The following is a 574,591-nucleotide window of genomic DNA, read 5'->3' on the forward strand; positions in this document are numbered from 1 at the left end:
CAAGACCTTGAAATAATACTAGAACAAAATGATATTCAACTGACTGAACATGAACTTTTCCTGCAAATTAGAGGCTTGGTTATTTATTTATTTATTTTCTTTCCTCAATGCATTTCACTGGGCATCAATTATACGTGGATTTTGGCTATTCATAAGATGGTGTGGTCCCTATCCGCCGTGAATATGGGGGTCCACTGTAAATGAAAACAAACCTCTTCCACAGCCAATTATTTTAGCGAACAGGAAAAAAAATATTCAACATCTTGCAAGGACGTTCAAAGAAAGTCAACAACACTGAGGTGTCACTCACAGATTGTTTGCACCCAAATGATGTGCTGTGACAGAGATTTGAAAGTGCACTTACCGGCCCAAAAATACAGAAAAACAACTTTTTCATCAGAAGGAAATCAAAAAGAAAGGATCGCAACAAAAATGAAAAAACAGATCACCGTCTACACCAGTGGGGTCAAACATACGGTTTGGTGGTTAAATCCAGCCTGTAGGATGAATTTGAAATTGGAAAAAATACTGGAGTGACTCTGCAGTTATATCTTGTGTTAAGACTTCCATTAATGGTTAGGCTGCGAATGTACATATGCTGAGTCCTGACTTGTGATTGGATGAGAAAGTTCATGGGGCAGGTTATGGCACAATTTGATGTTGATTCAACATTTCCAAACAAAGTATTATTTGGCCATGCTGGAGGTCTTCAATCTTCTCATACTTTCGTAAAATAGAATTATTGTATTCTGGAACACTTGCTAAGAATCAAAACAACAACAAACCCCAAATAGGTCAAATGACTGAAGGTGGTTTTGGTCTCTCAGCGTGAATGTGAGGATGAGGGGAGGGGAGTTGCTGAGTCATGGTATGCAAGCACGCAACATTAGTGGGAAACTTTGAGCCGACTCGGCAGGAATAACAACGTGCCAACAATGATGAGCGGATGTTCCACTTTTAACATCTTCTGGTCTCCTGTCAAACTCTTTTGATCATGGCTTCCCCATTACAAGACACTGATGCTGTTATTGTGTGCTGCGTGTCACTATCAGATTCTGTCAGATTAAACTCAAATCGTATGACAAATTATGGGTCATTCAATTTCAAAGAATCCATGTATAAAATACAGAAACATGCACTTGTTTTGTAAATCATTGTTCTGAGACCAAATGTAATTGTAGGTGTGATAAAAGTGAATTTTAAATATTATTTAAAATATCAAGTAGTTCTCGGGCAGCACGGTGGCTGACTGGTTAGCACGTCCGCCTCCCAGTGCAGAGGACGTGAGATCGAGTCCAGGCTTTGGCCTTCCTGGGTGGAGTTTGCATGTTCTCCCCGTGCTTGCGTGGGTTTTCACCGGGTACTCCGGTTTCCTCCCACATTCCAAAGACATGCATGGCAGGTTAATTGAACACTCCAAATTGTCCATAGGTGTGATTGTGAGTATGGTTGTTTGTCTCTGTGTGCCCTGCGATTGGCTGGCAACCAGTTCAGGGTGTACCCTGCCTACTGCCCGAAGCCAGCTGGGATAGGCTCCAGCACCCCCGCGACCCTTGTGAGGAAAAGCGGTCAAGAAAATGGATGGATGGATGGATGGAAGTAGTTCTCGAGCAACTCCTAAAATAGCTTTCTCTTGATGACCAATTTACATATCCATTATCCATCCATCTCCTACCACTTATCCAAGGTTGGGTCGCGGGGGCAGCTTTAGCGGGGGAAGCCCAGACTTCCCTCTCCCCAGCCACTTCAACCAGCTCCTCCGGCAGGATCCCAAGGCAATCCCAGGCCATCCCAGAGACATAGTCTCTGGAGCGTGTCCTGGGTCGGCTCCGGGGCCTCCTGCCAGGGGGACATGCCCGAAACACCTCTCCAGGGAGGCGTCCAGGAGGCATCCGAACCAGATGCCCGAGCCACCTCAACTGGCTCCATTCAACGTGTAAGAGCACTCTTCACTGAGTCCCTCCCGGATGATCGAGCTTCTCACCCTTTCTCTAAGTGAGAGCCCGGACACCCTACGGAGGAAACACATTTTGGCCGGGATCTTGTTCTATCGGTCACAACCCACAGCTCGTGATCATAGGTGAGGGTAGGAAGAATAGATCGACCGGAAACTCGAGAGCTTCGCCTTTCGACTCGTCTTCACCACAACGGACCGATACAGAGTCCGCATCACTGCTAACGCAGCACCGATCCGCCTGTCGATCTCCCGCTCCAAACTACCCTCACTCGTGAACAAGACCCCAAGATACTTGAACTCCTCCATTTGGGGCAGGATCTCATCCCCGACCCGGAGAGGGCACTCCACCCTTTTTTGACTGAGGACTTTTTTTTCATGATTTTGTTGATATGTCTTAGTTGAAATGATTAAAAAAAATGTTTTATTCACAGAAGTTTTTTTTTAAAGAATAATTATGCTCTAAAGTTTTGTCTTCCAACCAGTTTCTAAAACCTCCAAGTGACTTGCACCCAGTTCAGGGTGTAACTCGCCTCTTGCCGAGAAATTAGAAAATGGATGAATGTAATATAAAATACCGATGGTGTGTATTGGTTCCATGGTCTCCAAGTGCCGACCCACAACAGCCAACTTTACATCATCCGCAAGCAAAGAGTTCCTTGCAGTTCCTTTTACTGTAAATGTACTTGGCCAATCGACAATCTCCTGCATGGACTCCTGTAAGTCCTTCCACCATTAGACCGTGCACGTCTATCTGTACTGAATTTAAATGGATTAATGAGGAGAGCCGCTTTGATTGGCTGGCAGTCGGCTGTGTTCCTTCCCACAATGGTGCAAATGCCCCTTTCTAAGCCGGACAGTGCTATGCACTTGATTTGCAAAAATAGGATCCATTTTGTTCAACATTAGAGGTATTGCAAAGAAAGAAAAACACCACCATCAGTTAGATTTGGCGGGGCACTGTTTAAGCTGCCCTTAATGCAGCATCAGCCCTGCCTCATAGGACACCACCTGCTTTATGCCATTTTAAATATATACTGCATTTGGAATTTAGGTTAAATAGAAGCTAGGTCAATTCCTTGAAGATTAGTCTTCACTCGGTCTGACATTCAAAAGATGTGGAATGATCCATTCTGCTCAAACTGTAACAATAATTATAAACTGTCGTTTCATTATCTCACCAGAGTTTGTGTTAGCATCTTATCCTGCACAGTTGAGGTTCGTAATCTCAGAGGGCTTTGAAGAGAGAACAGTCTGTTTGTTCACCAGCATGTTGGACCATCCCTGGGCCCGTCACTGTCTCCAGTTATTATTAGTTTTGACACACACACACACACACACACACACACAGACAAGAAAAAACTCATTTGGAAATCATAGTTGGATAATTAAAAAGCCAACTCGTTCCATTCCCAAAAGGAAGGAGAGCATGGGATGCTTGCAGTAGCAGCCAACATGCTTGTTCATTCCCAAAAAGTTGATTTTCATCAGCGGTCGTTGGTTGACCCGTGCCCATTTGGTCCCTCTTGTGTCAACGTGTTGAAATATTTGCAAAGCCTTCACAGTTGCAAGTCAAATCATGTGTATAACTTGCAAAAGCAAAGGCATGGACAAAAAAAGTATAAATATTCCGTCGGTAGCACGGCAACAGTATAGCAGGCTACCTGTGTAGTTTTCTAATGAATAAAAGACAACAAAAACCAGAGGTGAGTACAAACAAAAGCAGCTGGGGCTGTAAAAAATCAAAGATGTCCCACTGTGGAGACCCACCAGCAGACATGATGCCTCCAATGCATCACACCGACTCAGTGCATTTGCTCTTTGCTCTATGATATTTCATGTAGAATTACTGGTGGCTGGGCCCAAGACAAGGCATTAGATGGTGCCATATTCAGTGCAAGTGGCAAAATGGCTACCGCCTGAGAAGGATAAAAAAAAAAAAAACGGTGGATTTTGTGGCTTAATTCATATTCCATAAAAGCAATATGAATCAGAATAGTTTTTAGACTAGAAAGGTTCCATAGAATAAAAAAAGAACATTGACTCCCCTTTAACATCATCACCGAATGGGAAGTGACCCTACCCTACCTGCACCAAAGTTCGGCGAGTGAACCACTATTAGTGAACCACTTTCATACAATTTAAACATCATCAACATTTGCCCTTGCAACCCCCCCCCCCACCCCACACATACATCAAATCACATGAATGGAAACTCTCCTCTGTTATTCTTTTGTTTGCCATTAGTTCTAATCTCAGTATTTTCCCCGCATACGCTGACCTGAATGCACGGCGTTATACTCCATTCTTTATCCTCTTTGTATGCTGCACCCTCTCAGCTCCAAAGAATTTTAAACCTCTCAATGCCCTGACACTATTGCATTTTTCATTGGTATTTTAAGCAAAGAGTTGTGAGGTCTTAGAAGACGGCTGGCATTAATTCCTCTGAGGTAGACGGATTCTACTTCTCCCTGGAAAGAGGCTTAACACAAAGTTCTCCCCCACCTCCAAATGACTGAACTTCTCTTTTCTCACATATTTGAGAGGCCCCAAGACAATCGAAAGTCCATTACACTGGGCGCCATTTATTATCTAATAATCAGTGGAGAAGAACATTAGACTTTCTTCCTTGGCGTTGTTGCACATGGAAATTAATAAATTGGGAGTAACTCAGTAATGATTTTACAGTTTTTACTGAAGACTTGTTTAGTTACTCCTCAATTGACCTGAAAGCAGGGCTTTAATCAAGTCCACCTTCATCGAGTCCAAGTCAAGTCTGAGTTGCAATGATCCGAGTCCAAGTTGAGTCTGAGTCCACAAGGTCTGAGTCCCAGTTAAGTCTGCGTCACAATGGTCCGAGTCCAAGTTAAGTCTGAATCCACAAGGTTTAAGTCCAAGTCAAGTCAGAGTCACAATGGTCCGAGTCCAAGTTAAGTCTGAGCCCACAAGGTCCGAGTCCAAATTAAGTTGAGTCCACAAGGTCCGAGTCCCAGTCAAGTCAGAGTCACAATGGTCCGAGTCCAAGTTAAGTCTGAGCCCACAAGGTCCGAGTCCAAATTAAGTTGAGTCCACAAGGTCCGAGTCCCAGTTAAGTTTGTGTCACAATGGTCCGAGTCCAAGTTAAGTCTGAATCCACAAGGTTTAAGTCCAAGTCAAGTCAGAGTCACAATGGTCTGAGTCCAAGTTAAGTTGAGTCCACAAGGTCCGAGTCCCAGTTAAGTCTGCGTCACAATGGTCCGAGTCCAAGTTAAGTCTGAGTTCACAAGGTTTAAGTCCAAGTCAAGTCAGAGTCACAATGGTCCGAGTCCAAGTTAAGTCTGAGCCCACAAGGTCCGAGTCCAAGTTAAGTCTGAGTCCACAAGGTTTAAGTCCAAGTCAAGTCAGAGTCACAATGGTCCGAGTTTAAGTCAGGTAAGAGTCCACAAGGTCAGAGTCTGAGTCCAAGTCCAGATGAGAAAAATACTATATTCACAACCACAAATTTTGAGAAATATCATTATGAAACCGGAAAATTTGTTATTTTCTTTCCCTAATACATATTCAAAAATGTAAAGACATGGAGCTTACCTTTTTTGTTGTGTGTCTGCAAGTAACAAACAAAGTTTCACGTGGTTTCGTATGTGTCTGGAATTGTCTTACAGAATCTTCAGGTTGATTCATGTTAGTTTTTTAAAGACGTTTTGGCTAACACCAGTTCTCGATGGTTGGTAAAACCAAATTTTACAACCCCACTGTTGGCTGACATGACTGAAAGAAAAGGACTGCGTGCTTTGGCACTTGCAGTCTGGTTAACCAATCAGATGTCTTGCTGCCCTGTAGCCATGGTTACCAAGGGGCCAATGTAAATGCCATCTATTTTGATCATTTGAAAAACTTCATTTCAAGTTTGAAGGAGGACGATTTCAGGAATAAAAACATAGTTGGACTCGGACGAGACGATAATAATATTTTGCGAATCCAAAGTCCGAGACAAGTCTGAGTCAACATGTACATGACAAACTGCTTGACAACATCCATTCTGTGTTTTTTCTTCTCCTTCTGTTTTTATTTTTATGTTTATGCGGCTTAAAAAGTCTTAACAGTGGCCCAAGACAAGTACGCAAACTTCTGTAAAAACAGGTTTGAAGACTAACGAACATGCTGACAAATAATATTTGAACGCCCTCATCCGCATCCAGTGCCGCTTTGAAGAGTTTGACGTCTACTGTGGCCCAAGGGGGCGTCACGTCACTAAATGAGATTACAACCGCTAATTTTTTTCTTGACGAAACAAAAGGAGGCGTCTAATTGAGGGCATGTGTTTATTTAGTCAAGTTATTTGGTAATTAAGTTGGCACGGCATCTAATGGAGTGGAGACTACTACTTGAGGAAGTACAAAGTAAAGGTATTTTGCATCATGTAAATGCAATAATGTGCTGCGCAGTCCAGGTGTGAAGAAGTCTTGAAGTCTTTTAGAGGAATTTCTCCATGCGCGTCACACTGACTCTGGCCAGTTTGGAGATCCAGCGATTGGAGTGTGTGTTGTCGTGCGACGATGTCTGAACAAAGCCGCCCTTCCGGAGCAGAGAGATGGCCCCCGTCTGTGGCGAGCTGACATCCATCACCAGGCGAGCCAAGCGCCGCTCTTTGCAGAAGTCCAACGCCCGCTGGGTCAGCTGGGAGCCCAACTGGCGGCGACGCCACGGAAACGCCACAACCAAGTGGGTCATCTCGCTGCTATTGCCGCCCCCGTCGGCCGATGATCCTGTCCCCACGCCGCCGTTCGAGTTGTCACGACGCTCATCTTCCTCTGTTTCCCTTGGCCCGATCACCGCCACCATGCCCACCACCCTGGACAGTTCTCGGTCTCCCGCCTCCGCCACCCAGAAAAAATGATTCTGATTCTCCAGGTAGTTGGCTTGGATGTCAGCCATGTCTGTGCTGAGCCTCCTCAGCATGTAGCCCTGGTAGATCTCGTAGCAGCAGAAGTAGATGAGCCCCGCCCAGGCCGCGCCGAAAAGTAGCGCCTGGAAGTAGGAGCTGCCCCCCAGCACATAGCCAGCCATGGAGATGCTGAGCGCCACACCCACGTGGTCCGGGTGGCTCATGGACTTGAAGAAGGCCGGGTATATGTTCTCGCGGACGCCGTCACAAAACAACTCCATGACCACACGGTGATCGGAGGGGCGGTATTCCCTGATGGTGAGCTGGACTGGAAGGAGGGAAGCAGGGGTAAGAGCTCAGCGAGGATAATCGATGTGCAGCTTGGACAACATTCCTGACGGATTTTCTGATATGTAACCTGAGAACGGCACGCTTGTTCTACTATGAATGGATAGTGCAAATATTTACATTTGAAAACAGCACAACTCAAATCAGGATTGTTTACTATCGGATCTTGTGACGGTGTAACAAGACCAAAAACACTTCACACAATTCCACAATGTCATTCCTGCTCTCATCAACAAATTCAAGAAAACTTACGGTTGTTTTTCTGGGCCATGACGACTCTTTTTTTTGCCTCGTCCTACGTTTTCCGTGCACTATGAACTTCTCAACGCTGTGCTTGCCCCCAAACTTAAGCTACGGCTAATCAGCCAATCACAGAGGGGATGTAAATGACTCCCAACAAATCCCTCTTACACCTCCCTCCAAACACAACCACACATTGAGATCATCAAATGAAACGGCTGCCTGAGTGGACACGCTTCAAATCAAATAAATCACAGTGTTGTTTGGATGATGGGATATCTTTCCAAACTTAATTATCTCAGCTGACGAACTCTGCAGTCAAGGAGGATGAGCGCAAATCCCGATGAAATTAAAGCCTGATGTGAATTCAGTTTGTTCGTGCTTTTTTTTCCCCTCCGAGAATTAATGTTAGGTACAGCCCTTTCCTCCCACACACCAAAGTGAACGCAAACTTGAAATGGTGACACACGCATGGTGACAGGGTTCACGTCTTCTGCAATAGGGCCTCTCTCTCGTGTGATCTAATTTTCTCCTGTGAGAAGAACGGCCTTTAGACGTGCTTAAAGCAGCAGAGTCCTTCATGGATGTGGCAGCGCTGCGAGGGCCAACGTGTCTCGAGCAATCTCATAATGCACAGCATTGTAATATGCACAGCAGGCATTGCCTTGAAAATAAACTATGACAAAAACGAGCTCAGTGGCCTAGTGGTAAAGTGTCACCCCTCAGACTGGGAGGTTGTGAGTTCAATCCCTGGCTGGGTCATGCCAAAAACTATAAAAATGGGACAGATTTTTGCGCCCAGCTCAAGTTTAGTAGTCTAAGGCTACGTTCACACTGCAGGTCTTAATGCTCAATTCCAATTTTTGGGAGTAAGTGTGCACATTACCTGTTGATTGCGACCTCAGTCTGTCTGCTGTGTGGACGTAATGCGTCCCCAAAGTGACCCGCATGCGCAGAAGAAGATACGTCACTCACAACGTTGTGTTTGCGGAAGTAAATACGTACGGTCCAGCGGGTCAGGCCACGGACTTTTATAAATCCGTCGACGGGGTTCATATTTTTACCATCTCATATCTACAGAGGAGATGCAGGAGGAGGTAGAAATAATATTTTGTGAAAATGAGGCAAGCCTGTTCAAGCGTCTCATCTCACGGAGACCTCTCCTTTTTTTTCTCCCTAACGATGACGTCACGTCTCCCGAGCCGTGCGGACCTCGCGGATGCGTCAAGCATAAATCAAGCTTAATGCCCCCGCGGAGCGCATATTGGACTTTTGATGACGTCGAGGTCGGATATTTGCAACCTGGCCGTTCAGACCGCGGTCACATTGCAAAAATTCGGATACGTATCCCATCTAGGACCACATATGAAAGTGACCCAGGTCGGATATGAAAAAGTCTGAATTGAGCCGTTCAGACATCAAATACAGGTCGCATTTAGGCAAAAAAAAATCCGATCTGGGTCGCATTCGCCTGAAGTGTGAACGTAGCGACTAGCTTCCTTGCTTAGACCGACTTTCAGATATTTAAAAGAAAATGCCCTTGGTTAGCTGGAACACCCATGCCAAATGTTCAAACATGCTAAACTTATGTACAGTATATATATATATATAGCCTAAAACGCAGTGGCAATTTTAGGCTCCAAAACGCTATTTTCATTACCATGACTTATTGCACCTATTAATCAATTATCTCATTCACTGCCATTGACGGCTATAGATGTCAAAAATTCATTTCAACCATTTCTATTAGTTTAACATTTTTTCTACTTTTTTTAACAAGAGTATGAAAACCTAGAATTTTTTTTATTGTGCATTTAGAACAGATATACATTTTTTGATTAATTGTGAGTTAACTATTGAAGTCATGCAATTAATTACAATTAAAAAATGTAATCGCCTGATGTGGTTAGAAAAAAAAGAAAAGATTATTAAAAAATTAGGGGCATCAGTCGATTAAAATTTTTAATTGTTATTAATCGCATGACTTCACTAGTTAACTCACGATTAATCACAAATGTCACAAAAAATTCTAGGTTTTCATTCTCTTGTTAACTAAAGTGGGTAAAAAAATTTAACTCATAGAAATAGTTAAAATGATGATGGTCTATAGCCGTCAATGGAAGTGAATGAGTTATTAATTAAAATTAATTAATCTGTCAAATTAATAATTTAGTACAATAAATCAAATCAATCTTTATTTTCCTGCGCCAGAGTAAATACTATACATTTCCTAACAAGAAAACATTGAACTGTTGGACATGGCATTCAAAAGTTTTAAGTCTACAGTAATTAAGCTCACCTGTAAAGTTTCCGACCTCCCACATATCAAAACCATTTGATGGCCAACTTTACTCAAGCATGAAAACGGTTTCAAGATGACAAAACAGAGAACACAAAATATCTAATGAAGTCATAGGTTATTACTAGAAGTGGAAATTGTTATTGATATTTAATACAAGTATTGATTATTTGATGCTGGTCTACAATTACTGTATCAACAGTGACATTGGTAAGACATAATGCTGCATGAAAATCTTGCAGTTATGACTCATTTAAAATTGGATCCATGTTTTAAAGCACTTATCTCCTGTGATGCCAGATAAATTAAACATCATGAGGGTCTTCAAATGTATGTTAATATGTGACATTTTGTCACGATAGCATGTGGCCACCTAGCATCGTGATATTAAGGTCAAGGTGAGACCACGTTATGATGCAAACTGGAAACCTCAAGGAAGCTGGTGCATCCCAAAACGTCGCCTCCATCCAAGGCGAAGGATGGCGCCTCTCGAGGCTGCAATTCAGGGATGTTGGTGCGATGGTTTTCCAGACACTTGAACTACTACTACTTTGTGTGGAGAGGCTGCAGACAACACTGATGCACTGAACTGATACACTGAATTCACACCAGAGCACACTATGAATATAGTGAACCATGGTTGCGCAAGCACCATGATATAGAAGTGTGTTTTTTTTTCAACCCTATGATCTTTGACACATGAGGTTACTGAAAGCTATGAATGCAGAAAATTCCATTTCAAATCGCTACTGCCACAAACAGCACACACCCATCTTCACGTACACAATGCGCACATGATGTCATATCCGTAGACAGAGGGTGGGAAATTGGAACCCGAATCCAGTCTGAAAACTATTGGCCAGAGGCTTTCAGAATAAATTTGATAACTTCATTATTATTCTTGTACAACGAATAACTTTAAAAAACAAACAAACAAAAATCCTAATTTTTCCACTTGCTGTCAACTGAAGATGACATCACCTGTGCTGAGGAAGTAGGTAACGACCAATCATGGCTCACCTGTTTTCTGGGTTTCGGTCAGCAAACTGAGCCATGATTGGTCGTTACCTACTTCCTCAGCACAGGTGATGTCATCCTCAGTCGACAGCAAGTGGAAAAATTAGGATTTTAAAATATTAAATTAGCTATACATGAAAAATAATGACATTCATTCTTGACAAAGTATTAACTTTTTACTGGATCAAACGGCTCAATGAGTCAAGTATCCCTTTAAGAGGTCATGTGACCTTACGCAGAAGGGGAAATCAAATACCCTTGATTCCTTTTAACTCTTAGACTGCCAAAAACGTTAAATAACGTTTAGTAAAATCCAACGTGGACTGCCAAAGACGTTTAAAGACGTTCACTGTTTTTTTTTGTTTTTTTTTTAAACGTGTGGAGGAAAGCCTTGGCCAGCTGTGCTGAAAGTATCAAGCAGATCTAGTTAGTATAATGACTATTTTTGGCCCCTAGATGGCAGCGATGACTCTCTTTGGACAAGATTGGGTAGGCGTCAGTAGAAGACGTGAGGCGGAGCTAGAGTGTTGAGGGGAGAATGGCTGGGGAGGCGAAAATGGCGACCGGTTGCAAGCAGCTCACGCTTGAGCATTTTTTTCAAAGACGAAAAGCATCGACCAATGCTAAAGAGCACATTGATGACGACGATGATGATGATGATGGTGACTCCGAGGGTGACGCCGAAGTTGGAAGCGTTGACGCGACGGCTATGATCACGTCGTAAAGCCTCACCGGCTAGCGATGCTAACGCCGGAAAACGCGGTGCACAACCGAGCACTTCTGCACAGGCGGACGTTCAATCGGACGATGAAGAGTACCCCGAGTCCAATGCATATTCATCGGAGGAGTGGGTAAAGTCTGATCACAGAGAAGACACTGGTTCTGGACTACGATGCCATCATGAATGGAGTGGATAAGATGGATCAGAACATCTCTTACCACCCGGTATAGGAACTGAAGGACATGAGGAAGCCAGACGTAACATCACCGTAACGTCACCGTATCATGATCCTGAGAGTAGACTTGATGGCAACATGGCCAAACACACACTGTAGTATATACTTGCTATTCCCCGGAAAAAAAAGCCAGCAAGAAAGTGTATTGTCTGCACGCTAAGGGGCCATCGCAGTGAAACTAATCTGTTGTGCAAATCCTGCTGCGTCCACTTGCACGCAGGGGAGTGTTACACAAAAAGAAAAACTGTATTTGAAACATCCACACAATTTTAAATAGTACCACGGTTGCACACATTTGTAAATAGTTTGCCAAATTGTTTTGTCAAATTGTTACACTGTTGAATGTAAATAAACGTATTTTGCGATCAAAAAACACTTTTTCATTGTTGGTGGTAGTGTTTTACAGAAGTAAAGCACTGTTTAGGTGTTTGTGGCATCATTCATGGAAAAAAAAAAGGTGTCAAATTCACTAGAGTGCATGAAATAATATCGTTTCACAAAAAGCTTGATTTCTCCGTATTTTGTTTCAAAACAGAGCATTTGGGTGAAACTAACCATTTACTATTGTTGATTACTGAAAAACGGAATAAGGTAGAAACAAACTTTTTTTTCTGATGAAAGATGAGAGTTCAATCTTTCATTTGGTAGTATGTGTGTTTCCATCGTCCAAACACATTTTCTGTGGACCTTGAAAGATCAGTCAAAATGCTTAAATCGGCTGGCACTGGCGACATCCCGTTTCTGAAAACGTCTGGCAGTCAAAGAGTTAATTATTTTTCTTTTTAAATTTCCAATCATTGGATGTTGATACTATCTGTATCGTTGGAAATATATTGTGATAAATAATATATAATACTCTGCGATTCCAACCCGTAAACCCTAATTGGTAATACGAATACATTGTGTAGCTACTGATGCGTCAACAATAAATAAGCAAAATTATACAAGAATGCAAGAGACAGAGCAGCTAGATCAACTGATGAAAATATGGTATTTCAAAACTCCAAATCTAAAAAGTATTGAGTGCTTTGAGCACGGCTACTTGCAGGTAAAGAGAAACATTCCTGCATTGATTACATTGCACGGAAACAAAATCAATCTGTGATTCAATAAAATGAGCGCACTTTTAAATGAGCCACTTGAGGCTTTTTACAGCCATTTTAATTTCCAAAAAGCACTTGAGTCCTGATTTGTCATTGTCACGAAACAAAGTCAGAGTCGGAGTAAGTCGCTTTGGAAACGAGCAAACGTACGCAACTGGTCTGCTTGCTATGCTTGTCACACGGCGGTCGCATTAAGAGTCCAATGCATTAAATTCCTCCTCGTATGCAGGCATTATTTAAACAAACTACTTCAACTCCAGCCCACTCACCCCCAAAAAAACTTTGGAATTGAACCTGACTTGCCTCCAAAGTGCACGTGTCGTGCAAAAACACCGCACAAATATCCATTTAGTCCAATGTCTTCCATAATTTCATGAATTCATTTCGACATGCGCAATGAAATACCGATGGCGTGCTTTTATCTGTGAGTGCTCATCAAACCAGACATTTTTTTTGTGACGTGAAGGACTTACATCTTGTTACTTTCTTTTGATGAATAATTTCCCCTTATCACAATTCTGCATGGGCCTGCTTCTTTGGAGTGTGCTGAGACAAAAGTGATGCATGGGCTCACCTCAAAGCTCAACTAATCCATCATCGCAGAAATAAGAGGATCGCACGCAAACACAAACACACACGCTCAAGAGGCGAGCAAGTGTGTTTTGAATTCTACCAAATGAAATCAGAATTAAGACTAAGGGGAGACTGATAACAGGATAGAGATAGCGTGAAACTTTTAAGGAAATTATGTAAAAATATATATATATGTGTTCAAAATGTAGAAAAAAAAGGCTGCAAGATACATTTTGCCATTTTTGACATATTCATCACAGAAAACCAGCCTTTGAGTGTGCAGTAGGGAAAATTATACAAATCAATTATATATTTGAATACTAATCTAGCTTGGGATTTTATTTCTTCAATTATTTATTTGTAACTCTGGGGTTGCCTGCAGCTAAATGGCCCCTCAGCATTCAGAACCAAAATAGGAACAATTGTTTGTCTTTTCATAAAGATAATTAGTCTTATATTGTTACCTCTTTGGCCGTTGCTGCTTTAGTGGAGTAGAAGAAGAAAATGTAACAGTAGAAGAAGAGTGTCTTTCGAGTGAAGGAAAAACAAGCTCAAGATTCCTGAAATGTAACTTCTAACTTATAATGGTTATAATTAGTCCAAGCTAATTTTCATTTTCAGTCTCTAGGAAAACATAAGCTATCTGCATAACATGTAACAAACTTTGTTTTTAAGGTTATGCAAAGCCTCTTCTGCCTCTTTGTACCAATTGGTCTGTCCACAGAAACACCGAATTTATACAGCAGTCCATTTCTGTGTTGTTAGCTAGAAAACAGTTTCAACAAATGTGGGCGTGTAATTGTGTAGCTCATTTTTGTGACATTATGCAGACTATTAGAATTCTTTTTTTCCTTGTTTGTTCAAGCGGAAAAAAACAAAGTCTGTCATATTTATTATGTGCAAAGTTCACAATGACATTTCAACATTAATGTTAGAGAAGCCTTACATTTAAAAAAGGCATGACTTTTCAAAAGAAGTGACAATAAGGACAATTCCCGGTCAACGCATTTTACCTTTCTGAAAGTGACTGATGTACAAAAGTGTTATTTTATGTGTTGATGCGTGTAGTAATATTTAGACATAAGGTATAAACTACGACAGCGCTTAAACATTACAGGTTGTCAAGGCGCTATCTAAACCCGGAAACCAAGAGAGCGCATTTTGAAGCGTGCCATTGGACAATAACCACAACGAGGTCATGTATGACGGACCCCGAGCATAGCTGCCCGCGCAGTTCGCCGGAGCCGCTAACCCACAAAAAGTTACCGATCAATACAAAATGTGCAAGAGATAAGAGTGCCAACGATTTTTTTTTCATTTGTTGATAAATGAAGCTGATGTTAACATAAAAAAAAAAGAAGTCCTCCCTCGTTAGGGATTGACCCACCGCCTATTAGGGAGCTATCAGGGGCTGAAGCCAAACTCCACTGCCTACTAGGGAGCTAGCTAGCTAGCTAGCATCAGGGGCTAAAGCCAAACTCCACTGCCTACTAGGGAGCTAGCTAGCTAGCTAGCATCAGGGGCTAAAGCCAAACTCCACTGCCTACTAGGGAGCTAGCTAGCTAGCTAGCATCGGGGGCTAAAGCCAAACTCCACTGCCTACTAGGGAGCTAGCTAGCTAGCTAGCATCGGGGGCTAAAGCCAAACTCCACTGCCTACTAGGGAGCTAGCTAGCTAGCTAGCATCAGGGGCTAAAGCCAAACTCCACTGCCTACTAGGGAGCTAGCTAGCTAGCTAGCATCAAGGGCTAAAGCCAAACTCCACTGCCTACTAGGGAGCTAGCTAGCTAGCTAGCATCGGGGGCTAAAGCCAAACTCCACTGCCTACTAGGGAGCTAGCTAGTTAGCTAGCATCAGGGGCTAAAGCCAAACTGTGGCAGGGTTTTTACTTTCTGTACCTGGATTTGCCACCTCTGATGAAGGGACATTGTTGCTTGAAGGAAAGGGTGAACTAAACTCGACATATCACATTGAAGTCAGACTTTAAGGTGGATTATCAGCTATCTGTAGGCCTACTTGTGATTCGTTGGCTTCAGACATTTTACAAGGGGAGGTCGCGGAATGTATAGACAAAGCGGCATACCAGGACAACTACATTTGCTTAAATGCAGCTGAGTGGCAGCAGGCCTGTATGAAAAGTAATATGCTTTTTTTTTTATAAGAACTCCATTCGCTGACGGTTTTCAACATTCATTTAATGCTTGGGCTTTTTTTATTATATATTTTTTTAAGTCATTTGCCCAACTCTGTCCCCAGTTTGATTTAATGTAGACAGGAATCAAGTGCAAAGTGTTTCTGTGCATCAAATCATTATATGTGATGTGACATCCATAATGCACTCTGCATAAAAGCCTGACTCCGGCTTGCCTTGTGACAAGAAGAGAGCAATGTTACAGAATGCAGATTGAGCTCTGCTATTTTCTGTAGCTCTCGTCGGTCAAGGGCGTGCTACACCCACGACTGGACACCGTGCATGAATTTAGAGTTGAAATTCAACAATGTTTATTAAGGCCAGTGTATGGATGTGGACGCCTCAACTTTTTTCTTTTTACCTTTGATTTGTCTCCTTCTTGTCCTTATTAATGAGAAAATCCAGGGTTTTCCATTGAAACAGTGGCAAATTCATAATGGCGAGTTGCGGCCTTCATTGTGTCCAAACCAGCAGGAAAAGGCACCGGGCTGAAAAAACACTTGTTTGGTCGCATAGCAACTGGCGCCAAATACGGCCGCGTGTGAGCGTGGATCGCTTTAATTGAGACGTTGAAATGTTACTTTCACTATATAACCACACCTGTATAGTTGTGTGCTCAACCAAACTACTGCAACATTAGATTTGTGGCAAAATAGTTTTTAAATTATTTTTTATGGCAAAATACTGTCTACAATTATGGAATTATGGGCTATTTGCCACGGAGGAGGCGGGACTTCCGACTTCCTGGTTTTCACACATCAGCTTTGGAAACGATGCTGATGTGTGAAACCCGGAAGTCGGAAGTCCGTGGCATCTACCCCATTGGCTACGATCGCACTAAAGGTCAATTACGATTTTGCTTTTATTTTTTGCCCATGTGTGACATGTCTGATATATTTTCATGTCACTGAGAAAAGTAAAACTCATTTTTCAAAATCGAACCAGGCTGTAACCACACACCTGCTCAACCACAATTGTTGCGTACAGGTTCCACTGCATTCATCCAATTAGAGCTGTCAAAATTAATCGATTATCAAATTAATCAACAAGTATTTTAATAATCAAGTACTAATTTGGAGCCATTTTTTTAAATTCAAAATTGCCTAAATCCTCTGATTTCAGCATATCAACTGGTAACAAAGTACAACATCAATCCCTTTTTTTTTAACTAAACAAATACGAAATAAACACCAATCACTAGTTAATATTCAGTAATCAGGGGGGTAAATGCTTTTGTAAAACACTTAAATGCAAAATTAAAATGAATCTGATTAGTCGATTAATCGATTGAATAATCGATACTCAAAAATATTCGATAGTGATAGCACTACATCCAATCACACTGAACACTACACGAGGAAGATGCACGTAAAAACTTCCTCTAAAGAAACTTTGAACAGAACCCAGACAACTTTCCCTCTCGATCGGTACGACTGGGCTGTAATGTACCACCCGACCACAATTCCATATTATTTGAGTAGTATTTTGTTGTATACACGTGGCTACTTACTGAGCTCCCCCCGCTGTTTTGTTTGCTGTGTTTACACCTGTCCAAATAATTGATTTTATGCACTTCAAATTGTGCACCACACAGTCACCACTTTGCAAATCGCAAACATTTTACAGCCACGGTGAGGATGCTTTTAGAATGGCAACTAGGAAATGTGATTAAAAAACCCAAACAACTCATAATTCGTCCTTGTTATCCCTCTGTTGGAGCATACTATTCGGCTGTAAAAGTGAGTTCTCATGTGAGAATGACGACGGTGCGTGTTGTTGCAACATCAATTGAGGCTAATTGGCTGACAGCACAGCTGAGTCGGCGCGGCGCTAATATGACTGATCTGCTTTTTAAAATCTTTTCTACAACATAATCCAGCTGGGATGAATGTAAAGTATTCATCTTTCTTCGGTAAATGCCATCGGAGGAATATTGTGGGGCAACATGTGGACTTTTCGATTGGCTAGCTGGAGCCACCCAGAGGTCATCAGCTTCGCCGATGCAACCTGACTGAATGTTCCGGCGTCATCACGACATTGTCATTAAGCAAAGTTAGAGTTAACTTCTCCATCAAAACTCAAAAGATTTGTTATTCACCATTTGTCTAGCCTGTAGTCAGATCTGGTTTTCCTATTCCTCATTTCAGGTCTGGCGTTATGAGGATTGACTTCACCTGGCTGTTCATTCACATTTTTTGATTCCCAAACACCGGGATGCGTTTGTGTCAGACGATAGCGAGAGGGCTATGCTAGTGCTAGCATTGGTTGGAATCTTCTTCTCTAACCCGGGGTTGAAGCTTGTGAGATGCATTCGTATGACAGTAGTGGACTTACATTTTGTTTTAGGTGCCTTACATATGAAGTAGGTTTTGTCAATGCCCTTTTCATTTCACCAGAAATGCTTCCAAACACTAGCTTTTAAAGGTATAGAGAGGATTAGCCATAGTGCGCATGCGTAAAAACCCAACCTTCTCCCTGCTTTTTACGCAGTAAAGTTAGCATCAATAAACAAATCGTCAACTTGACATGTTTAACAAGCTTCATAAAGTATCGTTTTTGCTCAAAAAGTCAACTGAGGTTACTTGTCCAGTAGAAACTTAGCAACCAAAGCATCCGATGTTCAGACCTCTCTGCTGCTTTAGCGCACGTCGTCGCTAAAAAGACTCGCCCAAAATGACTTTTGTTTGGCGTCGCTCTTTCAGTCCTTGTCTATGGAGTTCAGCAACCTCAAAAAGGGTCTTTCTTTTGCGGCTCAGTGGTCCTGCATCCTTCTTTGCCATTGTTGGTCAACTATGAACACACACACACACGTGAGGAGCTAGCTACGGTAGCTATGCCACCGCTGCGCTTGTAAACACTGTTACGCTAGAGCTAAGCTACGTATTCGGGGCACATACGCAAGAAGTATGATTGACAAGCTAGAAACAAACAAACAAAACAGGTTTATAAAGCGATTTTTAAGTGAATCCTCTCTAATACTCTCTAAAGTAAATACGCTAATGAATGAATGCTAACAAGCTTAATAAAGCATAGTTTTTACTCAAAAAGTAAACTGAAGTTACTCGTCCAGTAGAAACGCTAAAGGATGAATGTGGTCTGTTCACGATTTTAACATTTGATCGTTGAGTAGAAGTTGTTTTGGCACATTTACTCATTTTTCAACATTTACATTATGAATCATGATCGGATTGTCGCTTTACATTGCAAGGAATCTAGCAATGAATGTATGGGCACAACTTTTTTGTCTCACCAGGTTGTTGTTTTTGTTACAGTCATCAGCAAGTGGCCTGCCAGCTGTGTAGCCCTGTTGGCAACCTCAGCCATGTTTCCGATAAAATTGAAACACAACAGTCTTGAACGTACAGTAGCTACTTTCCTTCTATGAGCGGAGGCATCTTGTCGATTTTGTGGGTTCATGTCTAAGCATTTGTGACTGACATACAAAATTCCGGAGTGGCGGTTTACGTAGATCCTTCCTTGGTCTGGCTTCTTCTTTTAGGTTTTGTGCACTCTGAACTCTCTCCTCAAAGCTTTTATGTTCTATCGAAACGTTTTTTCCTCTTCTTTGTACAAAGAAATGTAGCCACTGGTAATGATATTCATAGAAATATTTGCAACTCTTTCATATATTGACAAGCTTACTCCATTTTTTTTTGTGGCGAAAATGGAAATTCAATGTTATAAAGCTGCACACACGAGGGCTATGAGATTGTAAGCGAGCATCTTTGTAGGAATTAAAAACCGGCTTCCCTTGATTTCCACTGCAAGTCATTTATAAATGAAGATAAACAAACGTTTACCTAATCCGCAGGCTGTTAGCTTCGGGACAGCAATGTGTTCCCCGGACACTCGCCGTTCTTTATTGCAAACACACACAGGATGACTTGTCCTTATTGTTGTGATGCTTAATGCTAGCTACAATATTAGGTTTCTTTGCCGTCTTGGCTGATCAGCGTGATCGACGGTAATGAAATGAGCCGCATCCCAGCAAATCGCAGCGGCTGCCCAAGGAAGCAAAGGGACTGAACTCATGATAGACAAACTAATAAAAGTCTCCAACATAATACCGCCATTACAACTGCGTGTCATTTGTGCTCTTCTCAAACGATTGCAAACATCAGGTTTGTGTCTCACAATCTCAATTCACGATGAAGCCCGTACGTCTTTTCTCTCCTCGTGCGTCATCCTCTTTGTGTTCTATCATTCAAAGTCTATGTGGGTACAGTGCAATAAGGCAGACTCGTACCGAATTTGTGAGAATGTGGCACATCCCCCACTGGCCTGCAATCCCACTTACTTATCCAATTGGCTGTCAGCCCATTTAGGTGAGCCATCACTTCATTACACAATGCTATGTTCTGTTTATTTCTACAGTGGAAGGTAGCTGATATGACTAAAAACTAGAGTGGCACGAACAAGCGCCCTGTGGGTTTCTTTTTCTCTGGATTATTTATGTTTGTCCAGTTTACTTCTATTGTGCTAGACCAGAGGTGGGCATCGAGGGCCGCAGTCCTGCAGGTTTTGCGTGTTGCCCTTCTCCAACACAGCTGATATATGATCAGCTCATCAGCAAGCTCTGCATAAGCCTGATAACGATCCTGTTGATTGGAATCAGCTTGTGTTGGAAGTGAGAAACCTACAAAACCTGCAGGACTCCGGCCCTCGAGGACCGAGATTGCCCACCTCTGTGCTAGACAGTGATTATTATGAATATCTGGAAAGGCAAGCAATAACATTAATTATATGATAGGAGATTTGTGAGTGCGCACATGCGACCGACATGACTAAGCGTGCCGTAGACTTTTTGTTTTTATACTGGACTGCTTGCAATTATGTGACGGCTCGAACCGACGACCCTGAGATTAAGAGTCTAATGCTCTACCGACTGAGCTAACTGGGCTTCTAACTGGTCAGTGCTGTTTTTAAATATGTAGACAAAGCTATGACTAAGACTAGACAAAATATCCCACGAAACAAACTACCGCCCAATGTGGGGCTGGAACCCACGACGCTGAGATTCAGAGTGTAATGCTCTACCGACTGAGCTAACTGGGTTTCTACTTGTTTGGTGCTGTTTTTAAATATGTAGACAAAGCGATGACTAAGACTAGACAACATTTCCCACGAAACAAACTACAGCCCAATGTGGGGCTCGAACCCACGACCCTGAGACAAAGAGTGTAATGTGCTACTGACTAAGCTAACTGGGTTTCTACTGGTTCAGTGCTGTGTTTAAATATGTAGAAAACGCTATGACTAAGACGACAAAATACCCCACGAAACAAACTACCGCTCAATGTGGGGCTCGAACCCAAGACCCTGAGACGAAAAGTGTAACGCTCTACTGACTGAGCTAACTGGGTTTCTACTGGTTCAGTGCTGTCTTTAAATATGTAGACACGCTATGACTAAGACTAGACAAAATATCCCACGAAACAAACTACCGCTCAATGTGGGGCTGGAACCCACGACGCTGAGATTCAGAGTGTAATGCTCTACCGACTGAGCTAACTGGGTTTCTACTTGTTTGGTGCTGTTTTTAAATATGTAGACAAAGCGATGACTAAGACTAGACAACATTTCCCACGAAACAAACTACAGCCCAATGTGGGGCTCGAACCCACGACCCTGAGACAAAGAGTGTAACGCTCTACTGACTGAGCTAAGTGGGCTTCTACCGATTCAGTGCTGTTTTCCAGTATGTAGACAAAGCTATGACTAAGACTAGATAAAACATCCCATGAAACAAACTACCACCCAATGTGGGGTTTGAACCAACAACCCTGAAATTAAGAGTCTAACGCTCTACCCACTGAGCCAACCGGGGTTCTACTGGTTTGGTACTGTTTTTAAATATGTAGACAACGCTCTAGGAAGCAGTAAAATTGAACATTTGACTACCACCATTGACAACATAACGGAATGATTAACCATTGAAGTACGTATTAAAAATGCAAGAAAATATTTTGCACTGTGACGGTTAAGAGATTTCAAAAGGATCTCATGTTTATTCTAATCAACATTTATGTCATGACTAAAGGAAAATTCACAGCCACACCTATTGATAGTCGTCAATAAATCTAAAACGCTGTTTTTTGGAATGTAGAGATGCCTCAATACCTGTCTGGAGTTTACACATGCTCTCAAGGACAGAATATGTATTCAAACGGGTGCCATTTCCACCTTGCAATTTGTAAAATTTTCATGCAGAGCAAACTCACAACATGAAAGACATGTTAATCATCCACAAAAACATATTTTCCCACCTCTGGGGGAAATCATCTGTTTGTGCTGCTACGGTTTAATAAATATTGCACAGTTGAATTTAATAACTGAATAATAAAAAAAAAAAAAAGACTTTTTACGGCATGAATGATGGCGGCGGCTGAATTAGCAGATGCTAAGTTGCTAAAATACATAAATAACACTGATCCATAGCACCTTCTTTTTCGTGATTTTTTATACAGTAATCACACCATTAAAGTTATTTAAAGTTGTGTTGTTGTCACCTCCAGCGACGGACGTCCATCGAGCAGGTCGGCTTGCCATCAGGCGCGTCACATTTCTGTGTTTAAGTTTGAAAATTAGCTCCGCTCTGCCGTCCGTCAGCAATGAATGTCCGTGCCAAAAACACAAAATATTGGTTCTGGATCTTCCGGATCGCGCAAATATGTTTTTTAAAATTACTGTTTTGATGTAAATATAGACTTTAACGGTGAAATCCGACTTAATATGAAATTTGGGTTACATCGCCAGCGTAGGAACGGAACTTGGCCGGAACTTGAGGACGACATTTTAGAGACATTTCTCAAAGTGCAGTGATATGAATTGAATTTATGGTATGAAACCACAAATTCAAAATCAAACATAAAATCACCGCAAATAAGGGAAATGATTGGACAAAACTAATGCTACACTGCATTGAATTGCTTCGAGAAGTGATCCCATGGCTGGTAACGAATAAAAGGTGCAGCACAGAATGGAGAAACAGCAGGTGCCTCCATGGATTTGTTTGACTGTCCTGACATTTGGACGATCGTGCAGAAGCAAAAGGGCAAACACAATTGTTCCTTCACTGTAGCACCACAGATGAGATCCCGTTGATATGCTCACACTGAAGAACAAAGGTAAAAGAAGACCACGCTCACCAAGACTTCCACTTCAGTCTCGTGCTTGTCACGATGCATTTTCTTCACCGTTCATTGATCACGTGTTTTGGTGCCGCGAGCCCGACTGACTTGACTTCTTTCTGGCAATGGTCACTTGTTTGATTTCACTGTTGGAGGCACAGTGACTCCCTGTGGTCAGTTTCTGCAGGTACCATCACTTAAAAAAAAAAGGAATACCTTTGTACATAACAATTCTCAAATACTAAACTGACTGTTGGACTAAACTAAGCACTATTAATCAAACTGAAAGGTGGTGAGAAGTATTTTAAAAGTTGAAGAAGGAAACCTGCCATTTTTTCCACTTTCAAACCTCCTGCAGGCCGGTTGAACCCACCGAACAGGTTTAAGTAATTTGTCATTTTCCTCCTCTGGACACGACAGTCTCGTGTATCTTAAATTTCTGAATAATAAAATAAATACATAACAAAATAATAAAATGAAAACAGTCGTTGTCGGCAGGATTTAAAGCTACGCAGCCGTGGGATCCAACAAAATGAAAAAGTGACGTTGTCGGCAGGATTCGAACCTGCGCGGGGAGACCCCAATGGATTTCTAGTCCATCGCCTTAACCACTCGGCCACGACAACGATGTAAACCCTTACGGATGTAGTGTTGTTTTCTCTAGAAATCATAATGTCAGAGATCAACGGCATAATATAGTTATAGAATAGTGTAAATAGTGTACAATACATGTTTCTTTGTTCTGACATATAAAAATATTTATTTGTGTATACATATTTATATCATTGGCGTTTGTCTCATGAACCGGAAGTTCTTCTTCGTCACCGTTCTTTTTTTTTTTCTTCGTTTCGTGACTTTTAGCTTAGAGTTAACGTTTTGAAGTTGAACTTCATTCATGTGGTAAGTTGTCTGTCGCGGTCGACTGCTTTCTATTTTGTGGAATATTATCTTGATCCACACAAACCAAAATGTGGTTGCTTGGGGAACGAAGGCGAATGTTGAGGAAAAGGCGTATTAAAACGACCTACACAAGAATAAGCGTGCTTACCTAGACGAGCTAATGCTAACGAGCATGTCGAGAAACGTCCGTCTGCGCTTGCTTGGCTGTCAACGACCGAACATGTAACCGCTTGGTGTTTGTGTCGCGATGTGTACTTTAAACGCGCAGTCACTGCCAATACATTTTGTACTGAACAACAGGCGTGTTAAGTTTCATTGTGTATACATATTTTTATCATTGGAGTTTCACACCCGAAGTCGCTAAGTTTGCACTGCAACTCCTCGTCCTTTGTCGACCTGCGTTTTCGAGGGGAAACGTGATTAATATTTTATCAATTAAAACAAAAAGCTGCTACTCGGGATGAAGCTAGACTTTTTTTTACACTTGAAATGGAGCATATTATGAACAATTGACTTTGATATGTTGCATACTAGTTGTATCTGAAGCGTTTGTACAGACGAAGCGACGTTCTTATTCCATAATAACGTTTATGGCGTGACGTTGACTGCTGATTTTATTTTTGAACAGTCTCTTGATGACGATTTGTTTGGGTTTCAGAGCGTCCAGGCAAGTCAGCATAGCGCGCTATGGCCGGCCCAGAGCTCTTGCTGGACTCGAGCATCCGATTGTGGGTGGTGCTGCCCATCGTCTTCATCACCTTCCTGGTGGGCGTCATCCGCCATTACGTCACTCAGCTCCTGCACAGCGACAAGAAGGTGGACCTGGAGCAGCTTTCCGACAGGTTGGATAAGACGCTGATATTTTCTCGCTGCGCTACAAGAGCAACCTTGTCTTGCGAGTTCACTTTGTTCTGTCACCAAGCTCGAAATATAACGTGAGAAAGTATGATTGTGTGTTTGTGTCTCTTCCTTTAGTCAGGTGCTCCTGCGCAGTCGCATCCTAAGAGAGAATGGCAAATATATCCCGAGACAGGTGAACGGCTGCTCATATCACAGCACACTAGTTCTTTCCTTATGCTTTTCCTCCCTGACGTGTATGAAAAACTGTTTGAGCTTAAGGTCCATGTGCTATTAAAACATTTCAGGATCTCAAATAAATGCTCAAGCAGCTTTATGGGAAAGCCATGAATGCAATTTGTGTGTCCATGTGTGTAGTCATTCACAATGAGAAAGCACTACTTCAACAATACAGAAACGGGCTTCTTCAAGAATGTCAAGAGGAAGGTGGTGCCCAAAAACCCAATGACAGGTTTTTCTCCATTTCTCATAGAAAAAGCAAATGACAATGAAATCATTCCAACAAAGTTATTTTTTCCCGACACCCGTGTCATGATACCAACACCGCTCATGCGTGTTTGCAGACACAAGCATGCTGACAGACATGATGAAAGGAAACCTGACCAACGTGCTGCCCATGATCGTGATCGGTGGCTGGATCAACTGGGCCTTCTCTGGATTCGTCATAAGTCAGCTCCACCGCTACATGTGTTTCCTCCATGTCGAACAAACCACCCAAGCCAACCCTTTTCCTCCACCCTAGCCAAGGTTCCATTCCCACTGACGCTGAGGTTCAAGCCCATGTTGCAGCGCGGCATTGACCTGCTCACGCTGGATGCTTCCTGGTTCGTACGGCAATCGCTACAAATACACTGTGAGGCTTGAAATAAGGTTTGCATTGCAAATCTAAATTAAAGCTGAAAGTTAATGAGGTCCATTTTGGGGGGGGAGAAACTGCTCCACAAAGAAGTTATTTCAAGCCTTGCACTAATCAAAATGTCATTTCAATGAAGTATAACCTATCCAGGTGAATTTAATGGGACCTCCTATGAACTCCTGAGTTTGTTATTTCTGTGACATGCAGGGTGAGCTCTGCCTCCTGGTACTTCCTCAACGTGTTTGGCCTGAGGAGCATGTACAGCCTCATCCTGGGACAAGACAACGGTTCGTCTTCGCGCGCGCACCAGTAAAGCGCACCCGGCGTATTTCAACGTTGACTCCCTTCGTTCCTCACAGCTGCCGATCAATCGCGCGTCATGCAAGACCAGATGACGGGCGCCGCCATGGCCATGCCCCCGGACCCCAACAAGGCTTTTAAAGTGATGTGTTGTTTTTATTTGGCGGGGGGGGGGGGGGGGTCTTCTCCTGGCGGTTTTTCCTCATCTGTCGACTGGTTGCTTGCAGAGCGAGTGGGAGGCGCTGGAGATTGTGGAGCACAAGTGGGCGCTGGAAAACGTGGAGGACGAGCTCATGGCCCGAGAGCTCAACTTCGCAGGCGTCTTCAGCCAGGACCTCACGTCCGCTGTGTTTTAGGAGTCTGCGCTAGAACGGCTGGGCAAATTGTCTGCGGGGGGGTTATGTCAAAAAGTCCTTTTGCTGCAAGTGTTCAGCCCTTTTCTTCTAACAAATGATTGTCAAATATCTTAGTGAGGACAAAAAATTCAAACTTACTATTTAATTTATTGTAAATATAAATGAATTTATTCAGTTAAAATTACATTATGAATGAAGTTATTAAATGATCTAGAGTTCATTTTTATCAAGAGCTTTATTAATTAAATCAACATGAGAAAAAATTGGTATAAAAAAAACATCCAAGAATGAGCTAGCCCATCTGTTATGAAATCTAATTTGGTCGAGCCCAAAAGTTTGCCCAGCCACATTCTTGAAGCTTTTTACCACTCAAGATTATCAACGTTTTCTTGTTTTTAAAATCCTTCATTTATAAATAAAGGTTTTCAGTTTTAACACACGACTCTTTGGTCCTTGAAAGTAGACAAGGTGGCGGTGGTGACGTAAGTGTCCTTTTATTTCAAAAGTCTTATAAAATCTTCGCATATTTGACAAACAGGAAGACCAGAGAAAGCCCCACCAGTTTCCATAAAAAGAAGCTCTGTTAGAAAAATACTGTACAGCATCACTTGATGGCTGTCCAAACATTTGGAAGGGGGATAAAGAAGCGTCTCCACGGGCCCACTAGGTCACGTGGCGCCCAATAAATAGCACAAGCAAAATATACACAAAAAAGCCCAAATCAACAAGTAGGAATGCGGCAAAGGAAAATTGAGAGATACAAATCAATCATGATTGACGGCATCGCCCTCGAAGCGAGTCGAGTGTCAAATTTATAAAGACTTTGAAATCAAACAATTCCTTCATCCAGTCAGATTAGTCTCTGAAGTCTTTTTTTCCCCCATCCATCCATCATCTGAAACTCTTACCCTCACGAGGGTCGTGGGCATGCTGGAGCCTATCCCAGCTGTCTTCAAGGAGGCTGGGTACACCCAGCTTGTCCAATCAAATTACAGTCTGGGTGGGAAAAAAAACTCTATAAATTCAGATATTAATCTGATTGGACAAAAAGAAAAAAAAAAGATGAATTCAGAAACGGAATGGCTGAAGAAAATTTACAAATTGAGTAATCAAACTGGATTGTTTGGAAACAAATTTTTATCATCAAATCAGATAACTCGCTGAATTCATAGATTTTTCTTGGTTCTATCAAGTTCTTTTAATTCATTCATTCAATCATTAGTGTCTGTTGATTTCATAGATTTTCTTCATTTATCAAATTAGTGTCTGAATTCATAGATTTACACCATCCAATAAAATTACCCTCTGAACAAATAGATCATGGCCGTTTTTGACCAATAAAGTCCGATCAAATTGTTCAATAACACGTTGCGAGGTGTGCAACTGTCGCTGTAAATTAAAAAAATAATAAAGGAGAATGTACCCACTAAACCCAACTGTGTCGTTCAGTCCGTCTCCATGGTGAGCTCGGCAAAGGAGGAGGCGCACGGCGGCGTGTCCGCTGCGACCTCCGCCTCCGAGGGCTGCGTGCATGAGGCCGACGAGCTTGTGGCGGACGGCGTGCTGGTGGCCGAGCTTGGCGAAGGTGCGGGCACACTCGGTTTCCTCATTTTGTCTTGGCGATGGTAGAAGAGCACGTAGGCGGCATTGGTCTGACACACATCACAAACCATGATTGACAACTACCTTTTTTAAGTTGTGTACAAGCCATAATTTTCAGTATATGCTTTTTCTCAGGGCAGATACCGATTATCGGTAGTCAGGGAGGCAGATAATCGATATTTGAAGTCGATATACATTTGCAATTCTATCCCTAATTTTCAGTGGTTTCTCATATTTTAGTCCTCTAATTTTATGAATTTATTCAACAAAAATTACTGTTCTCGTAATATTACAACTTTTTGACTTGAGTATAGAAAATATATACATGGATAGAATTGTTGGTACTGTTAATAGAAAGAAAAGTAATAAAGAAAATTGAAAATTAAGCAATGCAAATCTAATACTTGCTTCTGGACTAATTAAATTATTTTAAACAATAAACCCATGAAACAGGCCTGGACACAAAGGTGTCCTTCGAAAAGATGGAAAATAATCTGACAGTAGAGACAGGTTCATCAAGGTGTGTCCTCTAATTAGTATCACTGATATCTTCAAACTTGTAAGCAGTTATTCAGCACTAGTGTCAATATGCTGTATGGTGACAAGAGGAAACGACTGTAGGGATTAAAACTTTTAATTTTCCTAATTTGTGTGTGTAATTTTATTATTTTATTCTTAAAAATATTACATTTTTATCTCAAATATAATAAAACTAATTCATATTGCGACTTAAATCTAACATTTTCGCAAAAATGTCACTATTTAAAAAAAATATAACATTTTACCCTTCCTAATACTACGAATTTATTTCAAACCAAGGTCATCATATTCAGGATTGCTTACCATGATCTGCTCCTCTGTGGCGTACGTCACTTTGCTGTCGTCAAAGTAGTACCACTGACCGTTGTCCTTGTTACGTGCATAGCTGGTGTCTGCACACGTACAAATACAAACAAATCGACTGAAACACTTTTAGCTTTAAAAAGAGTTGTAAGTGGCGGGAGAGAAAAAAACAAAAACGTCGTACAGTGTCCGTCTCGGAGTCCTCCGTAGTGGTTGGACACGGCAATGAGGTCATAGCGGCTGGGAGGCTCCCCATTGGACAGCTTCTTCCTCAGGAGACAACCGGAGAAGTCCAGATTCCTGCAACACACAAGTTGTTTACATTCCTAAACTTTTGTTTGGGGAGACATTTTGACTGCATTTGTGTTTGTGTTCTTATCTTTCTGTTTCTTTTGACATTTTACTTGGAATGGACGGATGGCTATAAAAGGCCAGCGTTAGCTCCTGTGATTTGTAGGCTGTGTGTCGTCTGGTATTTTCCACACAAATAGAGCGTTAGCATTAGCTCCTAGCATTGTACCTGAGCGGAAAGTCCACAATGGTGTCCAGTTTCTCCCTGGTGAACTTAGTGTAAGAGAACCTCTTGAGGTGGATGATGAGGACCTCTGGCAGAGACCACAGATCCAGCTTCTTGGTGGCCAGCTGGTGCTTCTTACACACGGGACAGTACCTATGACACACACGTTGGAGTAGGTAGGTAGGTGTGTGTGTGTGTGTTTGTGTGAGTGCGTGTGCCTACCATGGGTTCTCCTCCTCCAGTGTTTCTACAGTGGTGAAGAGCTGGATGCACTCTTGCAGCTGCATGGTGGTCTGCTGCAGAGGAACGTCCATGCTGCTGTGCTTCACGTATTTCTGCAGCACAGACAGAGGAAACGGCAGGCCAGCCAATCAGAAGGGAGAACAGAGAGAGGGGGGCAAGCAGTCGTTTGAGCTTGCACTCAGTGCCTTAAATTGACTATCATATAATAATTGCACTAACTTGGAGACCTGACAAAATGTCTTGGTGAAGGAAAAGTTTTGAGTCTTTACATAAACAAACCATTACAACTTTTAGCACCACCATTTTTTTTCTAAACAAAATTCGAATGCGTTATCACTTCAAGGCTTTTTCTCCCAAAAATATATTAACATTTTTTCCCTTTTGCGATGGCATTTAGGGGTACGCGTGAAGGGCTCCATGGATCAATTCTGAGAACCTCTGCTTCAAATGAAGGATGGGTATTTTTCTTGATCAGTGTCTTTAAAAAAAAAAAAAACTTATATAAAATGATGCATTTTGATGCTAGTGAAGAGTGAATTAACAACCTCTTTTATTATTTACTTATATATCTATGTTTGAAATAAATTTATTTTATGTGGCTGGTCAAAATGACGGACTGCTTTTTTAATACTAAAATATTTGCATGCTACAATATTTGCAACATGCATTTTTATAATCAGACGATTAAACATTTTAATCGTAATTAATCGCATGACTTTAATAGTTACATCACAATTAATCGCAAATTATGTATATCTGTTCTAAATTTACAATAAAATATTTTTCAAAGTTTTCAGACTTTTGTTAACATAAAAGTGGAAAAAATGTTAAACTCATAAAAATACTCTTTTAATCATTGATACAGTAATTTCATAGTTAAAATTAAAAAGATGTACTGTAAGAAATGAGTGTGATATTGATGTGTTGCTCATTGTTCTGCCACTAGATGGCATATTTGCATTTGTAAGACGATGACAGCTCAGTGCATGTTTTTTTTTCATATTAAGAGCTAACTTCTGAACTATAAGGCGCACCTGACTATGAGTCGCACTAGCTAAATTTTGGGAATACTCGGGTTTGTTACACATATAAGCCGCACCCGACTATAAGCCGCAGGTGTTTTAATGTTACCGCACCGGGTTCCCGCTACTTTCTTTTCCATAATGAGGGCGCAATTGTCTCGCTCTCGTTCTCTCTCTCCTACTGTATTTGGGCTCACTTGGTTTGTTTTGCTTTGCCTGACGCTCTTACGCTTCCTTTATAGCGCGCCCCCCATTGTGATCTGATGGATAAGCCGCACCTTTGTATTAGCCGCAGGGAAGTGAAAAAAGTGGCGGCTTGTAGTCCAGAAATTACTGTAAACTTTGACATGATGTAATTTGTATATATAATATATGCATTATTATAAAATGTATTACTGCTAAATCTTGCCGTGGGAGTGTCTGCTGCGCTGCGACTGGAATTCACCTAGTACGGGATTTCCATGTAAGGGGTGCTCATTAATCATGCATTTTAAAAAAATGTGTGCCGTTAAAGGAACACACTTGAATCAAATGATCAGCTCATCAGCAAGCTATACAGATGCCTGATCCCAATCTGATTATTTGATTCAGGTGTGTTAGAGGAGGGAGACATCAAAAACAGGCTGGATATGGGCTCTTGAGGACCGGACATTGGCAACCCTGCTCTAGTTCTGATGTTGACAGTTCAAAAAACATTAATCAGCGGGTCACATTGACAAAGGGCATGGAAATATAGGCCTAAAATTAACTAACCCCCCAAATACTCCAAGTTCCAATGTTTATTAAAAATAAATAAAAAACTTCACTCCGTTAATTCAACGATATAACAGATAATACAATGTGATACTTCCTTTTAGGAATTTTGGTCCAAAAATTGACATTAAACATGAACTTCTGAACAACAGTAATTCAATTATTTCAGATTGTTAATTTTACCCAATAATAACTTCAATGATCACAAACTGACCTCTGCCTCGTTTTCGTTGTAGAAGCTCTTCTTGGTTTTGGCGTCCCAGTCCAGAGCCACGTATGGCTGTGCTGCTTACACAACACATATCACATCAAACATACGTTATTTGCATGACTAAGTGAGTAAGACATTTTGTGTGAGAGAGATCTATTTTGCAAGCATGTGTGAATGTGTGCACTCACAGCTGACGATCATGTCGGGTCCCGTCTCCCGCTCAAGGCCGTTGCAGTTGACCGCCTGGATGTCAAACAGACGTTTCTTCTTCCTGCGACACGACCTCGTCGCTTGTTCATTAGCTGGCGGGCTGGGCGAACACGCCTCCTCCTGCTTACCGTCCTCTTCCACGGCAGCGTCACTTTGCGCCGCCGCCGCCGCCTCCTCCTCTTCTTCCTCTTCCTCCTCCTCCTCATTCTGCGTCTCCTCGTTCTCCTCCTCGTCCACTTCGGCTCGGCTCTCCTCGTCGCGGGCGTGGATGTGTCCGTCGCTCGGGCCGGCGTCGCCGCTGCAGAGGGGCTTGGCGGCACTGCCGCATGCGTTGTGGACGTTGCCCTCCTTCGGAGGGGAAACCCGCACGTGGCCCTCAGCGGGAGCGGCGGGGTCCTGGTGGCGGCCGTTCGACGGCCCGTCGGAGCAACATGCCTCCGACTGAGAGGATCCCACTCGCTCCACGTCATCCTGCTCTTCATCTGAGCGGCCAATTAAGACACAGATAGGAAATTATGTCACAGATAACATACCAGAGGTGCCAAATCCAGGTCTAGAAATTAAAAACCCTGTGACAGTTTGGCTTTAGCCACAGGTGCTAGTTAGCTAGCTCCCTAGCTGGCACCTATGGTGCTCGTTTACCTGCTAGGGAGCTAACTAGCTAGCTAGCTAGCACTAGGGGCTAAAGCCAAACTGTGGCAGGGTTTTTACCTTCTGGACCTGGATTTGCCAGCTCTATAAAGTATTAAAGCAGTTCTGAGGTTAGTTTGTTACCGTCACTGATGCCGTTGGTCTGACTTTTATACAGCTCCTCTTCGTCGTCGTCTTCCTCCAGTTCCTCGGAGGAGTTGGGCACTCGCACGTAGCGTCTGCGTGCAAACAACACAGCAAAAATGACACCCAAGCTGGTCAATGAAGCGGATGTGTCGAGCGCTACTCACGCCAATCTCTGCAGGAAAATCTGGTAGAGCGCCTCCTGGCTGCAGCTGCTGCGCGGCACGCTGAGCAGCAGCGGGTGTCCAAAGAGCGTGGTGCTGACAGAGCCGTAGTCTCTGTAGTGGGAACGCTCCCTCAGGTATAGCGCCAGCAGCACATGCTGCTCGCTTTGTACACTGCACTCGTACCTACGCGCACACAAAAACAATTTGTCTACGAGGGCAGAAAAGGCACACACAGGAAGTGGACAAAGAGGTCTTCGTACACAAAGATGTCATCTCGGTCCAGGATACAGCTCAGAGATTCGTCTGGTGTGTAGATTTTATAAAAGCGATGTTTGAACACGTCAGCAACCACCATCTGAAACACAACACACGCCATAGTTCAGACCTGGCGTCTCGTTTTCAGTGACATACTCAATACAGAATGAATAGGACTTGTCACAAAACAAAATGTCTGCCTTTTCTATTTGGCTTTTTCTCAGGGTGAAGAATATTAATTCAATTGCCAAAAAATGAGTTAAGAAGTCCATAGAGATCCGGACGTCAAGTGACTATTTGTCTGAACACGCCCCCCTCAACGTAGCGGCGCAGCGTTAATGGACTACGATGGCGAGGAGAGCTAATACTAGCGTTTATCCGTCAACTTTACGCCTAAGAGCATTGGCAGTCACTTTGATGAAAAGGACATGATATGCATGCACGATGTGGACATGTTGGATTGGCGATGAAGTGTCAGGAGTGCTTTTGTTCAATTCGGCGACACTGCTTCGTGGCATTAGCTCCTCTCTTGCCGGTGCGTGCTTTCAAATCTGATCATACAAAGCCTTTACAAGTTTGTACAATCCGGATTTATTTCCCCTTTATGTTTTGTCAAAATGCCATCGAAGTTGGCAGTTTCACGCAAGTGTTGTACCTAAGGTACGTTAGCAACTTAGCAGCTGCTTACGGGGCCACGGCCGCCGTCATTTATGCCGTAAAAAGTCTTTATGGTGTTGGTCAGTTATTAAATTCAACTGTGTAATATTTATTAAACCGTAGCAGCACAAATGAACAAAATAGATTATTTTCCCCACATTTTGCGTCACCATGTTCAAAGTACAACATCGGCTACGCATTGGTTCCTCTTTTGGTAGTCTGGAGCATGCTCGATCCTTTTTTTGCCTGTTATGGTTGTGGCATCTTGTCCACAACAGCTGTCAGTGATTGTTAAAGTATGGTGTTTGCAAACACAATCTGCTTCTTCCAATCGGTGGAGGCTGATGTCTGTGGATCTCACTTTGCTTCATCTATGCTTCTTTCCTTTCCTCAGTCTTTCCTTTGGTCTCTTGAGGTCTCCCTAATTTGTTGGAATTAAGATGTTTCTGGAGTTGGTGACAGATTCTAGTTGGTAACCCAGTGGTGATGTCTGGTCGGTGCTAGATTTCACTATCCTTTCTTTTCTTTGATCCTTCCTCGGGTCTCCTGACAACCTCACGACTCTAGCTGGATTCTGAAGTATTCGGTTTAGGTGAACGGTATGGGATTTTTTAATAGGTTTCAGGTGAATTAATGAGTACACACTCACACGCACGCACATACAAAAAAAAGAAAAAGAGAGCAATGATGATGACATGTCGAATCGGTAAGATTACTGAATAAACAATACTGAGTTCTCGTATGGTGTTTGCTATTTACTCAAAGTGGCAGACATGTTTTCTATGCTGCCAATATGGTTGTGCTAACGGCCATTTTGGGACGCGTGACGTCAACGTCCGGACATCTATTAGAATCAGAGCCGAGTTATGCTGTTTTTTCATTGGGATGGGTTGATATGGGTTTTGATGCCCTGGCTCTTTAAATTGCAAGCAGTTTGAGGAGTGGTAATGAGCCGCAGACGGAAGACATTTTAGATTGAAAATACGCCCTGTCAGCCAACTGTTTCAAATGGGGACTATTATAAGTCAACAGGCTTCTTTGGACAATCTGAAGCATACATTGGAACAAGGAAGGTACCATAGGAATGGATTACGATCGCTGAGTGTGTGCCATAAATGCAAAAAAGTACAACAACGATCTGGGAAATGAGTCAAGGATGGCAAGGTCATCACGTGACCAGCCAATAACGGGGGTGACGAGCCATCCTGGTGAGGTGGTGTCACTCCAGTGCTTAATAGAGGGAAACCACTGTTCAGATGTTCAAGATTTCACAAAGAAAAAAAAAATTCTATTATGTTTGTTTACACAAAAACCCATTTTTCTACAGATATGGTAATTCCTTAAAACATACCTAAGTTCTACTACTGGTTACTTGAGAACGGAAAAGGGTAGAATAAAAAAAAAAAGTCTAGTGACAGAAGAGCGTCCATTCTTTCATGTGGTATATTTGTTATAATAAAATAATCATAGAACACATAAAATTGCTGGCACTCGAGGCTTGTGATGAACACAAAATGTGTTCAACCTGTCTTGTTTTATTATAATAGAAAAGATTACTAAAATGCGTTTACACTCACTTGAGTTTCGGGAACGCTGGTCATCTCTGACAGAGCCGAGCAGAGGTCCGCTACTTTTCCCGCCTTGGGAACCACGACTCGATGCTGCGCGCACACACGCACGCACACAGTGGGAAGCATTAACACAATACAGACGTACAACATGAACAACAAGATGACCTTGGCGAATGTCCGCCTGTCATTTGACTAAAACAAAAAAAAAAACAATGTTAACTTTAAAATCCAGTCTTTTAGGTGGCAGCATTATAAAAGTTAGGGCCAACTGCCACCAAGAAGCTTCTTCACTGGTGTATGCCCCAGCCCTAAATTGCGTTTTGTGGACATTGGATGGTTGTGTAGTTTTTATTTAATCTTGAAACTGTCTTCAAATAGTGGCCACAGCTCTGAAAATGTCCATCAGACGTTTCTATGCTCAGCCCCTCCCCACAAACAAAAATAACAATTTAGAGTAATCCGTCTATTAATTGTGCTTCATTTTTGGTATAACTTTTTTGGGGTATTTGAAGGGCACCTGGAAATGGCCAATGGGAAGTTAAACTGACAAATTTTCAAAAAATATTTGGCAAAAACTAACCTGCATGGGTTTGGCGAACGGTTCGAGCGAGATGAAGAAGACCTCCATGACCCGCTCCTTGCTGACAGGAAGTGGAATGCTCAGGTAACAGAACGGGTCGAAAGTGACGGACACCTTGTGGCACTGGGGGCAAATGAGCGTGGACTTGAAGAGGCCGTGGAAGGTGTCGACTATTACGGAGTTGTTGCGCCGTCTGTGGTTCCGCCATGCCTCCTCGGCCACTTCCTGCTTGAGCCAACAGGAGCATACACACACATTAAGATGGATCAAAAATGGACAGTGGAAGCAGCTTAAATCAACTTTAAGAAAAATAATGTTTTTGAATGGGCCAGCCAGAGCCGAGACCTGAATTTAGTTGAAAATGTGTAGAGTGGCCAGAGGGGCTGTGTACATGGTATGGCCTTAATGATCAAACACACAAAGCATTTATGTACAGTAAAGGACTACGTTTGTGTGTCTTTGTCTTTTATTTTGTATCTAATGTATAGAAGTTTAGTCAGCATAGAGAAAGCGTGGTTAGCACGTTCTAGGTTAGATTCTCAACTGCAGTCTTTGTATGTGTTTACATCTTATTCCCATGTTGGTGTGGGTTTTTCCTCTCACATCCAAAAACAATCTGAATTGCCATAAGTGTGAATGTAAATGGACTGCTTTTTATACAGTGCTTTTATCTACACCATATGGTGTCCAAAGCACTTTACAATTCAAGCCTCACATTCACTCACACACGCTCATACTCCAGTGGTCGGCTGATGCCATGGAGGGCGCTGCCAGGTCCACTGGGAGCAAATCGGGGTCGAGTGTCTTGCTCAACGACACTTCAACATGGTCACCAGGGGTGAGGATCAAACCCACAACCTCACAGATGCGAAATGACCACTATCACTACGTGAGTGTGAACGTGAGGCTGGTGACCAGTCCAACGTGTGTTGGCAAGTGTTTTGAGGCTCAATTTTATTTTTACGTGTTTCTTTAAAAATATATATTTTTAACACTTTCAATCTTTTTTTTTTGAACTCATTCACTGCCATTGACGGTTATAGACGTCAAAATTCATTTGAACTATTTTGATTAGCTTAACATTTTTTTTCCACTTTTGTTAACAAAAGTATGAAAGCATGATTTCACTAGTTAACTCACCATTAATCACAAACTTTATATCTGTTCTAAATGTACAATAAAACTTTTTTCTAGGTTTTCATACTCTTGTTAACAAAAGTGGGAAAAAAATGTTAAACTTAAACTTAAAGTGATTTTTTGACATCTATAGCCGTCAATGGCAGTGAATGAGTTGAGAATAAAATATGTAAGCGAGGAACTGCTGAGTAAACATTTTTGACAGGCAAATACTGGTACGTTAAACATATTTGCAAGAACGTTTGAACTTATTTGCAAATACAATCAAACATACTTGTAGGCTAAATGCTAGAAACCACAGGGTATTATTTCAAACAAAGCAAAAAGATGGCAGCGCCCCAGTCAGCTAAATGAGCTGCATGAGCTCAAGTCTACTTGCGTACATAAAAAAAAAAAAAAAACAACTTTTCTTTGGCCTACATTATACTAGCACGTTTGAAAATTAAGTATACATGTCAATACCCTGTGGCATTATGGGAAAATGCTAGATGTTTAGTATTAAACCTACAAGTATGTTCAAACTTTTATAACTTTCAAACGCATTCACCAGCCAAAAATATTTACCGCACATTGACAGTTCCACATTTCTGTAAAAAGGCTTTTTTTTTATTTTTATTTTTTAATCCAAGACTTTTTTTTACTACCTCATGATAACATGACTTTTTCCTAAAAACAAACTTTTTTGCACCTGGAGAAAAAAAAAAGACATTATACAGAATAAGCATGACCTGGTCCGGACGTCCTTCGGCGTCTCGCAGCTCGATATATTCTTTATTTTTGACCCGGTTCAGGTCCTCATGCAACCCGTCCAGCAGGAAGGAGAGCAACTCCTGACTGTCATGCTGCTGGTAGCCCAGGAACTGAGACGCAAAGTGGCCCACCTTCGTCTGCGCGCACACAAAAACGACAGGCGTCAAGCTTCGTGTTGCGCCGGTGCTCGCCACTGATTGGTTGCCCGGCGGCACCTTGAAGACGCGCGGCACCACCGAATAGTGGTGACCCGACCACATCTGCTTGATAACGTCCGCGTACGCCTCGGCGATCTCGCCCTTCATGCCCAGCGGGTTGGAGAAGTTGAGCTCTTCCAGGTAGGTACTTTGCAGGAAGTACTCGGTCAGAGGGGGGGTGTTGCTCAGACACTGCAGGGCGGGCGAAAGCATGTCAGCAACAGTGTGAGTGTGTGGAGGCACGCGTGTGTGTTTGTATGTGTGTAGCGTGCGTGTATGAGACCTGTAAAGCGGAGTTCATGAAGCAGGTGTTGCCGAGGTTTGTGAGACCGCAGACGCCAGGCTGACCGCGATACGTGTCTTGCTCATCCACAGAGTTCCTCCTGGAAAACAATTAGCAGGCTCCATGAAGACGTATAAATTCTTATACTAAAATATGTTTACTTTTTCCCACCATTTAAAACAATTCCTAGGTGTCTTAATAACCAGTCTATGGCATGCTTCAGTCAAAATACCGTACTTCAGACTTTGCGTGACTTTGGGCGAGGCATTAAAAAAAAAACAAGAGAGAGAAAACAAAAGCAAAACAAAGTTGCTTACAGAATTAAAGGTCTTGTGCTTGGCCAAGTACCGTCAGCATTCCTCGTCTCCATGATCACCGTCTGAAACACAAATGCACACAAGAGCACAGTTGAACATAACTGTTGTGATTTACAAGAAAAAAACATCCTATCAAAGGGAAAAAAAACATTTACAAAACAAAGTTGAAATGTCTCAAGAAAAAGTAATTTTACATGAATACATTGAATTTTGGTTCTCAACTATGGACTAGCATGCCAGAGGACATCAGGTCCACAGAGACTGCTAATATTTTTAAGAGGCTCAAGACACACCTTTTTCTTTTGGCTTTTATCTGATCTCTTTTACTCTTAATTTGTTAATCTTACCGTCTTTTCACTTTTTAGCTCCCTTTACCATATCGTCCTTTAGCTTCACTTTTAGCCTTTTATTTTATTGTCTTTTAGTTTTTGGCTGTGTTTATTCTGTTGTCTTTAAGCTTTTTGGTCCAGTGTTTCCTCAAGGGAGGGGGGAATGGCTGGCTTTGTCATGGGGCGGGAGGGTGGTCATCCTGAAGGCTTAGGCCCGGGGGACTGGTTGACTGGGGGGGTGGCTTGGTGGGCTGTCATCCCTTTTAGTGTAGCTGTCGTCTTTTTCAGTGTGGATGAGCTCCCCTTGAGTGCTTTTCCTCACATGGTTATTCTGTGCCCCTCTATGTTTTTTGTTTTGTTTTTTTGTCACATAGTTGTCGGGTTGTGAGTGTGGTCATGGGGAAGTTGGGGAGAAGGTTTTATTTGTTAGTTTTTTTTAAATATTGTACTACGGATGTTTTATTTACACAGCACTTTTGAGTTGCATGGTTATGTATGAAAGATGCTATTTTACTAAATTGTGAAACAGGATTAAGTCGTAGTGGTAATAAATTAATTTCATGATGAGAACAATGTCATAAATTAAGATAAATTCCTTTTATGTGAACAAAGTTATTTATTTAATTAAGTCAGAATAGCCTGGGTAAGCAGAACACAATTAATTAATGATGGAAAGTCATAAGAAATAAAGGATTTTATATGTTATTTTATGACAATCAAATTACATTACAAGTACATTAATAGAATAAGATAAAAATGTACGCGAAAATGTATGAGAATGTCACTTTACATCACTAAAGATTTATGACAAACTTAGTCCAACAATAAATATATTATAAGAAAAAATAATTTTACATTAATTAAATTATTTGACTAGAAAAAGTTGTGATGCCAAAAGAATAAAGTCCATTCATCCATCGAAACACGTTTTTGTAGCTAGCGAGTACAAATTGTAGTATTACGAGAAAAGGACATTTGACATGAAGCCATATTAATGAAAGAGAATGGAACATGAAAGATGCCGTTTCAGGTGTTCTCATTATATTGTAGCACTACTAGTTATTATTAATGCAGTATTAAAAGAATACAAGACAATTGGCTCAGCGTATCAGAGAGTGTCTCCGCGTGCATGTGTGTGTGTGTGCAGGTGTGCGCGTGCGTGTGCGTGCTACTCACCATCCCTGAGCTCAGGCAGACGTCCAGCACGCTCATGTTGACGTTCCGGAGACGCTCACAGTTGCTGTCGGAACTTTTCATCCACAGGCGGCACTCGCACGTCGGCGGTAGCGAGAAGGTCCGACACATGGCCGACTGGATAGAGTCTGCACATGTGAGCGCGCACACACTTTTCAAAGTGGTCCAACATTTACCGCGTGCGACGTCAGGCATTAAATCACATCAGCAAATTAAGCGCGAATGTGCAAAGTTTTGTGCTTAAGTTGTTCATTTTAAATAGGGCAAATGATAATGGTGATGGAAAATCTCTTACTTCATATTTAAAACTTTTGTTTTATTAAAATAATTAGCTAATTAAAATAAAAAATGATTAATTTCTTTGCAAGGTTAGCGATTACATAAACTAACCGTAACTTAATTGTTTTATCTCAATATTACTTTAAACCTCATTAGGAACGGGCTGACCCCATCTGTCAGTTTTAAAAACCAAATGTGGTCCTCCAGCACTGAAGTTCACCCACCCCTGTATTCTACTAGCTCTACTTCCATTATAGTAAGCTGATGTCGCTTCGAACGCAGGAGTGCCCACTTTGACCACAATGCAACTCACATATGCTGTCGGTGCGGCTAAACTGCGCCGTGGTGACGTTCTCCATGTTGCCATGGAGACAGAGGAAGATCTCCACTGGGTAAACTTCCACCTTGAGCGTGCTGGGCAGGTCCACCACCTGAGGCACACACGAGAAAAAAAACGCAATACTTCATGACTAAAATCTGAAAAACACATTTTTGTGACACAACATTTTTTTATGCCCATTCCCACGTTACATTAATAAAAAAATTAAAAATTTAATATGGAAATGAAGAATAGGAGTCACCTTGCGTTCCAGTGGCGGCTGCTGGTCCATGATCCCGTACCAGGACAGAAGCTTGTGCCACACCTCAGCCGGCAACAACACAAAGTCCTCGTTCTCCACCAAACGCTCTTTAAGGTGGTACGAGTCCACATCTGTGGCAAAGAAATCTGGTTAATACACTTGGATGTGATGGAAAGTTAACTAGTTGGCATAATGAGCATAAAGTCATAAATAGTACGTGAACAAATGTGCAATAGTATAACGTTACTATTTTACAAGACTCGTAACATTTGGGGAAAATATTGTTACTTTATGCAAAGTCAGTAAGAGGATGGGGCTACAATATTGGGGGAAAGAAAGTCATACGTTTTTAGTTTATACAAATAAAGTTGTAATAGTATAAGAAAAACTAGAACATTGATAATAGTAGAAAGAAAATATCAAGAAAAAGTATTGTATAATTGTACAACAATAACTAATTGTAAGTGAATAAAGTCAAAATAGTGCAAAAATAATATCCGATGAACCAGGTCATTGGATCTCAAACAAATAAATGTTTTTCCTCTTCTTGTTGCCCGCATTGGATGAAAGACAAGCTGTCGACGAGGTGCGTTCACAACTTCACTGACCCTCAAACAGCTCGATATTGTCGATCTGACCGGGAAACGATGAGTTCTGGTCTCCGCTTTCCACAAACTCCTTCCACTGTTCGTACCAGCGATGCGCCACCATGAACCTGACACACACACAAAGCGAATTAATGTGACATCACTTCACGGCCCGATCGGATAATATTAGCTTTTAAAAATCAGATGTTTTATTTTTGTACACATTAAATAAAACACGTGGATTATGACATTCACCTCCCGCCACCACTCAAAGGAAAAAGGCAGATTTTTCCCTTTTGTAGTAAAAAAAATACTAAATGACAAAGTATTGTATCACTCAAATGTTCAAGCCTGTAATTCATATATATCGTTGTAAGCGTCAAATCTCAAGTCCAACATTTTCCTTACAATAATATGTCCTATGCACCCCCACAAAACTATACACGGTACGGTAAAAACCAGTGAGCCGCATGAGATGGATAAAATCGGCTGGACTTCTCTGCTTATAATAAGCAGAACACCGTTTTCAGACTAGTGGGGGAGCATAGAACATATTGCAAAAAAAATGTTTTGGACGTGACTTCCCCTTTAGGGGATGAAAGAACATGTTATTTTATGTTCTTTAATTAATAACCAGTTATCAGAATTTTACTCAGCCAGATATCGGTTAGGCCCTAGTCATATTCAAATGTATTACATACAATATTTTTTTTTATTAAGTGTACAACAGACACCCACTATATCAGGAAATGGAGCCATTTAAGTCACATATTTATTGATGATTTATGAAGAGAGTGTCTACATGGAATCAAATTATTGCTCTTCGCTTTCATTATTCAGGTTGCCATCTTGCTGTATAATATTTATAGCATAACAGCAGTTGGCATGTTATCAATCCTCAAAAGAAATCATCCTGAATACAGGGCAAAATGTAAAACCATCAGCTGCCAATAACACCTTCTCTGGACCTGACAACAGAGGACATTTTTAAATCATTATCAATCTCCTTCAGCACTTTCTCTACTCAACTTGTCACCTTGTTGTATGTTAGTAAAATGTAAAATTTGTGTCAGTCGTCCAGGCAGCTTCACTAGTGAGGTTGCTATCTGTTAGCATAGCAACTGTTAGCATTTGATCAATTCTCAATAGAAACAGCAACTGAAATAGAGGACAAGATGAGAATTCCAGACAAGATGACAATCTGTCTAAAAACTTTAGCTAGTACTCAAGTATGCTTGCTATAATTAACCATACAATTACTCAGAACTCACCTAGAGTTGTAAAGGGGAGGGGGGGTTTCCATGAGATGCTAAACCTTTGCAAAACCGCACTTTTATTACTTGACAAGTTGACCCCTGTATTTTATTTTGTATGCAGTATCTATGTAAAGTTTATATTATATTCAAAATGGTTAAGATACAGCAGCACACCAATAAATCAAATCTTAATGAATTAAAGATACCTGGAGATCAGCACGATGTATTATAAATTGGCTCGTTCACACCAACAAAACAATTTAGAAACACCCATTAAAGCACACTTCCTGTGACACTTTGTAAATAAATATTTTTTTAAATGTTCACAATACCTTAATCAAAGGTAAGGGGGAAAAGCAGTTTTTATGTTTTTTAAAGGTTGCTACCCTAGGACGTGCATTTCACTATTGTGACTAGGTCACAACCCACTTTTATTTAAGTTTAAGAATAATAAACTGTACAGTCCCTGACAAAAGTCTTGTCGCTTATCCATTTTGTAGAAACACCAGTTTATAACCTGACTTTTAATTAACCCATTGGTTCTGGAAATGGCTCATATAAAAGCTAAAACCCTCCCAAATGATGTTTAATATACAAAAATAAATTTGCTTCACTGAAGAAATTTTGATCATTTAATGAACACAGAAAGGTCAGATTTTGGCAAGACAAAAGTTTTGTCGCCTACAAAAAGTCATGTGAAAAGGGAACAAATAATTGACTTCAAATACAAAAAAAAGTTACATAACATCAGAGAATGAAGTAGTGGTGCTGTGAGATCCATATCTAATATCTTGTATGACTTCCATGAGCTTGAAGGTCTGCATCCATGCGGTTCGGCAATGATTCATACAAGTAATCAGGAATAGCAAAGAAAGCAGTCTTACATGCCTCCCAGAGTTCATCAAGATTCTTTGGTTTGCTCTTCCATTCTACCCCAGACATGCTCAATGATGTTCATGTCTGGCCAGTCTTGGAGCACCTTGATCTTCTTCGCCTTGAGGAACTTTGATGTAGAGATGGAAGTATGCGATGGAGCGCCATTCTGCTGCAAAATCTGACCCCTTTTATGGTTGGGAATGTAAGAGGTAGCCAATACGTCTTGATATTTGAGGCTATTGATATTGCCTTCCACCCTGCAAATCCCTCGCACAACCCCATACTGGATGTAACCCCAGACCATGATTTTTCCGCCACCGAACTTAACTGTTTTCTGGTGTATCTCGGATGCATGCGGGCTCCAGTAGGTCTTCTGCAATATTTGCGGTGGCTGTGATGTAATTCAACCGAAGATTCATCAGAGAAATCCACCTTCTGCCCAGAAAACAGTTAAGTTTGGTGGCGGAAAAGTCATGGTCTGGGGTTACATCCAGTATGGGGCCTTCAAGAGATTTGCAGGGTGGAAGGCAATATCAATAGCCTAAAATATCAAGACGTATTGGCTACCTCTTACATTCCCAACCATAAAAGGGGTCAAATTTTGCAGCAGGATGGCGCTCCATCGCATACTTCCATCTCTCCATCAAAGTTCCTCAAGGCGAAGAAGATCAGGGTGCTCCAAGACTGGCCAGACATGAACATCATTGAGCACGTCTGGGGTAGAATGAAAGAGGAAGCATGGAAGAGCAAACCAAAGAATCTTGATGAACTCTGGGAGACATGTAAGACTGCTTTCTTTGCTATTCCTGATTACTTGTATGAATCATTGCCGAACCGCATGGATGCAGTCCTTCAAGCTCATGGAAGTCATACAAGATATTAGATATGGATCTCACAGCACCACTACTTCATTCTCTGATGTTATGTAACTTTGTTTTGTATTTGAAGTCAATTATTTGTTCCATTTTCACATGACTTTTTGTAGGCGACAAAACTTTTGTCTTGCCAAAATCTGACCTTTCTGTGTTCATTAAATGATCAAAATTTCTTCAGTGAAGCAAATTTATTTTTGTATATTAAACATCATTTGGGAGGGTTTTAGCTTTTATATGAGCCATTTCCAAAACCAATGGGTTAATTAAAAGTCAGGTTATAAGTTGGTGTTTCTACAAAATGGATAAGCGACAAGACTTTTGTCAGGGACTGTATTGTTTAAAACCAGCCTTTGCAAGCATGCTATTATGTCCAGTGTTTACTAAATGTTGACACACCCCTTTTCAAAGGACAGTTTTATTTTGTGTAAAATCCGACCAACTAACTTCAAAATTGTACACAATAAGACCTATAACCAGTATAGCTCAATTCAGAAAAATATAAATATTTTCAAGATATATGTAATTAAAAAAAAAAGATAATGTGGTTGCACATGTTCGCACACCCTGTTTTAAGTCATGTTAGATTGGAGTCAACACACAGCTTCCACCATTTAAAGTGCCACTGATGAATCCCAAATAATGTCTGGCTGTTCTAGTAGCCTTTTCCTGACATTTATTTTTCTTTCAAGGTGAAGCCTGACAGTAGTTGTGTGAACGCTGACTCATATTTGTTCATGATTTCATCTACCATGAGATGTAAATAAAGCGCCAAATGACTAAATCTTGTGTATGCCTTCTTTTGATGCCTTCTAGCTTGCTCTTTCTTTGGCTTTGTCACTTCCATTTCTTGTCTTGTGCAGCGTTTTGCTAGCTCCACCGACTCTCGGCTGAAGTGGGCTTGTTAAGACGTGCAGTTGTATAAGGGAGTTCTACTTTGCAATAACACTGCACTTGATCTTCTCTTTGAGGCTCCAATTCTGAAACTTTGAACATTGTCTCTTTACTACTCACACTTATTGCTATGTTAATCTGCAGTAACAAGTCAATGTGTAAAAATGATAACTGCAAAATATGATACGATCCACAATATAGCGACGAATCTGCAGTATAACATTTTATATGTATGATTTTAATATTTAAATACCCACAGTTAGATGAGACAGCAAAAAGTGAGTCGCGATATGGCGAGGTACGACTGTATGCCGCATCATTGTCATCTTAAGGAATGGCAGAAAATGCACAAATTACATTAATAGCCGCAAATTTGAGTTTTTCGCCGAACAGATGCGGTTACGTTCCACTAAGAAAAAATGCAAATAGGTGATTCCTCTTGTCGGTTCGGGTTCATTGTGTTATATTTGAAAGTTGTCTACAATATTTGGCGCTGACAGCTGCAATTCATCCTAAAACTTTACTAATCTATAATATAAAATGTGATACAAAGACGGTCGAGCAGGACCAAGACATTTATTTTGCAAGTGAACCTGACCAGGAAGGGGTGGGGGCGCTCCACACATGCTAACATTAGCAACCTGCGCTAACGGTCAGTCAGAAGCGAGCCTAACTAAGCCGTAGCTTTCAATGGCCGCCCCCTTAAAAAAACACACACACATATACAAAAAAGGCTCCCACGAGCCCCTTAAAAGCGGCCTCGGTGCCAGTGGCGATAAAAGGCAGCCGTTCTGAGGCGTTCACGGCAACTGGTTAGCCTGCGCGTATGATTCTTACCAACTGTCCCCGGCGCGAAGCTCGCAGTCCCGGAGCAGACACTCGACCTCCTGCCGCTGCGTCTCCAGGCCCGGAGGAGGCTCGGCCGCGGAGCAGCGGCTGTTGGCCGCCATGACAACGGTCAGTGAGACATTAATGACGAGAGATGAAGGCAAAAGTGGACACTTGGAAACGCCGCCTTGCTCAAGCCATCGACTGGGGGGCTGTGCGGACTTGTTTGCGGAAGTAGGAAGTGGCTTCCAGGGGGAGGATGACGACTTCCGGGTTCGCCGCTCCGACCTTTCCAAACACACAAATCACTTGTTTCACTTTTCTAAATAGTCTGGGTGAGCTACACGTTCGCAAGACACAAACGCGAATGTAATGTGTGTATGTCGTGTGATGTGCGAACCTTGATGATCATTCAAGTGTTGAATTATCTTTAGTGGCGGCGTCACGTTTGACACGTTCACGTAAAGTAGTTGACATGTATTAAAGTCTCTTGTTTGGCTGCGTCACATCAACGAGTTCGTTCAGCTTGGTGACGTCTTATGTTTTGATTAATGTATCGCGAGATTAGCGGCAGGACACGTGTACGATGCTTGACTATCGCGAGATTTGCAACGTTTTATCTGGCTTGGAACGACAGATAGATGAAAAATGAAATAGGGTAACAAGGTAGAAAGATAAGCAATTTAACAGCGTCAATACTCTAGAGTCTAGAAGGTGGGGTATTTGAAGAGTTGAAATTTATTGGAGACATGCATTAAGGGGAGTTTACAGGATGTCGTTGGTATCCTGCACTGATGCCACTTTTTCACACCGAGTACAAGTTTATTTGAGTACTAGCCGATAAAGAGTACTGTACTGATGCTTGATTCCATCAAATATAGATATTATTTATTATAACTCAACTATTTTGCTGTGATGTGCAAATAAAATTCGAGAATAAAGCATGTTTTCACAAATAGACAACGGACTAGATAATCCAGACACACAATTTACCCAGGGGGCAAAACCCCTATTTTTTTGAAAACAGCATTTTCAGTACTTTATGGTACATATCTATGCCTAGCATGAATATAGAAAACTTCCCAAATTCATAAGCTTCCATTTCAGTCCAAGATGGCCTTTCTATCTTGAATATTGCACTTGCTGTGGCCAAAAGTCTACTTCTACTGTATGGCCAAAATTGAAAACAAACATGGAATGTTGTAAGAGGTTTTGCACCAGAAATGATATCTAGGACCCTCACCGATTACAACCTGAGTGGAAAATCCAGTCAACTATTTACTGGAAAACTACAGGATGGTTCCAAATAAACCACCTTGCCCTCAAATAAACATACGACTCAGGTGAGTAGGGTAAAAACGACAACCACAACAAAACAACTAATAGATATTGCCATTAAATATGCCCAGTTGGATATCTTAGTTTAAGACTTTTTTTAATTACACGTTTTTGGAAATATAGTGTTTAAATATGCAAATGACTCATAATGTAAACAAATATTGTCACATTTGCACAACTTTTCTGGCTTATCTGTATTGTAATCAAACTAAATTGAGTAAAATTTACCTAGGACTGGCAACTTAATACCATGCTATCATTTTTGCAAATCAGCATTTAAGCGTCTAAGTTGAGTGTTCCTAACGAATTTGTCTAATGCAGTTCATACAATCTACACGAAGAAACTTTGCAGCTTTCCACAATACATAATATTTATCATCCTTCATATGATCTGCTTCTCGTCTAATCAGCTTCTCTAGGGCATTACCAAGGGGTACACCTGATGCACACATGAAACCTGAACCACATGTCTGATTAAATGTGTTTTAATAAAAAGTTAATATTTTGTCCAGAATACATTTGATAACTTAATTATTTTTCATGTACAATTAATACCTTTAAAAAACAATTTCTCCACTTGCTGTCGACTGAAGATGACATCACCTGTGCTGGGGAAATAGGTAACGACCAATCACGGCCCACCTGTATTCTGGGTTTGGTCAGCAAACTGAGCCATGATTGGTTGTCACCTGTTGCCTCAGCACATGTGATGTCATCTTCAGTCGACAACAAGTGAAAAATAATGAAGTTATCACATTAATTATAGACAAAATGTTATCTTTTTACTTTTGAAAATGGCTTGATGAGTCAAGAATTGGTTTGGTATTCCTCCACATTTTTTATACCAAGCTCCCTCAGAATTTCCCTGTACTATTTGTGCACAGATTTCAATAGAAATCCTGATTTATCATTGAAAAGTTCTTCCTTGAGGCGAGTAAATGCAACAGCATGCAGGTTAAGCCTTGGCTTTCCAGAGCCTTGGAAGTTGTTCATGCATGGTTTATGATAGGCTATATCATTGGCAATCATATCATGACTTTGCCCAATCAGTCTCAATAATGTGTCATCTTTACCCAGTTTCTTGGATTTCACCTCAAAAAAAAAATTCCTGACATGAGGAGCTAGATCCTGGATCAGCCAAATCTGATGCTTGTGCACTCACATGAGATGAAAGTCTATTCTCATAATATTGGTAGCTCTTTTCATTTATTTAGCAATTATGACATTTTGGGTGCCACTTTGGTGCATTTCTCTGACATACTGTAGAATCATGGTGCAGACTTTGAAAGACTTCATCTTGACGAGCATTGATGGCTTTTATAAACTGTCATGTGGGTAATAACGTGTAGGTATTTAGCAGACTGTCTTTGACGTATCACTTTGTATTGTTGGTGCTTTGGTCTTCACAACTCTTGCCACCAGGGCATAGGCAAACTAGGCGGTCCCCTAGGGCGCCATCTAGTGGAGGGGGCGCCAAATTGCAGGAAAAAAATTGACCCTGCTATTATTTTAGTTTTTGCATTTTTGTATTGCGTTGTTTTATTGTGCTATTATAATATAGTTGATACTTTTATTTTGAAGGATACAGGAAAAGGTCTCATAAACCGGTAGGAACTGACGTAAGTAACCGACGTAGCGCCGTCTTCCAAGTGCAGGGAAGACGTGTACGGGCCACAGGAAATCAGGCTCATATTTCAGTGGCAAGGCAATATCTCTTAAATGTGTCTTTGTCTAGCATGAACTATTTTAAAAAAAGTCAATCTAAAATAGAATAGTGATCATGACAGTATAATTTACTCTTTTTTTCCCACAATAGGGGTTGCATTGTTGACCCACCCTTTAACTTTCCAGCTGACCATCTTGCACTCAAATAGAAACTTAATTAAGGTGGTATATACAAATTAGGCATAGATATTCATCATCTAAAGTATTGGAAAATAATAATTTTGAAGAGAATATGTTAGGCCAAGATACTTTTTTTGGGGATGTTGAGGGTGATATCTTATAACAGAGTTTCAGCAAGCCCAAGAATCGTTTTTTTCCTGCATGTCTCTATGTGTAAAAACATTATCTGCCAAATGTGAAAGTTGTAGGACAACTTATGCAATTGTAGTATCTAAATATTTGCATTTACATAATTTCGCCAGGAACATATCCCAAAAAGAGTGTTTTTGACTCCTGCAGGTTTCCAGTAGCTAGTTAACCACCTAGGTTATGATCCTTGAAGGTCCTAGACATTTGTGGTGCAAAACCGTTGACAACATTTTGTGTCGTTTTTTTTGTTTTTTTTACTTTGCCCCCTGGGTAACTACTGTATGTTGAATACAAATAAAAATGTCGAAAATACGTCATACTCATTTTTGAGTCCGATCATTTTCATTTAAAAAATGGTTTCCTCGTAAAAATATATTCTCTGCAGTGTTTCTAAAAGAGCATTAATAATTCAGTAAATCAGGGGAATAAAAAAATACGTATCATTTTGTACACTAATACAAATAATTGAAAAGTAATCATCTAAACCTGCCGATTGGTGATACCGACGTCGTGTTTTCATCTAAATATCGCGAGACCGGCAAGCGAAAGTTGTGGCTAGGACCTCAGCCAATGGGAATGGACCTTACTTACTCATTTCCGGAGCGGGAACAAAGTTGTTGTGGAAAGTGGCTATCATGGACGTGGAAATGACGGAGGCGCCGAGCGAAAAGAAGACAGCCGCAGAAGGCACACATAAGCCAGACACGGAGGCCGGGGAGGGGAGCAGCACGAGCTCCGTCTCCTACGAGCTGCCCTGGGTGGAGAAATACAGGCCGGTGAAGCTGAACGAGATCGTGGGCAACGAGGACACAGTGAGCCGCCTGGCGGTGTTCGCCCGTGAGGGAAACGTCCCAAACATCATCATTGCAGGTCAGCATGGAGACACTAAAGCGCAATATACATTAATGATTCGAATGTATGCCGTAATTTGAATGTGTAAAGTGTCAAACGAATTGAGGATGTTACAGGATTCACAGACATGCAATAACGCTTTTAAATTGTGAACAAATTGTTATTTTATGTCAGAGATAGCGGATCACAAATAAATAAAGTTACTGTCAAGGGCTAACCGCTCTGATGTTGATGATTCAGGTCCCCCCGGAACTGGAAAGACAACCAGCATCCTGTGTTTGGCCCGAGCTCTGCTTGGTGCCTCCATGAAGGACGCCGTGCTGGAGCTCAATGCCTCAAATGACAGGTGAGATCACTTTTTTTTCGTTAGTTGCGTTTTGATTTTATGGTTGTGACGCTTTGGTGTGCGCAGGGGCATCGATGTGGTGAGGAACAAGATCAAAATGTTCGCCCAGCAGAAGGTGACGCTACCCAAAGGACGACACAAGATCATCATCCTGGATGAAGCTGACAGGTGAGATAAGGGAATGGAGGATGACGTTGGCTACTTGTATTTTCCTTACACACCTGCAATCACTTTTCGAAGCAGGAATTAAAAATGGCACTTTTCAGTGTTTACACTAGACCAAATGGACCTTCTTGGTAACAAACCAAGGCAGTACAGTTGTTACTTTTTGTCTACTCCCAACTTTGACATCTCCTCCAGTATGACTGACGGAGCTCAGCAGGCATTGAGGAGGATCATGGAGATCTACTCCAAGACGACACGCTTCGCCCTGGCCTGCAACGCCTCCGACAAAATCATCGAACCAATCCAGTCACGCTGCGCCGTTCTACGCTACTCCAAACTGACCGACGGCCAGATCCTGGCGCGGTTGCACCAAGTGGTAGAGAAGGAGCGGCTGTCTGTGTCTGACGATGGCCTGGAGGCGGTCATCTTCACCGCACAGGGAGACATGCGGCAGGTGAGGACTCCTGCACCGACATGTTTCTTCTCATATGTTTTTTTTCTGGCCCACACTTTTTACTTCCTGTTTGCGTGTGGCTAGGCGCTGAACAACCTGCAGTCCACCAACTCGGGCTTCGGCTACATCAACAGCGAGAACGTATTCAAGGTATGCGACGAGCCGCACCCCCTGCTAGTGAAGGGCATGCTGGGACACTGCGTGAATGGAAACATGGACGAGGCGTACAAAGTGGTGGAGCAGCTTTGGTCACTGGGTTACTCACCGGAGGACATCATCGGGAACATCTTCAGAGTGTGTAAGACCTACCAGATGGCAGAGTACCTCAAACTGGAGTTCATTAAGGTGAGATGCAAACCAAAAATTGTGACGCATAAAGACACTAATCTGCAGTCTTTCTCATCTGAAAAGTGACACCCATGGGCGGTGGCGATTTTTTTTCTTTCTTTCAGGAGATTGGGTACACACACATGCGTATCATCGAGGGTGTTAACTCACTTCTGCAAATGGCTGGACTGGTGGCTCGTCTTTGCCGTAAAACGGCGCCCCCTACTGCATGCTAGGGACGCTGAGGAAATTAGCCAGACCACCTGGAATAAATCATTTGACTTTTAACACAATGAATATTGTTTTGTAGCCTTCAAGAAATAAAATTCAACTTCTATACTCGTAATAAAGTGTTTGGTTAATTTAATGTTTCCCTGCTGGATGTTTTGAGACAGAAGCGACACATCACGTCAACTTTTATTATTTAAGTCCCAACATTTTACTCAGTACAAATCTGCAAAGTTGTAACAAAGACAAATTTATACAGCACAACTACTTGGTAAACAAAATCTTTGGGGACTTCCCAATTGGTCCACTAGGGGAAAGTATTGCCCCAAAACATTAAAATAAGTTTGCTGTGGTAAACCAGTGATTCCAATCACATCAGGTATACTTAAGGGCAATTTACTTATATTAGTCATTCTCGTCTATTTGTAACGGCCATGTGTGGTGTCGGGCAGAACAATTAAATGCTTATCCACTAAGACAGCAGACAGTATATAATTCACTCTTATATTTAAGTATTACTTTTTGTGACATTTAGTGTGGTGGTGTGCCATAATATTATTTAAGTAAAATATGTGCTTTGGCTCACTGGAAGTTGGGAAACACTGGTAAACTACAGAAACCAAACCAGCCAACACAATGTGTTCACAGATAATCAATCCGTCATCCATCCCTCACACATTACAAACTTGTGAGCCTCAGATGCCCAAATCCTTTTGATGTCACCGGCTGAACAACTCACGAGACGGCACCCACTGGACTATTTTCATGCCACAAGCAGCATGCCTGGTTGTCTCGCCAAACAAGACAGAAACATTTCAAAAAGAGGGAAAAAAATAAACAACGTGCCTTGTAATGTACACTTTTAGACATGCTAGCATCACCTCACACAACTGAATAGCAAATAAGGTTATTGAAAAAGGTAACTTGTGTAAAAGTTTTGGGCTGATGTTTACATGAACTGGATTGCAACTACAATCCTAGTAATATACTGGCAAATTGTCTTCTCTAAAACAAAATCCTATTAAATTTTGTGTAATGTTCCTTAAGACTTAATTTGCGTGATTTTTCTCCCCCCCCCCCAAAGTATCCCAATGTTTAGGACCACCATAAAAGTGCAATAAGAATGCTCATCAAATTATCAAATGACGGAACATTTTTACTCACAAAATCAGATTTTTGTTCATCTATGTATGCCAGTGATGTATAGTCACAGGCTGAGCTCGTTTTCTTCCACAAGACAGACAGAATTTAATTTCTGCGTAAAGCGAGAAGAGATCTTTTTTTTTCAGTATACATACTTTTTTGTGACATTTTATTTTCTTGGTGTGCAGCGAGTTTTATCTAATGTAAAATATGTGTATCAGCTCAATAAGGTTTGGGAAACACTGCATTCTCATCACAAATCAATTTCATCACTTTTCAGGCAAGACAACTTATTTGTGGCAAGAATAATGACTAAAATCAGCAATTCCACAAAGGCATTCACACGGCTGAAATAAAAAATAACAAATAGATTGGCAAGAAATTGAAGCTATGATAGAACAAGCTGCCATTGAATAAAAAAAACAACACCTCACGTGAACGCCATCTACAGCATCACCACGGCGACCGCAGGGCTGGAGGGAGGGAGCGAGTCGAGGCCGCCCGCCGCCTTTGCCTCCGCCTCATTCGGAGAATTCGCTCGGCTAACGGGAGAGGGACGCAAACGACAACGACGGCTAAACTGTAGGGCTGCTTCCCGGCGGGAGGTAAGAAGTCTGCGTTGGAGGGGGAGAAGAGGGAGGTGATTGGGACCCTTAGGGGTTAGGGGCTGGTGGACGCTCCGCCTTCTGGGAGTGTGTTGGTGGAACTGCGTGTCCGGACGCCGTCGCTGGAGCCCACGCTGGAGGCCGAGTGAGTCCTGGAGCGAACCAAGCGGGTCATGCCGGCTGTGGGCACTGGTGGGGTATAAACAAGTTTAGATCAATACAGAGGTATATTGACTTATGAATTTAATTTCGTTCCAGAGCAAAGGTCACAACTCTATTTATTGTACGTTCAAAAATAAAAAAATAAAAACATTGAGATTAATTAAAATGAGATTAAGGTGCATTAAGCTAAATTCATCAGTTTGTGCTTTTTTGGCACGTTTTTGTATTTGAAAATTCCTCTCTGTTAAACAAAGTTAAACAAAGTCTAAGGTTAAACAAATACTATAGGACCAAGTATTGCAAAACAATCAATTGTCCTGCCTATAATTCACGTCTTTGTTGAAAGCATTAAGGAACCCAAAATAAGTTACTTTATTCATTATATATTTTCCAAAATAATCAGCTGAGTAATCAGCTATCAGAATAAAATCCTGGGACCTGATTGGCTGATTTGTATGATAGCCAAACATACAGATAGAACAAACTAGAACAGGAAGTGATAAATGGGTTTACTCACTGTAGCCCATCCCCTGCACAAAATACTTGAAGGCCTCTGACAGTTTTCCAGGCTGAAGGGGAAAAACAGCAACAATTACTAAATTCACAGAAAAAAAAAACTGACACAAATAGTGGGCTAATAGTCAGAGGATAAAAGGAGAGACTTACCTGCACCACTTGTGGAAGTCCTCCACAGTCTGCCATCTAGAGGAAAGACTGGGAATTACACCACACTACACGAGACATTTCAAGGTTGCCAACAGCACACAATGAACTTCTTTCAAGTGGTCAGGTAAAATTGACTTTATAATCGCTTGTATACAAACAGTTAGGTTCCTCCTATTAAACGCTTACGTCAATCTTTTGATATTTGTCTATCACCTTTTCAATTTCGCCCCACTGTGATGTCAGAACGGGGGCTACTTCATATACAGTAATATTCAACCCCACAGTTTCTGAACCCATGACTTGATGAAGCCCTACACGGAGGACCTATCATGTCAAAGTCAAAAGGTAAGCAGAGCTGCGGTGTGAGCACATATTCGCAACATTATCAGCAATAGCTTCTGATATACGGCGCATGCTCAGCAAAGTTGTCAAAATGGGAGAGGTGGCAATTCGTATAGATGTGTCCGCTGACTACACCATGCACGGATCTACTACAATAATTAATAAGTAGAATTGGGCGTCTTAAGCCTCGTTTCCACCGCTGGTATCTACTCTACTCTGCAAAAGCCCCATCTCCACCAACAAATCTACCCGGCCCTACTCTACTCTACTCGCTTTTTCTGGTACCTGCTCCTTTGCGATTCTAAAAAAAGTAGCCCAGTTCCAAATTGTGACAAAATTATTTTGGAGGCCAATGATTGGTTCAAGACATGTCGTCATCAATGTGCAGCTGCGCAAACCACCACCCCGGGAAAACAGCTGCCATTAACGATGAAGAGAGGACAACAATGGCTTCCAAACGGATTAATGCTTGGACTTTTGAGGAGGTGCAAACCTTTTTAACATTATTGAATGCAGTCTTCTGGTTGCTGCAATATTCATTCGAATATTTTTGATGTAGAGCCAAGTAGAGCAGAGCAGAGTCGAGTAGAGTAGGGTAGATACCGTCGGTGGAAACGAGGGCTTTAGTGATGAAGTGTCGACTCCACAAGGGAAAATACAAATGATGTTTGGACTTTACTAACTCCTTTTGATCTGTTTATCTGTTAGAGAACAAGTCACTTCGAGCCTCGTGAAACACCCTAGCTCCGCCCCCAGATGTTATGGTTACAAAAGCCATACTCAGCGGTGGATCTGGAGTTGTCTCATTTGTTTGAGAAAATTTCAACAAGGCAAATAGAGTGTGTAAATGGTGGTCTACATTTTTTTAAAAATCTTTTGTGTATTTTGGCAAATACATGTCATAGACATGTTATTGGAATTGGTAAAAATGTGATAATATGGGTGAATATAAATAAATCTGCTCAAAGACAAAATGGCTCATAAAATTTTTCTGTTTACATGCAAATGATGGATCTAATGTTTTGGAAAATCTTCAGATTGGCACTAAATTCCGGGCCAAGTTTTGACTGTTTAACTCATTCACTCCCAGCCATTTTCACTGAAGCAACCCCCTTCGCTCCCGGTTGTTTTACTGGATTTTGACTGATTTTTGCAAGGCCCACAGAATATTGTGTTCTATTGCTATAAAAACATGGAACATTCCAAAATAAAGATTAGAATCTCTTCTTTCATCAGAAAAAAAGTATATTTAATTATATCTATTTGCGAATTGCAGAAATTAGCATTAGAATATAAGTTTCATCATTATTTACATTCCTTGTGAAAACACTGGGAAAAAGTGCTTGTTGCAACACGGCCCTGGCTGATCTCTTATATTCTGCTACCACCTGCTGGCCATTTTTTTGTAATAACTACCACTGCTTTAAGCCACCTCTTCATGTCAGAAGCCGCAACAAAGCCTTCTGTATGCTCTTGCACTAAAAAAAATGTTTTGGGATTGATGGTCAAAGCATTAAAAAAACGTATTTACATGTTTTGGGGTTTGAATGAGTTAAGTGAAAACAAAACCCCAATGTGTGTGTGTGCACTGGAGCCAATTTCAATGAAAAACATCTGCCAAATCTAGACTGTCAGGTACCTTGAGCAGGGTAGTCTTGGTTGGATTCAGTCTGGAATTACACTCCACCTGTATGAAGAAAAGTGGATACAGACACACACAATGCACAGGTCACGACATAAAAACACACAGTGATTGGCGATCATGGCAGCAGCTAAGAAACTGACCACAGCATCGACAGCAGGTGAAGTATCTCCAACTACCAGCAGGGCAGGACACCTGACACATACACGCAAACAGACACACGTCAGAAGATAAACAACAACAACAAAAAACACAAACAGTCGCTACCTGAGCGTGTTGACTGTCTCGTCGTTCAAACCGGGCACGGGGCGCTCCATCTGCAACTCTGTCCGGCTACAAACAAACACAGACATGTATTTTGTTTGTTTGTCTTGCTAACCCATAATGTAGTGTAGGAAAAAATGAACACAAACACACACACACAGGACAAATCACCTATCGTAGCTGCAGTAAAACAATGCCAAGTTGTCCAGTGGAATGTCCTGAGAGATGTGTAGCCTGTAAGTCTGGATCAGCTCTTTGTTCTCTGTTAACTCATCCTACACACACACACACACATGCACAAAACATCTTAATGAGGCATGAAAAGCGTCTGCTGAGCTTGTGTGTGTGTGTGTGTGTGTGTGTGTGCTCACAGTGCTGAAATGGTGTGCCATGATGATGTCCACCAGGTTGCTGGTCCATCCGCTCAGCTGTTTAGTGTTTAGTGTAAAAACATGCACATAAAAAAAAAAGTGTACATGTGTGTGTGTGTTTCAGTGTGTCAGACCTTGGATACGGCCCAGTCCATCCAGCCCTTGGCGCAGGGGTCAATATTAATCAGAACTAAGCCCTCCACCAGACTGGGCTCATTCAACTGGAACGACAATCACCACCATCAAACGGGTGTCCCAATACTTTTGTCCACCATGGTTATTAGCCTAGCGATGGAATCACTCACAGCAAGTTTGGTGAGGATGTAGGCTCCGGCGCCGACCCCGATGCCGATCACGCTCTTTATGCTGAGCACACGCGTGCAACATGAATTAAGTAACATCAACAAGAAAAACTCTGACCTGAACAAGCAGATCACAACATTATATTCCATTCTAAAAGGCTTCCGAGGGCTCCCAGTCAGCTGTAGAAGAGGTCATAATTGTACAATTATGCTACGGGTCTAGGTCCCGAATACGTTCAAGAAATGCTAACTGAATATGAACCCAGTAGGGCTCTGAGGACTGCGGGCACGGAACTATTCGTGAAGCAGAGTTTAAAGCAAACATGGTGCATCAGCATTTTGCTGATATGCTGCACACAAATGGAATAAGATGCCAACAGAACTGAAGAAATCCATGTTAAAAGCTATGCCATTTCATCTTTTTAAGTATTTCTATTTTAAAAAAAAATCCCAAACTGTTCTGGCACTGTACGTTCCTTTAGCAATTTTAGTGAGCTACTTTCTATTTCTTTACTTTGCTTTAAAATGTCTTTGTTTTTAAAGCCTTTAAATGTTGTATTTTTAACTTATTTGCTCCCAAAAACATAAATATGTTGTATTTTATATATTATCATGCTCCCAAAGACGTATTTTATGTTTGTTTTTTTATGCGAGAACATAGAGAAGGCTTTGAAGCAGCCTCTGAACTGATGAGCATGGTTGAAGCAATGGTAGTTATTACAAAAACGGCCAGCAGGTGGCAGCAGAGTATAAGAGATCAACCAGAGCCATGTTGCAAAAAGCTAATTTACCCACAGTTCTAAACTGATTTGTGAATAATGATGAAACGTAGCTATATTGTATAGGGATGTAACGATATCCAAACATCACGATACGATATAACGATATGAAGGTCACGATACGATAATGATCACGATATTGCGTGGAGGTTGGCGATACAAAAAAAGCTAAACCTAAAAAAAAGGTCACAATATTGTGCTTTTGTACATAACGGCAATGCATATAAACAACCTACAATCTCTAATAACACTTAATTTTGAGGGACTTACTTGCTAATGCACGCATACATTGAGTTCCTCCACATATTGACTCGATTCACAAGCATATTACGTTCCCCTACATCTGACCATTAGCGTGGATTTCAAACATAGAAGAGCCAAAACATGCCTTATGAACATTAAACTCTAGTAAAAAAAAAAAAAACTAGCCACCAGAGGGTGCTGCTTTTAACATCGTGACATAACTACAACGATATATTGTGGCAGTTTCAATATCGTGATATCACGATATTGCAGTTATCGTTACATCCCTAATATCGTAATGCTAATTGCTGCAAAACTGAAACAGATAGAACAATACATTTTTTTCCTGGTGAAAGAAGAGACTCTAATCTTTCTTCTGATAGATTCCATGTTTTTATAGCAATAGAACACAATATTTTGTGGGCCTTTGCAAAATCAGTCAAAATCCAGTAAAACAGATGGGAGTGAAGGGGGTTGCTTCTGTGAAAATTGCTGGGAGTGAATGAGTTAATTATGAGTTAACTTGTGTATGAAAAGCAATATATAAATAAATCTGCCTTGCCTATAATTACTTTAACGTCTGTAACATAAGTTTAAAAGTAAGTTTCAATGTAAACCTATAACAAGAAACAATTTTTTTTTTTAAATGTATTCTCTCCATATCGCTTTTTTTCTCCTACTGCAGAGGGGTCTGGAACGTGATAAACAGGGAGCACAATGTACATGCGCGTGAAGAGTAGACTGACTTACTGAAGCTGCGTGAGGACTGATGGTAACATGGCAGCCAGCTCATCCATAGATGGATACTGGTAGCTGAATACACAAACCAAAACTAGTTGCATTCATTTAGGAATCCCCCCTAAAATTGGTGTTTTAAAACGTACGGTTGTAGGGATGTTTGTGTTTGTGCATGTGTGTTACCCATTGGGGAACGTGGGCGCATTCTCCTGTTGTCCTGGAGCGTCCACGTGCAAAACGGAGAAGTGCTGAGTCACTTCCTGCATGTCCTCGTAGTTGAACAGGCTGTTAAAGCACGACTTGTCTACAAACACATCAAGTTAGCATTTAGTCATACAATATGCACATACTCTACATGTTTGACTATGTGTGTGCTCACGGTTGAGTCCGAGGTCATGGTAGGTGAGGATGGTGGGTCGGTTGCCCTTGGCGACACCTCTCATGGTCACATGAAGTGCACAGTGAGTCGTCTCCACATCATACTCCTGGGCAACAAAAAAGTGTGCACACATATTGATCAAACAAACATTAAAAGGGGGCATATTTTGGAAAATTTATTATTTTACTGTGTTGTGTACTAGGGACGATAACGGCAAAATCGTGATATCACGATATTAAAACTGCCACACTATATCGCCGTCGTCGTGTCACGATACTAAAAGCAGCACATCTGTTCATAAAGTCAGGTTGATTTCCATTTGTGCAGTTCTAGCACCCTCTGGTGGCTAGTTTTTTAGTGCAGTTTAATTTTCACAAGGCATGTTTTGGCCCTTCTAAAATCCATACTAATTGTAAGATGTAATATGCTTGTGTGTGGAGGAACTCAATGTGTGCGTGCATTAGAAAGTAAGTGCCTCAATATTATGAGTTATTAGAGATTGTAGTTTGTTTATATGCGTTGCTGTTGTGTACAAAAGCACAATATTGTGGCATTTTTTTGATATGAGCTTTTTTTTTGCAATATTTTGACTGTATCGCCAACCTTCCCACAATATCGTGATAATTATCGTATCGTGAGCTTCATATTATGGTAACATCGTATCGTGATGTTTGGATATCGTTACTTCTCTATCAAATACTGTAGTTGTGTCAGGAGTGACCATCCACCTGCCAGTCATGAAAAAAAATAATAATAATATGCCTAAAAAAAAATTGTATTAAAAAATAAATAAAATGTTTTATTTGTTCATGATTTGGAAAAACATTCATTTTCGAATAAAACAAACTTCTAAAAAAATAAATAAAAATTTCTCATATTTAAAAACCAAATGTGTTCATTCACAAAAAATATATATATTGGCCATTTTTTAAACAACAAATAAAAAAACACTTCCTCATATATATATATATATATATATATATATATAATTTATATATATATATATATATATATATATATAGTATACATATGGAGCTTGGGAACGGATTAATTGCATTTACATCATTTCCTATATGAAAAATGTTTCGGAGGTTGAACAATTCGGACTTTGAACACTTGGCGGTTTCTTCTTGGAAAACCATGTCTCCTTTAATAAAGACTCTGCACCACAGCAGAAAGAAGAAGCCAGGCCTCTTGTTGGCGTATTTGGCCGATGTCGAACATCGAGTCCTCTGGAAGCTTTTTTTGGAGGCGACTCCCACACAGCAGAGTCAGCTGCTATTTTCACTCTCAGTCTGCACTAGATAGAGCTGTGTAGTATGGCACGTTCTTATTGTATTAAATAACTGATTTATTAATGCTGGCTAAATTATGAATACAATTAAAATGAGAATATAGATCTTGAAAGACTTGATGTACAATCTCTCTAACTTGATGTACAATCTCTCTAACAATCAGAACAGCTTCTTGCTTAATGTCGTGTGTGGGAGAGGTGTGAAAAAATAATTGGGGTCATCCCGAGTTTTCCGATATTTGGAGCTCAATGGCGACGCCTGACGTCTCAGACGTGCCCCCCTGTGTTTTTCTTCTTCAGCAGTTATCTCACAGCCACGTTGAAGTCTTTCCTCTTGATCCTCATCAAGTTGCCGCTTTGCTATTTGTCGCTAGGCCTGTCCTCTTCAGGAGCCCGGTTGCCCTCTGCAGACATTTTCTTCCTTGAATCCATTTGGAAGGCTCAATGATCACCACCATCGCCGTAGTGAAGACTGGTGACGAGATGGTTACACCCTGCCATTTTGCCCGCTTTTAGTAATTAACAAAATATGCTGGTCATCTTTTGCAGAATTCCACATCTTGGAAGTACGTTCTGATTGGTTAAGTGCCAGATTTCCATTTCCATTCAGTCTCCCCAAATCATTGGGATATTGATGCTCCTTGGACTGTGGGTTGAACGTTCCCACTGAGCTTTATACACTACTTGACCTTTCTCTCAGAAGACAGTGGCCTACACGAGGTTCCGACCTTGTCTCCTTTAAGCAGTTCTGAAATGTATTTTCAGATCTAACTGGGTTGTAACCTTACTCCGTCTGCAGACGCATGTTTGGAGGTCCTGAAAGGCAGCTGACGTAGATGCCATGCTGATGTTCTTCTTCATCATCATTGCCATGCCTGATTCCGTTCCTTTGTTGCCAAGTAATGAGTCCTCTTCAACCTCCGTCCTCGCAGACTCTCGAGTATTTTCCTGGATTTTTCATAGCCATGAGGGGTGACCAATGGAATATTTGTTACATTCATTAAGCTGTTTTTTTTCTTCAAAAATGTGTTACTTAATATATATATTTTTTCTTTTTTTAATTGTAAAATAAACAATCAAATAATATAAGGGGAGGCGACGAGTAGATTTTATACTTAATTCACCATTCCTATTTTTTTTTCTTTAACCCTCTTAGTACTATTATCATAGCAGTCCACCTGTTTTTATTGTTTTTAGGGGGGGTTTCTCTCGACGTAAAGCTCCGTTCCTCCGCTTTCAGATACGTTACGAGCGCAAATGGTTCCGTGGATACGTTAATTTGTATGGCATTCGTCATCTCCTGTCACAGCGCTTCCCCCTCCTCCACACGTGACAATCTGCTAGCTACCGTAATGTATGTGATATCCACGTAAAGCTCTCTGCTTTCAGAAGCCGTTGGAATTACGTTGCTAGCGCTAGCGGTTCAGGAATTACATTGATTTGAAAACAAGTGTGTTGTCCTGTCGCCGCCGATAGTTTCGGATTTGAAGGGTCAACTCATTGACTCCCAGACATTTTCACTTAAGCAACCCCCTTCGCTCCAGGCTGTTTTACTGGATTTTGACTTATTTTGCAAGGCCCACAGAACATTGTGTTTTATTACTATAAAAACATAGAACCTACCAAAATAAAGATTACAGTCTCTTCTCTCATCTCTGTTTATATCTGTTTCTGTTTTGCAGCAATTAGTATTACAAAATAGCTAATATGAACATTATTCACAAATCTGTTTAAAACAGTGGGGGGAAAGCTTTTTGCAACATGGCCCTGGTTGATCTCTTATACTCTGCTGCCATCTGCTTGCCGTTTTTGTAATAACTACCATTGCTTCAAGCATTCTCTTCAGTTCAGAGGCTGCATCAAAGCCTTGTGTATGCTCTAGCACCCCCCCCCCCAAAAAAAAACAACAACATATAACTATGTCTTTAGGAGCATGGTAATATTTAAAATAGAACGTATTTATATGTTTTGGGGAGTTAATGTGAGTTAATAAAAGAAGAAATTCTAGAAAAGTTACTTAAAACTTGATAAAGTTCTACTTACAATTAAATCTCTTGAAATGCCATGCCTTGATCTCTTATACTTTGCTGCCATCTGCTTGCCATTTTTGTAATAACTACCATTGCTTCAAGCATTCTCTTCAGTTCAGAGGCTGCATCAAAGCCTTGTGTATGCTTTAGCACCCCCCCCCAAAAAAAACAACAACATATAAATATGTCTTTAGGAGCATGGTAATATTTGAAATAGAACGTATTTATACGTTTTGGGGAGTTAATGTGAGTTAATAAAAGAAGAAATTCTATAAGTTACTTAAAACTTGATAAAGTTCTACTTACAATTAAATCTCTTGAAATGCCATGCCTTTTAACTGTATTATTATGCATGGATATCTGTTTATGACAAACCAAAATGTACATACTGCATGGAAATTATACCTTATCATTAAATGACCATCAATATTTACAAAAATCCCCCTATGGTAATTTACTGTAAACCATCCGGAAATTTCCCATCACATTGCAACCCTAAAGTTGTAATGAGATTACTGGGACATTTGAGACGACAATTTACCTGACAGTTGAAGTCCTGCAGGTTGCTGCCATTCTGGGAAGAGAGACAAAAATGTGACTCACCAGGAGCAGTGAAAGAGGAAGTCCAACCGGAGCTGCGTGTTCCCTCACCTGTGTCGTCAGCAGGGGTTTGATCTCTGTCAGCTGGACGTCGTGAAGTTCCTCCATCGCGTGACTGCCTTATTGCTCGCCTGAGAACAGTTCATATTTTGCATGTATATTAAATATCTATTGTCACATCATTTTAATGAATAATTTGAGGGGACTTAAAAAACACAAAATCATTGTCATGTATTGTTTTTTATTGATTAAACAAGCAAATCAGATTCCTGTGCAAAAGATTTCAACATTTGATCCGCTCAGCCCTAATTGATTGCAATAATATTGCCAGGACGTTGCAGAGGTTTCCATGGGATGGATAGGATAGGTGACGTCACGTCATCGGTTGATGAACGAATGAATTAACAGCTTTAGAATTCATGTCTGTACATACATTTCCAATTCCTTTCAAGACCTTTAATTTAGTAGTGCGTGCTGTTTCCTAATGGCCTGATTCAACTTATGGCGAAGCATTTAAAATATGATAAACTGTTTTAATAGTTCCTGTTCTGAAGCTTGATGGAATTGAATTAACAGACACAAAATGTAATAATAAACATATACACCAGATTCTACAAAAAGAAAGAACAAAATGGTGCCTAGAGGAAAGTTTTTCTGGGATTCTAAAATTACAGATATAAATTGGAAAAGGGTGTGGCTTTTACCTTATAAATATTGTATTACTAATAAAACCGAAGTAATACAGGGTGTCCATAAAGTGTCTTTACCATTTAAAAAAATTATTAAAAATGCAATTGATTAAATATTTTATTCAGATTTGTTCTATTGTATTCAGTGTTTAAAAAAACACACAGTGTTTATCATTACTGACCTTAAGCAAAGGATTACTGATGCCATTGCCATAATTGATGAGGCTATGCTACAGCGAACATGGCAAGAAATCAAGTACCGTCTTGATGTGCTTTGTGCAACTAATGGTGCCCATGTAGAAGTGTATAAAAAGAGGTAAAATTTTTTTTTTTTTTTAATAAACGCTGAATACAATAGAACAAATCGAAATAAAATATCTAATCAATTGCATTTTTAATACATTTTTGAAATGGTAAAGAGACTTTATGGACACCCTGTACATCTTAATATTCTGTATAATACATAAATTTGTCGATATTAGCAACCTTTGTGCTTTTTGTGAAAACAAAGTTGAAACAGCATCTCATTTATTACTATGTGATCATGAAACAATTTTGGCGTGATTTAGTGTCTTTCTTCTTTAAAACCTCTAAAATCCCTTACGATCTCAATCGAAAAAATGTATTTTGCTACTATAGTAACACAGAAGACAATCATTTTGAATATGTATTTAATTTTGTTATTTAAGTTTTTTATTCACAAACAAAAAATTCCAAGTCTTACGCCAGATTTTTTCCTTCTGGAATTGAAATCCATTTTCAAAGCTATAAAATTAATCAACAATAAGAAAAGCAGTAAATTGTCAAATCTCTTGGATGATTTTCTCCTATGATGCTTCATTTGTGTAATATCCAAAGATTGTTGACCTGTTTTCTTGTGAAATGTCTATTTTATTATTATTATTATTTTCTTGTATTGTACCATCTTTAAAATGAACAAAAAGTTTGTCAGGTATCTTTGCAAGACAAGTTCGTATGTTCGAGAATGTAAAGTTGTGTTGAATTGTATTAATAAAGCTTTTTTTTTTAACTAACAGCTTTAAAAAAAAATAAAAAATAAAAAACTAATCAACAATCAATTTCGGAGTAATATGCGTGTCTGTGCGCGTTTTTCTGAACTAACGTCAGCAGATCTAATGAGCTCGAGTCTGATGAAGTGTGCTCCAGTCAGATTGCTGCTGCACAGCAACCGTTGCCATGGGAACCGTTTCATTTCTCCCTATCACACACAAACGCGCATGCACACGCACACACACGACGAGCACGCACACGCCTCACGCTCACGACTAGTTAGCTTGAAGCTAATTATCTGCGGCAACTCGGTCAAGATGTGAACCTTTCCGTGATTTTAACTCACCGTAAAGCGCGTAGTGGAGTTAAACGAGCGAGAGGAGGGAGGAAGGCCGAACGGGGAAGCGACGAGAGATCCGTTCGGAGCGCAAGTGAGCTTGCTGTGGGTCTCCTCAGCTCCGAAGATGAGCAAAGTGTGCGTGTGCGAGAGATACGCGGGCAGGGGCAGGCTGCCAGGCAGGAAATGGCGAGGGCGGGGGGTGGAGCTTAGCTAACGTAAACAACGGCTCGTTTTTATTTCTCAAAATTATTAAATGATTGAAATAATAATAGTTTTGATGTGTTATAGACTATTTATTTGTTATATATATTCTTAGAATAATTCGTTTGTCTAATTATCGCTCTTAATATTTATTTTACATGTTTAATTTGCATGCTGACCGGTCAAACTGATGACAGGGGAAACTTTCCAGTGGGGTGCAACTGAGGGTCAGGGGGATCTTGTTTGGTACACCTAAATCAATTTTCACCAGGATAAGCGATCTTTAAAAATAAATAAAAAGAAAGCAAATTAAGTTTTTCAGGTATGTTGAGGCCCCTCAAAAGACCATTCATTCATCAGAATGCAAACAAACAGCAACCTGGTGCTAATAATACAAAGCAATAATAAAAATATGACAAGCACAAGTGTTTCCGCAACATTATTTATGAGTTGAACACCATCAAAATAAAACTACAACTTCAAATAGTTGTTTCTTGTAGAAGAATAGAAAACATTTTGCTTGCTTTGTGTGCAGGACGACGCGACCAATCAGTGAGCAAATTCTCCTCCTCCACATGGACATAAGTATTGGGACACTTGCAGGAAGTGAAAGATGAGTTACGTTGTATACAAATATTTGTGTGTCTGGAATCCTTTTGCACTTGAGTCACACTGTGCATTGATTGAATAGTGTGATTTGATGGTTGGTGAAGAAAGGCTGCATAAGCAGTGATAATAAATTGCCAATCTAGGGGTGCTCACAAGAAATATCTTTCATCGTTTTGGTCGCTTGCTTGTTTTTCCCACTCTGGGCCTGGGCTCTGCTTCTGCCAGTAGAAACAAGCAGCTGGCAACGTGAACATTCGCCACCGACTGAGGCGACCAAATATCCAGCCCATTGTTCGTCGCGCAAACGAGATACGGGCTCAACACTGGCCCAGCGGTAGAAAGCAGGCAGCTGGGTGTCCCAATACTTTTGTCCAAGTGGCGTACATGCAAATATGCACACACGCATGAGTCATGTTTATTAGCTTTTGACCAGATCGGTATTGTTTTTTCATCATTTAAACAGCAACATTCCATCTGTTGAGGAACAGATTTCTTGTCGTGATTCTAGCCAAACAAGAACCGCCTTCGTTTCAACAAATTAAATAGAACAAGAATATGCAAAGTCATAACACAACACTAGTAAAACAATCATGCTAAAGTGTGTGCGTTGATGTCGTGTACGCGGTGAAGTGAGTTAGCTGCTGAATGAGGAATACGTCTGTCTCTGCGTAGTGCACTTTTGGGGTGGGGGTAGGGGGGTGGTTGGAGGGGCGCAAACAAGAGCTTGAGTGCGTGACTTGTCCAATGTGCTAGCCGTTAGCTGGAGTGCCAGTGTCGCACAGACAGCCGCCTCACGACGGAAAGGTCATGTAGCAGGCGCCTGATCCGCTGTTTGAGCTGCGGCAGGCGGGACAACGGCTCGGGAGGCTCCAGCTCGCCGGAATGGTCCAACCATGACTCCAAAACTGAGAGAGAAAAGAAAAAGTGCTTTATTTACTTCCTGCTGTTTTTTGTTTTTTTTTAACATATGGGACACATATAGACACTATATATATGTCAAGTGTACCTTGAGATACTGTATGAGTTGAAATTGTTCTGTGACCATGCTCGTAACAAAAACATTTTTTTTTTTTTTAAATCAGCATTTGTATCTCAAGGCGCCACTGTGTACACACACACACACACACACACACACACACACACACACACACACATATAAAAGGAAAAATAAGTGCACATCTCACCGTCCAGGTCCTTCTCGATGACGTCCATCCTGGTGCTGATCTGCTGGTGTAGACGCTCCACGTGCTCCAGCAGGTTCAGCTGGCACTCCGCCGCCGACGTCGGCGAGGAGACCGAGGTCGCCGGGTGAGCACGTGCGTGCCCTTCGTCTCCGTTTGTGCACGTGCGCCTTGAGCTTTTGGCACAGCCTTGCCAATCGTTTTCGTCACATTCCAAGTCTTCCCGCTTTATATCCTGGAAAGACACACGCAGTTAATCGTTTCCCATTTTAATCACTTGCCCTCCACTAGGCTCCTTTTTTTTGTGAAAGTGAAAATGATTTTGTTTGTGATGTCTATTTATTAGAAGGAAGTAAAATCACTTAAAAAAAATGCACTCAAAGGGTCGTAAAAGTGGCTAAACTGTCAATGTTGACAATTTCCCAATTGTGGGACTAAAAACGGTTATAGCTTTGAAATTTGGAGCTGCTAAAATAAATAAATAAATAAAAGTAAATAAATAAAATTGAAAGCAAAATTTTCCTGACGAATAATCTCTAATTATTAAAAGCTCTGTTTCTCGCTGTATCGCACAAGTAAAAATAGGTCATCGCTGGCGTTGTCACGTTGCCGTGGCAACAGCAGCCGGGTGATGAGCGAGGCTTGTGCGTCATACCGCTTTTCCTTCATGTTTTGCTCACCTGTGCTTGACCCGATTCCAGTTCAGACATAACGACGAAAATCCCTCCACAATAACGCAAAAGATTCCTCAGCAGTTATCACAAAGCTTGATTTCAGCTTTTGCAAAATATTGGGTTCAGGAGACAATTTTAAGTTAACAATTGTGTTTTTATCCCTCATTGATGATGCGATCATATTTTAAGATAATAAAATCATCACTTTAAAAAAGGGAAAAAGAGACTTTCGGTTCTGGCTTGTAGGAAAAGAGTCACAGGGAGCTAGTGGTCTGTCTTGCAGTCCTGAGGTTTGGGGATTGAAACTCGGCTCCGGCTTCCCATGTGGAGTTTGCATATTCTCCCTGCACTTGTCTGTGTGTGTTTTGAATTCCCGCCCCCGGCCTGAATTGTCCATAGGTGCGAAAGTGAGTGTGAATGGCTGTTTGTGTATATTGCTGGCATCAGGCCAAAACCTTGCGAACTTAATTGGTTCCGTGACCTCGTTTTTAAGTTGAAACCTAAATTGAAATAAATGAAAATATACTAGGGATGTATGATAATGCTATTTTCAACCGATAAACCAATAATTAGTAAGTGCCGATGTTGATAACCGATAAGTAAGCCCATAATTGTGCGAAATTAACTTGAATACAAATGTACTTTTGAGTATTTGTTTAAGTCTAACATGTACAAATATATTAAAACATTGCGTAAAGCACTATGAAGCTGAATTTTATTGATATCTCTGCTTGAAAGACAACCAGTAACTCATTTGGAGTTTGCCAAAACAAAACAGTCATATTCATTTATGCAACAAAAAACTGCGAGGGTAAGATTTTGGGGAGACACAGTAAAGAAAGCCCACACTGGCGACTGCCATGTCACATGAGTTTGCGCACATTATGATGTCACAAATATGCGACACTAGCAGAGGAGAGGGGAGGGGAGGGGTTGAGGAGTTGGGCACAACTCTAAGTCTATTATTAGCGGCGGATTTTTCCATTATCTGGTTGATCTGTATGACGTCAAATTGGTCGATAATTGCCAATAATTATCTGGCACCGATATTATCGTGAATCCCTAAAATATACTTCATCACCATGAAGAAATCACACACTAAACAAACAAGTGCTTATTGTGCCTGAGGGGAGGACAACAGCTCCTCTAACAGAAAATAATCTCCTTGCAAAATAACATAACAATCGTATTCACATTTTCCTTTTGTCCGTTTACTTTCTTCTTCTTCTTTTTTAACACAAAAAAACGATCACGGGAAATTAGTCTTTTTTTGACACGTTAATGACATTAAAGCAGCCTGTTGTTTTTGGGCATTAACAGTAGGGGTGTGCCAAAAAATCAATTCTCATAAGAATTGTGATTCTCATTCAGTACGATTCAGAATAGATTTTAAATGTCCTAAAATCGATTTTATTTAAATTATTTTATACTGTCTTGCCTTTGTCTGTGTGTGCCTTTATTTGGAGCGCTGTTCATGTTGTACCCGATTTGGCCACTTAGGGGCAGTGTGGTTCCACGAGGTCTGATACACTGTTAAGTTGTACCCACATTGGAGAGTAGAAGGAACAAGTCATGATCAAGTTATTCCAATAAAAGTTTTTTGTAGTGTGAAACCGTTCTTTTGAGTGATAAAAGTACCGCCCTAATTAGCATTAGCGAGTCAGACTGGAGTAGATCATTACAATTCCTTGCACATCTATAGATTGAAGCAAAAATCATTGTCAATCAAATCATTTTGAATCAAAAATCATTCTTAATCGAAAATCGATTCTGAATGGAATCGCAGGCCCAAAAAAATCTGAATCGAATCGAATCGTGAGACATTCAAAGATTCACACCCCTAGTTAACAGCCTTTAAGAGTAAAAAAATGAGTACAACTATGGTAATAAGTTACGCACAGAGCCAATGATGGTTAAATAGCGTATTCCCAACCATGCTGTTCAGATAACGAAACATGTAACTCGAGGCATATTTTCTAACAGAATTTGGTTCATAACTTGAAAAGTTCATAAAAAGGGTCGTTCGTAACTCGAGGTTTCAGTGTACCTACAAAATCATCACTTTTCAGGAGACCCCAAAAATGGCACGTTTGTTGACCCATGTTTTTGTTCGTCAAAGAGAGAACGCTTTAGATTGATCAATTATTTGTAAAAATGACACCCACACGTGTGAGCTGACCAAAAGTATCTTTTATTTTTGAAATGTGTCCTGTGACTGACTGGCGACCACAAACATTTAATTGTGATAAATATGAAGAAGAAGAAAACACCCAGGAAATGGCAAATAATTGTTCACGGCACTGTATGTCTGTTTACGTTTGTGTTTTGCTTTGAAAGCGTTCCATCTTCTTACCTTCTCCACCTCTTCGAGCGCCTCTTGTTTTGCAGCGGCTGTCGGTTTGTCCTTCGACTTTTCCCACAAGGAGCCAGGCTTCTGGTAGCAGTGCTCGCTGCTGACATAACAGACGGGGGGCTCTCCCCTCGGCTTGTGCCCCTCCTCCGGCGTCCACGGCAATCGCCACAGCTGCAAGTCGGGGTGCGACGGCGTGCTGCGTGACCAGACGCCAGATGTGGGAGTTAGCCACATACGTGCAAATCATGAGTAAATCTCACATTTTAAGTTTGTGGCAAAAATCAAGAAAGTCAAGTTGTGTCCCTACTAAAATGTCAAGCAATGTGAGTCAAGTCATGACTTGGGTGAAGCCATGCAATTGAACTCACTCACTAGTCAAGTCATGTGATTTGAGTCCCTCACCTGGCACGAGTGCGGACGCGTACTCACCGCAAGAGGCTGATCTTCAGCTGCAGGCCGCTGAGGACCTGATTGAGGTTGTGCGTGTGCGCCAGGAGGCCGCTGGTTTGCGTGATCTTGGAGGCGTTGCTCTCAGAGTAGTTGTCCCTCACGAAAGACAGGCCGAACATGGGCCCGGACGTTAGCAAGTCGGGCTCGGACAGGTAGCACTGAGCCCGCCTCCAACCTGAGCGGACCGTTTGTTCAATGAGCAAATGTGGGCGACACTGACAGAAGTTAACCTTTTTCTTTCGATGCGAACTATTAACTCGTTCAAACCCAAAAACATATAAATACGTTTTTTAATACTTTGTCCTCCACCCCCAAAAATGTATTTAATGTTTTTTTTATGCTAGAACATACAGAAGGCTTTGATGGAGCTTCTGACCTTAAGAGGGTGCTGAAAGCAGGGGTAGTTATTACAAAAAACGGCCAGCAGCAAGTGGAAAAAGAGCATAAGAGATTAGCAAGAGCCATGTTGCAACAACCGTATTTTCAACAGCTTTGCGAATAATGATGAAACTTTATATTCTAATGCGGTTTGCTGCAAAACGGAAACAGATACAAATATACTTTTTTTCTGATGAAAGAAGAGACTCTAATGTTTGTTTTGGTCGGTTCCATGTTTTTATAGCAATAGAACACAATATTCTTGCAAAATCAGTCAAATTCCAGTAAAATAGCCGGGTGCGAAGGGGGTTGCTTCAATGAGTTAAAAGGTACTCTTGATTAGGGATGCACCGAAATGACATTTTTTGGCCGAAACCGAAAAACCAAAATGAGAAATGCTTGGCCGAAAACCAAAACGCCGGAAAAAAATTATGCCAATTTTTTTATTATCATTGCATTTATTATAATTAATTAAAATTATAATATTATTCTAAAATATTTAGGCCTATTTAGCACTGGCATTTTCACAAAGCACACACCACAGACATGTTGGCGAATGGTACATTATACACCAAACGCGAGGTGAGCAACTGAGCATTTTCTGGCGATGCAGTTGCACTTTATAGTCAATATACAGTACTTTGCACCGGCGGGCACGGATGTGTGTGGCGCGGTACGGAGGACGCATTTGTAGGCTAACGATGCGGCGCACTTAAAATCGGCACATTCACATATTCACCAATGTTGAAAAATAAATACATTTCTGTAAAGTCACACACGGCGTCCCGTACAGATCTGTATTCACCCGGAGATAGTGGGAAGTGTATGTAATAGTGCTAACATTAGCTAAAGTATTAGCATGGATATTAGCACCGGAATGCAAGTGAAAAAGTGACAGCGCTCAAGGGGCCCTCATCAAAGAAAAAAGGGAAGACGCTTTTTCAGTGGCCGAATATTCGGTGCATCACTACTCTTGATAATCTCAGTATTCCAAAATCTGATTGATTGATAGATTCATTCATCGAATGATCAAAAACTGTGTCCCAATATCTTTGTTCATATTTGTCTCCCACCTGTACAGTGTCTGCAGTAGTAGCAGATGTAGTTGCGTGGGACGTTGTCCTCGTACAAGCCCATACAGGTGCCGTGCTGCCAACACAAACACGACTCGCACTGCAGACAACAACGTGAAACGGTGTCACTCGGGCTTGGGTGCCTCAAAACCAACTGTGCGCGCAGCTCACCTGAATCATGAAGTCGTTCTCCTCGTCCACCTCGCACACGCATCTCACCACCTCACAGTCCTCCGTCCCCGCCGCCGGCGACCAGTGGGGCGCGTCCTCGCCGCTTTCGGCCGTCAGCGTCGACCAGTCGCTGCCGTCATCCACTGATAAAAGCACAGGACGAGGGAGACGTGAATTGCCGCCGGGCGGTTCTGATTGTGATGTGCGTTATCATACGTGTGTGTGTGCTGGGGTGCTCTTCGCCGAGTTTGAACGGGATGGGAGACAAGGCCAAGCCGTCGTCGTCGCTGCTGCAAATCTCTTGAGGAGGCAAAAATAATAATAATTATGCAGCATAGTCAACATTCTATTCTTCTTTTCATAAGCTAAAGCAGTCCTTCTTAAATTGTGTGGTGGGTGCAGTTTTTAAAGCAGAGTTTCCATATTGTTAGCCGTGTTAAAGCATTTTGACTGATGTGGTCCTCTTTTCTCACATGTAAGAGTATAGAGTATGGGCTTCTTTTAAATCTCATTTCAAAAATCCATTAAATAAAATCATTATCACAATGAAGCGTGATTTCGTGGGGATATACCGTATACTGTATTTCAGTGAAAACTAACCCACTTGGATTTTTTTGGATCATACTATAACTAAAACTGTTCTGAAAAACGCACCTATCCAATTCTTTTCACATGCTGTTGTGCTCTCTCAGTCATCTCCAAAGAGCGTGTGACTTTCCGGTTAATAAAATAATTTTTGGTCGCTGTTTTTTCCATATCGTGCTCTTGTCCTCGGGCGCTATGTGGCTTTTACCTGATTGACTCATCTTTTTCTTCTTCTTCTTTTTCTTCTTCTTCTTCTTCAGTTTAACCCTCAGAAAGTTTTTCCTCTGTTTCCTGTCGTGATGACTCTTGTCCCTCTTCATCTCTGCTGGCAGACAAACCACAGCAAAAAGGCTGGATTCACACATCGTGCTTTAAAAGTGACACAACTACTTTTTTGTTGTCAAGGGGCATCATTTGGAAATGTGAGTTTTCCTAGCCAAATGCAGATTGAAAAACAGATATGTAAAGATGTCTGCCTTTGGTGGTACAGCATACAGCCTGCCAATCCCATCTTGATGTCATCAAAATGAAGAGATTTGTGATATGCACACCTACAATACATCCAAACTACATTAAAAACGTGGAGCAATGAACATGATGCAAAAATGTCACAATAAGGGAATATTGCGTTTCCACTGTCAAACGTGGCTAAGGGAACCAAAAACTGTACTGTTACTGTACCGTTTTGGGCTACAATTGTATTGGGGTATAGCAAAAAGGGCCCGACCGATATGCTTTTTTTTTTTTTTTTTTTAGGTCGATGCCGATACCAATTTTGGGCAGTAAAAAACAAACCGATTACGGATTAGCCTGCCAATTATTTAAAAAAAAAATTATAGTGCATAAAGTTATTTTCGCCTCATTCCTTTCCAATTGGTGTCACTCAAACTTTTAATATTAAGATTTACTCTGCTTTGAATGACAAGTCCATACTATGACCTTATCAACAGATTTAATTAAGTATACAAGGTTATTATATAAATGTATGTATTTATGTATAGTGGATGTTATTCTTTTTGTTGTGTGTTTAGTTTTGCAGTTAACTATAAGTAAGGTGTCATTAAACAGCTTAAAGGACGCTTAGGGACAACAGAATAATATACGCTACACGCCTGTTGCTAATGCTACGCAAGCAAAATGGTGCATTCATGGCCCTTTCACAGCGTCGGAAACTTCAGTTTTCTTCGATTATTAAACATTTTAAGGGGAAAACAGTCGGTCATTTGGCCCAATTGGCCGATTGTTTTGGCTGATGTTTGAAGGGCAATAACCGGCCAATTAATCGGTCGGGCCCTAGTACCAAAAGGACAGTGACAGACATACTTCAGAAGTCATATAACAGCAGTCAAGTGGCATCAGCTGACCTTTTACCATGGCCCTGTGCTCTCTGCTGTCATGTTGACAGGCGATGCTTGCCGTGTCGTACACAAAGTGGCTGCTCTCAGAAGTCGAGCGCTTCCTCCTACAACAAAGCCCCGTAACATAACGTCAAGTCAGGAAGTGTTCTGCTGGTGACTGTCAGCTGTCAGTGGCTGTGTTCGGAATGACGAACTAGCCACTATAGTGGCCTCTATGGTGAGTTGGCTACAAAAATAAATAAATAAATAAAAAATAAATATATATTTATATTCAATATGCAACACTCATGAAAAATGGCGGGGGGAAATGGGAATTTTTTTTATCAATCAATCAAGTTAACACTGTATAGTAATTAGAGAATAAAGAATAAGTGAATGATTCCAAACACAGCCAGTGTGCTGTGATTGTAATGACAATGACGACTGACTTTGGCATGTCTGCCACCGCTGGACTTCCTTGCTCCTCTGGTGGCTGCTGTTGATGCTGCTCCGCGTGGTAGTACTTGATGTGGTAGTGCAGCAGACTGGCCTTCCGGAAAGACTTGGTGCAGCCCTCCGACGGGCACTTGAAGGGATTGTGGTCCAGCTCGATGGAGAGGATGGGGGGAGGCTGGTTCTTGATCACCCTGTACACTGACGCACAAGCGCTCAGATTAGTCCCTGACGTAAACCATGTTTCAAAACATCAACAGCCAAAAGTGGCCAGCAGTAACAACCTACATTTAACGCAACTTTTTGGATGAATTGTACTTGTCAGAGTAGTTTTAAGGCAACACACTTTTTACTTTAACTTGATTATATTTGTTAATAAGAACTCTAATTTATTCCACTCGCTACTCTTATTTTTCTCAAGCTGTTATTGTTTGCACAATCTATTTGTTTTCAGTTGTTAGAGCGATTTCAGTCACATGACTTTTCCACTATTTCTACGTAACCAATGGCAACTTTTGACTCCAAATCACCAATCAAACGGAGCCAGGCAGTCACATGACCGCAAAGACGACTATTCTTGTGGATGAATTTTCCTTAATGATTGACATTTTATGACACAGATTTAATTTATTAATGTTTTAGTGAAAGTGTTATTCTGCAAATAAAGGGGTAATTTTGATGACCGCTTATAATTTTATTTAAAATGTTTATTTTTCCAATTATAACAATGTACACCTTACGTAGCATGTTATGGAATAAATTTAAACTAACATAATTTAGAACAAAGTTGAGTTTAGCATGTTGGCTTGGCCCCGCTGCCACATACTGGATGTGCAATTACATTTTATTCTCGTACGGCAAAAAAAAAAAGAAAAAATTCCTGAGGTCACACGTGCCCCACCCACTGCATCATACTGCCCCACTATTTGAGAAAGATTGCACTATAGGATAACTAAATAATGTGTGAGTTAGAGCAATCAATTAATTTGTTAACTGTTATTTGATACAAATCTCTTTTTACGTCCTTTGTACAATGAGCAAAATCCATGTTGCTTAGAAGACTTGGGCGTTAGCATAGCTTAACTGGCATAGCTCACTCCATGTTGTCCTCCTTCAGACAGCAAATTAGTTGAGAATCAGAGCCGTATATAGAGAGACTTTGGCCAACTCGGTGTCAGCAGGGTAACAAGATGGCGTCCAAATGTCATGTGTCCAGCAGTTGACCAATCACAGCACTTTGACAGCAGGGTAACAAGATGGTGTCCATATGTCATGTGACCAGCAGTTGACCAATCAAAGTCAACTGTTGGTCACATGACATATGGACGCCATTTTGTTACCCTGCTGACACAGAGTTGGCCAAACTTTCTCTATCTACGGCTCTGTCGAGAATGAAACAACAGCACCTCTGCTGGCCGCAACCAAGCAGTGCACTCCCTTTGGCCTCAATCACTTCAGTACATAATTAACAATCAATTTTATACAATTTGGAAGCAAAATATTTGGTGACTTACGTGGTTCTCTGCTGAATTTGTGAGTGGTGGGCAGGTGGGCCTGGCGCTCCAACAGCACATCTGCTTCAAAGCAACACACACAAATCATGAAAACCGCAGGTGCAGTAAAACCAGTCTTTTCATCAATGGATGTGTGTGTACTGTAGGACTGTGTGTGTAATCATATGTATTCAAAATAATTTTTTTTTAGCTGCTCTTGTTGTTCAAGGTTCATCCCTGCTAATATGCACTGCTTAGAGAGTAACTAGGTTATTGTTTATTACCTTAACACCTTTAACATTTCTTATATTACAGTAGTCTTTATTTTACATGACTTTATTTCACATTTTTCACATAATATTTTCTACATAAATCATCACTCCTTGATTTTTAATTTGTGTTACCAGTTGTAACTTGACTAAGAGTGTTGGTTACGTATGAGTGTTTACCTTTGTTGACGTGGGCGGGATTTGGGAGAGCAGGCTGGCTGACCTCGCTTGTGCCTTGCTGCTCGCGAGTCTCACTGTTTCCATCGAGACTGAGCGGAAGACTGTCGGCTGCCGGTGGAGGCAACGATGATGATGAAGACGACGAAGACGGCTGCGGCCCCTCCTCGCCTTCGGCCTCCTCCTCCTCTTTCTCCTCTTCCTCCTCCTCCTCTTCATCTTCTTTTCCTTCTTCCTCACAATCCTCCTCGCTCTCTCCTTCTTCTAATCCCTCGCTTCCCACGGCTGTCTTCTCACATTTGGACTTCTGCAAACGCATGCGGGTCAAAAGACATTGTGATTGGTTGAATCGGGTCCAGTAAGTTTGTAGTATTCCTTACTTTCTGCAAGGCTTTGACCTTAGGGGGCTTCACGGTCCGAACCACACCATCATAGAAGCGTACTGTGTAGGACTCTAAAACACATTAGCAAATGTTTATTAGATCTGAACACTAGCTTGTTTGAGATGTGTGAATTATTTTTGTTTTTTTAATGCCTATGTAACTAATGTAATATAACAGTCATTCAGGTTAAATATTTGTTTTCACTGTCACTATAAACATCTCATATCTACATCTGTATTCTACACCTGCTTTGATTGACCTTTAAATAAAATTCAGTTCCTTCTATTCTCATAGCAACAGAACCTCCTCAGCGGAGCTAAGTGTGTGAATGCAGGCTCACCGTCGTCGTTGACACGCAGAATTTTGGCCGGGTAGAAACGACAGTCGGTCCAACAGGCCAGAACTTTGGTGCCGGAAACAAATGACTGAGAGAAAGAGAGAGAAAGAAAACATTGATGAAGGTATAAGAATCGCTGACAAGATTGTCAATTTACATGTAAACTGATATATATTTAGGGAACATATGAACTAAAGCACATAAATAACTACACACTCATTATTGGATTATGGCGTGTTTTTCAAGAGATAACTTCTTTTTTTTCAATTTGGAACTTGTTCATCTTTACTATTATGCCTGCATGGTTATGCGCGTCTCACCGTCGACACACTTGTGGGATTGAGGCCCCGCCTTCCCCTCAAAGTGACTCGCTCCAGTGGCCGCAGGTATGGCGAATTCCAGTGGAACCATTCGTCGTGGCGGCGGCTCCACCGACGATAGTGGATGAGAACGCGTTCTTTGTCGTAGTCGACTTTGTCGATGGTGGCTGTGTACCTGACAGCACCCCCCCCAAAAAAAAATAATAATAATAAAGTGTGGTACATGTAAACATGCTGAGTGTTGTTAGTTAGCAAGCTGTGCTGTGAGTAGTGCATACCAGTTCTTGTGGCGGTCTCTTGCCTGCAGTTGAGCGCCCACCTCAAACTTGATGCCCCTTCTGTCTGGAGGAGTCTTCATCTGGACACAACAAGATAAATATTTTAATATTTGTGCTCAATTTAGCCCCGCTTGCTCAGTATCATCTCCTGTCAAATTAAAATGCAATTTAAAGCTTTGTACTTTGTGACTATTAAATCCAGCCACTCATTTTGTATCCTGCTTATTTTGATAAGGGCAGAATGGCAGGGTATACCCTGAATTGGTCGCCAGTCACTGTCAGGGCACACACATCGCCAAATAGTGACTGTGAAGCAGCTCTAACTATAATATAATGTACATAATTATGATAACATTAACGATTAAAAAAGAGGAATATTACAAAGGCAAAGTAGTTTTAATCAAGACTTTTAATATCAGCTTGCAAGATCAGATTACATCACCTTGAAATAGAATACTTTACACATTTGATAACGTTTAAACAACACTCTAAAGGCTGCCCGCCCGATTCACGCGTGTAATTTAACGAATTGTGACATTTCCACCAAATGAACTTTCGGATGTCGTTTGACAACTGGACTACGGTTTTGACTTGTCTGTTTATACGCTTCCTGTGTGAAAGCATCCCATTGGCTAGAAATAGTCAAGGGTCCGCGTTCCTGACTTTTCATTGGTCGTCAGTGTTGTCAGTGAAGCGCAAAGGCCCGCCCTTTGCCTGCCTCTGCCTCCTTACTGCTATGAGGATTATCTCGATTAAGGTCATAAACTCAATTCAAAACTCTCACAAATGACGCAGCGGCCTTCTACACACAAAGGATAGAGCACATAGCCGAGCACTTTGAGTTGTTCATCTAATTTTGGACTGTAAAATCGATGAGTTGGCGTTTTGTGCTGCTGTGCTCGTCCATTGATTATAACTAGACGAGCTAACGGCTAGTCCCACAGACCGAGGAGTACGAGCACAGCGTAAAGTGTCATTTTAATGACAAGTTTCGTGACGAGTGACGCGTTACGCACCTTTAGCAACTACCCGCGCCCCTTAATATGGCTCATCAACACTTGCGGTTCCTTCGAAGTTGAAAGGATGAAGCGAAAAGCTTGTTTACCTCTCGCGTTTTGCAGCGCAGTCAGTGAATGCGCTCATAAGTGACGTCACACCGAGCTGGCACATTGGCGCATGCGCGATCTGGTTCAGCGATGGACTATAACCGCTAGGTGGTGCCATTTATGCTGCATTCCAGGAACGTGGGAAATCGCCTCGCAGGCGAATGTAAACAACAAAGACGGCAAAATGCGATGTTTTATTTTACGATACGATACGATACGATATACTTGTATTTTCCCCGTGGGGAACTTTTTCCTGGACTCCGTCCAGCTGCAGTTTACAGTAAAGAGAAAACAACAGAATAGAAGAGATAAAATTAAAATTAAATAAATAAGAAGTGCAGCAATAAGTAGAAGACTTCCCAGAAGTCTTCACAGAAGTATACATTTGTAGAGAAGTACATTGCACACACCCATATACACACACACACACTCCTATATATATATATATATATAAATATAAATATATATATATATTTTGTTCTTCAAAATACATTTGGACCTCCAGCAAACCTGTCTTCATGATATCCTTATATCTTCACGCAATCAGTACAAATCACATTGCGTTACATCATACATTAAGTCATGTTAAATAACCAAATGAATGTAATAATAAAGCTAGATAAATCTATGGTTACAATCTTGTCTGACGTCAGATGGAAGTATCTCAGCGGTTAGGGTAAATCATTTTTCTTTGACTTCGTGACTTGGGCACCTACCTACTGTGTTATTCTAGAATGTTTTTATTTTGTTTTTAAGGCCAGCTGGTGGCGGGGAAAAATTAAATTTTCAGAATTATTGTATGTTTTTCATTTAAATGCAAAATATGTTTGGTTAACGTTTTGCAAGCAGGAGAAACGGGACCAAGACAAGTTTCTTCTTAGGGAGACAAACTAAGAGAAAAACCTTGAACCTATAGTGGAATCTTGGATGAAATATGACAAAGACACAAGAAGAGCTTCCCAACTTTCTGTTTACTGACATTTTATTGCATCTCGTCATTTCAAATGGCACAACGGTTGACAGCCGTAAGGTGGCAAAAACTCAGGGATTTTTCAAAGTTGGAAACTTTCCAAGGGAATGAATGGGAATAAACAATTTTCTAAATCAAAGGTTACTTAATTGGAATTGAAAGTAAATATGTTATTTTCAGTTTGGAATATTTCCAAAAGTAGGCTATCCATCTTAATTTCCTATGGAAATCTGCTGGGAGCATTCCAGAAATTTAGCACCCTTTGCAAGCCAATACAAATAATTTTTCTGTATTGTAATGTACATCAGTAAAAATGCATATATTTTTCTAAACTAAAGGCATAATCTTACAAGAATAGTTATATTTTTTAGCTTTAAATCTTACTATTCCCAATTGAAACGTGATTTGTTACACTTTGATTTAAATACTGTAAAAATAAATAAATAATAATAAAACAAATACAACTTCATTCTCATTAGATTGTGATCTGTTCTTTTAAAGATTCAGATTTTTTTTCCTTACAAAAAGGCAACTTTTCATTCCTATGACATTTTGGGATACACCTGGTAAATTGTGTTTAATGGATTATGAGGGGGTCGTTTGAAAAAAATGTCTCCTGTCAGGGGTCAGTGGACACAAAAAATTTGAAAACCTCTCCTCTACGGCTTACAATAACAGTACGCTGGACAGAAAACTACTAATTGTGAAGGATAAAATATACTGTACTTTTGGTTGGTTTGAAAATTAAGAATGCAGCAAAGCAAGAGACAAAGGAAGTGTGTGGTGTTTGTAAACAAAAACAAAAAAATCCATCCGAGGATAAGACCTGCAAATCCTTGTGGACAAAATAAAACACAAAGCATAAAGTCAACTTAAAAAAGAATTTGAGAAAAATAACATTGCTGGTTTTATCCAAGTGGAATGGTCATCTCTTGATTTGACTACCTGAAGGAGTGCCTGAAGTGCACACTCCTTCTCTTCAGCTTCTCAGGATTGTGTGACGCCATGTGCGAGAACTCTCGGAAGATGTCCAGGTATGTGGCGTCTCCTGAGGAAGAACCACAGACGAGGATGAGGATGCAAATATTGGACGAGAAAGGGGCAAAGGAAGGATGTTTTGATATGCTAACGAGCAAAGCCTTTTTCGGGCTGAACAGTAGTCACGGTAACGGCTTGGTCCAACCACACTGCATCTTTTGTGTCCCGTCAGTGCTCCCAGGCTCAATTAAAAATAAACAATGAACCTCTCTGACTGAGTGTGTGAGACAGAAGAATTTCCTTTAATTGTATTCCAGTCAGGACAGCCCAGTTTCCTGTAGCCACATTCGAATGAGGACATTAATAAACTTCCCAAACCCAAATAGAAGGGATACATTAGAAAGGAAATATGTTTAAAATTGACTGTTTCAAGGCACCCTCTGACCTCAGTATGACTTCTCTTCCTTATGTTGAGCATGCATGATCATTCTTCTGCCGATTTTTTCTTCCCACTGTTTTGAGATTGCCTCATGATTCTTCAAAGGAGCATCTTTATATTGCACTTTAAGCTATTGTTTTGGAGAACCTGTGCAAATGAGGTGGAAAACACAGACTGTTCTCAGGAGTGTTTCACGACATTTGTAACTCAAAACACTTGTACCTCAAATCATCCTTCACCACTAACACCCCCCCCCCCCCCCCCAAAAAAAAAGCCCAGAACATTTCATGTTTTTAATTTAAAAAAAGAAGAAGAAATAAATCTTTAATATTTTACTTTCTAAAAACATACAGCAATGACATAATTAAAATAAATGTATCGAATGAAACAGTTTTTGCAACATTTTTTGCTTTGGTCCAATGGAATTTGTGCTGCTCCTTCTGGTCTGCCCACCTTGGCCACCTGGGGGCAGTATAGAACAGACATACTGTTCATAGAGACAGTCGCAGCTCTTCAGTAAGCTGCAGTAATATTATTCATTTTTCAGTGACAATAAAGAATATATGCCCATATTATCTTTCTGCTCACACACATTTCCAAAGTCAGGCTAGTAACCCAAAAAGATATATAGTCGTTTCAGTTTACCCTTAACTCATTTACTGCCATTGACGGCTATAGACATCAAAAATTCATTTTAACTATTTCTATTAGTTTAACATTTTTTTCCACTTTTGTTAAAAAGAGTATGAAAACCTAGATTTTTTTAATTGTATATTTAGAACAGATATAACATTTCTTTTTTTTTTTTAATTCATTCACTGCCATTGACAGCTATAGAGGTCAAAAATTCATTTGAACTATTTCTATTAGTTAAACATTTTTTTCCACTTTTGTTAAAAAGGGTATGAAAACCTATGATTTTTTTATTGTACATTTAGAACAGATATAAAATTTGTGATAAATTGTGAGTTAACTAGTCAAGTCATGCAATTAATTATGATTACAAATTTTAATCGCCTGACGCCCCAAATTTTTAATAATGTTTTCTCTCTTTTTTTTTTTTATTCACTGCCAGATTGCTATAAACGTCAAAAATTTATTTCAACTATTTCTATTAGTTAATTTTTTTCCCATTTTTGTTAACAAGAATATGAACACCTAGAATTAATTCGAGTTAACTAGTGAAATCATGCGATTCATTACAATTAAAAATGTTAATTGCCAGTCGCCCCTAATTTTTAATAATCTTTTTTTAAATGAATTTATGGCAGTGAATTAGTTAATGGATGGGCATGCACTACAGAGACACGTTTGAATAAAAAATATTTAAAAGCCAATTTTACGTAAAATGTCCCCTTGAAGACAATTAGGAACTTAAATCGTAATTTTAATGCTAGGCTAAATAAAGCTACATCTGTGGAAAAAGGAGTTCAGATAACTCAAATTTTCCCCAATGATGCTCTCCAAAGCCTGATATCCAAATCCACACGCTCCAGCCGGACATAACCCCCATTACAATGTCAAGTTGTGAATGCATCACTTGTACTGCTGGTCAGTGCCTTGACCTGCTTGGGCGAAGCCTCCTTCTGATGCGCGCATCTCCTCGTTCATCCTGGCCAGACGTAACCTGAGCAGCAACAACACTGATCACTCAAATGCAAAACTTTTGTGCTTGAGGACCACGGTTGATTTTTAAATTGAACGGTTGGCATGAAAAATAGTACATTTTAATACTGCAATTTAAAATGTATTCATTCTAATTACTTACATTCTAATTAATCAACCAAAAATGGACTAAAATAAATAAAAATGTGTTTCAGAGATTGTTGGAGCTTTCAATATTCTTCAATATTATTCTAGTTTATTACATCTCATCCAAATCTTGTAAGAAGCATTGGCTTTAAAACAAAACACTTACAGTGTGACGATGTCAGCGTTGGCTTGCTGCACTGCGATGCTCAATGGGTCATGGCCGTCCTCGTCACCATCGTTCTGAGCAGCGCCTCTTTTAAGGAATAAACACACCTGTCTGAAAGCACACAGGCAAACACAGGTGAATTAACGGCCTTCGGATTTAATGCAGCTTCAGAAAGGAGAGCCCTGCCTGACAATAAAAAACATCATATTTTGGCCTTTTTAAAGGAACAAGCGACGCTAAGTGACGTTAACATTTTTTACTATAATTTTCGGTTTAATCAGGGGTGCGTTCCTTTAAAACACATTGTGCCGCAATTTAATACTTTTTTGGGACGGATGGGTGTTTGAGAAATATGAATGTGTGTTGTCATACTCTGTATACGTTGTATGTGTTTATATTCTATGTTGGATCTCCTTAAAAACAAGATGGCAGCTCATCTTTAGGGGCCACCAATAAATAAAATAGAATAACAAACAAGCATTCCGCCTGGCTAGCATGTTCGCTGTCATTTTGGACTCACCCCGTGTGGCCCAGGTAGGTGGCGTGATGCAGGGGGCCCCGCCCTCTCGCGTCTCTTTGATTGACATCAGCCGCATTTTGAAGCAGGAACTCACAGGCTAGCAAGGAACCCTACAATCAATGCATGACAAACTTTTACAAAGAATTACAGAAACAATACTAAAACACGGCGAACTCACGCCAATTTGCACTTTGCTACTCATGAATTTACTTTTTATTTTGTGGAACCTTTTCTTAGCCATTGCTGGAAAAACGTATCTGTTTGTGTTTTTATCTACCTCCTGTAACAACTAGGACACCAAATGACGCTAAATTCTTGCTAATAGTAATAATTGTTGTCAAAGAAGTGATCCATCTCGACAGACATTAAAATTAGTATGTTGAGTATGTTGCTATATTTAGTATGGGTTGTTAGGTTAAGTTAAGGAGATGTTTTTGAGTGATATGATAAGTTTGAAATGATATTTAAGCATTTTGGGACCATGAGCTATGGCCCTATTCCAGACAATAATAGCTATTTACTAAAACTACACTGAACATTTCCTAGTTATGGAATCAAATTAATTTGAATTTTTTATTTTTAACAATATTTTCCCTTTTTTAATAATTAAAACTCCCATTATTTGAAAAAAATACTTAATTAAAATTATATACAATAACACAGTATATAAATAATTTATCCATGAGTTTAGAAAAACATTTTTGAAAAAAAATCACATAATTTAGAGGAAAAAATAATAATAATAAAATGATTTTAAAAAAATTAAAATGAAAACAAATACAATTATTTTATTATTTCAATGATTTGTATTTTTAAAATTAAAACAAATACAATTATTTTATTATTTCAATGATTTGTATTTTTAAAATTAAAACAAATAAATCAGCATTTCTTTGATTTTTTGGGGGGGAGGGATCAAATAAAAACAAACAAAATTATTTTCCATAATTTAAATTTTAAATTAAAATGTATAACATAACATATTGTTTTCCCATGATTTGGAAAATGTGTTCAATCTTGCAAAAAAACAAAAACAAACTTTTGATTCCAACATACGAAATGACCACATATCTGTTTGATGGAAGTAATAAGTTGCAGTGAGAACGCACCCCAATCACAGCCTGTATGAGGGGCGTCTTCTCTTCGTCATCCTTGTTAACCATGTTGACGTCAGCGCCGTGCGCCAGCGCTTCGGCCATAACGGGTAGGTTGCGAGCTTTGGCTGCTCTGTACAGGAGCGCCCCGGGGTGGAGGTACCTGCTGTTCTCCGGGTCCGACGTGTCGTGCTCAGTCTCGCCGCTCGAGTCTTCGGAAGCCTCGCACTCTGAGGAAAAGTGGCGACAGAGTTAAAGTTTGTTTGATCGTTGGTTGAATGACGTGGACCCCTAAGTCACGTGTGCAAGTCTCTTAACCTTCAAGTGTCAAGCTTTTTAAGTCATTTTGTGACCTCTGTCTCATGTCACTGTATTAATGAAGTCTTACCTGCATTAGTCATTATGCTATAAAGACGGAAGGTCAGTAAGGGCAAATATTACATTTCCCCCACCAAAAATATAAATCTGGGAATTATTGACGCCCTCCCAAAAAGTTTACGATTGCCTCGAGATGCCACAACATGGTGGCAAAGCACAGCACCACTTACTGTGTCTAAATGAAGCTCCTCTACTCACTTCAGGATAGTTTTCTTGGCACCAAAATGCATCTTTATGTGGAGCATTTTTTTCTTTCAGATTGTCAGAGTTCTTAAACGAGGTGCCATATCCAAATCCCAGTGATCAGCATGAGAACATGTGAGCCACAACACCAAATTTAATAAAGGGAAAATGGCCAATCATGCCTAATTTAAATATTTTCACTTAAGGGTGGTTTCACTTTTGTTTTCAGCAGCCTAGACAATGGCTGTGTTATGTTATTTTGAGTGTATACTGTTATACAAGCTGTACATTGACTAGTACACGTTGTAGCAAAGTGTCATTTCTTCAGTGTTGTCCCATAAAAATAGAATAAATATTTACACAAATGTGAGAAGTAAGGAATTCAGTGAGATAACACCTACTGCATTTTGCAAGAGCTAATGGGGATCCAAACAAAACAATAACACCTTTTAAGATAATGCATTCAAATTCAGCATAACTACATCAACGCTATTTCAATACTCATAGTTTAATATTTGAGTGTATATTTGGACCCGCAACCTCAGAGGTTAACCCTTTGTCCACCAACATGATATATTAAGCATTATTAATTTTTAAACCGATCATATACTGTACAGTAAACTGAATAACAATGAAGTCATTATGCCTCCAGTAAAGCCAAGAACCCCTTTTCTTTTACTCCCAAGGTCCAAGCCGAACGAGTCTCATGTCAAGTAGGTCAAGAAGTTCAAGTTGCGCACCTTCCTCCGTCACACTGTCCACCACAGGCCCCACCACCAGAAAGTCGGTGCTTCCGTTGGTGCTGCCCAAACCGCTGTCACTGCTGAGGCCTGGCAGACCAAGAAATGCCACAAACATGGACAAGTTAGGGCACAGTTGACACTTTTCCTCCATTAGTTTGGTGGGTATTTAAAATGATGTAAAATATCTGGTGCATGTCCCACATACGCGGATGTGCACACTAGTTGACAAGTGCAATGCAGCTCTGTGATGAAGTGCTCCGTAAGTGAAAATATGATTAAATCTGTATGAGCGTTTACTTCTAGTTTTTTCAAAAACGTAGAACTTTGAAGGAGCCCTCACTTCATTGCAACGCACGGCCATCAGCCATTGTGGTAAGTTTATGTGACTTACTTCGAGGTCCAGATCCAGTGTGGAAGTAGGAGAAAAGGGAGTCCAGCTCATCAGGACAAAACAAGGACTCTCGTCTAGTCTTGGCAGTAGCTGAAAAGGAGTATAAATGAATAAATAAATAAATAAATAAATTGATGTCAGTGGTCAAACAAGATCAAATTGTAGGTAGGGTGATCTGGTCTTATAAAAAAAAATATCGTTCTTTTTCTTTTCTTTTCAAAAATCCGATTTGTACATCTACCGTAATTAAAATCTATTTTCCCTTTTTTTTCCTATGACATGTTTTCATTAAGTGTTCAATCTTTTGCTCCCCCGGTACACGGCGATCGGTATTACACAATACTGGCAAGTCCCAATTTAGAGTTGAGCGCCTTTAGTGTAGACTAGAGCTACATTGCACCACAAGATGCCAGGCAGCATTGAGGTCTACTGAAAGTGATGGGACATAATTAAGAGATCTGAAGAAGCAGAGTTGGTCCACTACTAAACATAGCCTATAAGTATTGCTTGGTTGGATATGTTGGTGTTTAAATATAAAATGTTCATCTTTTGTTGTAAGTGATGCTACTTAAAATAGCAGTTGTTTGAATGCTTATGATGACTGGAACATCTATGCTAATTTCCGTTAGCCCGTCTATGGCATTTCACATTATATGTTAGCATTAAGATGGTGGTTAATTTGATTTTTGTTTTGTTTGATTTATCCAACATTTTGGTGTCTAAATGTAAAATGAGTCATTCTGTTTGGTTTTAAGTGTCAGTTTTGCAGTTAACTTTACTACTGTATTCATTCTATTGCCAACTAATGAATACTTTAAAAGTGTTTCCTATAATTTGAAATTACAGCATGTGGGATGTGTAAAATTGTTCTGACAAATAAAATTTGAATAAACAATAAAATCACCCAGCCCTACAGGAATGAATTAAATGCGCTAACAAGGCTAATGATGGGCAGGAACCTGAAGAGTAGCTTGTCGGCGAGGCGCTCCGGAGCTCTTGTCTGTACCGCCGCCGTGTCTTTGGTACAGTGGAGGCGCTGTTGTGCCTGCGACACTTCTGGGCGCTCCAGCGATGCGTTGACTTCCTGTCGCCGTTGACGAGACTCGGCATGGCGGTCAGCTTCCTTACAAACTTTTTCTCCACGTACTTGGCCTTAATCCAGGCCTCCTTCTCCTGCCTGGAAGACCATTATGGCTTTGAATTGTTTTTGGAATGATAGATTAAAAAAAATACATTTAGTTTATTTATTTATTCTATCTAAAATTTTATTCAAAAGACCTGTCCATTGAAAAGTCCAACATGTCATATGGACATTGTTCGGGCCTGGATTTAGACGTTCACTCTCCTACCTACAACTGGACGCCATTGCTTTCCTCACACCTTGTCCTTCGTGATACGAGCCCTCATAGATATGCTTGACGACGCCGTTGCCCAACTCGCACATCAGCTGCGAGGCAAAAATAGCAGACATCACCGACCACCGTTTTGCTACTTTTCCATGGCACAGAACAGTATTTTAGTTTGCTCATTTATTTGAACCCTGCAGTAAAGTTAGAGTCCAACTGGCACATTTAATATGTAGTACGTATATAGTATAGTCTATAGTGTATTTTGTGCCTGTAATATAAAAATTGTATATTTTACACTATATATCATACATGTGTGTTGTTTGTTCATATAGCTTTAGCCTGGTTAGCTTATCTTCACAGAGTTGTTGAATATTGGGCTATTCCTTTTCAGTCATGCTAGTTGCTCAGTGTATCACCTTTAATAACTCAGGTTCCCACGAGTCCAGCGTGAGCGATCGCACTTTGGAGCAGTGAACACCGAGACTTCTGAAACCAGACACAATAAATGTGACAATTCAGGGGAACTAGATGGTGGCGGCACCAACAGACATTAGTTAATGACTTGGAAGATAGACACTCGGCAGGATGCTGATGCTAATGTCATGCTAATCCTGTCACGTTCCACTCACGCAGTGGCCGGTAACCCGGCAACGGGTGATGCCACCTTGTCTCCTGTGTGACTCGGAGGACGCTACATGAATATTCAACAGCTGGCCAGCACTTTAAAGGGGACATATTCCTCCGGAGTGCCTGCTCACCCATCAAGTGCGAAATTAAACATCCAAGTCATTCTTTAGTTTCTCTGCCCACGATTTGGCAGCTAACTTCAAGATATGCTTTTCATTTCAAGACAAGCAGAGTTGCAGTGTTGTTAGATGCACCAAAAACTACAAATTATTCAGAATATGTAATAAAAAAAAGACCTGTGGATGCCGGAGCACTCGATGCACAGCAGGATCCCCAAATTGATAGACGCCCAACGAGGATCGGCCTGACCGCAGTCGCAGCACTGCTGGTTGCCAGGCAGGCACAGGATCCTCTGCAGGATGCCCTCGCCACGGGCGCCGTGCTCTCGCGACTCGCTGGCCGAGTCGATGCTGCTGGTGGACGGCGAGGCCGCTCTGTCCAGATGCTATACAACATACAGACATACAGTCAAAAACACACATCCACACGACATCTGTATCTAGATGTGTATCTGATATAGTCTTATGTATATCACTGTGCATGTAAAACATATACAGTGGACCAAACATTGTTCATAATTTTTTTTGTTTTGGATTTTTTGGGGGGAAGGGGGGGGGGGACTTTCCTGTTTTTCATGGAAAACGCATACTGAAGGTTTATCAGTGTTAATAAATAAATAAATTCAATATTTAAAAAAAATTGTATTGTGTATGTTTTGTATTGTGTATAATGTATTTCAATTGACATAAATTATACACTGATTTTCACAGGTTGGCTTGGTTCCTATCCCCCTATTATAACTGGAGGGATGTAAAGTGTGTGACTGGCCTCGCTGTGGAGGCTGTCAGGACTCTCCCTGTAGGCCGAGGCGATGCTGGCTTGGACCGCCTGGATCCATGCTTGTCTCAGCTTCTCCGACTCTGCTTGCAGCATGCAGCTCCTGATGGGGAAAAAGCACCCAAACAAGAGGATCGCTTCTCCTAGTTCTACTCAACACTCATAGCGCACGGAATAAAAAGTCCTACTTGGTCGGGGAGACCACCTCGAAGCAGAACCTCCGCTCGATGTCCTCGCAGGGTTTGACGGAACACAGACGGAGGTCATCCACAACCACCGTCAGAGTGTCCTGCCCATGGACAAAACACCCCGTGAGACACGCCCATGTTTGTCAGGATTTGAACATTCAAAGATATGCTTGCCTTGAGCTTTTTCTGATAAACAAGCTGGCTGCTCTGGATGGAGAACCAGCGTCTGGAAGGCATGAAGAAAACGTTAAGTTAGACCATGTCCAGAGGAGCACTCTGAAGTCTTTTGTCGCACCTGTTCCATGTCTTGAAGGCATTACTGGCTCTCTTGAACAAGTATCCTTCCATCACCACGCCGTTGGGAGAGTCCACGTTGAATTCTGCTTTGGAGTCGTCATAGGCGAAGTCCTGAGAAAACATCTCCATGAAGCACGAGCTGGAACATCTAGGATCTCCATACGTTGTCAAACATTCCCTCCAAGCCAAAGAATTGGAATTCATCCTCCTCATGTGCGGATATTATTTAGAGTTTTAGTGTTCAAAAGAAACATAGAATGAACTCACCTGCATGAGTGTCTGAAAGCAGAAGAAGGGGGGGGGGGACATTAGAGGCACATTGGTAGGAAAATATAACATTCACTTTGGAATTATGCAGTGAGACTAAAGGTGATCTTTTCTAGCTCTAATCAGTACTTGGGCATCAGCATTTTTGGACCACCCAGAATGTGAATCCAGAATTTTACATGCACTGGAGAAATATGATCTCTTCCCATCCTTCTACTTAGTTCCCTGACAGGAACATTTTGGACCATCTGGAGAGTCAATTTTGAATTTGAAAAGGAGCCAGTGTAATGAAGCATGAAATATGAGGTCTTCTTCTAGTTCTACTCAGTACTCAGCAGCATTTTGCACCATCTGAAAAATCTCATCACTATCGCTCTCAACGGCTGGTCGTCGAACCAGCAACCTTCTCAACGAGTTGTTCAATGGCACCCCTAGAGTGGCATCGATTCACGGCCGTGTAAACATATAAAGATGACAGCATGTTGCTTCTGGACATGTCCCAACTCACCCTCTGCTGGATGGTTGCGTGTTTGTGCTCCAGCTCTCGCTTCTTCATGGCCGAGTCGATCACCAGCTGATCCAGCTGAAATAAAGGTAAAGCATGGATTGTGTTTTCACTGGTAGAGACAGTACTTCATCACCAGGCTATTGAATAACATGACAAAATGCCCTAACATCGACAATCAGGATATTTTGCTCACCTCGGCTGCCAGCTTCTTCATGTAGGGGTCAACCTCGTCCAGGCGCTTGCAGCCCTGTTGGAACAACGAGTACTGGGCATGCATGAAGGACAGCATCTGGAAGGGGGAGAGTAGACATACCATATGTATTCATACAATGTAATGTCTGTGTGGAATTTAAACAAAACTTACTGCATCCAGGATCTCAAATTTCTTCTTTGCCTGAAGGACATTGATCTGCAGGGAGCAGACGGACACGGACGTTATCATCATTTTCAGAGACACAGTTGCATTTAAAATAGATGTACAACTCTTTTTGTAACAAGGCTAAACATCTGAGAAAGAGACAGGCACATAAAGACAGTGAACTTCTTTGAAAGAGACACTTTCACATTAGATGCTAAAATCACCACCTGCAGAACGTAGTCCAAGGCCAGGTGACGGAAGCACTTTCGTGCGACGCTCAGCGCGCAGGTGGCTTCCTCCACTTCGTGAGCTTTGTTCCTAGGTGCCTGCGCATTTTTCACCTGTGCGATCTCCATGTCCTCACGCACACGCTCAAAGTGCTTCTTGGTCTCCTTGAACTTGCGCACATCCCTACAGAAATGAGCCACACCTGACTTAAAAGGGACATGGGAAAAAAACTACTTTTAAATGTATTGGATACAAGTTGTGTATCTGGAGTTTCTGTGTTGTCTGACTATCCCCACAAAATACTTTTTTTGCAAGATGTTCTACCTTTTTTTCTGACATAAAAAAAAAACGTAATTAATGTAAATGACTTTTTCACAACTTTTTAGTAGGAAAAATAAGGTTTAAAATGCTGTACTTCCCCTCACATAAAACAACTTTATTTTCCAAATGTTTTGACTTTTGTGAAAGCAAATTATTGTTTTAATTCTAAAGAATGTCTTTATTTCTGAAAAGAAAAAAAAGTGGTCAGGGAGCAAGGTTCTGGTTTGAGGAAATGCTGCCTTCACAGGGGAAAATACAAAGTAAGCTTTTATGTTACCCTCTTCAGATTCTTGACTGCTTGAGAACAAGCTGTTGCTTGCCTCATCACACTATTCATAGGCTAGCCAATTGACCCCATAGCGGAGGGGGCGGGATGAGCGATGGCTAATCTGCATGAGATAGATCCGCTCCCCTTCAAAACGAGTGATTTCAAACAGTGTTCTAAGTGAGGACTTTGACTGAAGAATGCTAGCACAGAAGGAACTTTATTTTTTTAATGTTAAAGGAAGAAGTTCATACGAAGCCACTTAAAAAAAAAACTAACAAAAAAAGACATTTTTGAACATTTGTTGTGTTGACAAACACAATAATTCTGGCTTGTGCATAATGAACTCACTCTTTGACAAAATGCTGCAACTGTTGCTTGACTGAGTGCTGAGCTTGATCGAACAGCATCTGCGACAGAAAAGGCAGAAAACCTGTAAAAGCAATGTTCATTTGGAGCCTATCCCAGCTGGATTTGGGAGAGAGACAGGTTATAGCCTTGACTGGTCGCCACAATGTCAGGGCACATAAAGACAAATAATTGACTGGTCTCCAGTCAATGGCACACATACTGTACATGCATAGATATATCCGCCTGTGCCATTAAATCTGATCCAAATCAAAAACATCTAAACAACACTAAGTGTCCCAATGTAAAAACAGTCCACCAAACTCATAAAGCTAACTCTTTATGGGGACTATTTTTTAAATAACATCCTTGTTGTTTACTTTATCTATTAGTTACTGTTTTGGGGAAAAAAATCTCAGACCATTTATGATTATCATTTCGAATTAAACTGAATGAGCTCGCCTTTTTGTTGAGCCCTGCTTCCAAGATTAATTCAATGCAATGCACTTGTGTACCAAAAGAGAGCAATGGTGTGCACTTTCACATGCAGATGAAAGTCTGTTGGCGAGAATGAATGGAGGAGGAATGTGGCCTTTTTTTGTGTGCACACAATAAGGTCGCCTTTTCTTGGATGCTTTGAATCCAAGAGACTTCCATTTCACACTGGGAGCACATGCTCGGGGATTCCTGCAACATTCCCGCTAAATAGGTCATCCGGGCGGGTAGGGTGGAGGCCATACAGGAAGAGGCCGGACGTTTGGTGAAATGTGAGCCTCCATCCCTTGCCGTGTGAAGATTTAATATTATATTCCAAATAGTGTCTGATCCAACAACCAAGATCACATTTAAAAATAGGTGGAGGTAACTTTAAGTTGACCTGAGCCTGAAAATAATCATTAGTGTACTTTTGTCCCAAAGAAGTCACTACAGCGGGGCAGCGGAAATAAACCTGTGGCTGCGGCGGCGGCCCGACGTGACCACAAGCCGCTGAAAGTCAACCACTAGTGACTCGTCATGTTGGAAAAAAAGAATGGCTTGGTAATATGGCCTTAAAATAATTTGTCCTATTTCTTCCACAAACATTGTATTCCCCATTTTAATCAGAATAAGTTCTGTATTTTCTTTAGTTCTCCTGACACCAAACAAGGTTTGAAACTGTTTTTCCCCCAGCAGTAACTTAAATCAAATTCCACAGAAAGGAACAAGGATGTCACAGCAAAATTTTCTATCTGTTACAACATGTTGTCTGTGGCATTCTAAGTGTAGCGACCACTTCCTGTTTGAAGCCTCACAATGGTGAGATACTATTGATCAAATGTAGTTGTCGTATCTGTCTCATGATGTCAAAATGTGAAGAGCATGATGAAGAGAACTGTTCCAATACCAGTTTTAATTGAACCAGGAAACGGATTGGCCAATTCGTGGCCAAACTATCCAGCCCCACTGATTGTCACTCTAAAGCCTGGTTCGCCATTGGCTAAGTAGTTATGTGGAGGAGGAGGGCTGGCAGAGCCACCTCTGAAACAAACTAATTTTACCATGGCAAAAAATATGCTTTAAAAATATGTTGATAATATCCCACAGACATATGACATTTTAAATTGTGAAGAAAATAAACAATATGCTGCTTTGACAGCTCTTGGTGAGGCTCGCTGCTTCTTTTGGTATAAGTGTCATCAAAAAGTCAAAGTGACTGAGTTAAGTGACTTTTGGTGGCGCTTACGATGTGGTAGTTGATGATTTCCTGAAGACTTTCTCCACACTTTTCCAGGCACTCCTGCCAAGAAGAGAAAGCAAAAAGGAAGGGGTAAAAAAAAATGATTAGAAGATAGAAATCATGCGCTGTTTGTCTGAAAATAAACACTGCTGCTAACGTAATGTGAGAGATCAGCTGGCTGAGGAAGTGTACTAATTTTTCTTTCTCTTGGCGGGGGGCAAGAACAATTGATTATTTCTTATTTTTTTATATTGGGAAACAACTTGAATGAGAAATGCTTCATTGTTCTGCCAAGAGCACTTTGAATACAACAGCTAAAACGAACAATTGAGTACACGCAAACTTTACATTTTTCTTTCGGGATCCCTATATAGTATTGTAATTATTACAACTCTTTTTGCTATTTTTTTCTATGATGACATTCAGTCAAATCACAGACATGTTAAAAAAACACTTTAAAGGAAATTTGTGATGTAAGAATGACTTTTTAATGTTACAAAATGTGTGTATGGAGTTCTTTCCCATCCAAGTGTGAGTTAATATAAGTCTGTATTTTCCAATGTTCGTATTTCTGAAAAAGTGTATGCAAGTGTGGCCTTCTTAATGGCTTAATTTGACATGACAATTTGAGTCATTTACATAATCCTAGTGCCAATAACTTGACTGGGTGGAGAGCCACCATTTTGAAGACCACAAATAAAGTCAAAGTCAAAAGGTAAGCAGAGCTGCAGTGTTTGGACACATAAGTGTTACATAGTGAAGCACGGGTCCACAACACTAAATGACAAGTCTAATTTGGCCGTTTGTTGATGAAGTTATTTTTACGCCAGGGGAAAATGCAAATGATGCTTTTAAAATCTGTATGTGGTCTTTTTTTCTCAGGCTGTCTCCCTAACTACACCCCATTAGTAATACAAAATAAAAATCCATGAGTTTACATATCCCAAGGGTAAACTTTATATTTAACTGTATTTTTTTTTTTATCCTGTGTATTTTTACTTACGTATATTTCGAAATTTTTACTCACCCACTTGGGAACTCTAAATACATTTTGGAGGGGGAAAAAATACACATATGTCCCTGTTGATAGGTGAACATTTCTGGCATTGACAATTTTTTTTGCTACTACGTCATCATATGAGGACAAAAATACACATGTAGAGAGCCGTAAAGCACTGATGGAGGACTTTAACATAAGCCAAAGTGGTTTAACCTGAAGCCGGGTCCTTCATACAACACACAAACAAAACAATGTCAATTCACTTCCACCGAATCTCACCGAAATCATTTCATCCTTCTTGCATTGCTGCGACAGATCCCGGATGCCGTTGATAAAAAGTTTGTTGGCGCTCACGTACACCTTCCCGGCATCTATCATGCCGCCACAGAGCTTCACCAACTGTGTGGACAGAAATATGATGTCAGTAACTTGAGCTCATTTCAAACCACAAGGTTTTAAACTTAGTAGCAATTGATTGGGTAGATCTTCAGAAATTGTTTAAACGACCCTAAAATAGACACACGTTAAAGCAAAACGGGAGAATTCCTGTCTTTTATAGCTTAGCTTATTGAGACTTTTGTGAATCTCCTCATGACAGACAACACAGACATGCCCGCCAAATGTCACGTTGCTAAGTAAAATCTGATTTGAAGGCTGAATTTTTATTTATTTTTTATAGACGTTTGGTTGACCTGAAGGTTGAAGGTTTAATGTGTTAAGGCCAATTATCAAACTTTACTGCCATGCTCTGTCTACAGGCAATGATGAAAACACTTAATTTTTGCAATTTATGGTGACCCATCTGTTAAGTACATTATACGTGTTTCAAATTTGGGAGCAATCGAGACAAAATCTCTCTTAGAGTTTGGAGAATCCTAGGAAATGGTTAAGTAGCTGCTTCAAACCAAAATAGCAGACATCCTGTCTTTTATGGCATAAGACTTTTTGTGGGTCTCCTCATGATGAATATGTCTTCCAGATTTCATGTTGCTAAGTCAAACACGCCTTGGGGTGGAATTTTCATGACATTTAGTTCAGCTGACTTTGTGCAGTTGACTATTTTGAGTTTCTTGTTTTATGCTGAGTCATTAAACTTTGCCACCATACTCCACCCACAGGCAATGAAGAAAACTCCTAATTTAAGGTCACCAATCTGTTGACTTACTGGTTAATATTTGGCAGCAAGTGGATAAAATGTCAAACAATAGATCCATGGAAAAGGACAAAATGACCTCGAAATGGCCACTTTACCAAACTGGCAGACTGCCTGTGTCTAGACAAGCATGGCTTCTTGACACTTTTCCCTATGACATTTCATGTTGAGAAAGAATGCAAAGTTATTTTGGGGATGCTTTTTCCAGATGACAAATATCACTGCCATGCTCTACTCGTGGGGATGGTTCAAACTTTCTAGCAATCGGACTGTTTTGGGATCGAAGTGTGAGAACTTTTGTCGTGCCCTCCAGCGATCTGGAAGGTGTTTTCCACACTCCACAGTTTTAGCATCATGTTGCACAGACGGGGATGACAGTTATGCTCTTACCTTGTCCAGTTTTGCCTCAATTTCCACAACCTCTGTTTCCACTTCCTCGATATTTGCCCTGAAACACAAAAGCAAGACAGGACCTCCATAAATGCCTGCTTGGATTCCTATCACGGGGAGTTAGCTGCTACTAAAACAAAGACTGTGCTGGAGTGAGTGGGATATTGTTAAGCATAAATTATTTTAAACAATTTGATAACAAGTGACGTTGTGCATGTACAGCAGCTACAGCTAGCTAGCTAGCAGCTAACATTAGCCGGTTGGTGGGCATGATGTGCGTAACTATAGTAGGGAGGTGGTCTGATGTCAAAGTTCACTAGTAACAAGGTCAAATATCACATTGCAACACATCGTATCTAGTCATATAGCAAATTAAAGATCGTAAATGAGGGCTTTCCAGAACTATAATTATGTTGTCAATTTGTCCTCATAGGACAGCACGATGGCCGAAAGGCACGCAACACTAGAACAGACTTTTAGTCAATAGTTGTCGTTGTTGATCCAGATATAACACATTGTGGGACAGCTGTTAACAGTATTCACCAACCTCAAGCTATAATCACCCCCCACCCCGCTTCCCCCAATAATGGATGCGCACGGTGCCCCCAGGAACCGTTGTCATGGCAACCGTGGCTATGTGGGCCGCAGAGGTCCATGATGGGCTCGTGAGTTGACCAAGAAGCAAGTCCGAAAGCATTGAATGCGCACACGCCCAGTCAAATTCACACACAAGCACCGTTTGGTGAGTAGGTTAGATAGGTAGATTAGGTAACTAGCTGGGTAGATAAGGTAGAGAAACATTTTGGTCAAATTGCAGCCTTTACAACTAATTATGTCAACATTACTAGCATACGCACATTTTCCTCCCATGACGGGATCAGACGGCTCTTAGTGCTGGCCTGGCACAAAGCATCTAATACGTCTAATACGAGCTGATGATTCCAGTCTTGTAAATAAGAACATTCTTCCATGAGAACAGTCAAATAAAACATAAATTTTTTGCAACGTGGCATTTCTCCCACTGTCACAAATCCAAAGTGTACAGAAAGAGTGGAATCCTGGCTGCCACAGAGGAAAATCAATAAGAGTTTTCTTTATTTTTTTCATGAAACAATGACCCCAGAAAGTTTTTACAGGAGACATATTATGCATTTTCCCCCACAGTTCAAAAGAGCTCCCAGGTGTCTGAATAACATATCTATGGCATGCTTTGGTCAAGAATCAACAATCATAGACAGCATATTTCTTGCTGACAACCAGTGGGCTGGATTTTTGACCATCTCCACATGTTCACAGCAGCCAGCAGCTCGCTTGAACTCGCAGACCAGAGGCCAGAGTGTGCAACAAGCGAGTGCCCAAGAAAATAAAAGCATTTTCTTGGCGCTATTGCTTAACATCTCCCCCAAACAATAATTTGAGACAAGAGAAAAGAATGAAAGAGAGTGAAAAGAAAGAATTGGGAAGAAAAGGAAGAATGAGAGAAAGACAAAGGAGTGGGAGAGAAAAAAAGTGAGAAAATGACAGAAAAGATTAAGAATGAAAGAAAAGAGAAAATAATGAGAGAAAAATTAGGGGAAATTAATGAAAGGAAAATATACAGAAGAATGAGATAGCAAGAAAATGCCGAAGAAAAAAAATAATGAAAGGAATGAGAAAGGAAAGAAAATTCGAAAGAGTAAAACAATGAGAGGACAATCAGAGAATTAGAAAAAAGCTAAAAATGATACAAAGGGAGAAAAGAATGAGTGAAGAGAACAGAAAGAGAAGAAAAATGAGAAAGTAAGCTAGGTAAAGAGTGAGAGAGAAAGGAAAAAGAAAAGAATGTAATGAAGCAAATTATGGTAAGACTGATCGCTAATGCTAATATGTGCTAACGCTGCAATTCTACCTTTGAATTTGATACAATAGTGCTTGAAAGCTGCTCATTCACTAACTTCCACTCATCCATTGGCTGAGAAACTCGGTGTGGGGGTGGTGATTATGTGAATCGGCCCCGCTGTGACATCACAGTGGGGCAGAAGTGTAGAAGAGTTCTCTCAAACTACAGATTGACTTGGTTATTTTATTTCAGTCACTAAAGACACACAAGTATGTGGATACAACACATTAATTAAAATAAGTCAATTTGTTGATGTTTCCATTTAAATAGTTTTAGTAGCTGAGAGCAGGACTGAAACTTCCTGTGCAGAGTGACTCTGTTCTTCTTCAATCCCATAATGTAAACACTGTGTTCCATTGAGGAGACATACAAAAGCCCTCAGACGTGCAGCATCTTTATTTCCTGCGGCCGTCTGACATTTTGGAGAAATAGTTGAATTCCCTCAGTGACCGTCCCGCAAACACTCACAGGGTCCCGGCGAGCCGGGAGTCTTCCCGGCATTTTTGCTGGCTAAGCACGCAGCTTGGCTCGCAGCAGAGCGACATAGCAGACGTGTGAAGCATGCGAGCAGCGCTTTCCTGTCTGCGAGCTGCTGCTGAGGTGGAACGGCTTCGATTACAGCCAAGGAGCATCACACATCAGCATGAGAGCAAACTAGGACTGGGAGCTACGGCCTTCAAATAAAACCTCAGATTTTTTCGCAAAATTCATATTTACGATTTAAACCGTTTCCCCCCTTCGCTTATAGTTCAAGCTAATGATAATGACATTATTTGAAAGGTTTGCTTTTTGCATTGCCAAATCCTAGAGTGTGCAAAAGATGACGTGTGCTCAAAGATGAAAGCTCACTTCCTTCTAATTGTCCTCCAGGTGCTTCCTCTACTTGGTCAGCAGGCCAGTCAACCACTGACGTCACCCTCTTCCACTGCAGCCATGCGTCTAACCATCTATGCATGGTCCTCCGGAATATTGGTGTGAAGACCTCCACAGATCCTGACACTGTCACCAGGAAGCACAACCGGATGGACTCTTGCCTCCACATGACGGTGGTGGCAAGTTCAAGAGGAAATGGAAGCGCAATGACGGATGTGATGAACTACAGATATTTTCAAATTCTATTACAAATCTCTCTCTCATTTAGAAATTGAGGATTGATGCTAATGAATGCTTGAAGGGAAAGTGTACTTTTGCAGGGTCAGATGTCACCCCTGTTCAAGGCACCCTCTGACCTGCGCTGTATGACTTCTGTTCATTCTGTTCATGTTTGATCATTTCCAGAAAATTTTACTCTTTCACTGTTCCACAAATCTGCCAAAGACCTGGAATATGTGTGAACATAGACAGATCTCACCATTTTCCTTGATTTTACACACATTGGGAAATCTAAAATCCATTTTAGTAGACATGAGCAAATTTGACTTGAAACAGCTTAATCTTACACAGACTTTGTAAAATAAATGAATAAATAATGGTATACAACTTAAAAACAATTGCTATCAATTATATACAGATTTTCGCTATTTGTGGACCAGCCCTAAATTACAGAGCTCAACTGTAATCATATTGTTCAAAAAAAATAACACAAATGCAAATGGCACGTGGCAACAATTTGCCTGTAAGAGTTCCGGACATGTTAAGTCTACCTGTTTTGCATATATATTGTTCCCAGAATGCATTGTGTGGCGCAGTTAATGAAGTTATAAGGACGTTAATCTTTGCTAAACATATTTGTGTTACCTGTTATCAAATTTGTGTCGTATTTAACACGTTTATGTCGGTCTATGATTTTTGAAGAACAAAAATTGAAGCAAACTGTAACTTTAAGTTGTGTGTAAAATAATGACAAGTACAAGTACAAGTTGTATTGCTAATTTGAGGACTGCTTGTGAAATTACGAATTTATATATTTTGATTGGCTGATTACTTGGCCCGACATTACAATTATTTTTTTTACTTTACAAAATCGTCTTGCGGGCCAGATTAAACCCAGCCTGATCCGGCCCACGGACCGTATGTTTGACACCCCTGCCCAAAACCATTACTCAGGATGTATTTATTCATTTTTACTTTTGGCTCATTCATTTATCTCATAAAATTATTAACTGAGAGAAATACAATTAAAATATTACTTTAATTTTACCTGTACATTTCATATTCATTTTATTAAATAATATTAATAATAATTATTATTATTATTATTAAATTTATTATAAATAATACAAATAAAGAGTTGAATATGATTACATTTTATTCTATTATTTAAATAAACTAACTAAAAACACATTTTGGCTCCCTCCAACCCCCCCACCAATTTACGAATGACTTAGTCCATTAATTTCATTTTAAAATCCAAATATGTCCCTTGAGCACATGTTTGCCCGACTCTACTTTACAACATCAGGTCCCTCATTTCGGTTCAGAACCTGAAATGTACTGTAAAACGCTGATTGATGTATTGTAAAGCTATATTGGTGCTTTTAGCTTGTGACTCAGGATGAGCTGTTGGAACAAGCGACTCAGCGTCCTTAACGTCCTCCCCTCACAATGACCTTTGCTTTGAAAACTCCAGCACACTGACGCACCCCCGGTCCCGGTTCTGGCAGGGGCTGTGACCGGTGGTCTGCCCTCACACAGGCGAGGATGGACAAGAAGTGGGAGGCAGAGAGAGAGAGAAAGAGAGATAGTGAAGGGGGGTTAGCGGAGCAAATGAAAAGCAGATGCTTGGACACGTTCAATTTGGCCTTCTACAAAAGAGGCTTGGATGAGAGCGACCGCTGAGACCAATCGTTTTCCTGCCTCTGACTTCACACTACAGCTGGGTGATTATTGCCATAAAGGACAACTAAACCCAAGACGTTAAAACTTCTTTATCAGCAGCTGGTTGCTTATAGCTACGAAATATTTTATTTAGACAACATGTTTAAAACTTTGTTTACTTGCTTATGTGGTGCCGCTCTTTTTAGGTCTTTTCACTATCATAATGTGTGAATTCACAAGACTGTGACATGTAGACTGTGACAATTACGTCTTATTATGCAACTTTATTTACTAACAAAACCATACAATTAGTAAATACCCAAACAAGCAACCCACTAACTTTGAATAATAATTTTGTTTAACACTTATTCCACACACGCAATATTATTCAGAGGACCAAGTTTTCACTAGTTCCAATTTTAATCTGGGATTTGGTTTATTCCTCCTTTGTTCATTCCATCAACTGCCACAGATTTAAAATAGCTTTTAGCTAATACTAAAAATTAGCTAATTCAATATAGCTTACTATCGCTAGTTCCAATGTGTTGTCAAATGGACAAGGGTACACTTTCAATTAATTTATTGACAAAAAAAAGAAAATTTATTGTTTTAACTGCCTTTGTTGTAGGACAATTTTTTGCTCCATGTGCAGCACTTTGTATGCAGTGGTGGTTGTTTTAGGCAAACAAATCTCATACACACAGAAGCCTTTCAAGACTTGCGTGTGTCCAAAAGAAGACGCTGAGGAAGTTTAACAGCTGTAATGTACATACCAAGTCTGGAGTGGCGCTGTAGCGCAGCCACAGGAAGTTAACGGAAGGCGTAGAAGAAGAATCAGCGAAGAAGACGAACACTTTTTTTCCCCTAACTTTATTGCAATATACAGAACAAACATGGCTTTGCATGTATCAAAACAACATGAAAAACGAACACAGGAGAAGTGACAATGGCAGGTGATTGAAGTACAACACCGCTTGTTGAACGTGGGAATAAAGAAGCTAAATATTTTGCTGCAAAAGCATAAGCAAGCTAAGAAGGCTACTTTTGTCCATTGAGTGCTCTTCAAAGAGTTGCCATAGAGTGAGTATCAAACTCTGGTGTGAAATTGCTGTTGTTCAAGAGCAAACACAAACACACCAGTTTCCAATCAGCAGTGAAGGTTTCTTTAAACACATGTGGATAGTAGATAGAAGAAGAAAAAGTCAACATTTTACTCCATCTGGAAGTTTGTTTTCTTACTTAATGGAAGGCAACCGAGTAAGCATTTTTTCACAATTCAAAACAGTTCCCAGGTGTCTTATTAAAAGCTCTCGGTCATATTTCAGTCAAAATCCACAAAGGATAAAGAATTAGAGCACACGTGACATCCACTTAACACACTAGTTGAAACCACTCTGTTTAGTCGGGTGGTTCTGTCTTATGCAAATGAGCCACTGTTCACGCCGCACTGGAGAAGACAGTGTAGAGACAAAAACCAAGCAACCCTTGCGAAGATGGATTCAGTTATTTTTGCTGAGCTCCAAAATGACAGCAAAAGCATGCACTTTAATTTTCCTCACACGGGCAGCATTTCATCACCGAGACACCAAGTGATAGTGCAGAACAATACACTCTTACACAATGACCTTCAAATTGTGAGTAAACTGAGAGATTATTATTTCAGTGCAGTTGTCATTCTATAAATTTGGGGGCATTTCTTGCCCCTGTGCCCCCACCCCTCAATACACACCCGCCACTCCATGAAATTTCAAATAATAGATGCACAAAAAACAGGAATACACTTTGTGTAAATTATAGCACTCCTAAGACAAAATGTAACTATAGCAGTCATAAAAGTGATTGCTAATTAGCTTAAGCACCCCCCAAAATATTTATTTTTCTCTTGTCCCTCCCTCTCAATGACCAATTTATTTACATATCAAATAACAGATTAACATAAATCAACTTTTTTTGTATTATATTGTTTATTTCTTCCTTGCAATCATTAAAACATTTTGTTCATCACATACATATTTTACATATGCTCTCAACTTTTTTTTTAACCATCTAGAGGAAGAGAAAAAAGTGAGCAACATGAAACATGAGCAGAAATTACATTACTAAGCTAATTGGTCTGACCATTCTCTATTTTTGCAATGCTTTCACCTATAATGGAGAGTGTCACTCAAACCAAACATGACCAAGACATACAGTATATAATAAAGTTCTAATTTCATATTAAAATTAAATTAGCATGCAAATAACATTTAAGGATCCTTATTGAATTGTAAAGTATTTGTTATTTGTAACAGGTTTGTGCCAATCAGCAGAAAATATGCTTTGACAAATTAAATATCTCATAAAAATTGTTACATTTATGGGTGCTGTAGCTGGACGAATGAAAATAATGATGGCTTAATAGCAGCTGTTGTTTCTCCAAACAACAACAAAATTCAGTTGGTGTCTAAAATTGTCCCGATTCTGGAATGACCACGATATACTGTACTTTTTGTGTCATTTTTGTTTGGTGGAGTTAGGCTATCTTCGAATTTAAATTATGTGGGTTGGGAAAATGAAGTTCGAAGAGCTCTGAAATCCGAACAAGTCCAACAGTTTCCAAGGCGCCCCCATTTTGGTTCCAATCGATCAGTGGGCAAACAATTAAACGCATCACTCACCTGAAACGGGGCGAATCTTTGACGCACTCTTCAAATTCCACCGTCATGTTGGCGTCCCGGTGGGCTGTTATTCGTCCTCACAAGGCACGGGGCATGTCCAGGTGGTCCGTTAGACTCGATTCGGCTCGCTGGCGTCGCTTGGCAGCCTTCCTTCCAAGCCACCTCGCTCCCGCCGACTGAAGCTTGAGGAGCCAAGCCCACACGCCCCAGTACTATGGGCCGTTCAGGATCAGCCAGCCGAGCTCTGACATTCTAGTACTCCGTATCAACTACAGATGCACGCCAAACGACATGATGCCACACAATTAATGATAAATACAGAACTGTATACTGTGTGGACATATGTATAGGGCCACTAACACATTAAACCAACTGGTACTAGTACAATAAATTTGTGTCTATCAAACGTCAACGTTTCTTTCTAGGTAAAGAACTCGAGCTCTTTCGTAGTAGCATTAGAAGCAATAATACCCAGGCCATACGTGAACGCGGCACAGTAATTCCCCGCCCCTCCCTGTGCGAGCGAATGAATGGCGACAACACGCTGAGAGAGCGAGAGAGAGAGAGAGAGAGAGAGAGAGAGAGAGAGAGAGAGAGAGAGAGAGAGAGAGAGAGACATAGATAGATAGATAGATAGATAGATAGATAGATAGATAGATAGATAGATAGATAGATAGATAGATAGATAGATAGATAGATAGATAGATAGATAGATAGATAGATAGATAGATAGATTCACCAGCTCAGTGATCTTGTGGTAGAGTGTCCGTCTTGACCCTGGGAGGTTGTGGCTAACTAATCCCCGGCTGGGTCATACCAAAGACTATAAAAATGGGAACCATTTGCCTCCCTGCTTGACACTCAGCATTAAAGGTTGGAATTTGGGGTTAGATCACCAAATGATTCGCGAGCGCAATCCCTGCTTCTCACCGCTCCCTTAGGGGATGGGTCAAATGCGGAGAACGAATTTCGCCTCACTTAGTTGGGTGTGACAATCAGTAGTCCTTATTATCCTTATTAGATGGACAGACGGACGGACAGACAGACAGAATAGAGCGATTAGGCAAAAAATGTCCAACAGTCACCTTTCACAAGCCTTTGCTGCAACGATGCTGCCACCAGGTGGCCAATACCGTGCATTGACGCTTGTCAGTAAGGCCCCTCATATCCATCCACCTTGCACAATCAAATTAAACCAATAATTGAAGAAGAGAAATAATACTGTCAATAAAATAAAGTTTTGGCTCACACACTAACAAATGCGTACTAACAAATGCGTGTTCTCAATGTATGTGTCATAATATTTCTATTATAATGAGATAGATAGATAGATAGATAGATAGATAGATAGATAGATAGATAGATAGATAGATAGATAGATAGATAGATAGATAGATAGATAGATAGATAGATAGATAGATAGATAGATAGATAGATAGATAGATAGATAGATACATATAAATAAAGAAACAAACAAAGAAACAAAGAAAGAAAGAAAGAAAGAAAGAAAAGTCCACATGTGTAAACCATGGTGCTCCATCCAACAGTCAAACCCTAACGTGACCCTACAGCGCAGACTGCTTCTGATGGAGGCCGACCAGGAAAAAAAGACTCCAGGAATTTTTCCCTCAGTTTTCCTTTGCTTCAAGTTTCAGGAAGTGAGAAAGGAAGGAAAATGAAATCCAGACCACAGAGTATTTGGGAGGCTGTGGGGGGACGGGGCTGGGTCTAGGATCAAATGTCCAGACAGAGGCGGAGCTGCAACGTTCAACATTCCCTTCAGCTCCCATTTTCACACAAAAGTCTAGAACTGGACCAGCCGGGACACCGATGTCCATTAGGACGTGTGTGTGTGCGTGTGTGTATGTGTGTTAACTGTATGCAGAATGAGATAATAAAGCGGGAGCGTCGCTGAGTCGGCAGGAAGCTGCTGAGTCTGCACTTTGGTGGTGGGGCGAGCATGTGGAGGCAGTGGACACCAGGAGAAGATGCGAGCGAGCGGGAGGACGACGAGGGCGGGAGAAGCGGTGGGACGCTCCCGACCCAGCATTGAGCCTTGAACCCATGAACCAAACTCGTAGCGCCCTGCTCGACCTCCCCCCTCCTCCCCCTCCCCCCCCCTCCCCCTCCGCCGCATAATTCGTCTTTCTCCAGTCACTTCAGTACCATGAGGTTTTCCTACCACCTTGACAACAGCGCCGCCAGCAGGACAGGTGAGTAAATACAACAACAGTACAACCATAGGCTGGTCAAACTTTTGAGCTCAAGAGCCACATTTTGTTTTTGAAATGTACAGACGCAGACGTAGACGAGGCAAATAAATGAAGTAGTTGAAATCTGTATGCAACATAGTTTATTTGAATGATAAAATCATAACAGTTCCGTGTGCGCTAATCTCTCCCTGATAGCAGTGACATGTTCTCAGGGTACTGATGTCACAGTAGCGTCATTGTCCACCAACCTCCCCCTCCCAATCCCGCAATTCACTTAGCCCCACTTCCCTTGATTCCCAACATACATCGGCCCACACATGAACACTAAAAATAGATTCAGCTACTGGACACACACACACACACACACACACTCACACACTCCAAAGTGGCAGTGAGTGAGTGACCCAGTGACCTAGAGAGACAAAGGCATACACACGCACACGTACACACACTCATTAGTGTTTGTGAGGTGGGGTGGGGTACAAGGTCAAAGGTCAAGCCAGCAGATGATGATGACAGAGTGTGTTTTTTTCCCCTCAGATGTTGTAGTTGTGTTTGTGTGAGCTTGTTTTTCAGCTCTGGTCATAGGGGGCCAGGGAGGGGTGGTGTTGATTTAATGACTGTCCTCTCTTTATCACTTCCTGTTGCCTGTTTGCTACCGTGTGTGTATATGTGTGTGTGTGTGTGTTAGGTGTTAGGAGTGTTATTGGAGGCTTTGACAGTGAACATCTGGGGTGTGTTTGTTTTGATCACCCAGGCTTCACCGCAGTGATGTTGGTGTACATGCTTGATTATCCAGTCAGTTTTACTCCACATGATGGACAGGCAGCAGATCATCACTATATCATTCTGTAGAACATTCAGACCTGTTGAATCTCCTTAATAGCAAGATTTACCACAGAGACGTTCCCAGGCCAGCCGGGAGACGTACTCACTCCAAAGTATCCTGGGTTTTCTTAATAGCCCCAATTAAAACCCTAAAGTGGACTACCAGAACTTTTATGTGTATGACAACAACCCTCAGACAATATTTTGAACTGGAGAACCAACAGAACATTCCTAATAGCCAGATTCACAACTTGTAGTGGACTATTAGAACTACTTTGTTTACTTTTAGAACATTTAGATCTGTACAACTTCTAGAATCACAAACTTGAAGTGCAACTGCACCTACTTGATGACCATTAAAACCTTTGGTAGCACATAGACTCAACTCCCCTTACAACCTCTGAAATCTTCCATTCATAACCTTTTCATGAATTACCAGGACCTCCTTGATCACCTCTAGAGCCTTCTAGACCTCGAGAACCTTCTCAATCCCCACATTATTATCACGTACATCAAAATATAACGCCCATAAGAGACATAAATGGCATTTATCTCATTTATTTACATTTATTAAATGTAACCACGCACTAAAATCCAAAAACGACATCCATATTTCCCGCAATACCCTCTGCTATTCTCCTTGACAGCACTCCAACGTGTTGTCAAGATTACTGCCGGTCAAATTCGGAAGTTATCGTCGTTTTGGCGCAAATTGCGACAAATGACTCTAAGTCGACAGTAGTTCGCTTCAGCCAGAGGTGTCCCTAATGGTTTGGCTAGGCTGCTCCGGATCATGCAGTCATGTGATGCGACTGTCACGCACGCGTCGAGATGGATTTCATCTCGTTGTCAAGGAGACCAAAAGTGAAGGGAGAAGTGGAGGACAAGACACACCCACCCCCTCCACATTAAGCTTTCTTGCTGCTGCACCGCCCGCCTCCGGTCAATCCGCTTGCTCAAATCAAGCGCCACTAACATAAATCTCTATCCAGATAGCAGCAGTTTGCTGCTGAACTGCTCTCTCTCCTTCTATCTGTCAGACTGACACACTCTCTCGGTCTCTCTGTCTTTCTGTCTTTCTGTCTCTCTGTCTCTCTCTCTCTCTCTCTCTCTCTCTCTCTCTCTCTCTCTCTCTCTCTCTCTCTCTCTCTCTCTCTCTCTCTCTCTCTCTCTCTGCGGCTTGCGCGCGCGCGGACCCGAACGAGGAGCCGGTTTCTCCGTCTTCTCTCTTTCTCCTTGCCTTCTTTTTCCTTTTCCTTTTCCTTCTTCTTCTCCGTGCATGTGGACCGGGTGAGCCGCGGTCTGCCATCGTCAACATCGTCGTTCATGAGCGGCCTGGTGTTGTGTTGTGCGATGTACATGGACAGAAGCAGCCTGAGCAGAGGTGAGCGCGCATGCATGCACGCACACACACATACTGCACTGCATTGGAGCGCGCGTGCATGTCTACTGTCACATTCGCACGGGGGGGTCAATAAAACCCTCCGCACGCGCACGCACTGACCGACATCTCGCCGCAGTGAATCAAATGTAGGCTAGTGTGGCGCGCGTGCACGTCACTGCGTCTGGTGCCAGCAGATGTGCTGCTCGTCGTCGCGTGCACGAGCCTGTTGCGGATCGATTCCGTCGCCATATCGCAGTTGGCATGTCATGAGTGCGTGCATGCGTGTTTTCACTCTTCCTTCGATGTTGATACTGATGGGGAGACTATCATTTTATATGTGCAGACACACCCCCTTCTCGCTCGCACGCACACAAGCGCACGTCCATGTGTGTGCACGTTCGGGCCCATTCAGTCACATCAGAGCAAACAATGACCTCTAGAACCGGCACTACAATGTCACCTAGACCAGAATCTGAACACCCACGATTGGTTCAACATTACCTTGCTCATACCCATAGGACCGTCAGTATAAAAATGCCTTTTTAACACCAGAACCTACTTGATCATGAACCAACCATCTTTACAACCTTCTTAATCTACACCTTCACAGCCTTTTAATGGCCTACCCCAACCTAACCTATTTAACAATCACTAGAATCAACCTATAAAATTTCTTGAACCTTATAGTGGACTACAAGAATAGCCTTGATCACCAACGTGCTCAGACCATTTTGACCTGAAGTTAGCACCTTTTACATTTACAACCATAACATGATCTGCAGTATCTCCTTGAAGATGGTAGACCAGGTCAACCAGGTCAACATTCTTAATGCCCGATTCAGAACCCCTTGTAGTGGTCTACCAGAACCTTGCTGATCGCTACTAGAACCAGCACTAAAACATCTAGGCATAAAGAGCCCTCTGAAACCTTAATTCTCACATTTACAACTTTGCTGTGGACTACCAGAATCTCCTTGATCATCATTAGAACCCACTTTAGAATATCTAGCCCTATAGAACCTTACAACCTTCTGCATTCTAAACCATGCTGTGGCCTACTAGAACATTCTTGATCACCAATTGAACTATATAGCGGAACATTTAGAGCCATAGAATGTTCCTAATGCCCACATTTGTCATGAGTTCTTAGTAGAATATCAGACTTTCTTTGATTATCACTACAACCTAGTAGAACATCTAGATTTAAACTTTGTAGGACCTTCTTAATGCTTACATTCACAACTGTATAATAGACTACTTGAATGTAAATGATCATCACTAGAACATTAATAGTTACTTTTTTTCAACATTTTCTTTTCTGCCCATTTAAAATGTTTTAAATAAAATATATTTCTGACTTTTTTGCAATTCCAAAGACGTTTTGTGGTCATTTTCTTCTTTTCTTCTTTTGTTTTTGGACATTTTGTTTACATTTTGAACATATTCTTGTCTGCCTTTTTAAAAATATTTTTTTCTGACTTCTTGGGCCATTTTGTGTATAGTGTTCCCTTGTTTTCTGCTGGGGTTAAGTTCCAAAAATTAGCCGCAATAAATGAAATCCGCGAAGTAATTAGCTTTATGTTTTACATTTATTATTCATTTTTTAAGGCTCTAAAACCCTTCACCACACATGCAGTTTATACACTTTTCTCATCAAGCAATTTTTATTTCTCACATTTCTCTCTTGTTTAAACATTATCATTGTTCAAACCTTCATAAATTTTAGGTATATTACTGTAAAAAAAAAAAGTATGAAAATTGCACACACAAAAATCTGCAATACAGTGATGCCGCGAAAAGTGAACCGCCTTACAATGAGGGAACAATGTACATTTTATAGTCACTTTTTAGACAAGTTTAGTTTCCATTTCATTTATTTTTTTAAATACTTTTTTTTTCTTCTGACAACTTACACATTTGGACATTTTTAAAATATGTAATTATTAATTTCTTCCACATTTATGATGTCGTAGAGGAAGTCTAAAGCTATTTGATCATATAACCTACTGTGGTACATCTGGACTAGTAGAACCTCTGGAACCTTAATCTGCACAGTCACAACCTTGTAGTGGAAGTGGACTGCTAGAACCTTGCTGATGGGGGGGGGGGGGGGGTACCTCACTGGTAAAGCATCTGCACCATGCATCGAGGCTAGTCCTCAAAGCAGACAACCCTGGTTTGAAACCCATGCCAAACAGCTCTCTCCTGCATGTCTTTCCCTCTCTCTCCCCTCTTGCTGTCCTATCCATTAGCCAAAAAATAATTAATTACAACCTCACTGATCACCACTAGAACCTGCTGTAGAAAATCTTGACCCATAGAAATTCTACAACCTTCTAACATTCACAAACATATCATGTCCAATCAGAACCTCATTATTCATCACTAGAAGCTACTGGACCAGTCTTTCTCAACCCCAGTACTCGGGGGAACACTATCAAGCCTGCTTTCCATGTCTCCCTCTTCCAACACATGGTGATTCCAATGATCAGCTCATCAGCAAGCTCTGGAGAAGCCAGATAACGATCCTCACCTATATTGGTGAAGGGAGATGTAGAAAACAGTCTGGATAGTGTTCCCCGAGGACCAGGGTTGGGAAACACTTTACTCAGATCTCAGGTAACAACCAATCACAGCTCAGCTTCAGAAAACAGATGAGCTGTGATGTCTGAGCCCTGAGCAAGATGCAATCTTCAGACGACTGCAAGTGGCAAAATGGCCGCCCCCTGAGATTGATAAAAACGGCTGGATTTAGCTTCATAACTCATATTCCACAAATGTAATATCAGAATGTCATGTTTAGACTAGTGAGGTCACATATAGCATATTATTGTTAAGAAATGTTTAAGGTTGACTTCCTCTTTAAATAATTTAGAAGAGTGCATGTTATTTTTTACATTTGCATGATGTCAGACTGTTACTGTGATGATAAATATTGGAATGTGCCGAATATGGGCGTAAAAATGTATAATCACCAGATTTAAAAACTATATATCATCACTGCCATGTGAAAAACACATATCCATTTTTGTCTTTTTTTATTTTTATACATTTTTATGTTTTTGGGATGAAACTGAATGCAGACATCCCAAAAACCTAATAATGTAAAATATAAATTAATTAATTAATTTAAAAAATGGATGTAAGTGTTTTTTACATAGCAGCGACGATATGTTGTTTTTGGTGTCAATCTGAATGAGAAGAATTAACTTTGTAGGTTGTCACTTTCTCAAGTTTGTTGCCGTGTATTATTTCACCACATTTTCCACATCAGATATGGCGGACACTCTCACCACCAGAAAAGTACTCAAAGTGGATTTTTTTTTTTTATATGTCTATGCTTAAATAACCATCAGGTTTTTTTTATTGTATGATATCAAGATTGCACTTTCCATGGGGTCTTATCTATTGCTTTATCATGTTCTAAATTCAATGCATAAACAAATTCAAGTTTAGTTTAATATTTGACCAGTTATTGATGTTGTGTCTCTTATGTTTGAGTTTCAAGCCTTGTAAGTTGTCACGGCCTTTTTCTTGGTTTCATCAAAAAGATCAACCTTGAACCCAAATGTATTGATCTTTGGTGATACTTGCTCAACGAGTTAGCCTCAGCCCTTGTCTGTGGTAACACTGGTGGCTGTCATTGCCTGATTGGCACGACACAAATATAATAACTTTTATTGAAAAAATAAAAGGCACATCAAAAACATTGATTTTTAAATGTAAACAGAATGACTTCTCAAGTCAAAATCAAGGCGAGTCTTTCATAATTTTTTTGCAATAAATTATTACTATCAGAAAATGTGCGACTTAAATCTACTTGAATTGAAGTCATGTGACTCGAGTAGGTCCCCCTCCCCGCCAGGTAGCCCCAAAATAGGACCAAACGAGTCTGTTCTAAAAATATCTCACTAGCAGTGGTACAGATTTCCAAAGAATGTTGGAGAAGTGATCATTTGAAAAAGTAAACACTTAGATTTATAGAAATAACATTGATCTGTATCCTACTTTTTTAAATCCTTGTTGATAATTGTGACCCCCCCAAAAATTATATAATCTGATCATTTCCAGACATGAATATCATTAATTATTAAAAATAGTATAAATGTGTATGAAATTGGCAACCTTTCACATTAATCAGTAGGCCTTAGTTGATGACCTCACCTCTACAATCTTTATTGTGCCCAGTGCCCACATTTACACCCTTGCCTACGAGAACCCGATTGCTCACCACTACAACCTGCTGTGGAACATCTAGACACCGCTAACATGTCAACCTTGCTGAAATGCTTTCATGTTTCTGGAGCTAAAAAGCTAATTCACAAGTTAGCATACTAGCTGATGGTAGCTGTGCGCTCTCAATGACAAGCCAAGAACTTCCACACTTATTGCCCTGCCAGGTCCCCCGTCCTCCTTGAGTCCTAGCTTGCTGGCAAAGAGTCTCTCTCTGGAGCCTCCTTGTGGCCCTCAACAGTCCACAGCCTCCTCCTCAAGTCCCGCCGGGCTCCAGGAGGAGGAAGTGAATGACACCGGACCGCCTCAGTTATGTAAAAGCCGGCCTCCTCTGCTCGGCCCGAAGCCTCAAGGTGAGTGCCACCTGCAGTTGACGGCAATAACTAAAACACAAAGGCATGAAATTACTGAATGACCTTGGCTCCCTACTTCCTCAGTCCCCCCCAAGCCGCCCCACCTGCAGCATCAGGTGGCAGCTTTGAGGACCCGACCCCGGGCGCCGGACAAGCCGCTGCCACCTCCTCCGCCCTTCAAGCCCTCCCGTCCCGAGGACCATGCTTCACCCACCTGCGTTCTGTCACTTATCGAGAAGTTTGAGCGGTAAGAGATATTACTTTTATAGCTATATTGTGTTTAGTGATATGGTATTTTTAAAGTTATATTATCATATTGGTGGTACGTTATTGATTGGTTATCATATTAATTGATATGTTACAGTGAGCAGATCATCGTGGTTCCTGACATCACCGGGGGAGCCCTGTGTCCCCGCCTCCTCGACAACCCATTATCTCGACCTTCATCTCCACCATCATCATCGTCAGCTCCCACCGTCCCCGAGGAACAGGAGGGGGGTCTTCCTGAGCTCAAACGTCACGATGATGATGTTCAGGAAATGGAGGGGCTAGAGGCGCCGGCGTCCGTGGAGCTAAGCGAACGTCTGCCGTCCGACCAATCGGGTCTGCCACCCGAGCGTTTGTCCCTCCCCTCCTCCTCGCAGACAGATGGCAAGCTGGCCAATCGCGACAGTGGCATCGACAGTATCAGCTCGCCGTCACACAGCGAGGAGCTCTGCTTTGTGGGTGTGGACGACGGTGGCGGTGGTGGAGTTTTCTCCTGTGGCCTTCCTCGACTCTCCAGCTCGTCCTCGTACGCCGGCGAGGGCGAGGACGGCGAGGCGAGGAGCGCGGCCAGGAGGCGGGACTTCTCGGAGGATGCAGACAGTGACCTAGAGGAAGAGGAGGAGGAGGCCGAGCTTACCTTGGTGCTTTCAGCCCCCAGACAAGACTTGGCTGAGGTAAGGCAGGAAGCTGTCAACCGACTCACAGTGGTAACCATTAATGGATGGAACAAACGAGCTTTCTGCTCGTTGTCTTCACTGTGACACAAAGTGGTCCCAACAGAATCTCCTTGATCATCACTAGCGCCTCTGGACCAAAGAACCTTCAAAACATTCTTAATACCGACATCCACAACATTGTAGCGGACTTCCAGAACCTTTTGGTTACCACTAAAACATGTAGAACATCTATTGTAGAGCCTTCTTAAGATCTTCTTAATGTTCAGTATATTGTAGTGGACTACCAGATCCTCCTTGATCACTACTAGAACTTTTATCCCTCTAGGACAGGGGTGGGCAAACTCGGTCCTCGAGGGGCGGAGTCCTGCAGGTTTTGGATGTTTCCCTTCTCCAACACAGCTGATACAGTATATGATCAGCTCATCAGCAAACTCTGCGTAAGCCTGATAACGATCCTGTTGATTGGAATTAGCTTATGTTGGAAAAGGGAAACCTCCAAAACCTGCAGGACTCCGGCGCTCGAGGACCGAGATTGCCCACCCCTGCTGTAGGACATTCTTAATAACCATTTCACAACCTTGTAGCGTACTTCCAGAATGTATTGATTACCACTAAAACATGCTCTGGAACCTCTAGACTGTAAAACCTCTAGAACGTTCGTTACTGCCCACATTCATGACCATGTAGTGGCATACCAGAACCTCACTGATCACCACCAAAACTTGCAGTAGAGCATCTAAATAAATAGAACCTCGAGAAAAGTTCTTAATACCTATGTTCGCAAGCTTATTGTGGGTTCCCGGAACCCCTTTGCTCACCACTAGAACCTGCATTAGGACATCAACACTTATAGAAGTTCCAGAACCTACTTAATTGTAGGACTGTTTGTAGAGGGTGATCATTCTTGATCATAAACATATTTTGAGCGATGCCTGTCACAGACCTCATCACATGTCTTCCAGCTGTCCGTCCAACAGAGGGTATTTAACATTGCCAACGAGCTCCTTCACACAGAGATCGCCTATGTGTCCAAACTTCACCTACTGGACCAGGTAGGTCTCCATGGCAACACAACCTTCATACACAGTCCGGGCACGACTAGTCAACAGACGCACTTGCTGCTCCTTGCAGGTCTTCTGCGCCCGACTGCTGGAGGAAGCGCGCTCCCGCTCTTCTTTCCCATGTGACGTCATTCACGGAATCTTCTCCAACATCTGCTCCATCTACTGCTTCCACCAGCAGTTCCTTCTGCCAGCCCTGCAGAAACGCATGGAGGAGTGGTGAGTTGGTGTCGAACTGCATGACTTGAAAAAAGTTTTTGTGTAGGATTTGCAAACCATGCAACCCACCAGTGTGCCATGGTATGGTAGAAGGGGCTCTGACTTGGATTCACAGATAATGCTTTTGAAAAAATTCTTAGGGACTCAAACCCACGCATTGGAGACATCCTGCAAAAGCTTGCACCCTTCCTTAAGATGTACGGCGAGTATGTGAAGAACTTCGACCGTGCTATGGAGCTCGTCAACACATGGATGGAGAGGTCGGCTCTGTTCAAGGGCATCATACACGACATCCAGGTGCCTGCCGCCCAATGTCACAATAGATACACAATAGATAGGGTTGTCAAAATTAAAGCGTTAACTTTGGAGATGAATTTAAATTTATTAAAGCGTAAAAAAAAAAAACTCAGTTAACTGCACTAGTGTGCAGCCAAACTTGGCTGAGTCACTGGCGGAAGATGAATAAACATGGATGTTTGTTCGAGAATTCTAAAGCAATTTTCACACTTTGCAGAGCCAAATTTAAATAGCATATTAGTTACATGCCTTTGGCGTATCATTAGAGCAAAATTCCCTGCTCGAGTTACCTCCACAGGGCCTCGCAAAACCAAGTGTGTTGCTCGGGAGCAGAACAAAACCTTTAAGTGAGAAGTTCTGAGAATTTAGTCCATTTTGATCGTTTTGTTTACAGAAGTATTCTATTCAAAGATCAAATAAAGCTATTAGAACAGTCTTTGATGAAAAATTATTTCAATATTTTACTCAAGCAAAAAATATATATTGCTAGCTTTGAAGAAAAAAGTAGAAGCAGAAGTAGAAAAATGTGATTAATCGCGATTAACTACAGAAAATTGTGATTAATTATCCATGCATTTCCTGACCCCGCTTATTTCTCACAAGGGTCGCGGGGGTACACCCTGAACTGGTTGCCAGTTTTAGTTTAAAAAAATTATATCGTTTGACAGCACTAATATATATATACAGTATACAGATGTCTCATTGTCCAGGTTGGCAATACATCAGTGTGTCCGACATTATGTGGAAGATCTGCTTCATAAATGAATGCAAGTAAACTGACTGAACTTCATAAAGCTGCAACCTACTGTACATTGCACATCAAGTTAATGCTCTCATTCATTATCTTAAGTAAATCAATAATATTTGTTACTTTTAATCTGACTATTGTATAGCAAATGTTTACCCCTCATTAGCGCTATATAAAAAAAGATGAGTTGAGTTGAGTTGAGTTGAAAGATATGTTTGTAAGCACCAAGCAAAGCTAATCCTAATTGAAGATTCTAGTCCCAAAAAAGTGTCTAGTACCAAGATAGAGTTGTAGTCCGGAGACTGAGAGTCCTGAGCCGAGGTAAGAGAATTTTCCCGTCTGAAACAAGGTTCTCTTCCGAAGAGGTTTTAGTCAACAATGTGTATGTGTACATGTTGATTGTATGTTGATTGTATGTTTGTGTGGGTGTGTGTGTGTGTCAGAGGGACAAGCGCTGCGCTAACCTGACACTCCAACATCATATGTTGGAGCCAGTCCAAAGGATTCCTCGATATGAACTCCTGCTCAAAGATTATCTACACCGCCTACCAGAGGACGCGCCGGACTACAAAGATGCTCAGAGTACGCACACATCATCATTTGCTGCATTTCATGATTAGAATTGATCAAATGTTGACATGCTAGATTTAGCAAGCTAGCAACCTGAATGCCGACAGCCCCAAGGCACATTGATAAGGATTTGACATTTATATTATTGAGACTATAAATAAACACGTAAGCCGTTGGTATGCTAGTGCTACCATACAGCATGACAGCATATTATCTTAATGTATGACTATCGATCCTGAACATGAAATTGAAAACTGAAGGAAGAACGTGTTAGCTTATTGGTTGATGTCATATGACAAGATCCTCTCTGTTTGCAGAGTCTCTAGAGCTCATCGCTACGGCCGCTGAACATTCCAACGCCGCCATCAAGAAAATGGTGAGATCTTTTAGAACAGCTTCCCAGAACGAATAGCAGCAGAAGTTTCACAACAGTTCGGATTGATGGTTTTGTAACTTTCAGGAGCGAATGCGGAAGCTGCTGAAGGTGTACGAACTCTTGGGCGGCGAAGAGGACATCGTGAATCCGACCAATGAGCTCATCAAGGAGGGGCACATCCTCAAACTTTCCAACAAGAACGGCACTTCGCAGGATCGATACCTCATCCTGGTATGGGCTGCTTCTCTGTTTTTTCCATCTCCATCATAAATGTTGTAGGAAGTCGGAACCAGTGGTTCTCAACTGAGGTCCCCAGACCCTGAAAAATTAGGAATCGGCTGCTTTGGTATCTAATGAAAAATAGTGCATGCCAACATAAGAGGACAAACCTCATTACTTCAGCATTTGGCCAATAGAATTTCTCACCTTATCACAAAGTTTCTAACGTGTCAATAGTTGACTGCTTTTGCAAGCTAAAAATGGAAACAATGTCTTTGGCAAAGTTCAGGGCCATTGACTTTTTCCTTGCCTTCAAGTCAATGTAAACTGATTCAGTGCAAATTGTCTGTTTAACAGGAATGAAAGCAACTATTTTGAAAAAGGGTTTAGATTAAGAGGGGTCCTTGAAGAAATGTCTACCCTAGACCTCGGGATTTTGAGAAACCCTGGTCTAACCATCTCTGTATTCCTCCAGTTCAACGACAGGCTGCTGTACTGCGTTCCCAAGCTGCGTCTGATTGGTCAGAAGTATGGTGTCCGAGCTCGTATCGATGTGGACGGCATGGAAGTGAGTCTTGTCGGGGGCGGCATCACATTAGCATCTTAGAATTTCGGCATATAATCAATTCTCATTCGAAATCTTAACCTTACATCGTGGCATGATATTTTTGTTTTTGTACTTGGATTGCTATCTTGCTAGGTGTCAGCAAACCAACTGTTAGCATGTTAGCATACTAGCAAACCTAGCATTTGTTTTACTGTGCAGCTGAAGGAGATGAGCAGCGCAGCAGTTCCTCGGACTTTCTTGGTGTCAGGCAAGCAGCGTTCACTTGAGCTACAGGCCCGGTAATGCTATTGACCATGACGTACACAACAATACGACCTTTGAGGTTTTCTCCGCTAACCTTCTTTTTTTTTTTAAACTTGCTGTGTCTCTGCAGGACAGAAGATGAGAAGAAAGACTGGATCCAGGTAGAGACAAAACACGGTGACACGCTTGAAGTCAAACAGCATCACTATCAACCAATCAGTGGATATGCATGCGTGCGCGTGTGTCTTGCAGGCCATCCAGGCCACCATCCAGAGACACGAACACACCATGGAGACATTTCGTCACCTGACTTGCTCGTTACGAGACGAGGAGTCCACACCCCCTCATTCCCCGGTAACACACCCTCTTTGCTTATGATAAAAGACAAATGACGACGACATTTTAAAAAGGAGAATTTAATTTCTTTAAATTAAATGACTTTAATGACTAATTTTGCATATGTTCATCAGAGCTGCGCCGAGCTGGGGAAACGTGCGCCGACGCCCATCCGTGAGAAGGAAGTGACGTTGTGCATGAAATGCCAGGAGGCGTTCAACGCCCTGACCAGGCGGCGCCACCACTGCAAGGCCTGCGGTCACGTGAGTCCAATCACAGCTCGCTTGCTTTGTCGCCAAGACGACCACCCCTAACCCTCTAAAGACTCTACTGTCTCACCTCCAGGTGGTTTGTGGGAAATGCTCAGAGTTCCGCGCCCGCCTCTCATACGACAACAACCGCACCAACCGCGTGTGCGTGGACTGCTACGCTATGCTAGTGGGTGTGGTCCCGCCCCCTTCTGTCGTGGCCGGCAGCAGCCAGAGGAGGCGCTCAATACTTGAGGTGAGAAGGATGTCACAGTCGGGGTCACGGTTGCAATCACCCTTTAGCTGGGACTCGACTTGATGGATTGTTTTCATAGTAACTTGGGACTTGCTTGAAGATTGACTTACTTCTGACTAATGTTACATTTGAGGAATGTGGGAGACCAGACTTTTCTGACGCCAAATTCACAGACTGGTTTAAATCTGATAGATAGATAGGTAGAGACAAAGACAGTGAATGGCAAAGCATAATTTACACGATTATAAACATATTTAGCTATTTATTGTAACATTAATTTAGTTGTTGAAAAAAAGTAACTTTACCTAACCCAATGTGATTTTGACTGACTGTTAACCAGAACAACAAACAATTTATCGGAATCAGCCATCTTTGTTGTTTACATTTGCTTCGAACGTTTTGCGGTCATAACTGGGAGATTCCAAATGGGTTTGTCCAACTTTCCTTGAATGCAACAATATTGCTACTTCTGACTTATTGGCTGTCACCATAGAAACAAGCCTCACTGGCGGCCGAGAACAGCGTCATGTGCAGCTTTCTGCATCACATGGAGAAAGGAGGTGGCCGAGGCTGGCAGAAGGCCTGGTTCGTCATCCCCGAAAACGAACCCCTGGTTCTCTACATCTATGGAGCTCCTCAGGTGGGTCCTGAACACAATACGAGGTTGCACTGGAAATTTTTAATCACACTACTACTACTACACATTATCATCCTCTCACTTAATGAAACATGCGATAACTTTATTGAAGACTCAAAAGAGCTATGAGACATGCATGCTAAGTGCTAACTCTTCGTCCACCATATTGCCTCAACCATTGCATATACACCTAATAGTTTGGAACACGTTGTAATTTGTCCTGATTCCATGTGTTTTCAGGATGTGAAGGCACAGCGCAGCGTTCCTCTGATTGGCTTCGACGTTTCCCTCCCAGAATCATGTGACCGCCTGGAGCGTCGGCACACCTTTAAGATTTCTCAGAGTCACCTGACGCTCTATTTCAGCGCGGACGGCGAGGAGCTCCAGCGCCGATGGATGGACGTATTTTCCCGGGCCGGCAAAGGAGAGGAGCCCCAGCCTCACCATCCAATCGTGGAGAGCGTGGAGGAAGAAGGGGAGGAGCCAGAAGGGGCAGAAGGGGACAACACGTGATGTGACTGGACAAGTAGTGAAGCAGGGGGTGGGGCCAACTGTTGGATCTTATTTAATCTGCATGGAGACAAGATATGGGACGTTACCCATTAGCCTCTGCACAGCTGTGATGTCACATGCTGAATGAAAGCACAATCCTCTTCCTCCCGAAGCTGCTTTTTGATGACGTCATCCAATACCCATAATTCTCTGCAAAAGTGATGATGCTGCACCCTAATGGAAGAATCCCAAGTGCAGCATTAGCGTGATAGGAATGTCCTCATGGGACATGCTTGGACACTAATTATGACTTCATAATGGCCAAATTTCATTTTAATGTCAGGTTTTTATCACGTTATTTCATTCCATCGTGTTTCATTGAAGATTTCATGGAAAAAACGAGACTAAACAAATGTGGAGGAGATGCAGATTTGCTAGTCATAATAACTCTCCTTCTTCCTGTCATTCTGATGACTCGCTATTGGATGTTGTGCGTGTGGGTGTATGTTGTTTCCTTGATACCAAACGTTCATTCCTTTGTAAATATAATTTATTTACCTGCAGTCACGTGACTGTCAGCAGGAGGGAAGAAGCCTTTAGCAGCAAGTCTAGCATAGCAACTGATTAGCTTGCTGAGAGGGAGCAGGCTCTTTTTGCTAAACTAGGCCAATGTTATTCTGGAACTTTGATTATGTTTGTTCATTCAGATCACCGTATTTGTGGGAAAGTTTTTTTTGTTTGTTTGTTTTACAACCTGGCTTTCACCATGCATTTTTACCATGTTATTTTTAGGGTTAAGCCTAGCATAGTAATTGACTAGCTCATTTGGGGGGCGGGCATGCTCTTTGAGTTAAACTAGGCTAATCTTATTCTGGAACTTTGACGGTGTTTGTTCATTAAGATCACCATTCATGTGTGAAAATCTTTATGTTGTTGTTGTTGTTGTGTTTCCACCTTGGCATTCAAATCATGTTTTTTGCCCTCAGTTTAGCGTAGCAAATGACTAGCTTCCTGTGAGGAAACCGGCCCTTTGTGCTAAGATAGGCTATTCTTATTTTAGAACTTTGATGGTATTTGTTCATTAAGATAACTGTGTTTGTCTGAAAGTCCTTTTTGGTTGTTGACTTTCTTGGCACATTTTTAGTTCCAAGGCTGGCATAGCAACTAAATTGCTTCCTTTGAGGGTGACCTTGCGCTTTGTGCTGAAGCAGGCTAATCTTATTCTGGAATTTTGATGACACCTGGGAGGAAGAAGACTTTGATAGGCTGATCTGATTCTTCAGCTTTGATTACGTTTGTTCATTGGATCATCATGTTTTTCTTTTTTGGGTTTGTTTCCATCATGGCTTTTACCGCGCATTTTTAGCGTGTTGGTTTTAGCATGTGGTGATCCTCCTCCCTCAGTGATGTTAGAAGGAAATGGCCTTACATTTGACTTCATTTTTTTTATGTACTCTGGAGCTTCTGACTTTGTGTCTTTGTGCTTTAATCGACATGGTGCTGAATGCTAGATGACGTCTAGTGCTGGATGATGACAAATCCTTCCCTTTCGTGAGCTAGCAGACAAGCTGGGCTGGGATCCTTCTAGTCACGTGACTCGTTCCAAGTGACGAGAGACAAGCGGTGCTGATGTTTACACGTGGTCACAAGGTGGCGCTGTGAGTTCTGAGTGAACTTGTGCCAAATGCAGTGTTATATTGTAATAATGTTATTATCGTTGTTGGGCTTTTTGCCTCTGGTGAGTGTGTTTCTATTTTTACAGTTCACACATACATTATCGTGGACTGTAAATGGCTGCTGTTACCATGGAGACAACACATCTTCAAATTAAAGACAGATTAATGGACTTCCTGTTACAGTTTATCCTTAAAAAAATCTCTCGTTGTAGTAACACCTTATCGTAAGCCTCGTGTTGCCAACTGCCAGGCTCCAGGACATGCCCTTCGGTGTCACGTTGGTACCCTAACATCCATGATGTCTTGTTGCTATGCTTGTTGCTATGGTGAGTGCCGAGTTCCAGTGCTGCTTGGTTGCCGTGGCAACAACAACATCAGCAGAAACAGATTATTGATGCTTGATGAGAGATGATTGGTTAGTGGCCGGCCACTGCCTTCCTTAAATCTTTTGTGTCACTTTGCCTTGTGAATGATATCACGTGTTGAAGACATTAAAATAAAGCATTAACAAAGGTTGGACGGCTAATTTCATTTCTGAAGAAATGTGTATTTTATGCAAGCGGCTATTGATTTGTTTTTGTTTTTTTGAATAGTTTAGCTCAAGGCCCACCTTTTTTTATTTAATAGATGGAGGAGCCAGGGCATTCATATATGAGGTTAAACAGATTTAAAAAGTATATTTAAAATAGGCAAATGTTTTTAATTTTTTTAATGATACATTATGTAAGTTTATATTTTTATACATGTATTTTATGTTTATTGTATCTATTAAAACAACATTTTAATGACAAAAAGGTAATGGTTATGTAATTGTTCTATTCATAATTAATTTAATCATAATTAATTAACCAGTGATGTAATATTTTAAATTTACATACACTATATAGACCATTGTTTAGTGTTTTTTGTGTGTGTATGTTTGTTTGTTTGTTGTTGTTATTTACTTTTACATTTCAGGAGAAACACGGCTAAATTACTGCAACAAATATTACAGAACTATAATAAGGCCCACCCTAGTTTCATAACGTTGACAGGGAACCAAATGTGTTCTGTTTCTCAAACGTTTATTTTTTTTCTTCCTTGCTGCACATGATATTATTTTCAGTACAAACTAAACATAAACTCTGGTTGACATCACTCCATGGCGCCACCCCACCTCCTTTTTAAAATTGGGTAATCTCTAAAAGTTATTTAATCCAGTTGAAAGAAAAACAAACACGTGGACTAGACCCGCCTCCTCCCGAGCGCTACCTAGCTTGCTGATTGGTCACTTGAGCTGTCCATATTGGTCAGCCGATTGGGTCGACGTCACCTCGGATTTCCCCCGAAACGCCCACTCTCTAAGAAAGACGAAAACAAACAAGATGGCCGCCAGACAGGAGGATAAGAGCAGGCAGAACGCCACTTGATTGGCTGTTAAATTTTTAAACTGAGGTGCTATTGGTTAGAATGTGATCGACCTTCCCCGTAGTCCAACCCTCTTAAACTAGAACTGGAACAACTAGAAATCAGAGATGAGTGTATCATTTGAATTAAAAAATATTTCACCTGCAAACATGTCGCAGGATTCGTGTTTGTAATTATCATCTTAACCTCTTAATTGTTCTCACGATCGCTGCCACGTCACTGTTTAGTAGAAGCAAGAAGAAAGAGACGGATCTATTTGTTTTATGTCTACGCTTGCAGCTGCATATCTGCGTATGCGTGTATGTGTGGGTGCGGTGGCTGCTGGGAAATCAGGCTAATTTCCTCTGTGTTCATTTCGGTCGGTCTGGACGCTCCGTGTCTTCGGTACAGCTGGAGAAATGTCCTCCATCAGTCCCGATCGAGAATCGGACGGAGTCCAGGGCCGGAGTGCACTCGAGCCGCAGACCGTGTTTGTCATCCTGGACTCGGCGGAAAGTCTCAACGTGCTTCGGTGAGTTACCGTTATTTGTTCCTCAGGCTCTACTTTGTCTTCTATTGGCTGCTGAGGCGCACCCGGAAGTCTTATTGATTGTCAAATGTTATTCAAAATATTTCTTCTTTAACGGGGTGCAAAAAGGTCCCCCAAAATGGTGTATGTCGTCATTTTGGCGCCGAAGTAAAGTCTCAAATGTTAAATATCAGGCGCCTCAAAACTTGCTTTTTTTCGTCTCTCAGAATTGGTTCAAGAGTATGTTAACTTGAAATAGTTTAAAGTGTGGACGGAGTTAAGGTTAGCCTACCCTCCTACACACACACACACACACACACACCAAAAAGGGGTTTCGTAAAATTACAGTATGTGTCGTCTTCACTTTGGCGCCAAAGTTAAGTGTTGAAAGATGACCGACAACTCAAAACTGGTGAAATGTGGCATTCTGTAAACTGTACTCAATTGTATTAATCATTGGTGGAGTTGAGGTTATAAAATGAAACAAAAAAGAAACAGAATTTCAGTGGGTGCTGTACAATATTGTAGTATTAATACCATAATAACGACAGACTTGCAAAAGTACTGTACTCACTTTCTGTACTAAGTACAATTACAGATACTTGTGTTAAAAAAAGACTGGTACAAGTAGAAGCACTGATTCACCCCCGTACTTAATTAAATTAATAAATTTGCCGTTTCATATCACTAATGGGGTAGATACCATGGACTTCGAAGAACTGAAACACCGTACGCACTCCCTATCAATGGGAACGTACAATTGAGGGGCACAAGGGTTGAAAGTGCAAATATTGGGACACGACCTATATGTCCCAACAGTAACCGGAAACAGTGCAGGTGTCTGACTTAAGGAAGTGGGGGGCTTTCCACTTGGAAAGATTCCCAAATTCTCAAACTATCAAGATCTCATATGTGGTTTACCTCTCTCTGTTTACATTTATTGTGTGTGACACATCATCAATCGCTGAGGTTAAAAAAAATAAGCTATTTTGAAAAAGTAAGGAGTGGAAAGTAGATAGTAAAAGTTGTCAGAAAAATAAATACTGATAACTGGAAAACTCGACTGAAATAGAGTAACAAAAAATTTGTACTTCATTACTTCCCACTACTGACTAAAGATGATGATGATGAGGTTAGAGGTTCACTGATCCTCTTCACTCATGACAATAACACACACACACACACACACACACACACACACACACACACATACACACATACACACACACCTTGTTGGCTGTGTGTCTGTTTTTTTCCTTTAGTTTATTGCAGTAATTAGGTAGAATTTATGCTTTGAACCATAGTGTACTGTGAGCTCAATTCCAGCAATCACTCTCATACCAACTGTTTCTCAACCTTTATTCATCCAGGTCACATAATTTACATTAGAAAAACATGTCATGGCAAACCCTAATTTTTTTTTACAAGTTAATTAAATGTACCTTCTGCCATCTAGTAAAAGGAGCATTAAATTGTTCTGCCTGCCACTATACCCCGCTGGCACGGTTAATTGAACAAAGTAGCTTTTTTTTTGTAGCAAATAAATAATTTTTGGAATTGGACCTATTATGTGAAATGAGATCATTTTCTGCAACACAACGAATGATCTCTGACAATACACTAAATGCGCTGCAATACACTGGCTGGGTGGGAATCACTACCATAAAAGACTGGAAAACAGACAATACATTATACAGTGCAGGGAACAATAAAGACATTCATTGTATTTATTGATGTTGTTTCTGTGCAGATTTTTTTTTATGTACACAGGTTTCGAGTCCTGTTTAGAGTTTTTTTCAACTCTGTTATTACTTTGAATGACAAAGCTGATTTTCTTATGCTTGTTTTTCTTATGGGTTGTACTGCACACTTGCTCATTGGATGTTGGCCTACGCACTCTGTGACAAGGGGTCACACAAGGAAAACATTTTTTAGTACAACAAAACTAAGATGACCCTTCATTCAAAAAACTTCACACAACAACCAAAAAAAACTCAACAAGACTCTTCTTAAGACGATGATTTCCTACGTTCTCGACACAACAATGTCAGGAACTTCCATGCATGGAAACTTAGTGGGGGAGGAGTAGGGGGGTCTTTGTGGTGAGATGTGGGATGTGAGTCAGCTGAATTGCACACACATTCTTCAGATTTATATATATATATAGTTTGAGGTTGGAGAAGGACAGGAATGAGGAAGAGGATGAAAAACACACAAGTTGTCATCCTAGACAGCAGACCAAGCATTTACATCAAGAATGGGCGACTTAATGCTCTTAATATATTTCATTTTTGATCATACATTTGTGAATGCATGTATAAAAGATCGACATTTGTAACCCAACAACAAAGGATTTGAAGCAAATAACAAAATAACCACACATGTATTTTATTTCCAGTGCAAAGGACTCTCATGTGTAAAAAAAAATACCATTCAAGGATAGCACAAAACTGCTGAACAAGAAATCAAAATTAAGTGCAAGAACTCGTTCTGAGAGTTTATGTCACAAAAATCTATTTGCTCAGAATTGTTATGTTTTTGAGATACTATGTTTGTTTTGTCCTGCATATCAGTCCCAATTGGCAAAAAAAATATCAGGCCAACTCGCATTGTAGTATAGGGCAGTGTAAGCGCAAGTAAGACGTGTCTGCCATCTAGTGGTAAATGGTGATATTACAACTTGAGATCCCTGCATATTCGAATCTCAGCACCCATAGATTCGCATATTAGCAGATACACCCCCGCACCCTCCTTTTTTTAAATTTTTTTTTTATTTTATTTTATTTTGTATTTTCCCAATTTGTTTTTCTGGATTTTTCCCACATCGAACCTGTTTTTCATTGAAAACATATATTGAATGTTTATCAGCGTTTTTTTGTGATTATAAAACAAACAAACATTTTTGGGGGGCGGGATTAAACAAGGAGCCACTCAAGTGTGATTGCAGGCCACCAGTTGCTCCTCCCAGATTTACATGATCAAGACTCTCTCTCTGTATTATTTGCTGCTTCATTTTTGCTGTTTTCCCCCCTCAAATTGGCCAATGAAAAATATTTTTTAGAATTTTATTAATTACCTAATTTAATGATTTTTTTTTTTGATTGATTTATTATAAGGTGATCTAGTCAATTGTTTTTGAAATGCTTAAATGTACACTAAACAAAACACAACTTAACATTTTTGTTTTTAAACTTTATTACTTCATTGGATAATTAACTATAAATAATTCCATGTTAAAAGTTTTTTTTACGGCGTTAACCGAGAGTCTTCTGATTGGTCGGTTGTGTCTGCGCACTCAGGGTGGAGTCTGGCATCGTCGCCGACATTGAGGTGGACGCCCTGCTGCCATCAGACTGCGACACCTTCTACCAGATCAAGAGTCAGCCCATCCGCAGCAGGTAACGCCACCAACGTGTCACCTGTGTCTAACTTTATAATGAACCGCAATTAAACAATTCCTTAAATAAAAAGAAGACATTTATTTGAGTCTTGCCATGTCTCCTCAGTGCTTCAGCGAGTGCCTCCTCTTCCTCCCCCTTGTCGTCGTCTTCATCTGTGCCAGCAGCCATGTCCTCCAGGTGAACGTCCGTCTTGCCTCGTGGCCCGGTCATGGCCGCTGACATCCGATAGTGACGTCGCTCTGTCCTACAGGGTCCTGATGCGTCAGGATCTGATGCGTCAACAGGCTCTTGAGGAGGAGCACAAGGAGGCGCAGCAGCAGCTCCTGCGGTTGCCCGCCGCCTCCTCGTCTTCCCCCGTCTGCGTCAGCGCGGCCCCCTGTGGACCGCCGGCACAAGTCCCAGTAGAGGTGCTGAAGGTACGAGGCAGAGTTTGGTCAGTTATAGGACTTGGGACTTGCTTGAATGAAACACTTGACTTTGACTTGAACCACATTTGTAGAAAAGTTTAGTTTTTTCGGGTGACGGGTGCGCACACTTTGTTTCTTTTCCATGTAGCTTTGGTCGGTCTTGGAGATTGTTTTGAGATTTTGGACTTATGTTCCCTTGTTTTGTGTCTAGACGTTTTTCAACGGGGGCTTTCCTTAAAGGGTTACTTGACTCATTGAGCTATTTTCAGTAGTGAAAAAGTTAATATTTTGTCTATAATGTGTTAATGTTAATGTGATAACTTCATTATTTTTTATGTACAATTAATACCTTTAAAAACTATTTTTTGTACTTGCTGTCTTGTTCTGAAGATGACATCACCTGTGCTGAGGAAGTAGGTAACAACCAATCATGATTCGGGGCTCCAGGTGGCGACGTGGTACCGTCACTTGCCTACGATGCAGGTTGGCGTCGGTTGTGTGCGTGTTTGTTTGAGTGAGTGGAAAAAAAACAACAAAAAAATAATCATTACTCAGTTTGCTGACCAAACACAGAAAACAGGTGAGCTGTGATTGGTTGTTACCTACTTCCTCAGCACAGGTGCTGTCATCTTCAACAGCAAGTGGAAAAAAATGTGTTATTAATTGTACAAGAAAAATAATGAACTTATCAAATTCATTTCACTGCTGAAAATGGCTCAATGAGTCAAGTATCCCTTTAGAAAGATGAGACACAACTATGACATCCTACCGTGATCCGTCATTGCCGTGCTTATGCATGTGTTCCTACCAAGGTTATTTTAGTTAACGAAATAACTAAAATTAAATAGAAAAAACATTTTCGTTAACGAAATAAAATCTAAATTAAAATGCTTTTTTAAAAAAAAAAAAAAAACTAACCCAAACTACATTTTTATGTTTACAAAACTAACTATAATTATAGTGAAAATGTCCTAAGTTTTAGTATTTGGTAATTAAAGCAATATGTGAGCATTTAATGTGATTTTAAGTATATTTATTTCGATGAACCGGAATAAGGACGTTTGAAAGTGTGTGACTCTAGTCCAGAGGTGGGCATCGAGGGCCGGAGTCATGCAGGTTTTGCATGTTGCCCTTCTTCAACACTGCTGATATATGATCAGCTCATCAGCAAGCTCTGCATAAGCCTGATAACGATCCTGCTGATTGGAATCAGCTTGTGTTGGAAGTGAGAAACCTCTAAAACCTGCAGGACTCCGGCCCTCGAGGACCGAGATTGCCCACCTCTGCTCTAGTCTGAGGTGACGTCATCTAGCATCAGCCAATAGAAAAGCACATTCAGATGATGTCATTCCTAGCTGACAATTTTGCATGCTTGAATTTTGGGTCCAATGGCTCGGCTCGCCTGCTTTGTCATTTAACTCAGCCCAAATGCGACGCTTGGTAATAAATAAAAAAAACATTACTTTTTTCACTTTACCATGATGTTCATTACAATAATTTCTGGACTACAAACCGCTACTTTTTTCACTTGCATTCAACCCTGCGGCTAATACAAAGGTGCGGCTTCTCCATCAGATCACAATGGGGCGCACTATAAAGGAAGCGCAAGAGCGTCAGGTAGAGCAAACCAAACCAAGTGAGCCCAAATACAGCAGGAGAGACAGAATGAGAGCGAGACCATTTGCGCCCTCATTATGGAAAAGAAAGTAGCGGAAACCTGGTACGGTAACATTAAAACCTGCGGCTTATAGTCCAGAAATTACTGTAAATATTGCAGACAAGTGATACACTTTAAAAAACAAACAAAAAACTAATACTAATGCTGAAACTAACTAAAACTAAACCAAAACCAAGCATAAAAAAAACTAACAACTAAAACTAATAAAAACTAATAACAAAAAAAAAAAACTCAAAACGGAACAAAAATTTATAACTCCAAAACTATAATAACCCTGGAACTTCCTACTACTAAGTGTTAGCACTTGGACAGCATGCTGACCTCGTTGCCACCTCTCAGGTGCAGACCCACCTGGAAAACCCAACCCGGTACCACATCCAGCAGGCCCAGAAGCAGCAGGTTCGACAGTACCTGTCCTCCGCCGTCAGACCTGCAAGTTGCAACGCTTCCGGACCGTCATCGGGCTCCTCGCTCGGCAGCCGGCATGCTGTCAACAGTCCCAAAGTGGAGGTAGTATTGAATTCATTTTTGTTTTTTATTTTATATTATTTTCTGCATGTGTCGTGACTGATGTTGGCAAATGGTGTGTCTTTAACTTTATCCGTCTTTTGTCTTAGAACTTCACATCCCACTCTGTAATTCAACATTAGAGGGTTAAAATCCTTTCTGATTGGTTCTTTCAGATGGATGAGACGGTCATTGATGACATCATCAGCCTGGAGTCCAGCCTCAGTGACGACTTCCTGACGCTGCTCGCCACCACGGTAATGCCCACCCCCCTCCTCTCATATGCCCGTGTGTGGGTGTGAGAGTGAGTGTGTTTGACTTTGTGTGTGAGAGAGCAAAATTCTATAAGTGTGTGTGTGTGTGTGTGTGTGTGTGTGTGTGTGTGTGTGTGTGTGTGTGTGTGTGTGTGTGTGTGTGTGTGTGTGTGTGTGTGTGTGTGTGTGTGTGTGTGTGTGTGTGTGTGTGTGTGTGTGTGTGTGTGTGTGTGTGTGTGTGTGTGTGTGGGATTCTGAAGACGAAGCAAAAAAAATTTATTTGATGAGGCGGCGTTTTCTTGCCTCTGCTTCTTTTGTGTTGCTTACACAGATCTCACTCCTTCCTCTTCCTGGCCAGTTGTGTGTTTGTGCGTGTGTGCATGTGCTAAGTAATAAGGTTGCTGAGGGAAGTTTTCATCTTAAGGGACATTTCCTCATTTTTAAACAGTCGCTATAGAGAAACAGAAGCAGATCGACTGATTTGCGTGTGTGCGTGCGTATATGTGCTAGCACAGTGAGTGTGTGTGCATGCATGCGTGTGGTGGTGCTACACAATGAGGATTTTAGTTTTCCTGCAAGAGCATGATAAGAGGAGACTTAAAGCAGAGGTAATGCTTTTGTTTTTAACTTTGCAACAATGAGATAAACACTTTTTATTGTTTTATTTCAATTTATCGATAATTTTTATTTGAAGCTTGACTCACAGAACAAAGAGGCAGAAGTTTATTGAGAAATAAGTGAAATTGACAATTTTTTTCACGTATGCTGTTGGCTGATGATTTTCTGGAGTTAGCATTTAGCATCTACTTATGCAAAGCTTGGCTCCAAGAAAGTCTTGTATAGATAGTGTGTGTATATTAGAGAAAACTGTCTTTAATGCTGGTATGCAAACAGTTGTGGGTCTGGAGTGTCTATTTCTGTAAATGTGCCCGTGAGTGTGCCCTTCCGCAAGCCTGCCACACTGTTACTTAACAGTAAAGCTACTTTGCAATTTACATAATAACCAATTTACGATAATTTACGTAATGACCGCCAGAAAGGCTGTTCAAAGTTCCAGCGCGAAAAAGCCACTTTCAAGCACTATCTTGTCAAAGCCAAAAGCTAAACAAAGCTTCAGTGTTAGCACAAATTAGCATTAGCTATGTATAACGTTCATAGTTTCCTTTTAAAATGTGTCACAAAGTATAGAAAAAGTCTAGAGGGTTGAATGAACGTGTGGTTTGTCTTGTCACTTGTTGCAGCTCACTGGATAGCTTAGCGTGTTAGCATTAGCATGTAAGTAAGGCAGAGTTGATGGAACCAGGGGGCACAAGGCCTCGACTTTCTGACCTGCCTTTGCGCCTTATGCCATGTATGTTTTCACACTCCTCATTTATTGCACTGGCTGGAGCCTATCTGATCATACGTTGCTTATCAGTAGCATAATTACATGTAGCAACCCATTAAAGTGATTTATGGTGGTGTACTTTTTTTTTTTTTTAGTATAGCTGCCCATATTTGTGTCAGTATACACTGGCGGCGGTCACGGTATCCACCTGAGCAATGTCATCTATCAACGTTACTCAACAACTCTATGCTCTGATTGGTCATTCCAGCTGCCGGCGGCGGCGGGAAACATGCCGGACGTCTACGAGGAGAGCGGTGGGAAGGCCACGCCCACTGTCACCGTTAGCAACAGCTGCCCGCCCAACCTGTTGACCATCAAGCGAGAGTTTAACAGTGGGTTGCTGCGCTTTGGTGTTTCCATGGTTACAAGAGAGAAATGTCGTAAAGCGGGTGGTGGGCAAATGCTGTTTAATTTTTAAAACGGACACAGGCCATTCATGGAGATCAGGTACAAAAGGAAAAAAGTTAAATGTCTTAATAAAATGGTTTATTTCACGAATGAAAAAAATAAATAAAAATCATTGTCATTTATATTTTATTTTAATTATTTAACCAATTATTTAAACGCGTTATTTTTTAAATCTATATAATCAATGCTTATTTATATTTAATTTTAATTTATTAACCAATTATTCATTGGATTGATTTTAAAAAAAAAAGTATATATAAAATTATTTTACTGAGTTTGTAGTTACAATAAATCAATTAAAATTATTTCATGAGTTGTGAATGGAAAAATTATTATGAAAAAAAGATAAATAATTGTAACAAAAATATATTCTTTTCATAATAAAACAATAATTCATGCTTTTTTTTTATTTGATTAGATTGTATAATTATGTTATACTTAATCAAAAGATATTTTTTTATTTATTATCTAAAAAATATAATGTGAAATTGTTTATTTGACTGGTTTTGTATATACAATAAATCAATAAATTATTTAATGAGATAAATGAACAAAAAAATTGTATGCATACATTTTGATTAATAATAGATAATATGCAATATTAAATAACAATTGTTCGACTAATGCAAAAAATGCCTTTTTTTCTTTGAACTATCTAAAAATTAATGCTTATGTTTTATTAATGATTAAACTGTATATTATTTATTTCATGTTAACTAACTTAACCTATTATTTGATGAATTACGATGTGAAATGTGTACCGGTATATAATTATTTAAAAGTACAATTATTTACAGACAAGAGAATTGACAAATTCATATGATACATACGTTTTTAACAGCTACTAATTAAAACCAGCTTTAATAATACAAAATATGTTACCTGACTCTTGATATACAGGTAAATCAGAGCGGCCATTGTAGTCAAAAAATGTGCCCACCCCTGATGTGAGTGCATCAAATAGTCTGATGTAACAGCCTGCAGCTGATTGGCTGTTGAGCAAGTTAAGACCCTCCTTATCGCCCAACTGCAACAGAGACTGTGTCTTCACTGTGAAAAGTCAGCAAAACTACATCCTTAATTTGACGTGGTCATCACTTCTTACTTCCTGTTCAGTGAACCCCAAGTTAGCACAATCTCCAAAGTCCAGCAAATCACTTTTTTTGAGGAAATAATGCAAGTAGAAATGTATGTACTGTTTGTAAAAAGATTAACATTATCAGTTTTTTTAAACTTTATTATTATTATTTTTTTACTTATATTTCTGTGGGTATTGACATAAGTTAATGCTGTGAAAAAAATATGTTTGAAGCTCATAAAGCAAATCCCTGCAGGGCAAAAAAAACAAAATACAAAACTTGTTTTGAAAAACGTCACTATCATTTGCTTTTTTCTGTAAGCGTGAAAAATCAAAATCTCAGATTTTATTTTCAGGCCATATCTCCCAAGCCCTAATCTAAAGACCGACGTGTACACAATGATGATGTTGCAGATGTGGAGACAAAAGCGCTGATGAAGGAGCGACAGAAGAAGGACAATCACAACCTGAGTGAGTTATTAACTAACAACCTAACTGACAACCTAAACCGCGCTGTAACCAGATTGTTAAAGAGATTATTTTTGTTTTCCAGTCGAGAGGAGACGACGCTTCAACATCAATGACCGCATCAAAGAACTGGGTGCACTCGTCCCCAAGACGCCCGAACCGTCAGTACTTGCGTCCACCCTCTTGTTGGTCATCGCTCGTTAAGTCGTGTGCGCTAACGAGGCCTTGTGATTGGACAGGGACGCCAGGTGGAACAAAGGAAGCATCCTGAAGGCGTCTGTGGATTACATCCGAAGACTTCAAAAGGAACAACAACGAGCTCGCGACATGGAAGAAAGACATAAGCGACTGGAACACACCAACAGAACCCTGATGCTGCGTATACAGGTCACTGGCACTCACCTGTCAATCACAAACATCTTCCCCCGCCCACCAATCGAAACACCTCGTCATCCCTGCCTACCTTTCACAAGGTTGTAATTCACAGGAGTTGGAGCTTCAGGCAAGCCTCCATGGCGTTCCTTTTTCTTGCGGTGACCCGGCCGACCCGCAAGCTTTCCTATCTCCGCCGACCACGACCGCTCTGATGCCATCGTCGGACACACTGGGCTTGGCGGAGCTGAACGAGTTTCACGGCGGCGGCGACTCCTTCTCCTCAGACCTGATGAACGACACGGGACTGGCGGCACTGGAGGACTTCAGCGACATCCTGATGGAGGACGGCGGGCTGATGTCACCTGCGGGCGGTGCCGACCCCATGTTGTCATGTGGGGCGTCTCGCTGCAGCAGCGCGGGGGGGAGCAGCATGGACGACGACCTCTGATCAACCAATCAACAGTGACCACCACCACCATTTCCTCTGACACTGTGGTAACCATGCCACTACTCTTTTGTCATCACACCTCTGTCACCATGGTAACCATGCCATCCCTATCTGTCACCATAACGAGCCATCACCCATCTGTAACCATGGTGACCACATTGCACAACTCTGTCACCATGGTAACCATGCCATCCTCTTTGTCACCATGGTAACAACGCCATCACCATAATATCTTGCGCTCACCCATCTGTAGCCAACTTACACCCCACCCCACCAATCCTGCTTCCCAACCTTGGTAACCCCCCTCCCCCCACTCCCCATCTTCTCTGTCACCATGGTAACCAGGCTATCCGCTTTGTAACCATGCAATCCCTCTGTCACCATGGTAACCATGTCATCACCACCCTGTAACCATTGTAACCACACCACTACCCTTTTAGCACTATGGTGGCTGTCATTCACCACCCTTACAAAATTCTCCATGGTCTCCATGGTAACCACACCATTCCTCCTCTCTGTCACATTGGTAACCATGTCATCGCCCTCCTTGTCACCATAATAACCATGCCATTCCCCTCTGTCGCCACATTCATCCAGTCAATTCGCTTCATCAACATTATCAGCTGTGTGACAAGCGCAGTTTGATGTCTATTTGGCACAATAGTTGTGATTGTTTTAACACTTAAACTATATGTACTACTATATGTAAATGACAATGTAACTATTCATTTACGTCATGACAGAGCATGTGCAGACCTGGCCTGGCTATTCCCATTGAATTGTTTACATGTAGCTCGTTCAGATTGGCAAAAGGAGTAAACCACTCCTTCCATTCAGATGATATCTTTTTATTCAGATTGAGGTAGAGCATTTTCTGTAGTTTGGCCATTCGTTTTCATTCTAACTGGAATACATGACTCCATGTAAACCCGGCTATTGTCATAGCTACAGCTAGCTACATTACCATGCAGATGCTATCCTGCCACGCTAGCATTGTTGTTTGTGTTTGCTTGGATTTTAGCTGTATACTAATGAGTTATCTGCTAGCACTTTGAGGTCAGTGCCAAAAGAAATTGAAATATGTTTTTATAATATATATATATATATATATATATATAATTTTTTACAACAATTTTCATAGACTTCTTTGGTGTGCTTGTGAATATTGCTGGCGTTGGGTGGAATCCTTATACTTCCAAAATTATCCTTTTTTAAGAGACCCCCAAAACGGCCTGTTTGTTCAACCATTAACATCACATCGTAAGCTTTTTTCAACATTTTAAATTGTTCAAACATTGGTGAGAATAACACCCAAACATGGGGCTTGACCAATAGTATACATTTGTAAACAAATATTCAATTTAACAAATTGTGACATTGGAGGTTTTAGGCCTGGCCACAGTGAAATGTTGTATGTGTATATCAGTTCTCTGATTGGCTACATTCTTGGACTGAGTGTTTGTCAATCGAAGCCATCTGTCACTGCACGCTGCATCCTCGTTAGTCCCGAGAATGCAACTCTACATAGTCATTGTGTAATTCCTGTTGAGTTTGTTTTTCTTTACCATTCTGTTGCTGGTACAAACGTTTTAGGGACCAAATGCCCACATGTATGATGTCACATTTCAGGTGTTTACTCTGCTAGCAAGCACTAGCAGTTAGCTGCCAGACGCAAGTTAGTGTATGCTAATGCTAGTGAGCTGGTGACAAGCAGGTCCGTTAGCATTGTCCCGCTGAGCGGTTAGAATTTTTCATGAATATTATTTGTGTGTGTATGTGTTTTTTTTAAATAATGCAAATTATCTGGTTACTATAGCAGCAGACGCTTTGTTGTCAGGATCCTAAAGGGAGTCTATCTTTATTGTTTACAATCATGTAACATTGTATCATATCTATATATAAAAACTTTATATAGAAATAAAGTGAAAAAACACAAGTCTCTTTTTCTAAAATACTATTTTGTCCTCGGGCCCTTGAAAAGCTCTATATAAAGTATTTTTTATTTATTAAGTTCATAAATAGTCTACTGGGTTTTTGTGCCTAAAATGTGATTCTATGAATTACCAAATGCATTATAAAATAAATAGGTGTACATAAATATTGTATTATTTGCAAAGAAAGAAATTAGACATTCATTCCCCTATTAGTCCCAGGTGTCATTGCCACATGCCTGTAGTGCAAAAAAACAAACATTTTGACCGCAGTGATTACATAATTTAGAAATGTTTTAAAATATATTGTTTTAGATTTTAAAATAACAGGAGTTTAATGTTGTAAGTTTGCCTTGCACCGAGAGGGCAGTAATGAGTCACTTGAGAATTTCAAGTGTATTTGTCAGAGCTTTTAGGTGAATAAATGTGTAGGCTACATGAAAAAATAAATAAATGTGTAGGCTACATGTCTTTGATGTTGGCTGTCCAGCCGCAAAGGTTAGCTGAGCTCCATGGTCAGCTCGCGTTGTCTTTTCAGCTACTTCCTGTTTCCTGTTTGGATGTTCCGTAAATGGACAAGCACATCCACACTTCCTGTTCAGGCTGGCCCGCCCCTCCTGGGATGTCAATCGCAGAGTTTACTAAGTTGTGATTCCACAAAACTTGCACAAAAGGGCACATATAGGCAATTGCTACTTAGAATTGGACTGCAGCCCGTGTAGACATGTCACATGACTCCTAGTAATGTTCCTCATCTCATCCGATGAGAAAAAAAGACTCCATATGAAATTTGGAGTGACGTCGTCTTGTAGTCCTCTGGCCAGTCAAGAGGGGAAACAAATTGCGCAACACTCCAAACAGATCTCCAAACAGTCTGCCGAGCTGCTGCACTCTTCCAGGATCCCACAATCCAATGAGGCCTCACACGCCTCTTCGCAGCAGCAGCAGCAGCAGCAGCAGCAACAGGTGTCCACCAACCAGCAGCAGTTGGACATGCTCCCGCCGCACGTTACGCACCTCTCCGCCGCCCAACACATAGACGGAAGCTCGCAGAACAGACACGCCAGCAGGCAGTGAACGCAACAGTCTGTGGAGGATATGAGACAGTGAACGCCTGGCAATACGCTGAATGTTGTCACTTTGTTAAACATATGGTAACAAAATACAGTAAACAGAAGCACATCGGCTTGAGACTCATTACCTCTAAATAATAAATAATAATAGTCAATGCATCATTTCTTTAATAAGAATGAGGTGAGTGTGAAAACAGTATACCAGTTGATAGGATTATTAAACACAACAGTTAAGCTACTTTAGATATGATGCGTTCACTATCTATTCCAAATGTTGCATTCACGGTGTGTGTTTTTCATGCATGCCCATGCACCACAGAGATAAGGGCCACGTTAAAGGTGTCCTGCTGATAAATGTGATGGGTGTGTTTATCTTCTACTTCCTGTCACAGTTACACTCAACAGAAATGTAGAAAACACAATGTTAACCAAAGGTTAAACTATGATAAGTGTAGTTTCTGCATCATAAAACATGACCTATGACGATTTATCTATTTTCAATAACTTTTGATCCTAATTGCTTGGATGTTCTTTTTTTTGGTAGCATTTCATAGTTCAAAGTGCATCATCCCCGCTGAGTCTGACATGCATGAGGAACATGGCTGGGAACTGAGAAGCTCGTTAAGTTGTATTTTTTATTTTATGTTATTATATTTTGTTTATTTTTTTTTCTTTTAACTAATATCCATTCTTGTCATTAGCATAATTTTTTTAACCTTTTAAATTCCAGCTTGTTAGCACAATACGCAGATTAAAAAACGTCCTAAAATAAATCCAAAATTTTCCTAAGTACCACCCGTTATATTGCTAGTAGTATTTCTAAATTAAATGGAGCTTTCACTTCTTAAAATGTAATTCTTCTTCAACGTTATCACATTGTAGCTCCACTTCCTCAAATCAAAATCGCGTCAATCAATGTGGTAAGGCAGAAAACACCTGTTTTAGAAACTAAGAAATGAAACTGCTCCCTTTTTGATAAATTATGTAATCTGGTAAAATACAAAAATCCCCAAAGTTTCATTATATTTGCATTAAATCTAAAATGTTAAAAAGACAAAGAAAAAAAAAGAATGTGAGATGGCCAGCTAACCGTCTCCCGCCGCTTCTTCAATGAGGGCGGAGTTTGTCTTGCAGGAGGTGTGGCTTTTATTGGAGGAGAGACGTTTCAGATTGGTGGCTGCTGAAGGAGGGGGAGGATCTCGTGATAAAGTGTCTATCCCTGAGGTAACATCGCTGATGGCACTGATGACGTCACAGTTAGGTGTGTTTGTTTGGGCATCCGCTTCCCTATGAGCTTCCGGACAGGCGTGCTGGTCTGCAAGTGAAAGCAGGTGAATTCAGTATGATAAACTAACGTTAGCATATATGAGGACTTTATATGCCTGCGGTGACCTCACCTTCGCTTTGGAGTAGGTTTGGTCTGCGGGTTGCTGGCTGGCTAGAGATGCACTCTGATTGGTCGGAGTTCTCAGTAGCTCCGCCTCCTGGGGCACAGGAGTGTGATGCCACCACATCCATCCTTGCCAATGAGAGACGAATAATGAGGAATGTTTTGTGAGAAATAAACATAAATCTATCATTATTATCTACTTAATTTCAAGTACTTAAACTAAACAAGTCATTGAAAGTCACGAGGAAATGAAATTAAACCTCTTTACCGCCCCATGTTGAACATTGCAGCTCTGTTTACCTTTTGGCTTTGATATGACAGAGCTTTAGTGCATCGTGCATCATAGTGGTTCTTTCGCACCGGAACTTTGTCCTGCCTAGCTGCCAAACAATTAGTTGAGAAATTCGGTGTGGGGGTGTTTATATAAGTAAAGATTGACTTGGTTGTTTAATTTCACGCTTGCAGACACTTCAAAGTGTATTTGTTTACAAACTTTAAAAATTCACTTTTCCATGATATGTTCCTTGTCAATAAGGTTAGCATTTTTAAATGTATTAAGCAATCTATTATATAAATCCACAATAGGCTAATAATAAGAAATGTTAGTAACTTAGCTCATGCTGATGTGAGTATTTGCCTAAAAACTTACCTTCAGCCTCCGCACGCTGCTTTGCCCTCCTTCAAGGCCTGTGCGTTTGTGTCTGTGGCACTGTTTCAAGTTGGATGAGTGGTCGTGTGCGCGTGTGTGCGCGTGTGTGCGCGTGTGTCCGTGTGAACGCCCACCCTACTCTGTTGTGCACACTTCACAACAAGAAATGCGGCTGATGTGTAATCTGGATTATTAAATGCACAATTACCAAAAATCCTAAACAAGTGATCATTAATGTAAGCCTGATGTAAAATACTTTTTTTGTTCCAGGCCAGGTTCGCGTCATGTTTTTTAGAAGGATTAGTATTGCTACCGATACTTGATACTTTACTCTTGAAGTTGCTCAATCTGAATGGATTTTCATGTTTTTTTGTGCCTTTTTTTCATTTGGATAGTTACTAATATGTTATTTACTAATTAATTACAAAAAAATAAATATTAGGAAATAAATATTTTGGCTCGGGAAAAATTAGGTGTTTCAAAACAATAATAAAACGTCTAAAAATAATAAATAAAAGATAAATCGCCTTTTAGTTGTAGTTCTTTCTGTGACCTACGGGTGTCGCTGCCTTTCCGCTAGAGCAACAAAGGAAAAAAAAGAAGAAAAAGGAAAGGCTGAAAAAGATGCTACGGCTGATGCTGCTGTGAGGAAGAGGAGAATGGTGAAGTCGAACAAATAGAAGGCTGTTGATGAATTTGGGGAAATAAAAAGCGTATTTTGGCTTTCAAGCAAGTGATGGTGAGTCACATGACGGTGAAGTAGAAAGAAAAATGACGACGTCTATAATGCAATGGCGGCTGCAATGGTCTTTATTATACGCGCAATTGTTTTATCGTTCGTTCATTCTTAACATATGCCATATTCTCAACGGTAGCAAAAGTCTTAAGTGTGTGTTTTGATGCCAAGCAACAAGTATCATGCATTAGGAAAATCTAAATGTAATAATCCATCCTACAAAACATTAATAACCTACAAACATAAAACATACACGAGTTTACGCACTTTAAAATTAAATGAACCCATGAACATGTCGAAATTAGTTTTATTGTGTTTTTTAAATTACAGTGAATAATATAATTCCACCAAACCAAACAGTTTTGTAGTGAACCTGATGACTAACGTCATTGCACACTTGAGCTTTTTTTTTTTTTTTTTTTTACCAAAGTATGAAATAATTTGCAGAACTATAAGTAAAACTGACACGTGGAAGTTGCGGAATAAACTGAATGCGGTTCAGTTACAGCAGCTGCTAAAAAACAACAACTATAAGGTATTTTAGGTATTGTAGCCATTGAAAGGATGACAAGGAATGGGAGAGGGATAGGAGAATTCTGATACCGTCCTTCACAAGTACCCGATACCAGCCATGATATAAAAAAAAATACTGACACTGATTGACACGAAAGACAAATAAGTAGCAGCAAAAGAAGAATGTCTTCCGTATCAAGGCGAAACAATCTTGAGTGAAACAAAATTGGCAACATTTTTAATTAGCACAGCAGATTATTTTAAAATGGGTGATTGGCCAGAAAATTTTGATTGGTGTATCCCTGGTTTAAATAGGATTTACCTCTAAGAAAAACATTTGAAGCTAAGGAGTTATGTATCTGTTTGTCTTAAAGGCAGAAGAGGTGTCACATCATCATCCTGACGAGGATGAGGAAGGAGGAGGAGATGTTACCATGGAAAGGCCAAAGGGTCCAATCTACTGTGTCTGTAGGAGACCTGACATCAACTGCTTCATGATGTAATCCAATCTATAGCCTTAAAAATGATTCACACCTGTAACACACAATAACACTTGTAGAACACACATGTAACACCTTTAGGTCCCACATTCACACTTGTAGCACTCATGTGATATCTGTAGCATCTGGCGATTTAAGATGACATCACCTGTGCTGAGGAAGTAGCTAATGGCCAATCAGGGTTTTCTGGGTTTGGTCAGCAATTTCACAGCAAGTGGAAAAATATTTTTTAAAGGTATTAATTTTACATGAAAAACAAGGAAGTTATCAAATTGATTCTGGACAAAATATTAACTTTTTACTTTCTGAAAATGGCTCAATGAGTCAAGTATCCCTTTAATGTTCAAAATGCAGAGCTCCCTGAAATGGAAAGAGTCAACATTTAACAACACATGATGATGCCAAGCACTGTGTACAGTATGTCTGCCTATACACTGTGTACATTGTTATCCAATCAGAGGCTGCGATGGCTGCGCCGAGTGGTTCCATGGTAGCTGTGTGGGCGTGTCAGAGAAGGCGGCCAAAGCCATCCGAGTGTGGTTCTGTCCGTCTTGTCGAGGTGACTGGTCAACGTGTAACACCACGCACATCAAATATCGTGGTCAGCGCATATGGCATGTTAACTCTTGTCCATTTCAGAAGGCGACCCGACTCTGGAGATTAAGTATCGCCAGAAGAAGACAAAGGCGGCAGAGCCCGAAGAGGACGGCAGCTCGCCCTTTCAGTCCATGAGTGACAGCAGGCGTAGCTCACAGGTGGCTCGGCAATCAGGATCAAAGCACGTCGCGCTGTTGACCAAAGTTTATTATTGTTATTTCTGTCTCGCCTGTGTCACGTAGCAAATCAAACGGTCTGCACGCATGTGCGGCGAGTGTGAGGCCTGTTTGAGGACTCAAGACTGCGCCACATGTGATTTTTGTAAAGACATGAAGAAGTTTGGAGGCCCCAACAAGATACGGCAGAAGTGTCGACTGAGGCAATGTCAGTTCCGTGCACGGGTGAGTCATCACGACGTTGACCCAATGATTGCATCTATAGCACGCATATAATACCTGTGGAATACAACTTCACACCTGTGGCACACACATAACGTCTTAAGTACACATTTAACACCTGTCTGTGCTGAGTGAAATTAAGTGAGTTTTTTGCATAAGATGTGGCATGTTCCTGGTGTGGAGCAGAAGATGCTTCGCGTCAAAGAAGAGGAGATGAGTCGACGCAGTGCAAGGGGACGACGAGACCACCACAGGAAACACAGCGGACATCTTACAGATGAGGACGAGGATGAAGATGTGTTCAGTGAAAGTGAGCTGGAGCTCTACCAGCAGTACAAAGCTGCTGGATTTAGCGACCTGGTCAGTGGATGCTTCGGGGCCGGTGGGTTTCCATTGGCACTTTTTCCTGTGACGTGTCTTTCTGTTGCAGGTGTGGCACAGTGGAGAGGAGGAGGAAGAGGAGGAGGAGGAGGAGTCGCTGAGAAAGAAGGCAGTGAAGGTGAAACACGTGAAGAGACGAGAGAAGAAGCCAGAGAAGAGGGTGCGTGCCAATATACATAAAACACCTGTGGCACAGATGACACCTGTAGCATACGTGTTTAACACACACCTATTACATGTAACACATATGCAACTTTTGTAACACATGTAGCAAGGACGCTTGTAACACCTGTAGCATTTATGCCTAGCACACACTTAACACACTTGTAGCACACGTGGAACACCTGTAGCACATGCCTGTGTAATAACTGTAGCACACAAATTCATACCGGTACCACACGTAACGATGATGCCTGCGTCCGCAGAAATCACTCTCCACCCCCAAAGAGGAGACGCGGCGTCACAAAGCGAAACAGCGACACAGGGGGCGCGTGCGGCACAGTGAAAGAGGAGGAGGAGGCGGAGGAGAGGCGGATTCTAAGGAGCTTGGCAATACTCTGCGCCAGTGTCTCGGACCAGGCTGTGTTCAAGCAGCCAGGACCACTTCTAAATACTGTTCTGACACCTGTGGCAAGAAACTTGCAGCCAAGTGAGTGTCAGCCAACATGCACCTGTGTATTACACATTTGTTATATAACTTCTTTACTCACTCATTGAAGGGGCGGGAAAAACTTTTTACAAACCTTTTTCACAACTAGGAAACAGCTGTGGTACTCTGATCATATCACACCAGTTTATGCACATGTATATGCTTAGTACTATAGTGCCTTTATCATTCTAACGTAAACAATTTCACACATGCATTCAACCGTATGCACTGACAACATGTATTCATGTATCACCATGATATCACACCAGTGTAGGCATCAGTATGCCCCTATACCAGGGGGCCTGCAACATGCAGAACAAAATAAATAAATACATAAACATGGAATTATTGGTTCCAGCTCTTCCGCGTCGCGCAAATAAAATTATCGTACAATGTATTTTGATGTAAATATCGACTTTAACGGAGAAATCTGACTTAAATCGAAATTTGGGTTACTCCGCCGTAACTTGATGACTCTCTGTATATATTTTACATATTTTGAAGTTTTAGTTCAGATATTCTTTAAATTAACTCTTTCACTGCCATTGACGTTTATAGACGTCAAGTAAAAACCTACGGAGCACTGCCAATGACGTCTAAAGACGTCATCCAATTTTTTTTTTTTTTGAAACGGGTGCGGGCAAGGCTTCCGGAGCTGTGGTGAAAGTTTCCAGCCGGTCTGTTGTGCCTAATGACTATTTTTGGCCCCTAGAGGGCAGCGATGACTCTCTTTTGACAAGATCGGGTGGGCGTCAGTAGAGGCGGAGCTAGAGCATCAAGCAGGAGATGAGAATGGAAGACAAAGGAAAAATGGCGGCCGGTCGCGAGGAGCTCACGCCCGAGCCGTTTTTTTCAAAGACCAAAAGCATCGCTGAAAGAGCACATTGTTGACGACGATGATCATCATCGATGATGAAGATGAGGGTGGTGACTCCGTGGTTGGGAAGCATTGACGCGGCAGTAGAAGACGTTAGATGGAGCTAGATGGAGGAGGGAACGGGCAATGGCGAGCGTTTGCAAGCAGCTCTACACTTACAAGACGAAAGGCATCGACCAACGCTAAAATAGTACATTGATGACGACGATGATCATCATCGATGATGATGAAGGTGAATCCGAGCTTGACGGCGAAATTGGAACCGCTGACGCGGCGGCTATGACGGTGTCGTAACGCGGAGCGCAACCGAGCACACACAGGCGGACGTTCGATCGGACGACGGAGAGTGCCCCGAGTCCAATGCATATTCATCGGAGGAAGTGTGTACAGTCTGCTACTTGCTTTTTATTCCCCGGAAAAAAAGCCCGTCAAGAAAGTGTAACGTTTGCACGCAAAACGGACCAATGCGAAAGTGAAAGTAAACTGTTGTGCGAGTCCTGGCGTCTCCTTGCACGCAGGAGAGCGTTACAAAAGGAACAACTGTATTTGAAACATCCACATAATTGTAAGTAGTACCACAGTTGCACACATTTGTAAATAGTTTGCGAAATTGTTTTGTCAAATTGTTACACTGTTGAATGGAAATAAACGTATTTTGCAATCAAAAAACACTTTTTCATTGTTGGTGAAAGCGTTTTACAGAAGTAAAGCACTATTTAGGTGTTTGTGGCATCATTCATGGACAAAAAGAAGTGTACAATTCACTAGAGTGCATGAAATAACATCGTTTCACAAAAAGTTCTTTTTCTCCGTTTTTTGTTTCAAAACAGAGAATTTCGGTGAAAGTAACCATTTTCTATTGTTGATTACTGAAGAACGGAATAAGGTAGAAACAAACTTTTTTTTTCTGATGAAAAATTCATTTTTCATTTGGTAGTATGTGTGTTTCCATAGTCCAAACACAACATTTTCTGTGGACCTTGAAAGATCACTCAAAATGCTTAAATCGGCTGACAGTGGGGACAACCCGTTTCTGAAAACGTCTGGCAGTGAAAGAGTTAATTAATAATTTAGATAAAAAAACGAGTGATTAAATATTTTTAAAAATGTCACAAATGTGTAAGTTATCAGAAAAAGAGAGACGAAAGTAGATGAAGAAAGTTAGTTTAAACAAGTTTTTTTAAACATACCTAAACATGTCTAAAAGTGACCATAAAATGTCCAAAAAGGAAGAGAAAAAGCAAAAAATACCAAAAAGGATGAGAAAAAGCAAAAAATTACCATATAATGTACACAAAATTGCTTTTAAAAAAAGTCTGAAAATGTATTTTTTTTTAAAGAAGAAAAGTATAAGTTCAAAAAGTAACCATAAAATGTCCAAATACAAAAGAAGATTGGCAGAAAATTACCACTAAATATCTTTAGAATTGCAAATTAAAAAAAAGCTTGAATATTCATTACAAAAATATCAATCAATCAAAAAGTAACTAAAAAAATGTCAAAAATAAAAAGAAGAAATCCCGAAAATTACCATATAATGTACACAAAATTGCCAAAAATGTTAGGTAATTTATTTTTTTTAAAGGCAGAAAAGAAAACTAACTAACTATAAAATGTCCAAAAATCAAAAGACTAAATCCCCCCAAATTACCCCAAAATGTCCACAAAATTGCCAAAAATATCAAAAAATCGAGAGCAAAAATGTAGAAACCATAGCCATAAAATGAATGAAAATAGGCAGAAAATGGCCATAATATCTTCAGAAAATTGAATGCCAAAAATTTGACAAAGTCAGAAAAGTCTAAAGATGTATAAAAAAAAACTAAACCTGTAAAATTGCACTCACAAAAAAAAAAACCGAAAGACAAAGGTAGAAGAAAATGAATCTATTTTTATAGTGCTCTAATTAGCTCTTGGGCCCCCAGTACATTAGACTAACACTAACACACTGTTTCTTTCATCATAACGTTCAAAGGTGTTGCGTCTCCAGACAGATTTTTTTGTCATTTATTTGGCCTAAAATGTCTCTTTTGACAGTAAAGGTTGCCGCCCCCTTGCTCTATACAGCTAGAAGGCACTAACGTCACATTTGGTGTGCGCAGCCGCATCTATGAAATCGTCCCTCAGAGGATCCAGCAGTGGCAGCAGAGCCCCTGTGTGGCCGAGGAGATGGGGCGGAGACAGTTGGAGCGAATCAGGAAGGAGCAGCAGGCCACCAGGCTGCGCCTCACTCTGATGGAAAAGCGCTTCCACGAGCTGGAAGGCATCATCGCCAACTCCAAACTTAACCAAGTGCAACATGACGAGGAGGTACACAAAATGATCATATTGTTATTATATAGTTGCACAAATTGCGTGTGAATGCTGTGGAATTAATTGAGTGGTTGAAATGTGTGTGCACAGGCCAACGAAGGCGACGGCGACGACACAGACCTTCAAATTTTCTGCGTGTCCTGCAGCCATCCGATCAACCCCAAGGTAGCACTGAGGCACATGGAGAGATGTTACGCAAAGGTTGGTATGATGCGCCACCGGTTGCCAACTCCGTCAAAATCACAGTCTCTGACCACGGCTAACATTTGTCCCAACAGTACGAAAGTCAGACTTCCTTTGGATCCATGTACCCCACGAGGATTGAAGGGTGAGCACAACCCGTCTGTCTACGTGTCCACCTGTCTGTCTGGGCCTCAATAGCACACATTTAACATCTCTGGACAGACTTAACACCTTGTAGCACACATGTAGCACTTGTAGCTTACGTTGTACCTAAGGTAAAACTTTTTTTGATAAAACATAAAATAAATAGATAAATAATTAGAGATAGATTATTAGTAGTCAAGGAGGCTGATAACTGACACGGAGCAGATATTCATTTTTTCTATTCTTTGTTGTAATGTCTTCAAGCATGTTTATTGAACAACTTTTCAAAATGTAGAAGTTTTTTTTTAATCTTAGACAATAAAAAATCTAACAAAATGATCAGGGAGCTCCCAAGGTTATCAGTAAGTCTTAGTTAAATGGCAACTTAAAAAAGTAAATACCATAGCTCTCTATAGTTCCATCCATCCATCCATTTTCTTGACCGCTTTTCCTCACTAGGGTCGCGGGGGTCCTGGACCCTATCCCAGCTGGCTTCGGGCAGTAGGCAGGGTACACCCTGAACTGGTTGCCAGCCAATCGCAGGGCACACAGAGACGAACAACCATACTCACAATCACACTTATGGACAATTTGGAGTGTTCAATTAACCTGCCATGCATGTCTTTGGAATGTGGGAGGAAACCGGAGCACCCGGTGAAAACCCACGCAAGCACGGGGAGAACATGCAAACTCCACCCAGGAAGGCCGAAGCCCGGACTCGATCTCACGTCCTCTGCAATGGGAGGCGGACGTGCTAACCAGTCAGCCACCGTGCTGCCCTCTCTATAGTTTTCTACAGTAAATATTTATTTTTCCAATATTTAAAAATACCTGAAATCTTAAACTTTCACATTTCTACGACGGCGTATTAGGGCCACGTATAGTTTTTTTTTTTTTTTTTCAGAGGGCGGGAGCAATATTCCAAGGAAAAAAGTGGCAGATTTGCAAAAAAAATCAAAATCAAAAATCAAAAAAGTAGCGTAGCTATAGTCTAATCATGTGAGGATTCGTTGGTGGTTAATGGGACACTATTTATGAAATGAAAAGGCAGGATGGAGACGGATCCATTCTTAAATTTAAACTTTACTCGTCATTCACCGCAGCTAGAGCGACAGCACTTCTTGATCGCCTATCAGCTGACTAACACTAACCAATCAGGTGCTAGCATACTTTAGGTAAATGCAAGTGAATGACGGAGAGCAGCAGATTCGACACATCAACTTAGATACTTGTACAAAAAAATTAAATACCAAAATGTTTGAACGTGTAAATGATGATTTTGGAAACATAAATGTACAAGTAAATATACATTTTAACAAATTAATTTAAATGCTTAATCGTCCGAGTGTGGACCTTCGCAAAGGGAGGTGTCTTTGTCGCTGGCCAGTGGCCGCCGAAAACAACGCTTCAAAGAGCCAATGCTTAACATCATATGGTTAATCTCTGCTAAAGCAATTACTATCTCCTTATTTGGAAACCCGACCAAAAAGTATTGGCACAAACAGTCGAGTATACGCTACGTGTATTTCTCGTAAGTTTTTTTCTCGAAAATGTGCCACTTTATAAACTTGCAAATTTCCAAGTTTTTCTCTCTCGCAAATTTGCCACTTTATAAAATGGCAAATTTTTTCGCGGAATATTGCCCCCGCCCTCTCCCCCCAAATTTTTTAAAATTTTGTTTTAATGTCAAACAAAAACAAAAGGTTCAGAAGATTTCCAGGGTCAGCAGCATCTCTTATAGTGTTAACTAAAAAATTGTTGCCTGAGATTAAAATGGAATGAAATTTACCTTTTATCGGCCGTCAGATTAAAAAAAAAAGGCCAATACCAATGTTTGTCAAAATGCCCATTATCACTATCCCTAATAATAATAATAATGAAATAAAATAAATACAAAAGTGCTTTTAGAAAAGTGATCACTGAAACTACATTTTACAGTTATAAAACTAATCATAGCAAAAATGTCCTTTGTCAGGTAATATCATCCATGAGATTTGATATTTGATTTTCAACAATCACACACAGATGTGATCTTCTGTGCATTGACAGCTGTGGCATAAATGTAACACCTGTTGTAGCACACCTGTGTTTGCAGAGCATAGCGGATTGAGACGATATTATAAAACATGGCATGTTGCTTGTGTCACACAGAGCGACTCGCCTGTTCTGCGACGTCTACAACCCTCACAGCAAAACCTACTGCAAACGGCTGCAGGTGTTGTGTCCGGAACATTCCCGAGATCCAAAGGTTTGATTCGCTTCTTTCTCAAATTTAATCCATTTTTACCCCATTCGTCTACAGAAAACGAATAGCAATGACAATATTCCCAAATAAGTTGGACTTTTTATTTAATGTTGTTTGCACGTCTCATCCAGGTGGCAGCAGACGAGGTATGCGGCTGCCCTCTGGTCAAAGACGTCTTTGAGCCCACCGGCGAGTTCTGTCGGGTCTCCAAGAGAAAGTGCAACAGACACTACTGCTGGGAGAAGCTCCGGCGCGCCGAGGTGGATCTGGAAAGAGTTCGAGTGGTATGTAAAGCTCCCTGTGAGGGTCCAGCGGGAATATCCTGTCATATAGAAAAAAGAAAAAAAATGACCATGTGTGAGTACTTTGCCTATCTCTGCTTATGCGTGTTTTTCTTGCCAGTGGTACAAACTGGATGAGCTGTTTGAGCAGGAGAGGAACCTGCGGGCGGCCATGACCAACCGGGCGGGTTTGCTGGCTCTCATGTTGCACCAAACCATCCAGCACGACCCGGTAACCACAGACCTGCGCTCTGCCAAAGACCGCTAGACGCGCAGCAGTACACTACAAAGAACTCCTCGGTTCATTGTCAAATGATTCACTACAATTTTCTACACGTTTACATTTTAACAGTGTCATTTGATATCAGTGTGATATCCTATTGCTTTTCTATTTTTGTACTTTGTTTCCTTCTGTGTTTTTGTTCATAAGGTTTGCAAAAGGGGTTGAACATTTCTGGTCAATTTCAATGTGAAGGTAAGCAAGCATACGGTAAAAAAATTTGTCATAAGCAGACATCCATGCGAAATAAGACAATAAAAAAAACAAGACATTTCCAAAGATTTCTCTTTAAGTAGACTCTTATCAAGTTTTAAATGCGTTACTTCTCAATAGTCGACCTTCAGTTAGTAAATTTCTGGTTTATTCCTGTTTATTACCACGAACTGAAAACATTCCAACTTTGAAATTTCCTAGAATTTTGCACACCTAGCTGTAATCAAAGTCTAACATTAAAAGCTGGCAGCGTTTTGGTCACTCTTGCATTCTAAAAACATCACATTCGCTTTTTTGGGTGGAAAGAAAGGAACACTTTTAACACAATTATCTGCAATCTATGACCTACATCATCCATCCATTTTCTTAACCGCTTGTACTCACAAGGGTCGCGGGGGGTGCTGGAGCCTATCGCAGCTGGCTTCAGGCAGTAGGCGGGGTACACCCTAAACTGGTTGCCAGCCAATCTAGGGCACACAGAGACGAACAACCATCCACACTCACAATCATACCTATGTACAATTTGGAGAGAACATTTAAACTCAACCCAGGAAAGCCGAAGTCCGGACTCGATCTCACGTCCTCTGCACTGGGAGGCGGATGTACTAACCAGTCACCCACCGTGCCACCGTGACATAGATCAATAGATCTCTAACTTTACACTCCAAGTACCACTGAAGAATAGCTTATGACAACCCATGACCATCATTAAAATGTATTAGCTTAGCATGAAAGTTATATAAAATTGTACCGTAACCTAAATAAAGCTTAAATTCAAATGTATTGAACTTAAAAGTTAAATGCAATTTAACTGCAATTAGGCAGATTCTTTTGTGTACTGCACTTTGAGAATTATTTATCTAAAACTTAAAACAATGATCATTTAACGAATGTGCCATTTTCCAAAACTCAAATATTATAAATATAAATGATCCATATTAACATTAAAAATGTAAACAACAACGAGCTTTTGTGCTTCATTCGTTTTTAGTGTTTACACATTACAGTAAGGCAAATCTCTAAATTATTTCATGAGATAAAATAATTAAAAATAAATAAATTACATTATTATTAAAATACATTACATTATAATTAACCAATTTTGGGGCAAAAAATTATCTAAATTAATGCAACAAAGAATTTTTGTTTAATAAAACAATTCATGCAAATTTTGAAATTGTGATGTGGTTTATTGATTTTATTTATATAATAAATTAACCAATTGTTAAAGTAAAAAATGGGAATTGTTTATTAATTTTGTATTGTATTATATACAATCAATTAAATAGCAACACAAACGAATAAATACATCATGATCGAACATACAGCTCTGGAAGAAAACGGAGTCCAAAAACTATTAAAAAAAAAAAGTCCCACTGGAACATTTTTTGTTTGTTTTTGTGTGTATGTTTTGCCATTTTTCATTTTCTGCAAGTAATTGAATTGACAGCATTCGTGTTTGTAATTTGGGGCTCATGTTTGTAGAATAAATCAGAAATAAAATATAATTTAATATTCTTCATAATATCAATCGGATTAAAGAATAGGGCGATTATGTATCTTCCTCGCCCATTGTAGCATACTTCCATCCACTAGGTGGCGAAATAACAATAGATTCTCATTACAGCAATGTCCAAAACAACGAAGAAGAACGAGCGTTCTCTTCTTAATCGTCGATAAACAAGTCGGTCCGACATAAATCCATTTATTTGAAGTCATTCCGGCTGGTAAAGACATGTAACCTCGGCTGCTCGGATTTGTATAAAAACAGGATGTGAGTAATTCCTTCAAACCTTGCGTTTGGAGCGACGTGTTTAGCGGAGCTAGTTTAGCGAGCTAGTTACCAAGGCAACGAGAGCCGTCAGGACGCGACGTCTGGACCTCTTCTGTCTTCTAAAGGTATGGCAACAATCCATTAATTTGAAAGCCGAAAAAACACTGTATAGGAGGAATGCATCATGGAATAGATTTGATTTTATAATGAGCATTGTTCATTACCTTATAAATGCATTGTGAGGGACATTAAGGGCACGAATTGTTGATAACGTGCTTACTACAAATCCCAACAGCAATAAAAATGGCAAACTCACGATATAGTGCATCATATAGTACTATAGTGGATAGGGAGTGATTTTTAATACAGTTTTCCTCTTCGTCTGCTTCTTCAGACTCAATTTTATTTGTTCCCTAATGATGCTGCATTGTTAAATTCTATACAATTTAGATTTCTATAGTGACTGAAGAAACTTTCGGAGGAGAAGGTCAAGAAGCTAGACGGTCTTCAACAATGATTTAAGCTCCTTCATGTATTCTCATGAAGTTAGTCCACAAAACGGCAGGCGACGTAATGGAGCAGTACAGCATTCTGGGTCGCATCGGGGAAGGCGCTCACGGCATCGTGTTTAAGGCCAAACACGTGGAGGTGATGTCACCAAAAGACTTGTCACTTCGCACTTGCTGGAATGCTAGTATAACAAAATGATGTCAAGCAGACAGGAGAGACGGTGGCACTGAAGAAGGTGGCGCTCAGGCGTCTGGAGGATGCCATTCCCAACCAGGCCCTGCGGGAGATCAAGGCCCTGCAGGAGATTGAGGACAACCAGCATGTAAGCCCAACTCAAATTGAGGCAAAGGTGTATGGTAGACCAAAAATACAAAACATATAAATAAATAACTAGACTCAAAAATACAAATAAACGTGGAAATAAAATAAAAAAATAAAAAAAACAATCAATAAATAAAAAGGCTCTGCTCTCATATTTACTTATTTCGTGCTACAGACGCTGTCAGCATGAAATCCGCCATTAAATGTTATTCAAATGATAATAATGATAATAAAAATATGAGAGCAGAACGTTTTTATTTATTTATTGACTTTAATAGTATTTATGTATTTATTTCCACATTTATTGTTCTTATATTTATTTTTACTTTTATTTATTTATGTATTTCTTTATGTGTTTGTTTTTTTGTATTTATTTTTTTAATTATATATTTTTTATTTTGGCATTTTTGGTCCTCCATAGGAAATGGGACCACTGGCAAAAAAAAAAAAAAGTATTTCCATGCATTTAACCCACCAAAAAAATACAGGAACTCTTTTTTTATGTTATTTAAATATGTTAAAATTTACTTAATTTTTTATTTAATTTGAGATTATTGTAATTGAATAATTGGGGTAGCAAAATTGTATTTTTGTTATTTCTGGATTGTAATTTTACATAGACACCACAAGATGGCAGCAATGCACTTTAAACAGAAATGATCACAAAGAATCAACACCGTGCATCTAGCATGTGCACAATCATGAAAACCATGTTACATCAGTGACTTTTCAGTAAGCAGACTACCTTCACTTGAGGCTCAACAATAATATAACGGCAAATGCTGTTAAAAGTGACACCCAACTACTGCAACGCTGGTTAGATAATAACAGTTTTCATGACGTCGTAGCTTTCAGAGCGGGAGGCGGCCGCCAAATTTTTTATGCTCACGCTCCCAACTCCTCAGGTGGTGAGGCTGAAGGACGTCTTCCCGCACGGCACCGGTTTTGTCCTGGTCTTTGACTTCATGTTGTCCGACCTCTCGGAGGTCATCCGCAACTCCCAGCGACCTCTGACCCCGGCGCAGGTCAAAGGTTACATGCTGATGCTACTGAAGGGCGTGGCCTTCCTGCATAACAACAACATCATGCACCGGGTGAGCAGGACTGGGTGTTACGGACTTCAAATGAAATTTCAGATTCCGTTCATAAAAAATCTGCTTTTGATAATTTCTCCTTTGCTTAGTGAGTTGTTGGTGTAAGCCGGAAAAATGTTGAATAAAACAATTTTTTAAAAATTGTTAAAATAGATGAATCACCCTCTCTTAAGCGATAGTCTGCTGCTGTGCCCGCCCCCTCCACAATAAAGCATTTCTTGTCTGCCGCCAGGACCTGAAGCCCGCCAACCTCCTCATCAGCTCGTCAGGACACCTGAAAATCGCTGATTTTGGTCTGGCCCGCCTCCTCAGCCAGGAAGAAGACCGACTCTACAGTCACCAGGTGGCCACAAGGTGGCGCACTTTCTAACCCAGCAGCTTCAATCGTCAATCCTTATCGTTTTTTTAAATATTTATTTATACTAAAAGTGTCAGGCGATTACATTTTTTTTATCACATGACTTCAATAGTTAGCTCACAATTAATTGCAAATTTTATATCTGTTCTAAATGTACAATAAAATGTACAATCAATTTCTTAAAACTTTTAAAACTTTTTTAAACTTAATGAGTTTTTATACTGTTACCATATATATTTTTAAACTAATAGAAACATGGCTGCATCTTTTAGTTATTGATACAGTAATTTCATAATTCATAAAATTGAGTTAAAATTAAAAAGATGTACTGTACTGTAAAAAAAAAAATATTGATTTGTGTTGAGGTCATTTCTCTGCCACTAGATGGCATAATTGCATTTGTAAGACATTGGTGACAGCTCAGTGCATTTTTCTTTTCATATAAAGTTAAAGTACTAATAGTGATTGTCACACCCACCTGTGAGGTAGAGTGGGGTGAAATTCTTTCTCCGCATTTGACCCATCACCAGGAGCCGTGCTCGGGAATCATTTGGTATCTAACCACCTCAATTCCAACCCTTAATGCTAATCTTTAACATGAAGTAACTTGTGTAATTCTGCACACTTTTCAAATTGTAAAACACAACTCGACCCAGTCTCCACAAATATATGCATTTATTATAAAGGTTATAACTGATTCTGCTGCGTTGCGACTGGAATTCCCCCAGTACAGGCTTTCCAAGTAAGGGGTCATTAATCACACGTAAAAAAAAAAAAAAAAGTGGTGTTAAAGGAACTTGAAATTAAGTCCAAATTTATTTTGTGTCCAGGTGGTATCGTGCTCCCGAGTTGCTGTACGGAGCCAGAAAGTATGACGAGGGTGTGGACTTGTGGTAAGGGAGCGATTCATGGTTGGATTTACGCTACATGCTTCAACTGGCAACAGTTTGACTAAATTTGCTCTCAAGTGTCACAACTGGCATATGTTGCATACGGCGGGGAAAATTGTGTGAAATCAAATTGATCAAATCAAATGTTGCAGGGCTGTGGGATGTATTTTCGGGGAGCTGCTCAACTCATCTCCTCTGTTTCCTGGCGAGAATGACATCGAGCAGCTGTGTTGTGTCCTCAGGGTACTCGGGACGCCCACTCGTGACACCTGGCCTGTAAGACAAACACACACAAAATACACGTAAGTACACTTGCAAGGTACCAAGCGTGCTCCTTTTGACTCCAGGAGATGGCAGAGTTGCCGGATTACAACAAAATCACCTTCAAGGAGAATCCCGCCATCCCATTGGAGGAGATCGTCCCCGACTCCTCCCCCCACGCCATCAGCCTGCTCTCCAACTTCCTGGTTTACCCATCCAAGGAGCGATGTCCCGCCCAGCAGGTATGAGACGTGCGATTGCGCGTGTGATGAATGAACTCGTGGAGTGACGGCTCGTCCCGCAGGCTCTCCTTCATCCGTACATCTTCTGCTCGCCTCTTCCCGCCCACCACTCGGAGCTGCCCATACCTCAGAGGGGAGGCAGGCAACACCTCCACCCGCGACTGCAAGCGGCGCCCGCCGACTTTTCCGTGGACCTCCCCCTGGAAAACAGCTTGGTGCAGCCCGCGCTCCTGCGGGGACACGCCTCCTGCCTGTGATTGGTCCAAACACATGGTGGGGGTGGGGGTGGGGGGGAGCACAGCAAAGTGCGCATTCACAGTGGATAATTTGGACACTTTTCAGACATGTCAAGGAAGCTAACCTATTTTACACTCAGGCTAACTTCAAAATAAAGTTTGTTTACATTGATGGCTCTGCAAATAGCCTTAGTAGACATTTACTTTGAAAGTAGCCCGCGTAGCGGCATGATGGCTAGCTTGACTTCTCTTTTAGACGTTGGTAGTTTTGATTGACATTAAAGTTGCGACCGCCGACCAACATCAACACAACGCTATCCCAAACTCATATTCAATCGCTAATTTAGGACGCCAAGAAACCGCTAATTAATTACGCCGTCATTGTATGAGACGACGGAAGTCTCCGACGGAAGTTGCTACTGGCTAGCATGCAGAAAGCTTTACCTACGGGTGACTAGTTGGTAACTGTAAATGAGTTTGACAGCTGACTGGCTTACTTGAATTCTTTTTCAATATTCTGGACCAAGGCTACTTTGTAATTCACTTTTTTTTTATGTTTAAAGGAAGGGAATGTGCCTTAAATTACACTTAGAGGTCTTTTCATTATTAAAAAAAAAAAAAATAGAACTTTGTCATCATTTATTTTATAAAAAACGCTTTTGCTCATTAAAAAGGAAAAACATTCAGCTTAAAATGTCAATCATAGCTGTTTAGATTGAATAGAACACAAGTTTGAGCCCTTAGTAGACTACCTTGTTATTTTACATATGTACTATGTATAAAATGAATGTTTCTGCCTTATATTGCACTTAAAGTTGTGTTCCTAAATCCTAAACGGCTATATTAGACATTTTAAATTATTTTTTATTTTATTTAATGGGACACAAAATCCTAAATGACTACATAAGACATTTCGAATATATTTTTTCATTTAATGGGGAAAATAATTTTACTAAATTAATGAAGACAAAGTGCTATTTATCCAAAAAACGATCCGATCCATGCCTCAAATCTGTGATCCGATCCGAGACTTTTATGATCCATTGCACCACTAGGTTCCATGTTTTTATAGCAATAGAACACAATATTCAACAAGCCTTGCAAAATCTGTCCAAAAAATCCAGTAAAACAGCCAGGAGCAAAGGGGGTTACTTCCGTGAAAATGGCTGGGAGTGAATGAGTTAACATGGATATAGCATTAGCCTCTCACTGTAAACTTTACCCATGTGACCAAAAAAAAAAAGGAAGATTAACTCAAACTGTTTATAATAATGATGTTTAATAATTTGTTAAAACAGTCCATAAATCAGGCCATAAACGTGAGTCACGTGAGTCAGACATGAAGTGGACATGATGAACCCCTTGAGGAGGCGGGCGGGTATTTTTTGATAGGAAGTTTGCCTCGCGCCCTCTTGCTGGTTGAAGGCTGAAGTAAACGAGGCACTTTAGATAGCACGCACAGCTGCAGGACATCGGCGCACCCTTGTTACAATAGAACAGTGATTCCCAACCAACGTACAACAAGTGATCAACTTCACTAAATCTGTCTGAAAATGACTTTTCAACTAGAAATAGATCTTTTTCAGCTATCTATGCCAACAATTTATAGTGAAAGGCAGAGCAATTTGATGCTCCACCACTAGATGGCGTAAGGTACAATTAACCTGTGCCTCCCTTTCTTGATATTTAAGTAACAGATTAAGTCAAGGCACCCACACACTGAGTAAATCAATTTGATAATAAATTTTACTTTTGTTTCTTGGCATGCTGAGATTTTTTTCAATGTTTAAAACTTTAATGTTGGAATAAAGTGCCGTAGCTAAATAAAGGTTGGGGAAACACTACTACAGAAACAAACTGCTCATTGGGCGCAGCGTTGCCATAGCGATGATAAGACTTAGAGCCAGCAGAATTTTATGTGTGTGTCTGTGTGCATGTGAGTGCGTGTGTTTCGTCAGAAGCTGTTTTTCATCACAAGCAAGCAATCAGTCTCTATTTCGCTATAATTGTCGTTATAAGAATACTCTAACATCCTCTCATACGCACACAAAAGTCAAGCACGCAATCTCTCACACACACACACACACACACACACACACACACACACACACACACACACACACACACACAAATAAAATCTCAAAAAAATTCATACGATCCATAAACTAGCCGCACACAAATACCCACACAAAATAAAATCACACACATGCACAAAATCCATAGAAAAAACAGCAAAATCCGTACACATGTACAAAAAAACCACAATCCAAACGTGATCCACACACAAACGGCACACACATCCATGATCTATGCATACATACATACACACAAAATCCACACAGACACAATCGCACAATTTAGACTCACAAACAGTACACACACACACACACACACACACACTCATTATACGTGTGTATATGGCTTATTAGAAGTTCTAAAGGTTTTTTCGTTACCAGCAAGCAATCAGTCTATTACTCTATAATCATCATCGTAATTCACTAAGGTCCTTTCAGGTTATAAAAATAAAAATGATTGACATGCTTCAACGTCAGGACGTGTCAGTTTCAAAGTTCTGTTATTTGCATACTTGTTGGTGGGGCCACGCCTCTTTTGCGCCTCACCCTCCAATCAAAAACCGTGTTGTCCGATCACATGCAGGAAAAGGCCGGTCTTAAAAAAAAAGCCCGTAAAAGTCACCCCCAAAAATAAGCGTAACCCGTCAGCCAATGTCCAATCAGAGCGCGAGGCCCCGCCTACTGAGGCGACTGCCCATCAGAACCTGCGTAAGTCTCTGCGGGCTGGGCTCCAGCCAGGGCAAGCCCTGACCCTCCCCCTGCCTCGACCCGGCTCTCGTCCAATCGGAAGACAAACTGGCGCCCGATTGGCTGGCGCCCGACTTGCTGTCATCGGATTGGATGTTGGACGGGCGCTCGTCACGCGGCATCAGGAACGAGAACGCTGCTTGTTGAGGGACTGGCCAGTTCTCCGAATGCTTTGCATCCTCCTCTTCCTCCTTCTGCTCTGTGGTCTCCTTTCTCGTGGTCCTCCCTTGCTCTCTCCTCCTCCTCCTCCTCTCCTCCTCTCGCTCCTTCATTCGCCTCCTCGCCTCCTCCTCCACAAGGTCCAAGTCCAGATCTGGAGGCCCTCCTCCACCTCTACTTCCTCCTCGTCCTCCTAGTCTTGGTCCTGCTTTGGCTCCCCCTGATTGCTTTCTCCTTTGCGGGCTGTGGGAGGTTGTCGTCATGGCAACCGTATTAGCCTCCTGCTCCTCCATGTGTGAGGAGGACGAGGAGGATTCTTCCTCAGGGCCTGAAAAAAGAAGGACAGCATCAGCCGAGTCTACGGGATGTTCTTCACTTGGGCTGGGCCATTCATTCAAGTGTAAAAATAAAAAAAATCTATTTAAATGCAGACTAGCAAACCCTGCAGTTTGACAGCTCATTTTATGAAAACGTTTATTTGTTTAGGATTGTTTTTACGTACATGTTTAAACAAAACTTTTTTTTTCTGTGGAAGTAGATGCAAATTAACACTGGACAGGGTTCCACTATATATTTTTTTAAATTATTAATATATATAACATAAATGGGGGGGTTTTCTGCTTCGGGTCGGCATCCCATAGTATTCGTAAAGGCGGGGCCAGGCCTGTAAGTGACATGGGTGTCAGTGAATGAGTGTAGAGTTGGCTGACTGTAAAGTCTGTATGTTAAGTGACTCAGCGTGAATTGCGGCCATTGAATGTGCAGTTTGTTTTTTGTTCAGTAAAGTAAATCCCAAAGAGAAAAAGAAACAAATCTGATATTTTCATTTGAAAGCCATCTGGCCCAGCCGTATGTCATGAGCGACAAAGATGAAGAATGAGCCAAGTGGAGGATGAAGAGAAGAGAACGCTGAGCGTCACCGACCGCGAGTTTTCCGTGCGTCCGATGACGTAGAAGCAGGGCTCGCCCTGTTTGGAGTTGGTCATGCACAGAGACAGGCTGGACAGCTCCACTGAGGAGGAGGAAGAGGAGGAAGCGGGAAAATAAAAGAGAAAGGAGGGCAAGGAAGAAGGTAGAGAAAGTAGGAAGAAATGGTCAGTGAGCGGAGTGCTCTGATTGGATCAGAGCAGCTACAATGTGAGATTAGTCAGAGGTGGCAAATCCAGGTCTAGAAAGTAGAAACCCTGCCACAGTTTGACTTGCTATCCAGCATCAGGGGCTAAAGCCAAACTGTGGCATTTAGCCCCTGGTGCTAGCTAGCTAGCTCCATTGTCGCTCATTTACCTGCTAGGGAGCTAGCAAGCTAGCTAGCTAGCTTCGGGGAGCTAAAGACAAACTGTGGCATTTAGCCCCGGGTGCTAGCTAGCTAGCTCCATTGTTGCTCATTTACCTGCTAGGGAGCTAGCAAGCTAGCTATCATCATGGGCTAAAGCCAAACTGTGGCAGGGTTTTTACTTTGTGGACCTGCTGGATTTGCCACCTCTGAGATTGGTTAACATCTATATAGTGGGGAATGGAGAATGTGGATTTTTTTATTTATTTTTTTTAAGCGGCTGCCTTGATTGCCCATACTTGTCCATTTTAGCTGCTGAGACTACACACGCCACTATTTCATCCACATAGGTAGGCTTACGTACAGTTATTTTGAATATCATTAAGTATTGTTTTAAAATAGGGCCAGTGCCGGTTCTGGCAGGCACCGTGGCCCCCAAAAAGGTTTAATGTCGGACTTCATCATCATCACCGTAATCGGGGACGTAGCCATTTCCTTTCTTCAGGACCAAATGGATCCGATGGCCTCCTCTCCGGATCTGCTCCACGGCTTGACTGTGCGTCATTCCTGCCGTGCTGTCGCCGTTGATCTCCACCAGCTGGTCGGAAACCTGAGGGCGACCAACAAGAAGCTGCTGTCACCGAAGGTGGCTAGAAAATGTTGGCAAAGGTAGACCACTCTCTTCAGTGTGAAATAGAAGTTGCGCCCATCTGCATTTATCTCCAGTGGGAAGTGTGGACTAGGAGTCATGACACAGACTGCCTCTGTGTCAGCATGTCAAGTCTCTCATGTCTCTTACATTGACCAGACTGTGTAAGCATGCAGCTATGTTGTTGACTCTGCTGAATTGAGACGGACCAGCTGGTTCATTTTCCTGAGCATGACATAAGAGTCCATCGGGAATTTAACCAGCTCTCCTAGAAGCTTGCTAAGGTCAGCAAAGTTTCGACAGCACTCAAAATGAAATACATCCGGATGATTAGCTGTACTTTGAATTGTGTGAACAAGGAAAGGCTAATGGCACCAGTGGTGAAGAATAAGGAAATATGGCGGATGCACCATTGCCGAGGACGCTACTGCACTTCTGTGACGCGCGTGTGTGTGTGTGTACCTGCATCTTGTTGCTGCTCTGGGCTGGCCCTCCATCCATCAGTCCCAGCACATAGAGTCCCATGTTGTACTCGCTGCCCCCCCTCAGAGAGAACCCAAACCCGGTGGGACCTCGTTCCAGATCCACCCTGTAGAACCTAGACTCATTCTGACACGCACACAATGCAACCAATTTTACTCACAGCTGATGCATTTGTAATGAAAAGGTGAGAGTGATATATGTCTTAGTGCAGAGGTGGGCATCGAGGGCCGAAGTCCTGCAGGTTTTGCATGTTGCCCTTCTCCAACACAGCTGATATATGATCAGCTCATCAGCAAGCTCTGCATAAGCCTGATAACGATCCTGTTGATTGGAATCAGCTTGTGTTGGAAGTGAGAAACCTCCAAAACCTGCAGGACTCCGGCCCTCGAGGACCGAGATTGCCCACGTCTGTCTTAGTGGGTATGGAGCATTTTTTTTTTTTTTTAACAAAAGGACATTTTATTTGGATCTTGTGCAACTTTGGTGCATCTGTGTGTTACATTAGCTTCTGAAGCTAGCTGCTGACTGGCTAGTTGGTAAGGAGCAGCTTTTTATGAACAAAATGACCCAACTCATTCACTGCCATTGAGGGCTATAGACGTCAAAAATTCACTTTTTCTACTTTTGTTAATAAGAGTATGAAAACCCCCCCAAAAATGTTTCTATTGTACATTTAGAACAGATATACAATTTGTGATTAATCGTGAGTTAATTATTGAAGTTATGTGATTAATTATTGCCTGAGGGGATTTAAACAAAGAAAAGAAAAGATCATTAAAAATTTGGGTCGTCAGGCAATTAATTTTTTAAAATTGGAATTAATCGCATGACTTCAGTAGTTTAACTCATGATTAATCACAAATTTTATATCTGTTCTAAATGTACAGTAAAAAAATTCTAGGTTTTCAAACTCTTGTTAACAAAAGTGGAAAAAAATGTTAAACTAATGAATTAGTTCAAATGAATTTTTGACGTCTATAGCCGCCAATGGCAGTGAATGAGTTAATTAGACTGCTACGACTATGTTATCTTCTGGAGCTAGCCACTGACTGTCTAGTTGGTATGGAGCAGCATTTTAACAAATGAAAGGACTTTTCATTAGACTGCTAAGTTAGCTTCTGAAGCTAGCTGATGATTGGCTAGTCTGTATGAAACAGCTTTTTATGAACAAAAAGACTTTTAATTAAACTTCCATGTTAGCTTTTAGAGCTAGCACTGACTGTCTAGTTGGTATGGAGCAGCATTTAATAAAATGAAAGGACTTTTCATTAGACTGCTAAGTTAGCTTCTGAAGCTAGCTGATGACTGGCTAGTTGGTATGAAGCAGCTATTTATGAAGCAGCTATTTATGAACAAAATGACTTTTATTTAACATTCTACATTAGGCTTCTGGAGATAACCACTGACTGGTTAGTGACTAGTCGGTATGGAGCAGTTTTTTTTTTTTTTTTTTAAAACAAGGACTTTGAATTTTGATCCTCTGTGACTGGTGTGGTGCATTTAAGTCCGTCAAGTGATGAAGACTGCTACGTTAGCTTCTAAAGTTAGCTACAGACGGCTACTTGCCATTTGTCATCAAAAGTTAGTGTTTTATGTCTCAGCAGGTTTTTGTGAACCAAACACTTTTGAATTAATCTAGCGTGCTACCTTTGTCCTCCCTCTGCATCCCTTGGTGAAGTGCTTGTCGATTTCCACATCGGCTCCTTCTGAGTCTGCGTTGGACAAAATAAAGTTTGGATTCACTTTTTGAGAATTGAGAATTTAGGAGATTGTTGGTGTATGTCTTACGCGCTCGCGGCATCACACTCAGCTTCAGCGTGTTCCCCGCCCTCCTTAGGATCTGGGCCAGGTCTCGGTGGTGCAGGGACGCCACCCCTCGTCCCTCCACGGTCTCCAGCTGGTCTCCGGGCTGGATGAGGCCACTGCGGGCCGCTGGACTGCCACGGCGCACCGTCACAAAGCGATGGGACATCAGGGATGAGGATGGAGCTGGGCATGGCGGGGGGAGTTCAGAGATGTCAATGAGGGGACAGAGAGAATCAAATTTTTCTCTTGTATGTCAGATTGTCTTTGTCTAACTTATTTGGTGTCCAGAAGTTCATACTTGTCTTCACTTTATGTCAAAATGTCCTTATTTTTTTGTAAATGTCCACAGATTTGTATTTAAATTGCTTCAATTTGCATCCAAATGTTTCACTTTCTGTCCTAAAGTCCTCATTTTGACTTAAACTGTCCTCATTTTGGTCTCAATCTCATAGCTTTGTATCTGAAATGTCCTTTTTTTTTGTCTGAATGTGTATACATTTCCTTTTGTCTGTTCTCATATGCATCTATTCTCATTTTGTGTTTAAAAGTCCTCACTTTGATACAAAAGTCACACAAATGTCCTATCTTAATGTCCAACCTCTGTTTCCACTTGTCCTCATTGTGGCTCAATGTCCTCACTGTGTGTCCCAAAGATCTAATGTTATGTTATGTCAACATGTCCCCAGATTGTTTCGAAATGTCCTTATTTTTCATTCACAAGTCCTCAATTTGTGTCTACATTTCTTTTACATTACTTTGTGACAAAATGTCTTCATTTTGTGTCTGAATGTCCTTATTTTTCTCTAGATATCCTCAAATTGTGTCTAAATGTCCTTAGCTTTTAGCAGCTGAATGTATAATTGAAGAAGCACCAATTAGGAGCACTGAATAATTCACACAAGCGTCAAATGTGTCACGAAGGCACGTGAACCATTCAGAACATATTCACATCTTCTAGAACTCTGCTTGTCTTCGTCATCACACCCAACACAACACAAACTAAAGCCAATTGAACTATGAAATGTGTTTGAATTCAACATTCTTTCATTGTTTTCATCTTTCAAAGGATCTTTTAAAGAGTTTGTGAACAAAGAGAGCTGATAAGCAAAGCGTTTGACGTCACAACATTGAGCAAACACGAAAGCTGGCAAGCACCAAAAAAAAAAAAAGTGAGAGGACCTGACGCGATTTGGACTGACAGCAACACGCCACACGGAACAACTCACCAAAGCTAAAAATAGGACCAAAAAACACAACATTCTGCACCAATTGTCCAAGGCCAAGAAAGCAAATGTCGTGCTAAGTTAGGCTAACAGTTTTCTCTTTGTTTCCTGTCTTTGTGATCAGCTAGAGTAATTGATTTCCCTTCTGTGTTATGCTAGGCTATGCTACAAATTTTTATTCGGCTTCCAGTAGTTGTGCTAAGTTAGACTAGCAGTTTCCCCTTTACATTCAGTGGTTGTGCTAAGCTAGCAGTTGTCAGCTCTCTTGGAGATGTTTGGTCCTGATAAAAGATGTAAAAAGTCAATAAATAAAAGATGAACTCTTCCTGAAAGTGTCTTTCTCGTCTTTGTCAGTATTCTGGAATGTTTGAACCTTTTGGCACTTGTGACCCACTTGAATAGTTTGCACGCAAACACGCACACACACACACACACAAACTGACATGGATGTGTGTTGCGCAACTCTAGACTAGACCTGAAACAAAGTAACAAAATGGAGCAAGGTCATTAAAAAGTAAATAATGTGATGGTGATGTCAGGGTTGGACACTTGTACAGTGTTTGTGAGTGTGTTTTCATGTTGATGGTTGACTGACGGTAAAAAGGGGAAGGCAACCCAAAACATTTCTTCACAATAATGTGGTGTGTGTGCCCCCACGAGTCTAAACACGATATTCTGATTAATAACGCGTTTGTGTTAAGCAACAAAATCCATCTGTTTTCGTCCATCTCAGGGGAAGCCATTTTGCCACACACTCATCTTCAGTTGACATCACACTTGCTCAGGGCTCAGGTAACGACCAATCACGGCTCGCCTGTTTTATGAAGCTGAGCCGTGATTGGTTGCTAACTTCGGGCTGAATAGAATATATTATTGTAAAGACATTTTTTTGGGGGGGCCGACTTACACTTTAAAGCAGTGGTGGGCAATCGTTTCACCTCAAGGAACGATTTGATTTTTAAAACACAGATGGGCAAGGTCGTTTGTAAAGAAGCTTAAATATATGAGTAAAATAGCTTATTTTAATAATAATGTAATTATTTGTGCAAATGCTATTATCTGGTTTATAATTATTGTAATTAAACCAATTGTTTGTTAAAAATGTATTACAGTGATTTTCTATTTTGGTATTAACAATAAATTCATTTTTTTAATTAGATAAATTAGTAAAAAAATAACATTGAATAATACATTAACAGATTTTAGAGGAGTAAATGCTAATTGAATGCAACAAATGCAAGACTCTTTGTATCATAAATACAGTGAAGCCAAGTTATCAAATAAATGTTAAAGTCACCCATGAGTTGAAATCAAAGAGTCAGACTCCTGAACACAAAGCCAGGATTTGACTTTTTTTTCTTTCTTTTTTTTAGCGCCACATGTCTTCCTCATCATATCACTCTTCAATGCGCTTCATCACATGATCAGAGGTCCTCATCACGCGGCGATGCACCGCTCAATGAAAGTTTGTTTAGTTTCACCAGAGTGAAATTTGTCATCAGAGGATATCTGTCCCATCTCATCTGCCATCCATACGTTTCCTATACTGCCTATCCTCAATAGTGTTACACATGAATTGGAAGGTATTCTAGCTGACTTTGGGCAAAAGGCACCTTGGACTTCATGCCAATGTCAGGGCACACATATAAACAAACAAAGGACTTAGACAAACAATGGGCTGTTTGTCAATGTTTTTGGAATGTGGGAGGGGAGGGCATGCAAAGTTGCAAACTCCACACAGGAAGCCCAGATTCAAACCCCAAACCTCAGAACTAAAAGGCAGACATACTAACCACTCCTACACCGTTGCTGCAGGTCTCTGATCAATTTCAAATCCCAACCATGTTCGGTTGACCTCATCAGCAGCACGCAGCACACATACACACACACACACACACTTACATTTCGAGTCCTTGACCCTCTTGAGAACGGACTGCAGTCGCTCCAACATGATGAACAAGAACCTTTTTTATGCGTGTGTGTTGAGTCTCAAAAAGCAGGCAAGCGTTTCAGCAGAGGGGAAACAGCTCGCCGAGGGGGCCGAGTCTGCACTGGTGGGAGGCACTGACGCACAGATTGAGTGTGTGAGTGTGCAATAATCTGTGAGGCCACGCCCCCCGAAACTAAGACCAAACTCAGTGCAAAGCACCTGATACACACACACACACACATTCACCCCTTTGGATTCATAAAAACAATTCAGGGAACAAAACGTCATTGTTGTCAATTAAATAGTATAAATAAAGGTTACCACGTAAAAAATGATGACGAAGCAGCAAATGGCAATAAAGAGCATAACAAGTATGATAGCAAGATAACAATTGTCAATAATGACCTAACACATGAGAACGAGGCGACAATAATAATGGGACAAGCGTGTCAACGAAATTACAAATGTGATAACGACATAAGTTTGACCATGAATGATGATAATGGTGTGTGTGTGTGTGACAGTCATGTAGCAAGCGGCGATAATGAGGTAAATAGCGGTCAATATTGGGCTAACTGGCTTGATAACATAACAAATATCGCTAAAATCATGTGATAATTATTTAATCAGTGGTAATAACAAGAAGAAAAATATTTGCAGTGGCGCCCCCTGCAGATGGGAGTCAGAACTGTTAAGATGTTATAATGGTACATTGGCTAGGCTAGTTATTTTTCAAAATTTTCGGCCCCTTCTCAAAAATTTATTCCAACCCATCATGAATCATCAATAGCATACTAGCTAGCACAACATTATGTGACATCACACTCCGTCACATTTTCGCATTTAACTCAAATTTTGGTACCACTGTAGTTCCTTCCACCACTCCAATAAAATGTATTTTTCAAGTGTTTACTAGTTTCAAAATGAGCAAAAAATAAAAACGTAAACAGAGCGACTCACCCCCACGGTTGACTTCTTGGGATGCGATGACGAATCCGAAGCCTTCGCCAGGCCGCCTCATCAGCTCCACCTCCACCTTCTTCCCCTCCCTGGTGTCCTTGGCGACGGCTCCTCTGATTGGCCCTCCCGCGCTCTCCTCCACCCCCTGTAGGTCACGTGGCTCTAATGTCAAAGTCACAGGAACGGAGTCCAGGAAGCTGGTGCTCTGAATGAGGCCTGAGGTGGGGGGCCCGTTGGGCGTTTGGCTTGGCGGGGTCCCTGGAGAACAAATGAACACACTAAGAACAACTGATCAACTCCATCAACGGCCGAGTCCTAACTGGGCTGTTACCTGCTGCCGGGAGGTGCCCCTCCAGGGGGGCCTCCATTGCCAAGCCAGCCTGGCTGAGCGGCGGCACGCCCCCCACCAAGGCACGCGAGGACGGGGAAGGCAAGTCGGTGGAAGTCGAAGGGTGGGACGGGGGGCTTTTGAGACCGTGCGGAGAGGGGAGGGGCTTGTACAAATTAGGTGTGACCACAGGTGTGGAGGCGGGAGCTGAGGGCAGAAAATGAAAAAGTTCAATCACGTGTCAGTCGTAAGTAGTTGTGACGAGCGGGGTACCTCGCCTGTGCACCAGCAGAACCACGTTCCCCTGCTTTGAGTAATCCTGCAGAACCTTCTGGACCTGAGGAATGGAACATATGTGCTGTTACTGAACCTTTCCTCCTTGGACCTCCCTGGGTGGTTATTCCATTTTATCAATGAATTTGAATTGATTTGCAAGAATGTAGTTCAAAGTGTGTTCCTACTGACATGCACTGCTTACACTAAACTAAAGACTTTCATTTTCACTAAGAGACAACATGAATCATTTTCATAGTTTATCTTTTTTTGTGTGGCAAATTTAGTCAAATATTTATTTATTTTTCTGATGCAGGTTAAAGCTAATGATTTATATTTAATATAATATAAAAAGTTGAAAATATTAAGCATTTTGGCTCATTTTGAACAAAAAAAAAATCCAACTTTTGTTGAAATTCTTTCAGTAAGGTCTGATGTTATTTCATTGCTAAACCAGACAACTTCCAAGAAATTATTTTCTTCAAAAGTAGCCACAAGTCATTCATTTTCACATAACTATTAAATTACACTGTTATGAAAATGGATGGATGAAATGGTATGATGTTAAACATGTGAGTCTGAAATTAATTCAAAAATTCGGTATCTCGCCCAGCCCTAAATTGTGAGTGTAAGAGTAGTGTAATCTATTGACCTACAGTAACCCTTAACCTTAACTTGACCCTTAAGTAGGGATGTTTGACACTACTTTTTTTCAGACTGATACCAGTACAAGTACTCAACTCTTGAGTAATCACTGATACCCAAGAACCAATACCACTATTACTTCTGACATACATCATTTTCAAAACAAAACAATGATAGACATAAAAAATAAACAAATAAAAATACATATCTTAACTCATTCACTGCCATTGACGCTATAGAGGTCAAAAATTCATTTGAACTATTTCTATTAGTTAGGTTTTCCCACTTTTGTTAACAAGACTAGGAAAAGCCTAGAAACATTTTTATTAATATACATTTAGAACAGATATAAAATTTGTGATTAATCGTGAGTTAACTAGTGAAGTCATGCTATTAAGTATTAATTTTTAATAATCTTTCAAAATAAAATTATTATTATTTTTTTATTACTTTAAAAAATAAAAATAAAAGAAGAAAAGATTATAAAAAATCAGGAAATTTTCATAATTAATCCCATGACTTCACTAGTTAACTCACGATTTATCACAAATTTGATATCTGTTCTAAATGTACAATAAAAAAAAATTCTAGGTTTTCGTACTCTTGTTGACGTCTATAGCCGTCAATGGCAGTGAATGAGTTAATATAACATTTTTCTTTAAAATTGCAAAAAAATAATTCCAATTTTCTCATTTCTAGTTCCTGATCCTAAAATGTCCAGAAGAGGGTGGCTGACACTGGGATCTGGTATGGACAGTATCACGATCACGAGAACCAATTATAACTTATTTTGGAGTTTTAGTTGTTTTATATGTTGCAAAGGTTGTGATTTAGAGTTGTGCTTATGAGCATGCTGTGAGACAAAAGCTTAGTGCCCATAAAATCAAAAATATCTCGGCAAATGTTTTGAAACTCTCAGAGATTGAAGTTGACCCGAGTAGAGATGTGCGTGTGAATTTTGGTGACGATTCATAGCATTTTTGTGTCAATAAGTGATGTGTAACTTTTGTGAACTTTCAAGCTAGCAACTGTATCTACATGATTGATGGATGGACTTTTTTCTACTGCCATAAAAACTTTTAAACGTTCTGACCTGAGAGAAGTTGAGGTTCTGCACGTCGGCACCGTTGATCTTGACCACAGCGTCCCCCGACTGCAGGGAGGGGCACTGCCTGCGGTCCCAGACCCTCCTCACCACGGCCAGCTGACCGCCTGGCCCTCCCGCCGTTATGCTGAAACCCAGACCGCCGCTCTCGCAGCGTTCCAGGGCCACCGGCACCAGCTCGCCGGCGGGGAAGGACCCTGTACCCAAAGGGAGCACCATGCCCGTGTTTCCGAGGGGGTGCTGAGGGGGCACTTGGTGATTGGCCGGACACCCGTTGAACCCGCAGGGTGGGATCTCCCGGGGAGGCGTGGGGGGGAGGCATGTCTGCGGCATTGGGGAACGCTGCGCAGGGCCGCCGGGGGGCGAAGACTCACGCAGTTTGGACGAGGACATGGCGGGGAAGGTGGATGTGGACAGGTCGCTCTCTGATGACTTGGAGCTCTGATGGTGGAGGAGGGACGAGGAGGAGGAGCGTGTGGGGAGGGTGTTGCTGTTGTAGCCAATCACAGAAGACCTGAGCAAAATGGAGGCGCGGTTTAATAGCCATTTCCAGAGCAGTGATTACCAACCTCCTTTACTTTTACAGGGGAAGTCAACGTTAAACATTTTTTGACAATAATATGTTATATGTGACCTCACTAGTAAACATAACATTCTGATTAATATTACATTTGTGGAATATAAGTTATGCAGCAAAATCTATCTCAGGGGCGGCCATTTTGCCCCATGCTGTCGACTGAAGATGACATCACGGTTACTCGGGCTCAGGCAACAACCAATCACAGCTCACCTGTTTTCTGAAGCTGCACTATGATTGGTTATTACCTGAGCAACTGTGATGTCATTTTCACTTGACAGCAAGTGGCAAAATGGCCGCCTTCTGATATTGATCAAAACTGCTAGATTTTGATGCTTAGCTCATATTCCACTAACGGAATATTAACCAAATTAAACTAGTGGGGCTGTATAGAACCTATTATTGTCCAAAAAATTGGAGGGTTGACTTCCCCTTTAAATCACTACGAACCTGGTTTCATTATTATTGAAACATCCTCAACAGCTAACAATGCTAACACATTAGCTCACCTTTGAGTGCCTCCATCAGAGTCGCTGTGATTGGCTGACATTCTGTCAGAGGTAGGTGGGGGATGAGCCACGGGGGGTTCAGAGGAAGTGGGAGTTGGCGGACCCGTCAGCCCATTGGTCAATGGCTCGACTGAATAGGAGGGCGAGGCTTGGCAAAGTCCTGGAATAACATTGAAGAGGAAAAAAAGAAGACAACCAAACTTAACAAAGAATAGCACTGAACTTCTCCCCCCAAAAAATATTCAAGTTCAAGAAGGTGTGTGGCAGCTCTGCTGACCTGATCCGCCACTGGTGGCATCCTGCACATGGCTGTAGGTGAGCGGTCCGCGCTGGTGGCTTGCTGGGGGAGTCTGCGGCTGGTGTGGGGAGTTCAGTTACACATATTTGTGACGCCATAACAAGGTCATCCAGTAAGTGGTGATTTTGAGGTAACATAACAGGAGGTGACAAAATGTATTAAAGTGTCTTTTTCTATCTGCACTAAAGTAAGTAAAAAAAAAAATCACTCACATAACACATACAAAAATAAAAAAAAATAAAAAGTCTAGACAGGTTACCAGTAAGAACAAGTGACCCTTGCAATTACTCAGACTTCATATGTGACACCATTTAGAAAGTAAGATTGGCTAAATATGGTCAATTCTATGACATGATTAGAGATTAGCCTAACCAGAAATAAGGGTTTGTTTGTTCCAATTTTTTGTCCTGTGTTTTGCTCACTTTTGTTCCGTCTCTCCTAGAAGACGCTCAGGAATTTGTTCTTCTGCCTTAGAGAATAAATTCTCTGTTATTGAATCAGCTTAGACTCCACCCCCATTTTTTTTTTTTTTATTGGACTTTGGTTTCATTTCTGCACTAAAGTAACATCAACATGTGGTAACAAGTGTGCTAACTATGTAACAAATGATGTAAAAGGTAGCAAAAACTTGGGGCGTTGAAAAGCGACCCGTCAGGCTTCCAGGGAGAATTGTCGTTGATCAATAAAGTAATCTGAATCTGAAAAACCAAGTTATATAAATGTTATGTGTATAATAACAAGGTAGCAAGTGTGCTAACTATATAACATAACAACTAATGCTAATGCGTGAATATTGTTGCTGCTATGTGTTTGCATTCAGTTTCTTCCCAAAAACATAAAAATGTAAAAAAATAAATTAAAAAAAGACAAAAATGGACATAAGTGTTTTTCACATAGCAGCGATGATATGTTGTGACAGAGCAAGGTTGCGACTTGACTTGACTTATGACTCGCTTAATTCAAGTAATGACTTGACTTGATTTGCTTGAAATTCAGTTGGGACTAAACTTGCTTGCACGTGAAGTGTTAAGATATGAGATTTATGTCAGACTGTTAACAAGTGTGACAAAAATGGTAAACACTTTTTATATAGCTTTTTAGCCACACCATATGGTGCAAAAAGTGCTTTACAATTAAAGCCTCGCATTCACCCATTCATACTCGCATTCACACACCAGTGGTCGGCTACTGCCATGCAAAGGCGCTGCCAGGCCCACTGGGAGCAAATCGGGGTTCAGTGTCTTGCTCAAGGACACTTTGACATGGTCACCAGGGGTGAGGATCGAACCCACGACCTCACGGATGGGAAAAGACCACTTTAGCCATGCCGCCCGTAAAGATAGAAAATGTGAATGTAATGTGGATAATGGCGAATTTACCGTGTCCAGTGTATGTTTGGGGCAGCCGTCGGGGTTGTAGAGCATCGGGTACCCTCGCCTCAGAACCACGTCCACGCTCTGACCCATGGGAACCGACTTGAGCATCTCCACCACCTCTTTGTGTGAACGGCCTAGCACGCAAGTGCCGTTGATGTACACCAGGATGTCGGCTGTGGAACGCACACATGCATGAAAGAGTTGCGAAAAGGTCAAATTAAATTGACCTGTGAAGTGTATTATATGTTTATCCAGAAATTTCACCCAAATATCCAAAACTTTTCATAGGTATAACTGTGTATTTTATGTGTGTTTGTGTCTGGATTAGCGAGTCATGAGAATTAAACATAATCCTCCCTGTTTAAATCTCTCGCTTCACAACAAGTAAAAGCTCTTAGTCACATGACCATTCAGGATGACTGGCAGCTCCCGTGATGCTTCCCTCATGTAGTGGGTGTGGCCTGAGTGACAGAAGTACCTTGATGGAGGGCGGGCGGGCCTCCAGGCGTGACGCTGTACACCTGCAGGAACTCTCGCGCTCGACTTCCTCCCACGATGTTGAAGCCGAAGCCTCGCGGGCCTTTGGAGAGACGCGTGTGCACCGAAAAACCTTGCAGCTGACTCGGCTGATCCGTGAACTCTGGAACTGAGGGCAAGCGCAACCCGAAAAACATTAACTGATTTTTTTTATCACGGAAGGAATGCCGCAGGCACGGAACGTTCACATGTTGAGAGTAAATGTAAATCCCAGCAGAGACATTTAATCATAGATTAGTTTTATTTAAGGATTATATTTCTAAAATGCCTCAACTTCAAATCAAGCTGTAGCGTTGGCAAGTTGAATTTTTGTTTTTTTTAGCGCAGACTCACGTTCCGCTGAACAGGAAGTGGTGTCTTTGTTTTGAGCGCGAAGATCCTGTCTGGTCTTTGACATGCGACTGACAGACATGGTCATCATTACTACTTTTGTCTTCTCAGCGCATGCTGGGATTGTGATGTCACTCACTCGCCATAGAAGGTATCGCTGCCGTTGCCGAACGTCATCTCCCATGTGTCAGCCACGGCAGCTCTTCCTCTTCCTGCTCCTCTTCTTCCATTCTCCGTTCCCTCGCTGCTCCCTGCCAGAGATTCGCCCCAGGATTGACTGGCAGGCAGCGTGGTGGGCGGGGCTCCGGCGGACCCGCCTGGAAGAGAGACGGTGGAACTCATGTTTCTTAATTGCATCTCTCCTTGTTCCGCGATGCTTCAAGTCAATTGTGGCATTATTAAGACTCACACAAACAAGTAAACAATTGAAATCAAGAAAGTTACCACCACATACACACCTAAAAACTCGCACACGTACCAGACAAGCCGCTGTCCTCCTCGCTGTTATCTTCTTCGACAGTTTTTTCCAGGTTGCTGAGAGATTTGCTCCTTGTTCTGAAGTTTCTTAGCAGGTTTCGATGTTCCTGGTATGTAATAGGCGGACTGTCTGGACTTATATGGACTGGGCGGGGCGTCCCATAATAGTTGCCTGTGAGTGGGCAGCAAAAGAGTCCCATTTGGATCAGAAATGTCAACATCAGGAGAGGTGATAAAAGAAAAGAAAAAAACAACACCATCACATTTTGTGAGTGATTTTAACATTTAAAATAGAACCTTAAATGATGTTTTGAAAATGTGTGGTTATGAAGGGATTTTCTATCAAAATGAAGATGAAGTTCAGTACTATTAGTGGCTGAGTTTGGTTGTCATGGTAATCTTAAGAAATGTGTTTTGTTAATCTGCTTTTGGTAATAATGTTTTTCTAAAAATAAATCAACACTGCCATCGTATCAATACCATTATAATTAGTGTATCATAAATCCACTAGCTTAATGCTAAAATACGATAGTAAAAGCCATACATGGGCTAGAGCAGGGGTGGGCAAACTTTTTGACTTGCGGGCCACAATGGGTTTGAAATTTTGACAGATGGGCCGGACCAGGAGCATTTGGACCTCATAGCACAGTAAAAACACACAGATAAATGTACAACTCAATTTACTTATAGTGTGCACTAAGGACTGCGTTTTTCAAATGTGCAAAATCCACTTATTTAAAACAGCTTTTCCAATAGCTTAATTTTTATTGTTTTAGGTCAACTTTTGCTGTGTTTTTATGCTTTGTAAAGTGACCTTGGGTGTTCTGAAAGGTGCTGTTTTTAAATGAAATGTATTATTATTATTATTATGATTATTATAAAATAGCCCTAATCCAGGTAGTACGTTTGCCTCAATGAATATGCAAGATGCGGCATTTACACACTATTTGGCAAAGTGGGAGGAGAAATGTAAATAGATTATAATAGCACATACACTGTGATCTGTCAAACCTGGTGACTGCATCTATTATTAAGAGATTTCAATTCAAGGCGTAAAGTTAAAGAATTGTTTTCCATTGGCCCACCCATTTTTAACCCGGGCCCACAGTGCGTGTGACACATGCGGCTGCATGATAGCCGCTGCTGCCTGTCACGCGCTGAGGACAAAGCGCGTACATCCAATCCGTCTCTGACCACTTTTCCATCTCCGTGGGAGACGCATAGCACACGGTGTTTGTGCAGCAGCTCAAAAAGAAGCCAAAAGCCAACGAGGAAACGCTCATAGAAGTGCTCGACGCACGCCCCGGGGATGTATTCACCAATATCAACAGTCTCCTGCATGCGCGCTCCTCACCTCACCCATGACAACATGTAGAAAGAGCTGTCAAAAGCTGTTAAAGCTGTCAAAAGGATCAAAACACGCAACAGTGCCACAATGTTGACTGATAGACTGAACTCTTTGTCCCTGCTTTCTTTCAAAAAAGAATTGACCGATTCTCTGGACTATCAGGATATTATTGCTGTGTTCAACACAAAACCCTGCCGTCTCCTGCTGTAAATGTCCAAATCCAGGAAGAATTGTATTTTATGAATCAGTTATCTTGAGTTAAGCTTACTGCCATTCTCCCGTTTATTTTAATAAATTGCAAACGTTGTTATGAATGTGCCCTGCGTATCATTCTGTGCGTAAACGACCCCGACCCAGTATTCATATTTTCCGGGTGTGTAGAAGTTACACAGCAGTGACTCTGGTGTAAAACATAATCTGCACAGGAGTCTGAGGGAAGTGGATCCCAACACCAGTCATCCACTGCTCGTACTGCTGCAGCTGGAGAGCGCGTTCTCCAGCTGCACCCGTCACTCACAGCAGTCCTTCACTTTACGTGAGACCGCGCCAGCGATTTTATTTTCTGCGCCCTCGTAATTAAACAAGCGAAATAACGCCATAAAAAGTGTGTGTTAAGAGCGGCAACTTAATCGCTGTCCTTGGTACCCGCGGTAAAGCACTATTAGGAACGTGAAGGGAATTTTATTTTTTGCATATTTTCTCTGGCCCACCCATTTTTCCTCAGGCCCACCCACAATAAAAATTTTGGCGCCGCGGCTGCCGCCACCTATTGGTGAAACGCGGGCATTGCAGGGACAAAATAAAATTAATAAAATAAGATAAGATCCACTGATTGTCACACCCATCTAAGCGGGGCGAAATTTGTTCGCATTTGACCCATCCCGAGGGAGCGGTGAGCAGCAACATCGCCGCGCTCGGGAATCCTGTGGTGATCTAACCTCCCAATTCCAACCCTTAATGCTGAGTGTCAAGCAGAGTGGCAATCGGTCCCATTTTTATAGTCTTTGGTATGACCCGGCCGGGAATTGAACCCACGACCTCCCAGTCTCAGGGCGGACACTCTAACCACTCGTCCACTGAGCTGAACAAAAAAAAAAAAAAAAAGATTTTTTTTCTAGCCTTATTGGATAAGTTCGGCGGGCCGGATTGAAACGCATAACGGGCCGTATTTGGCCCGCGGGCCGGGGTTTGCCCGTGTCTGGGCTAGGGGAAATTAGCATCACAATTTTGCGATCAATTTATCAAAAAAGCTTTAGCTTACTTTAGCACAAACACATTGTAGTAAAAGCCTGCCCTAAACTGCCTACCGGCGAGCTAGCAACAACACTTTTTAAGAACAACTCGTAACGGTTACTGTCGGCTAACCACACCAAGACAACAACAACACGCTAACTAACTTTTATCAGTGTACAAAACAAGTCTCACGTTGCCTTCACGGCCCCTCCAGACTATCGGAAACCATAGAATCCGTCAACCACATACAAGGGTTGCTACAATGTATAACAGACATACAAGCCGACAGCAAGTTGGCCATGTTACCTTTGAACTTTCCACTTTCTAGCAGCGCTCCCGACTCCTCCAGAGAAAAGAACTCCTCGATGGACACAAAGTTGTAGTCTACGCCGCTGATCTCCCCGTCGCGAGGCTGCCGGGTCGTACCTGCCGAGCATAAAATACGATCTCATCACAGTGCGACGCATCAGGTGATCTGTGTGTGTGTGTGTGTGTGTGTGTGTGTGTGTACGTACAGGGCACAGCACGCAGGTAAAGGTTCTCTCGGATGAGCTGCTGTAGCTGACTGTCCATTGAGGTTGGTGTAAAACATTTACTGAGGTACAGGCGGAGGTCTTTACACAGAGATGCACCTGTGAAACAGAGACGCAAAATACAGTGATGTCATAGTCAAAATCATAGCTTTTTGCCATTCATATCAATTTTTTCCATCTTATACTGTATCCCTAAATCTTTTAAAGTCTATCTATCTAGTCTATCTCTTTAGCTATCTAGCTAGCTTGTTCTTGCCAAAGGGAGGCTTTGCTGCCATCTTGTGGGATCTTGGAGGAGGTCTGTCAGTCCATCCATGGATTTTACTGAGTCAGGTAAGTCTCATATCATCCTGTCTCCAAATAAAAGCAAATGTTCCTGATGTCCTTCAATGTTTGCCACTATGATGGCAAATAGTTGAAACGCAACACAATTAGCATTGGGTCACCTGGTGAGACAGTCTTGATCCTGATGGGGTGAGGACAGGAGTTGAGGACGCCCCGGACGTCGCCCAGCGTCATGCCCAACACAGGCGTGCCGCCAATCTCTAAGATGATGTCGCCCACGGTGGCCCCGCCCCCGGGCGCCACCGTCACAAAAGGAAACTCGCCATAGTCGGCGCCGCCCCCGATGGCCAGCCCCAGCTCGCCGGAGCTTCCGCCCAGCGGCACAAAACCCTCCTGCACCTGCGCAGAGGGGATGGACGGCGGTTCGATGGCAGACGGCAATAATAAAGTCGACTGTTAACGTTAGCACATTAGCATGTTGTGGCGTACCTTGGAGCGCCAGTGCAGCTTCTTCACCGTGTTTTTAGACATGGCGGCCGAGCTGAAAACAGAGTCAGTAAACATCATTTACGTGTTATATACTGTAATTCCATTTAAGTCATTCCTTCTATCTTTATTTTCTTTTGCTTCCAGCTTGTTGTTTTTCTTTCAACAACATCTGCTCTCATTTCTTCCCTCTCTACATCTATTAACCTTCTCTTCGGCCATCCTCTCGCTCACTTGCTCACTTGTCAGCTACATCCTCATCACCTTTCTACCAATATACTCACAATCTCTCTTCTGGATGTGTCCTAAACATCTAAATCTGCTCTCTGACTTTGTCTCCCAAACAGCTGATCTTGGCTGTCCCTCTGATGATCTCATTTCTAATCCTATCCAAACTGGTTATTCCTAAAGGGAACCTGAACATCTTCATTTTCTCAATTTCTTCATTGTTGTCTCTTCATTGTTGTCTCCAAGCCTCCATCAAAGCAGACTCTAATATCTGCCTATCTTTCTAAAGAAGTCAGGTGTCGCCATTGAAACGTCTCCAAAAAGCTTGTAAATGACAACATGATTCTAAACTTTTCTTGAGACTAGAACCTTTTCTTAGGACTAAAACCTTCTCAGAGGACTAATACCCTCCCTTGGGACTAAAATCTCCATGACTAAAACCTCTTGGGAGTAGCGCATTTTCTTGAAATTAGAAGCTCTCCAGGGGACTAAAATCTTTCTTTTCTGAAGATTTTTTCCTGGGACGAAAATATTCTCAGGGGATTGCTGAATTCTCTCAAGACTAGAACCTTCACTTGGGACTAGAATTTTCCCTTGGGACCAAAACATTCTCTGGTGATTAGTATCTTCTTTCTTGACTCAATTTTTTTTTTCTTTCTTTCTTTCTTTTTTTTTTTTGATTCTCTGGGAATTATCGCTATCTCTTGATAGGAGACCCCCCCCCCCCCCCCAAAAAAAAAACAATAACAAAAAACAGAACTTCTTCTGTGGACTAGAACCTTCTCTTATATCTAAAATCTACTCAGGGAACTAGTACCTTCTCTCTAGACTAGAACCGTCTCTTGGGACTACAGCCTTTACTTGGAATTAAAACTTCCTTAAGGGACTAATAGCTGTCTCAGGACTAGAACCTTTACTTGGACCCTTAGCTTAAAATCTTCTCTCAGGATGAAAACCTCTTGGGAGTAGAACCGGCCCTTGAAACACTATCTGGGGACTGGTACCTTTTCTCAAAACTGCTACATTGTCTTTGGACTAAAACAAATCCCTTCATTCGAGACTATTTCTTCTTTTTTTAAATACCTTCTTTGAGTATAAAATTCTCTTGGGAGTAGAGCCTTTTTGAAAACTACAATCTCTTCTGGAGACTGAATCCATCTCTCAAGACTAGGTTTTCAAGAAGGTTTTAACCTTCTCTATGGACCACAATCATATCAGGGGACTGGTACCTTCTACGGGGGCTAGAATCTTTTCTCTGGATTAAAAATTTTCCTCGGGGTGGAATCTTCTTTTAGGATTAAAATCTCTGGGGTGTTTAACCTTCGCTTAAAACTAAAACCTCTTTCTTCTCGGGATCAAAACCTTCACGCAGTCTGAACCTTTCTTAGCGGACTAGTAATTTATTTTGAGACTAAAACCTTAATTTAGGACTAGGACCATCTCATGCGGCAAGAACCTTCTCTCAAGACTTGAACTTTCATTTGGGACAAGAATTTCTGCTTGGACTAGAGCTTTATCTCATGGTTTGGTGTTTACCAAAATCCTAAACAAACAAGGAGTTGCCATTTATAATCATCGGATTAAAAGTGACATGTTTCGGGGTAAAATTTGTTTCCCAACTACCATAATAAACGACATGCATTAACTTTTTGCGCGATGTAGGTTATCACTTAAAGAAGTTCAGTCGTTTGCTTGTATTAGTTTAGATTAGTTTGTCTATGGCGTGGACACTCAATCTCGCCGTTCATGCATTCCAACAGACGCACACGTTCACTACAGTTTTAGTCACACACTTGCTAACCTGCTAACATGCTAAAACTAAGTGTCCATCCACAGACCAAAACACATTTTAGCAGATGAAGTATCGCTTCCCGTGTGTGTTACCTGTACAGCGTTGTGTCGTACTCAGTTTGTGTTGTCATTTTGTGTATCCATCCAATCCATGTGTGTGTAGGCTATGCGTGTGTGTTTCTCTACAAATGTGGTTGTCACTCGCCCCTCCCTCTTTGATAGGGGCGGTCAAAGGTCGCATTTCAGTGTCTAAGGTGTGATGAAAGAAATGTGTGTGTTTATACACTAAACAAACTAAATGTTTTATATGATCTATTCATATATCAGTCTATTTGCTGTTGCCCTCAAGAACAATTAGAAATCACAATGTTGACCCATTCACATCGCTTTGTTATTATAGTGGGCGGTTTGGACCTAACATGTCCGAAAACTGTTGATCATCGTTTTACAAAATATAAGCAGATGTTTGCAAATGGCTTATTTTGATTCAACACAAAGATAATCAGTCTGCTTTTGTGGAGGACTATAGAAAGCAGAGAATATTTACTGCTAGTTTCCAATATTTGGGCAATTTTAAATTAAACAAGCACTCAAAATGATTAACCAATTATCAAAACAATTATTTATTAATTTGATCTATTAGGTGTCGATAAATCGTTGCACATCTATCTATCTATCTATCTATACGGGGGTCGTGCGACAACTGTGACCATTGTTCCAAATGTCCTAATCTTAAGTCAAATGTCTTACTAAAACCACTACAGTAGTGTCTAGTTAGCATGGTTGTTTTCACTGTGAGTAAATGGTTTACTCATTTCTATGATGTAATCCCCCCCCCCCCCCACACACACACACACACAGTGACGTCACCTTAGCACCTGGCTGAACTCCTAATTAGAGGAAGCTGATTGTGTCATTAACTTAACATCAACGCACATCGAATATTCAACAATATCAATATTCAACAATTGAAAAACCGGCACGGTGCGTCACAAGTCATCACACGCTCACAAACGAAGTGTGCACAAAAGAAGTGTGCACATACACTACGAATAGTGGGGGGGGGGGTTGGCTGCCGCGGATAGACGCACGCGCACGCACACAACCTGCAATAGTGAGCCCGCCCCCTTTGCGCGTGCCCGCCAAACAATGTGCTGACAGCATCGTTTTGACCTGCAACTCGCGCTCGCGCTCACGCGCACGACCCCCTACACATAACGGGTCGTTTTTCACGGGTCAAATCGTTCTCATGCGCACGCATACATAGAAAACCGTGTACGTTTACCGTCATGCTCGTCCAGCGTGTTGCCGCGTCGCGGTGTTGGTGCTATCCCGGCTTGGAGCCGCTCGACGCCTCGCTGGCGGCTGCTGCAAGGTGCATACGCGCGTGCGTGCGGTGGGTATTGAGGGGATGTTTGTTGGGAAGGCGCGTGCCCGACGGTCACTGCAGGTGAGGATGCAAAGCAGTGAGACCGTCAAACGCTCGCGTGTGTGCGTGAGTGTTCGCTACACTTTCCTCTCTCTCTCTCTCTCTCTCTGGCGCGTGCGCGAACATAGCAAGCGTACATGCGCGTGGAGGGTTGCGAGGGGGCGTGGCAGTAGGAATCAAAGCCGGAAGTGAAATTAGGAACTCGTACGGATGCGAGTGAAAGGATATCGGGGCAAGAAGTGACAGATAGATTTAGGTTAATCTCACATGAACTACTGAACTGCTGTCATGCACACACACACTGATGAAACACATTTATTACTTTTACTATTATTTTTGTAATTCATTCACACCCACTACTGAAATACTCTCATTCACTACTGACACACCGATACATGCAACTGATATTGCTCTCATCCACGCTAGTGAAGCTCACACACGTCATTTTTGGTTTCACACACACACTACTGCAAAGCACACTAATGAAACACTCTCACATCCACTAATGTAACACTTTCACATACACGACTGAGGTTTTGTTCACACACAGCCTCTTTTTTCGTTCACAAAACACTCTCAACTCCACTGATATTTTTTTCACTCACACAAATTACTGAAACACACATAACTGAAACGGTCTCATACACACTACCAAAATGATTTTGTACACACTAAGACATTCTCATGCATAATATACTACTGTTTTGTTGTTTTAAAAAAAACATACACACATCTGAAATGCTCTCATACACACTACTGAAACACTCGGGTACATAGTTAAAAAAATATTTTTGCTCATACTACTGAAACACTCAAACACAATACTGAAACTCTCACACTGTATACTCTACTGTAGTCTGTAATGCTTTCATACACCCTGCTGATGTTTTTCATTCAGTACTGAAACGCTCTCATGCACGCACACGCCAGTGATATGCCACTATTTGTCTATTTGCTCCCTGATGTTTACTGGCGTGCAGTCCAAATGTTTATTTATATACTGAATGCCCTAATTGACTCGTGACCTAACCATTAAATTTATGGATTATATAAGTAACGTTTCCGTTACAGTGTGCTTACTGTTGAAACGCTGCTAGTTCAGCATCTTTATCTACTCACCATCTGTTCGCCTCACGGGTGCATGCTTACACGCACGCAGTTTGCAGTTGCTCTCCTGTACGCTAGGAGGCAGCAGATGCCTACTGATCGTGCCAAACCAACCCGAGCATCAGGTACTATGAAAATAAAAAGTACAAATGTCTGCAGGTTGTAGTAAATTAATACATTTTATTTGGGAAATTCCTTAAACATAAAAGGGAAAAATGGCTTCTAAAGCAATCTTATTCACACCTGGTTGAATTTATCTTAGACTAAATAGGAGAAACTAAAAAAGAGAATGCTATAAATTGATAAAGGTAAACGCCCTAACATTTTACATTTCTTATTTAACCATTATTTATCCAATTCTTAATTTACTTTATATTCTTCAAATGTATTAAATTGTTATAAATCTATTCAAGATATGTACATATTTTGCATCTTGTTGTTTATCATAATAAGTAAACTGTTTTATTAAAATGAAGTATAAATAACACTGTATGTTGAAACTCAAACACACACAAAAGTGTAAGTCTGCTTTTGTGGTCTAGCGGCATCACCAATGATGAAGACAAGTTGCTTGACAAATAGGAAAAGAGGTAAATCTGGGATTATCTGGTTACACAAAGCAGGCAAACACTACCATACAAATACAGACACACACAAATGGAAATGAATAGGTAGTGAAGGACAAAGGTAATGAGGAGAGGACAGGCGGAGGTGTGAAGGTGAACATTGGTTCATCCTCAATTTCATCTCAAGTGTGTTCAAGTCCCGACAGCCCCACTCTGACGTCAACAGCCTGCATTCAAAATAGCTCACTGCCAGTCACCTTTCACAATAGTTTCACACAATCACACATACCATCATCATATTCATACGCACAATTTTTGTCATCTGTGATTGTGTTCACATGTCAGGTGTGGCTGTGTTCATGTCAGATATGATTGTGTGTACGTTAGGTATGATTGTGGTTATGTGTCAGGTGTGATCATGTTTACAAGACTGGTGTGGTTGTTTTCATGTGGGGTGTGATTGTGTTATTGGTAGGTGTGATTGTTATGACAGATGTGATTGTTATTACATTCCAGGTGCTGTTATGTTAATACCAAGTGTAATTGTGTTTACATGTTAAGTGTGATTGTGTTTAAGTGTCAGGTGTGTTTATGATCACGCCAGGTGTTAATTGCGTTCACGTCAGGGGTGATTGTTTTTACATTCGAGGTGCCATGATGTTACTGCGGATTGTAATTGTCTTTAATCAAGTGTGATTGTCTACATGTCAGGTGTGATTGTGTTTACATGTCAGTTGTTATGATCATGTCAGCTGTGACCGTGTTCACATTTCATGTGTGATTATTTCCATGTTAGGTGTGATTGTGTTTACATGTCAGGTGTCATTCTGTTAATGCTAAGTGTAAGGTGTGTTTAGGTTCACGTGAGGTGATTGTGCTTACATGTCAGGTATAATCTTTTGTCATATTTCTATTTTCTCTGTGCCTTTAATTTATTTGCAGCTGTCCTCCCCTTTAACACACTGAGCCCTTTTCCTATTTAATCCCCAATTGGGGCGGGGGGAGGAGGGCAGAGGAAGAGAGAGAGAGAGACAGAGAGAGAGAGGGACGGAGAGATGAGCAGAGGAGAGGAGGAGGAGGAGAGATGAAGAGATTCAGATTAGTGAAGCCGAGCTGAATTTCTCTCCTCTCAGCCTTTCATTCTCTTGTCACATCACTCGACCTCGTCATAGAAAAGAAAAAAACACATCAAATGAAACTGAGTGACGAGCAGCTGGGGCAACTGGACCAAGTGGACCGGGCCAGTATGCAAAGTTTTGTTTGTTTTGTGAGGAGCCATGACGATGGGACCAGCATGAATGTCTGAAGTGGACCACCGGGAAGACATGCAGCATAACCACAAAAGTGAGTTCCTCCATCTATCTATCTATCTATCTATCTATCTATCTATCTATCTATCTATCTATCTATCTATCTATCTATCTATCTATCTATCTATCTATCTATCTATCTATCTATCTATCTATCTATCTATACTAATGTATCATTGATGTTAACCCTAATAATAGCATTAACACACAGATTAACATGATGACTAATACTTCATTATAAATGCAGCCCTTAAGGGGCACAAGTCAGTGCTAGGACAGTCCCAAGCCCGGATAAATGCAGAGGTTGGAGTCAGGAAGGGCATCCATCTTAAAACTTTGCCAAACAATTATGAGCGGTCATCCTAAGAATTTCATACTGGATCAGTCACAGCCCGGGTTTGCAACGTCTGCCATCTGTGCTGTTAACCTACAAGGTGCCGGTGGAAATTCAGAAACTGAGGGTCGAAGGTCCATCCATCCGTCCATTTTCCAAGAAGAAGATGGGCGAAGGCTGACTGGTTGGCACGTCCGCCTCCCAGTGCAGAGGAGATCGAGTCTGGGCTTCGGCCTTCCTGGGTGGAGTTTCCATGTTCTCCCCGTGCTTTCTTCGGGTTCTCCGGTTTCCTCCCACATTCCAAAGACATGGCGGGTTAATTGAACACTCCAAACTGTCCATAAGTGTGATTGTGGATGGTTGTTCGTCTTTGTGTGCCCTGCGATTGGCTGGCAACCAGTTCAAGGTGTACCCCGCCTACTGCCCGAAGCCAGCTGGGATAGGCTCCAGCGCGCCCCGCGACCCTTGTGAGGACAAGCGGTTAAGAAGATGGATGGATGGAGGGTCGAAGATGATGGAGAAGAGGAAAGCATGTTAATAGGCAGAAAGACAAGTGGAAAGCACAAAGCCTAAAACTGAAAGTAGGGACTTTGAATGCTGGGACTATGACAGGAAAAACTAAGGGGGTTGTTGACATGCTGATTAGGAGAAAGTTTGACATATTGTGTCTCAATGACCACCTGGTTGTGTGTTGGCTTCGAATGGTGGGGGAAGATGCCGGTCTGACTTGGCAGACCCCTACATATTGTGAGGGTCTGCTGGTGAGTCCACTCTCAGGAGCAGAGATGGGAAAACCAGGTCACGAAAGTAAAAACCCTGCCAGAGTTTGTCTTTAGCCACAGGTGCTTCTCGTTATGACCTCATTTACCTGCCGATTGAGTGCAAGCACGTGTAACAAAAGCCAAACTATGGTAGAGTTTTCACTTTCTGGACCTGAAATTCCCATCTCTAGTCAGGAGTTTCAACTCCCACCTCTGGCAGAACTTCAACCACTTGCCTCATGAGGGAAAGTGAGTGGACTATGTTGCCTGCCTCTTTTGTTGAGGTGGTTGACTGGAGCTGTGGCCCTAAGGGGGTCTGTGCCTGTCGTGTTGGAAATCCCCCAAACTATTGGTGGACACTGGCGGTGAAGGATGCTGTCAAGCTGAACAAAGAGTTCTTCTTGGCTTTTTTGGTCTGTGAAACGCACCTTTGATGCAAAAATGTGGCCGTTTCGTGAGGCCATGGAGAATAACTTCTGGACAGCTATGAACTATGCTCCATCATTCGGCATCTCAAGAGCAGGAAGCAGTGCACCGTCAACAATGCGAATAGTGGGAATGCAACCCTGCTGGCATCTTCTCAAACCATACGAGTCCGTGGGGAGGATTTTTTGAGACCTCCTCAATTTGACCGACAGACCAAAACCAGAGTCTTGGTGTTCTGGTGTAGGCTCTCCTATGTCTGTATTTTAGATCACTTACGTGGTGCTCCTTGGTGGTAGTGCCCCAGGTGTGGATGTGATCCACCCGGAGCACCTAAAAACTCTGGATGTTGTGAGGCTCTCCTGGATCAAATGCCTCTGCGGGCGATGCTCCAGGAGTAAGGGGTACCAGACGCCTGATACAGGATATGCGGTCCTTAAACGACAGTTGTCAAGTGAGGGTTTGGACTTGGCCAAGGCTGCCCTTGTTTCCTATTGGGCTAATAATTTTAAGAACAAAATTTCAAGGTGCAAATGAGGTGTTGAGTGAGTCTGGGGCGATGCTCCTGGAGTAAGGGTTACCAGACCCCTGACACAGGCTATTCGGTCCTTGTACGACTCTTGTCAAGTGAGGGTTTGGACTTGGCCAAAGCTGCCCTTGTTTCCTATTGGGCTCATAATTTTAAGAACAGAATTTCAAGGTGCAGCCGAGATGTTGAGTGAGTCTGGTTTGATGGCCTCAGAATTATGTCTAAAATGTTTGCAGATGATGTGGTCCTGTGTGCAGAGGTGGGTAATAACGAGTTACATTTACTCCGTTACAATTACTTGAGTACTTCCAAGAGTAGTTTTACCACACAATGCTTTTTACTTTTACTTGAGAAGATGTGTGAAGAACTTCTCAGACGAAGTAACGCTACTCTTACTCCGCTATATTGGGCTACACTAGAGTCGTTACCGCCGCCCCATTCATACATTAGATTTACTGTATTTTCACGCAAGCGCTCCGCTTGACTGACTGTATGAGAGCATTTCCGCGGACGCTAGTGATGTGACATTCACAAACTGACCGACGATGTGAACCAAGTCTTTATAGAGACCCGTTCAGAAAATAGATGGATAGAAAGATGCTCTTGCTAATTAGCATTAACGTATGCAATAATATCACCACTATTTTTAGCACAACTCTTGAGGTCTCCCTAATTTGTTGGAATTTAGATGTTTCTGGGGTTGGTGAAAGATTCTGGTTGGTAACCCGGTGGGTAGTAGGTGATGTCTGGTCGGTGCTGGATCTTACTCTTCTTTTTTTTCTTTGATCCTTCCTCGGGTCTCCTGAAAACTTCATGACTAGCAGGATTCTGAAGTATTTGGTTTAGGTGAACGGTATGGGATTTTTAATAGGTTTTAGGTGAATTAATGAGCACACACTCACACACAACCACATATGCACACACACACCCGCACATGCACAAATAAAAAAAAACAGAGAGAGCAATGATGATGACATGTCAAATCGGTAAGATTACTGAATGAACAATACTGAGCTCTCTCAAGAGAAAAAAAAGGAACAAAAAAAAAAGCATTGATAGTCGTACTAATGTTAACTACTTCTTATATTAGCATTAATATTAGCACTCATATTAACATTAACATAAGCACTAATATTGGCACTGAAGTTATCACTGGTACACTAATTTTACCATTTTAATAATAGTATTAGCATTAAATTAAGCATTAAAGTATTAAGCATTCATTTATTAATACACATTAATAAATGGTAAATGGACTGCTTTTTATATAGCGCTTTAACTACACCATACAGTGCCCAAAGCGCTTTACAATTGAAGCCTCACATTCACCCATTCACCAGTGGTCGGTTGCTTCTACATGGTCACATGAATCGAACCCACAACCTCACGAATTGGAGACGACCACGCTACCACTGAGCCATCGTCGTTATCACTAGCTTTAGCATTGACCTTAGCACAAACATTAGCGTTAACTGTTATTATCTTAACCCTCCGGTTTAGTTGCGGGTCAAAGTGACCTGTCGAATCGGTAAGATTACCGAATGAACAACACTGAGCACAAAAAAAAGGAATATGACCTAGCTACATCATAATGTCAGCGCTGCTGTCCGCATGTTGCTCATTTGCTCCATGTCTTATTTCTTAGTGTCGGTTATTTTTCATTTATGTCCTTGATCAAGACATCATCACATGAACATTGACCTCCACACACCTCAGCGAGAGTGCCTTAATCCTTCCATCCTGGCGGAGGATCAGACTTCCTGCTCATAGAATTAAGATGGCGTCCGCCAAAGTCCTGATAGCGTTGTCATGGAAATTAGCGCTAAATCGCTGGTTGCCATGGCGGTGGAGCTAATCCCTCCAACCTTTTGTTCCAGTGCCTTGTATTTGACTCAACTAACTCAAACCCTGCGAGAGAACGGGGGGCTATTTGTGTTTGGCCATGTCATGCGTACAAGTATTTCATTGGCTTGGCGATGAAATGCTGCATGCTGAGTGGGTGGGATATGGTTAAATTAGCTAGTAATTTGTGCAAGGTAGGCAGAGCTGCATCGAGTGATGCTGAATGGACAGACTAGCTTTCTCACAGCATTAGCCGCTTCTGTTATTGGCTGATGACCAGTCCAGGGTGTCCCCCACATCTCACTCCAAGTCCGTCTGGATAGGCTCCAGCTCACCCATGACCCAAGTGGGAACAAGCACAATGGATGGAGGAGACACATTATGTCTTTATGAAGAAGAAGAAAAATGCAACGGCGTTGACTAAATAACCTAATGACCTTCCCAGCTGGACCAGCCTGGAGGGCATACATGCACACTCAACACACACGCGCAGAGTAACAGAACAGTGAAAAGCAGGAAGTTAACAAGGCGTATGAGGGTTGTGTGCGAGTGATGCTCAACTACACACACAAACACGCACGCACGCACGCACGCACGCACACACACACACACGCACACACACACACAGTTGGTGTTCCGCAACCCAGTCCCGCTAAAGTGGGCCTCGACTCAGCTGAAGGACTTCCTCCAAAAGTCTTACAGCCATTGAGGTCACGCTAGTCCACACACACATATACACACACATACTCACGCGCACACACTTGTACATGCATGCATGCACGCTCGCTGCTGTCAGGATGATCTCGGTTGTCTCTGGATAATTCGGGCATAATTAGACGGATTCTCATGGGGCAATGCAGGGGCTGTGTTTGTGTGTGTGCGTGTGTGTGTGTGTGCAACTCCACCAGCTACACACACACACACACACATACTCACAACAAAACAACGTGAGCAACAGTCATGTGACCTGCACTGTCCTAACCTCGGCTCCTCAGCAGCCTGAGGACAAAATAATCATGTTAAGTTAGTGCAGCAGAAGCAGCAGCGCCCCCTGCAGGCTCGCTTCACTCTTTACCGGCTCATTTGTTTGCTTCCTTTCCGTGACTGCCGATTATTCACCCATCCCTGCCATGATTATTCATCAATTTAGCAGTGGTGGGCAGGAACAAAATGCAAACACTTCATCAGTGTACTTAACTAGACTTTCCCAATATCTTTATTTGAGTATTCATTTTCGGATGCTTTTTTGTTTTTACTCCTTTTAAAAACACACACACATATTTGTACTTTCCATTGCTTACTTTGTCAAAATAGGTTTGCTATGTTTTTCAAAGTCCACGGATGACAACACGATGTCAAAATGGCCTAGATACAGAGAGCTAACGTCAACTGCGGTTGAGACCTTAACTGATGTGGGAAAAACAGACATGGGGGAATGTGAACCAGGGAGCATTAGCAATGATGCAATAGATTCCGAAAAGCAATATATTTCCCCTATCCATGGCCTTCTTTTTTTTTTTTTTAAAGAGAACTGATTATTGTTGGCGGCATGTCATGTTGACAAGGGAGCATTTTATTTTGATACCATAAATGTTGAGCAACTAGCTAGCTCTTACATGTACATGTATTGTTGTTGTTTTTTTACATTTCTGTCTTCTCAGTATGAGGACTAAGTGGGTGAAGAGGTTTTGGTAAATGATCAAAACAGATATTGTATATATGCAATATCTGTTTTGACCATTTGGCTTTACTCTTATGTAATTCCTTACCTTGCGCTCGCAAGATGTATTCCTGCGGTATTTGTGAATTCACAAACTTCCGAGAATTGAAGGAATATTTGATTACTATATTAAGTGTAGGGCAGCACGGTGGCTGACTGGTTAGCACGTCCACCTCCCAGTGCAGAGGACGTGAGATCGAGTCCGGGCTTCGGCCTTCCTGGGTGGAGTTTGCATGTTCTCCCCGTGCTTGCGTGGGTTTTCACCGGGTACTCCGGTTTCCTCCCACATTCCAAAAACATGCATGGCAGGTTAATTGAACACTCCAAATTGTCCCTAGGTGTGAATGTGAGTGTGGTTGTTCGTCTCTGTGTGCCCTGCGATTGGCTGGCAACCAGTTCAGGGTGTACCCCGCCTACTGCCCGAAGCCAGCTGGGATAGGCTCCAGCACCCCCGCGACCCTAGTGAGGAAAAGTGGCCAAGAAAATGGATGGATGGGATGGATTAAGTGTAATCTTTGCGTGTCCAAAATAATTGTATTCAGGATCTGATGAAGAAGTTTTCTTGCAAGAATTTATTTAGAGGCCTCTAAAGACACAGTCAGGACACCACTTCAGAATGCAACGTGATGACCTCAAGTGTGTGACAATTTACAGAACATCGACTCATTTATACAAAAAAGATAAAAGGTTCCTCCTCCCGGCTCTTGATTGAACAAAGGGCAGACATGTCATCTCCTAGTGAACAAATGTGTAATGTTGTTAGTAAGCAGACGTTTACATACAGACATGTTGATTCCAGGTTGGCCAAAGGTGTAATCTTATTAGTAAACAGACATTTACATACAGTTCCCCTTCTTGACTGGGGGAAAAATGCAATTAGGATCTAACCCCAGACTTTTAGACTCCAATGCCAAAAGGCTCTAAATAACATCATGCACATTCCTATCTTCAATAGCTTTGAGGGTGAGAGGATAAAATAAAGTTCACAAAATCATTACTCCACTGTATTATTTTAAACACTCATGATTATATCACATTGATATGCCTATAAGTAAACTCAAAAACAGTAAAACATCAAATTGAAAATATTAAATGTCTTCAGAATCCATCTTGTACCGCTCCCATTGACTTCCACCGATATGAACCACTGGTGGTTCGGACCAATCACAGAGCAACATTGTATTTGGGGGCGGGATATGCTGCTGTGACAAAAACATTTTTTTTATTTTGTACTTCTACTTTTGCCAAAGTCCTTTCTAACGCAAATATCTGTACTTCTACTTAATTACCGAGTGTGAATTGACAATTCCGAAATTAGGTGATGAGTCAAAATGGTGGTCTTAAATGCTAAATTCGGGTTTGGAGTCGGATTTATCCCACTCAGGGTGTCCTAGTTCCGCCTTCAAAGCGATTGAGGCAAATGTATACTAAGATGGCCAATTCCGATAAATCCTTTGTTGTTCTAGTTAGCGCAGTCATTCCATATCACATTGTGTCATGTGTGAACAATGAACATGCGTCTTGGATTTACATTTGCCTTGAACGCTTTAAGGGTGGAACTGACACAATCCAAGTGAGATAAATTTGATTTCCCACTTTCCTCAAATACAGCATTTATCCTCGATGAAAGAACGTGCTCCGCTTATTGAAAAGCATTGGACTTTGGATCAATGTAATTTGATTTGTGAGGATTATTTTGATAGGAAAATGTGCTAAAATGTTTTTTGACTATTATAATAATATGCCTGTTTGTATGCTAGTCACAGGCATAAGCAATACAATACGCGGTGGAAATGAAGCGTTGCATTGTGGAAATAGCAGAAATGCCCGGATGTTCAGAATTGTCAATACTGAGCTAATGTTTGCTCTGTTAGCTAATGCTGGCTCACACTTGGTTTAAAGTAAACAAAACTCTACATCTATCTTATTTATTTTGGTCTTCTCAGTAGAGTAATATGTGAGTGAAGTGACTTTTGCCAAATTATCAAAACAGATTTGAATTCCTTTTTTCTTTTGTACTTGGCTGCATTTTCTCTTTTACTTCTACTTAAACAAAGCACTGAATCAATATATCTACTTTACCAGAGTCCTTTCTAACACAAGTATCTGTACTTCTACTTAGTTACAGAGTGTGAGTACTGAGCACGTTTGCCACATCTGCGATTCGGTCATGCTAGTGTGTTAGCTAACGCTAGCTAGCTCTAAAGTAAACAAAATTTAACATGTGTTGTGTTTCATTCCTGCCTTCTCAGTATGAGGATTAAGTGCGTGAAGAGGTTTTGCCAAATTATCAAAACAGATATTGTGTAAGACTGACAGTAAAAATTCATTATTGCTTTTGTACATGACTACATTTTCCTTACTTCTCCTCAAACAAAGCACTGAATCAATACCAGAGTCCTTTCTAACACAAGTATCTGTACTTCTTCTGAGTTACAGAGTGTGAATACTGAGCCCTTTTGCCACATCTGCAATTCAGCCATGCTAATATGTTCGTTAGCAGAGTCGCTAGCAGCAATCGGCATTAGCACGCCATTTTGTCTTACAGTGTCGACTGTTGTACGAGTGCAAGCTGGTCGCCATGACGGCAGTGTGTGTGTATTTGTGTGTGAACGACTTATCAGCTTTGTGTCACAGCTGGACACAGCAAGGCATTGTGGGAAACAGGAAATCTAGGAAAATGACAACGCGAAGGTCGAGCGAGGCGGCAATAATCTCACTGAGATGTTCATAGTGTGCGTGTGTGTGCGTATGTGTGTTCATGGTCCTCAGGTAATAACTAACGCACACACGCACGCACACATCACGACCCATATCACACACATACACGCACACACGCGGATCTAGGTCACAGCTGTTCACTACAATGTTAGTGTTTTCACATCACCTTCGTCTTCTCTATCATCATCATCATCATCATCATCATGCTTTTCTGATTTTCTGTACCGCTTATCCTCATTCGGGTCATGGGTGAGCTGGAGCCTATCCCAGCTGACTTAGGGTGAGTGGCGGAGTACACCCTGGTCTGGTCGCCAGTCACGTATAGACAAACAAGCATTCGTTTGTGGAATGTGGTAAGAAAACTGAAAAGGAAGGCCGGAGCCAAAACTTGAGCCCGCAACCTCAGTCTGTGAAGCAGATGTGCTTGCTTATCACCAGGGTCAACAATTCAGAAATGGGAGGTGGGATTGGGGTGAGGGCGGCAAATTGTTCTGGAGCAAGCTAACATTTATGAGCTTATTTAACTGCTCCTCTTCAGAGTGGCCAATGAACTATGATAAAATTTGACCTAATCACTTTTTTTTCTACTTCCTGTTTACGTCCGCCATTCCTGGATGCTCATGTGCGTTGCCAGGCGCGGCACGTAATGGCTACGCCAACGCTGTGGACGGTGAAGATGGTGGCGGCGAGGGGGAAGAGGGGGGTGAGGAGGACGGAGGAGGTGGAGGAGGAGGTGAGGGAGAGGAGAGAGGCGGCGAGGACTGGGACGAGGAGCTGGAAGGCGAGGACCAGGGTGTGCGAATGACCAGGACAGACACCCTCCACTCTACCACCAGTTCCACCGGAACCCAACGTAGGAGAGGAACACACGCTAAAAAACAGGTGAGATAACACTTTAAGAGATGGCAAAAATTATTTGTGAATTTTGCTGTTGGAGAGTTGCCCAAAAACTATTGAAATATTGAACAAATGGGCTTGTACATTCAAAAGTTGACAGAAGTGAAACAACAAGATGCGTCACTGAGAAAACATGCTAAGAGAAATGTTAACGTCGTAAGGTGATGATGTCACTTTCTGTCCAGGTCCAGGGAACCAATCAGGTCCAGCGAGCTCCCCGAGCTCTGTACTGCCTGAAACTGAACAACCCCATCAGACGTGCTGCGCTCTCCATTGTTGAGTGGAAGTATCCTTTTTATGGAATTATAGATTCGCTGATTATTAGCATGGTATGACATCACTTCCTGTTTCTACTAATAGTTTTTTAAATTTATACTAACAGCTTGTTTTTTGAATAAAAGTGTAATTTGTAATCTAGTTGAGGTTCCTTAGTGTCCCTCAGGCCTTTTGACATCTTCATCCTGTTAGCCATCTTTGCTAACTGCGTCGCACTGGGTGTGTCCAAACCATTTCCTGAGGACGACTCCAACTCCACTAACCACGACCTGGTGAGCTGTACTTTCCTCATCCAGGGACTTATATATGAATGGACTGTCAATAGGACCCCTCGCAGCTGAAGCCAGATATGGCAGCCATCTTACGTAGCTACTTTTACTGAGAACTTCTGTTATTTTTTTCCGCTGAAAACACTGTTTTCAGTGCATGTTTGTTAACATAAGATGGCCGCCATTGGCCTCACCTCTCCCAATGGCGAGTAAGCGGCATTGACAGTCCATTCATATGTAAGTCCGTGTCCACACCCCTCACTTGGGGTTACGTACACACACATAGATAACATTTTGTACTAAGCTAGGCTAACCCTGTGCCAAGGCAACTTAAAGCTAAGCTAAACGTCTGCTTATACCTTGATCATGTCGTAGACGTTTCAGTATGATATTCAACGCAAGATTTGGACATTTAGATGCAAAGTGAAGACATTTAGACAAGAAAGAGAGGATTTGTTGGAAAGTGGGGACATTTGAACACAAAATGAGCACACTGAGGACTTAAGATATAATACTGAAGACATTTTGAGACAATTAGGACTTTTAGATTCAAAGACAGGACATTTAGACACAAAGTGAGGACATTTCAAAACTATGAGGACACTTTGTTGTGTTTCCTCTAGGAACAAGTGGAGTATGTCTTCCTCGTCATCTTCACTATCGAAACCTTCCTGAAGATCCTGGCTTACGGTCTGGTCATGCACCCAAGTTCTTACATACGCAATGGCTGGAACCTTCTGGACTTTGTCATTGTCATCGTCGGGTAAGTTAAGCTAACGTTGTTCTGCGTTATTGTTATCATGTTGTTTAATTGTTACTTCTTGTTGTGTTGTTATGAAAGCAGAGAGACAAAATAACATTTTTTTAGTTTTGTTTATTTAACGTACAATGTGCAGTAACATTAAAAGATGACTGCACCAGTAAAGAACTTTGCTAGTTTCCATCTGTTCCCAAAAATAAAATTACAGAGCAAAGTTAAAATTAAATGCAAGCAATATACAAATGCAAAGGACAAAATACATCTTAGCTAGGAAATGAATGGATAGTTGGTGGTTGCACTGCAGCAGTGCGGGTAGCTAAGTGTTAGCTATTGTTGTGTCACTGTTATGATGTTATTGCTGTGATAATGCCTTGCCATATTATTGTTAATGTCGTGTAATATTTTTAAATTATTTTTTATGTTATTGCTGTTAATTGTTATGTTTTTAGGGTAATGCTATGTCATTGTTATTGTTGTATTATTTTCATGTTTTGTTTTGTTAAAAATCAGATTGTTGTGTTATTATCGTGTGATTGTTACATCAGTTGATTTGATCTGCATCAGTTCATATTTGGACATTTCTGCCTTGGCTACCGTGCGAACGGATAGTGTCGTTTCGTTTGTGGTTGCAAAGCAGCGGTGCAGTCTAAAAGTGTGTTATGTTTTTGTTTTGTCGTTATGCTATTGTTAATGTTTTTGTAACGTTATTTTTCTGCTATTGTTTAGTTGGTATTGTTAATCTGCAATTTTTTAGCTCTTTTTTTTATTTATTATTTCGTTGTTAATGTTATTATATTATAATAGTTTTCTTGTTTTATTGTTAATGTTATTGTTATGTTTGTTACATCTTACGTCATTATTTTTAATAGTTTTATTTGGTCATATTTATCTTAGCATGTGAATGAATAGTGTCGTAAGTGGTTACAGTGCAGTGTTGCATCATTGCTATTTTGTAATTGTTGTGTTAACATGTTATGTTATTGTTTTGCTGTTACATTATTTTTCATGAGTAATTTTTGTATTATTGATACAGCATGTTTTTGTTATGCTATTGTGTTGCTCGGATTTTGTTATTGTTCCAATAATGGTATGTTATTGTTTATTGTTACTGTTTTGTTGTTATATTATTGTTACATCAGTTTTATGTTTACCATTATTCATAGTTGTAGTCGGACTTCTCCATCTTCGCTGCCGGGTGAGCGCCTTGAGTGTCAGTGGTTGCGGTGCAGCAGCGCGGCGCTAAAGTGTTTGAGAGTCGAGGCAAACGTGAGCTGACGTCCTCGTTTGTCGGCCGTCCCGAGTGGCCGCCCGCGGCGCTGCCACATTTGGTGTGATTCAGCGCCGTTGTTGCGAGCGTGCGTAACGCTCGGCTCGTCACAGCGAGCCGGCGGAGCCTTTCGCTGGTGCTCGCAACGTTTGGTCACCATTGACCTCGCTGCACGTCCTCGGGGCTCATGATGAAGGCTGTTGTCATGGTGGCCGGAGGACAAATGCCCTCCATCGACTCATTTAGTAAAGTTGCATCGCTTTATGTGGATGAGTCCTCAGCAAATCACTAAGCTCCTCCTCCTTAAAGACCGTAGTTCTGCCTTTGAGTTTTTGGTACCCAAGATTCTTCTTGCTACTGCATGTTTGCCTAGATTCCTAGATGTTAGCATGCCGACTGTTAGCATTTTAACAACAGTCCTTTCAAATTAGGCATTTGCAAGACTTTCTATTTTGTTTAGTTCAACATTTCAAACTACACCCTAAAAAACGGATTGGTCAAATTTACCAAAAGAAAGGTTCAATTTGACCAATGTAGCTTGCAGTTATGTGTCCGACAGATCCTTTGGTTAAAACAACCACTCTAGAATTCAACTAATATATACTGGTGATTGGGCCAATCGATACAAATTGGTCATTCTGACCAAGAGATTGGTTAATCTGTGTTAGAGGCTGATTGTCACACGACTCCCACCTATCTAAGTGGGGTGAGAGTCGTTCTCTACATTTGACCCATCCCCTTGTGGGAGCGGTGAGCAAAAGCCCTGCTTGGGAATCATTTGGTGATCTAACCCCCCAATTCCAACCCATAATACTGAGTGTCGAGCAGGAAAGCAAATAGGTCCCTTTTTTTTTCTTAATCTTTAGCATGACCCAGCTGGGGATTGAACCCACAACCTCCCAGTTTCAGGGGAGATACTCTACCACTAGGCCACTGAGCTGGTCATGCCCAGGGATCTATCTAGAAACACATTTCCATTTTTAAACACTATATTATATAATATATTGTAATCACTTATAATAATTAATAAATACATTTAGAAGACAATAAATTGATACAATAAATATGTTTCCAAGTGATCTATCTAGACTTACTTTCTATTGTAAATTTTACTTACTTTTTTCTTTTTCTTTTTTGGCGCTTCTCGAAAAATGCCCTGTTTTGGAAACGGTGACATGTGAGGGAAAAGCCATCATTTGTAATTACGCACAATAATAAAATGATCATGAATGAATTAGGAGCAGTTTGTAATGTCAAATGTATTTATTGTGAGGTAAACATGAATACTATGTTATCTACTATAAAATTAAACTACATCATATAAGTTAGTTAGGGCTACATTACTTTAAGTTATTGTATAGAGTATACAATAACTTGGTTAACGTTACTTAGAACTAAAAATAAGGTAAGGGGTAATCTTGGCATTTATTCCAGTTTCATTCATCTAACATTGCAGTCTGGCATAACAATCTTTGCAAACTGGGTTAATTAACAAATTACTGAAATAATTACAGGGTTCCCTACATCAGTGGTTCTCAAATCAGGGTACGTGTACCCATGTAGGTATGTGAAAACGCATCAGGGGGCACGTGGGATTTTAAAATATATTTAAAAAGTAGCATACATGCAAGAAGCCATCTTGGTTATTTTTTTTTTCAGTTTCTGCTTTTATTTAAAGTTAACTTAATTATTTGTTTTGAAAACCAACCTGTACCACGATCCCAAAGGAGGACTTGTTATGTTGATAATTATTGCGCAATTATTTATTTACCATTAAGACAATTACTTATTTTCTTTTCTTTTTTTTGACCGATACTTGGTGGGATAGTGGCCAAAGTAAAAACTAGTTCCCAAATTAAAACACAAGATGGCACAGCACAATGAACAAAACAGTTTTGTTTTGTTCATCCAAAATGCTTTGCGCTGGTTAGCTGGAAAAATATTTTGCAGGGTTACATCACTGAAAAAAGGTTAAGAACCACTGCCCTACATGATCCTAATCTAGCTAGTTTAGGGCTAAATTGCTAACTTTAGGGTAGCGTTACATTTCATAACATTAACCTAGTCGAAACGTGCAGTTTAACTACAATGTATTGGTGACAAAATCTGTACAGTGATATTGCCAGTAGTTTAAAAGTTAACAATGTTTTATTTGGAAAACAACTTTAAAACGTACCTGTGAATGATGTTTCCATTGTATGTACTGTATGCCTGCATGCCGTCACTCACTGGAAAGACGTATATTTATTTATATCGATTTGCTGTTGCATTGTTGCGTTAATGTTTTGTTATTGTTGCATCATCATCATCATTTTTGTTACATTGTTGTTGCGGTGTTGTTGCATTATTGGTCTCATTGTATTGTTATGTTAGTGATATGTTATTATTTTGTTATTTGTATGTTAACTGTTGGGTCATTGTTATGCTATTGATACTGTAATTGTTATGACAGTATATAATTGTTACATTTTTGTTATGTTGTTACATTATTGTTGTGTTATTGTTACGCTATTGTCGCCTCATTTTCATCTGATTGTTGTGTCAATGGGTTATTTCTGTTCTCCTTTTGTTACTTTCGTCATTATGTTATTGTTGTTTCGAGTCGTTAATATTTTTTGTTACATTAATGTTGAATTATTGTTATGTTATTGTTACATTACATTACTGTTACATTGTTGTCTCGTTGTTGTGTCATTGTGTTATGGTTGCATTGTTGGCGGTGGTGTTACATTATTGTCATGCTATTGTTACATAGTTGTTATGATAATTATTAAATTACAGTTGTGTTATTGTTTCGTTATTATTAATGTTACAGTTTTGTTACATAGATTCAGTGTTGACTACATTTCACATCATTGTTACCTTAATATTGTGTTATTGCTACATTATTATGCACCATTGTTTTAGTTTTTGGGTCATTTTTGTTATATTGTTGTACTAATGCTATTGAGACTACTTTTGCATTGTTGTTATGCCTTTTGTTACCGTGTTACTGTTGCGTCATTGTGATCGTGTTGATGTTACATGATTGTTATGGTATTGTTACTTTACTTTTGCATTGTGTTTTTGATATTGTTACATTGCTGTCACATTATTGTTGTTTTACCGGTTTATTATCCACCTGACTCTCTATCGTGCTCAAGTGATAAACTGTCACAAGCTTTTAGGATGAGTTGGACTTGTCTTCAGCTTGTTAAATACGAGCCTCAGGGTCCACTTCAGTTCAGGTTGAGTGAATGTGAAGCATCACATCCTGTCCCGCCTGATCTGTCCTAGTCCAAATGTGGCGTGGACCATCCATCACGCCATTGGAGCCTTGTTTTCGCACATTGTTGTCTGATGATGTCACTTCCCTGTCTCCGCAACAGGTTGTTCAGCGTCGTCCTGGAGACCATGACGCACAAGTCGGGCGAACAGGCGAGCACGCACCACGTGCCGGGCAAACCTGGAGGTTTGGACGTCAAAGCTCTTCGCGCCTTCCGGGTCTTGCGGCCCCTCCGGCTGGTTTCCGGAGTTCCAAGTGAGTGTGCGCGGCAGTGGGGCTTGTGGTGGCGATATTGTTTCACGTGCGTGTGCGACAGGTCTGCAGATTGTGCTGAACTCCATCATGAAGGCCATGGTTCCGCTGCTCCACATCGCTCTGCTGGTCCTCTTCGTCATCATCATCTACGCCATCATCGGCTTGGAGCTCTTCATCGGACGCATGCACAGAACATGCTACTACATAGAAAGTGGTAATGACCATTAAACATCACAATGACCTTATGCTTGAAAAAATCCACACACAAAAAAAGAGAATAGGACTGTACTTGGCTAATAATTTTGTTTTAAACCATTTTGTTGTATTAGTATGCCAGTTTCCATGTGTAAGTGTGTATTTAAAAAAAAAAGGTTATTTATTGTAAATTATTTTCAAATTCCTAGCCATGAGAACCACTGCGCTAAATGTCTTTGTGCCCCACAGAAACCTACGTGGAGGACGACCCGGTGCCGTGTGCCTTTGCGGGTCATGGCCGGCAGTGCCCTGTGAACGGCTCCGAGTGTCGCGGGCGTTGGGATGGGCCCAATGGCGGCATCACCAATTTCGACAATTTCTTCTTCGCCATGTTGACTGTTTTTCAGTGCATCACCATGGAGGGCTGGACTGACGTCCTCTACTGGGTGAGAAACTAACAAATGCCTCTACAAGGGGCTGTCAGGGACATCATTCAGGATTACCTCTCTCACACACTACTGAAACAATCTCGCATTCAACTGAAATGCTCTATCACACACTGCAGTATTTGTTTCCACTCACACAAACACACACTGCTGAAACATTCACATCACTACTATTTTTTTGCTAACTCCTGAAACTCCTCTCATACACACTTCTGGAAAACTATACTGAAATGCTCTCACGCACATAACTGTTTTAGATCTGCTCACATGCACAATTGAAACACTCTCTTACACCCTACCGAAACTGAATGCTCTCATGCTCACTACTGAAATGCTTTCACACAGACTACTGTTTTATTCTGCTCACACACATTACTGAAACACTGACATACACTACTGAAATGCTCATAATCATTACAGAAACACGTCCAGTTACTACTACAGTTACTACACACACCACTGAAACATTCTGATACAACTGAATAACTCTCATACTCACTACTGAAACACTCTCATATGCACTACTGAAACACTCATACACACTACAAAAAACTCTCAGGTACTGCGGAAGAGCTCTCACACACAAATTATCTGATACACAACTAAACACTCACACACTACTTTTATATACACACTTTCGAAGTGCTCTGACACACTACTGAAATGCATTCACGCACACTTCTGGTTTTTTTTTCAGCTTAAACACATCAATGAAATTATCTCATACACATTACTGAGTGTTTCACAGGCACTATTGAATCTATTTCCACTCACAACCACACTACTACTTAAAGTCACACACAGTACAGATTTTTTTCTTACGTTAACTACAAAAACACTCTCACACACACTACTGATATGCTCCCATTTATACCACTAAAACACTTTGACACTCACTACTAAAACACTCACACATACTACTGAAACGCTCTCGTTCACATGATTGAAACGCTGTATCACACCCGTCGAATTTTTTTCTGCTGTCACACACACAGAAACACCACTGAAGGACTCACATAAAAAAAATGCTCACATACTACTGAAATGCTCTCAGAATCCTGTCTTGTGAGCTTATTTTATTAAGTGTGAGAGTATTTCATTAATGTAAATGAGATGATCTCAGTTGTGTTTATGAGAGTGCTTCAGTAGTGTGTGAGAAAGGTAATCTTGAATTATATTGCTGATGGCCCCCTGTAGCATTCTGCCTCTTTACATGCCCCAGCCGTCATGGCCGCCCCATAATCCTCTCATGCGCCCAGATGAACGACGCCATCGGCTTTGAGCTGCCGTGGGTCTACTTCGTCAGTCTAGTCATCTTTGGCTCCTTCTTCGTTCTCAACCTGGTTCTTGGTGTCCTCAGCGGGTTAGTAAAATCCTCCTAAGGATTCCTGACTCTCAAATGGCACAGTAACAGCATTGTTGAGTCAGCGTTACTGTTGCATATATTATTACGGTACTGTTGTATTTTGTTGTGTTTTTATTACTTTGTTCTCGTGCGATTGGTGTGTTATCGACGGCTTTATCATGCGGTTATTATGGTCAAGCCTTGAGCGATGTTGTGTTGACGTTGCAGAGAGTTCAGCAAGGAGAGGGAGAAGGCCAAGGCCCGAGGAGATTTCCAGAAGCTCCGAGAGAAGCAGCAGATGGAAGAGGACCTGTGTGGCTACATGGACTGGATCACTCAGGCTGAGGACATGGACGACCTCGACGAGGATGGAAACCCACGTGAGTGTGTGTGTGTGTTTTTACAAGTGTGCGTGGAGATTAATCAGGTGATCGTGTGTGTGTATGTAGGTCCATCTCTAGGTGAACTGTCAGATAAGAAGAGAGGGAAATTTGGATGGTTCAGTCACTCTAATGAAACACACGGTGAGACTCACACACAAACACACGTATTACCTTCTCATCAATCAAACATTCGGATCTGCAAATGTTCTCAACTTCACAACTCATGTCAACGGTCAGATGAGTTTGTCATGTCTCTCACTCAGCAAGTCTCCCCGCCAGCGAAACAGCATCTGAAAACACGGAAAACATTGACGAAGAACACACCAACTGCTGCCAGGCCTGCTGGTAACAAACACACACACAAGGCTCAAGTCAAGCGGTTAGCTTAGCAATTAACATCCCTTTGTTCTCTTTCAGTTCTCAAATGATGAAGATCGGCTGCTGGTGAGTTCAAATCACACGGAATTTAATTGGTGGAGCAGGCAGACTGACAGGAAGTGACCTCACGGTGACGTATTTCCGCCATTGTGGATCCAGTCGGACTCTGCGACGCTGGAACCGAGTGTGTCGCAGGAACTGTCGCACCGCCGTCAAATCGGTGACGTTCTATTGGCTGGTCCTGCTGCTCGTCTTCCTCAACACGTCCCTCAGCGCCTCGGAGCACTACAACCAACCTGATTGGCTGACACAGGTGCAGGGTACGGCCGCCGCCCTCGCTTTATAAATGTTGTGTGTGTCAGTGTATGTGTGTGAGATGTAGTTCATGATGATGAGCGTGCACATAGTGATCATGTGTGTGTTACCAAGTGTGTGTGTGACCATGTTTGTACATTACCGTGTGTGACTATTGAATAGGAATACAATTATTTGTCCTCTTTGCATGTTCCAAAACTTGAAGACAGATTTAATGTAAGAAAAAACACCTTTGCAAAAATGATTTTAATCTAACAGAGATCTCTGGACATCGTGACAGTCTCCAAACATCACATAACAGGTGGAATTTCAGAGTGCCGAATGTGTCTCTTCCGCGTGTAAAATGGCTTCTTATAGTTAAAAGACCTCCTCTCTTTCATTTGTAGACAAAACATACTCTCTGGGTACTTTTCCATGAGCGATGGCGAAAACAGAGTCAGGGGTGCGTGTTTGAAACAGATTCTGTTCTCAAGGACCAAATGTGTTTTCCCACAGAGAAGGAACTTCTAGACCAAATAATATGTCCCATCTTAAGGTCAAATTATACTGAGTTCAACACTACTTGCTTTACACGTCTATAAAACCTTTCAACATGGTTAATATAAAGAATTAAGATGTTAATAATGTATAACAATGGTTAATATATGAAAATAAATAATTCAAATGTTAATAATATCTAACACTATGTGTGTGTTACTGTGTCTGTTAGCAACTGTGTGCGTTACTTCTTGCGTGTGACGATGTGTGTTGCTATGTGTGCTACTATGTCTATTTTACCATGTGTGTTTTACTATTTGCATGTTACGAACTTACGATGTACATGTTGCATGTGTGAGGGAATAGGTTGTTGTTGCCAAGTGTGTGTGACCTTGTGTGTTACCATGCGTTACTATGTGTTACAAGTTTGTGTGACCATGCGCATGTTACCATGTGTGTGTGTGACCAGGTCTGTGTTATAAGAGTGTGTGATCCTGCACGTGTTTGTGTGTGTGTGTGTGTGGTCTTGTTTTTGCAACATAGTGGGGCCAACATTCTGGGATTTCACAGAGTTGTGGGGCCCACTGGTCCATGGGGCCATTTTGCTGGGCCCCACAAGTTTAGACCTCTTTTTGAGGGTCAAGACTTAGCTTTAGGTTTGAATTGGGTTATGGTTGAGGTTAGGGTAAGGAATAAGGGTATGCAATATTTTTTTATGGTTGGAATTAGGGGAAGGGCCTAGGAAATGCATTATGTCAATGAGATGGCCCCACAAAGATAGGAAAACAAACGTGTGTGTGTGTGTGTGTGTGTGTGTGAGAGATCAGTTCTAATACCAAGTGTTTTTCCATTTGTGTATTATTAATGTGTTAACCATTTGCATGTTACTATGTATTTGTTACTGCGCATGTTACCATGTACATGTTACATATACACATGTTTGTCTTTGTTACCACGTGTGCGTGTTGCTAAATGTGTGTTACCATGTGCAGGCCAAAAGTGTGTGTGTTACCATATATGTATGTGCGCGCTACTTAATGTGTATTACCATGTGTATATTATATACATCTGTGCGTTACCACATGTGTCTGACCATTTGTGTGCTGTCTTTTTGTGTGTGTGTGTGTGTGTTACCATGTCTGTTTTACAATCCGAGTGTTACAATGTGTGTGTTACCAGGTCAGTGTTACCAAGTGGGTTACCACCTATGTGTCAGCGTGCATATAATCAAGCATGCGCATGTGACCATGTGTGTGTTACAATGCGATGTGCAGATATCGCCAACAAGGTCCTGCTGTCACTGTTCACGGTGGAGATGCTGCTAAAGATGTACAGCCTGGGCCTGGCGCATTACTTCGTGGCGTTCTTCAACCGCTTCGACTGCTTCGTGGTGTGCGGTGGCATCATGGAGACCATCCTGGTAGAGCTGAACATCATGCCACCGCTGGGAATTTCTGTGCTACGTTGCGTCCGCCTGCTACGTATATTCAAGGTCACGCGGTGAGAAGACGCTGCGCGATGAAACTTCTCTGCCGACAAAATAGTTTCCACTTTGTCGTACTCATTTTTGTACTTTGTTACTTCCCACCACCACTGCTGACCATGATCTCTTCTGTACAGCCATTGGACGGCTCTGTCCAATCTGGTGGCGTCTCTGCTCAACTCCATGAAGTCCATTGCATCACTATTGCTGCTGCTCTTCCTCTTCCTCATCATCTTCGCCCTTCTGGGCATGCAACTCTTTGGCGGCAAGTTCAATTTTGACGAGACGCAGACCAAGCGCAGCACCTTTGACGCTTTCCCACAAGCGCTGCTCACCTGCTTCCAGGTAAGCTCGCTGACTTCAGTGACATATTCTCAATCGCATCGTTTTTACACATCTTTATAGTCTGTTACGTTATTTTACTCTCACTTGAACGCATAACCGATATGAAGCTTAATTCATGTTTGACCAGCTAGCATTTAGTTAAACGGTGAAGTTTATGTAGTGTACCTGTCTTTGTAGTTTTTGTATTGGCATGTGAATATTCAACTTTCACTGGATATTCATTGAATATTCATTCTGAGAGTTTGGCTACTTTGACTCTTGATTGCTGCTAAACAGAAAAAAATCTCTCTGAAACTTGTATATGTTTTAGAAAAAATGTGAGGGATTACAGTTACTGAATACTTTTTGGAGTCACATGATGCAGGAGGTTAAGTTTTAGGTCAAATAATAGGTCAAAAGGTCAAATTACTGAAATATGCACCAATTCTTCTACATGATTGAAAAAAAAATTCCATTTACAACAATACCTATTTGATAAAGACTGACCGAGTAGTTCCTGAGATATTAGGGTTCAAAGAAAGGCAGCCACACCCCTTTTTACTAAAAATGTGCAATTTCAGCAGGCCGTAACGTTTCTAAACCCTTGCTCCAATTGACCTAAAATTTGCGATTTAGTATTATGCCAATACTATCAACAAGTACACCACGTTTTTATTCATATTAAGGGTGTGAATTGCCTAGTACCTGGTGATTTGATCCGTATCACGATTCATGATTCAATACCGATTAATCCCGATACAAATCTATAAATTGATTATTGCGAAAACATTTTTACTCAAATTTAGAAAATAAATATCAGTAAACTTGTACATGTACACTGAGAGATTTGTATGAAAATGTATTTATTTATCTGAAACTTCAACTCACTTTTAACTGTGAGCCACTGTTTTTAACAAACAATCTGTTGCAATCTGTTTTGTTTGAACAGCATTGAGATAAAATATTAAGGCTTGATGTTAATAAAACATTCTTCCATGCTTAACGTGTAAAGCCTAACCCTAAGTAAGACGTTTTGTTGATTTTCCATAAAAATGTCATGTTTAAACATCGATTTGTTTTGTTTTATTCATTTTTTCCTTTCAAACACGTGGCGCGGTTTAATCTTTAACCTGTAACTATCACATCGTTGATACGAAGATTCTGTGAAAATCATCCACTTTTTGTTCCAATGCGTCGATCTTTTTCTTGTGTCTCTTTCTTCAACTGCTGAATTTCCTACAGAAGTGGCTAGATGCTCTTTTCCCTTTCAAGTATTTCGGTGAACATTTCTTTGAGTTTTGCAAGAGAAGATTTTATCTCCTCAGTCTCGTCAGGCATATTGCAACAATGTAGTTAAAATTCCCAATGTCAACTAAATAGTTAGAAATCACGAGCGAGTGCAGGAGCGAGTGCAGGAGCGAGTACAGATGCGTCCCTCCTCGACAGATGCCTCCTTGTCTTCGATTCCGCTATTAATTTAATTGATTCGAGAATTGTGCGTTGTAATATCACAATATATTGCCGAATCGATTTTTTTTTTAACACCCCTAATTAATATTGACATCTACTTGATTAAACACACTGGGGGCTTTCTTTAACCAGGTGGATTCTGCACTCTGCATGGCATAGTGGTAGGTTGCCAAATGCCAGATTTGGTCACACTACACAAAAAGTGAGTTTTCCTTTGAAGAAAAAAAAGGGTCACGAATCACAATCTTTTAAATGCAGATTTTCACATGTAATATTCACAAGACTTTTCAAGCATGCAGTTCAAGTCTAAGTCAAATTGAGTCAAATGAATAAGTCAACTTCATAAGTCTTAAGCAAACAATACCCAGGTCTTAAAATTTTTGACTTAAGCCTGACTCAGGTCAAGTCATGTGACTCGAGTCTCCCACCATGTTGCAGATCCTGACAGGCGAGGACTGGAACGTGGTGATGTACGATGGCATCATGGCCTACGGCGGCCCAGTCTTTCCGGGGATGATCGTCTGTATCTACTTCGTCATCCTCTTCATTTGCGGAAATTGTATCCTTTGTCACATCCTCTTCTTGTCTGTGCGCAATCAAAATGGACCAAGAGGATAACCCTGAGGAACTCCACATTAGCCTTTCAAAAGAAGTTTAATTGTAAATGTTCAAGGTTTTTTCATTTATTTGATGTATTTTTATTTATTTATATCCAGGGTTCCTCTATTTTTATTTAGCATTTGACCTTAATTATATGATTGAAGCAAAAGAAAATGTTAAAGAATAATAAAATGCATGTAAAGTCCTTGAGCCAGTGGGAGGAATGATCAGAACGGTACCGCCTCTGCTTGAATTTGAGCCAGGAAAAGCCCAGTATGTTCTTAACGCGCCTCAGACATCCTCCTCAACGTCTTCTTGGCCATTGCTGTGGACAATTTGGCCGGAGGGGATGGAGACGACAAGGCGAAAGAGTAAGTGGCGGCGGGAACGGGCAGCCGTGATCAGCTGGACGCCAGGTTGACAATCTGCTGCTTGCCTTGTCCTCCATGCAGGAAAAAACCGGAGGGAGTGGAGGAAGAAGAGGTGGAGAAGGAGGAAGTGAAGGTGACGATGAAGGTGGCAACTGCCATTTCACCTGCTTTGATTTTTGTTTGACATTTTGTAACCTTGCGTCCACAGGTGGACATTGACGAGGACACCGAGTACGAGGAAGAGGAGGAGCTTCCGGAAGGCGTAGATGGTGAGATTATGTCATACGATATGATGACATCATCTGGTTCTCATGACATCCTGATGACATCACCTCTGTGGCCGCCTATCAGACGGCGGCGTGCAGCTGAAGATGGCCGACCTGGCGCCACCCAAGGAAAAGGTTCTTCCCATCCCAGAAGGCAGCGCGTTCTTCTGCCTCAGCAAGACCAACCCGTGAGTTCTACTTCCTGCTCGACATACGCCAGCTTTAAAGGTGTCCCGTGACGCGTGCGCGGTTTGTCTGTGTGTGTCTCCAGCATCCGAGTGGCGTGCCACACTCTGATCCACCACCACATCTTCACCAACCTCATCCTGGTCTTCATCATCCTCAGCTCATGCTCATTGGCCGCCGAGGATCCAATCAGAGCGCACTCCTTCCGGAATAACGTGAGTACAGCCCAAACCTGCTCGAACAAGCACAGGTGCATTGTGGGAACCGAAAAAATTAACAGAGATGGCGATCAAAGGCGGTAGTCGTGGAGGTCTCCACGCCAGCGGATTGAGCGGATTATTCCAGAAGTGGGTCAGCGGCTGACAGAAACATCGCCAGTCTAAACGTGCACGCACACGGCGAGCGGCAGCAGCTGTGCTCATGCAACGAGACCGGCAATTGCACAGATGTTCACTTTGGGTCTGTGTGTGTGTGAGGGTGCGAGGGTCTACACTTAAGGCTGGTTTGTGTGCCAACTCGACTTCACAAACTACTTTTCATGCTATTCTAGGGTTGCTCGATTATGAAGAAAATATGAATTACAATTATATTGTTAATAATTGAAATCACGATTAGGATGAAACAAAATTCAATTGGTAATAATTGCAATTGTTATTTAATTTCGATTAATTGCACAGCCCTACGCTATTTTGCCCCATGGATAAATACATAGCTCGGAGTGCTAATGCTACTTGCTACTGGACCACATCTGTGCACTCCAGAATACTTTCTCGATCACCCCCAATTTCCAACAACATACATCGTCACCTAGGGGAAAGTGGTTTTCCGCAGGACCTGTCCCACTTTGCTGATCGCCACCTTGCCCCCTCACAGACCAGGAGGAACCCACGTTTTTTTCACTACCCGACTCAACAACAACAGCAACAAAAATCGGCAGTTCCAAACTGTCACCTACTTTTTTCACAACCCAAGAGCACATATGGATGTTAGGGCTGCCAGTATTGAATCTTTTTTATATCGATTATCCTACCGATATTTTATCGAATAATCACCCACTTTAATTGTTTTTTCTTTGTTAGTCCGCTAAGGTTGAACGGGAGTCGAATCGAGTGGAAACAACTACTCATTATCTTCTGTACATATACATTATTGAACACCAACAAAATTAGCCTATACTAAACAGTTAGCAATTAGCATAGCTAGCGATTACATTCAAATATTCTATATTATGTTTAGAAATGTAATAGATTGCGTTGATTGAACGAAAAATCTCTTTTTATTTACTTAAATATTACAAAAAAGACAAAAATGCAGCATAAAGGGACCCAAATAAAAAATCCGCAATAGCGTGAATCTGAATCAAGTGAACCGCAAAGTAATGAGAGACATCTGTAAACGTTGAATTGAGTGGAAATAACTACTAATTATTATCTTCTGTGCAATTGCTTTATTAAAATTTGATTATGCTTAACGGCAATTAGCAATCACAAATAGCATTAGCGCGCTAGCGATTACCACTTAAGGCAAACAAACACTAACCAATGCTGGGTATATAAACAATATAGCTATTTATGATGTTTTGTTTTGTTTTCCTCATCTATGAATCAGCTGATTCTGATGATGTCATGGCATGTTTTTAGGTCCTAGGTTATGCCGACTACGCCTTCACCTCCATCTTCACCGTGGAAATCCTATTCAAGGTGAAGAGAGAGTGACGACACACGCAGGTTGGTTTGTCCTTTACGCTCACTTCCTGTCTTTGTGCCAGATGGCGGTCCACGGAGCGTTCTTGCACCAGGGCTCCTTCTGCAGGAACTGGTTCAACTTGCTGGATCTCCTCGTCGTCAGCGTGTCACTCGTCTCCTTCTTCCTGCAGTCAGTACTCAGTCTCGTTTGTCGACCAGGTGTATAGTGAATCTGCGGCAATTCGCAAACTCACTAGCGCTTAGTATTTACTGAAAAATATATTGATTGGTGCCTATCTGTGTATTTTTAGGCTCATTCTGTAATGGCCTAAAATGACACCTAATTACCCTGTTGCTTATTAGGCGCCATATTAGTGGGCGGAGAAAGCAGAGTGGTAAACATCTCAAGATGATGCAGAGAAAGGTCCCAATTGCTTTTGACAGCGGTCAAACAACTGATCAACTGCTAACAGCTAGCTGCTTAGCGTAAGGTAGCTAACCCAACTAATAACTAAAGGTAGGGACCTCTAAACAAAGCTCCTCCCTATACTCATACTTCAACTTAGTTCCGTAGCACCAAGATGCTACAAAATGGCACCCAAGCAATACTTTCATATGAGACGGGGCTTTGGTCTGAGCGCAATAACCATGAACAGGGGAGTTTCTTACCAAATAATGTAGGACAGGTTCCATCCAAAAATTAGCAACTAGATGAATGTCAAATATGTGGAAACACTGTTAAAAAACTTAAAGAAATGACTAATCGCTACATAGTCATTGTTAGATACATAGCGTCCAATTATCGAAATCAAGGTGCACAACAAAACTTACGCTAGGCTAACATGTTTGTATGTACAGTTCTAGTGCCATCTCAGTGGTCAAGATCCTGCGGGTCCTCCGTGTGCTCAGACCTCTGAGGGCCATCAACAGAGCCAAAGGGCTCAAGGTAAGCAAACCGGCGCGTGGTTCAAAATGGCTGTCAGGCATCCTACAGATACACTGTGTGAGGTTTGATGATGACACGTTGTGTATATTGTATGCATGTGCGTGTTTGTGTGTGTCTCACAGCACGTGGTCCAGTGTGTGTTTGTGGCCATCCGAACCATTGGAAACATCATGATCGTCACAACGTTGCTCCAGTTTATGTTTGCGTGCATCGGAGTACAACTGTTCAAGGTAAAAGAAATTTGGGCACAAATAACTGTAACCTCTAATCCAACCTAAACCCAAATATGACCCTAACCCTCCATTTTAGCCCTAATCCATAATCATACCCTCACCCTAATCCTAACCCTGTCATAATCTTAATCCAAACTCTAGAGATGAACCCAAGACCCACCAGTAACCATAATCCCCAATAAAAGCCTAACCCCAAACACTTCTGGTAGCATCACTCCGTATCCAACCCTAATCAATACATTGGAACAACTCTAATCCCCAACAGCAAATCTAATCTCAAACAAAACCTAACCTCTAATAACCAATGAAATTAACCTTAAAATCCCCAATCCTAAATACTGCTCCAAACCATAATACAACTACAAATATTCCCCTAACACCGACAGAACTGTACATGAACCCTAATCCACCCACCCTTTAACTCTACTCTGAAATGAAATCCCTAATCCAACCCTACTTTTTACCCAAACCTTAACGCCAAACCAAAAATTAAAATCGATTACCTGTGCCTGCTCCACATTTTTTATTCTGTGTAGCCTCAACCTTTGACCTAACTTTTAATCCATAATCCAAGGCCCCCAACAAAAAGCCTAATCCTCAAATCAAACCCTAACCCCTTAACCCTACTCCTGATCATAACCCCTAATCCAACAGTAATCCTAATCCCCAACCAAATTCCAGACCTGGGGTCCATTTCACAAAGCAGGTTTAGTGATAACCCTGAGTCTCTTAATCCTGAAATGCGTGAAACTCTGTGACTTTCATTTCAGAAAAGGAAGTAAATGAAACCAGAGGAAAAAAAAGGTAACTCTAGCCTGTTTCATAAAAAGAGGTCATTTAAACTCTCGGTCAGTTACCGTAGTATAATCACATTAAGATTTCCAGTTGAGAGGGGTAAAAACCGCGGGTTGCCATGGTTACTCGGCAAATTGGGGCTCCGTTGATGCAGTCTTTTTAGTGTGGTGGTGACTCCAGGTAAAACTACTCCATCATCTGTCCTGAAACCGAAAATGCAGAGTTTCCTATCTCAGGGTAGGTCAACTCGCTGTTCAGGGTTAGTCTCAGTGTTTGTTGAACCTGCTTTGTGAAATGGACCCCCTGAACACATTTCCTAACGGTCCAAAATTGTGTTGTGTCATCAGGGTAAATTCTATCGTTGTACCGATGAGGCCAAACACACTCCCGAACAGTGCAAGTATGTCAAACTTTCACATGTTTTTTTTTTTTTAAACCACCATGACATCATAATTACGTGTGTGTTCGTGTGCACGCAGAGGCACATTTGTGGTGTACAAAGATGGAGACGTGAACCATCCCATGGTGCGAGAGAGAATTTGGCACAACAGTGACTTCAATTTTGACAACGTGCTGATGGGAATGATGGCGCTCTTCACCGTGTCCACGTTTGAGGGCTGGCCCGCGTGAGTTGGCTGTCGTCATGTGTGTGCGTGCGCGCGTGTTTTGATTCGTTCAAACCCTCCGCCCACCCCCCCAGCCTGCTATACAAGGCCATCGACGCCAACGGGGAGAACTCGGGTCCCATCTACAACTACCGTGTGGAAATTTCCATCTTCTTCATCGTCTACATCATCATCATCGCCTTCTTCATGATGAACATCTTCGTGGGTTTCGTCATCATCACGTTCAGGGAGCAGGGCGAGCAGGAGTACAAAAACTGTGAACTGGATAAGAACCAGGTGACCCGAGCCCCACCGACGCCCCCACCCAACCCCAACTAAAATTCGCGTGTCGTCCCACAGCGTCAATGCGTCGAGTACGCTCTGAAAGCTCAGCCCCTGAAGCTTTACATCCCCAAGAACCCGGTCCAGTACAAGTTCTGGTCCATCATCAACTCCACGGCCTTCGAGTACGTCATGTTTGTGCTCATCCTGCTCAACACCGTCACGCTCGCCGTCCAGGTAAACACCTGAGGGTGGAGCGCAGGGTAGGTGGGGTTGAAGTGGGTGTTCCAGGTAAACACTCGGGGTGGAGCTGAAGGCGGGGCAAAAGGGGGGCGGTGCAGGTAAACTGAGGCAAGGTGGAGTCAAAGGAGGTGGTCCAAGTGTATTTTTGTTGTGCGTAGCATTACGAGCAGTCCAAGAACTTCAGCCACATCATGGACATCCTCAATATGGTCTTCACTGGACTCTTCACTGTGGAGATGCTGCTCAAGCTGTTGGCCCTCAGACTCAGGGTGAGATGAGTTTTCCGCAGGAAGTGTTTCCATAGTAACAGCACTCACCTGCGTATGTGTACGTGTGCAGCATTACTTTGTGGATGCGTGGAATTCCTTCGACGCTCTCATCGTGGTTGGCAGCGTGGTGGACATCGTCGTGACGGAGTTTAGCGTACGTAAACAGACAAAAACAAGTACGCGTTTGCAAAGATAGTCGACTGTCACTCACCTGTGTGTGTTTGTGTGTGTGCACATATCAGAGCGGCGAGGATAGCTCTCGAGTGTCCATCACCTTCTTCCGCCTCTTTCGAGTGATGCGATTGGTCAAGCTGCTAAGCAAAGGGGAGGGGATCCGCACCTTGCTGTGGACCTTCATCAAGTCACTGCAGGTCTGATTGTTATTACAGGCATATTACTGTGTCGTTACACTATTGGATATGGTTGTTTACACAACTGACCACCATTTAGTTGAACAGTTTAGTACTATGTTATTACACCAGTAGGCAGGACTTTTTTTTAACCAAACTGACCAATACTCATTTTAACACAATATTACTTGTTATTACACTTGTGGATATGACTATTTACAATTCTCTACCACTTAACATGTTATTACTATGTTATTACAACTGTATGTGCTACTTATTAAACACCAGTCACTGCTAGTTAGTTACATGGCTTATTGTGATGTTATTACACCAATAGATAAAAAAAAAAAGTTTTTTTTAACCCAAATTAACCACTACTTACATCGCTTGGAAATGTATTACTGTTATAATACCAGAACGTAAGTCACCACCACTTTGTTAAATGAGGCTATGAGTTATTACACTAGTAAATAATGCTTTTTTTTTTTTTTTACATAAGTCACTACTACTTTGTCACATGACTTATTGCAGTAATTCACTTGCCATTATAATTGAATTACCAAACACCACTACTTTGCGTAACAGGTTATTATTACTTTATTGCATGAAAGCGCTATTTTCAGTCAATTTACCATTAAATGCTATCTTGTAAACGCAAGTCACCACAAGGTGTTACATGGCTTATTACTATATTATACTATGTTGTACACTAGCACAGACCCATGTCAACACTAGCTAACTAGATAGGCCATTACTATGCTATTATATATACCTTTAGATGCTCCTTTTTTTCAAAAGTCACATCTATCTAGTTAATAAGGTTGTTACTGTGTTATTACACTTTTAGAAACTACAGCACTTTTTAAAACCCAAATCAACCTTCTTAGCTAGGCTCTTACACCGTAGATGTGGTTCAGTAACTGGTATTTGTGTCTTCGCAGGCGCTGCCGTACGTCGCCTTGCTCATTGCCATGATTTTCTTCATCTACGCCGTCATCGGCATGCAGGTGAGATCACTGGCCAATGCGAGCTACTTCTCTGCTAACATGGCGCCTTAGGACAGTACAAGACGAGCACAAATGTATGTGGCTCAGCACGAATAGTTTTTGTTATGCTCTCCAGAAAAATAAATCCCAAATGGCGATTCACAAATGGCCAAGAGTTGACTGTACAACGTAATGGAGGAAATAAAACATGTCTTGTGACATGTACTCCTGTGTCTCCACCAGACATTTGGGAAGATTGCCATGCAGGATTACACACAGATCAACAGGAACAACAACTTCCAGACATTTCCTCAGGCCGTCCTCCTCCTCTTCAGGTTGGGTGTTTATCATCACTTCTTATTCAGCCTCTCGACTGGACATGACTGTGAGTGTGTGTCTGTTGCAGGTGTGCAACAGGCGAGGCATGGCAGGAGATCATGCTGGCCAGTCTTCCCGGGAAACGCTGCGATCCTGAGTCCGACTACGAGCCGGGAGAAGAGTTCAGCTGCGGGAGTAACTTTGCAATTGTTTACTTCATCAGCTTCTTCATGTTGTGCGCCTTCCTGGTGCGTGCACACATTACACACACACACACACACACTGACACACACACACACACACACACACACACACACACACACACACACACACACACCACTACACTCTAAGGCGTCAGTACTTTTTTTTTTACAAAGGTTTTTACTATGTTATTACACATGTAAATATTTTTTTTCACACATCACTGATACTGTAAATAATCACAGTTGTAATAACGATGTTATTACTATGTTATTACACCAGTAGATGCAACTTGATTACATAAGTCACCATTATTTTGTGATGATTATATTATTACATCAGTACATATGGGATAGTTATACGGCACACAAACACACCACTACTCATTAAGGCATCACTACTTAGTTAAGCAAGTTATTACTATGTTATTACACGATCATTGACATCATTTTATCTAAATCACCACTGCTTTGTTTATTTTATTACATTAGTAGATGCTACTTTATTACACAAATGTACGCAGATCATCAACTTGTTTGTGGCTGTCATCATGGACAACTTTGACTACCTAACTCGCGACTGGTCCATCCTGGGTCCGCATCACCTGGATGAGTTCAAGAGGATCTGGTCAGAATACGATCCAGAGGCCAAGTATGACCACTAGGAGGTGTAAACATCTTCATGACAGTATCAAAGCAAAATTGTTGCTTGTCCATTTCTGTGTTGACGTCTTCTAGGGGTCGCATTAAACATTTGGATGTTGTGGCTCTACTTCGGAGGATACAACCACCTCTTGGCTTTGGAAAACTCTGTCCTCACAGAGTCGCCTGTAAGGTAATTAAAGCTGAAATACGTGTAACTTTCATATAATATAAAGTAGAACATCCAAGGCCTTACTTCCTGCTTGTATTAATGAACCTTTCCTGCCTGCGTCGATGTTGCTGTTCGGTAGCGTCTGGTGGCTATGAACATGCCTTTGAACGCAGACGGCATGGTGACCTTCAACGCCACCCTCTTTGCGCTGGTGCGCACGGCACTGAAGATCAAGACCGAAGGTACGACCGCGGGAAGTAGACGTTGCGGTCGACGCGGCCGCCTGTTGATGAGCTCCGTTTGTGCTGTTGCTAGGCAACCCAGATCAGGAAAACGAAGAGCTTAGGGAGATCATTAAGAAGATCTGGAAGAGAATGAAACCAAAACTCCTGGATGAAGTCATTCCACCGCATGAAGGTACAAACGTTATCATTAGCGCTAGCACTAGTCTTAGCATGCTAGTTAGCCTAGCTGCTTAACTCATTCACTCCCAGCCATTTTCACTGAAGCAACCCCCTTTGCTCCCGGCTGTTTTACTGGATTTTGACTGATTTTGCAAGGCCCACAGAATATTCTGTTCTATTGCTATAAAAACATTTCCAAAAGAAAGAATAGTCTTCTTTCATCAGGAAAAAAAGGTATATTTCTATCTGTTTCCGTTTTGCAGCATTTATCATTAGAATTCACATTCCTGGTGAAAACACTGACAAAAAGAGCTTGTTGCTACAATGTAAAAAAAAAAGTATTTACTTACTTAAAAAAACTAGTAAACTTTTTTCACTCAGAAATTCTAAGTACATTTTACAAGGAACGTTTTGAGTACATTTGACCAGTTTATTTAAAAAAAAATTGGGGGAGGAACTCACCCACAACCTTCAGGTTGGGAAACAGCCACTCTACCACCTGAGACATGCCACTCCTACTGTGTGTTAATATATTGATGATGTCAGGCGGAATCCTTGTACCTCCAAGAAACCATTTTTTTTGTCTTATTTTGGACACACCAGCAATGCAGCACAGTGGGAAAACAGCAAGAGTGGCATGGTTTAGGTGGTAGAGTGTCTGTCTCCCAAGCTGAAGGTCATGAGGTTTTTTTTTTTTGTTTGTTTGTTTTTTTAATAATTGTACTCAAAACTGTCCTTGTAAAATTTACTTGACTTACTCTGAGTGAAAAAAACGTTACTATACAGCGTACATGGCCCTGGCTGATCTCTTATACTCTTCTGCCACCTACTGGCTGTTTTTTTGTAATAACTACCATTGCTTTAAGCCACGTCTTCACGTCAGAAGCTGCAACAAAGCCTTCTGTATGCTCTTGCATAAAAACAACATTAAAAACGTATAAATATGTTTTTGGGAGTGAAGGACAAAATGTTAAAAAATTTATTTCGACGTTTTTGGGTTTGAATGAGTTATGGTTAAGGCAAATGCGAAACCATAGACCATTACCCTGAGACCTCTCTTTGGTGTTTTCCTGCTTCAGAGGAGGAAGTTACAGTTGGGAAGTTCTACGCCACCTTCCTGATCCAAGATTACTTCCGCAAGTTCCGGAAGAGGAAGGAGCGAGGGGGTCTGAGTGTGGAGACCGACGCCACCAACCCGTCAGCTATACAGGTCTGACAATCATGCGCTCGTCAATCATACAGCGGGCGCTTATTGACGTCTGTGCGTTTGCAGCTGTGTAAAGCGGGTCTGAAGACCCTGCAGGATCTCGGTCCGGAGATGCGTCTGGCCCTCAATGAAGACCTGGAGGAGGAAGAGGAGGAGGAAGAAGAAGAGGATGAGGAGGCCATGAGGGACGAGGAAGAGGTGGGCCTTCTTCTGTGATGTCACACACACACACACACTCACGTGCACACACTCACTTTCTTCACACCTGTGCAGATGGACACGATGGGGCCACACAAAAACCGGCGAGGGTCCGTCGTTCCCGCCGGTCCAGGTGGAGTCATGGGTGACGGCGGCGTGGTGAACGGCGGTCTGATCCATCGGGTCGGTTCCCTCGGCAAAATGTCTAACGGCGGCGATTACGACGCTCGCATCTCCCGGCGAGACAATCTGAGGTCATCTGTCAATCATCATCACCGCCGGCCCTCGGTCAGGAATGGCCTTCTAGACCACGCCCACAAGAGGCCGTCACATCACAAACATGGAAGGTAGGAGACTACGAATGCAAGTAATGTTAAACGACAAAAATGGGTCTTATGCTTATAAATTACAAACATGGAGGGAGGCTGAAAACTATAAATAAATATGGAAAAGTGCTTTGATTGACAGGAGGGACTTGAGGGACAGACATTGGAGGAATGGAGACATGGACATGTCTAGAGAGTCACGTTACTACACAAGAGAAGACGACGCAGAAAGCATTACGTCCACAGAAAGGTTAACACACACACACACACATTGGTCTTACTATCTTAGTGGGGACATTGACATAATGCATTTCGTAGCCCGTTACTCTAACCTTACCCGTCACAATTGATTGTCTAAACCGAACCCTTATCCTAACCCCAACTTAAATTCAATTCAAAACTTAACTCTAAAACCAAGTCTTGACCCTCATTAAGAGGTCTGAACTTGCGGTGCCCACCAACATGTCCCCACAAGTACAAGTCGGTCCCCACAATGATAGTTAAACCAGAAATATGGGCCCCATAATGGAGCAAAAACAAAATCACACCTAACACTACATTTACTACGTATGTATGTCTAGATATTACCCCGATGATCCTCAGCACCATGACGGCCACGCCCCCTACAGTCACTATGGCAACGGCTACAGCGAGGGTGGGAGGACAACACGCAGGCGTCTTCTTCCGGCCACGCCCACAGGTGAGCTGCAACCAATCCCAACATCTGTGTGACATCATCAAAGATGGCTGACGGCTGATTTGGCCGCCAGGTCGAAAGCCGTCGTTCAACATCCAGTGTCTGAGGGGTCAGGGCAGCAGTGATGACTTGCCCATGCCCGGAACCTACCACCCCAATTCTCCTCCACTCCGCACCCGCACTCAGGTACACACGCACTGTCAGGACAACACGCTCACACAGAAACACACTCATACAAACTGTACGTACATGCTCACGAACACTAACATGTTTGTCTCACTATCTTAGTGGGGACATTCCATTGACATAATACATTTTCTATCCCCTTACCCTTACCTCAATCATAACCCAATTCAAACCTAAACTCTAAAATCAAGTTTTGTCCCTCACGAAGAGGTTTGAACTTGTGTGGACCACCAAAATGGCCCCACATGGACAGGTGGGCCCCATAACTCTGAAAAATCCCGAAATGTTGTCCCTACTATGTAACAAAAACAAAACAAAAAACACACACACACAGGTTTGTTTTACTATCTTTGTGGGACCATCTCATTGACATAATGCATTTCCTAGCCCCTTCCCCTAACCCCAACCATCAAAAATGATTGCCGAAATGTTGGCCCCACTATGTCAAAAAAAAAAACAAGAACACACACACACACACACACAGGTTTGTTTTGTCCCCAGTTAAACCAGGAAAAACATGCACGTATGGGCCCCACAATGTAGCAAAGATACAGGCACACATTGTGGGGCCATCTCATTGAGATAATGCATTTCCTAGCCCCTCCCCCTAACCCCAACCATCAAAAAAGATTGCCTACCCCTATTCCTTACCCTAACCTCAACCATAACCCAATTCAAACGTAAACTCTAAAACCAAGTCTTGACCCTCAAAAAGTGTGGGGCCCAGCAAAATGGACGGGAGGGCCCCACAACTCTGTGAAATCCCAAAATGTTGGCCCCACTATGTCATAAAAACAAGACCACACACACACAAATACACACTAATGCACATGTGCAAAAATACGCACACTTTCACACAAACAGTTCCGTTCTCCTGCAGACGTACAGCAGTTACGATTGTCCTCCGTCGTCCGGTCGCTTGTCTGCGTCGTCGTCCACGTCGTGGGCCAATCCGTGTCCACGCCGCGGTCGCCTCCTGTACGCCCCTCTCATCCTGGTGGAGGAGGAGGGCAGCCCGGCGTGGGGGCGTGGAGGAGAAGGAGGACGAGGAGGAGGAACAGGTGGAGGCCGGGAGGACAAGCTGACAGGAGTGGGAAGAGGTGAGCCACGTTGGGTCCGTTCAACGCCAACTAACCGCCGGTTACCCGTCGTTCATCAGCTGTTGCGTTTCCGCCGGCAGGTGTCAACGTGACGGGAGCGGCGCCGAGTCCCGCCTGGTACGGCAGCCCGGGAGGTGAGACGAGACGTCCCAAACAAAATGAGACCATCATTTGAATCAATCGGCATTTGAGCCGCCACTTGTGTTCCGCAGCCCCGCCTCCTTACAGGGCCTACACCACCCTCAGAGTTCCTTCTCAGCTCGGTGCTCCGTTTGGCGAGAAACGAGGCTCGGCCGACAGCCTGGTGGAGGCGGTGAGACCAAAAGCCATCAGACATGATTAGTTGATAAAAGCCCATCAGACACAATTAATCAGAAGACAGAAGTGATTAATTGAAATAGGTCGATCGGGCATGAGAAATCGAAAAAAATCCAATAAACTTTGAAAATTTTTATTTAAGAATGAATAATCAGAGTTGCACAAACATGGCTAACAAAATAAGATTATCCATTACTAAAATAAAAATTAAAGAAAAGCTGACCAGACATGACTAATTGAAGGACGTCCATCATGCATGACTAATCGAAAGAAGTTAATTAGACATGACTAATCTGTGGAAGTTGTACCGACATGACTGTCAAAATAAATTGATAAGGATCAGGTGAGACTAATTGAAGAAGAAGAAGTTAATCAAGCATGTCTAATTGAAGGAAGTCCATCAGACATGACTAATCGAAAGACGTTAATGACTATTCTGTAGAAGATGTACAGACATGCAGCAAAACGACTTTTCAGGCATGACTAATCGAAATGCAACAACCAGAAATGACTACCGGTAATCAAAGGAGGTCAATCAGACATAACGAATTGAAAAAAAAGTTATTCAGGCATGACTTAAGCTGTACATGCATTACTAATCAATAGAAGTTGATCAATGATCACACCTTACTATTACTGGGATGTCAAAGCTGTTGCTGATTTTTTTTTTCTCGCAGGTTCTCATCTCTGAAGGTCTCGGCCTTTATGCACGTGATCCCAAATTTGTGGCGTTTGCAAAGCGCGAAATCGCAGATGCATGTCACATGACCGTGGACGAGATGGAATCGGCCGCCAGCGACCTGCTGGGGTCCGCGAGCCACGACTTCCTCAACACCGCCAGCGCAGATCCCACCGCGCTCTACAGCGACGAGGAGCCAATCAGGACGGGCCGAGAGGAGGAAGAGCTGGCCGACGAGATGAGTTGCGTGACCTCGTTTTGATGGACAGATGCTCACGGCCAATCAGAGACCAACCAGAGACCGGGGAGGTGGTCCATCGGCAAAGCCCGGCACGGAGTACAAACTCATTGAAGGAAGCAGCAGAGGAAGGTGGCCGCAACGCTCATATGCGTGGCATGCAGTTTCACGTCATGTCCAGTAGGCGGCGAGGACGAACCTTCAGGTGTTTACAAACAACTGCAGAAGAAAAACCTTCAGTTGGGTGTTGGGTGCTATCTGTTAGCGTTGTCTAGCCAGCTGCATAGCATGCTAGCGGTACAGATAAAAGAAGAAAAAACTTATTTCACTTCCTTTTAATAGTTTGGACATTTTCAACTCTCCCAACAAACAAAACACTCTTATTTAGTTATTTAGTCCGACCTAGCTCAACACAAATATTGTTGTCTGTCTTGGATGTCATGATGCCGTCACATGAGTATTAGCCTTAGCTCAATGCTAACTGCTAACACAGGAGATAACCAACTGGATTTAGAGCCGGAAGTCGGCTAGAAATACGAGCGTCAACTGAGCCGCAATGTGCAAAGGACTCAAGGTGTCAACAATGACTTTTATGGTGGGGTGCTAACCGTTAGCTATTTGCTAACGCAAGGATTCACTTGTAGAGTACATACCAACAAAAGAAAACTTTTCTACTTTTTCACGTTCCACTCGTCGCTTTCGCGTCTCTTCTTGACGAATCAGAGAAACAGATAATTGAAGTAAGATGGGCAGACATGATTAATCAAAATAAGTTGGTCAGTCATGAATGATAGAGATAAATTGATCGGGCATGACAAATTGAAAAAAAAGTTATCCAGACATGGCTAATTGAAAGAAGTTCAACAGACATGATTAACTGAAGGAAGTACATCAGACATGACTAATGGAGAGACAAAAAAGGTATGCAGGACATGAATCAGAGTAAGTTGTACAGAGATGACTAATCAAAAGTTGATCAGGCAGCACTAATAGAAACATAGTTCAATCAGTCATGACTAATTGAAGGAACCCATTTAATTCTGACATGATTTCATTAGGCATGAATGACATAAAAGGAAATTAATCAGGCATGAGTAATCGAAGTAAGCCCATCAGACTTGACTAATTGTAAAAAATAAAAAATAATAAAAAACATGGTTAACCAGTAGATGCTGATCAGGCATATTTAATGGAAAGAAGTTAAGCAGACTTGAGTAACCAAAGGTTCATGACTAAGAGTAAAAGCTGTGCTAACTGGATTCACTTGGAGTACATGCCAACAAAAGAACATTTTTGTACTTTTCTAGCTAGCTGTATCTGCATCCGGTCGATGAGTTACTTCTCGTTAAGATGTAGCCACAAGTGGAAGTTATCGTCGCCTGTCTCGCGCCCCCGTGAGGAGAGAGATGCGCGTCCGTGAATTTTATATTGTTTTTTGGATATACTGGAAGGTGGATTCTTGTTTTTGGTCTCATTTTTGTTGTCAAGATGTTTTTTTTTTTTTTTTTTTGTATTGATGCTGACCATCAGCAGTCCTCGTGTCTTCTTGTGTTCTTCCTGACCGTCGACCGAAGGGCTCACTCACGGAATTCCCTCCAAATTTCAGTCACGTGACCAAGTCAACCGTGCGTACCTCAAATAAAAGAAATTGCAAACAAATGTGTGTTGAATTGCTCAAGACTTCATCGCACAGGACATACACACACAGGTGAATATGACGTATTAGGGTGATTGATTGATTTAAACGATTTATTCGAGTTTATTTGCCAGGATATATACAAACATTTTTTATCATTACTGTACACTAAACTGCACTGACAACATGGCTGCGAACATTTCTGTGGAAGTTTTCAAGGAAATCACAGGAAGAAATAAAAACAAAATGCAACATTTTGTTTTTAACATATCGCCCAACCCTATAGCACTATGCTAACATGCTAGCATAGACGTTTGGCCAACTTGGTTTCGGCAGGGTAACAAGATGGCGTCCATATGTCATGTGACCAGCAGTCCAGTCACACTGTGATTGGTCAACTTCTGTTCACATGACATATGGACGCCATCCTCTTAACCGAGTTGGTTTCAGCAGGGTAACAAGAACCGAGTTGGTTTCAGCAGGGTAACAAGATGGCGTCCACGTGTCATGTGACCAGCAGTTAACCAAACACGCTGTGATTGGTCACGCTGTGATTGGTCAACTGCTGATCACATGACATATAGACGCCATCTTGTTACCCTGGTGAAACCGAGTTGGCCATTACAAATGGCTCTACTCTGCCCCCTCCTGTCTATATATATTAAATACAGCAGACGTGTGTGACTGTGACATGACTTGCCTTCCCAGCATGCACTGGGAGGTTGCCAAGTCAGAATGTTAAGGTCACACTTGTCAAATAAAATCAGTGTATTTTCCCTTCTTTTCTTTTTTTGCGTGTGCATATTTAATGTGTATGCTTTTTGTGTGTAATGCCAGCATACACCCAGAGGAAGAATGATGACCTAATAACAGAAACATTTATTTTGTGCATCTATTCTGGCTGTTGAGTACCAAAGCACACATCATAATCATGTTGCATTTTACCATTAACAGGGGTGATCATATCAGAGTCAAACGGTAAGCTCAGCGACATTTGTGCATGGGGCACATCTGCCCCTAAAAAAACAGCCAGTTTCAACAAGGCAAATGCTGTCGGCTGGACATATGTCTGCATTGCTGATCCTTGTGGTATTTTGATGAAATGTTGACACAGACATGTCATTAAGTCACCTGGATACTCTTAATTTTGGAGGCGTGCATATTTATTATTATTATTATTACTACTACTTATTTTTACCAGTTTTTTCATGAAAACAATACCACCACCAACAAAATATAATTAAAGTCTGTTTTAAAAAATGCTTGCACCTTCATGGTCTTAAATTCTGAAATGCTGCATATTTGTTTATGTCACGTGTAAAATATTAATATTGTATAATAATAAAATAAGATGAGCACACAGGAAACACGTCAGCCCCTCCCGACCCTGTCTCCTCCAGCCCCCTCCTTCCAGCATCCTCCCCTTCCTGTCTGGTCCATCTGGTGTCGCGCTCGTACACATCCAGCATCATGGACGTCGCCAATCAGGTAAAAAACAACAATAACAAAAAAATTTCTCCGCATTCCTCGACCCCGAAAAAAACATTAGATTTTTGGGGTTTTGTTAGCACGCTCGCGCTCGACGTCCAACCGCGCGTTTTTGCGCGTGCATGATGAAGCCTGCACCGCGCGTCCACGAAGACGAGCGCGCGCGAAAACGATAACGGCGCACATTAGGACAGAGAAGACGAGCTGGGTTATGAAGCGTACGGTCTGCGTGTACGACACATGACGTGACGTCATCCGGTCCTTCGCGTATGTGTGCCTGAGGAAATGTGTAAAATGGCAGAGGAGGATGCTGATGCTGATGCTGATGAGGAAGAAGCAGCCCCCCGCACCCCCTCCGCATTGGTTTGTGTCACGTGATGTTCACCTCTCGTGATGACGTCACACGGTCGTGTCCTCAAGTTAACGAGTGAGGCGCAAACAAGCTGATTCTGAATCTGTTAGTGGATGACAGTGCTCCTAATTATATTAAAAGGATATCATAATGTTATAACAATAAAAATAATAATAATAAACAATTAAATGCTTTAGCTCACCCTCTATCAAATGTGAGGTAGATGTGTGTATTTTTTAGTCTAAAATCTAAATAAAGCTCCTTAACTCACTTCAACATAGTTTATTGGCACCAACATGTCATAAAATGGCGCCAAAGTAATATTTTTAGCACGTTATCAGGTTATCAGGGAATAACAAATGACTGATGTGTCCCCTAGCTGGTGGCCCAGGGTCAATTCAGGGTGCTGAAGGTTCCACTGGGCTTTATCAAGATCCTACAGTGGGTCAGTTAATTTACACACACATACACGCACGCACGCACACACACACACACACACGATTGCTGTATGAGATGAGTTCACACTTTGTAACAAATGAGAATTGACTCCCCAGTTCTTCTCCATCTTGGCCTTCTCCACATGCGGAAGCTACTCGGGAATGCTACGCATGTCCGTGGAGTGCAAGAACCGCACAGACAGTGACTTGAGCATCGAGGTGGAATTCGAATATCCTTTCAGGTCAGGAACTGCACCTTGAGTACACGTGACGCTATGCTAATTTTGATGTCAACCCTCAAATTGTGTTTGTTTATTACTAACAATGTTCATGGGTTAATGTGAGAATATTTATTTTTAAGAGAAAAAAAACAATCCCGCAGATAGGTTTTAATTTTAAAATATTTTTTTCTAGGTTACAAACAGGTCACTTTGACCCGCAACGAAACAGGAGGGTTAAGATGATAACAGTTAATGCTAATGTTTGTGCTAAGGTCAATGCTAAGGTTAGTGATAACGATGATGGCTCAGTGGTAGAGTGGCTGTCTCCAATTCGTGAGGTTGTGGGTTTGATCCTCACCTCTGGTGACCGTGTCGAAGCAACCGACCACTTCTGAATGGGTGAATGTGAGGCTTCAATTGTAAAGTGCTTTGGGCACCATATGGTGTAGTTAAAGCGCTATATAAAAAACAGTCCATTTATTAATGTTTATTAATACATTAATGCTTAATGCTTTAATACTTAATTTAATGCTAATACTGATATTAATGTTTATTTATATTATTAGTGGTAAAATTAGTGCACCAGTGATAACTTCAATGCCAATATTAGTGCTAATGCTAATATGCGTGCTAATATTAATGGTAATATAATAAGTAATAATATAATATAATAATATTAGAAGTAGTTAACATTAGTTTTCTCTTGAGAGAGCTCAGTATTATTCATTCGGTAATCTTACCGATTTGACATGTCATCATCATTGCGCTCTCTTTTTTTGTATGTGCGTGAGTAAGTGCGTGTGAGTGTGTGCTCATTAATTCACCTAAAACCTATTAAAAATCCCATACCGTTCACCTAAACCAAATACTTCAGAATCCAGCTAGAGTCGTGAAGTTGTCAGGAGACCCGGGGAAAGATCAAAGAAAAGAAAGAAAAATGAAATCCAGCACCGACCAGACATCACCTACTACCCACCGGGTTGCCAACCAGAATCTTTGACCAACCCCAGAAACATCTAAATTCCAACAAATTAGGGAGACCTCAAGAGACCAAAGGAAAGACTGAGGAAAGGAAGGAAGGATAGGGGTCACTGGCCGGAGAGCAGACCCAGGAGCCCGGAGCGCCCCCCACCCCAACACGGCCCGCGCCCCAAGCCCAACGCAGCAGAACGGGGCACGGCAGGCCCGCCAGGCACTTTTTTCCATTACAATGTGATTTATGAGGAGGTTAGACCATTGGTCGATATTCAGAGTTTGTTTATTTTTCCAGTTAACAAGAATTGTTTTTTTAGTGATAGTAAAAATTGAAATTGAAGAGATTGAAATTGTTTACGTGGTAAGTCAGTTGTCGTTAGGTCACCTAGCAAACACAAGTTTGGAGATAAAGTCCTACAGTCCAAGAGAGCGGAAAGTTTTTCTAAGACTTTAGTCCAGAAATACATAACCGGAGAGCATAACCATAAAGCATGAAAATAACTCTCCAGTTTTTACAAAACAATGCATGTCTGCAGTGTTTTGTAAACACTGGAGACAAATGTCGGAGTCTGAGAGTCCCACTTTCTTCTGCATATATTGAGTAATATATGTTCTATGAATAATTTTTTGTTGGATAAGTTGTAAATTTGTGTGTTTTGTCATTTTAAATACGTTTTCACAAACTAGAATCCAAAAGTCAAATTCCGGCGCTATAGTCAAGTCTGTTTCCCATTTCGAGATGTGTAAAGACATTTTATCAGTATACGTAAGTAACTTATATATTTTTGAGAGTTTTTTTGTTGTTGTTGGAGAAAGCTTTGTAATATCTTTAGCTAAAACAGGCGGTTGGAGCGTACCCCGAAGTGTTGGAATTTGTTTCTTTATCATATTTTTAACTTGCAGATAATGTAAAAAATTTCAGTTTTTGTGTCGCTTAATCGATGTTGTAAAAAAAGAGTTAATCTAAAAGTCTGAGGTTATTACAATCCTTCTGTTCTAGTTCCAGCCAACAGTTAGTATCTCTGTTGTGTTGTGCTCATAGAATGATATATTGTACTGTAGCTGGTTAGCTATATAGTAGTGCATAAAATTTGGTGCCTCTAGACCTCCTTTGGATTTACTTTTCTAAAGAGAAGCTAGACTAATCTTTGCTTTTTTTTTTATTCCAGTAAAAATTTGTAACGGCTGGAACCAGTTAGACATAGGTTTGAATGGAATCATTGAGAATTTTTATTTTGGGTAAAACTTTCATTTTAATGGTGGCTATTCATCCTATTAGAGAAATGTGAAGATTATTCCAGCGCTCCAAGTCACTATAAATGCTATCCAGAAGTGGAGTGAAGTTTAAATTAATTAAATCAGTTAATTTAGGTGAGATTTTTATGCCTAAGTATTTTAAATTACCTATAGGAAATGAGAAGTGTGGGTCCTGGCTTGCAGGGTTCCATGAATTTTCTGTAATAGGTAGTAGTGTTGATTTTGTCCAGTAAATATAATAATCTGATAAATGTGAGAATTTTGTTATTACGTTTAATATTTCCCCTAACGAGATAGCAGGTTTTTCTAAATAAAGTAAAATATCATCGGCATATAGATTAATTTTGTGTTCTGTTACCCCAGAGTGAGTTCCTTGAATCCTTTCCTGGCGTATAGCTAATGCAAGCGGCTCAATAAATATCGCAAATAATAAAGGGAACAGTGGGCATCCCTGTCTTGTGCCTCTCTGTAGAGTAAAACTCTGTGATATAATCCCATTAGTATTAACTGTAGCTTCTGGAGAATCATATAATACTGACACCCAATGAATAAATGGCTTCCCAAAGCCAAATTTATTTAAAACAGCAAAAAGGAAGGACCAGTTAACTTTGTCGAAGGCTTTTTCTGCATCCAATGATATAATAATATAATTTTTATCATGCCGCTATGACATGCTAATAAGGTTAAAGAGCCTCCTAATATTATTAGTAGTCAGACGATCTTTACTAAAGCCTGTTTGGTCACTATGAATGATTGTCGAGATTACTGTTTCTAGTCTAGATGCGAAGGCCTTAGCGATAATTTTAATATCAGTGTTAATTAGTGAAATCGGACGGTAACTTGATGGATGGGTGGGGTCTTTTTCTGACTTTTAATAAAAGTTTAATTGCTACTGTATTCATGTGTGGGCGTATGTAACCATTAGTTTTAATTTCTGTTACTACTCTTAAGAATAGTGGAGCAAGCATTAACCAAAAGTGGTTAAAAAATATAGCCGGATAACCATCCGGTCCAGGTGCTCTTCCATTAGGCATACTATCTAGAGCACTGTACAGCTCGTCTATAGTAAGTGGCGCATCTAACATATCTTTATATTCAATAGATAACTGAGGTATATTTAAGATACTGAGGAATGCCTCAATATGCTCAGGGTTAGGCTTGTTAGTTTCTAAGTATAGGTTACGATAATAGTTATAAAAAATGTGATTAATTTCTTCTGGTGATTGTGTGCATTCACCAGTTGTCCCTTTAATAGCCGTTATAAGAGATTTTTCCCGATTGCGTTGAAGTTGGATTGCAAGAAATTGACCTGATTTGTTATCATATTTAAAGTTGTTGTATCTCAATTGTTGTATTATAAACTCAGTCTTTTTGGATAACATATCGTCTAACTGTATTTTTGTATTGTAAGTCAGTCCATATTTGGTTATTTGGGTTTATTGCGTATTCATCCGTCAGTTGTTTCATTTTATCTTCCAGGTCTTTTTCAAATTTTTGATCCTGTTTCTTTTTATAAGATGAATATGATATAATTTTACCTCTAATTACCGCTTTCCCAGCTTCCCAGAGAAGAGATGGAGATAAGTCTGGAGAGTCATTTATTTCCAAAAAAATCTGCCCACTCTCTTCTTATAATTTTGTCATGTTTGACGACTATCAATGCTAATATTAGTGCTGATGGGCAATTTACTGGATAAATTTTGTATTTGGTTTTGGGAAAAATGCTGCCTTTATGGTCAAAAATGTCTTTAAATTACAGTAAAAAAAATCTACCTTCATTATTTTTAAACAAACATCTTCTACCTTTTTGTTTCATAAGTACTTCTCCATTTGGCTGGCAAGTTTTAGTTAAAACTATCCGCCAGTAAACTCTTATGAGCCGAAATTCCAATGAGTTCTTATTCTTGATGCTAGTTTTAATTCCAATATTAGTGCTAACATTAAAACTAATGTTGATGCTAAGGTTCATTCTAATATACTGGTAACGTTAACACAAATACTAGTAATAATGTATTTTTGAATGTTTGTGTGTGTGTCAGATTACATTACGTGCACTTTGACGCCCCCACCTGTAAGGGTGGCAACCCGGAGACTATCTACCTGGTAGGCGACTATTCCTCTTCAGCGGAATTCTTTGTCACCATCGGCGTCTTCGCCTTCCTGTACGCCACGGCAGCACTCAGCATCTACGTCTTCTTCTTTGACAAGTATAAGGAGAACAACAAGGGCCCACTGGTGGTGAGTGTGTATTCATGTTACTGACTGTAGGCTACAGTAGGCCTATGCTTTTATGCTAATATTAGTCATAACAATGCAAACATTCATGCTTTAATGCTAATATTAATGCTAGCATTGGTGATAACAAAAATGCAAATATTATGGCTAACATTAATGCTAACTTAGCACTAATGTTAATGCTAAGATTAGTGGAAATACACAGAACTGTGGCATGGGTGAATGTTTTAACTCAGCTGGTCTAGAAATATTTTGAACATGAAAGCAGGCGATGTAATGTTGTGAGCTTGTACGTGTGTGTTTTTCGTGCTGCCATGCAGGACCTTGGCGTGAGTGCCGTGTTTGCCTTCATGTGGCTGGTGAGCTCGGCAGCATGGGCTAAAGGTTTGTCTGACGTCAAGATGGCAACAGACCCAGACCAGATCATCACTTTGATTAACGCCTGTGACGCCGAGGAGAACCAATGCCGTGAAGTCCATGACCCCGTTATGTCTGGACTCAACACGTCTGTGGTGAGCAGCAACTGCTAACAACTAATGACAGCTAATGGTGGTTGACCGCCACCAATGATGGCTAACGGCAGCTCACGACTGCAAATAGCACTAGTTACCTCTAGGGACTGCTAACAACAGCTAAGACCACAAGTGGCCTCTAACAACTGCTAATGACAGCTAATAACACTAATAACAACTGTTTAACAGTTACCAACGACAGCTAACAACATCACAATACTGCTAACAATACTGCTAACAACATCTTACAACAGTTAATTGCTTAAGACTGCTAGTAACGATAACAACTGCTGACACCAGCAAACAAGCTAGCAAGCACTAATCATAGCTAATGGCAGCAAAACAACACTAGTTAACAATTAATGGCTGCCAAAAACTACTAACAACTGATAGTGACTACTAACAACTACGAATGATAGCTAGTCACTGCTAAAAAGTGTTAAAGACCGCTAAAGACTGCTAACAACTCCAGCTAATGACAATTTACTGCTAATGACTGCTAAGAGGTCAATAGTGACCACTAAAGGCCACTAACAACCAAACAACCCCTAGAGACTGCTAAAAACTGCTAACTCTAGCTAACAACCTCTAACAACTGCCAAGGGTCATTAACAACCACAATTTGTGACTGCTAACAACAGCTAAAGACTACAAGTGACCTCTAACAACTGCTAATGACAGCTAATAACACTAATAACAACTGCCTAATAATTACCAACGACAGCTAACGACATCACAATTACTCACTGCTAACAATACTGCTAACAACATCTTACAACAGTTAATGACTGCTGAAGACTGCTAGTGACGATAGCAAGCACTAATCATAGCTAATGACAGCAAAAGAACACTAGTTAACAATTAATGTCCACCAAAAACTACTAGCAACTGCTATAATCACTGCTAACAGTCTGATAGTGACTACTAACAACTACGAACGATAGCTAGTGACTGCTAAAAAGTGTTAATGACCGCTAAAGAGTGCTAACAACTCCAGCTAATGACAACAAGTTACTGCCAATGACTGAAGAGGTCAATAGTGACCACTAATGGCCACTGACAACCAAACAACCCCTAGTGACTGCTAAAAACTGCTAACTCTTGCTAACAACCTCTAACAACTGCCAAAGGTCACTAACAACCACAACTTGTGACTGCTAACAACAGCTAACAACAACAGCTAACAAGTAATTGCTAATGACCGCTGCCCTCATCTGGATGCAGGCGTTCGGGTTCATCAATCTGGTCCTGTGGGTTGGAAACCTGTGGTTCGTCTTCAAAGAGACGGGTATCATCGCCCCCTTCATGAGAGCTCCGCCAACTCAGGAGAAACCCCCCACTGCGCCAGGCACCTATGAGCAGGATCCCTACGCAAGTAACCAGGGGGGCTACCAGCCTGAGTACAACCAGCAGGGTTACAACCAGGTGAGCAATATATTGGTTAAGTTGTTACAAAAGCATGGTGTAAAGCATCAAGACCCAAAAAACCTAAAATCTTCTTAATGACCTAATTCATAACCTTGTAGTGGACAATGGAACCTTCATTATCACCACTAGAATCTTCTGTAGAATATTTGACATGTAGAAACTCCAGAACTTTCTTAATAGACACCATTGCAACTTTGTAGTGGACATCCAGAACCTCCTTGATCACCACTATAACCTTCTGTAGAACATGCAGATCAAGTAGAACACAAGACCTTCTTAATAATTGAGCGGAGCTCGGTTCTGTTCATTTTCCATGATTCCGTTTGCAGGACGCAGAGCAGGGGGCGCCCACCTCTTTCTCCAATCAGATGTGAGCCGATGAGAAGTTGGTGAGTTATAAGAGAATATTACACGAAATTGTGATCAAACTCAGAATTGTACAACATTTGAACTTGTCGATTTGATGCAAATTAATCTCGTAAGTCAAGGTTTCACTGTAAGAACGAATAATAAAAGTGGACTCAGTAGTAGGTCATTGCGCAAGCAAGCATTCTTTCACAATGATCACACATCTTGGTTGTGTTTGGCTCTTCACAGGAAGCATCGGAAGAAAATGCCTGCCTACAGCCTACTCGCAATGCAACACACCAGAAAAGTTTATTGGGAGAGTGGATTCTGGAGCTTTAATTTTGACATAAAAAAATGAGATTAAAAACTGACAAACTAACAAAGGTCAAACAGAAAGTATGCGAAACATTTGGAATTACCTGGAAATCTGCATATTGGTCCAAATGTTGACAATAGACAAACAATACCACAGAGGCAATACATTTTCACATGGTGTCCAATAAAAACATAAAACACACATTGTTGTTTGTGTGATATTAGTTTAAGCAGACTGTTTATTGTTGTGACTTAGATGAAGATCTAATCACATTTCATGACCAATTTATGCAGAAATCAGGTCATTCCAAAGGGTTCACGTCCTTTTTTTTCTTGCAAATGCATATACTTAGTGTTCTTCCGCTATGAAAAAATGTGCAAGTAATTTTTGCCCACCCATAAAGGTTTGTAAGGACAAGAAATGGGCTGACTAAATGAAGCTTCTCCCCTCACTTCAACATAGTTTCTTGGCATCTAGATGCCAGAAAAAGGTGCCAAAACAATCGTACTATTAGATTAGACATGGCTATGGCCTGCACACAAAAATGTTTTAACAAATAATGGAGGATAGGTTCTTAAAGACAGGGCAAATTCATGCTGAACAGCAAATACACGGGGGGTGACTATATATGCATATATATATATTTGTTAGCTATACCTAAATATACCTATATATCATATCTATTTGTTTCTCCTTGTTGATCTTAAGTGAGCATCCCGTGTGTAAACACACCTAAACCAGAGTAAAGCTGGTTTCAAACCTAAAAACAAGCGAATATCTTAAGTCAAGTCAGAAACCAATATGGCTTCCTTGTTGTAGTTTTTAGTGACTTAGCAGAAATGACAAACAACATTGTTAGGAAGCTAGCTTAAGTGGCTAGGTTAGCTTCTTGGCTGCTAACCAGCGAGCCAGCATTATGTCCCCACAAAAAAAACAACAGCAACAAAAAACAGCTACAGTTCCCACAGTGGATAAATCCATAAATCTTGGGAAAGACATTTTTGCTGACATTCACTTTTGCCCCCTTCAGCCAATCGGCAGCCATCTTTGTGGACGTTTGTGTTATACAGTAACTGATAGTGTGTTGGCGTGTGTGCATGTGTGAGTATGTTTTGACATTTGTTACATTGTGGGGCCCATATTCCGGGATTTTACAGACTTGTGGGGCCCACTTGTCCTTGTGGGGCTATTTAAAGTTTAGACCTCTCTTTTAGGGTCAAGACTTGGTTTTAGAGTTTAGGTTTGAATTGGGTTATGGTTGGGGTTAGAGTAAGGATGCTAGGAAATGCATTATGTCAATGGGAGGGCTCGTACACGTGCATGCGCACATGTGTGTGTGTTACCTATTGCTCGCTCCTTTACACTTTTCTTTGTTCCTCTTACTGTTGCTCTATGCTTGTGACTCCTGATAGAGACAACCATAGACATTGTTACATGTCTCATTGTGTTGGTTTGCCCGTTGCGGTAAGATGTTTGCGTCTGCCATATTGGATGTGGCAGATCTGCTCCATCAACTGATAAAAGTAAATGTACTGAACTTCAGGGAGCCACTACCTACATAGCGCTCAAAGTTACTTCCTCTCTTTGATAATTAGTAAGATAATTGGGCACAGATGTTTTAAAAAAAACAATAGCAACAACATGGGTCACTCTTAATCTGAGTATTATCAATTTTTACTGTTATAGAAAATTGGTGCCAGGTCTAGACCAGAGGAAGTAATATTCCCCAGAGATGTTACTAGATGTGAAAGCAATTTCTAGTCCTCAGTAAAGGTTCTCATTTTTAGTGATGGTATTAATCGCAAGAGAGGTTATCATCCCAACAGAAGGTTTCAGTCCTGAGCGACCATTTAGTTTTGTCCTAAGAGAAGTTACTAACCCCGAGAAAAGGTTCTATTCTTTAGATAAACTTCTAGTACCAATGAAGGTTCTATTCTTGAGAGGTTGTAGTCCCCAGAGAAGGTTCTAATTCTGACAGAAGGTACTCATTCTAAGAGAAGGTTCTATTCCCCAGAGAAGTTTCTACCCATGAGAGACGGTACTAGTCCCAAGACACATTCTCATACCAATAGAAAGTCATAGTCCTCAGAGAAAATTTTAGTCTGAAAGGAAGGCAATAGTCCCCAGCAAAGACTCTAGTTCCCAGAGAAGGTTCTAGTCCCCCCAAAAGTTTTTTTTCCTTGAGGGAAGGTACTTGTCACCAGACAAGGTTCAAGTCCCGAGATTAGGTTCTCGTCTCAAATGAAGAGTTTAGTCTAAAGACAAGTTGTTGTCTCCAGAGAAAGTTCTCATCCTGAGGTTTTTTTGTTATAATGGTTATATTTGAGTGATTTTGATCAATCGTTGTTGTATTTATTGATTTATGCCAATTTAACTTCCAATTGATGCAATCATGTTTGAAAATTTCTTATTCATCATTTGTTCATAGCATTAGCCAGAAAGTCAGTAAATTTGTGTCAAAATCAAATTGTAATGGGCAAATAAATGCAACGTTCATTCACACTTTGAGTGTAAACCACTTGCTAAATCTCCAAACTGCACACGACTGTGTCATATTCACCCACGATTCCACTTCGCCACATTCAATATGGTGGCAAAATAGACGTGCAATTCCGGACTCAGTACGGCATGTATCTATATATGTCTTTGTTGACGCCATGAAGATGATGGCAATGGTGAAGATGATGATGTACGCATAATTTGTTCCTATGCCGCTCCCCCTGCTGTGTTTATCCGCCGGAATGATTCAATAAACAACAAAGTAAATCAATTGTGTGGCGTGGTTGTGAGCAAACCCATAAATAAATGCTTCAATTTATGGTGTTGCCAAGGTAAGTAACTGTCTCACTTGTGTCACCAACCAGCACATCTGACACGGTCATAATCTCAAGGTTATATTCCTGAGAGAAGGCTCTAGTCCCAAGAGAAGATTGAAGTCTTGAGAAAAGGTTCTTGTTCTGAGAAAAGGTTGCAATCCCAAGAAAAGGTTTTTGTCCTGCGAGAAGATTTTAATTATTGGTGCAAGTCTTGGTCTCTTATATCCTGTCATCCTGAGAGGAGGTTCTAGTCCCAAGATAAGGCCTTATTCCTGAGAGAAGCTTCAAGTATTGAAAGAAGGTATTTGTGCCCAAAGAAGGTTCTCACCCTGAAAGGAGGATCGACTCTTGAGAGAAAGTAGTAGAACCCAGAGTAGGTTCCCGTCCCCAAGGTACTAGTCCCCAGAGAAGGTTCAAGTTTTAAAAGAAGATACTAGTGCCCAGAAAAGGTTGTCATCCCAAAACAAGGTAGCAGTCCCAAGAGAAGGTTTAAATCTAGAGAAATGGTACGACAGCCTCTGGGGCTGTATGTTCTCATTTTGAGAGAAGGCACTATTCCAAAAGCAAGTTGTAATTTTAGTTTCTCGTCCCGAGAAAATAGTCCAGAGACGGTTCTCATCCAAAGGATAATGTAGTCCCAAGTGAAAGTCTAGTCCCGAGTCATGTTTCTCATCTCAAGTGATTTTAATTCTGAGAACATTCAAATCTTCAGACGTGGTACATGTGCACACAGAGGTTTTGATTCCAAAACAAGTTATTAGTCCCAAGAGAACATTTTAGTTCCGAGAGAAGGTTTAAATCTTAAGAATAGGTACTGATACCTAGAGAAAGTTGCATTCCCAAGAGGAAGTTTTACTTCCCAGAGAACAGTCTAGTCCTGAGAGAAAGCTCTTGTTTGCGGTCCCAAGTCAAGATTTTTATCCTGAGAGAAGATGCTTATCTCAAGAGAGGATTCAAGTCTTTAGACAATGTACTAATTCACAGAGAAGGGTCTCATTCTGAAAGAAGGTTGGATTTCTGAGGAAAGTTTCTCATCCACAAGGTTTTAGTCCTGAGGGGAAATTCACGTCTTTAGAGCAAGTACTCATGTGCAGAGACGGTTCTCATACCGAGAGAATTTAGCAGTCCCAAGAGGACATTTTAAACCTGAGAGAAGGTTCAAGTCTTGAGAGAAAGATTTCTCTCCAAAAGAAGATACTAGTCTCAAAATTAGGATCTGGTCCAACTAGAAGAATTTTGTCTTAAAAGAAGATTATATTCCCAAGAGAAGGTTAAAGCCCTGAGGGAAGGTCATGGCCAGTGATGGTTCTTGTACCTAGAGAAGGTTCTAGTCTTAAGAAAAGGTTCTAGTTCAGAGTGAAGTTTCAAGCCCTGGGGGAAGGTCATGGCCAGTGATGGTTCTTGTCCCTAGAGAAGGTTCTAGTCCTAATGTTCTACTCCTGAGAGAAGATTCAAGTCTTAAAAAGGGTCTTGGGGGGGTTAGATCAGGGGATGTCACGATTATTTGTCAACTCTGGGCTTGTGCAGCCCTTTGAGACTCTTCAGTGATTCAAAGTAATAATAAACTGGATTTGGGTGAAGGTTGTCATCTATTCCTAAATAAAGACTCAAGTCTTTAGTGAAGGTTGTCATCCCCAGGGAAGGTCTTTGAGGTCTTGAAAAAAGGTATTTTCTCTCTCTCTCTCTCTCTCTCTCTCTCTCTCTCTCTCTCTCTCTCTCTCTCTCTCGACTCTCCCCTCTCCCTATCTCAGCACTCATATCATTATCCCCCTTTTCTATCTCCTTCTCTTAGCTCCATCCTCTCCCTCATTAATCCCACTCGCTCTCATTACTTACCCCCACCTATCTCTCTCTCATCCCTCGCCCAGTCTCTCTCATTTCTCTCCTCACCCCCTCCTAGCCACCTCCTTGTTGTTGGCTTTTCGTTCGTGTTCAGTGGTCAGAATGGCGTCGCTTGGCCTCGTAGTGCTCGGCGCCGCACTGCTCCACATCGCTCAGGTAGGCACCATCGCGTCTTCTCTCTGATCAAGTGTGATACTCCACTGCCTGCTTCAAATGTGTTTTTTTACTGCCATTTTGTGGAACCTGTGTGCGTGTGCGTTTGTGTGCATCTGCATGAGTGTGTGCGTTTGTGTGTCTATGCTGACGATTATTGCATTTCAGCTCCTCGTCACCATAGTGACAAGAGGCAGTAGCCCACGGCAACAAGGCCTTACAGTCTCCTGGTGCCGAGTGTGCATGTGTGTGAGACAAACATGATTTTAGTGTTAACACAAGAAGAGTTTTGATTTGTTTAGAAAAAAAAGAAAAGAAAAAATGCATCTAATTAATTAGAGGGAGCACAGTAGACTAGTGGTAGGTAAGCCCATTTTTAGGGCATGAGAAGCAAAACCGCTGTGAGGTCCTTTTTATTTTTGTGGAAATTATTATTATTATTACTATTATTATATTGATCACAATATCAGACATTGGTGTTGGCTGATGGGAAGTGGCCTTTGTCAGTATGCATTTGCAGTTCGTGGAGGAGTCGGACGTCAGAACCTGTTGGCCTATGACGACGACCGCAATGAGATGATGTCACGGCCGGCCTACTACCGGTCAGATGGCTGGAATGGGCCCAGCTTGGAGCAAGCCCTTCAGCGATTGGTGGAGAAGGGCCAGAGGCGGGAGCAGGAAGAGGAGGAGCTGCGGACAGGTTGGATGAAACATTTTTCCATGTCATTTTTAGTTCAGGTCAGCAGTCTTCACTTGAATTCTGCCAACCCGAAGTATCTTGGCACTTATGTTAACGAACGTTATGAAATGGTCTATTACCAATGACGAATATTCATGTGATGTTGATCAATCCATTTAAGTCTGTCACTTTCACGCAGCCTCCACTTTGCTTCGCCTCCTCGCCAAGGCCGAGGCTGTGGGATTGGTTGGCCCAGATGATGTGCAGCTGGAAGAAGAGGACTTCCAGGGCCAAGGCCGTGGTTTGAGCATGGGGAGGCCCCCCGCACCCTGGTGGACCCTCATGACCCCGGAGCTGCTTCAGGCCCTTCAAGACAGGTGATGTGATAAATACTTTTAATCACTTGTATACAAAACGTGGCAGCATTTTGTCATTATGGTAAGCACATCTGACACAGAGTTCTGGGGTTCGGGGTTAGCGTCTGGGCTCAAGCCTTCCTATTTGTAGTTTGCATGTTCTCCCTGTTCCTGGGTGGGTCTTTCCTTCCACATTCCAAAAACAGACTCTATATAAAGAGTATTTTCAGGCTAGTTGGACTTTCTGAAGCATTTTTAAAGACTAGTCTAAGAGTCTTTACAGATTAGAATAAGAGACTATAGTTGGAATTTCTAAAGTCTTTACAGACAAGTCAGATATTCTAAAGACTCTACAGCAGTGGTGGCCAAGTTCGGGCCTCGAGAGCCCCTATCCAGCCTTTTTTCCATGTCTCCCTCCTTCAGCACAGCTGAATCTAATGATCAGCTAATCAGCAAGCTTTGCAGAAGCCAGATAACGATCCTGATCATGAATCAGATGTGTTAGTGGAAAGAAACATGGAAAACAGGTTGGATAGGGGCTCTCGAGGACTGAACTTGGCCACCCCTGCTCTACAGTCTTTACGGGATTGGTTTGAGTCTGTACAGATGAGTCTCTTTAGACTGGTCTACAGATTTGTGGAACAGACTTTCGAGACCAGTCCGACTTTCCATAGACTCCCTACAGATTTGTTGAAGGATCTTTACAAACTAGACAGACTTTATAAAGAGTCTTTACAGACTTGTTGAACTGTATTTATAGAATAGCTCAATAATCTTTACAGGCTTAAGGAACGGGTTTGTGGAAGAAGCTTGTGCAACAGTCTTTATAAGTCTAATTTTATCTATAAATATTCTACAGAATCGGCTTTACTGAATATTTCAGAGGTTTTTACAGACTAGATGGACTTTCTAACAAGTCTTTAAAGATTAGCCAGTTTCTAAAGAGTCTTTACAGACTAGTTTGCAAGTCTTTACAGACTTGTTGGACTCTCTGAAAAGTCTTTTCAATATTTTTTAATACTGATGTGTGATTGTCAGGGTGGAGCCACAGGTAGGTGGAGCCCAGCTGGCAAAGGCAAGACTTGAGCGATTCCGGGATGATGACTATGATGACATTCATGATGACGACGTGAGGTAAACACAAATTGGCGGGTAAAATGAAAGCCATCTGAGTCTCTCATCACAGTGTACCACCTTCTTAGACGTTTACTTGCTAGGATCCTGCCAATCATCAGCCCCGACTATGCCCCTTCCAACCGGCGTGCACGACGAGATTTGTCTGTCACAGAGCCCGCAGGAACCACTCACAGGAGAAGCCGCCGTTCCCTCGGTGACGACGCCTTGCCACCGTCTGGGAACGAACCGCTGCTCCGGGTGAAGAGGCTCGGGGAGGAAGAACAGGAAAAGCAGCAGCTTCACACTGGGGCAAATGCCAACGTGAGGCAACATGGCACCCGACGCCGGCGAGCCGCCCTAAACCACGCGCTGCTTCAACAGATTGTCAACTACATGAGAAAGTAGGAGGCAAAGACAGGAAATGAAGAAGGAAGGAATTGGTGTTGTGTTGAGCAGAATCATCTTTAATGTCATAAGCTTATTCAAGAAAATGTCTTCATCACAGGGTCATTGCTAACTTTTATTACAATTGAGTGAAAATCCTTTTGAAAAAAAGGCCTGATTATCGTATGTGTGTACCCCGATTCAAACGTGAAGACCAGCTGGAGGAAACACATCCAATATAATATAATAATCGCTTAGGGTCCTTTTCAGCGATATCTGACAAGTGGGTCTTTGCTGACTGAACTTTAGGAGGAACAAATTCTCAAACTGGACCCAATTATCAGTATGGCTATACCCTGCCTTAGACAATAAAAAGATTAATAATGAATCTTTAAACACTACACACCACAGAATAATCACTTGGCATCATCTTTAGAGACATCTGCCAATCGGGCCTTTGCTGACTTTACTCAGAAGGGGGTAAAAATGCTCAGATATTTGTCCACCCATCTTTAGCCATTGACAATATCAGAGCTGGAAAAAAAAATTACACACCCCACAGGACAGGATAATATTGAGAGTTTTACCACTTGGCCCCATCTGCTCCATCTCGTTGTCATGGTTTTTGTGTTGTTTTATGGAGCAGGGGTTTCAAGGTCAAGTGACGCCACCAAGAACATCATTCAAAGCTCTGTGTTTAGTTCCTTCTAGTTGTGTTTTTTGCACTCCAGCTTGTCTTGTGACCAAATGTGTACGTGCCTACATGGCACACCGTGTAACCAAAGTAATAAAGTTCAAAACATTAACCAGGTTTCAACTTCACTCAACTGAAGACACCATTTGCAGAAATACAAATGCAGTGAATACTTGTTATATGCAGGGGCCAATCCAATGCACATAGTGACAGTTTTGAGCATAGGTAATTTTATATACGGTCGTACAGAGCGACAGTGCTGGAAAGGCGGCAATGCGCCACAAAATAAAAATCACAAAAAATGGATTCTCCTCTAAAATGTTTTTATAATAGCTTATAAAAAAATAGTATAGTTACCCCAAATATATCCAAACTGTGATCCAAAACACTTTACTAACCTAGCTTACAACATTACCTTTAAAAATAAATGGCTTTACAGGTTATTTGATTTCGTAAAAATGCACTGAAAGTGTGAGGACAGATCTGTAAAAATACCACTGACTACTTTTTTTTTTTTTTTATCCATTTCAGGATATTTTATTAATCATACATACATAAATACTCTAATTTTTAAATACAGTATGTGACAAAGAACTCTATCTTTTGTTGAGAGCTTACTGTACCTTATGTTGAGCAGCTAGCACTTAGCTACTGGTCAGCTGCCAACTCCTACCACCATTCAGACCTTTCTCTGCATCATCTTGAAAGTTGATTCTCCCTCTACCGAAAACTTCCATCACGCTGCTGTAGTGTGTACATGTGCGCTATCTACTGGTGGCCAATCGTAGCTATTCCTCTGACGTCTGCTAACTTGGCACCTTAGAGTAGTAGTGATTTGTGCGCCATCTTAGTACTACTACAATATCTTCATTACTATTTCAAATGAGAACTGATCAAATGCTGACATGCTAACAGTTGGTATGCTAACATACAACAACAACAACAAATAATGGTAACACAAAAAAAAACATTTGTATGAAAACGTGACGGATACCGTTTAACCTCACTATTGCTAACTAAACAAGTTACACAGCCACCAAGAGCTCACACGATGAGGAAAAAAAAGGCCAAGTGTGTTCTTACAGAAAATACAATAAAGAAAGAGTCGTAGTGAAAGAAGCAATATGAGAAGCTAGGCTAGCTATTATCTTGTGTGGTAACTCCTTCACATACCCCACACAGCAGAATAATACTTGTAGCTCAGAACAACCAGGCCTTTGGCTACTTTGATTGGAAAGGTAGGAAAAAAAAGCTCAATTTTAGCCTGATGATTGGCATGCGTGTTCCACACCTTAACTTCAAAGCTAACCATGCGAAGTGAAGGAGCTTGCCTCCCATTAAGTGTGGGCGCTAACTATGAGCTACCTACGCTAATTGTTAAACATGTAATGTGCTTGACACAAGAAGTTGCTAACAACAGTTCCATCTTCATATGTTCATCGATGACGACATTGTGATGATGATGATGATGTCATTGTTTGTGTGAGGAGGACATGGTGTCTAGGCCGACATCAGCAGTCCTGTAGTCACTGTAGACACAAACACCACATACGATAAGTCAGATTGTTACTTCAGACCCGCCCCCACTATTCGTTCAAACCCACCTTCCTTGTTGAGTGGCGGCAGGAGGGCATCTTGTCTGTTGGCCAGCACGAATGCCAGCGTGGCCAAGATGGCGGCGTCCAAAACGCCCAGGATGGCAAGGATGAAGGCCCAGTGGACCGAACAGTTGCCCGATGAGAAGCTGCCCACCTGGGTGCGACACAGACGCGCACACATACGACGCCGTCAAGCGCACACCGAATCGCGCCGGGCCAAGTCTCGAGTCACTCACCGAGTCTCCGCACAGGACTCTCATCTCTGGACTCTCCCACGAGTCGGGGAACAACAGACATGCTAACGCCAAGCAGAATCCTGAAGAACGGCAGAGATGGGGGCAAGTTTTATATGAAATGTGCAACTCATGCCCAAGTCCCAAAATTGGAGACGAGTCAAGTCTTGCGACTTGGCGCCCTGAGCTAACGAGAAGCAATCAGACCTGCTGTGAGCTGCAGCCAAGCGCAGATCTTATAGACGGTGGCAGCGCTGCAGAATCGGAACAAGCAGAGACAAACCACGCTGGTCCACACTGCCCACAGGGATACGCCCACCAGGACCGCCACAGATTGGAAGGACGGTAAAGGGGACAGACTGGACAGATGGCCGCGGCAGTCTGGAACGGGCCGGTCCGACTCCAGACACACCTGATGTGACATGAGTGGACGCACAGAACGGAAGACATGGTTGTGGATGTTGACTGAGTGCGTTCAAGAAGTCACAGAGACAGATGTCCATTGATTTTCTGGAATGCTTGTCCTCAATTGGGTCAGAGGTGAATTTATCCCAGTTGACTATTAATGGAGTATTAAACACTTTGGACCAGAGCTGGACTTGAGTTCTGGCATTTTGACTTGCTCATAGGCACGCACACTTACAGTATGCTCATTATTCTCTCTGTAACTGAGAAGTCATTGTTCCCCACATGAACCAACCTGGCAACCACATTCATGGTTCCATAAAACAAAAATTCCCAGACATCCAGAACCCCGCCAGAAGACACCCACAACACAAGAACCAAGCCCAAGTAAAAAACAAGGTTTTGCTGATCTTAATTTTCTTTGCCATTACTTCGCTCCCTCTCATGCCTGATTTGCGTTTGCTTACTAACAGCCAATCAGAGTGATTGTCACAGACACCACTTTGCATACTGTGCTTGATGAGCATAATCATTAATATCATATCCAAAAAGCACAATGCACAGTAATATAAAAATCCCCACTAGCATTTATTCTGAATGAAAAGATCCATCCATCCGTTTTCCAAAGCTAATGCAGTTTGCAATCACCTCAAACAACCCCAGGGTGCCAGTGGGCGGGACCGGTCCCGTCCCCGGGTGGTAGACCTCGGAGGTTCCGATCCAGGACGGCTGCACCAATATGACCACCTGGATGATGGCGAAGCACAGCGTGCACACGGCCCACAGCGCGCCTACCGCGCGGGCGCTGCGCACGAACTCCGTCTGGTACAGGCGGGGAAGGTCGCCTAGGCCGGGTGTCGCCGCCGACGCCATGACTGCGCGCACGGGTCACGTGACTCCTCAGGCTTCTTTGGGGAGGTAAAAACAAAAACAAGACAAATTAGAATGAACATTTCTCCCCTCTTTTATTGTCGTTTTCATTCATCCAGGCGTGAGTAGACAAACTGTCGGCAGTCACTACCATGACATAACATGACAAAGTATACATTTTCATTGGCTTTCTTCAACGAAGCTAACGTGCGTACATGTTGTTTTTTAAAATGTTGTGAAGACAAGCGGATAAGAAAATGGATGGATGGGAGAAAATAAACCACACAAGCATGGAACACGCAAACTCCACAAGCAGCTGTTGATGAGCTCACTAAGATTCGAACCTAGAACCTCAGCTCTGTAAGACAAACGTGCTAACCACCATTGCATCGTGCTGTCCATAAGGCAAATAAAAATGACGTTCAGTCTATACTAAAAAATGTGTGACTTGCAGTTATCACGTCATCACCACTTTCACCACCGTCATTGATTTTTGCTTCAAACGTAAAAGAGGAATGAAAGAAAACCAACCTGCGCCGCAGCCTTTGCACGCACGTATGCACGCAGAGGATGGAGGCGCGTGCTAGCCAGCCAGGATGGAAGGGATGAAGATGCAATGCAAAGTGAAACTTCGACAACAGCGTCGCCCGCAGGCGGACTAATGAACTTCAGCGGCGCAGTGATGTTCATTAAAAAAAAATCTAATAAAAAAAATCACTGCCAGTGGGTGGACCCGTCCCCCGCATGCCTGCAGTTCGCGACCCGCGTATTCAGCTATCAGGGGTCCATTGTACCACATTTAGTCTATTGAAAATAGTAACATACAAAAAAAAAAGGACATTAGTTTCACGCAGCACTGGGAAAACAATGAGGCCACATCTGATTTTTTTTTCTTTTAATGTGATACAGTATATTCATACAAAAAAAATTAAAACACATGTAAAAAGATATTTTTGTCCAATAAATATGCAAATGAGCCCTGACTTTGAATTGTGACCAGGGGGGTCTAAAACGTATCCCCTGCAATAAACAGAGGTTCAGTGTAACAAAAAAATGTATAAAAGTCTGAGCACTCTTCATTAACATCTCCTCTTCCTCCTAACTCCAGGGTGGGATCTCCTCTCCAAACTTGGCCCTGTGGGCAGCGTTCTTTGCCTCAAACACGGCCTGCACACACCAATGAAGTTACACAGTTATTGTCTCACGAGAGCACTACTTATGTACAAGGCTAAAAAACAACATCAATTTGTGGTGTGGAACTGTGGAGTTATGTTTTTTTGTACAGTACGTGCATAATAAAGGTTTAATCAATCAATCAGTGAGCTAGCGCGACGTCACCTGGTTGTGCACGTAGGCCTCGCACGCGTAGCACCACACGGAGAGGTCGCAGAAGCTCAGCACCATGGGATGCTCAGAGGTCGCGCCGTGCATCAACATGTGTTCGTTGACGTAGCGGCCGCACGCCACCTGACGTTGGGGACATGTGTGACATCATCATTAGATTACACATGGAAATCTTATCCAAAATATCACAGCTTTTGTTATGCAAACAACACCATGACGTATGAAAAATTGTTTATTTAAATAATAATTCATAATTTAAAAAAATAATTGTAATGAATTTCAGTGTGATTATTGATTAATATGCCAGTTGTTTAATTAAATAAATACAAAATGAAGAGCATTATGCATATTATTTTCTTATTTTACCAATACATTTTTATTATTTATAATTATTGAAATTAATGAGTACAATTAAATATACTGTACAGTATGTAAAACATTCAAAATAGTTTCTTTTAATACAATAATTATTTTATTTTACATTACATTGCTTATGATTAATTAAATTACAATTAATTTACGGTACTATTTTTTTCATTTATAAAAAAATATATATTTTTAAAATAATAAAATAATTGTCTCACTTTAAAATAATTGTCTCACATTCATTTTATCTATCTATCTATCTATCTATCTATCTATCTATCTATCTATCTATCTATCTATCTATCTATCTATCTATCTATCTATCTATCTATCTATCTATCTATCTATCTATCTATCTATCTATCTATCTATCTATCTATCCATCCATCCATCCATCCATCCATCCACTGTATCTGGATGTCACCTTGTAGCAGGTGAGGCAAATCCAATTTTCTGCCTCCGAGGCACAGTCTTGACAGGGCAGAAAGATATCAATACCAGATGGTGGAAGGGGCTTGACGGCGTCCAGGTGAGGACACCAGGAAAGAGGATCCACCACATACATAGGGGCCTGAGGACATACACATTACAAGTTCCTCTGTGTAGGAAATTCCAGAGCAGAATCCAAGTCCTGACTGACCGTCTGAACTCCACACGTCAACTCCAGAATTCCCTCAGGCTTGGACCAGCCGCAAGCGCCCTCCAGCTCAGGCTCCGCCTCTTCTCCAACATCTGCTGGTGTGGCGATGTCAACGGCCTGAGTGTGATAACGAGACATAACTTTGGCAGGAAGTGAAAGGGTGACATCAACTCCATCAAGTACTGTACCGCCGGGAAATGAAGGGGCGTTCTATTCTTTAATCCGGCCCAACAACCATATTCTTTTCATTAATTTATTAGTCTTTTTCCTTAAAATGTCCTTATAACATAAGGGGTACAAGTGTCTACAAAAAAACAAAACAAAAACAAATATTAAGCAAAGGTGTGTTTCTGTAAAAGGTGTTAATTTGTGGAATAGTTTTGGAACTGACCTGAAAAGATGTCAGTCACTTGTTGAATTAAAAAAAATGTTTAAAAGCAAACTTTTAAAAAATGACTTAAATCAGACATGAGAAGTTAAAATTGTATAAATGTCATTTTTTTCAATGTTGCTGTATGGGTGTAATGAAAATTGTATATGTGAGTATGAGGATATGATTCATAAATGTATTATGGTATCTGCCTATGAATTTCATTTATGTACATATGTTGCTGGCAAATATACGCATGTCAGAGTGCACTTGTATTCATGACCAGGTTTATAAATTTTTCTTTCATTGAAATACATTATTATCCTATTATTGTATCAATAATGAAATAAGTCAAAACATACAACAAATAAGGGGTAGGACTAGATAAGTTTCTTCCTAACTAACTTCTTCCCACTCCCTTACATTGAAACTATGACTAATTCTTGTATAAGTTTTTTCTTGTTCTTTTAAATCTTCATTTTATTTTTCTGCTACTTGTTTATATGTTCAATAAACAAATCATTAAATTAAAAAAAATGGTTACGAAATCTCACAGTGAATCTTTATTGTGGGTCTTATGTTTATAGCAGTGGTTGCTCTCCAATTAAAGTTGAGTTAAAAAAAAAGAATTCTCCAAATTTTTTTTTTTAAAACTGTTAGCATTCAGTTAATTTGTTTATTAAAAACTAGAGAGTTAATTATTTAACAGTTAACTCATTCATTAATATAATTATATAAATTGCAAATAATCAAATAAAAAGGATTGCACAAATTATGTTATTTATTTGAATACATTACATATATCTATATATATAAATTACTTATAAACAACAAAGAACATTCATCCATTTTCTTCATCGCTTATTCCTCACAAGGGTCACGGGGTGCTGGAGCCTTTCCCAGCTGGCTTCGGCAGTAGGCGGCAAGCCAATTGCAGTAACAAAAAGAAAAAGAAACGAAAGCATCATTTATTTTGGAGTAAATTTAACTTAATTTTGTATTTATGTACTTTATTTTATTAAATACTTATATTGTTTTATTTTCTTTTTCTTTACATTGTTAAACAAACTATTTTACATTTTTATTTCGATAATTGGTTAATCCATTTTAGTATATTTTAAAATAAATTATTAAATTAAATACATTAATGGTAAATAATGCCATTTTAAAAACGAGCATGAATTACGATTTTGTTATTAAAACTAACATTTTTCAATCTTCACCTATAAAAGAGTTGGCCAATCCGTCTATTTTCAAACTCAAACGTGAACCATGGCGGTTGCTTGTTGTCATGGCAACACTAATCTGAAGACACTCCAAACCCATGAGGTCTTGAACTCACCGGCGGTTCTGAGCTCGCTGCTGATTGGCTCTGCTCATGTGACACTTCACCTGACTCGGCTTCCACGTTGGGGGGGTGCGTGGGTTGACTGATGTCCAAGTCGGCCAATCCTTGTGTCAGCTGGTCCAAACTGTGGTCCACCTAATTGGTCCAAACAGCAAAAACAATGTCAACACTTAAAGTGCCACGCTCTGCATAAATGTTTGTGCTCTTACTTTTGTGCCCTCCAGTCCCATAGGGGGCAGTGGTGGTTTGTCTGGACCGCTCTGCCTCGACTTCCTGCCTTTTGCTTTTCCACTGCGCCTCTGATAAGCGCTCGGGGAAGGTATAGCGTCTCGCACGGATTCTGGGACTAAAAAAAAAAAGAAGTTAAATGTGTTCATACAGTATTTCTTAAAATTTGCCAAATGATAACATAAGTCAGAGATGCAGTGATGACAGCATTAGCTTCTGATTATAATGCTAAATTCTGGATGTGGGAGCGTTGTTTGTTCATATGTGCACACGCCACAGAAATGTTTTTGGAGACTCACTGGTGACACCTGCAGGACCCTAAAACTCACTGTTTATCCTCAGCGACTTCCAGTAGGAGGCGTGGTGCCGGATGACCTCGTTGATGACTGCCACGGCAGCGTGGTGGGGTGGGGGGAGGGGCGTTGCCAGGGAAGGAGGAGGGTCGCCGAGCAGCACGCTCGTGCACATCGCCATGGAGTCGGAGATGGACGTCAAGTTGTAACCACCCTGTGATTTGATAGGTCGCCCGTAACAGTGTTTAATTAGTTATTCAATGTTATTGATTAATTACATTTATTTGTTAGTTTATATTTTTAAAGGCACATCCTTGCGTCGATGCCACGAATTTCCGACTTCCGGATTTTACACATCAGCGCCGTTTCCGGCCAGTGCTGGCCGCGTTCCAACGCTCGCACCCCCAGCCCTGTGCCCCCCAACCGCGCGCTCCCACTCATCGCTCAAGCAACACTTCTTTTGAATAATGTCCTTTATGTATAAGTGATGTGCGTTTAGCAATTAAAATGTGAAATTGGACTTTTTGGACCAAATCACCCACACCAAGTTAGCGTCATCACTTACCTCCAGTATGAGTAAGACTCGCCCACAAGCCAACGACATCAGCATGCGCGTGAGGTGGGCGTAGCCCTCCGGGGTCACGTGGTATCCGCCCAGAGGGTCTCCTCGCGCGGCGTCAAATCCCGCTGACACCAACACCAGACTTGGATTGAACTGTAGGGAATGGCAAGTTTATTTATATAACTTTATACAAGGAAATTAATACACAAAGTGAATGAATAGCATTGATGATTAAAAACAACAGGAAATGAAATGATGCAAATCAATACAGTGCTATTTCTCAAGCTTAGGCAGCCGGAACAGATTAATATTTCAATTCATTTTAATGGTGAAAATGGGATTGTGTGCGGATCATGAGTGTGTACGTGTAGTCACCTCAGTGGCAATCGGCATGACGACGTGGTGGAAAGCGGCGAGATACTCTGCATCTCCCATCCTCCCGCCGCTCCACGCCACATTGACGTTGAAGCCCGTCCCCTTGGCCACTCCCACCCGGTCTGAGGCGGCGTCCTCTGAGGACGGGAAAAAGTTCCCGTTGTCATAGCGATGAAGGGAGACGTAGAGGACACTGCAGACAGGAAGCCACGCCAACGATGAGCTGACTGGTTAGGTGACACACGGCAGTCACATGACATCTTCTTACCTGTTGTCGTCTTCAAACATGTGCTGTGTGCCATTGCCGTGGTGAACATCCCAGTCCAGAATTAAGACTCGTACAGGTGCATGCTGGGAAGACTTCTGTGCGTAGCGAGCGGCGAGTGCCGCTGTGTTGAAGAAACAAAAACCGCACGCAGAGTCTTTCTCAGCATGATGACCAGGAGGACGCACGATAGCCACGCCGCTTCTCACCTGCACACACACACACGCACACACAGGATGATGACAATTTCTTTTTATCTGATTAATTTTGGGGGGTAATTTTTCCGTTTTAGTAATAGTTTTTTACCGTTTTCAGAATATTATTATTATTATTATTTTAAATTTCTGTCATTAAAATAAAATGATAAGACTACTGTGAAAAGTGTACTTAAGTGACAATGCTTGTCAGAATTGTAGCTTATTCACTGCCATTCAGGCCATGATTACTGACTTAATGTTAAGCCACAACAGTAGCCAGCCAAAGCTCGTTGTTAGCTAACTGTGCCGCTTAAGTAGCACTGAGCTTCTCTCGATATCAGTGGTTTAATGATCGGGGGGAAAAAAATCTCATTTTCAGTGTGCTAGTCTGTTTTGATGATGCACAAAATGCAAATTTGGACTCAGAAACCATGATGTGAGATCGCTTATTTTGAGTTTTGACTTATCTGATCCAGTATCCAGTATCTGATAATACCAAAATGCAAACAAGTGAATGTCCTATTTGTTGGTCCTTTCAAATAACTTGAAATGTATATGAGCTGGTGCCTTGTAGTCAAGCGCCTGCATGATATCAAACCTCAGCTGTATTTTGGCCCACAAGTCCATTGTGCTGATAAACGAGGGTGTGTTTGAAGTTGTGCTGTGATTGGTACCTGTCCGCTCATGATATGGTCCACAGCATTGAAGCAGCTTCCAGCGGCCAGCAGAGCTGACTGAAAACTCTGATTATTGATGTAGATGGAGTTGAACTCTTGTCCCAGTTTGTGCAGATCTCTGCTCTTCATCGTAGTGGTAGACTTCATTTGCCGGATGTGGTCCACGCTAAAACATGTATACGCACAAAGTGATGGTTTTGTTTACCATCATCATTTAAAAGGTCAGTGAGGGATACTATACAATATGATAGCTGCACCTGTTTTTAGCTTGTTTTGAACCTTTTATTCACTGCGTGATATGATGTAACATCACACCGCACAATTAATTTTCTATGTATTTGTGTGTACTTGCGTTTATTACACTTTGGTTCACTCTGCTTTGCTCCCAGGTCGGCATTGCAAATGCGAATCTGTTCTTAACTGGATGAATGAAGGTTTTTTTATTTATTTATTTTTTTTTAAACATGTTAGTCTATGTGTGCTCTACTATGGACTGGTGAGCATTTTATTGTACGCTGTCACGTACGTGTGACACATGGCAAGCTCCTCCTCGGTAGCCAAGCGAGCACGGATGCGCTGGCAACGTTCCACCAGTCCGAGCTGCTGATGCCTAGAGAAGATCTTGAAGATTCTTTGCGGTTGTTCAGGATGATGCCTGCAGACAAAAGTGAGCGCATAGTGGACTCGCGCCAGTCATCCAATCCAGTGCAGGACAACCACAAAGACCCACCCACCTGTCCCACTGGTTCAGGTGCTCCATCATTCTCTCGTCGTACACAAGGCCTGTTGTTGTGACAGTGGGAATCTGTGGGCTCACTTCATTGGTTGTTAACCTGAGGACGTGTCCTTCAGCAAGATGAGACCCCTCTATAGGAGACACGGTACAACTGTCACGCAGAAATGAGGACATACTAGCTAGAACTACAACCAATAGTTTAGAAGAGTGATTCCCAACCAATGTGTCACAGGACAGGCCAGATTTAGTACTATGTGAGTAAATTGAGACAAGATGATCATTCTTTCACTATAGTTACCTTTTTGTACCATTTTTGCATGACGTGCTGTGATTTTTTTCTAATGTAAAATATGTGCCTTGACTCAGTAAAGGTTGGGAAACTTGAGAATGAAATAAACAAAAATATACAGGAACCAGGAATGGGCATGTTCCATGATAGTGTGTGTGTGTTTACCCAGCACTTGCAGTGAGGTCCAAAATGGATACAGAGCTGAGATGGTCTCAGAGATGGACTTCAGGGCACTGACACACAGAGACAAATTACTTTTTTAAATAATCCAGGTTCAGTTAGCTAAAGCCTGACAGTTTAAAAATGTCATGTCCTTACCGAGTCAAATGTTTTGAATTCCAGTTAGCTTAAGTAATTTTTTTCACAATTTAAAAGAGTTCCAAAGTCTCTTCATTGTCATGATGGAATTGGCTGTTTTACTGGCCCTCATTCTGCCCTATATATTGCAAGGCATGCGGATACATGTTTAGAATAAGCAGATAATAATAAAGATTTACTGGTTTATTGATAGGTCGGCAGTCTCTCCAGAAACGACTATTTTTCAACAAAATTTAAAAAAAAAAATTCCATCATATGGGCCCCTTTCAAACTAAGACTCCAAGTCCACTAAACGTCCATTTTAACAATATCTAGTTTCCATTAATGGTTAGAAAAATTAACTGTAAACAGTTAATAGACTTTTCATTCAGCTTTTTTTTTTAAACAAAGATTCAAGTTTTAGTTTTTTTTTTTAAGATAACGCTACCAAGTCCTTGGCTATGCTACTTTCTGTTAAGTCCCATAATTGATTATGGGAATTCACCTCTACAACCCAAAGGTCCCACAGGGCAGACTAACACAAATTATAAGGCAATGATCTTAAGTATCACTGCGTGTGTGCGTGTGTGACACAGGTACCAGTCAGAAGGAGCAGTGGATGCAACCATTGGGGCACAGGCTCCCCCCAGCAATGCACAAACACAAGCGGTAGCACCCTTTGCGGTCGCCTGCAGGTTGTAACCTCCCTAAACATATATATAAAAAAACATACATGTAGAGATAAGATCAAAATGATAGGCCCTTTTGTAAAATCAAATAAAGCCTTTATTTTCTCCAATGCCCATATAATCTAATATAATAAATAAAGTGTTTAAGCCTAGCCTAAACTGTCGGCATTCACAAGCTGAACAAAGAAAACATCAGCATGAGGCAAAATTAAAATTCTGACCAATGGGGTAGATGCCACGGACTTCCGACTTCCGGGTTTTACACATCAGCGCCGTTTGCGGCCACTGCTGGCCGCGTTCCAACACTCGCACCTCCACCCCTGCGCCCCCGCTCATCGGTGGGAGGGCGTCTGAGCTATCTGAAATGCTTCGGACACTGAGAGAGACACTACACACTCGCAGCCTCGCACCCGTTGACGGGAACGCGCAACCGAGGGGCACAAAGGCATGGGTGAAAACCCGGAAATCAGAAGTCCCACCTCCTCCGTGGCATATAGTCCATTTGCTGTCTACATGATTAGGCTTGGCTAATATTTTTTTATTTAACTGTACAATGTTCATACGTACTGTTTTGTGTTTGTTTGTTTTTTTACCTCAAGAGCCAGAACGAGTCGACCTTCGGCCAAAGACATTAGCATGTGTGTCAGCGTCTGGAAACACTCGGGACTCACGCACATCTGGCCCTGAAAACAAAGACACACACAAGTTGGGGAGTGAGTTTTTCTGTTTATTCCGCATAAAATAATTTTGCCTTCTTATTGGTGTCCAGTGAAAGTATTTTTCTAATCTGTGCCAGCACACACAGTGACAGGCAGACATAATGCAAGTATGTCCATACTACCAGTGCTACTTCCTGTATAACTATAGATTAGGGCTGCAGTAGCATTAGTAGCACTACCTCGAACAGCACAGAATAATTCTGCCTTTGGCCAGCGCTTATTGTACATTGACCACGTTACTTCCATGTTCAACAGAGAGCCAATAGTGATGTCATTATTGTACAACTGATCTCAAATCTGCCCTGTCGTACCTTCGGATCCCCCAGTGCGGCATCAAAACCAGCAGAGACCAGAACCAGCTCCGGCTGAAACTTCACACACAGACAAACACATTTTAAAGTTTGAATGTGACCGGGGGGGGGTTGTAGTATGAAAGTGTGATGTCAATTTGCACAGGAAGCAGTGAGCATTACTTCATAGGCGACAGGTAGCAGCAGTTGCTGGAAAGCACACATGTAGTCTGCGTCGCTTTTCCCTGCCTGAACAAGGAGACAACAGGGTTGAGTGCAAACTTCATTTTTGCTGTGGGCGATAATAGTTACACTTAATCAGTCTGAAAATGAGTACTCATTAACTGCAAATAATGTATCTTTGTTCATCTATCTGCCAGCGACATATAGTGACAGGCAAACAAAGAAAAACTCTTCCACCAGATGGCAGAAGGCACAATTAACTCTGGATCAACCTTTTTCCTATTTATACAACAGAATAACACATTAAACCCATAAACCAAGTTACCACCGTACTAATACTTTCTGTGACACTTTTACATAGTCTGGATTTTTTTGTGTGTAAAATGTGCCTTGACTCAACAAATGTTGGGAAACACTGCACAAGAGAATATTTGACGTGACTGACCGTGGTCCAGGCCAGGTTGATGTTTCGTCCTTCGGCGGGGGCGCTACCCACAAAAGTGTTGTCAGAGTCTGGCAGGTGAGGCCAGAATGCACCCTGCTCAAACCTGTGCACGCTCATGTATAACACACTGCCGCACGCACACACATCTAATCACAGTTCGACAGGAAAACACTTTTGGTATTTTTGTGTTGTTTAAAAAAGGGAGACGTCACCTGGGGTCTTCCTGAAAAACATATTGGACACCTTGGCCATGATGAACGTCCCAGTCCACGATCAACACCCTGACACACACACGCACGCGCACACATACACACACACGCGCGCGCACACACACACACACTGCTCAGTCAGTGGCGTTTGACCTCATTTTTTCAAAATGTCTTTACTTTGTGTGACAATGTCCTCATTTTGCATCTAATTGTCCTTATTGTGTCTAATGTCCTCATTGTGTGTCTAAAAAGTCCTTACATTAATTTTGTTTACATAACCTCACACTCTGTCTAAATGTCCTAACTTTTCAAAAAGACAAATATTTTCTGTTTAGAATGTGAATCTGAATGTGTGCATAAATGTTCTGTGTCTAAAATGACTAAATGTCCTAACTTTTCAAGTAGAATACATTTTGTGTTTGAATTTTTAATGTGTCTAAATGTCCTTACTTTGTGTTCAAATGTCTTCACTATGTGTCTGAATGTCCTCAATGTGTGTCTTAATGGTCACACTTTTCCCCTAGAAGACAAACCTTTTGACTTTGTGTTTGTTCTGTGCGTAGCGGGCTGCAATGGCCACATTGTTGAAAATACAAAAACCATTGGCCTCGTTTGACTGGGCATGATGTCCTGGAGGCCTGACACATAAACACATAACAACCTTGGTTATTGAGGTACACCTGAACACCTCATCACACATTTCGATCATACCTGATGACAGCGAAGCCATTCCTCAGTTCAGTCAACACCTGGTCCACCAGCTGGAGCACTGAACCTACCGCCAATACGGACACCTGGAAGGTCTCCTGTAGCATACGCACACAACAGATACATTTGTGTGTGCGCGTACACGCGTGTGCATGTGTGTATGTATTCTTACGGGATGGATATAAATGGAATCGTATTTGTCAGACAGTTGACGCAGTTCTGTCTCAGACATCATCTGAGTGGACTTCATCAGCTCGATGTAGTTCTTCCTGTCAGGAGGACGTGCACACGCACTTGATCAGAGATGATGTAAAACACAAAGATGGATTGTTTCATGTTTGGGTGAAACTCACGTGTGCACGAGAAGCAGCTCTTCCTCAGTGGCTGCTCTGGGCTGAAACACACACACGTGCATGCACACACATACACTTCTTCACCTGCGTCAGCATAAAGTCAGAAGGTCAAACATTTCACCTGCACTTGAACACAGCGAGACAACAGTTCTTGTTTGTCTAGCTCCTCCATGATGGATGTCACTCTGGCTGGACATTCTGCATGACTGAAGACAGAGGACAATTGCAAAGAGGGTCATGTGACATACACGCATGCAGTCATACATACAGAACTTTGTAACTTACTGTATATATACGTACAGTCATAGTTTGTGTCAAGTCAACATATTCTCAATTTGCACCAAATGTCATCAATATGCATTGAAATCTCTTTCATTTGTATTCAAATGTCCTCACTTTGAGCCAAAACGCCACTTTGTGTCTAAATGTGTTTATTTTCAATCCAAATGCTCTCAATTTTTGTCCAACTATCCTGAAAATGTCAGAATCTTACCTCTTTGGTTTGGGCAAGATTTAGTCACGTGACATGCATATATGCAGAGTCATGTGCGGCGATAGGCAGCGTAACCTAAAATTGGACTCATGTAATAGTAATGTTACTACAGAATAATATGACTACTATAAAAAATAGTCCTCCAAATAATTATTTGAGTAAGCGCATATACAAACTACAATAAATATTGAGTGACGTAATATTCAAGTAGTGAATAACTGTCCTGATGTATTTTTTAAATCAAAGCATGAACATCAGACAAAAATATAAACTGGGAATGTGCAAATTCAGATCGTGCCCAACAATATCACTTCAATGGGAAAAATACCAAAATGTTTAAATATGGCAAATTCTGCCACATCAAAATTCTACATATTAAACTAACTTTGTTTACACTCCAGAAACAGCTTTAAGGCTGTGGAGAATTCATGTGTCATCATGTGACTGCCTGGCCGTATTTGATTGGTCAAATGGCCTCACTTGTATTTCCGTTGGATTGGTGAAAGTCATGTGACAGCGGCCAAGGGGAAGTCTCTCTGACAAATCAAAAACATGTATAGATTGCGCAAGCAATATTAGATTAATAAAAGTACAGCATGTAATGTAGCTCAATGTAACAGAGTAAAAGTGTAAAAAATACTGGGGTTCAAGCATTAAAACTACTGTGACGAATACAATGTCCCCAAAAATTCCATAAGTAAATGTGCTATACTACCTACCTACCTACGGTAATGTGACACATATTTTGAAATGTGCATAGTCATGTCAGGTGAGCTTACTTGGGGTCCCACAAGTTCTGATGATGAGTGAAGGTCTCTGAATAGACCAAACCGGTTCCACTGGTGCATGACCTGCTGGACAGGTCCTACACAGACACACACATACTTAAATCAAATAACATTAAGTGGTGACCACTGCCGACTCATTCTCACAGAGTACAAAAGGTTCTACTGTGATGAGATGGGTTCCGCTCACCATCCGCTGCAGTCGGACCTGCAGCTCCTCATCTCGATCTTCTCTGCTCTTCGACATTCTTCCTTTCTTTTTTGCCTCCTGCAGGCTGCTACTGTTCTTCCTCTGCTCATCTCCTTGAACAGCACCTCCCTGTACGCGCACATACACACATGTGCTTGTTGCGTTAACAACAAAAACAACTTGTTACACTTTAACAAGATGAAAGTTATTAAATAGCCCTCAGTTTATGCTCAACAGACAAGTTAATATACTACACACATTTTCCAGTCTTTAATCTAACATTGAGTGAGCAAACGTTCACCTGAGCTACCTGAGGGGACAGGCGAGGAGACCTCCTAACTGACTTTAGTCCACATGACGATGCCGATGATTGTGAATGATCTGCTCCAGAAGACATCTCAAAACAGGTTGAACAAGACATAGCACCATATTAGTAAACACAATGAGTTGTGTGTTTATTGATTTTTCTTGTGTTTGTGTGTTTGTTGAACGTGTTTGTGCTTGTTGCACAAAAACCTTTCAAAAATAATATTTGGCTGAGTTTTGCTGAATAAACAGCAAATGTCAGTTATTAGGAATGGGCAGGAAGTCAAGGACAAGCATGGACGACAGAATGTTTTTCTATGTGAATAACATTCTTCTCCATTTTCATATACTGTACTTATTAAAAATGCAGTATGAGTAATTGGGTATATTTATGTTGATATGACTGACTAACCCAAGTCAAGAATGAAATCAAATGTATTTTTTCTCTTTCATCTTCACTGATGTCACAACCGCCAATCATCAGCTACTAACAGTCAACTCTCAGAGTTACACATAATATTACAAGATTATTAATAGTACATTATTACTAATTCGTGGTCACAAATCAATATTTTGGGGCTACAATTAAGCGTTGTGTGCGCACGTTACAGCTGCATTGTATAAACAATTCAACCGTTTTTGCCCATATATATTTTTGGGATGTCAGATTCAATATTAAAAAGGTAAAGAAAATTACTTTTTCTAGCTAGCAACAACGAGCTGTAGGTATATAGGTTAGCCACTGTTATTAAGGGCCGCGTGTAAATATGTATACCTTCAAACAACATTTCTCACGTTAATTAAAACAACAACAACAACAACATTAACATACTTACAGGAAATTCTCTGCGCGTTTTGTTTTTGCTCCAAGCGCCAACTAAACGTCGCACAAAGATGACGTCACAATACCCCGACCTCACTTCAGTGATGTCACATTCCTGCGCCCCGACCAGAGCAAGCAAACAAACGCCGATGGCCCCTCCAGTTAGCTCTAAAACCAACGCGAATTCTCATAGTGCAGTGGATTCGAAGGTGCTGCAGTATGAAAGGTTTATTGACGAAGTACTGAAGAAAGATTTACAGTAAGAGACGGATCACTATGACTACCAATCCATATCATAACTGCACTTGTTTTGTAGCTGTACTATGGAAGGAAGCTGATACTCTACTGTGCGTTGCATTGCATCATAGCTAAAGTGTACTGTATTTGACAGCAACACGTTTCCCTGACGCCTTTACAAATAAATAGGTGGAAAGCCAGCGTTTTTGGATGTGTTCCTGGCGTAGACTGTTCACTTTAGTGTCCAAACATCAGCACAGTGGCATTTAGGTGTGCTGTGATGATTCTTAACTTTACTTTATAGTATTTATTTGTTTAACTCTGCAACAAAGGGGGGTAAAAATGTAAAACAAAAAAAACCCAGCAGATTTATTTTAATTTATTTATATTTTTGGGGACCTGGGGGATATTTAAATGTCATTAACTTTGAGTTGAAAAGAGCTAATATCAGCCGATTAATCGTTCGGGCCATACGTTTAACACCCTTGTCCTTGTGTGTCGTTTTCAGAAAAGTGATGGAGCAACGAGATGCTGTTTATGAGCAAATCTCTCATTATCTGCAGTTGAAGAACACCTTGCAAGCCCTGCAGGTGCGCGCACACACACACACACACACACACATACTATAGATAAGATTAACGTGTGTTTATGTATACAGGAGACAGATTCTCAAAGCCTCAAGGCAGATGTTGACCTGGGATGTAATTTCTACGTTCAGGCTGAAGTGTAAGCTCATACGTTCCTCCCACGCACTACTACTAATAATTCAGAATTTAGTAAAGCAGATTTTGCACCCCTTACATAAGCACAGTACAAATCAATAGCTTACTTAAAAAAAATATTTAGTATCATTGATTGTCCTCATCTCCACAGAGAAGACTCATCCAAGATCTTTGTGTTGGTGGGCTTTGGCTTCTTCGTAGAGATGGAACACGCTGAAGCTCTGCGATTCATCGACAAGAAGACGAATCAACTAACAGCGTCAGTGAAGACTCACACATTTTAACAGGAAAAAAAAAGACATGAAGTTTAGCTGTCCAAATTTAGTTTGACTTTAGACATTTTATAATGTGGCATGGTACTGTAATGCTGGCTAGCTTTGGCCATTTTTCCTGATGTAAGATGCTGCCCATATTCATTTTGCTTTTGTGTGTATGTGTGTGTTAGCTTCACAGATCAGCTGACCAAAGACTGTGCCAAAATTAAAGCAAACATCCGCCTGGTGCTTGAGGTCAGTTTTAATGATCATATTGGCACACAGAAAAACAATATGAATAGCTTTCACAAGATCAAGTCAAGTATGTCCTGTTTGGCTTCTTGTTACTTGCAGTATGTTTGTTAGCTGTTATGTTAACAGTTTTGCTTGCAGCGGGGGAGTTTGATATACCATCTGTGTCGCTTGTTTTGAAATGGATGTTTAATGGTAGTGCAGTAGGACAGATGTAAGAACTGTGTCAGTGATCCCTTGCTATGTTGACGGTTATCAGCCAAGCCATAATGCGTATTGTGAAAATCTATACATAATTAGCCTCCTAAAATGTTTATAATTGCATATATATTAATAGTTTAAACCCAAAATATGATCCCAAGCACTTTAAAATACAATTTCAAACTCATCTTACAACATTATCCTTAAAATATATGGCTTACAGGTTATTAGATATATATATTTTTTAAATTAAGAAATGCACTGGGAATGCGTATTAGCTGCTTCGTAACCTTTAAAAAAAGTACTACTTTCCTTTTGCCATTTTATTTCATTTGTGACTCAATGGTAAAGCATACAGTTAAGTATAAATGACTCTTTAGTGAACCTTAAAAAACATGGCTTGATTCACAAGGAAGAAGCGGAAGGCCACTAAGAGAAAATGAGCAACAATTAAGAAAATAGTTAATTTTGAGAGCCTGTTGGCAATGATCGCCCATGAACCGAGTGACGACCCACCTCCCACACTATTACTATTATCACTGGGTCCCTGACTGGCAATTATTTCCCCTGTACTGTGTTGATGTGGTTTTCAGTCTATTAAGTATTGGAGGGAACTCTAAGGCTTGACTCCACAGGACACTCTTGACTTACTGTCATTTTGTCTTTCAGGGTCTGCGAGAACTTCAGGGTCTGGCAGAGCTTCCAGAACACAGCAGAAGAGAAGTCTTCTAGATTTTTACTCTCTTTGGGATGCCTTGTGAGGAACAGACGTGGTCCAGTAGCACACGATCAGAAGGATCAATATGAACATTTTGTGGTTCTTCTGTAGTGACCAGATTTTGTGGATTGTCATATGGACATGTGCATTCTGCCTGCTATGTGCACATCTGGATGGATTGAGTGCAACTTGACGAAGCAGGTGTTGCTCTGACATCCAAACTTGGACAGTTTCCATGGCGACCCAATGCTGAATCAACACAGGGTCGTAAAGGACTGGAGAGACAATTGTTATACGCTGTGTGTCATTTTGTTAGTTGCATTATTTTAAAAGAATTTATTCAAAATGTAAATAAAATGACCGCCCAAAAAAAGTCACATTTTCTCAAAATGACTTATATATTTCATTTATATAGAACGTGGGAGACTGCATGGATGTGTTTTAGTTCTCATGTTGTGCACAAGTTATAACGTGCAAACAAACAAAAAAGACTAAATTTGAGATACATTAGTTGCACGCACACCTTGTTAAGCAAGAACATAAGAGTAGACACTATTTTTGCTTTGGTGGGTTGGTAAGACGTGTGAAAATCGCAATTGTTTGCTAAACTTTCTGCTACGTGTCAAGGTCATCTTAGTACAGATTGCTCTTGTTTTGGTTTTGAACGTGGCCACCCAAATATCTTTAACTTTTTGCTTTATCACCTAGCAGTTAAAATAAATAAATGTAAACTAATATAATGAACAATTGTTTTGCATCTTTGCCTACACTGGTGGGTTGCTTTTGCATGTTAAATAAACTCAACTTTATTCTAGACAACCATAGCTGCATACAAACCTCCTGTATATAAAGAAAAATCGTATAGAACACAGCTAAAACAAATTATTAACAAAGACAGGAAATACAATAATAAATACTAAAACAATGGCGCCTCATGCTGAGTCGAAAGCCAAATAATAAAAATGTGTTTTAAATTAAAGTTGAAAAATGTCAAAGCGGCCCTCGCATCCTTTGCTTTTTCTACATTCGGCCCTTTGGAAGGAAAAGTTTGGACCGGTGTAACGCCAGCAAAACTTTTGCTCTGAAAGTAATGGGCGGAAATCAAACGTTCTACGCCATGTAACTTGACGCAGGTAAAAAGTAGTGAGTAGGTGTTCGTCCAAACCGGAAAAGAGAAAAAACAAAACAAATGAGCGATTAAATTTTCGTTCGTTGGCTGAGTTTCAGTCGGGATCGGCATAAGGCCGATTTTGCAAACTACTTTTTGACGCTTCGGGGAAGAGTTTTGCTGGCTTTCGGGGGAGAACTTGGCGGCCGCAGCCCCCGCAGTGAAGCGGCGTCGGCGGTCTGACGTACACGCGAGAGGCGGGGGACTCGCAGAGCTGTCACCGGAGCGAAGGCTAACAAGCTAGATGTTAGCACGACAGGTTAACTCACATACACTCCACTTAATGGGATTTGAATTTTACTTGTCCGTTGCTTTAAAAGAACGTAACTCGCCTTTGATGAGGCACCACGAGATCACCGGTGACGACGAGATTTGGAAGTCTTGCTAGTTTAGCTTAGCATAGCATCTAGCAACACGCAGAAGAGAACAACTCGATCGACGTCCACACATAAACATGCTAAAGTAAACACACAACACTTGGACGTCCATTAGGTAGTGCCTAGACGCGCTATTTTGTTTTATTTTTATTTATGGTGGATGATTAGTCTGCTTTGGTTCTTGTTCGTTTGTTTGTTTGTTTTTTGTTTTAAGTTAACACATTTTTGGGGTTCTGAGTGTTAGCATGGCCGCTGCGGATCCGGGCAGCAGCGCCTCGGAGCGGTTACGTAACAGCCGCAAGTCCGCCGACAAGCTGCTGCTCTGACAGCCGCAAACACGGACACGCGTACACACATAAACACACACTTGAGCAAACAAACAGCGAGGGAGGGAAAGAAGAGGAAAAACACAAAACAACATGGAGGAGCAGTGAGGCGGCTGGTGAACACGTAACAACGGTAACAGCAATTTGAGCAAGATGGATTCAAACCCGCTCATCAACGGTAAGGTGTGTGTGTGTGCGTGCGTGTGCGCGCGTGCGTGTGTGTGCGTGCGTATCATGTAGAGCGCAACACGTTAGTTTTCTTTGGGATGCCAAGTGTGCACTCATCACTCTTAAGGTGTGCATGTGTGATGTCAGTATTCTTACAAAGCAAGGAAGCTCTGAACTTCCATCTCCTGGTTGTTGCCGTGGCAACCATTGCTGCCCATTTGTGTCATCGGGACTGCATAATAGACTACTAGTGCGACTAGTGCGGTACTAGCACACAGTGTTACAACTAGGAATTTTATCGGCCCTTTTCAAAATAATCATAATTGGCCAGTGTTTTGCCAGTTCTTACTTTCTCAGGAAACAGTAACTGCTGTTTAGTATTGGAGTCACTCAGAATGATGTCCTTGCTCCGTTTGTCCTCTAGATGGAACTTTGGCTCCATTCAATCACATACACGTCTTTTTTTTGTGATGACGTGGCTTTGGTGTGACTGTGCACTGCCAACATTTACAACAACAATAGCAGATTACCGTGTAACAGTGGTGCTGCAGGAGCTCTTGAGCATGACATTGCTTAAGCTTTTTGATATGCAGAGATGACGGATGTAAAATATTCTGCCTGTAATTCATATCTTAGTTGTTGTAAGTGTTAAGAAACCAGATAAGTTATTTTAATGATCTGTTTCTGAAATTTATTGGCCATTTGATTGGTTATCATTTTTTTCCCCTGCCAAATAACAGTCTGAGAAAAAAAAAAATCGGTATTAGTTGTCCCTTATTCGCTACCACTGGACAATACTACATAGCCTACAATGACAGTTTTAACATTCATGACATTACATGTGGTGCTGTCACATAATCATAACAAGAGGAAATCGGAGCGTTATGGTTGGACGGTGGAGCATTAAATTTGAGACCAGTGGTGCCAGACAGAACCTGATGGTCCACTTAGGCTGACCCGGAGTCAGATGTACAACTGAAGTGCTTTTGAGCAGGGAGGAAGGCTCTGTGGCTCCGTGGTCACTCGTCGACATGCAGATGATTTCCAAGATGATTGACGGGTTTGTTGCATAAGGGCTCAGCCAATGACAATGATGCTCATTTACATGTGTGAGGAGGCTCTGTGTGCGCATGTGTCAATGTTGTATGATATTTATTTTGGGACACTGTATGAGGTAATAAATTATCAACCCATCTTGTGAACACCCCTTTTGGATTTCTGCCATGCCAGCCATGGACCCTTCGATCACGCTATGGCAGTTCTTGCTCCACCTGCTGGATGACCAGCGCCAGCGTCACTTGATCTCGTGGACCGGCGAGGACGGCGAGTTCAAGCTACTCGACGCCGAAGAAGTGGCTCGCCTGTGGGGCCTGCGCAAGAACAAAAACAACATGAATTACGACAAACTCAGCCGTGCGCTCAGATACTACTATGACAAGGTATTACTGACAAGTGTCGTCAACTTACTAAAATTATGACTTAAATATATATTATGTTGATGCTGAAACTCCACAGTACTAATATTATGATGATGACAAGAAATAGCATTGCTTTATTGAGGCCACAATAGGGAAATTTGCAATAAATGAAATTACAAAAATGCAAATGTGATCATATGTGTGTTTTTCCAGAACATCATCAAGAAGGTGAGCGGACAGAAGTTTGTGTACAGGTTTGTGAGCCAGCCTGACCCATGCCTGCCTGACGGGACACACAACCCTGAAGACAGCCAAAGGCGGGAGAACCCGGATGCCAACAGCCAATCAAAAAGCTGCCCGTCCAAGAACGTAACACAGGTGGGTAGAGACCCACCAAACCCGATTGGATGTCAAAAGCTCACATGATGAATTGATTCGTATTGATCGTCAGCCCGGCAACTCGTACAAGAGTTCTCGGAACGATTACATGAAGTCGGGCCTCTATTCCACCTTCACCATCCAGTCGCTGCAGGCCGCGCCCAACTCTCGGCCCATCAAAGCTGAACTGGTGCTGGAGCCCGTCCCCAAGCTGGATCGTGCGCCCAGAGAGGTGAGGGAGACAAGCGCAGGACAAGCGCAGGACAAACTTGGACGTGGCTCTCCTAAATCTCGTCTTCCTCTTCCTCCCAGGTTTCCTCTCCAGTACTCGGCGATCCGTCTCGCCAGGTGATCGTCACGCATCCGTCACCGTGTGCCACTCCTGTCGTCAGCCCACAGACGGCTGCCAGCACCCCCGTTCAAACACAGGTCAGTGTCGTCTCAAGACGCTTTGAAGCATTTTAGGCTCGTTTTGTCCTTTTCCAGGAGTCCGTTGAAGATATACTTGTCCAAAATAATTTGGCCGATCGCTCCAAATTTGAAGCATGTCATTATGTAAACAATCACATTTTTGGAAAATTCAGCCCCTAAAGCCAGTTTCTCTGAGCAGCAATGCTAATTTTGGCAATAAATTCTAAATTTGTTTTAGTTGTAGTCTTTTGACTAACCATTTACCAAAATTTTAGTCATAATTTAGTCATCTGACTGTATTTTAGTTTTAATCCAATTTTAGTCGACAATAATAACGAGCAATTTTAGTCGAGGAAATAAAGAGCAATTTTATGTTTTCCTTCAGCATACATTTAAACTTTTATACAGAAAATTCTAACACACCTGTTTGTAACTGTGGTTTAACACGCAAGACACATTTAACACAACAGTGTCTTTATTAAACTTCGTTTCAGTGAAACATGTTGAACTGACAATATTTTATATGCCGTCTTAAAACTTTGTTTTCACCTAAATAAAAAAAAAAAGTGAATAATTGCCCGAGAGCAATATTACGGCTGCACAATGAATGGAATCATGTTTGAACATTAAATAAAGTGCAGTGAACAGTTTCTGAGTGGTTCTTTCCTCCCACCCGTCTTTCACTCCTTCTGATTGGATTTTGTACATTTTCGTCACTGTGTTGTTTTCGTTTTAGTCATTGACAAATTTGTCAATCAATTCAATTATCGTCATTGTCTCAATGAATGGCTTTTATTTTAGTTTTCCTTTCATTTTTGTCTGAATTTTTTTTTTGCGACGAACATTTTTCAGCACCGAAATCATCACTGCGGAGCAGACATGCAAACAAGTCTCCAAATGACAGTAGAAGTCTGCTTTTTTTGTTTTGAGGCAGCAATTTTGAGCAGTCAGTTAAAGGCAAACGTGTCCGAGAGATTTTGTCTCATTGCCACTTACATTGACGCACGTATATAGAGAGAATGAAGATGTAAATTTAAAAAAAGATTTTCAATGCTAAAATTCAGTTGAGCATTCCCATTTCAATTTTGATGACTCGTCCAAAACAAAGGTACGGGAAGACTGAAATTTTGGTTTGAAGTCATCAAGCCCATTTTCAGAGGACTGTTAAATTCAAACTTGTCCTAGAGATTTGCTACCGAATTTCAAGCCACCATACCAGACAGATGGGAGCCGATGGAATTTACAAAATTTTCTGGGCAGCAAAATTTGTCGACACTCAGTAAAAAAAAAAAAAACAACTAAGGTTATCAAACATCTCGTGAGTGATGAATGCCTGTCACAATGTTAGTAACTGGACCTGCCTGAAATGGCGAAAACCTGTGCGCAATTGATGCAAACTTGTAGTTTAGAATTGCTTATAGATATCACAAGATGGCGGCAAAGCACTACGTAAAGCTCCTCAACTCATTTCAACATCGTCCCTTTGCCCCAAGATGCTACAAGGTGGCGCTGAAGCAGCTTTTATGTTAGACAGTGCTATGGCCTAAGTGTAAAAACAGGTTAGTTAAAAAAAAAAATTGCAAATAGGCGAATCCAGCAAACGAGGACTCTGAAGTGCTAATGTGCTGACACGTTGTCCTGTTTGTCTCCCAGAATCCTCCTGTGCCTCCTTTGAGCGACCATCCCCACATTTACCTCACCGGTGTCAGGGACCCGTCCTCCCTCACCCCCCTCCTCCCGCTGGCTCCCGTCGGGGGCTCGATCAGTCCCGGCCAGCTGCCGCAGGCGACCGTCGGCCCCCAGTCGCCACCGCAAGATGACGGCGGGTGTTTGGTCAACGTCGCCGGCTTCCCTCCGCACCAGACGCCCTCTCAGCCCGTCTTGGTCATCATCAACCCTCCCCCCACACAGCAGCGCCCCGCCATGACGTCCACACCTCCCACCGTTGTCCCACCCCTGGCACGCCCGCCCCCGCCGCCCATCGTCATCAAGGAGGAGACCCTGCCGTCGGAGGAGGAGCTTCTGGAGATGGTGGGGCTGGAGGAGAAACGGGTGGAGGAGGTAAGAGCAGTCTCATTCACTGCCATTGACGGCTATAGACGTCCAAAATTCCTTTGAACTATTTCTACTAGTTTCACATTTTTTTCCACTTTTGTTAAGAGTATGAAAACCTAGGGGAAAAAGATTATTGTACATTTAGAAAAGATATAAAATGTGATTAGTCATGAATTAACTATTGAAGTCATGCGATTTAATCGTCTGACGCCTCAAATTTTTTAATATTTTCTTTTTTGTTCAATTACTTTATTTAAACTCAAAGTTATCACAAATTTTATATCTGTTCTAAATGTACAATACATTTTTTTTCTAGGTTTTATACTCTTGTTAACAAAAGTGTGAAAAAAATTGAAACTAATAGAAATAGTTCAAATACATTTTTGACGTCTATAGCCGTCAAAGGCAGTGAATGAGTTAACTAAAAGAACGTGGGACATTTTACTTCACTGGATTGATATAAGTAAATTTAACCGACTTTGATTGATTACGTTTTCTTCCTCCCACTACTTTTCAGGCCAGGACAAATTGAGTACTGATTGGAAAATTATGTTTTGGTTGTTTTATTTATGAGAGGACACCCCTGCTTGTTGTAATCGTCATCTGAGTGCTCATGACTTGTCTTTGTGGTCTTGACCTTCCTCAGGTTCCTCAGCTCGTTTGCGGCACGGTCGACCCGCTGACGACCCTCACCATCATTGAAGCTACGTCCCTTGCCAGCACCCAGCCCAGGGAGGGGAGACCAGAAGGAGAAGGGAAGGACTCACAAACAGGTAGCAAGCGAGAAAATTATGATCAATTACATTATTCAAGAAGAAATCTTGCTTTTCGCCAACTTTATGCTGTCTGACATCAAACAAGCTTTTCCAAGTGCTAACTTGCATCAACTTCCATAGACACAGTACAAGATTCTCGCGTGGTCTTAAAAGCATTGAATATACAAATTTGAAAATACCTTAAAAAGTATTGCTTTTTGGTCTTAAACGATATGCCGTATGCGGGGTTTCAAATTCTCCGTCGCCCCAACAGCCTCAATCAGACGCTCATTGACAGACACAAATGTCATATGCACAGTTTCATGGACCTACACTGTTTTTGCACCTCATCACAATAAGGCTGTCCTGACAGCTCTAAAATAAATGTAAGCACTTTTATTTTGTAGATGCAGCAGGAAGTGTTAAGTTAATCTTCACGATGTTTCTTCGGTCACAGTGCACATGAATGGCTTGCAACGAGCAGGAGGTGACTTTAGCGAGCTTCACTAGCAGCTCATCTGCAAGGGGGCTGCATTGGTAAACCTCGACAGCCACGAAAATCCTTTTTGGCGCAATACGCCGTTTAGAAAACAAAATATGTGACCTACCTAAATCGTGCAGCGCGCGCGGGCGTGTGGGGAGTCTGCTGCGTATGGCGAACTGCTAGCAGCTTCTCGGCTCACGTAAGTAAAGTGTTACCCTTCCGTCATGCATTTGTTATCGTAATTTCATAATTACAGTGTGTGTATGTGTGCACAAAATGTGCATTGTTGAAATGTCACTCTTAAGCAAATAATGATGTGAGTGACTTATCTTAATTCTTTAAAGCATTCGTTTTAAATACAGTATACATTTAATAAAAGTAGTAGGCCTAATATATATTATTAAATATATATGAAACACTCATGCACGCAGTCCTGCTGTGATGTTCCTGACAGAAATTTACAGAAATAAAAATTAAAATAAATTGTTCAGGAAGTGAATTTCTTTATATTAGGGCTTTGTGAAAGTGATGTGGTCAAAATGTTTGGTGCAACTAAATTTGGCGCTGGTGCAACCAAGAAAATAAATTGGTCTCACCTCAAAAAGTTAGTCTAGAGCCCTGGTTTTGGTTTTTAGCCTAAATAAATGGGGCGGAAGAGCCGATCATTGAGAATGCAACACAGCCCCGCTCATACTGATTGAGATCTATAGCCAAAATAATCCGACAGTTCACTGAAGAGCCCCACTACACAAAAGCAGTCACGCAGAATTATTATTTTTTGTTTGTTTAGTTAGTTTGTTTTTGTTCAGTGCCGCTAATTTCATATTAGACTGGAGATTTGGGGAAATGTAAATTCAATAAAGCGTGGTTAATTAAACTCCTTTCATTTGTACACATGCCTAGCACATACAATAGTTGCCATGCTTGTTGTCGGTGCCCAGTTTCCCTTGTTTTAGCCTAACATCGCCTTTACAGTCATTGGCAAATATATATTTATAGATAAGATAAGATAAGATCCACTGATTGTCACACCCACCTAAGTGGGGCGAAATTTGTTCTCCGCATTTGACCCATCCCCTGAGGGAGCGGTGAGCAGCAGCAGCAGCCGCGCTCGGGAATCATATGGTGATCTAACCTCCCAATTCCAACCCTTAATGCTGTGTGTCAAGCAGAGCGGCAATGGGTTCCATTTTTATAGGCTTTGGTATGACCCGGCCGGGAATTGAACCCACGACCTCCCAGTCTCAGGGCGGACACTGTACCACTAGGCCACTGAGCTGGTGCCACATTGCAATATTGTCTGTGGTCCGTGTCTGCGCTGTGGTATGCCACGTAGCCTACTCAATATGCTTGCATTCTTACATCCTGCACACATTCCACATTTAAACATTCAAGAAATCATTTAATGCACATTCACACATTTTGTTTTTCCTTTGTCAATAAGGCTGTGAAAAAGGTATTATTATTATTTTTGGCAAAATAGTCTTAAATAGGTCTTTAAAAGTCTTGAATTTAACTTGAAGAAACCTGTAGGAACGCTGTAGTAATGATTTTTTTCTTTACACATAATGTGAAAATAAGTGCTTCCTCTTGGAAAAATGTCCCTGTTTTTTCGTGTGTGTTGTAGGTTCGTCCGTACCCGCGGTGACATCATCGATCTGCGCTCCAGAAGTGATTTCTCCCAAACCCAAGAAGCCTCGAGGCTTGGAGCTGCCCTCCCTCCCCCCGGGCCTCTCCCTGGATAAGGTGATAACTAGGGCTGGGTATCGATTTGAATTTCCTCATAATCGATTCAATTTTGAGTTCAGTTCGATTTGATTTCACCCTGATTCCATTCGCTTCAATTCAATCCAATATTGATTAATGATGGAACATCAATTCTTCTTAAATATCAAGGACATGACAAAAACTCCTAAAACATTAAATTCCAAATTAAATTTTGCGGCGGCAGTAACTGGTTAAATGTTTATTATATATATAAATATTGACGTCAGCAAGGACGAGATGAAAATATGTTCATAATTCAAATCCAGTAATAGTAAATATAGATTCTGTGGTCAAAATGTTTGGTGCAACTAAAGTGCAATAAGTCAGGTATTTCATAAATGTAAGAATATATTTTTTCAAGAAAACAGTGAGATACAAAAAAAAGTCAGTCATTAAAATTCTATTTTCTTATGAATTTATGGGGGGAAATTATTAAATAAATAATTTATTCATGGTTTTATGAATCCATATCAGGCTCGAAAAGGAGGTCAATTTTTAAAACCCAGCCCTCTAAAAAAAAAAAAAAAAAAAGCCCTTGTGATAATGTCTATATTGCCTCCGGCTCATAACACCACTTCCTGTTTTTAACCCTGGCAGGTCAACGCCGCCGTCAACAGTTTGCTGGCGCCCGGCTCGGCAACCAACACGCTGACGCCCACCGTCATCACCTCACACGCTCTGGTAAGCCAACGCTCAGCTGGAGTGAATTCTGCCCGTGCCGATGTGTCGCACACGCCGCTGACCTGCTGACTTGTTTGTCTTTTTAGACTCCCGTCCTGTTGACCCCAAGTCCGCTTCCATCCACCATCCACTTCTGGAGTACGCTCAGTCCCATCGCACCTCGCTCGCCCGCCAAGCTCTCCTTCCAGGTGACTCGCAAGGAAGCCACTTCAGAATAATGTCAGCTTTTGCTACTGGCGGATATCATTGCTTATACCTGTAGTTTAACCTCAAGATCCACATCCGGCCTGACAGAGTTTTTTATGTGGCCCACTAAAGCAATTCAAGAGTTCTTGCTTTGTTCTTTTCAGTTTGACAGAAAATCTACTAAAATTGCAAGTTTTGTTCACACTAACTGGTTTTACAAGCATTAACATACATTGGACAATAAATAGTTAATCAACACTCAACATTGAAATGAATGTAAATGCCATTGGTTGTACAGCGAGTGCACAAATTTGTCAATGGCGATTAGCGATTGGGCCCGGGCTTGACAGTATTTGTCTGTGTTTCCTCCAGTTCCCGACGAACGGCAGTAATCAGATCCACATCCCGGCTCTGAGCGTGGACGGTCTGTCCACCCCTGTGGTTCTGTCCCCTGGTCCCCAGAAGCCCTGAACGTTGTGTTTGCGCATCAGAAAGCTGCCCTGTTATTTGCACCACGTGCCAAGATGGCGGCATCGCCGTCATCCGTCGTGATGCGCACGCTCTGCGGTTGGAGTGACCTAAAAAAGGAAGACAGACATATGGGATTTTTCCTGTTTGCAGAGAAGAGGAAAATATTTTTTCCCCCAAGAGAGCTAAAGCTCCGCCTTCTTTTTAATATTCATGAGGAGGAGGCTATTTTCTCTACTTATTTATTCCCTGCTAGCTGACATCATCTTTACCAACAATTGACGATCCTCTCTTCACACTGATTGGTCTTTTTTGGGTGAGTTTTTGTCCAGGCTACGCCTCATTGGACACCATGATGAAGATGATGAACATGGCCACAGGTTCTTGTTCAGAGACATTTTGTGTTTCGGGGGCACCCGAAGACGTTCCTTGAGGGCTGCCGGGGCCTCATCAGGATATTCCTGGCTTCATTCCATTTGTGGGCTTTTTGAGCTGGAGGATGGTTGCCACTGCACCTTCTTAAAGCTGTGGTGTCTTTGTTTACTGGACAACTGCTTTGATGCACAATGACCCCCCCCAAAAAAGGAAAAAGGGGTTAACCGTGACGGTTGACGTGTCTGTGGTGTTCTTGAACCTATCACAGAGGACAGAAGAACACCAACGGCTGATGGTTATTTTGATGCTCATATTCTCCATGGCAACCTGACATTGACTGTTGTGTTTATATATTTATATCCACAGACGTGCACAGTTGGACCATTTTGGACCCTGAGTGACACAGTGACTGTTTTTCTCCGGCATTTTGGGCAGATGGGTCATTAAATGAACCCATGGGTGCCGGGCATATAACCCTGAGGCCCCTCTACATGTGGCGATTGGATGTAAAAGATGGAAAGGCTCTTAGTCAGGGGTGGGCAAAGTAGGCACATGGGTAATTTCATTCTTCATTTGGACCCAACAAGCATTTACATTATCAAGAGTCCTGCAATGTTTGTTGCATTAATTTAGCTACATTTTCTCATTAGGTCATTAATTAATGAATTGAAACATATTTATTAATTTGTATTTTAATTGAATAATTTGTTAATGTTTTTTTTAAATAAAATAATTGGCTTATTAGAATTCATGCATTGAAATTTAAAAATGCAACAGTTATTTTACTAAAATAAACTTTTACATTCAATACAAAAATATAAGTAAAAGATACAATTAAAAATGCTTTATTAATCGGTTTCAATTCAAATCAACTGCTTAATTATAATCTGCTCAGCTATAAATAATCATTTTAAACTACACTAATTATTTACTATTTTAGTTTATTTCTTTAGTAACTTTTTTATGTACCTGACCTGGCCTTTCTATTCTTAAAAAAAAAAAAAAAAGTTTGCTCACCCCTGCTTGAAAGCTCGTTCATCCTCGTCACAAAAATGAAGCTGCCAAAGATGTCCAATCAGAACCAAGTGCAGTTTACTCCCGGGGAAGAAAACCCCCAAAAGTCGACGAGACCAGGGTGCCGTTTCCCAGTCTCCTGAACGCAGCACTAAGCCATTGCGTTCGACTGTTGTATTTTTCTAATAGAGAGCCGCTGCTTTATTTTGTCTATTGAGGGAGAACAGGAATACTACAAAAAAAAGAAGCCTTAAAGATGTCACCAGTGACGCAGCAGGATGTGATGTTAAGATTGGTGCACCACCCCCCACCCCCTTTGCGGGCATGGCCCACACTAAGCCATTCATTACAGAACGTTTTGGACGAACTTTTCCTTTCACCAGCAGAACAGGAAGAATGTTTTTATACTGATGACGTCACATGGGAGCCTCTCTGGGATTGGCTGTTTTGGTTTCATTACCGCTATTTTGTGGGTGTTTTCCTTGCGGGATGGCGATGAATCGTGGGAGGTGCTTTACAGTGATATGATCTTTCCTCCAGTCTTGTCTTTTGTGTACCAAGATAAACGTGGCGTAGAAACGGGGGAAATGGTGTATAAGTTGATGCAACTTGTGTCAAACTATCTTTGGCCCCGCCCTTCCTTTCGTGCCGTTGGTGAGTTTATTGACGTAAAAAGGGCGGGAATTTATTTTTCTGAAACTTGTTATTCGTATTTACTGGATATATAAAGAGGACAAATTATTTTTTATGGGTGGTATTTCGCGCCCCTCCCCCCCCTCGTGTTTGTTAATGTTGTACAGATGTCTGTTTTTTTATTACATGTACATACACACATACAAACACAAGCACTTATGGGGTGAACTGTAATTAAAGTGTCCCATTCAAACTGATGAGCCATCTCTTGCATCATTTCTTATTGTTTTGTTTAGATTTTTGCGTTTTTAGCACTTTTAAACATTTCAGATCAAGTTTAGTTAAAAGTAGTTTCTAGGGCAGGAGTGTTTAAAGTTTCTAAGTATTTGATTTACATATCAGAAAAAGAATATCCAAGCCTATCTGGCCTAGTGTGAAAAAGTAATTGATCCCCATCTTCAAGTGACTATAGATAGCTGCTAAAAAAATGATGGTTGTTTAGGATATGAACACAATTGGCACTTAACATACATATAGTTGAATAATGATGTCTGATTTGATTTCTCTGCATTCAAAACATGTCGGGGTGTCCCTGTGCTAACAGAAAAACATCTTGTCAGCATGCTGTTCAGCTGTTATACTGTGCAAGCTGTACTCAACTTTATTTATAGAGCACTTTAAAAACAACCATTGCTGCTTACACTTGACACGCAGTAAAATCAGACACACAAAGACAGTTAAAACAATAAATAACTAAAGCAGTAAACACCATAAAACACTAAATCAATGCACAGTCAAAAGCCATTAAAAAAAGTGGTTTAAAGCTGTTCTAACAATTTGCCCAAATATATCCTTACAATAGCCTTTTTATTTGACCATTTCTGACTCAAATGCCTTCTAATTAGCAAATTAACACTTAGCTGTTCCTGCAAGCCTCTGGTCAATAGTTTTCAGACTGAATTCGGGTTCGAATTTCCCGCCCTCTGTCTGGAATGTAACATGAGCTATGGACTATATGCCACGAAAGACGCGGGACTTCCGGGTTTTCACCCATCAATTTAGTTTCCGGTTTGCGACGTGTGGGCCACGTCCCAGTACTTGTGCTTCTGCTTTTGTGCCCCTCGCTTGCGCGTTCCCGTTGACGGGTGCGAGGCTGCGAGTGTGTAGCGTCTGTCTCAGTGTCCGAAGCATTTCAAATAGCCGAGACGCCCTCCCGCTCATCGTTGGGGGGGTAGGGGTGAGGTGCGAGTGTTGGCCGCAAACGCCGCTGATGTGTAAAACACGGAAGTCCGTGGCATCTACCCCATTCTGTACGTGAAACGGGAGTCTGCAGTTTAATTTTTTTCAGCTACATATGGCAGTAGTGATTCAAAATTCTATTTCGTGCATTGAGCATCATTAAAAACAAGTAAATTAACCTTAAAATGAACTCTAAAATATACACGATGCCAGTAAAAGGAGAGCAGAATGAGCAACATTTTGAAAGTGAGCAGCAGACTTAAAGGGCCTCAAAATCTTGCCAGTCATATCAAAGACGGATCATAATTCTTTCCACTTTATTATTGGCCACATGGGGGCGTCATTTCATCAATATTGTCCATTATTAATGACGTTCGTGAATGAACGGAGCCATGTACAGTACTGTCAAATCATTTCCCCAACTCAAGAAGAAGCATAATTCAGTAGAAAATGTGGAGGGATTTCCAAGGCACAGCCAAGAGCTCCCGAGTTGTCGGTCTGTGCGTAATGCAAGGTTTGTCTTTGAAGGAGTATACTTAAAAATCCATACTTTTGCATGTCCAATAAATCAAATGATGAGATAAGACATGAACAGAGTCCCTGCGCAAGGATGATTTATTTCAGAGAATTCTCCGGTCACAGCAATACTGAACATCACGTATGAGGTGGAATTTCAGAGTGCCCATGTGCCCCCTCTTTTGCGTAATCCAGCTTTTAAAGAATCCAAATCAGTAGGACAACACCTATTTCTCCTCCCATCATGAATACGTAAATATGTTATATAACAGAGTTGCAGCTGTGTTGATCTCTAGACAAAATATACTCTCAGGGCACTTTTCCCAAAACAAAATCTAGAGTGGCCGTGAGTGATGATGCGAACAGAGTCAGTGGTGTGTGTGTGTGCTATTTCGAAGCAGAATATGTTCTCACGAACAGAATGTGTTTTCGCACAGAACACTGAGAAGGAATTTTTAGACGAAAACAAGGTTAAGGTCAAATCATACTGAGTTCAACACTATTTCACCTACTCTACATCTATAAAACATTTCAACATGGTTAATATATGAAATAAAGAATTAAAATGTTAATAATGTCTAACATCTTCCACTGAGCTCTTTTACAAAATCAATGTGAAAATTATTCTGCTCATGCCTGTTTTTTTTTTGGCCTTCGTTGTTTGTTTGTTTATGCTAAAACTGTTTTCAGTTGCTAAGTTGTTGACACTGACTGTGCTTTTGTAAAGTAGCTCCTCTGAGTTCACATCCATGTTTTCATGGCAAAGGTGCACATCATTAAAACAATCTTCCTTTTTTTCCCCCATTTCAAAAATATTGCCCTGCGCTATAACATTAATCAATAAAAGTTATTAATGGCCGCATCATTTGGGATGCAGGCTATGTGTGTGAAAAGGCCGCACATAAAGGCCGCTGCTGCTGTTTTGCTGATACCGTGAGCAGCGAGCCCTGTGCTGTGTTCTGATCAATAGTGATGAACATGTCAAAAGCAGACAACAATAAGTGGCCATCACACCCGCGTTGCCATACATAACCAGATTTGAGCTCGTAAAAACCCATTTGTATGACAATACTTTGTGCTGTGCCATCACACAGCTACTTAATATAAAAGGACGGCGCAACCAAGAGTGCCCATTGAGCATTAGTCAGGCTCACCGAGAGAACAATGGGAAAGGTAAGTTGAGTTTGTTAGCTCGCAAAAAGGATATAATACACGGTGCGCATGTCCCACCGTGTCTTCGCAGATCATTTTCTACGAGGATCGAAATTTTCAAGGTCGACACCACGAGTGCGTGAGCGATTGCGCCGACCTGCATCCCTACTTCAACCGCTGCAACTCCATCCGGGTGGAGAGCGGCTGCTTCATGGTGTACGAAAGGCCCCAATACCTGGGCCACCAGTACTTCCTGCGCCGAGGGGAGTACTCGGATAACCAGCGCATGATCGGCATCAACGACTGCATCCGCTCGTGTCGTATGATTCCGCTGGTGAGTTTGGATCAAAATCACTGGACCTGGCCAAAGGAGACATATGATGCATTTTCTTTCTGTTTACAATTGAATGCAAAGCTTCTTCTTTTTTGTAGCACTATTCATCATTTTTATTCTACTGTTGGGCCAATGGCCAGCCCAACTTTTGTTACCATGACTACAGTGTGCGTGGGTGGGAGTATTTTAACTCATGGATGCAGCAGTTGATACACAACTGTAATGGTGCAACAATTAATCGATTGATTGTCAAGTCATTGATTATCAAGTAATCCATAACTGTTTTGATAATCGATGAATCATTTAGATACCTTGTTTAATTAAACATATTCCAAATCCTCGGAATTCCAGCTGCTAAACTACGGAAGCGTATTGCTTTCACTTGGGGGAAAAAAATAACCTCCTGTTTTTCTGACTAATTTTTTTGGGTTGCTTTGTTTTTTTGAGTAATTTTTTTTCTTTCTTGTTTTTCTGACTAATTTTTTGGGGTTGCTTTGTTTTTTTGAGTGTTTTTTTTTCTTTCTTGTTTTTCTGACTAATTTTTTTGGGTTGCTTTGTTTTTTTGAGTAATTTTTTTCTTTCTGTTTTTCAGAATATTTTTTTCAGTTTTACTGAAAAAAAAAATATTCAGAAAAACAGGAGAAAAAAATATTCAGAAAAACAGGGGGAAAAAAATTTGTAAAAAAAATTATTTAAAAAAACAAGGAAAAAAAATTATTCCGAAAAACAGAGGGAAAAAAATTATTTAAAAAAACATTAAAAAAAATTATTCAGAAAAACAGAGGGAAAAAATTTATTTAAAAAAACCTGAAAAAAAATTATTCAGAAAAACAGAGGAAAAAAATATTTAAAAAAACAGAAAAAAAAATATTCAGAAAAACAGAGGAAAAAAAATATTTTAAAAAATAGGGGAAAAAAATATTTAAAAAAAATATTCAAAAAAACAACCCCAATAAATTAGTCAGAAAAACAGGACTTTTTTTTTTTTCAAGTGAATGCAATACGCTTCCGTACTAAACAGTAACTATTGTCAAATATCGGTCGTTCTGCATGACAGCAGCAAACTGATTATCTTTGTGATGTTTCAAAATAAGACATTTGGAAACACCTGCTTTTACTTTGGAAAACAATCAACATTTTTGCCTTGGTTCTGACATGTTACAGACCAAACCAGTAACTGAATCATTCTTCATTTATGGTGTAAATTTGAAATAATGTCCCGTTTTTGGAACAAAGGAATTGATTTTTTAAAAATTACGATGAATTGATTAAGTGACAAATTAATCAATTAGTTGCAACCCCTCTCTATGTTTTGTATGTGGCATGTGGACACATCTCTAAACACAAATAATGTATTCTGGCTATACTGCCACAAAGTTGTAAGCCTTTACAGAACAATCAGGTATGTGTCACTTACCTGACGCTAATGCTGTTAACTAATTGGTTGTTGGTGTTTTCACTTTTGGTTTGTCCCATGAGGGGCCATCATAGTGAGTCATTTGCATTATTTATTTGGCAAAGTTTTTACACTGGATGCTCTTCCTGATACAAGTCACACGTACTTATGTGTACAAGTACCTCATGTACAACTAAGCTAAGGCTAACAGCTAACACACGTTCTGTTTTTATATTTTACAGTATGGGACCATTTTTTAAATAAATCTTTGTAGCCAGCAGTTGAACTATTTTTTGCACTGACTCTCGTGACTGGTAAAATAATTGAACCTGTCTCTTCCGCAGCACCGAAGCTCCTACAAAATCCAATTGTACGAGCGGCCGGACATGAGCGGCCAAATTCAGGAGGTGAGCGACGACTGCCCCAACGTCCTGGACCGCCTGCGTATGTCTGACGTAAATTCGTGCAACGTTGTCGACGGCCACTGGCTGCTGTACGACCAACCCAACTACAGAGGTCAGACCTTCTACCTGAGGCCCGGCGAGTACCACCGGTTCAGCGACTGGGGAGGCGCCAGCCCCAGGATCGGCTCTCTCAGGCGGATCACTGACTCCATCTAGGACCTCATTCCTTTCTCCCTGTTCTCAATAAACATGCTTGACTTAACGCTCTGGTCTTGATCGATTTTACTACTACCACCCTTTCCGTACAGTGAGAAACATGCGTTTCAAGTTTTCCATTTAAGACACCAGCCATGATTTGTGATGTAAGGTTATTTTAGTTAACGAAAACTAACGGAAAAAAACAAAAATTAAAAAAACATTTTAGTTAACAAAATAAAATAAAAAACGAAAATGCTTTTAAAAAAACGAAAACTAACTGAAACTACATTTTATGTTTACAAAACTAACTAAAACTAACTATGATTAAAGCGAACATGTCCTTTTTTTTTAGTTTTTGGTAATTCATTTTATACATGAGCTTTTGGGAATGATTTTCAATGTGATTTTAAGTATATTTATTTCGATATTAACTGGAATAAAGACGTTTGAAAGTGTGTCGCACAGAAGCGATGTCATCTAGCAGCAGCCAATAGAAAAGCACCTTCAGATGACGTCGCCCCTAAGCGACAAAGATGCCTGCTTGACTTTTGGTTCCAATGGCCCGGCTAGCCCGCTTTTTTATTAACTCAGCCGAAATGCAAGCTAGGTAAGACACGTGTTACTTTTTTCATTTTACCATGGTGTTTATTTAATATTGCGCACAAGTAATACACATTAAAAAAGGAAAAGAAAACAAATATTGAAACTAACTAAAACTGGTCACTACCTTCAACAAGTAAAATAAATAAATAAATAAATAAACAAATAAATAAAATAACTTGTGCTGCTTTGAAGACCCCCCTTTCTTTTATCGCTCAGTTCCTTAGACCCCAATATTAGATTTGGCAGAGGCATGTTTTGTTGAATTACAGTTATAATTCTTTAATTAAAAAAAATACAGGTTTCCTCCTGTAAACATCATTAAGGATATCATTTATACATATATTTAAGACACGTTTTAAAATATATGAAGTCTTTTTGTTTATGTTTAACAAATTTAAAACATCATAAATCATGCTGTTTCTACTATTTCAATACTGTAAATGTATAAGATTGTATGCCGGAGGAGCAATATGGCGGCCTCACGACTTCAAAAGTTTTGGCCAGTCATATTCAGATCAGTGTGGGGAAACTCATAAATACTTTAAGCAAGTGATATGTAAACAAACAGTACAGCTACACATGTAGACAATTGTTGTGGAATTTTTAGTAGTTCGGCGAGATGAATGAAACCGTCTGGAAAACAATTTGTCTTTTGTATCTGCTGTTAATACACACTGGTTAACAAAGGGTTTTAACACAGTTGCGGGTAGTAGATTATCTTGGCATTAACGTCACAAAGCACTGTTCATATCACCCAGCCAGCGGAGTCGCTGTTGAGAGAGAAAATGGCACACTTAAAACTTAAAAACAAACTAGCAAAGTACTGTGAGGAAACAGGCCTCCCCTGGACGAAGGTCCTGCCTATATTGTGTTGATGTACATGCGAATGAGGAAGCGGACAGGCTCCAAGCTCAGCATATATGAAGTGCTCTTCGCCGTCCAGCTACATGTTGGTCTGGAACCGCCGAACAAACCTCCGCAGTCTATAGCATTGTGTGAAGATGCTGTCATATTGTACTAATCTGTCCTCAGCTTTGTCTAATGTTAGACACCCGCCTTGGGCCCGCTGCACACCTTCCCACCCGGTGACTAAGTGTTGTTGAAGGACTTCCGTAGAAAAAATTCCAAAGGGGGAAAATAATTATTCAACAAATAATAACATACGTTTTTAGCCTACTCACTGTATTGTGGACACCTGTATTTTCGTTAACAAAGATCTTTTCATTCCTTGTACATGAAGCAATACCAAAGTGACCTTGAACTGATAAGCTTGCTCGGAACAGACTGCTTGCCTTCCTGCCTCCCTTTTTCTCCCAAATTCCTAACTAGGCAGCATAAAGAATCTTCCCGTGATTCTTACTGCACACTCTCTCACAGACCACGATCTTGTAGACTGCTCTGTTAGACTTGTGTACATTTGAAGCTTCAAATATAAAGAAGCCCAAAAGACAAATTGTTTTCCAGACTGTTTCGTTCATCTCGCCAAACTGCTGAAAATTCCACAACACAATCAATCTAACTTTATAATAATAATTTTTATTTCTATTTAATTATGTCATTACCATATTTTTATATAACGTACAATAAAAGAGTGCTATTTTCTATATTTCATTTTCATAAAAAAAAAAATAAATTTGTGAAGGCTGGAACAGATTAATGGCATTTCCATTCATTTCAAAGGGGAAAGATGATTTGAAAACAAATGTTCCGAGAACAAATTAAACTCCATTGTGTCGCTAGTAGCAATGTCATTTTTCTCCGTGGTAAAGCAAGGGTTTTCCACATTTCGTTTGTGTTTTTGAGAAACTTGATCACACCAAGCAAAAGTAGTCACTGTGGATTTTTATTCTGGTGTTTATTAACAGTCATCCATTTGTGTGAAGATCATGAAGGCCTGTCTCCTACAGGTTGATCCGTTTGATGGAACCCACCCTCGCACTGGAGCTCCCCCATTCGTTAAAGCGCCTGTATTTCCCGGGGCGCACCAGATACTGACGCCCCCTGTAGTGGGGGTGCTCGTAGAGGATCCAGTGGCTTTCCAGATCGTGGCAGGAGTAGATTTCGTTTTGGTGGAAGCGTTCGTACACAGAAGGGCAGTCGTCGGTCAGTTCCATCGCTTGACCCTTGAACTCAGGGCGCTCGTAGATGACAATTCTGTGAGAACCTTGAAGCTGAGCAAACCCCAAAAAATGATACATTAGTAGATGTCGAAATGCAGTCTTAGTGGTGATATATTTAGCATTTAAGCATTCATTCAATTTCCTACTAGTGTGCTGCATTGTATTTGTACTAGTACGTTTTTTTGCCATCACTAATAAGACAATTAACCACACTAGTTCACATCGGTGAACGCTACTAGTTCTACAAGTGAAGCATTCGATGTTAACTAGTAAAGTGTTGTAATGTCACTAGTAGCACTAGTAGCACACAGTTGTCAACTAGTGCATATTATGGCATCAGGAGTTGTCTTACTAGTGTGCCAAAATTGTCCTACTAGTGTGCAGTAATTGTCACTAGAAAGAAATCGTTGTTCTATTTACTGCACCCTACTTATTCAATTGGTTCAGTGCACTAGTAGAAAAACTTACTAGTGAAGTCTTTTCTAATAACTGGCAATAACATACGACATTTTTCTAACTGGTAGAACACTAGGACGCACTAGTAGAAGGGCACTATTTCTCACTAGTGGCTTTTTTCCTCTGCTGTGCACTAGTTTACATCTGCATGCTACTAGTACAACTCATGCAGCACTAACTGGTAGAATTTTATAATTTTAGAGTACTACCGGTGGAGTGCACAATTTTGCTTCACTATTAAAATGTAGTGCACACAGCGCACTGGTCATTCTACTAGTGCACAGAAATGTCATGTAGTAGTGGAAGTCAGTAGTGGGAAAAAAACCTCCAGTAAAGCAGTCATTCTACTAGTCAGCTCATTACCCTAGTACTGAACTGTCTTACTAGTGAAGACAAAGTGCATACTAGTGCATGGACCATAAACTGATATCAAATAGATGCTCAAATGACTTATATGTACAGTAATGGAAGGCAGTAGTGGAAAAAAATCTCCCTAGAAGACTAGTTGTCTAGTGTATCGTAGTCATTCTACTAATACGCCCTAGTTGTTCTACTAGTCAGGCAAATTGTCTTAAGAAGTGTAATAGTATGTGGGCCTCAAGGGACAAAGAGCGTAAGAGTGCAACTAGTAGCATTATGGAATACATGCTTAGATTACTTGGTTCCCTGCCGAAATGTACCTTAGGAATCACGTGGCAGGATCTAACGCAGTTGTTAAATCCCATCCAGCGTTGGTAGTCCGGATAGTCGCCTTTCCTCAGAAAGTACTGATAACCCGAAAAGTTTGGTTTCTCGTACACCATCCATTCTCCACTTTCCACCCTGATGGAGTTGCAGCGACTGAAGTGCGAGTGCAGGTCGGAACATTCACTGCTGCACTCGTAGGAGCGACCCTGGAAATTTCGATCCTCATAAAAGGTAATCTACAAGCAGACGGGTGCGAGAAAAGTTCAATAAAATCCAGAACCTGAATCTGGACGGGATGGTACGGCGTTACGTTGGACATGACCGGGGAATAACCCTGAAAAAGACACAGCAAAAGCCTCACCTTGCCCATTGTGTCACTGACCCGGTCACAGTCACACTACAGCCGTCGCTTCTGGCTCTTTATAACCCGCCGTTGACCTGTGTCATTGTGCGTTGTGACAATGACAAGGGCAGGTCAGCACTTTGCCACCAACAATACATATTTTTGCATTTTCTGAGTTTGTGGAGCTTTTTGCTTTACCTTTGCCAAAACTGTCTATAGTGTTGCTACAGTATAGCAAGAATCAGACTCTTATCCGCACCCCTCCAAAAGTTATTCACATAACCCACTGAGCAAGCCGCCGTAGAAACAACGTCGTTTCTACGTAATGGCCATACGTAGAAAATACGTCACATTTCGTCAATGTCATTTCAACGTACTTTAGCGATATCTATAAGACGTCTGTGCAAAGTTGAAATCGGCTTCAAAATAGGTCGTGTGGACGTCCTTTTGGCGCCTTATATACAACAATTTTATATAGGCTACTTAATGATTTAAAATGTGAAATCATTGTATGAAAATGCTCAATACAGAAATCAAAATATAGCGTCCGAACCCAGTTTGTTACAATGTATTTGAATAGGTACAGTACAATAAGTTCTTCCACCTCTGCTGGTCTCTGGCGACATCCAAGGACTTTTCATCCCTCCCTGTGATGTGTTCAAGGCCAGACTACAATCATTGGCATGCTTCTAAATGTACATTAGGGCTTGTCAGGAGAAATGGTAATCAAATGCAACTTGCTGTAGATGTGCGTGTGCATAATTGAAAACAAACAATATACTGGAAAATTTAGGACAAGTCTTTGTTTTGCAATGAACATTTATTTAGAAACACTTCTAAATATAAGTATGATATTTAAAAAAAAAAGGTTAATGTCAGAACGTAGGCCTCTTACGTGTTTCAATACAAGGCAACGATGGAGTAAAAACAGTTTCTTCACATCCACAAAACAGAAAGTTCTGTCAAAAAATCTGTCTGTAAAAAATTAAAAGATGAAATTATTGACAGAAAGTACTGGTGGGCTTGCTCAAAAACTGTTGTTTTTCTTTACAGAGCCACAATCACATTTTAACAATACCTATCTGTCTTGAATTATTTTATTGATGCCATAAAAAAAAAAATCTAATCCTTTGGGATAGATTAAATTTAAGACAAAAAATAAATAAAATAAAAAAGCAAGCAATAAATACATTGAGAAGTTTAAAAAAGTATATTAACATAGGCTACATATTTTTGTATGCGCAATGGTGAGTATGGAACATCAGATCAACGTCCATATTTGGCCATGGTTAGACGTCCATATGTCAAACTATTTTGGCGGTCATGTGGACGTAGAAATGCGGTCCTCGACCGGCCGACGCGATTCGTACAGGATCTGGAGGTCCATTGGACGTCGGATGTTTAGTGGGAAGACCCACCTGTGAAGTGAATTCAGAAAATTTGTTTCTGGATACATTTAACTGCTGTAAACACGTGCAAAGACTGAGAACTACTAAACTTTTTTTCATTGACACGCATTTTTAGCTAGCCAGCTAACTATCCCTACAATCCGTAAATGCATCTTCTCTGGATGCTGCAATTTATAGATCATCTTGGTGGTGTTGGTATATCAATTCTCAAGCGAGGTGGTGATGACACGAGCTTGAAATCTGTTGGATTAGGCCGTCCTTCGGCCCAAGAGAATGTCCAGGACTCGGAGCCTGTTAGCTCGCAAGCTATCTGGTGGCTAATGCTTCTCGTTCCAGTGTGCACAATGACCCCATGAGATATATTCCAGCCAGAAGAGGCACAGATATCTTTTCATGGCTAAAACATATAAAACTTGTCAAATGTAAAAGCCAGGGACTTCATTATTTTGATTCTGCCAATCTACTCTTTGACATATATGCTACCGATTTACAATAAACTCCCTTCCCTCGCAGGTTCTCTCTTGGTTTGTGGTCCCGCTATTTTGTGGATTTGTTAGTTCAGCAATAACTTAGTATTGCTGTTGTTTTTTGGACGTAATTCCACTTTCCACTGTGGGGCCGCCCATTATAGTTCAACGTTATGTTCATTTCAAAGAAGAAGGACCATTTTTCAACTTCTTAGGATTTGTTTGCTGGAAGGTTTTGGGAGTAATGGAATACATGTACAGCCGTTACGTAATCAGATTACAAAACTGTATCCCGTTACAGTTACAGAAAAAAACATGTAATCCGATTACAGGTACATTTATCAAAAATGGGGATTATTTCGAGGGATTACAATTCCTACGATGACAGCCAGATAGAGAGAGAGAGAGAGAGAGAGAAAGAATACCTTTTTTCAAGACCTGTGACTTGTCGATGTCGTGTCGAGCACATGGCCTTTTTAACTAATTTGCTCCCAAAAAACGTATAAATACGTTCTATTTTAAATGCTTTAAGTGTCCCAAAGACGTATTTTTCCTTTTTTTTTTTGGGGAATTTTTTTTCATGCTAGAGCATACAGAAGGGTTTGATGCAGCCTCTCAACTGCAAAGAACAGTTGAAGAAAGGTAGTTATTACACAAACGGATAGCAGGTGGCAGCATAGCATAGGAAATGAACCAGGACCATGTTGAAAAACCCCTCAATTACTTTAGAATTCTAAATAGATTTGTGAATGATGATGAAACTTAGCTATACTCTAATGCTAATTTCTGCAAAAGGGAAACAGATAGAAATATAATTTTTTTCCTGATGAAAGAAGACACTCTAATCTTTCTTTTGTTAGGTTCCATGTTTTTATAGCAATAAAACACAATATTCTGTGGGTCACGCAAAATCAGTCAAAATCCAGTAAAACAGCTGGGGGTGAAGGGGATTGCTTTAATGAAAATGGCTGGGAGTGAATGAGTTATTAAAAGGGTTCACGGACGAAAGGAGGAAGTAAGTGGCAACCGGTATTTACGGTTTGGAACATACTTGTCTTGCTGAAGATCCGATTTATCTTTAACAAAGAAAAAGTTTCAGCTAAGAGTTGATCCTGCGGGCATGCTACGCTGAACTTCTTGGTAGCTGCCGCTACAACATAATGTGAGTTATTTATATCTTCCGAACAAATATCCCTTCCACCAACTCACCATACACAATATGGCTAAACTCGTGACTGAGATAAAAGTTCATTTTGCAGTTAATGTTATGCATGGTCATCCTCATAGCATTATTAGTGCATGCGTGCGTGTGGGTGAAATGAGCTACCATGGGAAATGTGCTTTTAAAAGCATAATTTGTCCCTTTTGTCCCTATTCATTAGGTAGATAGATAGATAGATAGATAGATAGATAGATAGATAGATAGATAGATAGATAGATAGGGGACATAATACATTAATGAACATTTCAATATACAAAAAAATGTTAATGCACTATAGTTTTACAGTCACAAGGCCGATTTCCATAGTTAGTCCCCCTGCAAAATGTAAAGGCCGAAATTATTTTGTTATTATTGTACTGGTAAAGATTCTTTTTTCTTAAATAAATATGAATGTATGCTTAACATTACACCCTGTTTTCTTTTAACATTTAAAACGCACATTTAAAGTTTTCCTTTAAAATACTGTATATGAATGTTATCGTAATATTGCAACCCTTTTCTCTAAATGAGCAACATTTGAATTCTTATGCCATTTAAGTACACACACTAGTTATATTTAATTGTTTTTAGGATGATGAGGGAGGTCCTTGAGAGACAAAAAAATCGCACCTGTAAAGGAATGTCTGGACCCAGCACATTTGAGAACTCTTCTTTAGAAGAGCAACAAGAACACACAAGCCAAAGTTTTCTTCATCATATCTGAGGTAAGATGTTAAAAATCTACACACTTCACATTTTTATAAATATATGGCTGGTGTCTGTGGATCTCACTCTGCTTTGTCTGTCCTTCCTTCCTTTCCTCAGTCTCTCCTTTGGTCTCTTGAGGTCTTCCTGATTTGTTGGAATTTAGATGTTTCTGGGGTTGGTGAAGGACTCTGATTGGTGGCCCGGTGGGTGGTGGGTGGTGAGTGGTGTTTCACTGGATTTCACTTTCCTTTCATTTCTTTGGTCCTTCCTCTGGTCTCCTGACGGCCTCACAGCTCTGGCTGGGTTCTGAAGTGTTTGATTTAGGTGAACGGTATGGGATTTTTTAATAGGTTTTAGGTGAACTAATGAATACACACTCATACGCACGCACACACACGCACATGCACATACACATACACATACTCACCCACATACAAAAAAAAAAAGAGAGCAAGAGCAATGATGATGACATGATGAATGAACAATACTGAGCTCTCCGGAAATATTATTATTATTTTTTTAAATTTAAATAAATAAATATATGATTGTGTCTTTTCATAGGACAACACAAGAATGATTCATGGACAGTTTCACTTAGGGGTGTACTCACTTTTGTTGACAATAGTTTAGACAGGAACGGCTGTGTGTTGATTTATTGTGTATACTGCTAGCTTAGAATTGGCCTCATGGTTCCTTCTGGAGAGGGTGTATGTATTTTCATTATGGCATAGCATTTGCACTGTACTGTATTTTATACTGATTAAACACATTTTATCTATTGGAAGAAAACAAGAGGAGTGCTCACCAAGCAGCAGCTTTTTTACAATGTCTCTTCAATGGAACACCTATTTAGATTCGGTGCGTCAGCGCAACATTGCTCTTTTTTCTATGTGGTCAATTGACGTTGCTTTTGTTTGCCCTCATTCTCTATTGTGACCGCCACTTGGGGCTCGGCTTCACGAGAACAACAGCGCACCACCCAACGTGATGATACTGTGTTTTTGCAAAAGGAAAACAAAAGCTAATGGTATCTTCAATTGGTATTTGAGCATTCTTTTTCATCAAATTAGTTTGAAGTCCTGTACGGTACTAGTATGCTCTTTTTCCTAAGATGATTAATGACTATCGACAACCTTTATTTTCTGTAACGCTGTGGAATCTTCAACGTTTTAACCGTGTTGCTCAGTGATCACAAGAGGCTTCATGCTCTGAGGAGGCCACGATTCGCTGGACCTTCCACCATTTTCCATCTGGATTCATTATCTGTAACTTTTTTTCTTTTTCTTTTTCTTTTGATAACAAAAACAGACCTAATAATGATTGACTACATGGGGATAACCTCTGTAATCATTATGAAGTTTAAGGCCACACAAAGAAAGCACAGGTCATTTTCAAATGAGTCTTCAGTATATTGAATTTATTTTGACACGACTGGTAATCAGCACACATCCATGATACGTTTAATGGAGCTGATTTTCATAACGCTGCTCAGGCCGCTCTCCCGCAGGCTCCTGTGCTCCCCAGGCCTCACGTAGATCACACGCCCACGGAAGTTGGGCTGCTCAAACAGCAGCCAGTGGCCCTCCATCACGTTGCAGGACTGGCAGTCGGACATGTACAGGCGGTCCTGCAGGGACTCGCAGTCCTCAAGCAGCTCCTGCATCTGGCCCCCGAAATTCTCCAGCTCGTAGATCTTCACCCTGAACTGTCCCCTGTGCTGTTGGACCCCAAACAGATGCGATGTGAGCCACTCAGTCTAAAATATAGCACCGACCCCGGGAATGTAATTTTACCATGGGGATGAGACGGCACGAGCGAACGGTGTCCATCACCACCGTCCCGACGCCGGTCACGCTCCCGACACGCATCAGGTCGGAGTACTCGCCCCTCTTCAGGAACACTTGGTTACCGATGAAGTTGGAGCGGTCGTACAGGACGAAGCAGCCATTCTCCACCCGGCAAGAACTGCAGCGGCTCAGGTGCAGGTGGATGTCGGAGCAGTCGCTACTGCACTCGTAAGAGCGTCCCTGGAAGTTCTTCTCCTCGAAGAAAATGATCTGCGGGAAGACACAAAGCATCAAAGATGAAAAGCTTTACCGTCATGATTCAAAACAACGTGTAACAACAATGGGATGGCTCTTACCCTGCCCATGGTGACGCTTGTAGTTGTTGCACCCATGCCAACAACTGAGCCCCTTTTATAGTGACCCTCGGCCTCAGACAACCTTGGGCACCTTTGTGTCAAACCTCATGACTCATCAAAAGTGCAGCAGGCCTGCATTCTTTCGCCGACCGCTGCAGCTGCTATTGTACGCAGGCTGCATTTTGGAGAGGGAATGCAAGCTCATCACAGAAGCTCCGTGCTCCTCAGATGACCTCTTACTAACTGTACAATGTATCCTGTATGGAGGAGTTTCCAGCTGGTTTCAGGCCTTTTGTGTTAGGCAAACCACATTGATGTCCATCCTTGATTTTTGCAGCATTAAACATCCGATTGTAACAAAAGCCACATTCTGACATACAGTAGAGTGAAGTCTGTCACCCTATAGTCATACAGCCCGGCACACAATATAGAGTGATGATTCCAGGGCTTTAGCATTAGGCTCGCGAGATGTATAAAACGGGACCAGGCTTGATGCCCAAGCTGTACATCTGCCGTTATCTCACAAATACCATGACCATGGGAAGGGTAAGTGAGCAATGGTGAAGCACAAACCACGATCTGAATCCTTGTTTTTCAAAAAATGGATCTTACTGACTCTCCACTTACAAATATTTTTCACAGATCATCTTCTACGAGGACCGCAACTTTCAGGGTCGCTCCTACGAGACCAGCAGCGACTGCCCTGAGCTGACCACCTACCTGAGCAGGTGCAACTCCTGCCGGGTGGAGAGCGGCCTCTTCATGGTCTATGAGAAGCCCAACTTCAAGGGTCAACAGGTGCTGGTCAGAAGGGGCGAGTATCCGGACAGCCAGCGTCTGATGGGAACCAATATGAGTGACTGCATCAGATCCTCTCGTATGATCCCTTTGGTAAGTGCATATATGACCGGAAGCTAAATGTATTTCTTAAAGGCACCAGTTGCTGGAAGGCCTTTAGATGCAGTTGATCCCACGATTGGTTGTTTTGGTGGTTTGGTTAACTGGTTGGCTGATTAGCTAGTTGGTTGGATATGTGTTACTAAATATGGTTATTTAGTGATTTGATTGGTTGGCTGAAGCAAAAAAGTCTGGTAGAAGTAGTACTGATTTGACTCTAAAAGTCAAAAAGCAGATACTTTAAAATGTACTTCAGTATAAAAGTATGCTTTGCATGCAAAATAATTTCCCTCTACATGTCACATGTTAGTTAGTTCTCAGGTGGTTGGTGTGAAAACACCACTATTTATCCCTTCAAAGATAAATACTTTAGTTGGGTTTCCACACCTTTCCCTAGGCTAGTGCTGTCCTAACTACCCTTGTGCATGAAGTGATGAAGCCTGCTCAGATAAGAAGTGAAACGTCTTCTAAACCAGGACAGTCCAGTTGCGATCAATTAAACACCTTGAGAATAAAATGACCTGGATGTTGACATTGGCTGGACTTATATAACAACTGCCCACAAAGCTTGGCTAATGTTGTGAACTGATTAACAACAACAACAACAAAGCTAAATTAGCTGATGCTAACAGAAAAATACCCTTTACCTTTACGTGATTTGAGATCATTTTTTAAGCTGGTGGTTTGTAGGCTGGCACAACGTATTCTCCACAAATAATTTTTGTAGTCGACAACAAAAGAATCCTCCTAAATGAGGCTATGGATGAGAAACATTTTGCTTCTCAAAATCTGCTCCGTCATTGCTAAAGCCCCCTGGTTCATGTTTTACCTTATGAGTCCTCAAGATCTCAATCAATCAGTGAAGCGCTCAACCACGATTGACTTTACCATTCTCTACTTACGTCTTTTTTACACCCTGTTGTCATTCGCAGAAAAATATAACCAGCCTATTTTGACAAAGTAAGGAGTAGAAAGTTTAGACATCTGTACAGTACAGTCAGACATATTTGTACTTTGTTAGTTCCCACCACTGGTAGTCTTTAGAACTACACTTCGTCTTGGCTTGTTTTGTATGTGACCATGCTCCAACTTGACCCACAGCACAGAGGAGCGTTCCGAGTGAGAATCTACGAGAAGGAGAACTTTGGAGGCCAGATGCACGAGCTGACCGACGACTGCGACAACGTGGACCGTTTGCGCATGTCCGACTGTCAGTCCTGCAACGTGATGGAGGGCCACTGGCTGATGTTTGAGCAGCCCAACTTCCGCGGGAAGATGCTGTACCTGAAGCCAGGCGAGCACCGCAACCTCCGCGAGCTGGGAGCCAGTAACATCATCCGGCTGAGCTCCATCCGGCGCATCACAGACACCTGTTAGATTCCTCTGTCATTTGTTGAATAAAGCAAGCTGAAATGTGAATTTCTGAAATCAGGTTCTTATTTTAGCTTAATGCTCGACACACTTCTTGGATAGATAGCCATGTAGTTAGCTAGTTTTAGGAGTTTTTTTTCTCCCCCTCTCACATTCCAAAAACGTTAGCATGTTAGCTTCATCAAGGACCAAAAATGTGTCTATAGGTGTGAAGATGAGTGTAAAGTCATGTTTGTCTAAATGTGCATTGGCATTAACTGGGGACCAGTCAATTGTTAGAGGTTTCAAAATAAAACCTAAAAGCCCATATCTCACTGAGCTTGTGAAAGCTTGTGAGGGTGTGCGTATGTCAAGAGTGTTTTGTGAGGAAGGTTCCAAAAGGCTGCAAAGATGTTCGCCTACAGACATGTTCAGAATTTCTTTCTTCAGTGAGATACAAACTAGGCCACGACTCTGCCTGACTGTCATTTTTCTTCTTGCATTTTAACGGGCATGTCACAACAATTTCTTAACAGTATGGTTTATGCGCACCCACTAGTCTAAACGCGGTATTCTGATTGAAATTGTGTTTGTAGAATATGAATTAAGCAGCAAAATCCACACAATTTTATATATCTCAGGAGGCGGACATTTTGCCACTTGCTGTTGACTGAAAATGACATCACAGTGCCTTGCGAACGTCACATGACCAAACTCAGAAAACAAGTGAGCCGTAATTGGTCGTTACCTGAGGCCTGAGGAATTGTGATGTCATTTTCAGTCGACAGCAAGAGGCAAAATGGCTGCCCCATGGGATAAAAAACAGGTGGATTTTGCTGCTTATTTTATATTACACAATTGTAAAATGCTGTGTTTAGACTAGTTTTAGTGTTTCTTGAATATAGGCCTTTCCCTCAAAAGATAAAATGCAAATGGCCAGTAAAATGATTTTGTCAAGCAATTCAGTGTTTTCACTTCACTTAGTTTTGGCTGCTCCAAAGCAACTCTCAGCATTCACAATCAATGTTTGGGGCAAGTTTGCAACTTCTGGTTTGTTTTCGTTGCTTCCCATTGACAGACAGTTTTTGTGTGACTGCGCAGAAAACAAAAGATGTTTTTTGCCACCCGCCCCGTCCCCCATCAACAGGCACCGCTGCCCCCACTTTTCCAGCACACGTTTGATAGCAGCTCATCATCGCAGAGGAACAAAAGCCCATCAAACGTTTTGCTGATATGTAAATCCGCCTCATCTGGGTATCAAAGGCTCGCCTCACTCTGCACATTTTGTTTATCGATAAATACTTTGACGGGGCATCAGCAAGGACCGAGCATTGCCGAGCATCAACATGGGGAAGGTGAGATGAAGCACATTGCACGGCAAGAGCTTGCCATTGGTTTGCTGGACTCACATTGTCACTTGCCTCTCTTTCTCAAAGATCACCTTCTACGAGGAGAAGAAATTCCAGGGCCGCTGCTACAACTGCAGCAGCGACTGCGCGGACCTGCACTCCTACTTCACCCGCTGCAGCTCCATCCGGGTGGAGAGCGGCGTGTGGGTGATCTACGAGAGGCCCAACTACAAGGGCTTCCAGTACATCCTCTGCCCGGGCGAGTATGCCGACAATCAGCAATGGATGGCCTTCAGCGACAGCGTCAAATCCTGCCGCGCAATCAAGAACGTAAGACTCGATATCGGCTTTATTGAAATTCTGCTCCAAGAGAAACTCCTTGCCTTGACTTGCCTTACAGTATTTTATTAGGCTGTGAGGTGGTGGTGCTAAGAGAAGGCTCCGCTGATACAAGCTCATTGGCCATAGAGAATTTTATTGACAGTTTAAGCTCTGCAGAGCTTGAGAGCGGTCAGGCCAACTGGTAACTAGTTCCTACTCCAAAATATGCTCTTTTCCTTAATGGATGGTCTTTCATGAGTTGCCCCAACATTTTCTTACCAGAAAAACTTTGATATGTCCGTATTTTTCCATTGACTTACCTCAGATCCATGTTGTCTCATAGGTTTACGGCAACGCGTGGAAGCTGAGGCTGTACGAGAGGCCAAACTTTGGCGGCCAGATGGTGGAATGCACCGACGACTGCGCCTCACTGTACGACACCTACAAGGTGCGCGAGGCCTACTCCTGCGTGGTGAGCGACGGCGCCTGGGTGTTCTACGACCTGCCTAACTACAGAGGGCATCAGTACCTCCTGGAGCAGGGCGAGTATCGGCAGCACGCCGATTGGGCCGCCTCCTCTCCTGGCATTGGCTCCTTCCGCAGGATCACAGAGTTTTAGTCTCCTCTCCCAATGCATCAATAAATGATCAACTGCATCAGACGCTTTCTATTTGGCTGGTTTACTTGCATGACGTATTTACAATTACACAAGGGTGTGTAGACAAGCATTCGGATACAATGTTTGTGCAGCATAACTGGATGATGGTATTTACATAGCATTTGGCTCACACATTTACTGATCATCTATGAATTTTTCATATATGATTTATATTCATGTTTATTCGTGAGTTATTAAAAGACCCCCTCCCAACACATTCGTGAAATAAATGATACAGGTTGTTCAGAAATTTTGTGTGTACTTATAATAAAGTAGTACAGATACTTGTGTAGTAAGTAAAAGTACTGATTAACCGCCTGTACTTCGGTAAAAGTATAAAAGTACAGACTTCTTATTACAGACTTAGAAATGATTCTGTTCAACTCGTTTTGATAACTTGGCATAACTGGGGGGGTCTTCAAATGCAAAATAGATTCCCCTTTATCAACTTACATAGTGCTCTACTAAGAATAAAAATAAAATCAGATGGATGGGGGATGTCTTGCTTTTCCAATATCTCATCAGACACACAAGATCTCAGTCAATAAATCATGATATCAACCATGGTGGACTTTACATTCTCTGTTTATGTCTTTTGTTTACATCTGAGGAGGTTGAAAGAGGTAATGAGTATATTTCGACAAAGTAAGGGGGAAAAAGTACAGATCTGTGCTGACAAATGTATTGATCAAGAGCAAAACGTGTAGAAACGCAAATGATCAAGCACAATAACAAAGTATTTGTACTTTATTACTTCATACAGTACACTGTGGCATACAGTTGGTACATACAGTACATTCAATATGGATTTTATAGTGAAACATGGCTGTTGAATTTAGGAATAATTTCATGATATAGTCATCGATCTAATGAGTCAATAATAATAAAAGAACTTTCTACGTCATTTGAATAAAATTCTGTTATGTAGTCTAAAAATGTTTTTGTTCAAAATATTGGATTTGTATTTGAAATACCTTCAAAATGACTAAGCAATGACATTAAGCCATTGTGGTTTGCTTTGATGCAAACTATCTCAACACGATAAAGACTTGTCAAGCATGAAGGAACCTGTCCTAAACAATTTTACATTCTAAACATTCTTACTACCTCACACAAGTTAACAATAATAATTTCCAGGCAGGGCCAAATGTGGAGATTTCTGGTTGTTTTGACAACAATGATTTCATTGTCCAGGGGAAGCAGGGGTCACAGCTTCTCAACATTCTGAATAACCTACATGGGAATACCTCAATCACATTTTTTTTTCTCTGATTATATGTTTTAATGTGTTACCAACAACAAAAACAACGAATGACACTACTGCACTGTAGGAGGCTTGGCATAAATTTGGTGCAAAAAAATGGAATCGTTTTCCAGAGTCAGACAGCATTCATTGAAAATTTCCGTATCAACACATATAAAGGCCAAATGCAGCCTCAGCTAATGCGGCAAACTTAATGGGCTGCTCATTTCAATGAGAATCGTTCCACTGGCATTGCATTTCATCAGAGTTTACATAAAAGTGGAGCCGCTGTAAGGCAGCGCCATTGAGGGCTTTTGACTCGACGGGACTGATAGGAAGCACTAAGTCATTATGGAGCGTACAGGCAAGGTGAGTACGACTTCTCCTTGAATGCCAAGATGACTTTTATGTCAGTTTTATACATACAAAATATAAAGCAGTGAAACAGTGAATGGAATATTATACGTGCCGTATAATTAATGCTAACATTTTTGAAGAACAGAACGTTATATTTCAAGAAAAACAGCTCATAAACCAATCCAATTTATTTATTTTTGCCGTTTTTTTAGTTCACTTTTTATTAGATACTGTATTGCATTTGTCGTATTAATTGTACTATTTGGTGCAAGTTGATACATATATCGGTACAGGTAACTGCAAAACATTTTTTCAAAAATAGTGCTGAATACTTTACGATTAAATAAAATTGTATTTTATTTGAATTAATTACAATATTCCTCCAGTCATAGTAACAGGATTACAAATCAACGCTAATATTGGGCTTTTTGTTCAAGATACATGCTAGCTGGGTTAGCTATTCTGCTACCTGGTCAATAACAAACTTAGCTATAATAAGAAAAATACAACTTTGATATCAGTGTACTTTTTTCAGATAATATGAGTAACATGGTCAGAGCAATTAGCTTGATGCTTCATGTCACACTTTTTTTTTCTTCTTCTTGATGGGTAAAAGGTTGTCTGTCATGAAACAACACATTTGGTCAATACCAAAAACAAATACATTGATTTAAAACGTGTTTTACCTGTTACATTTGATTGGGAAATTGTTCATCAAGAGGGACTGTTGAGAAAAAAAAAGACCGGGACAAAAGATAGATGGTTGGCTGGGTGATATATATATATATATATATATATATTTAACATTCCAGAGGACAAATTTATTTTATATATCCATTTTCTCCTTGCAGATATTCTTCTACGAGGACAAGAACTACCAGGGCCGCTACTATGAATGCGGCAGCGACTCTCCTGAGCTCACCTCCCACGTGAGCCGCTGCAATTCCATCCGGGTGGAAGGCGGCACCTGGGTGCTCTACGAGAGACCCCAGTACATGGGCTACCAGTATGTGCTGGTGCAGGGCGAGTACCCAAACTACCAAAGCTGGAACGGCTTTAACGACACCATCCGCTCCTGCCGCCTGATCAGACACGTAAGTCCTGCATTAAGAGGATCAGTGGATTGTCAGTCATCAAGGTCGGGGTAATCCGCAAATTGGATGGATGATTGGAGGCAACTGGACCCTTGTTGGCTGTTGAAGTTGTGTTTCTTCTGTTATGAACTTTAAGTGTGGGGCTCCCCTATTTATGTCTCTGGTGGGTGTTTATTTTAGGAAAGCGACCCCCGGTAGGCCCAGATGACATTGAGTTCTTAAACCTCCGACTCCAACACCTTAATCAATGCTCTAAAGCTTAAGTGAAAAGAGGTCAAGTTTTTCAGAGTCAAAAGTTTCTTCAAACAAAAAGGTTCAGACCACAACTTATAGCTTGAGCACAAATCGGTCTAATCTCGCTGATTGGTCAGTCCTTGAAGTGCTGACATCATGATAACGGCCATGTCTGGATTTATTGTTCACTCGTGTACTAATTAGCTTCACTGTGTGAGATTTTGTGTTCCAAACGCATGCCTTGATGAGATTTTAACGGTGTATGGTGACTCATCCTTCACCTGTGTTTTGGCTGTGGGCGGGTTCTGTACGTTCTGGCCTTCTCCACCATATGTGCAGATAAGGTTTTAATTTGAAGTCTTGTGTCTATGTGTGGGATTTTTGTGCTTTACACAAGTTCCCATTCGTTTTAGGCATACGAATAAAAATAAGTTTGAAAAGTAGTGCGGATGTAAATAAAGAGGGTAATAAACAGATTGCTGGAACGAAGAGTGTGGGTGGTAGTATGCATGGTGAGCATGCAGAGAGCTTAGATGAGTTGAAGTCTTGCCAATGAGTGTTATGTTTTACAAACTTACACAAGTGAATTTGTCTGCATGAGTGAAGAAAGACAATCAATCCATTGACTTGTTGCTTGACTGATTAATCAATCGAGTGGTTGGTTTGGTACATAATTGTTCAAACAGTTGATCATCGCTGTCAATGCTCCCTAGTTTATGTCCCTTCATGTTATGGTTCATGTTACTTTAATATCATAGTATTTTATTTTATCTTGGAAAATTACGATTTTATTCTCGTAAGATTACAATTTTATTTTTCTAAGAAATATGAATTTATTATTTTTGACATTGTGAGTTTTCTCAAATAAATCCACTTTTAATACATTTTAGCACTTTAATTCGGGCTAAACATGCTAGTTATGTTTATTTTTGCATTGTTCAGGCGAGTCCGCAGACCTAAAAAGTCTGACAACCCCAATTTATAGGCACACTAGAAACGCAATGTTGAAGTTGCGTTTGCCATCCAAACTTCTTCTCTGTGTGCTCCAGCCTCCGAATAGGCACAAGATTCGCATTTACGAACGGGCAGATTTTGACGGCCAAATGATGGAATTCAGCGAGGACCAGCCAAACCTGCAGGACCGCTGGCGCTATCGGGACGTTCACTCGGCTCACGTGCAAGATGGCATCTGGGTCTTCTACGAGCAGCCTAATTACAGGGGGCGCCAGTACCTGCTGGAGAAGGGCGAATACAGGCGGCATGCCGAGTGGGTGGCCCTCCACCCCACTGTTGGCTCCATGAGACGTGTTGCAGATTATTAATCCACAATGCGGACGCAAAAAGCGTCCTGTTCTCCCGTTATTCTTTCCCTGAACATCCTCTCTGCAATAAATGCACAAGCTAATATTTGGTGTTTTTATTTAACCTATTGGAGAAAAATAGCTAGCTAGCTCCCATTGTGCTTGTGTACCTTTTAGCTAGCTCCCTAGCTAGCTCCCATGGTGGTTGTTTATCTTTTGGGGAGCTAGCTAGCTAGTGTTGGATGAAGGATTCTTACTATTTCCGTGTTCATGCCGTTGATTAACAAAACATACAATGAGATCTGTGAAAAGAGATATTTCCTTAAGGATTTATTACACAAATTTGTGGACAGATGAGATTGGAGCCTTGCGGCTCCATCTCGTTTCTCATCTGTGTCGTTTCTCACTCCGCTCGTGGGTAATATCCTTTGTCCTAGAAAAGTCCCTCCCAGAATCACATGATATCTCGATACAGTTGACCAACTGCCCCCCTCTTAGTCCCAAGATGTAACACAGGTAATCAGATAAGGGTTGACGTTGTTTACAGAAGAGACAGAGAGAGAGAGACCTAAAAAGATGATTAACTCCTCAAGTAGTTACAAGATTGAGATGCAGTGGCAAAAATCAAGCTAGTCGAGTCGCCATTAAATTTCAAGCAAGTTGGGTCAAGTCATTACTTGGGTTAAGCAAAACAACATTCATACAGACTTGCTGAGTTAACGACATATATTCACACATTAGCCACTTTGCAGACAGTATCTGTACTCTGTGATAGCTAGCTTTGCTAACACATTTAACACATTCAATATGACATTTTTTCAGTCAACCAGTCTGAGTTTTATTTATTACTTTACTGTCTTTTCAGTTAAACGCATAACTGACATAAAGGAAGCTTCGTTCACGTTTGAGCTAAACTTAGATGTTAATGTATCTTGCCCTGTGTATGTTTTATAGAGACAGACTAAGCTAGGCGGCGTTGTTGTTGTTTCTTGTCTTTGTCTTTTTTTTTTTACTCACAATTTGATCAAAAACATGATCCAAATGTAGTTCATGTAGTAGTAGTCATGTAGTAGTTCAAGCCTAAGTTGAGTCGAGTTGTGAATTTTATCCCAGCAAGTCAAGTCCTAAAATCGAGGATTTAAGTCTGACTCAAGTGAAGTCAGGTGACTCAAGTCCCCCACCGCTGGAAGATAGTGGTAGAGTTTGTTGAGATAGCTAAACACAAAGCCAAAAAATGAGTAAAGGAAGATCTCTGATGGGAATTAACAGGTAGGTTGACCAAACGTCCTCTCTTAGGAGGATAGACCATTTTCTTACGTCCTGTTCGGGCGTCAGGATTTTTTATAAATTCATGAATGTCGGGTCGGCTAATAGGAGGTAAAGTACAATGTGTAAATACGACTGGTACCACAATTTCAAGGCCGTGGCAAGTGTCCTTTTTTGGAAATGGGCCGGGGCAAGTGTCCTTTTTTGGAAATGGGAATATGGTCACCCTAAACAAGATGGACTGACAGACAGACAGCTAGAGATATAGGGATAGATTCATAGCGAGATGCCAGGGCTGCTTAATATTTTTTTCTAAATATTTTGTCTATTAATCAATTAATTAGATTAAAAAACAAATTTCAAATTCCATCTTTTATTGAAAAACAGGACATTATTTAGAATTGACAGTGCAAAAAGGTGCTCAAATATAAGTTTTTCTCAGTTATTGGTGGGAAATGTTGATGAATATTTTTTAAAGAAAAACAGGATTTTTTTTCAGTTTGAAAATGTTTTATTTTAATTCAACGCAAACATAATTCTGAAGTCTGCTTTCATGGAGGACTACAGAAATATGAGAATATTTCATTAGGACAATTTATGCTAAACAAGGCTTCTTAACAATTAATTGATTATCAAAATAATTATTGATTCATTTCATGATCGATTAGTTGTTGAATGATCGATTAATCGTTTCAAATCTAATAAATACTTTATTCGTTGAGGAGAATTCAATTGTTGCAGCACAGCAATATTCTGATTTATACACTCATAATAGTAATGATATAGCACACAAGACAAAGTTTTTAAAAAGCATTGAGAAGGATTAAGATAAATATAATCTAATCTAAAAAAGGAAAAACAGACTCTCAAGATGTTCCTTGTTGGCACATATAAGGTAAGTGATAAGTATAATACAGTAATATTTGTCCAATGAGTGTGATGTGTAAAGTACAATCCTATTGCGTATAGTTTAAGACAGTAGTGCAGGGATTTCCAAGCCTGGCCCTCGCAAGCCTCATTCCAGCCTGTTTTCAATGTTTCCGTCCTCCATCACACCTGAATGAAATGATCAGCTCATCAGCAAGCTCTGCAGAGGCCTGATAACAATCCTGATAATTTAATTCAGGGTTGTTGGAGGAGTTAGACATGGAAAACAGGCTGGTTAGGGGCTCTCGAAGACAGGACCCCTGCAGTAGTGATTCTCAAAAGTGTAGCGTGAGGATGACTAGCGTTATGCAGGCTCCCACTCGTGGTGTGCATAAGAATCACTGCCAAAAACACTAATTCGGCTGTATTTAACTTTTAAGAATAAGTTTATTACAATTTTCTTTTCTTTTTTTTAAGGTTGTTGAAGAAAAAGATCTTTTCTTCCGCATGCTCGTTTTCTTTCGGGTAGTGAGAATGTTGGTTATCCGAATGCAGGGTGGAGATCGATGAACAGTCACTTCTAAGCTTTTATTTCTACAGAATATTCCGGGCACAAGTGAGTTCCAGACAATGGCTGCAGCCTCTCACAAATGCGAGGACTTACAACATTCTTATACTATCTTGAAAAGCGGTACCACAAAGCCCCCAGCAACCAGCCCACCCGGAGTTCACCGGACATGAGATACTTTAAAAACATCATACTAACACATTGACTTCAACCACAGACAAATGGTCTATTGTTGTGGAAATAGAGGAGGTCCTCCAGACATGACGACACCCGGCATGAGATAAGACTTACAAAGAAATCATACTAACACATTGACTTCAACCACAGACAAATGGTCTGTTGTTGTGGAAATAGAGGAGGTCCTCCAGACATGCTGGCAGAAATCGCGACAACACTCACAAAGACACATCCACAGATAAAAGTTTTACAGGGGAAATAAGGAAATGAAAACAGTTATGACTAAATCTGGGCAGAAGACCCTCTTCAAGGTAAAGGGTAAATCAACAGGAAAACAGACCCTTGCTCCACCCCTGACTAAAATTTGAAATCGGTGCTCTAAGTGGGTGTTGCCTGGAGGACTGTTGGGTTGCGAATGGGGAGAGGGTTGGGCGTCGTCTGGCTGTGATTGTGTGTACGAGAATGAACTGGTGGGTGGCGGGGGCGTCACAATCCACAAGTGACGTAGTCCGCAACTTCTCGTGTAATGAGACGACAAATGGGGTATATGCCACAGAGGAAGTGGGACGTCCGACTTCCGGGTCTCCGCGTTCCCGTCAATGGTTGCGAGTGTGTAGTGTGTCTGTCTCAGTTCTCCAAAGCATTTCAGAGAGCTGAAACGCTCCTGCTCGCGGCCATCGGCGAGAGCGCGCGGTTGGAGGGGTGCAGGTGCGAGTGTTGGGACGCGGCCTGTGTGTCGCAGCAGTGGCTGGAAACGCCGTTGGTGTGTGACTTGCGGAAGTCGGAAGTTCGTGGCATTGTGTTTATCTTAGTGTTTAACCTTAAGATGGCCAAACACGATTTTTGCTTTTAAGCTTTCAACAAACATGTGCTAAAATGTCAAAATAATGACCAGGACATGTAGACAGCATTTGTAGACACCAGTTTATAGTTTATCAACAAAAAAAAGTTGATTTGGTGTTTTAAGTTTCTCTTTAAACATTTGCTTCAATTTTTATTATTTTTCTATGGGCAAAACATTGTAATTGAAACAGTAACTTAAGTGCCGGTACATTTTAGTTGAATTTTTATGTTATACATTTTAAATGAGTCAATAATTACGTACACTTTTTTATTTTATTTTATTCTAGCTCCAATATATTAAATCCGTGGAATCCACCGTTTTAGGAATAAAGTGTTCTCATCTACTTGTCGATCCACACTCCACACCACTAGGTGTAAGTAATGCACCTAAACGTCATTTGCCAACTGCCTTTGAACGAAATGAAGAAGTCGCGCGCCTCCGCGAAGAAAAAAAAGACGAAGAAGAAGAAACAGCGCGCTCGGATGAAAATATGTCGGCAAAAGGTTTCTGTTAATGGGCCGCGGCTTGTCTCATTCTCATAGCATTCATGGCGATTCCCCGGAAAGTAATTCGGTCCGGTCATGGCGAGCGAAGCTCATCAGCCAGCGGCGTCACGAGCAGTCAGCCGAGGGAAGCGAACGAGTCTGAGAGTACTTTTGTGGAGGGCGCGGTACTTCGCATCACCATGAAAAACTTCCTGTAAGTTGCTCGTCATAAATGCTACTGTTTCAATAAAGTCAGCATGGCTTGTATACCATAACGGAGTAAAAAACAAACAAACTCGACTCGTGTCTTGGTTACCGAATTACGTACGGGTTTTCTGCTTAACGTCCTGTCAACTGGCTCGGCTATTTCCTCTTCACAGCCCAAAAAATATTATTAGTGCATTATTTATTACAATCATTTATTTACAATGTAATTGTGTAAAATATGCTTCATCAAACCTGTCGGTCTTGTACAGTGCAGTATATAACGTACATGAACGTGTTACTAAAACACCATCCATCCTTTTTCCAAACCGCTTATTTCTCACAAAGATTGCGGGGGTGCTGGACCCTATCCCAGCCGACTACGGGCAGTAGGCGGGGTACACCCTTAACTGGTTGCCAGCCAATAACAGGGCACACATAGAGAAAAAACAATTCGTACTCACAATCACTCCTAAGGACAATTTTAGAGTGTCCAATTATCCCGCCATGCATGTTTTGGGAACGTGGGATGAAACTGGAGTATCCGGAGAAAATCCACGCAGGCACGGGGAGAACCGGCAAACTCCACCCAGGAAGCCCGGACTCGATCTTGCATAGTACAGCAAGTACAGAAATAACTTTGGTAGAAAAGTCGCCCTGTCTAATATTACTGGAGTGAATATCTTAAAAGTATCTGACTGGACTCTTAAGTAGTTATCTGATTTGTGCAGTCAGTGGTACCTTGACATCCATGGTTGTCCGACCTTGAATAGCAGCTGCAAGAACTCGCTTTGGTCCCGCCTCCCCCAACAACACATGTACCACACACAGAGATGAAAAGCAAACTCCATTGGAATATTGAATATATGCAACAACAAAAAAACTTTTTTGCATATATTCAATATTCCAATGGAGTTTGCATTGAAGCCAAACGTTTGTTTGTCACTTTTTTAAAAATATGCGCATGCGGAAGACCATCCTACCGGCTCTCCTGCTCGTCCGGGGGAAACGCCTATCAAATGCCGGGAACGTGCAAGCTCATCATCATCTTCATCAGTCTCTGCAGCCAGCCTCACTTCATAGACAGATGCCCTTTTGCAGCTCTCAGCCATTTTCAAAGTATGCGGTTAGATCGGTGGAGCTACAACGATGAATGGCTGTATCCGAAGCGCAGCGGCTACATGCTACAAACACACGACGTGCAACTAGGAATGAGCACGCACGATGTCGTTAAGGCAGATTGATCGACGGGATCAAGAACATATCGTTAAGATGATACACCCGGAAGATGCAGCGACAAAAGATCCTTTAACTCCATACAGGAAGCTCGGAGCTCCAACTTCAGAAATTTGTGGCTTGGCTGATCTCTCATCTCTGGGACTGTAATCAATTTGATCATACATACTCACAATAAATATTTTTCTTGCTCTTCCAGGACATACGACCACACTGTGGTTTATCCCGGACCAAACCTGAACATCGTTATTGGAGCGAATGGAACTGGCAAGTCCAGCATTGTGTGCGCCATCTGTCTGAGCCTGGCAGGCAAGACCACTGTCCTGGAAAGAGGCGACAAGGTCAAATGTCAAAGGCTGAACAATCTTAATGAAAAATTGATTACAGTACACCAAAAACACATTGCAAGACGTTTGTTGAGCTCCTTTTTTTAGACGTACAATGATGACTTCTTCTTCTAGGTTGGGGGCTACGTGAAAAAAGGATGCAACCAAGGATTTATTGAAATTGAACTGTAAGTTATCTGTGACATCTGCAGCTTGTATTACTGGCACAGACATGCTCTTTTAAGGTGAAATTGATACGTTTTGTAGTGCTTGTGTTATTAGCTAGCAGGCCAGCCCTTATGTTAGACACGCATGCAAACATTATATACCTGTGAGATCAATTTCCTTCCACAAACCTGATGATGCAGGTTTGGTTCCAACTTCCCAGTCCGACCCATTTGAAGTGACTACTACGTTCCCTTATTGCAAGTAAAAAATCATTCCACTGCGATTATAAAAGCAACAATGATTCAGTTTCCAATAGTCCCGCCTTTCTGTGCAACTTTAATTCATTGCTAGATGTTGAAAACAGTATGTCATTGTCAACACCTCTGATTGTTTGGTTTCACACAGTGTGTCTACTCTACCTGTTAAGCACATGATGCTATTTAGTTGGTTATGTAAAGGTTGATAAACCAAATAGTTAATGTTTATTTTGGTGTAAAACTAGAACATTTCAAGAGAAGCAGGCCTGCTATTTATGATGTTCTTTAAAATTCCGCAGTTGAGAGGCTGCCTAATTACAAACTCATATTCTTTTCAGTTTTAAGAATGATGGAAATATAATAATTAACCGAGAGATCCATGTGGCGAACAATCAGTCCGTATGGAGGCTGAACGGAAGAACTTGTAACCAGAAAACAGTGGAGGAGCAAGTCAAGGCTCTGCAAATTCAAGTCAACAACCTTTGCCAGTTCCTGCCTCAGGTATGTTTCAGTCTGGAGTCTCGCTCACATTTGTGTCAGTCTTTTCAGACTTCCCTTCAATGCCTTTGGTTTCTCTGTGCCAGGAAAAAGTGGGGCAATTTGCCAAAATGTCCAAAATCGAATTGCTGGAGGCAACCGAGAAGTCTGTGGGTCCCCCGCAGCTGTTCGAGTATCACTGCGAGCTCAAAAACTTTCGCGCCAAAGATAGAGAGATGGAGGTAAATGCGTACAACAGAGCCTTGTTTGTGTTCATCTCGACAGTCCCATTAAACTTCACCATTAAAGATGAGAACAAATAATCCAAAATTGACTAGTTTAACATTTTGTTATTCTGAAGGCTCGTGTGTTTCCATTGTTACGTCTTTCAGAATGTCATAAAGGAGAGAAGCAGCTATCTGGAGAAAACCAAGCAGAGATACGAGACAAACAAACTTGACGAGAACCGCTATTATGAGAAGAAGAGGCATCTGGATGTGATCGAGTTGCTAGAGAAGAAAACACCCTGGGTGGTGAGGAGGCTTGCAAAGGGGTGGACATTGTACAGTAGATTTCCATGGGATGTTAAGTTGGGGAAATTTTGAAAATACATGTGGGATTTAGGGAAATTAAATTGAAATTGAGGGTCATTTAATGGAAATATATTGTATCATATAAGCAAACAACCAAGCAAAATAATATAATTAAAAGCATGACATTTAATTAATATATTGGCAAGTATAACTATAGGGGCATGATTTAAGTTTCTGAGTTTTTGTGTATTTGTCGACGCCTCTGGAGAAAAGCGGACTGGAAGTCAACGATGTGCACACGCCCAGCATGCCGAGACGTTAGTTTATGGTAGTTTTGTTCATAAATAGATCCTATCGCATTTTCGTGACGAGGTCTTACCTTTTTAACAAGAGGAAATCAATCTGTGGGTCCCGTTTTATCCTCTTAGGTCTTTCCACCTACTCCCAATATTAACGCTGCTCCAATATTGATCCGCGTCCTCCCGCCACGCTTGTCCGACTTGATTTTGCCCTTTTTGTCACACTAGACAGGTGTCATCCTTTCTTGCTCGGTATCCTGACCGTGGTCGGAGATTTTTCTCTCCAGGGTTGGAGTTGCCTCCGGGGGACAATTTCCGTTGCATGTCGCCAAAGTTTCGGCCCGATGGTCGAACAAAAGGAGACGGAGGGTCGCACTGCAATCTCGGTTTATTATTATTTTGACACACTTTTATATACCCTGGCGCCCACACTGGTCTTTTTTCGCACCCGCGTCAACACACTCCCAACACTTCTGCCTTCCGACTGAGAAACTAGAGAGAGAGAGCGTGCCCGCGCCTGACATCACGCTCAAGCAGAAACCTTAAGTTTCGTCCCTGACACACTCATCATTATTTGACTCTACAGAAAAATAGGGGGAACAAGCATTGTGCCCTAATAGTGCCTCCTGTCTATTATACAATTTTTAAAACGTGAGGGTGAAAAATACGGTTATTTTAACACACAAATTTATATCATGCCCCTTTAAGGAATAGATGGTTTTATTAAAAAACTGAAACATGAATGTTGTTTAATATTCCCATAAAGCTGGAAATCTACAAAACCGTTAATTGCAATGGAAAATATACAGCTTTGAAGAATCTGGGGAATTTTGCGACCCGAGTAGTGAGTGGAGGACATATAGTAAACTCTCGCTGGCACATGAGAATGTTCATTCAAAAATTTCAAGCCTCTTGTTCCCTCTGCTTGTAGGAGTATGAAACCACCCGCAAAAAGCTTGAGTGTGTGAAAAAGGAACGAGACGAGGCTAAAAGGCAACTGTCCGTCCTCAAGCAGTCCCATGCGCCCATGATGAGCAAACTCCAGGCCATTGAAGAGCAGCTAAAGCCTAGTGATGCGCAAATGAAGGCAAAGGTGACACATTTTGGATTCTACACAAAGCATAATTATCCATGTTTAGCTTTGTCTACAGCCTATTGTTGATCCACTTCACGGGCCGAAGAAACAAAATATCAACTTTGCATGGCTGAGTAACAATGTAACTTAGTCAAGAAATACCTTTTAAGCATACCTCCAAGTGCCACACCAGAGAGGTTTTTTTTATATATATTTTTTACGGCTTGGTGGTCCTGTATCCTTCTCTGTCATTGTTGGTTAACTTTAAACACACACACACACGAGGAGTTTTATATTTAGGAGCTTTATATTGTAAGTAAATAATTAATATTTTCATTCTATATCTTCTGTGGAAGTTGAGTCCCATTCCCTGTGCTGTGTAATCTAATCTAATATTTTTTTGTTGATATTAATAATAGTAATAAATTATTTTTCAGAGTGCTGCCATCAAAGAAGCTTCCTTGAAATGCAAAGAAAAACAAGATCAGTTGGATCGAATTCACAAACAGGTGAGTGATAATTCGCAAACCTCTGCCAGTTTGGTGGCTTGCATATCAACACAAAGCATTCCGGACACAGAACAGTATGTTTTGTGTAGATATAAAAATTGTAGTCACGGAGGAAAAATCATCTGATGAATCAGAATGAATGAAAAATTAAGTAAAGTCAAAAATGTTCTTTAGAATAATAGGTTCTATGCACCCTTGCTAGTCTAAACGTGGCCTTGTAGATATTGCATTTGTGGAATAAGAATTACACAGAAATATCCAACCATTTTTATCCATCTAAGTGGGGCGGCCATTCTGCCACTTACTGCCAACTGAAAATGACATCAGACGGCTCAGGTAACAACCAATCACGGCTCACCTGTTGTCTGCTGTTGGTCATGTGATGTTTGCAAGTTGAGCCTTTATGCATGATTATTTATGATAAAAATGGCTGAATTTTGCTCTTGAATTCTTATTCCACAAATACAATATTCAATCAATTAAACTTTTATTTATATAGCACCTTTCATTCATTAAAATACAACTCAAGGTGCTGAACAATTGAAAACATCCATAGTTGATACAGTAAAAGCAGGTCAGATAAATAAGATGGCCCAAGACCATTAAGACATTTAAAAACTTATAAAAGCAAAGCAAATTAAGTTCTTCGAGACTTATTAGGAGTAGTTTAAAAACACATGTATAAAGTGTTAATTGCTCCTTATTGCTCCTGTATACAGATTGAAGATATAAAACAGGCATTTAAAATGAAGCAGACTGAAGAAGAAGATCAGAGGAAGCGCATAGAAAACGTCAAATTGCTGATCAAGGACTTGGAAGTCGTGCTTGCCGAAGCTGGCAACCAACCCGACGTGACTCCGAGGATCAGTGAGGTCAATGCCGAGTTGAGGCGCATCCAGCTGGAGAGGAACAAGGTGGAGGAAGAGAAAGCTGACCTGCGCCGGGAGAAGGACAACTTGTGTGCAGAATTGAGAAGTAAGTAAGTACCGAGCAAGGACACGTGAGGATGACGGCGCCAAATCGTTTTCCTTTTGTGGTGATTGACAGTGTTGGAAAAAAAGCTCAACGACATGAATAACATGATGAAGGTAAAAGAGGACAAGCTGCATGGACGCCATAGGGACACGTACGCGGCTGTGCAGTGGCTCAGGCAGAACAGACACCTTTTCAGTGGAAATGTCTCAGAGCCCTTGATGCTTGTGGTGAGTCGGACTTATTAGTCGTTACAGGGCCCAAAGAAGTCACCAAGTTGTCAAAATGAACATTTGCTTTCGTGAAATAACTCCCCTCTGAAGTGTTGTTGATGCAAAGCAGTGCATGTGAGCAGGGACGGACTTTGAACTCCAGAAACCGCTTTAACAATACCTACTCTTCAGCTTTAATGTTTATACATCAAGGCTCAAAATAAGCGGTTTCACATGATAGTTTACGAGATAAAAATTTGCATTTTTGCGCCTCAAACAATCACAATCACATTGAACTGTTAATGTAAAACTGTTAATGGGTGTTCATGTTCACAAAATCAAAACAAAAATTGTCCGATTGGCCGCTGCCACCGAGGGCTTATTTTCCCTCCGTGCGGGACTCTGTCCGTCCTTCTTAGCAGATCGGGGGGAAAAGAGTCTCTCGTGTGTGAGCCTGACTTTGCCCTGAACTAAAGCATACGGTGACTTACATCTAGTTTTTGCATGTCGATGGTCAATGTGCTGTGCAATTCAAAGGCATTACACTGTGGCTATGTCTATTTACCAGAATTCACCAACTAAAAACTGCGAATTTGAGAAAATTAACCATTTCCTGAGCCAGATAAAGTAATTGAAATCCTTCTTGAGGATTATTATCTCAATTTGAACCATCTAAACATCTTAAAGGGTTACTTGACTCATTGACAAGTTAATATTTTGTCTATGATTAATTAATGTGGCAACTTCATTATTTTTCATGAACAATTGATACTTTTAAAAAGTAATTTTGCCACTTGTTTTCGACTGAAGATGACATCACCTGTGCTCAGGAAACAGGTTATGACCAATCATGGCTCAGTTTGCTGACCAATCCCAGAAAACAGGTGAGCCGTGATTGGTCATTAGACTGGGACTTATAGACAAGACTCATTTTCAGCCCTGGAATTTCATTGCTCAGACCATTTTAGTTTACAGTGTTTTAATGAAGAAGATGTTTATTTCATATGTATTAGTGTCTAAAATAGATTAAACATTTGAATAAGTTACCAATGTAAATAGTTATGTTGTATACGATTAAAAATTAAAATAACTTACTAGATCACAATCAGTATATCTGAACAATTAGGAAAACGTAAAAAAGGCAAGTGTGCTAAAGAAATTGATTTGACCACCTGTCATTCAAGGTACAAGACAAATTTGATATTTTTTAAAGCTCGAATAATGAACTGCAATCACACTTTAACTTCCTTGAGCTGGAATGTGCTTGTTGTAATTACTATTCGCAAGGGCAGGGTTAACAAAATGAAGTCCAAAATGCAAAAGTTAGTTTCAGTCACATTTAAAAACTAGTCATTTCTATATTTGTTTTCAATGTAATTAGGCTACTATATATATTTTATTCGAATCCTAAAAAGCAGATCACGCCCTGCTATTTATCGCTTAAGTGGGGGGAAAAAAAGTGTTTTAAATGTGTTAATTGTACGTGAAAAATAATGAAGTTGTCAGATTAAGTCTGCACAAAATATTAACTTTTTAATGCTGAAAATGGTTCAGTGAGTTAAGTATCCCTTTAACTGAAATTGATGAGAATGTTAATTAACATTAAATGTAGTTTACCCCTTTAACTGTTTCCGCTCACGGTATCTTCATTGTAGGGCATTTTACACTTTCAAAACTTGTACAAGTAAAAAAAATAACAATAATTTGCCGCGAACCTACATTATTAGTATGTTGCATGCTAAAATGCTAGCTGCTTAAGTGAAGTTGCACAAAGGCTGTTAAAACCTTTTAAAAAATATTTAATGCCTTATGTTTTTGATACAATAAATGCTAAGAAGAAGTTTAAATTAATATTTGTTTGAAATTGCACTGAAAATCTTTCTGGAAGATAAAATACAGTGCTGCTATTCACAGTGTGAATTTAAGAAATCAAGAACGGTTGATTCTATATAAAAAACGATTGGTTGTTCATTATGAAGCGAAATGTATTATGCCTTTAAATTTTGCTTCCTCAGATCAACGTGAAAGAGCATCGCTTTGCCAAGTACATGGAGAACCACATCTCTTTCAACGACCTAAGGGCTTTTGTCTTCCAGAAGAAAGATGACATGGATCTCTTCTTGACAGAGGTGAAGACACTTCTGATTATTTTGGCGAGGCAACTTTATAATCAAATGCAATACTAATCAAGTTTAAACCCCAGATAACGTATTTCGTGTGTGTTGATGATTCAACCTCTGAACCGTTTATTTTTACTAAAAGGGGCTGCGTTAAAGGAATCTGCAACGAAAAGCACAGGAATATGCAAATGCACTCAACAAGTTCATTATATTAATAAGTCACTAACAGGCACACACTCGGCAAGTTAGCTATCAACTATTGATTGTAAACATTAATAACGAGCATATAAAAGGCATAAACACACATTTTCTAACAGCACAGTTAAGAATGTTACCCATTAATATCAATTTGAGTGAATTAGAATGAGCCCTTACATTGTCATTGACTACTGCACCGCTATAAGCTGAATGACCAACGGAGAAGATTAAACAGGAAATGGAAATAGAGTGATCCGCCAAATTGAAAGCACAATTTCAAAATAAGATCTGATGAAATGCCACACACTAAATAGGTTGAAAAATTCTTAACATAGTGAACGTTTCTGACTTCAGGTGCGTGAAAAACTGAAGTTGAGAATCAATGCTATTATTGCTCCAGCAGAGACGTGCTCAAGAGCTACTCCGTCGCGGCATATTGAGTCCTTGAGGTGAGAGTAAGAAAAGTCATCATACATTAATTCAAGTTGGGACTTTGTGGATTATTGTGTGAAATCTTTCTGACTTCAATAGAAATGTGATTAATGAATAACATGTAAGTAATTAGACTGATGCAGTCCCACCATTGGGGTATTTAAAAAAAAAAAAAATCCAATTCCCTGAACCTCATTTGTCTTTGCAGGCGTTTTGGGTTCTATACCTATCTCCGCGAAACATTCGACGCCCCCGATGAGGTGATGAGTTATCTGTGCCATCAGTATAAAGTGCATGAGATCCCCATAGGCAATGAGCAGACCGAAGCCATGATAAAAACGGTATTAACTTTGCACAACCTCAAAAGCCACGTTCCCAGTAGATGAGGCTTACATTCTACACACATTTTGCAGGTGATAGAGGAGCCGTACCTTAAAGTACTTTACACGACTGACCAGAAGTACATGATAAAGAAGTCCTTCTACTCCAATGTTGTCTCTACCAAAAACACCACAGTGTATCCGCCCAAGTATCTCAGCATCACAGTGGATAATGTGCAGAAACGGCAACTGGAGCAGCAGATGAAGGTGAGGGACACCCCGCTATGTTTACATGCATTCAAGCTAAATTAAGGATTTGAAAATGAGCTTCAATTTGAACTGCATTCATCGGTTGCTTGTTTTATAACCAGTGCCAGGATTGCGTAGACATACACTCTTCTCGCTCCACCTTAAACGGGACCACCACACACAGCAAATCACATTTTGCAGAGTTGGTGGTAGTCGAAAATGTCATCTTTGATCGCCCATCAAGGTTTGCCAGACAAGGCTACGAGACATTGATGAGCAGTTGAACGCGGTACAAAAAGAAGCGACCGCACTGGATCGCCGTGACAATGAACTGATGACAGAGAGGAAGAGCCTCTTGGAATTAAAGACCAAAAAGAGACAACTGGAGCAGAAAATCAGCACCAAACAAGACAGGTATGATCAAACCCTACTGGTGCCTCTTTCTATCATAACGTTTGGACTACAAGCTATGACTTTCCACTGCTGCGGCTTAAACAACAAATCACCTTATTTATGCATTTGCTATCATGCCATTAGCTTCACGTTTGTGTTATCTGTTCATGGATACATTTTTGGGGGTCAACTTTTTAAATCAAATCTGCACATTTGCTGGATTCAAGCATATCCCCTCATCTATTGGCCAATGCAAAAAGACAATCGATCTGCCAAATCCAAAAATCCATATATATATTTTTTCTGTGCATATTTTGTTGTGGCATTAGCATTATTATTGCTTCTTTGTTACTTAATGCTGTTTCAATGTGGTTACACGTGTTTGGCAGTTTTTGTTTTCCGACTTCTCTGAACATTGCGTAGTTGGGCACTGCTCTTGTTTCAAGCTGTTTATTTGTGACCGTAATTCTTAATTCGAAGGACAGGTGTCAAAATTAATCCATCTAATTAATCGACAACCATTTTGATAATTGATTAAACCGTTTAGAGCCTATGTTTAACTTAAAATTGTCCGAATCATCTGATTCAAAACTCTGATTTCTCTAGTCCTTCATGAAAGCAGGCTGATTATCTCTTGTTTGACCCAAACATTTGCAAATGTCTGCTTTTACCTAGGAAAACGTTACAGACCAACCCATTAACTGAATCATAATCAATTAAAGGTGGATTCCAGGTTCTTCTCAAAAAGTAGAAGCCAAACGTTCGCCAAATATAAAAATAAATGTCGAAATAAATACAAAATTAAATATATAAATATAATTAAATATCAATTAATAAATAAAAACACTCTGCTCTCACATTTATTTATTTCACACTGCAGACGCTCTGTCAGGACAAAATTATTATTCAAATGAGGGGGCGGTCCTAAGCATGTCTTGGGTTGGACTCCGCCGTTGCAAATTGTCTTTCATTGGTCTAGTGAGCGGCTTGGTGAACAAAGAAGTTTCGTCGGCTTGCATGGAGAGCTCCAGCAATGGACAACTATCTTGTCCACTATCGAGCAACTCAAGTCGCAAGTTGTCGTAACAGTGGACAAGATATTCGTCCATTGCTGGAGCTCTCCATGCAAGCCGGCGAGACTTCCTTGTTCACCGAGCCGCTCACTTGACCAATGAAAGTGAAAGTACCGCTGATTGTCACATCCACCTAAGTGGGGCGAAATTCGTTCTCCGCATTTGACCCATTCCCTGAGGGAGCGGTGAGCAACAGCAGGGGCCGCGCTCGGGAATCATTAGCTGATCAAACCCCCCAATTCCAACCCTTAATGCTGACTGTCAAGCAGGGCGGCAATGGGTGCCATTTTTATAGTCTTTGGTATGACCCGACCAGGGATTGAACCCACAACCCCTTAGTCTCAGGGTGGCCACTCTACCACTATGTCACTGAGCTGGTTGCAACGGCGGAGTCCAACACACGACCGCCCCTCATTTGGATAACATTTCGTCCTGGCAGAGCGTCAGCAGCATGAAATAAATAAATGTGAGAGCAGAGCTTTTTTAAAATAGGGTTGGGCACTATGTATAAGAAGTGGATGGAGCCCCAGGGTCGGGGAGGCAGCTGGTGACGGCAGCTCGGGCCGAGAGGCCCCACCGTTCCGCCTCGCCCCCTTGCTCGCTGCCCTCGCCTGGTTTCAACCTCCCCTTTCCCCATGTCCACTCAACATGGTCCAGGCCGGGCCGCGGGCGTTGCGGGGGCGCCCCCCGCCGGTGCCAGCGGAACCCAATCCCACAGCCATCGGGTACGCAACTCCCAGAGGCGAGACGCCTGTGTTGTTGTGCGCCCGCTAAATGGGCTGTGGGGCCGGTGTTGCTAAACGGCACGCGGTTATTTAATCCTGACGTTTAAAAACCACCGTTAATCGTAAAACCGGTTAATTGCTGCACTCCTACTCTGAAGACAACTTTTTATGCACTACTTCCATGTGTTTTAGACTGAGGCAACTGGAGCAAAGTACTATTGACCTGAAGAAGATTGAGGCAGAGACAAAAGAGAAAATAATTGCTGTCAATTCCCAGAAGATATCCATAGTTAGTGCAATGTTGGCACAAATGAAGGTAAGGCTGAATGAACTGAAACTCTGCAACTCTGATGCATCTTCTGAGGTTCATACATTGCGTGCTTGGAATTACCTGTCACCTACAACTGTTCATGATAAGTTTGTAACACAGAATTTTGGAGAAAATCCAAACATTATTATTGTGTTTTAATGACTTTAATTGGCTGGTCCTGCTGCTTATACTCAGGTGCAACTTGTATATACTAGGGCTGGGAACGATAATCATTTTTCTGATACATCAATCGTCGTATTAAAAAGATTCTGAATCGATTCAGAGGTATTAAAAATCCATTTTTAAAGCTAAAAAAAGAAAAGCCGCTGTTGTCTGGTGCATACTGCACTTTCAAGTATTAAAAATACAGGTAATGTTAAATCCGATTGATAAGTTTAAATATGCTTTTGAAAATCAGGCATAAAAATCCCTCACCTTTCGGTAAAATTTGCCGTTTTGAAACCAAAATCGGTCACTTGCATGAATCATGCACTTCCAATGAGGAAATAATTTGGGGTGGGGTGGGGAGGTTGGAGGTGACCAGAGATTCAGATTCAGATACCGAAGATGGCACCGATTCACATTTAATCAGATGCTGCCATGTTCCGAAGCGCATCTTTAGTTGTGACTGTGTGTGGTATCGATACCCTGATACTGACAATTGGAACCGAAGTGGTTCAAATGCGAAAGGTACCCAACCTTACTTGAAGGCAGTGCATGCTGTTTTTTCAACATCCATCATAGTCCAATAAATGTAGCAAAGATTTTCGCAAACAGTTTTTTTTTGACACCATAAAATTTTGAACATTTAAATTCGCCATTCCTTCGTCCACCGCATGCCCCCCTACCCGTTTGACGAGTGCCCGACGAATATTAACGGGCAAAATGTTGGTGCTTTTCACCTTTTTCACCCTTGACCCGTTTTCATGCCTGCAAAATGTATTGTTATAGGAGAAGTTAGACATTTGTTACAGCAAATGCTGCCTTTGGCACACTAGTGTAAGCCAGGTGGACTTGCCACTTCAATAAAAGTCGAAGTGCGCATGTGCAGCTAGGAACGAGCACCCCCGACACCGTTAAGGCAGATTGAACGACGGGATCGAGAACCAACCGTTAAGGTGATCCACCCGGATGACGCAGCGACAAAAGATCCTTGAATACACCTTTAATTTCCAAACACATCCTAATGTTGTAAACCAGCAGCTCTTGATTGAACTGTTTGCATCTGTACTGTAATTTCCCCAGTTGAAGTGCCTAGAGTGCACTCCAGTACTCGTTGTTAGGGCACTCAGCGCTCTTGAGTTTCCGAACGGTTGCAGTAAAGCAGTCTGCGCTGAAGAATTTAGCCTGATTCAAAGACATATTCACACGTGTGTGTTGATGTCATCGTATTTATTCATGAAATTTGTACTGGCCCAGCATCAGTGAACTTTGGGTGGCTCTACGCAGTCACTTAGTGGCTCCAGGCTGCGGATGAATATTGACCCGTTTTTAAGCTTCTTTTTATGTGTTCCCTTTTACTGTCAGAATGTCATTTTAACCTCAGCCGTCCCTCATTCTTCCGCCCACCTCTAGCTGCGAGCCGAGTTGACCATGGAGAAGGTGTACCTGTCATTGGATGTAATGGGGCTGTTGGCAGAGAAGACCAGGCTGGAGAACAGTTGCAGAGAAAATGCGAGAGGACTCGAAGGCATTCGTGTAAATAATTCGCCCACCAGTACATGCTCACCAACTTTTGTCTATGTGTTGCCGATGTACTTACTATTGGCTGGTTGTGTGTGTTTTATGTAGCAAAAATGCAGCCAGCTGGAAGAGAGTACAGCTCAGCTGAAACAAGCATGCAAAGAGATCATGAAGAAAGCCAAATCAATCTGCAAGATGCAGCCTAACGAGCCGTTACCCAAATATCTCCATGATGTGAGCTAGCTTCTCGCTGTCCACCAAATATCATACCTGATGCGTGATGAGATTGGCATGTGAGTGAGTGCAGCTGCAATCCAGTACTTGTTTTATGATTGCAGGCTTTCAGTAAACTGCCCGACACGCTGGACGAGTTGGACGCCATGTTGAATGAAGAGCGGACCAGAGCAGAGTGCTTTCCTGGACTCAGTAAAAAGGTCAGGACACTTGACAATCACACCCAAGAAATGGTGAAAGTTAAGGAAAAGAGTGTACCATAAATATTAGATTGAAACTCAGATGCTGCTTACACAACAGCATTTGTCGCGTTTGACCTTGGGTGGTGGTTTTGTTCCAGGTTGTCGAGGAGTGCAGCAAGCGGCTGCAGGAAATAAATGAGCTGGAACAAGAGCTGGCTGAGAAGAATGATTCCTTAACTGCTTTCAGACAGAGGATGTCACAGGTACACCACCAGTCACTATCGCCAGACCCCTTTTGGGTGAAATGTCAAGATGAACTTAATATCAATCAATCAATCTTCATTGGTATTAGCACTTTTCATATAAAAAAAATGCAACTCAAAGTGCTTTACATAGTTTAAAAAAAAATCCTCAGCCCACCGCCCCACACAATACCGACCCATTTAAAAAGAAAAGTGCATAAACAAGCATTCAAAACAAAACAAAACAGATGATCTCAGGCTCAGCACTGGACAACCTAGCGACGAAAACACTATCTCAGGGAGCCCTCTGCGCCAGGAGTGGGCCAAAAGCTGCAGCTGCAGACCCAACACCAGCTTCTGCCGCAATGGGCTCTCTCTGAGGAAACATTGGAAAAGTAAAATTACTAGTAGGGCTGCACGGTATTGGCAAAACATGCCATATGGGTGTTGAAAATCGCAATAGCTAACATCTCTCTAAAGAAATTATATTTTCATTATCTAATTAAATAAATAAGATTTAAATGTGGGATATGAGCAGATTATGTACAGTAATCTGATCTAAACTTTGTAATTGAGGCTAAATTTATGAAGTGCAAACACTTAACAAATTTTACCATAAACATGCGAGGACCCAAAAAAAAGTAAGTCATGTTCCTATTTCATAAAATTTATAAAGGTTTGAATATTGAGAATGTTTAAACAAGAGAGAAATGTGACAAAATGTAAATGCCTCAATGACAAAACTGTATAAACTTTGGTGAGGGGTTTTAGAGCCTTAATAACATCAAGCTAACTACTTCGCGGATTTCATTTATTGCGGGTATTTTTGGAACCTAACCCCAGCGAAACCCTGTACTCTCAATCAGTTATTTTATTCAAGGATAACCATGTGTAAGTGACAACCATGAAAGAGCTTTAGCATGACTGGTAAATGAAATAATATTTTGAAATATGTTACATGTAGGGGCGTCAAAATTAGTGCATTAATTTTGAGTTAATATAAAGTTCCTTTAACACCACTATTTTTATTTTTTAATGCGCGATTAATGACTGCCCCTTACTTGGAAAGCCTGTACTGGGGGAATTCTAGTTGCAACGCAGCAGACACGTCCACGTCAAAATGTATCAGTGATACATTTAAGAATAATGCTATATTTGTGGGGTCAAGTTGTATTTTACAATTTTAAAATTGTGCAGAATTTCACAAGTTACTTTATGTTAAAGATTAGATAGCTCTTAATATGAAAAGAAAAATGCACTTAACTGTCAACAATGTCTTACAAATGCAATTATGCCATCTAGTGGCAGAAAAGTGACCTCAACACAAATCAATATCACACTCGTTTTTACAGTACAGTACATCTTTTTAATTTTAACTCAATTTAAAAAAAATATATATGAAATTATTGTATCAATGACTAATAGATGCAGCCAAGTTTCCATGAAACATTTTTTCCACTTTTATGTTAACAAGAAAACTTATTTTACTTTATTGTGCATTTTATTGTACATTTAGAACAGATCGAAATTTTGAGATTAGTCGTGAGTTAACTATTGAAGTCATGCGTATAAATATCACACTCGTTTTTAGAGTATAGTAAATCTTTTTAATTTTAACTCAATTTTATGAATTATTATGAAATGACTGTATCAATGACTAAAATATGCAGCCATATTACATTTATTGAAGTCAAGCAATTAATTATGATTAAAATTTTCAATCGTCTGACACCCCAAGTAATATGTCATGTTTTATCTATCAACCAATATGAAATACTTTTATTGTGATACGACTTTTCAGCCATATCACCCAGCCTTAATATGTATATTGTGTGTGTGTACAATATACATATTGTGCGTGCGTGTGTTTTGAACAGGCAAAAGAAAACTGGCTCAACCCTCTGAAACAGCTGGTGGAGCAAATTAACGACAAGTTCAGTGAGTTCTTCCGCTTCATGAAGTGTGCAGGAGAAGTGGATTTGCACGTTGATAATGAGGTCTCACATTTTATTTTCACCTACTCCACTTCAGCCACCATTTTATTGGACATTATGGATGTAATAATTTGCTATCAGAGTCTCTTTTTGTATTTGATCACTGCTGCCGGTCCGCCGTAGGACGAATACGACAAGTATGGCATCAACATTCGGGTCAAGTTCCACGAGAGCAGTCAGCTGCACGAGCTGACGCAATTCCATCAGAGCGGAGGCGAGCGCAGCGTCACCACCATGTTGTACCTCATGGCCCTGCAGGAGCTCAACCGCTGCCCCTTCAGAGTGGTGGATGAGATCAACCAGGTTACCAACACGCTCACACACATAGACACATTTACGCTCATAAGGAAAGTGTCCAATTTTTTTGCTTTTTGCTTTTTATTAATATTAATATAAAGCATTTATAAAAATAAAAATAAATCACTGAGTGAGCTGAAATTCCGCCCAATTGTCCAAAACATGTTAAAGTTCAAAATGGCACCGTCCAAAATTACTGTCATTATTATATCTATCTAGACATCCATTTTCTTAACCACTTACCTTCGCAAGGGTCACGGGGGGGGCGGGGGTGGGGGGGCGCTGGAGACTATCCCAGCTGGCTTCGGGCAGTAGGCGGTGTACACCCTGAACTGGTTGCCAGCCAATCGCAGGGCACACAGAGACGAACAACCATGTGGGAAATAATTTTTCATAGTACACATGAGTAAAAATGTCAACATTTTAGCCCATTGACTCCCATTATAAATCATCATTTTTTTCATGTTTTTTGATGCACTGTTCACCTGATATCACTGTTATAGTGCATTTTCCGCGATTAACCAATCTAAAGGTAGAGAAAAAAAAATCACTTTAGTCATAAAAGTCATAATACACCAGATGGCGCTAGAGAGCTAATTATCATTTTTGGTTGAGCTGACTTATGTGCTTTATAGAGAGAGAGAGAGAGAAAAAGCACATAACTATATTAGTATATTTATTGGTCTATTCATGGATTAAGCACCCATTTTGAATTTGTCCGTTCAGCTCTTTGCCATAGTAACTTGGGATTTGTGCACATGTGACTTACTCTCACCTCTAGTGGTAGCAATGATAAGAGTATTGTGCTCTCCTTTTTAGGGAATGGATCCCATCAATGAGAGGAGGGCCTTTGACATTCTTGTCCGCACCGCCTGCAAAGAGAGAACCTCACAGTACTTCTTCATCACACCTAAAGTGAGCGTTTGAGTCGCAGGTTCATATTTAACTGCGCTTTGTTACTGTAAGTCACTTTTTTGCCGCGTGGGTCCGCAGCTGCTGAAGAACCTCAGCTACGTCGATGAGATGACCATCCTTTGCATCCACAACGGCCCGCAGATGCTCGGCTCCAACGAGTGGGATGACGGGGCGTTCCTTCGGCGCGCTCGCCGGAAGAAGAAAGCTCAGTCTTGATTGAGACCACTGAAGCGTTCTGACGACACGGCTAGAGGCACTTTAAAAGTTCAAAGCATTCACCAAGGCAAATGACACGCGACTTTAAGCTCTGTTCGTTTGTGCCATGTATGAACAGGCTTCATGACACAAGGTTGTAATAACTTTCCTTTTCACAGTAAATGGTTCATATATTCTGTTCTTTAACTGACATAGCAGTTTAAAAAAATCTGAGGAACGGTTTTGAAACCCTTGTTTTCGAAGCCTACTGAGCTGCAGTCTCGTGCGATATGTTAGGGCGGGTTACAACTCGAGAAAATGTTTGATTTTGTTTATATGACTTTATCACATTTGCGATGTACTACAGTATTTCCTGTATCTCAAAATGAGAACCATTTGGAAATCAAGACAGCCTTGCACTTTTTGTACTGTAGGTTCAACTATGTTAATAAAACCTTCAGTTGTTTGAAATGTGCTGTTGCTGTCATGACAGATGGAAGCGGTCTTGAATGATTGGCTTTGGTGGTTTGGATGAGCAGCAAGATCGCCAATCAACCAACATCCTTGAGTGCAAAGGTTGAAACCGCTGAGCCTGGTTTGAATTCAATTTGATTTCTATAGCGCCAATTAACAGCGGACGTTATTTAAAGACCCTTTCCATGTGCAGCAGGTCTTGAAGATTGACACTGCTTACTAAAGGTGGCAAAGACAACCCAAACCTCTAACAGAACTTCGATTCAGTGTGGGGTGGCCATCTGCTAAAACAAGCTGTATTATTGCTTTCATTACTACTACAGTCATTGTAGCGGATATGAATGTGCACATGCAGCTTTGGCTGTTCAAAGGAAGGAACAGTGAGTATAGTAGCAGTGTTTTAGTCCGTCCCAAAGGAACCAGAAGCACATGCTATAAGCGCAAATAAAGCAACTCACAAGAGTAAGTTGACCTCTGAACGTTTGAATGTGCAAGTCCCACTGTTGACTCTTCCAGCCTCTCTTTCTCTTTTGCAATGTGCTGATGGCACTCAGCACATTTTACACTTCCTGTTTGAAGCCTCGTTCTGGCCAAGTATTGTTGAACAGTTGTTTGATGTCGTCTTGCTGTCATGATGTCAAAATGTGAACGGCATGATGAAGAGGATACCAATTCGAAGAAGACAGAAAACCCCCATCCATGGCCTTATTTGAGACAAGTGTTGTTGACGTCTTGTGCCAGCCTAAAAAAACATCAGCCTCTGGCATTCAAAATGTATCCATCTGCTCTGACAAAAAAACAAACAACCCCCAGCAAATTCAGGTAAAGTATTTTTTTGGTTATCATTAGCTAATTTTTTGTAGCATTTTTTTTGATGGCTTACTAAAGTTAGCAAAGCTATGGGAATGGGAAAACATTTATTTTGCATACCTTGTGATTCTTCTCAATACCAGCACTTAAAAACAATATTGTAGGCCTATTGTTTTGTCTTACACAACTGACAATAAACCCCATTTTCAATTAAGTACATGACATAATCTTTACTGGACCAATAGGTTGCTATTTATTTTTTATTATTTAAGTACCGAGTGCGAGTCCTTTCGTCACCTCTGCAGCGAATGCTGACTCATCAACAGTTATTTGTCGAGAACGAGGCCGCACCTGAGAGCTTTGGGGGATGGTTGGCGCGAGTCCGACCTCCGCCTCTTTCTCCACCACCTGCAACTCCATCACTCGAACCCTGACAGCAGGCGGCCATGTACTTCCGACGCCTTCTGTTCTGCTTGCTTTTTGCGCACGCCACAGCGGATTTGCCCATGTGCAAAGAGGTAAGTGTTAGCAGTGTACTGCAAGTTGAGTGTAAACTTTTTTTTCTTCTTGAATCTGAGTTGTCCGTGTGTACGTAAACATCTCGTTGATTCGGTGACAAGCAATGTCTGAACTCGATACGTCAGAAATTAAAATTATTACTCGTAATAAATGCAGGTTTATAAAAACGTATTTTCTTAAAAGTTCTAATTCGACACTTGTGATTAGTTAGTGTGGCTGCGGACTGTGGAAATGCAGTGCGTGTCTGTTGGTGTGTGTGGGAATTGAACATATGCTTCCACTGTCCACACTAAACTGTCAATCATCTCTGATGGTGCTTGTGCAGTTTTAAACAAACGTCTCACTTCACTCTAATTTTCGTTTAACTCTCCTGCTAGCAAGAAATAACATTTCACCTGCACCAACTATACATGTAAAGTAGCATGACATAAAAAACACATTCAGTCCAATCAACTGACTAACGATTTCATGCTTTTTTTCTGTAAAATTTCACACAAGAACAAACATCATATACTGGCCCTATATATGTGAAAAGGTTTTCTATCAATATTTTTTACAATTTATGTAGCGTTCTTAAAGTGATACTTAGTTTCAGCAGTAAAAATTAACATTTTGTCTGGAATTATTTCGATAAATTCATTATTTTTCATGTACAATTATTACCTTTAAAAACACGTTGTTACTACAGGTAACGACCAATCACGGCTCACCTGTTTTCTGGGTTCGGTCATGTGACGTTAGCAAACCCAAACCGCTAACCAGCCACTTGTTTCCCGAGTACGCATGATGTCATCTTCAGTCGACAGTAAGTTTGTTTTTGTTTTTTGTTTTAGTCGACAAGTGGCAAAATGTGTTTTTAAAGGTATTAATCGTACATGAAAAATAATTAAGTTATCACATTAATTATAGACAAAATATCTTCTTACTGCTGAAAATGGCTGAATAAAAAACAAGAGAAAGAATACAGTTATGTGCAAAAAGCCTCAAATAATTTAACCAGAATGCATTGAAAGCAACATCAATTGCCTGATGAGAAAATTTCCTCTAGCATGAAAATACATTTCCCCACGTGTTTGGGAAAGTTTGTTATGGTCCAATGAAATAAAAGGTGGACACCAATCCTACAGTGGAGCGTGCTTTGGAACGCTTTTCTTAAAGGGGAGCTGAGAGTTCTTTTAGTCAAGGTAATTATGAACAATTTGATAAAGCTAGCAATCAGTGTTAGCGCAAACCCTTCAGATTTGTTCTAGAAAGCAAAATGAGAAGGTCAGGAAAGCCTACTAGAACATCCTCAGTCCCTTCAAATGGACACAGGTGTGCGCTGAGTCCCATATAACTTGAGTTTGCATGTAATGTTAATTCTCAAGGCAGCCACATCCCAGTTAAGTGTGCACACCACTTGCAATATGTACACTTTGCTTTTTTTTAATCTGCTGTATTTGTACTTAACACAAGTGAGAACACATTCATAAAGCTATATAACAAGTTCATTGTTTTGCCTAATGCTTTTTTGGCCTCATTACTTCACATAGTTTTATTACTCTAATTAAATGGATGGATGCTAATTAAAAGCAGCTCTTTTAAAAATAGCATTTTTTTCTTGAGTTTTTCCTAATATGCCGTTAGGCTTTTCTGCTTTTTGCCCAAGTGACCTTTTAAAGCTTCTGGCACGTGTCCAATTGGATGCATTTTAACATCAGAACCGAGGCCCATCTGCTACCCTAGCAGCCACGGCCTAATGGAAAACCCAAGGTCCTGCCTACTCCTGTTGCCGCTGTGTTTCTGTTAACTATTAATCCTGCACGGTTTAGTCCGCCTCGTGAGCTTCAGCTCAGGATACCGACAACAAGATAACAGTCTGCTTCTTTCCTAAATGACATTCATGCAGGTGCTATGCTGCTTGTCAGTCACCTATAAGTACTGTTAAGGCCCCACAGACAAATAGAGACAAAGCCCGCCGGCCCCTGCTGTCGCCAATGTTGACAAAAGGCATCACACCCTCAACAAGGAACATTAAAACAACATTGGGAACGAGCTCCTTGGCAAATATTAGCTTTATCTTTTATTTGGAAAGGAGGCTGTCCTCATCCTCAAAATTAAAGCCTGTTTCTTACCGCTAACTTGTACTGTAAAAATGAGGGATGCCAGGCGATTAAAATTTGTAATAGTAATTAAACGCATGACTTCAATAGTTAACTCACAACTAATCTCAAAATTTCGATCTGTTCTAAATGTACAATAAAATGCACAATAAAGTAAAATAAGTTTTCTTGTTAACATAAAAGTGGAAAAAATGTTTCATGGAAACTTGGCTGCATCTATTAGTCATTGATACAATCATTTCATTTTTTTTTTTTTAATTGAGTTAAAATTAAAAAGATGTACTGTACTGTAAAAATGAGTGTGATATTGATTTGTGTTGAGGTCACTTTTCTGCCACTAAATGGCATAATTGCATTTGTAAGACATTGTTGACAATTTAGTGCATTTTTCTTTTCGTATTAAGAGCTATCTAATCTTTAACATAAAGTAACTTGTGAAATTGTGCACATTTTTAAAATTGTAAAATACAACTTGACCCCAGTCTCCACAAATATAGCATTATTCTTAAATTTATTACTGATACATTTTGACGTGGACGTGTCTGCTGCGTTGCGACTGGAATTCCCCCAATACAGGCTTTCCAAGTAAGGGGCAGTCATTAATCGCGCATTAAAAAATGAACTCAAAATTAACAAAATAATGTTGACACCTCTAGTAAAAATGAACCCGCTCATGTGGTCCCCTCAGCGGGAATTTGATTTGCTTGTCGTGTTTTTAGAAAGTCGAAGAGTTGGTGGCTAAGTTGTCAGCGCTGGTGTTGAGAATAATCAATCCTCATCCCCACGGACCAGCTGCAGTCTATAGCTAAGCTCAGATAGCTAGCTGAGGAGACTCCCCTTTGCTGAAGTAGAATGCCTTTCATTTGTTACTGTGTGTGACAGCATGAGGGAGAGTCCGACCGCAAACTAGCGACAGAAACATAGATACACTGCTAAGATGCTAAAATTCAGTGACAATACTGCTGAACAGTTGCTTTAAAGCATACATGAGCATACACGTTTGAGCTCCCCATTCAAATGACAACACACGCAACAATCCTATAATAGTCCAATTAATCGCTAATATCGCCTCGTTCTGTCTTCTGTGGTTGCAAATATGTCAATATCCCGCCTGTTTGTCCTCCACTACAGTCAGATTATTACTTTGAGTACACCGAGTGCGACGTCCTGGGTTCTCGCTGGAGGGTGGCCATTCCCAACAAGGCCCAAACCTGCACCGGCCTCCCAGATCCAGTCAAAGGCACTCAATGCAGTGAGTGTCCTACTCTGGTGTTGTGTTCAAAACAAAAAGTCCAATGTACAAATACGTAGTGGCGGTTCATGTTCATTTTCTTTGCTAGCTTTCTCCTGTAATGAGGGCGAGTTCCTGGACATGCGGACTCAGCTGTGCCAGAAGTGCGCGGCCGGGACGTACTCTTTGGGTTCTGGTGTGGCCTTCGACGAGTGGGACCGCCTGCCCACAGGTTTCGTCACCCTCGGGATCAACACCAACGGTTGGGACGTCCACACAGACTGCTCCAAGTTAGTAGAACGCATGGGAATATATACGCCAAGGCGTGGTCCGACCACCGGTTTGATGGTTTATTGTGGTTTTAAAAAGTCACGTTTTCAATAAGTGCTAATAATGACTGTCACCGGTAATGAGCTCTTATTTTCTTTTTTGAGGGGACTTCTAAGCGGGCACAATATGATTGGCTACCTGGAAAGTTTTAAAGTTTTAAAAGGACGTTAATGAGAGGACAGTTGCCCCCCCACCCCCCTTTGTGAGCAGAGAAGGGAGGGGCGAGCAGTTACGAGAACCTTCACAGAAGAGGAGGATAAGGGACACCGCAACCTCCAGCAATCTCATAAGAATGCATCTTAGGGGGTGGCCATTTTGCTGTCGATTGAAAATGACAGTTGCTCAAGGCTCAAGAAATGACCAATCACGGCTCATCTGTTGTCCGAAGCTGAGCCGTTATTGTTTGTTTTTCGATTTTTTGAAACTCAGCCTTAATTTTTACGTCCCTCTTCCATATTTCTTGATTGAACCACTACAGCAGTTCAGCTCACTGAGATTTACAAAAAGATTTATCCCATTCCCCAAATTCGCCCATTTTCACTATACAATTCCCAAATGAAGAGATAATTGGCATATCTACAGTTCAGCGTATTCAGGACATCTACAGCACTATTTTTCACGTTCCCAAAAATTCACACAATATTCAGTATTCCACATTTCAGTATTCCACATTTTCTATTACAAAATTATTTAAAATATATATTTAATAAAATTATTATCAGACCCATAAATGGTTGCAGTGGACATGACCTATTTGCGTGTCTGAACCAATAAAACGGATAATTTGGATGATGTCAACACTTCTGGTTCATGATTGGATCTTAACTAACCAATCACAATCGCAAGTTAATTTGCATGATGTTCATGTTCAAAAACATGTTACAGCCATATTATCATGGCGTCCACTATAACAACTAAAAACATGAGCTAACCCCCCCCCACACACACACACACACCCCTCACCCACCTCACAACATGTTCTTATGTGGGAAAAGAGAAAATAAATTTTGGTCAGCAGAAAAAATGCGGGTCTGAAGGGGCATGCATATATTCTGAAGATTCACCTCCTCCGACTTATTCAAAGCAGGCCATCATTTTAATTTGACGTCCTTCTCTACTTTATTTGCTATCTTTGATCCCATCTTTTCTCCAGCTCCACTTGGACACCGATGGGCGACTATGCGGCCTCCAACACGGACGAGTGCACGGCCACGCTATCGTATTCTGTCAACCTGAAGAAACCGGGAAGTGTGTCCTTTGACTATTTCTATTCTGACAACAGCATCTACTTTGAGTTCTTTGTAAGTGGGCCAAGCCAGCTCATTCATTTGTTACGTCTTCTTTTTATCCATCCAAAACGTCGGCGGCACCTTTTATGTAGAATTTTTTTGGATGAGCATCATGACGGAGCTCTTGAATCCAGATTCTCTCCCTTTCAGGTCCAAAACGACCAGTGCCAGTCCACTGACTCTACCAGCCGCTGGATGAAGATTTCCGACAGCGACTGGAGCCATCATGAGGTTTGACTTTTTGTCCAGGGTACAAGAGTATTCAGAAATGGTCCATTTATCAATGATTATTTTGTTGTGTTATTGTGACGATGTACGTATTTGACTCTGCTGCAGGTCCAGCTGAACAAAGGCAACAATGTTCTGTTTTGGAGAACCACCGCCTACACTCTTCAGGGTCGGGCTGACAAAGCCGTGCTGGTGCGAAACATCGCCATCTCGGGTACGTCACTCAAATTGGAGGACAATTTAGGCAGCGACATTTTAGAAAAATAGAAACTTGATTTGATCATCTCCTGGATAGATGAAAAAAAAATATTCTTTGGAGTACACAAATCATTTTGGGACCATTTAAATAAAGTTGGATTGTCTCACTGTGTTGTGTGTGCAACTTTCTCTCCAGGCGTGGCCTACACGTCCGAGTGTTTCCACTGCAAGCCCGGCACCCACAGCGCCAAACCGGGATCCGCCCGCTGTGCCCCCTGTCCCGCTGATACCTACTCTAACAAGGGAGCCACCGTTTGCCAGCAGTGTGACCCTGATAAATATGCAGGTACACTCCAAGATGTCAGCTTGCTTTTCGAACATCTCTAATGACTGCTTTTCACGAAAGCGACTTGTGACTTTAATTCCGTAAAAAAAACGTGATTAAAAACATTGTTTTGCAAATGACAAGAAGCCAACCAGGGAGTGAATTATGCTGAATATATTCAAAGACATGGTGCCCTTTTATTAATAATGTTGCAAAAGCAGTCATTAATGTTGGAAAGTTTTGACCTGTATGTGCCTCCAAGACACAAATATTTTGTCATGGTTGCCTTCCCTCACCATGAGAAAAAACAATATGAAAGCATGCGTGCATGGATTTCAAATTTACGTGACACTTTGCAACCATTTCACGCCCAAAGATATGGGAAGGGTGAGGGGTTTAGTATAGGGCTTCACCTAATGATTAAAAAAATAATAACATGTCTATTATTTTGTCGCTCAATGGATGAGTCAGATAAAAAAATAAATAAAAATCAAATTTTATTTTGCATCCTTATTTTAAAAACAGGACATTACTTCAATTTGGCGATGCAGAAAATGCACACGTATGAATTAATTAATAAGATTCAGTTACTGGTTTGGTTTGTAAAATGTAAGAAAATAGGCAAAAATATTGATTATTTTTTCCAAAGTAAAATAGATATTTGCTTCTTTTTTTTAATCTTTGATTCAACACAAACATAATAAATCTCCTTTCATGGAGGATTACAGAAAACTGGGAATATTTATTGATGGGGGGCTGAAACTGATTTATTATTTGTTAATTAATTTAAAATCAAACAAGCTTTCCAAACCTGTAATCGATTCATAATTAAATCGATCAATATAATATTTATATGATTAATTTGTTGCGCTCTTAGTTTAGTATGTTTATGCTAGTGCCGCACCGGTCCCTATATGTAGGTATGCAAATAAATAAATAAATAAATATATACAACAGAATAATTAATGGAATCCTTTTTTAGCAGTTCAAAAACCAAATTTGATAACCACTGCTTTTCGAGCTTTGGGCTCAAAATCACAATATGCTTCTCATTGTGTGCATCAATTTTTGTAATCCTAAATCACATCAGCTGCATCGCTAACGTAGATGTGAGCTATTGTTCCCTTTATCGTTTTTTTGCAGAGGTTTCATCAGGAAGCTGCAAAGTGAGACCGGCTTGCACAACCACAGACTACTTCTACACGCACACGCCCTGCGACGCTCACGGAAAGGTACGCTCACAAACTTACAGAAAAAGTAAGCAACAAAGCAGGATCAAGTCCAGCTCAGCCCATTGAATGTGAAATTCCCACGTACGGCGTGCGCCTCAGACGCAGCTGATGTACAAATGGATCCAGCCGAAAATCTGCAGCGAGACCGCCGAGGGGTCCGTGAAGCTGCCCGCGTCAGGAGAGAAGCAAACATGTCCGCCGTGTAACCCGGGTTTTTTTGTCAGCAACACCTCCAACACCTGCCAAGCTTGCGCTGACAATTTCTACTCGAATGGAACAGGTGGATATTGCTTAGTCTTATAGACTGGAAAATAATGTCAAGTATTAAATACTGTGGTTTGAAGTGATGTTATCATTCGGTTAACAGTCTGTGAAAAGTGCCCTGTAGGCACAGAAGCGGTGGTTGGTTTGGAGTACAAATGGTGGAACACAATGCCGAGCAACATGAAGAGTTCTGTCCTACGGGCAGATTTGGACGACTCCGTACGCCGCACTGGTCAGTGAACGCATCAAAACATATTATGGCTATACTATCAAATTGTGTTTGTACGTCATCAACATTTAGTCGTCCATCTGCTGCTTTCTGGGAAAATACAGTACATCATCCTAAAACATTTGCTAAATCTACAGAATAACATTTTAAAGCAGGTGTGTCCAAAGCATGGCCCGAGGGCAATTTGTGGCTTGCAATTCATTTTTCAGCGGCCCGTGACATAATACTAAAAATTATATTTGACACAGCTGGCAAGGAGGTTTGACTTCAAAATAGATGCCACTATTAAAAATAAGTTGTTTTATATATTCTAGAGCTTTTCGAGAAATGCAAAGATCCAAATAACTATTCACAACTAAAATCCTAACAAGCAGAAGTTTGTTTTTTATTACACTTCTGCTTGTGTCAAGGTCCAACTTTTAAACATTAATGACTGTCAAGTAACTATTCTAAAAATGGTCATCTTACTACAGTTTCCTCCTTTTGTTTCTGAATGTGGAGCTGGGATTGATGCAGGGGTAGAGCTAGTCTTGGGGGATACAGGGCCAAGCCCACCCCAAATCCTAAACCAGCAATCACCATTACGAGAAAGCTGTAATGTAGCAGTTTTTAAGAATAAAATAAAAATATATACATATAAACAATTAAATAATTTTTTGATTTATTGATTTCAATGTGTTCCTTTTTTTTTTGTATGCAACCCTCAAATGAAAAAGTTTGGACACCCCTGGTTTACAGTAATAAGTTGACATCATGATTTGTCATTCTAAGATAAGCAGAAGTAAACCAGTCTAACATTACGCCACTAACAATAATAAACATCTATTGTACTAGGGCTAGATGATATTTCAGATTTTTCTTTCTTCTGTGTGCTATGCCATCATGACAGCGTGGGAAGTGGCCGGAGAATACGTGTACACTACTCCCAGTGATCGAGACACGGACTACCTCATGCTCACACTCACTGTCCCGGGATACAGGTGAACTCTTCCACTGGCTGATATTGCGCCCGATATTTATCAATGGAGTTCACTTATGTGCATGGCGTGTCATCTTTGCAGGCTGCCAAAGTCAAAAGACGACAAACAGAGTGAACTGTCTCGCATCAGCTTCGTCTTTGAAACCTCGTGTTCGGCAGACTGCACCTTGCTTTTCATGGTGGTAGGATGTCACCAATTGAATGTGGACCGCTGTCAAAAATAAAACGATGGACATTTTGCGCAGTGACGTTGACTTTCTTGACAGGGTTTCAATCGGTGGGACAACAATGCGGTGGAGCAGTGGAAGGGCAGCAACAGGAAGCAGTCATACTCGTACCTGATTCAGAGCAACGATACTGTCAGCTTCACCTGGACTTTTCAACGAATAGACAACTCGTCAGCGGTCAGGATATTCATCACTTTCAGCAACTGTGGGAAAATGCTGTAAAAAAAAAAAAGAGCTATGGACAGGAAGTTATGGTTATGCTACAGTTAGGTATGGAGTGTTGAGAGAGAGAGAGAGAGAGAGAGAGAGAGAGAGAGAGAAAGAGAGAGAGAGAGAGAGAGAGAGAGATATGTGAGAATGGGTAGAGAGAGAGATTTGAGAGGGGGAGAGAGATAAATGTGAGAGGGGGATATGAGAGAGAGAGGTGTGAGATAGGTAGGTGGGGAGGGAGTGAGAGAGAAGAGAGGAGGGGCAGGGGAGAGAGAATGTGAGAGAGGGGGATACATGTGTGAGAGAGATAAATGTGAGATAGGGGGAGAGAGATATATGACAGGATAGAGATATGTGTGTGAGAGAAAGATATGTGAGAATGGGTAGAGAGAGAGGGGGAGAGAGATAAATGTGAGAGGGGGGAAGAGAGAGAGAGATGTGAGATAGGTAGGTGGGAGAGATGAGAGAGAGAGAGAGAGAGAGAGAGAGAGAGAGAGAGAAAAGGGGTAAAAGAGAGGGGGTAAACAAGAGACCCCCCTCTCTCTAAGGGCACTGCACTCTGCTAAGTGCAGTGTGAAAAGGCTTAGGGAAAACGTTATGTAAAAACATAGGGTTACAGTTAGGTAAATTCCATATTTAAAGTGCCTTGAAATGTTGAGAAGTGAATTGTCTCGCAAATCAAATGAATTAAACTGAACTGCGTCCCCCTTGTCAGGAGAAGCGGTACAGCATTGATGTGGCGAAAATCTTCTCCATTCACATCACCAACGTTCTGGGGGGCGTGGCCTCAAAATGTCGCCAATGCGCCCCCACGTCTCGCTTCGGCGACGACTCCGCCTGCGTGCCCTGCCCGCCAGGCCATCGCTTGGTCAGCGACAAGGTCGGCGAGGGAGCCAAGGGAACGTGCCAGCGCTGCCCGGCCAACTCCATCGTCGCCACCAAGTGGCCAGCCGGAGAGCCGGCCTGCGTTGCGTGCGGCCCAAACACAAACAACAACCAGGTGCAGGTTTTTCTCATCTTCATCATAAAAAATATAATTTAAAAATGTAATACAAAAAAATATCTAATTTATTTTCACTTTTAATTATTTTTAATTTTAGTTTTTTTTGGTCCTCCATATTTTGTCAACTTTACAGCACTACTACTAATGATTGCAAAACCTTGAGAAATGGATTTAAGTCCATCCATTCCATTTCTGTTTAGATTTTTTGATCAAATACAATGTCTCCATCCAACCATCCATTTTCTGTCATTACATATTCCAATATGTAAGTATTACTATATATTCTTATCTTCTGTTCTTTTCCAGGCCTACACAGCTTGCCTCAGTGATTGCACGGCTAAAATACAAACAAGCAGCGGCGCGCTGCTGCACTACGACTTCTCTCCTCTGTCCAACGTCACCTCCTTCCAAAGTGGCCCGCGCTTCACCAGCAAAGGCCTGCGCTACTTCCATCTCTTCCACGTGGCTCTGTGCGGCAAAGAGGTGACACTCCGCACCGTGGGCCTCCGCACTTCCCTTTTGGCTGCTCCGTATCCTTTCCGCTTCACCCGCCATCTCGTTTTCACAGGGTCAAGCGCCGGCGACCTGCGTGGACAACGTGACGGAGCACAGCCGGGCGGTCCGAGGTCACGTGTGCCAGTCCCTTGTGGTTCCCTCGGACATCAGGAGTCAGAACATGGTGGCGTCACTGCCCTTCGTTATTGGCGACACTCTCATTGGTGCGAGGTCACGTGTCATTGTTTGACAGCACATTGTCTTCACCTCACTTTGCAAAAATGCAGTGGAAGTGTGAGAGCGTTACCCTGTATGTCACTGCTTTGTAACCTGAAAAAAAAAGAAATTACTACTTTCCTATTAGCCATTTATTAACATTTTTATAAATGTCGGCGGAGTCGTCGCCGAAGCGAGACGTGGGGGCGCATTGGCGACATTTTGAGGCCACGCCCCCCAGAACGTTGGTGATGTGAATGGAGAAGATTTTCGCCACATCAATGCTGTACCGCTTCTCCTGACAAGGGGGATGCAGTTCAGTTTAATTCATTTGATTTGCGAGACAATTCACTTCTCAACTTTTCGAGAGAGAGAGAGAGAGCGAGAGAGAGAGTGAGAGAGAGAGCGAGAGAGAGAGCGAGAGAGAGAGAGAGAGAGAGAGAGAGAGAGAGAGAGAGAGATCCCAGTGAGGAATAAGCGGTTAAGAAAATGTATGGATGGATAAATAAATAAATTCCAGATTAGGGAAAAAAATAAACCACCTCACCTTTTCAGAGAAGAAAAAAACGTGACAATAACTCAACCCAGGCTAAATTAGCTCCTCCCTGTCTGTCAAGATTTCCTTCACCATATTTATATTTGGTGAAGCACTTCATCGTAAAATGTTTTGTCATGAGTTGTGACAGTAGGCCGTGATCATGTTGTAATAATGTTTACTCTTTTTAAAGGTGTAAGTACTGACGCGGTCCTGGCAAACATCTCCTCTCCGATGTGGCTCTTCCCCTCAACATCTGATCTCCCGGATGTTATATTCTATTACAAGTAAGTCATATCGGCCCCTTTAACACCACTTATGAAAAGCTGGGAATTTTATGGCAAGGAGCATCTGGAGCCTCTTTCAGACTTTTTCCAGTTCCTTAAGAGAGTTCTTTTTCCATGAGGTGCCTTATTGAATTTCCAGTGACCAGTGTGAGAGAGATAACATCAAATTAAACACACTGCAACCCCCCCGGCGCCCATCCACACCTGAGAGCTAGTAACATTAATGAATCACATATCACCGGAGAGGGGATATGGCTAACTTTTATTTCTTCAGTGTTGCCCCATAAATAGTATATACTATTTGTTACACCCTCTATGACGCCTTGTTTGTTCAGAGTGATGGTCGTATTTAAAAAACAAATCCTAAGTGACTTTGTCCCGTTTTTCAGGTCCGCTGAGACAACGCAGGCTTGTAAAGGAGGCCGCTCAGCCACCATCAGGCTGAGATGCGACCCGACCCTGAACACCGTTGACCATATCACGCTGCCGAGGTATCGCTCGCTGTAGCCAAACTTTCTCTCATTCAGGCAGGGTTTGATTTAATGAAGGGCTGAGGGATTAGTCTGTTTCATTAGTTTGGTTTTATTGCTCAGGACAAAATACGTTTTTTTGAAAGTGATTTGTCATTTATTTTATTTTTTTGCTGCTCCCATAGTTAACTCGTTCGCTTCCAGACATTTTCATTGAAGCAACCCCCTTTGCTCCCGGCTGTTTTACTGGATTTTGACAGATTTTGCAAGGCCTACAGGATATTGTGTTCTATTGCTTTAGAAACAAAAGAAATATTAGGGTCTCTTCTTTCATCAGGAAAAGTACATTTTTATCTTTTTCCGTTTTGTAGCTATTAGCATTAGAATATAGCTAAAGTTTCATCATCATTATTCACAAGCCTGTTTAAAATACTGGGGAAAAGAGCTTGTTGCAACATGACCCTTGATCTCTTATACTCTGCTGCCCCCTGCTGGCCGTTTTTGTAATAACTAGCATTTCTTTAAGTGACCTCTTCAGATCAGAGGCTGCATTAAAGCCTTCTGTATGCTCTGTCTGCTTTTTGGGACCATGACAATATTAACAATAAAATGAGTTAAAAGCACATCTCTGCTGATGTAAAATATTATAGAGGAGCTAGTTTACAAAAGATTTTCTCTATTTGCTACCAATGTTACCACAGTTACCTTGAAAAAGTAACTTAACATAAAAATGAAGCAAAATGCAAAGTTAATTAGAAGAATATTTTTTTTTAAACAGATTTTGTTACAGATTGAAGAATAAAATTTGACAAAGACTACCTTTTTGACTTACTGTAATTATTTTTAAAAAGTATTAGTCTTTTCTGGATTTCACTTAAACTAAATGGGCTATTTTTTTAAGAAGAAGTCTTTCTAGACTTACAGAAAAAAAAAAAAAAAAGAATCAAATAAAGAAGATCTCATTTTACTTGACACATTTAACTATTAATATTGTAATGGTAAAACCTAACATTTCTAATGTATATTGTTGTATATTGTTAATAAATATAGTGATTAAATTGGGGAACCTCCTGCAGTCACATAATCTTACTTACTTGCAACTGACTTGTTTGTTTTGTGAATTATAACTTTTGGTTTTGTATTTTAGTTTACATGCTGAAGTTTTTTTGTGTACTGCGCATGTCATGAGCGCAAAAGAGAGAGAGAGGTGTAACAGAGCGAGCCTCGGAATCCAAGCGGCAGAACTTGGTTTTCCTGATTCCTGCAAATAGCTGTAGGTCGTTCACAGTTTTTTTTGTGCCATTAGATGGTATCAAAGGCCTGGCTAATTGGTGTCAATGATGTTTGTTGAAGCGATACACATTGAGATATTTATATGTGTGGGAGGAGCTAAGTTTCGCCTTGGTTGCGCAAAGGTTGAATCAAACTTGAATGTTTTTGTTTGTTGAAGAAGTTTCAGAAGTTAACCAGAGTCTTCGGCCACACAAATTTCCAGGGCATTTTTCAAAATAAAATGTATGTTATAAAATGAGTCTGAAAAGATATTTAAGTGTTTTAGGATCATAGTTTATGGTGTGTTTATGGTTTAAGTTATTGATATAGGCAGCTATTTACATTTTTCGGAGCGACGCCAGCTACTCGCGGGCCGCAGCAGGGTATTGGCCCCTATCCCCTGCCAATAGCAGGTGTGTTTGTTTACTGCATTTATATCCTATCTGTGGAAGTTGATACCACCATCTTCATTTGCTGCTCTGTTTTTATGTGCAAATGAAAGACAAAAAATACAAAACTCAATCATATGTCACTTTTCTAATAACTCATTGCATTTGCATATGCCAGCTTTTACATGTTTTTTTTCCTACAATATTTATTTAGTAATATGTTTTTTGTTTTAAACAATCTGCCGTGTGCTGTCGAAGCACCTAAATTTCCCCTCTGGAGATTTATTAAAGTTGTATCTCATTTAGTGTTATCATATCTTACTGTTGTGAAAAATAACTATAAATAAGCAAAAAACAAAACCAAGAGATGGGCCTATTTTGAATGTCCTTTAAGTTTGCTTTTCCGATAAGCAAATGTGGGGCGATCAGTAATCAATATTGGAAATCAAATGGGGAAAAAGATGTGAGACTTTTATTTCAAGGTCCTATCGCTCCACCCTATTTTGACAAAATACAAGTCCTCTGGTATGGTTTCTCGTCCACAGTAACTGCTCAGAGGGGACGTGTGATGGCTGCACTTTCCACTTCCTTTGGCAGAGTCAGCACGCGTGTCCACTGTGCACCAAACAGAATTACAAGGAGATTGTCAGCGCTTGTGAAGAAGGTATACAGGTAAGCATGGACACAAGGAAAAGGGTCTGTTCATTATTCAGGAATGGAAAGTGCCTGAAATAGAAATTAATAAATATAAATAAAAAAATATAAATAGAAATAGAATGAATAAATGGAAAAAAGAAATAGAGAAACCCTGAGGTTATTTACCAAACTTGTGTGTGTGTTAATTTTTTGCTGTCGTCTTTTAGAGGACGACGTACGTCTGGCAGCAGCCGCTGCAGTGTCACGGAGGAGAGGCCCTCCCAGCCCAGACGGTCAGCGCTTGTGTGACTCTAGATTTCTGGCTCAAGTTTGGGGTTTCCACAGGAACAGTCGCCGCCGCTCTGCTTATCGCCCTCATTTGTTACTTCTGGAAGAAGACGCGCAAGTGAGATGACATGTTTTGACTTTGATACTGTTAACCAATTGCTAGTTGTCAAAATGTCATCATTATGATGAGGAGAGATGATTAAATACCAAATTTTAATACAACCAGGAAATGTAATGGATCGTTCATGTTTTAAACACCACTTGTGAAATCAGCTCCTTGTTAGAAAAATTATTGATACATTAAAAAGTTGGACTTCTCCATTCAAAAGTTTATAAAATTACAGTAAATGTATGTGCATTTGAGGTTCCTCCTGAATTTTCACTTGAAAATGTGTCAACCTTCTCTTCGCCTGCAGATTGGAGTACAAGTACTCCAAACTGATGATGAGCTCCGGGGGCAAAGAGTGCGAGCTGCCCACCGCTGACAGCTGCGCAATCATGGAAGGAGAGGACGCCGAGGACGACCTCATCCGTCTCACTCGCAAGTCCTTCTTCAACAAAATTAAAGCGTACTCACACGAGGTCGGCATGCACACACTCGCGCATTGGGTGGGTGACACCTTTCTTTAACCTTCTGTTTTGTTTTATTTAGAGGACATCCGACGGATTCGATTCGGTGCCTCTCAAGTCATCATCTTGTCACCTACAAAAAGAGGACGACGATTCTGATGATGCGTGATGCGAAGGTTTCACTGAAGCAGTTTTGTTCAATGCTTTTTTTTTTTTGTCCACGGAGGGAATGTTCTACTGTATATCAAGGCTATATGAAGCATATTAAGTCCATGCAAGACTAAATCCTGCCACGAGATATGTGTGGCCATAAAATGTGGGCACCTGGAACGTAGTCTTGTTTTTCTGGAGGCTGGAACACAGGACAGTTACTTGTCTGTATAAAACAGAACAATCCTAAACATCATTAAAATAATAATAAATATAATTGCTACTCTTGTAATACAATTCTAATTACACTTGTATTGGGAGTCGTGTAAGTTATGTCTTTTCGTCCTTTGGAATTGGCTAACCTGTTTTGTACTGTATTAGGCAACCTTTGTAATGTTATGTTATTTGACTATATGTGAAAAGGATAGGCTTTAGCTTTGATGGAAAATCTTGCTGCATTGATATTTTCATTTGAAATCTTTTTGTGCCTTCTATTTTCACAATAAAATCATCTAAAGATAGTCTTATCTGTTATTGTGTACTTCAAGAGTCATTCTACAATTGGAGGACATTTTTTTTTTATGTGTTGAATTGTCATTTTAAATAGTAGTACTGGCCATTGAGAGGAAGAGAAAAAAAGTGAGCTAAATAATTCAGACTGGGAACATGCTTACTGGTGATACTTTTTAAATGAGGTGTTTTAGTTTTTTTTCAATGCAGTTGCACGTCAATTATTCGTAAACTTTCACTAATCTATCCCAAATCCACTTCATTAAATCAGTATTCAAATAAAAAAATCTTATTTGATTGTAAAATATTATTACTATTCTTTATATTATGTAACTTAATAAAAAAAATATATAACGGTGCTATTTATTAAAAGCCACTTTTAAAATTTGTTTGGTATTTTTGTGGGATTACAACTATTCTCCCACATTACATGGTCGCACCGCGACATTTGGGTCACGTTCGGGATGTGATTGTTCTCGCGAGACTTGGCGCGGTGTTGCAAGCTGGGCACGGAGCAGAGTTGCGGAGGCGTCGAAAACAACGTGAACGTTTTCCGACCCTTTGTGCTTGCAACCAAACGGGGATTTTGCAACATTTCGCAAGAGGACAAGCCTAACTTTCAAGTTGTCGCGCGGAGAGGAGGCAAAAAAAGAGTTCTCTTTTATTGTAGTTCCGTAAGTTTTGGGGAAGTTGAAGTCCGGCTGCAGACCAAACGAGTGAGTTGACTCGGTAGTCGGTGGTCGACAGCAATGTCGCAGAAAGAGAGACCCAAGTTTTACCAGCAGGAGGTCAACAAAGCCATATGGGAAGTCCCGGAGCGCTACCAGAACTTGTCTCCGGTCGGCTCTGGCGCATACGGATCCGTTTGGTAAACAACTTTGTGCTTCTTTTAGTGTGTCACAAACTTTAGCCCCCGCCCATTAATTTCAATGAGGCCTACGATCGCCGTGCTAAAGCTTGTTAGCATGTCATCAGCGCTAGCATTTGTTGTCAGAAAAAACTTTTACTGTACATGAACTGCATTTATTAGTTTTGAAATGCTGTCACCCATGGTCTGTACTCTTAACATATATGCTCCAAAAAACTGACGCAGTAAGAATTGTAACGTTGGACGTTGTGCCAGTGCTATGACGTAGGTTAGCGTCACATAGCTGACTTGTGGGGGCCGTGATGCTCTGAATACATGCAAATGTGCATTCGGCAGGGTTAACGAAAGAATAATACGTTGTGACCAAGTGCATTTAATGTAACAGAAGAATAGGACTGTATAAAAGTGCTTGTTAATATAGATAGCTTCAACTTGCTTGCCATTGAAAAACCATGCTTGTCCTCGAATGAGTTGCAGGTGAACTGCAGCCTATTCAAGCTGGCTTTGGGGAAAAAAGAGGCATTGCACACCATGGACTCACTGGTTGCCAGTCAGTGTCAGGGCACAAATATATCCAAATGAAAGTTACAAGTTTCCTTCAACTAAAGTAAAAGAAAACAGAGTCATAAGAATTGCTGTTATTAAACACATCGGGAGTCCACAGGTAGTGTAGTGTACAGTCGTGGCCAAAAGTTTTGAGAATGACACAGATATTAATTTTCACAATATCTACTGCCTTGTTTTTGATGATGGCGATTTGAATGTACTCCAGAATGTTATGCACAGTCATCAGATGAATTGACATTATTTGATAAGTCAATATTTACCATTTATCGGATCATCAAGAACTTCAAGGAGAGACGTTCAATTGCTGTGAAGAAGGCTTCAGGGTGCCCAAGAAAGTCCAGCAAAGGGCAGGACTGTTTCTCAAAGTGGATTCAGTTGTGAGATCGTGCCACCACCAGTGTGGAGCTTGCTCAGGAATTGGCAGCAGGCAGGTGTGAGTGCATCTGCACGCACAGTGAGGCAAAGACTTTTGGTGGATGGCCTGGTGTCAAGAAGGGCAGCAAAGAAGTTACTTCTCTCCAAGAAAAACATCAGGGACATACTGATATTCTGCAAAAGATGCAGGGATTGGTCTGCTCTGCTGAGGACTGGGGTAGTCATTTTCTCTGAGGAATCCCCTTTCCGATTGTTTGGGGCATCTGGAAAAAAGCTTGTCTGGAGAAGTAAAGGTGAGCGCTACCATCCGTGTCATGCCAACAGGAAAGCATCCTGAGACCATTCATGTGTGGTGTTGCTTCTCAGCCAAGGGATTGGGATCACTCACAATTTTGCCTAAAGCACAGCCATGAATAAAGAATGTTACCAAAACATCCTCCGAGAGCAACTTCTCCATCCATAAACAGTTTGGTGACGAACAATTTATTTTCCAGGATGATGGAGCACCTTGCCATAGGGCAAAAGTGATAACAACGTAGCTCAGAGAGAACAACATCAACATTTTGGGTGCATGGCTAGGAAACTCCCCAAACCTTAATCCCATTGAGAACTTGTGACCAATCCTCAAGAGGCGGGTGGACAAACAAAAAACGAGAAATTCTGACAAACTCCAAGCATTGATTATGCAAGAATGGGCCGCCATCGGTCAGGATAATTGACAGCATGCCAAGGCGAATTGCAGAGGTATTGAGAAAAAGGGTCAACACTGCAAATATTGCCAATTTGCATAAATTTGGTTTAATTGTCAATAAAAGCCATTGACACTTGAAATTGTTGTAATTATACTTCAGTATATCATAGTAACATCTAACAAAAAGATCTAAAAAAACTGAAGCAGCAAAGTTTGTGAAAACTAGGGGTGTTAGAAAAAATCGCTTCGGCAATATATGGCGATATTACAGCGCGCAATTCTTAAATCTCTTCGATATGCGGCCGAATCAATTTTTAAACATCAATTTTTTATGGAAATATTCAACAAAATGTCTTACTTAGGGTTAGGATTCACACATTAAGCATGGAAGAGTGTTATATTAATGGAACATTAAGCCTTAATATTTTATTTCCGTGCTGTTCAAACATGAAGCAGATTGCAACCTGTTTGTTAAATGCAGTGGCTCAATTATAAGCCTGAATTTTCAGATAAATAAATACATTTTCATACAAATCTTACAGTTTACATGTAGAAGTTTACTGATTTGTATTTTCTAAATTTGAGGGGGGTTGGGGGGGAAAATCGCAATAATCAATTTATAGATTTGTTTCGGGATTAATCGGTATCGAATCGTGCCCTATGAATTGTGATACGAATCGATTCGCCAAGTACTAGGCAATTCACACCCCTAGTGAAAACAAATACTTTGTGTCATTCTCAAAACCTTTGGCCATGACTGTAGCCAGTCAGTTTCAGAACACAGATATATATAATAAAAAAAAAAAGACTGGTTATCAGTCAATGCCAGGGTACATAAAGACAAACCAACATTCCCACTCACATTCACAATCATGGACACTTGGGCGTCTTTAATGAAACAAAAGCCCTTTTCACACTGCATTAAGCAGGGCGAAGTGCGCTGCTATCAAACCCATTCATTGTGTATCAGGTGGGGGGAGGGAGGCAAGGAATGGAGCGTTGCTGCCTGGAACAAAGTGGCAAGAGGACTTCTGCTGTGACAGCAAGGTGCTTCGAATTGAAAATTGTTCTCTTCAACAGCGGCGGTATTGTGACATCAGATAAGCTCCACCAAGAGAAGCTGGCGCAGTCATATAGTCTTATTTTGGCAAACTTATTCCCAAGTAATGACATGATTAAACCTATACAAGGTCCCGCCGAGCCATTATTATTTTTTCTCTGCCTCTCGTATCCTCATCCTCATAAGCGAAGTCAGGGCTTTCCTTTTGCAAGTGAAAGATGCATTTTGTCGAGGTGCGGTCTAACCAGTGGCAAAATATTTATTTTTACTTCCTACTTCATGTCAGCACTTCCGAATATGGGCAACCGGTAATTTTGTTGTCCTGCAGTTGTTTTACACTGAGCAAGTGCAGTGTGAAAAGGACTTCACGATTTGGAATGTAGATGGAAAAAAATCCACTTAAGCAAGGGTAGGACATGCAAACTGCACACAAGAAGACCAGGACTGAGTGACTGTGAGCCAGATACTAGACACAGTGATGTTTTAAAAACCAAAACAATCAATTGATGATTAATTTTCTCCACAGTTGAAGGACATGTCATACTTACTTCATTATTATGTTTTCATGTATTATTCTCGGGCTTCAATCATGTGCAATGTGTTTTTCACACAATCTGGTGGGTTAGCTAGAGGAAGCAGTGAGGTTTTTAGTGTGGAAACAGCAAGCTGAGAGTTGCCCTTTTCTGCTGATGTCGCATTTTCATTCTGCTGCGCCTTCTGCAAATGATTTTCAAGGGCAGTGTGCAAATGTTTGCTTTCCAGTTCTGCTTATGACGTGAAGAGCGGCTTAAAATTGGCGGTGAAGAAGCTCTCCAGACCGTTTCAGTCCATCATCCACGCCAAGCGCACCTACAGAGAGCTGCGCTTGTTGAAGCACATGAAGCATGAAAACGTGAGTCCGCTGCTTAAGTTTTTATGTTGTAAGCCTGGATAATTTAATTCATTTGAGTCAATTTAATTAAACTACAGTAATTTCTGGACTATAAGCCGCTACTTTTTTCACTTGCATTTGACCCTGCAGCTAATACAAAGGTGCGGCTTATCCATCAGATCACAATGGGGCGCACTATAAAGGAAGCGCAAGAGCGTCAGGCAGAGCAAACCAAACCAAGTGAGCCCAAATATAGTAAAAGAGACAGAACGAGAGAGAGAGAGAGACAATTTGCGCCCGCATTATGGAAAAGAAAGTAGCGGGAACCCCGTGCGGTAACATTAAAACACCTGCGACTTATAGTCGAGTGTGCCTTATAGTCCAGAAATTACTGTAATCATTTGTGTTGAAGTTTGAGCATTTTAAAGCTGCGGTTGGGGGGCTGATCAGAACAAAAACACTTTCAAAGCTTGTTTAGTATCCTGAGATTGTTTGTATTGTGTTGATTTGATTGGATACTTGTAATTGCAGGTGATTGGCCTCTTGGACGTTTTCAGTCCAGCCACCTCTCTGAAGGAGTTCACAGATGTGTAAGTCCAATGTGTTGAAAAATTATTTATATGGAAGTTACGTATGCTTATCACAACTTTGACTGCAAGTGCTACCTGAATAGCATATGCGTATGAATTTGTTTTCATTATTTAGTAGAGTTTCCAATTGTCTTAACGACATGTCTCTGACTCAAGAACAAATGCAATATGGCTCCTTTAAAAGATTGCATCTGCAGTTAATAAAGGTCTTATGACTGTAACCAATGATGCATGGCACATGCTCTGTTAAAAGTAAAATAGGCATGCAGGAGCTGTGTGCTCCCTTCCACAAGCCCCGACCCCCAACTCTAAAAATAGCCTGCCGAGTCAGAATACTGTGGCGAGGCTTCACACAGTGACAGCCAGTGGAATCTTTCTATAGGAGACGGAGACTTCTGTATGTGTCCTAGTTTTCCAAGGTGGTTCAACTATGCTGAGTGACTGCTACTGTGAACAAATGTGGACTCCAACGGTCAGGCACTATCAATAACTTTACTATACTCCACTTTCATGTCATATTCCATATGGGCACTTCTAACGTAGCATATTTGTATCAAGTCTGTCTGTGCACCTCTTGTGCCATATTAACATTATATTTAACTCATTCGCTGTCAGCTGTTTTCAAAGCAGAGTTCCGCCTGTGATATCTCAAATAATTCTAAAACAAACCAAGACAAGAAAATTGTATAAGAAATGCTCCATGAGCAACAGTGACTTTAACGCATGGCTTGATGGTTTGCCCAGCAATCAGTCATCTTTGCTCACGGCACTCACTCACTGCAAAACTAAAAGTAACTTAACGTGTCCAACTTCAAACTACTTGGCACTTCTCTTCCTCATATTTGGCATGACAAGCCAAGAATCCTTATCTTAAGTGCGCAAGCTGTACTGATTTCAAATCCAGAGCCATTTGATGAATATATTTGTTGGTTGCAGTGAACATTTGACGAATATAAACGTCCATGGCAGTGAATACGTTTCTTTATATACCGGTACATCTAATGTGCCAGTTTCATCAAACTTAATATATTTACCTCTAATGTAACATTTACATAATTGTCATGTTCTATGCACCTCCAGTTAGGGCTGGACGATATGGCCCAAAATTCATATCACAGTATAAACTGCATCCCTTCAAGGTAACGGTGCGGTATATGTCACGTATAGAATTAAGTTTTTTATTTATTTATTTTTTATAAATATTTTTCTTACTGGTTTATTACATAGTCCTTTATAGAAGCTAAATGGATAAAAAAAAACAATGAAAGAAAAGAAAAAAATTACTTTGGATAACAAAATTTGTGTGCAAATCTCAAATCAAAATTAAGTCAGCACTCTGGTGCAAAATAGTGCAAACAAAAAATATTGCTGATATTTTAAATGAAAACCGTACAACTGGCTTAGAGCAAGTGCATGCACAAGTGGCCATTGTAAACAGCACAAGTCTAGGTTTTATATAACACAAAGAGACTGAAATAGTTGCAAATATTGATGGAAAATGAAGCTTCATGAACCACTCGTGATTATTTTTTTATTCTTATTTGTTACCCTGAGCGCGAGCCGTGCGCAAGACCGGGACGCAGATACGATGACGTCATCAACATGCGCCAGATAATGACGTCATCAACATGCGCTACCGCGATAAGACGGTAGAGTCAAAATCTCTACCTTCGGCAAAATTTATACCTTATATTGAATATACCGTTATATCACCTACCTCCAGTGTAGCATAATTACTGTTTTTGGACCATAAGGTGCGCTGAAAATCCTTTAATTTAATCAACTTTCTACAGCGCACCTTGTAATTCAGAGCATCTTATGAATGGATGGCTGTTGGCTTTTTAGTTTGTTGTTTTAAATTCAAATTCCTTTCTATTATTTTCATGTTCTCATTCTCATCTCTGTTTTTGTTATAGTGGAAATAGGACTACTTCTTGTGTCTGTGTCTAAGAATCATGGGAAATGTAGTTAGACCTAACGCAAGCTGAGCTTTTCTGGCGCCATATTTTACAATGCAGGGCCAGACCAGCGAGAGGTAAATGACACAATAGCTGCCTGGACAGAATAAAAAAGGTTGGATAATAGTGAGTGCAGTGCATTATGTTTGCAGCTGTTGAATTGCCAAACAAGATAACTTTCAGCCACCCGTCACAGGATTGACTAGCAATGTTCAAACTTTTTTTTTTTGTCAGTTGGAGAGGATGCCCTCCATTCCTCCACTTGAAGAATCCGCCGTCTAGTTGCACGGCGAAAAAAAGCAAGCCAGACACGCAGCTACCAGATATAACCTAGTGTAACGCTAAATCTTATCAAATAAACATACAATTAGAATAAACAAATACAATGCTTCACAAAAATAACGCGCCTTTTAACCCGGTGAGCCTTATGTATGAAAATATTTTAACCCTGGAGAACCCACGGGGTCAAATTTGGCCCCTATAAATTCTGCTACTCAAATAACAAAGACCTTTTTTTTTTTACAAATTTAACTTCAAAAGTCCAGAGTGCCACTTCTGACCCCTGCATGGGGCCATCTAGTGGATGAATATTGCACTTACATGAGCCAGAGTGGTGGTGACAAGATGGCTGGCAACATGCTGTTTTGTTGAGCTGGAAATCAATCCAAACAAAACCATCTTCTCAGTAAACCATCATATGGTAAAATTGTGTTTTTTTGTTAATCTATTTCATATCATGTTGCAGAATGCCTAGGAGTATGTTTTATATATATATTTTGATAAATTAGCAACTCTGAGCTAGTAAAAAAAAAAGGGTTAAAATTGAAAAAACATATATTTTGGTGTTCAGTGAACTTATAGCAGTCATTTAATGTATAATTCATAATTTTTCAAAGAAGAAAAGGGTTCTTGGGTTCTCCAGGGTTAAAATGGACCTCTTCATTGATATTGCACCTAACAATGTAGTGCGGCAAACGGTTGGAACAAATACAGTATTTATATCACATTTAATGTACGTACCTAAAATGTATCATATTTATTTCATATTTAATGTCTGTTTACCTCTAATGTAGCAAATCTACATATTTAATGTGATGTGCTTTATAGGATATTTCATAATTATGTTCGTATTATTTTATCAATGTGTGTTGTTCATCAACATTCCATTTGTGTTGGCCAAAACAGTTTGTGATATTTTAGCCAAGCATTCATTAAACCTGTCATTAATTGACACAGGTACCTTGTAACTCACTTAATGGGCGCGGACCTCAACAACATTGTGAAATGTCAAAAGCTGACAGACGACCATGTGCAGTTCCTCATATACCAAATCCTCAGAGGGTTGAAGGTGAGTTTTCTTTGGACTTTGACATTGTTGTGTACGTTTAAACTGGCAGCAGTGTATTAAACCAAAACCGTTAATGGACATCTTCTGCACTGTGTCTCCTCAGTATATCCACTCAGCCGACATCATTCACAGAGTAAGTGCAATGAAAGGTTATGTACCTTTGCCCCCTCATTCAGTCGTCGAAAGTCGTTCTCTCGTAGCTGGCTTGTAAACACTGAGAGGGGGAAACATGGAATGTTCTTCCCTGGAATAGACAAAAATGATCGGTGATATTAAAATGAAATATATCCATTTTCCTGTACCACTTATCTTCAGTCTTTCCCAGCTGACTTGAGGCGCCAGGTGCTAGGTTGGGAGTCAATCACAGGGCACACATAGACAAACAACCCTGCACACTCACATTCACACCTACGGACAATTTAGAGTGTTCAATTAACATACCACCATGCATTTTTTTGGAATGTGCAAGGAAGCCGGATTACCCGGGGGAAAACCCACACAGGCATGTGGGGAACATACAAAACTTCATTTGTACCCACGGCATTAGAACTGTGAGGTGAATTTGTTGCACCACTGTTCCAACATCAAAATGAAATCTTCAGTCCCCACCCCCAAATAGTCCGATATTCATTTTTTAAAATTCAAATAATCTGAAAATAATTGTTTCTCCTTAGGACAAAATAGCTTTACTCTGACTTTGAACTACAAAAACTGCTCAAAACAAAGCAGAAAAAGGGATATAATAGTATTAATTACACTGACAAATATTGCTGAAATCAATTAATTGCCTAGTCCTACATCAACTTTATTGACCAAACCAGGAATAAAATTTTTGCCATTCTAAAAAGAACATTTGTGGCCTCATGCAACAACAAATTAAAAAATATCCCTGTTCTTGTCAGGATCTGAAACCCAGCAACCTGGCAGTAAATGAGGATTGTGAGCTGAAGGTGAGCCATCCTGCTGCATGCAATCATCGACACGAAGCAAAAGACGCTTCTGTGTGTATTGAACCCTTCTTTTTAACCCCCGACTTGGCCTGACAGATTTTGGACTTCGGCTTGGCGCGGCACACCAACGACGAGATGACCGGCTACGTGGCCACCCGCTGGTACCGTGCCCCAGAGATCATGTTGAACTGGATGCATTACAACATGACAGGTAGGGTATCCTTGGAAAAAATCAGGAAGTCAGAAGTCCCGCCTCCTCCGTGCCATATACCCCATTGGTTCTGCCAACTTCCAGGTGCCGCAGATAATGTTTTTTTAATTATAAACAGAGCTTCGACGCATGCATTTTTGCGCCAACCAAATTTTGTGGTTGATCCAACCCACTTGGTCGACTTTTTTTCCCCAGCACTAATGGAGTGATTCTTTTTCTCGGTGCATTATTGATGCGGTTTAGGGCGGAACGTTTTGGAAAAAATTATCAAATTTGATTTTTTTCTTCAAGATCCTCTTCCTATGTTTTTTTTTTTGTCAAAACAAAACATTTATTAATTTGTATATATAAACAAAATCAGTTTTATTATTCATAAATGTTTTGTTATTGTGGTATTGATTATGCTAAATAAAGACAAATGAACCATTTTTTAAATATGAAAGACAGTTTACTTAAATTAGCTCACCATAAACTCTATGACTTGCAGTTTTTTTTAGCGTTCAATGTAACAACTTCACGAAATTCTACCACACACGTGTGGTGTAAACATGAATCAGTAAATTATAAGACAGATTACAAAAATGAGGCAAACGTGTTTTTTGTTTCTTCGTATTGCAGCCTCTGAGATTTTAAATTGCATTCTACTACACTGTTGTGTTGATTTGAATTTCAATAATTGTTCATCCCTAGTTCTTTTTTGTCAAAATCCTCAAAGAATAAAGAGTTACCTCACACTAAACAATAATGGTTGATGTTATTGAAATGTGTTCATAATAACATGGTGACAAACTTGTCTCATTGATAACTTGTGATTGTGTGTGCGTGTTGCAGTGGATATTTGGTCGGTGGGCTGCATCATGGCGGAACTTCTCACAGGAAGAACTTTGTTCCCAGGAACGGACCGTATCCTTCACATGGGCTCGTCCCCTCTAGGTGGCGACGCTGCATACCGGTCGTCACTTTTGTCAAAGAAATTCTTTGTGCTATTCTTTGAACTTTAACGCTTTTCCCTTCACATGTGAGACAGCCTGAGGTGTTGATGACTGCTTCGGTGCACATAGGCTGCATTTTCTTCACTTCCCTTCAGTCCACGCGCTTTTCACTTCCATGTTTCACTTCATGTACTGGACCACGGGCGGCGGTCTCAACTGGTGGGACATGAATTAACTAAGAAAGATTTAACCTGCTGGACTTTGATTTTGACAGTCACTTTATTTTTAGGCAAATTTGCAATGTTGGAAAAATGGCAAAGAGGTTTTTCAAACTTTTTTTTTTTGTATATTGACATAATGCTGGGAATTATGTCTTTATTTTATGTTTTTAACATTTTTGTTTTCTCACAATAATCCGATTTTTGATTTTAATCGATTTCCCCCCAAATTTATTTTATAAAGCAATTACTGATTTTTATCAAAATAAATAATAGTTTTTGTTTTTACAATTTCCATCTTGCCTTTTTGAGAATGCGTGAACAACGTTAGATGTGAAAGAAACGGTTTGTAAAGAAAGAGGTGGCCGCCCACCAGTTGAGAAGGTCTGCTCCGAATTGTCCGTGCCCCATCGCTTGGACGATAGCGTTCATCTTTGCACGAGTCTGAGCTCGGCTGCGCGGTCTTCCTCTTTTCTTGACAGCTTTCACACTAACGGCTGAGCTCGAAAAATGCCTCAGGACCCCCTCCTTGATCTTCTTCTCTTTCTCTTACTCCATGTCGCTGTCCGTCTTTCTCCTCTTTTGTATCCTTGTTGTTTTCCATCTCATTTCCATCTCATTTCCGCCTCTTCTTTTTCTCTCATCCTTCCTCCTTATTTTCCTCCTTCCTCCCCTGCTGTTCCTTCTTCTCCTACCACCTCTTCCTCCTTCAAATTCTTCTCCTCATGTCCTATTCTTCCTCCTCCTCACCCTTCTTCCTCTTCCCTTTTTAGCCTTCCTCTTTCTTGTCCATTGTCCTCCTTCTTCTCCTCCTCTGCCGTTTCTTCTTCTCACCATCTAATTCTTCTAATCATGGCCTTTTCCTCCTCTTTCTCATCCTCCACTAAACTCCTCCTTTTCTTACTTTTCCTCCTCCACCCTTTTTCCTCCTTCAACCTTCCCCGTTTTGGTTCATTCTCCTCTTTATTCCTCATCTTCTCTACTTCCTCATTTTCTACCCCTGCTACTTCTCTCCTTGTCCTCCTTCCCCCTCTTCTTAATATTTCCTTATCATTCTACTTCTATACCTCCTTCTCCTCCTCTTCTACCCCTCATCTTTCTTCTCCTTCCTCCTCTTTTTACTTATTTTTCTCCTCTTCCCCCTCCAGCCTTCTTCTTCCTCATCAACCTTCTTCTCCCTCCTTTAGCCTCCCTCTCTTTTGTTCGTTCTTGTGCTCCTTCTTCATCCTCAAATTTTTCCTCTCCACTTCATTGTTCTCCACCCTCCTCCTACTTGTCCTCTTCCCCCTCTTCCTCCTTTTTCTAATTTTTCTTCCTCCTGTATCTCCCGCAGCCTTCCTTCTGTCTCTTCCTCTTTCTTCTCCTCTTCCTCCTCATCTCTTACATTCTCCACCCGTCCTCTCCTTATTGTCCATCTCTTTCCTCCTTTCCTCTCATGATCCTGCTTATTCATCGTCCGCCCCACCTTCTCTTTTTTCCAATACCACCTCCTCCTCGTTGTCCTCATTCCTTCGTCTCTCTCCTATCCTTTTTGCTTATCCTCCGCCACCCATTCCTCTTTTTCTGTTTTTTCTTTCTTCATCTCCACCACCACCTGTTTTGCCTCATCATCTTCACCTCCTCCTAATTTTGCTAAATTAATTGATGCAGCTATTTTTTTTTGCATCTTTTGTGAGCCAATAGTCAGCGCTTGCATTCACCACCTCCTTCTCTGTGTCACCCTCCCCCCATCTTCCCCTTCCTTTTTCTTCTTTGTCGTCATACTTTTCTTCTGCCTTCTCCTTCCTCTCCATCTTGTCGTCCTCCTTTTTCTCCTCATCCTCCTTCCACATCATTTTCCTCCTCCTCTCCCCTTTCTTCTCTCTCCAACGATGCTTCTCGATGCACCTGGTCCACACTCCCTGTTGACACATTTGTGGAGTAGCAGCGTCATGGTGGACATGGCAAGGAGGCCGAAGACTCCCGGGCGGGTCCCGCTGTCCTGTCTGTCAGTGTCTTCCTTTAACACATGCCGGTAGATATTGATCAGTTGAAGCTAATCATGCTGCTGGTTGGAACGCCGGGGCCTGAGCTCTTGATGAAAATTTCTTCAGAGTCTGTGAGTTGCCGACGACACGCCGAGGCTTTTGCTCTGCGACACTTTTTGCCCGTGCGTGCTGCCTCACTGACCGCATGTGTTGGCTCGCTTCATCAAAACATTGAGCGGCTTTGTTGGGAATCGCTCACTATCCTCTATATACAGTAGTGAACCAATTTGTAATGTTGTTTGAATATCTCAATGCATCTTGAAAAGCAGTGAGCAAACATTGTTCACTATAAAAGCAATATCCTCGCATATCCAATGAACCACTTCAGCGGTAGTGTCCGCCCTGAGACTGGGAGGTTGTGGGTTCAATCCCTGGCTGGGTCATACCGAAGACTATAAAAAATGGGACCCATTTGCCTCCCTGCTTGACACTTAGCATAACCGGTTGGAATTGGGGGGTTAGATCACCAAATGATCCCCGAGGCAATCCTCTGCTGCTGATCACCGCTCCCTCTGTGGAAGGGTCAAATTTCACCCCACTTGACAATCAGTGGTACTTTAACCTTTATGTGAGGTTTCATGTAGTGCAAAATTAGAGAAACGCATAATGCGGATGTTGTTTGTATTTATTTTGCAAAAGGCACTCAACTAAGTTTTATTTTTTTAAATTTGTGTTATAATTCCCGATTGGGCTGAAATGACTTCATTCAGCTCTGTAGTGGGCAGCGTCGTTGTCCCCAAAGCTCGTGTTTGCGATTCGAGAACAAATTGGCTACAAGTGACAAGAGGCACAGAGTGAAATATGGAAGCATTTTGCCTATATGGCTGACAGTCCGATAGAATTTATGTTGTGGCCAAACAGCTTGCAAAGCAGCATCGTCAGAGTGTTGAAAGTGCAACAGGTTAGCAAATGTGACACATTTAAAAAAGAAGTCTATTGGATAGTACTCCGTATCGGCCAGTATTCAAAATCAAGTGACTTGGATGGATTGGAAAAGATTGTGATTGTGACATCCCATTTGTTTTATTTACTCAATAATTGCAACGGAAAGTCCAACAACAGATGTTATTTTGGTACGTTGTAAATATGTGGCAGCATTGACGTGACTAGTGTTCCGAAATTGCTTTTTTTTTTTTTTTCATTTCACCAAGCGCACTATATAGTACACAGAAAAAGAGAGTATCCCTAAATAGTAATTAGGAATTACGGAACGAGTGAAGGATTCCCAATACATCCAAAGTATGTTTGCTGGTGGTGGATGCTGGCTTCACTCAATCTCTCACTCTTGTCTTTTGTCTTCCGCCTGCTTCCATTCCTTCCCTTTGGCTTCCAAGCGTGGAGTTTGCTTCTCAGCGTAATAACATTACGCTGAGAAGAGGCTCCCCTAACCAACTCGGCGGCTGTCGCTATACTCCCCTTGACACCAGCCTCGTAGACATAAACCAGCTTCAGCAGATAATGCGGTTGACGGGAACACCGCCGGCGTCACTAATAAACAGGATGCCCAGCCACGAGGTGAGCACGTGTAGCAGTTGTTTGTAAACTGGGAGTGCCGTGAGCCGTAGCTTGGGATTCATAAAAAAAGAAGAAAAAGGAAACAAAAGCAATCAACAAACTTGGTAAACCAATTAGTCCTCTTTGCCTTAGCTTTGGGCTCATTAAAAGGTTTGGAAGGATTAAAATCCCGTTTTATTCCGGAAAAAAAAGTTATTTATTTTAGAGAAAAAAAAACACATCTGTTCCAGAATGAAAGGTGTAACTTATACAAGACAAAAAGTTGCATCTTTTGACTTCGCCGGTTAAAATGTCTGTCTTTCCTTATTAAACTTTGATTTTAACATCATATTACAACTTTTCTCGTCAAAATACTACTTTATTCTAATATCATTTACATGTTTTCTCTGAAAAGTGAAAACCATAAATTTGTTATTGCACCGTTGAACTTTTTAAACTGGTCATTTTGGCCGGAAACATGGAGTGTAGACAATGTGTTTATTAATATGGTTGACTGTAGTTTGCCTCATAACAGTTGGAGGTAGCATAATGTGATCACCAAAATATTCTCCATAAATAACAGGCATTTGCACAATAATAAACATTGTTAACTGAATAACACTCTGACGCTGCTAGTCAAAAATGAGCATTCGCGTTTGTAAATGCAGAATATTTGATGAAGCTCTTGTATTGGACCTCAGTCATCATAAGCTTATGTATATAAAATATTTTGCATAATATTTCATTTGATATACTTCCAGTTCGAAAATATTATAGATACATCATGGACTGTACAGTGAAGATGAAGCAACAATGCTAATGAATCACCTTTCATCAGGGTCCAATCAGATTGCTGCTGTTGTGTCTTTCCTGGGTCATGTTTTCATGCTATTTGGGGCTTCCACTGATTGCTCTAATGCCACTCGTTTATTTGACCACAAAAGCTGTCTTTGTTGTTTTGGCTTACAGTTGGGTAATCTCATTGGCAGAAACCTTAAGTCTTGATTTATTCGAAAGTTACAGACCAAAGTCACCTTTTTGTCATATATAGTAGTATTTGTTACAGACGCAGCAGCACAGTCGAGTGCTAGACCACAGGGCAAGATTATTTTTTTTGTTTTGTTTATATACGACGACAATTTCCAAATTATTAGTCAATAGTCAATTAATTAAAATTATTTTAAGCAAATTGCCTTTAAAACCAGTTATGCTTTTTGTTGTTGTATTCTTTATTTCTCCTGATATGCTTTTGTTGGCATTAACTTACACTTAAATGATTGCAATTTTTTCCCCTTTGCTGATAATGTGAAAATAAGTGTATCTTCTAAGAAAAAAAATACCCTTTTTGTCAAAACATGCATGTAAACAGACCCTTAATTAATGAGCCGTTTTAATGTTCAAAATTTCTGTCTCATAAAATGAGCTGTCAAACTGAATGCCTAGGCTGGTACGTCTTGCTAGTCTCTTAGCATAATTGCTCGAGTAATTTTGAACTCAGTGTTACTGTACAAAAACAAACATTTACGCTTGTTAAAAATAGTTGTTGCTCTTTCTCAGATAATGTTTAGATATGACTTGGGGAACTATGTCGTTAGGCTAATTAGCCCAAGACTAAAAGCGCTTCTTCGTTAGCTCTCTCTCACGCTCTTCTCAAGTACAGCTGGACTGGTGAGGCAAGGTGTCCTTGGCAAAATCATTTTGGCTTGGAAACAAATACCTTGGGCTCCTTTCTTCTTGTGCAAAACAATTAAAAAATGATTCTGCTCATGTTTTCTGTTTGAACTGGGGAATATGCTAAAAATAAATGAATAATGCCCTGAGCAATAAACTGTATTAAATTTCTAAAATTGATAAATCACACAGTCTAGATAGAAAGTAGCAAGTAGCAGCAAGAGAATGCACGGAGCATTAATTAACGTGCTTGTATTGAACATGTATAACATGTTGCCGCTTGTGAGAAATCTTGACGGAACTGTTTTAATTCTTGCCAGGCCCGGAACTACATTAGCTCCTTGCCACATTTGCCCAAGAGGAATTTTGCTGATGTGTTTATTGGCGCCAATCCGCAAGGTAATTTTGGCACAACACGTGTGAACTGAATGTTCCAGATAGTTACAGAGCACATAATACCGATTTTGTGGCCACAAAATAACATTTCGTGGGTACGGTAAATCTATATTGTAGCCACAATTGAATTATTTCACCTATGTAACAGCTGGGGCTGTATAAAATCTGCCAAGTGACAACATACATTTTCTCTCGCTTTGTTATGAAGCTGTCGACCTGCTGGAGAAAATGCTGGTTCTGGACACGGACAAGCGGATAACTGCAGCCGAAGCGCTGGCCCACCCGTACTTCACTCAGTACCACGACCCCGACGACGAGCCCGAGGCCGAGCCGTACGACCAGAGCTTTGAGAGCCGCGAACTCGAGATCGAAGAGTGGAAACGTATGTCGACAGTCTTCTGCGTTAAACTCTCAACTCTGGTGCATGTTTATGTGGTGGTACCTTTAAATTCTGACACGCCAATGTTGGGCATATGACAACAATTGTAAGAAAGAGACATATTATGCATTTTTTACACTATATTTATTAGAGTTCTCAAAAGAGATGAGACACTATGACCATATTAAAATTTTCATAGTTACTATCAAGACATAAAAAAAGAAAAGATATACAATAACAAAAAAAATTAATTAGCTGCCCTATATGCTTTTTGACAATTCATGTACATTGTTTGCAGTTAATTAATTAAAGAAGTGTGGGAGCTTGACTAATATATATTTCTTGCAGCATATTATTTATTTGATGTAATGAAATAGTGCTGTCACTATCAATTAAAAAAAAAAAGAGAAAAGATTATCCTATTTATTATTCCATCGAATATTGTGATATTGACTCATATTACAATGGACCCACACATACTGCGGATACATCTGTGAATTTAATGAAATGTTTTTCTTAATTTTTTTTCTTTTTTGGTCAACACATTTTTCGTGGAAAACACATATTGGTGGTTATTGGTGCTTACTCAAGAATATTTTGTAACAAAAAAATAATACATTTTCCCGGTCAATACGTTAATAATTTGATCAGTTATACGTGGATTTGCCCTCCCAATCCCACTTATATACCTTTTATGATGTTTAAGATGAATATGTACTTGACAAGAATGTTGAATATAGTAAAATAGCTACAGGATAAAAACACCTTTGGGGTTTTCTTGTTCTCATGATTTGCAGTGTTGACTTATGAGGAGGTGTGCAGTTTCGAGCCGCCCATCTTTGACGAGGATGACATGGAGTAATGGGAAGTGGCTCCTACCAGTATGCAGACGCCATCTGACAATTTGTACATTTTTTCCATTAGTCTTCATACTCTCCAAAACACAGCAAGCACCAACCTGCCTTTCACAAGGCTTTTACTCCCGGAGGAAAACATCAAACCACTCTTTTTGTCATAGATGAAACGAGTTTAATTTTCATCTCGTCTGTTTTGGTAAAATCACATTTTGACTCACCACTGTGACACTTGGATGCTGAAAAACTTGGACCTTTATAGCTGTGCTATGCTGTGTTTTATCAATGAGAGAAAAAAAATGAAATGTTTATCTAAGGCTTAGCATGCAAAGCTGGAACATCGTCCTGGCAATATTTTGTATTCATCATTTCCTATTTGAACGTAAATGTTAATCTGCACATTTAAAGTTGAGTGACATGTCTATCATCTTACAATTCAGTGTATATTTCAAGAAGGGCTTCACATAAGAGTATGTAAAATGTGCCATATTTATAATGAAATGTGCGTCACTGTCCATAATCTGTCCAAATATCTTTTGCCTAAGTACTTTACTGCTTTGTAAGTGTTATAATGCAGCAATAGAAATACTGCGTAAATGTGTAAAAGAGCTATTTCAGATCTATTTATACTTTGTGGAGGATGTATTTATAAATGAGAACGCCCATCTATTTTCAGTCCAACAGACTAGTAGTGACTTGTTTCATTTGATAAGCAAAATAAAAACTATTTTCAAGACATCTGTTTGTATGTTTTCTTTGTAAAAGGCGATAATAAAAAAGAATCTTACTTGAGAGTTCACCTGCTATCAAATGAATTTATTATTGTAAAAATATTTAAATTTACACTTGTACTTTGGTTTATTTAATTTTATAACTAGTATGCCTGGTTTAATTAAACACTATTTTATAACTAGTATGCATTTTTTTCAGTCTTATTTAATACATTAATAATACAATACAATAAATCCGTTTAAAAATATATGTATTGACAGGTTTTGTGATTTTGTTTTATATTTTTCCTACCTTGATGTTTAGTCATCCCTAATTTATGGCGTAAATGAAACATTGACATTGACAAAGTTTACTTTGCTGCGCGCATGCGCAGTGCTGGAGCAGATCCGCCGTTGATGTCACCAGCTGTCACCTGTCACGCTGTGCGCATGCGCAGAACATTCGGTCACTGGCGCTGTAGCTAACATCTTACAGCTAAAGTGAAGCAACGGCTGCTGCCTACAACATGGAGAGAAAAGGTAAACGTTTGTCCCACGTTGTCGGTGAAACATTGGTAGACGAGCGTGACGCCATGTAATCGCTGCTCCATCTCGTGTACGGGCAAATTTATTGGACGCAGACGCGCGGAAATGTTTTAATCGAGTGCGTTTGTTCCGTACGGTTAGTCGCGGCGAGCTAGCGTTAGCCTTGTGAGGATTAGCTCGGCACAGAGAAGCTTCTCGCTCTTTCTCTGACATCAACGACGACTTTTCCAAATTGTTGCACCAACACGCTGTTCATTTCGTGATTATTCGCACACGTGTCTAATATTTAAACACCTGCTAAAATTTGTCAGCTCGATACCCCTGTGGTTGGCTTTTGCGCTTTAATGTGCTGTACAATATTACAATAGGATGAGAGGGTGCTAGTGTCAGACTTTTGATGATGGCTCTTTTGTGTGTACAGTATAGTATATAAACTAAAATCTGAAAATAAATTGAGCCGACGGTCTTCGCGGGTCTAAAATTAACGAATAGTACACGCCCCCACCCATAAAATCTTCTCCCGCATTACTGTAAATATACAGTACACCAAACTATAATCCTATATATTTTAATTATTACATACATACTCATCATCCAGTATTACCTTTAAAAGTAAATGATGTACATTACAGATAGGGCTGTCACTATAAAATGTTTTTTGGAATGGATTATTCTATTATCATTCCATTAATTATGATTGGATGTTGTTTCATTTTGTATTAAAGTGTATTACAACCAAATTTTCCTCGAGTGCTGGTAATAAGTTATTGTTTGGTGTTGTTTAGTGAAAATACAACAGCTGAACAATATCACACGAGATAGATTGATGTTGTACTCACCCACCTTTTTGAAACAGATTATGTTACGGAAAATGCCTTATTTTGACGAAACATAAGATAATCAGTCTGCTTTTAATGGAGGACTATAGATATCAGTGATTATTTGCTGTTGAGACGCTGAAATCAGACGATTTGGACAACTTCAAGTTAACTATAGCTCAAAATCACCCCTACTTATAGCTAAGCATCAACGATAACTCCCAATTCTCATTCTTATATAAAGTTACTGCTGTACTGCATGTACAGTACACATAGGCTACTAAACGTTTTAGGACAACATAAAATGATTATTTGATGGCATACATGTTTGGTCTTTATGACTTAACTGGTTGTTCTAAACTATATCGTACATCGGTTCAAACCTTTTTCCAACGCTTAGGCTGTTTGCCAGAAAACGTACAAGGACCAGGGCCCTTTTCAGCCAGTAATTTAAGTTATGTTCCAGTTTGCAAATTGGCAAAGGTTGACCGCAGTATATTCGCCTTTGTGATGCACCAATCCAGTGTTTCCCACACCATGTTAATACTTGGGTGGGCCACCTAAGTAAACTGGCCACCACCCAAGTAATTTTCAAGAAAATTCATTAAAAATATGTTTAAAAAACAAAAACGTGTCGTGACCGGATATACCGCATGTAATGTTAGTTCGCTGTCACTTTGTGAATCGTGAGGCTAGATGAGACGAAGTAACATCACTGAGACCCCTCTTCCTGCCAGAGTCCACCTACCCAAGTTGATTTAAAATCTGTGAGAAACACTGAATACTAAGTATTTGTGTTTGAGTAGCAATGTGACAGGATTTCCGCAAAAAAAAGTGAAACGCAAAGTCTGATTGGAAAGGCCACGTCAACCCGAGTACAATGCAACAAGTAAAAAAAAAAAAAAAAGGATAAAGAGTTATGGAGAAATTTAGCTTTGTATGTGGGAAAAATTGTCTGTTTGGGTAACACTTGTTTTATTTTGCCTATAGAACGTTTTTAGAGGCTTTTGATCTGAAAATTACAGGTTTTGTTTTTTTCCCATCAAGATGGCTTGTCACATTATTAGTTTGAGTACTCGCTGATACCTATTGTAATTGTGATGAAAATGATTTTTTTTAAGTAAAAATATTGTTCAAAACACAAACTGTTCTTGAACGTGGCATAACCCTCACTCAAACATTGCACTTTTTAGAGTACCGTATCAACTTGTCATTGTTGACAATTGCATTTATCATCCAACTGCATGTTTTTCTAATATGTCTGGAACACAAGCTACTTAAGTTATGGGGTGTCACAGCCTGAATACTATGGCTACATCGGGGTCATGTTAGCTCTATGTGACAATCAAAAAATAAAATTGAGTAAAAAGAAATACAAGGCTGCTTCTAGAAATACTATTCTTAAAATAATAGCTTTGACAACACAAATGAAGTAATACTTATTCACACTGATGGCAGCCGTCGTCGCCTTTGCACAGCATCCGTTTTGCAGAGTATAATTTTTAATCCATGTTTACCTAAAAATGTCTCCACGTGGCTGACATGGCTCGTATATGTCAGGTTGGTAAAGTAGTATCGGTGTCATACTAGTTCACATTTAACATTTTTTAACCCAAGTACAGATGTACAGTATCGGTAGAGTAACGGTCCACCGATAATTTGCTCTTTGCAAGTAGAATACTTTTCTCTTCTTTGCGCTGTGTTTGTGTGTATATCTGTGTGTGTGTCAACAGTACAGTCGCATGAATCGGTCAAATTACAATAAAGCAAACAATCTCCCTCTTATTTCCACAGTTTTGGCTCTTCAGGCGAGGAAAAAGAGGGGCAAAGCCAAGAAGACGTGCAAAAAGTGAGCTTCATCCCACTTCAGTGTGTTGCTACTGCCTGCTCTTTGCGCTCTTTTGTTTCTCCTCTTACAGTCCACATATTTTCATCAGCACTTGGACTTGATTGTGCTTACTGTCATTCAAATGTTTTTTTTAAACAAACAAAGTAGCTATACTGTAGTTATTTGAAAATGAGTCATAAGATGGGTCAGAAACGTGGCTAATCTGGCAAAGTTGGCTGTTGGCAATGGCATATTAGTAGAAGCAGTGCACATCATCTTAAATTCATTGAAAAAGAAAAAATTATGTTAAAAAAATCATGAAAAGCTAATTAACTGTCCAGTTTAACACTACATTACAATATTCATCCACTAGCACTAAGAAAAATACAGAATGATTGAAATAAAACACTTAAATCTTTCATTGCTTTGGTGATAAGTTAAAACAAACAAACAGAACAGTAGCTTTATGAGAATGCAAGATGACAAGATAACCATTTTCCCCACATCCCTACTGAATACTTTGTTGTTATAATTGCCATTCACAATTAGAAAGTCAACACTGAATTTTCCTTTACCATACTGATTGTTTTATCCCCCACCTCCCACAGACACACCCCAAAAAATCAAATTGCTGCAAAAAGCTGTATACTGTATAAAGAGCAGAAATAAAGAAGCACACATCAACCCACAGAAGCATGGCTGGACATACTGTATTCATACGATACGATACGATACGATACGATACGATATACTTTTATTTTCCCCGTGGGGAACTTTTTCCTGGAGCTGCAGTTTACAGTAAAGAGGAAACAACAGAATAGAAAGAGATAAAATTAAAATTAAATAAATAAGAAGTGCAGCAATAAGTAGAAGACTTCCCAGAAGTCTTCACAGAAGTGTACATGTGTAGAGAAGTACATACATGAGGACTGCACACACCCATATACACACACACACTCCTATATATATATATATATATATATATACATGAGTATGTACAGCACGGTTGCATATATTACACACACACACCATTGCACCATATATCTTATTGCACTGGGTTAATGTCGGTTGTTAAGCAGTTTGATGGATGTCGGCAGGAATGAGTTCTTGTAGCGGTTCAGCCTGGTTCTGGGGGCCCTGAATCTCCTGCCGGAAGGCAGTAGCTGGAACTCATGATGCAGAATGTGAGTCGGGTCAGTAACAATTTTCTGTGCCAGTCCGGTGACGGACCGGTCATAAAGCATCTGTAGGGAAGGATGATTCCTGACCCCCATGATCTTCATGGCAGTCCGCACCAGACCGGCAATCTGTGACCTTGACTGCACAGTCAGGTTGCCGTACCAGGCCGCAATGCCGTATCTGATGATACTTTCCAATGCAGCCCGGTAGAACAACAGCATGATCCTCTGCTCCAATCCATAGACCCGAAGTCTGCGTAGGAAATAGAGACGCTGTTGGAGTTTGGAGCAGAGACTTCCAACATGTACCCTCCAGCTGAGTGTGTTGTCGATGTGGACCCCCAGATACCTGTATGAACCCACCTGGCTGATGTGGTTGCTTTTAATGACGACTGGCCTGTGGTCACCAACAGTTTTTGGATCAAATATCACCTCCTCTGTCTTCCCCACATTGAGCACAAGATGATTCCGGTCACACCACTGGACAAATTTCTCTATTTCTGAGAAATAGTCCAGTGGGCTACTGCCGGCCTGCAGCAAGCTGACGATAGCGTGTCATCAGAGAAATTAATTTATGGAATAAAGTGGCACATAAAACTAAACTGTATATACTAAGTGTATATCAGCAACATCCTATGGTGCCTCTCTCCATCCATGGCACTTGTGAGAAATATAAGAACAAGCCCGGAAGCCCCAAATCAGTGCACAGTGTTCGGTTCCGCCTTTAAGAAATGTTTGCTTTATAGTTGTTTCTGTTCCTCAAAGACGCGACTGAATTTGACATTTTCTGACCTACAGTATTTCATTCTCCTACACGTTTTGTTTTGGATGTATAAGTATTGTTAACTTTGGTCCTCAAGGGCCATGTTTAAAGAGTAACTCTGGTTGTCAGATGAAAAAAATGAATATGGTTTGTCAAGAAAATTTGCATCCAAATTTGTTCTGGGTTACACTGGTTGTAGGGCTGGGGGAAAAAAAATCTCAGCCACAAAAAAATGGTCGACAAATTTTTGTTTTTTGCCCCTAGGCATTGCCGGTACCTCGCACCATTGTACGCCATCCACACAGTAATTTCCAGGACACATTAAGTCCATTGTATATTACTCACTCTAATCCACCAGGGAACATCTCCCCAGTTAGCTCACTAGTTTAGCATGCGACATCCACGGACCAGCCAAACTATGGAAAAAAGCTGAAAAATACGGTGACCAATTTTAGGGGGAAAAATGCTCATTATATAAAACAATAATGCAGCACTCTAAATGTAAAATTGACATCACACAAATAGAGATTTCTTTGCATGTGTCTGTTCCACACCGTAGCACTTTTGCAGTCTTACAAGATAAAACCGCATGCTACGCTGCACAACCTGAAATGGCTTGATCATTCGCACCCACCTCAGGTCATTGTCATGGCTACGCTGAGCCAAAATGTTTAGCCTGCCATGGTGATGTTGCGGCGCAACTCGCGATGTGTGTGTGTGTGTGTGTGTGTGTGTGTGTGTGTGTGTGTGTGTGTGTGTGTGTGCGTGCGTGTGTGTGTGTGTGTGTGTGTGTGTGTGTGTGTGTGTGTGTGTGTGTGTGTGTGTGTGTGTGTGTGTGTGTGTGTGTGTGTGTGTGTGTGTGTGTGTGTGTGTGTGTGTGTGTGTGTGTGTGTGTGTGTGTGTGTGTCACTTTATTAACACACATTTAGCCAGAGTTTTCCTTGGCTCAAATTGACTATTCTGATCATTCAAACATATAGACTGCACCCTCACTGACTCAAATAAGCATTTTTTTGGGTGACGTCTACATTCATTTTGTTTTTCTTTAAACAACATGCTGATTTTAAATACAGAAGACCCTGTTTGCTAGTAAATTAAATATAGTAAAGGGGCAGGTGTGTGTACTGTTAATATGTACAAAGTTAACGACTCACTCACTAAACTTCACTTAGCTTAATGTGGCCCTTAAATGGTAGTTCAAATTGCTATAAGGCATTTTGTTGACACATTATACAGCCTGAGGCTAAACATTTAAGGCTTTTTGGTTTTCATTTGCTAAAATGCACTCTTGTACTCCTTCAGTCCAGTGCAGTGTATCCCTAAAAATAACACAATAAGCAAAACATTTAAACAGCCTTTAGTTATTTGTAACTTTTACAGTAAACTGTTAGGTTCTACCTTTGATATTGTGCATTTCTTTTTCCATTGGTAATTTGCTGCTGCTGACGCTTTCAGGGTTTCCAGCTCAATAGAGCATCAGCAAGTGATTCCTGTGCAGGGCCACATGCATTTGGCGTACTGTATATTGCTAAGCATTGTTGGAGCCAGTTGAATTTGACAAGCCATTGGGGATCAAAACCGTTGGCTACGTGTTTGGGGTTCCGGTAGATTAGAAAAGATTTGAAAAAAGTGACATTAAAGACACCATTGTAACTGTTACTTTATTAAGGTCCGCTTATTATTTTTCTGATGAATTGGATATGTTTTGTAACAAAAGCAACAATATTAACATAAAAACAAAACAAAAAAACAATACAATTCCACCACATTTGCAATAGGAAAGGAAACCCCTATTTCAAGACTCTTCTATGTTTTTAGGAGTCACTACCCACTGGTCTTGATACAGTGTCACCCTGCTGCCATGCAGTAATACCGTAATTGCAGTTGAAAAAAACACTAGCTAGGTTCTAGAGATGAGCCCCCCCCAAAAAATGATATGCAGGATAAAGACCCTGCATTTAGCGTTAGGATTTTTTTACCACACGGTTTGCATGGAATATGTCAGGGATGACTGCTTTCTGGCCTCCCACGGAGAGTGGCTTTAATCTCCAACGTGGTGGTGGATGTGACGTCCCACTATTTTGTTCTCTTCAGTTTAGAGTTCTCAACTCAACTGTTGGAATACACAAATTAGACTTTTTTTTTTTTTTTAGGCTTTCATATAGGTATCAACATCGGCATTTAAAAATAGGAGTGTATGTGTGTTTATAGTCTGTGTTATTCTTTCAACTGGTTTGGATGCAGGACCTGATAGTTGTATGCTTGGTTTGGGTGTGTTCTTTCTCACAAGCTCACATGAATTGAGCTAGGCAATACTGAGCCGCTTAGTCTCCACACACCTTAATTTGACTTTAAAATGCACCTTTTACTCTCCCCATTAGGGCTGCAGTTATTAAATACTGTATTTTTAGAATTGATTATTCTGCTGATTACCCCAATCAAATAATCAGATAAAAATGGATGAAGCCCTTTGAGACTTTTTGTGTGATTAAGGGCTATATAAATAAAGTTGACTTGACTCTTTAGCTTGATGTAGCGGCTAGCTGGCTGACCGTTGGCCAGTCCATTGTTGAGTACATGGGCATTCATTTGTTGTGGCCAAACGACTTAAAAGTAGTGAAGTAGTTCCTAACTTCACACACAATAATTGTTGCCTCTCTGGCATTGTTAGTGAAAGGTCAATATTACTATTTACTAGCTTTTGTAAATTCAGAATTATGGCTTGTCTACAGACAGCCGGCAAATCCCAGAAGTCGTCAGCAGGCCCAAAACGAAGCCTCGCCCCGGGAACCTGAAGAACCCGAGGAAATTCTGGGCTCTGACGATGAAGAGCAGGAGGATCCCAATGACTATTGCAAAGGTGAGTTTTGTTGAAACCTTCCTCTTACCTTGCCTGTCAAATTAACTTCTTTGACAGATTGTTCATATCATTCATGGCTCTGTTGACCTGATCTTTGGACGTAAATACGGTTTCCTCTTCCAGGGGGCTACCATCATGTAAAAGTAGGCGACCTTTACAATGGAAAGTATCATGTCATTCGGAAACTCGGCTGGGGACACTTCTCGACCGTGTGGCTCGCCTGGGACATCCAGTAAGGAACTTTGCTGTCAATTTTCACTGCAGCTTTTACACTTGGATGTGTTCCAGTGGCAGCTAACCCATATTGGATATATATTATTGATCGATGTTTCGTAGGATGAAGAGGTTTGTTGCAATGAAGGTGGTCAAGAGTGCAGAACATTACACAGAAACAGCCGTAGATGAGATCAAACTTCTCAAGTCTGTAAGTCAATCCGTTAATAAGAACAGTTACAAATGCACTCAACAGCGCTTGGCTCCTCTTTAGTCGATATTTCATCATCATACTAAAAATATTTTTATGTCAGTATAGTACTGATTGTAGTTCTTTGTGCACAGGTGAGAAACTCGGACCCCGACGATCCTAAACGGGAGATGGTGGTACAGATGTTGGACGACTTTAAGATCTCTGGTGTCAACGGAACCCGTATCCTTTATCACTCACCCATCCATTTTGATTCACGTTTGACCCATCAAGCATTATTAACATATTAACATGATGCTTCCACTATCTGCACTACTTGGAGAAATAAGATCCTGTTTTAAAAAAATAAAATAAAAAAAAAGGTAAAGGAGAATACAGCCACAAGCAAGGACTCGAGTGCACACTATGCCTTAAAAATAAACCAAAGATGGAGACAAATGACAAGGATGTTAAGGAGCAACAGTGTTTCTTTAAAACTTGCTAGCTCTCAATTTACTATTGCACTCATTAAAAAGCAAACAACAATAGACCTATGCAAATGTTGCAACCAGCAGCATGTACAATCATGGGCAAATATCTGGTAACCTTCAGTCAAATGAAAAAAAAAAAGATTACAAATTGCAAAAAACCTTATTGACAAGCCACAAAGCTTCTGGCACAATGCATTTTGGACAGATAGCAAGTCCCACCAGCTTTATTTTTATAAACATTAAGGATGTGTAACTAGGATGCACCGAATATTCGGCCACCGAAAATTTTCGACCAAAAATGGCAAAAAAGTCATTTTGGGCATTCGGCCAAAATAAAATTAAAGCTGAAAGAATATGACCGAAAGAGGATCTGGTGACGCAAGCACACAAAAAAAAAAACGCTGCAAGCAAGCGTCTGTTTGAATTAAACACCAAACTCGATTGTGAATATCCGTCCCGCTGCTCGCTGGCATTTTTGAGTACCGGCAGCTTCATTGTGCACACTGGAGAAGGAGAGGGGTGTCGCTTGGTAAACTATAGTATTGTCCAGCATTTCAGCGAGTCTAAAAAGAGAGCGCTGCTTAGAACTGGGGTCTATTTCACAAAACAGGTTTAGTGAGAACTCTGGGTCAAGAAACCCTGATATGTGGGAAACTCTGAGTTTTCCGTTTCAGAAAGGGAGGTAACTCAAACCAGAGAAAAAGAGGTAACTCTAGCCTGTTTCATAAAAAGAGGTAATTTAAGCTCTCGGTCAGTTACCGTAGTAACATGTTCCATGAACCAAACCTGGTCGGTTGCAGGTTTTTCACAATGAACCTTGAGGTTTTCTCTGTCCCTGCCACCATTCAGACACACACGAAATTTCATTTACTCATTCATAAAGTCCGCTGCGACGTGTTTTGGCATAAATACGCCTATACTCTATAGCGTAAAGTTTGTCACGAACATGATTTAAATAATGACCCTATTGTAGTAGAGGTGAGCCACTTTTTATCCTGCAGCACCTTCCTTTTTTTCTTTGATGAGAGCCCCTTGAACACTTCCACTTTTTCACTTGCATTCTGGTGGCCGTGCTAAATACTTAAGCTAATGTTAGCGCTATAGCACTAGTAAACACTTACCACTATTTGTGGGTGACTACAGATCTGTACAGGACGCCGTGTGTGCACTTTGCAGTCCATTCCCAAAGCCGATTGGCTAGTGCGAAGAAATTTATTTATTTATTTATAAACATAGGTGAATATGTGAATGCTAACCCTAAACAAATGCGTCATTCGTACCGCGCCACACACATCCGTGCCTGCCGGTGCGTACTAGTGTACATTGACTATAAAGTGCAATTGCACCGCCAGAAAATGCTCTTGCTCACCTCGCGTTTGGTGTTTAAATGTACCATTCGCCAACATGTCTATGGTGTGTGCTTTGTGAAAATGCCAGTGCTGAATAGGCCTAAATATTTTAGAATAATATTATAATTTTAACAAATTATAATAAATGCAATGATAAAAAAATGGCATAATTTTTTTAAGGCATTTTTTCAGTTTTCGGCCAAGCATTTCTCATTTTTGTTTTTCGGTTGTCGTAATGTTGGGATATCTTTACATCCCCTTTTTTTTTTTTTTTTTGCCTGCTAAAATGTGTCATGAATCTTCAATGGAATCTCAAGACTTTCAAGATATCCTGGAGGGGAACTATGTTTATCATTGTTGTGATCTTAACGTTTTCTATTCAGACGTCTGCATGGTGTTTGAGGTTTTGGGGCATCACTTATTGAAGTGGATAATCAAATCAAATTACCAGGGTTTACCTCTACCCTGTGTAAAGAGCATCATTAGACAGGTGAGCAAATCAACCACACACTGTCACACCCTTAATACGTTAATGACTCATCATAGTGTTTCAGTTTCAGGTTTTTGTCTCATATTGTTCAAACATTCATCTTGCATTGATGGATTCGCTTCATCATATTAGCTGTGCATGCAAAATATCAAGTTCAACACAAGCAGTCTGGATTGGTTGTCAGACCCCAACTTTGCTCTCAGGTTCTTCAAGGCCTCGACTACTTGCACACAAAGTGTCAGATCATCCACACAGACATCAAGCCGGAGAATATTCTGATGAGTGTTGAAGAGCCATACGTCCGGAAGCTGGCGGCAGAAGCCACTGAATGGCAGCGGGCGGGAGCGCCGCCTCCCTCGGGCTCAGCAAGTACGAAATTTGCTTCTGATGTCCATGCAGACTTGCTAACAACTGTGTTCTTATTGATGACATTCTTTTTTTTTCTGTTGCAGTTAGCACAGCACCTGCTCCAAAACAGGTGAGACTTTTTTTCTGGCAAATTTCACTTTCACAGTGTGTTTAATTAATTAATAATTTCCCACTGCCTCAATTATGCTCCGATGATGCTTTATCCGCATTAAATCTTCTCTTCGATGGTCTTAAAAATGCCTCAGGGACAGTAAGCAGCATTTCTGTATTTTCTGATTAATTTGGGCATAGTGGAGGCAACTACTTGTTTTTCTTGTTTCTTGTTACTTTTGTGCTTAGTTCCCCTACATTTAATGTTTAATACAGACAGGTCATATTTCTAAATTTTTATTTTTATTTTATTTTAAAGAAGGTAAAATGTAAGTGTAAATGAGTTCCTATTTTTGTATATTATTTATAATTTAATTATAATTAAATAATGAATTGCATGAAATATTGTACTATATGTAAAATTTCATCATTTGCAATAAATCAATTAACCAATTATTTAATTAGAGAAATGAATACACATTTAATACAAATGAATAAATACACTCTATTAAACCAGTTTGTTAGGGACGATGTTAAATTGCGCGACGATTCTCTGCATTCTCTGAGCAACTGTCATTTTATTATAATTATTGTATTACTGGTTCTTTTAATTTAGCTTGATGACTCTCCGCATCGTTTGCACAGCTGCTATTGGTCGGTAATACAGCACTAATGGTACTCTTATATTACGTAAAGGCTCTCTGTACTTATGTGGCACGTCCTACGAAAGTATATGGTATTTTTTTGTGGTAGTTGCTTGGCAATACTAGTGTGATTCATACTAGTGGAGACAAATTGTGTGTTTTTTTACATTATGTGGCCAATAAAGCTGATTCTAAAAAATGGTTAAATTAATGCAATGAATATTACAGGTCTCTTGATAATGTAAGCGTTTGTTTGACCAGATTGAAGCAGGACGTATGTGGCCCTGCAGATACCTTGTTTTCAATATTGCACCCACATCAACGCAAGATTGAAAATGTTGTCTGTTCTTCAACAGACTGTAAAAATGTCTAAAAACAAGAAAAAGAAGTTAAAAAAGAAGCAAAAGCGACAGGCAGCATTGCTGGAAAAGTGCATCATGGACTTGGAGGAGATGGAGAAGATCACAGGGACGCAAGAGGAAGATGAGGATGTTGACGAGGAGCCAGAATCTCCAAAGGGCCGGGCATGTGCTCCTCTGAGGCAGCGGTCTCTGCAGGATGTGGAGAACCAAGATGCACAAGGTTACAAGTCATTTGCAATTTTTTTTTTGCCTTTTGTCCAGGTTCACCCATTCATTGCTTCACTGTATTGTTTTCTGTAAATCTTGAAGTTATATGTCTTTTCCTACCTCTATAATGAAAAATAGAAAAATCTCATGGCACATCACCAAGCTAAAATATCACAAAATGGCAAATTTCCCATGACATACCTGATGATCTCACGGCACACTTTTGTGGTTTGTTATCAATGAATTACAGCAGAGGATTGTGTGAAAAATGTTTTTCCTTCACTGATGGTTTCAGAGAGCGGCGTGAATGTGGACGGGTTATCCGAGCTGAACTGTAATGGCCATGCGGAGGTGGAGCGGAGACTACCCCAGTGGAGAGAACAAGACCAACATAATGGCAATGTTGCAGAGAAAAAACACCATACCATCTGTAACGGTTTGGACTGTGCTGACCTCGAGGAGGAACTGCACGCTGACATTGAAGATGCTCACTGCAGCGGGGTGTCTGCCAGGCACTTTTCTGTCCGCCTGGAGGAGGAGCTGGGAGAGAACATTTGTCGAGAGCAGGGAGAAGATGGCAGTGGGGATATTCTGCAAAATGGTCAGTTTGACAAAAGCACACACCCTCTCTGTGATGTTCTTCCAAGTGCTTTCTTATTGCTGTGCTCTGATTTAGGCAAGCAAACGGCGGGATCCCTGCTAGTCAACCCCCTTGAGCCAATCAACGCAGACAAGATCAAGGTCAAGATTGCAGACTTGGGAAACGCCTGCTGGGTGGTGAGTCGTCCTATTGTGACCTGAGGGATTTCCTGATTACCCATCAGGCCGTCCAAACACAAACACACCCAGTGACATCCAGTTACCAGAATAGAACAGCTTAAGCTTCCGTGATAGGGCTGGCTGATATGGCCTTAAAATGAAATCTCTGGATTCCCATTTTAATAAATTTTTTCCTCTTTCGCCTGCAGAAAAAGCAAATAACAAAGACTTTATTCAAATCCTTTTGTGTGTGGCGGTAGGGATGGGGGGCGCTCTATTTCTCCTTATGCCAAAAACGATTACAAATTCACAAATTCTGAATCAGCGTCCACAGAAATAAAAGAAATAGATATTTGACTCTTTACCGCTAATAATCCAGTGCTCTTCACACTGGTGTACGGATGGTACGAATGTTTGGTGGTGTCGTAGGCACACACTAGCAACCACGCTTCCGTCATGAAAGGAGACTTCAAAATGCATGGCTCGGCTGATTCAAGAGTAGCACCACAACCACTGTTGCTCTCTCAAATTTGGCAGGTGAGACAAGGTGAAGCACAGACCTTGGGTCATAAATTTCTAACATGGAAAAAGGATTACTTAAGTAACATTTGAATGGTTTGATGGTCAACACCATTGACTCTGTGATTGACCACCACCAGGCACCTTTTCTTACAAACATAATGTGCAAAGCCATGTGAAAATGATTCTGCACGTGTTGTCTATTTTATGGCGTGAAATAGTCGCAAGTCAATAAAAAAAAATGGTGGTTGGTAAAGTTGCTAAATATAGTGACCTAATAGTTATGTTGGACACTGACTGACACCGCTTTGTAAACTAGGTCTACTGTGTTTGCAGCCATGTTGTTAGTGTTAGCATTTAACAGTCACATCAGGGGAAATGTGCTTTGAACAGAAGTCTCAAAAAAAAAAAAATGGATTACAAAAAATGCCCTTGCAAATGCATTAGAATTAAAAGGAAATTCTAAAGTCATCCTTGCAAACATGTTGTTCATCAATAAAAGCTTTAGTAATGTCACACTGATACTGACGCTGACCACCAAATGTGGAAGAAGGTTCCGTTCATTATTGTCTGTTCTTCTGCATTGCTCTCAGCACAAGCACTTTACCGAAGACATCCAGACACGGCAGTACCGCTCCTTAGAGGTACTCATTGGCGCAGGTTACAGCACACCGGCGGATATCTGGAGCGCGGCCTGCATGGTAAGAAATGTACCGGACATCGCACCAAAATATTGATATTCAACTAATGCAGCCTGACAAGCCCTTTACCAGTGCAGCTACAGGGGAGGGAAGTGTTTTGTGGATTCTCGTGTTGATGGTAATGATGATGAGGATCTTGTTGTCACCTCAGGCCTTTGAACTCGTCACAGGAGACTACTTGTTTGAGCCACACTCTGGTGAAGATTATTCCAGGGATGAAGGTACGACTCGTCCTCACCATTCCCTATTGTTCTTCATACATCTTCTAGATCTGGAGTTACCTGACATGTTATTTTGTGCTTGAATTGCACACATTTTCACACAGTAACTATTACTACATGTGACCTGTTAAATTGGCCTAAATGTTAGCTGTTACACTTCTATTGAATATCCCCATGCTACTATTCAATTAAAGATCAGTTAAGTCACGGGTCAGATAAGAGCAGAAAAAGAGATGCTGAGAAGAAAATATATAATGTGATGTCGTGTCACCGTCATTCCTGTGAGCCCCCTCCTTTCCTGATTCTTGAGTACTGGAGACAGGGCCATCAACAGCTTCATTACCTCATCTTATAATGCTGCACGCCTCCTTGTCAGACCCTCCTCCTCCTCATTATTCATTTAACCTCATGCTTTTGTTCCAACTTGTTTCTGCTCTAGCATGTCAGCATGCGCTCACGTTGTTTCCTTGCATACTCTGCTGCTTTTTTCAATTGCAACTTCCTTTATTTGCAAATCTTTTACCAAATCTTAGTGTATTTCTTTCCTTAACACATGCTGATACATATGATTTCATATGTATATATGTATAACATATGCACAGTGCACACATACATACGGATAGGATAGCAACAAAAACGTCACTCACCTTTGATTGTATAATTACCCGTTTACTCCTTAGATTTAGTTTACGATATGCAGTAGTTAAACACCAAACTAATGTATATATTTTTCCAATGATATAATGAGTGTTTAAAGCTACCAACTTGTCACACACTTGCAAGTAATTCCTCAGTCTTTGGGCCCGTGTGATCTGGCAAGGAGTGTAAAATGGTTGCTGCACATCTACAGTATGAGGCACCTGCACCAATTGCTTCACTTTTCCACACCCAATATGGCAGCAAATTCTACATAGCATTCAGTGCTCAGTACAGTGTCTACGTATGTATAGTGGGGTTAACATCCACCCATTTTTATTCAAGTTTTTTAAAGAAATGCGAAAATAAAACTGGAAACGCTAGAAATTCGAAAAAAGGCCCAAAATTCGCAAATTTTTTTACTCTTAGAGGAGGGTGTATTTTGAAGCGTATTGAAAAAAGGAAAATGTGAATTTTGGCTATGGTTTTGCGAATAAACACTGACAAGACCGGATACACGTCACACGTTTTGACCGGATATTATGCCACACGTACATTTGTAGTCACAAAGCAATGTCGGACGATAAAGTAAGGTTTGTTTGGGGGACGACAAAACAGAAATCTTTTTGGAATTAATTAAAGAAGCGAATATTAATGCCATTTTAGATGCAAACCCACAAAGAAAATGATCAAGAATTACAAAAGCAAACTCATACGATGTCATCGCACGGCGCAGTTGCTTCCTGTTCTTCTTCTTTTAAATTACTGGTGGATCACATCTATATGGTGTATACCGCCACCTACAGCGGCGGAGTCCCTTCTCAATAGTCGCAAAAGAAGAACAGATGGAAACGGGCATAAGTCGCATGTCTGTTTTGCATCCACTTGATAACGGACCATCTTCTTTAATCATAACACAGCACTGTGGACATTCCACCTTGACACCGTCAAGAATTTTTCTGCAAGTGCGCCTGCTTGACACTAACATTCTGTGGATATTCGTCTTCTCTTACTTATAACTGAAAACTCAACTCACTGTAGTCCATTTTGTTGTTGCTTGCTACCTGACACACCTTTTTCCTTTTATGCTGTGTATCAGAGGTGTGAAGTGAGGCTTTTTCAGTGTTGCCCAACCTTGATTGGAACAAAGTGCATATTTTAAAATCTCAAATCATCCAAAAATGTCACAAAATGGAAAGTGACCATCCTGTTCATTGTGGAGCTGCAAACCCACCTGTGATAATGGTGCTAATCTGTGATGTAGAGACCTTTTATAGAAAAAAAAATGTTGCTATGTTGTAACAGAAAAATCTGCGATATAGTGGGGGGGTATTACCGGTACTGCATACTGCAATAATGATGATCTTGTGTCACTCACATATTCACATAGTGTGAAATCTTTTGGTTGTTTGAATGACAACCTGTCACTGTAGGTCAGTGGTATAGATGGATCAACAAAGATACATTATTGGTACTAAATAAATACCTTTAAGAGCAATTCATTGAAGTTGGGTTAATCCAATGGCACACCTAATGCTCTTCTGTGAATCAACAGCCATACTTTTTAGCAGTTATTTTTGTCTTTCAGTGAAAATGAATTGCCTGATGATGCAATCGCTTTTGTTTTGCCATTCTTATATGACGGCCTCCCATACAATGCGCTGCTTACCATGCCAGGCTGTCATCCTCATCCATTGCCCGGCATTCCATGTGACTGTTTGCCATCTCCTCTCTCCTCCACGCACGCCTTTTCTCGTTGCTCTGCTTCTGACGGGCCTTGTCTCCAGACCACCTTGCTCTCATGATGGAGTTGCTTGGTCGAGTTCCGCGCCACTATGCTCTGAGTGGGAAATACTCACAGGAATATTTCACAAAGAAAGGTATGCCACTTGTCTGTCACTCACACTCTGTTTTCTCCGTTGTCTTTGTCTTTCTCCCCCTTGCAACTGTGTGTGTGGTGTAGACCACATAGCGCTGATCATTGAGCTGCTGGGGAGTGTCCCACGCAAAATCATATTGAATGGAAAATATGCCAAGGATTTTTTCACCAAGAAAGGTAACCCCCCCCCCATCCCCGCAAAAAAAAAAAAAAAAGATCTGTCTTCTCAGTAGTATATATTTTATTTATTGATTGTAGAGGTGCAATGATCAATTCATTAATTGACAAGTAATTGATAATTACATCAATTTATCACTATTTTAATAGTTATTGTTTAGAGACCTTGCAAGTCTCAACCGTAAACATTCTATTAGTGTGAGAAATGATGCTCAACATTTTTGGCAAATTACAAACCAAATCCGAAGCGGAATTTATATATTTATGTGCATTTTCTGCATTATCTAATTGAAATAATGTCCCGTTTTTTATATAGGGATAGAAATTAAAATATTGAAAAATGAAAACATAATTAAAAAAAATAAAATAAAAATAGATAAACAGATTTATGAATTATGAATATACAGTGGAACCTTGTAGTTCGAACGTCTCGGAACTCGTACAAATCGAACGTCGAAAAAAAAATGCCTCAGAGTTTGAACACCCAAGCAAAGCTGAACATACCTTGATAGGGTAGCCGAGTGAAGCCAAGCGATGCTGAATGCTAACGTTGCGGTAGTGGAGACGAAGCGCTGCTCATTTCCTGTTAGGTGCTCCGTACGTTCGCGAGTGCGTTTTGATTTTTCCACAACAATTTCCTCGACATGGGCCCAAAGAAAGACAACAGTGCCAGTAGCAGCAAAAAAAAAACCTACAGTGCTACGAACCACAGTGGATTTAGGAAGGATATTATCATGCCGTTGTAACTACCTTGACTACTTCCGTAAATACTGGCATAAGGACCCCCCTGCTGTTCAACAACGTGCCTGACTCTAAACAGCACAGGACTCCTTAGTAGCCTAACAATATGCCCAATTTAAAATACACTCAGCACTGAACTACAGCATGCATTAACACAGCATTTTTCATACACTGATGCCATCACACCACAACAAAAAAGGTAAGGTATTTTTTTATTGTTTAAAATACTGCACAGTTTTTTTTTTTTTTTACATAAATAGAAATTAAAATGGGAATTTTCTGTTTTTGGAGCTTGGGAACGGATTAATTGCATTTACATTATTTCCTATGGGAAAAAATGTTTTGGAGGTTGAACAGTTCGGACTTTGAACACTTCACAGGAATGAATTGTGTTCAAACTCTGAGGTAACATTGTAATGGTAAGTTGCAGTCCTAATTCTGAGAGAGGTTTCATTGCCTTAGTGATGTTACAGAACTCACCAGGGGTGGGCAAAGTGCCAATCTAACGAGAGCAGATTGACACGATCAATTAATATTTATTGCATTGATTAAGCCGTTTTCCCCTCCAAATTTGTAAAAGTGTACCGAAATTTCCGGACTATAAGGCACACCTGACTATAAGCCACGCTAGCTAAATTTGGGGATTACTCCAGACTGGTCCATGTATAAGCCGCACCCGACTATAAGCCGCAGGTGTTTTAATGTTACCGCACTGGTATATAAGGGTTCCCGCTACCACGGAGGGGATTGTCGGGACAGATGACTGTTTGGGAACGCAAAGCGTCCCAGTTATTAACGCCTGAACAGCATATGTGAGGTGCACAAATAATACAGCGCACTTCCTGCAGTCACAGTAGTAGTACAGTATAACAACAGAGTAAAACTTAACAGCCCTTGACAAGGCATTAACGTCAAATGGCCTAATTAAGTCCATTTTTAAAAGTTTGCCGGTAACACGGCATAAAGGTGCATTCATAAAAACACGGCTGTCTTCGTCAGAATTGAACAGGTCGATTGCCTTTACCGTAAATGCAGCATCATATGCACTTCTTGGTTTCTTTTCCATAATGAGGGGACAAACTGTCTCGCTCTCGTTCTCTCTCCTACTGTATTTGGGCTCACTTGGTTTGGTTATGCTCTGCCCGGCGCTCTTGCGCTTCCTTTATAGTGCGCCCCTTGTGGATAATCCGCGCTGTTGTATTAGCAGCAGGGTCGAATGCAAGTGAAAAAATTAGCAGCTTATAGTCCAGAAATTACGGTAATTATCTTTTTTTTCTTTTTTTAAATTCATTTATCTCGTTAAATAAATGGTTATTGAAATAATACATTTGAAACTATTGGTAGAAAAATAAATTTTATACATACATGTAACCATTTTTTATATCAAATAATAGGTAAATCAATTAAGGAAATTAATTATTAATGAAACTTTTAGATAATGAGAATGGATTAATATCTAAGCTAATTTATTCAATCCAGATTTATTTATAGATCATATTTAATAACGACAGGGTTGACCAAAGTGTTGCAGAATTGATTTAAAAACATGCAAGATGGACATGTAATATTAGAGAAGAAAAAATCATTGACACATGCATCCATCCAAACAATAAAAGACTAAATACTATCCTTGCCAGCAAGCTGAATTCTCGCGGTATTTGTGAGTTCACAAACTCTGGAGAATACATCTTGTGCCGCTCCCGCTGATAATGTTTTCAGCCGACCTTTTCTAGGTCGGACCAATCGGGCGATGTTTAGGGCGGGACGAAATCAATAAGCGCCGATGGCGGAGGGAAACAAACAAAGCTAACAGACAAATGGACGCTTGCAGAATTACTCCCCGTTTCCTTGTTGAATTTTGAACAGCGAGAGGCGCTTCGTGCATTCTTATCTGGTGAAGATCGTCGTGCCTTTTTTAACACCTGTCTTTTTTTTTTTTCAACTACATGGACAAAAAAAATCAGCATAACTAGATAGTAAAAGCATTTTTGTGTGCGCAGGGGACCTGAAGCACATTACCAAGCTGAAGCCATGGGGGCTGCTGGAGGTGCTGGTGGACAAGTACGAGTGGCCCCGCCAAGAGGCCGAGTGTTTCGCCGACTTCCTGCTTCCCATGTTGGAGCTGGTCCCCGACAAGAGAGCCACTGCGGCCGACTGCCTGCGCCACCCTTGGCTGGCCCTCTAGTGGACCTCGCTTCCCTTCCACTCTCTCCGGAGAATGCAACAGATCACTTTCCACTTTGGGCATATCATATGAATATTTATTTCTCTTGTCGTTCTTCGGTTTTCGTTTGTCGGTTGTTCCCTTGGCGCGATGGGGATGTTCCTCAGTCGGCTTTGACTGCTGTACCCAACCCGGAGTACCTGTTCTTGTCCCGCTTAGAGACTCCTCCTCCTCTGTTCTACTCCTGCACTAAAAGCAACCCCAACATAGGATATGTAGCCACGTCACCACAACGTCATTAGTGCTGTCTCGTTCCTTTTTACCGGGTCTTTTAATCTTCTGTTAAACATGTGTAATATACATTTTTGTATTTGTAAAGAAGGCTTAGGAAATTGCACACGGGGCTGGCATATACACTGACTAAGGTAACGTTCTTGCAGCGTTTTTCCCGGCAGACTGATGTGGTGAGGCACGGGTGTCTTATCTGCTCATGCACAAATATCGTCATTAAAAGTGTTGATGCTGTCTAATAGCTTGAGAGCGTAATGATAATAATAGATGCAATAAATTGCCAATCCCTTTCAACCTTTATTCATTGGAGAACAGTGCAAATACATGGGAATAGGCTCCACTAATATTGTGCTTGTACTGCCTTCACCTGAATGTGTACTGGGAAAGGATTTGCAAATGTATTTTTCCACACAGCCAAGGTTTATTTGGTGTTTTTATTTAGCCACAAGTCAACTTGGCGTAGAATAAATGACCTCTTTCATTGTCATTGGATGCTGGTATTCTTCTAGAAAAATGTTTCCCAACCATTATTGAGTCAAGGCACATACTTTCTATTAGAAAAAAAATTCTCACGGCACACCAAGATTTGTGATTTCTGCTAAATTTCAGTATGGTCGGTTGGTTGGCAATCAACTGTTCTACAGCGACACAATTCAGGAATTGATTGCTACAGGAAGCCACAAAAAGCAGCCCATCAAAAAGGGAAAATAATTGTATATATCTGTACCAAAGAATTTGCCTTTCTATAAATATATATGACAGTTATGTACAGTTTCTAACAAATGTTATATCTTAGCTAAAGTGATTTAGCTGGGTAGCTGTGTTTTAATAAATGGGCGGAAGATGTTTGTGCTTGGTTGTATTGTGGCCAACAAGTACATTTGTGTGTGAGCTCAAACTTAAACTCAACCTAGAATAAAAATGTTGCATATTGCACAAGTTTCTATGAAGTGTTCTATTCAAAAAGTGGCACACATCTGTACAGGGAAATCTGTATCTTAGATCCTTAAAGCGGAGCAGGCTCATCAGGGGTTTTCTGTCAAGTGGGGGGAAAAAAGGAGCAATTAGAAAAATGTGAACATTTGAGAAAATGAGAGTTGCTGCTTGCATACTAATTAACATTAACACCAGTTTGATGCACACTTCTGAAATAAGTTGCATTTGTTTTCATAAATTGGTTAATTGATTGATTTTAAAAACAAATCTAACATTTTTTGCAAATACGCTTACACTAAATATTGTTCTCTATTATATAATTGATTCAGTACAATTAAATCAAATGTATAGTAATGCAGTTGAAAATGTTGAACAAATAATGAGCAGCAGTTACACTAAACAGGGCTGCACTTTAACATTTTCCTTTCTTTTTTTTTAAATTATCGCTTCATTAAAATTTAACTAAATCTAAGTAGTGATTGAAAAATTGCAATTATATATATATATATATGTGTGTGTGTGTGTGTATATATATATATATATATATATTATTATTTTACCTAAATCTACCATACAAATACTATTTTACAAATCAAATATGGTCATGGGGCTCAAACATGGGACACAGTACTTAACACTTGTACACAGGTCAAAACTTAAAGTTAATGTAATATAATTTAAAAATTTGTAATTATGAAGGCACAATTTAGACTGCAGTGTCTGTGACAAATTAGTAGCCTAATGGGGTATTTGCGTTTTGCTATTTGCAACTGCACAGATCTGCAAGGAAGTGTGACTGGACAGCCTAGAGATTAAATTCTGCACCACAAGATTTAAATTGTATTTTCTAACATCTGCATTGCATTTCAATGCATTCTGCAAGTTGACTAATGACTGCAAACGGGTCTCTTGACCTATTCCAATGCCCCCCTCCCTTGTTCCCTATTGAGACGCTCCTGCCTACCTGCACCATCCGCCTCAAAGTCCTCCGGCAGCAGTTTGTCCTGCCGGTTGCCCAGCGTGAAGGAGAGAAAAGCCAGCAGGAGAGCATCCAGGATGCTAATGATGGCCAGGATGTAGGCCCAGCGCACCGTGCAGTTCCCCAGGCTGTACTTGTCAGTCCGCTGGCCGCACAATGTCTTCACCTCGGGGGCGTCCCAGCCGTCAGGGTAAATCATGCAGCCCATCACCATCAAAACGGCTGCGGAGAAAATTCCTAAACATCTGTTTCAGGTATTTTCTGTGTTAGTGGAGTTACTTACTGTAACCCTATGATGTTGTTCTCGCGTTTCCGGAGGCTGGGTAAAAGGCGGGTTAAAAATAGTTTTAATTTTCTGACGTTTTCTGGCGTCTTCCCTGCAAAATTAACCAGCACGGCAGGACAAGACTTCAAGATCGTTTTCGTTTATTCAACTCATTTTCTCCCTCGAACGAGCTCACTCGGTTACACCTCTCTCTCTTTTGCGCTCATGACATGACATGCGCAGTACACAAAACACTTCAGCATGTAAAACTAAAATATAATACCTAAAGTAATGATTCACAAAACAAATGTTAGTCAATTGCAGGTAAGCAACGTGTTACATTACAAGCAACGTTACTGAGTACTTGATTTTAACAGTAACTTCACTGATTACCTGATACTAAAGTGTTAAGGTTATATTTTAGTTAATGAAAACTAATGAAAAACAAAACAGAAACTAAAATAACTTAAAAAACAATTTCGTTAACGAAATAAAATACAAATTTAAATGTTTTTTTAACAAACGACAACTAACTGAAACTACATTTTATGTTTTCAAAACTAACTAAAACTAACTATAATTATAGCGAAAATGTCCTTCGTTTTAGTCTTTGGTAATTAATCAATGCATGAGCCTTTGGGAATGATTTTAAATGTGATATTAAGTAGATTTATTTAGATATAAACCGGAATAAGGACGTTTGAAAGTGTCGCAAAGAAGTGACGTCATTTAGTAGCAGCCAATAGAAAAGCTCCTACAGGTGACGTCGCTCCTAAATGCGTTACTGTACTTTTTTTTCATTTTTATGGTGTTAAGTAATACACATAAAAAGAAAAATACTGAAACTAACTAAAACTAATCTTTTTTTAAATCTATTTTTTTAAAAAATAACAAACTAATAAAAACAGAACCAGAACCACCCTGAAAATTAAATAAAACCAACAACAACAAAAAAACTCTAAATTAAATCAAAACTAACTAAAATGAAAATTCCAAAACTATAATAAGTTAATAACCCTGCGTGGTGTTAACATAGTCACTAGTAACAGGCTTAAAATCCCGTTGTTTGTTTTTTGGGGACTTGACTGTATAGTCGTGGCTTCCTATGTTGGCATCCTGGTATTGTTGCAGGTTACAAATGTGCTGTTGAAGCGACACCTGATCAGGTGACTTTCATGTAACTAAAACCCCAGCAGAGGTGTCAGAGTGTGCGCCCTGAAAACAGAATCACAAAGCTCCCCAGCAACAAGAGCCCAGCATGCCAAACACGCCCAGACTCCGTTTCATCACCAAAAACTCGACGATTGTGTCAGAAAACATCATCACTTCAGAGGCTTGTTGTTAGAACACCACAAAAAGAACCCAGAATTATTTCTAATAGTATGTGCTGATATTGGTGGTTGTTATACAAATACTCTGTACATGGTCAGGTGTGTTATCAATGGAAATGATGTACTTGTGTCAGACGTGTCCTTTGGTTGGCTGGTGATCATCAATCTTTTATATACAGGGCTGGACTGGCTATCAGGCGTACAGGGCAGAAGCCCAGTGGGCCACTTTCTTATTGAATTATCTCATTCACTGGCATTGACGGCTATAGACGTCAAAAATTCATTTGAACTATTTCTATTAGTTCAACATTTTTTTCCCACTTTTGGTAACAAGAGTATGAAAACCTAGATTTTTTTTTATTATATTAGAACAGATTTAAATTTGTGATTATTCATGCGATTAATTACAATTAAAAATTGTAATCGCCTGACGCCCCTATTTTTAATAATCATTTCTTAAAAAAATTAAAATAAAATAATATATATTTATATATATATTTAAGATTAAAAATTAGGGGCAGCAGGCAATTACAATTTTTAATTGTAAATATTTGCATGACTTCACTAGTTAACTCACGATTAATAACACATTTTATATCTGTTCTAAATGTACACATTTTTTTGATTGGCTTTCATACTCTTGTTAACAAAAAATGGGGGAAATTTTTTTAAGCTAATAGAAATAGTTAACATTATTTTCAACGTCTATTGCTGTCAATGGCATTTAAAATTTGTGATTAATCGTGAGTTAACTAGTGAAGTCATGCGATTAATTACGATTAAAAATTATAATCGCCTGACGCCCCTATTTTTTAACAATCTTTTCTTTAAAAAAGATATTTAAAAAATAATATATATATCTTTTTTTAAGATTAAAAATTAGGGGCAGCAGGCAATTACAATTTGTAATTGTAAATATTTGCATGACTTCACTAGTTAACTCATGATTAATAACAAATTTTATATCTGTTCTAAATGTACAATTTTTTTTGATTGGCTTTCATACTCTTGTTAACAAAAAATGGGGGATTTTTTTTAAGATAATAGAAATAGTTAACATTAATTTTCAACATCTATTGCTGTCAATGGCATTTAAAATTTGTGATTAATCGTGAGTTAACTAGTGAAGTCATGCGATTAATTACGATTAAAAATTGTAATCGCCTGACACCCCTATTTTTTAATAATCTTTTCTTTAAAAAAAAATATTTAAAAAATATATATATCTTTTTTTAAGATTAAAAATTAGGGGCAGCAGGCAATTACAATTTGTAATTGTAAATATTCGCATGACTTCAGTAGTTAATTTTTTTTTTTATATCTGTTCTAAATGTACAATTTTTTAAAAATTGTTTTTCACACTCTTGTTAACAAAAATGGGGAAAAAAATGTTAAACTAATAGAAATAGTTAACATTAATTTTCAACGTCTATTGCTGTCAATGGCAGTGAATGAGTTATTTTCCCCCATTTTACCCCAAATGACGGAGGTTGAGACGGAGCAGCCTAACAGCAAACTAAGACTCCAACTAATTTTGTTCCCCTTTTCTTTCAGTATAACTCTGTGCCTTACCGGAAGCTAGTTGCATCCAGGCGCAGATCTTGTAGACGCTGCCGGCGTTGCAAAAAAAGAAGAGGCCGAAACACACCGTGGTGCCCACCACCAGCAGCATGGACGTGGCCACGAAGAACATGGCGGTGCGGAAGGCCGGCGACGGGATGGAGCTGAAGTCCAGCAGGCTGCCCCTGCAGATGAGCTCCGTGGTGAGCGGGTTGCCGATGCAGTAGTGGAAGAGGCCGAAGTAGCCCGCCTGCGGCGTGTTGACGCTGTCGCCGATCCAGAAGGGCTGGATGAACACCACCACCGTGATGATGACGAAGCACATGGTGAACACGGCCCAAAGGACGCCGATGGCCCGGGAGTTCCTCACGTAGTTGGTGTGGTAGATGCGAGCCGCCTCCTTGGCCGGGAGCAGGTCCATCCTCGGTGAGGGGTGGGCTTCGGGTGAGATCGTGGGTGGGTGCCCCAACGCCCGTCAGTCAGTCAGTCAGTCAGTCGCGCATCTGTTGCATCTGCGGCCGCCTTGTGGGAACTGAACTCATGTTGGAGTCAGTTTTCAGGACCATGGACAGAGGCGTGACGTGGGCGCGTGTCGGATAGAGGGAGAGGGAGTGTGTCGTGTGAGTTTAGTGATAGCACTCACATCACCAATGAATGAGAATTCACTCATTTTTCAGGTTAATCTTTATTAATTTTAATTAAAATATTTGTTTAAGTGATATCGACAATTTAGACTCATTTTCAATTCAGGATCAAACTGTGTATTGCATGTTAAAAAAGGTTTGCTCTATTTGCTTAAGTTATTTGTGAGAATGGTATTAAAGTCACAAATTTGTATTTTTTGTGCATACATTTTACTAGTTCGTGATCAATAATTGGAATAATGGAGCCTCAAATAAGTATTTTTGGGCCACAATTTATTTTTTGCTCCTCATGTCGTGTCTTGTACTTTGTGTGTGAGTAATATGAATGTGTTGCCTTTGTTTCTTCAATTGTATTTTTTTATGGAGCCACAACACTGACAATAAGATTTGATATTGAAAAAAAATTTAATTGTGGAAAAAACTGCATTGACATTGAAACAAGTATTGGCATTGTAAAAGGTTGTATTGAAAAATAAAATACAGACATAAAAAAAACACTATTTTCTTTAAGCATTTTTTTTGGTATTAAGATGTATTTTTCAATGCCGATCTTCAGATTTTTTGTACACTTTTTTTTCGAGTGTCAAAGGTTTTCAGTTTTAACTCCCTGGTTTTCAGTTTCACTTCTCTTTTTTCAGTTTCAATTTATTGGCAGTGTTTTAACGTTGGGGCCGGGATGGAGTTGGGGGCGTGGCTTTGAGCGCATGAACGCCTTCCAGCTTTTCAAGAGAGGAGAGAGGAGAGCAACTTTTTTTTCGAGTGTCAAAGGTTTTCAGTTTTAACTCCCTGGTTTTCAGTTTCACTTCTCTTTTTTTCAGTTTCAACTTATTGGCAGTGTTTTAACGTTGGGGCGGGGATGAGTTGGGGGCGTGGCTTTGAACGCATGAACGCCTTCCAGCTTTTCAAGAGAGGAGAGAGGAGAATGCGCCCTCTGTTGGCTAAAGGCAATACTCATGGATACAAGTTCACCAGGAACTCCTAAACCGCCTGTAAATCAGTTTTTTTGTCTACATATAACCTTGTGGTGTCAGCGTTAATGTTTCTGTAGTAAACCGTTAGCACGTTATCTAAATTAGCATGACATGATGCGCAAAGTAATTTCAAACATGGTGGTTTTAATACGATACGATACGATACGATACGATATACTTTTATTTTCCCCGTGGGGAACTTTTTCCTGGACTCCGTCCAGCTGCAATTTACAGTAAAGAAAAAAACAACAGAATAGAAAGAGATACAATTCAAATTAAATAATAATAATAAGTTAAATAAGAAGTGCAGCAATAAGTAGAAGACTTCCCAGAAGTCTTCACAGAAGTATACATGTGTAGAGAAGTACATACATGAGGACTGCACACACCCATATACACACACACTCCTATAATGTACAGCACGGCTGCATATATTCCAATATTCCACACACAACATTGCACCATATATCTTATTGCACTGAGTTAATGTCGGTTGTTAAGCAGTTTGATGGATGTCGGCAGGAATGAGTTCTTGTTGCGGTTCAGCCTGGTTCTGGGGGCCCTGAATCTCCTGCCGGAAGGCAGTAGCTGGAACTCATGATGCAGAATGTGAGTCGGGTCAGTAACAATTTTCTGTGCCAGTCCGGTGACGGACCGCTCATAAAGCATCTGTAGGGAAGGATGATTCCTGACCCCCATGATCTTCACGGCAGTCCGCACCAGACCGGCAATCTGTGACCTTGACTGCACAGTCAGGTTGCCGTACCAGGCCGCAATGCCGTATCTGATGATACTTTCCAATGCAGCCCGGTAGAACAACAGCATGATCCTCTGCTCCACTCCATAGACCCGAAGTCTGCGTAGGAAATAGAGACGCTGTTGGAGTTTGGAGCAGAGACTTCCAACGTGTACCCTCCAGCTGAGTGTGTTGTCAATGTGGACCCCCAGATACCTGTATGAACCCTCCTGGCTGATTTAATTTCCTTTAATGACGACTGGCCTGTGGTCACCCACAGTTTTTGGATCAAATATCACCTCCTCTGTCTTCCCCACATTGAGCACAAGATGATTCCGGTCACACCACTGGACAAATTTCTCTATTTCTGAGAAATAGTCCAGTGGGCTACCGCCGGCCTGCAGCAAGCTGACGATAGCTGTGTCATCAGAGAACTTAATGATAAAGTTCTCTGGGTGTGATGTCACACAATCATTTGTGTACAACGTGAAGAGGACCGGGGAGCTGACGCAGCCCTTTGGGTGCCTGTGCTTATCAATCTGGGTTCCGAGAGGGAGCTGTTGACCCTGACTTGCTGTGTGCGCTGTGTCAGGAAGGAGTGATACCACATCGAGATGTACGGGTTCACATTCATCTCCTTCAGTTTACCCAAAAGCAGGTGCGGCTGCATTGTGTTGAACACTGAGCTAAAGTCAACGAACAACACACATGCATAAGCTTTCGGGCCGTCTAGATGTTTGCTGACCAGATGTGTGATGCTGTTGATAGCATCGTCAGTGCCGCGACCCCGCTTGTAGGCAAACTGAAGGGCGTCTAAGTGTGCATCCACCTGCCCCCTGAGCCGAGTCACCATCAGCCTCTCGAAACACTTCATGTCAATGGAAGTTAGAGCCACAGGCCTGAAGTCATTATTGACCACAGGACATTGTTTTTTAGGAACCGGGGTGATTACTGATTTTTTCCAGAGACTGGGAATGGAGTGTGAGTCCACAGATCTCTGGAAGATGGGCTGCCATGCCGCTGTGAGCTGCTCTGCACAGGATTTTAGCAGAAGGGCAGATATCCATCCGGTCCTGAGGCCTTTTTTGTGCAGACAGACCTAAAAGCAGATTGGACATCATGGGGATGAATCACCAGCCTTGAGTCCTGCTCATTCACTGAAATGGACCCCAGGACCTCCCCACATTCAGAGGAGAAGTCCTGGGTTTCGAATCTTAAATAAAAGTCATTCAACACCCTTGCCCTCTGGAGGTCATTTAGGGTGCTGAGACCTTTTTGAGCAGGATTCAAGTTGGTGATCCTCCTCATGGTGTCCCACATTTCCTTGGAGTTGTTAGCAGCAAAGTGTTGTTCTATAGTCTCTTTGTGCTTCCTTTTTTAATGCCACAATTAACATATGTAACCACATACAACCTTGTGGCAAGTAACATAATATATAACCACATATAACCGCATATAACCTTGAGGCTTACAGGCGGTTTAGGAGTTCCTGGTGAACTTGTTCTTATGAATATTGCATTTAGCCAACAGAGGGCGCTCTCTTCTCTCTCCTCTCCTGCAAAGCTGGACGGCGTTCTCACGCTCAAAGCCCCGCCCTCAACACGCCCTGCACGTTAAAACGCTCACTGCTAATAAGTTCAAACTGAAAAAAAGTTGAAACTGAAAACCTGTAACACTCGAAAAAAAGTGTGTAAAAAAAATCTGCAGATTGGCATTACATCATCATACAAAAAAATATGCTTAAAAAAATGATTTTTTTTAATGTCTGTATTTTATTTTTCAATACAACCTTTTACAGTGACAATACTTGTTTCAATGTCAATGCAGCTTTTTCTACAATGACAGAATGTCAGTGTTGTGGCTCCATACATTTTTGTCCAACAGGGGGCAGTGTGACCTTACATGTGTGGTAAAGAAAATCAGAGTGAATATGCGCATATCAGTCAATCAGCAGGCGTTACTGTTTTTTTTATTGAGACAAAGCAACAGAAGAAGAAGTATTAAAATGTCTCCATTGCGCATACAGACCCTCAGGAGACGCAAGAGGACAACGTGGCGACTGCTAGGTATACTTTAGTCAGTATTTATGTGTCGAACGTGTTTTGGCAACTACAAAATCAAAACAACTCCCCAAAAAACGCATCATGGTTAACTATTGGATAAGTCATTTGTGTAGGGTTCACATCCTTTTCCCAGCTTGTACGAAGAATGTTTGAATAATGTTTCTTAAAAAAACAACAACAAAATGAAAGTGTAATTGTTTGTATGGTATTAGATTATGAAAACGCTTTGTTGTGTAAGTGATGTGTCGATCAATACATAAAATATCAATCAATACTTGCAATACCAGATGTTTGTGCTTTAAAATGGATTGTCTACTCAAAATATCAATACTTTTGATGCTTCAGTGATTCAAGCGCTAATTAATGATTGAGGTTTGAAAAAGAAGGGTGAAAAATAACATTTTTGCTACAATATTTACAAACCATGTAATTTTCTATGCCTTAATATATTTTAAAATGTAGGTATTGACAAGCTTGTGCAATTACTGTGGCTTTTATTTATTAAACATATACTGGCAATTTGAATTTGAATCAGCCAGTATTATAAAATTGCACGTGTTTGACCTCAAATTAATACTGGTAAATCAATCTCTCTGATGTCATGTATTCTTTAGGAATCTGAGTTGGCATACTTTTTGCGTTTGTATTTTTTTAGAATTACCACACACATTAGGTGTATCTGCACAAAAGTATCTGTATTGAATTAGTAAGATGGATCAGAAACTAAATCTAATCAAACATCATTCTTTTTTGTGACTAAAATGAGGATCAGATTGGATTTTATGACCAATTTATGCTGAAATGAAAGCATTTCCCAAGGGTCAACATACTTTTTCTTTCAACTCTATACAGTATGCATATACACACCTTTATATGTTTCTAAAAAGTGTACATATATATATTAGCTGGACAGAATTCCAAAGCAATGTATGTAATTACCTTTGAGTTGAATGTTTTTCTGTATTGTACATGTGAAATGTTGTCTACATGGCGAGTCTAATTCTATGTTATTAGCTGCCGTTTTTCTTTGGGTGGTTGTTATTGTTCAGGGACACAAAGTGGGTGGTCAGGGGAGGTTTTGGCTCAATGCAAAGCTAAAGCTACTCATTTATGGCTCCCACTGCAGTCTCCCGCTTCCTAGGTGGACGCCTTGATTTGTTCACAGTGCATTTCATTAGGGGCAGCAACAACACTGTCAGGGGGAGACATTCCTGCAAAAAAGTAATGCTCATCATCTCTCGGAGGGGCTTTATATACATATAAATAAAACATGCAACGATGCAATGAAAATCTCATTACAATGTATTCAGAATGTGTTTCACAACACAAATATCCCTACAGAATATCTGGTTGGCAATAGAGCAGTGGAGGGGGGCGGGGGGTGGTTCTTCAATACCCCCCAAATCAAACATTTTCACACACACTTACCAAAATGGATGCATCCTGAATGCAAAAAATATCTATAAGTTATAATAAATAAATAAAACTATCCCCAATACAAATACTTGCTATTCAATCAATATTTAGTGCAACTACTGAAAGAATTTAAAAATGTTCCCAATTTTTTTTTCTTTCACAAAAAAAAAAAGGTAAAACTGTGGAGCCCTACATACTCACGGTTTGGCACCTGCAGATTCACCTATTTATTATTATTTATTTAAACAAAAACTATTTTGTGAAATTTATAAATATGTTTTTTTTATTGTATTGGAGCAAGCATTTTTTTGGGGACATTTAAACAATAAAAAATACCTTACCTTTTTTGTTGTGGTGTGATGGCATCAGTGGATGATAAATGCTACGTTAATGCTAGCTTTAGTTCAGTGCTGAGTTTGTGCATTTTACAATGGGCATATTGTTAGACTACTAAGCGGTCCTTGCATATGTTGTTTAACGTCAGGCACGTTGCTGAACAGCTAAGGGGGGTCCTCATGCCAGTATTTACAGAAGTAGTCGCAGTAGTTACAACTGCACGATCATCTTCCTAATTCTACTGTGGTTCGTAGCACTGTACGCAGCACCTCCGGGAGTCTTCACGAACTGACTGGAAATGGGCAGTGCATCCTCCAACTACCGCAACGTGAGCATTCGGCATCGCTCGGCTTCATCCGTTTTCAAGGTATGTTGGCTTAGCTTGCTTTGCTTGGGTGTTGAAACTCTGAAAATGAGTTCAAACTCCAAGGCATTTTTTACTCTGATGTTTTGGTTGAAGTCGGAATTGTACGAGTTCCGAGACGTTCAAACTCCGAGGTTCCACCAGTGACCTTCAGAGACATTTGTTGTGGTCCCATCTGTCATTAGCCATAGTGAGGACAAACAGAGCCAAGTTAAAGTCAACATTTGTCTTTAATCTGAGGTTAAGGCAATCCATTACAAAGCATTTCACAAACCACAGCATGACAACAATCATGTCCAAGTCCTGGTTTGGAAATTAATCAGCATGCAAGTCAAGAGACCTGGAGAGGTACGGCAACCAGCCGGGATCAAAAACAGGAGTGTGTGGTACGGAGAAGCCGGACAGTACGGCAGTGGTTCAGTCGTGTGTGATACGCCGACTCCCTCTAGTGGTACCCAAAACAATCACTACATTTCAACTTCAAACTGTTCATGTTATCTTTCTTTTTTTTTTTAAATCCAGTACAGTACAATTATTAAGTACTGTTCAGTTATATTTAATTTTAAGGTTCAATACATTTGCATTTAGTGTTTTCAACCATTTTATATGATTTTGATTTAACTCTTTGCATAGGAAGTGTTTTTATGAAAGTAGTACTTGCTTTCAAACATTCAAGAACCACCATCGTACGGTATGCGTGTGAAAGGTGAACAGAGCAGAGATGCGACATGCTCCATCCGGCTACTTCTCTCCAAAAGCAATATGGCCGACACGCTCATCGGCTCAAATGAAGGCTAACTTGCCAACTTTGCTGACACACTCGCATGCACAAGGTTCGAGAATTGCCAAATGATTTTTGGCACAGGATATTCCAAATGTGGGCCTTATGTACACAATGACAGCTTGGAAGAAGAAGAGACGATGAAGGACCGACATCTTCAGACATACAATGAAAATATATTCCTTCATTTAATGCTTTGTAGTTGCATAAGTGTCAAATCGCTCATTACAGTCTCTATGGCAACATAAACAACAATAGTTGCATGTTTGAGTTAGTAGTGGATAAATAACGGTGAGGCAGTGAATGAAGCAGAAGACAAATTTTCATTGCAAGAAAAAATATGCGAAGCATTTGGAATGATCTAGATTTCTTCATAAATTGCTCATAAAATCTTCACTTACGTCACGCAGTTTAAATACCGTGCAAACAATTATGTTTTCCTACTTTTATGGTACGTAATATAAATGTTCACATTGCAGATTGGAATAAAATATGTGAACCCCGAGGGCTTGGACTTTGGTCTAACCACAGGCTGATGAACATCAAAGCTTTTAGAGATACTTTTGATTCCAATTTCGACTTAATGCAAGTTGACAATTCTTAATGGTCCATCTTCTTAGAGGGCTTTTGTGCCAGGCATGGTTCACATCGGGTAATATCTCTTGAGAATACACAAATAAAAACTGATACGTGTCTTATCTATGGCAGTGCAGCTTTAACCAACCCCTCCAATCTAATAAGGTTGACTGTCTCCAATTAGCTCTTGTAAAAGTCATAGGATCAGTGTTCACATATTTGAAAGTACATTATTAGGAGTAATTGATAATTGAATAACTGAATCCTCATCCCAACTCTACGCTCACAGTCATATATTCTTTATCCTATGGATCGAACGGCTATTATTAGTGCCGTACAAATGAGCTGAGAGAGGAGTTGAGGCCAGTCTATCTTATAGTGCCCCCAGGTGGCCAAGGTGGGCCACAGCATTCACTTGATGCAATGTGAAAAAATCTTGGGATACACTTATTGATTTGTCTTAATTATATTATTTAATCCCCTTATGCAATGACAAATGATAAGAGAATAATTTAGAAATCTGGCAGATTATTGAACCGGAATTTCTAAATTCTATTCAGTTCACCTTCTCACCCTGCGTTACGACCGTTTACAAGGTGTGGTCGATAAACGAGAACATACTGAGTGTGTGGTAGTATTGTGACTTCGATGGGAGCACACTCATAAGCAATTTATGTAGAAATATCGGTCAACCCACAGGGTTCATCCTTATTACCTCAAGTATGTTGAAAACATTTCATATGAAAAATAATAAATATTTTTCTTTCAAATGGTTTAATTTGTCCAGCAACATAACAGGAGGGTTAAAGTGTGAGCTTCTTGAATGGCTTTTTGTGGAGGTATTCTGGTCCCAATTAGGCGTGTCCTCATTTCACAACCGGATTATAACAAACGACCAATCATATCACATCCATTATCCAATGAATGAACAGAAGTGAAGTGTTCCTTAGGGCAGCAGCAGAATGAAATTGCCTCAAAAAATGTTACAACAATGAAACTATCACATTTCTGTCAATGATCTTGTTATTTTGTCACCAAAAGCAACAATTGCTAACTTTAGCAACAGCCACAGTTGAATTGTAAACAGGTTCTTGACAAGGCGCAGCCAAACTGTTGATTAATATTCATCGTATAAGTGATGAGCAGGAAGTATCAAAAGTCTACAAATGTGTATGAGACGTCTGCATTGCTCAACTGTTTGATCCTCAGCCGCAGTTTTTATGTAGCACAACAACACGTGACCTGGCTAAATGAATTTGGATATGTTTCCATATTTTTAGGCACATTTGGATCAAGTGACTGAGAGAGATTGAATAGAATCATGTCGTGAAAGCAAATTTGTGAAATACAGCGGTACCCTGCTCCCACCAATGACACAAAGTGTTTGAAAAGACTCCGCCATTGGCTTGATGGGACCGTCACATGCTAGGTTTTGTGGACGTTGTGGTGAGTTCGAGTCCATCTGCTTGGGAAGTTTGACAAGGAGTGCTGAGTGTGGGTGTACTGTATGGATGCAGACGAGTCCGCAAAATGCCGCCAGCTGGATTCTTGTGGGTTGTTGTTGTTGCCAGGTGTGCTTAGTGAAGGAGCATTTTGCGTAGTAACTGGTGACAAACTGCTTGTTAGTGGCCACTAAACCCAGGTCATGACTCATGAGAGCTGGTTGGTTAATCCATTGACTTGCTGATTGATTGCACTCTAAAAAACAGCTGGATCAACAATATCCCAAATTTGAGACGGAAATGGACCGACCCGCTACTTAGCTCACTTTGATCCAACTTTCTGGGTTGTCAATATACAAAACAACATCATTTTCCAAAATGACCCGGAAGTTGGGTAAAATTGACTGAAATAGTGGATTGGTCCCTTGTGGCCCAAACTGGGTTATTTTTAACCCAACTGTTTTTAAATTGTAGTCAGCGGATCAGTTGCATGGTTTGGTGGGTTAGTCAATTGGGTGATTCATTAATCAGTTGATTGGTCTGGTAGGTTACTCAATGAATTGGTTGGTTTGGTAGATTGGTCAATTGTTTGGTCAATATATTGGTTGGTTGTTTAGACAAATGATTGGTTGGTTAGTTGGTTGGTTAATTGATAAGTAAATTGCTTGGTTGGTTATTTAATGAATTGATTTGTTTGTTGATTTTATTGTGATGGTAGATTTATCAATTGTTTGGTTAGTTGATTACTTTGATTGGCTGTTATTAGGTCAATCAATTAGTTGGTTAATTTATTAGTTCATTCATTGGTTGGTTGCTTGATTGATTGGTTACTGGTTAGTTGGTTAGTTAACTGATAAGTAAATTGCTTGGTTGGTTATTTAATCAATCAAATGGTTGGCTGGTAAATTGATTAGTCAGTTGGTTGGAATGGTAGATTGATCAATTGGTAGGTTGGTTAGTTGACTACTTCATTGATTGTTTAAGTCAATTGATTAGTTGGTTGTTAAATGATTAGTTACTTTGTTGTTTGGTTGCTTGGTTAGTTTATTAATCAATTGCTTGGCTGGTTGTTGGTTTGGTAAATTGGTTACTTAATCAGTATAGGATTATAAATTGATTAGTGTTGGCGTTGAGTGTTGGTTCGGTAGGTTAATTGATTGGTAGATTGTCAGTTAGTTAATCACTCATTAGTTATTTTTGGTTTCGTAGATTGATTGTTCGTTGGTTGAATAGTCAATAAATTGGTTGGTTTGTTTTGGTAGGTTGGTCAATTGATTGTTTATGTGGTTAGTCAATCAGTTGGCTGGTTATTTTGTCAATTGGTTGGCTGCTTAATTGATTAGTCAACCAATTTCATTGGTTGTTTGGTAGTGTTCTCCTATTTTTCCGGTGGGTGTGTTCGCTGGTGGTGGTCACATGCTTTTTGTTGCTCATTCACCTGCCTGGCGGCAAATGGCTCACTAGCAGCCACTTGACCCATGTGTGAGGGATGTCAGGACGTTGTCTTAAGCTGACAACAAGTCGTGGCTTAAATTTTGACACCTCGTTCAAACCAGTTGTCCTCACTATCGTGAATTTATTGTCCTCAAAAGAATGCCCCTTCTTTTTTAAGATGTAAATGAGCTGGATCGAAAGAGGCCGCTCTTGTGTTTTGTGTAAGGGGTTACTTGGTCTCTCCGATGTCGAGGTCTCTCAACTCCTCACTACACCAAATTTGCAGGTTGGAATTTTGTCCTTGGGATTTTGTTCTTGATACAATTTTTGACAATTACCATGACCTGGAGGCTTGGAAATTCACAGACGCTGTTATGTCAGCTTCTCGTGCTGGCCGAGGTACCACTGTACTCATCACTATTTGAGGAGTAACTCATGTAATTTGTGTTGAACTGCTGAATGTGGCGGAATAATAACCATGATACGTGGAAAAGTAATAATGTTATTCTTTTTGTATTGTAAAATCCATTTCCACTGTGGGACTGGCGTCACTCTTTCAATGTTGGTTTGGAGTAAAAATGATGGACAGTCGAATGTCCTCGCGTGAATGGACCGGAAACCTTTGGACTGTCCCTTGCTAGCCTGCACTTCGGGGGTGTGGCTTAGCAAAATAACATTGAAGTAACATTCATATTTGCTTTTGTATGAGCAATACAACGATGCAAAGAATGGTGAAATCATCCTTTTGGTCAACAGGAACATTTAGCTTATTATTAACATTATGACCTTTGTGCTTTTGCCTTGGGTAGTAATTAGTGCAATGCTTTGATATTAGAAATATTAGAAACAAGTGAAATAATATTAATATGGCAACAGTTTACAGCAACTTGCACTCAAAAATGCCCCAAAACAATCCATACAACGTAGAATATATTTTTTTTCATCACATGCTTTTCTAAATATATATTTAGTACAGTCCTTATCAAAATAGAAATGGCTATTTTGGGGGAATTTGATCAATATTACAATAAGACAAGCCATAAAATATAGGATGGAAACCTACGGGAAAATATGACTTTAACCCCTACTGTCTAAAAGCCCACCCCAAAACAATAAATGCAATAAACCAGAACACATCCTATTTTTTCTAGACACATCCATTGCAAAAGGTATCACAAACATGATACAAGATGGCACATTCTAATAATATACTTACGCCCAAACTTGCCCTGTTTTCTCCGTGACATCATTCTCCACTTGGACAGCAAACAATAAAAGCTCCGTGTTGAGCTCCTCCAAATCTCAAGCTGTTCCACAAAGGAGTCTCGTCATCTCTCCTTGCTTTCACTCCTAATTAGTAGGCCGTTCCCTTTCCAAGGAAATCGAGTGAGTGGCTTCACACGGCGTTGCTTTGGGAGCGATCGCCGGGCGAATACGGCGGCGGCGAGACGTGGTTGGGTTTGATGGCTCTGCTCTTCATGTAAGAGATGAGCTGGTCGGGGATCTCGGCCAGGACGTCCTTGGCCAGCCGGGCCATGCTCAGGACGTGGTTGCCCGTGCGGTCCATGTAGTCTCTGAATGGGACGAACTGGTAGCGGAGGAGAGAAAACAAATAGTCAGGAGAACAACAAATTACCGGGGGACCCTCCATTTGCTTTTTTACAATATCCAAATATGCAGCCATCCATTTTCTATGGCGCTGGTCCTCATTACGGTTAGTTACTTAACCCTATAAAGCCAAATGTATCTTATTAATTAAAGTGTCCCAAATATGTATATGTATATATATATATATATAGGGCAGCACGGTGGCTGACTGGTTAGCACGTCCGCCTCCCAGTGCAGAGGACGTGAGATCGAGTCCGGGCTTCGGCCTTCCTGGGTGGAGTTTGCATGTTCTCCCCGTGCTTGCGTGGGTTTTCACCGGGTACTCCGGTTTCCTCCCACATTCCAAAAACATGCATGGCAGGTTAATTGAACACTCCAAATTGTCCCTAGGTGTGAATGTGAGTGTGGTTGTTCGTCTCTGTGTGCCCTGCGATTGGCTGGCAACCAGTTCAGGGTGTACCCCGCCTACTGCCCGAAGCCAGCTGGGATAGGCTCCAGCACCCCCGCGACCCTAGTGAGGAAAAGCGGCCAAGAAAATGGATGGATGGATGGATATATATATATATATATATATTTTAATGCTAGAGCATACAGAATGCTTAGAAGCAGTTGAATCAATGGTAGTTATTACAAAAACGGCCAGTATAGTATAAGAGATCAACCAGGCCATGTTGCAAACAAGCTGTTTTCCCTACAGTTTAAAACAGATATGTGAATAATGATGAAACTTAGCTATATTCTAATGCTAATTGCTGAAGAACGGAAACAGATAGAAATATCATTTTTTTCCTGATGAAAATAAGAGAGTCTAATATTTATTTTGGTAGGTTCCATGTTTTTATAGCAATAATATTCTGTGGGCCTTGCAAAATCAGTTGAAATCCAATAAAACAGCTGAGAGGGAAGGAGGTTGCTTCAGTGAAAATGGCTGGGTGTGAATGAGTTAAATACAAGACATTTTGAGCCCTGTATTTCATGAGTATAATCCCCCCCCCCCCATTAAAACCCTGACATATATGATCTAACACATGCATTGCACAGATAATCCATTAGAGGGCAGTATCACCCAGCTGATGACTTTTAAAGCAACCTTGCAAGATCGCCCCAATTGAGAAAGGAGAGACACCTGTACTTACTAGTAGTGGGGAATGTTCTTTCTGATTTTTGGAAATACTAATATGTTTGATATGTTTATTATTATTATTATATATTATTATATTTTTGACCGTTGTAATTGTACAAATTTAAAGCATTGTGACAGGATGTATCAAATATGACACACATGAAAAGTCATATGTGGAAGTTGATTAAAAACAAATTTTTGTTTGTTTGTTTAAAAGGACCAATAAATACTCTATTTACAAAGAATCATTAAGACAGGCTGGGTAAACCCTGGACTGGTTTTTCAGCCAATATTACAGCACATACAGACAAATAACGAATCAGTTTTGAAAACCATAAACATAATGTTGCAAAAAAATGACTAATTTCCACCTGTACAATGTCTCTCTCAGCCAATTTTCCACGTGAGGAGATCCGGATGTCATCTCCATCCAACTCCACCATGGCTGCAAAAACAAGAACATCAGTGAGCACCTGTAGCTAATTACACGTACTGAGCAAATCACTACCTAATGACATCCGATACAAATATTTGGCTTTTTCAAAGATGATAATGTCACAGAGATCTTCATTTCACTCTTAATTTATTTACGCCGCATCCAAACTGCCAGCTGTTTTAAATTGTTTTTTGCCTCTCGTGCAATAAATGAGGTAACCATTTCAACTAATTATCCCTCTTGTAATGGTGCGTGCTGGTGAATATGTATACGCTGATTCTGTTTCTTCTCCAGTGATTTCATTTTGACATTGTGACACTATGGCAGCTGATTTTCTCCCTATATTACTATTGGTACGATATGATTACTATTACCATTATGACTTGGTGACTGGATTAGGCCTCTTTGGCACACATAATTGGGTAGATGAGTAAGGCTTGAGCTAGGCCACCTAATTATATGTGCCAATGAGGCCTAATCGAACATGTTAGGGGATGGTGAGCGTCACTGATCACTGATTGGCTGACTCACCGTCAAACTCAGCTTGTCCGACTCCAACAATGATGATGGACATGGGTAGTTTGGCCGCCTGTGGTGAGTGACAAAAGCAGTCAGTCGCACAGTAAAGGTCCTAAATCGGGGTGTCAAATTGTTGATTCTATCACAATGGTTCGTAAAACATGGACGTTTGAAGTGATGGAATTGGAAGTGTTAGTGGAAACCATCCATCCATCCATCCATTTTCTTGACCGCTTTTCCTCACAAGGGTCGCGGGGGTGCTGGAGCCTATCCCAGCTGGCTTCGGGCAGTAGGCAGGGTACACCCTGAACTGGTTGCCAGCCAATCACAGGGCACACAGAGACAAACAACCATACTCACAATCACACCTATGGACAATTTGGAGTGTTCAATTAACCTGCCATGCATGTCTTTGGAATGTGGGAGGAAACCGGAGTACCCGGTGAAATCCCACGCAAGCACGGGGAGAACATGCAAACTCCACCCAGGAAGGCCGAAGCCCGGACTCGATCTCACGTCCTCAGCACTGGGAGGCGGATGTGCTAACCAGTCAGCCACCGTGCTGCCTTAGTGGAAACCAACCTTGGATATTTTACTATTATGTTTAAGACATTAAACAGGAAGATGGACACACAGTATGTTTCATTGAGGCATTATTTTGAATCCCACTGGAGTTCTAGGCAGTCCTTGCCTATTTTCAGCAGCCAATCATATCACAGCAGGGCGTGTCCTGCCGAGAATGTGGGATTCATAAAGTCTTGACTACTTTACTACTCTCTGAGTTCATCAGTAGCTTTGTGCACAGGACAAAGAGTATATGAGTAGTGTTATATGGTCTGTCTGACACTATTCGGAATCTTGCGAATCAGGCCCTTAGAGTACTGCAACATATCCCATCATGCACTCCTGCCACGCCTGTCAACAGCTCCCGAGAGAAGGAACAGTTACAAACAATAATAGACACACAGAAAGGAGAGAAACATGAATGATAGATGAGATCTTAAAGGTTTCTTGGCTTCGTTTCAGAACGCATTATAGCGCAGTTAGGCTGAAGTGTCCAGGGGCTTGAAAGAAAATACATTATTGAGTGATAGGGGCCCGAAAGTGGAGGCTTTACAACCACCATTAACTGTGCATATTTCCATTATGTGGATTTTTAAACATAAATTAAGAGACTCAATTAAGTTAAAACATTGTAAATATGTAATTATTGTAGTAAAGTGCCAGAAGTCCTCGCTTGAGCACAAGGCTTAGCAGACTTTTACGCTCAAGGGCCACGTTTGATAAAAAAAAAAAAAAAATGGACAGATGTGCAAGGCTCATTTATAGATGAGGGAAAGAATAAAAGTGTATGTAAAATAATGTACAGTATTATTTATCCTGTGGTGGTGCAGACAAAACATTCTGTAAAAACTTCGTTGTTGTTACGTCATCTTCCAAAACTCTTTTTCAAAGGTCTTAGAGCAATCTCGGTCCTCGAGGGCCGCAGTCCTGCAGGTTTCGGAGGTTTCTCACTTCCAACACAAGCTGATTCCAATCAACAGGTCGTTATCAGGCTTATGCAGAGCTTGCTGATAAGCTGATCATATATCAGCTGTGTTGGAGAAGGGCAACATGCAAAACCTGCAGGACTCCGGCCCTCAATGAGTGATGTCATAAATAAAACGACGAGCAAAGCAGTGAAATAGATGGAAATTAATCTACAGTATACGCACTTACCTTTGTGGCGGACGTGTTTCTTTCTGCACTGAAGCATTACAACTGTCCATTTTTGAACCAAAGAGCCTTACTCAAGCGTATCTCACCTAACAATTTTCACTCGTTGGTATTGTCTAAAAAGCATTCAGACTTTCAATTATCATGAGGTGCCATAATGCTGCCCGACTCGTAAAGTGAGGACGAGGCGGAGTTTTATGATACTTCATATAGATAGTTAGTGTCCAAGAGAGTTTAAAGATTTGTTCTCAAGCGATTTTCAACACATCGGATAGGTTAATAGTGGGGAAAAATAACAGATGGCGTGGCAACAGACCAATTGTATTTATTTGTGGCAAAATATACAATGGACCATATTTGGACATACTGTACAAGACTTTTGCTAATCTAAATACTGAAAGACTCGTACTACTTTTAAGTCTGCCGTTTTCAGGACAGAAATATGCAGTCACTTACATAAATAAATAAATTCAATAAAATACCTGTCTATGCTGTTCTACTCTATACAGGTAGCCCGTGAAACCAATTCAAAAATCCAAATTATTTTAAATATATCAAAGTTTTCAAAGAAGTAACGCAATAATTACGTTGATGAAGGACTAATGCCATTAGTAATTCAATTACTTTTTTGGGACTGCAACGATGAACCATTAAAAAAATAAAATAAGATTTGCCCAACACAGGTAACCAATCCATTGTTTGTTTATGTGCCCCACGTATCCTCCCACAATATTATTCAGTGTGAGATGATCAAAATGTATATTTAGCATCAACTAAAAATGATATGGTGAAGTAAATGATTCAATGAAATTAGGGCGGTCAGTCGATTATAAAAAAAAAACAACCCATAATTAATCACATGACTTTAATTAATAATATAATTAATCACACATTTTATATCTGTTAAATATACATATTTTTTTCAAGTTTTTCATACGTAATTTTTTTTAACCTAATACAAATATGGTTGTATCTTTTATTTTGCAGTAATTTAATAGTAATTCACAAAGTTATTTGAAGTTAAAATGAAAAAGAAACACTGTACTGTACAAAAAGGTTGTTTTTCTGCTACTAGATTGCATTGGCGTTTCATGTTGGACATTGGTGACAGCACAGTCCATTTTTCTTTTCATATTAAGGGCTGCTTAATTTTTAACATGAAGCATCCCATTTGGATGTGTGCACATTTGTTTGAAATTGTAAATTAAAACTTGACCCTAGTTCCCAAAAATATATACATTATTATCATAAAACATATATGAAATTGCCAAAAATGTCAGAGAATTTAATAAAAAAAGGCAGAAAAGAAAATATGAAAATGTGAAAAGTAGCTATAAAATGCTGAAAAACAAAAGAGGAAATCCCCAAAATTACGTTATAATAGGTAAAATGTAATTTAAAATTGATAGCAATAAAGGCAGAAAAAAATGTACTAGGAAGGAGAGATGCAGAAAATTACAATATGTCCGTAAAATTGCCAAAAAATGTCGGAAATTTGACAGAATGGCAGAAAAGTCTAAAAATTTATAAAAAAGTACTCAAAAAAAGACCAAAGAACAAAATCCAAACGGAAGACGAAAGGTAGAAGAAAATGAATCTCAAACTATTGGATGTTGCATATTTTCCTGTCATGGTGCAACTCTCATTAGCTCTTGGGCCCTCAGTAAGTTAGACTAACATACTGTTTCATTTATCACAATGTTCAAATGTTTTTGCGGCTCAGACAGATTTTTTTTAAATGTATTTGGCATAAAAGGAACCTTTAAGTCAATACACTATTAACACATTAATTTCGACACCCTTAATTGAAATTTTTTTAAGTTTAAATTCCTTTGCACACGATCTTCATGAATTCCATCTAACCTGTTGTGTCCTGTAAATGAATGATGTATGCTTGTAGTAGAAAGACATTTACAGCGATAAAAGTAGGTCAGGCTTCCTTTCCGAGGGGGGCTGAGGCGGGTGGGAGCGGTTGGTGGGGGGGCTGCTTGTTAATGGTGGGTGGTTAAAGTCCAGGGTGTTATCCACCCTCCATCTCCTCCATCCTTATTGATCCTCAACCTTTTACGTTTGCATTTATAGCGCTTGGCCTTGGACTGACGTATCTTCTTTCTATGAGGCATTTACGTACGTAGATAGATAGAGAAGATGCTTCGAAAGCGAACAGAGATGAAATATTCAGCCTGTGGCATTTCTGACTTGGCCTATGCTTTTTCAGTAGCTGGAAAACCAGGGTGGGGACATTTTGTGCTCGAGGGTTACATTTGATTTTGAAAACACACAACTGACCACTGGTATCAAAATCCGCAATACAGTTTTTTTTCTCATAGCTGTTTTTGTCATTTGCAATCCGGGTCCATTTGGGTTTAAATTAATTTCTACATGCAAACACGCCCATAGGGTCCAAAAGACATCTTATCATCTGCAATGTTAAATTTAGAAAAACATCAAAGATAGCGTGAAACCCTGCAGGCTGCCTTCCTAGATATGTGAATATATTAGTCGGATCTGAATCAATATCTCAGCGCTAAATTAGCATCAGAAATGCCTTGTCATAGGAACACACACTCGCAGGCGCACGCACACACAACGAGGAAGCAGGAAGGTTGAGTTCCAGGTGAAGCAGCATGACGTTCAGAGACGTTGAGCAGAGCAGCAGACAAGATCTTAAAAGGAAGGTGTGGCTGTTCCAATGGTTTGATTAACAGTCGCAAATTCCCTTTAAACCCAGTCTGCTGGGGGTCTACGGGAGGCCAGCCGCATGCGACGTGATATCTGACCCCTCGCTCCCGATCGCGGGGAATGTTGACTATTTGTATGTCCCTTTTATTAAGGCAGGTATAATCTTACCCACACAAACAATTCATTTGATGATCTCGTATTTTTGGATTGGGCTTCAGACATGCTGTCATCACCTCGCTTTTTTAGTCCGTGTTAACGCATCACTGGACGAAAGAGACATCAGTCATTGTAGCAGCACTTCTAATTATTTCAATGTCACTCAGTGTGTTTACAAGTAAGACCTGTTATGAATGAATGTTAAATTAGGGACAGAGGATGGATAGAACTTTTAAACATAGAACATTTGTCATAAAGTGCTACTGGAACATGAAAAATATGAGAAATGGCCAGTCAGAGTGGATACTGTTTATCTTTTGGGGACAATCGTGACTTTCAAATAATTGGAAGCAAGTGATGCCAATTCCGCCTACTACAATCACTAGCACTCTTAATTGGGTGCCATCTTTTCAAATAAATTCCCTTTTATTAGTGTATATGAATCTATTAAAGTCTGATTGACACGTTGGGCTCTCTGGTGGTCTCGATAAAAGGGAACATACAAGACAAGCAACAGAAAGTGGAGCAGGAAACACGGAACAGAGTTCCAATCTGCTGCGAGTGGACGGCAAAACCCTGAAAAGTCAAAGAAAGCTCGCGGGCGCACTTACGTTGACGATGGCCTCCTTGGTTTGAGACATGTCGGAAATCACGCCGTCGGTGATGATGAGTAGCACAAAATATTGCGAGCCGTCCTGCACCGCTGCCGCGTACCTGAGGGAGAGACCCACCAACATCAGAAGAGCGGAACACTGAAAACTTGAAATCTTCTATAGCGCTTCGACGAGCACATATTGGTAGCTATGCTAACCGCTAGCACACTGTTCTGCCATGTATGGCAATAATGTTAAAGGGGAAGTCACCCCCCCACACATTTTTTTTACAATAATATGTTTTATGCAGCCCCACTGGTGTAAATACGGCATTCTGATTAATATTGCATTAGTGGAATATGAGTTAAGCATCAAAGTCCAGACGTTTTAATTCATCTCAGGGTGCGGCCATTTTGCCATTTGCTGTCGACCAAACATGACATCAATGTTGCTCAGGTCTCAGGTAACAACCAATCAAAGCTCAGCTTGAGAAAACAAGTGAGCTGTGATTGGTCGTTGCCTGAGCCCTGAGCAACTGTGATTTCATTTTCAGTCGACAGCAAGTGGCAAAATGGCCGTCTGGTATGGGTAAAAATGGCTGGATTTTGCTTCATAACTCTGATTCCACTAATTTAATATTAATAAGAATGTCATGTTCGGACTAGTGAGGTAACATATAACATATTATTGTTAAGAAATGTTTAATAAGGTTAGCTTTCATTTTTAAAACCTGCACAGCTCTGGGATGAATGATTCCAAATGGAAATGATGTCAAGTTTTGTTTTGAAAGTGGACCAAAAAGGTTTCCAATATGTTCATGCACCTGCACAAATGTAAGATGACACACAAAACATAATGAATAAAACATTCCTCGTCACACATCAATTACTTTCCCCATGCCATACAAGCCTAATATAGAATGTAAATAAGTGAAATATGCTGTAGCGCTCCGTGTCTCCGAGGTCTTTCCAGACACTTTTAGCAAAGCCAACGGAGACGGCGCACTGTAAGTGTGGCCTACTTTCATGGCCTCGTGCTGGCTGCCTTATGAATAATTGACTCAACTGTTTATGCAAGCGCTGCAGTATTTTACATTTTCATTTCCTGAAAACATTTGAGGATGGACAGCGGGACAAAACAAACAAGGGGGAGATCCAAGTGTGGGTCAGCATATTTGAATGGACGCACACGCGTTCAGCAGCAAGAGAGATAACAATGAAGTGGCATTGGTGGTCCTGGGGTAGCACGGTAGTCAAGTGGTTAGCGCATCTGCTCACAGTTCCAAGAGTTTAAGACTAAATCTAAATCGGCTTTGTATCCGAAACCACATTTTTTGTTGCAAAAGTTTGCGTACATATTTCTGTGACAGAGACTCTCAACGCTTCGCCTTTTAGCCACAGGTACATACCGTTGATAGGATCTTTCTGTGTCTAAGAAACATCACTTTACAGGAAAAACAAATGTTGCATCTATTATGGCACCATCAAAGCGAGCAAGCCATGTTCAACGCTTAAGAATGGTCAATAGTTCATAAAAATGACAGACCCACGTGGGCACTCACCAATGGTATCTTTTTGTGAGAAAATATGACATTAACCAAATTTAGCCATAGAAGGTTTCAGCCCAATGCCAGCATTGTGCCTTGAGATGCGTTCACAAATTGAGAAACGACAGGAATTCCAAATTGCCACCACATCCTTGGTGATGCCACGAAACAGCATTTATGAGGTCATTTATAAAAACTGTATAAATTATTTACAAAATGTGTCCTACAATGACAAAATAATACAACAATACTAGCAATAACCAATATATTGGGAAGAAACTTGTATACATTTTGCTAACGAATTCAACTTTCCAATTATATAATGGATTGAAGTTGATCAGCATTTATACAATAACTGATATATTGGGAAAAAAACTTTATGAAATATTTTGCTAAAAATGCTGATTATATCACAATACATGATCAATATATAGGGAAAAAGTTAATTCATTTATTTGAAATGTTTTGCGACACATTTCCCGAATTGAAATATGCTTCATTTTGCACGTTCAAGCCTTTACTTATTTAATGCACTGATTTATAAATTATATCCTCATTTTAGATGTAAATGTTTTGCTGTATGAGTCGCTTTTACATTTGATACAATTATGGTTCTTTGTAACATGTTAACCGTGTGATCTGTTGCTAGGGAGACGATACACCAGATGTTCTAAAAAAGAACCATTCCCCCCCCGCATCATTACTTATGTCGATCACATATAGCAATAATGGAAAGTGTCTCATAATATTTTCATTCACACATTCAACATTTATTTGAATTTGATGACTTTATATACGGCAAAAGTGCATTTTTAAATTAAACCATGTTATGACACTGCATAATGGTGCCACATTTTACATTAATAAGGCATGCTTATAGCACAGTCAATCATCTTCCATCTCAATATGTAGCATGGCCAGAAAATTCCTTGCATGATAATTTCCTCATTTGCAAAGCTTGTTAGAGGTGAATCAAGCATGTGGTGTGCTCCATTGCATTAAAAGCTCATTTATCGTGCGTGTGTGAAGCCTCCAGCTTTGTTGCGTGTAAAATGGAGCTTTAAACTTTAAAACTAAAGGGAAAATGTCAAAAATTAAATGAAATGTAAACCAGCAAATGCAAATTCTGGAGAAAGTGCATGTGAATGCCGAACTATTGAATAAAACATGGGAACATTAGAATGATATTGAATAATGGAAGATGTGGAATGATATTGGTGAAGAATGTACAATATGTTGGCAAACAATACAGAATAATTGAATTATATGGAATGTAACTGAAAGATATAGAATGCAACTGAAAGATATAGAATGCTACAGAATGATACTAAATGATATGGAATGATAATGAAAAATATGGAATGATATCGGTGATATTTTTATTTAAAAATGTGGAATGATATGGAATGATACTGAAAAATTTTGAATAATGTGGAATGGTATTGAATGATTTTGAAAAATATGGACGATATGAAATGATATTGGTGAAGATTATTCAGTATTTTATTAAAAAATTTAATGATATGGAATGATACTAAAAATATAGAATCATGTGGTATGATATTGGTGAAAAATGTGCAACATTGTATTTAAAAATGTGGAATGGTATGGCATGATACTGAAAAATATGGAATGATGTGGAATGGTATTGAATGATTTTGAACAATATGGAATGATATTGGTGGAATACGTTGCTTCCAGCATTCACACAATTAGGGCAACCGTGTTCTTTTTTCGTATATAGGATCTGACAAAGGTGAACACTGAAGAAATAACACTTTGCTACTGTGTAAAATAATTAGTGGAGCTTGTGGAATAGTGGAATTATTGTCTCCTCAAATTAACAACACACAGCCGAACCACTGGCAACAAAAATGAGTACAGCCCTAAGTGAACATTCTCAAACCTGCTCCAATTAACCATGGTGTTATATAACTCGTTAGTGTTACAAGAAGGTGTGAGTGGGGAGCAGGTGCTAGTCACTGGAAGTTTGATATAGTAAAAACCTCACTAAGATGCATTAAATATTGTGTCGGCACAGACACAATGAACTAAAATGGGGGCAGAAAATCACATTGTTACATGGATTTTATTCCTGGGTTTGCCCATATTCACCAAAATGATGGTTTTGTTAAGTCCCATTGACCTATTGTACCAAACGTAACTGGGGAGTTAAAGTGTGTCTCTCTGTCTGTTGAAGATGGCTTTGAATGAAGGTATAAATGAGTGATATGAACGATCGCTGTTACCTTGCAACATGATTGACAACAGGAGCAAAGTTGGTGGGTCCATACAGCTGCACCGTCTTAAGGCTTTGATGGTACGCGTCCAGAATCCCCTCCATGCCGTTGCAGTAAGGGTTCTCGATGTTGCCATTCTGGTAAAAAGATCAAACAAAATAAAATATTGAAAGCATCAGAGGTGAGCGGAAACTTGGGGGTTCCTGACAGCAGCAAAGGATGTTGGAACACACCAAAAATTGCATCATTTGTATTGGGACTAGTTACAGAGAATCTTGGCTCTGACTTTTCTGTGTGGTTTTTACATGTTGTCCCTTGTGCTTGTGCAGGTTTTTCCTCCCACTCTGCCAGTGATTGGCAACCGCAAGAGAAAGCGAAAACACACGCAAGTGCAGGGAATACATGTAAACACACAAAAAGGGTGGCGGGCCAGATTCAAACCCCTAACCTCTGCTGCCTGACCCTAAACATATGTGACATCCTTTTTTTCTGTTCCAAACGTAAAAAATGCAACAACCCTATGTAAGCATAGCTGATTATAAATCGAATGCCTATTTCACTTCAGGAGCGCAAGTTGATTTTTAAAAGCCACTCGCAGGAAGTGGCAGAGCAAAAGGCTCCAATGATACGCTGCCATGAATCTTAATTTGTTGATTTGAATGAAAACACGGGGCGATGCCGACATCGACAGCCTCTCATTAGCGTCTACAATCAGCAGCCGGCTGAGAGACGAGACAAATTGATTTCACAAACCAGTCAGCTTGGCAGAAACTCATTTACACTAGAAAAGATACATGATACATTCACTCGGAATTATGCATAGCATATGTGGAAAACGCACACGTTCTCGCTCGCCCATGTATGACTGTATGCTGATGAGGGTATGAAAATGGTAAAAACACTCACTAGACCTCATTTCAGCCGGCATCAAAGGATCAACTCTCCGGAAAGGTTCCTAGCAGAGTATTTCTGTGCCATGCTAGTTGAAAACATAACATTACTGTGTGGCAGTGTTTCTGGTTTTGTTTCATTTTCTTTAGCTTGATAGGACTCTCGGGTGGCTTTTGGTGAACATTAGGACAGTTTTTATCTTGTGTGACTGGTGTGGTGCATTCGAGTCTGTCCGTCTGAGATTTTTGACAATAATTAGCACAGAATCAAGATGTAGACTGCTAGTTAGCTTCTCACGCTAGCAAGCTGCCAACTGGCTGGCCGTCATATGCCTTTTGTCCAAGTACTTACGGGTGTTATGGTAGTTGGCGATAGGAGGCCAATGGTCATGTGGACAACTTCTGTTTGTTTACCGTTGTTATCACTTTTAGTTTGGTAGGTTTCTCCGACTCCTACCTTTGTTTGTTCCGAGTGCTATGTTAGTTTTTCACGGCTACAAATTGGACTAATGCTAATAATTGGACTAATGCTAATAATTGGACTAATGCTAATCATTTCAGTTTGAAGCGTCAAACAACAAAAGGAACATTATCTTCATGCAATCTGAGGTTGATATGGGAATTAGCATATAAGGAAATGTTAGCCATCCCTTACCAAAAATAAGTTTATATAAGTATGCTTGAAGTATACTCAAAATTAGGAGAGTATACCTCCAGTTTACTTTTCTTGTACTTTTTGGAAGTATACTCCACCAAGTAAATGTTAAGTGTACTTGTAAGTAGACTAAAACATATACTAAAAGTTTACATACTGTAGTATATACTTATAATGTACTTGTACCTTTTGAAGTATACTCAAAATTAGAAGAGTATACTTACAGTTTGCTTTTCTTGTACTTTTTAGAAGTATACTGCACCAAGTAAATGTTAAGTGTAAATGTTAACATGTACTAAAAGTTTACATTCTGTAGTACAGTGGTGCCCAAGTCCGGTCCTCGAGAGCCAGCTAGCGATAACGTCTGATAACGATCCTGATCATGAATCAGGTGTGTTAATGGGGAGAAACATGGAAAACAGGCTGGATAGGGGCTCTCGAGGACCGAATTTGGGCACCCCTGCTGTAGTATATACTTAGAATGCATTTGATAAGGAACCAAAATTATAGGCTACATTTATTTATAAAGCCCTGAAGATCATGTTGCTGGATAGCCTAGAGGTTAAGGTTGCTACCTTAAGTACCAGTGTTTGCTGGTTTGATCCCTATCAAGTCATCACTGGGCTTTTTGCTGTAAACTAAACTGTGGACATAAGTGTACCACAAAGTATACTTACTTAATAGTGTACTTAAATATACTAGATACTATGCTTAAGTGTACTAAAATGTTCCAATTTAGTCCCAAGGAGTTTACTTAAAAGTTTACTATTAGTACAAGAATAAGTATACTCGAAAAATAAACTTGCGTATACCTTAGTATACTCTATATTATGTACTTAAGGTATACTACTTTTTGGTAAGGGATGATTAATGATCAGTATGAAACTAAACAGGTTATGGTTGTACGTTTTGTTGCTATAGACACAACCATGGTTGCTGAAAAGACTTTTCATTGAGGATTGGAATAGCCAAAGACATTTTGTGATGATGCTGTGTGTGAATGGCAAAGGCGTATTAAAAACTTACATAAAGCATTGCCTGTGCACTTAATAAAGTTTTGATGATGGTGACAGTTTGGACTCAGGAATGAATTATTCCTAATAGAATTTCTTGCAATGCCAGCTTTTGAAACTTGATCCCCAAAAAAGTACAACCGAGATGACTGAAGAATGAATTGCGTTCACACGTTTAACATCTCAGATGACTCACCAGTGGGAACTCATGAGAGACCCTACCATCAGGAGGCAGCTTAGCACCAAATCCCAAAGCAGGGAACATCTTATCACTGTCATAGTCCTGGATGATCTCGCCCACCGCCTTCAGTGCCATGGCGTAGGCGTTCATCTGGTACGGGTTCATGTAGTGGAGTGAAGTCGACTGAGACGGGTTGCCTGTCAAGTCCAGAGAATAGTCATTGATGCGAGCCCTCAAAAGCAAAAAGCGGGATCCGACTGACGGCGGCGTTGGCATGCGTGGAGCGGAACTAAGCGTGCATGATGTGATTAGCAGAAAAGTTTCAACTTATTACAGTACACTAATATGACAGATGTTACAACATGTTCTGCCAGTACCGTATGTATCTCTATGTACGATGACTATACATAATAATATACAATGCTATCTGGAGTAGTTTTATACATATGGTGAATGTATATTCCACAAACTGTCTCATTTTTTATTCATTTTTTTTTACATTTCATGAGTCACATTAACACAGTTGACATGTTTCATGTACAAAAAACTAACAAAAAACAAAAAAACTGAAACAAAAACATAATCCAGGACCAGGATGTTACGGAAGCGTATTGCATTCACTTGAAAAAAAAAAAGTTCTGTTTTTCTAACAAATTTTTTGGGGGAGCTTTGTTTTTTTTGAGTATTTTTTTTTCGGTTGACATTTTTTTTCTCTCCTGTTTTTCTAAATATTTTTTTTTTCAGTTTTTCTGAGTACTTTTTTCATGTTTTATAAAATAATTATTTTTCTGTTTTTCTGAATATTTTTTTACAGTCCAGTATACACATTCTATCCTTTATTGAGAGCCAATAAGTAAACATGACCATCTTATTGCATATGGCAAACCTGGCAAATGTTTCTGTCCCTGACTGCCATTCAGTGCCAGAGAAGCTTTATGGCGGTCACACTGCTCCAACAAAACAATTTACAATTTGGTACAATTGACGGTATACAGGAAAGGTGCTATACCGTGGCTCGGGGGGCATAGCTAGCCCCTTCAGAAATCTGTGTAGCTCCAGTTAAGCCCCTCCAGGATTTTACTAACTTGATATTGTAAAATACATTTGTAAATGATTTTCTTAGCCCCCCGTCTAAAATCCTGGAGCTGTCCCTGAATCTGCCTGCATGGCAAGTTTCTCAAAACAGGATCTTGGCAGAGCTGCCTGCTACTAGCATTACTGATAAGAACTCCAAACTCCAAGAGCAGGCGTTTGCACAAAGCTAAAACCTTGACTCAGCAGATGAGAGTGGTAGCGCTTTACCGAACCGACTTCAGGTTGTTCAAAGGCAAACAGAAGATTATGATGCTCAAAACCACAGTGTGGGCTTTGTTCAATTACAATATCGATACGCAGTGTTCATGACAGAAAGAAAGAAAAAAGCACAAAAGGAAATTCCAACTCCATTCATAACAAATGGTGTGTTGTTCAGAGTGTTAGGAAACACTTACCATTGGATGCTGTGAAATCAATGGCCACTGTGAAGTGAATCTGCGTCCTGAAACACAAGCAGAAAGAGTTCCATCCATCCATCAAAAAACTCTTCATGCTTCCCGTTAGGAAACGTTGACTCATTCATCAGACTGGGTGTCCGTCCAACATGTCTAAATCCACTCGTCCCTTGGTCCGCCCTTCATAAAGCCATCATTCCATGAGCCTCTGTCCATCATTACAAAATTCAACCATCCTTTGGTCCACCCCCCTTACAAAAACAACCATCCATGTTTTCTGGTCAGCAGGACTTGAAGGACATGACTTTAGGGAATCACATTTTCATGGCCTGATATAGACCTTCTTGTTCTATCCAACCGTCTGCCCCAAATGCCCAGAGAACCTCCCGGGAGATGTCAGAGAGGCATGAACCATCTCAGATCCCTTTTTTTTCTCCTAGGGAATAAAGAGCAAGACAGTGCCTGTGCATGGCTGCACAACCAGTACCACATTCATGACATTTCTAGGCCAAGGGAGACCATTAACGTGGACTCCCTTGAACAACAGCCTGCAATGTTGTCTTTTTGTATGCCCAATTAGACTTAAGGCATCTAGCTTCATTGATTATCCAGAACTTCACTTCAACACGTTGACACTTCAGGGAGGGAGTCGTGATTGAGGAGTCTGAAATAAAAGAGACCCATCGGAAAGCCTTTCAGATGGATTTTATATATGGACTAGAAAATGCAATTAATGTAGAAATTGCGTGTGAATGTGGAAGAGTTGAGGCTGGATTGAAATGTGGGGGAATTCATTAAAATGGAAGAAATGCTGAATGTGCTACTGAAAAAAAAAGCTGAATTTAAATGACATAAGTGCGTTTATAAAATGCCTCTGTGAATTTAGCCATGGAAAGTACTCTACGTAATGCTGAAAATGGAGGGAGTTGTGATTATGATAAAAAAAATATGTCCTGATGCATGATTTGAATCAGTCAAAGTAAGTGCAAGGAGTTCATTAAGTTTAGAATGTTGACATGTAAAATGTGGAATAACTAAAAAAAGAAAAAAAAAAGGGGGGGGGGTTGATTATGCGAAAAAACAGCTGCCAAGATGTCACTGAATGAGAGGAACAGTTTGAATGGGAAACATGAGGAACTTTTTTTTTTGATGAATGTTTTTGTTTCTTGAAGAAAATGCGGAATTGTGGGGAAACCTTTTTTCTAATGTGAAAAGTACAAACCTGGGCATACTGAATTTTGTGAATATTTGGAAATTTGAATGGTTTAAATCAGTTGAGGAATGTCAAATGTGTGTATAGACAAAAACAATTTGGTGAAGATACAGAACAAGTAATCCGTGAACGATCGGCGTTTTCTGACCAGTGGGAATTCTGAAGAGCTGATGCTGAACAGAATGCTGTAGAATCAAGTGAAATGTAGGATGTGAGACTTTGGAAAAAGCTAAATAATCAGAATTATAATACTAAAAGAATGCTAAACGCTTACAATTTTAAAGCTAAAATGTATTAAGGTAATTTTTCTATCGTGCCAATAGTTGCTATGCTAACAAAATAGCAACCAGAATACAGAAAGCGCAAATGTTCGGAATGAGCTGATCATCTTCACTTTGGAATGGTTTGAATCGGTTTAGAAGAAGAATAGAGTCAATTTAAGAGTCGTATCACATTGAATGGCGAAGGCTCGCGAGGTCGTTGTACACATAGAGAATGTTGTTTTTTGTCAGGGTTCAAGGTCTCAAAATTTCGCAATTATGCCTACAATTATGCACAAAAAATAGGGAATTCTTTGAATACGCCAACTTGTAACTTAACATTTTAACACTGGAATGAGTTGGTTCGTTTGAGAAATAGGGGAAGGAGGAGGTGTAAGGGCTGGATGGAAAACGGCTTCATGGAATTGGGGACTGTTTCAAGAAAAATGCATAATTCTAGTTATGAAACTGTGACAAATACTTCTCAAGATGTCCTGACAGAGTTGAACATTTGGGTCATGGTTGGAATCAGTGCGAAATAAAACGTTGGAAGGACAAACATGTGGCGGAATATTAATTGTAAAAAATGCTCTGGCTTCTTGAAATCAAGACAGAATTATGCATAATAGTGCAGAATTATTGGCATTTCTTTACCCACAGCAGCAGAGCGGAGACATTCTGCATAGCGATTACTGCCAATGCAACCGGACCCAAAGGATGTAATTGAGCTTTTCTTATTTATTCATTGCAGGAAATGAAGGCACTGACAATGATGTGTCCTAATTCTTGTTAGTCAATAGTCATGTTGTGTTGCTCGGGTACCGAGGCCCGATCTTGGTCTTAAAAGGACAACGGAGGCCCCAAAATAAAGATATCCTAATGATAAATGATGAAACCAGTAAGACATTCCCATTTTGTTCAACACATTTTCTAGAATTGGTGGCATGCTTGAAAAGTGACTTGACTTTGACTTGAATTGACTTGAAACCAGTTCAGGATCTACCCGCCTCCAGTTCACTTGGACAAACACGACGCATGGACACTCCAATTTCAAGTTGCAATATATTACAATGCAGAGGTTTCCACATGACTCCTGGCCCAAATGTGATGGACTTGCAAGGAGGTAGCACTGGTTGAACACAAGCATGTGGTTCATTGTCAGTGGTGCCACTTCCAGTGTGAAGACAAAAAAAAAGATGGCGAATGAAGGATCAGGCCCTCCTGGGATCAGCGTGTCCACACATGTGCACACACAAACAAACACACATGGCGCCGTCTGTCATGATTTCGCTAGCGGCTTACCTAATTTCCCTTCTGAGGTGCGTTAGGGATTAGTTGAGGAGCTGAGCCCACAAATGATTCCACGATGGGAAAATCAATGCGGAACGATGTTGACTGATGCTGCAGGATTGTCTGGCTTTTGGCTCTTATTGCAAACAACTAATGGCCAGGCTGGGATCGCTATTTTTATCCCAAGCTCGTCATCTATAAAAGTCACGGAGAATCTTCCTTGACTAATGTTGTGCACCGCAGACAAATAAATGTGCCGTCGTCATTTCCTGCCACCTGATCATAAGTCCACGTATCAAATTGCTTCTCCCAGAAAAAAACGATCACATTTTTTATGGTTACTCTCAGTGAGCCAAAGCTGTAGAATGGAAAGTCTGTGCAGTGACATACTAGTAACAATATGGCACTAGGGTGTCCCTAGGGGTGTGCCAAAAAATACATTCTCATAAGAATCGTGATTCTCATTTAGTACGATTCAAAATCAATTTTAAATGTCCCAAAATCGATTTGATCTAAATTATTTGATACTGTCTTGTCCTTGTTTGTGTGCACCTTTATTGAGAGTGCTGTTCATATTGTACATGATTTGGCCACTTAGGGGCAGTGTGGTTTTGCGCGTTCTAATACACTTAAGTTGTAGCCACATTAGAGAGTAGAAGGAACATTTTTATCAAGTTATGCCAATAAAAGTTTTTTTTGCAGCGTAGGAAGAGCATATGCTGGTGATTAATGTTAACTTGCTTCTCTAAACATTCTTGAAGCATTTTGCATGAATAGCCATTCTTTTGAGTGATAAAAGTGCCGCGAGTAGCGCACTAATTAGCGTTAGCGAGTCAGACTACAGTAGATCATGACGATTCTTTGTAATCTATAAATTAAAGCAAAAGTTATTGCCAATCAAATCATTTTGAACAAAAAATTGTTCTGAATTGAAAATCGATTCTGAATCGAATCGCAGACCCAAAAATCGGAATCGAATCGTGAGACAGTCAAAGATTCCCACCCCTACATGTCACTGTCCGTTCTTTCCAAATTACTTAGGGTAGAACAAATCTATTTAGCAAATCACTTTTAATAGTTCCAACACTCTTCTCGGTATTGGAAAAAAAAAATTCTCAGTTAAACGCATAACTGACAACTTATCAGCCAGATCAACTGTGAAGCTAACGTAGCTTAGCTGTCTTTGTAGGTTGGCTTCTTCAGGGTGGCTATTATAAAAGTCCAGCATCTGTGAAGCATTTGTTTTTAAGTGTAATGCTTAAAATGATAACGTGTTAAACATTAAACACTATTTGGCAGGGCATCATCAATTACTCTAGCATTTTGTCCTTCTCCTCCTCCACAAATCCAGGGTAGCCTTTTGGTGTAGTGTGACAATGGAACGGACATTACTTCCATCAAAACGTCCAGTGAGCTCTCGACCTTCCTTGGCTGTCCGTGCCGCCTTTGAGCACACTAACAAGCCGCACACTGCTAAGTTGCCTTATTTATAGTCCATTACTTCCCATTTGAAATCCTATCTTTGCACCAGCGTGTGTTTAATACAACACGGATGCCATGCTGACTTGCTGCTTTCCGCTAAGACAAACAAAATATGCTGGGAGTCTCTGAAGTGAGGATGGGCTCCCCCCCCCCCCCACCCCCTGAAAAACGGCCTCCAGGCTTGGAAATATGTTCCAGGTGGGGTACTCAACAGCAACTACACCTACGTTCTTTAGTTTTGCTGTTAAAGACAAATACTGTAGTGAGCAAATAATCAAGCTTCTTTACAACTTGTAATAATCACAAGGTTCAAATTTGAGTGACTGAACTCAGATTGTACATACTGTACATCCAAGTACAGATAAACAAGCATTCAACGTCATGCTAAAGGCTTTGTTGTCAATTAAGCTAACATGCTAACATGCTTTTGGAATCGAGGGGTCCTCCAGACTGTATAAAAGGAGAAATTAAGCAATTACTCTCAGTAAAACTATATGTATGTAAGCTGCCTTTACCCCCAAAATGTGAGCCATTTTGAATTTTGCCATCTTGTGACGTAGCATTGCAGCTAAACACTACATGTCAAAACCAAAAGATGAAAGCAAAGCTGCATTGGGTTTTGTGACAAGATCGAATGTGTCACAAGCTGTCAAGAAAAAAAAACTGACAACATAAGCTTAGTTAAATGAAACACAATGATGTTTTTATACGACAGGGCAGCTTTAACCTAACATCTTGTCACATTAATTGGACTCTTGGTTGGCTTACTTGTTACTCTACAGTGATTAAGCTTGGCAGAAGTCATTAGCCAAGAGGTTCACATACTTTTCCACGCTACACTGCCAAAGTTAACCTAAGGGGTGTACATACCTATTCTTCCGTGGGCCAAATAGAGAACATTTTAAGGATCCAAGGGCCACTTTGACATGCATCACACTGACTTCAATACAGTATATTACTGTAGTTGCTGTAACTGCATTACTTTTAACAAGCACGGTGTAATAAACAGACATTTGGTTACTATTTTAGTTGTAAAGGATTTGTTTCTTTGCAGTTGTGCAGAAAGGCTAGAACAGCCCTATGTAAAACAAATGTATGTTATTATTCTCAATAACAGTAGTAGAAGTAGTCAGTGGCGTCACAACCCAATGATAAGCACCAACACAATTTATTTTCAATCTAAGTGCTTTACGTTGATTAATCGCCAAGTACCAATACTTGGGAGTGGGTTTCATGATCCACTTTACGAAGAATAACTTGTTGTTGTCATGCATGTTTACGTACTGTATCCTTACACGGTTGACATGGTTCCTACTCCACCTACTGGCAGGGGATGTCAGATGGTATCGGTATCGTCATACTCAAACGGAAATATAGTAACAGTTTACGTTACTTGCGCTGATGCTGCTCTCGCTACCCCATCAGATCTTTACATGCGCAACTGGAAATAGCGAAATAGTGCCTGGTCGTAGCCATAGGCATATGGCCATTACAAAAAAAAAAAAGAAAAGAAAAAAGAAAAACGCTTAACGCACTTGAGAGGAACGTGAAGTACGGAGCGTCACGTGACATCAAACACTAAACGCGCCGGGCACCGCCTCCGTTCCACTTCGTTGCTACAGCGACCTGTCAGATGGGTCAATAATGTGGCTCAGTCTCAACAGGGCCAGATCGGATTTACTTGCTGAAAACAGTCTGGACAGTCAGCCCTAAAAATCGGATTTGATTTTGCAGTCTGAACGCAGCCTTACATCTTTCACGTTTGCAGTTGTGTCACACACCGCTGGGACTCATCCATTATGTTTGCAAATCTAGCTCTGAACAGGCTTTTCATTAACAAAACAGTCCTTCGGGAAATGCTGTCGGTACTCGACCTTGAAAAATAAAGTTAATCCACTGTCTTCTCAAAGACTCGGTCGAAGGAAGCAACCACTTGTTCCTGATCGTTGTTTCCCTATTGCTCTCCACGGAGCGTATGAGCGCATTAAGAGCTAGAGCAGCCAGCTTCTCGAATTTCCGTGGGTGTGGTAAACCTTTACCAGAGGTGTTGCCACTAACCCGAGGGGGCGGGGTCGAGTGCACTTCCGTGACTTAGTGACGCCAAACTGTTACGGAAGTTTAATCTGCCCGTTGGAAGCGCAATTTTGAGAAAGGAGGAGGAAGTTAAAGAAGTCGTGGACAGACTTTCGTCATACCTGGTTGGATTGCATATTATTGATAGAAAACCCCACTGAAGTGCATATTCATCCTATAGGACCTTTAAGTCAGAGCACATAACTTATCTGCTGTGATACCATTAATGGTACTATTGCATCCCTAGTTAACACCCACACTTTACCTGCGGAAAATATACAATTGTTTCTGTGTTTACAGAATGCTTGTCTATTGTTGTGACTTTAAAAAAAACGGGAAAAAAACATATGATAATGTAGGTCATTTCAAAGGCCTCAAATACTTTTTTTTTTTTGCAACTGTAGGCAGAGACTCAATCTCGACTGGCCTACTTTTAGCACCCGATGCATGTTTGCTAGTCCCACTGGGGCAAACCCTTTTGTTTTTAATGAGCGTTGAAGAGACTTTTAGATGGTAGGGTTAAGGTTTAATTTCACGACGGGGGTATTGTGCGAAGCCCTTGGAGACGGAAGCAGTTATTAAAGGTTGCACACTTTCTCTAATTGGTTTGTGTTCTGCAGAAAATAAGAGAAGTAATTACGCAAAGTGCTGAGGGTTGAATGAAGCGAGACCTCAGCTTCATCTGGCCGCGGACAAACATGAAGGTCTGTTGTTTGCTTTTCCGTGGAGACATTACTTCATCTTTTTCATCATGGGAAAGCACTTCGCTCGTCTCCTTTTTGTACTTGGTCTGTCAGCACATACACACGTTTTTATTGAAGAGCTACAGAATTATTTTACATACCATTTGACCATATGGACATGCTTCATCAAGGTGTGTCCTCTAATTAGCATTACAGGTTTCTACAAATTTGAAATCATTCAGTCAGCCTTTTTAAATTAAATGGTGACATGGTATGTACCACAAAAAACATAGACCAGGGTAAGAAAAGAGGAGAGAGTTTTGGCAAGACATTAGAGAGAAAATAAGCAAGCATATTAAAAGTAAAATCTCCATGCGTTTTTGGCCCGAACTATAATGAGTTTTAATTTTTTTTGTTGAACCACAATTCAAAGGCAATGTCTGATTTTCTTTGGTTGATTTCCATTAATTTTTTAAAATTTATATTCATTGTTACTTTTGTCAGATTCAAGTTATGAAACCATTGTGGCGTTTTCTTTCAATAACAATTTTGTTCACAGTTAACAGGAAATCGACTTTGGATGGACAAATCATAAGGTGGCTGAAAAATGGTGTCAAAGTTTAATGTTTATTTGGTGGATGCCAAAGAAAAAGAAAAAAGGGTACGAAAGCCTGTTAATCAGTCCTCATAGTTTAATTTTTTCCCCCTTTGGGCCCAGCGATAAACTGAAAAAGATGAGGCAATTTGGCTCAGAGGCATATTCTGGAAGTGTATGAGCAAGACTGAAGGCAACGGAACGGACTCAATAGTTTTTTTTTTTTTGTAATCTGTAGTTAAACAAAACATATTCAAAGTTATTGAGTTCATAAAAAGGTACAAAAGTTAAAGTATAAGTAGTAAATGTAATGTTTTGTCAGACGTCAATGTATTCAAGATAAATGTCATACTTGAAAATAACTTGAAAATAACGCAGAAGTAGTGCATCACCTTACAATTTAAAAAGTTCATATTTTAATCCAATTATTTTACTTTCAAAAGACAGACAGTAACTTGCAATATGCACTGTATTTCATGACCAACACTGCACCAACTTGATGAAACAAATTGGAGCAGAGGGATGCAGCGGTGGGAATAAAAGCAGTTATTCAGTGTGTATGTGTGTAAGAGAGAGCGAGAGTGAGAGAGAAACAGGACAGATCTGGGACATACCAACCTGGACAGCCAAAGAGCAGACAAGTAAAAGCAGGGCAGGAAGAAGCACGTCCATGTGCAACTGGTTGCCCGGCCTTAATTACAGTTTGTCCATCTTTTATCGTTGCCATCGACATCCGAGCTGAGCTGTACTGATTTTAAAGGGGACATACCATATTACGGGATACAGTGGAACCTCGATTTCACCGCCTAATTGTGGGGGAGGGATCATCCGTTAAATTGAAGTACTTTTCTATGCGGCCTAAAAATGCAGTATGGTTCCACATTTTTGTAAAATGACCTGCAATGTTTCTACACGTCCTTTTTTTCGTCTGTTATGATTGAATGTTATACATAAGGGCTTGAAAAACGCACGTGTGCACATAAAGAGAACTTGCTCCAGTAAACAACAATGAAGAGGTAGATGTGACACGCTCCTTTGGAGCTGAGTGCTTAAGCAGATGCTAAGCTAATTTCCATTAGCTTTGATGGGAAAGTCGCCAATGTCAACATGGCCGTCACGTAGGCAAACTCCCAATTAAACACCATCCCGACTGTCCCAGAAAAATACACATATGCCTGACTTGGACTCCTACTGTTTCCAGATTCCCCCGAGCCCCCTTGAAAGAACAATAGATGCATGTTTGTACGGCAGCCTGTGAAAATATGGTGGAAAGACGGACAGTTCTCAGGACTGTTTTAAGCTCCCTCTCGAACACGTACCAATTTTTTATTTCAGCATTTTAGGGTGAAAGAACGACATTCAGGCTGTTTTATTGCTGTCAAATAAAACCCAAACACTATGTACTGTAAGTGTTAGAACCCCTAGGCACAGCTTTAAATTACAGGGGAAAAAAGAGAATCCCCTTTGAAATGTTTCTTCAAGGAGAAAACAATCTAAAATCGAGGGCAGAAACTATGGAAACAAAACTGCTTCTGCAGCCAAGTGCACTAGAACAGATGTGGCGATGAGTCGCAAGTAATGCATTTGAAATGACTGGATTAGTCTATTAAAGCCCACATCATTGATTGTCGACTCTCTTGTCGTTACATTTGTCACAGTCGTCACACCTCTTTTTCACAGCACTGGCTAATTGGCTTGCTGATGCCAGAGAGCATTTTTAACAAACTTGAACTAATGAACCCTTAGAGTGCTTTCACACTAGCACCACATTTTGACTCGACCTCTAGTCTAGGACCAAATCAACTTGGACCACCTGCATGAGGAGGCAATAACATTGACTGTCAGACAAATATAAAATGAAATCAACCACTATTATGCAAAATGTTACTCCCCACGCAGCACTACATCACAAGCATACTGTTAGCTAGCCTGATCGGCGGCTAGCAGGTAAAGCTAACATTTGGTCTCAGTACCCGTTCCTGTCCAACATCACAAACATAGAATATCTAACAGACTTATATTAATCAGTTAAAGCTGCAAAACACTATTTAAACACTTTATTAACTTTAATGACAAACAAGGAGGACTAATAAACGTCTCAAAACATTATTTCAAGGCACCACTGTAATTTCAGGGTGGTTCGGTAGGAGTTACAGCATAATAATTTAGGTTACAAAAATAACTTAAATCCTAATAAATTCACCTGAGAACAAACTAGAATGTCTAATTATTTTATTAGCATCACAAGGGGTCCTCTGTTTATGACGGAGCTCTGTTTCTATGGCGATAACCTGAATAAGTACGGTTCACTAAACTATTTACCTATCCATTCATCCATTCATCTGTTTTCAAAAAAATCAAATGAAAAACAGCAAAGACAATGTGAACTGGTTGATAGTGGCAGTCCTCGCTAGAATGGCGCTCCGTGTGGAACTCCCCAGCCCTTTTCTTCTTGATTTGTTGGTATATCCATTCCAGTATAAAGGCCAGACAATATCTTTTAAATTTGTAAAGATGTGGCGTAAAACGATGAGAATACAGCAGCAGATATCCCCTTTACTTGGAGTTTCAACTTTTCCCTTCTGGCTCTAGGTAACGATTGCCCGCTATCAGGAGCAATAGATTCAGAAACTCCTTCATCCCCACTGTTATTATCGCTTTTAAATGCAGGCCAGGGGAGAAACTAAGGCAAGAGTCAAGTAAAAAAAAATTGTCTTGAGCCTCCACCTCACCATTTTCTATAACCGCTTAGCCTCATTAGGGTTCGGCCTGAGCAATAAACTCAAGTGAATCGATAAAAACGATGAATTGCGCAGTTGTACTACAGCGGTTATGACAACATAATGAGAACTCACCCTCCTTTAATGTAATCCAGGAACGTGTGCTCGGACTCCACACTGAATGACATCAAGGACACCTGATGATGGGGGGAAAAAAACAAAGATGTTTGCTCATTAATGCGAGTGAAAGCTGCTCATCAACATGAACGTATTAGCCAGTCACCTCTGAGCACAAAATGACTCATCCATGCCCAATGAGTGTGACGCATGGACAGAATGTTTAATGTTATAATCACTGATGAATATATCAATTAACATAACGTTCATCTGCACACACTTGGCTCCAAACACGACTCTCATTACAAATGATTACAACACACTGCCAACTGTCTGCTTTGTAAACGGTGACATTGGGAGTGAATGGAATTAAAACAGAGCAACTGAGCTTCCTGTGAAATGTACTCACCGTCCCAGAGTTGATGTATCGCTTTTTCTTGAGCTTCTTCTTGGCGTTCACCACCTGGGGTGTAGACAAGGTGGAAATGTGTGATAATGATCATGTGAACGATTCTTTTTATCCCACCTTAGGCGATAAACAATGAAAACATCTTAGCTCTCCTGTACCATGCCTGAAAGGGTAATGGAGCGTATACTGAATCCAATAGCGGCGTGAGAATTAGATGACATAGATCATGCCGCACAGCAAGACCAACATTATTCAGAGGGTGGCAGGGGTGTGCTTCTCCTGTGAATTACATTGTGATGTACAATGGAGACGTACGCAAACGGCATGCCATGGAGAAATCATTCCTCGACAAAGCAGTTTGTCTGTTCTTGCCGTGAAGAAAAATAAAAGACTGGTGGATCCCACTAGGCTTCTTGCCAAAGTGAGTTACAACTTTGACTCACAGGCAGCTATTTCTACTGTCCAAAATCAGGTCACAATGACACTCCTGTTGGTATGCATTATTCTATGTCAAGAAATACATGTGTCAGATTCAGGTTATGTGAGTAATGCTCAAGCCACGTGTTCTCTGACAAGCTCTCAAACCTTGCAGGGCATAACAATCACACACTCTTGTAAGCAAAACAGTCATGCTCAAAATTTGTATGGCATATAATACACACACACACTTATCATCCAAACATTCACACAATGCTGTGTGTGGCATAACAATCACTCCAATGTATGTCTAGCAAAACATTTACCCTCAAAACTATTTTTGGCACAACAATCACACAATTAGTCTCCAAGTTATGTGAGGCATAACAATCACATGCTCTTGCCATCAATACAATCACTATCAAAGCCATGTGTGCCTGTGCCATAACAATCACATGTTATTGATGTAAAAAAAAAACACTGCAAGCTTTACCTTCAGAATCACTTTCAAAGTTATATGTGGCATAACAATCACACACTCGTCATAGCCACTGTTCAAATCAATTAATGTCCAAGCTGTTTGGCATATCACATGCTATTGTCTTTAAAACTCAGTCTGTATGGGATGTGTGGCACAACAATCACATGCTCTTGTCATCAAAACAATCACTCTCCAAGTTGTGTGACAGAACAATGACATGCTCCTGATGTCAAAACAATCACTGCAAGCTATGTGTACCTTGACAATCACTTTCAAAGCTATTTGTGGCATAACAATCACACACTCTTGTCAGTCGCTGTTCAAACCAATTAATGTCCAAGCTGTTTGGCATAACAAATGCTCTTGCTATTAAAACTATCAATCTCTAATCAATATATGGCATAACAATCAAATGCTCATGTTGTCAAAACAATCATACTCAAAAATGTGTGCGACATAGCATTCAAAGTCTTGTCAACAAAGCAATCACACTCAAAGCTATGATATGCTCCCCGAGCAAGGGTGGATCAGACTCCAACTGTAACCCCAAGGACAACCTAAACAAGCTCGATTATGGCACATGGCTGTGTTGCTCATTTGTATTCCCGCATCGCGGGCTCAGTCTGCCCCGTCCACTTAACCTCTTTCAGGGCAAGTGACACGGAAGCAGTCTGATGGCCATTTCCAATAGTGTAGCTCAAATAAGCATGACCTGGAGCGTCTTCTGTCACTAAACGTGGGATAACGGCAACGTCACCTTACCCGGGCAAAGTAGACAACTGATTTTCTTTCAAAGTAAAAAGCCATTTGGGATTGAGTACAAAAAGCGAGGAGACTGATTTGTCCAGGCACAAACTGGATGTCCTTGCTTGGATTAAATTGTTATCAGAATGAAAGCAACTCAATTTTGGGCTATGTTTTATTTAACCCGCTTGTTATATTGTGGGTCATAACGACATGATCATTTAAGATAAAAATCTCTTCTGCAGGCCTACTGTATTATTATTACAAACTATTATAAACGTTCTCACTAATTAATTAATGACATTTCTATTCATTTCAATACACTAGTGAACTTTTATTCAATTGTTTTTTTCAAACCTCATCTACCAATGAGCTGACCCATGTGTCAAATTTCAAAGATCAAATGAGACCCTTTCAGGACAGCCATGGCCTTAGTGTGTAAAAGTGTGTGCGTGTGCTGACAGTATGAATCTGCACTCACCTCATAGACGTTTAATTGGCTCTGACCCCGACACAACTCTTTGTAGCTACTGGTGAATTCGCCAATGAAGTCATGGCTGGCAGAGAATGACAACAACAACAAACAAAGGGCATTCGTTACAGTTCACACCGACACAGGAATGTGTGTGTGCGCGTGTGTGTGTGTAGTTGGCTGACCTTCCATCTCTGTCCCAGTCATATACTTCCAATTTGATTGTTCTGTAAAAAAAACAAATGAAAAACAACAGGATGAAGACATTTGTTATTGTCAAGGTGTAACACTGAAGCAAAACAAGCTGCCAAAAAGTGATTCATGACAGAAAAAAAAAGCTGCTCAGCTCTGTGTGCTTTTATTGAAACTCTAACGAATAGAATAATACACCATTTGAAACCATTCTCAAAGGCAGTGCTACTGTGATGATTCCATCACTACAGAAGTTGTGTAATTTTGAACTCTTCAGTTATTGATGCAATAAATGAATAAAATAAATAAAAACAGCTGCCGCACACAAGTAGGGTTGGATTAATGGGAATGATCATAATCGTGACTAAAACGACCAGATTGGATGAAAGTACAGTGCAACCTTAATTCTCTTGAAGACTTGTTTGATTTTTTTTCTAATTGATTTTTTGCTTTGTGTTCAACAAAGCTTCAACTAGCTGAATGAAAAAAAAAAAGAAGATCAAATAAAGTACTGGAATGCCCTCCATTGTGGGCAAGGAGAGCTATCAACACATATAGCATGGATGTCTACTTATAAGAAAACAAAATGTTAATGTTTATGCATAAATATGATACCTCCCATTGAAATTACTCTTAATTCCCATGGAAAGTTTTCCAATTAAGAGTTTCTCAAATTCGCCTGTACACTTCCCATGGAAATTTACAGGAAACTTTTGCAAACTTGGGGGAGGGGGGGGTTCCACCCCTTTTCAATGTGAAACACTATAAATTGAGAAAGTTTGTCGAAAAGCCAAAGATAGAAAAGCCCCTCATGGGAGGACGCATATTTTGCAAGTTTTCCAAACTAATTGGGCCGGGGGCTCCAAAGCCACTGAGCCAGCCAGGGGGGACTCACTGGGAACGAGCAAAGATTTTGCTTTTCTTTGAGTGGCTTTCTTAAAAACTTGAGCGACTTGCTGCTGCTGCTGTCAATCACACCCCAGCGGGTCAAGGAGGAGGCGACGTCACGCAGGCGGCCCTCTTCAACTTCGCCATGTTGGTCCACCATGGCAGTTCACTGATGTCGGGGGGTGGGCAGAAGTGCCCCCTGCTCAGTTCTCTAATCCAGCCCGCCAAACATTTACATAATGAAGACTTAATTAGCTAATTTCCCCCTAAATTAATTCATTCAGTCATATTTTTAGAATTCATTTCTCATCATCTTTTTTTTTTAAAAATGTATTGGAAACACTCTGCAAAGAAAAATATAATTATTATTTTTTTAATATGACTTTGTTTCTGCTATTCTGACATTTCTAGAAAAAACACAACTTGTAATTTAAAAAAAGTAGCTTTTAATGAAAAAAAAGATTTTTTTTGTACATTTTATCTTGGAAAAATAAGCTTTAATGTTTGCAATACTGTAACAATGTTTTTCTTGAAAAACTAAAAAAAAATTCTAGAAAAAATTAGGACTTTTTTTTTGTCTTATGATTTTTTTCTCCAAAACTATGACACCATATATATATATATATATATATATATATATATATATATATATATATATATATATATATATATATATATATATATATATATATATATATATATACATGTATATAAATGACTTTATCTTGATCAAATATAACTCGTTGAAAACATAATTCTCATAATATTATGATTTTTTCATCTTGAAAAACTATAACCATTGTAGAAAAAAAAATCAAGACTTCTTATGAATAAAACATCAAGACTTCTTATGAATAAAACATCAAGACTTCTTATGAATAAAACTAAGATTTTTTTCTAGAAAAACATTGAGCTGATAAAATAAATTTTGTTCTTGAAAAAAATATAACCTAAAAACAAGACTAAAAAGTACTTTTTTCCCATAAAAAAAAAAACGATGACTGCAAAGAGCTGATTTTTTTTTCTTGAACAAAAAATGTCACTTTATTCTTATCATACAACTTTTTTTCCCTCGGAAACAAACAAATGAACAAAAATAATTTTTAATCTAGTAAAATATGACTTTATTGACCTAATTGTACATATATATTGTATGTACATACAATTGTATATATAAAACATCTTGGGGAAAAATGACCCTTTATTTTCATAGCATGACAAATTTTAAAACTATATATATTTAAAAAAAAAAAAACATTTTTTTTTTTTTACTTTATAGTCATCAGATTCTGACTTTAATCTAGTCGTATTTGTCAGTGTACATTTTAATGAGGACCTAGGATTGGGCAGTGACTGTGATGTTATAAACGTATTGTTAACATATTTTAAATAGTGTACTTGATGACAATTACATTTCATTAGACTGGGATAATATAAACATTTGATCAGATATGCATTTCTTCTATGGAAGTAATGTAGAGAACAAGCCAAAAATCTGAAAGACATTCAAGTAGGCAAAGGAGGCCAGGTTGCGAATGACAGTGGCTCCTTTGGCTGGGCCAAATCCTCAAAGGTGTCATCCAGCCCGGATGACATCCTCCATCTGTCTGACCCAATTAACTCGCAGGTGATCGTAGACGGCAACCCAGCGAAAAACGTCTTCGATGACAGCCAGCATGCGAAAGGGGCCAAAGTTTGGCCACTTCCACACATCATTAGGCACACACACAAGGTAGACTTCCCTCTTCTTTGTTATTTTATGGTGGTGCCGCTTGTGGTGTCCCTCAGCCTCAAAGGGAATCAACTAAGACACGAAGAAGCAGCAGCGGCAATCTGTTTACAACTTGTCACATCCCTTGTGGGTCATTCACTTAGGCTGGATTTACACTGCACGCTTTAAGTGACAATTCTAATTCTTTTGCTCCCATGTGGTTCGATTGCCTTATGCGTCATCCGCGTAAAGGGGGCGGGGAACGTGCAATTGGATTTCTTCAGATTGGAATCGGGCTTCTTTCAAATGTCACTAAAGATGATAAGAATCTGATAGCTGCCATTTTTGACTGAAAGCGCATTGCTGGTGTAGAAATGATTCCGTGGTGTCACTGGGCCTACCGGTCGTAGTCTCCGTTGCAGAGCGCCCGCACCGGGATGGAGAAAGGCTGCCACACGGGGTTCAGCGTGTTCTTCATCACTTCCGTCTTATGGCAGATGGTGAACCTGAAAATGAAAGATCGATTGGGATTTCAAGCGCACGCCGGCACCACTAGACCCTTTTCAAGTCTGCTCCTCAACTGACTTCCGCTAAAAAGCAAGAGACAAACTTACGTGCCATCCTCATTGCTCCTGTAGAAGACCATGAAGGGGTCCGACTTGCCGAAGAAGTCCTTCTTATCTAGCTTGTTGGCGCAAAACTGCATGGTGGTGTAGTCCTGTAGAGGAATTTAAAAAGATCAGAGGATGTCAGGAATGCACGTCGCAGTGCATTTTTATCTTATATACACGATGCGCTAGTGGTTAGCACGTCTGCCGGACAAGAGCTACTGAGTTTGAGGGTGTGGCGTTCTCGCCAGTTCAAAAACATGCTAGCATGCTAGCTTCAATGAAGATTTGTAAGTGTGAATGTGAATGCTTCTTTGTCGGTATGACATTGATTGGTGATGAGTTCATTGTTTGTTTGTACAGAAAAATAGTGTGTTGCTTTGTCATTATGTCTTGTTAAATGGCATATTTGAGGTATGGCTTTATATTGTGGTCACTATATAAATACAACAGACACAGAAAATGCAAATTTTTGTCATCACCAGACAGCTCGTCACAGCTCACCCATTGAAGGCTCTGCTTATGACTCACTTATTGCCAGATTGTTTCAAAATTCAGCCAAACAAGACTCTTCAACACTTCAATGTGGATTGATATTGCGCTGTCCACCCAGTCAGACTCTGAATTTCCTACCTTGTCATTCTACCAGATGGCAGCCTCCTGCCCTGACCATAAGTTCTGCATTAGCACGTTTAAAGCAACACTAAGGAACTTTCAGTTCACGTTGATTATGGCGGCGCCATATGGACAAAAGTGGTATTGTTATGAAGGAGGACCACATTTCCTATAAAGACAAGCGCATTGCGTTGCTTTTGAGCTCACGCCAGCAAGTGAAATACGGGCCAATGTTGATCCTTGACTGTCTTTTTATCCGGGTAGCTTCCCTTTTCCTTTTCAGTCGTTTTGCAGCTCCGGCCAGGAAAGCAGTAATCGTGCGTCGACATTCAAATTGACTTCCGTCTTTGTAACAAATGGGTAAAGGGAGAAGTGACATATGCCATAAAGCAGTCAGCACATTTGTAGTTTTTTGTGGGGAAATGTTCTTACCATCCTCCTTAAAGTTGCTTAGTGCCAGTAAAAATGATACCGAGACCTCGGGCCATGGCGAAGGTACCATTTAACTAGTTTTAAGTCGATGTTTAATCACAAGAGATATGAAAATATTTTATTATGGTTGAAAAGTTCCTTGGTCCCCGTGGCTGCTAACATGATTAGTGAAGAATGGAGAGTCTCCCTGTTCCACTTCGTGTGGATTACAGAATTTTTTATGACTTGGTCCCAAAACCAATTCCTAATCTTCTCAGCCTATCTACCTGGACTGTGAAGTGAAGAAGCCATTCTTCTTGAGATGCGAGCGTTGTGTAGTGGCAGTGAGCTTGACTCATTTCACAACAAGCAACAGTTAGGCAGATAGTTACAATTTCATATTGTTTTAGCTTCGAGCTTGCTTATTGTTAAATTAAACAAAATAGTGAGATTTTATTCGAAACAACGATATTGCTTGGCCTTACATTAAGTTCGCTTAGCATAATGCTAACAAACAATGTCAACTACAATACACAGGCTAATGATTAGCAGCTATGTGGTGGTGTTATGACGCTTTTAACTCTTTCAATGGCAACCATTTTCAAAAGAAAACCTATTTAGAGCATTCTGACTAATATTTCAAGGCTCACAAAATATTCTGCTTTATGACTATGTAAACACAGAGACTACCAAATGAAAGACTGTCTTCTGCACAAAACACTTGTTTCTACTTTGGACCCCAAAAAACACAGAAAATAATTTTTTTATGAAAACAAAAAAGACTATGTGCAAGGTTGACTATGATGGTAATAGTTTCTCCTTTAGTGATATCAAAACAGTGACATCAAACAATGAAAACAAGCTTTTCTTGGTAAAATAAATGTATTTACAAATCATCACCAGTGTAACATTTTCACTTTTCACTTAACAAACTATTGGCACACTATTTATGCTGTGCCGTGTGTTTGCGCATGTATGCATGGTACGTCATCAATTTTACTTTAATTTTACTAAATTTAAATAATCGTATCTTTTCTCTCTTTTATGACACTCTTTGTAGTACTGTACACCGGTGCTTCTCAATTAGCCCCCCACCCCCCAATTCTCTGCCACGACAATAAATAGTATCATATGTCTATAAATTGTTTTAAGTCCACCTATGCAGAAGAGCTAATACTCTTTGTGTACTCTCTAACAATAAGAGTGTCACTGCCACCTACTGTTGTGGGTGTGCAATTACAGTTTATTCTAGTATGGAATGCACCCCCGGCATCGCACCGCGTCCCCCCCATTTGAGAAGGACTGAATTAAAAGTAACGCAACAAACACTTTGATCACAAGTTACTTGTAACAGTTGAATTTCCAAAGATTTGCCACATTCACGCGCTTCCGCATCCCTTTGATATGGCGATCTCATCCAAAAGACACCCAATGCTGCCATCTGCTGGCCATAGTTAACTTACTTACTTACTTAACTTACTTTAAAATTGCTAGCAGACGTGACCAATACACTCCCACACCCAGATTTTTGTTTTGTTTGGTTTTAAGACTGCATGGTTGAAAAGAAAATTCAACAAATCAACATTATTATGTTTATTGTATCGTGCGGCTCCTGCATTTCAATGCAGTACAGAGGGGGCTATCAAATGGAAACTACATTGTTGATCACAGGAACAGGAGAATAGATCAGAACCTTTGGGCATGGAGGAGGGGCCCTCTGTACACGATGCATGCACAGGGTGCGTGAGAGTGCAGCTAATAATACACAAGAAAGGCCGACATTACCATAATTACACTCATTTGGGCATCATTTCAATGTAGGCCGCCATTAGAAGACAATGAGCATGGCCTTAAAAAGCTCTTGCTATTAGATGGTGGTCACGCAATTAGCTATTGTATACTAATGAGGCTGCACAGTAGAAAAGTAAGACACCTTATGAGAAAGTCCTGACAGAAAGTCCTCTGACCGTTTTGATGGGCTTTTAAAGTCTACAGGCAAGTCCAAATGAGAACAAAGAAAAATCATTTGAAATCTTTTTTTCCCACCATTACCACCTTACCTATTACTTCAAAAATTTATTGAAAAAGAAAAAAAAATGAGCAGGGAAGTAAAAAAAAAAAAAAAGAAGAAGCTTGCTTTGGGCTGACACTGTTGGCTCTCTACTTCTCTGCTCATGGAAAGGATTAAATGCTTAAAATCCATTATCGCTGTATCACAATTAAAAAAAAATCATAATTTCTGTGGAAATTGAGGCAGATTTTTTAAAATGTGGTTAGAATACGGAAAAATGAAACAAATTCCAGAAAATAGTTATTGATGTTTTTTGGCCATTTTCCTTCTCTGTTTAGGGTGAGGATAGCGGACAGGAAGGAACCATCACAATCTAAACCACCACAGACTACACTGTTGTATAGAAAAGTGTTCACCTGAAAAGTACAAGTTAAAAAAATGTTCAACTGTCCTCCATCTCCGAGTGAGAGAGAGCCGATTTGATGACACCTATTAAAGCTCCTCTGCGTCGTCGGTGTTGCTTCCAATCATATTTTATGTTTGCAATCATCACGGCGGGATGTTGAAAATAGTGAAGAGCTGATTAAAATAGTCAGTGGAGGCAAAATAATTCAGCTGCTTTTATGTTGTTGTTTTTCCCCCCATTCCTGTCATCGCCAGCACTAGGATTTTACATTGCCTGGCTAGTCTATAGCGGTCTTATTCTCCTCCACTTGGTGTCACGGTCAAGTTATAAAGCCATTTTTACAAATTCATACTCTTCAATGTGGCTTTTTTTTAACAGAACATCTCACATTCTATAATTGTCCTGTTCAGCCTTCACACTTCCACATTTTGTTGGCAAATGCCATTTAAAGGAGACATATGATGTTAGTGACTTTTTAATTTGGATACAATTAGATAACCTTGACAATCATAAAAATAAAAGCACAACAAACGTTACTTTTCAATAGCCTTGCGTTTGTGGTTATTGGGTGTGCATTTGCAATTTGTTTTAGGTACTTAGCGTCATTCAGTCCAACCTGAAAGCTTCCTAGCAAGCTCCTTCAAAACGCACGTACACAACTCATTGTGAATCTATTTCATATTTAGGTTAAACAAATATTGCTGTTGGTCTCTGATATGAACACCAGACTTAATATTTATTTTATAGGTTCAACTTGAAGATAAAGTAGCATGCCGTAACTACTAGCTAACATACTAATAACCACACTGCTAATGGCACTGTCATGACTTGCAGTTAAGCCCCTCCCCCTGGATAGCCAGACTATAACACTGAACTTGACTCATCATTTGAAGACTCATTCTGCCTAGTAAATGTCTGTAAAATTCCTTTCTAATTCAAATTTCTTAGCCTGTTCTCGAACGCAGTGCAGTAGGCTCGTTAGCTAACATTAGCTTGATACGACCCAGAGTTTAAGGTTGCTAGCATTGACTCTCCAGGCTACAAATAACGGACAATTGAGAGAACAAGTAGTAATCTGTTTAAAATGTGGTACAGTCAAGTTAAAAACTGTACATTGAATAATTATGATTTAAAATAAACATATTATAAGTTTTAATAATACAGTAGCCTACAACATGCTCTGAACAAGTGGGAATAAAAGATCCCGTTGTGCCTTTACTGCTGTGTGTCGTGCTTTTTTTTCTTCTTCTCTCATTTGCATCCGCTAGAAACCCACCAGAGTGTTGGGGCGGATATTAGATGGAGAGTGTGTTAATAGTGAGCACTAAAATGGGAAATATTAGCGCTGAGCCAAGTCAATTACCCATGTAGTCGCAGCCTCAGGTAGACATTCTGGAAAATGTGGCTAAGTGGATGAATTAACTCACCCGGGAGAGTAAAAAAGAATTTCCCAGTGATTTCGTCAGTGGTTAAATCACTTTGGCGCAGGCTTGAATCATCCAGCACTGTCTTTCCTAAATGCTCCCGAAAGCCACGCACACACCCTTCAACAACCTGACAGAGTTGCCGCACCCACTGCCCCTCACACGCACCTTCAAACTACATCAGAAAAAAGGTGTTTAAAGCCAGGACACGTCCCTAAAATGTTTTTAGTTGCCTATATTAATAATCTAATTGATAAATATATCGCATACTATGATCCCAAAACATTTTCGTCATTTAGATTTTGTAACGTGTGTTTTTATAGTCATCTACATATAATATTCTTCTTTATAAAAACAGAATAATTACAGATAAATATGATGTAAAGAATTACTCGGTTTGTGCATCATGATTTAATGCTTCAATGCAATTTAATGTGCTGCTCCTTCTGGTGTGCCCGCTTTGGTCACCAGGGGGCAGAATAATACAGTAGAAGAGTCACCACTACTCTCAGTGATTCATTAAGCTACAATAATGTTAATATAATTTTTGCAAAGGAAAAAGACTATTGTCTTATTATTATTATAGAAATGTCAATATAAGTTATGTGAGTAAACAGAAGACTTTTTGTCAAAATCAACATGGCGGCTGTGAAGCTCAAACTAACAAGAACAGAAACCTTGAATAGTGAGAAAAGATTGTTTACTAACAACAGCTGCTTCTTTCTCTTTGTGACGTACATAAAGTTAACAAGTATCGAGTCGTTTGATGCTTGCTTGCTTTTATATCATTAAACATTCATGGAGGAAATGCATGCGGCTCCACCGACAACTTTATAGCCGGGAGGGAACCGAGTTGTGAACGTTAAGTCTTCCCCCGGCTTCACAGGCAGAACTTAATAGGATTGTTTACCATCCTTATTGAGCCAATAGAGATCACAGCAGACTATACGCTATTAAACACATAGCCTGGAATCAACAGACAACATGTCTATAGGGGAGGGCTGTGTCTTAAAAAGGAGGCACATGGCACCTTAAAAAAATACAATTATATATAATAAAAACTCAATCAAAATCAAGGATAGTCAAAGTCAAGGATAAACAACTAAACCAACTATAAACTATAACTATAAACAACTATACCATTGAAAACTCAGTTTTGGCGGGGAGGTGGTGTGGGTGGTCTCTATTAGGCATTGCAACAAAGCAGGGGGTGTAAAGTGTAAACAAAAAAGGTTTACATTTTATTTTCCAAGGTGGAGGCAGCATTTCATCACCAGAAATGGTAAGGAAATTTGTTGTGAGGGCGGTATTAAGCAAAATGGCTGCACTGTTACGTCACAATCTGACCAAATTGAGATTTTGTAGTAAGTAATAGTCAACTAAAAAAAGATGGGCTTGTTTAATTTCACATTTGATAGGTTGAAGGGAACTCCGGCCACAAAACTAAAAATAGTACAGAAACCTGATTTACTTCAAATTTACTGTTGATACAATTAATCATTTCCCCAAAAGAATTATTGATTAATTTAATAATCAATTATCTGTCAATAACATTGGGAAGTTTTGAAAAAAAAGTGTGTTGTTTAGATTTTTATGCTGATTAAAACTAAAATTAAAACTCAAATTGGCATGCTGACTCCAAAATTGTAGTTTTTGTAACACATCAAGTTGTTTCTCTCCACAGCTCAGTTGTAAAACTGTGGTAAGAAGATTGATTGATTATTATTGGACTCATCTATAGCTACGTGTCAACTTTTTTGTGCGGTCACAATTGAGACTTTTGTGATTGTGTGGTGAGAGGTGTGTGCAGCTCCCAATAGGTCAGTACTATTAATATCTGCAAACAGAAAACTCACAAAGTAGACTTTTCAAATTCACCTTTTTAAGTTTTTAGTTATTGGTTTTGTTTTCAAAGCTTGCACCTATTATTTTTTTTGTGTTTTATTTACATACATACACATTTATTTCATATTTTTTAAAGAAAACTGGGATCCTATACCTAATAATAATAGACAAAAATGTTAATCAGTTTTCAATTCCGCATCAGACTTTATTCAACAAAAAATGTAATTGTTGAACTTGTTCTAATACATATATTTAAATCTAGGAGTGTTGGAAAATAAAGGAATTAAAACAAAATAAAAATAAGAACAGTATTGAGGATTTGCATATGGCTACCCGGTCCAAATATTGTGGCATATGCGCATCTGACGGCCTTGCCAAGTGTTAAGTGAGCCAACTGCCTAACATTCAATTTGGCCTAACATTTGGCACTTCCGCTGCAATATGCGAGAATTCAATCTCCACTCTGAGAAACGCGTTTTCAGACCACAGGCGCACGAGGGCAAAGCTCCCTAAAACCAAAGACAACTTGGTTGAAACGTAACCTGAAAATGCACAAAGGAGTGGACGGACAGCGTCGCTTTCTAAGACTAAACCATGAGTTTCATTAAGTGTTCATAACACTTCATGTATGCATGCTTTTTCACTCATTCACTGCCATTGACGTCAAAAATTCATTTGAACTATTTCTATTAGTTTAACATTTTTTCCCACTTCTGTTAACAAGAGTATGAAAACCTAGATTTTTTTTAAAATTGTATTAGAACAGATATAAAATCTGTGATTAATCGTGAGTTAACTAGTAAAGTAATGCAATTAATTACGATTAAAAATTGTAATCGCCTGACGCCCCTAATTTTTAATAATCTTTTCCTTATATAAAAAAAACATTATTACAAATAAAAATAAAATAAAAAATAAAATAAAAAGAAAAGATTATTAAAAATTAGGGGCATCAGGCAATATTTTTTTTTTTATCGTAATTAATCGCATGACTTCACTAGTTAACTGACAATTAATCACAAATTTTATATCTGTTCTAAATATACAAAAAAAAAATCTAGGTTTTCGTATTCTTGTTAACAACAATGGAAAAATATGTTAAACTAATAAGAAATAGTTCAAATTAATTTTTGACATCAATAGCTGTCAATGGCAGTGAATGAGTTAAGTGGCAGAATGTCCCGTTTTGTGCTCCTATTTCGTGTTTGCAGGTTACATAGAAAGCAAATGTTATTTCGGTGTGTTTTTATTCAGTCTTCTGAAAACTTCCGATCCTCAGATCTTTGAGGCAGTCATGCTAACAACCCGTCAACCGTGCTGCCAATGCATAATATATCTCCTTGTGATGTTCTTAGCTGAAAACTTACTCTGCAGTTACCCAACTCCTCAGCAGACAAGATAATGGTCCCACATTTTTTCCCGGGTATTCCACTGCAGAAAGAAAAGCACACATGATTAGAATCAGCAGGGCACGTCACAACCGACGGATGCGGCGGACTAAAGAAATCAACGGCGGCCAGCAGCGAGCGTAACTCCTTCTCGCGCATGCACATTTCTCATGTAAAACTGCACCGACAAGACACTGTAGAAAATTGCGTTACAGCTCTAATGAGCGCATGATTTGGTTTGACGTACATTTTGTTTTGTTTTTCTCATCTTGATGCAATGTGGTGGAAAACTGGTGAAACACATGAGCACATGTGATTGTTATCTGCCTGAAAAAATCCCGTCAGAGCATGAAGACTTATTAAAACACCAGAGCGGCTACGGCGGCTTAGCAATCCTATTATGTGAACATCATATTACAAGATCAATTGCTCCGATGATAATTCATATTTAGCTGTTTTTCCATGCGGATCTTGACAAGGTTTTGCTTCAATCCTCACATCCTTGGCATCTCCCGAGCAAAAAAAAGGGAATTTGATTCATATCCATCCATCCATGCGCTGTGCTTGTCATCATTAGGGTTGCAGGGCAGCAGTCTATTCCAGTTGACATAGAGCAGGGGTCTGCAACCTTTACTGTCAAAAGAGATATTTTAGCCCAAGTAAATAGCCCAAAATCTGTCTGGAGCCGCAAAACATTTGAACATTGTGACAAACGCAACAGTGTGTTAGTGTTAGTCTACTGTACTGAGGGCACAAGAGCTAATTAGAGCTGCACCATAACACACAAATTTGCAGCATCGTCTTTCGTTTTTGGATTTTGTTGTTGTTGTTGTAATTTTTCATGCTTCATTTTTCCAGATATTTTTAGACTTTTCTTCCTTTCTATCATCTTTCTGACAATTTTATGGACACATGGTAATTCTCTGCCTCTCTTCTATCTCTGTTTGAAAATGTTTTTTTTATTTTATTTATTTTACATTTTATGGCTATTTTTCCTGCCTTTTTTTAAAATATCAGTTTCTGAGATTTTTGGCAATTTTGTGAACATTTTATGGTAATTTTGGGGATTTCTTTTGTTTTGGGAAATTTTATGATTACTTTTTGAACATTTTCTTTTATATATGTTTTATTTAATTCTCTGACTTTTTTGGGTAATTTCATGGAGATTTTATGGTAAATTTTTGCTTTACCTCTTCCTTTTTGGAAAAAAAGTTTTCCAGCTAGTTAAACTTAAACTTAAAATTTGGGCTCTGACATTTGTTAAAAATTTGATTTCTAATTTTTTCTTTAAACATTAATTCATTAAAAAATATTTTATCAACAAAATAATTCTATTAAAAAATATTAATTTCTAAAAAAATTTAACGATCCAGGAGAGTGACTAAAGAGTCACATGTGTCTCCAGAGCCACGTGTTGTATGTTAATTGATACTAATGGCCTTTTTGGGAGCTTTAACATGCCCAAAAACTTAGCATTTAATTTCAGCCTTTTTGGGAAGCGCCATCTCTGACTTGCTCAAATATGGTGGCCTGTAAGGGTAAAATCAATTTTCCTTATTTTTAAAATACCATACATTTTGAAAGTGACATTGTGAGGTGTACCCAGTAGTCATTTGACCAAAAATATGTCATGATTAACATGCTGAGCGTTTGACGTTGTAATGAGGGGCTAAGCAGCTCTAATACTACAAATCCTACATGCGCCCCTGCTACGCCGGATCTTTTAATGAGCCGAGAATACAAATGAAGCGTTGAGGGCAGACGATCTCCAGTTACTTTTTCAAGCTCCACGGGGGCCTTTTTCAAGGTGAATTAAGCGCCCTTGAATTATTGATGTTTCCAGACGAGTCGCCGTTTGATGGAAAGCTCCAAGGAGCCAGTAAACATTTCACTGCTGAGCCTAAGCCATAATGGCCGAGCCGTCACTGCCATCGTGTTAAGATGCGTTGGCCTCAAAGGGATCTTTTCCATCATATTATTGAGTGCTGAAAGGAGAAATATGATAAGTGACTTTTTAATATGAAATAGTCAGCCCTAATGTGAAATCAACCTCTCAAGTCAATCTCTCGTGATCTGCCCATTTTCTGAAAACTGTGCCTGTGAGTGAGACTGCTGCACGTTCGCTCCACTTTTACCCAACAGTGGCACTAATTGACATAAGCAACCCCACTATGAGTTTTTCAGTCACTAACTACGCATGTTAGGCGGGCCGATGTTCCAGAGTGAAAGAACCATTATGGCAGAAGCGCTATAATGTCAAAGTCAAAAGTAAAGCAGAGCTGCGGTGTAAACACATATTAGTTAACAGTGTGAACAACATTACGTTTTGACAATAAAATGAACTAAAAATAAAAGAACTGATACCAGATATCGGTAACAACGGCCTTATTTCGAGGTAGTGGATACTCATGAAGTTCTACCGATACCAGCCACTGATACTTAAAGGGATATTTGACTCATTTATGCATTTTCAGCAGTTACAAGTTAATATTTTGTCTAGAATTAATTTGATAGCTTCATAATTCTTGCCTTTAAAAACACATTTTTCCACTTGCTGTCGACTGAAAATGACACCACGTGTGCTCATGGCTCAGGTAACGATAAATCATGGCTCAGTTTGCGAACATTACATGACCAAGCTCAGAAAACAGGTGAGTTGTGATTGGTCTTACCCACTGCCGTGCGGTCAGGAAAGGCAAAGTAGGCACTGCCTTGCCCAGGCTGAAATGAAAGTTTGAAAAGAACCGTTTGGCCTTTTCTATTTATTTTAATTATTTATTTCATTTCATAAAGCCTACACTACCTATAGGTTTAAAAATGACAACATCTGGCCTGTAGGCAAAAATGCTGCAAAAATGATCCTCCTGAAGGCGCGGTGTGCACATGGTGTTCGGCTTTGCTATTGCTAGCTTGATTTTTTGAGGAATTCGGCTGTTTTACAGGGAGATATTCACTTTATGACATTCTTTCTGGGCGTCCGGGCAAGTTTTGAAATTGTCCGTTTTTCGTCGTGCGACAAGTGGGAGGCGGAGTGCACTGCAACGTTTACTGTGGCTGGCTGACTGTGGCCCAGAATTTTAGCTGATTGGCAAATGTTGAGCTGCCGCACCGGAGCCGATGTATACGAACCCCGCTTGAAGAAAAAGAAAGATTGCAGAGTAAAACATTTAAGAATTTAAAAGAGAGTAATGTTTTTTTGTTTTATTTTCTACTCATACAGAGGAGGCATATGTTAAAATAGTTTGAAAGTATGGCATCTTGTATCTGAGTATCAAGTATCTCGGGGTCGGGCAGAGTGTCCTCTTTTTTTGGAAATGAAGATATTGTCACCCAAGGATACGCTGAACACTCGCAACATACGGTGTGAGCGTCTGAATTTGCGACTGTCTGCCTACCCAAACCTAGAGATGACGTCACTGGTCTTACCTGAGTTCTGGGCACCTGTCTTGTCATTTTCGATCGACAGCAAGTGACAAAATTGTTTTTTAAAGGTATTAACTGTACATGAAATATAATGAAGTGATCAAATTATTTGCAGACAAAATGTTAACATTTTAGAGATGAAAATGGCTAAATGAGTCAAGTATCGCTTTAAGGACACAAATCAATTAAATGATCAACTAAGCCCGCCTTGTTGGCTCTACACTGCGTTGGTTTGACACATCGGCAAATCATCATATGCTTCAGAAAGCATCTTTAACTACCTTTTAATGTGTCCATTGAAATTTTATGTATCAAAAGTATGTGTACTATTTGTATTGATGCATACTCAAGGGTGATTACTTGTATCGGTTACTTGTTATCGGTCTGAAAAAACGTGGTTTGGCGATGTCATGCCACACCGCAACATTTATTGACAAGTGTCATTTGGCAGCTTGTTGATGAAATGCTGCCTTCAATTGGATCTTAATGGCCACTCGCTGTGAGTGTGTGTGTTCACAGATTAGTGTTGGGCGACAGCACAAAATGCAGCACGAGCTTTGCAAAGTTGTTGTCATGGTAGGGTTTTATCGGAGTGTTGGTGTTTGGTGCTTATTTTCTTCATTGTGAGCGCTGCTTCTGCTAGTAGAAGAAAGAGCCCAGCCACGGTCAAACGAGGCTGAAGGAGTTGGCCAAACGCTGGGCATAAAATCCAGCATGAAAGCCTAGATCGCTATTGGCCAGCAGTATGCGAACGGGATGAAAACTGGCACACTGAATAAGAAAGATCTGCACATAAAAAAGCTTATTTCCCATGGCAGGAAATATTCTTCTAAATGACGTCTCTAATTCTTTATCCTTAGGGTATTTTTAATAAAAGAATGTCACAGATTGCTGTGGTACATCTACAACAACTAAACCTCAACAACATTTTTGAAACAACTGATTAATGCGAAGGGCTACCAGCACAATTCTGAAATGAAAAAAATGCTCAAAATACTGTTATTTTATTATTGATTAAAAAAATAACCAACAACGATTTAACAAGGTTGAAAACAGATCAATACCAATAAGCAACACAAGTCAAAAGGACCGAGCAAACAATGGGCACTGCTAGATTAAGCCTCTTAATGATTAGATAGGTGACTTGTAACCTGTCCTGGCTTGGCGTTTTTCTATCAATCTGCACTGTGGCACACTAATCCAGTTAAAACCAGTTCAGACCATCAGGTCATACATTTTTAGATGGGCTAGGCTGAGTGTGGGTGGGCCGCCAAGACGGTATAAGAGTAGAGACAAAAGAGATAAAAGAACCGGTGAAAGTTCACATATGAACTTTACAACACAATTGTAGTAGTCCCATTTTGATATTTTTTTCCTAGTGTTTACATTTCAAATAGTCACTTCAACAATATTCCTTGGAACAGGGCTGGAGTCAAGTCCACCCTTATGGAGACCAGAGGTGGCAAATCCAGGTCCAGAAAGTAAAAACCCTGCCACAGTTTGGCTTTAACCACTGATGCTAGTTAGCTAGCTAGCTAGCGCCATAGCAGGTAAATGAGCACCATGAGAGTTAACTCGCTAGCTAGCACCTGGGGCTAAAGCCAAACTGTGGCAGGGTTTTTACTTTCTGGGCCTGATTTTCCACCTCTGATGGAGGCTAACTCGAGTTTGAGTCACAAAGGCTGAGTCCAATTCCAGATGAGATCAAGAGTAAACTTTAAGATAGAAAAATACTATTTTCCCCACCACAAAATTTGAGAAATGTCATCATGCCCACTGGGTGGCCAATGTCAATGCTAGTCTATTTTGTTAATCTGAAAAACTTTATTTCAAGTTCCTTTTGAAGGAGGACGTTCATTTACATGAATAAAAAAAATACCGTAGTTGGAGTCGCTAAAAATATTTTGCGAGTCCAATGGTCGGGTCCGAGACAAATCTGAGTTAAATGACAAGGAGTACGAAAACCTTTTTAAGCACCACTAGAACATGCAGCAGACCAACAGAACATCTCAAACCGTCTTTATGCCCATGTTCACAATCTCATAGTTGACTACCAGAACCTCCTTGATCACCATTGGAACCTGGCGTGGACCCAAGACACTTGGTAATGCTTTTAATTTGAAAAGAGGGAAAAACATAATATTGCTCTTGTATTTGGAGGGAAAAAATACAGTAAATACTGTTTTTCGTGTGTGATTGCACTCAGTGAAATGTTGGCTGGTGATTGTAACGCTCCCTGCATCACTTTGATGATGAAATGATGTGAAATGTGCAGCTTCCTGTGCTAACCTGCTTGACGGACACGGCCTGCTGCAGGTAATGTGAGCCAACAGCTTGCGAATCTGCAGCAGCTCGCCCCGCAATTGAGAGCAGTCATGCTTTACGACATGCAGTCAAACCTTGCGCGCCCGCAATGGCGTGCCATCATAAAAGTGTGGCACTATACAGTATGGTGTCTTTTGCAATGTCCGCCCATGCATCATCTCTTGCGTGTGTGCAGGAAACAGTGGCATGCAAAGCAGAGTGGATGCACTGTGAGAATTTTTTTTGTCGGTGGGGGTGTAGGGGGTGTGGCAGGTCATTTTTTCATGCTGATGTATTGATCAGCGGAACTAATTTTGCTGTCCATTGATTTTTTTTGGGGGGGGGCGGGAGGTTGACCAGGACCAGGACCGCCGCCCCTTGGCCCACCCCTCTGGCAAGAAAGTAGTAATACACTGTGAACCTATACCAGAAATGGTGCAGAAAATAATAATAGTACTAAAAATAAAAAGAAGAAGAAATAAACTCTAAAATCTTAACTTTAACTCTTTGACTGCCAAAAACGTTAAATAACGTTTAGTAAAATCCTATGGAGGAGTGCCAAAGACGTTAAAAGACGTTTGTTTCAAAACAGAGGTGAAACTAACCATTTTCTATTGTTGATTACTGAAAAACGGAATAAGGTAGAAACAAACTTTTTTTTCTGATGAACGATGAGAGTCCAATCTTTCATTTGGTAGTATGTGTGTTTCCATAATCCAAACACAACATTTTCTGTGGACCTTGAAACATCAGTCAAAAATGCTTAAATCGGCTGGCACCCACGGCATCCCTTTTCTGAAAACATCTGGCAGTCAAAGAGTTAATCACAAATTTTATATCTGTTCTGAAAGTACAATTAAAAAAAGCTAGGTTTTCATACTCTTGTTAGCAAAAGTGGAAGAAAAAAAAAGTTAAACTAATAGAAATAGTTCAAATGAATTTTTGACGTCTATAGCCGTCAATGGCAGTGAATGAGTTAAAGTAAGATAAATTAAATATTAAAGGCAAACAGTAAAATAACAAAACACATAAATGATCAAGTTACAATCACAACACTAAAGCCACATGATGACTACAAGAAATAATATTCTAGATTTATGACAAAGCAGCATCTGGAAACTCTCTATAAGCCTGAGGGGTCGGAGGCTCCTACGGAATTTAAAAGTTTTGGAATATATTTACGTCCAAGACCATTGTATGCTTTGAAAAATGAAAGGAAACCTTTTAAAATCTATTTTTTTTATTTGGTTTCTTATGATTGTATTATTATGTTCTGTAACGCACTTTGTTACAGCTGCAGCTGTTGTGAAAGCGCTAAATGAATAAGGATGAGTTTCGCTGGAAGACAGTGTAGAGATTTAAGGACCAGTGTAAAGTAGGGCTGGAACGTTTTTTTGCCGTCCATAGTTACGGTGGCGTCCATGGATACGACAGCACCTCATATCCTTCCAGCGACGCTGCAGCCAATCATATAGCAGCGGGGCGGGTAGAGAGTTCTCGGGTTTTATGACGCTAGTAGGCTACAGTGCTACAGGGTTAGCGTCCTGAGCCATTGCTCATCGCTGCCAAGTCTTTATTAATCCAACACAAGATTTGTGGTACGTAAAACGCACGTCGGATATCGTTATGTTCATGACTGAGGTGTTTTATTTTATTATTTAAACCCGAGGATAATCGATGATAGCATAGCACACAGCTATCAGGCGCTAGTAGGCCTCTAGCCCCATACGAGCACATAGGCCCGTGCCTCTACTTACGATGTCGGATTGGTGCATCAAGGCCTGGCCTGGGAGGCAAATATTGACCGTTCTGTAAATCCCCTCAAAATGAAGGTGGAAATCTGCAATTAATGCACATCTTGTCCGTTTCGTTTGAAATCCAGTGTGGTGGTGTTTACTTAGCGCATGAGCTGAGCTCATTCGCACATCATCTAGAGGAAGTAATAATGAGATTAGATATGAATTATGACACATCTTTGTTTTATGTCCATCAAATAAGACTTATTTAATAATTTCATATTATAATAGCATAATTGTCATTTGGTCTGAGAGTTGTTTTGCAACCTGTGGAGACAAGGCACTTATTTTGCATAAGAAAAACCTCACGGTAAACCAGCAAAGAAAAATGAAAAGTCTTCATACTGAAATAATGATCTTAACTCGGTTTAGTCACTAAGGTACTTTTAAAATCTAGGCTTGTAGAGTTGAACACAAAGCTGATATATTTGCAGGTAACCATGACTTACTGTTGTATGAATGGCAACAGACTGATACACACAGGTTGGTTTTACCATTTGCAATCCAATTGAAGAGCAGTTATTTGTTATGTTTGCCACTAGATGCCACTGGCATAAATAGAATAATTATTAAAATGATAATAATAATAATAATAATTAGCTGTGAATAATATACACTTTCACTTTTTACTCCAAGACATAAATAATTTTGCTAAAACTGCGTAGCCGAAAACCGTGAGCACAAAAACGAAAACCGAACCAAATCGTGGAATTTGTGAACCGTTCCACACCTGGTGTAAAGTGGTCCAGCTTCCTGGTAGCAGTAAGAACTTAAGGAGCATTCTGGACTGTTTTTTCAAACATGTAAAAACCCCTTTACATTAATCCAATGTACTGAAAATGAAGTCGTGAAGCAGCTTTTCTGTCTTATTTGGACAGACAGAAGATTGTTGATTGCAGAGACATTCTTCAAGTGGTCATTTATATGCAGACTTGGTCACAGCTTTTAGATGACTTTCAGGTCTGAGTCAATAATGACTGCCTGAATGGTTTGCTTCTATTGTGGCGTGCTTAGTGCTGGTGGCTGCTTTATTTGACAAGTTTTAGTTGGATGCTGTATAAGTGGGTAGGTGGTTGGATAGGTGCAGTCTGTGTGTTTTTCAAGATACGAGCCGTCCAACCATTTTTAGCCCATGTATGACGTTTTGCAAAACGTCATACATGGGTTGCATTGATGTTATGGTGTTATAACCCTTTCCAATGGACATTTAAACAAGAACAGTTGAGCAACTCATGGCGGGTAATATTACATTACTCATAGGCATCCATTCTTTATCTTCTGCGAAGAACAACTAACATATCTGCAGCTCACCGAGGAGTGGCCGTCTCCATGTACATCCGTATTTTTGTATTGTACTGCCCCCAGGTGGCCAATGCGCATTTAGCACTGTAATGTCCATTGGATTGGGCAGAAAACGTAGCAAAAACTCTCTAAATTTTTGTTTCTACAATAAGTTTATATTTAGTGCAATCTTCTGTAGTCCTGTTTTCATTATTAAAAACACACTACAAAAATGTTTTTGGGCAGGGAGGGGGAGCGGGAGAATCTGAAACGGATTAATGATATTTTCATCCGTATCAAAGGGGGAGGAATGATTTGAGATATGAGTGTTTTGAGTAACGAGCGTGGTCAGAGAACAAATTCAAATTGTATCTCAAGGCACTGCTGTATTTCTGCCTTTGATTTTTGACTGAATAAATAGATGTCAAAAATGTAAAATGTGTTAATTTCACCTTTATAAATATGTATGCTCAGGTTCCACTGTATGCAAAGTTCTATAATGTGACCATCTGGAGGCTGCTTGATGTTAGGCCAGGGTGCTTCACAATGGCGACGTTGTGTATCCGAAATGTGGTTGGAGGTGAGATGAAAGTCCAAAAGAGGCAGAAGGAAGGAAGGAAGGAAGCAATTGTTGATGCTGCTCACACGAGGTCATTAAGATGAGGGATGTTCTTGATATTTAACAACGCTGCAACATGTCACGCGAGAGGAAGGGGGGGAGGGTTGTCTGCTCAACAGTCCGAGTGTGAGCGCGCAAGAAGATGAAGATGATTTTTTTTTTTCTCCATACAGCAGCTGGTGCAGGGCGCGGTCTTCACGTTTACAGTTGTAAAGCTCGGGAAGAATCCAGAAGACACATAAACCATTAAGTAATGTAGAACAAACATTTCACATGACATACAGTACATGGTTTGGTTTAAACCTCCTGCTATGTTGTGGGTCAAATTCCATTTGACATTATTTACATTATTGTTTGGTTGTCCTTGCTCTGTAAAGATGTACTGTAACTATATTTGCATTTGCATTTTTACAAGTGACTCTACTTCTGATTTCTTTGAGATACGAGCCATCATTCAGATGTTTTTTGGTGTAAGGGATGGACAACTCAAGTAATGGAGGATGCCACGATATTTCATCAGCATTGGACCCCACACTACTTAACCCGATCTATGACATAAATAGCATTTTTAAAAAGGACAAAATATGAGCATATGTCCTTTTTTAATGTCATACAGAAAAGAACGTTAATGTAATTGGATGCTCAAATGCATATTAAATATCAACTCCTCCACTACAATAACTTAGAAGCAAACAAAAAAATCACCACATACTGTGATTTTTGTTTTTCATCTGTGCTATTGGCTCTCTTGCATTAAAAAAATCCCTTTCAAAGATGCTTATTTTGTGCGTGTTAAGATCTTAATATTATTTAATATTATACTATGTCATCCCAAATCCCCAAATTAACAAGCCTGATTACTCACCTGTATAACACAGTGCAGAATAGGACACTAAAAGGTCGGACCCCAATGCGTCATTCATCAACATTAACAAGCCACCATACGCATTTATAACACTATCAAAAGGGAAGTCAACCGTATTTCTTGACAATAATATGTTTTATATGACCTCATTTGTCTAAACATTACATTCTGATTCACATTACATTTGTGGAATATGAGTTATGAAGCAAAATCCAGCTGTTTTTATCCATCTCAGGGGTCGGCCATTTTGCCATTTGCTGTCGACTGAAGATGACATCACAGTTGCTCAGGACTCAGGCAGCGACCAATCACAGCTCACCTGTTTTCTGAAGCTGAGTTGTGATTGGTTGTTACCTGAGACCTGAGCATCTGTGATGTTATTTTCACTCAACAGTAAGTTTGATGCGTAACTCATATTCCATATTCCCCGGGGCCTCCCGCCGGTGGGACATGCCCCGAACACCTCTCCAGGCAGGCGTCCAGGAGGCATCCGAATCAGATGCCCGAGCCACCTCAACTGGTTCCTCTCAACACGGAGGAGTAGCCGCTCGACACAGAGATGACCCGAGCTTCTCACTCTATCTCTAAGGGAAAGCCCGGACACCCTGTGGAGGAAACACATTTCGGCCGGGTTGACTTCCCCTTTAAGCGTTGAGTATATCCATGTTTTGGAGGACACAAATTTAAGTTTGGTGAATATGTAATCTGATTCATATTTGATCTTAGTCAAGTCATCTTTAAAAACAGCATTTTCTTCAATTCTTCTCTAATGGACAAGTACATTCTTGGGGTTGGAGTTACTGGTAAGCGAGATCTGCCATCTAGTGGTGAACACGGATATTACAACTAACCTGCTCAGCAACAGTTCACATTTTTATCATCAAATGCCACTCCATGTATGAGCAGCTTTTCCCCAGCAACCCATTGAATTATGCTTGTCAATTAATGCGGTGGTGTGGCACATGACATTGGCATGACCTTGACAACCTTGCAGGATTATCATCATAAAATCTTTACCAGAAGCTAATGCTGGTAACAAAATGTATAGCTGTTTACATTCATATTTTTGACCATTTAATGCTTCAGTTGATGAGTGAAAGTGGTTCTTTCACGCTACAACTTCAGCCATCCCGGCTGATGATCATGTCGTTGGCAATATTTATTAATTAGCCTCACTGCCTCACTCAAACATTTTCAGAAATAGGCATAAAACTAAAACTTGACTTAGTTGTTTAATTTCACACTTGATGGGCGGGCAAGGATTCCAGAGAGACAACAAAAAGTCAAATAAATCCCCTTAAAATGAAAATAATTGCAACAAATTGAAGCATGCGGCGTAAATCCAACCTAAAACCGAGGAAAATGGAAAGTTGCCACTGAACAGAATGATTTCATTGCAAAGGCTCAGGTGATGAATCCACCTTGGGCTTACTGATCAAATGTGCCTAGCGACAGAGTTGAGTCAGAGACGGAAAGCGGGCAGGTAATCTGGCTTGGTGCCACAACGTGAACATTGCGGCCACATCCCACCCCAAAAGAAGGCCACAAGGTTGCCACAAGGCATGAAAGGGGGATTATACCACTAATCCCCTTGATCGTCACACACTGATAAGCATCCATAATCCTTCACCTCAACAGGATTTCTTAAAAGTGCAGCGGATAATTCAAAGGACACCAAAACACAAAATGCTCTTCTGTGAGAAGAGTCACTTCTGATCAACTCTATAAGTGCTACATTGACCTTTCACAAGGCCACACCCCCAAACACAGCCTGGCCAATCAAAGTGCAGCAGAGGACACCAATCCCATTAAAAAGTGACATGCGTTCATCCAGATAAATTGAAGAGAGATATTTTAGTTTGTCGTGGATGTAGATTGAGTAGCCCTGCCAGAGCCCGGCCAATCGAATGGCGCATCTCTGGAGAGAAATTAAAATGCGCCGTAAAGCAGAATGGGCAAAACCACCTAAAAATAGTTGGGGCATCATCATGAGGCTGCATCAACAAACATTGAGGAAAGGCTGGAAATCTTTATGTATGTGATTTCTTAGTTTTTCTTGGTAATTCCTTTAATAAATGTGCCTTTTGTGTGTGTATAACCGTGTATAACCACGACTTCTGTATATACAGATGTGTTCCGGCTTTCATCCGCACTTCCGTTTCAGCCCACTTCTGAATCATTGCATTCGTCTCATGCTACACAGGGTCACTTTGACCTCCCCGCGGTCGTAAAAGTAGACAGTAGATACAATCCACACTTCATTTTGGTCCGATGAATAGATTGACGAGCGGCGAGGGTTCACTTTAGCGCTGCTACGGGGAACTTTCATTCCTCGTAGCGGTGAAGGCGCACAAGCCATGGAAGAAAAAAAACGGACACAATTTGAACGCTTCATCTTTACAAAACAAGAAAATCCACAACAATGGAGGCAGTTTGGAATAAATTACAAATAGAATTGATCTCAAAGGAAAAGTTTGTCAAGAAAGTCAATCAAATGGAAATGGGACCATCACGACGGAATACATTTCGATCCAACTTCTAACATCTTTGCAGCATCTCAATGGATGCGGTGAAATGTTTCATGCACATGCTATTCTCAGAGGTGTTCCTATGTTCCAGCGAGCGTCTGTAATTTGCCGGGCCAGCAATAAAAGGTTAATGCCATCTGAATAATGAACTCCATTATCTTGTAACATATGCAACCACTTCCCACGAGCTGTGCACAACATCCCAAACATTGCATGTATCGTTCACCTGCATCAGTCACCCGTTTAGCCTTCCATTAGCTCAACCAACAACAACAACCATGCATGACTCTCATTAGATTATAAACACAGGCTCGGGATTTTCATTGCCTGTCTTAATAAATATTTATAGGACCTGCTATTTTGATTATTGTGTAGGCTGTTTACCTCTAGTGCTATATTGAAGGATACAAATCGATTAAAAAGAAGAAAAGCCCTGGTTTATATAACCATTTTTGATAGCGCTTGACAGGTGAGGTGGAGCCTACCTCTGGTGTACACCGTGGACTGGTTGCCAGCCAATTGCAGGGCAGCAATAGACAACAAGTCAGTTCGATGCACCTAACATATATTTTTTCAAAATGTAGAGAGAAAATCCACTCAAGCTCAAGGATAACATAAACTATACACTTATTTTTGTTAATAAAAACTAACAAAAAATGTAAAATACACTTTCGCTAACGAAATACAATAAAAATGAGAGTGTGTTTTAAAAAATAACTGAAACTCAACTATAACTATAATAAAAACATTCATAGATGAGCTATCAGGGTTAAAAAGGTTTACTTGGTGAGCTTTCTCTTTTTTAAATTTTTTATTTATTTTTTTTAAATCTCGCATTACCACAAATACTCCACATACTGTATATTTAAAACTAACACTAAAACTAATGAAATGACACTAAAATAAAGCATTTCTGAAAAAAATAAAGGTTTTATTAGTATTTAACAAATACGTTCTAAAATTTAATTATAACTAAGTGAATAAAAAACAAAAGAGTCCAAATGAAATAAAAACTTTGGAAAGTTGGAGATTCAAACCCACAACCTCAGAACTGCAAGGCGAATGTGTCAAGCCTGGTTCATTGTGATCATATTTCACATAGACCTGCATCTGCTGTGGGAACATGTACATGTACTTCAATTTGGAAAAAAAATAGGACCTCTGAAAGCAGGTCATTGAAGCAATGTGCCTTGGGGGAGGGCGCCTTTAAAAGCATAGCTAACACATTTCTTTTCTACTTGCATTTCTCCAATCTCTATTTCAGAACGGCAGGTTGCAAGACAAGGAAATGGAGCCGAACCATTGTTTATTCGAATGTTGCTTTTAGCTTTTTCACAATGGAAAGAGCCGAATGGAAACCTATCAACGACTGTATTCATCATGTCAGCAGCTGAATTATCGTCACTTTCTCTTGCTACTAAGTGAGATGTTGCATCAGTTGAGTAGCAGAATCAATACTGTTAAAGTGTGCACAGCCTGCCTGAGGTTTACTGCTTCTCATCCTGTTATCAGCACCAAAGGGTACTTACGGGAAGACTTGCGATACCATCGCCGTATTTTGTTGTGTGAAGGAGGAAAACTGTGTAGAGATGTGCTAAATCCAAATGTCTTAAGACTGTCTGTCTGTCTGTCTGTCCCTCTTTCTACAAGCTATGTTCTACAACTATAAACATAATCACACCCTGACATATTAAGACAATCACACTTGACCTGTAAACACACTGCCAATTACAAAGAGCTCAGACTAGTTCTTAGGAATTACGGTCTCTGAGACCGGTCTTACCAAGACTGTACTCGCCCAGTTCGTAAGACTGTAACTCTACGTTCTTCAGTGTGTATGCGTTCAAATTCACTCACACACGGACAAACTGCACACAATGCAATACACCACCTTGGACGCCGGGGTGGCACTGGGCCCCCTCAAATGTGATTGGACCCACCAGGTGCGCACGTCTTGCATTGCAGTATGCCAGCATTTTTTTTCAATCAGACGCCAACTAACTGTTATGCCCCTCCTGCACAGTAGCTGGCGCTATTTACCACAAAATGTTGCAATCCAGCTCACCAGGAGTTTGGAAAAGAAGAATCGAGATGACATGTTTTTGGCAATGTCATGTTGGTTTCCCTGTGAAAAATGAGTGACTGTTTGAAATAACTTTTATGTTCAGATAGATTGTTTTGGACGGACAGCAATAAGTTACTGTTGTTTTGCACAAGCTAAAAACAAGTGCATGAGCTGAATGACGAACGGAAACAGAAAACAGAAGTAAATTAAAAGCATAGATTTCAAAATAAGATACTTAAACATCACACACACAATTACTTGAAGAATACTTAACACTTAGTATAAATGCCCTAACGTTTTTATTTTTTATTATTATTATTTATATTTAAAAATAATAATTTCCTAACATTTTATTTTTAAACTAAATTTAATGTCATTCAACTCGCAAACAAATTTGACTTAAAAGCAACCTCTCGAAACCCATTGTGTACGTAAGTTGAGGACTACCTGTAATGACAATATATTTTATATATTGAGAAACGGCTACAATCACATCTGACTGACCTGATGTGAAGACTTCTCATCTGAGATGTAAGCACAATGATTGACAATCACACCGCCAGACATCTAAGTACAATCACACCTGACGAGATACCAAAAATTCATTTACTTTTTGCCTTTTAAAACTTAAACCCCCCAAAAATGTCTATGTCCATAATAAACCAATGAAAGTGAGCATTTTTAAAGCATGAAAAGAAAGATCAAGTGACGTAGCAGCCCGAGTATCACAGCGCTTACAATCAACTCTTCCCGCTAGATTGCGTTGCTAATGACAATCATTTCTTTGTGGAAGCCCTCGGTCGTGTTCAATTAGCCGCCGCCTTCGTGAGCACATGGCCTTATGATGCAGACTGATGTAGACACAGATGGCTATAGCGGGTAGACATATTGATCATCGCCTCGACTTTGTTCTGACGGGTGACATCAAGCGGGAATGATGCGACACATACGGATGAGCATTGAGCGTCGTTTATATTCAAGGATTTTTGAAAAGCTCCTTGAGCTCGTTTTGTGAGCTACGTCATAGTCAGGGTTTCCCTCAGAAGGCCGTTATGACTATGAAAACCAGATCCATGTATCTTTATCCCACCAGATAATGGTGCTTAAAAAGACAAGCTTACCCGAGAGACTTCTCCAAGCGACTCGCAGGAGAGCCCACAATCTCCCCCAGTGTGCAGTGGACCTGTCCCAGGAAGTCCTGCCATGAGGGGGACAGTGAGTGCCATGGAGACAGGGCGCAGGTTTGGGCAAAGGGGCGGGCGGCATATTCAGGCAGCACGTTCAGGCGGGAGTAACAAAGAAAGGAGTTGAGCATCATTAAAAGCAGTACAGTCAGAATTGAGAGGACATCTGAGGCAGGCACGTACGTTAAAGTCGGCCGGCTTTTTCCCAAGTGCGGAGAAGGAGGAGGAGGAGGAAGAAGAAGAGGAGGAGAAGGAAGAGAAAGAAAGAAATCAAGAGAGAGAGAGAGAGAGAGAGAGAGAGACCGGGCAGCAGAAGCAGTGACACAAGAGAGCATATCATGGAACAGAAGGCACACGCTACTTAAATCATCATCAAGCAAGATGGAGAGCAAAAGGCTTGATTTGGGAAAGATTGGGAGGGCATAATGGTGAAGGGGTGGAGGAAGAGCTTGAATGGCAAGGATGATGAAATGACAAGAAGCGTACGAAGCAACCGAGGCCAGAAAGGCTTTTAGCAGCCACCTGCTTCTGCAGCACACAGCAAAATGTCACAAAAGAAAATGAAAAAGCAATGCAGATGCTGGAATGTTTGGTTGAATGCAAAGCAAACCTTTCTCCTCTCAAAATACACATTAAGTAAGGAGGGAAGTTGTTAATGTTAGGTAGGGGGGTTAAGTAGATGGGCAGATGGGTTAGGCATAGAGATTAAGTATGTAGGTAGGTAGTTTTTTTTTTTCAGTTGTTCGGAAGGTTAGGCAGTAGGTCTCTTGGATTGGTCGGCTGGTGCGAGGTAGCTTCTTTTGGTAATGTTAGATAGGTTGTCCAGGTAGGTAGGTAAAGACTATCTCACAGAGCGGCGCAGGCTTGCGAGAGTGTGCACATGTAGCGAGTGTTGGCATTTCCTCAGGTTTGGTTCAAGATTGCAAACCGTTGCAAAGACATTTGCCAGACACACACAAACCATTTTTATGCTTGCGAAGAAATTTTCATGGCCATGGCAAATGTGATGGCCACAGCATAAAAATGGTTTGTAAGTGTCTTCGCAACGCTTTGCAATCTCAAACGTAACCTGAAGAAAACCCATCAATCACTACATGCGCACACCCTTGCAAGCCTGTGTCGCACTGTGAGATACCGCTCTAAGGTAGATGGGAGGGGAGAATTAGTTGATTAGGTATGGAGATTAGGCAGGTAGGTAGGTGCGTAGGAAGGAACAGTTTGGGGTAGTTAGTTAGTTAGTTAGTTAGTTAGTTAGTTAGTTAGTTAGTTAGTTAGTTAGTTAGTTAGTTAGTTAGTTAGTTAGTTAGTTAGTTAGTTAGTAGGCTGGTAGGTTGGTCAGTCGGTTGGCAGCTTCATTAGTTATGTCAGTTGGTTGGTCTGTAAATCAATTAGTTAGTTGGTTAGTTGGATGGTCATTCAGTAGGTAGGTAGGTAGGTAGGTAGGTAGGTAGATCGGTCAGTAGGTAGGTAGGTAGGTAGATCGGTCAGTGGGTTGGTCAGCAGGTAAATTAGCTATGAGATTAGGTTGGTAGGTAGGTTAAATATGGTGAGTAGGTAGGTAGGTATGTAGGTAGGTAAGTCAGTTGATCTGTCAGTAGGTACATTAGGTATGGGAATAAGGTTAGGATTGGATATAAAGAGAAGATAAATAAAATATATATTTTTTGTTATTGTTCAGCACAAAGTAAAAGTTAGAAAATTTAATCTCAGTGTTTTTAGTTGTTTTTCTAGGAAAATGAAATTGGAACGCCGATGTGCTGAAACGTTACAGCAATCATGCACAAACCTTAATTCCTCATTTCAAACAAAAGTGGGGAACTTCTGCGTGTTTGAGTGTGTGCTGCAACTGCATCTTTGATTAGTATATCTCCAGGGGAATTGAAAAAATATGTTTTCCACTTTGTCAGAGATGGAAATAAAAGCAAACTAATTAGTTTAGCACATGATACACCATTTGCTCAAATGGAAGTGCTTATGTGACTTCTAATTTGATTTGCAGACAACCAAAAGGTTCGAGACATGCACATATTAAAAAAACGAAAGAAAAAAAAATCTGGATGAATCACGTTGCAGGCGCATGACGTGCACTTTAAGCTCCAGGTCCACAGATAAGGAGCTTTACTTACATGCTTGGCCAGTTCGGGACTTCTAGAATCAATATCAAATCTGGAAGCATAAAGAAAGCATTTCAGTTTGTTACAGCCAATTTTGATTGACATTCGAAAACTTTTGCGGTTTATGTGTTTCACTTTAGGAAAAGTCATCAAACTGCATGGTGGAAGAACGTTTTGTTGTTGTTGTTATTGTTGTCTAATGTAAAGCCAAGTCAGATTTGACGCAAACAAGGCACCTAGGAACTCTTTAATTGTGTGTGTGTGTGTGTGTGGTGGTGGTGTGTGCGTGTGTGTGTGTGGTGGGGGGATGCAAAATGTGTCTTCTTTGAGGAAAAAATATATCCTATGTAAACGAGGCCTTAAGTCGCTCACGCCTGCCAATCAACGTAAAAGTAATTAAACTCCAGAAGGCCTTGGCACTCCCCCCCACCCCCTTCCTCCTCCTCCTCCTGTGATAAAAGAGAGATGTAAATGAGTCCCTGTAATTGCGAAGGAGAGAATCCCTGCTGTCCAAATCCACACTTCCATCACCATAGCATGCAAATGAATTCTTTAAGAGTACAAAACTCTCAGGAGACCTAAAAGTCCACAAGGGACAAAAGAAGACACTCTTCGTAACATATCTCTGAGTTTCAGGAGGAATTTTGGGCGGTCAGTCCGACGGGCACTTATTTGATTCTGGAAATGAAAGTGCACCTCACTGACCTCTTCACTGGGATAAAGGATCTATATATAACGCGGTGGACCTCAGTGACAAAGTAAGAAATAACACGAAAGTGTCTTGATAGCATTCAATATTAGTTGTTGCAAAAGAACGTGTTATTTTACGTGATGGTTATGTGTCAAAGTTACGTGCATGAATATCTCAGAAAGTGACTCACTACTGGAAAAAGTAGACATTGCCTTTCAGAATAAGAGCATAATATGGGAACTTGCCAATGTCACAATGTTTTTTGATATTAATTAAATGTGTTTGGGGCCATTTAGGATTTGTATTTGTGTATCCCGCTCTAAATTATATTTGGATTGGGAATTTGGGAGGGAAGCTGTCAGAAGTTTATACAATAAAACAAAAATGTTCGGTCACACCAATGTACTTTTAAATGACACTATTTTTGTGTGTGTGTACAAAAGGGCCATGCACATGGGATCTTGGCAAGTTTTATAAATCTTGCTATACTTTGACAGTGGGGGAGATTAAGGATAAAAGTTGATATGAAATATGTATCACCCTCATAGCCGTCTATTGAGACACAGTGCCAATGAATAATTCCTCAGGAGAGAAGCGAGACGAGGAGAAAATGAGAGTCAGGTTAGAGGAAGAGTGAATAAGGACATGGGGGAATATTTAACGTCTTCTCAGCATGAGGAGCGGATTTGCGGGGCACAATTTTGACTGCAAAATATTCAAAATTCAACTAAAATGACGAGTTAGTGCAGTATATTGCAAATAATGCATGAACTGCAGACACTAAGTCCCAGAATGCACTGCAAGAGTCTTATATTGGCAGTACAGTCACTCATTAACACTCATAATGCTCATCTAAGTCAAGTATAAAGGAAACACATTATGCACTTATTCCCACACTGTTTTTTCCACATGTGCCTTAATAAAAGCCAACAAAAATGTCAGGAAGAATCTATAAGAGTAGATACATTTTATTTGAGGTTAATTAGAAGCACTTTAAATGTTAGCATGTATCTGTTGACTCATAACATGAGTCCGAATAGGATTGGGAACGTTTTGAACACCAGTCATCAGTTACAGTATAAGAGGGTGTGCACACTTGTGCAACCACACCATTTGAGGTTTATATGAATCACAGATTGTAAAGTTTTTTCACAAAGACAATCCCAAGAAGCTTCGACAGTCGGCATGTAACGTGGCACGGCACACTTTTCACAACACACAAGCTTGATGCTGCCTACGTCACGTCCAGGTTTGGGGAGTAACGGAATACATGTACCGCAGTTACGTAATCAGATTGCAAAAAAAAAGTAATTGTATTCCATTACAGTTACAGGAAAAAAACATGTAATCAGATTACAGGTACATTTATTAAAAATGGGGATTACTTTGAGGGATTACAATTTCTACGATGAGAGTGCGAAAGAGGGTGAGAGAGAGACAGACAGAGAGAGGGAGCGCAAGTAGGACCGTTGCTACATGTCGGGGAGGTGGGAACAAACAAACTGACTAGTTGTGTCCTCCACGCGCGGGCAGTTTGAAAAAGCTTCACGGACGGGAGGAGGAAATGGCGACCGGTATTCACTGGAATTTACTCCGAGCGAAAGTTTGAGTTGAGAGTCCAGCAGCATGCTACGCGCTGTAGCTTCTTGCTAGCTAGCCCGCTAGCCTACAACCATAATGTGAGTTACACCTTCCAAACAAATCTTCCTCCCACCAATTCCCTATTTAAACATCATACACAACATATACACGGCTAAACTTGTGACTGGGATAAAAGTTCATTTTGCAGTTGATGTCACATGACCATACATGTCAACCCTAATTTGGTCCCACCTGTATTACAAACCCATAAAATCCTTATTTTCCCATAAAAATCCTTATGTCAGTTTTATCAATACTAAAGCTGTTTCATGCAATAACATTAATCTTACCTTACTTTCTTTCTTATATGAAGACATTGACAGTATCTTGTTCCAAATGACATTTTATTGCACAAAGAAAAAACAGATTTCTAAATATCACAGTGACTGCCATCTGGCATCATAAGGTGAATCAACAAGGTTACACAGCTCAATGTTCTTGGTTGTATTCATAAGTTGCCTTTTTGGCCAAATGAACTTGTTCATTTGTTGGAACAATGTCACAACATGTGTCAGTGTTGATTTTGCACTGCAGCAAAGCTGTTAGAGTGTCAGTGTTCAAATTCTTCCTGCAGTCAGTGTGAATTTTTCTCACTTGAGAAAACACTCTTTCACAATCTGCATTGCTATGTGGCAGGCACAACACAGCTTCCATAACTTTCCTCATGGATGGAAATCTTACTTCCCCCATCACTGTCTGCTTGTTGAGGATATCCACCCAAACCTCATCATTTCTTCTGGGCTTGCCATTCTTGGTGGAGAAGAGATCATCATCATCTTCCATGAGCTGATAATCTTCAAATTCTTCTTTCAGGGCTTCAAGGTCTGTTGTTGGAGTGAACTTATGAACTTGTGAACCTCCGATTTAGTTATACTTTTAGAGGGTTCATTTGGTCCATTGGGTCGAGCAAATTTTATCATGGACGGTTGACTTTTTTGTTGCTTCACATTTCTCTCGTGCAACTTTGATTTCAAATGTTCTTTGACATCGTAAATGCCAGATGCCGCAACCTTAATGTCCCGTGAACAAAGCGAACATGATGCATACTCTTCTCCAAGTTTTGACGGACCAATTACCTTAAATAAATCCGTCCATTCCGAACGAAAACGTCCGGTGTATCTTGTTTTTTTGGCCGGCCTGTCCCCCATTTTCTCAACGACTCGCAATTTTCGCGCTAACACAAATTTCTTAACTGCGCATGTCAGGAAACTGTTAGAAGTCTCGCGCGATAGACGAGATTTTGTGACCGGTTGTTGTTTAAATCGAGCTTATGCACACGTGTAGCACGTAGCCGACAGTAAATACTAAATAAATTTAAAAAGGGTAAGCAATATATACTAATATTATTATTTTCATGAAAACAGTTAAATCCGTATTCATTTCCAAATACGCCCGTATGCTTTTGCAACACTTAAAAATCCGTAAGAAATACGGACAAACCTTATGGGTTGACATGTATGCATGACCGTCAGTCAGTCAGTCAGTCAGTCAGTACGCCCGCCCGCCCATCCGTCCGTCCGTCCGTCCGTCTATCTATCTATCTATCTATCTATCTATCTATCTATCTATCTATATGAGGTGTGGTTGCTTTCGAAAACAGCATATGGCCTTCAATCAATCAATCAATCAATCAATCAATCAATCAATCAATCAATCAATCAATCAATCAATCAATCAATCAATCAATCAATCAATAGCCTACATGCTTTTTAATTACACAAGGATTTTTGCTATTTTTAGACTGCCGGGTCCCAATCACCCGCAAATAGCAGGGGCACATTGTATAGAATATATATTGTGGTGATATTTATTTTTATTTTGTCTTCATGAGCATACTCAATATTGGAGTAATCCAAAAGTAATCCAGTTACATTACTTTAATATTATGGTACTTGGATTACGTTACTAACTACATTTTTTAGCAGGTAACTTGTAACTGTAATGGATTACATTTTAAAAGTAACCCTCTCATCCCTGGTCACGTCACACTAGCTAGCTAGCAACAAGCCTTGGCTGGCTAGTTAGTGTGGCTAAACACGTCGCAGACTCGCTGCTATAAGCCAGTAATTTGGGATACGATTCAGTATATTTTCAGTACGTGTTTGAAGTGCGTAATTTGGGATACGATTCAGTATATTTTCAGTACGTGTTTGAAGTGCGTAATTTGGGATACGATTCAGTATATTTTCAGTACGTGTTTGAAGTGCGTAATTTGGGATACGATTCAGTATATTTTCAGTACGTGTTTGAAGTGCATAAAGAGACCAAATATTTCTCTCTCAAAATGTTCTTTTTTTACTTGTCAGTACAAACAGCATTGTGTAGTGTACTGAATCAAATATTTTTTCAAGTTAACCCAAGGTTAAAATGTCTCTTATTCCCTGACAAATGTATAGAAAATGGAAAAATGGGTATTGACTCCCTTCTGCGTTGCTGGATGTGTATCAGGGGGTAAGGTGTGAGAAATATTTGGATCACGCACAAGTCGACCTTGACTTGTCCTTAGAGGAGCTCACCAAAGTGTATAACTTACACGTCAAAGCGCAGGTTCTGCTTCTCTTCAAAGAAGTAGTCCAGGATGTATTTCCTGACAAAGTCTGGGTTCAGCGTGTTGTCAATCACCTCCGTTCTCCCAAACTACGTCCAGACATAAAGAAATGGCAAAATAGAATATACAATATTTGATCATATCAGAATGCGATACAGCACATCCACAAAAATGAAAACACATTTTAAAATAAAATACTTTTCTCTCAAAATATTTCCGTAATAATGAAAAAGAATGATCAAATTATTGCACAAAAAGTCTAGAAAAGTACATGTACAGTATGTTTTCCTTACGCTGTTTGTCATATATGTACCTTCTCATGTTTATTGTCCATTTCTGATGTGTTTCCCATGTATGTTTTTCTAACCTTTTAACAATGCAGTATACTGTAGTAAAAATAAAACAACATTTCAGTTACTTATAGCATTGCATTTACCTTTCCATACAACTTTGCAGAACTCACAGTTTAATGTTGAATTTATGCACCCAATTTTGACTAGCATAAATAACAACAGATGATAAAAAAAATTGCCCACGCTTGGTTTGTTAAAATAAAGTACTGACAGTCTGTTCCATTCTTCTCTGTTGTGATTTTTTGTCATGTGTGGGAGGATGTAAAAAACAAACAAAACAAAACAAAAAACAATGGTTTAGATACACTGTGTTGAACGAACTGGAGGATAACACTGACATTCATGTCACATTCAAAAGTGTTTTTTTTTTACCTGTCCTGTTAAGCAATAATTTGTATACATTAACTTATCTTTATAGTCTGAGATTGATATGCTCCCTTTGTTTGTGCTAGGAGGGATATTCATTACAAATGCAGTTAGACAAAAGGAGGTTTGAGAAAACAACAGCATATATAACAACAATATTACATTGGAGTTGGATTGGATCAATATGTGGACTGGCAAGACAGTGCTACAAATTGTGGGGATGTGACATGACTACCATGTCACGTCCGTACAGTCTAGGATGATAAGCGTGATCACATGGGCTGTGTATTATAATTAGAGAGCGAGCATGAGTTCAACTCGTCTACATGTGCAACAACGCATAATTAGATGTTGGCCAGCGAGTGTATTGATACCCAATGTGGACACATCCATACTGTTCACTGAGAGATAAGGATATAGAGTACAGTAAACACTGTCCATCCACTACAAATGTATCACCTGACAGTCACACCTGACTTGGGAAGACAATCACACCTAACATGTAGACACAATCACACCTGAAGCGTAGACACAATAACACCTGACATGTAGACACAATCACACTTGACCTGTAAACACAATCACACCTGACTTGTGACGACAATCATACTTGACATGTAGACACAATCACACCTGAGCAGGGTTATTATTGTTTTGGATTTTTCATTTTAGTTAGTTTAGAGTTCGTTTTGAGTTTTGTTGTTGTTGTTATTTTTAATTAGTTTTCAGGGTGGTTCTATTAGTTTTAGTTATTTAAAAAATGCTTAGTTTTAGTTTAGTTTTATTAAGTTTCAGTATTAGTTAGTTTTTTTAAAGTGTATTACTTGTGCGCAATATTTAGTAAACACCATGGTAAAAAGAAAAAAGTTACATATTTCTTACCTAGCGTTGCATTTCGGCTGAGTTAAATGAAAAAGCAGGCGAGCCAAACCACTGGAGGAAAAAGTCAAGCACGCAAAATTGTTGCCTAGGAGCGATGTCTTCTGAAAGTGCTTTTCTATTGGCTGCTGCTTGATGACGTCACTTCCGTGTGACACTATTTCAAACATCTTTATTCCAGTTTATATCTAAATAAATATACGCTTGGTTGGTGGGGGGGTGGTGGTGGGGGTGCCGGGGTGGGGGGTGCTGGGGTGGGGAGGGTGTCTGGGGATTTGGGGACCTGGGGCCGGTTGGGGCTGGGTTGGGGTGGGTGGCGGGGGTGGGGGGGAGCGGGGGTTGTGGGCCGGTGGGGTGCCTGGTGGGCCTGCAGTGCCCCGTCCTGCTGCGTTGGGTTGGGGGCGCGGGCCGCGTTGGCGTGGGGGGCGCTCCTGCTCCGGGGTTTGCTCTCCGGCCGGTGGCCCCTGCGGGGCCCGGGGGTCGTCCTTTGGTGCGGCCGCGGCCGCGGCCTGGGGGGCCCTGAGGTGTTGCGCTTGCTCTGTCCTGGCGGGGGTCGACGGCGCCCCTCTTTGGTGGAGATTTTCATGCATGCTAGATCCACCACACCAGCATCTATCGAGACTCAGACACAATTTGTTTCTCCCTCAGGTCATTGATTCGGTGGAGGCGGGTGTCTGTGGATCTCACTCTGCTTCGTCTGTCCTTTCTACCTTTCCTCAGTTTCTCCTTTGGGCCCTTGAGGTTTCCCTGATTTGTTGGAGTTTAGATGTCTCTGGGGTTGGTGAAGGTTAGTGGCCCGGTGGGTGGTGTCTGGTCGGTGCTGGGCTTCGCTTTTCTTTCTTTTCTTTGGTCCCCCTTCGGGTCTCCTGGCGGCCCCACGACTCTGGCTGGATTTTGAAGTGTTCGGTTTAGGTGAACGGTATGGGAATTCTTATTATTTTTTTTTCTTTCTCACGCACGCACGCACGCACGCACGCACACACGCACGCACGCACGCACGCACGCACAAACACACATACAAAAAAAAAAAAAGGGAGAACAATGATGATGACATTTCAAATGATCAATACTGAGATCTCCCAGAAAAAGAAAAAAAAAGAAAAAAAAAGTAGTTTGTTAGTTTTCGTTTTTAAAAAAGCATTTTTGTTTTTATTTTATTTCGGTAACGCAATCGTTTTTTGAATTTTAGTTTGAGTTGTTTCATCAGATTTCATTAACTAAAATAACCTTGCACCTGACACGTAAACACAATCTCACCTGATTTATGAAGACCATCATAGGTGACGTGTAAACACAGTCACACCTGAAATGGAAACACAATCACACCTGGTGTGTAAACACAATAGCACCCTGACATCTGATCCATCCATCCATCCATCCATCCATCCGTCCGTTCGTCCATCCGTCTCTATAAAAAAATAACCAATCAAAAATCAAGTGCTCCCAGCCTATCACAGTATGGGTATTTTGTTCCACCCAGCTAATATGAATTCATCAACTGTGATTGGATTAGCAACATTCAATGATTGCACAATCATGCTGCTGCTGCTGCAAAAAAAAGCAAGGCGAAGGAAAATACTTCATAGGCTCAAATTACACTAATTCAATTAATAGCGCCTCGCCGCCTTTGCACCACTGCTGCCGGACCACTTCAATGCAAGTCTCGGTGGAATAGTCACACGTTCTGCTGTTACTACTGCATCCGGGATGTTTATGCATCCAAGGCTGCTAAAATGTAACTGCTACTTTTCATTCTCATAGGCAGAGACAGGATTGAGAGGTTTCAATCCAAGTGGCGCTACACCGCCGGCCAGCAGCCTTCATCAGCAACGAGGATGAGAAAGCAGGCGGAGTCAGCAGCAGACTGAGCAGCGGAAGTACAGTACGATCTGCGCTCTGTTTGTGATGTCGTCTCAAGGCTGGGCTGCAGACTAGTCAAGTAGTCGTCTTCATTTTTTTCATAATCGCAAGTGGGAGAGAGCATGTTCATTGACTTCATTCATTTTCCAGCATCGCTAGATCATTGATTCCCAAGCACTGCCATGAGAGATCATCTGCTGTGCCGTGGGAAATTATCCAGTTTCATTTCATTTCTTTGAAAATGATCACTTATGTACAGTAAGCTCCTGCCTATTTGCAATTCACTATTCACAAATGCATCCATGCGCTTTTTTTTTTTCTTTTTCTGGGGAAGCTAACCTTAGATGAACTCAGATGTTTTTTTTCCCCCTTGTAAGTTCTTAAGATGCCAGAAGATGGCGCCAATCCCCTGGCTAATAGGAAACTAGTAACTGGTGTCAAAGATTATGTTGAAGTGATACATCTTAACTGGTCTTGACATATTTGAATGTCGAGGAGGAGCTAAGTTTAGCCTGGGTTCTAAGTGGAAGTAACGGAGAGTCTTTGAACCATGCATTTGTTTTTGCCATGCTGAGTAGCTATAAAAAGCTAACCATTGGCATATAGGCCTGATTATTACGTGATATTTATTTCATTAGATAGCAGAAGGTACAATAAATGTGTATTCACATTCTGTACATCCATTCATACAACAGATTAAATCATGGCTTGCTGTAAGTATATTAGCTTGGCGTCCTACTAAACAGGCAGTAAGTAAATAAATAAGTAAGTAAGTAAATCTGTGAGTAATTTCAGATAAAATCATCATTATTTCAACATGTTGGTCCAGAAAGGTGGCGATACACAATACGCGAAAGCAGGCCAAAACAGATTTTTGAGCAGGAAACTTATTTGTAGTACTTGCATCCACCTACATACCTTTCCACCTTAACTCATTCACTGCCATTGACGGTTATAAACGTCAAAAAATCATTTTAACTATTTCTATTAGTTTAACTTTTTTCTTCCTACTTTTGTTAACAAGAGTATGAAAATCTAGATTTTTTTTAATTGTACATTTAGAACAGATATAAAATGTGTGATTAATTGTGAGTTAACTATTGAAGTCATACGATTAATTACGATTAAACTTTTGATCGCCTGACGCCCCTAATTTTTAATAATCATCTCGTTAGGCGATTACATTTTTTCATTGTAATTAATCGCACGACTTTACTAGTTAACTCACGATTAATCAAAATTTTTATATCTGTTCTAAATGTACAACAACAATGTACAAAACATTTTTTTCTAGGTTTTCATACTCTTGTTAACAAAATGAAAAAAAAAAGTTAATCTACTATAAATAGTTCAAATGCATTTTTGACGTTTATAGCCGCCGATGGCAGTGAATGAGTTAAACCCTGAGAGTCCTCATATCCATACAGAAAGTGGTTGTGGCAGTGTGTTACCGGGCATGACAAGTACTGAGATTGGGTCGCAGCGGTTGCTGAAATATTTAATGGCAACACGTTACGTGTTATAAACACTGATGTTGAAAATTGGTTCTCCAGATGAGCTTGAAATTCAGTTTATCCACAAGCATGTCAACCAGTTGGAGAGTTTGTCCTCCGGAGGAATGATTGGATTGCAGTTTGGTGGAAAGAGAAACGTATGCCAACCAGCCCACCAATCCTCCAGAAAAACAAAAACACATTACACGCACCACTTAGCTTTATCAATAGCTCACAGCTTGACTGGGCTGTCAACAGCACCTGCAGGCCCGCAAGTTCGCAGATCTCGCTCGTGACTGTAACCCAGTGGTGCTGAGCGTCAGGTGGGATAGGGTTCGAGTATAGTATACACACACAAGTGAGGATAAGCAATGCAGATGGATATACGTATATTATATTATATTATATTATATTATATTATATTATATTATATTATATTTCCTGGATTGGTTAGCAACCAGTTCAGGGTCTACCCCGCCTACTGCCCGAAGCCAGCTGGGATAGGCTCCAGCGCGCCCCGCGACCATTGTGAAGAATAAGGGGTTAAGAAAATGGATGGTTACATTTCATTTGTCATCTGTAAATATCTGAGAGGGAATCGACAACATTTCATCTGAGAATCTTTTGCCGTGGCAAAAAAACAAAACAAAAAGCCTGCAAGCTGTGTAAATTGGTTCCCACTTTGTAGTACACATTATTGCCATCTAGTGGACTGGAGTGGAACAATATCCACTAGAAAGCAATCAGCCAGGCATAGTCATAATGTCTCGTTAGTAAAACAGGCTTCAATTTGACCACTGGGTCAAATTGGGGCCAATTGGTCAATTGCCGAGAGGGCGAGCATTACGCTGGAGCAGACGCCATAATGTTTGCAACGTAATTAGCAATGTAAACACAAACGCACGCAAACACAGAGTGGGTGGTCATGTGTGCCTTATAGAGGTGACTCGTGTGGGATGAGAGAATCATGGGTGGGCGGGGCTCTTACCTCTCGCCACTGTTTGCACTCCACACCCTGCGTGTACAACACCACCACTGTGGAGAGAGAAGAAAGCAGAAGAGATCAAAAGAACTGTTTCATCGTAAATGTCAAATATTTACTTTGTCTAGTTACTCATAAATAGCCACGATGCAAGATTATTGTCTCTAAATTGTACGGCAATGCACTTTTGAGTTTGTTTATCATTCTAAAGGGTGATAAACTTAAATACATTCACTACACAACGCAATACACAAAGATTGCGTGTAAAACTAATTTTAATAAACCTAGTTTCTTTTTTTTTCTTTTCTTTTTTCTTTTTTTTTTCTTCAGGAAAGCTCAGTATTGTTCATTCGATTTGACATCATCATTACTCTCCTTTTTTTAATTATTATTATTTTTATACATATATATATATATATATATATATATATATATATATTATATAATATATATAATATAATAATAAACCTAGTTTCTATAGAGGAAATGTTTGGGTTGTATAAAAAAAAAGTAGTAAATTTTCTATTCAATTTTCTTCAGACTTTTATGATAGACATGTTCACCCACTTTTGAGTGGATCCGTCAAACTGGTGACGCGGGCTCATTTTTCATCAACTTTCTAAGTAATATAGGGTTACTGGCACACCCTTTTTGATTGTTAAACTTCGATACCATCCTTCGATAGAAGTGGAAATCAAATTTTTATCGTCGTTGGACAAGTACAGAGCAGCTAAATCAAATTTTCAGTTTCAACCTAACCAAGGGACATAAAAAAACTGTGACATTAAACAGCGGAGGACAGGAACGGGAGGACTGACGGGACGCCCAAAGAGGGCTCCCCGATTCCTTAGATGAGAAAAATTGAGAACTAGAGGTTTGAAGACGGGAATAAAATCAACTGCTAAACCGTGGTCTTATGGGAGGTGGAACGAAACACCTCAGCACATAGCAACATAAGAAAAGCAATGCAACGAAACTCAAAGACTTTTACAAGTGGGTAGGTGTGTGTGTGTGTGTGTGGGGGGGGGGGGGGGGTCATAGCAGAGACATAGTGTAGGCAACGAATGTTCACAATTTAACAATTTGTTAATTTTCTCCCATCTATCTAGGACAGAGTTCCACAATATTATAAGTACACATTTACAATATATCGCTAGACATACGTAAGATAGTGGCGCAAAGAACCATTATTTGTAGTAAATATAGATGATTTTGCACCACACGTGATGATTTCCCACAGCACACTAATCTGCAAAGCGCGGCACATTGGTTGGGAATCTGATCTGGGACACCTGTCTTAGCGTTGGGCTCATTTGGGTACATTTTGGTAGTAGGAGGTTGTCAAAGTAAGAGGAATTCATCTAAAATGGCCGCTTCAAACCAACACGGACAATTTTATGATCAATTTAAGGCATAGGTCCTTTAACCTTTTTCCTGCATCCCTCTCAATGTCACGTCAATGAGTGAATCTAGTCAGGGGTCGGGGGAAACTTTTGGGGGTACTCATTGAGTTTCAGGATATCTATAATACATACATTATTAGAATAACATTTAACTGTCAGGTGTAAACATACACGTACATCCAGAATGACATCCCAACCAATCGGTGGCGCCGTTTGAAGGATTTTTCAATGATGCATCAACAGCCGCTAAAATGTCAGCCAAAAAGATGCGTTTAGACAAGGGGGTGGGCAAAGTTCTCTTGGGCCACATTTGATATTTGAAAAGATGAGGTATAGAAAAAAGGTTCAATGTGTAAAATATAAAACAATTACATAATGAAATGACTCACTCAAAAACGAGATCAAATATAATTAAGAAACACTGGTATACTGGCATACAACTTTTTTGGCACATGGGAGAATCAAAGATTCGAACTCTAACTCACAGAACTGTGAGGAAGGTAAGGTTTAATAAAGAACACTTGCTCACTGTGCTGTGTCGCAAATGTGCTTTTGAATGTCGTAGTGATTTGTTCTTTCCATAAGCGAAAGAGGAAAAAAGCATTTTAAACTGGCTGATTTTCTTTTAATGCCATTTCACTGAGCCCTAGTCCCAAAATTGAAAATAAATCCGTCATCTCGCTCAAAGTCGCTTTTCTTCCTCTTCATATACATTTTTTTTAATTACCCTGCCACGCCCGATGAAGCGGCCCATCTGATAACACTGCATTGCATCAAAGTGGCATGAAGCGAGCGAGCTTTCTCCGAGGCCGCCACCTGCGTCCACGACTACAGGCGTGTAATCACACATTTTCTTCACGGTGGGATTTTCCTGCTTCCTATTCAATTTGACGACTTCAAATGAAGCTGAGGAGGGCCAAACGTAACATTGCTGAATACAAAGTAGGCCGATTGTCAGATCCTCACCACGGCTTGTTTACACAAAGGGCTTGGACCTTCTTTCTATGATGTCAAGCCTGGCTGTCATTCTGGATCTTACAGCTGGAATACTCGGAAATGCAGTCATAGCACTTTCGTTTCACATGACTTTAGATATGATTTAAATGAGTTCATATAATAATATACTGTGTTTCACACAGGTCCAGATTAGGTTTGGATTTAGTTTCAAATGAGTTCAGATCAAATTAGTTCTGATCAGGTTCAGACCAAGGTTCAAATTAGTTTAGACCAGGTTTAGGATGGGTTTCAAATGAGCTCAAATCTGATTCAGATTGAGTTTCAAATGAGTCTAGATGAGGTGCAGAGTGAGTTTCAAATGAATTTAGATCCGATTTAGGCTGACAATTTGAGTTTATATCATGCTTAGAATGAGGTTCAAAGGAGTTTAGATCAGGATTAGACTATATTTCAAATGAGTTTAGATCAGGTTTAGATTATATTTCAAATGTATTCTGATCAGGTTTAGACCGAGTTTCAAATGAGTTTAGATTGGTTGCGCTGGGTTTCTAATGAGCTAAAATCAGGTTAAAACAGAGTTTCAAACAGAGTTTCAAATTAATTTAGATCAGGTTTAGACTGAATTTCTGACTTAATATGCATAGAATGAGGCTTGAATGAATTTAGATTAGGTTTAGGCTGAATTACTTTGTTTATGTCATGATTAGTATGAGGTTCAAATGAGTTTAGATCAGGCTTGCACTATATTTCAAATGCATTCTGATAGGTTTAGACTAAGTTTCAAATGAGTTTTGTTCAGGTTTAAATCTGAGATCAGATTTAGATTGAATTTCAATTGAGTTAAGATCAAGTTTAGAGTGAATTTTAAATGAGTTTAGATCAGCTTTAAACTGCATTTCAACTGAGTTTAGATCAGAGTTTAGATACTGAGTTAAAAAAAAATCAATTTTGATCAGTTTTATAATGTTTCACATGAGTTTAGATTAGCTTTAGACTATAGTTTACTGCGCAACTAATATTATTGCTAGAACACTTTGAAAACAGCAAGGACTACCGGTAAATCTAAGCAAATCTCAGCAAGTTAGAAGTGCATTGGTGACCGTGAACTGTCTTGTTAAACATCAAAAGCTAAGCCGCAATTAGGATTGTTAGAAAAAAAGAAAGAAAAGAAAGAACTTACATGGGTCAGATTTGGAAAAGGTGTCTCTGTCCAAGAGATTTCTGCAAGAGAAGAGAAATAGTTACAGGTCAGAATGCTCTTTAGTCCAAAGTGTGACTTGCTAATGCTAATGTCATTAGCTTTCCGTATGACAACACAAAAGTTTAATCACAGGCTTTCCTTTCATGTTTTTACTCATGTATTTTTGGTGTCAGTGGCTTGGTCCCGAATCCTAGCGAACAGCGGGGGATCACTTTAAGACTACTATTATTTGAAGGGGGGGGGGGGGGGGTACCTAAAAAGAACTACATATCAGGTACAGTTACAACAGGACACCTTGTCATTCACTCTCTTGGATCTTTTTTGATCAACTCCAGAACACGATATCCAGTTCTCAGTGAGGGCTAACCAAATAAATAAATTGCACACAGCTCGCAACAATCTTCATCTCCCTCAGGACTGGCAAAAATTCAATGAATAGAGATGAGATTTCCGGACAGAATCCAAACAAGCAACAGGGCGCCATTGTCATTCCAAATTCCTCTTCCACAGAAACGTGTGCGGGCCTGACGGAAGCGGCTTTGTGAGGTATTAGCTTCAGGATGACCTGACTCCCGTTGGAATATTGTCAGCGTTATTATCAAGAAGAAGAAAAAAAAAAGCCAATCCGTGACAGACTGCCTCTCTGTGTATTCGCTTAGCTTCAATTGCCCTCCATAGTCGCACCTCCATCACTTTAGCCCGAAACAAAGCCACCCACTTGAGGAATAAAACACACTTTTACCACACTACTCAAAACTTCAGAACTTTGTTTTGAACGATTATTTCAATATATAGTCCCACCCCTCTGAAGAATATATATATAGTTCTTCTTTTTAACCTTTTTAACCAATTTTTATCTGGACTTGAAAGCCTCACCTACAATTCCAAACCAGATTTTGAAGGTTTTCTGGAACTTAGATTTGATTATGATAAAGTGAAGGAGATTTTGTTGAACTCCTAAGTACAGTTAAGTAACAAACCAAATTCCAACAGAATCCAAGCAAAACTCAACTGTCAACTCAACTTTCCAGAGCACTTTAACAACAATCACATGCTGCAGACAGACGGACAGATGGACACTGATAGATAGACAGAAATACGGACACATTATTTTGCCATGACAGTGTGGATTATGGCCGCGGCTTGAAAATGGCAGATTGTCACCTAGCCTAGCTTCCAAGTCATGAGTCGAGAAAGTTGATGTCAGTACAGGATTATGTAAATCAACCCCACTTTTTATGGTAAGATGGATAAAGACCCATTTTCAAAAATAGCCAGATTGATGTTGTAAAATTCATACTTGATTCGTGGATGGGCCCTAAAAACACAGTTATTTTACAGCAAAATTAAAAAGTCACTTTTACATCATATTCCCCCTAAGCTGGTGGACAAGCAATTTGAACGGAAATTCTTTCACATGCTCGTCAGACACTTACTGCTCCTGTGGACCTGCAGCGATAATGAATAATGAAGGAGATGTAGGAGAGGAATGAGAAGGGGACACCTGGTGCCACCAAAGTGAAGGTCAGCAGATGTCTTGCACTCTGCATTAGCGCTTGTCTCGTAGTGAGAGACTCAAAAAGTAAAAAAAAAAAAAAAAATGAAAGCAATCCCATCTAATTATAAAACACATTCACTTTTTCATCAGTGAACTTTGCCCTGACACACCCAAAAGGCTAAAAAATAAATGACTTTGTTTTTGCTTTAACTATGTCTACAATTTATGGTTTCATTGTGGGTTAGGTTTATGTACCAAAATAACAGCCATCTTGTGAGTTCTCTTACATCCTCTGCGTCCGCACCTTTTGACCTCACTTGCATTATTCACATTCACCAAATTAAAGTATTGCCTTGAGTGAAACTGGAGTCTTTGTAAAATAATGTGCACTTGAAATGACTCAGCTGACCTCCGCCAGGGCTCTACTCTCCGTCCGTTTGTCTGTCCCCCTCCCCCATTTGCTTTGATTGCGCCCAAGCTGCTCGAGGCGATGTCGGGGAAAAGGAGCGCTGTTCAGAGAGCGCTAAGTGAGTGGAGAATCAGAGTCTGTAACTCACTTGAAAAGAAAAAAAAAGGGCCACGGGGTGCAAGAGAAAGCTAAGTAAAGGAAACTTGAAAATGTAAACCCTCTTTGAATGGCTCTCCTGTTGTCTCTAATGTCATACGGGAACTTTGTAATTCTCTCCAGCGATGCTCCAGACTTGACTTTCGAGCCCTCATTTGTCCTTCTAAGAGCCAATGAGGCAGCAGATCGTACGGGAAGTAGCCAGCCGTAGTTGAGGCTATTGAAAATCGGAAGCCATTACTCTCCGAGAAGGTAAGAGCGGGATTGGGAGACGATACATTACTGAAGTCTCCGGTTTCTGAACTACTCAGCAGCCACATGGACCAAGGAGATGTCAAGCTAACATTGTTTGAAGAGCTACACTGTATTTCTTCTCATACTCACTTTGTTGGCTGGTTGCCAAGTAAAATTTGCAAGTACAATTTGGCTGCTTGGTGACGAAGCACTGCATACCCCAGGGAAAATATCTATTGAATCCTTACGGGGGCCCTTGCATTTTTGCAATGCCGTAGCTCCGCCCCCACTGTCAGAGAAGATAGTATTAGCCAGAGTTAGCTTCTGATAAGGTAGGATAAAATAGATGAGATTATGATAAAGTTGAACACTCCTACTCTCATTTGAACATGTACGATGTGCTTAATGCATGTAAAAAAAACAAAACAAAAAAACAAACCTTTTCTTTTAAATCTTTTTATTTTAATTTCAGTATTTCTGTTGTTGGTTTATATGTTCAATAAACAAAAAACAAAAAAATAGTACATAATAATATTAAAACTTTTAGGAATAAAATGTCTGTCTGGATTTTGATGAACACTTAGTATTTGGAAAGTAATTTTTTAGGAGGCACTTGGTGTAAAAAGGCTAAGAACTACTGCGCTACACTTATTGGCAAGTGTAATTTGGAGGCTTGGTGAGTGCTGCCTCCAAGACGAAAAATACAATTGAATCTTTATGGGCGTTTGCTTTATGGGATGTTCTGGTTGAATGAGCCAGTGGTGGTTTCATTTGCAGTGTGGACGTGGATGGGTGAACATCTCCTCCTCTGGAGGGAGAATCAGAGTCACAACAAGTCATAAATAACATCACAAAAAGTGGCTAGATGTGGCGCTTTTTTGAAAAAGAAAATGGTCACTAGCAGGTCTCGCAAAAGTGTCCAAATATAGAGACAAATTCACTAAGTTGACACTGAGTAGCTCTCAACGATGATGAAAGAATGTCAGAGAGCTTTCCTGAAGACATAAATAAGTATAAGTGGTGGCACTATTTAAAGAAAGGTGTTGCGCTTTAGCTAGCTGTGATTGTTTTGTTTTCATCACGGATAATTTGGGAGAGCAAGACGAAGTTTAAAGTGATGGAATCGGAAGTGTTAGTGGAAGCGTCAAACTAACTCAGGATATTTTGCAGGTGATAAGGAGCGAGCCTGTCAAGTGATTGACGCCACAGCCAAAAGGTTAATAGTTAACTTTAGTAGCCACAAGACGATAGCAGACCTTAAGACCTCTCCTCCTCACTTCAACAAACAGTAGTTATTTGGCAGTAGATTAGCTTTCATATCTATTTTTGTTCACAATCAAATACATGCCCGTTTTTTTTTTTTTGGATGCAAAGCTTTAGTATAAAAGCGTATATTCTCACCCAGACAGACAGAAAAGTGCTGTTGGCTATTGTCTAACTTTGATGGAGTGAAATGTGGAAAAAGGAGCAGATTTTGTTGCCCGCAAAACCGCTGACTGTGAGAAGTTCAAAATGCCACCGAGGGAAAAAGCCTTCCAATGATGTAACACTTGTAAACTTGTCAGTCATTTCACATTTCCTAAACCAGCGGGGTGTTGAGAAGAAATTCTCCTGAGCCGGAGGGACCATCTGAAAATAGTGACAAAAGCAGCTTGAGCCCTGTGAGCCAGGAGGGATCGCCTTGTTTCCACTCTTGGCTTTTCCTTGTCATTCCTGTCAACACTTTGCACTGTGTTACAAATGATTCGAGACGAAGCAACAAGCACAGTCAACGGTCATACAGACGTGTCTTTGAGTTCATTTTAGGATGATTTCAAGTCATTAACATTAGACAATCTCACTTACAATTCCACTGACCATTTCAATGTCATATTATTCATGATTTTTTTCTCTCTGATCTGCAAGGATCTTTTAAGCATCCTTGAGTGCCTTGGAATGTGCTATCTAATTATTATTATTATTATTAATTATTATTATTATTATTATTATTATTATTATTGTTATTATTATTATTATTATTATTATTATTATCATATTATACTCATTCACTGCCATTGACGGCTATATATGTCAAAAATTAATTTGAACTATTTCTATTAGTTTAACATTTTTTTCCACTTTTGTTAACAAGAGTATGAAAACCTAGAATTTTTTTATTATACATTTAGAACAGATATAAAATTTGTGATTAATCGTGAGTTAACTGTTAAAGTCATGCGATTAATTACTATTACAAATTTGAATCGCCTGACGCCCCCCTAATTTTTAATAATCTTTTTAAAAATCTTTTCTTTTTTAAAAAAGTAATTAATCGCGTGACTTCACTCGTTAACTCACGATTAAAAACAACAACAAAAGATTATTAAAAAATTAGGCGTCAATGGCAGTGAACGAGTTAAACTCACTCGCTCATTACCGCTTTTTATGATGCTTTTTTCCTTCAGTGTATTAAAGTCATGTTAGGACTTACACACTTTCTGTGTATAGAATGAAATAATAAACTATCAAAGTTATGAAACATGTATGACTGACACTGGAAGACATGCTTCATAGCTGGTGTGAAGCCCCTCCCCCCCAAGGGAGCGTCAATCAGAAAGCCTGGATTCTGCTCCTGACGGCGGTCACATCCAAGGTAATGACTCCCTCGGGAGCAGATTGATTGTGTTAGTTACCCCCCCACCCTCCCTCCTCCCAGCTATGGAATGTATTGATTGGATGCCGCACTGCTCAAATAAATCAATCACTGTGACTGAATGGCTATAAAGTGCAGTGTTTTCAAACCTTTACTGAGCTATCGTTAGAAAAATCACATGGTACATGACTGAACAAAAATGTCACTGACAGTATATGCATATTGAAGCACAGTAATAAGGGGATAAATAAATAGATAAATAAATAAATAAAAACAGAACAGGGAGCCAGTGCAAAGACAACAAACCTTGCATTGCATGTTGCCATTATTTTTTCATTATTTTATCCCCCACGGTCCCTCAAATCCTGAAATCTGAATGTCAGATTTCGTCAGACATTATAATGTCAGACATTAGGAATGAAATTCAGAGATTATTTTTCTAAATACATTACAATTACAAGAACTTGAACACCTTCATTTGCACCTCGCAATTTTAAGTCACTGAATTATGACAATGTCTTTTTCTACCACTATACCAGGGGTGCCCAAACTTTTTTGCCCCAAGATCTACTTTTCAAGCAGCCAATGAAATATTGCGACGACCGGCTCGCGAAGCTATTTCTGAATGGAGAGCTCAACCTCATTCATTTAAGCATCCCATTCAAGTAAGTGGGAACACACGACCAGGCGAGCGGTGTGCACTCGCAATTTTTTTATAAAACCACAATCATTACAAATCCATCCACAAGGACCGTTTAAATTGTAAATATAGTTCAGCCTTGTTGCTAAATATTATTATATTTATTGAATATAGTGTATTGTTATGACTTTGGCGAAGACCAGCGGGCGCCTCTTGCCTCGCTTGCGTAAAATAAGAAAATGTGCGTGTGCCACGGCGATGCTTGCTGCGTTGCTGCCTGTGCGCGACCTGTGTCAAAACAATTCAGATGCACAATCAAGCGACGGGATCGATGATGTCATGTCGCCTTTTTTTTTGTTGTAAGGTGGCACTTTTTTTCTCTTTTAAAAAAAAATTAAGGTTGTGTGTTGTCATGCTATCTACCAATACTATCTTCAGTCGATAACGATTGACGCATTGAGCACCCCTGCACTACAGCATGTAGCTAGCTAGCTAGCCAGCTACTGTATGCCTACCTGTATACCTAAAAATAAGTGCTTCTTTCCCTGGATGCCACAATTTATAATGTTGTAACTTAAATTGACATTAAAGAAGGTGACAACATGGATGAGCACACCACCCATCTGCTGGACCCGAGGAGCTCCGGAAGGCAGAAGCCATTTAGCATGCAAGTTAGCTGGTGGCTAGTGCCTTTTGTAGCAGCATGGGAAGCACCCCGGCAGGCTACCTGAAACTTTAAGCAGATATACTGTATATTTGCAGCACAAACATGGCATAAGTGTGTTGCTAGACCAAGCATCCATTTTTTTTCCAGTGGGTCGTGGTTTTAATTGACACTTTTAGCAGACACATCTCTATTTGAGATGGCGTGATTTTTCATGATTTTGAAGCCACATTTTAAATTTTGTTTTAATCATTCAAATTTGGCAATGTTGTTAACTCAGTCACCGCTACTACTTGAAGTGTATATTTGTCAACTGGAATCCAACAACTGCTATCGACAAATATATTGGTTAAGTATGTTTTTCAACAAGTAGGTGTGGAAGAGGGTCATGCCCAGCTCCCATCCATCCATCATCTACCACTTATCCGGGGTCGAGTCGCGGGGGCAGCAGCTTTAGCAGGGAATCCCAGACTTCCCTCTCCCCAGCCACTTCAACCAGCTCCTCCGACAGAATCCCAAGGCGTTCCCAGGCCAGCCGAGAGACATAGTCCCACCATGCCCGGAACACCTCTCCAGGGAGGCGTCCAGGAGGCATCCAAACCAGATACCCGAGCCACCTCAACTAGCTCCTGTCCACGTGGAGGTGCAGCGGCTCAACCGTGAGTCCTTCCCGGATGACCAAGCTTCTCACCCTATCTCTAAGGGAGAGCCCCGACACCCTGCGGAGGAAACTCATTTCGGCCGCTTGTATCCGGGATCTTGTTCTTTCGGTCACGACTCACAGCTTGTGATCAAAGGTGAGGGTAGGAACGTAGATCAACCGGTAGATCGAGAGCTTTGCCTTTCGACTCAGCTCCTTCTTTACCACAACGGACCGATACAGAGTCACTGCAGACGCTGCACCGATCCGCCTGTCGGTCATTCCCAGCTCATCTAAAAAATTCAAGAAAGTCTCTTCTTTCTTTTTGCTTACTGTTTTATTATTGTCACAGAACACAGTAGACTGCCGGTCTTGAAAGATTAGTCAAAATGTTCCAAATAAGCTGGCAATATGAGGAACTTCTTTGAAAATGGCTGGCTGGCAGTAAATGACTCATTCACTTTTTATTATTAACTCATTCAGAATGCGTTAACAAACCTCTTCTCTGTGGTGTGCTAAATTCAAAAGACATACAGTTATTAGTTTCCCTTTACAGGAATTTGATATGTGGTGGCCTCTGCACCTTGGCATCAACACAAATCGCAAACTTGGCAGCTCAAGCCTGACTCGAGTCAAGTCATGTGACCTGCTCGCCCACGTCTGCAGATCAGCCTGTCGAAACAGCTGTGTGAAGAGTCATCTTATCAACGACTTGGCGCAAAGCCCTCAGAACGAGGAGGGAGATTCTCGGGTGATCACCGGCTGAACCTGGAGCCAAACCAATCGCGCAGCCATGTGCCGTAATGGCGATACACACTTGCTTTGATAAGACCCTCGTCTGACGCCCACCCTCATGTCACACTTTTTCTTCATCCAATGGTCTCTTGCAGCAATATTGGCAGATAAAATAAGAAAGCCTTTAGGGCTGCACGCTACAATTCAATTCCAAGTGCTCGGCAATCTCGGAGTTTCAGGCTGACTAAATGAATTACACAGCATTGTGGAGTCTCTCTGCTACACAACACCCACTTGTTTCTTTTGTCTCTAAACACACTTTGACAGTCTGTGTTCTATGGTGTCATTTATTATTATTTGAAGTAATTATTCAGTTTTCTTTGGGAGGGGGGGGGGGGTGCAACATGCGCAAAAAACAGCTGGATATATATAAGTAGAGTCCTCGATTCCAGTTTCAATGATCAACACAAAACTGGGCGGACATGTCAGTTATAACAGGACACAAGAAACAAATCTTAAGGACCCATGAGCCAGACATTCAACAATTATACATTAATAAAATAGTTATTGCCGCATTTTTTGCTTCATTTCAATGGACATGCTACTCCTTCAGGTGTGAGCGACCTCGTCACCAGGGGGCAGTAAAATACTAGCCTGGCAAGCCACGGTCTGGACAGGCTTCTATTGACTGCTGTTCAAAACAAACTGTGCAATTACATTTGTTTATTTTCTATGACGTATTCTTCGTGAGTAGCGTCACTCTTCGGCAGCGGAAGTCCATTCCAACATTCAAAATGGCGCACAAGAGATACGATAATTTCCTTTCATTCGGCATTGAAGGGGAAGTCATCCTTAAATATTTCATATGTGACCTCACTAGTCTAAACTTAACATTCTGAATAATATTACATTTGTAGAATCTGAGTTATGCAGCAAAATGCAGCTATTTTTATCCTTCTCAGGGGGCAGCCATTTTGTCACTTGCTGTTGACGGAAGATGACATCACAGTTGCTCAGGGCTCAGGCAACAAACAATCACAGCCCCCCTGTTTTCTATAGTGTTTATCAGCGTTTTTTGGAACATTTTGGGGGGTGTTAATTTTTTTTTTTTTCCCCAATATCCGTGGTTGTGAATTATACACAGATTTGAACTTTTCGTGGATGGAAGCTATACGGTTGTTTCAAATACACAATCTTTGTTCATGTTTAGTTTAACAGTAAACTTCAACTGGGAGTAGCCTTAAAGATACTGTCCGACGTTTGTAAGCACAACATTCAAAACTGACGCTCGAGAAAGCAGAGGAAAGCAGCCAACCAGGAACGAGCGTGAAAGTGGTCCGCCAATCAGGAGCGGGGGTTCGCATAGCCGAATTGGCATATTTAGACAAGACACATGAATCAAACGCCTAACACGTCCACAGAAACAGTCCACCAATAAGGAGTGAAATTTGCATATGCCACTGATAGTAGCTTGCCTCCATGGCTTGGCTGGAACGAAAACAATGAGTCTCCGCCCCTAAACATCCCGGACAGGCCAAAACAAACCTTTCGGACTAAGGGGTTGAAACCTCTTTCCCATCAAACTGCTGCTTGTTGTTAATTTAGTTGAGGTTTGATCACAAATCAACTTAAAAAAAAATCCTCTGAATTATGTGGCTGGCATCTTGAAAATATCTCATAGCAGCACTGTAGTGTGCGCAAGTTTTGTCGTGTCTCGCATCGCTCCCCAGAGGTCTGACCTGTGTGGAAATGAGTCGCTGCGCTGGAGACTGAATCAGACAATCTCTCCCAGCTCACAGGCAGCAGGAATTATTTTTCTATCATAGAAAAGTATGGCCAGAAGCAGGTCTTTGTTTGCAGAGACGTTAATGACAAACAAGGGAGCTGCAGACCGACATTGCCTGGAGGCATCAACACACATCGCAAGCTTTAAGTACAAAAAGGCAAGAAGAAAAAAAATGATCGTGCATCAGGAGGGAAAAACTGAAGTCCAGCTGCTACTCACTACCAGGTTTGTGCGAAATGCAATACAGTACATATTACAAGCTACATATCTTCCTTGAACTAGTTACATGACAATATTGATTTATTTGAACTGTAGCACTACTTTTGCATTACTCATGCAGCGATGAACGGGCTCTCCCACTCTATTTTGAGGACGAATCATCAAAGAATGTTGCGCCCACATTAAACGCTGTCGCTTTTCTGTATAGGAGAGCCGCTTCCGATTCATCTAGGTGAATTCCGTAGTAGGAGTTGCCAAAGTACAAGCCTTGGAATTTGGCCAAAGAGGGATTACATTGCCTTGATGGACCATTTTTCAACTCAAAAACTGTATTTATGTATTTTTAATCTGGATAATTAAACTATTAGATAATGGATGGATTAGACGAGTTAGTCGGCTGAGCGTTACAGCTAGGAGGACACACACTTTACACTGCTTCTTGGCCATCCATGGTCATGAGGACATATGCGAGCATAAATAAATCTCTAGCCCAGAGGAGATCTCAACCTGGGTGGTACAGCGTTGAAGGCGGAGCTGCAGGACCCGTTGTCTGTGCTGCGAGTCCAAAAAAGCTCAAGTATCGCTAAGTGTCTGAAAACTACAACCAATCATCACCAAAATTCATATGTGCATCTCTTCTCATGTCCACGTCAATCTGTAACAATATAAAAACGATTGGCACAATATTTTTAATTTTGTGGAGGTGAGAATGGCTTTTTCTACAACTTGTGCTGACAGTCGCCAAATAAAAAACCCAAAGGCCTATATCACTACTGAGTTTTTCTGAGGTGCGTGAATTTGCTGCATGGCATTGTTTTTACATAGAGAACTATTAAATACAGTAAGTGCCAGTGTTCCGCCCATTCAACAGTTTCTTTCAATGCAAAATGACTGACTTCCTGCTCAATTTCATGCATTTGCATACTATGATGAAGTCTACCCAATTTTGTGCATCTGCACCCTCATTTTGATCATCAAACAAAGACGCCATCCTCTGACCACATTAGTAAGTGAAAGCAAAAAATTCATAATTTATAATCACACATCTGCCTCGTATTCCGATAGGGACTCATTGAGGCTAATTCATATTCTCAAAGAACACTCACACTGACTTACTTCCTCACACCACTCCCTGCAGGTTTCCACCAGAGCAATTCAATCAAAGTTAGGAGGCCGCACCATAAGCGGACCAACAACAAGACGCCAAATGGAGACGGAGGGAGGTGTGATACTCATTCTCTGCTCCTCTCTTGCATGTCTCTCTCATACGTGAAATGAAAGTCATCCATAATGGACCTATGAATGAATAATGAACACAACATAGTAGCTCGGTGAGTGCACCCTGCTGAAATGTTTTAAACGGCAGGCGATGCGAGGATGGAGAGCAGCAGTCACAGCCAGCCCTGCCCCACCCTCAGCAACCAGCATGCGAGCTGGTATTTGGAGGAGGGGTCTCTCGCGGGGGCACAATTGAACATGAGAGATGGAGAAATTGAGCGCTTGAGCTTGTGTGACAAATGCTTCCCAGGCCTGAGAAGCACTTACGACCCCAGGGGGAGGGCGGCTAGTGGGAGCTGACCTGGAGCGAGGCAACTAAACTCCGACACGGTCGATATCGCCAAAACACACTCACACACAAACAGACACGTTATATAACACAGTCTAATGATGACATAAAATTGATTCAATATTACCATAAATTCTTTCAAATGGTATATTTTATGAGAAAAATGATGAAATCGCATCTAAGAATATGACAACCCCCCCCCCCTCAAAAAAAAAGATTGACTGTTGCAATTAAATATTGGAAATGCTCACATTTGACACAAGATTGGAGAAATATTGTAGCTGGTTGAATGTTTGATTAAAAACTGATTAAATATTGCAATAAAATGTTGAAAATGAAATAATTTGGAAAAACTGTCACAATTAATTGTAAACCTTAAAATGTATAATCAAAAAGAAAATATATGGAAAAATTGATTATGAAAATGGAAAAAAAATGTTTTATTGGGGGAAATAGATCAAATCTTGCAAATGCTAAAACGTGCAACAAAAAATAGATTAAATATTGCAGTCATATGTGGTTGAATATATGTTTTACAATAAAAAAAAAATAATAATCAGAGCCTATCATCAAAAACAAAGAATTTCCCCAATGGTAGCCTCATTTTTATGAAATACACTGCAAAATCCAATTTGGTGGCATGCATTCCCTCACCTGCAGGAAACGGTGATCTCCACTTTGGTAGCCGGGATGCTCCCGCTGCTGGGGTCCAAGTCACTCACCGTCGTCGCCGAGCTCTCCACTTTATCCATCACGTCGCCCTCCATGCTGCCGGGAGAGCAAGCCCAGGCTGCCTGGGGTCGAGCCTTGCTATCCGCTGCTCCGGAGTGGCAGAGCCTCTCAAGTGCTGTCCTCCGTGGAAGTAGAGAGAAAGAGCTGGAAAGTTGACGGCGGCAGCGGGCTCACATCAGCCTCCGGGAGCGCTCGGCAGGCGATGAATGCGCGCGGAGGTGTGCTGGTGGTGGAGCGCAAACTGCGAACTCCACCCTCCTCCACCCTCCTCCTCCTCCTCCTCTGCCGCCGCCTCTCCTCTTCTGCGTGCATTCCACTACATGCATGCAGCCGCACATCCGCGCTATCGATCCACTCGCGCATAAATCGTTGCGGGGCTTCAGATTGGCTTGAACAGAAAATAAAGATGGGATGAAAAGTGCTTTGGGAATTAATTGCGCAGTCTCGCTCATGATTGTCTGTCCACGGATTAAACGGGGAGTAAGTAAATTGTAAGGTGATATTGGATATAGGTGAAATTATTCGGTCACGTCATAAAAAAAGGACAATAAAATGTATTTATTGCTTTAAAGGGGGAGTTTTCAGTTAAAAAAAAAACACTTCTTTGTCATATTTTTCATACACTCGTTTTGACTTGACAGTAGCACAAGATAAATATGATCTGTGAGAAACAATAACCATCACCCCATCTCTGGCACCATCTTGTGCCTCGTATTTGATATACAAGAAAGCACGGCGCAAGGGGGAAAAAAAACAACCAATCAGAGACAGAAGGTGTGACTTACAAGGTGTCAATTATTTGTTCTTCAATCTTGGATTGTGGACCAACAAAAAAAAACAACAACTTCAAAATGGTTAAATAGGGCCCTAATTTCTGGTCTAGCGAACAGTAACTGTGCACATTTGTGAAATGATCTCTCTTTTGATATTTTCGTAGATCGGTGCAGTTAAAAAGGTACATTTCCTTCCTTTGGTCCTTCCTCTGGTCTCCTGACAACTTCACGATTCTGGAGGGACTCCATGTATCCGGTAAAGGGTCTTAGATTTATATTTCAGGTGAAATAAACCCGCGCGCGCACACACACACACACACAAAAGAGCAATGATAATGACATGTTGACTCGGGAAGGCTGCCGAATGAATAATACTGGGTTCTCAGAAAAAAAAGGAAAAAAAGGTACGTTTGCGACATTGTGGGAGTGAACACAAACTCTCTTTTTTTTACTGGCCAATGTAAGAAGCTCCTCTCATCCCCTTTAAAGTCAGCACAGGGGAGGCGCACAGTCTTTGACATGGCGGAAGGAAAAAAAGACTCATTTGAGTCTATACAGAAGACCAAAGCGCGTAAAGTAAGTTTATAAAGAGCCGCAAACAGACCGCCATGATTGGATGATGTAGTTGGCCAGGGAAATCACAGATCACTATTGTGAAGTGTGCACTTGAGGGATATGGGGTGTTTTCTTTTACACGTCGCCAGTGGACCTGACAATTTGGTGACTGAAAGCAGACGAGACTTCAGACCAGCTCAGAGCAAGTCTAAGGTCTGCTGCAGGTGATGCAACGCGATTCTGGTGGATTGAGGAAATAGGGCCCGTAATTGGGCCCAATTGAAATCATTAGGTTTTGGTGGGTGGTGGTTATTTTCTCATAAAAAAATAAATAAAAAAATGTGTGTGTGTGTGTGGTGGGGGGGGGGGGGGGCGTATTGTGGATCCTTGGTGTATTTTGACAAAAGCAGGCCCCATACATTTTCTTAAGACAACTCTCCATAATAGGCATAATATGTCTCCATTAAAGGTTTTGCACACAGCTTCTCTAATTGAAGAGCCACTGATGCTATTACAGCTTAGACTTCTCACACTCTCACATCTTCAAGCTTTGTTCATATAGTTGGAATTATCAAGAGTGATGTTCTTCTCTTTTTCTCTCTCATTAATGTCTGCTTTGCAGCTCTGAGAAGAGCAAAAACGTTGCAGCAGTAGTTTACACGCCGCGCCGCCAAGGTGCAGATTGACGTTTGGGTTATAATTGGATGAGGAGGTGTAGGAGTGGGCTCATTTCATCAAATGAACAGGAAATTCGTCTACCTTCAACCTTGAGCTGAAGCCCCGCATTGTTGAGAGGGCACACCTCGATTTGTGACGTCTAGAAGCCATATAGCAGAGAGATTTTTGATGTCAGCGGGGCAGCAGGGAACATGTTTCATTGTTTTTGTTTGAACTAAAATAAAGTGTAATTGTACATCCACAACAGTAGGTGGCAGTGGCGCTCTCATTAAGAGTGCACAAGGAGCAGTATACTGCTCCATTGCATGTCTGTGTGCGTGAGTGAATGGGGCAAAAAAGAAGGCTTCCAACAATTTCATAGACAAATGATACTATTTATAGTCATATTGGAGAGTTGGGGGTGGGGGCAATGTATTTTATTGACTCTTGTGAGGGTGTAACAAAAAATTCTTGAGAAGCACTGATGTAGATGCTATTGGTTAGCGCTCTGTTAGAATTAGCATTAAGCTAGTAGACTTTAAGGCTAAGTGATGCGGCTGTATTAAATACCCTAATCCTCTTTCTTTATTGCTTAGTTTGACAGCCAACTTCAAGTGGGAGTGGCAATAAGCAGCTTGAAGCCTCTTTTTTTTTTGTTTGGAAGAATTGTTCATTAATTCTAGATGCCAAAATGCAGCTTACCGAGCCACACATCTGTGCTTGTGGACCACTAATCCAAAGTGTTTGATTGTGATTCCTGTAACTCCAGTTGCTGCTTGGGTTTTAATTTGACTTAAAGCATTTCCCTGTACAGTCGGAAAGGTGTTGACAACGACTCACATCAAAATCCTGCACACGTACAACAGGAATAACTTAGCGATTCTCTTGTATGATACCCCCTCCCTCCACAGCGCATTCAACACAAGATAAAATAAAAATGAACAATTTATGGAGAACTGTCATGCATGCCGGAACCATCATTTTTCATAGTCTGATGATCTTCAAAGTGTGATTGCCTTGCTGAAGAAAAAAAAAGCCTGTGCAATTTTATGAAAGAAAACAAAGAGTGAGAGCGAGTGAGAGCGAGTGAGAGAGAGAGAGAGAGAGAGAGAGAGAGAGAGAGAGAGAGAGAGAGAGAGAGAGGGTGAAAGTGTATGTGAGTGACTGAGTATGGGTGCGAGTGTGAGTACATGATGTGAGTGAATGAGTGAATATATGCAAGCAAGAGTGAGTATTGTTCATCAAAGAATAGCATCATGACTTTCAAACCATACAATAATGAAAGAGAGCAATGGATGATCATATGTTATCAAAGTAGGAAGATTATGATAACGTTTTCTCCGGGTTTCAACATGACAATTTTATCCATTAAAAACAGGGTGTGCGGTTCAGCTCTTTGTTGCTTGTAGCTTTAATCATGGTTTTAATTCTATCAATTATAATCAGATTGGCAGGTGATCATTACCACAAACACACACACTGTCATCTTTTATCATTAAATCCATTTTAAAGGTGCTCTTAGCTTTAACACAGCTTTTAGCCTATAATTGTGATTTTATTGTCTGCTTTTATTGACTCCTTTTACTTCCGTATGTTTTATATTTGGGATTTTATTTGTGTTTTAATGTCTGGAAAGCATTTTGTTGTTTTAAATGTCCTTTATAGCTAAAGTTGTTTTCATGTGCGTAGTTTGTCCCCAGTGAGTGTGAAATACAATTTATTGTGACCCTCAAGTTCAGCCTACTCACTAACGTTCATCCAACTTTCATTTGGTTGAATTTATTGACCAATGAGATCAATCCTATTTGCAGGAATTCATTCCAGAATCTAAATTGTCATCATTCTGAAACCTATATTAATTAACCATGCAGGCGATGTTTTAAGTACTACTTTAACACTTTCATAATTTGGGGGATTAATTGCACTTTTTGTAGCAGTTTTAATTCAACATACATTTGACTTTTGAGTATTTTTTTGGAGAATAAATTTTTACTTATGAGTTACATTGTGCTTGCTACTTGTGTATCCAGTTATTAGTGTTGCACGATCAATTTGTTTTGGTATGTCAGAGACACTTTTGCCTCGGGCGCTGTCACTGACAAATGGGCTCGTTTAAATGCACCACAGAACTTGACACACTATTATTTTAGATATGCAGATGAGACTGGTTTTGTCAACGTCCTCATTGTGCTTTTGTTTTTTTTTTGTTTTGAGAAAGCTTATGTGCATTTTGGATTGGCTGTTACACCAACGATGTTCATTCTCTGGTGATTGAAATTTGAATTCACGATAAAAGCAGTGGTTGATGATTGACCACTCGCCAATAAGCCCAAGACAGATGGATGTGACGTTGACTCCTTAACGGGAGTCGTCGTCGTATGTACAGAGAATGGAACTGCATTTCGTTTTGAGCGCAAGAATTCTGCAACTCACCATGGACCTTTTTTTTGTTTGTTGTTGTCGTATTTATGAATGAAATATGATACCACATCTGTGGAGCTCAGAATCCGTCTACCTGCACCTCGATCACATCCACCAAAATCACGTTACACCAACTGTGCCACAAATAAGACCTGCGTTGAGCTTGTCTAAAATATAGTTTACTTCTAGTCACAAACAGGCTAAACTAGACTGGCCCTGGGACAAAAATGACGATGTTGTTATGTTACAGTTGTTATGCGGAGCACACGGGCACCCGTCTACGAAAATTTGGCCCAATAACTTGTGTAAAGATTTTAGTACTCCAGACAAGAAATGACAATCACAAAATTGATAACACAGAGTAACAACTATTTTCATCATTGACTATATAATATCTTGAAATACAATATTATTTTTTCTTTTCTTGCATGCCTTCTGGGTGAGTGGTCGGGTGGCACACTAACGCCCTCTATTGGTCAGCCACCACAACACACGGGTGGAAATCAGCACGTGCAAAAACCAGGCTATCGCTCTGAAATCATAGCGAATGTCTTTTGGGGTTGCATTGCGACGCCTGCATTCCATACATATTCATATGCGCAGCACTGTCGGGAAACAGGTAATTTTATGATTAGCCGCTGTCATCCAACCGGCAGCCGTTTGTGTGTCCATTTGTCAGTTCTAACCACCTGTGATGGCATCCGCATCGAGTGCGCCCCCCCCCCCCCTCTCTATTTGTCTCCCCCTTTCCCACTCACCCTCTGCTCCCCTCTCTCTAAACCTGTTCCCCTTTGCTCTCTCTCTCTCCCCCATTTCTCCCGCCCAGCCTCTCTCTGTTCTCTCTTTTCAATTATCTCCCGCACTCTATTCCTCTTCCCCCCCCTTGCTCTCTCTTTTGTACCCTCTCTATTCCTCTGTTCCCACAGAATGGTTGCAATACCACTCCCGTATTGTCCACTCAATTTCTCCCCCCTCCCTCTTTTCCTTGCCTTTCTCTCCTTCTATAGCGCTTTATTCCTCTTCTTCTCTCACCCTCTCCATCCCTCTTTTCCCAATGAAAAGTTGCAATTCATCTGCCCTTCTCACACTCTCCTGTCTCCCACTTTCTCCCTATATTTCATGCTTTCCCCCCATCTCTCTCAATATTCCTCTTTTCCAGATGAATGGTTCGAGTGCCTCTTCCTTGATCTCCAACCCTGTCTCACCCACTCTTTTTCTCTCTCCCACGCTCTTTCTCTCAATCTCTCGATATTCTTCTTTTCCCCACGGGAGGTTGCAACACCCACACTTTTCTTGTGGTTTGTTTGCAGCAGCATGTCACAATGGACCCTTGAATACTTTTGACACAAAACATAACAGGTCGTTATTATGCTTTTTGATGGTTAAAATAGCAAACTAACCTTAAGCACAGCATTCGGATATTCCTCAGGAAGAAAAAAAAAAGCGAGCAGGACGAAATGTGCTTGATTTGCAACAAAAAAAGAAAAAAGAAGAGATCATCAATCCAAAAAGGACATGCATGCACTTTCCGAGAGCGGGCGCCTTCCACCGAGCTACTTGCTTAATTTTGGCGGAACTCATTGCTGGAAATTTCCTTGACTCCCAAGTTGAAGAAGCGGAAAGCATCACGGTGCACAGTGGAAATCAATGAAAGGAAAGAAAAAGAGACATGAATCTTCCCTTCCAGGTCTCGGCAGCATCAGCTTGCCATTCCGGAACCGTCATCATCGTGCGACGGTGGCACATCCGCTAATCGCGTTTACTGCTAGCAGAACGTTTTGAACGTTTGGATGCTTTCATCAACACTTAAAGGATTTCCATACTGCAACTCAATATCCTTGTGACGCTTCACTGATCAAAGTTTACTTTCCATCTTGTGCCGGAGGGACTTTTATTAGACTTTTCTCCCAGAGCTATATCAATGCAAATCATCACAATTATCCCCCGTGTGCTAGTACGGCCGGAAATGAATGCCCGCCCACGGACGCGCGAGAGGTAATGCTCGCAGCAGGTGCAGCCGCCGAGGCGTAATGGCGGCGTTCCTCCCACACAGCGATGCGGCGAGGGGCTGCTGAGGCAGATCCACCAGGAGCCGTTCAGCGCCACTCATCACAAATAATCCAGCTCGCCGTCTGCTGGTGGACAGAACTACATCCTCCGATGAGTAAATAACCTATGAAAAGTAAATATACAGTAGCGCTTGTCCTTGTTAGGGTCGCATCAGGGCACATATGAGTGGACTGGTCACCAGATCTTCTACTATGGCAGTTTAACTCTTTCACTGCCACTGACGTTAAATGACGTCAAGTAAAAACCTACGGAGGGCTGCCAATGACGTTAAATGACGTCATCCAATTTTTTTTTTGAAACGGGTCCAGGCAAGCCTTCCGGAGCTGTGGTGAAAGTTTCAATTAGGTCTGTTGTGCCTAATGACTATTTTTGGCCCCTAGAGCGCAGCAATGACTCTCTTTTGACAAGATTGGGTGGGCGTCAGTAGAAGACGTGAGGCGGGGCTAGAGTGTTGAGGGGACATTGGCTGAAGAAGCCATAATGGCGGCCGCTTGCAAGCAGCTCACGGTCGAGCCGTTTTTTTTCAAAGACATCGACCAACGATAAAGAGCACATTGATGACGACGATGATCATCATCGATGATGATGATGGTGACTCCGAGGTTGACGGCGAAGTTGGAAGCGCTGACGAGGCGGCTATGACGACGTTATAAAGGTTCACGGGCGAGCGATGCTGACACCGGAAAACACGGAGCACAACGCTCAGGCGGACGTTCAATCGGACGACGAAGAGTGCCCCGAGTCCAATGCATATTCATCGGAGGAGTGGGTACAGTCTGCTACTTGCTATTTATTCCCCGGAAAAAAAGGCCGTCAAGAAAGTGTAACGTTTGCACGCGAAACGGACACATGCGAAAGTGAAAGTAAACTGTTGTGCAAGTCCAGCGGCGTCTCCTTGCACGCAGGAGAGCGTTACAAAAAGAAAAACTGTATTTGAAACATCCACATAATTGTAAGTAGTACCACAGTTGCACACATTTGTAAATAGTTTGCGAAATTGTTTTGTCAAATTGTTACACTGTTGAATGGAAATAAACATATTTTGCAAACTAAAAACACTTTTTCATTGTTGGTGAAAGCGTTTTACAGAAGTAAAGCACTATTTAGGTGTTTGTGGCATCATTCATGGACAAAAAGAAGTGTACAATTCACTAGAGTGCATGAAATAACATTGTTTCACAAAAAGCTCTTTTTCTCCGCTTTTTGTTTCAAAACAGAGAATTTCGGTGAAAGTAACCATTTTCTATTGTTGATTACTGAAGAACGGAATAAGGTAGAAACAAACTTTTTTTTCTGATGAAAGATGAGAGTCCAATCTTTCATTTGGTGGTATGTGTGTTTTTATAGTCGAAACACAACATTTTCTGTGGACCTTGAAAGATCAGTCAAAATGCTTAAATAGGCTGGCACTGGCGACATCCCGTTTCTGAAAATGTCTGGCAGTCAAAGAGTTAAAAAAAAAACAAAAAAACTTTGAGGCCGGTTTCTGCTTGATGTAGTCCAACACTTGCTCGTATAGTCGGCTTAAATGTCACCATTGTCATGGTTTAAAGGGCTCGTTGTCAACCGCGTGTGATTCCGTGAACTCCTGTCTGCGCACATGTGAAGGCGTGATTAATGCGACATCCTCTCACATCAAGATAATGAGGGCTCACTCTGCAGCTTAAACACGCCAGCTATCTGTTCACACGCCACACCACACCAGAGGACTCTCCCAGCACAGCTCACCATTACGCCGTTCTTCATTACAGGAGCTTAGCGCTCGATGGGCGTCTGTAGGCCCGGGTTTGGACGATGTCTCCGGGGAGGAAACGGCAAGCAGCTTTCTTTCTTTTGAGCTTTTCCTTAGCGCCCTGATCGACTTTCCTGAGACGTAACAGCTTCATGCCTCGATCGTATGCTACCGTGGAAGCGCCACGGGGAGTTGTTTTGAACAAACACAGCATTTTGTTAGTAAGCATTCAGTTTCCCTCTGTGATAAAACAGACAAAACAATTAGCCAGTTTCATTACAACAACTGACTCAACTTATGAGTTTGTCAAAAAAGATGACGCCTCTCGGATAATTGTTTTGTTATATATAAGAGCTATATGGTGGCAGTGAAATCAAATCACCTCATAACAAGCAATAGTTTTGCAGTTAGTAAATAACTCTTCAAGAAAGAGGCTTCAAGCTGTTTATTTCCACCCCCTGTCAAACCAAAAAAAAAGAGAAATACACATTGTGTCTTTAAAACAATCACATAACTTTTAAGGTCAGCTATCTGAATGTTAATACATACTGGGTAATGTCATAGATGGGCTAAAAAATAGCATCGTGTCACCGTTTCGTAGCCCTTTAAGAAACAGATATTTGAACAAACGAGAGCAACACACAAAACAATTAGGGATGCACGATAATATCGGTGGCCGATAATTATCGGCAATTATCGATCAATTTAAAGTCAAACAGATGAACCAGATAATAAAGAGATCTGCCAATAATTATCGGCAATTATCAACCAATTTGACGCCATTCAGATAAACCAGATAATAAGGAAATCCACCGATAGCCACGTTAGTCCATCTGTTGTGGTTGTGGCCCAAGTTGTGCCCAACTCTTCAACCCCTTCCCTTTCCTATGGTAGTGTCGCATATTTGTGACATCATAATGTGCGCGACCTCGTGTTCAGAGAAGATGCAACATGGCGACATGGCAGAAGCCAGTGTGGGCTTTCTTTACTGTGCCACCCCAAAATGTTATCCTCACAGTTTTTTGTTGCATTTTTAAAACATGACTTTTGGCAAATTCAAAATGAGTTACTGGTTGTCTTTGAAACAGAAATATCAATAAAATTCAGCTCCATGGTGCTTTACACAATGTTTCAATATATTTGTACATGTTAGACTTCTAGTAGGACTTGAAAGTATATTTGTATTCGAGTTAATTTTGCAAATAATTATCGGCATACTTATCAACATCTAAATGATTGGTTTATCGGTATCAAAATAGCATTATCATGCATCCCCGAGAACAATAGTCACATATTCTTTATCCTATGTGAGAATAACTACTGTAATTACCGTAGTACAGTGTATCTGTAAGTCTGTATTTTACTACGGCCAGGTGGCCAAAGGTGGTACGCCAGAAGGAGCAGCACAATGCCAACTGAATGGAGACAACATTTTTGGCAAATTGTGTTAGTTTTCTACATCCTATTTAATTATGTCATTACTGTATTTTGAATATAAAAAGTACAATATTATAGAGCGGTATTTTTTTTTTTATGGAGGGTGGAAAGGATTAATGGCATTTTCAGTTCATTTGAATGGGGAAAAAATGATTTGAGATATGAGTGCTTTGAGTTATGAGTGTAGTCATGGAACAGATTAAACTCATATCTCACGGAATCACTGTGCAGTATTTGAAAAAACTTCACGTGCAGACACATTGTCAATTATATTCCTTGTTAAAACAAAAACAAACAAAAAAAAAAACACTGGAAGTACGGCGATATTCTATTACAATATTCAGGCCAGGAGATGAATTCTGAATTTTGCCCAATTGTGATATCACAGTGGGATTAATTAACAAAGCCTTGGACACACTACATTGTCTAGTGAGGAAAATTTTGAGTCATGTGTATCAGGTCATATTCTAAAAATATGTTTCAAAGACTACGAAATACAAGCAGTGATTCTTAGGTGTGTAAGTGGGCTGGAGGCATCACTATGGCGACCAATCCCCTCAGCTGATAACAGCCACTTGAAACGTTCATAGTCATGGAATGTTTGGGTTATCGGTTGAAGAAAACATTGTATATTTTAAACCCTTCCAGCAAAGGTTTGCCGCGAGGCTCTTGATTTGATTTCCTTCATGGGTTGAACTCAAATCAATTTTACTCATGCAGCACTTTAAAAACAACCGCAGCTGAAACATAGTGTTGTAAATATATAAAAAATAATCAGAAAGCACAGCATGTAATTTCAAACGATAACATAAGGTTAAAACAAAACGTTGATGCAAGGGAAGAGTCACATGAGATGAAGTAAGTCTGTCTGTCTGTCTGTCTGTCTATTTGTCAAATGCTAAGGTAAAGACTCCATTTAAGGTTACCGTACCGTTACCATAACGCTAAGCTAACCGGGATTTCTTCAGTCAATGCTAAAATCAATTTGTAGAATTTAGGAAAATGTTTTTATATCAATGTGTTGTTACCAGAATATGTGTTACTTTTTGTCTTGAAAATACATGCCAATTGAGGTGGAATTCCTGGGTTCAATTTCCAAACCAATAATGGATTGAACCAAAACATTTTTACAGCAAACGTGACCAGGGTTGTGCCATGTTTGTTTGGGCAAGACATAAACGTTTGTTGTTATTTATTATACTCTTATTTTAGTGGCTACAATTGTGTAAATTGATGTTGTGATAATGTTGCAGTGGTTCAATATGACTTGATAGATAAAATAAGCTCGGCTAAGATAAGAAGACCTCTTTTTGTCACACAATGGGGAAATATCCATTGTCCCAGCAAAAGGGGACACATACATAAATATGACACTTGTCATTAGTTATGATGAGCGATTTTTGACCAACTGCTTTGACTAATCGCGAATGCCCTCCATTATAAATGCCATACTCAAGGAGTTTGATCAAGAGTTTGATCTAAAAGAGCAACACATTCTAAAGCCCTTATAGTCCGATATAGAGTGATTAGTGTATACATTTTTTCAATTTTTGAAGAACAAAAAGTAGCCCATGTTTTTTCCAGTATTATCGTAAAAAAAACCTGGCCTTGGTAAATCACTATGACTTCACTTTGAGACTGGAGAAAATAACCTTAATTTTCTTAATTCTCAGTGCAATGAAAAATAAAAATAAAAGATGCACTGGGCCCCACTAGGCCCCTTGCCAAAGTGAGATAATGCTCAAAGGCAATGAAGGATTAAAATAAGTTTTGTAATCTTTTGCGTGTCCAAATAAATCAAAGATGAGATTCCTGTGAAAAGGGTCCTTGCAAGGATAGATTTATTACAGAGATCTCCGGTCACACAATTGAATATCACCAAAGCAGTGTCATCCAAGAATGTGTGTCCCTCCCCCCAGGAGACACAGCCCTTTATTACAATCCGAGTTTGTACAAAAAACGCCTCTCTCCTCCTATCAAATACGAAAATCAGATTACATTCTCACAGTATGCTAGGTTGATCTTTCACTTTTAGACAAAACAGAATCTCAATATGCCAGCTTGCACTTTGTTCACTTTTAGACGAAACAGGTTCTCAGTATGCCAGATTGCACTTTCTAAAAACAGAATCTCAGTATGTCAGATTGAACTTTCTCAAGCAGAACACTGAAAGGGAATTTAGACAAAACAAGATAACAGATAGGTTAAGGTCGAGTTATATTGAGTTTAACATTATTTCACCTGCTCTACACATCTATAACTAAATTCAAAATGGTTAAGATATAAAATAAAGAATTAAAAATGTTGACAATGTTAACAGCAACCATTCTGCAGTCCCAAATTAAGTCACAACAATGATGTCTATGTATGCTACGTCCAAAAAATATGTGTGGCGTGTTGAAGTTACAAGTGCCAATTGCGGTTTCGTGAGTTACATTAAAGGTCCCATAGTATGAAAATGCACTTTAGTGGGGTTTTCTATCAATAATATGCATCGAGACGGCTTGCACGTTGCGACCGCGCAGTGGCCTAAATGTGCACATTTGTGTTATTCATAAGCGCTTGTAAATGTCTACAAGCATTCACGGCAAATTGGAGACATTCACGGCAAAATAACGTTCGCGGGAGATTTGCCGGTTGTGGCAAAATAACCATTGCCTAAACAATCGCAAACTAACGCTACAACATAGTCTGTGTTGTAACGTTATGCTACTTTTTCGTACGGGAAAACGTTATGCCACTTTTCCACATATTAAAATAGTTCTCAAATGTGTAAAAGGCATGTCTGTATTTTTCTTTTCTTCTGCTCCCATGGCCAGTCGTTACATAAAAGTAACACCCCTAAAACAGGCTGTTGTGAACAGAGCGTTTTTTGGCTGATTTAGGGACAGCAAAAATATTAGATCCAAAGTAAATTTTGACAAATGCATGTCACAGACGTGTCTTTTACACATTTGAGAACTATTTTAGTATGTTGGAAAGTTGAACAATATGAGACATTTAAAGCTTACAAATCAAAAGCTTGTATCACTAAAACAATCACAAATTTACGTATGCATAACAAACACGCTCATGTAGTGAAAACTGTCAATCTCAATGCTATCGTGTGGCATAACAATCACACGCTTGTTCTTAGGATCACTTACAAAGTTGTGTGGCATAACCACACACAATCACTCTCAAAGTTACTGTATGTGCATAACAATCACACACTTGTTTATCAATAGAATAGAATAATGATTAAGCTTATGTAAAAAAAAATATATATAGTAAATAATCAATTCCCAGCGCAGATGGCAGGTGTCAAAATTACAATGTTATGGTGTAATATTGTGGTTTCCCTGGCAGAGATTTAATGTAATCTAGCTTCGTTTATTATTGAATCGATCACCTACATACACAAACGTGAAAATGTTGAGTGATTGTTTTGATGACACAAGCGTGTGCCTGTTACGCCACACATAGCTTTCAGAAAGTTTATTTAGACCTCTAAATGTTGACATAGTTAAGTCATGCATAGCTGCGAGAGTGATTGTTTTAACAAAACGAGCATGGGATTGTTATGCACACAAGTCATACTGTACTAATTAGATCAGGGACATGTCGTGATACAGTCAAGGAACCCAAGAGTGTGTCAATGATAGACAATGGAAAGGTTGAGGAGCTGCGAGTGGGCTGAATACGCAGTAAAACATCCTTCACTTTGCAATTAATGAGGAGGGATTTCCCCAAGCTTCTATCCACATTTTACAGCTGAGGGGAGGGAAATTGAGTTGGTTCCGATACGAGGTTATATAACCGCTGGGGCATGGCCATATAGAAGTGACAAAGTCATCATATCAGGACATGACGGCGGGACCACAATCTGTTCCAGGTCAGGCAAAAACACAGAAAAAAGTTCTCACAGTACTCAATTATTGCGGAATAATTAATTTAGCTAAATCTATCAACAGCTATCGCGAGAAGTCTCCTTGCTGTATATCGTCACTCGCTGCTGCATGGACAAAGCCCAAGCACGACTACTGACAATCGAAAAACGAAAAAGAAGTTAACCCAAAGCTGAACTGAAATTATTTATAGTATAATACTATATAAAGTTGCAACTGGTGGGATGAAAGGCAAGCTGGACTGTATGATTTTATGACATATAGCCTACAATATGCTGTAATTTATTGATATTCCAAAGAGAAATCAAACAAATGATTGGTCGCCTCCCAATGCTCACAGAGACAGACAATGAACTGGTCGATTGTGAATTTCATGGCACATATAAAGAAATAATGGAATAGTTGCCGATCAATATCAGGGCACATATTGACAAACAATGGATTGGTCGCCAGTAGGCAAGGACTGATTACCGGTGTGACAGTTTATTATGGAAATAAAAAGTCAATAACAGTAATGGCGTCAAAAACTGTCATCGTAATTATCTCTTTCCTTTTTTGAGGGGACTTATAAGCAGGGCACAATTTGATTGGCTGCTTGCAGAGATGAGTAAATGGGACGCCTCCAACTAGCTTTTTTTCCTCCTTGGTGAGCAGAGAGGAGAGGGTGTTTGTTTGTTTTTATTAATTCTTTTTTTTTTCCATACATGTCATTGTGTACGGAGGACGGAAGGAGCTAGACAAAAGACACACTGTACAAACATGCCTTTTTGCTCTGTTGATTACTGTGCATTGTCCTAAAAATAAATAAATTAATTAATAAATGGTGCCAGCAGGTTCTGGTTAGCCCCAAGGACAAAATGTGTATCCCGTGGGTCTGTTCTTAAAAAAATAATATTTATAGCTCATCATTCATGGAACACTGATTTACTAGACTACTAACATCAAAAGTATGCTAACATTTATTTATTTAAATTTAACATGGTACATGTTTCTTCCATACCAAATATTCTATATTTTGTTTAAAAATAAAATGGATTATATTCAGTTGTTCAAACGCTTGTTTTCATTTTATTACCGTGATATTTTTGCTACGGTTATCATACCATCAGAATCTAATATTTGGCCATGTTTAGTCGCCAGCCAATGTCAGGGCAGACATTGGCAAACAATGGATTAGTTGCCAGCCAGTGACGGAGCATATCGACAAACAATAGATTGATTGCCTGCCAATGTCAGGGAAAATGTTGACAAACAATGTGTCTGTCTTTGCTTTTAGAATGTGGGAGGGGAAAAAACACACACACAAGTACAATAACAACATGCAAACTATACACGGCCCGAACCCAGATTCAATCTCATCCAAGGTCTGTGAGCTAAATACGCAAACCACTAGCCCACTGTGTTGTGTGACTATAAGATGCTACAGTATATAGTGTTAAACTGGGTTTAAATAAAGATTGCACGTTTCTTGGTCGTGTTATGTTGAACAAAAGCGATCATCAGCAAGGCAAAGGAGAAAGCGAGGTGGTGCGGCCGTGGCAGAGCGTCTTTTTGACAAAGCGCAGAGGTGTTTTCACAGGAATTTAATCTGTCATGAAGACTGAAGGATAACACACGCACGCATGCACAATCTAAGCAAGAAGAAAAAGTATGCAGGCTGGGAGGAAAAAGACATCTCATGGAGTTGAGAAGGAAATCTTGAAGGAGTCATTTTATGTTATGATTTATTTTCTATGGAGGATTCACAAGCCAAATCAATCAGAATAACTACAGAAGAAAACATAAAATCTATAGATCAATGACAAGAACCACTGCCAAGGATCTATTGACATAAATATTGCCTTAGAGATATTGAAGATTAAATAGATTTCCATCAGTATGTTTAGAAGAGATATACAGCGGTTCCTTGTGACTCCGCTTACGAGATTTTTTGAGATACGAGCCATCGTTCGACCAATATTTACTTGATTTTTAAACATTACACGAAGCAGAAGTTTGGCAAATAGTAAACACAATTCAAAAAAGAGGCTTCAAGATCTTTAATGCCACTCTCAGTTGAAATTTTCTGTCAAACTATTAACAAGAGAATTACACTGTGTATTCAAAATAACCACATAGCTTAGCATTTCAGTCCGGTAGTTTTAACCCTTTAAGCGATGGATTGGACACACACAATAGAGCAGCAACATTTAGGCAGACAATGTAACAGCACTTAACAGACATATTCTTTATCCTCTGTATAGAACGCCTAATACTGCCGTACTGACGAGCTAAGAGAGAGAAGTTGAGGAGTCACAAGCAACAGTTATTATGAATCTCAATTCTAGGCAGTACATGAGGCAACTCAAGTGTGGTGAAGGGTTAGTGGTGGTGGCCAAGTCGGGCACACCAGGAGCAGCATTCAATTGATGCAGCAAAACAAAAAAGGTTGAATTCTTTTTAATTTTATTTTATTGTTACCACTGCATATTTTTTTTTCTTATAAAGTACAATATAATGGAGTGCTAGTTTTGCTCATTAAAATACACATTGCAGCTTTTTTTGTAGCTTTGGGGTGAAAGCTGAAACAGATTAATGGCATTCCCATTCATTTGAATGGGAAAACATGATTTGAGAAACAAGTGCTTTAGTTTTGTCCGTTTGTGTTTGTAAACAACCAATTAAAAATTGACTCCGCCCATGGCTCAACCCCCACTCTTCTCATCAACATTGCGCCTGCCTTTAGCGACACGCCCCTTGCTCTGTGATTGGCTGAAGGGGTAAACATTGACTTGCCGCCCAGAAAGGTCCTTCTTATGGCAAAAAACAAGAAAATGGCAAAATACAGGCATTAACAGAAGCCCAGAGGTGTTGATTGAGAAGGATTACATGTGTATACATCCAGTGTTTAAGAAGTGTTTATTTCTAAGTAAAAACTAAAGACCTCACCTTTAAGTTACATGTGTGGTGATGAAACGAGTTAAACTCATATCTCAAGGCCCCGCTGTATTATGGCCTTTGTTCAAAATTAAAAATCTAGCGGTCAATAATAAAAGCTCTCTGACATTCCTCTATCAAAATCCACAAAGGATTTAAGAATTGCAGCACATTTTTCATCCACTTAGAACATTCTGCTTGAAATGATTAGATTCTGTGAGGGTCATTCTATCTCATGCAAACAAACCACTATTCACCCCGCCCACCTACTTCCAGGTCAATGTCGAGTTTTTGTTACCATGACAACAGTTGAAGCTAGGGCGTTTCGACCATGCAAGCTAATACTTGTTTTTAATCTGTCCAGAGCCTGAAGAGCGAGGCAACTGCTGAAAAATATCAAGTAAAAGTATAATTTGCATTTTCACTGGTGGATGCAGCACTTCGTCACCAAGACGCTCAATTAAATGTGTTTTGGTGTAGCAGATCTGTGCAAATGCAACATAACAAGTACCCCCCAAGCACATATTCACAACTTGGGCTAAAACTGCAGCTCTGCTTATGTTTTGTCTTTGACATGATTATTATTTAGGTCAAATTTGAGCAAAATATGTCCCTTTTAAAGCATTTTTGTTTGTCATCATGTATTAACTGCAAAGTTCAGTAATTCATATTCTGATTGGCAAGCCTTAGGTCCACAACTTAGATTGCTTACCCTCTTCAAAACCACATTTACATGACCAAAAAGGATCACGAAGCACACAATAGGCTTCTTGTACAGTTCATACTTTTCAAATGAACATCATTCCAAAGTGTAAGCTTATTTTGCAGGCTTGTCCTCTCACCTCAGGGCCACAACACCCCAGTCTCCCTCACACTGTGGCTATGAATCATCATTAGGCTGCTGATAAAGAACGCCATTAAAAGAACCAGAGTGTTTTGCAGCGCTCCGTGGGCTGCAGTGGGAGATTTCCCATTAAAGCACATATGAGATAGCGTGTCGGCCGAGATAAGCGGCCACTCTGGAAATATAATAGTGATGAATGATCTTAATTGCTGCGTGTCGCTCTCACAGTGATGAAACACAAATGCGCCGTCGCTTTGTTTACCTGCTGGTGTTTACATTCTAATAAGAGGAGTCGGCAAATGACATGTTTAGTGACATTCAAAAGATGCCTAGCCGCAACGGAGAAGGATCAAAATACCGAACGGGCTGTATTTACGGTTGTTAGTTGTACGCTGAAATGGCCTGCTGCCCCATAAAATGCTTTCTCATTAGGGACAAAAACACCCTTGAAATGGAAAATGTCAGGGATATTTTAGTGATTTTATTTGATTCTACTTGGCAGTGCAAACACGTGGAGGAGAAGATAAATAACCTTGCCTCAGGCTAATAAACGGAATACAAATGCAGCAATGAGCTGTAATTGTGTTACTTTTGTAATGTGTAACCGTGCCAACACTTATATAGCCTACTGTTTTTTTCAAGGGGAAGTCAACCCAAAAAGATGTTTTAACAATAATATGTTGAATGTGCCCCAAAAGTCTAAACACGGCATTGTGATTACTATTGCGCTTGTCGAATATAAGTTAAGCAGCAAAAGCCACCAATTTGTATCTATTTTGGTGGCAGCCATTTTGCCACTTGCTGTTGACTTAAAATGACATCACAGTTGCTCAGGGCTCAGGTAATGACCAATCATGGCTCATCTCTTCAGAAAACAAGTGAGCCATGATTGGCTGTTACCTGAGCCCTGCATAGAACATAATATAAGCAAGTAGGCGTGGGGGACTGTGGGGTAAATTGCAGATACAGTATATAAAAGACTGGTCACCAGTCATTGTCAGGGCACATATGGAAAAACAATGGATTGGTCACCAGTCAAACAATGGACTGGTATAGCCCAGCAAGAATTTACACTCACATTCACACCTATTTAGAGTCTTCAAATAAGCTAACATTGCTGTTTGCTATTGGAGAAAATGGATAACCACAAACTAAAAAATAGACAAGGACCATCCCCCACCCCTGTGAAAAATATCTTAGATTTTCTATTAAGGCCATGCCACCCAGCTGTAGCTGCTACAAGAGAATACACAGGAGGAAAGGAATGCCAGTGACTAACGATGGGCGAGCGCATCGGAAGGGAGGAAGAGCTGCCAGGAGCACAGAGGAGAGCTTGCTTATGCTTAGAGGCTGGAATAAACGAGATTAGAGGAGCAGCGAGGGAGGCTGTGAAAGGGAGCATGAAGAGTACAGTGCAAGAGAGGAGGGGAAGGTGGAGACCCCTGAAGGGAAGCACTCATGTGTGTGTCATCAACCAGCAGCTGGAGTTTAAGCCAAGTGAGCCGCAGACCATAATAGCAACACAGGGAGAACAATCAATGACATCTCACTGGCTGTTTTTTCTTTACAATGGCAAAAACGCATTAGGGCTTATTTTCAGTTTTGACTTCGTTAAACACACTGCCATTTAAGAATTTGATGTCCTTTGTATATAGTCAGTATACAATATACCCCCCCCCCCCACACCCTACATTGCAGGATCCAGGTTTGTAGTGCTGCTATTTCACAGATTTGTTTTCACACATAACTAGTATACGCTTGTTTATTTTGGGTGTAATGCCACTGTTGGCCACTAGATGTCAGCACACTATTTAGTTTGAGAAAACTTCAAACAAAACAAGAAATTTCAGCACGTCCTAGTTATTGTTGAAAATAATTGATCGGCCTCTGTAATTCAGCTTTTTATGACTACAGGAAATGACAGCTGAAGATGCATTTCATAATCTGCATCTCTGGGAATGATTATTGATGTATTTTGTGAGATGATAAATTCAGTTTGTTAGTGTGGAAAAAACAAGATTTGTCAACATAGAGGAATTTGTACACTGTTTTTACAATATTTTGGTTATCCAATGCTCTTCAATATATGTTTTTAAATCAGTTTTATATTATCTTGAAAGTGTGTTTAAAGAAGAGAAGAAAAATGTCTTTAGAGTATTTAAATAGGGTATTTCTATACCGTGGCATTAACAACACACTGTACTTGTATTGCACTGTATTGCATTTTTTTCATAAAAAAAAAAAGGGTTTTCTTTATAAACTAAGGATATTTCTGTGCCGCACTAAATGTTTGAATGGCAGTGTAGACACACTAATTTTAAAAGTACAGACAATATGTGCCCAGACATTGACTGACAACCAGTCCATTGGTTTAGAGTATCATCATTACAGTACAATGCTTCATCGACCTCAGATCCCTTGAAAAGCACTCTGTAAATCAAAGTCATGTAATCATGAAAAGTAGCGGCAATCCTCCACTTTATCCGAAAAAAGTAAATATTTGTATGATTTAAATTGAACAAAAAGCATAGCATTTTTCAAAAATAATTTCCAGTTTAATACATTTTGTAGAAACTTTATCTGGACGTACGTCACCATTATTATTTATGTGGCAACGCATTCAGTGCGTAGTGTGCATTCAATGGCGGCAATGTGAAACGCCTATAAAGAAACCAAGTTAAGCCTTGTAGTGTTCCTAAAGCAACAATATGCGATCGGTAGAATCAACTTTCCCCACGCCGTGCTTTGGTCATTCACCAGACGCATTCAAGAGTTGTGATCGTCCCTTTAGGAACGCGACGGAGGCTTACCTTGCTTTCTTTATAGGCCTTTCACATTGCTCGGCAGAGAGCCCAACGCCATTCTACGTCACTACGCAGTAAATGCGTTGAGACGTCAATAATACTGCATTCGAGGACAGTCGGAAAACGGATATATGCTAGTTGTTTTTTCCCAGTTTCAAACTGAAAGTGTTTGAGGCAAAAGTAAACAATCAAAAGTATTTCACCGTATAATTTAATGTAGAGATAACGGCATACTGTCACGTACGTTGTGTTATGTCAAATATTTATGAATGAAGAAAGCTATCTACTTTTATTCTTGAGTAAATTGTATTTTACCATTCACGGTCTGTGTTTCCAAATGGGTCGCCATTGTAGAGTGACGTCACTTGTAGTCCGTCAGTGAAGTCGGGGTCCTTTTTTATTTCCTGACTTTACAAGTGGAATTTCCGAGTTCAAGGGGGCGTTCCCGTACACACCTCCTGGTTTGAACTCTGAAAAGTCTGACTTCCGAACATCCTCAAATGCAGCATAATGCCGGCGTACGTCCAAATAAAGTTTCTGCAAAATGTATTGAAATGATTTTTGAAAAATGAATCTCATAGTTATGTTAGTAACAACCAAATAAATAATATAGCTCAAATATGTCCTGACAGTCAAGGTTCCTTTTTAAGAAATAAATGTGTAGTATTTATACTATTTTGCCCACAACTGGTACCCTGAAAAAAAAAAAACTCTGTTGGCTTTACATGGAAAATGTATGGATATTGGTTGCACGTGTTAAAATAATATTTCACCATTGTGAATATCCTTTTAAATGATTGGTTATCTTAAAAATCCCATACCTTTCACCTAAAGTGAAGGGTTCAGAATCCCGCTAGAGTCGTGAAGTTGTCAGGAGACCCGAGGAAGGATCAAAGAAAAGAAAGCACCGACCAGACACCACCTACTACCCACAGGGTTACAACCCAGAATCTTTCGCCAACCCCAGAAACATCTAAATACCAACAAATTAGGGAGACCTCAAGAGACCAAAGGAAAAACTGAAGAAAGAAAGGAGGGATAGATGAAGCAGAGTGAGATCCACAGACATCAGCCGCCACCGATTCAGCGACCAGAAGAAGAAGCAGATTGTGTTTGAATTTCGGGAAATGCAGGTGTGGCGGACCTGCTTTGTTTATCTCTGATGGACAGACGGAATCCAGCAGACTACAGAGAATGCAGGCGTCGGGCTGCCAAACTTGACCTTCATCTTTAGGAATCTACTTGTTTACTGAACTAACATATATAATAAGATAAAAAGATGAAAACATAATTGTCAGTACTTAATGATCCAATCAAAATGTATTGCACGTAAGTAAAAATTTAACTTAAATATATTTGAAAACAAACAGTTCTACAAGATTAAATGCTGATTTATCGTACTTAAAATAGCTACTTGATTAAAAAAAAAAAAAAAAAACTTTACATTAGTAATTAAATTCTTCACATACTACTAGAGGAAATTAACCTGCATACCACCACACTTCAAACATCACTTTATGCTTTACTTTGTAAAGCCGACTGACTGTGTTTGCCTATTTTTGTGACTAACATGACAATCACATCACATCCTATGAATCCAGGTAATCGCAAAGGGTTCACATAATCTTTCTCCATACTCCGGCTTTGTCTCAAAATGTTCCCTTCTTATCGCCTTCATTCAACCCTGTTCCTCCACACGGCACGACCATGTGCACGTCTGTCGCCTCAAACCTCCACAAACACAGTCAGAGGCCAACAAAAACAGCTGAGCTCTGTGAGCAGACGTGATAACAGCCAGCGCGGTCGTGTGGGTGCAGCAAAGTGCAGAAACGGGCTTTTCTTCTCATGTCGCCACCAAAAGACAAGACCTCTGCTATCAGCTGTCGTGAGCCCTCAGCTGGTGCTCATCGCCCACGCGGCTCCGTCGACATTGTCACATGTTCAGTTGGAAGTGAAAGCAGCGGCGATGCACTTTCTCTGAGCTTTGACTTAAAAAGAAAATCTGACGCTTTTGGTTTCGCCTCCGGTTTAAACTCTCAACTGACTGAAGAGCAGAGGGTTGAGGACTCTGTCCATTTCACTCTCAAGGCTTGACAACTGAAAAGAACGAGAAATGAATCACTTCATGGTACCGGGAGTACACTGGGAGCTGTCCCTGGTCCTGAAAACACTCAAAACCCTCATTTTGTGTTATGGTGCCAAACTGACTCAAATATTTGCGGCTTTGAAGCACATACTTCGAGTCCCCCAAAATGAAATCAATCAAATTGAAGGTTTATAATAATAAATCTAGGTTTGTGTGAACCCCATATGTGTAAGCTCTTAAATGTTTTTGGAATTATGTTTCTGCTTCAGGAGCTGAGATATCAATTACAATTATTTAGTAGGCATTGACAATATTGTTGAATATCCAGGATCCAGGAGGTGGGGGGTGGCAACGTGCCGCCGCCATTGTTTGACGGACAACAAGTTGATTTAGTGTTGAGTACACCTTTAATGCAGATTTTTTATTTTATTTTTATTTATTTTTACAAATGGGATTACACGGTACCTTTTCCCGTCACTAAGAACATGGCAACAATTGTTTATCCAGTCAGTCTTCACTTTTTCCTGCGTAAAATCGGCAAACCTCCAAATTCCACTGGAACGCAGACGATTGCGCCATTGCTTGGAATAGCCTACACAACACTGCTATCTGAAGGCAGGATGGCCACACTGCAACAGAAAATAGCCACTATTGTGCAAAATTTAAAATCTGGAGCAGAGGGAGGTATTTGTTTCCATTTAAAAAACAAGGACATCAAATATTTGTTGTGTGATGCTTGTTAACTCAGGGAATAATTTAATATTTGCATTTTCATAATTAGGGCAAATGCCCTTTTAGAATTGCTATTATTTCTTCAATGAACCTTTTTTTATGGCCCCAAACAACGTGGCTCAAAACGCAACTATTTTTGCAAGCAAATGCATCCTATTGAAATCTAAGTACTATAGCGGCCCAAACCAAGTATTAAGCCCCCACAAAACCCCGGCAGAAAGTAAAACCAACAAACAAAAGTGTCCGATGAAAGTAGTTTCACCAACATGACATTGGGTGAACATGTCTGTCATACGAGGATGCACACACAAGCAGTCATTGTGTGTGTGTGTTTTTTTTATTTTGATTCTTTTTTTTTGGGGGGGGGGTGATCTTGTGGGCCAAAACACCTTATGGCGCAGCGAAAATTACAAAACACTCAACCCTCAGTCAGCAGGGGCGGAGCTAACTAATTGGTTTGAGAAGAGGTCTAAGTGCTGTACTACATGTCCCCAGTAGATAGCGCATCCCTGGACGGTTGAAGTTAGTATTTGGGTTTCCGTCAGTTTTTAATTTTCGTTGCTCAATAAAGTTTTACAATGATGATTACAATACTGTAATTACAATACTGTAATTGTGATGTGGTAGGGTTATATGATGGCACACAAAGCCGCCAGGGAAATAGTTTAACAACAAAGAAAGAAAGAAAGTGCTTCGAGGCCGAAAATCCATGTGGGCGGAGTCAAAATTTTTGATCCACCCCACGTGGCGGCACGCCTCGAACTGCACTCTGCATCAGGGCTTACCCAAACAAACCGGTGCACAAGTAAATATTAAGTTAAAGGTACCATAATTTTTGTGCTGGCCATTTTCACAAGTTTTTTCAAGACAATTCTGTTGGACCGCAAACATAAAACAATGCCAGAGTCTCAATGGTTAATTAATCATCAGTTATTTTTAATTTTGTATTATTAGTTGTGTCACAATCTTTTAGTGGTCATTGTGTGTTTTTCTTCCATACAGAATACATTTTGTGATATTGTTTGGTGGTGTGACATGTGAGTTTGTTTTGATGAATGCCTTGGCTCAGTCAAGGTTGGGAACACTTACGGCAAGTTTAACTTTCGTATGGGACAGAGGGGAAGCATGAGCATGTCACTGTCCTGCAAAAGGAAGCACGGCTCAAAGTCCTGTGGTGGGAAAACCACATCTTTCAAGATTTCGTTTTCAAGCTGTTCAATGTAAGCCTGGGAACCCTGCGATGAACTGGATGAAGCTACAGACGCGTTGCTGTCATCGTCATCCTTGTCATCCCACACCGGACGAGCGCAAGCTCCATTAGACACACTCGCTGTTGTGCACCGCCGAGGCTTTAGACAGACGCCGGTCTTCTTCAGGATTTTCATGCGGCTGAAATTGCTCTGGCTGAATTGATTGAACGGCACCCGCTGCGCAATCAACCTCTTTTTTGTAATGATGCGTGTGAAGTTGCGCCTCGATGTGCCCAAGGGGTTTCCGCGGCTTTTAGAAGACGGAAGCTTCTGGCTGGATTCTGCCAGGTTGTAATCAAAACTATCTGTATCCGTCTCCTCCTCTTCCTCAGAAGAAGAAAAATCCTGAGCCAGACACTCCCTGGGCTTCTTGCTTGGACTCCCCGGAGAGTCAAACACCACTCCTTTGGGCACACACGGTCGCACATGTTGGCGCTGAAGACTGGCTGATGATTTGTGCATGTTTTCCGGCAGTCTCCTCATGTAGTGTTGCACCGACTCGGGCACCAGGACGTCGTGCCTTTTGCCGGATACAAATGTGGAGAGGCTTCCCGGGATGCCGTTCCCAACAATTGGCACCAGGGAGGAAGGTTTGAGTCCAGAAACAAAGTCCACCAGCTCTTGATAAGACGAGTGGTCCGAGTAGGGCACCACATGAAGTTTGGGGTGAAAGAGGATGAGAGGCCTGCTAGTGGGATAGATTGCCAAGGTGGGTTGCTCCCTGTTCCATTGGCACATTGAGGCAAAGGAAATCTCTCTCTGCTCCAGAACGCGGATACGACCGGCGCCTGGTTCAGTGGTGAAGACGTCGGGCAGGCTGAGCAATCTGAGGGTCTCCATCCTGTCAAAACTCACTTCGATCCAGGTTTGAAACTCCATGGCCAGCTCCACCAATAAAGACTCCTTCCCCAGGCCATAGAGACCTACAAGGCAGCACAGATTACACTCTGGAACTGGACCTTAGGTCTAGAACGATTGAATATAAATTATTTTTTATAGGGGTGTCAAAATTAGTGTGTTAATTTTGAGTTAAAGTTCCTTTAAAATAGCACAAATAAGCATTTGTTTTTTGTTGATTATGGCGGCACCTTTGGACAAAAGCTGTATTGTTTTCCCTTGAAAGAAACACATTTCCCATAAGACCAAGCGCATATCATCGTGAAATCCGGACGTCCAAGGAGTCCGCAGTTGGACTGAATGACATTGTTTCTAGTGACTATTTTCTATTTTTTTTCCCCTATTATACAATACTGTAACGTTTCTCAAGTATGTTAAGAGCAGACAGTGGTTGTGATCTTACCTTCTTTATTGTACACACAAACGGCTGCGCTCACCCCATCCCACCCCGCGATGCATTCACAATCATTCGTAAACAAGAAAGAACACAACTTTTGAGTGTTGCGTGGCTGGCCGGGTGGAAAGGCGAACTATCAAGTTGATGGCTATTTATTGCTACTACCACACAATTTTCCAATAGCTAACATTAGCATAATATTTTTTGATTTGAGCATGGAAAGCTAGCTTCTAAAAAGAGCCGAGTCCGAGCAAAGGCGTTTGGAAATCCCCCCGTCTTCCGTCTGCCTCGCCAGCGAGTGAAAATCCTGTACTGTGCTTTTAACCACATCCAGGTAGGCTTTTTATCATCATTATTATTATTATTGTCGCCTCAGACAAAAATCTTCGTTTATTGGGGTGTTTTGTAGCTTCCGCGTGATAACAGTAATCGCGCGTAGACGTTTGACTTGACCTCCGTCTGGAACGACTGGGGAAAGGACGTATGCCGTAAAGCAGTCTGCACGTTTGTAGTTCTTTGTGTGTGTGTGTGGCAGAGTTCACACCATCCACCTCAGAGCTGTTTAGTGCCAGTAAAAATGATACAGACCCCCTCAGGCCATGACAAAGGTTTCATTAATCTAGCTGTAAGTCAATCAGTAGAATTATGAAAATATGAATTGAAGGTTCAAATCCTATTGTGTGTTGCTTTAATGCCACAATTTGTTTTAACGTGCGATTAATGACCAGCCCTTACTTGCAAAGTCTGTACTAGGGTAATTCCAGTTGCAAGGCAGCAGACACGTCCACGTCAAAATTTAGCAATCATGAATTTAATAATAATGCATATATTTGTGGAGACCGGGGTCAAGTTATCTTGTATAAAACAAAGATCTTCTGAATAAGAAGTCATTGTATACATTATATTGTACATTACTACTACCATACCTGATTTATTGTGTCGAAATATGGGGAAATACATACAAAACTAATACACAATCTGTCTTTAAACTACAAAAAAAAGAGCCATACGAATAATTAATCGCTCACCTTATATAGAACCAACAAATCCGTTATTCATTAAATTTATGCTCTCAAATTCTATGACCTCGTCGAATTTCAAACAGCTCAAATAATGTACAAAGTATACAATAATCAACTTTGCCACAGTATTCAGAAGTTATTCGAAATCAAAGAGAGCTTTTTCTATGGGTTAAAGGGCACAAGTGACTTTCCGTGGAACAATTATGACAATGAACTGAAAAAATGTGAATCAATTACTGTATTTAAAAAGATGATGTTACAAATATATGTAAATAAACTTGTGTGGGCATGTACTGTATGTGTTCATGTGCCCACATGTTCAACAACTAATGTTTGGGAATTTATTGTATTGTATATGTAGGGCTTCACTCACTCACTCACTCACTCACTCACTCACTCACTCACTCACTCACTCACTCACTCACTCACTCACTCACTCTCTCACTCTCTCACTCGGACTTACAAGTCATACTAATATTATCTGTGCACTTAAGATAACCATGTTTTTTTCTATTGTTTAATTTTATTCACGTTATTAAAAGAACAACTTATTAGTATATCAACATGATAGAAATAATAGGGAATAAGACTAGATAGGTTATTGTACTTCTTCCTACTCCTTTGAACATGTAAATTATGATATTATTGACAAATTATTTTCTTTCTTCCTTTACATTTTATATTGTATTTTATACTTGTAATGTGTTTATATGTTCAAAAAAACTAAACAGATGTTAAAGATTAGATAGCTCTTAATATGAAAATAAAAATGCACTGAGCTGTCACCATTGTCTTAAAAATGCAATGATGCCATCTAGTGGGCAAAAATTCACCTCAACACAAATCAACAACACTCTTTTATAGAACAGTACATCTTTTTATGAATTATTATGAAATTACTGTATCAATGACTAAAAGATGCAGCCATCTTTCTATTCGTTTAACTTTTTTTCTCCCACGTTTATGTTACCAATAGTATTTAGAACAGTTATAAACAGTTATAAAATGTGCGATTAATCGTGAGTTCTCTATTGAAGTCATAATTATGATTTAAAAAAATTAATCACCTGACACCCCTACTTTTTTAATATTTTGTCTATAATCAATGTGATAACTTCATTATTTTTCATAAACAATTAATACCTTTAAAACTAATTTTGCCACTTGCTGTCGACTGAAAATGACATCACCGGTGCTGTGGAAATCGGTAATGACCAATCACGGCTCAGTTTGTTGACCAAAGCAAGAAAACAGGTGAGCCTGATTGATCGTTACCCATTTCCTCAGCACAGGTGATGTCATCTTCAGTTGACAGCAAGTGGAAACATTTGTTTTTAAAAGTATTAATTGTACATGAAAAATAATAAAGTTATCAAATTAATTATGGAAAATTGTTTTTGTCTCAATGAGTCAAGTATCTCTTTAAAGAAGTAGTGGAAAAAGCTACCTAAAACAACATTGTGGTCCGGGTGGCTGCGGATGACTTCCTTGATTTGTTGTGTAGCTTGCATTCTTGAGGGGATGATGCGGTTGGGGTCACAGTTGGTGTTGTCCAAGTACAGAACATCGATATCGCTGGTTGCCAGGAACAGCTCACGCAGCATTGACGGGGAATATCTGAAGTCACCTGAAATTTCGAAAGGGGTGAGCAATTAAAGATGGACCAGAAACCCTTTTTGTGTGTCTATATTTTGTAACAATGAAAACATGGAAATTTTATAACATGATTATCATTAAAAAAAAATCATGATGATTATCAGTAAGGTCCTCTTATGACTGACAATCAATCTGCAGCTGAGTGCTGAACTTTCTCACAGTGAGTCAAGAGGGGGAATTGGACATCAAATACAAGTATAACCAGTAAATATATGGTAGATGCTTATGCCCAGTTTTCAAAACAAGTGCAAAGAATTCAAATAGACACCGGGCGACTACACATTCAAACAGCACTACAAAATAGCCATCTCACTACATATATTGGGTACTATAGTGGATAGTGGACTAAACAGTTTGTCACTCACCTGCTCACTCTCTCTCACCATGGACAGCAGACCACATTACAGTATGTTAACGATAATGAAGAATTGAAATGGTAATATGCTTAAAAATCAAACCCACTTTATCATATACTGTTTCATTCCTAGTACGCTGAGACACTTACCAGTGTATAGTATAGTGCCAAAGTAGCCCTCGAAGAGGAACATGACAGCGCCTGGACAGTGGTTGGCGTCGATCAGTGTGACCGTCATGGTTTCTTTGCCAATGTCATCCAGGGGCAGGAGGTATGACTCACCCACCTCCAATGGGTGGATAAATTTTTCCTTCACCTGCACGCAAGGGGGGGAGAATCACGATTAATAAAAATCATAATGATTATGATTCAGCTACAGCGGATGTAAAAAATTTACAGTATACACCCATGTTCAAATGTCAGGTTTTTGTGATAAAAAAAAGATAATACAGCTCTAAAAAGAGTTGGGCCAAAAATAACCCAATTTGGGTCAAAAATGGTTTGATCTACTATTTGGGTCAATTTGACCCAACTTGCTGTGTTGTATTGCACAATTCAAACTCAAAAGCTGCATCATTAAAAAAAAACACACATTTTGTGTAAAACAACCCTAAAAATTGGGCATTTTGTGTACCGGTATAAATTAAAAAAAATAATAATAAGTTGTTTCGTACAGAACAATACAAAAAAAATTGGGGGAACAAAACAACACGGACAGTTGCATAAAATTGACCCAAGTGGTAGATTGGTCCAATTTTAACCCAAATTAAGTTATTGTTCACCCGACTGTTGTTAGTGACCTCCGATCAACCCCCACATAGTTCAGCTGTTCAAGTATGTTTCCAGACACTTTTAGGTTGTTGTTTTTCCAGGTTACAGCACATAGTTTATATATATATATATATATATATATATATATATATATATATATGTGTGTGTGTGTGTGTGTGTGTTTCAGTCAAGAGAAGAACACAATATATTAAAAATACAATGAAACACAGTGAAGAGAAGACACTCATTACAAAGTGGAAAAATATGGCACATTAATTACCAAGAACTGTACGTCCCTCCATAATTGATTTTTTTTTAAAAGCCAATCTACTGGGGGGGGGGGGGAATTGTCATTTGCTGAACGTTATGTGGTGCAAGTTAAGTAGCAGCTCAAACAGCTCAATGTCTCCATAACGAGACAAATTTACCATTGCAAGTCGCAGGCTGCAAAAATATGTCTAGAGTTCTTGTTCCTTAGTGCAGTGTTTCTCAACCCTGGTCCTCGGGGCCCACTATCCAGACAGTTTTCCATGTCTCTCTATTCGACACGCAGCCGATTCCAATGACAGCTCATGAGCAAGCTCTGGAGAAGCCAGCGTTGGAATTGGAAGACAAGGAAAACAGGCTGGATAGTGGAAAAACACTGCCTTAGTGTATTTTAATGAAAACACTCCACAAACAAGTCTTTACGAGACATGATAATGGTTTTACATTTTCATTGGGAAAAATAGCACCGTGTCTCATTAAAAGTAGGTAATTCACCCAACGTGTGCAGCTACACGCTGTCCAGCAATGACGCCAACATAGATGAAAAAAACGTCTCACCTGCAGCTTGCTATTGAGCAGCGAAGCGGTTATCGGGGAGCAGTAGATGGGTCGATCCGCCCATGTAGACGTCAGGCCAACTGTATGGTCGCTGTGCATGTGCGACAGGAAGAAGAGTCTGCTCTCTGGACATCTGCGAACATGCCAGAAGTCTACAGCCAGAGGAGTGTTGGCGATGATCTTGCCATTGGACATTATCCCATTTGACGTAGCAGACGCACCAGTAGAAAACTGTCTCTTGGCTTGATTGGCTAATAGTTTCGCGGCGCCATGTTTTAGCGTTCTGAAATAAAATCCGCTAAAGGTCCGTTAAGTAAAGTACGACGTTTATTTCTCGCATCGGTGGCGAGTCTGGCGACAACTAGCAACCTTTACTCGCGTCCCGCGCCATTTTCAATTTAGCTTACACGACACACCCCTTCCTTACCACAACACAACACAGTCGCATTTTGAATACGTCATCAATGCGCCTCACAGGCGTGACCAAGCTTACCAGAACTGCTCTGATGATACAAGTTGCGCTTGTTTTGGGGCGCCGTGTTTTTCGTTTTCTGATAATGTTTCGGTAAATGCTCAGTCAGAAATGTGAACCGATTGGTTTACTTCCTCGTAACGTTCATGATGTTAGGAATAGTTTAGGCTGCTACCACCTGCGCCGTTTTTGTTTTGAACAAGTTTTTGTTTGACATACTGTATGGGGTGAAGGGCTTCAGCTATATATATTTAACATGCAGTCTATAATGATTTTATAATGAAATCTTAATTGATGAATCATAAACTCATTTACTTACGAGTTAGTGCAAGGAAATGTTTAGTATGCAATATGTCTAGTGGGTCATGCTTTTACATTTGTATCTTTTATTAACAGGTAAACCTCATCTTTGGGATGAAACTGATCCAGACTGGGTACCCAACAAAGACCTAGGCTAGAGTCCACGAAGAAGATTGCGAATGTAAAGATACATGTTGAGAGAGTAATTGGAACTGTGAGACTAAAGTATGCCATTCTTGGTGGCATTTGTCCAATTGACTATTTAATAACTAAACCTGGAGATGACCATTGCAGCTTGGACAAAATTGTGCATGTGTGCTGTGCATTGACAAATTTGTGGCCATCTCCCTTTTGATTGATATTCATGTGAAACATTTTTAACATGACCCGGATAAGAAATGAAAAAAATGTAAGCGCAATTTTTTTCTTTTGAGAATTTTAATTATAATAATAAAAAAAACACTGCAGATATTTTGTTTTGGTTTTATATACGATTTGAGGGCAAATCAATGTATTGATTTTTGTTGTGTAAACTAAGCTGCACTCGCAATCCCTAGGATGGCGAAACATGATTAATAATACAACCTTTTAGGGACTTATGATATATTATTCCAAGGGATGCCCTAATAATACATTTTTGCTTCTCATATATTTCTAGGAATATATGATTATCAGTTTATTAGTTTTTTTTTATGAACGATATGTTAATATAAATTTTCAGGCCCAAGAATAATAACCATTGCTATTGTGTGTTAAACACGAATATCAATGTTGAATAAACAGATTTTTTGCTATTTGACCTAAAATGGCTTTTTTGACAGAATTAAGTTAATCAAATGTGAATGTATTAAGTTTATTAATAATATATTATAATATTAATAATATAATATATTAATTAAACTTAATATATTCCCTTAGATTACTTGGATTAACTTGATTCAATCGTGGGCTACCAATTGAAGCAATTTTATTAAGTTCGCCCAAAAATTAAATTTGTCATTAAATTGGCTCAACAATTCTCTTTTTAGAGTGTAGTTGACAGCTAGTACTTGTCTAATACTAATAAGACTCAGATGTCCATTAGTGCACCGTGTCACCCCATTAATAAAATGTAGTATTTTTTTATTATTTTTTTTTATTGCGTTTACTCAAATAGAGGCGTCCCCACCAATATGGCCAGCCGTGTTGGATTGTGGGATATGTTGCTTTTTTTTTTTTTTTAGCACAAAGGGGTTGTTTTTTTTTTGTTTTTTTTTTAAACATTTATTGAACATAGAAGAAGAACAATATTTTTACCAGAAAGGTGACAACCCTCTATAGTCGTTTGGGACGTCATCAAATAGCAATTGGACATTTCTGCTTAAACGTTGACTCAAAAGATGTGTGTGTTTGCGTGGGGACGTTACAATGTCTTCCCTCAAGTGTTTGGACATTTTATATAAAGACATATTTTAAATAGATGAAAGAATGCTCTGAAATTGTGTCTTTCAACATGCATTGCAACCTTGATGCTAAAATGTTTGTTTTTTTATTGTATTTTTTTATCTAGTGTAAGTGGTTTAAAAAAAATATACCAATTTTTACGTGTTGTCGGCATGGACAATTGTGAACATCGGAGCATTATAATATATATAAAATGAATGATAATAATAATATAATCATTATTTTATTTTATAATTAATAATTATTAATATTTTCGCAGTGCAACACTTCCTTGGTGAAAACTAATGACGTATTCTATTGCGTTTGCCTGTGACAAGCATACAAACCAGGCAGATAGTAGTCAAACGACATTTCATCACACTTTGAAATCACAATAAGCCCGTAAAGCGCTTTGTGACAGCTAAGGCTGCTTGAAAGCGCTTTATGAATAATGTTGACTTGACTTGACTCACAAAATAGCAATGATCAACATGCCATGCTTGTCCACACGATGGCAGTATAGGCGAGAAGGCAAGCTATGTAGGCCAGTTGCATTATCCAGAGAATGCCACCGTAGTTGTTCGTTTGTTTATTTATTTATTTATTAAATACGTATTTAATATCTTAGGTCTGTTTTAATGCCTCTTTTTCTTGGTATTGTGCTATGCATATTAAATGACAATCTTTGATCTTTCCGATTTGATTTTCCTTTGCAAATATAGTACAGTATAAGTGTGCAGAATGCATCCATTATACTGTGTCACACTAACACTCCTATTAAACACATTGCATGCAGGTGTTTTAAAACAGGACTTTCATCGTCGTACAAATGTGAAGAATGATTCTCCTTTGCTCTGTGTCCTCAGTTCTTTTCTAAGAGAGGGAAAAGAAAGGTAGTTTCATATATTTTCAATTTGGTAAATTGGGGGGAGGTTACAACCAAATGGGGGTGTTACTATGGTGACGGCATTTTATAGTAGCCTCCCTCCCCCGCTCCTTTTTAGAGTTACATCCAATACGCACTTATGAGGATTACACCTGCCAGTTCCTCTCTGACTGCATTCTGCGTCTTCTACTTCTGCCCCCGAAGCACATGCATCACAGTCAGCTTTACTGCTCATTATTTGACTCGCGCTACACACTGCACTCACATGAGAGGAGGGGGTGGAGGGAGCTGGAAGCTTGTTACAGCTCACATCTTACACTTGCTGAGAAGCAGTACAGTACAGGCAGCCGGGTGATTAGGAGCACACTGCGTGCGGTCTTGCACTGCAGTCGGTGAGGAAATGATGATCAACTGAATAATTGGCAGAGTAATGAGGCATAACTGCATTGTATTCTTCAATTGGTTGCGCTTCATTTTCAGCCACACGCTCCCTTAACAAGAAAGATAAATGAAATAAATTACAGGTGACTTTTCTTGATTATGGGGTATGTCATCATTGTTAGGAACTGTTGTATTTTCTATTAAAAAAGTAATAATTTAAGTACCAATTTTCCCCATTAAAAAAAACAAACAGTTTTCAACATTAACAATAAGGAAAAAAATATCACTTTATTGTAAAAATAAATAAATATAAAAACACGATAAAAGAGAAATTAAACAAAATTTGTTTTATGGAGTCAAAATGACAAATATAGTAGCAGTGTCGTTGACTGAAGGACTGAACTCTGCTGTGAGTAGCGCAAAATTACTACTAATTCACGCCCAACTCTAGCCTCTACCCTAAAAATGTTTAGATTTGCCTATTAATAGTTACCATTAGGGCTAGGGATGTAACAATAACAGCAATATCGTGATATTGCGATATTAAAACTGCCACAATATATCGTTGTCGTCATGTCACGATATTAAAAGCAGCACATCTACTAAAAAAGTTAGGTTGATTTCCATTTGTGCAGTTCTAGCACCCCCTGGTGGCAAATTTTTTAGTGCAGTTTAATTTTCACAAGGCATATTTTGGCCCTTCTATGTTTAAAATCCATACTCATGGTCAGATGAAGGGGAACCTTTTATGCTTGTGAAGCAAGTCAATATGTAGAGGAACTCAATGTGTGCTTGCAATTGCAACTAAGTGCCTCAATATATATATATTATATTTATATATTTTTTTTATGTTGAATATTTTTAATATTTTTATATTTTTCATTGCTGTAATATTCAAAAGCACAATATTGTGTGTGTGTGTGTGTGTGTTTTAATATAAGCATTTTGTTTTTTTACAATATTGTGACCTTTTTTTGTATTGCCAACCTTCCCACAATATCGTGATAATAACGTATTTTGATGTTTGGATATCGTTAAATCCCTAATTAGGGCACGACCAATATTGGATTTTTTTTTTTTAAGGCAAATGTCGATTTCGACATTTGGCAGAATACGTTTCTGATAATTGATTGACACATTGATTAATAAAATAACATATTTTTTGGGGTCCCTTAAGGGTGGGGTCTTAAGTTTTTACTCAGAAATAAATACTTTATAAACACTGGATGTATACACATGAAATCCTTTTCAATCAACACCTCGAGGCTTCTGTTATTGTGTGGTGGTGATTTTGTCATCAGCCACCACCGCCCCAGTCATTTTTTGTCATTTTGTTGTTTTTTGCCATAAGAAGGACGTTTCTGGGCGCAAGTCCATGTTTAACCCTCCAGCCAATCACAGAGCAGGGGGGCGTGTCGCTAAAGGCAGGCGCAATGTTGATGAGAAGAGTGGGGGTGGAGCCATGTGAGGGGTCCGTTTTGAAATGTTTGTTTACAAACACAAACGGTCAAAACTTAAGACCCCATCTTTAAAGGGACTGCAACGTTTTTCTCCATTCGCCTCTGTATGAGAAATTCTAGGTTATTCTGCTTTCCAAGTACACACAACTTGGCACAGTTTGACGTCATTGCGTGCGGCCCCATCCCCGCACTGCCCTTTAAACACACGCCCACTTTCTCTGAGACCTCCCTCCATGGGATAATGACAAAAGTAGGCTTTATCAATAAACATTCTGTCCAAATGAATTCAAACCAATCAATTATTCTTCACATTAGCAATGCCAAAGTGCAATGAAATGACAATTGGCTGTCTTAAAATCCATTGGCCGACACTGGTGTAAACTACAAGTAAAACATTTGCGCTGATGCATTTAAATGAATGGATGGTGTAGTGGATAGCGCGCTCGCCCCATTAGCAACATGGTGTGATGCTTTTTTTCCCTCCTCCTTTCCTCTAACCTCTCTGCTCCCCTCCCCTTCCACGATTTCTTGCGGCAAGGACCCGTTTTGTTTCAAATGTTTATTCAAGAATTGATGGCTTGCGTGACCAAACGCAGAGATCTAGCAGCCCTTGAAATTTAGAGTCCATTTTAAAAATTGGCTTAAAACCTATCTGTATGTTTCGTGGACGTTGCGCGAAGCAGCCGGCTCATGAGAGGGGCGCAGCAGCCACAGGGGGAGAGGCGGGGTTTTACTGAACCGAGCGTTTGACTTCCGGGAAAGAAAAATAGCCACCGAAATAACTAATATTTCATAAGAAATTACATCGCGATTGTGTCAAAGGTAAGATTTCATCATTATATGCCTATAGTTAACTGTGGAAGGGCTTAAAAGACCATAACACAACAATAAATATATGAATTACAGGCAGAACATTTGACTATTTTATAACTTTGTCCTTCAGTATTTGTTTAACTACATAGAGAAAAATCTGCAAAAATTGTACAATTATTTGCCTTTTTTTTGTGACAGGTGTTTGAACATCATTATCTTTGTCTGTTGTTGCAATGGTAGCAATGTGCCCATGTTAAAAAAATAAAAAATTAAAAAACGGCCAATTTTAAAAGAGTTAATGTCCGCCAGGCCCTAGTTACCATAAAAAAAATACCCCAAAACACTGTATAATTTCAAATTCATTTTATGTTTCCCTTAAAAATTACAGTTTACAATTGATTAGATTTAACTTCGCAACTCAGAAGTTGAAAAACAAAATACAAATGTGTGTCTTCTGCTAACAATTAACCCAGGGAAAATGTAGCCCCTCCCCCGCAAAAAAAAATGATCTTGGAAAATAGCAAATCATGAATTGGAGCGGGGTTCCTGTATATATATTTTTTTCAACTATTGACTGAATCCATGGTAAGAATCCTGAGCACATGCTAGAGTGCCGATGCTTGTACGGGTAGAATGCTGAGGTCAGACTTGTCTCCTTGCTGTTCCATTTGCATGCAGAGCACAAGAAGCAAAAGTGCTGTCAGACAGCAGCGATGACAGCAAAGCAGATGGCTCCCATCACTGTTCTTCACACCGTTTGCAGCCGCTCTCCGCGTTTGACCTTTTATCAACATTCCTCTTTGAAACAGTGACAAGCAACAAGGACTGATCATTTGTCTGACTTTTGGATCGTTCCATTTTCTGTTGCAGAATGCGCTTTTCAATGAGAGTTGGGTGGCTAATTCATCATTCCGATTAAATCAAGTGTATTTATTTCAATCGATTTATGTCGCTTCTGTTGTTCGAAGCTGACTTTTTACACTCACAGAGGAGCTACGCATAACTTTTCTGACCACTCTTGAGAGGATTTTTAATTCCCTAGGCAACATTACGGGGCTCTAGTGCCATTCCTGCATAGGACCTCAGCCAGCTCAATTCCTCCCATGCTGCTGTGCATCGATCTCGGATGAATGACGAGCAGATTATACGTATTAGCGCTGTTCATCCCAGGCAACACATTGACATGCTTAGAGGTGATGACAGCTTTATTCTCCTTCAGGGATAATTCAGCCGTGCTGTTTGCACATTCCTTGCCAAGATATTTATGGGTATGTGTGAGAAGCCAAAGATGTCCCTCGGGGAGGAAGAGCTCGTTGCCGGGTAGAACGAGCTGGTAGAAGATGCATGCCTCACTCGTCCTATCGTCATCTCTCTGTCAGTCACTTACTCTTTCTTGCCTTCAGCAGATTTCTGATGACCCAACTCAATCTAAATGGGCCACAAAATACTTGCCGCCACGTTTGATTTGATTAGAGCCATTTGTTAGTCTTTGAGTGATACATCACAGCTCCACTTTCAGAGAGAAGGATGACTAATTGATTAAGAAGGAACCAGGCTTAGCTTCAGTACCGATAAGTGAATTGTTTACCTTAGATGTTGATTTGCCGGGCTTCTGCACACTTTTGTACGGAAGGGCCACATTTGATTTTTAAAACAGGCAATGATAAATGCTCATTTTTATTTGTACAGTGGTACCTCGGAGTTTGAACATAATTCATTCCTGCGAAGTGTTCAAAGTCCGAATTGTTCATCTCTGAAAAAAAATTCCCCATTGGAAATAATGTAAATGCAATTAATCCGTTCCCAAGCTCCAAAAACAGAAAATTCCTATTTTAATTTATTTTTATGCTTTTTTACTTTTACACCCTGTACAGTATTTAAACAATACTATAAAAAAAACATACCTTTTTTGTTGTGATGTGATGGCATCAGTGGATGATAAATGCTATGTTAATGCTTGCTTTAGTTCAGTGCTGAGTTTGTGTATTTTACATTGGGAATATTGTTAGACTACTAAGTGGCCCTTGCATGCGTTGTTTAACGTCAGGCACATTGTTGAACAGCTAAGGGGGATCCTCGTGCCAGTATTTACAAAAGTAGTCACAGTAGTTACAGCGGCGCAATAATCCCCTTCCTAATTCCACTGTGGTTCGTAGCACTGTACGTTTTTCTTTGCTGCCACTGGCACTCTTGTCTTTCTTTGGGCCCATGGCGAAGAAGATTGCCGTGGAAAAAATCAAAATGCACTCACGAGTATGCAGCACCTCCGGGAGTATTCACGATCTGACTGGAAATGAGCGGTGCATCGTTTCAACTACCGCAACGTGAGCATTCAGAATTGCTCGGCTTCGCTCGGTTTCGCTCGGCTACCCGTTTTCAAGGTACGTTCAGCTTGGCTTGCTTTGCTTGGGTGTTCGAACTACGAAAATGAGTTCAAACTCTGAGGCATTTTTTACTCAGATTTTTTGGTTGAAGTCCAATTTGTACGAGTTCCGAGACTTTCAAACTCCAAGGTTCCACTGTACTATTTAGAATTATGTACAGTAACCAATTCTTTCTTAAAAACAGGATGTAAAATGGTTTATTTTGTGGGTTGAGCGAGTACCGATACCAATTGGTATTTTAAGTGGTATCAGACCAAGGTATCGTCAGTCACAACAATGGCCGATAGGGGCTGTTTTACAATCAGGAATTAGAAATTTAAAATGAGAAAAATAGAAACATTGCCATTAATTCAGCCCTTCTCCAATAGTGGGGTGGGCCCCCCAGTAGGGGTGCAGTGTACCCCCACGGCTTTTTTTTTTGTATTTTGGCCATACTAGAATAATGTGTAATTGCGCATCCGCTACACTAGGTGGCAGTGGCGTTCTCATTGTCAGAATGCACAGGGCGTAACAATGTTAATAAAGTTATTCAGAAGATGTATAGTTCCTTTTTTGTGTTCTTTAATGTTAATGGGGATAAAATCCCATTTAAATGTATACTGTTAACAGTTTTATGGACAAATTATTCTATTTAGTCAAAGTGGAGGATTGAGGGGGCGTACAAAAATATTTTCATCTTCCTATATGGAGGTGTAACAAAAGATAATTGAAAAGCACTGCATATAATTTCGTGCAATTTTAACGGAAAATATGTTTTATTGGGATATAAAGATATTTCTTCAAAATTATCTGTCATTGTTTTTGGGGAAGTTTTATGTATGAAAAGTACTAGTGGTATCGGTACTTGGTATCTGCATCAGTGACTTCTCAAGAATTGAGTATTCATACTGATATCAGTCGGAAAAAAAGTGGTATTGAACATTCCTATTTATTTTACTAATATTAGTTTTTTTGTTATACATCAATTAACAAATGAGTCAAATGAATACAAGTACAAAATAATTGATGAGAGGGCAGGCGCTCCATACAAAAATCTATTTCTAAGACTTTGAAAAGTCTATTTTCCATGATAACACGTATGTCCCCTTTAAGAATTCCACCAACTCAAAACCAACTTTTCCATCTTGTCGTCCACACGTTGCTTGAAAACGAAGCATCTTCCAGCCTGGCTGCCAAGACTTCAAATTGAGGCAAACTCATTGCGTGCGAGCTGTAATGTAAATGAGCTGAAGAGCGATGTCACTTCCAGACACATTTCCAGAAATCGTCTGCCACCCAAAAATTGGTCTTGGCTGTTTAATTTCACACTTGACAGGTGTGTAGGCATTTCAGGAGGGTCTGTAATTAGTTAAGATCATTGCAGCGAGAGTAATTTCAATCTTTCTTGGACTTGGACTGCAATGTTAAAGATGGCATCGACAGAAGTGTACGTTCGTGTCAGTGGGCTCGTCGTACACTTAACTGTAATAAAATACATGATGCATAATTGATCACATGGGCCTTACAGAGCATGCTCCACAGGGCTGCGATCTGCTTCAGCATTTCCATGTGCATGACAAATGATGTGCATTATGCATGTATGGAGCTGGAGAGGAAATGGCAGCATTTAGAGCAGGGGAGCTGCAAGAAGTCACAAGTCCTTATCTTACAGCACTGCTGGCCGCCCTCTCTTTTGCGTCACGCAGGCCCTGAAATATTGCCCGCTTGGGATAAGGTGCTGCTGATGGGGCGGGTGAGAAGGTTGACTTGCTGGAAGAAACCTCCAAGTGAGTTAGCGTCAGCCGGCAGTAGGGGTGAAAATGGCCACATTTATGCTGTTAAAGGCAACTCGAGGACATGCGTGCGCTCAACCTCAGCAGGCCCACTACAGAGTCAATTAATCTTCCTGATATGTTTGTGTTTTTGGTTAACAGTGGATATAAAAATTAGACACACTATTGGTCAAATGCTGTTTTTTTGTGATATAAAAAAGAAGACCAAGATGAATCATTTCAAATATGTTTCCTCCATTGAGGCCTATAACCTATACAACTCGATAAAAAAAAGTTTCTTTTAGCAGCTGAAAGAAATATTCTGTTTCAATTTAATTATAACTGTTTTGATTTAGTTATAACTATTTAGAATTGGACAAAATTCCTTTGATTTACTCACTATAGTTTTGTATGACAATTCTCTTTCCCTTTAAATTTCTACTAGCATGGTTGATTGAGACATCATGGTAGCCAATGGGGGCGTAGTCATGTGACTCTGGGAGGTAACGTTTTGAAGGACAAAGGATATTAGCTACTGGCGAGGCATGGAAACGACACAGTCGAGAATTCAAGATGGCGCGGGTGGTGACTATCTTTCTCCTGTCGGCGATGTCGTGAATAACTGTAGAGAAAATGCCTGAATTCACTGATCTCATGTATGTTTATTAATCAACGGCATGAACACGCAAATGGTAAGAATCCGCCATTTCCAACACAGCTTAAACAATCACATTCAGACTCATGTTAAATAGTAATCAGCACACACATGCCACCATTTTATGTACACTGTAAAAAAACAACAACTAATAACTGTTTATTAAAAATAACATTTAATTCACAAAAATAAACTATGAATTTACATGTAAAATGTAAAATAACGGGAAATCACTTTAACTGTAAAAACACACAATATTTCTCCATTATAACTCCTTTAGAAATACATATTTTGATTGACTGATACATTAAAAAATTAATTTCACAAATATTATTTAATGAGAAAGTAATTTTCTGTTATTTCACAGTATTTTTCTGGCTCCCCAACTGCCTTTTTTATTTTTTACAGTGTACCTCCAATCAACCCCAAAATGATTTCTGATGTTCTATTTTCAGGCTATATCACCCAATTCTGCTTTACTGGTATGCCAATCTTGCAAAAGGAAAAATAAAGTAATGAAATATGAAATGTGGAATAGAAAGGCAGCGCCACTCACTTAGACACCAGATGGAATGAGATAGCGCTCATCTGCCAGTAGATTTGCAAATAAAGGAGGCGAGGGAGTGTGGTGGAGATGGAAGGTTATAACAGTATGTGAGCGATAAATTGTGTCCTGTTGGCAATGTATTGTTGCAGCTCTGTTCATGATGAGATAGCTGGGAGCCATTTTCAATGAGTGATGGCCCAAATAAAACAAGCAAACTCAGATTGGGCTTTCTTTCTTTCTTCACTAACCAACTTCTTGAGGCCGTATGTCGTTAACACAAATGTGCATTCCCACCATGCAGTAGAAAGCGATTGATGCTGCTTCATACAGCTCCAATTGGGCTGACATGAAAGACACTTCTTAGTCTTTTTTTCCCCCTGTGCTGCTTCCCCCAATTCTTCTGTTGTAATTTTCAACCCCTTTTCATCAACCTTTGTGCTTTTGTTGGCTTTAAAACGATGAGGTACTATGTGCCATTGTGCTGTCTGCAAGTTTTTGTTAGACTGCTTACAGAGGTGTAATCTGCAATGTTTCAAGGTTTTTATTTTTTAAATATGGACACACAAAGTCTGGCTTCAATGCCTGGTGACTTAATGCTCACTTGTGAAGGGACTGACTGGGAACCAAACCTCCGTTATTGGGTTTGTGAAAGACATTTCCACAAAGGTAAGTATATAATGTTTGATTGGGTTATGTTTGAGTAATGAGACACTACTAGATAACAGCATGCTATCCATTTCCGCTCCAAAAGAGCATGTCTGTGACCATCACTGATTAAGAGAGGAGGGGGTTTTGGCTGGAGGGGTATAATATCCCCAAACTGCGACAGTGGGTTGATGACTTTCTCAATCTCAAAAGGTCCAATAAAGCACAGGTTGATCTTACGTGACTCAGTCTGAAGGGAAAGGTCACCAGAGGAGAGCCAAACTCGGTGCCCAGGGTGGTGTTGGTGGTGGGGGGGGTCCGGCAGACATTCATTCTATTTGGAAAAGGGAATCGTTTGGGATAACGTCACTGAAATTAGTTTAGGGTCTGGAGGGAAAAAAAGCAAGCACCATAAATATTTAAATTTTCCATTGAATCGTCCCTGGTGAAATCAGCACTTCAAAAACAAGCCGCTCAATTACACTCTTCAAATTGGTCTTGCTCAGGTGGAAGGCAAATCCATTATTATTATTATTATTATTATTATTATTATTATTATTATTATTATTATTATTATTATTATTATTATTATTATTAACACGTCAGATCTTGAAGCTTGACTGTCCGCCTATCACAGACATTCAACTATGTCTCGGCTATCAGAAACATAATAATAATAATCAAAATTGAATACAACACCTTTCAAGGAACCCAAGTATGCTTAATTATATCAACGGTAAATGCTGCCGTAACACTGCAGCTCTGCTTACTTTTCTAGCATGTTGACATGATAGGGCTGCTACGTCTGAACATTTCTTTTTTTTCTTGGAGAGCTCAGTATTGATCATTTGATATGTCATCATCATTGTTCTCCTTTTTTTTTTTTTTGTATGTGGGTGTGTGTTTGTGCGCGTGTGTGTGTGCGTGCGTGCGTGCGTGTAAAAAAAAAAAATAAAAATCCCATACCGTTCACCTAAACCAAACACTTCAGAATCCAGCCAGAGTCGTGGGGCCGTCAGGAGACCCGAAGAAGGACCAAAGAAAAGAAAGGAACGTGAAGTCCAGCACCGACCAGACATCACTCACCGGGCCACCAACCAGAGTCCTTCACCAACCCCAGAGACATCCAAACTCCAACAAATCAGGGAGACCTCAAGGGCCCAAAGGAAAGACTGAGGAAAGGTAGGAAGGACAGACGAAGCAGAGTGAGATCCCAGACACCAGCATCCACCGATTCAATGACCTGAGGGAGAAGCAGATTGTGTCTGAGTTACGATAGATGCTGGTGTGGTGGGTCTGGCATGCATAAAAATCTCCACCAAAGAGGGGAGCCGTCGACCCCCGCCAGGACAGAGCGAGCGCAACACCTCAGGGCCCCCCAGGCCGCGGCAGCGCCAAAGGACGACCCCCGGGCCCCGCAGGGGCCACCGGCCGGAGAGCAAACCCAGGAGCAGGAGCGCCCCCCACCCCAACGCGGCCCGCGCCCCCAACCCAACGCAGCAGGACGGGGCACTGCAGGCCCGCCAGGCACCCCACCGGCCCACAACCCCCGCTCCCCCCACAACCCCCCCCCACACCCCACCCACCCCCGCCATCCACCCCAACCCAGCCCCAGCTGCCCCCAGGTCCCCAAATCCCCAGACACCCCCCCACCACCACCACCCCCCAACCAAGCCACCCCGCCCCCACCCCCACCAACCGGCAGCCCCCCAGTCCCCGACCACGGGGACATCCCACACCCAGGCCCCGGCGCCGAAGAGGGGCCGGGCAGCGGAGCGGAGAGGGCATCCGCGCCTACCCCACCCTCCACCACGCGGAGGGACGGAACACCGGGGGCACCTGAGGACGGGCGGCACCCCCGAACCCCAGGCCCAGCGGGGAGAGGCCCCGGTCGTCACCCCAACGTTCTAAGTGACAGACTAACCCTGTTACTGAGTTCGCCAGCTCGCCGACTGGCGAACTCTACCCCTAAACGGGTCACACTCAAGGTTTAGGGGTAGAGTAGTGTGTGTGTGTGTGTGGTGCATTAAAATTGGGGGCAGGTGAACCGGAGCAGAGGGAAATGATATCCCCCTCTGCTCCGATCCACCCGCCTCCCAGGCATGTCAATGAGCGTATGTGGTGTATTAAAATAAATTAATGGGGGGCACACGGACAGGGGGCCGCAGCACTGCTCCATACTGCGGACTGCCCCAACCGATGCCCCCCCCCCCCCCAGTTGTGTGGTGCATTAAAATTGGAGGGGAGTTGCAAGGCGAAGATGGTGTTTCCACCCTGCCCCACTCCCCCCCAAAGTATGTTATGTGCCCTCTATGTCTGAAGTGTATTGTGCAAAACTAGTGCAGTGAGTTAAGAGGAGCGACCAACTGGGCCCCCCCCCAACCGGGCGGGGGCGGTAGGCGTACCCGACCACCAAACCCCCATCCACCCCACCGGGACCCCGGCGGGCATATGGGACCAGCCCGGCTGGGTGATAGGGCTCGCCCCCCGGATACTGGGGCCCGCCCGAAGTGCCAGGAGGTCCACCGGAGCGGGGCGGGCACAACCCCAATCCCATCCACCCTCCCGGCCCCCGGAGCGCCGAGACCCAGGCCACGGATGGAGCCCCCGGCCCAGGGGAGGGGGAGGGGACGGGGGAAGGAGACGACAGGAAGGGCAGGAGGCAGCGGCAGGGCCGCAGAGTGAGGGGGAGAGGAGGAGGAAGGGCGACGAGGGAGAGGGGACAGGGAGGCGGAGGACGGGCGGGGAGAGGTGAAGAGGGAGAGGAAGCAAGGGGGAGGAAGGGGGAGGGGAGAGGGAACCACGGGGCACCCTGGCGGCCCACAGGCCCCGAACCGCGTTGCCGGGCCCAGAGCGACGGACCGCGCCGGGGCGGCGCCGCCCCGAACACCAGGGAGAGCCCCGCAACGCAGCACCCCCCACGAGACCCAGGGAACGACCAAGACGCAGCCGCCACCCAGCAGCCAACAGAGGGGCAGACCCGCCCACGCCCAGCCAGGGGGGGACAGCACCTGTAGAATTAGCCCCCTGGCATGCAGTGAATCCGAATATTAACCCTTAGTGCCCATTGGAGGTGAATCTGCTCGATCCTGTTGGCAGCAACTGGGTTCCTGACTATAAAAACACAACCATTAGTTACAAACTGCCAAATGCAGAGACATCAATGTAAGTTATCACAATGTGGTGGCTCTCGCTAACAGGCAGAATTAAATAACCAGAATTAGGTTAAAATATTCTATATACGTAGACCATATTTCTATGAATTTTGATATTTGGTTTTTATTTGAGGCCGATATTTTTTCCATTAAAATGTGATTTATGAGGAGGTTAGACCATTGGTCGATATTCAGAGTTTGTTTATTTTTCCAGTTAACAAGAATTGTTTTTTTGCGATAGTAAGGGCTACAAGTGTAGATTGAAATTGTTTATGTGGTAAGTCAGTTGCTGTTAGGTCACCTAGCAAACACAAGTTTGGAGATAAAGGTATCCTACAGTCCAAGATAGCGGAAAGTTTTTCCAAGACTTTAGTCCAAAAATACATAACCGGAGTGCATAACCATAAAGCATGAACATACTGTAAGTGTCTGTAGTGTTTTGTAAACACTGGAGGCAAATGTCGGAGTCGGAAAGTCCCATTTTCTTCATCATATATTGAGTAATGTATGTTCTATGGATAATTTTATATTGGATAAGTTGTAAATTTGTGTGTTTTGTCATTTTAAATTCATTTTCACAAACTTGAATCCAAAAGTCAGATTCCGGAGCTATAGACAAGTCTGTCTCCTATTTTGAGATGAGTAGAGACATTTTATCCGTATATGAAAGTAACTTATATATTTTAGAAAGTTTTTTTGTTGTTGTCGGTGAAAACTTGGTAATATCTTTAGCTAAAACAGGCAGTTGGAGCGTACCCTGAAGTGTTGGAATTTGTTTCTTCATCATATTTTTAACTTGCAGATAATGTAAAAAAATTCCGTTTGTTATTTTGTATTTTTGGAGCAAGGATGTATATGATATAAACATATTATCTGAGAAGAGATGGTGGAGATGTGTAATTCCTTTCTGCTCCCAAACACCTAAATAAAACGATTAGTTGTTAATTCGAAAGTCGGGGTTATGCCATAGGGGAGAAAGCCCACAGGGCTCCACTTGGTCTTTTGTAATTTCTAATGCCTTCCACCAGGCAGTCAGGGTGGCGGAAATCATTGGGTTTTTAAAACAATTATGTCGCTTAATCGATGTTGTAATAAAGAGTAAATCTAGAAGTCTGAGGTTATTACAATCCTTCTGTTCTAGTTCCAGCCAACAGTTAGTGTCTCTGTTGGGTTGTGCCCATAGAACGATATATTGTAGCTGGTTAGCTATATAGTAGTACATACAATTTGGTGCCTCTAGACCACCTTTGGATTTACTTTTCTGAACAGTAGATAGATTAATCTTTGCTTTTTTTTTGAACATTTCTGATGTTCTCCCAGCCTACCTTCCAAGTCATGGGTGGAAAAACTCGGTGGATGTGCATTACTAGTAAATTAATCAAGCTATAAAGTACCAATCTGGCTAAATTAATAATTTTTTGGGGGAAAATAGTCTTCCAAGAAAATATTAACTTGGTTGGTTATTGAATTTCCTTCTTGAAGGATGAGCAGCCCCTAGTCCAGACTCACAACTGTTTGTATACAAGACATTCAAAAGTCACTCCTACATTATATTTTTCCCCTTTATTTTCCCTTAAGAAAACTGGCCAATCATGGCACAGCACAGAACAGAGGATGAAACTACAGAAACTGGATGCATGTTGACTTTCTAGAGCACTGTTCCTTGTGTTCCCATTTGTGGGAGTGGCATGAAGGAAAAAGGCTATTCATCTCTTCTCGTGGCCACTTTTCTGCACCCTGGCGACATGCTAGCATATAATACTAATGGACGGTCTGCAAGGGATCAATTTCAGTGTGTGGAGAAGCCACTGAGGCAGCTCATCCTCGACTTTTAAAGGTCGAATGCAGACAAAGGGAAGATATGGAATCTGAATGAACAGTAGCTGCTTATCAGCAAAATGAAATGTGCTTTCCTGTGACAAACCAGGGCTAGTCAAAGTTTTGTGCTAAACTATATTTGAATTTGAACACAGACAGATGGACCAGATCATTTGTAGATAGAGAGAAAAAAATAGTTCAAACATGTATGCAATGTAAAATGTAGGGAGAAACTCCAAGTCATTTCAATGGATTACTTGAGCTGGCAGTCTGCAACAGCTCGACCGCAAAGCAAAGTGCTTCTCTGCGGCTCAACGGCGTGAGTGCTGACGCTTCCTCCGAGCGCTAAATACACACGACATCAGTGATTTCCAATAATGAGGATAACTAGTGGGCCTTTGTGATTACCTGTCTGCTTTCACACGCTGCTATGTTAGTATGCTGCATAGTCCATGTCATCAAGTTTAGTACCTGAACAAGAGCACATGGCCGTTGTTCTAAATGCAGACTTAGAAGAATAAAAGATAAAACTACACAGTGTGTAAACAGTTTCAGGAAAGGGTGTGTGAACCCTTTGGAATGACACAGCACTTTTGAGCCTCACGAAACATTCTTCACACAGAAGGGTTTTCAAAATGTCTACATTTACATAAGAACTGATAAATAGCATGATGTTTGAAAGGGTCAATATAAGTATCTCCCAAAGCCTTGATGTTCATCAGTCTTTGGTGAGACACATTGTCTACAAATGGAGTGAAAGGTTGCTACTCTCCCTTGGAGTGTTTGTCTTGTAAAAACGACTAAAGAGCGCATCGCTGAATGCCAAATGAGGTGGAGAAGAATCCTAGTGTCAGCTGAATACTTTTTCCACTTCTGCACTGTGACCTTTATGCACTGAGTTAAAAACGTAAAAACTCGGTATATTAATTTCTGCATTATGTTCTTGTTGTGACTTCAATTTGTCACGAATGTGGAGTGGAGGACCCAAATGCAGGAGAACCACAGCAGGGATGCATGTTATACTGAAAACGATTTATTTAACAAAAAACACTAACAGGTGTACTGGGTGGACAAAACCAACAAGGATCTGAAAAGTCCAAAAAATCAAAGTAACAACAAAACACCAGTGGTGACAGCCACAATGATCCAACTCCGACAGAGGGGAGACAGGAGACTATATACACACACTAACGACACAACAAGACACACCTGGAGCAAGACACAAGTGGCTGAGGGCACTGATTGGTTGACACGAGGCAGGGAAGGATTACACTCAACAAGACCAAGGGAGACACACAACCAAAAACAGAAACCAAACATGACACAATTAAGATCCAATCACGTTTTAAGCAGAAACTTGGGTCATTCTGCATACTTTTCACGTACTTTTCTTTCTGATGATATAATGCGTTAATCATCTGAGTAAACAGCAGGCGCTTTGATTTACGCAGGTGGCACTTAATTCCTTGTCTTCGTCTGTGAATGAAATGATTGGTGTTGTTTACATTAATCCATCCTCCAGCTGTTGCTTCTATCTACTGCTATTTTGCTTTTGGAAATCTTGAACAAAGGCTAACAGTGAACTGTGTTGTGTTGCAAAAGAGGGTCATTGTTTCTAGTTTTGCTGTACTTAGATGCACTGTAAATATGTACTGTGATACTGATTCGAACCATAACAGTCAAGTTCTAAAGCCCAAGTCAGTTAAGCTACTGCTGCCCCAATATCAATTAGACACATTTAAGAGCTTACACCTGTGGCCTTCACACAAACTTAAGTTTATTATTATAAACCTTCAATATATTTAAAAACAAATCAACAAACATCTGTATCGCATTTGCGGGTATATTTACCTTCAACACTGAAGCGCAGTCGTAATAACCTCGGGGGATCGAGTGGTAATTATTTGTCGTCCATTCCGTTACAAAGCCGTCAACATTTTTAACATCCTCATGGTTTACAAACATTCAATATTCAACAACAAATTTCTTAACAATATGTCACTATCGACTCGTTGCACTGATTCGAATTCCTCCCGCGCCGTCGTCATTCGCGTTGTTTATTTCATAACTCTTGCGATCTGTGTCAGCCATGAATGATCAAATAAAATTCCAACATATGCTACAAGGCCCACGTCACCCTTTCGTTTATAACCTGATCCATTTCATCGGCTAATAGACCAAGAATTGGTCAAAACAAAACAAAATGACATCTGCTCTCCCAGCATTAAAGGTAGAAGAGCGCTACACGCTCTAGTGGTAGAAACGTGGTAATGCACTCCCGGCCTTAATGGGTTAATTATCCAAAAGTGTCAGAAAGCAATTCCCGAAAGCATTGTTTATATTCATTACTAATCATTTTAATCAATGTTTACTGTAGTGCATGCAGCACTTCTCATCGATCATATGAGAGGTATATACGTAATGACCATCATAATTTCAGCAAGACAAAAAAATAGGGTGTTCTATAATTCTTCATTGGGTATTTTGACAAACGCTCAAGAAACCTGGCAACTGTAAAAGGTCAAGAGTGGAGCAAAAAGGGATAATGCCCCCTTTAACAATACCAAGTCAGTCACAATCTGATTAATGACGATGCCGTTTGTTGCCTTGGAGGGTAAGGTCACCCAGGGCAGGTCTGCAATGAAGCACCTGCCAAGTGTACCTGATTCTAATTGGGGGTCATTTGGGCAAATTTAAGTTGGACTTCATTAAAGTAAGAGACCTGAAATTTTGCCTGACCTAGAGCGTGCATCATTAGTGGAAACCCCTGCTAATTTGTGTGTGTTTTATTTAACCAATCCCACATGTTTTCACTTTTTTTTTTTTTTTTTTACCTGTTCCCGGTTATTCCGTCATCCCCCCTCCTCACCCCTCCAGATTTTATTTTTCATGGCAATTATAAAAGCGTGTCAATTTTTGGTGGATTTCCTCTACTCATGTTTACACTCGGTCCCCATCCCTCATGAATAGCAGGGTCCCACTAGATGCCACTAGACGGTGGCAAAGCATGTATAATGGAGAGGATCATAAAACATCAACACCATACACCTAGCATAACACAATTATGAACCTAAATTACTGTACATAAATGATTATTTAAACACAAACAAACCAACTTCACACGAGACTCATTAAAAACTCATACACTGCGTTTGACAAGTATACTTGTCAATAAATTTTTTTTCAATGGGGTAAGATGGGGGAACATCTGATTATGCTCCACTGTACAGTAAATGTCAAACTTGGAAACAACTTTATTGATGCACAACCACCAGTAGATGACATCATTGCCCCATTTTATATGAAATAAACACAGTTTGAGAGCCCATTGGAGCAATGGCTGCATTTTGTGCAACCTACATTTTTCTACTGTCGATTATAAAAGAACGGGACAAGGCATAAAAGAGAGAGTCTCTTCTGTTAGCTGTTGGCAGATCCCGTTTATACAGTATATAATTATTGAAAGTAATATCGTGTGGGTGTTGAAAATTTTCTAAAATGGCTCTATTGCTACTTGCAGCTCATGCAAAACTGTCCAGAGAACAAAAAACATGAAGTGCCCACCAGAGAATTTGTGGGTCAGGAAATGACTCAAATATTTTTTCAGTTATCAATTTAATTTCTAATTAAGAACACAATCAGAAAATGAAATATTTTAGATGTTAATGCTAATAATTAATAGCTAGCGTAGTAAACGATCCTAAATAACGCTCGCACAAACTGACATAACATCACACATGGGCAAACAAATATGCACACTTTACACAAACATTATACGTCTTTAAACTCACCTTTTGGCATTCATCCATCCATTATTTGAACCATTTATCGAGGGTCGGAAAAAAAAAAGGGGGGGGGGAGGGTGGAGCTTATCCCAGCTGTCTCCGGGATACACCCTGAACTGGTTGCCAGACAATCGCAGCCTTTTGACATTTACACACAATAAATGTTTGGAAATACAGGCAAATTGTAACATCAAAGTAGTTGCAATAGGAATCATAATCACACAAGTGGACCGCCAACAAAACGGGACATATAAAATGCAGATGCAAATCTTCTAAATATGCAAATTAACAAATGCCAAACCACGAATATGCAGCGGTTCACAGGATGCCATCCCGTAGTGACGATTTTGTTCAATTATAGTGAATTGTCTGGGATCCACTGAACTTATTCCAACAATGCATCGTTTCCTTATTGAACAATGTCAAATCTTTGACTAATGGATTATTGACAGTTATTGTCATGAATTGTAAGGTGAGCGAGGACAGCCTAACCGGGGCTTTGTTATCTTTGAGGAGTGGAGATGATGATCCAATGTGCAGCCTTCCAATGTTCAGAGGCCGATACACAGCCACCTGAGCCAGGATGCTCCCTGCTGATGCATTCTGCCGATAATTTTTTTTTTTAAACAATGTTCAGTCTTGCGTGCTTGAGCCAAATGTGTTTAAACAGTGCTTGTGCATCCAGATTATTTATCCTGTGCCAACATTTACAGATTTCCATGTGTAATTAAAATCCCCGTTCCACAGCATGGACCTATTTGGCTCGCCACAGCTGCGCTTGGCTCCGCTCGCTTTAGTGGTCACAGGAAACTGCTCTGATGTCATTGGCGCATCATTTGAAACAAATGAAAACACTGGAGAACATGTTGTTTTCCTCTTCCTTTTCGGCAGTGCCACGATGTTTAAACAGCCCAAATTTGGAGAATTGTGTTGAAAAATACGCCCCAAAAATAAAGCTTGACCATCATCATTATACGTGACGTCATCATAACAGCTTTTATTAGTCAAACTGGTGTCGGAGGCTTATTTTTCAAGATGTCAGAATTGATGGAATTCAACCAAAGTGGCTGACTCAAAGCAAAATGGCGGACTTCCCGTGCATTGGTCTTGTAGACCTTTTGTTGCATCATGTCATGATAGACTTGTAATTGTCTGAAAACACTCGGAATGATCATCAAACTCCACCTGCATTCAATAGTACAGGCAAAAATGCTTGACTATTTGGTGTCAGCCATCTTGTCTCATACAATTGAGTGCTGCAGATTTGGTTCACTCAGAGTGAATTGTTTGGCATCCACAGTGGGAGAAGATGTATTTTCTCAGTCCTGGGTTTTACTCTGAAGTCAGGTCAAATGTAGTCAACTAGATTTGATTTCACCAGAGTAGTTAAGGTGAACAAGCCGTCTAAAATCAAATGAAGAGCACTTGGCAGACTCCCGTCTTGTTGCACCGCAGAGGCCAACCAAGTAAGCACCTCCGCGGGACAAACCTGGTAAATAATGGATGGCCCGGATTGCCAGCAACAAAGAGGAAGTCCTCTTAATGGAAAACTTTTTAAGCAACACTGCGGCGTGGATAAAGTGGCGAAGAGCGGGGAAAGAACAACTGAATGAATCTCAGTGGAGAGAGGTTGGTTTTGAATAAATATTTTATTCCTCTCTGTCCACTCTGCTGCTTTTCACATCTTTCTGTTCCAGATTATTTGCCTTCTGTTCTGGATGATCAATGTTTGCATTGTGTCATTTACTCATTTATCTATTCATCTACAATATGTTCTTATTTATTGGGTATTCGCCACTTTAATGCTGATTCCAGTTAGACTATGAGACAGAAACAGTTACTACATTTCCTTGTTATTCATTTCAGATTTCTGTGACTGTAATGAGGAACACTTGTGTTTTTCCCTTTTTACTATGATGCCATATATTTCATGAAGGTCTGTCTTTTTCTCCCCCCTTTGTAGTGCTGGAGACAAAAACACTGCGTGGCAAGGAGGCAAACAAGCAAACTGCATCAAAAGGCGAGGAGCTCAATAGAAAGTTTCCTCTCAAGGAGAAAACACAGAGGCAAAAAGCAGCAGGTTTCTAGTTGGGCTGATCAGAAGCAGAAGTGACTGTGAGACACCTGAGTGGGATGACTTCTTCCTTTTTTACTTTTTAATTGAAACTATATGGAGTAATTTGTTGTTCTGTATTATATAGCTTGTTGTTAGTTTGACAACAAATAGAATTTAGCTCATATCATACAGCTACATGCTAACATGCTCCATTGCACACGGCCCCCTCCATTTAACAACATCAGGGTTTCTCAGATTTTTTTTGGGTTCAGAAACCCCTACAGGGGATACATTTTTTTCCCAAATTCAACAAAATTACCATGGTACCAAATAAATGCCATAGGAATTAGAAGCATGCCTTTTTTTTTGAGAAAAAAATGTTCCATTAACAAATTCTTCTTTTTTTTTAGGCAAGGAAAAATGCTGTAATTTTATGAGAACAACGAAAATGTATTTTGTCGGGACAAAAATTCTTAAAGATAGGATAAAATTGTTTATTTTTTATAGATAGTTATAAAATGATGATATTAAAGTCATTTCAAAAACACAACATTACTCTCATCCAGGCATGTAAAGTTTATAGTGGATATAAGAAGTCTACACCCCCCCCCCCCTTTCAAATGCCAGATTTGAGTTAATATGAAAGCAAGATAAATCCTTTCAAACCTTGTTCCACCATAAATGGGAGCTCTAACCTGCTCCTGGGAGAGCTTCTCCGGCTTCAGCTGTGTCACTTTTGACTCGGAGAGTCACCTGGCTGACAAAATGGATGTGTGTGCGTCTACAGCAGGGAAACATAACGACCATAATGACCCAACATCACTGCCTCTTTTCCCCTATGGGGCTAATTTAGATCGTAGCAACTGTGAGCAGTCACATCAATTCTCCATTGTGTTTTGGGTTTTATACAGACCTGAGCAAACTTTTGTGCTCAAGGGACTCGTTTGATTTTTAACACAGACAGGTGGGGCAACTTATTTATTTTCTATGGACATTACAAAAAAAACATCGGGTGGACCAGATACATGGTGTTTTAGCACAAGTGTTGGTTTTCAACACCTGTCTATACGAGGTGTTAAGGACAACCATTTCAAATCAGAGTCACACTACAGTGGTGCCTTGAGATATGAGTAACTTAAACATTTGTATCTCAAATGGCCTTTTCCTATTCAAATGAATGGAAATGCATTCATCCGTTCAAGTCTCCCTCAAAACCCCAACAAAAATGTGTGTAATGTTTGTTTTTTTTTAATTAAGGAAAGTACCACTCTATAATCTTGTACTTATTGTATGTTGAAAATCAGAGTAATAATATTATTACATAGAATATAAAGAATTCAACAGTACGTGAATCACACTTTAATGCTTTAGTTCAATTCATTGTGCTTCAATTCAATTCAGGTTTGCCGGCCTTGGCCACTGGGGGCAGTATAATACTGTCACATACGCAAAACGAAGAAGAGTCACCGTGACTCTCACTCACTCTATTAGCTGCAATAATACTTATGTTTTTTTCACAGAGGATAAAGAATACATGACTGTGGGTATTATTATGATATTACCTGCCTACATGTCTTGCTCTACTAATTGTATTCAAATATCCATTGCTTAAAGGTGTATCTCAATGCTAATCGTTAGCCTGTCAATGGATTTGTCGTTTTTTTATATATGAATTCTGGCCCGCCCTGTACATTTAATTTACCCACAAAATGGCTAAATTAATGCAACAAATTATGAAGACTGTGGGCCATGTAAATGCTCGGTGGGCCGCTCTCATTTGCCCATCAATCCATCCATCCCACCATCCATTCTGGGTCACAGGGAGGTGAGTCTATCCCAGCTGACATTCGGCGACATTAGACGACACCCCAGGATGCTCACCAGTCACTCACAGGCCACATGGTATGATAGACAACCACTCACAGTCACATTCACACAGTCAGTGACCCTACCCCTGATCTAATACCCCAGTGTGATGATTGTTGTTTGATTATTTCTGGAAGCATGCATTTAAATTCACCATCTCAGTGGAATGCACTTGATGACATGAATAATTAATAAGCGCTCACGCTGTTCTCAAAATAGTCTGCTGTCAACACGGCGGTCGTGATATTGACTATTGGATTGCATCTCATGTTACTCAAATCAATACCTGACAGACCATCATCCTTGAGTGCAGGAAGCAGACACACCAAAAGGAAATCATAATTAAATAAAGGCAGGCAAAATTAGCTTCTGAACCTTACATGGTGCAATGACAAGTACCGTATACAGTACCTTTGAATAATAGCAATTTGCCTGAATGGGAGGCATAAAGTCAAAGTGAAATTCTAATTTCTTGTGTACAAATAGCTGTGTGTTTTGAGTGCCAGCCCATCAATCGAGTGTATAACCAGGGTTGGGAGGGTTACTTTTAAAATGTATTCCGTTACAGTTAGAAGTTACCTGCTAAAAATGTAGTTAGAAACGTAATCCAAGTACCATAATATTACAGTAATGTAACTTGATTACTTTGGATTTGGCTTTTGGATGCTCATGAAGACAAAATAAAAATAAATATCACCACAATATATATTCTATACAATGCGCCCCTGCTATTTGCGGATGAAAGGGACCCGGGCAGCCTACTAATAGCAAAAATCTTTGTGTAATTGGCAACCATTAAAAAACATGTAGGCTATAGATAGGTTGATTGATTGATTGAAGGCCATATGCTTTTTTCGACAGACAGACAGACAGACAGACAGATAGATAGATAGATAGATAGATAGATAGATAGATAGATAGATAGATAGATAGATAGATAGATAGATAGATAGATAGATAGATAGATAGATAGATAGATAGATAGTCATCCAATGAGGATGACGATGCGTGACGCCAACTGCAAAATGAACTTTTATCCCAGTCAGAAGTTTAGCCGTGTATATATTGTGTATGATGTTTATGTAGTGAATTGGTGGAAGGAAGATCTGTTTGGAAGGTGTAACTCACATTATGGTTGTAGGCTAGCGGGTTAGCAAGAAACTGCAGCGTGTAGCATGCAGCTGGACTCTCAGCTCAAACTTTCGGTCCTTCAGCAAGCAGAGTAAGTTTTAAACAGTTAATACCGGTCGCCATTCCTCTTCTCGTCCGTGAAGTTTTATTTAACTACTGTGGAGGAACACGACTAGCCAGCTGACATGTACAGCTCCAGTACCAGTCTCTCTCTCTCTCTCTCTCTCTCTCTCTCTCTCTCTCTCTTCTCTCTCTCTCTCTCTCTCTCTCTCTCTCTCCTCTCTCTCTCTCTCTCTCTCTCTCTCTCTCTCCTCTCTCTCTCTCTCTCTCTCTCTCTCTCTCTCTCTCTCTCTCTCTCTAATGTACATAATACTGCGGCGTCCCCACACTGAGTTTTCTGAGACACCTTTTGCCTTCTAGAATGGTTTGACCAAGTAGAGGGCAGGAGAGCAGAGGAGAGATCATATAATCAGGTGAGAAAGAGCCGGTATGTTCTTTCCAGCATAGCAGTAATGCAATTACATTTATGGGTCAATCTTCCCCGGGGCATGTTAATTATGTCCGAAACAAGGAGAATCCCAATAAACATTGTTTATATGTCATTAGTAACTCCATTACTAATCATGCCAATCAGTGTTTAGTGAATTACCTCGGGCAGGTCGTGGCTCATAGACGATAATTCGCTCATTTAGGAGGTATGCACGTTAAAAATTGATGTCCAAATATGTGAAATGAACCATGTGTTGATGGTGCATTTCACTGCTGGCATGTGGACTAATTACTGAGATAAATGACATGGTCACTATTTTGTTTGTCAAAGCCAAAAATATCAGCACCCTAAATTGGTCTAATGCAATTAGTTCCTGCTCCAAAGTGGACATAAGCTATTTATTTATTTATTTTATTGCGTTCCTCCCGACCGATAGAATAGGTCCTCCTACTCAAAAAGTGATGGAAAAAAAAAATTTGAAACACTACACTACACTGCCACTCACCTCCAAAAAAACCCATGAAATTTCACATTACCGATGTCAGCAGTTCTCCATTGTGGGCTCACTTTGCCACAAACGTAATTGCTCAAGCGCTTTGCAATTGATTCGAATGGCGGAATGCTACATGGGAAGTGAATGAGGCAGTATTATTAACCAGAATCCTCTTGGTGATTTGCTCCTCACTTTCTAAGAAGCAGTGGTGGGAAAATGCGGGTGGCTAATTGTCTAAACAGGACAAAGTGCCGATGACATCCTGTGTACTTACACTTAATAAACGCTCAAAGCGACTTTGTCTCTCTGTGGGGCTTTGAAAGTCAACTTTGTGAACAGCAGAACTAAACTTGAGCTCTAAGCTGTTATCAGTGCTGCAGGAAGGGTCCTGGCACAGAATTTGGCTGAGCTGCAGCATCAGCCTGAGATAAAAGGACTGAAAAGATCTGGGGCAAATTTTTGAATCCTGATTTTTTTTTTCTCCCCCTGCTCCCCTAAAATTCCAAATGTCCATCTACTCTGCCAAGTGGACTTCATAAAATATTTAACTCCTTCAGATCCACATTTTTTTCTGCTGGGCAAAAAGAAAATAGCGAGCATGCGCACAGTGAAAATCATTGCCCCGATCGATTGAGGTATTCCGAATGTGTTTATATAAGCAAGAATTCCGGTTAAAAAAAGGAGTGTCATGTTGCAATGGGGTGGTTTTTTGTCTTGTCATTTTCGGTTTTATTTTGAAAGTATAACTCTCCTCTCGTTTCAGGTCACTTGCCCTTCCTCATGTGGTGTCTGTGACCGCTCCATTCCTTGATTGTGTCCACCTGTTCCCAATCACCCTCATGTGTTAGATAGTCTGCGTCTCCCTTGTCTTGTTGCCGAAGTGTCACGTTCTGTGCATGGAAATGTTCCCACAGCTTCTATCCACAGCACTTGCCTTGTAGAGTCTTGCTCTCGTGTTTTTTTGTATCCAGTTTTTACCTCCTGTTTGGAGCGCCCTTTGTTACCCTTTTTTGAGTGCCTTGTTTTTTCCTCCATTTTGGGGCATCTTTTGTCCAGTGTTTTTTTCACTCAGTCCAGAGGCGATTTGTGTTCATTAAACTGCAGCCGTTGAGGCTAACCAAATCCCTGCGCCTGACTCCTCCCTGCCTCGCCTTGTCAAGAAGTAACCCAGGAGTCTTATTCGGGTTTTAAAAAATCAGACTAAGAGCATATTCGGGTTATTCCGCCTGTTTACATGGACTTACAAAGCAAAGGGTTATTGCCTGCATGTAAACGTAGTCATGGAGGAAATACCTTGGATGCTTAAATAGCTGGCACTAATTTACATGTTCATTGTTAAAGTAACATTCCATTCAAAACATGGGACAGCTCACCTGTAAAAACTGCTCTGTGGAAAAAAAACAGGACAAGATGTCCCACTGCACCGAAATGACCCTAAAGCAAGAAAAGGCAAGTTTAAAGGAGTTTTGTCATAGTTGACGTAGCATGACTCCTTCTTGTGACTGGCTCCAAGTCATCTCTTACATCATCCGGAAGTTGCAAAATGACATTAATCAATAGATGTGTCTCGATAATTTTTCTTTCTGGCATTTCAAATATGCTTATGTCAGACGTAAATAGTAAAACTAAATAGAATTGCTGATTTGACTTTTCTCCCCATCCAAATAGTCATATGATTTCATCTCGCTACACACCAGTTTAAAACCTACGTCTGCTCGGTCTTGTCCCACCAGGTTTGTTTGCAAAGGTTATCTACTGTTAGTCATCAGTATGCATGACGCAAAAACATGACGTCCTGCCCTTGGTTAATGGCCAGGACGCTCCCGAGGTTTAAAGCAAATTGATAGAGAACCTTGACCTTGGCTTGCATTATTCATGTGTTGACAACAAGAGCATTTCTCAACGGCCCCAATGTATTTTGAAAGGGGATTAATGGAATAAAGAGGACGAGGATCCGTCAATTATGGCCCCAGAAGGAAAAATAAATGGAATAAGATTGTGTTCAATTAAAAAAAACAACAACATACAATATAATGTACACTACTGCAGTTTGTGTTCAAAACCATTATTGGATTCATTAATGTCTCTTAAATGAGCAATTTAAAAAGCTCTCAGTTGCCTTGGTGAAATCAGTTGGCGACTCACTTCTGCATGCTAAGCAATTTCATATCGCACAAAAATGCATCTCTGTATCAGGTTTTGATATATGATAGATATTATAACATTTTTAATTCTTCATTTTATTTTATTAACCATTGTTACACATTATTAACATTTTAATTCTTTATATTAACCTTGTCGAAATGTTTTGTGTCCTGTGCAGAGCAGATGGTGTTGACTTCGTATAGTCTGACCTTAAGCTGGGACATACTATTTAGTCTAAAAAAGTTCCTTCTCAGCGCTTTGTGCGAAAACACATTTGGTCCTTGAGAACAGAATCTGTTTTGAACACGCACCCCTGACTCTGTTTTCACCATCTACTCACGGAAAAGTACCAGAGAGTATGTTTTGTCTACAAATGAATGAGAGGAGGTCTTTTAACTATAAGAAGAGATTCTACAGGCAGAAGAGCTACATTTGACGCTCTGAATCCCACCTGTTTAAGTGATGAATTAGAGGCTGTTATCTGTCCAGAGATCTCTGACTGATTAAAAATCATTTTTGCAAAGGTGTATTTTTCTTACATTAAGTCTATCTTCATTTTTGGAACACGCAAAGAGGACAAAATAACTTTATTCCTCTTTCACATACATGTTTTTTTATTATTATTATTGAAAAACAAGGCATCAATTGTCACAGAAGATTGGATTTTTTTTGCTCGTGATCGAGTTTCCCATTCACTTCGAAGTCAATTACAAATATAGTTAATTAGTGTTGTAAAGCGGTAGATGTACGGTAAATAACCAGTCAAAAGGCAACATAGCGGTCTACATCTTCACTCACTTCCAAAATGCACCACAGCAGTCACGGAAATTGCCTCCAATGAAGTTCACAATGGTGTTAAAAATGTGTCCTGGAATATGGGGTGGGGGGGTTGCTAGCAATACATAACCTAAAATGTATTGTCTGCATGTGCTGATTCACTGTGTAATGTATGCGTCCCCTGAGATGAATGGCAATCCATAAAACGTCACATAGATCTTCTTTATTTGTCTCTGCTTGGCGGCGACGTGGCTCCAAAATTTTCCTCTTTACAATCTTCATGACATCTATTTTTTACCTTGAAGGTGGAAAGTCGGACGATGGCAAAGTCGGTTCCAGTTTGTGGAACACTTAATTAAATGGGACATAGGCCTACTGTATGATTGAAAAGTGAGTTTTAAATGTGTTGTGTACACATTTTTATGTGACTGGAGCATTTTTATTTATTTTTATCTGAAAATGTCTGAAAGGGAGCCCTTCTCAATTTTACCCTCAGACAACAACCAACAACCAATCACAGCTCACCTTCAGGAAACAGGTGAGCTGTGATTGGTCGTTGCCTGAGCACTGTGCAACTTTGATGTCATCTTCAGTCGACAGCAAGTGACAAAATGGCCGCCCGCTGAGATAGATAAAAATGGCTGGATTTTGCTGCATAACTCATATTCCACAAATTTAATATTAATCGGAATGTCATGTTTAGACTAGTGAGGTTACATATAACATATTATTGTCAAGAAATGTTGGAGGTCGACTTCCCCTTTAAGATAACATGACACCAATCAAACTGAATAACTGGAATGTGAATAAACAAAAGCCAAAAAGGGTCACGAACAGGCAGTTCTCATTGCATGCACATTATAATAACGTGCAATCACATTTTTGCATTCTGAAAGCACCCCTTGAATGTAAAAAATGTTTTTAAAGATTCACCTCAAAACGTCATTGCATTGGAAATGCTCACTGTTGTGGTCCATTATGCATTGAATCGTGAGCTCTGCATCAATCGGCTCGCTTGGGATTTCGAGCGTGAAATGTTTTGCAAAGGGTTCATTTGGCAACATTTGTTATCGGACCTGCAAGGCGCAGCGGCTCCATAGCTGATGGTTCATCTGTGTTGATATCCTCCTCTGATGGAGCCCAGCGGCCTTTGCGCGATCACAGCTTGTATGTGTTTGTCAATGTTTTCAAGGAAATGACCTCTCCGGGGATGAATGTCCGCTTAAGCCTTTACATGTCAACGGCCATATGAGGTACGCCATCAAACGAGAGGCCCAAGCCTCTGAGATCAATTGTATTTGAGCGAGGATAAACGGTAGGCCTGCCTGGAACTAAATAGCCCGGTGGTTCGAGACCACTGCTGTTAAGTGACCTTTTAACTTTTTCATTCTTATGTAAGCAATTAGAATTCATCTATTAGAAAGGATGTGTAAAATTGACTTTAAAATGTGTTAAATACAAATATTTGTGAATGCTTGCACCGATGAAGCGTGAAATAAATTGACTAAGTCAATGTTTTGTTAACTGCTTATATCCTTTCGTGTGTCTGTGAGCTCATTTATGTCATTGCTACAGAAGGCAACACTTGCACTCTTCCATCCAGCTTCTTCAACTACCATGACACGGTAAGACTTTTTGACAAAATGTCCCCCGAAGTCTTTTTCTGCCTGTGAAATGTGTGAAATGTTGACTATGACTTTGGCTCATGAGGTAGCGCAAAGTCAGGTGCAACCGCTCCGTTGTGTCCAATAAAATCAATTCCTCCACATGAATATGCAAATTGAGCTGGAAGATGCCACTGGCTGTTTCTTGTACCACGTCAGCTTTAAAAACGTCGAGCCTGTCAGCTGCGTTGACACTGATTGGTACTGAGGCCAAGAGTGGGCCTGCCTGGGCGTGTTCTGGACAATCTTTTTGAGGGGAGGTTGATTAAGGCCCTGAATAGAAAATGAGGTATGACTACTGCAATTGCCACTGCATGGTAAAGTGCAGAAAATACCAATGTTGTCAGGAATTTTTGCTTGTACATTCATTTAAAAAGTATTTTTTCTTCTTTGGTTGGATTCAAACTGCATGTTTTGAGTGGCCCATGATGATTTTGTATCTACACTATTACGCATAGTAACCCACTTCCCTTTTTCTTTTCTTTTTTGTCTAGATGTTTATTTGTGTAAAGTGAGTTGATGTCTCTGAGTTTACATGCACACAAGCCCAAAAGGCACTTAAACAACTACAGTACACGTGTCAATTACAAGTGTAAATATCAGGCACTGGCAACTTGGAAGAAAAGTTAACTTTTTCAGGAATATGCAACTTTTTCAATAATTTTTAAAATACAGAACTTATCTTTTGTTTTTGTTTTCTTTTGTTTTAATGTGACTATTTCTAGAAAATGTACGACTATTATTATTATTTTTATTTTTTTGCAAATAAACAGGTACAACATGTTCCGGATATATGTATATATATATATATATATATATATACATAAAAATTTTCGAAAATGTGACTATGAGAATATATAACTTTTTACTCAGCTTTTTATTTAACTTTTTTTTTCTTTGTTTTCCTTTGAAAATGCTGGATTTGTCTTCTATGAAACAAACAAACACAAAAACAAACAACTTTTCAACATGACATATGACTTTTCAGTTGTTGTTTTATATATATATATATATATATATATATATATATATAAAACTTTTCTCTGGAAATACACTAGTTTTCTTGAAAATATCTAATTTTATGAAAGTATATAAAAAAATTGAAAACTGTATTTCCTTTGAATTAAATATACTTTTTTCAAAAACATGCGACTTTTTTTCAGAAATATACAGCTTTTTCCTTGAAATATAAAACTTTAAATGTAAGCCCCTCCCCCCAAAAAAGTGTCTTTTGCCATAAAAAAGAGAAAAAGAAATTCTCTGAAACATGTATCTTTTCCCCCTAAAAAATATATGCCGGTTTCTGGAAATAAGGTAAATAGTGTATTTTGAATATTACACTTTTTTCAGAGGCTACAACTTCTTTTATTTTCTTTTTCTTCTTTTTTTTTTGGGGGGGGGGGGGGTGCATGAGACTACACAACTTTTTTTCTGAAAAAAATTAATAAAACTTTTTTTCTGTAAGTATAGGTCTACTTTTTTTTTTTCTTGAAAATGTGAAACATTTAACAGTATTAACAACCCAACACCTTTTTTTTTCCTGCAGTAATCAGGAAATATATGGCACTTTGTGAAAAAAAAACTTTTTTTTAGATAATATGCATTTTTATTCTAAAACATACACCACTTTTTTCTGGATATATAAACCATTCTTGAAAATATAACACTTTATCTTGAAAATATCTGTTATTTTTGACAAATCTATCACTTTTTTTTATCTCTAATAAAATTGAAATGTTTCACTACGAGTAGATAGACTTGGACAACTAATGCACAAGCTATTTAAGAAAGAGATCAATAAGTTTAAAGAAATATGATGTGAAATGCTTCGTAAGTGTCAACCCAACCACCCTTAAAAAGCAATCACATGAATTAAAGCATCACAAGCATTTGATATGAATTGTGCGCTGCTGATGAAAGTGTTTACACGCATCACAAAACATCACTCCCCTATGTTCTCGCCACCAGGAAACAAGTTTGAAGCATATTTTTTCCCACATTGATGTCTGTTGCCATAGAAACATGTATTCCCATGTGTGATGCAGTGGATGATGAAGACCAAGGAATGCATAGCAAAACATTTCACAAGATTTTTTTTTTTTTTTAACCAGGCTGACACTGAGAACTATGCATGCTCAGGAACTCATCTGAATTCATTGCTCATAAACATGCAAAGCCATGAAGGAGCAATATACATAACAAACCTTACAACATGTGCAGCTGTACCTAATATTGTGGGTAGTGAGTACTATATGTCTCCACATTCATTTTGTCCTTTTTCATTTTAATGCCATCGTGTTGTCATGTCCTGATGGGAACACGCTGTTTTGAACTTTACATGCCGGCATGTGGTTGCACGACGTTTCCTGTTGTGGAGTTCATTTGAAATGCTTTCGACAAGCAACATCAAAGTCAGCTCAGTCGGTCAGGAAGGAACGCGCAGATTCTCTTACACCGTTTTGACCCACTTTACCTTAACGACGGCAGTGCTTTGACGTCTGCTACAAATCATTTAGTAGTATGAATAATAGTATTTGTATTGCTAATCACGCTGATATTATTGTTGAATTCAATCAATAGAGGACAAGCTGCTTCCTTATTAACGTTTCAATCTCTCCAGTTTATCACGTGCGGTCTCTCTCCTTTATATTTTCTCACTTTTTCTATGGGTCTATGTCTCACTCTCTCTCTCTCTCTCACCCTCTTTTATTGTGAGCTCTCTATTTGTCTCATTCTCTCTCGGTCCTCGTCTCTCACACACACACACACACACACACACACGCACACACACACACACACGCACACACACACACACTCTCTCTCTCTCTCCATTTTATTGTGCACTCTCTCTATCCCTTCCTCTCGCTCACCTCTGCGCTCTATCTATCTCTGTCTGTTTGTCTGTCTGTCTGTCTGTCTCTCTCTCTCCTCTCCTCCCTTTTTTATTGCACTCTGTCTACCACTTTCTTGCCGTCTCTCGCTTTACTGTTTTTGCTCCAATTCTCCCTCTCTCTCTCTCTCTCTCTCTCTCTCTCTCTCTCTTTCTCTTTATATTGTACCCTCCATCTCCCTCTTCTTTCTCCCCCTTGCTCTCATGAACAGATTCTGCTTCCCCCCTCCATCCCTTTCTCTCTCTCTCTCTCTCTCTCTCTCTCTCTCTCTCTCTCTCTCTCTCTCTCTCTCTCTTTTTGTTAAAATAACTCTCCTGCCTCCCTACACTTCCTTTATTTCATTGCACTTTTTATTCTTCTGTTTTATCTGCCTCCCTCTTTTTTCTCTGTCTCTCTTTACCATTTTTGCTCCCATCCTCCCTCTCTTTCTCTCTCTCTCTCTCTGACTCCTTTTTATTGCACCCTCTATCTCCCTCTTCTATCTCCCCCTTGCTCTCACTTTCACTTTCTCTTTTCCTTCCTCACCCCTCTCTATTGACCCCTTTCTCTTCTTTTTCTCTCTCTCTCTCTCATACTCTAATTTCAATGTTCTCCTTTCTGTCGCTCTTTCTCTGCCTACTCTCGCTTTCTCTCTCGTCTATCACTTGAGGCAGACGGCAAACCCACTATCCGACATTTTTTTTTTTCCTCTGGGGAATTTTCCTTTTACCTCCGTAGCCTTGTGTTTTCTCATGTAGGGTTAGGTTCATCTGTCCACGTATGAGGGGAGAGGTTCAAGACTTTCTCCATGAAATAACCTTTGTTGAATTTTGGTAATACATGAATCAGTTCGCTAGGTGAATTAAGTGACCTTTAGCAATAAGCAACCTGCTTGGTAAAGTAAGACGTCAGCAAACAGCTAATAAATACTGTACTGTATTGTGCTATTGTTTGGTGGTGTAAAACAGGCCAACACACCGCCTCTCATAACAAGATTTGTTACGCAACGTCTCTTCCTCCATTCTCTTTCATGAGTCTTACTCAAGTATTCATAAGAGAGAACCATATTTCACAGGAATTTGCTGACTATGGGGATTTCTAAAACATGTTTATGCAATAATAAGCACTGAATATCATCATATGTAGTTCCGGCACTTTTGCAATCACTCTCACTTTCACCAGTTGGTGAATGTACAATTAATATAAAGCACCAAGACACCTAGGGTTCCAATTTTATTAATTGAGTAGTGCAAAGTACAGTCCAATTGTGCACAAGGGTGGAGTTTTCTTTCTTTTGGTATTTTCATAGTCATGTGCCATTAGAAACAAGTGATGCGCCGTTGTGGGTGTCAACACAGCTGACGCTTCTCGGCCGATGGAAGTGTACTCCTTGCCAGAGGTGCACATTCTTTGACAATAGGGAAGCAGGAACGGACTTTCTGGAGTCCATGCAGAAGATAGAAGCGTGCAAAATACGTTTATATGGAAGAGCAAGCAGACCTCCATTGCTGGATGATGAAAATTTGACAAAGGCAATCATAGATAACCACTGTGAAATTGACACCCTGATTGTTCATGTCCATGCACTACTTGTACTGTGCAACCACAATTTTGACATCTTATGTCTGATTGGTTGCTTTTCTTCAGACTCTGTGGTTTTGAATATCAAATTAGAGGCACAAGAAGGGGCGAGAGAAGGATGATTTGTTTTTCACAAATCATTTTAGAGCTCAGCTCTGTTTTGTTGTGATTATTAAAAAGCTTGCTGTCCAAGTAGAAATAACAAAATATTATACAGCTTCTCCCTCGCCAGTTTTTTGTCTTTTGAGTCACTTCAATCCGACACGATGTCATGTGAAAACCAGACTTCATTGACGGTCTCTGAGGACGTCCGGGACAGATGGTGGCCGCGTTTATTAGACGCAGACTTCCCCTCCCCTTTAGAGAAACTGTTTAGTCATCTCAAACAAGACGGGTCGCTGTCGAGAAGAAGAATTGCGGCGTTATCACCAGGGACACTCGGCAAACAGAAACAACATGAGATGAATAGCCACATCGCTCATCATGCGGTGGATGAAGATGGCTCGTTTTGTAGGCCACTTGAGCACTTTGCCAGCACGTCGGGTGACTAGAGCAATTCATAGGGAGGACACTTTATAGAATTATGTCTTTGGCACTGTGATATTAGGCAGTGGAAAAGGCGCATTGGGTGTAGTAGTCTTCCCTATGTTGCACAGAAAGGGGATGAAGCAACTTTACAGAAAAATTAAAACATTCGGCACGGTGACTAAGTGGTTGGCACATCTGCCTCACGGTCAGTATGTCCTGGGTTTGAATCTCGGCTTGGCGAATATGTGAACATAATAATACGATGAGGATTTTCACTGTCATAAGGGCCATCTGAGGCAAACCACAACTACGTTGGGAGCCGCAATGAAAATGAGTTTGACACCCCTGACTTAGCAAATTATTGAAAGTCAGACTTGTCATTTGTAAGCAGGAAATCCTTCTGCTGACTTGAATGTTTGAGAAAAGTAACCGATTGTTTTGTCAAAAACTGTAATTAACAACGCTGTGGTCAGCATTGCCAGATGGCTACGCCACACCATCTCGCCCGGTCGTGACCCACACCGTACACACGCATACACGCACACACACAAAATTAAGCATGCAGCACATCCATCTTTGCAACAAAGGGTCCTCTACCAACAGCACTTCGCACAATCACAACTGCAGCAGCCACTGATAAGCTTTTTATTAACGATCCTGTAAAGTGAATTTAGAGATTGGTTTCTATACATTTTTTTAAGATGAACCATGCAAAGACTAGAAACTATGTAGCAATTAATTGTGGAGCATTAAACTGTTTTTCACCATTTCACTTCTACAGATTTTCAGGGGCGAGATTGAAAACAACGATTTAACAACTTTCATTTGCATCAGTGATTTTCTGCTGCAATTGCAACGTGCATTTAGGTAGCTAGCTATGCCTACGCACTGAAAATGGATCTTCTCTTCAGTAGTTCAGAGTTCTTCGTTGTTGGCCCTGAGTGTGTACAAGTCACCCAGAGAAATGTGGAAGAGCGAGGAGGGGAATTTTTTTTTTGCACTTTAGAGAGCCTCTTGAAAAAGCTGCAACGACCTGGTATTCTAGCCCCCAGAGGTTTTAAGCGGATATTTTATTTAATATGTAGTTACATGTAGGCATGAGAAAGATTCAAGATAAAAGAGCGTCCATTTTTTTTTTTTTTTTAGAAATGCTTAATTGATTGACAGTTGAGCAGGGTGTGATTTCAGCGTGTTCGGTGAACAAGCCCACAGTGTTTGAAAGCAGAGACAATAAATAGCTTGATTTTTGAAACCCCATTTTGTATTCTTGACAATTTTTTTCATCACTCCAATTTGGCGGGGTTGTTAGCAAAACTCGTCAAGTTTACGAGACTTATTTATTTTCACTTTTTAGGGACTTTAAAACATCAAGCAGGTTAAATTCAACAAAAAGTAGCATACACTACCTATGTATATTTACATATTTTACCATTTTGAAATGTTTTTATTTAGATTAAATCAATTGACCAATCAAAAGATACATGAATAAAGAATTGCATTTAAAAATGTGTTAATTCTATTGAAATTTTAGGGAAAACAGGTATACAGAAGCCCATATGCATGGATGCACTACAGTAATTGACACATTATATTTAGACGGCTTGGTGTTATAGTGCTGTCTTTGACTTCTTCTTTTTTTGACAATCACATTTTCTTCAAACTTGAGGCGGTTTGACAACTAGTCCCTAACATGTGAGCAGTGGCTCATTTGTATGAGACATAACCCGCCCCCCGTCTGCAATGCGACCACAGAGTGAAGGGCCAGGTCGCATATATCCGACCGCGACGTCATCAAAAGTCCAAAAATGCGCTCCGCGTGGGTGGGGGCATTAAGCTTAATTTATGCTCAACGCATCCGCGAGGTCTGCACGGCTCGGGAGATGCCGGCAAAGTTGTTTTGAGTAACATGTTGTGACTTTATATTCGATTTTAATTTAATCCCACTTAAAACATGAAGTATAAAGATGACATTTGTGGTGGTGATATTAGTAATTCAGCCACGCAGACGGTTCATTTATTACACGTGGCAAAGACGTGACGTCATCGTTAGGGAGAGGAAAAAAAGGAGAGGTCTCGGTGAGATGAGGCGCTGAACAGGCTTGCCTCATTTTCACAAAATATTATTTCTACCTCCTCATGCGCATCACGGACTTCTAAAAGTCCGTGATGCGCGGACAGCGTTGTATCTTCTTCTGCGCATGCGGGTCACTTTGGGGACGCATTACGTCCACACAGCAGACAGACTGAGGTCGCAATTAATAGGTAACGCTTAATCAAAAAAATCGGATTTCAGCAAAAAAATTTATTGAGCATTAAGACCTGCGGTGTGAATGTATCCTAAGTGATTTGAAGCCATCTTCCAAGTAGAGCCTTGAGGACTTTTATCAAATTATGTGAACGAGTGTTTATTAATTAACACTCATAAATTGTGGGAAAACTTACTTAATATATCTCTTTTTAACTTTGACCAGAACACTCGGGTCTCAACTGTTTCTAAAGTCTCACTCTGCCCTTACGTTATTTAGCATAAAATAAACTGCATGTTACAGGAAGTGGATCACTTTGACATGTTAGCAAATTTTGGAGGGTTATTTTTTAAAAGGTGATTCCCCACAGTGGCTTTTGGTGTTGTCCATCCCGAGATGGAAAACAACGGCAAAACGCAGACTCCGTCATGCAGCTGCACCCACGTCGTCCAACACCATCACTGAAAGAGATGACTTTGCAGAAAATGCAGAGCCTCGGAAATGTTCCGCTGCACCCCCACCCCCTCAAGACATTCATAAAAATTACGAATAAAAATGACAGCAGTGACTGCTACTCAGGTATGTTAATTGTGTAATAATTCACACAACCCACACACACTGAGGATGACTCCCACAGATGTTTTAACAGGAAACAGCCTGCCAATGTCTGCTGTTAGGCCCACGTGCTAAAAATGTGTCAGTAAACATGTGAAATCCGCACGTGAAAGGTGGGGAGGGGGGGAATTGAGCTATTTTTAACTGCCTCAATATATACAGTCCTGAATATGCCATATGTGTGCCAGCCACGCAGGAAAGATTTATGATCTCAACACAGGCAAAACGGTGGTTGAGTGGTAAGCACGTCTGCCTCACACTTCTTGTGTTAAGTGTTTGAATCTCGGCTCCGGCCTTCACAGTATATAGTCTCACATTCTCCCTGTGTTTGTGCAGTCAATGTCAAGGCAAATATAAATACCCAAGTATTCATGGACAATTTAGTATCTACTCTTCAGTAATGCTAACAAGCTAACATGCAAACATGCTATTGGAATAATAAGTTAGACCTATTTTACGGTGCTCAAGCCTACCTAAAATGTTCTTAAGCCCTCCCTAAATGAATTTGTTGTGTGTATATATATATATATATATATATATATATATATATATATATATATATATATATATATATATATATATATAAATATATAAAATAAATAAATAAATATATATATATAATAAATATATATGAAAAAAGATGAAAGAATATGGCCGAAAGAGGATGTTGTGGCGACGCAAGCAAAACAAAAACAAAAAACGCTGCAAGGAAGCGTCTGTTTGAATTAAACACCAAACGCTGGGGTGAGTGTCCGCCTCGCTGCTCGCTGGCATTTTTGTGAGTACTGGGCTACTGGCAGCTTCATTGTGCACACCGGAGAAGGAGAGGGTCGCTTGGTAAATTGTCAAAAAAGAAAGTACTGCACTACAGGTGAGCCACTCTTTCTCCTGCAGCGCCTTCCCTTTTTTCTTTGATAAGAGCCCCTTGAGCGCTTCCACTTTTTCACTTGCATTCTGGTGGCCGTGCTAATACTTAAGCTAATGTTAGCACTATTGCTATCAACAGTTTTAAACAAGTAAACACTTACCACTATCTCCGGGTGGCGACAGGCCTGTACAGGACTCCGTGTGACTTTGCAGTCTGTTCTCAATGCCGATTGGCTGGTGTGAAGAAATTTATTTATCTATTTTTATACGTTGGTGAACATGTGAATGTGCCGATTTTAAGTGCGCCTCACGTGTCCCGCTCCAAATAGCCTACAAATGCGTCATCTGTACCGCACCGCACGCATCCGTGCCCGTCGGTGCATACTACTGTACATTGACTATAAAGTGCAATTGCACCGCCAGAAAATGCTCAGTTGCTCACCTCGCGTTTGGTGTTTAATGTACCATTCGCCAACATGTCTCTGATGTCTGTGGTGTGGACGCATTTCAATTTATTTTGTGCTTTGTTTAAATGCCCATGCTAAATAGGCCTAAATATTTTACAATAATATCCATCCATCCATTTTCTTAACCGCTTGTACTCACAAGGGTTGCTGGAGCATATCCCAGCTGGCTTCAGGCAGTAGGCGGGGTACACCCTGAACTGGTTGCCAGCCAATCGCAGGGCACATAGAGACAAACAACCATCCACACTCACAATCACACCTATGGACAATTTTAGAGTGTTCAATTAACCTGCCATGCATGTCTTTGGAATGTGGGAGGAAACTGGAGTACCCGGAGAAAAGCCACGCAAGCACAGGGAGAACATGCAAACTCCACCCAGGAAGCCCAAAGCCCGGACTCAATCTCACATCCTCTGCACTGGGAGGCGGACATGCTAACCAGTCAACCACCGTGCCGCCTTATTCAGTTAATAATTAATTCAATGTATTTTAATTGAAAATGATAGATTCACTATGGGGCAGCACGGTGGCTGACTGGTTAGCACGTCCGCCTCTCAGTGCAGAGGACGTGAGATCGAGTCCGGGCTTCGGCCTTCCTGGGTGGAGTTTGCATGTTCTCCCCGTGCTTGCGTGGGTTTTCACCGGGTACTCCGGTTTCCTCCCACATTCCAAAGACATGCATGGCAGGTTAATTGAACACTCCAAATTGTCCCTAGGTGTGATTGTGATTGTGAGTGTGGTTGTTTGTCTCTGTGTGCCCTGCGATTGGCTGGCAACCAGTTCAAGGTGTACCCCGCCTACTGCCCGAAGCCAGCTGGGATAGGCTCCAGCACCCCCCGCGACCCTTGTGAGGAAAAGCGGCCAAGAAAATGGATGGATGGATGGATGGATTCACTATGACAACACAGTTACCTGTCCTTGGGGCTAAGCCCCCCCACCCCACCCCTTTTCCATGAAAGCTAGTGACACCCCTGATAAGTACAACAGTAATCCACCGTATGTAACGTCTGCCTTGAAGTGTTTTTTTTTTGGTTTTTTTAACGCAAGCTAGCTGTTGTCCCAGTCCCTGTGTGAGGACCATATGGCCGCTTCCTTTTTTCATTAACACTCATTGACTTGACCTCCACGGGTCATGTCTTCAGACTGCACGCTGACCTGTCACCGCAAGCACCGCAGACTAAATACGGCCACAATATCGGAGTGTAAAGTTGTAAGTAAGGTAGTCATCAATAGCTGCATGATAACCATTTTATTGTCTTTTCCCATTCAGAAAATGTCTGTAGTGGCTTGTTGAATGCTATATGAGGTGCGAAAAGTGCACTAGTAAAAGAAGAATTACTTCATTCATTACTCATTGCTCGAAGCAAAAACAGCAGAATACTAAAAAAAATCCAAATGAATTGTTACTGTCAATTACATACAATACTCGTTTTGATGACTTGGCACATTGTCGCAAGGGGCAATGTTTGAATATTTATAGCTGTTTCTCAGATCAATGAACAGGTGAGACATTTTCAGACGGATGCTTCAATTTATTTGCAGCTTGGCACCATCACACACAGTGTGCAGTCATCTAACAATGTGAAAACAAAGTCATGTTTGAATACAATCAGTTCCAAGATCACATGAAATACGGCAACGCTTGTTTCTCCTTTCTGCAGCTTCAGCCATGAACAGGGAACTTTTTGTTGTTGTTGCTGCATTAGAGTCAAAGTAAAGTGTAATTGCACATCCATTACAGTAGGTGGCAGTGACACTCTCATTTTCAGAGTTTATAGTTGCAGCGGAGAATTGGGGGTATTATTGTCTTCCTTTTTGGAGGCGGGGAGTAACAAAAAAATAATTGAGAAGCACTGCCATCGAGAGAACTACTTTCTCTCTGCGCAAATAAATAAAAAATATGTTTTTATTTTTATTTTTTACTGCTTGTTTCCACAAGTGGAATTTTTTAAAAGTATTTTTTCCTTTTTTTTTATTACTGTTAGTAGTCCATTTCCACCAGATTTATTTTTCTTTTTAAGTTGGAGAAGACCTTTTTTGCGTACTAGTGAATTTTTTTTAAATTTAATTTACAGCAGGGGTGCTCAAGTTCGGTCCTCGAGAGCCGCTATCCAGCTTGTTTTCCACGTTTCCCTCCTGCAGCACAGCTGAATCTAATGATCAGCTCATCAGCCAGCTTTGCAGAAGCCTGATGACGATCCTGATCATGAATCAGGTGTGTTAGTGGAGAGAAACATAGAAAACAGGCTGGATTGGGCTCTCGAGGACCGAACTTAAGCACCCCTGATTTACAGCATTTATTTTGCTGTTAGAAACCCATTTCGGCCAGTAGTTTTTTTTTTTTCATCCGAAGGTTGCAAAGGCTGCTTTTGCTTTCTCTTTCAGTCAGCTGAACGCACCCCCTCTGCACGTCACTGCTCCATAATACATAAAGGGAACGCCACCCGGGACCTCCCCGAACATGCTTGAGGTGACGCCTGCCTTGAGGAGGTAATGGCGACCCTGTTATTGTTGCAGCTTCTGCCCTTGGGTGCAATTGAACTTTGAACCTCAGTATGTCAACAAAAGACTTCGATTCCAGCCAGTGTGTACCTGAGATGATGGCATCTCAAGGTTCATTGTGTGTTCTTTCAGATGTAACACAATGTGGGTCAAAGTCAGAAGCATAAAAGAAATTGCTCCTCTTATGACCTAATGTTAAAGACGCTGCTTGGATGCCTCCCGCGCAGAAGTGCTGGGTTTCGAGTCTTAACCTCCTGCAGGGTTTAATGCTGGCCATTTGAATAGTGGTGTTACAGCCCTTTAAGCAACAAATATTTGAACGTAAACAGTGGAGCAACATATGTAGACAGATATGAAAACAACCCACACAGACCATTTTCATGTAAGAGCTATATTATACTGTATTACACTGCCAACGGGGGCCAAGGCATGCACACTCGAAGGAGCAGCACAATGTACAAATATAGTAATTATTTTTTATTGGCACTGTCAAATATAAAGGCATTTGTATGAGTGGAAAACCAAAGAGTAAATTATAAGAAAAATCGTGCAAAATTAAGACATTCACTGCCATTGACGGCTATAGACGTAAAATATTCATTTGAACTATTTCTATTAGTTCAAAATTGTTTCCACTTTTGTTAACAAGAGTATGAAAATCTAGGAAAAAATGACTGTACATTTAGAACACATATAAAATGTGTGATTAATCGTGAGTTAACTATTGAAGTCATGCCATTAATTACAATAAAATTTTTAATCGTAATTAATCGCATGACTTCACTAGTTAACTCACAATTAATCACAAATTGTATATCTGTTCTAAAAGAACAATAAAAAAATCTAGGTTTTCATACTCTTGTTAACAAAAGTATTGATTTTTTTAAACTAATAGAAAATCAATTTTTGACGTCTGTAGCCGTCAATGGCAGTGAATTAGTTAAAATTGGGAGTAGCGATTAAGAGGTCCTTGTACCCATTTTTTTTAATGGTCAATTTTCCAAATGATCATCAAATTTGACACCAAGCTCCGCCCACATTAGTGCGGTCAAATAGCATCTCTGCTCTGTCTCAGTAGGCTACCTGCTTCCAATTTGACTAATCAAAATGGCTGACTTCCGGTTCCACTTCAGCGCAAGCACATGCTGTTGAGTCTTTTTTTGTGTGTGTCTTGTTATGATAGACATGCCCAGCCAATTTTGTGTTGATTCATTAAAGGTGTCAGGTGCTGATTTAATCATTTATTTATTGGTAAATTTACCAGAGGGTGCTAGTGAGTGAGGGTTTTGGGTAGTGGTGTTGGGGACCCCTAAACTGTCATGTCTGGGTAGAGCTGGCTTTGGTTGAGGGTCCCGATTGGTCCTGAGTGGATGCCTGCCCTTCCGCAGGCTGACCAATCCGGGCCCTCAGCCACTTGTGCCTGGCCCCAGGTGTGACTAATCCCCTAATTTGTGTGGGTGCATTTAATTCCCGGGTGGTGATCAGTCCCTTGTGGGATCATTGCCGATTGTCACGGTCACCCCCGGAGTTTGTTCTGTCGTTTTGATTTTGAGTTTGTAAAATAAAGCACGCCAGTCTCGCCTGCACTCCTGTTGTGGTTCTCCTGCCTCCCTGCATTTTGGGTCCTCCACCTCACACGCCGACAGACACCACGCCGCTCCGTGACCACACCGTGACATAAACTACCCAAACATTCACCAGTATTGCATTTATCAGCATGCCTAAAGGCAATTCATTGCACTCTTGATAAAGCTTATGTGTTGGGTATCATTAGGTTTGTACAGGTGTGCCTTTATCTGAGCTAGTTATAGTCCTCAACTCTTATCTACACCATTTGCAAGAGTACAAGGTCCAAATCTCTGCACACTTCTGTTGACGACGTTCCCGTCGTCCCAGGAAGGATGCCGCTTGGCTCCAACCACACCGGCAAATCTAACGTGGACATGATCGTTGAATTTCTCCTCTTCGTTCAAGACAAAGCCGTCGTTATGTCATGTGGTATGTTACTACAACTCTACCTTGAATTACGAATTTAATTCATTCCATGACAAAGCTCCAACTCTGTGTACTTGTATTACAAATTAATATTACCCATTTAAATGAATTCAAATGTCGTTAATATCACCCCCAAAGGCCAAAGTGGATTCCGATGTATGCAGAATAAAATATAGATGGCCAACTAATCGTCATATTAATTAAAAAAATATATTACATGTTTTTACTTTCCATAACGCTTACAATAAAGACTTGAATTACAGAACATTTGATTGTTACAATACTTTGTCCTTTGCAAAAGCCTACTAAATCGGCTGTTCTTGTATAGACTCCAGCAAATCATTTTCTGCTTCCACCAAGTGAATGAGAGGAGCCGTTCAATTGATTGGTAAGTAATTGGTGTTCACCCCACAACAGCGCAAAATGCATGTTTTTAATTTAAGTCTGCAAAAATACTAAAACCCAGTCTAGCCTGCCCCTGCACAGATTTTGACTGCACCTCACTTGCACTCAAGGAAATAAAGCCCATAGACACCCTTTGCAAAAATTAAAATGGATATGGATATTGGTAACAGGGTTTTAGTAAGTAAGATAGTAGAGTTAGTAGTACCTTTTAAATCACGTCTTCTGTCTCCAATTGGTTGTTGTTTCTCGGCGTGGTGATATTTTGTTTCTTAAATTAGAGGCATAAGACACCCCCCCCCCCCCCCCCCCCAAGGTCTGCACTACCATAATTTGATGTAGACAATTATTATGTACACATTTTTGGCTCAGGTCAAAATTGATCATGTGCGTGAATAGAAAGTGAACAGTGCAAGGGTCAAGTGTGTATGAGAAAAAAAAAGAAACTGACACATACCACCTTTGAATTTTGGATTTGAATTTGAACCATGTATAGCCTACCTGCATATTTAAATCAGTACATTCGTATAGCTTTTGTTTTAGTGCATGTGCCCATAAAAAGGATCCTATTTGGAAGCAATTGCACAAAAGCCGATGAGATCCAAGGAAAAGAAGGTGGGGGCGCCATGCGTGTTGACGCACGAATTATAGTGTATTTGCTCCTCTTTTGTTCGGTCGCGCAGTCCCCCCAGCCCCCACCCAACACCTCCTCCTCCTCTTGCCCCGCGCGCATGCACGCACGGAGAAAAGGATGCTCCTCATCTTCTTTTTCCTCCTCCTGCAGGAGATGCAGCCGAGTGGAAGCAGCGCGCATCGGCGCCGCGGACGCACGAACCTCCGCACCTGCCCCCGGATGCACTGAGCAAAAATACGCGCGTGTCAAACTCAAGAGGATTTTTTCTTCCTTCCTTTCTTTCTTTCTTGGCTTGTTTCCTCCCCCGGACGTGATCCTCTTCAAGGATGCCCGGAGCACTGCTGTCCTCCCGGTCCCTCTACATCGGCATGGAGGTGGCGATCGCGGTGGCGTCCGTGGTGGGCAACGTGATGGTGGTGTGGGCGGTGAGGATCAACAAATCCCTCCGGGACACCACCTTTTGTTTTATCGTGTCGCTGGCGTTGGCCGACATCGCAGTGGGGGCGCTGGTCATCCCGCTGGCCATCACCATCAGCATCGGGCTGCAGACGCACTTCTACAGCTGCCTGCTGGTCGCCTGCACGGTTCTGGTTCTCACACAAAGTTCCATCCTGGCGCTGCTCGCCATCGCCATTGACCGATACTTGAGAGTCAAGATTCCCACCAGGTAGCATCACATGATCACTGTTGTCCCGCCTGGGGCTTAATGGGCGACACGTTTAGCAAACTTGTGGGTTATCATGACGAAGCAAAAATAATGCACGCGCGGGGCAAACTTTTGTGCTCAAGGTTGGGTCGTTCTCAAATTCGAATCCTTGTTGTTTTCAAGGGGGGGGGGGGGGGGGGGTAAAAAGTGGATTGTTTTTCGGCTCAACAAGCTCAAACAACTTTGTCTTAATGTCCCTGCTAATGCTAACACATAATGGAGAATGCCATTTACTGGCTAACAAAATTAACATTGATAGGCTTTTAGACAAACAGACGTCCCGTTTTGGCTGGGGCAGTCCTGTTTTGGGCTTAGGTCCCACATCCATTTCACCAATGATTTATTACACAGGTCCGTCCCGTTTTTTGTTTTTGCCACAGTTGTCATAGCGATTAATACGATAAAGCTAATAAAAGGTAATTTATTCATTTAACTATTAAATTTCTTCCTACAGTACATCCAAATTCCCAATTGCATGCTATTTTACATCTGCATATAGTCGGTAGCAGAAACTAGGCACTTACTGGAACTATAACTATACTTCCTGCTTTTGTATCTAAGAATCATGGGAAATGTAGTCTTACTACTCACCGCGGTCGCCACTCACCAGTCAGACAACACAAGCTGAATTTTCTAGAGGTATAGTTCCAATGTTACAATGTGTGACTGATATGAGGTGAACGGCACAGCCAGCTTCCAATAACTGGCGGGCACTTTTTTGCACAAAAAGAATAGAATAAAAAGAATAATGGTTAGTGACTGTGTAGTGCTGTTAAACTGTCAACTAAGATAGCTTTTAGCATTAGCAATTGCGCCACCCGGCCTATATCAGCCGTCTATCGCTTGCGCAAACTACTCCCACCCCACATTGACGAAGATTGACTAGATATTTAATTTGGTGACATTTATTGTAGCGTCCTGTTTTTTTAAATTGGAAAATCTGGTCACCCTATAGACAACACGTGTAGATACACTATGCAGTATCACAATACTCACTTGCTTATATTCTATACCAATATTTTTGCCCCTTATGAGTCACTGAGATGAGAATAGTGGTGACTCTTCTTTGTTTGTGTCTGTTTTGTACAGTACACCAGAAGGAGCAGCACACTGAATTGAATTGAAGCATTAACTCATGAAGCGCAAACTGTTTAAATGTTTACATTTTATTTAAAATTGTTATATTACTTTATGTTTTATGAAGTACAATAGTGCTATTCATAAACACATTACAGATTTTTTGATGATGAGGATAAGATGTGAGTGTTTTGAGTTAATAACGTAATTTAACTCATGTCTCTTAATTCATGACAGTGGATAAATTAACCTAGTGATTTTTTTTGTGCCCTATCTGTAAACCCCTAAATTGCAACAAGATGGTGCAAGACCCCATGGCTGATGGGAAAGTAGTAATTGTGTCAAGGACGTTTCGATTACGTGATACATCTTGAGTGAGATGCTAAGATATCAGGGCGGAGCTAACTTTAGCCTGGGTTGTTAGTGCACAGCAAATTCTGTAGAGTCAATTTGAATCTGTGTGAGTGGCACCAAATAGACTCAGTTTTAGAGTAACATTTACACTTGGAAGAGAGTAAAATAAAGATTAAAAAAAATAAAATTAAATTAAAGTCACTCAAGGGTTGAGGAACAAACTCACGACCTTCAGCTTGGGACACCGCCGATCTACTTCCTGAGCCATGCAGCTCCTGCTGTGTGTTAATATATTGCTCGTGTCAGGTGAAATCTTCCTAACTCCAATTTGGAGATAAGCTAACAGGAGGACGGGCATGGTGGTAGTGCTCTGGTGGTAGTGTGGCAGTCTCCCAAGCTGGCCGTGAGTTCGTTCATCAACCCTTGAGTGACATATATTTTATTTTTTTCTCAATTCTTTATTTTACTCTCTTCCAAGTGTAAATATTAGCCTACTCTAAAACTGAGTCTATTTAGTCCCACTCAAAATAGATTCAAATTTACTCTAAATAGAGTAAAATGTGTGGAAGAGATGGAGTACAGTATTAGCCGCATGTGTATTACACACACGTTTATGGTGCATTAGTTCCAAATCAATTAATCAATCAATTTATTTAGATTCATTTTTAAAAGAAAAAAGACAATAAAAAGCAATATTCAAATTCAAAGTAAAGCAAAAGAATGAAAGAGGACAGAAAGAAGTTAAAATTGTTTTGTCTGCCCCTGATCAACTAAAAAAAAACAGAAAACAAAAAAATGCACAACACAAATTTATAATGCACAACAACACAAATTTAATGACAACGAGCGGTCAAGACGCTTTCAGTGTTACAAGATAATTCAAAATAATTCAACTGTGTGTCCTTGTGCTATATATATATATATATATATATGTATATTTATTTATGTTTTTTTAAACAAATTTTTATTCAATTTTAAAAGAAAAAAGACAATATAAAGCAATATTCAAATTCAGAGTAAAGCAAAAGAATGAAAGAGGACAGAACGAAGTAAAACTTGTTTTGCTTGCCCCTGATCAACTTTAAAAAAAAAAGCGCAAAAAAACAACACCAATTTAATGACGAGTGGTCAAGATAATTCAAAATAATTCAACTGTGTGTCTTTGTGCTGTATATATTTTTGCAGTCATTTTGCTTTTATGCTTTAAAACAAAAAACTACAAATAGACTGAGAAGATTTCACTTTAATGCACGACTATGAAGAACCTTTATTTTTTTAGTGTAGCTATGTTAGCTCATAAAGCTGACTGACTGTCTTTTTCTGATCATATGAGTGGAGATTACATTTGTTTGAGTGACATGATTAATTTCAGCTGAAAACTAGATTGGATTTACCTTAGGTCTCATTGATCAGAACAATTAGCTTGGCGATGTCATTTCTGCTGAGTCATGTAGCTCTTTTTTCCTCTTCCTCTATGACTAAAATAATTTGACTGTAGTAACAGGGTTGTGTTTATGCTGAGATACACCTTCAGAGTATCAGAGTAATTACTGTTATTAAAGTAATTTCAAGTCTGCACACACACACACAAAAATAATAATAATAATAATAAAAAAAAAAAAACAAGACTAGCAAGAAATTATACCCCAAAAAGTTGATTTAAAACTTATTGGATTTGTAAAGTTGGTCATTAAAAGAGGTCAAGTAAAAAAGCCATTTTAGGGGTTGCACAAGAGGTAATTGGTATGTTAAATCATTTTTTAAGAATCAGTTTAACTACAGCTAGCTACTGTTACATTTTATAAACTATAAAACGTACGCAGATGATTTAAAATTTGAATTGAGGAATGGCCAGCTCATGCAGGATGAGGCAATTCAAATACTGGAATACCTCCATATTTTTACTATTCATAATAAAATAATTCATTCTATTTGATTTTATTATTTGTGGTTATATTAGAATTATTAAGCCATTATGAAATACAATGTTAAGTGTGTGAATAAACTGCCTTTTGCTCCATTTCAAGATGTGGCCGTCCCAACACGTAGAACCATGATCAATACTAATCCAACGCATGAAAGCTGAGCCTAATTGCAACATTTCCTTTCGCTTCAGGCGAAATGTGCGTAAATGTCGGAAGGATGAATTTACACCACAGGTCCAAAGTGCATGCTTCCCACTTAATGCCTTTATCCTATTTTTTTCTGACTGCCTTTTTCAGTGATACATATCCCACATGACTGTGCTTGCATTCTTGGAACACATGAAATAATATCTGGGTCAATATCACTATACGTGTAAGTGCCTTTGGTGACCTGATCTAGAGCGCTCATCATGAAAATGTGGCAGAACAATGAAGCTCCTGAGGTCTTATTATAGGTGGCCCAACATTTGCACAATGCAAATATACTGTATATGCCAAGAAGTTATTGATAATACAAGATAATGAGATATTGCAAAAATTAAACCATATAGACTTGTAATTGTATATTGTATATTGACATGTAATTGGCCTGGACTGACTCTTTCCCCCATTCATTTATATAAGGAAACATCCACCTCCATTACTACACTTTATTTGACTTATTTCACAAATGACACATTTAATTGAGCATGATGACATTGTATTTAATGTTTACATATTCAAATATTATTAAATATTATTTACTGTGCATGCATGTCTAATATTTACATCACGTTTAATGCCTATATACATTTAATGTGGCATATTGATATTATATTTAACCTCTAATATGGCATGTTTACTGTACATCATATTTATTGTTTTATACCTCACTCGTGTTTTTATGTATAAAGTATTTAATTTTGTATGCAACTCTCACGTTTGAGATCATTGACATCATATTTGTTGTTCTATGCACCTTGAATGTAGATATTTACCTCATATTAGGGCCCAACATATACAGTATGGGTTTGTTGAAAATATTGATTTTTTTTTAAATGATATTTGGCAGAATAAAATTTAGATAACCGATCATTTAAAAAATATATAATGAATGAAATGAAGATCTTTTTTTTTTTGTCCCTTAAAGCTTACAGGCAGAACATTTTATTGTTTTAAGCCGTCGTGTTGGTTAAGTTTTGGATTAGAGTTGGGACAGAGGACAGAGATTTATGCACAACACAGACACACTTCACACAGCCTAATACACTACCTTTGAAGCACAGCTGCCTGAGTGTTGTTGGCGCCTTATGGCTGCGGACCAGGTACCTAACCCTAACCCTTACCCTAACCTGCTCAGTGCATTTGGGTCCTCGTTCCCCGCCTGATACTCCCCCCATCCCACTTTCACATGTGCACGAGTATTTGAGATGCTGTGGGTTGTGTATTTATGTGTGCCTGTTTGCTGAGGTTCCCTCCCAAAATCCATACTCTCATGCTCCTCTTACATGAGCTTTGTCTGGGGCTGTATTTTTTTTCTCGTTTCCGTTCCTCATGTTTTTTGTGTGTTTTTTTTTTGCATCTGAGATAAAAGTGACCCTGTTGGTCATTTTTATTCTATTGGCTAGCATATTTCAGCTAAGTAATTATATTTAATGTTTTGTACGGTTTGGTACGGTCAATGCTTTAATTGAACAGGTGACAGAGCTCAACACCCACACTTTCCCGTACTCCATATTGACTATTTGCACCGACGTCACGTGATCACGTGACTGCCCTATGACAGACGGCGGAAGGAAATGATTGTTGAATGGAAGTGGACGAAGACCCGGAGCGACTTAGTGACTTAGCAACTGTTATTTTACAAATTAAAAGTTATTATTGCCCATCGAGCCATGGAATCTATTACTTCAACCGAAGGTCGCCTGTCAGTCGAAGTTGCACATTTAGTCGGGACTCATAGAGCGCGATATTTACTTTAGTTGGAGATCGCTAGTTTGAAAAAAAAAACCCTTACCTTCTGTTGCCTGCTGTTTTTACCAAGTTTATCAAATCGCCGACTTTAACGGAATTCACAGCGCACGACCTATATCATTACGTAGTCAATGCCGTCTCTTCTCCTTACATCGGGGCTGATTTAAAAGCTTGTCGCTAACTGAGTCTCTGGGACGAGATGCTACACTCACACCGGGGGACAATATACCTCGTAATGCAAAGGTAAAACTTGTTTTACGTGCTAACTGACTTATTTCGTTCTATATTGAAACGCTGTGATGATGTTATGTTACTATGTTTACTAGCATGGAACAAATGACTATCGTAGTGGCAAGCTATGCGCTAATTTCATGAATATGACTCCGGCTCCAGAGTGAAAAACTCCAAGCACAAAGACAAAATCCCCCATTATTAAACAGTCAAATGCACTTAATAGTTTTGAAGAAGGTGCGTTTTAAAACTAAGCTGTGTGTTTGTGCAGTTGGAGTGGACGCTAACTATCTGGCTCGTGTCAATGTGATTTAAAACACGTAATTCAACACCTCCGTTACAATCTTTGTTAGAGTGTACGTTTACTAGTAAAATGGATGAACATTTCTCTACTAATTACAACATTTATCTACTAACCTCGTAAAAAATGATCGCTGCAAATCTGTGAATACTTTGTGGGCTGCCAGTCCTTTTTGTTGATTGCTGCTATCAATCGACGTCTTTTTTGTCTTCATTAGTAGGTATGTGATAAAAAGCAACATTTGGTTTACTCCTTTGTCTGTCTGTACAACCGACCGCAAAGCAAGATATGACCATTTTATAAGATAATCGATTAGATAAAGGACTTTACGCTGTACCAGATTCAATGGTTACAATACAGGCAAGTGGTTCTTTTGCCGTCCAGTGTCCCTGAGGGGGCGTTCCCATGAGAGCTGTGACGTCACGTGCAAAAGGTCAATAGGCACAAAGCTGACGCTGCCTCTCTGTCGGCCCCTTCAGGTACAAGCAGGTGGTGACGCCCCGGCGAGCCGGCGTGGCCGTGGTGGTGTGTTGGACGGTGGCTTTCGTGGTGGGCCTCACTCCCATGCTGGGCTGGAACAACCTAGGCCGCCTGCAGCAGAACGGCTCCATCGGCTCCGACCTGGTGGTCACCTGCCAGTTCGAGAACGTCATCAGTATGGACTACATGGTCTACTTCAACTTTTTCGGCTGGGTGCTGCCACCCCTTGTGCTCATGCTGCTGATCTACGCCGAGATCTTCTACATGATCCACAAGCAACTCAACAGCAAGAAGCTGACCGGCAGCCACAGCGACCCCAACAAGTACTACGACAAGGAGCTCAATTTGGCCAAATCTTTGGCACTGGTCCTCTTTCTCTTTGCCGTCAGCTGGCTGCCCCTTCACATCATCAACTGCGTGACGCTCTTCTGCCCCGATTGCCAGAAACCCATCGTCCTCCTCTACATCGCCATCCTGCTCACCCACGGCAACTCGGCCGTCAACCCCATCGTCTACGCCTTCCGCATCAAGAAGTTCCGCACGGCCTTCCGCAAGATCTGGCAGCAGTATTTCTGCTGCAAGGACACCCCGGCTCTGGAGCTCCAGCCCAGTGACAGGAAGTGGCACAGCGTCAACCCCGAGCCGGCTCGGGTGTCGCCCCCGCAGGAGGGCGACAGGATGCCCGACGGCCTGCAGCCTCAGAACCAGAGCAGCGAACCCCTGCAGCTGAAAGAACACCCGCCGTTATTGGAGCAGAACGCCATTTAGCACAAGGAATGGAGCCCTTTGGGAATTAACCTTTAAAGCACAAGAACCCTGGTTCTGAATGTGGTTCGATGAGGGGTGCCGTCTCCTTTTAGGTGTTTTTGGGAGGTGATCGAGGCGGTCCTTCCAAACCGTAGCAAAAGGATTGATCTTTACTCAGGAGGAATGCGCTGATATGAACCTTTTCACCATGACGTTAGAGGTACTTCTGAGTGGCAAAAGCTCCAGCGATCTATGACAGCACCACTTTTGACAAAGTCAGAACGACTGAGGAAACAGGGTAAATGGCTTGAATGAGGATTTTAGCCGTATTTTTCCCTCACTGTATCTTAAATGTGTGAGATGTCAGACACACAAGACTCAATGGTGGAAGTTGACACAAAAGTAGACATTAACATGATCATTGAAGGACTGGCTAATCTGCTCGGATTACTGGCACAAACATAATGCATCACTCTGTAGCGCTGACGTTAGCTAGCAAGCTAGCCGTGATGTTTTGCTACATTACGCAAGACGACCCAATCAAACATTTTATGCATACCTGTGAAAAATTGCAGTCCACAAACCCGATGGTTTGAGTCCCAGTCTGTCCATTTAGACATGATCACTGGCTTCTCCGTCATCAGCAGTCTTGCTATCTTTTCCAAACTACAGTTTTGGACATGGTTTGATTTATCCTCCTCACAGTTTCCACTGGATTCATTTGGATATTTTTGAAGGGCATCGGAAATATCTAAAGCTTTTGGGGTTTGTCTGGCACATAATGAAAAGGTCTATAAACTTGCAATAATTTCATAACATTATGACAGTGAGCTGGTGATACTCGTAGTGCGTAAGGCACAGACGGGTTCTCCATTTTTTGGGGGGAGAGACATTTTTCCCAAGAATCCCTTCGTAATCCTCTCACCAACTAAACATAACTACCACATGACGTTAGATATATTTAATATAATAATTTTTTCAAAAGCCTATTTTCGGATTGATTTTTTTTAATGAGAAAGGAAGTTGTGATAGTATGAGAATAAAGTCATATTTTTTCCAAGAACAAAGACACAATCATATTTCACCTTTTATTCTGTAAACATAACTTCATTCTAAAAATAAAAAAATAAGACTGTTCTTGGGGGGAAAACATGTCTTCTGTTCTTGAAAAGAAGAGGACTTTAATCCTGTTAAGCCTTTGGTTTGAAAAACAAAACAACTTTTTTTTATTATTATTATTATTATTATAGTTTTTTTGTTTTTTTTTAAATTAATGCTCCTGTGAAGATATTTCACAATCAGATAAGACCTTGGCCCAAAGCTAAAATAATGAGAAATAATTGGTTTACTGTATTATGTTTGTTTGTCTGGCATATTTTATTGATACAACATAATAATCTACTGGAAATTATTTTTTGGACTCTCTTGTGAACCCTAGTTTCAGAACCACTGGCAAAAGAGACGTTAAGCTTGAAGCTGTTTCCTTCATTTTCGCTGCATCGTGTAATGTAGAATGTGCATATTAATGTGAATGAAGAAGAACAAAATCAAGTCAGGCTGGATTTACACAGCATCCATCATGTGGAACAATTTGGCTGCAGAAAAAAAACTGATAATGAGAAATCCTCAGGGTTGCAGAGACGTTTACATTTAGTGAACACCCAAAACAGAGGCATCGCACTCAAGGCGTTGCAGCAACCACACGTTTGCCCAAAGGATGTCAAGCCAGTAAGGAATCTTAGTCAGTCCTGGTGTAATTATTTTGAGTATTTTTTGCAAATTTAAAAGACCCTGTAAAGTGAAACGGGAGATGTGTTTCTCAATACATAATATACTGTATGTTTGAAGATAAGTGCTGAAAACATGAGCAAAGACTCAGATCTATGGAGGTGTTTCATTGTTTTTCACCATTTCAGGTTTGCTGATTTTATTGGGCGTGGCTAAAATGTGCCGGATGGCTCGAGTACCCCCCCTCCCTCACCACTATATAAAAATTCATCCGTATAGTCTGCTGGCATATCTGCTTTAGAGTGCCTCATTGTCTGCCACAAGTGTGTGGATGTCAAGCAGGCAGTTGAGTGAGAAGGATAGAATATATACTTTTTTTTTAACTGACTTGGCAGCCAGTATGTAGACTCAGGGCTTCATAATGATATGCTTGCTTTATAGTGACCCATTGTCTGCCGCGAGTGTGTGCATGCCAAGCAGGCAGTGGAGCGAGTTAAGTAGAATTATTATTATTATGTTTTGTCTGACTTGGCAGCCAGCATGTGGCTTTGGGATGACGTGGCTGCTTTAGAGCGCCTCATTGTCTGCCGCAAGTGCGTACACATCAAGCAGTTAGTGGAGCGAGAACGGTAGAATTTTGTTCTTTTTCTTTTTTAAAGTTTGACTTGCCAGCCATTATGTGGACTAGGGCTTCAAGAGAGCGTAGCTGCTTTAGAGCGCCTTGTTTCTGCTGCAAGTGTGTGCATGTAAAGCAGGCATTGGAACATGAAGAGTAGATTTATTATTGTTTTAATCCGACTGCAGCTAACATGTGAATTTAGGTCTCGGGATGGCGTGGCTGCTTTAGAGCACGTCATTGTCGCAACATAAGAAAAGCCCAAAGATCGGCCTTGAAAAATGGGGTCGAGGAGGGGATACGGCTGTCACTTTTATGTTCTCACTGCCTCACATTGACTAATAATTGTTGGGTTATTAAATGTTCATGACTTGAAAACACAATGACCTGCTGTGTAAATCCAGCCTTTAGACGCGTTGCTCTATGAATGTAATATTAATGTAAATACCATATGAGGGCAGCTCAGCTGTGATCTCGCAACATCTTCAGGGTATCTTCATCGCACAACAGCAACGTACAGTCAGCGGGCGCAACGGGACAATATTTTGCACAAAGGTGTGTACGTGACGACCCCCTTCAACACACAGATGGTGCACCCTCCCCTCGCCACCTCCCACACCCTCCTAAAGGAACCACCCATTCAAACGTTACATAATTTAATGACGACTTATGGGTAAACATGTCCTGTGCATCAGTCTTTTTCGGGATGTAAACAAACAAAGGCCTGTCTGAAGGTACATCATGTGATGTTATGCTGTAGAAAAAGACTGACAGTAGTTGTCATTTATTTATTGACATTTATTATTGTTGCTGATTTTTGAAGAAATACTTATGTTCTACAATTCTATTTGGTGAATGTGTAATTTATTAGACCAGACCGCCTTGGCATTTTCACTGGTGCGTACCTCCCAGTTTGGGAATCCCTAAACTCCAGGAAGTGAAAGGATGTAGTTTGAAGCCTGAACAGATTCCCTTGTTTCTGGAAATACTTTGTAAGAGATGTTTGAGTGTGGCTGTGGGGACTTTTTGCCTGCCAGTGCCATCTCTGTTCTAGTACGTAAGACCAGTCTTACCCAAGGACAACACACCTGGCACCACAACCATGGCCAGCTTTGAGTAAGCAAGTGAACCACAGCCTATAAAAAGGTCCCGATTGCTTTTGGGAGTTGGCCAAGTTGCTAACAGATTCAGTCGCTGCTACCCGTCAGCTATGGAAAGTGAATCGGTTTCAACATATGTACAGTGGTGCCTTTTGATATGGATGACCTATCTTAGGTCTTATACTGCCACGCGTTATCCAAAATAGAACCCCAACAGTTCTAGACGATTTTGAGCATTTTAACTCATCTTTCAAGACAAACAGAATATTGTGTGCTGTGACTACATAAACAGGGTGAGTGCCACATGAAAGATTGCGTTCCATTCTTTCATTAGAAAAAAAGTATGTGTCTACCTTACTCCGTTCTTTAGTAATCACCATTTGAAAATAGTTAATTTGAGTAACATTGAGCAAAAATTGAAAACATAAGAGCTTTTTGTGAAAAGATAAATTTTCTGCACAACAGTGACTTTGACACTAATATTTTTTGTTTAGTGACGCTCTGTGAATTACATTTAATGTGAAAAAGGCTTTGATCAATTATGTCATCCTTGAAAACGTTTCATCAGATTCGTCATGTTTCATTGTAATACTACAATACCATACTACCGGGAGCATATTGAAAAGAGATACAATGCTGCCATCTGCTGGCCATAGTTAGTGGCTGTTTTGTGATTTTTACACCCATTCACAAAAGGAGCGCTCCGCAGCAAGTTCCAATGCCCATTGAGATAAGCAAAACAAAACATAAGTAAACGTCAACTAACGTTTTTGGCAGCATTCATTTGGATTTTAGTATATGTCGTTAAACGTTTTTGGCGGTAAAAGAGTTAGGAACTTTTCAAAATGCAAGTATGTTGTTTGGCAAATTATTGCCTTGAGACAAAAATGTGAGCAGTTTTCCAAGTTCCAGATTAAGACAAGTATGTAATAAAACACAATGCAAAACGCATTGACAGGCTAATAAATAGCATCTATGTGGTGGCGTTATAACACTTTTAATATATATATATTTGTACACAGACGGTGCAAGAACAGACACGGGCAATGTAAGGTATGTATTCTTTATCATGTGTGAAAAACGACTGATATTACTTCAACTACATATCTTACAGTAGTAGTGAAACTCTTCTTTGTTTGTTTTGGCATGTCTGTATTATACTGCTCACCAGTGACTAAGTCACGCACACCAAAATGAGCCACTGTGAATTAATTATGATGTGCAAATGTTTTATTTATTTTTTACTCTATTTAATCATGTTATCTATTATTTGTTTCTGTAGACTACAATATTATATAGGGCCATTTTGTCTATTAAAACAACCCCACACATTACCAAAAAAATTTGCTGCTGTTTTTTTTAAGAATGCTTAGAACAGATTAAGGGTATTTCCATTCATTTCTATGGGGAAAGATGCTTTGACATATGAGTGTGTTTCATTAAGAACAAATTCACATATAACTTGTATCTCAAGGCACCACTGTATGTAAAAATAACAGTACAGAGAACCCCTGCCTATTAACGACTTGCTTCACAAATTAACCTAGTCCCATTTTTCGCACCCTTTCTGTTGTATCATAACATGCCACAAGATCTCAAGCTTCATATATAAGTGAGGAGTTAAGTAGTACTTTGTGTTGTTATAGAGAAGGATTTACCAATTCTTGCAGGTTTTAGATGTTTCCGCCTACCAACACACCTGATACTAAAGATCATGATCATTATAGAAGAGGAAGGGGGGGGGGGGGCAAGTTCGGTCCTCGAGAGCCATGATCCAGCCTGTTTTCCATGTTTCTCTCCACTGACACACCTGATTCATGATGACGATCGTTATCAGGCTTCTGCAAAGCTTGCTGATGAGCTGATCATTAGATTTAGCTGCACTGAAGGAGGGAGACATGGAAAACAGGCTGGATAGTGGCTCTCAAGGATCGAATTGTGCCACCCCTGTTATAGAGCATTTTAGCCACGTACATTTATATGCTCACTTCCGGTGCATCTTTTCTAAATATAATGTGTAAGGCAATTATTTTTCAAGGGTAATGTTGTAACATGGGCTTAAAATGACATTCAAGTATTTTGGGAATCATAACTTGTGAAATGGCAATTAATATGGGAACTTCTTTGGGGATGAAGTGGGAGTGCATTTTTTTTTTTTTAAGGAACGTTGTCATTGGTAAAAAAAAAAAAAAATTAAATGATGACATACTATACATGACAGTGTCCTCAGACCTCTGGCTTTAAGTTAAATAATTTGTAAACTATTTATTTTTAAAGGTGGTGTTGTAGGATGAGTTAGAATTGAGAAAGTGTTTTGGAATCACATTAAGGTTTAACCTACTAATGTATAGAATTTTAAACATTTGAAAGGGTGTCATTTGACTATTTGTGGAGGTTAGGCCCACAAATTGCAAAAAAATCTGCAAGTAAATGACACCCCCAACCAAAGGTTTGTAATTTCCTATATGTGCTACAAGATGAAAGCAACGCACTTATTGGTCTGACTAAATGAAGCTCCTCCCCTCAGTTCAATAATGACGCTTGGCACCAAGATGCCACCAGATGGCACCAGAACAATACTTTTATAGTAGACATGGACTTGGCAGATAAATAGGCAAATCATTAAATATGCGGGGGCTCACTGTATTATGGTTGAAAGGCGGAAGCACACCTGACGGTGTGACTCACTGGTGTCACCTGGTGGTCATTTCCAGTTCCGTTCCCGCTCAAGAAAATACCTCCAACTCAGTCAAGTTGTGGTACTGACTTGATCAGGGATTGCGGTACGCCTCTCTGGACCTTGCTTTGTGCACATTGGGGACAGAAAACGTCCTTTGCCGAAAAAAGAAGGAATCGTACAATCATCCAAAAGGACATGCGTAAGCATGAAGAGTCAGGTGATTACACGGGATGGAGAGGTGAACCTCAATGACTTTTGTCCTCATCGTGAGACCGGATGATTGTGTGAGTGTCTTGACTATTCTGTAAGATTAATATTTTGCATCATAATGCATTAAATTATGTTCCGTGTCACTGGAAAAAGGAAAGAAAAAAACTTGTGCTCACTGTCATTCATCTGTGTGAGGTTTTGAGGAGGTTACACTCAATTAGCTATTCACCATGAAGAATTCTTACCTTACAGAAGAATTGAGTAATTTCCACCAGGAAATGATCAAATGAAATGCTAAAAATCAAATCTTACTTTCAAACCTGTTAAGAATGAAATAAAGTCTGAATTAAGGACAAAAGGATTAGAAGTGTCACTATGTGTTGTTATTGTTGTTAAAGATTAAATACAAATATATTGTACTAAAAAGCTAAATATAACTAATGCTACTTGCGTAGTAATTCTTTATTGTAACACTAGAGGCAGCCCACGAACCACAGTTCTAGATCATCCTGTTGATCAAACTCTTTGAGCAGGAGAAACCGAAGATCTCCGCCTTTGACTTGACAGCTAGGCTGGATGAAGCTCCACCATTTAAATGCCACTAGAAGGAAGCGCTACACTGTTGATGGTAAGAAGAGCTGCAGTGTTAGCATGTAGCATTAGCTAACAGCAAGTACCTCCTTGAATTTTCGGTGAAGTTGTTGACGTGGTCGGCGGGGTAAAGGGGCCGTGATGAAGTGCTGCCTCCACCTGGGAAAATAAAATCTTTACGACCCTCGCTTTATGGGCTGCAGGGAGGTACGATGAAACTACCGAGCATAAGCCTGATAACGATCCTGTTGATTGGAATCAGCTTGTGTTGGAAGTGAGAAACCTACAAAACCTGCAGGACTCCGGCCCTCGAGGACCGAGATTGCCCACCTCTGCCCTAGTGTCTGCGTGGTTGTCATGGTAACAAAAGCCAAACACCATTTGCATGAGGCAGAACCAGTGTTCCAAGTGGATGTTAAGTGCACTGTAATTTTTTTATATCTTTTGTTGATTTTGACCAGAGCTTTTATCTCGACACTTCCATCCATCCATCCATCCATCCATTTTCTTTACCACTTTTCCTCACAAGGGTCGCGGGGGGTGCTGGAGCCTATCCCAGCTGGCTTCGGGCAGTAGGCAGGGTACACCCTGAACTGGTTGCCAGCCAATCGCAGGGCATCTCGACACTTGTAGATCTGTAAAGATAAAAAACAGAAGAAAAAAAATCTGATGAGTAAGCAACATAAGAGTACGGCCGTCTCTCTTGTTTAGCACAGGAAGGAGCATCGAAGTCCATCCAGGGCACAATGTATTCATGTTAGAGCTCTTTGCTTTTCTACCTTTTATTTTCACAGCACGTCCTCGTTTGCTGAGGTGTGATTCCCCCTCTCAGGTTTTCATGCAAAATTTCCTGCAGCGCTGTCACATTTATCATTAGCAGCTTTGCATAACACTTTGGGCTTCGGAAGCTCAGATTCTCTCCCTATAATTTTGTGAATGCTGAACATTCCAAGTGGGGAACATGGATGTAAACATAATGTAAAATATGAAAAGATAAAAGGTAATTAATACCAAAAAAAAAAAACTAAATACAATGGAAGCATTACCATACAAAAGAAAGGAATACTCTATACCAGGGGTGTCAAACAGACGGCCCGCGAGCCGCGAGATGATTTTGTAAAGTAAAAAGAAAATTTTAATGTCTGACCAACTAATCAATTAGCAAAATAATAATTTCACAAGCAGTCTTCAGATGAGCAATGCAACTTGTAAATGGAATCGTCCTGGAAGTTATCATTTATTTTAGTTTGTTAAAAAAATCAAATAAAATAAATCATAGACCGACATAAACGTGTTAAATACGACACCAATTCAATTACTGGTAACACAAATACATTTGACAAGGATTAGCGTGATTGTAACTTCATTGACTGCGCCACACAATGCATTCTGGGAACAATATATATGCAAAACAGGTCGATTTAATACATCCGGAACTCATACAGGCAAAGTGTTGCCGCGTTCCATTTGCCTTCAAGCTTTTTCAGTCTTGTATTGAAAATACAATTTTTTTCATTTAAATGAACTACATTTCACTTTAACATCAGCTTTTCAGAAACTGCATACTAATCTAGTTATTATTTATATCCTATTCAAGCATTTTATTAGATTACATTAAACTATTGAACGATTCCATTTTTTTCCCAAACTGCCTTGAAGCACAAGCGTCGTACTGAAGATACATTGCACCAATCAATGCTCTGGTTCAATAATATGTTTGTTTTCACATCCCAATTGAAGCAGTGAGTGGAGTTATTCTTATCATGCTGACGTGGTTTCCTGAACGGATGCTTAGGCTGGATATCAAGTTCACATACTACGGCTAATAAAGCTTCTGCAGGAGCGGGTTTCTGTTTGTAACCTTCCCTTGCAGCGGTCCACGGTCCTTTGGGCTCGTGTGGGTGTGACCATCAGCAAAGCTTTATGAAGGTAACATTTTAACATCATATGTCATTGAAAATCGTCCCAATGGTGGCTTGTAACTGGAAAATCATGGAAGTCAAGACGTTCGAAAAACAAGGAAGCACATAATATACTTCCATTTTTATTCCCTGTGAGTTGTTGTTAAGCATCCTTGACTCCCTTGAAAGGCACTATATAAATGTATGCATCCATCTTCTATACTGCTTATCCTCACTATAAGAAGTACTCGTCACCCTCCTGGTACAGAACACAAGGGCGGTACAACCACTACCAATCTCGCAACATACTGACATGATGAAATTGTCTTCTTATTGCCAAGGTGAAACTGTATTTCCCGCTTGTAAGTGAGCCAACATTGTGACATTTATGTCGCGGGAACGAATATGTAAGAGTGTTGTGCCCGCGGTCCACTATGTAGCGTGACTACATCGCTCTAATGGATGTCATGGCAGAAAAACGACAGGTTTTACGCCTGGGTGTTTTTTTTTTTTTTTTGTAATCTGTAATCTCCTCTAGTTTGTTTCTGTTTCCAAAAAGTGTGAGAGAATAAATGCATGAATGAATGAATGAGACATGTATGAAAGACATATAAGAATTGCTATTAAAGAGAGATTAGAAATGTTATAAACTAGGCATTTCAGCCCCTTTTGTCTGTCAGTATGAATTAATATTGCATGTATGGTGGCCAGGGGGGTTTCCAAATTCAGAACACTTTTTAAAAAATGTTAAAATAACAGAACAGAACATGTTTTAGCCATTTCTTCATTATTTAATTTATTTATTTCATTATTTAAACTTTGGTTTGACCCTCAACAACTGGAGGGTTAAAGTGTTTCCATTTGTCACAATTCGGCTTTATTGTTTTTACTTGAGGTCACTATTGTAAAATATTACAATCAAACAGTAGATCAGTGTTGCTAGCTCCTCAGTAAGGAAACTATTGGCTGTCTGCCATCACCTAATTTACACAACTGGCAATTGGGCTATAATTGTAATGGAGGCCATAAGAGAGAGAAATAATATCATGGGAAACAAAAACAGAATAAACCCCACCCCGTCAAAAATAAGTATAGAAGTACAAATGAGCTTTTTGTTGCTGAAACTTGGTTTGTTTGGAATTTTTCCTCTCAACATGATTTAAATGCTTTGATGAAACCCCCAGTGCTATCACATTTAATCAAAAACTACATTTCAACAGGCTACATTTCAAAGTTTTGGGTTTTTTTTTTAGCGACAGGGCATCAAGTTTTGACAGAACGTATTAGAGAGGAAAAAGAATGACATGCAAAAAATGACACCCATAGCGGGAATTTAACCTGGGTTTCGGACCTTTTTCTCAGCCCATTGTGCGGGTGCGCTACCACTAAGCCAACCGCCGCGTTCAAAGCTTTCAAGAGGATGTAGGGCGATGAATCAGTAAGGCAATTTTGCATACGAAGTATACTTAGATTGGATTGATTTCAGATCTAAGACATTTTAATATAGTGCAATGGTCGGATTTTATTTAATTTTAGAAAAGACACTTGCTGAAACATTGTTCACGTTTGGAGGTGTAATGGAACGCGTAAGGCAACTGTCACATGACATCCTGATTCTGAGACAGATTTAGGAACGCGATTCGAATCACAAGTTCCGCCCGGGTTCCGGTACGTGCCAAAACGCAGTTTTGATTTTGCCATCACTACCGTCTGGACACCATATGCAGGATACTCCTCCAATGATGACGCAATGGTCGCAGCTCGATGACGACGCATTGTCGCAGATTGATGACGTATGCGCTAATTCTCGCGTGACTGCGCGCGAACCGTCAGTCTGTCAACAACAATGGTGGATAGCCGTGTTGTAGTCATTTTGCGCAGCCTCCTTAGCTTGCTAAATATTTAGCTTCTTTATTCCCACGTTCAACGTGCGGTGTTGTACTTCAATCACCTGCCATTGTCATTTCTCCTTGTGTTCATCTTTTTCATGTTGTTTTGATACACGCAAAGCCATGTTTGTTCTGTAAATTGCAATAAAGTTAGAAAAAAGTGTTTGTCTTCTTCGCTGATTCTTCTTCTACGCCTTCCGTTAACTCCCTGTGGCTGCGCTACAGCGCCACTCCAGACTTGGCATATACATTACAGCCGTTAAACGTACTCAGCGTCTTCTTTTGGACACACGCAAAGTCTTGAAATGCTTCTGTGTGTACGAGATTTGTTTGAGGAACGAAGCCAGCTTTGCTTCCGTCTGGATGAGGCCAATTCTGATATTTGGCATAAAAAACCTCTGAACACGTATATGCTGATTAATATTACTTTTTTGTTCCTTAAAACATATTTTAATTCAGAGGCCACTTTCACCCAAATTTGATCCAGCTAGGCCGAACCAGTATGTCTGTGGCATAATAAGCTTTAAATAATGAGGGGGCGGGGGGCAAATAATTACAAGTATTTTCTGAAAATATTCCCATGTATTATATTAATACAGAGTAATCTGAAATTTCTTGAAAAAACTAATTAAAAAATCAAATCCTGAGTAACAGCCATATTTTAGAACGTCATTTAAGTAGTCAGTGCGCCCGCCAGTGGACAAAACCAGCAACAATAGTTCATTTTTAGTGAAAAATTGCAGTTTGTGTTGACCTCACGGGCCAGATTGGACCACTTGATGGGCCGGTTCTGGCCCGCGGGCCGTATGTGTGACACTCCTGGCTGAACACTTTGACTGCAAAATTTTGCAAGGTTTGAATGTATTATTCCAAATAGCTCTCAATAGGAAATGCTATTTGTAAAGTGTCCCGGCGTCTGCGCATGTATGTCAGCGTTGAGGCAGTTAATCCTGGACTGGCATACTTTTTGCATGTCATCCCACTGAGAAGCAATCAATGATTAAAAAAAAAAAAAAAACTAGGCCAACGAGGCTGGCAGCCTGCTTGTCGCTTCTCATCTTATGTGGAACGTGAAAACCTTGCTGGCACGGATACTAATGATTCCGTCTGATTAGCATAAAAACAAGCGAGAGTCACATTTGCATCAGATGGAAAATGTCGATGCGGTGACGTTGACCTGTTAAAGTCTAATCTGTTATGCATCATAATTGCAGTTAATGAACACTTGATCTCAATGAAATTGTTTTCCGTGCCCAGGTAGCTCGGCTAGCCAGGCTTCCTCCAAATACATTTTAGAGTTGTCGGGGCATTGAGGACTCAAAGTTGTCCAGAGGTGTGATTGTGAATGGGAGTGCTTGTTTGTCTAGCTAGCTAGTAGTTAGCACATTTGCCTTTTTTAAGGTTCCAACCTGGATTTGGGCCCTCCTGTATGGACTTTGTATGAAGAAGGAAAAAAAATCAATCAATTAAGTGTTTGTAGGCTTGTTTGTCTATATTTGTCCTGATAATAACTGGCAATCAGTCCCATGGCAACCACGCCAAAGATTTATTAGAAATGTTCTCAAAACTGGACGATCAATCAAAAACGATCTGATGAATAAAGGAAGCCCAACCCTGGAGCTTAAAGATCTGCTTTAAACACCAGGTCAGAAAATGACCCGTTAAGATTCAAACTGAGTGGTTCACCCCTGAGGACTGGCTGTTTAAAATTCATATTCGCACATTTCACGAGTGGCCTCTTGAATAAAAAAAGACATTGCCATGGATATAAGATCTCTCTAAACAGCAATGCAACACTCCTTCTAAATATTATGAATGGGAAATGGTTACTGAAATATATAAAATAAAATAAAAAATCTTTTAAAAGAACATTTTTCTTGCACTGAATGTCCCTTTAATAATTTAGTAAGCTATCTTTTATTGCTGTTTTATTACTGTTTAAAAATGTCTTTGGTTATTTTGTTTTTAACTGATTTTAAATGTTGTGCATTTAATCATGTAAAACACAGTTACCTTGGGTGCTATATAAATTAAACAGCCTCGCCTCCCATTTGAATGTCAGACTGCCATGTTTCTCAGTTTGGCTCATAAATGTGTAAATCTAATTAGTGCAAATAACTGGGGTTCTCAACTGGTGGGTTAAGAGCCAAAAGTTTAAACTAGATGGATGAGAGCTTAACAATTCACAATATATATATTTTTTAAATTATTGCATTCAACATTGATTTGGTTCCCCTCAATGTTAGATAAGAGAGATAAAATGATGTGTGCCACAGTCAGTGTCAGTCATTACCTGGCCTGACTTTATGGGTCTTCTATTTGCCAGCCAGTGCCACCTGCTGGTCAAGTACAGTATATCAAACAAAAACATCATGGTGTACTGCGGTCACATTTTATACTCACTAAACAACTCAACTAAAAAGAATTGCACCTATTTATTTGAGATATTATAAATTAAACATAAATTAAAGATTATAATTTTATTTAGAATGTTATTTATTTGGTCGTAAAAGTGCATGTTAATTAATCATTTCCATCCGTTGTTCCCAGGCAGATCACAGAAACAGAAACAAAACATCAAAGAGAAAAAATGACTGATTTGCTTTTAGCCATATTTTGAAGGTATTAAAAGTGCGGTACAGTGTTCCATGTCTTACAGCCTCTGACTGACAGAGCCGACCGTCCAAACGTAGTTCGTCTGTAAGGCACATGACAGTCTCCTCTGACCACTGACCCGGTGGCTCTGCTGTTCGTCGATTTCAGCTTTACAAATTCATTTCGTAGTGGTGGTGCCAGTCCATGGAGTATTTTATATGTTACACAAGCACATTTTTAAATATTTTAAATGATTAAAACTCATAAGATTGTACGTCTCCAAGATACGACAGTGATGGTATGAAATATTTATTTAATATTTGTATTGCTCTTTTATATAATGGTTCTATTTGTTTGAGTGTGGTTTCATTTGTGAGAGAGCAGCTTGTAAAACAGTACTCTATATGTGAAAATACCATAGCATGCAAGAACATCCTTGCTGCCTCAAGTGTCATAGATGATCGAATATATCGGAAATTATAAAAGGTTGAATTTGATTGTTTGACTCAGGATTTTTGAAAGTGAGAGCGCAATCAAGGAACATTTCCAAAATACTTCTTCTGGTTCTTGGACCAGTTTCAGCTCCTCGCCTCTAAGAAATACATTTGAATTAGCAGTGTTATTGTTTTGCTTTAAAAACATCATGCAGACATTTTCTTTTTCACAATTTGACACAATTTTGGCAACCAATCTTGAATGTGTACCAGTTCATTTGAAACTGTAAACACTAACAAAACATGTAAACAACACTTAAAACAAACATTGGCAAAGTAGCTCAGTGAAATAGGCACTTGTCTTTTGACCAGAGGGGCCGAGTTCAATTCCAGCTTTTGGCTTTTGCGCTATTCAACATGGCCGATAGAGGTCGCTAAACTAAAACAAGTAACACGTGGTCATCATTTCGCACCTTTTCAAAACATCCTATGAGGTCATATTTATTGGAGGACTGTCTCTTCCAAAAAGATTTCTGTTTCGTCGCCTCCCCAAACAAACCTTACTTTATCGTCCGTCATTACTTTGGGACTACAAACGTACGTGTGACATAATATCCGGTCAAAACGTGTGACGTGTTATCCGGTCTTGCCAGTTATTTGCAAAACCTGTTCCCATAGCATATTTTTGCATTTTCCTTATTTCGATATGCTTCAAAATCCACCCCTCTAAGCGTGAAAACTTTTTGGAGAATTCTGGGCCTTTTTTCGAATTTCTAAGTGTTTCCATTCAGTTTTATTTTCGCATTTCTTGAAAATTCGAATAAAAATCGGTGGATGGAAACCAAATTATTGACAGAAATTGGCAATTGACAAAAGCGCCCACCTTTGATGTTTTCTTTTTTTTTTTCATCTGAGAACCGGGGGCGAACCATCAGGCTTCCGATTATGTCTCCCTTTGTTGGTGATTGTTTTTATGTCTCTTTTTTTTTTTTCATTTGGCTTTGTGGTACAATGAAAATAATGCTATTCTGATTTTACTCTTAAATATCCAGTAAATATTTAGCAAATAGCTTCCGCACCGCATGCTTCATAGCGCAGTGACACGCAGGGCGAATCATCCACAGATGCATAACCGCATAAACGCAAATGTCAGGGTTCAAGCAGGGAAATGGCATGCTGCGTACACAGCGGTACATCTACTTTTTTTTTTTTGCCCACGAGAGAAACGTTGCATTTATCTTGAGTTCCAAACCCTCAGCAAGGCCGGCATTTAACACACATAAGCGGGAGGCGTACAGTAAGTGCCTGCCTCAACAAGTGCTGCAACTGACTCACTTCCCCTCTGCTATCAGCTGTTTGTCCTTGACCAACACGGGGAAATTCCCATGCCTTAGTCCTCTTTAGTGCCTGCTGAATTGACTCACGCCGTTCGAGGTCACTGCTATTGTAGCTGTTCCGCCGCTCAGTAAATAGGCGAGACGATTTCAGATGGCGGCTTTGTTTTGTAAAATATATATATGCAATAGCATAAAAACTGTTTCAAGGTCAGTGAAGGACAGGGAACTATATTTTTATAAACACAACAAACTCTTACTTAAGGCGACATCAATTTCATTGATCAGCTAAAAATTGGGTGGACGAAACTGAACAGGAGGTCGGCTATTTTGGGTTGAAGCTGCCAATTTTGGAGAATTCCATCAACACTGCCCCTTTGCAAAGTTTTTAAAAGCTTCACCGATTTAACTTGAAATTGGGTGGACAAGACTATCATAACAGGGTGCATCCAAAAATCTCAACGACACATGCCAGAAATTGAACAGCAAGTCCGCCATTTTGGTTTGAAACATCCAGTTTGGGCAAATTCCACTAATATTGCCCGATGGAAAGTTTTACAAAATCAGCCCCTGACACTAGGGTTAAGGTAGGGCTGGGCGATAAATAGATTTCTTTAATTAATTCGA

General features: G+C 40.6%; 34 protein-coding genes, 2 long non-coding RNA genes and 3 other non-coding genes across 64 annotated transcripts; 21 read left to right on the forward strand and 18 right to left on the reverse strand.

Annotated features, from left to right (window-relative positions):
- Positions 1-6,213: 6,213 nt before the first annotated feature.
- Positions 6,214-22,817, reverse strand: LOC144062133 (putative N-acetyltransferase family 8 member 5). 2 transcript variants are annotated; one of them, XM_077583149.1, is made up of 2 exons: positions 22,693-22,817; positions 6,214-7,146 (listed from the first exon to the last, which is right to left on the reverse strand). In XM_077583149.1, the coding sequence occupies exon 2, from the start codon at positions 7,097-7,099 to the stop codon at positions 6,407-6,409; it is 693 nt and encodes a 230-aa protein (XP_077439275.1). In that variant the 5' UTR covers positions 7,100-7,146; positions 22,693-22,817; the 3' UTR covers positions 6,214-6,406. The 2 variants fall into 2 exon arrangements, with proteins under 2 accessions (XP_077439275.1, XP_077439266.1); XM_077583140.1 differs by lacking the exon at positions 22,693-22,817 and adding an exon at positions 7,419-7,493.
- trnaq-cug (transfer RNA glutamine (anticodon CUG)) lies at positions 20,527-20,599 on the reverse strand. Its single transcript has one exon. It is a non-coding gene; the product is annotated as a tRNA-Gln (tRNA).
- Positions 21,299-21,372, reverse strand: trnak-cuu (transfer RNA lysine (anticodon CUU)). The gene has a single exon. It is a non-coding gene; the product is annotated as a tRNA-Lys (tRNA).
- A 401-nt stretch (positions 22,818-23,218) lies between the features above and the next one.
- Positions 23,219-23,300, reverse strand: trnas-aga (transfer RNA serine (anticodon AGA)). Its single transcript has one exon. It is a non-coding gene; the product is annotated as a tRNA-Ser (tRNA).
- A 122-nt stretch (positions 23,301-23,422) lies between these two features.
- On the forward strand, positions 23,423-26,379 carry LOC144061217 (ER membrane protein complex subunit 3). The gene is made up of 9 exons (XM_077581450.1): positions 23,423-23,574; positions 24,233-24,416; positions 24,550-24,607; positions 24,790-24,883; positions 24,996-25,100; positions 25,175-25,256; positions 25,496-25,575; positions 25,648-25,730; positions 25,816-26,379. Exons 2-9 carry the CDS (start codon positions 24,262-24,264, stop codon positions 25,942-25,944), a joined length of 786 nt encoding a protein of 261 aa, XP_077437576.1. The 5' UTR covers positions 23,423-23,574; positions 24,233-24,261; the 3' UTR covers positions 25,945-26,379.
- A 43-nt stretch (positions 26,380-26,422) lies between these two features.
- usp11 (ubiquitin specific peptidase 11) lies at positions 26,423-46,270 on the reverse strand. Of its 4 annotated transcripts, XM_077581393.1 has the most exons (23): positions 46,130-46,270; positions 45,739-46,017; positions 41,025-41,131; positions 40,417-40,547; positions 40,149-40,266; positions 39,539-39,684; positions 38,034-38,095; positions 37,717-37,816; positions 37,452-37,625; positions 37,215-37,373; positions 35,350-35,574; positions 34,776-34,859; positions 32,547-32,641; positions 32,287-32,469; positions 32,120-32,214; positions 31,324-31,827; positions 31,139-31,212; positions 29,129-29,241; positions 28,910-29,059; positions 28,574-28,689; positions 28,390-28,478; positions 27,372-27,596; positions 26,423-26,940 (listed from the first exon to the last, which is right to left on the reverse strand). In XM_077581393.1, exons 2-22 carry the CDS (start codon positions 45,849-45,851, stop codon positions 27,390-27,392), a joined length of 3,045 nt encoding a protein of 1,014 aa, XP_077437519.1. In that variant the 5' UTR covers positions 45,852-46,017; positions 46,130-46,270; the 3' UTR covers positions 26,423-26,940; positions 27,372-27,389. The 4 variants fall into 4 exon arrangements, with proteins under 4 accessions (XP_077437519.1, XP_077437528.1, XP_077437505.1 ...); XM_077581402.1 differs by having other exon boundaries at positions 26,423-27,596; positions 31,139-31,209; XM_077581379.1 differs by having other exon boundaries at positions 26,423-27,596.
- Positions 46,271-47,777: 1,507 nt separating this feature from the next.
- On the forward strand, positions 47,778-51,582 carry rfc2 (replication factor C (activator 1) 2). The gene is made up of 6 exons (XM_077581438.1): positions 47,778-49,971; positions 50,194-50,299; positions 50,366-50,467; positions 50,660-50,918; positions 51,003-51,263; positions 51,371-51,582. Exons 1-6 carry the CDS (start codon positions 49,737-49,739, stop codon positions 51,479-51,481), a joined length of 1,074 nt encoding a protein of 357 aa, XP_077437564.1. The 5' UTR covers positions 47,778-49,736; the 3' UTR covers positions 51,482-51,582.
- Positions 51,583-51,650: 68 nt separating this feature from the next.
- On the reverse strand, positions 51,651-65,241 carry LOC144061201 (protein NDRG3-like). 2 transcript variants are annotated; one of them, XM_077581417.1, is made up of 16 exons: positions 65,080-65,241; positions 63,085-63,164; positions 62,975-63,007; positions 59,110-59,215; positions 58,914-59,034; positions 58,743-58,805; positions 56,974-57,034; positions 56,803-56,889; positions 56,669-56,725; positions 56,469-56,572; positions 56,301-56,366; positions 56,177-56,228; positions 56,031-56,078; positions 54,050-54,085; positions 53,901-53,952; positions 51,651-53,410 (listed from the first exon to the last, which is right to left on the reverse strand). In XM_077581417.1, exons 2-16 carry the CDS (start codon positions 63,139-63,141, stop codon positions 53,277-53,279), a joined length of 1,077 nt encoding a protein of 358 aa, XP_077437543.1. In that variant the 5' UTR covers positions 63,142-63,164; positions 65,080-65,241; the 3' UTR covers positions 51,651-53,276. The 2 variants fall into 2 exon arrangements, with proteins under 2 accessions (XP_077437543.1, XP_077437552.1); XM_077581426.1 differs by lacking the exon at positions 58,743-58,805.
- Positions 65,242-65,702: 461 nt separating this feature from the next.
- On the reverse strand, positions 65,703-78,974 carry LOC144037082 (PHD finger protein 20-like). Of its 5 annotated transcripts, none has more exons than XM_077548226.1 (17): positions 78,901-78,974; positions 77,796-77,875; positions 77,518-77,692; positions 77,201-77,285; positions 76,858-76,931; positions 76,481-76,784; positions 76,053-76,115; positions 74,535-74,739; positions 74,113-74,210; positions 72,957-73,073; positions 72,380-72,463; positions 72,164-72,306; positions 71,993-72,092; positions 70,521-70,716; positions 70,092-70,287; positions 67,068-67,299; positions 65,703-66,788 (listed from the first exon to the last, which is right to left on the reverse strand). In XM_077548226.1, the coding sequence occupies exons 2-17, from the start codon at positions 77,873-77,875 to the stop codon at positions 66,640-66,642; spliced, it is 2,301 nt and encodes a 766-aa protein (XP_077404352.1). In that variant the 5' UTR covers positions 78,901-78,974; the 3' UTR covers positions 65,703-66,639. The 5 variants fall into 5 exon arrangements, with proteins under 5 accessions (XP_077404352.1, XP_077404376.1, XP_077404360.1 ...); XM_077548250.1 differs by having other exon boundaries at positions 72,957-73,070; positions 76,053-76,112; positions 78,812-78,957; XM_077548234.1 differs by having other exon boundaries at positions 76,053-76,112; positions 78,812-78,957.
- An 883-nt stretch (positions 78,975-79,857) lies between these two features.
- Positions 79,858-104,169, reverse strand: LOC144034823 (arf-GAP with coiled-coil, ANK repeat and PH domain-containing protein 3-like). 4 transcript variants are annotated; one of them, XM_077543907.1, is made up of 25 exons: positions 103,722-104,169; positions 96,429-96,486; positions 95,165-95,284; positions 93,892-93,945; positions 92,172-92,230; positions 91,234-91,417; positions 91,013-91,057; positions 90,842-90,937; positions 90,649-90,723; positions 90,141-90,152; positions 89,872-89,984; positions 89,751-89,802; positions 89,577-89,677; positions 89,380-89,491; positions 88,788-88,996; positions 88,281-88,350; positions 87,865-87,962; positions 87,475-87,692; positions 86,516-86,605; positions 86,122-86,211; positions 84,836-85,050; positions 83,727-83,836; positions 83,207-83,317; positions 82,854-82,915; positions 79,858-80,919 (listed from the first exon to the last, which is right to left on the reverse strand). In XM_077543907.1, the coding sequence occupies exons 1-25, from the start codon at positions 103,766-103,768 to the stop codon at positions 80,813-80,815; spliced, it is 2,508 nt and encodes an 835-aa protein (XP_077400033.1). In that variant the 5' UTR covers positions 103,769-104,169; the 3' UTR covers positions 79,858-80,812. The 4 variants fall into 4 exon arrangements, with proteins under 4 accessions (XP_077400033.1, XP_077400025.1, XP_077400050.1 ...); XM_077543899.1 differs by having other exon boundaries at positions 86,122-86,218; positions 86,514-86,605; XM_077543924.1 differs by lacking the exon at positions 79,858-80,919 and adding an exon at positions 81,129-81,435 and having other exon boundaries at positions 86,122-86,218; positions 86,514-86,605.
- A 3,549-nt stretch (positions 104,170-107,718) lies between these two features.
- Positions 107,719-122,138, forward strand: fgd1 (FYVE, RhoGEF and PH domain containing 1). Its single transcript, XM_077581473.1, has 18 exons — positions 107,719-108,146; positions 112,547-112,732; positions 112,817-112,979; positions 113,097-113,673; positions 114,639-114,728; positions 114,808-114,956; positions 115,097-115,253; positions 116,445-116,583; positions 116,889-116,947; positions 117,032-117,178; positions 117,642-117,734; positions 117,933-118,012; positions 118,108-118,138; positions 118,230-118,331; positions 118,448-118,576; positions 118,659-118,817; positions 119,311-119,457; positions 119,695-122,138. Exons 1-18 carry the CDS (start codon positions 108,089-108,091, stop codon positions 119,965-119,967), a joined length of 2,739 nt encoding a protein of 912 aa, XP_077437599.1. The 5' UTR covers positions 107,719-108,088; the 3' UTR covers positions 119,968-122,138.
- A 986-nt stretch (positions 122,139-123,124) lies between these two features.
- tfe3a (transcription factor binding to IGHM enhancer 3a) lies at positions 123,125-135,884 on the forward strand. The gene is made up of 11 exons (XM_077581510.1): positions 123,125-123,540; positions 126,837-126,935; positions 127,044-127,115; positions 127,189-127,354; positions 129,363-129,533; positions 129,707-129,787; positions 131,380-131,503; positions 133,072-133,128; positions 133,211-133,286; positions 133,365-133,512; positions 133,613-135,884. Exons 1-11 carry the CDS (start codon positions 123,428-123,430, stop codon positions 133,946-133,948), a joined length of 1,443 nt encoding a protein of 480 aa, XP_077437636.1. The 5' UTR covers positions 123,125-123,427; the 3' UTR covers positions 133,949-135,884.
- On the reverse strand, positions 135,790-139,140 carry LOC144061247 (myoD family inhibitor). Its single transcript, XM_077581522.1, has 4 exons — positions 138,992-139,140; positions 138,350-138,471; positions 138,043-138,267; positions 135,790-136,966 (listed from the first exon to the last, which is right to left on the reverse strand). Exons 2-4 carry the CDS (start codon positions 138,468-138,470, stop codon positions 136,704-136,706), a joined length of 609 nt encoding a protein of 202 aa, XP_077437648.1. The 5' UTR covers position 138,471; positions 138,992-139,140; the 3' UTR covers positions 135,790-136,703.
- Positions 139,141-139,594: 454 nt separating this feature from the next.
- On the forward strand, positions 139,595-150,401 carry cxxc1a (CXXC finger protein 1a). 3 transcript variants are annotated; one of them, XM_077572035.1, is made up of 14 exons: positions 139,595-139,730; positions 140,615-140,739; positions 141,199-141,299; positions 141,380-141,495; positions 141,580-141,738; positions 141,895-142,095; positions 142,166-142,276; positions 142,542-142,765; positions 145,745-145,952; positions 146,046-146,156; positions 146,234-146,283; positions 148,434-148,530; positions 148,659-148,811; positions 148,930-150,401. In XM_077572035.1, the coding sequence occupies exons 1-14, from the start codon at positions 139,728-139,730 to the stop codon at positions 149,074-149,076; spliced, it is 1,806 nt and encodes a 601-aa protein (XP_077428161.1). In that variant the 5' UTR covers positions 139,595-139,727; the 3' UTR covers positions 149,077-150,401. The 3 variants fall into 3 exon arrangements, with proteins under 3 accessions (XP_077428161.1, XP_077428177.1, XP_077428171.1); XM_077572051.1 differs by having other exon boundaries at positions 141,922-142,095; XM_077572045.1 differs by having other exon boundaries at positions 141,383-141,495.
- A 503-nt stretch (positions 150,402-150,904) lies between these two features.
- On the forward strand, positions 150,905-157,105 carry cdk20 (cyclin dependent kinase 20). The gene is made up of 9 exons (XM_077581587.1): positions 150,905-151,200; positions 151,526-151,723; positions 151,794-151,907; positions 152,812-153,000; positions 153,233-153,354; positions 154,189-154,251; positions 154,401-154,524; positions 154,596-154,751; positions 154,814-157,105. Exons 2-9 carry the CDS (start codon positions 151,616-151,618, stop codon positions 155,006-155,008), a joined length of 1,071 nt encoding a protein of 356 aa, XP_077437713.1. The 5' UTR covers positions 150,905-151,200; positions 151,526-151,615; the 3' UTR covers positions 155,009-157,105.
- LOC144061281 (uncharacterized) lies at positions 154,015-154,951 on the reverse strand. Its single transcript, XR_013296151.1, has 2 exons — positions 154,631-154,951; positions 154,015-154,522 (listed from the first exon to the last, which is right to left on the reverse strand). It is a non-coding gene; the product is annotated as an uncharacterized LOC144061281 (long non-coding RNA).
- On the reverse strand, positions 156,248-178,904 carry LOC144061271 (membrane-associated guanylate kinase, WW and PDZ domain-containing protein 3-like). The gene is made up of 21 exons (XM_077581574.1): positions 178,745-178,904; positions 176,636-176,687; positions 176,308-176,545; positions 175,844-175,960; positions 175,635-175,754; positions 172,749-172,919; positions 172,410-172,587; positions 172,274-172,341; positions 171,882-172,049; positions 171,407-171,576; positions 170,007-170,085; positions 169,730-169,889; positions 168,632-169,157; positions 166,894-166,957; positions 166,624-166,827; positions 166,293-166,550; positions 162,162-162,362; positions 162,021-162,085; positions 160,353-160,499; positions 159,713-159,851; positions 156,248-158,296 (listed from the first exon to the last, which is right to left on the reverse strand). Exons 1-21 carry the CDS (start codon positions 178,780-178,782, stop codon positions 157,722-157,724), a joined length of 3,738 nt encoding a protein of 1,245 aa, XP_077437700.1. The 5' UTR covers positions 178,783-178,904; the 3' UTR covers positions 156,248-157,721.
- Positions 178,905-182,797: 3,893 nt separating this feature from the next.
- cacna1fb (calcium channel, voltage-dependent, L type, alpha 1F subunit) lies at positions 182,798-221,359 on the forward strand. 3 transcript variants are annotated; one of them, XM_077581640.1, is made up of 50 exons: positions 182,798-183,097; positions 192,028-192,275; positions 192,476-192,576; positions 192,733-192,838; positions 193,459-193,598; positions 198,231-198,382; positions 198,444-198,596; positions 198,827-199,023; positions 200,283-200,386; positions 200,597-200,748; positions 200,818-200,892; positions 201,015-201,096; positions 201,169-201,195; positions 201,289-201,449; positions 203,196-203,421; positions 203,542-203,749; positions 205,637-205,757; positions 206,094-206,169; positions 206,251-206,302; positions 206,378-206,438; positions 206,521-206,623; positions 206,707-206,836; positions 208,262-208,321; positions 208,390-208,496; positions 209,165-209,252; positions 209,375-209,482; positions 210,628-210,680; positions 210,760-210,906; positions 210,981-211,182; positions 211,246-211,404; positions 211,569-211,679; positions 211,750-211,833; positions 211,922-212,050; positions 212,971-213,036; positions 213,259-213,350; positions 213,422-213,581; positions 214,058-214,185; positions 214,272-214,368; positions 214,487-214,589; positions 214,663-214,764; positions 215,831-215,961; positions 216,025-216,156; positions 216,232-216,503; positions 216,625-216,732; positions 217,064-217,182; positions 217,253-217,365; positions 218,246-218,465; positions 218,525-218,599; positions 218,678-218,778; positions 219,461-221,359. In XM_077581640.1, exons 1-50 carry the CDS (start codon positions 183,052-183,054, stop codon positions 219,722-219,724), a joined length of 6,252 nt encoding a protein of 2,083 aa, XP_077437766.1. In that variant the 5' UTR covers positions 182,798-183,051; the 3' UTR covers positions 219,725-221,359. The 3 variants fall into 3 exon arrangements, with proteins under 3 accessions (XP_077437766.1, XP_077437776.1, XP_077437758.1); XM_077581650.1 differs by having other exon boundaries at positions 218,546-218,599; XM_077581632.1 differs by having other exon boundaries at positions 200,597-200,892; positions 216,610-216,732.
- A 1,365-nt stretch (positions 221,360-222,724) lies between these two features.
- Positions 222,725-233,675, forward strand: LOC144061344 (synaptophysin-like). Its single transcript, XM_077581711.1, has 8 exons — positions 222,725-222,824; positions 223,556-223,621; positions 223,731-223,855; positions 228,106-228,304; positions 228,622-228,813; positions 230,038-230,238; positions 230,571-230,630; positions 230,839-233,675. The coding sequence occupies exons 1-7, from the start codon at positions 222,807-222,809 to the stop codon at positions 230,613-230,615; spliced, it is 846 nt and encodes a 281-aa protein (XP_077437837.1). The 5' UTR covers positions 222,725-222,806; the 3' UTR covers positions 230,616-230,630; positions 230,839-233,675.
- Positions 233,676-235,439: 1,764 nt separating this feature from the next.
- Positions 235,440-239,057, forward strand: pcsk1nl (proprotein convertase subtilisin/kexin type 1 inhibitor, like). The gene is made up of 5 exons (XM_077581722.1): positions 235,440-235,719; positions 236,224-236,416; positions 236,595-236,772; positions 237,790-237,885; positions 237,954-239,057. The coding sequence occupies exons 1-5, from the start codon at positions 235,666-235,668 to the stop codon at positions 238,270-238,272; spliced, it is 840 nt and encodes a 279-aa protein (XP_077437848.1). The 5' UTR covers positions 235,440-235,665; the 3' UTR covers positions 238,273-239,057.
- Positions 238,311-242,785, reverse strand: lhfpl4b (LHFPL tetraspan subfamily member 4b). The gene is made up of 6 exons (XM_077581735.1): positions 242,583-242,785; positions 241,830-242,089; positions 240,984-241,188; positions 240,780-240,859; positions 240,550-240,697; positions 238,311-240,474 (listed from the first exon to the last, which is right to left on the reverse strand). The coding sequence occupies exons 2-6, from the start codon at positions 242,052-242,054 to the stop codon at positions 240,446-240,448; spliced, it is 687 nt and encodes a 228-aa protein (XP_077437861.1). The 5' UTR covers positions 242,055-242,089; positions 242,583-242,785; the 3' UTR covers positions 238,311-240,445.
- Positions 242,786-242,931: 146 nt separating this feature from the next.
- hdac6 (histone deacetylase 6) lies at positions 242,932-256,370 on the reverse strand. 4 transcript variants are annotated; one of them, XM_077581681.1, is made up of 29 exons: positions 256,245-256,370; positions 255,413-255,499; positions 255,103-255,231; positions 254,907-254,992; positions 253,756-253,840; positions 253,635-253,675; positions 253,454-253,550; positions 253,285-253,379; positions 253,107-253,211; positions 252,577-252,645; positions 252,365-252,491; positions 251,920-251,985; positions 251,758-251,817; positions 251,321-251,410; positions 250,639-250,745; positions 249,907-249,974; positions 249,451-249,583; positions 249,243-249,371; positions 248,714-248,882; positions 247,846-248,051; positions 247,578-247,770; positions 247,206-247,355; positions 246,677-246,854; positions 246,329-246,465; positions 246,114-246,254; positions 244,402-244,518; positions 244,186-244,332; positions 243,390-243,518; positions 242,932-243,218 (listed from the first exon to the last, which is right to left on the reverse strand). In XM_077581681.1, the coding sequence occupies exons 2-29, from the start codon at positions 255,497-255,499 to the stop codon at positions 243,150-243,152; spliced, it is 3,210 nt and encodes a 1,069-aa protein (XP_077437807.1). In that variant the 5' UTR covers positions 256,245-256,370; the 3' UTR covers positions 242,932-243,149. The 4 variants fall into 4 exon arrangements, with proteins under 4 accessions (XP_077437807.1, XP_077437800.1, XP_077437816.1 ...); XM_077581674.1 differs by having other exon boundaries at positions 255,404-255,499; XM_077581690.1 differs by lacking the exons at positions 255,103-255,231; positions 255,413-255,499; positions 256,245-256,370 and adding an exon at positions 254,608-254,663 and having other exon boundaries at positions 254,907-254,973.
- uxt (ubiquitously-expressed, prefoldin-like chaperone) lies at positions 256,313-258,992 on the forward strand. The gene is made up of 6 exons (XM_077581749.1): positions 256,313-256,490; positions 256,977-257,058; positions 257,127-257,194; positions 257,342-257,449; positions 257,636-257,699; positions 258,567-258,992. Exons 1-6 carry the CDS (start codon positions 256,336-256,338, stop codon positions 258,627-258,629), a joined length of 540 nt encoding a protein of 179 aa, XP_077437875.1. The 5' UTR covers positions 256,313-256,335; the 3' UTR covers positions 258,630-258,992.
- A 747-nt stretch (positions 258,993-259,739) lies between these two features.
- On the forward strand, positions 259,740-271,536 carry elk1 (ETS transcription factor ELK1). Its single transcript, XM_077581763.1, has 11 exons — positions 259,740-260,664; positions 261,885-262,093; positions 262,286-262,450; positions 262,524-262,682; positions 262,763-262,879; positions 264,515-264,922; positions 265,563-265,689; positions 267,783-267,901; positions 268,520-268,603; positions 268,690-268,791; positions 269,162-271,536. The coding sequence occupies exons 1-11, from the start codon at positions 260,640-260,642 to the stop codon at positions 269,258-269,260; spliced, it is 1,614 nt and encodes a 537-aa protein (XP_077437889.1). The 5' UTR covers positions 259,740-260,639; the 3' UTR covers positions 269,261-271,536.
- A 2,524-nt stretch (positions 271,537-274,060) lies between these two features.
- LOC144061401 (gamma-crystallin M2-like) lies at positions 274,061-276,582 on the forward strand. Its single transcript, XM_077581828.1, has 3 exons — positions 274,061-274,207; positions 274,278-274,520; positions 276,261-276,582. Exons 1-3 carry the CDS (start codon positions 274,199-274,201, stop codon positions 276,534-276,536), a joined length of 528 nt encoding a protein of 175 aa, XP_077437954.1. The 5' UTR covers positions 274,061-274,198; the 3' UTR covers positions 276,537-276,582.
- Positions 276,583-278,957: 2,375 nt separating this feature from the next.
- LOC144061407 (gamma-crystallin M2-like) lies at positions 278,958-280,891 on the reverse strand. Its single transcript, XM_077581840.1, has 3 exons — positions 280,746-280,891; positions 280,378-280,620; positions 278,958-279,292 (listed from the first exon to the last, which is right to left on the reverse strand). Exons 1-3 carry the CDS (start codon positions 280,752-280,754, stop codon positions 279,023-279,025), a joined length of 522 nt encoding a protein of 173 aa, XP_077437966.1. The 5' UTR covers positions 280,755-280,891; the 3' UTR covers positions 278,958-279,022.
- A 5,017-nt stretch (positions 280,892-285,908) lies between these two features.
- Positions 285,909-286,796, reverse strand: LOC144061385 (gamma-crystallin M3-like). The gene is made up of 3 exons (XM_077581787.1): positions 286,656-286,796; positions 286,306-286,569; positions 285,909-286,229 (listed from the first exon to the last, which is right to left on the reverse strand). The coding sequence occupies exons 1-3, from the start codon at positions 286,689-286,691 to the stop codon at positions 285,951-285,953; spliced, it is 579 nt and encodes a 192-aa protein (XP_077437913.1). The 5' UTR covers positions 286,692-286,796; the 3' UTR covers positions 285,909-285,950.
- LOC144061376 (gamma-crystallin M3-like) lies at positions 286,121-288,971 on the forward strand. The gene is made up of 3 exons (XM_077581776.1): positions 286,121-287,201; positions 287,298-287,546; positions 288,654-288,971. The coding sequence occupies exons 1-3, from the start codon at positions 287,124-287,126 to the stop codon at positions 288,927-288,929; spliced, it is 603 nt and encodes a 200-aa protein (XP_077437902.1). The 5' UTR covers positions 286,121-287,123; the 3' UTR covers positions 288,930-288,971.
- A 1,120-nt stretch (positions 288,972-290,091) lies between these two features.
- Positions 290,092-291,233, forward strand: LOC144061400 (gamma-crystallin M2-like). Its single transcript, XM_077581812.1, has 3 exons — positions 290,092-290,257; positions 290,339-290,581; positions 290,916-291,233. The coding sequence occupies exons 1-3, from the start codon at positions 290,249-290,251 to the stop codon at positions 291,189-291,191; spliced, it is 528 nt and encodes a 175-aa protein (XP_077437938.1). The 5' UTR covers positions 290,092-290,248; the 3' UTR covers positions 291,192-291,233.
- Positions 291,234-292,674: 1,441 nt separating this feature from the next.
- Positions 292,675-295,563, forward strand: LOC144061391 (gamma-crystallin M2-like). The gene is made up of 3 exons (XM_077581799.1): positions 292,675-292,842; positions 293,682-293,924; positions 295,208-295,563. The coding sequence occupies exons 1-3, from the start codon at positions 292,825-292,827 to the stop codon at positions 295,478-295,480; spliced, it is 534 nt and encodes a 177-aa protein (XP_077437925.1). The 5' UTR covers positions 292,675-292,824; the 3' UTR covers positions 295,481-295,563.
- A 4,076-nt stretch (positions 295,564-299,639) lies between these two features.
- On the forward strand, positions 299,640-317,967 carry smc5 (structural maintenance of chromosomes 5). Its single transcript, XM_077581878.1, has 24 exons — positions 299,640-299,880; positions 301,306-301,447; positions 301,568-301,620; positions 302,196-302,358; positions 302,442-302,576; positions 302,727-302,867; positions 304,098-304,259; positions 304,679-304,750; positions 305,470-305,725; positions 305,798-305,952; positions 307,950-308,063; positions 308,607-308,701; positions 308,893-309,025; positions 309,098-309,271; positions 309,498-309,667; positions 311,637-311,760; positions 313,330-313,452; positions 313,546-313,671; positions 313,776-313,871; positions 314,012-314,116; positions 315,973-316,092; positions 316,213-316,392; positions 317,206-317,301; positions 317,380-317,967. The coding sequence occupies exons 1-24, from the start codon at positions 299,729-299,731 to the stop codon at positions 317,515-317,517; spliced, it is 3,225 nt and encodes a 1,074-aa protein (XP_077438004.1). The 5' UTR covers positions 299,640-299,728; the 3' UTR covers positions 317,518-317,967.
- A 110-nt stretch (positions 317,968-318,077) lies between these two features.
- On the forward strand, positions 318,078-334,975 carry elapor1 (endosome-lysosome associated apoptosis and autophagy regulator 1). Of its 2 annotated transcripts, XM_077581893.1 has the most exons (23): positions 318,078-318,792; positions 319,086-319,298; positions 322,533-322,653; positions 322,742-322,922; positions 324,116-324,263; positions 324,402-324,482; positions 324,588-324,693; positions 324,874-325,023; positions 326,146-326,234; positions 326,334-326,514; positions 326,602-326,730; positions 327,617-327,707; positions 327,789-327,888; positions 327,973-328,110; positions 328,859-329,143; positions 329,453-329,629; positions 329,715-329,865; positions 330,586-330,679; positions 331,069-331,170; positions 333,356-333,482; positions 333,674-333,852; positions 334,151-334,316; positions 334,387-334,975. In XM_077581893.1, exons 2-23 carry the CDS (start codon positions 319,227-319,229, stop codon positions 334,471-334,473), a joined length of 2,955 nt encoding a protein of 984 aa, XP_077438019.1. In that variant the 5' UTR covers positions 318,078-318,792; positions 319,086-319,226; the 3' UTR covers positions 334,474-334,975. The 2 variants fall into 2 exon arrangements, with proteins under 2 accessions (XP_077438019.1, XP_077438027.1); XM_077581901.1 differs by lacking the exons at positions 318,078-318,792; positions 319,086-319,298 and adding an exon at positions 320,016-320,104.
- Positions 334,976-335,421: 446 nt separating this feature from the next.
- On the forward strand, positions 335,422-353,162 carry mapk14a (mitogen-activated protein kinase 14a). 2 transcript variants are annotated; one of them, XM_077581922.1, is made up of 12 exons: positions 335,422-335,832; positions 339,288-339,417; positions 339,928-339,986; positions 343,181-343,292; positions 343,396-343,425; positions 344,195-344,242; positions 344,339-344,453; positions 345,285-345,356; positions 347,622-347,701; positions 351,116-351,194; positions 351,400-351,573; positions 352,368-353,162. In XM_077581922.1, exons 1-12 carry the CDS (start codon positions 335,714-335,716, stop codon positions 352,430-352,432), a joined length of 1,083 nt encoding a protein of 360 aa, XP_077438048.1. In that variant the 5' UTR covers positions 335,422-335,713; the 3' UTR covers positions 352,433-353,162. The 2 variants fall into 2 exon arrangements, with proteins under 2 accessions (XP_077438048.1, XP_077438039.1); XM_077581913.1 differs by lacking the exon at positions 347,622-347,701 and adding an exon at positions 349,066-349,145.
- Positions 353,163-353,543: 381 nt separating this feature from the next.
- srpk1a (SRSF protein kinase 1a) lies at positions 353,544-374,107 on the forward strand. Of its 2 annotated transcripts, none has more exons than XM_077582022.1 (16): positions 353,544-353,674; positions 356,293-356,347; positions 361,000-361,127; positions 361,251-361,359; positions 361,464-361,551; positions 361,686-361,773; positions 363,754-363,860; positions 364,064-364,229; positions 364,313-364,338; positions 365,320-365,545; positions 365,828-366,133; positions 366,209-366,309; positions 367,404-367,511; positions 367,663-367,732; positions 370,156-370,248; positions 373,166-374,107. In XM_077582022.1, exons 1-16 carry the CDS (start codon positions 353,662-353,664, stop codon positions 373,348-373,350), a joined length of 1,869 nt encoding a protein of 622 aa, XP_077438148.1. In that variant the 5' UTR covers positions 353,544-353,661; the 3' UTR covers positions 373,351-374,107. The 2 variants fall into 2 exon arrangements, with proteins under 2 accessions (XP_077438148.1, XP_077438158.1); XM_077582032.1 differs by lacking the exon at positions 370,156-370,248 and adding an exon at positions 370,332-370,424.
- Positions 374,108-374,511: 404 nt separating this feature from the next.
- Positions 374,512-379,186, reverse strand: lhfpl5b (LHFPL tetraspan subfamily member 5b). The gene is made up of 3 exons (XM_077582073.1): positions 378,704-379,186; positions 375,521-375,757; positions 374,512-374,656 (listed from the first exon to the last, which is right to left on the reverse strand). The coding sequence occupies exons 1-3, from the start codon at positions 379,110-379,112 to the stop codon at positions 374,646-374,648; spliced, it is 657 nt and encodes a 218-aa protein (XP_077438199.1). The 5' UTR covers positions 379,113-379,186; the 3' UTR covers positions 374,512-374,645.
- A 3,827-nt stretch (positions 379,187-383,013) lies between these two features.
- LOC144061532 (uncharacterized) lies at positions 383,014-392,922 on the forward strand. Its single transcript, XR_013296202.1, has 3 exons — positions 383,014-383,108; positions 385,112-385,224; positions 392,577-392,922. It is a non-coding gene; the product is annotated as an uncharacterized LOC144061532 (long non-coding RNA).
- On the reverse strand, positions 385,433-475,462 carry cpne5a (copine Va). Of its 3 annotated transcripts, XM_077582062.1 has the most exons (22): positions 475,145-475,153; positions 463,290-463,330; positions 459,756-459,802; positions 456,672-456,717; positions 453,802-453,905; positions 448,949-448,988; positions 447,006-447,020; positions 446,760-446,836; positions 430,737-430,800; positions 422,664-422,767; positions 422,451-422,555; positions 419,444-419,485; positions 419,268-419,343; positions 417,145-417,198; positions 416,754-416,815; positions 406,303-406,349; positions 404,828-405,009; positions 402,083-402,210; positions 398,306-398,408; positions 393,153-393,210; positions 392,557-392,630; positions 385,433-391,042 (listed from the first exon to the last, which is right to left on the reverse strand). In XM_077582062.1, exons 4-22 carry the CDS (start codon positions 456,690-456,692, stop codon positions 390,851-390,853), a joined length of 1,548 nt encoding a protein of 515 aa, XP_077438188.1. In that variant the 5' UTR covers positions 456,693-456,717; positions 459,756-459,802; positions 463,290-463,330; positions 475,145-475,153; the 3' UTR covers positions 385,433-390,850. The 3 variants fall into 3 exon arrangements, with proteins under 3 accessions (XP_077438188.1, XP_077438170.1, XP_077438179.1); XM_077582044.1 differs by lacking the exon at positions 456,672-456,717 and having other exon boundaries at positions 475,145-475,462; XM_077582053.1 differs by lacking the exons at positions 447,006-447,020; positions 456,672-456,717 and having other exon boundaries at positions 475,145-475,462.
- A 23,586-nt stretch (positions 475,463-499,048) lies between these two features.
- Positions 499,049-505,780, reverse strand: dclre1b (DNA cross-link repair 1B). The gene is made up of 4 exons (XM_077556685.1): positions 505,310-505,780; positions 503,864-504,029; positions 503,150-503,329; positions 499,049-500,309 (listed from the first exon to the last, which is right to left on the reverse strand). The coding sequence occupies exons 1-4, from the start codon at positions 505,502-505,504 to the stop codon at positions 499,222-499,224; spliced, it is 1,629 nt and encodes a 542-aa protein (XP_077412811.1). The 5' UTR covers positions 505,505-505,780; the 3' UTR covers positions 499,049-499,221.
- Positions 505,781-550,315: 44,535 nt separating this feature from the next.
- adora1b (adenosine A1 receptor b) lies at positions 550,316-564,541 on the forward strand. 2 transcript variants are annotated; one of them, XM_077542916.1, is made up of 3 exons: positions 550,316-550,464; positions 551,263-551,779; positions 558,139-564,541. In XM_077542916.1, exons 2-3 carry the CDS (start codon positions 551,439-551,441, stop codon positions 558,905-558,907), a joined length of 1,110 nt encoding a protein of 369 aa, XP_077399042.1. In that variant the 5' UTR covers positions 550,316-550,464; positions 551,263-551,438; the 3' UTR covers positions 558,908-564,541. The 2 variants fall into 2 exon arrangements, with proteins under 2 accessions (XP_077399042.1, XP_077399032.1); XM_077542906.1 differs by lacking the exon at positions 550,316-550,464 and having other exon boundaries at positions 551,112-551,779.
- The last annotated feature ends 10,050 nt before the right edge of the window (positions 564,542-574,591 follow it).

This window comes from Vanacampus margaritifer, chromosome 1 (genome assembly GCF_051991255.1).
Source record: "Vanacampus margaritifer isolate UIUO_Vmar chromosome 1, RoL_Vmar_1.0, whole genome shotgun sequence".
Taxonomy (NCBI): Eukaryota; Metazoa; Chordata; class Actinopteri; order Syngnathiformes; family Syngnathidae; genus Vanacampus; species Vanacampus margaritifer.

Bases quoted from the DNA above. Each gene is read 5' to 3' on its own strand.
- LOC144061217 (XM_077581450.1), top strand. From the start codon at position 24,262: ATGGCCGGCCCAGAGCTCTTGCTGGACTCGAGCATCCGATTGTGGGTG. The intron at 24,417-24,549 runs GTTGGATAAGAC...CTCTTCCTTTAG, and splicing joins CTGGAGCAGCTTTCCGACAG to TCAGGTGCTCCTGCGCAGTC. The intron at 24,608-24,789 runs GTGAACGGCTGC...CCATGTGTGTAG, and splicing joins GCAAATATATCCCGAGACAG to TCATTCACAATGAGAAAGCA.
- usp11 (XM_077581393.1), bottom strand. From the start codon at position 45,851: ATGGCGGCCAACAGCCGCTGCTCCGCGGCCGAGCCTCCTCCGGGCCTG. The intron at 38,096-39,538 runs GTGAGTAGCACG...TTTGTGTTTCAG, and splicing joins TCTGCCTGAGCTCAGGGATG to ACGGTGATCATGGAGACGAG. The intron at 37,817-38,033 runs GTAAGCAACTTT...ATTGTTTTCCAG, and splicing joins AGCACAAGACCTTTAATTCT to GAGGAACTCTGTGGATGAGC.
- rfc2 (XM_077581438.1), top strand. From the start codon at position 49,737: ATGGACGTGGAAATGACGGAGGCGCCGAGCGAAAAGAAGACAGCCGCA. The intron at 50,300-50,365 runs GTGAGATCACTT...TGGTGTGCGCAG, and splicing joins CTCAATGCCTCAAATGACAG to GGGCATCGATGTGGTGAGGA. The intron at 50,468-50,659 runs GTGAGATAAGGG...CATCTCCTCCAG, and splicing joins ATCCTGGATGAAGCTGACAG to TATGACTGACGGAGCTCAGC.
- LOC144061201 (XM_077581417.1), bottom strand. From the start codon at position 63,141: ATGGAGGAACTTCACGACGTCCAGCTGACAGAGATCAAACCCCTGCTG. The intron at 56,890-56,973 runs GTGAGTGATTCC...TTGTCGTTCCAG, and splicing joins ACATCCTCACCAAACTTGCT to TTGAATGAGCCCAGTCTGGT. The intron at 53,411-53,900 runs GTGAGTAAACCC...ATACCCCACCAG, and splicing joins TGTGCAGGGGATGGGCTACA to TGCCCACAGCCGGCATGACC.
- LOC144037082 (XM_077548226.1), bottom strand. From the start codon at position 77,875: ATGAAGACTCCTCCAGACAGAAGGGGCATCAAGTTTGAGGTGGGCGCT. The intron at 72,307-72,379 runs GTATGATAACGC...TGCTTTTATCAG, and splicing joins GCACCCCAGCACACACACAC to TGGATGACGGCAGCGACTGG. The intron at 70,288-70,520 runs GTGAGTACGCGT...CTGGTCACGCAG, and splicing joins CTGAAGATCAGCCTCTTGCG to CACGCCGTCGCACCCCGACT.
- LOC144034823 (XM_077543899.1), bottom strand. From the start codon at position 103,768: ATGACGGTGGAATTTGAAGAGTGCGTCAAAGATTCGCCCCGTTTCAG. The intron at 95,285-96,428 runs GTAAGAGCATAA...CTGTCCACACAG, and splicing joins TTGAGGCAAAACTGGACAAG to TTGGTGAAGCTCTGTGGCGG. The intron at 90,938-91,012 runs GTAAGTTTTGTT...TCCCCCTTCCAG, and splicing joins AATTTGAGATCCTGGATGCA to ATGCTGTCCTTCATGCATGC.
- fgd1 (XM_077581473.1), top strand. From the start codon at position 108,089: ATGAGCGGCCTGGTGTTGTGTTGTGCGATGTACATGGACAGAAGCAGC. The intron at 116,948-117,031 runs GTGAGATCTTTT...TGTAACTTTCAG, and splicing joins ACGCCGCCATCAAGAAAATG to GAGCGAATGCGGAAGCTGCT. The intron at 118,332-118,447 runs GTAACACACCCT...TATGTTCATCAG, and splicing joins CCACACCCCCTCATTCCCCG to AGCTGCGCCGAGCTGGGGAA.
- tfe3a (XM_077581510.1), top strand. From the start codon at position 123,428: ATGTCCTCCATCAGTCCCGATCGAGAATCGGACGGAGTCCAGGGCCGG. The intron at 123,541-126,836 runs GTGAGTTACCGT...CTGCGCACTCAG, and splicing joins GAAAGTCTCAACGTGCTTCG to GGTGGAGTCTGGCATCGTCG. The intron at 127,355-129,362 runs GTACGAGGCAGA...GCCACCTCTCAG, and splicing joins TCCCAGTAGAGGTGCTGAAG to GTGCAGACCCACCTGGAAAA.
- LOC144061247 (XM_077581522.1), bottom strand. From the start codon at position 138,470: ATGGATGTGGTGGCATCACACTCCTGTGCCCCAGGAGGCGGAGCTACT. The intron at 138,268-138,349 runs GTGAGGTCACCG...TTTCACTTGCAG, and splicing joins AAACCTACTCCAAAGCGAAG to ACCAGCACGCCTGTCCGGAA. The intron at 136,967-138,042 runs GTTAGCTGGCCA...TATCCTCCACAG, and splicing joins TGAAGAAGCGGCGGGAGACG to ACTGTTGCGTTCACTGCCTG.
- cxxc1a (XM_077572035.1), top strand. The intron at 141,300-141,379 runs GTGACTGGTCAA...TGTCCATTTCAG, and splicing joins GTTCTGTCCGTCTTGTCGAG to AAGGCGACCCGACTCTGGAG. The intron at 142,277-142,541 runs GTGCGTGCCAAT...CTGCGTCCGCAG, and splicing joins AGAAGAAGCCAGAGAAGAGG to AAATCACTCTCCACCCCCAA.
- cdk20 (XM_077581587.1), top strand. From the start codon at position 151,616: ATGAAGTTAGTCCACAAAACGGCAGGCGACGTAATGGAGCAGTACAGC. The intron at 151,724-151,793 runs GTGATGTCACCA...GATGTCAAGCAG, and splicing joins TTAAGGCCAAACACGTGGAG to ACAGGAGAGACGGTGGCACT. The intron at 154,525-154,595 runs GTAAGACAAACA...TTTTGACTCCAG, and splicing joins CCACTCGTGACACCTGGCCT to GAGATGGCAGAGTTGCCGGA.
- LOC144061271 (XM_077581574.1), bottom strand. From the start codon at position 178,782: ATGACAACACAAACTGAGTACGACACAACGCTGTACAG. The intron at 170,086-171,406 runs GTAAATTCGCCA...TCCCCACACCAG, and splicing joins CCAAACATACACTGGACACG to CCGCAGACTCCCCCAGCAAG. The intron at 162,086-162,161 runs GTAAGACATACA...TGTCCAACGCAG, and splicing joins GAGTGTGATGCCGCGAGCGC to ACTCAGAAGGAGCCGATGTG.
- cacna1fb (XM_077581632.1), top strand. From the start codon at position 183,052: ATGTCTGAAGTGGACCACCGGGAAGACATGCAGCATAACCACAAAA. The intron at 208,497-209,164 runs GTCAGTACTCAG...TTGTATGTACAG, and splicing joins CTCGTCTCCTTCTTCCTGCA to TTCTAGTGCCATCTCAGTGG. The intron at 211,834-211,921 runs GTACGTAAACAG...TGCACATATCAG, and splicing joins TCGTCGTGACGGAGTTTAGC to AGCGGCGAGGATAGCTCTCG.
- LOC144061344 (XM_077581711.1), top strand. The intron at 228,814-230,037 runs GTGAGCAGCAAC...ATCTGGATGCAG, and splicing joins CTGGACTCAACACGTCTGTG to GCGTTCGGGTTCATCAATCT. The intron at 230,239-230,570 runs GTGAGCAATATA...TTCCGTTTGCAG, and splicing joins ACCAGCAGGGTTACAACCAG to GACGCAGAGCAGGGGGCGCC.
- pcsk1nl (XM_077581722.1), top strand. From the start codon at position 235,666: ATGGCGTCGCTTGGCCTCGTAGTGCTCGGCGCCGCACTGCTCCACATC. The intron at 236,417-236,594 runs GTTGGATGAAAC...ACTTTCACGCAG, and splicing joins AGAGGAGGAGCTGCGGACAG to CCTCCACTTTGCTTCGCCTC. The intron at 237,886-237,953 runs GTAAACACAAAT...CCACCTTCTTAG, and splicing joins ATTCATGATGACGACGTGAG to ACGTTTACTTGCTAGGATCC.
- lhfpl4b (XM_077581735.1), bottom strand. From the start codon at position 242,054: ATGGCGTCGGCGGCGACACCCGGCCTAGGCGACCTTCCCCGCCTGTAC. The intron at 241,189-241,829 runs GTGATTGCAAAC...ATGTCACATCAG, and splicing joins GCACCCTGGGGTTGTTTGAG to GTGTGTCTGGAGTCGGACCG. The intron at 240,860-240,983 runs GTCTGATTGCTT...GCCGTTCTTCAG, and splicing joins TTGGCTGCAGCTCACAGCAG to GATTCTGCTTGGCGTTAGCA.
- hdac6 (XM_077581674.1), bottom strand. From the start codon at position 255,499: ATGTCTTCTGGAGCAGATCATTCACAATCATCGGCATCGTCATGTGGA. The intron at 254,993-255,102 runs GTGAGCGGAACC...GTGTCTGTGTAG, and splicing joins AGGTCCGACTGCAGCGGATG to GACCTGTCCAGCAGGTCATG. The intron at 250,746-251,320 runs GTAAAAAAACAA...ATATATGTTTAG, and splicing joins GACTCGTTCTGGCTCTTGAG to GGAGGTTACAACCTGCAGGC.
- uxt (XM_077581749.1), top strand. From the start codon at position 256,336: ATGTCACATTCCTGCGCCCCGACCAGAGCAAGCAAACAAACGCCGATG. The intron at 256,491-256,976 runs GTAAGAGACGGA...TGTCGTTTTCAG, and splicing joins GTACTGAAGAAAGATTTACA to AAAAGTGATGGAGCAACGAG. The intron at 257,059-257,126 runs GTGCGCGCACAC...TTATGTATACAG, and splicing joins ACACCTTGCAAGCCCTGCAG to GAGACAGATTCTCAAAGCCT.
- elk1 (XM_077581763.1), top strand. From the start codon at position 260,640: ATGGATTCAAACCCGCTCATCAACG. The intron at 262,094-262,285 runs GTATTACTGACA...GTGTTTTTCCAG, and splicing joins TCAGATACTACTATGACAAG to AACATCATCAAGAAGGTGAG. The intron at 268,604-268,689 runs GTAAGCCAACGC...TTGTCTTTTTAG, and splicing joins TCATCACCTCACACGCTCTG to ACTCCCGTCCTGTTGACCCC.
- LOC144061401 (XM_077581828.1), top strand. The intron at 274,521-276,260 runs GTGAGTTTGGAT...TCTCTTCCGCAG, and splicing joins CGTGTCGTATGATTCCGCTG to CACCGAAGCTCCTACAAAAT.
- LOC144061407 (XM_077581840.1), bottom strand. The intron at 279,293-280,377 runs GTACATTTCGGC...GGGTTTGCTCAG, and splicing joins CCTGCCACGTGATTCCTAAG to CTTCAAGGTTCTCACAGAAT.
- LOC144061385 (XM_077581787.1), bottom strand. From the start codon at position 286,691: ATGGGTGCAACAACTACAAGCGTCACCATGGGCAGG. The intron at 286,570-286,655 runs GTAAGAGCCATC...GTCTTCCCGCAG, and splicing joins CAAGCGTCACCATGGGCAGG to ATCATTTTCTTCGAGGAGAA. The intron at 286,230-286,305 runs GTAAAATTACAT...GGGGTCCAACAG, and splicing joins CGTGCCGTCTCATCCCCATG to CACAGGGGACAGTTCAGGGT.
- LOC144061376 (XM_077581776.1), top strand. From the start codon at position 287,124: ATGTATAAAACGGGACCAGGCTTGATGCCCAAGCTGTACATCTGCCGT. The intron at 287,202-287,297 runs GTAAGTGAGCAA...TATTTTTCACAG, and splicing joins ATACCATGACCATGGGAAGG to ATCATCTTCTACGAGGACCG. The intron at 287,547-288,653 runs GTAAGTGCATAT...CTTGACCCACAG, and splicing joins CCTCTCGTATGATCCCTTTG to CACAGAGGAGCGTTCCGAGT.
- LOC144061400 (XM_077581812.1), top strand. The intron at 290,582-290,915 runs GTAAGACTCGAT...GTTGTCTCATAG, and splicing joins CCTGCCGCGCAATCAAGAAC to GTTTACGGCAACGCGTGGAA.
- LOC144061391 (XM_077581799.1), top strand. The intron at 293,925-295,207 runs GTAAGTCCTGCA...TGTGTGCTCCAG, and splicing joins CCTGCCGCCTGATCAGACAC to CCTCCGAATAGGCACAAGAT.
- smc5 (XM_077581878.1), top strand. From the start codon at position 299,729: ATGGCGATTCCCCGGAAAGTAATTCGGTCCGGTCATGGCGAGCGAAGC. The intron at 308,064-308,606 runs GTGAAGACACTT...TTCTGACTTCAG, and splicing joins TGGATCTCTTCTTGACAGAG to GTGCGTGAAAAACTGAAGTT. The intron at 309,026-309,097 runs GTATTAACTTTG...CACATTTTGCAG, and splicing joins CCGAAGCCATGATAAAAACG to GTGATAGAGGAGCCGTACCT.
- elapor1 (XM_077581893.1), top strand. From the start codon at position 319,227: ATGTACTTCCGACGCCTTCTGTTCTGCTTGCTTTTTGCGCACGCCACA. The intron at 329,630-329,714 runs GTGACACTCCGC...TCGTTTTCACAG, and splicing joins TGGCTCTGTGCGGCAAAGAG to GGTCAAGCGCCGGCGACCTG. The intron at 333,853-334,150 runs GTGAGATGACAT...CTTCGCCTGCAG, and splicing joins TTCTGGAAGAAGACGCGCAA to ATTGGAGTACAAGTACTCCA.
- mapk14a (XM_077581922.1), top strand. From the start codon at position 335,714: ATGTCGCAGAAAGAGAGACCCAAGTTTTACCAGCAGGAGGTCAACAAA. The intron at 339,987-343,180 runs GTAAGTCCAATG...TAATTGACACAG, and splicing joins CTGAAGGAGTTCACAGATGT to GTACCTTGTAACTCACTTAA. The intron at 347,702-351,115 runs GTGAGTTGCCGA...AATTCTTGCCAG, and splicing joins TGAAAATTTCTTCAGAGTCT to GCCCGGAACTACATTAGCTC.
- srpk1a (XM_077582022.1), top strand. The intron at 364,230-364,312 runs GTACGAAATTTG...TTTCTGTTGCAG, and splicing joins GCCTCCCTCGGGCTCAGCAA to TTAGCACAGCACCTGCTCCA. The intron at 366,134-366,208 runs GTCAGTTTGACA...GCTCTGATTTAG, and splicing joins TGGGGATATTCTGCAAAATG to GCAAGCAAACGGCGGGATCC.
- lhfpl5b (XM_077582073.1), bottom strand. From the start codon at position 379,112: ATGGACCTGCTCCCGGCCAAGGAGGCGGCTCGCATCTACCACACCAAC. The intron at 375,758-378,703 runs GTAAGGCACAGA...TTTTCTCCGCAG, and splicing joins CTGGATGCAACTAGCTTCCG to CCGTTTTGATGGTGATGGGC.
- cpne5a (XM_077582044.1), bottom strand. From the start codon at position 475,257: ATGGAGGGCGACGTGATGGATAAAGTGGAGAGCTCGGCGACGACGGTG. The intron at 448,989-453,801 runs GTAAGTTATACA...TTATGCTTCCAG, and splicing joins CAGAACCTGCGCTTTGACGT to ATTTGATATTGATTCTAGAA. The intron at 392,631-393,152 runs GTGAGTCAGCCA...TTGTTTTTGCAG, and splicing joins CGGACAAGCTGAGTTTGACG to CCATGGTGGAGTTGGATGGA.
- dclre1b (XM_077556685.1), bottom strand. From the start codon at position 505,504: ATGTCCAATGGCAAGATCATCGCCAACACTCCTCTGGCTGTAGACTTC. The intron at 504,030-505,309 runs GTGAGACGTTTT...CCTTGCGTGCAG, and splicing joins TGCTCAATAGCAAGCTGCAG to GTGAAGGAAAAATTTATCCA. The intron at 500,310-503,149 runs GTAGCTTTTTCC...GCTGCCTTGTAG, and splicing joins GGACCACAATGTTGTTTTAG to GTCTCTATGGCCTGGGGAAG.
- adora1b (XM_077542916.1), top strand. From the start codon at position 551,439: ATGCCCGGAGCACTGCTGTCCTCCCGGTCCCTCTACATCGGCATGGAG. The intron at 551,780-558,138 runs GTAGCATCACAT...CGGCCCCTTCAG, and splicing joins AGAGTCAAGATTCCCACCAG to GTACAAGCAGGTGGTGACGC.